General features: G+C 39.6%; 3 protein-coding genes across 5 annotated transcripts; all 3 read right to left on the minus strand.

Annotated features, from left to right (window-relative positions):
* Positions 1–122,926: 122,926 nt before the first annotated feature.
* Positions 122,927–362,255, minus strand: LOC136876531 (luc7-like protein 3). Of its 3 annotated transcripts, XR_010860603.2 has the most exons (10): positions 361,944–362,255; positions 315,544–315,789; positions 315,166–315,372; positions 301,331–301,492; positions 295,750–295,934; positions 244,297–244,407; positions 236,325–236,425; positions 154,947–155,088; positions 123,591–123,766; positions 122,927–123,265 (listed from the first exon to the last, which is right to left on the minus strand). XR_010860603.2 is itself a non-coding variant. In XM_067150563.2 (9 exons), the coding sequence occupies exons 1-8, from the start codon at positions 362,046–362,048 to the stop codon at positions 154,991–154,993; spliced, it is 1,215 nt and encodes a 404-aa protein (XP_067006664.1). In that variant the 5' UTR covers positions 362,049–362,255; the 3' UTR covers positions 123,274–123,766; positions 154,968–154,990. The 3 variants fall into 3 exon arrangements, 2 of the variants coding, with proteins under 2 accessions (XP_067006664.1, XP_067006663.1); XM_067150563.2 differs by lacking the exon at positions 122,927–123,265 and having other exon boundaries at positions 123,274–123,766; positions 154,968–155,088; XM_067150562.2 differs by lacking the exon at positions 122,927–123,265 and having other exon boundaries at positions 123,274–123,766.
* A 2,336-nt stretch (positions 362,256–364,591) lies between these two features.
* LOC137501303 (putative nuclease HARBI1) lies at positions 364,592–365,947 on the minus strand. The gene is made up of 2 exons (XM_068228301.1): positions 365,643–365,947; positions 364,592–365,474 (listed from the first exon to the last, which is right to left on the minus strand). The coding sequence occupies exons 1-2, from the start codon at positions 365,945–365,947 to the stop codon at positions 364,592–364,594; spliced, it is 1,188 nt and encodes a 395-aa protein (XP_068084402.1).
* Positions 365,948–401,733: 35,786 nt separating this feature from the next.
* On the minus strand, positions 401,734–511,674 carry LOC136876005 (cytochrome P450 9e2). The gene is made up of 8 exons (XM_068228131.1): positions 511,622–511,674; positions 484,128–484,316; positions 457,217–457,350; positions 453,052–453,253; positions 439,720–439,895; positions 426,009–426,230; positions 410,569–410,829; positions 401,734–402,736 (listed from the first exon to the last, which is right to left on the minus strand). The coding sequence occupies exons 2-8, from the start codon at positions 484,259–484,261 to the stop codon at positions 402,570–402,572; spliced, it is 1,296 nt and encodes a 431-aa protein (XP_068084232.1). The 5' UTR covers positions 484,262–484,316; positions 511,622–511,674; the 3' UTR covers positions 401,734–402,569.
* Positions 511,675–528,212: the final 16,538 nt, after the last annotated feature.

Genomic DNA, 528,212 nt, shown 5'->3' on the forward strand with positions numbered 1-528,212 from the left:
AATATTAATACGAAGAGGTACTTATGTCGAAATGAAAAATCATTATTCTGTCTTCTGCTTCTCTTCACAAACGTGATATTGGAATATAATTTCAAGGTCTTTGTTTTCCATGAATTTCACTGCAATTTTTCACTTATCTTAAAATAAGTGAATTTCGCTTTAAACTGGCTTTGTCGCTGTAATTCGCGAAAACAAAATCACCAATTTCTTAATGAAAATCACATGACTAGTTAAGATATTTCACAATCGCTTCAAAATATTTTTTGCCGCGTTTATTGTTAATACGAAAAAAAATCATGGCAAATGTTAAGAAACTACGCGTACTGCGCAATAATGAAAGTTCTGATGAAAGAGAAGACCGTTTAGAGACTGAAAGGGCAAATTGGTCTTTGTAGAGAGATAGAGAAACTTCCCTGGAACGAAACAGTAGATTATCTGAAGATCGTGAAAGACAAAGGCCCCAAAGAGAGAGAGCGAAACATCTGTTGATAGAGGACAGCATATGCTCAGAGGTCACCGCAGATATGCACAATGATATCATAATGTGATTAAAACACGTAATTCTAATAACTTATGATTAGAATGTTCAGCAATGAATTACGATTCTATCAATAGATTACCGTGCAATAATTATCCTAGGTGCTATGACTATTGTCTGGAGAGTCACATAGCGTAGTATATACGGGGCGGACCAGTTCGTAATTCACACTTTCCTTGTCCTCTGGTATTATTAGTTCCAACTAATCACGATGACTCATGACCTCAGGTGCCATCCAGGATGCCTACGTGTAAATTTCGATGTTCCATTTTACTCTATCGATGGCAGAGTAAAGCGAATCCTTCTTAGGTGATCTATAGCTGAATATGTCACAAGCCGACATCGTACGATATGGAATGTCAAAAATTCCCAAGTTACTATGGCTGAAACGGCCGTAGCCGTGTTGAAACACCGGATCCCGTGAGATCTCCGAAGTTAAGCAACATTGGGCGTGGTCGAGATTTGGATGGGTTGTCACGCGCTGTTGGTGGGGGTAAGGGAATTGAGGAGAGGAAAGGAACTGGCCACTCTGCCGTACGTAAACTCCGGCTCAGGCACACCTCTGCGGAGGTTTGGACCTACCTTAGGGCAGAATACACCCTTACCTTACTTATGGCTAAAACAAATTGTCTGTACTGTGCGTTTCTCTCGAGCTAAGTCTTATCACAGTGGCCACAGCCCAGTTACAGTAAAATGCAATCGTAAGTTTAAGAGAGTAACAAAGGAATCTCGGCAATTAGAATGGCTGAAAAAATGTTGAGGTGAAGGAATTGTATGAAAGGCAAACCAATAAATTAGAGATGTGAGTGAAGAAGAATAGGATAGAAGGGGAAGAATAGTAAAAGTGGCAGGTGAAGTTATAAGAAAGAGAAAACTGCGGATGACAGAAGAATTTGAGATGTAAGAAATGGATTGAAGGCAAATGAAATGACGCAGAGATTTTAAAAAAAAGCTGAGACGCTGTTGTAGATAAGGTACAATTGAAGGGAGGAGAAGGAGAAATAGACAAAAGAAGTGTGGAGCAGTGTGTACCGGAATAATTTAGGTTTGGGAGGAATACAAAATACCTGTACTCATGTATTATAGGGTGAAACCGAACTCCAAAGGCACATTTTTTGGAGGTTGTTCAGGGATATTTTCTGAGTATATTGGTGTAAGGCAGGGCCTCTCAAACGCCAAAAATCTCACGCGTGAAAATTGAGGCGGACATGTTCTGTGTAACGTGCATCGGTCCAACTTGGCTCGGTTCGGACCAGCGTTTTATCTCGGGGCGACTCGGTTAATCTCTGCTCAGCTCGGTTCGGATAGAGGAGCGCTGCAGAGCAGGTGAAGGAGGGGGAAACAGGCGTAGGGAAAGAATTTGAATTGCATTTTGAATTTATTGATCATGATTTACATGCCACTGAGGCTGAAAATCCCTTTTATGTAGCGTCTTCTTATAATACAATACAGATTTATGATCACAGTAACTAAATTTTATTAATATTAAAGTATTAAACTAAACATGAAACATAAAAAAAATGAAAATACATATACCAAATCCAGTAAGGTTAAGACATACAATATATAATAAGTAAGAAATTAAGTCATTAAGCCCTTCTGTTATTTTGGACTACATGGATTTAAGGAATATAAAGCTAAGGCAGAGAAACCATTTTCTTCGAAATATACTGTACCAGGAAAAGTTGTGGGCAAAGGGCATGAGTAGGACCTCAGGGAGTGGAACTTGGTTTTGGAGCTGGTACAGAGTAGGATAGACTCGCAGAGCGAATAATAGATGGTTAAAAATCTTTTTCAAAACAATTTATTAATTCTTCACCCTGCGATATGATTTTTGATTCAAATCTGGCATTGAAATTAAAAGTTTGAAAGTAATCTTCCTGAATTCTGTTCATGAAAATGGCATAAATACTACTGATTTCAAAGTCTTTCATATGTGACAATATGAGGTATTGAATTTCCACCTAAAGTCTTTCTAAACCTAAGCACACTTATAATTGTAAGTTGATATGAGAAATTAAATTTTGGTTAATAGTTTTCAGTTCTCAGTTCGTCACCCTTGATTTATATAGCACACTTGAAAAGCCTAAAGTCTTTCTACGAGATATGAAACTGAAATTTGAAATTAAATTAATCACTTCTGAGAAATTATGGGAACTCTGAAATATTTGTTCACACGCGGCACTGAAGTTTCCACTGTTCACAAATTAATGAAAAAAAAAATTTAGTCAGTTTGTTACTACTCACTTATGGCAAGAAATGTTGCTACAAAATGTCGAAGGTTGGACATCTGGAATGTTCCGTGGAGAATCAGGATCGGCGATGTTCCCTTGACACACCATGTTGACGTTCCCGATGAGGTGATGACGGCTGGAACTGGATCATGTAGAATTGCAGCTTGTTAGGGTGATTTTTCGCACACGAAAAATTCACTTAGTGCGAGTAGTTAACACTGACACTGTCATTGACTGTTGAACACTATTTATGGCGTAATTGAAAGAATCACAGTCCTTCCTGTATGAATTACTATTGACAGTAGTTATTGAAACGTTCATAAATGCACAGTTCACACTTGAAAAGGCAAGTCGATAATCACAGTCTTTGAACACAGTCATCAAGTCACTAAGAATTATTTTCTGCTTATCCTGTTATTATAATGTTATATTACCTCAGAAAAGTTCTTAATTTTCACTCAAATTACTGTAAGTCGTATACTGACGTGGCATGAATAAAGGAATACAGTTCAATACTCGGAAAGAAACGAGTTCTGGTGATTCTACACATTAGTTTCTGCAGAAGTTCAATATCATAAGTCTACACGTAATGACATATTCTGTGAACGTTAAATAGTTAATGTGTGCACTTCAATAAGTTCACTCGTATTACATTCTTAAATGTCTTTAGGATTAGACTGTAGTCGCGACGCGATATACTAAATATAGTGCGACGTCTTTTATAATTCTGTCGGCGATATAATTTCGCGTTCCGGAAATACGACGGAAAGTACTTTCACCGTGACTGCGCGAACATACTGTACGCGGGCCGGTCTCTCCTCTGTCTCACTCACACAGCTGTCTACTCGTCCTTGTACTGGCTTGCTGGCTGGCTGGCCTTGGTATATATAGATACCAGCGCTGGGAGGGGTAGCATCTCTCTCGGCCATGTGACCGTGATTACGTAATTTCGTTGAAACTTTAAATTATTATAACTCAACAACCATGGGATGAATTAATTCGAAATTCACAGGGATTAACTTTTATGACGTCCGCTATAATTCAGCGTTTGTCCCGTTGAAATTGGTTAAGGTGTTAAAAAGCTGGTAAAAGAAAAATTCTTTCGAGAAATATCTCTAGGGGAGGTGAGCTTCAAGCGACAGGTGACGTCACTTGACTCCGCCTAGTGCACTCGTAGGGTCTGGCACATACTGGAACATTCTTTACATAGATGTTCGTACGTCGGTCGGATCTTTTTATGCTGAAGTAATGTTTCTTTCAATTAATATGGACCAGGACCTAGGCTTTCCTGGTACATCTTCCCCTTGGTTGGACGAAAAGAAAATACGCAGGATTTTCTTTTCCAGGCTTTACTCTTCCTGTGGTACATATTGTCATTTTATGAATTAAGTTACGAACTTCTTCTCGATATTTCTCGGGGACGGGATATGGTTTCTTCTGATAAGGGGACAAGTCATTTACATCAAGATGATATTTATAGCCAGCTATCTCTCCAGGCTTGTCATCGAATACACATGCAAATTTCTGTAGAACGTCATTTTTAGCCTCCTCCAATTTTAATTTAATTTCCGGGTCTTCAACCACACTGGCTATTGACATTATATAGTCCGGACCTATGATGGAGTTCTCATTGAATAGGGACTCTGCATCGTCCTCACTTTGGTCACCCTTTCTACTTTCCGCTACGGCTGGCGCAACCTCACTTACAGCGGGCTTAATAATGTCACCACCGGCTTCTTCGAAACGGGCTCCCTTCTCTTGAACTTCCAGGTCACTTCGTCCTACCAGCTGTAGTCCTACGGAATTATTCTTGAATCTTACGAGGTTGGCATCATAGTCAATGGTTCCTTTGTATTTGATCATAAAATCTGATCCAAGTATTAAGTTGAAGTTAAGACGTGATACTACTAAAAATATGTGTTCGAATGTCTGACTGTTAATTTCAAACTCTAAAAATGCCTGGGATTTACATTTAATAATTTTATCAGGAACTATCCCTCTTACTTTAATCTGAGCTGCAGGTAATAACAAAACATTGTTCTGATTTTTAAGCGAGTCTACAAGCTTATATCAGAAATTAAAGAAGCTTGCGCTCCAGAATCGATGAGCGTAATCACTTGTAGGTTGCCTGTGCGTACTGTTATGACAGGTAGTGATCGTGTAATAATTGGCCTTAGTGTTTGTGCGTCTTCGAATAGTAATTCGGAATCGTCAATATGCCAGTAATTGATAACAGCAGTACAATAATTTGAAATTTCGTCCTCATCGTGTTCTGTAGTTAATCTCCCTATTGCGAGATCGGCGTTTTTTTTATAGCGCCTGTTGATTCAGGATCAGGTGATCTTTGTTCTCTTGGTCCGAATTGACGTTGGTATTCCAGGGATGTAGCTCCAGGCTCATCAGGATTACGATTTCTCTCCCTGATGTATTCCCGTGTATCCTTCCATCTACTTTCAAGTTCTCGTCGTCTGGACTCACGATTTTCTTCAGGATTGCTTTCGTGCTGTCTCCATAAATTCCTAGGTTGGTAAGGGTGTCTATCCTGATTCCTCTGACGTCTAAAATTCCGGAATCTGGTTGGGTTGGTAGGGCTTAATCTGCCTTCTTCACGTGTCCTGGGTTCCTCTCTCTCCGGCGGTTTTATTTCCGCAGAATTCGTATTTATTTCTCGACTCCTGTTAGTTTTCGGACTAGATTGGGTATTAGCCGTATCTAACCTACGCAAAGTAGCATCAAAATGCTCCAATGTTTTAATGTTGGCAGCGACTAGTATTTCTTGAACATGAGGCGGATATTGAAGTGTCAGGATCTGAATAAGTTCGATATCTGGCAAAGGTGGATCTAAAAACTGGAGCTTCTTTAATTGCATTAGGCAATAATCGGAATATCGGGAAGTATTGACTGAAGTATTGTATTTACTAGAGTAGAGTTGCATCTTGACAAGGTGCTGTCTTTCTGAATCCCAAAAGCGTTTAAGAAGTGCCTTTTCAAAGTCGTCATAGTTTTTAAAGTTGCTCTTAAAAGCTATGAACCATGATAAGGCTCGTCCTTCTAGAAGTTTGGATACTACTCTAAGTTTCCTATCGTCATCTACCCTATTCTCTTCCAGGTAATCGTCGACATTTAACAAAATTCTCGAGCAGTGTACTCATCACGTCCTAAAAATTTGACTGGTTTGTCATCTGGTACTTTAATAAGTGTTGTTGTGCTGTGTACTTCCCTCGACGAACCAGGAATTGTGACGTCAGTCGTATGTTCTTTGAGTTTAATTTGATTCATTTCTTCAGACAAACTTTTAATTTTAGAATTAATTGAGGTGTCTAAATTTGTTATTTCATTTCTCAAGTCAGTTTTAATGACTTGTACGTCTTTACAGAAAGCAGCTATCTGGGTATGCGTGCTGTCTAGCTGTCCTGTAATACGCTTGTCGAGTTCTCCTCGCGTGCTTTTAATTAATCCTATCTCGCTTCGTAATTTACCCACGTCGCTCTTTAATGCATCTCGTAAGGTTTCCTGTACCTGAGCTAGCTTTACTTGAGTTTGTGAGATGTTACCATGGGATTCTTGAAATTCAGTCCGTAAATCTTTAAGTTCAGTGGAAAATGCTTGAACGGAAGGAAGAACATTTCTAAGATCTTTGTCTAAAGACTTGACGACCTCTGTCTTTATTTCTTCCTTAATAGACTCTAAGTTTTCAACAAACTGATCCCGCATGTTTTTCAATGTGGCTTCGACTTGTGCACTAGAATCAGTAAGTTTCTTTTCGAGGCGAGTTCCAGCTTCACGGAATCGTTGCTCGATAAGGGCACTAGATTCAGTGAGCCTTTTATTAATGACTTTATCCGCTTCAGCAAACTTAGTGTCCAAGGTCCTGTCAATTTTAGAAGTTAAGTCTTCAACCTTACTATTTGACTCAGTTAACTGCGCTTGAAGTTGAGTATTTTGTGCCTGCATTTGTTGTTGAAGTTGAGCCTGTAATTGGGAATTAGACTCTACCATCTGCGCCTGTAGTTGAGAATTAGAGTCAACTATTTGTGATTGTAGTGCGGTTATTTGTGTGTTTATTTGAGCCTGCAATTGGGAATTAGACCTATCAATCTTAGCATTCTGATCGTTAATGCTAAGCCTGAGAGCTTCGATTGCTGCAAGTAAGTTATCCATGTTTCCGGAATATTCGAACAAGTCAAATACAACAAGTTCTTCGTGTTCGTAATGATTGCAGTCGGATCCTGTACTCAAAATGCAATTTATTATGACTTGAATCGAACCCTGAATGTTGCGATTATTACTGGCGCATCATCTATTATTATGGCACGGCTCCAAATCAAGTCCTTGAAGTTGCGACGTCATCTATTATTATAGCACGGCTCCAAAATCGGGCCCCTAAAGTTGCGGCGCCATCTATTATTTTACTATCCTCTCTGTACCAGGAAAAGTTGTGGGCAAAGGGCATGAGTAGGACCTCAGGGAGTGGAACTTGGTTTTGGAGCTGATACAGAGTAGGATAGACTCGCAGAGCGAATAATAGATGGTTAAAAATCTTTTTCAAAACAATTTATTAATTCTTCACCCTGCGATATGATTTTTGATTCAAATCTGGCATTGAAATTAAAAGTTTGAAAGTAATCTTCCTGAATTCTGTTCATGAAAATGGCATAAATACTACTGATTTCAAAGTCTTTCATATGTGAGAATATGAGGTATTGAATTTCCACCTAAAGTCTTTCTAAACCTAAGCACACTTATAATTGTAAGTTGATATGAGAAATTAAATTTTAGTTAATAGTTTTCAGTTCTCAGTTCGTCACCCTTGATATATAGCACACTTGAAAAGCCTAAAGTCTTTCTACGAGATATGAAACTGAAATTTGAAATTAAATTAATCACTTCTGAGAAATTATGGGAACTCTGAAATATTTGTTCACACGCGGCACTGAAGTTTCCACTGTTCACAAATTAATGAAAAAAAATTTAGTCAGTTTGTTACTACTCACTTATGGCAAGAAATGTTGCTACAAAATGTCGAAGGATGGACATCTGGAATGTTCCGTGGAGAATCAGGATCGGCGATGTTCCCTTGACACACCATGTTGACGTTCCCGATGAGGTGATGACGGCTGGAACTGGATCATGTAGAATTGCAGCTTGTTAGGGTGATTTTTCGCACACGAAAAATTCACTTAGTGCGAGTAGTTAACACTGACACTGTCATTGACTGTTGAACACTATTTATGGCGTAATTGAAAGAATCACAGTCCTTCCTGTATGAATTACTATTGACAGTAGTTATTGAAACGTTCATAAATGCACAGTTCACACTTGAAAAGGCAAGTCGATAATCACAGTCTTTGAACACAGTCATCAAGTCACTAAGAATTATTTTCTGCTTATCCTGTTATTATAATGTTATATTACCTCAGAAAAGTTCTTAATTTTCACTCAAATTACTGTAAGTCGTATACTGACGTGGCATGAATAAAGGAATACAGTTCAATACTCGGAAAGAAACGAGTTCTGGTGATTCTACACATTAGTTTCTGCAGAAGTTCAATATCATAAGTCTACACGTAATGACATATTCTGTGAACGTTAAATAGTTAATGTGTGCACTTCAATAAGTTCACTCGTATTACATTCTTAAATGTCTTTAGGATTAGACTGTAGTCGCGACGCGATATACTAAATATAGTGCGACGTCTTTTATAATTCTGTCGGCGATATAATTTCGCGTTCCGGAAATACGACGGAAAGTACTTTCACCGTGACTGCGCGAACATACTGTACGCGGGCCGGTCTCTCCTCTGTCTCACTCACACAGCTGTCTACTCGTCCTTGTACTGGCTTGCTGGCTGGCTGGCCTTGGCATATATAGATACCAGCGCTGGGAGGGGTAGCATCTCTCTCGGCCATGTGACCGTGATTACGTAATTTCGTTGAAACTTTAAATTATTATAACTCAACAACCATGGGATGAATTAATTCGAAATTCACAGGGATTTACTTTTATGACGTCCGCTATAATTCAGCGTTTGTCCCGTTGAAATTGGTTAAGGTGTTAAAAAGCTGGTAAAAGAAAAATTCTTTCGAGAAATATCTCTAGGGGAGGTGAGCTTCAAGCGACAGGTGACGTCATTTGACTCCGCCTAGTGCACTCGTAGGGTCTGGCACATACTGGAACATTCTTTACATAGATGTTCGTACGTCGGTCGGATCTTTTTATGCTGAAGTAATGTTTCTTTCAATTAATATGGACCAGGACCTAGGCTTTCCTGGTACAATACATATTTCTGATTGTTCGACACAAGAATGCCTGATCTCAGCCTCTTGCGTACTCCTCCAGAAAGATAGATGTTAAGAACTGCTTTAGTTGTGTATAGTTAGTGTTATTTGCGAAACGGTGAAGATTAAAGACGTTAAAGTTACGTGATGCAGTGCAAACAAAGGATTTGTTAAATCTAGTGGTACGATGAAAGGGAATTTGAAGGGTGGTTTTTGTAAACCTATTATCTCTGTTATGTACCGACTCCATAGGTTTAAATGCATTATAAAGGTAGGATGGTGTCTTCAGTTTGAGAATTTTCTGCGTGGCAACAGCTACTGAGATTTCTCGACGTTCCCGGAATTTCAACCATTGTAGCTGTATGTAATAGGGTGTTATGTGTTCATCACGCCTGGCATTTGTAACATAACGAACACATGCGTTTTGTACCCTCTGTAGTTTTATGTTCAAAGTTTCAGATAAGTCGTTGTATACGACTGCACCATAGTCAATTATTGGAAATATAAGACTTTGAACAAGTAGTTTTCGCATGAAAGGTGGTGTACATGACACGTTACGTTTCAAAATATGCATGGATGACACAACTTTTCGGATTACATTTGACGTATGATCAGGCCAGGATAAGGTTCTGTCGAAAATTAGACCTAGATTGTTAACGGTGTCACTATAATGAATATCTGTCTCTAGAATTTTTATTGCTGGGAGGGATTTGAGGTCAACAGTTTTCAGGAGTTTTGTGTAACCTATCCAAATAAGCTGGGTCTTAGCCACATATAATTGGAGGTTATGATTTGCACTCCATTCAAACAACCGAGAGATGTCATGGTTAAAATGCGTTATACAAGAAGATGCGTTAGTGGGACAAAAGTGGAAGTAAGCTTGTAAGTTATCCACATACATGTGAAAGGTACTGCTTTTAAAGACTTCAGATATATCATTAATATAAATAGAAAAACATAAAGGACCGAGGACTGATCCTTGTGGTACGCCACAGTTTACTGATTTCCAGCTAGAGAATCGACCGTCAACGAACATGACTCTTTGTGATCTATTTGGCAGATATGATTCAAACCACGACAGAGCACTCTGGGAGAAGCCAATTGACTTCAGCTTAGCAAGAAATAACTCATGATTAACAGAGTCAAATGCCTCCGAGAAATCAAAGAGACATAAGATAGTAAGCTGCCTCTTATCGGTGGCCGCGCGAATATCATCTGTAATCTTCAGAAGAGCAGTAGTAGTACTATGGCCCTTCTTGAAGCCAGATTGGTAGGGATTTAGAATGTTGTATTTAGACAAATATTCACATATCTGTTCATGAACAATTTTTTCTAGTGCCTTACTAGGTGCACAGAGGATGTTGATAGGCCTAAAATCACTACAGACTGTTGGTGTTTTCTTTTTGGGCACAGGACGTACATTGGCACGCTTCCACTCTGAGGGATAAACTCCATTCTGTAGAAAGAAGTTAAATAAGTGCACAAGGGCAGGAAGAAATATGTCCATGCAGGTAGAAATCATGGATACTGGAATATTATCTGGACCTTTTAGCTTTAGTTCGTATTGATCTGACTGCTTTTTCTACCTGTGAAGGGTGTACGTACATGAAATAGAATTTATCTCTGTTACTCGGAGTGAGATGTCTATAATGTATGGCAGTCTCTGATACTTTCGGAGAGTTGGAGTTAGAGGCTGATGTCATGTAATATTCACTTAATTCAGATGGAGTAACAGACATCTGGCTATCTAGAGAGTGACTGACTCCAATACCAAGAGATTTTGCAGCACGCCAAGAAGCTGAGGTGCTCTTACAATTACGGAAGATGATGTACGTATACTTCACTTTAGTGTTCCTAATTACTTGTTTTGTCTCGTTACGTAAGATCCGGAATTGCTCGTAATCATCTGGAAGTTTAGTTTTAATAAATTTCTTCCTAGCTCTGTCCCGTTTACTTATCAATTCCTTAATACGCTTATTGAACCATGGTGATGACCGGTGTTTTATGAGAATTCTTTTTTGGGGCGCATGCTTGTCATAGAGTGAAAGTACAAAGCTGTTGAAGAGAGATACTTTTTGATCTACGTCATTAGACTGAAAAAACATATTCCAGGGTAGTAATTCAGCGTCAGCACGAAGATTGTTCACGTCAAATTTACTAAAGTCTCGAACAAGAATAGTTTTAGGAATTTGTTTTGGCGTGGATAAAGTGAATACAGCATACAGCAAGTCATGACCAGAAAAACCGGCAGCTGGTTTCTGTCCGTATTCCACTACCAACTCATTGCAGTTCGACGAGATTATGTCGAGAGTGCTATCGGAAGTGGCAGTATGAAAGGTTGGATTGAATGGAAGGCAGTCAAGGTTACAAGCGTTGAGCACATTACGTATATTTTCGCTTTCAAACGTCCCAGTTCCGAACCGAGTATTAACATCGCCCACAACGAATATATATTTATAATTCATAACATGAGAATACATATCATTCAGGAATGTATCCATGAACCCTACTTTTGGTGGACGATAATTACAAGCGAAAAGAATTTTAGTATCTGAAAGGGCTATATCAAGGATTATGTACTCAAGTTTCTTACTGTACTCTCCAGGAGATTTACTAAGTACACTACATTTTATGCTATTCTTCAAATAAACTGCAACACCACCAGCGGCTCTGTTTAATCTGTCGTTACGGAAAATATTATACCCATCGAGACAGATGGCAGAATCTGGTACTGAAGGTTTAAGAAATGTTTCACTGACTGCGATAATATCAAACGAACTCTTGCCGAAAATGTGCCGGAACTCAGATATATGGGAGGAGTCGACAAGAGACTGAGAATTGATATGAATGACTTTAAGATTTCTTGTATTTCTCACACTAACATCGTATAGTAAATCAGATAAGACACTCATTACTTGTCATGAGTACAATATGGTACAAAGGGTTCAATAGTTCAATAGCAGATCGTTCAAAGAAGTACGATGATTTTAGTAGCCTATACAAATATAAAATAATTTTAGTATTTAGAAATGATGTGATAAAGTGAGAAAAATAAATGAGTAGAAAATTGGTTATAAAATGAATCGCGTTAGCAGATATTTCTAAGTATTAAAAAAATTATTAATAAACTACGCTAAATAGAATGGTTGCGAAAGAGAGACTTTTGTATTGTTAGCCTCGCCAGAGTTATCTCTACTTCTCGTCCTAAGTATTTCCAGTAATAGAGTGATACACAGGAATACAAAGTATCTCACCGCATCATTTCAGTGGAGCTGGGTAGCGTTTCTTCAGTTCCTCAAGGTCACGCTCCGTCTTCACTCGATGTTTCACATCACCAGCGCGCACCATTATAACACCATCCATAGTCCACACTGAATTTAGTCCGAAATGGCTCACAGCACGTTTGAGAATATCAGTACGGGTCTTAGTTAGGTCCTCCCGTATAGTTATACCGCTGTTCTTTAACAGCCTCTTTGATTTGAAGACTGCATTTCGGTAGGCGTATGAAACAAATTTCACAATGATGGGCCTGGTTTTGTTGTGACTTCTGGTACCAACTCTGTGTGAACGGTCGATCATCGCTGGATCAAGTGGAACATTGATCCGAGTGGCAATCTCCTGAATGCGCTTGTCCGTGTCTTCCCCTGCAGTTTCAGGTACTCCAAATATACGTAAACTGTTCCGACGTTGATAACTTTCCAACTCATCTGTCCTATCGTCTAACTACCGTTGAAGTTCAGTTATTGCCTCGTCTCGTCTGCTGAGTTCACATTTTAATTCTATTATTACATCGGTATTAAAATCAATACTTTCCTTAAGTTTCTGTATGACCTTATCGGCTACTCTGTCTACAAGTTCGTCGAGGAGTGAACTATTCTTAATGAGGTTATCCAACGTTAGCGACACCGTAGTATCTATAACCTCCTTGCTTACACTCGTTCGCAAAGTGTCCGATGGAGTGCACTGATCATCACAGGCCAAGATGTTGGCAGCGCTGTTCTGTGAATTTACAGAACGGTTGGTGTTCTTCACTTGTTCCCGCGTAGTTTCACCAGTTGCCACATGAGAGCGTGGGCTGTCACTGTTTATTTCCTTGCCGTTAGAGAGTGGGGTGGCACTCCTGCTCGCGGGCTGAGCGATGCGGGCTTTAGCCTTTACTTGTTTGCGTGAGTTACCCATTGTCATTCGATAAACTTTTGCAAATTACTTACGAATCACGATACCTTCTTCCAATTAAAGTACCACTGCACATGCACAGGTTAAAACACCACTGAATGCACACTTGAAATACACTTAACACCGTCTTATGACACCTTCGCAATGATAAATACTGGAGAGGCTCTCACTCGCGTCTATACCACCATGTGCTTGGAAAGAGATGAGAGAGAGAGAGAGACAGCGCTATTGCTCAAAATCGAGGAGTGGGGGTCTGCATTATGAGAGACCCTGGTGTAAGAGACCCGCGGTCTCCGACGGTTCGTTGCAGAGTAATTGCATTTAGTTTTGTTTGTTGCCACAGGTACATTTGTATCTGTATTGCCCTGAAAATATTAAGTGTGAGGTTTTGACAAACGCCGGGGTGTCCGAATATTATCCCGGAGGAGTTCTTTAACGTGCAGGAAACCAACGGCACCGTAATCACGGTGGCCGACATTTCGAACAATACCTGTAAGAGAACAGTTCTGCATTTTTTACAAACTGTACTGTACAGTAAAGGGGCTGCCAGGCCGAGGCGGTAAAGGCGTGTTCGGTTCGCCGTGAAAGACGTGGGTTCGAATCCCCATCAGGAAGTCGTAAAATTTAAGAAACGAGATTTCCGCTTCCGGAGGTGCACATGGCCCTGAGGTTTCCCCAGCCTACTCCCAAAATGAGTACCAGGTTAATTCCTGGGAGCAAAGGTGGCCGGGCGTAGAGCTCAACCCCATCAAGTGCCGAGGTTACGGATAGTGGAAGTCTTTACCTTCCACTCCTCCAAGGGCCTTCATGGCCTGTACGGAGATGGCTTCGCTTTGCGTTTACTGTACAGTAAACTGACAGAACAGGTTGAACAAACTGGACAAAAGTGTACGTATTTCGTATGAGGGTTGTTACATTACTGTGTTTTGTGTTGCACGTTTTGGTTATTGCGTATTACAAGCTTTTTCACTGTTGTGAATGCATTTTGACAGAAATAAGGAGGATTGGAGTAACAAATCGAATACACAGTAATTACATTATGACTCTGAAATGAGCCACCGGAGACCACGGGTTCCTGATACCAATATACTCAGAAGGTATCCCTGAACAACCTCGCAAAGTTTGCCGGTGGAGTTCGGCTTCATCCTGTACTGTTAAAATTGTGGAATTACAAGTATAATACGTCCAATACCTGTATATTAAGGTTACAATACTGGATAAGACTGGCGGCAAATGTAATCGTAAAGAAATACTTTATCGATGATTGAATTCACACATTAGAATATACCTTGCGAAGAGAGAGGTTCCAGGGTAATATTTCACGAGCTTAGGGTCACACCTCTGCGCCTAGACGTACCGAGCCGAGTCGAAAACAAAACACTAAAAAGCAAGAATTAAAATCCCGAATGTTAATTAAGGAAAATAACTGTTTAATTGATAAGTGGAAAGGCCTAGCGCCTCCGTTTTCATTTCTTTACGTGGCTCTTCACAACCGCATCGAGACATATTTCTGGATTGCAGTGACAACCAGATAACAACGCTTACAGTGGATTACTCCTGATTAACGAGATAGCTTCTATTATATCTCTGCATAAGTTGCAACGATGAGGAGAAAGTACGTACTTTAATGAGGAAAAGACTTTTTCGACACCTACTTGTGTGGATCGAATATAGTGGCTACCTTGTGTGTTTGGTATTCTACTGTACAAAAATCCCAAGATGTTCAATCAATCAACGTTTTCGTAACAATACTCCTTTGTCGGAAATTTCCCAGAACGAATCGTGCTGCTTTCCTTTGGATCTTTTCCAGTTCTCGTATCAAGTAGTTCTGGTGTGGGTCCGATACTCTGGAACCATACTCTAATTGAGGTCTTACCAGAGATTTACAGGCCCTCTTCTTTACATCATTACTACAACCCCAACCCCTACACGTTTCTTTACAGCATCGTTCATATGATTACCCCGATTCCTGGGTACTTACAGTGTTCCTCACGACGCAATCAACTCAATAATAAAATCTGAGAGGACTTTTCCTCTTGGTGAAACCTACAACCTGACCATTTATCCCGTTTACCACATGTCAGTATCAAACTACTGCTCAAAATCCAAAATAATGACCTGACGAGAAGTCCAAATAAACATATAACAACTTAATCATTTCTACTCGCACTGATTTAACTGAAATTTAAAACATAAATTTGCCTTGAAGGATTGATCCTGTTCTGCAATATATAAATATTCAGAGAGAAGGTTGGGAGAATGTACAGGAGCAGAAGAATACGGAAACAAACCGGACGATGTGAGCCCACTGGGGAAAAATGACATGACACCTCAACGTAACCCTTCTCAGTAAAGTTCAGCGGCACTGAGACAGGAGATGTGGTGGCCAAACATTTTCGCCACCAAGTCCCCTTCAAACAGGAACGGTGCGGGATAGGAACGCGCTGGGAATGCTCGGGCTCCCCATCCTGTTGGAAAATACAATTTCCCCCCATATTCTCTGGCAACTGTGATCAGTTTGTTTTGCAACATAGCTAGATATGCGATGCCAATTACAGTCTTCTCAAGAAAAAAAAAGAGAATGGTCCATACATTTTCGCGGAACTTAATACACAAAAGACATTCGGTTCTGATTAATCCTGTGTCCGTTCCAGGCAGTTCGTCGGTTTTCGCGTCCCCCATATCCTTGCTTTAAGGCGGTTAACAACACCTTTTCATTTCCCATCATGTTCTTTACGTCAACACAGAACTCATACCGATTCTGCTTGCCACCAGTGATCTGTTGCAACTTGTACCCCTTAAGGCTAGTACACACCAAGCGACAAAGTTGCGGAACACATGTATCGCGACAAGTCCCAGGGATGTTCTGCGACATTTTTTCCGTGCTTGGAACTGCCGCGATACAAAAGTTGCATGTCGCAGGTCTCCCATTCGAAATGGGATACATGATACAAAATGTTGTACAACATGATATAGTCTGGACGTGTCGCGAGGTAAAGTCCCGGGACACGCCGGTGCCAGTGTGCTGAGAGCCGCCACATGTTGGTGTTGTGTTTCGTGTTTTGTTGTCTTGCGATGGAAACTACTCTAAAAGTCATTGAGGATTTATACACCCTCCCTTGTCTTTGGGATGTTATGTCTACCGAGTATAAAAACAGAGACAAAAGGAGGGAAGCAATGCAGTCTCTGGCTAAAAAGTTCACTATGTCCATTCACGAGATGGAGAAAAAGATTCACAACATTAAAAGCACATAAAAGCAATTTCTTGCGCCATTTCGCGCCGATTCCTGTGGTGCAACTGGCTCTATAGATGTGGACGCGGGACATTGTATCGCAACAGTCTAGGAGCAGTGTCTCGCAACTGTCCCCATACAATGTCCCTCGACTTTGTCACTAGGTGTGTACTAGCCTTATTAAACTGCAGTCCCCGCCGTAAAATTCTCCATAATGTAGGCTGTGGAGTGGCCAGCCCCAGACATTCTCTAGGTGTAGACTTCTTCCCTCTCACGGATTCCACAACGCGGTCTGCTACACAAAAACGACCTGCCCTTACCTTCGGAATCCCACACAACCTATTTCCACGAATCAATCATACCATATTTTGAGAGTTTTTCTTATATACGGAGAGCTACTGAATCTTTTATTTTCTTCCCCTTCGTATTCCTTGTCTTACATTGACGGCACCTTCATTTTTCGAAGTGTGTGATCCCTTCCATTATCTTCTCTCTGATTAGTGTTAACAGAGGACGGTTGACTAATTGTACTTCCTCTTAATAATCACCACCTCCTGACAAAATTACAGGTTATGTAATGGCTATTTTTTTGCTAGTGGCTTTACGTTGCACCGACACAGGTAGGCGACGATGGGCTAGGAATTGGAAGGAAGCGGCCGTGGCCTTGATTAAGGTACAGCCCCAGGATTTGCCGGGTGTGAAAATGGGAAACCACGTAAAACCATCTTCAGGGCCGCCAACAGTGGAATTCGAACACACTATCACCCGGATGCAAGCTCACAGCTGCGCGCTCCTAACCGCACAGCCAACTCGCCCGGTGGTTATGTAATTGTGGTCTAATAAAGGCAATGACATGAATTCCTCGAATTATAGATAGTCCTAAATGGAAATGATTGACTTCCCTTCATGATTCGTCATTTATATTATAATAACTAAAAGACTACCTACCGAGCTCGATAGCTGCAGTCGCTGAAGTGCGGCCAGTATCCAGTATTCGGGAGATAGTGGGATCAAACCCTACTGTCGGCAGCCCTGAAGATGGTTTTCCGTGGTTTCCCATTTTTACACCAGGCAAATGCTGGGACTGTACCTTAATTAAGGCCACGGCCACTTCCTTCTCACTCCTAACCCTTTCCTGACCCATCGTCGCTATAAGACCTATCTGTGTCGGTGCGAGGTAAAGCAACTTGCAAAAAAAAAGAAATCTCTAATTCTCATTCTTTCTCCTAACGAAGCTTGAACAATCTAACACCTTATACAAAACTATAGGTTACAAATTGTAGATATGGACTAATAAAAGCAGTGCCTCGGATTTCTGAGTAACTTATCCTGAAATCATTCAAAGTACCGTATCGTATTATTTCGTATTCGAGTTTTAAATATTTACTGTGATCAATTTAATTCTTCTATTTTAAGTTAGCAGACAAACTTGTATAGTGTAGATGGCATAAGTAGGCTGGATTCGAACATAGATGCCTTGATCAGATGATCAACGTAAACAAACGTATCTTCACCATCACCAAAGCGAGAGGATTATGAGAATAAATTCGACCACGGCCACACACACTGCGAGAATGCGTTGTAATTGGCCAGGTCGTATCATCGTAGTGTTATACCGAGACGCTTGTGAAACTACTCATTGAGATAACCAATTTAGAATAACCCTGCAGTTCGTGCAATGAGAACTGAAAGCTGTATGTGGCTTGCGCCACAGTGAGTCAAATAAAAACCTTTACATTTTCACAGGAAGCAGTACCGGTACTAGAAAAACTACTAAATAATTTATCCAGTGATAGGTAATTAGGAAATAAAGCAAATAATGAGCGACAGCAGAAAGAGTTCAGAAATAATATATTGTGTTCCTCGATCCCCCTACTCGCTTCTTTCTGAAAATATTTTAAAATAAATTAACAGAAGCCTACATATCCCAAGGTTATTCAAAAGTATTGAACGCATTCTGATACAGTTTATAGTGTTCATCAGTTATACAGTATAAATGGCCACAAAATTTATTTCAACGCGTGCGAAGCCAGTGCAAAAAAGTAGTCAATTAGAATAAACCAAGTCCTTCACTGTAGCGGTCTTTCATTTTTGGAAAGAACTGTATCCACATCATATGATACATACAAGTAGAAAAAATAAACGTTTCCCTTTGCGAAAAGCTCACGATCATGAATATATCTCTCAATAAATGAAACTCAATGTTATATCGAGAAGAACTGCAATTCTACGTCGAAAGAGCTTAACTAGTAGCCGCAACAAATTTGGCGGCCAAGGCCTACGGTAACGACTATTGTGACGTCACTTCCGTGACACATTTTGTTGCGTTACGTCACACACATTTTCAGATGACTCCCAGCCTTAAGATATATTTATGTTAAAATGGCTGCGTATTTGGCGCTGAATTCTATTGTAAACAATTGCACCGAGTTTACAAAGTTCCCAGATGACACTAATCAAACTTTACCTTAGAGCTAACATTGTATACTATATGCAAGCAGAAAAAAGTCCGACTCATTGGCTGAATGGTCAGCGTACTGGCCAGAGGGTCCCGGGTTCGATTCCCGGCCGCGTCGGGGACTTTAATCGTTTCTGATTAATTCTTCTGGCTCGGGGACTGAGTGTTTGTGTCCGTCCCAACACTCTCCTCATCATATTCAGACAACATACCACACTACCAACCACCACAGAAACACGCAATAGTGATTACATCCCATCATATAAGGTTGGCGTCAGGAAGGACATCCAGTCATAAAACAGGGCCAAATCCACATATGCGACGTAGTTCGCACCCGCGATCTCACAGATGTGGGATAAAGCGGTAGGAGAGAAGAAGATACAAGCACAAAAGATGGCCGTGCGTTTGACGATTAGATTTATTGTAGGCAAGTGGATCGGGTTTACGAATACGTCACACAACACTACTTAGCTCTGCCATACCGAACTCTATATGGATAAAAATGAAATGGCGTATGGCGTTTAGTACTGGGAGTGTACGAGAATATGTTCAGCTCGCCAGGTGCAGGTCTCTTGATTTGACTCCCATAGGCGACCTGCGCGTCGTGATGAGGATGAAATTATGATGAAGACGACACATACACACACCCCCCAGTGCCAGCGAAATTAACCAATGCTGGTTAAAATTTTCGACCCTGCCGGGAATCGAACCCGGGACCCCTGTGACCAAAGGCCAGCACGCTAACCATTTAGCCATGGAGCCGGACTCTATATGGATAAGATTTTTTTTTTTTTGCTATTGGTTTTACGTCGTACCGACACAGATAGGTCTTATGGCGACGATGGGGCAGGAAAGGGTTAGGACTGGGAAGGAAGCGGCCGTGGCCGTGGCCCAGCATTTGCCACGTGTGAAAATGGGAAACCACGGAAAACCATCTTCAGGGCTGCCGACAGTGGGGTTCGAACCCACTATCTCCCGAATACTGGATACTGACCGCACTTAAGCGACTGCAGCTATCCAGCTCGGTAAAGATAAGCTTAACTGTACTCAAATAAGAGAAAGCGAGTATTACGTAATCGGAAATAAATAACGCACTATTCAACTGGGTACGAAATTCAAAAGTGCACTGACTTGTGAGCATATTTTCAATGTGTAGGCCTCCACAAAACATACTCCCTATGGGTATATAACTTTGAACGTTTGTTGCAATCACGTTTTAAACAATCAGTTAGTTAAGAATTTTAAGATGGTAGCAAAATTTATCTGCGTTCTTGGCACTTTCCCTAGTGGATTACATTGTACCAGTTTCTTATTTAATCGGCTCATATTCACGTCGTTTCCACTTATTAATAGTTAGCATTGCTTTATTTCCTTTAAACGTCCGACTCGTTGGCTGAATGGTCAGCGTACTGGCCTTCGGTTCAGAGGGTCCCGAGTTCGATTCCCGGCCGGGTCGGGGATTTTAACCTTAATTGGTTAATTCCAATGGCCCGGGGGCTGGGTGTTTGTGCTGTCCCCAACATCCCTGCAACTCACACACCACACATAACACTATCCTCCACCACAATAGCACGCAGTTACCTACCCTCATCGGAAGGTCTGCCTTACAAGGGCTGCACTCGGCTAGAAATAGCCACACGAAATTAAATTAAATTTCCTTTAAACTATCTCGAAGCTCAGTACAGTTGTATTTATCGCTACTTATGGGTTAGAGATGATAGAAATAAGAAAGCTCCAAGATAAATTGGATATTTTTTTACATTTCCCTGAATTCGTCCTATTTGAGAACTAGAGGCGACCCTTCCCTAGCCTTACGCATTAACTGTTACCTCACTCCGTACTCAAAGTCTTCGCCGGCACTTTTACCAATACACTCAAAAGAAACGACACGTGAGAACTCAGATCCGAACACTACGCTTCTCGGATCTGATCCGCTAACTTTTGTCTGCTTCTCCGCAAGGACGTGCCGCATGCCATTCATGGCTGTTAAATATCAAATCCTACAACAAATGTACCTCGGCATAATTAATCCAAGTGGCAAATGCAATGAGCTGTATTTGTGTCAGAGTAATCCTAGCTGATAAATTATGCCTCCACAAAACAGAAACCACTGGTTTTTAAGGTCTAGGTCTGAGCATTATGGTATGTAGTATAAACTAAAGTGCCTGGCTCAATTTCAGTGGCAAGATAGGAATAATCCGTCCACACAAATGTATTCTGATAGGAGAGATATAAGAATTATATAACCTCCTTTATGATCTTCAGAGTGCTGATGCTTGAAAACGTTCTCAATGTCACCTGATTTAACAAGTTCCTTGCAGGAAGATTTTGTAAAGTTCTAGAGAACGATTCTGCTTACATGTTCTTGATTAATTTGGAGCCTCGTTTAACTGGCTGTGCGTACCCTATTACTTATGAGTGACTGTGAAGTTCAATACCACGACCTCCCCTACCCTGCACGGGACTCGAACCGGCGAAACACGCTGCCCGACTTGACGCTGTAAAAATCATGGCTACCAGGTGGGCTATGCTCCAAATTTCAGTACTACATCAGTCACTTTCTGATTTGTGCCGTAGGCCTACGTGTTCGCATGTTAATGAAGGAGATTATGTATACTGACTTCTTTCCGTTTACTTGCTACCTACTGGTTTTGAAATGGTTTGGCGTTTCTACAAATAAGATAATAATGTGAACATATCTGACACTATAAATCATAAGTGAGCAATGAGAGAGCCCCGCTCATGAGCGCGGGAAGAGCCGAGAACAGCAGACTTCTAATAGTTCATGCTGTAAAGACTAGATGGCAACATGCGGAGTGAAGGCGCAAGCAAAGCCAATCGTACAGTTCGTTTGCCGTTCATTGTTTATGCTCTATTCATAAACACGCTTTCTGTTGGCCTTTCAGTATTACTATGAGAACAGGTACTGGTCAAAGTTGAATTTAGTTATCACATGTAGAAAGAAATACTTTTGCTCCCTTCGCATAATCTAATCAAATGAACATAATTAAACTTATTTACTTAGCACAAGGCATTTGTATACAAAACTAGTATATCCTCACCATAATCTAAAGCGCTGAATAAAACAAGACATTAGGCACAACACACCTGTTAAAAGTTTACATCTCTTCAGCTGATGAAAATATTCAGTCGAGGTACAATAGGCGTCCCTTCACTGAGCCGTACAAGCAGCTGCTAGGCTGTACCCTGCCTGAGCTGGAGCGCTGCTCATTGAGCCGTCCAAGCAGTTGCTAGAGTGTACGGCCTGAGCTGGAGCGCTGCTCATTGAGCCGTACAAGCAGCTGCTAGGCTGTACCCTGCCTGATCTGGAGCGCTGCTCATTGAGCCGTACAAGCGGCTGCTAGACTGTACCCTGCCTGAGCTGGAGCGCTGCTCATTGAGCCGTCCAAGCAGTTGCTAGAGTGTACGGCCTGAGCTGGAGCGCTGATCATGGGCCGTACAAGCAAATGCTGGGCTGTACCCTGCTGAGCCGGAGCACTGCTATTTTTGAGCCATACAAGCAGTTGCGTCCGCCTCTGTGGTGTAGTGGTTAGCGTTCGATTCCCGGCTCTGCCACGAAAATTTGAAAAGTGGTACGAGGGCTGGAACGGGGTCCACTCAGCCTCGGGAGGTCAACTGAGTAGAGGTGGGTTCGATTCCCACCTCAGCCATCCTCGAAGTGGTTTTCCGTGGTTTCCCACTTCTCCTCCAGGCGAATGCCGGGATGGTACCTAACTTAAGGCCACGGCCGCTTCCTTCCCTCTTCCTTGTCTATCCCTTCCAATCTTCCCATCCCTCCACAAGGCCCCTGTTCAGCATAGCAGGTGAGGCCGCCTGGGCGAGGTATTGGTCATTCTCCCCAGTTGTATCCCCCGACCAAGAGTCTGAAGCTCCAGGACACTGCCCTTGAGGCGGTAGAGGTGGGATCCCTGAGTCTGAGGGAAAAGCCGAACCTGGAGGGTAAACAGATGATGATGATGACAAGCAGCTGCTAGGCTGTACCCTGCCTGAGCTGGAGCGCTGCTCATTGAGCTGTACAAATTGCTGCTAGGCTGTACCCTGCCTGAGCTTGAGCGCTGCTCATTGAGCTGTACAAATTGCTGCTAGGCTGTACCCTGCCTGAGCTTAAGCGCTGCTCATTGAGCCGTACAAGCAGCTGCTAGGCTCTAACCCTGCCTGAGCTGGAGTGCTGCTCATTGAGCCGTACAAGCAGCTGCTGGGCTCTACTCTTTCTGAGATGAAGTGCTGCTCATTGAGCCGTACAAGCAGCTGCTAGGCTCTAACCCTGCCTGAGCTGGAGTGCTGCTCATTGAGCCTTACAAGCAGCTGTTGGGCTTTACTCTTCCTAAGCTGGAGTGCTGCTCATTGAGCCTTACAAGCAGCTATGGGCTTTACTCTTCCTAAGCTGGAGCGCTGTTCATTGAGCCGTACAAGCAGCTGCTGGGCTGTATCCTGCCTGAGCTGGAGCGCTGCTCATTGAGCCGTACAAGGAGCTGCTGGGCTGTATCCTGCCTAAGCTGGAGCGCTGCTCATTTAGCAGAATTTTGCTCGCCTTTTCTGTAAGAAGTGAAGGTGGAGCTCGAAAAAAAGAACATTTACTTTTCCAACTTAGGGGGAATTATCTGACTTTTGAAGGTTGGGCGTTATGAAAGTGTTTTGTGGCAGTCGATTGTAAAAATGGTGTTGATCTTGAAAGAAAATTTATGGCTAAAAACATGAAATGAGCAGCAATATTTAGAGCTAGTGCTGTATCACAAGACACTAATTCGCTTTTGCTCCTAATTATTCCTCCTCAGACAAGAAACTTAAGGCAACATTAGTGTGCTATCATCAATTCTTCTTCTACTTGTACCGCTTTGCCCACACTGCGGTGTCGCCGGCGCGAACTGTGTCGCACGTGTGAGTATGGCCTATTTTTACGGCTGGATGCCCTTCCTGATGCAAATCCTATGTGGATGCATGTAACCACTATTTCGTATTTCTGTGATGGTTGTCTGCATATGAAGAGGACAATGTTGGGACGAACACAAACACCCAGTCCCCGAGCCAAAGAAATAATCAGACGCGATTAAAATCCCCGATACAGCCGGCAATCGAATCTGGGCCACTGTGAAACGAAGGCCTGAACGGTGACCATACAGCCGCCGGGTCGTACAGTTTGCCATAATCATTGCTCAGTTAAGTTAAGTACAGTTTAGTCCGAAATACTATCCTGAGTATTGTCTTATATCATTTTATCAATAGTCTGTCAGTTTCTGAAATGTAAAAATGTTGACATGACATCCGTAGTTTTAGAATGTGTATATTAGTATTATTTAACATCATAATAACATCAAACGCGATGTGGAAGGAACAGATAAGACGTGCCAAATTGAAAGGACTGGCCGCCCTATCAAGTATAAGGTCTTTAGAAAGGAAGATGTCACATATGGAATACAAGCTACACAAAAATGTTTTTAATGCTCTTGTGGCATCAAGATCACTGTATGGTGTAGAAATATGGGGTATCGAAGTAGATAAAAAATAACTAGATGTAATAAGTAATAAATTCTGTAAAATAATAATGGGTCTGCCAGAATGCACAGCAAATAGTGGAGCTAGTATATGTGAAGATATCAGCATCCAAGCAGATAGAAGCAGGAAAGTAGTAAAATATTGGTTAAGATTAAGAAGGGGAGAGGGGAGGGAAGAATTAAACCTAGCATACCAACACCAGATGAAACACTTAGATGATGATTACTGGCTATCGAAAGTGAAAAATATGCTAGATAAAATAGGAATGGGAGAATATTGAGACAAAGGGATGAACAGTAAAGAGAAGAGATTCATTAACAAATTAACTATTAGAGTGAGGGACACAGAGAAACAGATGATTAGGGCAGAATGTTAAACCAAAAGAACACTAGCAGAATTATGCGGAATTATTCAAAACATGTCAATAAGAAAAGAAAGAATCTCAAATAGAGAACTAAGAGGTGTGGTGTGGTGGCTAATGGGGTTATATAAAAATAAGTGTTTGAGAGAGAACCATAATGAAAATCACTGTTTAATCTGTGGAGAAATAATGGAAGAGGCTCATTTATTGAGAACATGTAAGGGAACAAATGCACTGAGAACTAAACATTTTGGTGATGAATATAAATTAAAAGTAGAAAGTGAGAAGGAATTTTATACAATAGATAAATTGTTAAATAAGGAATGGATCACCCCAGGAAGAATAGCTAAGTTTTTTGTATTTTAAGAAGCATGTGGCAGAAAGAAATGAAAAGAGATTAGCACCAACTAAAAGTACTGCTATTGTTAGTATGTAGGGGAACTGACGTACGGAGAAATAAATATTTTGAGGGCACTTAGTGGTGTATATGAGGGCATGTGCTGCTTTCTCAAAATGTATGTATAGGAAATGGATAAAGGAGAGGAAGGCATGCTCGTAACAGCGTGGGGTGGGACGGGCCTACCCCAAAGAAGGATGGAGATATATGTGGGATGAGGAATGAGAGAGGCAGGGAACAGGACTAGAGCGGTTCCAGCCCCAAGTGGCCGGCCGCAAATGGAATGGTGAGAGAGCTGCACTGTCATCTGGTAGAGGTAGCGGGGGTTCCTCTTTTGGGCCCCATGGATAGGGCCGGTCGTGCCATCACATGGAAGGCGGCCTTTCTCTCACCAGGGATGATAGCGCGGCCGGACAGTAGTAGTAGTTAGCTATTTTATATTGTAATTAATGAGTTAGCACCACTAGTACGTTTAATTAATATTAAATGTAGTAATATAGAATTGTTGTATTAAATAAGCTAAGGAAGGGGAAGATACATGTTGTCCTAGACTATATAATATTGTTAACGTCTAGGACAAAATAAATTATATTTAATATAGTAATAGTCAAATAACTGTGAGAAGGAAATGTAAGTCATGTATCTAACTTAATGAATTGCAATAAACGTATGCTCTCTCCCCAGTTTCAGGCGATCCGGAACTGGGAGACGGGAGTATTCTATTCTATTCTATTCTATTCTATTCTATTCTATTCTATTCTATTCTATTCTATTCTATTCTATTCTATTCTATTATTTAACAGAGAACTTCCCCATGACTTGAAAGATACAATTCCAGCATTTTCCTCCAATGGTCGTGGAAAAGAACGAGAAGTTACTACAATCAAGATCATTGGCTCAGTCATATATTCGTCAACGGGTGGGGTATTTTTAAATCTGATGATTCAAATACAGTTTTTCAGTATTATTATTATTATTATTATTATTATTATTATTATTATTATTATTATTATTATTATTATTATTATTATTATTATTATTCGCACGCCTGGTGGCCATGATCATTAAGGCGTTGAAGTCTAAACGGTCTGACACCGTGGTTAGCCGGTTCGAGTCCCGTTGGCCGATAAGATTTTCACCAACAGAATGTTGGCTGGTAGGGTAGGGGAGGTGGTGGTATACAATTACAATTTCTGATCACTAGATTGTGCGCCAAAAGCCTGGATTAAATTCCAAACTTCTCTGATATGCTCATGTGGAGTTAGGGCATATGAAGCTCTTGATGGGAATTCGTCTGGCGGATGGAGACGTTAAGCCTTGAGCAGACCCCTTGGTGCTATTAGACAGGAGTAGGCTATGTGCCGGCACCGGGTTTCAACCTCTCCCTTCCTAATATCACGTCATTCATTTCATCCCATTAACACCTCCGATGAGGTTGAAGTCAGAAACGACATCCGGTCATAAAAACCCGCCACGACAGATTCATCTCACCTCACCTCATACTCGACCCCGTAGAAAGACGGGATAAGGGTTGGATAAGCGAAAAGCATTATTATTATTATTATTATTATTATTATTGTACCGGGCGATACACCCCTAAGCCGCAACTTTAAATCTTGCGCCAGTAGAACCTCCTCTACAGGAGAAACTTGGAACTTAAAAATGGAACAACTTATAAATTTACTCAGAAGATGTCACTACTGTAATTTTTTTATGGTGAAGTTTTCTGAACTGTGTACATTTCTACTTGTTGGTTTTCCGTTCGGCAAGAAGTGTGGTCAGTCTCTCATAGATGTCTCTGCCAAAAAAAAAAAAAAGAAAGAAACTATGATCATGCACCCTGGTGCGAAGTTAAGGAACTTTTTTGAAGAAATTTTGTATTCCTAAGTTTTCTCTTTACTAAATTTCGTTCTTTCATTTGTGGGTTAGCAATACTGATCTTTTCATTCCGCCAGGTTTGAACTTAGCCAATCCAGAATTTCTGTAATTAATTTTTGACCAATCGTGTCTTTCTTCTTCGATTTTGAGTGTACCTTCTATTCTGACCAATAAAATTGAGTGGGTGTGGCCGTTTTATTCATGAAAGGTCTCGAACTTTCCCCGAGGGTATAAAAACTGCTGATTTTATGGTCTCTCGGCCACTTCATCAACATCTAACTTTGTGTATGGACGTGTAACAGGAGGCGGGAAGCGCCTCTTTCTTCAGGCAGCAGTTCTTCAATAAGGTAATGGCCGCTTAACATCTTTATTTTTTGCTAGCTCAGCAGTTTAACTGCCGGGGAAGGTCCGAAATCTTAACCATGTAACCTATCTCTATAAACATGTAAATTTCCTCCTGTTTATGTAAAAACATATATCTTTAACTGTAAATCGGGGATAGAGAGTGCTTTACCCTCTCGAGCTTCCCTTCATTTTGATTTGAGGTGACTACGTTTTCGTAACCGATTTTATACTCTTCCTTAATGTGTTAAATTTATTCATTATACGAGTCACCTCCATAATTTGGGAATAGCCCCTGTTTCATCGGCTTAGTGCCTCTTAGGTTTTAAGTTCATGTAGGAGTGCAAATTCACGCCTCCATTCAGTTTTGCATTTTGGGCCGTTTACTTAAACTATTATTTTTATACTAAGGCGCAGTAGGTTGGGTACAAGATACCCCCGTTTCATTTTGTGTAAGTTGTGCCTTGATGGCAATTTAGTATAATGCCTGGTATTGCCTTTAATAGGCCTGGAAAACTGAGAGCGGGTCAGCTCTCTTAAGTATTGGATATGTACCTCTAGGAGGCTTGACTTTGCTAGGTGCGAGGAAGTGCTCCATGTTATTAGGGGATTTCTACCCTTTGGTAAATATGTGTTTGTGAGCTGAGAACTCAGAAATTGTAAAACTTGGGGCTTGAAGCCCAGATTGTTAAATTGTCTCTAAATCTTGGCTTTTTCCGGTCTTGTACCTGAGTGCCGGTTATTTGTTGACTTCTTGTTATTTGTAAAATTTTGAAATTCTATGTGAAAATTGTTAAGTTTTGCTATTTTCGAAAATATATAACCTTTAATGAAATTTTGATTCATATCTCGGCTTTGTAGTTAGACCCATTCACCCCGGCACTTTCATTCACCTCTGCTGTTTCACAGATACCTCGGAACAATTATTATTATTATTATTATTATTATTATTATTATTATTATTATTATTATTATTATTATTATTATTATTATTATTATTATTATTATTATTTGTATTATTATTATATATAATTCGCTGGGGCCATCAAGGACCACGTTAAGTCTTGTTGCATTTGACACTGAACTTGGCCTTCTTTAGAGCCCAAATTTTCCTCATTCTTTGTGAGTGGGCCTGCTTATGCTCCTCTGTCCAAGGGGCACCGTGTCTTCTCTTCGGTTGCTCGTCTCAGTTTAGCCCGTTCGTCAATATTTTCTTGCGGAAGAGATCTCTGTTAACGGCGTCTTCAGCTGAGATATGTAGCATTTGCAGGTCTTCTTTGGTATTTCTAAACCAGGGAATTGTGGTTTTGGGGTTTGAATCAAAAAAGTGAAAGATTTCTTTAGTTAACCTTCTTCCGTCCATTCTCTTCAGATGACCGTAAAATCGTGCCCGTCTATTTCTGATTGTGTCGGTAATTTTCTCTATTTTGCTGTAGACTTCCTTGTTGGATCTCTTTTGATGGATTCTATTTCTGTACTTTGATCCCAAGATTCCTCTCACAATTTTGCGTTCTCTTTTCTCCAGTTCTTCAAGGAGTCCTTTGTTGGCATTTAGAGACAGGGTTTCGGCTGCATATAGAACTACTGGCTTCAGAACTGTTTCATAGTGACGTATCTTGGTGTTTTGGGAAAGGCATTTTTTGTTGTAGATTGTGAGGGATGTTTCGTAGGCTATTTCCAATTTGCGTACTCGCTCCTGAAGTGCTTCTTTGTCCAGTCCATTTTTCATGATGATCTCACCCAGGTATTTGAATTTGTCTACTCGGGTGATGTCCCCGTATTTTGTATGGAGTTTTGGTGGAGCCTCTTTGATGTTAGTCATTACTTCTGTTTTCTCCAGCGATATCTGCAAACCAGTTTGTTCGGCAATTCCTTTAAAATTTCAACTTGAGCTCTAGCGGTTTCTATGTCGTTTGAGAGAACAGCAATATCATTGGCAAATGCTAAGCAGTCTGTTGCGATCCCCTTGGATTTGGTTCCTATTCTTAATGGACTGTAGTTGGTTTCCTGTAATCTTACCCGCCAGGTTCTGATGATCTTTTCAAGAACACAGTTGAAGAGTATCGGGGATAGCCCATCACCTTGTCGGACTCCTGTTTTGATGTCAAAGGAATGCGAGAGACATCCGTGGAACTTCACCTTGGATTTTGTATCGGTCAGGGTAGCTCTAATTAATGCCAGCAGTTTCAAATCAACTCCAAATCCATTTAAGATGTTTAGCAGGACTTCCCGGTCAATGGAGTCGTACGCTTTCTTAAAGTCCACAAAGACAGACACATACTGCTTGGACCTTAGTGTAAAATATCTGATGATCGTTTTGAGATTTTGGATCTGTTCAGCTGTTGAGCGACCTTTTCTGAACCCTCCTTGGTATTAACCTATTTGATGTTCGACTTGTGCTTCCAAACGCTCCAGGATGGCAAGTGATAGAATTTTGTAAGTCACGGGTAGCAAATATATTCCTCTGTAGCTGTTGATGTTCTTCATGCTGCCTTTTTTGTGTAATGGATGGATCAAAGCTATTTTCCAATCTTCGGGTAGGGTCTCCTTGTTCCAAATTTCTTCTATTTGCTTTTGCAAGATATCAAGTGATTCCTCTGGGGCATATTTCCATAGTTCTGCTACTACTGAGTCTTCCCCCGGCGCTTTGTTATTTTTGAGACGGGCAATGTGGCTCTTGATCTCATCTCTGTCGGGTGGTCTGGAATCTGGGTACCTGAGTAAGGGTTCCTTGGTCTCAATGGCGCTTTGCGGTTTAGAACAATTAAGTAAATTCTTGAAGTAATCTGCCAGAATGCTGCAAATTTCTCCATTTGACGTCGCCAGTGTGCCGTCCTTTCGCTCAAAGCATACAGATGGTGGTTTATAGCCAGTGAGTTTGCGTTTGAAGGCTCTGTAGTACTCTCTGCTTTCATTCTTCCCAAAGTTTTGTTCTATCTTTTCAATGAGAGATTTTTCGTATTTACGTTTCTCAGTTCTGAACACCCTAGCTGCTTGGGCACGTTGGGTTTTGTAGGTTTCCCAATCATTTTCTGATTTCGTAGAGTAGTACTGTTTCCACGCATTGAGTCTTTCTTGGAGGACTGATTCGCAGGTACTATTCCACCAGGCATGCTTTTTGCTTCTCTTGATTTCTGCAACGTCTTTGGCGGCCTCAACAAGGAGACTTTTGGCGTTGTTGAAGTCACAGTCATTTGGTCTAGCCTTCTCCTGGAACTCCTCGACCCTTTGCCGAAGTTTATCATTGTCGAAGCGTGTGATCTGTTTGGTTGTATTATTATTATTATTATTATTATTATTATTATTATTATTATTATAGTCATAGGTGTTGCTTTGGATAGAGAAACTAACAAAGATATTCTATTAATATGTTTTATTATTATATAGCCGTACTAAGTGGCTCAGACGGTAGAGCCAGCAAAAGATCAACAAAAACGATGATAATGATTATGAGTAACTGATCTTTTAATACATACCTCCAAAACAATTATCCATCTACATCGTAGGTTGGAATTTATACTCGCTTTGCATTTTCGTATATCAAACATTACTGGAAGTGCTGGGCGAGTTAGTGTACACTCATTTCCAGAGAAACTTTGAAAGGCCAAACATAAATTAATAACTGGGTCGTTAAAAGACAATTCGGAAGCTGAACTTGTAGAATTCCGGAAAGATACAGCAGACATCCTGAATTCAGGAGCTCAAATGGACTGTGTTGCGATTGACCTGTCCAAGGCATTTGATAGGGTAGATAATGGGAAACTACTGGCAAAAAATGAGTGCAATTGGACTAGACTAAAGAGTGACTGAATGGGTGGCTATATTTCTAGAAATTAGATCTCAGAGAATTAGAGTAGGAGAAGCTTTATCCGACCCTGTAATAATTCAGAGGGGAATTCCTCAAAACAGTACCATTGGACTTTTATGTTATCTTATATATATTGTAATGATATGAGTAAAGAAGTGGATTCAGAGATAAGGCTTTTTGTGGATGATGTTATTCTGTATAGAGTAATAAAGATTGTAAGCAACTGCAAAATGACCTCGATAATGTTGTGAGATGGACAGTAGGCAATGGTATGGTGATGAACGGGGTTAAAAAATCAGAATGTGAGTTTCACAAATTGGAAAATTCCTCTCAGTTTTAATTACTGCGTTGATGGGGTGAAAGTTTCCTTTGGGGATCATTGTAAATACAAAGGTGTTATTATAAAGGAAGGATCTTCATTGGGTAATCACATAAATGGGACTTTAAATAAAGGGTGGATTATTATGGTTAAAGGTATAATCGAAGATAGACGTTGAAATCCCTACCATTGGGGAAAGAGTGAAGGATCACTATAAACGGGGTTTAGAGGGTTAGAACCAAAGATTTACAAAAAAAAAACATATTGAATTTAAAAGTTGTAAAAAATAGAAAATTAATTAATGTAATAATTTGTAAACGTTTATATTGAAAAGGCAGTAGAACTGCAGATAAACTTTACAAAATGCCATGAAAGGCACTTCAAGAATAATCAAAATAGATGGACTAAATCCTGACATTGAAAGGCAGTTAAGACTGCGTTAAACTTTACAAAAGCGCCATGAGGCAATTGAACATCATTCAAATAAATTAAGATTAAAAAAATCGTAAATAAGTGACGAGGAAAAAAGACAGCGAAGCTGTACATAAACTTTACAAAAAGGCCATGAAAGACATTTCAAGAAAAACTAAAATAGATGGACTAAATCCTGACATTGAAAGGCATTTAAGACTGCGTTAAACTTTACAAAAGCGCCATGAGGCAATTGAACATCATTCAAATAAATTAAGATAAAAAGCCGTAAATAAGTGACGTGGAAAAAAGGCAGTGAAGCTGCAGATAAACTTTACAAAAAGGCCTTGAAAGACAATTCAAAAACAATTAAAATAGAAAAACTAAGTCCTAATTTTGAAAGGCAGTTAAGAATGCGTTAAATTTTACGAAAGCGCCATGAGGTAATTCAACAACATTCAAATGAATTAAAACCAAAAAGAAAGAGCCTACATGTAAAACCTGAAAAATGTTGATGGCACATGCAAACGATGTCGTTTCTGGATAAATCCATGTGTTTGTGTTAGTTGAGTTAAGGTATCATGCACCAGCCATGAGCCATAATCTCGCCAGTTCCGTTATCAAGGGATCAGTCCGTCGGGTGGATCATGACGCCGGCCGGGCCTCCTTCCTCTCTACCCGCGCCATAGCCCGGTAAACAGGACAACTGCGATGAGAGCCCGGGTGGCCCCCCGCGCAGTTGGCGCACACCGGCGCCTCTTTAAGTGCTGTGCAGGCCGTGTAGTGGTGATCACCCTCACAGCTGTTGCACCTCACTAAGAGCCCACACCTCTCCTGCCGATTGCCCCACCTCAAACAGCGGATACACTGCAAGACCTGCTGAGGGGGACGTTTCGATCTCACCTGATTGCCGCTACCCGCTGGGGCCCCCTCCTGATTGGCTCCTCGGTCGACTGCTGTCCTGGGAGCAGTCCAGTGTTGCGGTTAGGCAGCCCTCTCCTGGTGGACCGGCGTCGTCTTATACTTTCTTTTCCGGGGGCGGCGTCTACTTCCTGGCGGCCGTCTCTGCTCGGCGAGGGTAAAGGCGGCCTGCGTCCACTTCACAGTGTCGAGCCGCTCATCCCGGGTCACACAGTCGTGGCGCGAGAGGGCGGCGTGCTCCACCTCCATGGTGGTGTCGTTGGTCTCTGGCGTGGACGGGAGGACTAAGTCGGTATTAACCACCTTATTCGTCGTCCATCGGTCCTTCCTGGCCGTCTGGATGGCCGTTGAGCTGGTCTCTATTTCGGCCTTCCTGCTGAGGGCGCCAGCGTTCGTCCCTAGCACGCCGTCCCTCCCTGGTAGTTGGATGATCTGAAACAGACTAGAGAATTCGTTCTTCACGTCGCGCATTCTCTTTTGGTCGTTATGGCCGATGACGAGGCCTCCTGGTAGAAAGCTGTCCATGGACATGCTCGTCGAGATGATCTTGCCTCGGAGAAGAAGCCGTTAGGGGGGTCACACCCGTTCCTGCACGGCTCCGTCTCCACCTCGATCTTCGACGTCTCCTGCTCAGTCACCGGCACTGGTGGCAATCGGCTAAAGAGGTCTCGGACTAAGCTCCCGAAGTCTTTCCCGTCTACCGTCCACTTGTCCTGGCAGCCCTCGCTGTTGTGAGCCGTAGTCATCCTGGTCCTCCTGAAGTAAAACTCCTGAAAGGGAATGCGAACACTGGGAAGTGCTTCAGCTCAGACAAATCTTTCTCGAAAATGTACCACCAAGTACAGATGCCTGACTAGTACTTGGAAAGTACAGATCGCCTGGCGAGGAGATGAGTCAGCGGGAAGCACGTACGTCCTCTCGCTGTGACTGCCAAGCTCGTCCTCTCTCCCTCAGTTGGTTGGACACGGTCCTTACATGGAGAGTAATGCGCGGCGAATAACACAGTAAAACGTAATACTGAAGGAAACTAAATTTAAAATGTAGAACCATGATTAAACAAATAAGGGAGAAAATATTGTGTAAGTCTTTAAAGAGCAGAAACTCAATTATACGCGTAAATGATAGAAAAAGTTAATAACACTGCAAAACAAGAAATAATAACCATGGAAGGTTACATTACACCATTCGCAGCCAATAACAAGGCAAGTTGCCGGTAACGTCACAATGACGTGGACAGAAAGACCTCCAGCAGAGGTTCGATATGTTAAACCAGTAACTTGTGCTGTAGTCGGAAGTAAATCACTGAAGGAGCCGGGTCACAGAGGGCGACTGGAAAGAGATGATTAAAGCATAACATAAAGGTATGAGGCTAGACCTAAATTTAAATGATGCAATGTAATTAGAGCAACCATCAATCACGATTTAAATGAATAACTACAATATATTCATGGAAACACGAACATACTGGGGGAGGAGCAAAAAATACCCAATTCTGACAAGGCTTACCATACAAACTTATGAGTTTATAGGAAATAGACAAACAAAAGTAATTCGACGAGCGAAAATTTCATTTCCAGTGCAAACTTTTATTACCCTAACTCCCTTATCTCGTCCCGGAAATGTCTGCACAATTCTACCGAGTTGCCACACAAGAGGAGGACGGTTGTCTCGCAAGAGAACCAAATTACCCTCCTTTATGTTAGGTTGTCACTCTTCCACTTGCCCTTAGTCTGGAGCAGTCCCAAATACTCCCGCCCCCAACGTTGCCAAAATACTCTACCGATTCTATTCTCTTCCAGAAAATTGGAAGAGATTCTTCTCTTCTTCGATTAAGCAGCGAAGGAAAGGAGGACGTAAAAAATGAGCGGGAGTAAGAGGAAACAAATCGAGGGTCTTGAGACACGGGAGTTAAAGGTTTAAAGTTTATTATGCCTTCATTGTTAGTAACTAAGGAGTTAAGCTCTTCATAAGAAGGAGTGAAAGAGTAAAAGACTATTTTTAAGCGTCGTTTGGACAGCTTAACATAAGATTCCCAACGGCCACAGTGATGAGGACCGCAAAGAGGAATAAAGTGCTATGTAAAGCCTTTAAAAGAGACAACATTTTCGATTGAGGAGAAAGCGGTAGTAGGAGGAGGAGGCATGCAAAAATATTTTAGAATAAGCAAATGCTGTATCCGACCAGACAAAACAGGTTCAGTCTAGTTACAGAATGCAATTGCAAAAGTATAGAATTGACATGCTGTATGTCTTTATCGGACAACACAAAACTTGTTGACTATTAAACAGAAAACGTGTACCTCTACTGTGCTATATGTTTCTATTCGTCAAGACAAGTTACAATTAGCACACACTAGAATTGATTGTAGAACAAGACGAAACATGTATACAATTAGTGTTTAGAAGAGAAAAACTTATAACGCAAAACATTATGAGATTAATCTCTCTGTTCATACAGTACAAACGCACTTCTATGCAATCAGCGCGCACACATAGAAATGAAAATGTTGCATATCTCCATCCGACGTACTTCTTCTTAATCACTGCAGATAAAATGGTTTTACTACTAGGGGGGCTATATATTGCAATGGATCGAACATTTTTGAGATTTCAGACGAAATCTGCCGCTTAGTTTTAGGAGAGTCTGAAGATATGTTAACCTTATAGACAAAGGAATTTGCTTGAGGACACCGATGTAAGCCTAAGGTTTTTACAGTGGTGTCATCCTGAAAAAGCTCTATCAATTCTAAGGCTTGATTTTTAGAAGAAAAAGAGGACAAAAGTTCCTTAGAGTTCGAACACCATTTACGTAATTGAAAACCACCTCCTTCTAACAATTTCGTCAGATCCTGAGATACTTGTACAGCATCTTCTACACAAGGAAAAGAGGATAAAATATCATCAATATAAAAGGAAGAACGAAGAACTTGTTTGGCTTCAGGATTAAACAAATGACCATCAAGTTCAGCAAGATGTCGTAAAGTTCTTATAGCTAAGGCAGAGGGTTGTTGTTTTAAGCGGCAGAGGGTTTTAACCCAGAAGTATTAGCTTTGAGGCGAGAAACATTTGCTGCTTTCTGATTATCATCACGCCAGAGGATTCTCTATAAATCTCTCTGTGCAGGATCTTCCAGAATTTGACGGTACATTTTTTCAATCTCGGCAATGATCCCAATAGAAAACAAACGAAAATTAAGAACAATGATTAAATCAGTCTGAAGAGCAGGACCAGATAGCAAGGTGTCATTTAAACAAAGACCCTGAGAATCTAAAGCCGAACCATTAAAGACAACTCTTATCTTATCTCGAGCTACCTCATCCTTCCAAGCAGGATGGCGATTAAGATAAACTGGATGTTGAGGTACGGAAGGAAATAGGCCTAGATCCTCAGTTTTTGAGACTACTTCATGAGATTTTATGCCTCGTATTCTTTCATGAACTTTAAATATTGAGTTGCAAATTGATGATCAGTTCGAAATGTATTTTCTACAGTAAAAAACAAAAACAAACAAACCCCACGGCTCTGCAGACCTTGAAGGGCCTTGGCCTACGAAGCGACCGCTACTCAGCTCGAAAGCCTGCAGATTACGAGGTGTCGTGTAGTTAGCACGACGAATCCTCTTGGCCATTATCCTTGACTTCCTAGACCGAGGCCGTTATCTCACTGTCTGATAGTTCCTCAATTTTAATCACGTAGGCTGAGTGTACCTTAAACCAGCCCTCAGGTCCAAGTAAAAATTCCTGACATGGCCTGGAATCGAACCCGGGGCCTCCGGGTAAGAAGCAGGCACGCTACCCCTACACCACTGGGCCGGCATTCTATAGAAAAAAGAGCCTGTAAATCCCAATTTTTGTTCCAAGCAACTAAAAAGGTTCAGCTATACGAGGAAGCTGAACTATAAACCTACCTTCTGAATTGCGTAAAGAAGTTTCTTGAAATAAGCTTTCACAAAACTGTTCCTCTTGGGAATAATGGCTGGTTTTAGCGTCGCAATTTTCTTAAGTCCAGAATTGTTCTAAATCGAACTGGGTATTAGCCTGTACAAAGTGACAGTGAGATTTAGATTGCACTTTAATTTTTGGAAGACGTCCTGTTAAAATCCAACCAAGTTTAGTCTGACGGGAAAAAAAATTCCAGGCAAAATAAAGACCCTTTTTCTCTAAAAGTACTTTCCAGAACATGTCAGCACCTAATAAAAGATCGACCGCAGAACTTTCTAAAAGAGAAAGATCCGCCAACTTAAACATGATTAGGAATAACCCATTCCTCTATGTTGAATGAAGTAGAAGGGGTTTTACTACCTATTGCTCCAATAGTCAGACAATTAACATTGAAGGAAAAATCTTCTTCTAAAGAGTCCTTAATAGAAAGTCTCACAAAAATCGAAGCCTGATTAACACACTTGTTAATGCCGGTGACCTCTATGGTAGTTGGAATTTTCTCTACCCCCAACCAATTTACTAAACTTTCGCTTATAAAATGATGCGTAGCAGCATTATCCAAAAGAAATCTAGCTGGTATCCAGTGTCGTTGAGCATCTTGCACCTTCACAATAGCGGTAGACAATAGTACTTGAGAAGCTCTCATAAAAGTCGCATTTTGACTTAAAGTTTGTGCACTAGTAGGGTGAGTACTATTCTGAACTGGGGTGTTGGAAGACTTTTTAGGATTAGACGTATGTATCAGAGAATGATGTTTTGCTCCGCAATGAACACAGTGGCGTGAAGAGCAACAATCATTCAATAGGTGGTAAGCGGATAAACAATTAAAACAGCATTTATATTCTTGAAGAAGTTTACTTCTGTCATCTATAGTTAATGCCTTAAAGTTTGAACAGAAATACAAAGTATGCTTCTCCGGACACAAGAGACATTTAAGAGCTGAAGATTGACTGGCGAACGCTTGAGTTTTAGAGAAGACTTAGGAACTAAATTTGGCAGATTTCTTGCAATTTAGTAGTTGAGCTACTATTATTATTGCTTAATTAGGCATTCACGGCAGATAGAATCTGACATCATTTTTTTAAGAAATTGAATAATGTCCTTGTAGGTGACTATTTTCTGGGCGGAAGTTTCCGACTCCCAAGCTTTAACTGTATTGAAATCAAACTTAGATGATATTAAATGAATTAAGAAGGTATACCAGTACTGAACATGCTCATTCAAATTACACAATGCTCTCACGTGCAAATCTGCAGTATCTAATAGAGTTTAAGGGTGGACAAATTCTCTGTTTTTAGAACAGGCAGATTAAATAAGGCCTACATACGGCGCTCAACCCTTAAGCGAGGATTGTCATACCTCTCCTTTAAAAGTTCAATGGCTGTAGTATAATTACTACTAGTTGGATATAAAGTTTTAATAAATTTAGCAGCAGGGCCACGAATTGAAGACTTAAGTAATGAAATTTTTGTATCTGATCTGTTGCATCAGAGGGCTAGGTCAACCCTAGTTGATGAACTAAGAATTCAAGAAAGCTCGAAAAAAGATTCCCACTTATCCTCGCTCCCGTCAAAGTGAGGTAATTCAATTTTAGGTAGACATGCTTGTGACATATTAAAAGAAAAATTTTGTAGAAGAATTAGGCTAGAGTTCAAAGTTTCCTCAATTTTTTGAGCTTGACTATGTCTACAAATTATGTTGACGACATTAACATGTCCTTCGAAATACAAATTGTCAACTTCCTCTCTATCACTACCCTGCACGGGATAGAGTATGGCCCTTAACACACGAGCGTTTTTTTGTCGTCGTTATGGACTGCAAAAACACGCATCTTTGTGGCTGGCTCAACCACTTCTGCAGTTCATTATGGCCACATTTTGTGGCCGAGCCAGCGACAAAATGTGGTCCGGCCAGCGACAAAATGTGGTCCGGTCAGCTTCATCCCTGGGACAGTCTGCAAGTGAAACTTCGGTCATTCTTATTTATAATGGATTCTGAAGAGGAGGCTGTATTCCTTTTGCTCATGCGAAGCAGAAAAAGAAGGAAAACGCGGACAATGTGATTACATCCAATAGTAGAAGTCCGGCAACAGTTGGGGCAGTTTCCTGCTTTATATCACGAACTCTGCAATTATGCGGATAAGTTTTTCCAGTTCTTCAGAAAGTCAAAAACGTCTTTCGATGAACTACTATAGGAAATAGGGCCTATTATTTCACGGACAGATACTGTGATGAGGAAGGCTATATCGTCAGAAGAAAGACTCGCAATAATTAAACATTCTGTAACGTGCTTAAGTTCTGGAAGTTACTGTGAAAGACTTCAGAGATCTCTTCCCATGCTCTGAATTCTCAACTCGGTTGCTGTATGTATCACTAGCGTAGTTCCATATAGCGGGTTCGGCTTGAATCTCGGCAATGAACGTATCTGTATCAAACGACTCCATCACGAATATTGCCAGCGGGAACTTGTCGCCAGGATGTCGCCCGTGTGTAAAGGAATGCGCTGCAGTCGGCAAGTGGTCGGTGGCCGGGATCGGCTACAGCTGGCGACATGTGGTTCGCATGTCGCCAGCTGTAGCCGATCCCGGCCACCGACCACTTGCCGACTGCAGCGCATTCCTTTACACACGGGCGACATCCTGGCGACAAGTTCCCGCTGGCAATATTCGTGATGGAGTCGTTTGATACAGATACGTTCATTGCCGAGATTCAAGCCGAACCCGCTGTATGGAACTACGCTAGTGATACATACAGCAACCGAGTTGAGAAGGTCAGAGCATTTAAAGATAAAAACTTCATTGTTCCGTATTGAAATTATTGATGTTAAAAATTAAATTGAATAGGTTGAACCTCCTTTTCAATTATTTAATTTTTAAGGTCAGAGCATGGGAGATGATCTGTGAAGTCTTCCACAGTAACTTCCAGAACTTAAGCACGAAGGAGAAAAATAAAATAGTTAAGATCTACATATATTTATTTACAAAATGTTTAATTATTGCAAGTCTTTCTTCTGACGATATAGCCTTCCTCATCACAGTATCTGTCCGTGAAATAATAGGCCCTATTTCCTGTAGTAGTTCATCGAAAGACGTTTTTGACTTTCTGAAGAACTGGAAAAACTTATCCGCATAATTGCAGAGTTCGTGATATAAAGCAGGAAACTGCCCCAACTGTTGCCGGACTTCTACTATTGGATGTAATCACATTGTCCGCGTTTTCCTTCTTTTTCTGCTTCTTCGCATGAGCAAAAGAAATACAGCCTCCTCTTCAGAATCCATTATAAATAAGAATGACCGAAGTTTCACTTGCAGACTGTCCCAGGGATGAAGCTGACCGGACCACATTTTGTCGCTGGCTCAGCCACAAAATGTGGCCATAATGAACTGCAGAAGTGGTTGAGCCAGCCACAAAGATGCGTGTTTTTGCAGTCCATAACGACGACAAAAAAACGCTCGTGTGTTAAGGGCCTAAGTTGGTTTGAATTTCATCATACCGACTGTAAGCGGCCTCATAGCTTTTGAATCTCTGGATAAGATTGTCGAGGTTACCTGTGTCATCTGTCCAAGTGGGCAGGAACTTGGAAAAAAAGAGACAACTGACCCTTATATGCAGCGCGCGCTTGAACAAGTTTATCGTCAGGCGGCATTTTGGCCGCGAGAGGCTCTGGGTCAGCTCCAGACTGCATCGGGACTTAGCTGGAACTTACCCTGAAGTGACAAGAAGAAGGGCTGAAACAGCTGAACAGACATTCGTTTTGAATCACAAAAGAAAGACCTGTGGTTCCTTCCCGGGTTTCGACACCAAATGGATTATGGTTAAAGGGATAATCGAATATAGAGGTTTAAATCTCTACCATTGGGAAAATAGTGAAGGATCACTATAAATGGGGTTTACAGGGTCAGCACCACAGATTTACAAAACAAAATTATTGAATATAAAAGTTGTAAAAAAAGAGAAAAAGTAATTAATATAATAATTGTGAATGGCTGATATTGGAAAAGCAGTAGAACTGCAGATAAACTTTACAAAAGGCAATAATATAATAATGATGAATGGTTGATATTGGAAAAGCAGTAGAACTGCAGATAAACTTTACAAAAGGCAATAAAAGGTACTTCAAGAACAGTCAAAATAGAAGGACTAAGTCCTAACACTGAAAGGCAGTTAAGACTGCGTTAAATTTTACGAAAGCGCCATGAGGCAATTGAAGAACGAACGTTCAAATAAATCAAAACACATCGAAGTAGGTAGCAAGACTGCTTTAAAAGAATTGAAGTCAAGTTTTGACGGAGAATTTCTTGTATTCAATGCAGCTTAAGCAGTAATAAATGCCTGTCCAGCAAGCATTACTGTTTTTAAATTTTACTTCATTACACGTAGCTGAGCTAAGTAGCTAGGCTCATGCCCAGGAGAAGGCGAAGTTTAGTCATCGCTGTGGTAGAAATGTGCTGTTGCATCAGAGGGCTAGGTCAACCCTAGTTATCCTTCTGGTTTAGCTTGATATGGGCTTGTCAGCCTGTAGCTGGTTGTGTACAGGCTACAGTTGCAGCATTCCGGGGAGCGGTGGATCAGCCCGAGTAGTCCTGGTTGACGAAGCTGTCCAAACAGTCGGTCGGACATAGTCCCTATAGGGAGAGTAATGCGCGGCGAATAACACACTAACGCGTAGCAATGAAAGAAACTGTATTTAAATTGTAGAACCATAATAAACAAATAACGGAGAAAATCGTGTGTACGCCTTAAAAGAACAGAAACTCAATAATAAATGATAGAAAAAGTGAATAACACTACAAAACAAGAAATAATAACCATGGAAGGTTACATTACATCATTCGCAGACAATAACAAGGCACGTGGCCAGACCTAGAACAGTGGTTCGACATGTTAAACCAGCAACGTATGCCGCATTCTTAAATACCGGTATATAACTGAAGGAGCCGGGTCGCAGAGGGCGACTCGAAAGAGATGATTAAAGCATAACATAAAGGTATGTGCTAAACTTAAATTTAAATGATGTAATGTATTTAGGTCAAGCATCAATCACGATTTAAATGATTAACTACAATATATTCGCGGAAACACGAACGAAGGGTGCAGATCTCTGCACATGGTTTTGAGGGTATTTAGGGGTTGTAGTAAGGATGTGTAGGAGAGGGAATATACATCTCTGGTAAGACCGCAACTAGAGTATCCTTCGAGTTTATGAGACCCTCACCAGGATAACTTGATCCAAGAACTGAACAAATCCAAAGAAAAGCGGCTCGATTTGTTCTGGTTGATTTCCGACAAAAGAGCGGGTAGCGTTAAGAAAATGTTACAAAGTTTGGACTGAGAAGACTTGGGAGAAAGAAGACGAGCAGCTCGACTAAGTGTTATGTCGCGAGCTATCAGTGGAGAGATAGTGTGGAATGACATCGGTAGACGAATAAGTTTGAGTAGTGTCTTTAAATGTAGAAAAGATCACAATATGAAGATAAGGTTGCAATTCAAGAGGACAAATTGTGGCAATTATACGTTTATAGGAAGGGGTGTTGAGGATTGGAATAAGAGAGAGATTCAATAAATTTCCAATTTCTTAGGAATAATTTAAGAAAAAGCTTGGAAAACAACAGATAGGAAATCTGCCATCTGGGCGACTTCCCTAAATGCAGATCAGTAGTGATTGATTGATTGATTGATTGATTGATTGATTGGTTGATTGATTGATTGATTGATTGATTGATTGATTGATTGATTGACGGTAGCAGCTGCTGAAATACCTAGAGCTAATCATTTCAAATCATGGACAGGACTATGAAACTTGTGCTTTGTATACGTCCGTTCCAAATTGAAACGACCTTTCGAAATGACTGACTGCCATGTTCTAATTCACTAAAGGCGTGGCGACATCATGACCAGTTATCCTCAGCGTGGTGGCGTCATCTGCATCTTCGGCCATCAACCGTTCACTTCATTGCCTCTGGTCCACTGTCAAGGTGCCCGAAGTATTTCAAAAACTGTCGGTTCTCAAAGGTCAACTGTCTTGTCCCAGGATCGACTCCCTGGTACGGTGTGCCGCTAACAACCTTCTACAGTAGTACAATCAATCAATCAATCAATCAATCAATCAATCAATCAATCAATCAATCAATCAATCAATCAATCAATCAATCAATCAATCAATCGATCGATCAATCAATCAATCAATCAATCAATCAATCAATCAATCAATCAATCAATCAATCAATCACTACTGATCTGCATTTAGGGCAGTCGCCCAGGTGGCAGATTCCCTATCTGTTGTTTTCCTAGCCTTTCCATAAATGATTGAAAAAAATGGGAAATTTATTCAACATCTCCCTCGGTTATTCCTATACAAACTTCCCTTGCTATAAACGAATATTTGCCTCATTTTGTTCTCTTGAATTCCAACTTTATCCTCATATTGTGATCTTGTCTTCTTTAAAGACACCACTGAAACTTATTAATTCGTCTACTAAAGTCATTCCACGTATATCACACTGACAGTTTGGAACATACCACTTAGTCGAGCAGCTCGCTTCCTTTCTCCCGAGTCTTCCCTCCCAAACTTTGCAACACTTTGTAACGCTTCTCTTTTGTCGGAAATCACCCAGAACATATCGAGCTGCTGTTCTTTGGATTTTTTCAGTTCTTGAACCAAGTGATCCTGATAAGAGCCCCATACACTGCAACCATACCCCAGTTGGGGTCTTACCAAAGACGTATATGCCCTCTCCTTTACATCATACCGACTGTAAGCGGCCTCATAGCTTTTGAATCTCTGGATAAGATTGTCGAGGTTACATGTGTCATCTGTCCAAGTGAGCAGAAACTTGAAAAAACAGACAACTGACCCTTATACGCAGCGCGCGTTTGAAGAAGTTTATCGTCAGGCAGCATTTCGGCGGCAAGAGGCTCCGAGTCAGGTCCAGACTGCATCAGGAGTTATCTGGAACTTATCCCGAGGTGACAAGAAGAAGGGCTGAAACAGCTGAACAGACATTCATTTTGAATCACAAAAGAAGGACCTGTGGTTCCTTCCCGGGTTTCGGCACCAAATGGATTATACCCTCATAACCAAGTGTATAGATCTGTACCCTTTTTTACAATACCATTTATGTGATTAACCCAATGAAGGGCTTTCCTAGGTACTCACAATGATCCCCAAAAGGAAATTTCACCCCATCAACGTAATAATGAAAACTGAGATGACCTTTTCTATTTGTGAAACTCACAACCTGACCCTTAACCACGTTTATCAGCATACCACTGTCTAATGTCCATCTCACAACATGATCGAAGTCATTTTGCAGTTGTTCACAATCTTGTAACATTGATTATTCTATACAAAATAACATCATCAGCAAAAGGTTTATCTCTGATTCTAATTCTTTAGTCATATAATTTTTATATATAAGAAAACATAAAGGTCCAATAATACTGCCTTGAGGAATTCACTTCTGAATTATACATGATCAGATAGTGCTTCGCCTACTCTAATCCTCTGAGTTCTATTTTCTAGAAATATAGCCACCAATTCAGTCACTCTTTTGTATAGTCCGATTGCACTCATTTGTGCCAATAGTTTCCTATGATCTACCCTATCAAATGCTTTAGATAGGTCAGTCGCAATACGGTCCATTTGACCTCCTAAATACAAGAAACCTGCTATATCTTGCTGAAATCCTACAAGGTGAGCTTCAGGGGAACATTCACAGCCAAAGTTTCTGCAGCATATGTTGCGGTGGGGGAGATGACATTAGTCAGATTAGTCTGTTCAGCACCGAGCTCGATAGCTGCAGTCGCTTAACTGCGGGCAGTATCCAGTATTCGGGAGATAGTAGGTTCGAATCCCACTGTCGGCAGCCCTGAAGATGGTTTTCCGTAGTTTCCCATTTTCACACCAGGCAAATGCTGGGGCTGTACCTTAATTAAGGCCACGGCCGCTTCCTTACCAGCCCTAGCCCTTTCCTGTCCCATCGTCGCCATAAGACCTACCTGTGTCGGTGTGACGTAAAGCCAATAGCAAAAAAAAACGTCTGTTCAGCAGACCGCATGCTTAGATAAATAGAAAGGAAGGTTTCTCACTATTTTGAAGGTGGGAATACATTGTGACGTAAGTAAGTCAAGAGCTGTTAACAAAGTATTTAACAAAACATTGAAACTTTTCAAATAATTTGGGCTAGCCGGCGATCAAGGAATATTTATATTTATTTCCAAAGAGTCTATACAGAGTTCTCCTCCAATTTGACCCTGTGATGTTAATAATGAACAAATCAAATCTGATATAAAGTATAAGTGCTAAACAAACTGTAATAGGGATAGTGGGCCCTCTACGCAGTGATTACTGCGCGATGGAGCCTGGTGATTACCAGATATTCTGCGATTGCCAGGGAATCGCAAGGATACTCACGATGATAACAATAAGAGATTGGAATAATAGGGATGATAGATCCCTCCAGTAGTGATAACCCGATTAGGTTACGTAACAAGGGGAGGAAAAGAAGAAGCAACCTTGTGTTGACCTACTTCTAACCGTTCATCTGACCTCGTTAGCTTGTCTGGTAACAGCTTACCACTCCAAGCCGATCTTATCAAAACACTGCAAATCGCTGAGTGCAAATCGATTACTGTTCTACATACACTGGCCTCTTTTCTGTTTGCATTCCAGACCACCTATGTGACTACGTAATTACTTCTTGCTATCCGTGGCCATCTACATTAACATACGATACCTTTCACTTTTCTTATACGTAGTTTCTTGACTGCACATAAAAACTTATTCAAGTTTCCTTCACTGTTCCACCGATTCACTATCCACACTAAAATAATTTGTTCATCATTTTGCTTGCAAAACTCCTGTTGTTTCGAGCTTAGTTACAATGCCCTCAACTTCTCTGTTTCTTTACTAAACCCTAATAGATGCATGTCATCAGTCTTTTCCCCACATAGGATACACTGTGAGCTCTCTTTGCTCCTAGTCCATCCTTTGTTTTTGTACAAACCCATAAGCCACCAAAATAGACCGCCTTTCCTCCTCCTATCCCCAAATCTTACGTTTAACTTAGAGACTTGGGATACTTTATAGAATAAACTGAGAGAAGGTCTATCCCTACATTCTTCTAACCATTTTTGCATTTGTATATCCTTGATACTCGCTATCATAGCCCTCTGGCTTCTACTATCTTTTCCCTTCCATATCTCTTGCCAAATATAGCCCATACAAATTCTCGTCATACATACCTTTAAATTCTTGTTTGAATGCTTCCTGTAACACGATACCTCGCCCTCCTCTCTTGAGTCGCATCCAATAATAACATCCAATAATAATTCACTACTCTTTTAACGCATTTCACCTCTAAAATTTCTCCGCATATTATTAACGCCCCCACATTAGCTGTACATTGCGGTAGTCTCATAATTATCTTACTAAATTTGTGTATGATTTGGTTCAAAATGTCCATTTTTCCAATCCCCATAATTCTACCCCCATTTAGATCTCTACTTAGTAGTAATGTCTTTAACACTAATCTCAGTACCTCATAGTTTATCCCTGGGTATTTAGACACTAACATTTTTACCCCTGCAAGAGCTGCAACCCCTCTCAATTAACGCCTCTTAATGTGATCAGCCCATCCTCCTCTGCTATTTAGCAGTACAACTAGATATTCTAACCTCTCAACTTTATCTATTCCCTCCCCCTGTATCATCCATTTCATTCCATGTTTCGTCCTCTTCCTCTCACGTATAATCAACACCTTCGATTTGTTACAATTAATTTTAATGACCACTTCTTCGCGTATTCCGAAAATTTATTCATACTTTTCTGCAATCCCCCTTGTTAGATTTATTAACAATATATCATCCGCGAATATAAAACCTGGAATCTCTAAATTGTGCACTGCTGGTACAGCCCAATTTGCTTCTCCGTGCCCATCAAGTATATCATTTATAAATAATAAGAATAATTTTAGCGACAATTTACAACCTTGTTTTAGACCAACCTTTGCACTCTAACGGCCTGCTAATTAAGTTTTCCTCTAATCTGACACTGCAATATACGTCCTGGTATAACGCCTCAATTGCTCGAATAATCTTTCTAGGATCTCCCAACCTCCCTAATTTTTCTATTAATGCTCTTCTACTCACCGTGTCAAAAGCTTTTTCGAAGTCAATGGCTGCTAGAAATACAGTACCTCTTTCCCTATTCATGTATTTATCTATAATCATCTTCACAGTCATGATGTTATCTACCGTTTGCCTCTCTTTCCGGAATCCTCCTTGGAATATGGATAAAATAGCATTTTCTTCAGACCAATCTCTTAACCTACTTGCCAAGACTCCTGTGTAAATCTTGCTCAGTGAGTCTAAGAGAGTTATCCCTCGGTAGTTATTGGGGAGGTTTTTATTCCCTTTCTTTCTATATATTGGGCAAATAATCCCATATTCTCATTCTTTTGGTATTTTATCCCCATTAAAAGTCCTGTTAATTAATTTTACTATTCCTTCCCCCATCTGACTGTATTTACTTATTTCTTTCCAAAATTCATTGTTAATACCATTTCTCCCCCCATACCGCCGATCTCCTCCTCAGTTTACCTAACACCCACTGAACTTCTTCTACCGTAAATTCCTTATCTAGTTCATATATAATTATATTGCTCCATATGACACGCCTCCATTCCTTATACCCCCTTTCATCTCTTCCTCCTAATAACTAGCTAAAATATGTCATCCACTGATCAAAATCAATATTCGTTTTTTCGTATCCCTTCCCTCCTTTATTAATTATATTTATTCTTTCCCGCATTCTTTCAGTTTGATTCATTCTGTATTCCCTATTTATTAGCTCTGGTTGTTTCTTCATCCACAGCTTCTTCCTCTCAGCGATTTTAAGTTGTACTCTTTCCTTAAACTACAAAAGACTTCTCGTCCTTAGCTCCCTCCTTTTACTCTACAATCTTCTAACGCTCTCATCACTACTCTTCTAAGAGCCTCACATTCCTCGTTATACCACCCTCCACCTTCCATCTTCTTCCTTCTACTACCTTGAACTGCCCGTGCCACCCTCCTTATTGGATATTCTATTAACTCCAGTGCTCTATCTATGTTATTTTCATCCAAAGCCCATTCCCATCTACTTCTAATTAATTGTATCTCATTTTCCATAAGGTCGTGTCGTTCCTGTTTTGTGTTCTCTGTCAATTTATATTTAGTACAGCCGCTACCCCTCTCTGAGGATCTTTTGCTGTCTCCCTTTTTTAATTATTCTCTCCTCACTATTCTCACCTTTACTGGTGCATGATGAGACTCAACCCAATCACCTACCCCTACACTTTTGATTTTCTCTAACATATCTTCCGAACTAACTTAAGATGAAAAACTTCCCTACTTCGCAGAATTCCAGGAGTTTTCCACCGTAAATATTAATTTCCTTATCATTACTTCTTCTCTCTATCCCTATTGTCATCTCGTCTTCCTTACTGTACATTGGAATTTGCTCACCTATTCCAGCATTCCAATCCCCAAGTAATAATATTTCGTCCTACTCATACCCCCCTCTAATGATATTGGTTTCTACTAGTGATTCCTCAAAAAACTTATCGTTTGCATATAGGGATCCCTTAGGGTGACAGTAGGCAAAAGCCAAGCAAACATATTTTTCTCTCCCTTTCTCCCTACCCATGTTACATCTTATACACATAAGTTCTTCCAGGTCGCTCTCAATATCCTCTATTATTAATTGATCTCTTCTTTAACTAGCACAACTATTCCTCCAGACGAACGCCCCTTATGATTCAATTTTTCTTGACTTGTACCTAACTGTAACCCCTCCCCAAGTTATCTCCTGCCTACCACTAGCCATGTTTTCAAGAGTGCTACAGTGTCAAGACTTTCTATTAAATTTTTCACACATTACCTATTTTGCTCAATAAACCTTCAATATTTACAAAGCCTATCTTCCAGTCTAGTTACAGTTTTTTCCCTGCCTTCCCCATTTCCATCTTTGTTTTTACTTCTCGTCACTATCTCCCTCTCTCCTTCTACCTCTATTCCATCGTACTTTAACACTGTATTACTATCTTTTCTTTCCTTTTCTTCTATACATTTATTTTTTCACAGGTCCTCAAGGCTCCTGCTTCTTCTTTCCATCATAGTATCTCGCCCTCTCTTTTCCTCCCTCAAATCATCCATCACTCTGTCTGTTTCTTCTTTAGGAACATTACCTAACAGCACTTCCTGTACCTGCGGTCTCACATTTGCACTATCGCTGCACTGCACCGAACTGTCCTCTTGACTCGACTCTTCATTAATCCTTACCACGGTTCCTCTCTCCTCTTGAACGGCCTCCTGCCTGCCATTTTGCCGCGTTGTTAGACCCTCCCTCTTCCTGTTTGAGCTCCTCCTCCACGACTTTCAATTGTGTCACAGACCAGACACGCCACCAAATACCATTCGTTACCACCAGCTTTTGATCCTTTATATGTGCCCTAAGACCCTGGTACCTAGCTCTCCCCAGATGTTTCTACAGAATTTTCAAGTTTTCATCCCAAGTTTCTCTTGACCCAGATTTTTCTCCTTGCAGGTTCCTTGCGTTTCTTAGCGCTATGTCCGCCATCAGAGTTCATATTAACTTCACTTTAATTGGTCTTCGTCCTTTCATTTTTCCTACCCTTTCAACATCATCAATGTCCGCTTCGCTGAAATTGATTTTCATTTTATTTTGGACGATGTCCACCACTTTGTATATAATGTTCACTTTCTTTTCAATCCTTTCTTCCTGGAACCCATTTATGAATATACATTTCTTCACCCTTTCTTGATTAATGTTGTCCATTTCCTTCTTCAAAAATGCCACCTCCTTTTCCAGGTTTTTAACTTTCTCCCTTAACACTCCAGATGCAATCTCATTACTTTCTACCCTTTTTTACCGTGTCACCCCATTGCTCTTGGAACCATATTTTCATATTTTCGAATCCCTTAACTTGGTCCTTTCTCATTTACTTTACCTGCTCGACTCCGGCGTTTTCTTTAACAGCTTCTCCTAGCAAATCCTTAATCTTCTCCCAGTCCTCCCAATTCATGATTGGGCCGGGGTTCAACTTCGCACCTCCTATAACTAGTAGCATGGTTATCACCGCCGCTACCAGTAGCACCTCGCCCAAAGTCGGCCTCCAAATACCGATTTAAGAAAACCGCCCCCTCTCTCGGAGTTGCCATCTGATGAACCGAAAGAAGAGCGCAAGCCAGTATAAATAAGAGTGACTTGATCTACTAGACAGACGGACAGTAGTACTGTTGGAGAGTCTGAGGATATCTTCATCCAAATGTAGCCCGTTATTTTGCAATTTGGATCTTTGCGGATTTGTTTTCCAATAGCGCTCAGATCAATGAAATCATCCTGCTGCATGTAGCAAACGAAAAACTAGTTGTTTGGTCTTGTAGTTGCTATTACCTGGACCCATTCAAACGGTTCGTACACAAGGTGGTTATTGTTTCTCTCAATTAATGCAAAATCTCGATCACAAGGCCAAAATCTGTGGCCCGTGATTAGAAATGTTTGCTCCACAGATGTGAAGTACTTCAAGTTCAGCAGATACTGACACAAAACAATAGTTTTCCAGTTATTATTCTGCCGTGTACATCGATCTGACCACGCCACTAAAGTTCTTCCTTCACTCGATTTTAGTACTGAAAATTCAGAGGTTATGTACTTCAGGAGACAAGAGATTATTTCTTCTGATCAACGTCTGGCTACATTTTCAGGCCATACACACATCCATACCTTATTTTCTCCAACATTATGTATTGCTTGATTGTAAGTTGACAGTTGACTTGATATAATACTGCAGAATGGTTAAGGGTAGGACAGTACAGTACCTGCTGGAGGTCTGTGCATATGACAACGTAGGTTTGTTTCTTGTAGCCTTTTCAGTAACCTTCTGCTTCCACCCGTAAATGGTGCAGTTTACTCTCGTCTTCTATTTTCTTTCTTTCGGTTTCATTGTCATTGTTAGCAGTCTGAAGGAACAGTCTATCACAATACCCACAAGAGTCCGAACGTGGTACTCCAAAGCGTAAATTATATTCTCCCCAGAAAATATCTCTGTACGCTCTTTCACTGCATTATACTGTAGGATTATCTTCTTTAAAGAGTTGGTAAAGCTTAGTAACATTCAAATTGGAACTCGGGCAGAAATTCTCATTCTTATGTCTCGAGTAGTGGCTTTCTTGTCTTGGTAGTTTCCCAATGTGTTTTCTTATCAAGTCTTTCACATTGTTCTGAAGTGTGTTTAGACGATTCTTATGCGTACCGGTACCTCTTCTGTCTTGAAAGGGAATGCCACAGTTTCTCTTCGTTAGGCCCCTTAAAATAACATGCATCGTTAGCAGCACGGTCTATCTTCTCCTGGAGCATTTGTAAACGTCTAGCAGTAATTCTATATATCGTGCATACGGTTTTTGGCATAACTCAATTTGTTCTGCATTTTTCTTAAAAAGTACTTAAATGTGCAGTGTCTGCGCGAAATGGCCTCACCGGTCTCCCTACGTTTGATATCTGCAATTTCAATGCATGACAGAGCTAAACGTCGTGTTTGTGCATTGTAGTATAAATTGTAGAATTCCTCAAACAGCATTCTGTTGTCCTCCAAACTCAGTGTTCTACATTGGTATTCATATTTACAGGTAGCAATTTGTAAAGAGAGCAAGACATATTTATATGCATATATAATATATATAATACTATAATACAGTATACATGTATATAATACAGTCGATAATAAAAGCTCTGATTACGCATTAGTGACAGTGAACTACCACTAATGTTAGTTACAGCATACTGTATTCCGTCGTGATCGCGCTACTCTAGGTGGTGGAGTGATGCTAGCAGTGAACAGTGCGTTACCATGTAAACGAAGGACAGATCTGTGAGTTAGTGTGGGTGGAGCTACTCTTTCTTTGACGCCCTGTACTTGTAGGATGTTACTACGGAACAACAAACAGCCCATTCTGTGACCTTGAACAGTGCCTGGACTCAGTTATTGCAGCTCTCCCTCATGGTGAAGTAATTTTAATGGGCAACTTTAACCTGTCTATAAAGTGGTCTTCTCCAACTACCGGACTGTCAGCTAACAACTGTGACACATACTTTATAGACAGTTTTATTAATGGCCTCGGACTGAAACAGTTTAATATGTACCCAACCCGTGGACCCAACACCCTGGACGTCATACTCTCCTCATTAGAACTTAAAACAATAACCCCAGGCAGAAACCTTTTCCTGTGCGACCACCAGTCTCTCGATTCTACATTCCTCCTTCCCCACCCCGCCTCAAAGCCTCACAGCAGGACATCCTACCGCCCTACCTACATCTGGCGCCGTGGCGACTGGCCTGCAATGTGTCGTGCACTGGAATGCCTTCCCTGGAGTCTGGTCGAAATAGCTGATATCGAATCGGCTCTTGACCTGCTTTACGACTGGCTGCATGGTGCAATAAAAGACTTCGTACCTGCACAACGGGCTACTACCAGCAAATATCAACACTGGATATCACAAGAGACCAGACTGATACTATTTAATAAGAAGAGAGCTTGGCGCCTGTGGAAAGACTTCCCTAACCCACACACTCACAATAACTTCGTTAAAATCCGCCGCCACGCGAGGTTTATGGTCAGAAGAGACTACAAAACACACGTAGACACTGTTACTGAAAACGTCCGCAGCAATCCTAAGCGCTACTGGAGTCTCATCAACACACGGAGAAGGACGGAGCGGATTCCTGTCAGTGTGAACCACAACGATGCAGCAGCAGACGGCGCCGATCGCAATGAACTGTTCAACAGGTATTTCTTCTCCAACTTCTCCCCTCCCTTACAAAACCAACCGCTCCCTCCCGTTGGTACAGCTTCAAACAGAACCCTATCAAGCATAACTACCACACCAAGTGAAGTTCATAACCTTCTTCAAACTCTTCGTACAAACAAAGCTACCGGTGTCGACACGATAGGTCCTCTTTTTCTAAAAAATACCGCCAGCACTCTTTGCGTCCCTCTCTCTAAATTATTTAACAGATGTTTTGCCGCGGGCTATATTCCTATTACCTGGAAACAGGCAAATATTGTTCCACTTCTCAAATCAGGCAACAAATTTAATGTTTCATATTACCGACAAATTTCTATTCTCCCCACACTATCCTTTATCTTTGAAAAAATTATACACCAGCATCTCCTCGCATTCACTTTGCCGTATATCTCAACCAAGCAGCATGGTTTTCTACCAGGTGGCTCTTGTCTAACAAACCTGGCCACTCTGAACAGATTTCCATCACACGCCATTGCAGCTAAATCACAGCTGGATATCTGCTACGTAGACATTTCGAAAGCTTTCGATTCTGTAGACCATACTCTGTTGATCCATAAACTCACCGAACGATTCAATATATATGGCAGTTTTCTGACCCTTCTTGCTGGCTTCCTACATAACCGTTGGCAGAGAGTGGTAATATCAGGCACTTCATCCTCATGGTTACCAGTCACCTCCGGTGTCCCACAAGGCAGTACTCTTGGCCCCTTGCTGTTTTCTTTGTTTATGGACGATCTACCGTCCGAACTCAACGAAACAGCGAATACCCTAATCTTTGCTGACGACTGCAAGACATTTAGGGAGATCAGGAATCCCGCAGATGCAGCTCTGCTACAGTCCTCACTTAATGCCCTCTCGAACTGTTACCGTACTTAGAATCTTATCCCCAATCCACAAAAATGCAGCCACATAACCATAATAGTATGTAAATCTCCTCTACCGACATCATATTACCTACTCGACAAGCCCATCACCGTAGTTACGCAACAGCGTGACCTAGGAGTAATATTCGATACAAAATTAAAATTTAAGACCCACATAGAAACATATACAATCAAGGCTATGAAATTACTAGGCATTCTCTATTGCTTCACAGAAACTTCTGACCCCATTGCTCTTCGTCACTTCTTCCTCACGATCATTCAACCTCTCACTACTACTCTCCTATTTGGACAACAGCCTTCCCATCCAATACTAAGCAGTTAGACAGAGCAGTGTCCTTCTTTGCTGCAATTGTAAGGAACAGAAACCCCAAGCTCAGAAATCTGTCTACGCAGCAGGTATTAATGGCAATTAATAAGTCACCGCTGCACATCAGGCGACAGGTAGCTGACCTGATCTTCCTTCACGGGATCTTAAATGAGCATTACCGCTCGGAACATCTTGTCTCACTCTTCTCTCTCCGTATTTCTTCCCGCTCCACCAGAACCAAAGACCTTCTCCACATTTCCCACACTCAGCACTCAATACTCCAACGATCTTTACTAATCCGCCTCCCAACACTCTTTAACAATATTAATAGGAAACAAGAGCTTGATATAGCATCAAATAAATGTGTATTCGAGAGGTGTGTAAATAGTCTCTTAAAGATAAGTTGATGTGAAGGGATTATACCGCCATCTTGACCCACGACGACTTGGCTATGAACATGGACAATCTCATGGTTTTCGATTCGGACAGTTGTTATTAGTAGGCTGTGTACCTGATCTTGTTATATTTTGTTATGTGTGTTTCTTTTTATTATGAAAGTTTACGTTTGTTAAATAGTCTGTTGACAGTGCAAGTGAAATTTGCACAGTGTAGCTGTATCTTGTGCTTCGTGAATAAATAAATAAATAAATAAATAAATAAATAAATAAATAAATAAATAAATAAATAAATAAATAAATAAATAAATAAATAAATAAATAAAAAGACATATGAATCTCCCATCAAACACTTAGAATTTCTTCCATTGGCTTACAACGTTTTAGCACCCATCTCTTCAGCAGGGATTTTCCAAAGAACTGATTTGTTATTGTGGGCCAAATATGGTTGCTCCGAATTCCTCTTGTATTTTTTGTCATACCTCTTCCATTTACTATATTTAATTTTGCGTTTTCGTCCCCTATTTATATCGTTGTACACACTAGGACTTAGCGACACACGACGTTCCTCCTCCATTGATACAACGTTTCTGAACCCACACGACCCGTGGCGAATCAATCAATCAATCAATCAATCAATCAATCAATCAATCAATCAATCAATCAATCAATCAATCAATCAATCAATCAATCAATCAATCAATCAATCAATCACTACTGATCTGCATTCAGGGCAGTCGCCCAGGTGGCAGATTCCCTATCTGTTGTTTTCCTAGCCTTTTCCTAAATTATTTCAAAGAAATTGGAAATTTATTGAACATCTCCCTTGGTAAGTTATTCCAATCCCTAACTCCCCTTCCTATAAATGAATATTTCCCCAAGTTTGTCCTCTTGAATTCGAACTTTATTTTCATATTGTGATCTTTCCTACTTTTATAAACGCCACTCGAACTTATTCGTCTACTAATATCATTCCACGCCAACTCTCTGCTGACAGCTCGGAACATACCACTAGTTGAGCACCTCGTCTTCTTTCTGCCAATTCTTCCCAGCCCAAACTTTGCAACATTTTTGTAACGCTACTTTTTTGTCGGAAATCACCCAGACCAAATCGGTACGATTTTTTTGGATTCTTCCAGTTCTTGAATTAGGTAATCCTGGTGAGGGTCCCATACACTGGAAACATACTCTAGTTGGGGACTTACCAGTGACTTATATGCACTCCCCTTTAGATCCTTACTACAACCCCTAAACACCCTCATAACCATGTGCAGAGATCTGTACCCGTTGTTTACAATCCCATTTATGTTATTACCCCAATGAAGATCTTTCCTTATATTAACACCTAGATACTTACAATGATCCCCAAAAGGAACTTTCACTCCATCAACGCAGTAATTAAAACTCAGAGGACTTTTCCTGTTTGTTAAACTCACAATCTGACCTTTAACCCCGTTTTTCAACATATCATTGCCTGCTGTCCATCTCACAACATTATCGAGATCACGTTGCAGTTGCTCACAATCTTGTAACGTATTTATTACTCTATACAGAATAACATCATCCGCAAAAAGCCTTACCTCTGATTCCACTCCTTTACTCATATCATTTATATATATAAGAAAACATAAGGGTCCAATAATACAGGGTCAAATAAAGCTTCGCCTACTCTAATTCTCTGAGATCTATTTTCTAGAAATATAGCAACTCATTCAGTCACTCTTTTGTCTAGTCCAATTGCACTCGTTTTTGCCAGTAGTCTCCCATAATCCACCCTTCAAATGCTTGATACAGGTCAATCGCGATACAGTCCATTTGACCTCCTGAATCCAAGATATCTGCTATATCTTGCTGGAATCCTACAAGATGAGCTTCAGTGGAATAATCTTTCCTAAAACCAAACTGCCTTCTATCGAATCAGTTATTAATTTCGCAAACATGTCCAATATAATCAGAAAGAATGTCTTCCCAAAGCTTACATACAATGCACGTCAAACTTACTGGCCTGTAATTTTCAGCTTTATGTCTATCACCCTTCCCATTATACACAGGGGCTACTTTAGCAACTCTCCCTTCATCTGTTATAGCTCCTTGAACCAAACAATAATCAAATAAGTACTTCAGATATGGTACTATATCCCAACCCATTGTCTTTAGTATATCCCCAGAAATCTTATCATTTCCGGCTGCTTGTCTAGTTTTCAACTTTTGTATCTTATTGTAAATTTCATGTTTGTGGGTTACTGTAGTCACGTCCTAGTTCGTGAACCATGGGCAACGGCTGAGTGGCCTGGTAAGTGGTCCTGAGAGTCGGGATACCAGTTACTATGGAATGGGAGTGGGCATCTTGGACATATTCTGAGTCCTGGCCCTCCTTGTGCGCAGGCGGCTAGGACTATACAATCCACTGTGGTCCCTAACCCGTTAGAGGAGAGATCCTCACTTGGACTATGTGTAAGTAGGGTAGCATCCTGCTTCATGAATCTACCGAGCTCAGAACATTTTAAGCAAGCCTCGGACCTATGGGAGTAACGGAGTCCCACTCCCATTTGACAGGCGAGGGACTCCTTGGAAACAACTTGGCGAAAGAAATGGAATTCGATGGGGAGCTATCAATATTAATGGGGCTTATGGAAGTAAGAATGTAGAACTGGCTGAGTCAGCAAAGAGGATGCATCTGGATGTGCTAGGAGTAAGTGATATTCGGGTAAGGGGAGATCACGAGGAAGATATAGGAGATTATAAAGTGTACTTGACGGGTGTTAGAAAGGGAAGGGCAGAGTCTGGGGTAGGGCTCTTTATCAGGAATACCATTGCATGGAACATAGTTTCTGTTAGGCACGTAAATGAGCGAATGATGTGGGTAGATTTGTCAGTTAGAGGAATTAGGATTAGAATTGTGTCCGTGTATTCACTATGTGAGGGTGCGAATGAGGATGAAGTTGACAAGTTTTACGAAGCATTGAGTGACATCGTGGTCAGGGTCAACAGCAAGGATAGAATAGTGCTAATGGGCGATTTCAATGCGAGAGTTGGGAATAGAACTGAAGGATACGAAAGGGTGATTGGTAAATGTGGGGAAGATATGGAAGCTAATGGGAATGGGAAGCGTTTGCTGGACTTCTGTGCTAGTATGGGTTTAGCTGTTACGAATACATTCTTCAAGCATAAGACTATTCACCGCTACACATGGGAGGCTAGGGGTACCAGATCCATAATAGACTATATCTTAACAGACTTTGAATTCAGGAAATCTTTTAGGAATGTACGAGTTTTTCGGGGATTTTTCGATGATACAGACCATTATCTGATCTGTAGTGAACTAAGTATCTCTAGGCCTAGGGTAGAGAATGTGAAATCTGTCTGCAAACGAATAAGGGTAGAAAATCTCCAGGACGAGCAAACTAGACGGAAGTACATGAATATGATTAGTGAGAAGTTTCGAACAGTAGATAGTAAGCAGGTTCAGGATATAGAAAGTGAATGGGTGGCATACAGGGATGCTGTAGTAGAAACAGCATGGGAATGCCTAGGAACAACTGTGTGTAAAGATGGGCAAAGGCGAACATCTTGGTGGAATGATGAAGTGAGAGCAGCTTGTAAAACGTAAAGAGAAGGCTTATCAAAAATGGCTCCAAACAAGGGCCGAGGCAGACAGGGAGTTGTACGTAGATGAAAGAAACTGAGCGAAACAAATAGTAGTTGAAACTAAAAAGAAGTCCTGGGAAGATTTTGGTAACAACTTGGAAAGGCTAGGTCAAGCAGCAGGGAAACCTTTCTGGACAGTAATAAAGAATCTTAGGAAGGGAGGAAAAAATGAAATGATCAGTGTTTTGAGTAATTCAGGTGAACTCATAATAGATTCCAGGGAATCACTGAAGAGGTGGAGGGATTATTTTGAACATCTTCTCAATGTAAAAGGAAATCATCCTGGTGGTGTTGTGAACAGCCAAGCAAATGGGGAGGAGGAAAATGATGTTGGAGAAATTATGCTTGAGGAAGTGGAAAGGATGGTAAATAAACTCCATTGTCATAAGGCAGCAGGAATAGATGAAATTAGACCTGAAATGGTGAAGTATAGTGGGAAGGCAGGGATGAAATTGCTTCATAGAGTAGTAAAATTAGCATGGAGTGTTGGTAAGGTACCTTCAGATTGAGCAAAAGCAGTAATTGCACCTATCTATAAGCAAGGGAACAGGAAGGATTGCAACAACTATCGAGGTATCTCATTGATTAGTATACCAGGCAAAGTATTCACTGGCATCTTGGAAGGGAGGGTGCGATCAGTCGTTGAGAGGAAGCTGGACGAAAACCAGTGTGGTTTCAGACCACAGAGAGGCTGTCAGGATTAGATTTTCAGTATGCGACAGGTAATTGAAAAATGCTACGAGAGGAATAGGCAGCTCTGTTTATGTTTTGTAGATCTAGAGAAAGCTTATGACAGGGTACCGAGGGAAAAGATGTTCGCCATACTGTGGGACTATGGAATTAAAGGCAGATTATTAAAAGCAATCGAAGGCATTTACGATGACAATTGGGCTTCAGTGAGAATTGATGGTAGAATGAGTTCTTGGTTCAGGGTACTTACAGGGGTTAGACAAGGCTGTAATCTTTCAACTTTGCTGTTCGTAGTTTACATGGATCATCTGCTGAAAGGTATAAAATGGCAGGGAGGGATTCAATTAGGTGGAAATGTAGTAAGCAGTCTGGCCTATGCTGACGATTTGGTTCTAATGGCAGATTGTGCCGAAAGCCTACAGTCTAATATCTGGGAACTAGAAAATAGGTGCAATGAGTATGGTATGAAAATTAGCCTCTCGAAGACTAAATTGATGTCAGTAGGTAAGAAATTCAACAGAATTGAATGTCAGATGGGTGATACAAAGCTAGAACAAGTCGATAATTTCAAGTATTTCGGTTGTGTGTTCTCCCAGGATGGTAATATAGTGAGTGAGATTGAATCAAGGTGTCGTAAAGCTAATGCAGTGAGCTCGCAGCTGCGATCAACAGTATTCTGTAAGAAAGAAGTGAGCTCCCAGACGAAACTATCTATACAACGGTCTGTTTTCAGACCAACTTCGCTTTACGGGAGCGAAAGCTGGGTGGACGCAGGGTATCTTATTCATAAGTTAGAAGTAACAGACATCAAAGTAGCAAGAATGATTGCTGGTACAAACAGGTGGGAACAATGGCAGGAGGGTACTCGGAATGAGGAGAAGTAGTATAATACAGGGATTCTGGCGCCACCACCGCCACCGGGCTCCCAGAGGCCACCTCCACCACCACCACCACAGCCAGAGGCCTCCCAGATGCCTCCTCCACCACCACCACAGCCAGAGGCCTCCTCCACCACCCGCGGGAAATTTGAATTTGTAAACAAAGCCACGTGCTTTTTGACAGCTGTCATCGACAACAACGCATCGCTAACCTCAGTACTGCCATCTTGACGGGCCTAAACCTCAGTAGTGCCAACTTAACCTAACTAGCGCGAGGTAAACAAAGCCACGTGCTTTTTTGACAGCTGTCATCCGCCATCTTTAAACTACAGAGCACTGTGCTGCCCTCTTTATCGTAGTAGATGTAAAATTCGTCACCTGTCATCGGCAGTGCTGCCATCTTTGCGGGCCTAAACCTTAGTGCCACCAACTTAACCTCACTAGCGTGAGATAAACAAATCCACGTGCAGCTGTCATCCGCCATCTTTAATCCATAGAGCACAGTGCTGCCCTCTTTAGCTACTTACCTCCCACGTGCAGCTGTCATCTGCCATCTTTAATCTATAGAGCACAGTGCTGCCCTCTTTAGCTACTTACCTTTGAAATGTGGTGGCGGATAATTTGAAAAATGCTTTTTGACAGCAGCCATCTTTGAGCACCGTGCTGCCCTCTTTAGCTAGATACCTGTGGTGGTAGGCAATTCCACGTGACAGCAGTCATCTTTGAGCACCGTGCTGCCCTCTATGTGGTGGCGGCAAATTCTACATGCTCCTGTTTGGAAACAAACTCACGCGCTTTTTTGACAGTCGTCATCCGCCATCTTTAATCAACAGAGCACAGTGCTGCCCTCTTTAGCTACATACCTTTGAAATGTGGTGGCGGCAAATTCCACGTGCTCTTGTTTGGAAACAAAGCCATGTAATTTTTTGACAGCTGTCATCCGCCATCTTTAATCAACAGAGCACCGGGCTGCTATCATGCGGGTAATTTCATCAGCTGTCATCCGACATCTTTAATCTACAGAACACCGTGCTGCCCTCTTTATGGCTACTACCTTAAGCACGTAGTAGCGGGCAATTTGAAAAGTTCTGTTAGCTATCATCCGCCATCTTTAATCAAGAGAGCACAGTGCTGCCCTCTTTAGCTAGATACCTTTGAAATGTGGCGGCGGCAAATTCTACATTCTCTTGTTTGGAAACAAACCTATGCGCTGTCATCCACCATCTTTAAACCACAGAACACCGTGCTGCCCTCTTGCGTCAGCTGTCATCCGCCATCTTTAAACTATAGAGCACCGTGCCGCACTCTCGCGTCAGCTGTCATTCAAGGAATACCTTTGTTCTAAGAAGATATTACAAGAGAAGTGATTAAGAATATAATCGAATACGGTACTCGATACAACATATGATTAGAACATCGGTTGATGTGTTTACAACATATGTAGCGTATACCTTTGTTCTAAGAGAAAAAGTAAGACACAAATTTTGAACAGCTTACGTAAGATAGCAACTCTTATAACTTCCTTTACTTTGCTAAGGCATAGCTTTATCGAACGCAATCTTGCACATATCGCGTACCTGCATGTTTATACTTGAACACATACTGCTGTTCATAGTTCGATATTGTAGAACACTGCATTGCAAGACTAGAATCAAACACTTTTGAGGAAAAAAAATTCTGTTCTCGACATACTTACCGAACTAGACGATAACATACTTACGAATTTAATCAACATCTTCTTTCTTGCTCTTATTCTTCTTCGAGAGGAAGGAGTAGGAGGAGAAGGTAATACCTAATCTAAAATAAAAGAATATGCCAATTCTACATTATTTATTTACATCTTGTATGTACAAGTTTTATCTCGAATCGTTTTACCGTAGTGATGTTTCCGTACTTCTCGACGCAATTCTTGTATGTACAAGTTTAAACTTGCCGTACTACGCTCTCAGCGTACCTCTCCCTACAATATGTACAGTGAATTGCGATGTAAGACAGCGTAACGTAAGTACACACCTCTAGCATAATGTTTACACACACATCTGCTTTATGTAAAGTAGTACTGATCAATACTACTATGCCCCCAGGCCAGAGTGTTGGTAGAATTTGGAATGACAAACCGTTTGCAATCATCGCTATTAAGGGCTACCTTACTAATTAAATGAGTGTACAACTGGTGCTTCTTGCTTCTAATGACAGACATTTGCTTATGCAAAACAGGTGGATTACTTTTAATGCAATTGTTATAGTTTTCAAAACTTAGCTGATTCTGAACGACATTCTTTTTAATCCCTTTCAATCTCTTTATTTGTAATTCATTTAAGAGTTTTATGCAATATGACTTGGATTTAGTACCTACGAATGAATCGATAATATTCCCAGCACATTCATCTTTCATTTTACCTAGAACCTTTTTGTTCACTAGCGGTAGATGATATTGATTATTTGCAGGATAGTTACTTGTATCAAACCTACCCAAGTCTGGCTTTAGATCATTGTAATAGTCATCAGTTTTGATTTGATAAATAAACGAATCGGTATCTGTGTAGAGCAATTGCGCATTATGCGCGTACTTCTTCATCATATAATCGTAATGGAATTCATACATGAGTGTTTTAGCCAATTCAAGTACTGCAAAGCCGACGTAGGTAGGTTTGTCATACTTAACCTTAACACGATTCATCTGTATAATAACTAAATTCTCATGTATGATGGTGCAGCTGTGGAAATTTGGTTTACTTATTAAATAGTTAGCACCATACCTTTTCTTAATATTCTCCCAGTTTGTAATCAATTTTACATCAACGCGTTTGTCAACATTTTCCATAGTCTTACCAAACACACTGTTATTCATGAGCTTGTAGAAATCTTTTTCAAACTCGTTAACCGCATTCGTTCTTAAATTATTGTTCAGATCGATATATGGCTTTAGCCACGGTGACTGATTAAATTCTAGTACGCGATGAATTTTGGATAACTTCAAACCATGCTGCAAACACTGTTTTAAATTTCGGTAATGAATGATATACTTAGATTTATCGCACAAATTAGCAATTAGCATTTTCGTCGTTGATGCGATGTACGGGGGCTTCATATTTTCAGGGCAGAACGGTAGGTCATTATGAGAAGTGTGTAACTCTTTAGGATACTGTAAGTCAACTTCGAGGAAATAGCCTTTATCAGCGTCATCGCCTAGGGCGTGCAGCTCTAAAGCATCAATTTCGCACTGCGTTAGCCAGCGGAAACCACTCACCGGTAGATGCTGACTCATCGCCCACCCATACTGATTATTAGCATCGAGATAAACGATATACTGAGATTCCTGACTAGAATCGAAACTCGGCATGTACTTATTATTTGCCTTGGAATACCGCCCGCTGCACTGACTTAGACCGCCTCGAATAGATGATTTTATAAAGTGCACCATATCAATATCAGTTAGCAGTTCTAAATTCACCTGCGTGTATTTTAACATCGCGTCCCAACTTAACCCAGGCGCAGTAAAATACTGACATGGGTCAAGGTTGTAGGTTTTCTTACAAACACAGCGAAAATTTTCAAAAACATCAGCTAACAAAAGTACATCTGTCTTTAAATATAAATCGGAGTATTCACCTAGCGTTTGAATGTGGAACTGCTCCCAGATATGTTGTGCATGTAAATAGTCATCATCACTAATATCCGCTGAATTCAGCGAGCTGTAAAAGGATTGTTTCGATGGTAAGGCACGTTCTTCGAGGCGTTCTAAGCAGTCAAGATATTCATAACAAAAAACACCCTTACGCCGAAGTAAATTAAACTGCGCTTCTTCGGGAAAAACGCGTCGAATTTCCGTAAATTGTTCAGGCTGTAAATGACTAGAAAGTTTATCGAGGCTACTCGCCATAAAGCGAAACGAGTCAAGGAATCTCAGTTTTATAGAATGCTCAGCATCTACTTTTACAGACTTTGCAAACGCAATGTACCGCTCTTTATTCTGAGGGATTATAGCTACTTTTTCATCTGAAGCTCCAAATTGTGAAATGATGAAATGAGAGTCGTAACCAGATAAGTTATGAAAAATTACAGGGATAAATTTAGGAACTCTATACTTAAGATTACAGCTATAATGAGCGGCACATCTGTAGAAACCAGTTAAATGATCATGATCAAAAACTTTCGGGTCATTTTCGGAAAATTCCCCATCACAAATGCTACACTTTGTAGCACGTTCATGATCATTTAACTGTATTTCGGTGAGTGGCTTCATAGGAATATTACTATTTAGAATACGACCAAGACGAACTGCATCACTTTCAAGTCTTTCTAAAAATACTTTAGCAGCATCATGTCCTCGATACAGCTCTAACTTGTTAAGCGTACTATCGTAACTACACTTGATGTAATACGCGAAGCTATACGGGACATGCATGTGCGTAGTATTAGTGAAAGAGTTGTCAGGATTAGGTAAGCATGTGTTGCATGGCGTGAGGATGGCTTCAAAGTCTGCATAAATCACGAACGGTACCCACATCTGTTTGTGAAAATTTGTAAATTTTAAAACATTATTGCCTGTAGTACGTATCTCTGTACGTACATGATTGCAGTCATTCTTGGAATGCTTCGTTAACTGATCTTCAGTTCTAAAATACTGCAAGCATCCATCACATAGCCACTTTTTACACCTTTCTTTGGACAACTGACCTCCAACAAGTCTACTCAGATTTTTAATCCAGCAAAAGTGGCTATTCTCACTGTTTTCAATATAGAGTAAGTTAACATGAGTACTCTTCTTATGACATGTATAATACAGAGGACCTACTACAGACTTTTTCTCTACACCATACACATTAATGCTAATGTTATTTAGTTCCTCAAAGCGCTTAATATCCTTTATCTGCACAGGAAATTCTATACTATCGAAATTTAGTTGCGTTGAATAGTGTGGATACAATGATGTTCTATTCGCTACATTCCGTTTCACAGGATTTAAAGCCGACATCACCGCCCATGCAAAACATGCTTCGTCACTGTTTTAGATGTTTACAACAGCTTTTCTTTGCTGAATCCATGTCGGCAGCTCGATGTGCGAAGATCCACGCATAGGATTGTACTTATTGATGTTAACTTCTAGATACATTATTTCAACTAAAGCCCACCCTGATTCCTTTTCCTGAAATTCCTCGCTCTTAGTTGAAATAATGTTAGAGACATCCCTAAGTACATCACCAAAATTAGTCGACTCACTTATGACAAAATTCTTCGTATTAAATGATTTAATGTCCGTTATTTCGGATTCATCCGTGCTTTTAATGTACAAGGCGAAAAGTTCAAAATTAATTTTAAATAAACTATGATTGGACAAAGATTTAGCAAGAAGCTGTTGTACATCCGGTTGAACACAATTTAAAAAGTTTGAAGTGCTCTGAAACTTTTGACTGGTGTGAATTCGGTAACTAGCAATCCTACTTTTAAATGCTGTATTAATTTCCTCGATGTTTGCGTTACTATCACTTCTACACGCATTATTTTTATGCGCATTACTCCGTAAGTGTCCCTGAAAATGCGAAGATGGTACATCAGTATTACAGTGTTCGCAGTAAATAGTTTGAAGTTCATTTTTCCTAGGTTTTTTACTACTAGTACTTTCTACAGCTACATCGGTAGCTGCACGCTTTTTCCCTACTACTACCTGAGGGCAAGTAGATATTTGATGTACCTCTGCTAAGTGAGCCTGGTATTGCTCTACATTAGCGAAATACACCCCACAAACTTCACATAAAGCGGATGTTATGCTAGGGTGTTTTACTTTTTTATGTCGCGTAAGGGCATCTACCCTCGTAAACGATGCCTCACACTGCTCGCAGGTGAACGTATCAGACGCCTCACGATGTTTCGGTTTTACATGACGCGTAAGGTTATCTCGTCTTGTAAAAGTTACATCGCATGCGAGCAGGGGAACATCTGAAAAGAGAACAACCAATAGAGATTAGCCTAAAGTTGCGATGTTCAACGTATAGAGGTCGGACATGGCTGTGAGTTTGAAATTATAAAATTAACCTCGTCTATAGCATGAGGATTGAAGAGAACTACTATTTATCAATAGACTAAAGTTACGATGTTCGGAAGAAACCAAGTTTCGGCCTGTTGAGGTCAGACATTGCTGTGAGTTTGAAATTATAAGATTAACCTCGTCTATAGCATGAGGATTGAAGAGAACAACTATTTATGATTAGCTTAAAGTTAAGATGTTCGGAAGAAACCATGTTTCAACGTATAGAGGTCGGACATTGCTATGAGTTTGAAATTATAAGATTATCCTCTTCTATGTCATGCAGATTAAAGAAAATAACTATTTATCAATAGACTAAAGTTACGATGTTTTAGAAGAAACCAAGTTTCAGCCTGTTGAGGTCAGACATAGCTATGTGCGTGTTTGAAATTATAAATTTAACCTCGTCTATAGCATGAGGATTGAAGAGAACAACTATTTATGATTAGCTTAAAGTTACGATGTTCGGAAGAAACCAAGTTTCAACGAATAGAGGTCAGACATACCTTAAAATCTTCGCGCTGCAAACTGTTACTCGGATGAATAAAATGTGTGCGTTCAAGCCTGAAACTCGAATGATAATATTCTGGTCGTACCTAAAAGAAAAGAACAAACATATATGAATGTAGTGTAGGGTACATCAGTTAGCCTAGCTATCTTTACAACTCAAAGTTCGAAAACATACCTAAAAAATGCATGTGCTGCAGACTGTTACTCGGATAAATAAAATGCGTACATTCAAGCCTGAAACTCGAATGATAATATTCTGGTCGAATCTAAAAAGAAAAGAACAAACATATATGAATGTAGTGTAGGGTGTATCAGCTAGCCTAGCTATCTTTACAACTCAAAGTTCGAAAACATACCTTAAAAATGCACGTGCTACAGACTGTTACTCGGATGAATAAAATGCGTACATACAAGCCTGTAACTCGAACGGTACCTAAAAATAGAAAAGAACAAACGTATATGAATGTAGATGTCTATTACCTAGCGTAGAAGTTGCTTTGCAAACAGTAACTAACAGTTCTAGCTTACCTTAAGATAAAGGCTGAAGAATAATATTCACAGCAGACAGTACTCAGACGGGAGATGTGTACGTAATAAACGCATACAGAGAACTGTGAGCGCTTCACGCAGACTGCAGCGAGTCAATATGCTGCTTGTTACCAAGCGGATGTGAAAATCGCAGACAACTGCAGTACAGTCGGAACTAAATATTTATGCAACAAGAGCTCTCCTGAAGGTCTTACACTGAGCCCCGCAGGCTGACATATTTAAGCCGGGATCGAACCTGCTGTTGATGCCGAGGTGTCAGAATTTAAGAGTTCTGCCGCGGATCGAGCCTTGGAAAGTTAGCACGCGATTCTCGACTTCTGGACTTAAACGGGAGGGTACTAAGCTACATCCGCGGTATTCCTTACCTGTAGGCACTTAAAGGTATTGAGCTAAAACTACATTTAGCTAGATCATGTAATTACACGTTATGACGATCGCGCAGGCCCCTCGCCTAGCATTTGCTATTTTTACGGCTTCCAACAGTAGGAGTTCGAACCCGCTATCTTCCGAAGTAGCGAGAATGATTGCGAGTACTGGAGTGTTTGAGGGTGATTCGTTTGTCGGATGGTGGCGTTAAGCTGTGTGCAGGCTTCTTCGGTAGGAGTAGGCTATATGCCGGTACCGGGACATCTAGTTATAAAACCCGCTACAACAAATTTATCGCGTATACTGCGATTTAAAATCCTAGTCAGGAAGGGTAATCGGTCGTAAAACTATGGTGTATGATCTAAGAGGCTGGGTGTGCAAAAAAGCCAGCATTAAGTAAGGGCTGTTGATGGGGATGTTAAACCTTGTGCAGACTCCTTCGAAAATGATTTTGAGTACAAGACGTTGATGGTGATTCATCTGTCGGATGGAGGCAATAAGCCTTGTGCAGGCTTCTTCGGTAGGAGTAGGCTATGTGCCGATACCGGGATATCTAGTTATAAAACCCGCTATAACAAATTTATCGCGTATACTGCGAATTAAAATCCTAGTCAGGAAGGGTAACCGGTCGTAAAACTATGGTGTATGATCTAAGAGACGGGGTGTGCAAAAAAGCTAGCATTAAGTAAGGGCTGTTGATGGGGACGTTAAACCTTATGCAGACTCCTTCGAAAATGATTGTGAGTACAGGAGTGTTGAGGGTGGTTCATTTGTCGGATGGAGGCGTTAAGCTGTGTGCAGGCTTCTTCGGCAGGAGTAGGCTATGTGCCGGCACCGGGTTTTACCATCTCCCTACTATTGTATATTACATTCTTAGGTAGATTCGAGGGCGTGCAAAAAAGCCAGCATTAAGTAAGGGCTGTTGATGGAGGGGTGTTAAACCTTGTACAGGCTCCTTCAACAGGAGTAGCCTACATGACGGCGCTATGCAGGCTCTTTCGATAGGAGTGGGCTATATGCTGGCACTGTGTTTTAACCTCTCCGTACAATCATGATATTTTATGTTAGGAGCTTACACGGGCTGAATGCTACTCAGCTAAGAAGACGTTCTGTGAGTTACAAGTAGCTTATCACCACGCAGTGTCTTCGTTCAAGGTTACTACAGCCGGAAGATGCGTGTACAATTTCAGCCAACACATACATTCTGCACCTCGCTCTGAATGACTGCGCCGATACAACTTCAAAGACTGTGGTACAAAAAAAATGTAACCTATAGCCTACAGTTTGGTTTAGTGTGCGTGCCTCTCACCCGGTAGTCTCGGGTTCGATTCTCTTGGGATTAAAAATCTGTTTTACAGATTTTAAATCGCAAGAATTTGTTTTAAGACTAGTTGCCCTTCCTGACGCAAAACTGGCAGTATCTAGCCTCTTACATCATACACTATTGTTTTCGACCGGTTGCCCTTCCTGACGTCAAAGAACTCGGATTAAGAATCTGTTTTACAACAAGATGCGCTTTTTAACACGAGAATCGGGGATTTACAGCTAGATGCTCTTCTTAGATTTTAAATCGCTGTATCACGAACTATTGTTTTACAGCCGGATGCCCTTCCTGACGCAAAACTAAGATTTTAAATCAGAAGAATTTGTTTTAAGACTAGTTGCCCTTCCTGACGCAAAACTCGCAGTATCTAGCCTCTTACATCATACACTATTGTTTTCGACCGGTTACCCTTCCTGACGTCAAAGAACTCGGATTAAGAATCTGTTTTACAACTAGATGCTCTTTTTAACACGAGAATCGGGGATTTACAGCTAGATGCTCTTCTTAGATTTTAAATCGCTGTATCACGAACTATTCTTTTACAGCCGGATGCCCTTCCTGACGCAAAACTATTTTAAATCGCAAGAATTTGTCTTAAGACTAGTTAGCCTTCCTGACGCAAAACTAGTAGTATCTAGCCTCTTACATCATACACTATTGTTTTCGACCGGTTGCCCTTCCTGACGTCAAAGAACTGGGATTAAGAATCTGTTTTACAACTAGATGCTCTTTTTAACACGAGAATCGGGGTTTTACAGCTAGATGCTCTTCTTAGATTTTAAAAAGCAGTATCTAGCCTCTTACATCATACACTATTGTTTCACGGTATGGCTGGTTGCCCTTCCTGACGCTGAAAGACTGGGATTTAGCCAGTTACACTTCCTGATACAACAAGTCTAGGATTTATTTTTTAGACTGCACTTGGCTAGAAATAGCCACACGAAATTATTATAGAGAAAGAAAATTGTTGGGCGGATGACAGCTGACGCGAGAGTGCGGCACGGTGCTCTATAGTTTAAAGATGGCGGATGACAGCTGACGCAAGAGGGCAGCACGGTGTTCTGTGGTTTAAAGATGGTGGGTGACAGCGCATAGGTTTGTTTGCAAACAAGAGAATGTAGAATTTGCCGCCGCCACATTTCAAAGGTATCTAGCTAAAGAGGGCAGCACTGTGCTCTCTAGATTAAAGATGGCGGATGATAGCTAACAGAACTTTTCAAATTGCCCGCTACTACGTGCTTAAGGTAGTAGCCATAAAGAGGGCAGCACGGTGTTCTGTAGATTAAAGATGTCGGATGACAGCTGATGAAATTACCCGCATGATAGCAGCACGGTGCTCTGTTGATTAAAGATGGCGGATGACAGCTGTCAAAAAAAGCACATGGCTTCGTTTCCAAACAAGAGCACGTGGAATTTGCCGCCACCACATTTCAAAGGTATGTAGCTAAAGAGGGCAGCACTGTGCTCTGTTGATTAAAGATGGCGGATGACGGCTGTCGAAAAAGCGCGTGAATTTGTTTCCAAACAAGAGCATGTAGAATTTGCCGCCACCATATAGAGGACAGCACAGTGCTCAAAGATGACTGCTGTCACGTGGAATTGTCTACCACCACAGGTATCTAGCTAAAGAGGGCAGCACGGTGCTCAAAGATGGCTGCTGTCAAAAAGCATTTTTCAAATTATCCGCCACCACATTTCAAAGGTAAGTAGCTAAAGAGGACAGCACTGTGCTCTGTAGATTAAAGATGGCGGATGACAGCTGCACGTGGGAGGTAAGTAGCTAAAGAGGGCAGCACTGTGCTCTATGGATTAAAGATGGCGGATGACAGCTGCACGTGGATTTGTTTATCTCACGCTAGTTAGGTTAAGTTGGCACTACTGAGGTTTAGGCCCGTCAAGATGGCAGTACTGAGGTTAGCGATGCGTTGTTGTCGATGACAGCTGTCAAAAAGCACGTGGCTTTGTTTACAAATTCAAATTTCCCGCGGGTGGTGGAGGAGGCCTCTGGCTGTGGTGGTGGTGGAGGAGGCATCTGGGAGGCCTCTGGCTGTGGTGGTCGTGGAGGTGGCCTCTGGGAGCCCGGTGGCGGTGGTGGCGCCAGAATCCCTGTATTATACTACTAGGAGATAAAGGCTAATTTAGGAATGAACTCGATGGACGAAGCTGTACGCATAAACCAGCTTCGGTGGTGGGGTCATGTGAGGTGAATGGAGGAGGATAGGTTACCTAGGATAATAATGGACTCTGCTATGGAGGGTAAGAGAAGTAGAGGTAGACCAAGACGACGATGGTTAGACTCTGTTTCTAACGATTTAAAGATAAGAGGTATAGAACTAAATGAGGCCACAACACTAGTTGCAAATCGAAGATTGTAGCGACGTTTAGTAAATTCACAGAGGTTTGCAGACTGAACGCTGAAAGGCATAACAGTCTATAATTATAATGTATGTATGTATGTATGTATGTATGTATGTGTGTGTGTAAATTTCAATTGTTATCATATGTAAATTTTAATCTTTAGTATTAGTCTCTTCCTCTCTCTGGACATTATCCTTGTAACCAACAATCTTTACATATTGCTGACTGAATACTTCTGCCTTTTGATGATCCTCACATACACAATTACCTAGTTTATTAATTATTCCTGGAATGTCCTTCTTAGAACCTTTTTCTGCCTTAAAATACCCATACATACCCTTCCATTTTTCACTAAAATTTGAATGACTGCCAATTATGCTTGCCATCATGTTATCTTTAGCTGCCTTCTTTGCTAGATTCAATTTTCTAGTAAGTTGCTTCAATTTCTCCTTACTTCCACAGCCATTTCTAACTCTATTTCTTTCCAGTCTGCACCTCCTTCTTAGTCTCTTTATTTCTCTATTATAATAAGGTGGGTCTTTACCAAGAACTGGAAAAAATCCAAAGAAAAGCAGCTCGATTTGTTCTGGGTGATTTCCGACAAAAGTGTAGCGTTACAAAAATGTTGCAATGTTTGGGTTGGGAAGAATTGAGAGAAAGAAGAAGAGCTGCTCGACTAAGTGGCATGTTCCGAGCTGTCACCGGAGAGATGGCGTGGAATGACATTAGTAGACGAATAAGTTTGAATGGCGTTTATAAAAGTAGGAAAGATCACAATATGAAGATAAAGTTGGAATTCAAGAGGAGAAACTGGGGCAAATATTCATTTATAGGAAGGGGAGTTAGGGATTGGAATAACTTACCAAGGGAGATGTTCAATAAATTTCCAATTTCTTTGAAATCATTTCGGAAAAGGCTAGGAAAGCAACAGATAGGGAAACTGCTACCTGGGCGACTGCCCTAAATGCAGATCAGTATTGATTGATTGAACATCTCAGTTCCGCCTGTTATAATAAGCTTGGGTAGACTACCCAGACTGTATACAGACCCATCGCCTGTATCTGCGGAAAAGAAAGCTAATCCGTCAGACATGTGTCGATACATTCCTGAAAAATATCGAGGTTTTCATGAGAACCTAAAGATAAAGTGAAGTGATAATGTAATGTTTATTCATCATTGCAAACCATTCAGTGAATTCTGTTAAACAATGAGAAGCTCTAATAATGGACAATGAAAATTAGAAGTGTGGTTTGTTTCATTATTTTTATACAGAATAAAAACAATAAATGATATTAAAAGCTGTAAATATTTTCAGTAGTATAAACGTTGTAACCCGCAAAAATGTGCTCCTTCCGTTACAGTTACAACCTTTTTGCACAGATGTCTAACGATCATCTGTTATATCTTGATTTTAAAGACGCACATTGTCAAAATTGTTATGCATTAATAACTAGTGAACTCATTTAAACTAATTCTCAATGGTAGAATAAGCATTCACAAACAATTCGCGTGTATATTTGTTTTTCTTCTCTCCTGAAACAAATTACATTTTGAGGGTTACAGCGTCTCTGGCGGCGGGTATTCAGTTGTTGTTATTGTCGGCTGCAGTGTAAAACTATACATCATATTATCTACCTACCTAAGTGTGCTCGTTAATATTAAAACATCTTTTATGTTTATGTGTGATCTTTGTAGTGTGATTTTTCAAGGCGAGAAAATTTTCAACGACATAAAGCAGTAAAGCATAACTTCGGAATATATGCATGTAAACCACGTACTGCTACATTCAATAAACGTGATAATCTCACACATGTGAATTGTAAACACATTTGTTTAAGTAATCTACCAGTAGAACGCTTAGAACTTGTAGCACGTTGAGTGAGGTTAGGCCCCTCTAAGATGACGTCTGTGGGGTTAGCCTTGCACTCCTATTCAAATTTCGCGAATAACACGTGCTTATGTTTGTCAACAAAGGCACATGGTCTTGTTTGTAAACAATAGCACGTGGTACTAGAGGTCAATTCCTTGTCAGGGGTCAATGAACTCGCGGGAAAATGCTGATTCAGAACCCATTGTTCTAGAATCCCCTTGCTACACTACACTTGTTATGTAGTATTTTTTTGATAGGATAACATCATAGGTATTTAAAAATTACATTTTATGAGCCGTCAACTAAACTACCATTTTATGTAGCGAGAATAAAATTACTTACAGCCTAGACTGTAGTTTCTTAATCCCCGACTTTATTAAAGAGAATTGAATGAAAATCGGTATGTAATTTTCTCGTGACTCGACGTTGATATAGTCGGTAGCATAAATAAAAATCTATTAATATCTCTGCTTATTATAGCCGGTACGGTAAAATGTAGAAGACAAATTATCGCAAGTTTAATTATGTATAACTCTTGTCACGTGGTATTTATCGATAGGACCACTAATGACAAATATTTGAGAATTACATTTCAGGCCTTCTCCTAAACTGCTATTATACCGGGCAAGTTGGCCGTGCGGTTAAGAGCGCGCAGCTGTAAGCTTGCATGCGGGAGATAGTGGGTTTCGAATCCCAGTGTCGGCAGCCCTGAGGATGGATTTCCGTTGCTTCCCATCTTCACACCAGGCTGTGAAACACCTGTCAAACAATTCACGTGGTCGTGTTGACACCTGTCAAGGCCACGGCTGCTTCCTTCTCAATCCTAGGCCTTTCCCATCCCATCGTCGCCATAAGACCTATCTGCGTCGGTGCGACGTAAAAAAATTGCAAAAACCTACTGTTTCACTAAATGTGAATAACAGCAGTTGAGCAACAGCGGTTATAAAACAATGGGTGCTGAATGAGCATTTTCCTACGAGGTCATTGACCCCTAGTACCAGGTGCTTTTGTTTACAAACATAAGCACGAGTTAGGCGCGGAATTTGAATAAAAGTGCAAGGCTAACCCCACAGACGTTATCTTGGAGGGGCCTAACCTCACGCAACGTGCTTTTGATTACAAGACAAGACCACATGCTCTTGTCTGACAGGTGTGAGGCGCGGAATTTGAATAAGAATGCAAAACTAACCTCACAGACACTTTCCTGAAGGAGCCTAAATACACAGGGCCTAGTTTTACGGAAAGATAACCTTTCCGACACCATCCTGCCAGATGCCTTTCTCCACGTCATCTTGGAGGGGCCTAACCTCACAGGGTGGCGAGATGCCTTTCCTGACACCATCTTGCCAGATCCCCCTCCTGACGCTACCTTGGGGACCTAACCTTACAGCACAGTTTTCCGGATAGATGCCCTTCCCAACGTCATTTTATATGCCTGGTGTGAAAATGGGAAACCATGGAACGCTGTCTTGCAAGATGCCCTTCCTGACGCCATCTTGGAAGTGCCTAACCTTACAACGCATAGTTTTACAGCTAAATGCTCTTCCCGACGCCACCTTTCGAGATGTCCTTCCCAACGTCATCTCATTTGCCTGGTGTGAAAATGGGAAACCATGGAACGCTATCTTGCAAGATGCCCTTCCCGATGCCATTTTGGAGTGGCCTAACCACACAGCGCAGTTTTATGGTGAGATGCCCTTCCCGACGTCATCTTGCAAGAGTCCCCCTTCCAGACACCATCTTGGAGGATTTACTTCCCCATCCGACGGACAAATAACTATGAATTGCGAGATGCCCTTCCCGACGTCATCTTGCCAGATCCCTTCACGATACCATCCTGGAGGATTTACGTCTCCATCCGACGGACAAATAACTAAGAACACTTCTCGGGAAACGTATCTCTATACTTAGTTGTGCATCTGTGTTATCGTGAGGTCAGCTTAAGGCTTCACGTCTCCATCCGACAGACAGATGCCCTCCCCCTCCTCGTCTGTCCCTAGGTTTACGGATAGATAAAACGAATGACATATTATACGATAGTAGGAAGGGAGAGGGTAGTAACACATACGCCATCCTGTCGAATAGCATCGTTGCGTCGGCACAAGGCTTTACGCACCCGTTAGACAAAGAAATTACTATGAAGAGTGTCCCCTCGTTGCGTGGAGAATTTTTGAAATTCAATCATAACACGTACACAAATTGTATATACTTACTCTGTTACGCTAAATGGCTCGGACGGCTGGCTTTCTCATCGAAAAAAAAACCTGGTTCAATCCTGTTTTCAGCTGTGTAGGTAGAGGGAGGGGAGAGGGACGTATTCATATATATAACGTATTCATATATTGTCTGTTTTTAACTTACCTTGTTTATAAAAATATTACCCTTTTAGTCACTACTTATGGCAGGAAGGGGATACTGTGAAAAAATCTCTGTCCTAGGGCCTGTTCCACGAACGAACTTTGCAACTTTTCAACTTTGCACTTTTCACTTCTTGCAAAGTGCAAAGTCTTTCTGTTCCACCATGATCTTTGTACTTTTCAATTTCTTCGCAAAGTGAAACGTCTTTGCGAATGACTGATCCAATCGAGTTTATTCCATGAGCAAACTGTATAAGCCTAATACTCTATGATTTTAATGCTTTACTTTTCGCGGCGAACTTGGCGGCATAATTTTCGTACCGTTAAATTTTTTATCATGGGAAAGAAAGGTTATTACAAGGAGCTGGCTGTGCTGGAAGTTGTCAAGGAGAAACATGACATCTTTTTTGACAACTTTAAAGATAACCTCTCAAATGATCACACACATCAATGTTAACGAGAGTAGGCTTGCGTCAACACATCCACATACAGAAGGAAATTCACCCTTCATTAGAAACCCCATCGCTATATTAAGTGGATTATCAAGCCAACGTACTGTTACATTTACTATAACATCTACGACTTTGGTAACAGTTCAGCAAATAATTGATTTTGATGTCCCGTGCAGCACTATTTACTAACCAATATAAGCATATAAGAATTTGTTCTTTTTCGGAAAGGAATTGACTTCTTTTTATTGCATGTTTCAATAAAGGATCGATCATTTCAAGAATATAGTCAATCTGTGTTGGGGTAATACGAAATCACTCGCGAAATTACGCCGAAGTGAGGTTATGAAAATTAATCCTGTCTTTGTACGTTCTCTTATTGGATTCTTCATCACTGTCCTCACTTGATGCTAACGAAAGCTCACGTCATAATGTGTTTATATCACTAAACCAAATTCTACGCCGAGAAACTAGTGTGCATACTTGTTAATTAACATGTGAAAAGGGAATCATCTCTTTGCAAGATTTATGAAAACTTTTCACTTCATTCCTTTGCACTTTGCATTTCTGTACCAATGGAGGAACATAACAGGCTTGAAAAGTGAAAAGATTCCTAACTTTTCACTTTTCACTTTGCAAGCTAAATCTGAAAAGTGATGGTGGAACAAAATCTGAACTGAAAGTTCCAAAATTCGTTCGTGGAATAGGCCCCTGGCTATGGATCGAAGTAAAAACAAATATTCTGCTACGCTGAATTGGTCGGACGGCACTGGCCTTCTCGTCGCAAGAAAACTGTGTAGGTTTAACCCTGTTTCCAGCTGTGTGGGTAGAGGGACCGGAAATATATTTGTGCGGTGAGAGTAAGCTGGGTACACAGCAGTGAATTTTTTTGAATGCATACAATGTGTGTGTGTGTGTGTGCGTGTGTATATATTTATGTTTACAACATATATTGTCTGTTGTTAACTTACCTTGTTCATAAATATAAAATAATGTTACCCTTTTAGTGACTACTTACGACAAGCAGGATATACCATAAAAAATCTCTGACCTAGCTATGAATCGAAGTCACAAAAATTATTTAATAAACGGAAATGATAAATTCAGTAATTACAATTGATGCGCTAAGTGATAGTATGTTGTTGGCAGATTTGGATACTAGAGACTTTTAATTGTGTACTGTAATGTTCACATAACTTAGAGATTAAAAACTGTGTTCAGAACCGAAAAATCTCAGGGCCATAATCGTTAAGGCGTTAAGTCTGTATAGTCTTTCGTTGATAGAGAGAAAATTTACAGATTCTGTCATAGATAAAATAAAAAATCTCGGACCTGAATGAAGGACAGGCAGGGGATATCTTGAAACAAATTGTCACATCCGGAAGGGCCTGGTTCAATTTGCATTGGCATGTGCCTCTATAGCTCAGGCGGCAACGCGCTGGCCTCTTTTCCCCAGTATACTGCGCACCCAAGTAGCTGAGGCAATACGATTATTATTATTAATTCTGTGACTGTTGTGTAGTAAATAATTTGACTAGCTAGAAATCATCTATGTGTGCTGTAGTCGTCAAACAGCGCACACAAGCCGCAAGCCCGTGGGTGCACTAGCACATTACGCACCCACGATTATTATTATTATTTCTGTTACAGTTGTGTAGCAGATAATGTGATTAGCTAGAACTCAGCTAAGTGCACCAAGGTCGTTAACCGTCACAGCACGCGCGCACACACGAAGTATTTACAGAAGCATTAACGTGTTTTATTCTTCACACATGCACACACACTTTAATAACTTTTTAGTAATTAATTGCTTACCTCAGAATACTGACGTATAATATATTTACCTATGGAAAATAAGGAAATTAAAACATGACTAAAATGTTTACAGGTGGTTTTGAAGTGTGTTATCTTATCCAATGAATGCGTGTGTGCTGGGATGGTACCTACTTTAAGGCGACGGCCTGTTACTACTAGCAGTCCGACTTCGAATGTAGGGGAGGGTCAAACCCGCACTCAGCCTGGCAATTATTATTATGCAAATGCTAGGCTGTAACACACACAGCCCCGACAATTACTATAGCGTTGTGGTTGCACAACTTAGTTAGCATTCACGAGTTAGGTTCCCAATCAGGTTCAACATCACTTTATTCAGATTATTATTTATTAGAATTTTGTTACCATGTCGCACTGACACAGATAGGCTATATGACGATAATGGAATAAAATAGGTGTAGGAATAGGAAGGAAGCGGATGTGGTCTTAATTAAGGTACAGCCTCAGTATTTTGCATAATAGTCTTAATTAAGGTAGAGCCCCAGTATTTGCCTGGTGTAAAAATAGGAAACCACGTAAATCTATTATCATGATTGATGACATTGGGTTTGAAAGGTACAACCCCAGTATTTCGCCTGGTAGTCTTAATTCACATTATCAGAAAGATCGTCCAGTGCTCCGTGGTTAACAACCTGTGCTCGCACTTGATCTGGTTGGGGGAGTCGAACCTGTGCCCCTGAGTAAGAGGTAGGAACGCTACCCCTACATCGCGACAGGCCCCAAACTTTAAAATTTGTATTTGTTAATTATGTTACTGTACTGTATCAAACAACAGCAGAGATATTGATGGAGAATGCAAGTATGTGCTGACTCAAACATCAGTTTCCGCTGGGCGACGAGAGGGGGCAGACACGATGTTCCGCTGCTGTCTCATACATTTCTTATGCTCCACTGAATACAGTCCCAGAGACTGTAACTTTTTGATGAATACTAATAAATAAAATCATGAATAAAAATATATAAATACAATTACTCAAAACTTAATAAAATTAATAAGCATAATTAACCGAAATGTCCGTAGCATGGGCGCCAGAGTTCACCAGAATGGATCCCTCGAATTTAGATAAGAGCATGATAAACTTTTTATCCCAGGGCGTGTACATAATGCTGCGTGCTGGTACATCTGCTGCAGGCCTTACCTAACCTCCTGAAAACGACTAATTAGGTAGGACTGCACCTAGGTTCATCAATAATACTGATTCTAAAATAGCTAACTATATTCTTAACAAATTCCGTGCATGAGCACCTCATCAACATACAACATTATACATATAATACACACATAAAATATTACTGGAAGACTCCATATTTACAACAACAACAATAACGAAAATCGTGGGAAAACGAAAGAACTAAGCTACCATTTGTAGATAGTCCGATGAACAATGTACATGTATGAAGATAAGTACCCTTCACTGTCTCTATATCAATTCGACTTACCGATTCTCATAATCGGCAGTTATCACATCACACAGATAATGTACCTTGTACTACTGTGTTCACATATTTTAACACTTGTTGTAAAGATATATACACACGTCTGTCGATCCTCAACATAAATTTATGGAAAGTCTGAGATAGCTTTCACCAACATATAATGCTAGGCCGCCACAAGTGCTACAATACTTAATGCGCAAGCACTCTCCACAATCAGCCACTTTCCATGAACATAACAAGACTACGCTCCACGAACGTTTGAAGTCCAGTCCATTGCAGCCGTGCCACTCCAGTACCGTGTATCAGCACCACTTCCTTCCCGTACAGTGTGTCAGTTGTCGTTCCTTCATACAGTGTTACTGGTTGTAGTTATCTTCCTTCTCGTTCCTTTACAATCACCACTGTTGCCGCCGTATGATCAACCTTTATAGACATCAACATCCCCCTCCTCTCAGATGATACGTCTGTATTGGTGCTTGCCAGCCAATCATGAGTGAACCTCTTGTCAAGACCTTGCTCTGAACTCATACTAGGTTCCAAGACAATAACAAACACTCGGGTGTATTAAATGACTCGCCGAACTTCCCTAGTACAACAACATCAACAAACACATCTCATCAGGCTGGGATATATACATGACTCATGGAATATCCCGACACAAGTACATCACAACAAACACTGGGGTAGCCACATGACTCAACCAAATTACCAGAGTTATTAAAGCAATGTGTTCCCACTCGTGCAAAACAAATTACTCATACCTACATATGTGGATATCTTCAAGCTTACCAATATAAATGGCAAAATATACAAATGAAATACTGATAATAATAATAATGATAATAATAATAAATCGAATACTGACAATAATATCTCTAACTTCTACATATAATTCGGGGGTGTGATATATGTACTATCACATAACGCCCCCTTGGTGAATCGATGATATCACATATTATGATTCACCATAAAACAGAACTTCATACATAACCTTATAATGGCATAACTGAACACATAATTTACTGTGATAATGATATATACGTTGCGTCTACTGCATTGTATTCGCACACACGAAATACAATTTGTCCAAACAATAATAATAATATGGCTATATACACACAACTCTGATTGTTTCATATACCATTGAACACAATCCCTTCTTGCTACTGTACACATACATTAAAATTGAGAATATATACATCCAAGGTGCAGATCCTATCTCTTATATCTGCGAAGGCTATAGATATTAAATGTCCCAAGGACCTTGTTTTCAGTGGTTAGGAGCCTATAAGCACACTTGTCTATTCTACTGTCCACAGTATACGGACCCTAATATAAATGAAAAAAAACTATACATAAACTTAACATCCGCATCGATAAGCGTGGAATGCGTACCGCAATAAAAACTAACTACGTCTAGAATACATTCTATCTCACACACAAACATTCATACCATCCAGTCACACAAGAATCATACAAACTTTCATTCGGAACATTCATAAAAAGGAAATCCCTCTTTCTGAAATGTTCGGGAATCTCACTACGTTTACTCTTCCACAAACTCATAATTAATTCAAGAAAACAGATCACATACTTTTTCACACATTTCACATCGATATCATACAGCACGTTGTTCAAATCTTTCACACAACTCTCAGCCTTAAATAAAACATAACACACTCGCTTGGATAGACTTTCTTTCATCTCACGCACACTTCCATTCTCACACACGCTCACTCTATTACTGAAATTTATACCATAATACACTTTGAAATTGCTGTCATTACTACTTAATGACCGAACAATTAATCCATCTTCACCACCTTCCATATCAGCTCCTACTTGCACCACTTTCATGCCAACAACACTGCTACTTTCGACTCTCTTATCAGAAGTTTCATTAATCTTAAAGTCACCATTTTCACACATAATGGACCTAACTTTACTCTCCTCACGTACACTTAAATCAACAAAAACATCCTCATGATGTATACTCCGTGAACACTCTTCACTTACAAAACAACCTTCATCAACTTCACAAAAAACTTCACTTTCAATTTCAGAAACTTCCACAAGATTATCGATCGCAACACCGCTATTACCATCACCACTAGCACAAAGTAAGACATCCGACACATCTTTCTTACTTTCATTACGCCCTCTATTCTCAAAATCTCCCTGAACACAAAACACAGGGTCATACAATAACTCCTCTTTCACGTCTAAATCATAACTTACCTGTTTCATCACGTGAATAGGAATTTCGGTATCGGACTGCCTATCTGACCCAACTAAGAAGTCCGATTCCGGCTTAAATTACTTGACGTGGACTGTTCACTATTATCATGTCTCGGCACTTGATCTGGAGGTCTTTGATCCGTACGCCCCATACTTTCTGACTCCCCTTGATTAGGTCTTCTGCCAAAATATTCCTGGTGATTAACTCCCTGATTAGACTGTCTGTTTCAACTTCCGGAATTACCACCCTGATTCCCTTGCCTACAATGACTGAAATTCTGATTATTCCTATTTCCCTCTACCTTATTACCTTGTCTCCCATTATCCCCGTAATTCCTACCTTCACTTTGCCTAGTCCTCCCTTGTCCTTCCAAAGCATCAAACCTCTCTAACAGCTGCTCTAATTCTTTAATCATAACAATATTCTGCATACATGCAGCTAATCCAACCTTCTCAGGAAAATGCCTCAACATCTGGCGGACTGTATCTCTCTCCGATGCTAGACCTTCAATATTCTGGCTGATCAGAACATGCGCCAAGAAATATTCCGTCATAGACACACCTTCCTGAGGTCTATATTTGCCAAATAGCAAGCGATCTCTTTCCCTTCCCTCAATAGCATCACTCCAAAATTTAGAAATAAATTTCTCCCTAAATTCCTCCAAACTCGAAATACCCTCTCTGTAAACTTGAAACCAAGATCTCGCTTCTCCAACAAATGCAACATCCAACATCTCATCAACCATACTCCACTCAATCAAACTATCGTCAAGATTTTTGGAAAACCGTTTCTCCTCCGTTTCAAGAATTCCATCGGATTAAACTGCCGACCATTAAACTTTGGTAATTCAGAGTCCTTCGTACAAGATACGTACCTATTACATATACTGCTACCTACTTGGATTTGACTGATCTCCTGCCTTAATTTCACATGACATGATTTAATTCCTTCTTACACTACCATTCTGGCATTTCCTTCTACTGACTTGAGGTCATCTTTTACCGACTTAAGGTCTTTCTCCAATTTCTCATCCTTCTCATCTACACGCTTCGCTAAAACGTTCTGATTGGATTTAATTCTATCTATTTCTTCGACTTTATCTTCTACTATTTTTATTCTCTTATCACATTCCTTGCTGTTTTCAACAAATTCTTTCCTAACTACATTAAATCGGCATTCAATTTTCTCAGTCAATTCCAAGCATTGAGCTCTACCTTATTATTGACTTCCTGAATTTCCCTGCTTTGATGGTCAAACTTCTGGTTTAATTCATCTATTCTACCATTTACAGCACTACTTGAACTATCAATTTTACTAGATAATTCAACACTCACTGAATTTAATTCCTTACTCTGATTCTCAATCTTACTGGACAGTTCTGTACTAACTGAATTTAATTCACTATTAATAATGTATATTTCATTACTTAAAAAACTCAATTCACTCTTCAACTCTTTACTCTGACTATCAATCTTGCTAGACAATTCAACCTTATTATTATCGATTTTACTGGACAATTCAACATTATTATTATCGATTTTACTGGACAATTCATCACTCTTACTATTAGAAACAACACTCTGATTATCGATTTTACTGTTAACAGCATTTAATTCACCCTTCAACTCATTAAGTAGCGATTTAAGGATATTGAACATTGAAGCCTCGCCTTGATCCCCTACATTCTGAGTTTGAGACGGGTTACTCGGTTCCTCACCTACCGATGCCAATAGATCCTTCCTACTATCAGCCATTTCGCTACTCTCACTTAAATTAGATAAACTCAATGTGGTGGAATTCTTTTGACTTCTCTTATCCTGATTCATAGTACCAACAACTTTCAAGACCTCTCTACTTCTCAATTTTATAATACTGGACTCGCTACAACATTTCTTCAAACTCCAGCATACATATCACGTACATATAAAACACTTCACTGACAGTTTGTAGAATTCCATCCACACCTGACAAGTGGACCTACGCTAATAAGCCTAACAGATGTACCAATCATTCGGCCACACGTTGGGAAGCCAATTGTAACTTAACTGATGATAATAATAAATAAAATCATGAATAAAAATATATAAATAAAATTACTCAAAAACTTAATAAAATTAATGAACATAATTAACCGAAATGTCCGTAGTATGGGCGCCAGAGTTCACCAGAATGGATCCCTCGAATTTAGATAAGAGCATGATAAACTTTATATTACAGGGCGTGTACATAATGCTGCGTACTGGTACATCTGCTGCAGGCCTTACCTAACCTCCTGAAAACGACTAATTAGGTAGGAAGTGCACCTAGGTTCATCAATAATACTGATTCTAAAATAGCTAACTATATTCTTAACAAATCCCGCGCATGAGCACCTCATCAACATCCAACATTATACATATAATACACACATAAAATATTACTGGAAGACTCCATATTTACAACAACAACAATAACGAAAATCGTGGGAAAACGAAAGAACTAAGCTACCATTTGTAGATAGTCCGATGAACAATGTACATGTATGAAGATAAATACCCTTCACTGTCTCTATATCAATTCGACTTACCGATTCTCATAATCGGCAGTTATCACATCACACAGATACTGTACCTTGTACTGCTGTGTTCACATATTTTAACACTTGTTGTAAAGATATATACACACGTCTGTCGATCCTCATCATAAATTTATGGAAAGTCTGAGATAGCTTTCACCAACATATAATGCTAGGCCGCCACAAGTGCTACAATACTTAATGCGCAAGCACTCTCCACAATCAGCCACTTTCCACGAACATAACAAGACTACGCTCCACGAACGTTTGAAGTCCAGTCCATTGCAGCCGTGCCACTCCAGTACCGTGTATCAGCACCACTTCCTTCCCGTACAGTGTGTCAGTTGTCGTTCCTTCATACAGTGTTACTGGTTGTAGTTATCTTCCTTCTCGTTCCTTTACAATCACCACTGTTGCCGCCGTATGATCAACCTTTATAGACATCAACATCCCCCTCCTCTCAGATGATACGTCTGTATTGGTGCTTGCCAGCCAATCATGAGTGAACCTCTTGTCAAGACCTTGCTCTGAACTCATACTAGGTTCCAAGACAATAACAAACACTCGGGTTTATTAAATGACTCACCGAACTTCCCTAGTACAACAACATCAACAAACACATCTCATCAGGCTGGGATATATACATGACTCATGGAATATCCCGACACAAGTACATCACAACAAACACTGGGGTAGCCACATGACTCAACCAAATTATCAGAGTTATTAAAGCAATGTTTTCCCACTCGTGCAAAACAAATTACTCATACCTACATATGTGGATAACTTCCAGCTTACCAACATAAATGGCAAAATATACAAATGAAATACTGATAATAATAATAAATCGAATACTGACAATAATATCTCTAACTTCTACATATAATTCGGTGGTGTGATATGTGTACTATCACAAGACACAATCTTAATCGTGTTTAATTCCCCTTATTTTTCATATGTAAGTATGTATATTGGTAAAATGAGGTAAGCAAATAAATTATAAAAATGTGAATGAAGTGTGTAGTGAATTCTTCTGAAAATACACCGTTGCATAGTGTTATATGCGTGTGTATGCTATGCCAAAGTTTTTTACTGTGCACTGTGTTGAAATATGTACGTGCGCAGCCAGCTCGCATCATTTGCTTTCCATTTTTTATCACGGTAGATAGCGCGAAATTAAATGCTAACACTAAAGCGTACTAGAGAAAATGGGGAAGTGGAGTTGTTTCCCGTTGCTTTTCTCATCTAATGTAGTGCGTTTGATTTTTGTAGATATTATACAGGGTCTGTTGTTATCTTACACGTTTATATATTTTTTGTAATAAACAAGAAAGTTGTGTTATGCCGCAGTTTGGTAGGTTCCCCGTGGCATGTGTACAAATACTCCTTGTGTTGGTGATATCTAGTCTAATGCATGTGTATGCTATGACAAAGTTTTCCGTTGTTTTGTGGACCGGCTCACGGAAATAAGGTAGTTTCCCGTTGTTCGAATTCATGCCTGTGATATTTTTTTATTCACGCTCGGTGACTATGTAATTGTGTCTCGACAGATTCTAGGTTGCCTCTGTGTCAGTTTCGATTGTTTTGTTTTATACTGAGTGAGACATAGATTGGAAGTTCGTATTTGTAAGATAGTAGGTTCGAGAATGACATTATCGTCTGCCTCGAGATTGCCCGCATGTCAATTTCGATGCCTTACCACAATTTAGGTTGGCTGCGAGCCGATTTTTTCCAGCTGCAAGTTCGTATTAGGTTTGAGAATTCGATTGTTTATTTCTCCACTTCACCGCGCCCTCCTCATTCACCTGGCATATATTTGGACAAGGTACCGCGCCCTCCTCCTCATTCACCTGGCAAATATTTATAATCTGTTCAGAACACAAGGAGATTTTATGCTGACTGTTCATCACAAAATACATGTATACTTAAAAATTATAAGCAAGGTAAGATAACAACAGACCATGTATGTTCTAAACACCAAAATATATAATATGCATTCATAAATTGTCAGTCATGTCGCCATCTTGAAAGATGTCACAGCATATTGCATTTCCGGTCCTCTGTAACAGGATAGAACCTGCATAGTTTGCTTGAGCCCTGTCGTTATGTTTGGACTTGATCATGAGGAGGGGGCAGGGGGTCCGTCAGATGGAGAATTAAAGTAGTGATGGTCAGTCTGAGACGAGATCTCGAGATTTCTCGAGACTAGCGCAGGCATTATTTCTCGCGAGAAATTTCTAGAAATCTCGAGAGCGTTGTCCCCACATTGTGCGGCGAGCAGCGTGTCGTAGGCCTACAGTTAGTCGGAGCTGAATGTTGTTTGTTCCGAATATTCGAATAGCCAACCATGTGCCTTCTAATTTTCGTAAACACGTGTCAACAAGCGACTAGGGCGTTCATTTCTGCAGAGGTCTATTTTGACGCAGTATAACATAATTATAAAGGATACGCATTCGGGCATTGTATGCACTGGTAGGTACACGAATGAGTGGTTTAAGTACAGAACCTGACGGCTACTGTACGTACACGTAACTGGATACTAGAGGCGTGCATTATACGAACTCGAGACGAGCCAAGATGCGCCTTGCTGCATATGCAACCACCATTACGCGTGCGTGAAATGTGCAATCTAAATTGCTTCAGTTGCTCCAATTCTTCCGAATGTCAGGTGTACATCGTTATCAGACCCCGCATTCAATAACATATGACCACTGCTTGTGTTTACCGATATTTTGGTGACGAAGGAAAGAATTAATTACAATGCTACAGAGTATTCGCGTCATAATTAGGTAGGTACTTCGAAATATGACTGTGCAATGTGAACTGTGTCTAATTGTACGCGACAACTCGAAGACGATGTCCAAAACGCAACGTAAGTCGTGGATGTCGGTTATTTTTAAGAGATGTCACATAGCACAGCCCACTGTGTTTGCTTATTCAAAAGAAGTAAAATACATCAGCAGAAATACTTCTGGCATGATCCGGCACTTACAAACGCATAATATCAATGAAGAGGAATCGTCACAGAACACCTCCGGCCCGGTCTGAATCACAAGAAACTACCCTGCCGACAACGATTGTGAGGCATCCAGGTAGGTTTACATCCTAATAAAAATATTAACAAATTATATGGGTTATTCAGCTAAGAAGACCACCTGACATAACTCATGAACAGTTTAAGATACTGGCATTCTGTATTCACTTTCGTTAATGGTAAGAAGCTCATAGAACATGCAGTGCTATCCTAGGATTTTGACAAAATTTATCGTCACACACGTTTCCATGTAAGAACTGCTGATGGTAACTATCAAGCTTACACTCGTAGTTACTGGGACGTCGCACAGCTCACAGCACATGAGAATCGGTCTCGAGAGCGTTGCCCATCACCCCTGGTGAAAGAACTGGAGCAAAGTCGGGAATTTTACATTACACGTTCTACTCATATGTAATGGGGGTTGCGTATGTAGCAAAGCACATCTTCCCCGTCTCGGGTTCGAATAATGCAAGCCTCTAGTATCCAAGTAGGTGTACATCCTATCTACAGTTATTCACAAATTATGCATTGTTATTCACCTAAGATGTCCACCCCAAATAAGTCGTGAACAGTTTAAGATACTGACATTCTGTTTCCACTTTAGTTAATGGTATTAAGGGGTTCATAGTTGAACATGCAGTACTTTTCCAGGCTTTTCATAAGAGAGCGTTATTTCACGCAGTAACTGCCAATGATATACTATCAAGTTTACAGTCGTAGTTACTGGTACGTCGCACAGCTTGCGCTACAGGAGGATCGGTCTCGAGATCTGCGACGTCAGTCTCGAAAGTCTAGAGCGAGCGCGTTGCCCATCACTAAAGTAAAGCCTTAAACTGGGTCAGGCTCCCTCCAAAATGAGACGCAAAGTCTTAAGCAGATCTCACAATAACCCAGGTGCACAACTAAGTATAAAGATGCGTTTTTCGAGGAGGAGGAAGAGTGTTCATAGTTATTTGTCCGTCGGATGAAGACGTAAAGCCTCCAAGATGGTGTCGGGAAGGGCATCTGGCAAGTTAGCGTTCCATGGTTTCATATTTTCACACCAGGCAAATAAGATGACGTCGGGAAGGGCATCTAGCAAGACGGCGCCAGGAAGGGCACCTGGCTGTAAAAGTGAGGTTAGGTCCCTCCAAGATAGCGTCGGAAAGGGTATCTTGTAAGATGGCGTCGGGAAGGGCACCTGACTGTAAAACTAGGCCCTGTAAGGTTAGGCCCTTCCAAGATGGTGTCGGGAAGGTCATCTAGCAAGATGACGTCGGGAAGGGCTTCCGACTGTAAAACTAGGCCCCCTCCAAGATGGCGTCGGTGAGGTTGGCCTTGCACTCTTATTCAAATTCCGCACCTCTCACCTGTCAAACAAGAGCACGTGGAGTGATGTTGGGCCCCTCCAAGATGACGTCTGAGGTTAACCTTGTACCCTTATTCAAATTCTGCACCTAACAAGGGCTTATGTTTGTAAATAATAGCACGTGGTACTAGGGGTCAATGACCTCATGGGAAAATGCTGATTCAGCACCCATTGTTTTAGAACCGCTGTTGCTTCACTACTAACAACATTATTCATAGCCTAGATCGTAGTGGCTCATTCCCCGACTTCACATACAGAGATGACGGAAAATTAATAAGTGCATTCCTTTGTTATTGAGGACTTGAACCAATTTAAAAAAATCTGAGCAACGTAAGAGACGAAAATCTTATATAAATTTCATATTTTTAATTATTTGCATATGTGTTTATTACGCACAACAGAAATTGCCTCAGCGAGCGAGCATGTTTTCACGAATGTTAATAGTGTTCCCCGGACATGTGTGCGGCAGTAAAGCGAGAGAGCTGCTCGCATTAACTCCATCTCGCAAGAATGCTGGGACAGAGTATAGTTTTATTACCACATATCTTAGTCCCTGGTTGGCATTGGTCCAGTTCTGATCCAAAATAGCATCCGTGCTGCAGAAACCCAGATATATTTCTTATTTCTTCCTTCTCTCGGCTAGGAGCGTTTCGATGGTCTTTGTGTATAGCAGCGGTAGTTTCGTCCTCTTCCTCGGTGAGGAAAGGTTTCCCTGCCAATTCATATGTTAGGCAGGAGCAACGTGTAATTTGAGATTCCCATAATGGTTTTCAAGATTATTGCGCTAACTCTTTCGATGGTGGCCAGATCTTTCTTAGTCAGCTTTTCCCGTATCAGGTATATCCCATAAGTGAATATTGGCAAGATCTTAGCGTCGAATAGGCGCATAGCTGTTTTTAAGGATACTACAAATTGTTAATGTCGTACATGGCTGTCGCTGCTTTGTCTCTGATGTGAAATCTAAACGTTCCAGTAGCTGTAAGGTGATTTCCCAGGTTTTTAAGGCACTTTACTATTTCGACTTCTCCCACCTTGTATTGTAGGTTGTCCAACGGCTGTGTATCCACCTTTTTGGAAAACCATATTTAGGGTTTTTGACCAGTTTGTTAATTGCAACCCATTCGAACTGTGAACTCACAGTCGTACTGATCTACCATGACAGTACTAGGTAAGGGACTTACAAAGGAGGCATCTAACAACACAGGAAAGTACTCCGAGACAAGAGCCAGGGAATCACCAAGCCTGTCATCAGATGTCTTGCCTGCAGAGGTGGGGTCAAGTGTATCTCGGGCCTAATCTACGAGGAGATCAATGCAACAGGCAAAAGTATGCTAGTGTGATGGAGGAAATCCAGAGTCAGCAGCTTTGGCTCAGGGCTAACAAAAATACACATTTCAAGCCATAACTCTGTTCTTAAGGACCATAGGGTATCCATTTTGGTACCTTCATCTTGGACTCTAGACATTTTATGTAACACAATTGAGATAAGAACATTCTAGTAAATTCATGAATACATAGAGCCTGATTCTATTTAGGGCCATTTTCTCCACTGAGCTTGAATTTGGGCTTATTTTTCACTAGTTTGAGTTTAAACTTACATTAATTCTTTGCACATTAGTTTATAGTTTAAACCAGGACCTCTCAGGGTGCATGCACAGTGCACGGTGCAAAAGACGACTTCGCTCGGTTGACCAGAGTGCAGACCCCCACTCCTCGATTTGGAGCAATAGCACTGTCTCTCTCTTTCCCCACACCTGTCTCGCTCGCTCCGCCTGTCCCCCTCTTCCTCACTTGCTCTGTAGCGCTCCAAATCCGAGCCGAGTTGAGCCGAGTAGCCCAGAGACGAAGCGTTGGTTCGAGCCGAGTGGGATCGATGCACTGTGCACAGGAACTCTGCGCCTCACTTTGCACGCATGAGATTTTAGGCGTTTGAGAGGCCCTGGTTTAAACTTTCAAGTTTGAACTTAGTTCAAAATTAAACCATCTATTTTGTAGGTTTAAACTGCAGTTAAACATTCTTGACATATTAATGTACCTTTGATTTTGCTAGTAAAAAGGTTAGTTTTGGCTTCCAGTACTATACTTACTAAAATTAGAATGTAGTATTAGAAAATGAAAGAATTTATTGAAATTTTTTATTAAATAGAAAATAATGATTCTGATGAATAAGTGGCAATAAAAGCATTATTTCGTGTAGTTGGCATTTTAATTGCATCCATAACAATGTCTGCTGTTCATTTAAAAATTCGAAATCTATCAAAAAACGGTTTCATCCCATTTTAAAAAATGATCAAGTGGCAGGCTGTCGCTTAAACCTTAAACTAAAGGAGTGTCAGAAATTGCAGCAAATTGCCTTAAACGTATGAATGAGTAAAAATAAAGTATTAAATGTTTAAATTTGTATAAGCTCGGATTTCCCCATCTCAGATCCCCTACCCAAAGATAAAACATGTAAGTAGGGTGTCCGAGATCGACTGGCAAGTGAGCAAAATCTCATCGACTTATGGCGACACTCCGGAGATAAACATCGATATTTTGGTCATTTTGGTGAAATTTTTTAATGACTGTGAAAGGACTGAGTTTTTTCTTCTTGTCACGAAGTTATTTCGCCGAATCAAACAATTTATCACTGTGAAATGCTTTGTTTGCCAATTACAATTTTACATTTAAATCCCACTTTTCTCCCCTAACATTCTGCCAAATGCAACAAAATTTGTATGGTACATGTATCACAGCTATATTAAGAAACCTGCATATAGAATTTTTGATTGCAGAATTTTATCAAGCAGTAGGAATTTTAAAGTAAAAACATAAAAATTACACAAACTTTAATACGATATACCTCCTTATATAAATTATGTACCGAAAAATCGATATGTAATGCTTTATAATTTTACCTCCGGAGTGTCGCCTTAACCCGGTTCATTATAAGCTATAAATTTCATTTTTTCTGTAATGAGTGAAATTGTCCATTTATTTCTTATTAACTCGGTTTGCTAGCTTGAGCAGACTGGCTCTTATACAATATTTTTCTCTGCCACAATGGGACTTCAGAACATAGTCTTAACAAAGAAGCGATGGATTCATTCTATTACAAGTGATGAATCACAAACTTGGTTCCAAACTGACTTAATTTATAACATTTTTTAGAAGCGTTTTATTATGAGCATACACAGACCAGGAACAGGTATTGTATATGCTGGAAACTGGGCACTGTATGTCAAGTCTCGCAATAGCTCACTTGGCAAAGGTGCAGCGGGAGTTGTGATAGTCAGGGATACAATTGGAAAGTTTGGAAGGGATAGTCAAGGTAGTGTGCATTTGCCTGGAGTAGTGGTAAACCACTTCGAGGATGGTTGCGGCGGGAATTGAACCCTGTCTACTAAGTTGACCTTCCAAGGCTGAGTAGGCCGTTTCAGTCCTCGTACCACTTTTCAAACTTTCGTGGCAGAGCTGGGAATCGAACCGGGGCCACTGGGGGTGGCATCCAACCAGTACATCGCAGAGGCAGATCTGATTATCTGTTGTAAGGAACGTATTCTTTGTATCTGTGCTCGCTTTACGGGTTCATTCAGGGTACTCACAATGAATTAATAGTGGCACTCACAACTCCTGCTAGTTTTTAAGCCTGTAACCACACATTACATTATATTACCAGCGTTTAGGGAGAGGGACCGATGTACTTCAGAATTGTAGTTGTATCGGGCGGTACACCCTTATGCCGCAATTTTAAATCTTGTGCCAATAAATCCTCTACAGGAGAAACCCTGAACTTTAAAAACTGGATCCATTCATTAGTTTTCTCAGAAGATGTCACTACCGTAAATTTTGTGATCACAAAGTTGTCAGTACTGTGTGAATTTCATCTTGTTTTGTTTTCCATTGATCAAGAAGTGTGGACATTCTCTTATAGACGTCTCTACTAAAACACTATGACTGTCGAGATATTTGTAGATGTTAAAATTCGCAATGTTTGTTCCTTTACTCTTTGGATTTTGTGTATTCTGTGGTGGGGTGATAACATGTTTTGATTGTGAATAAAAGTTGTTTATGAATGTTGAAAACTGAATTAGTTGATACTAAAATAATGTGTATTTACGACATAATTCTATATATGGCGACCGTGACAGGACTTAACGTAGACTTCGTTGAGTTATAATATGATAGCGAGTATAACTGTGTCTGTATATCCAGTATACCGTATCCTGTTGTTTACATTCGTACCGGTACATCGTAATTATGACGTCTATACAAGTAACTAAGAAAAGAGCTGTTATCCGCACATTGTTCACGAAAACTTGCAATGCTATAGACGAACTAGTGACGCAGAGGGATGCAGATTTACAATTAATAAGCGCGCGTTTACTAGTGCTCGAAGAGAGAAGAAACGAGTTATCGGAACTGGACAGTCAGATTTGTGAAAACATCTGTGCTGAAACAAAGGAAGAGGAGATTGAAGAGGTGCTGATGGCAGAAATGGAGAAAGCAGAAGAGTATACCTTACGTTACCACAGCATTAAAGGTAAGGTCTCTGATTTGATCACAATGAATGCCCATGCTTCATCTAGTTGTGTTGGTGATCGTTCGGGAAACGAAATATCTCTTCGTCTACCGAAATTGGAATTAAATAAGTACGATGGGGAAATAGCCGGTTGGATATCATTCTGGTCACAGTTCTCACAAAGTGACGAGAGTCAGTCGTTAAGTAGCGAGGAAAAGTTTCAGTATTTGATTCAAGCTACGAAAGAAAATTCACGAGCACGCGCGGTTGTTATGAGTTTTCCTCCCTCAGGTGAAAATTACGGGAGGGCCATTCAAGCACTTAAAGACAGATTTGGGCGTAATGACCTCCTTATCGAGTATTATGTTCGGGAGCTACTAAGTTTGGTTTTGGAAAAGAAGACAGTCAAGATCAGTATTTTGTATGACAAACTAGAAACTCAGTTACGGGCACTGGAGGCATTAAATGTCTTCTCGGATAATTATGCCGCATTATTGTTTCCGCTAATAGAATCGTGTCTGCCCACAGACATATTGAAGGTGTGGCAACGTTCCAATGAACCCAATAGGACACTGCAGGAGCAAATGGATAACTTAATGTTGTTTTTGAAAAGAGAAGTAGAAGGGGAGGAGAGAGTCGCAATGGCAAATAATCAGTCCCTTTCCTATAGCCAGGCTAAGAATCCGGGGAAATCACATGATAAGGACAAGGTTAATTTTGCCTCTGCAATCGATCTTGCTACTCTCGGAATTGAATCTGACTCTCAGAAGTGTGTATTTTGTAAAGGAGTGAATCATTATTCAACAGAATGCCTCCATGCACAAAAAATGTCACTTGAAGATAGGAAAGGGGTTCTGTTTAAAGTTAGGCGCTGTTTTTCTTGTACCAAAGCAGGCCATTCTGCGCAGCAATGTCGAGCACGGTGTGTTGTTTGTCGTGGGCGGCATGTGCCATTATTATGCCCCTCTGTTGAGAAGTACCAAGTGGAAGAGAAAGAATGTGTTGAGGGTAGCCATCCTGAGAGCAAACGAGAAGAGGTTTCCTTGTTCAATACTTCATCTGTTGATAACAATTTGACAGTTAGCTCCCAAACGGAGGTCTATCTACAGACTCTGCTAGTTTATGTAAAGAATGGTGACAAAATCAAGAAGGCCGGGGTATTGATAGACAGTGGATCCCAACGTTCGTACATTTCTAGTAGTTTGGCCGAAGAAATGAACTACTTTCCAATTGGGGAAGAAAACATTATACACTCTCTTTTTGGTGGTAAGCCAACAGGGGTAGTCAAGCACAGATGCTATAAAGTGCACTTACTCAGTTTATGTAATGACTTTGCATGCAACTTCATGGCGCTAGACCAGAGAACAATTACAGCTGCGGTTCCATCAGTAGAAGTCAGGGAGGAAGTGAGGGAAGAGTTGCTGAGAGAACACATTCCAATGTACAGAGATTCTAGGGCTCCGATTGACATCTTGATAGGTTCTGACATCGCGGGAAAATTGTGGACGGGCAACATGAAGACTCTACCTTCTGGCCTGGTTGCCATTGAAACCCGTTTAGGATCGACGGTAACGGGGAAGAAGGAAGTATGCACCATAGGAAAAAACGATCTAGCTCATCATGCAAGTATTGCGAATACAGTCACTGCACTCAGTATTACTCAACTACCTGTATCTATGGAAAATGGAGACCATTGGGATCACCGATCCAGTACAGAATGCAACAAAGGAGGAGAAGAGGATGTCAGCACTCAGATATTTCAAAAATACGGTTAATTTTGTAGATGGCAGGTATGAGGTACGTCTTCCATGGAGGAGAGATGCTCCAGACCTTCCAACCAATAGAGATTGCAGAAGGCAGATTAGTTCGAATGACCCGAAAATTAAAGGCAAAGCGTGGGCTCTACGAAGAATATGATACCATCTTACAAGACTGGGTGAAAGAAGGCATTGTCGAAGGTGCAATGGATCTATCTACAGGACACTACCTTCCTCACCGCCCGGTATTGAAGGAAACTAGTGCAACTACGAAAGTGCGTCCCGTATTCGATGCGTCGGCGAAAGAGAGAGGTTTCCCGTCACTGAACGACTGCCTTGAAGAAGGACAGAACCTCGTTGAAATCATACCAGAATTGCTCTTGAGGTTTCGACAACGGAGGATAGGTATCACAGCTGATATAAAAAAGGCATTTTTGCAGATAAGAATACACCCAGACAAGAGAGACTACTTGAAGTTCTTGTGGTATGAAGATAATGAGAAAGACCTACGAGTCCTTCGTCATGCCAGAGTGGTATTCGGTGTTACCAGTAGTCCGTTTCTTCTTGGAGCAGTTATTGGGTACCACCTAGAAAAATGTGTGGAATCAACTGATACAACGGAGGCAAAAATCGCGGCATCGTTGAAGAATAATTTTTATGTTGATAATCTAGTGACAAGCCTCGACCGAGCAGAAGAAGTAGAGGAATTCGTTTATCTTTCGAAGACCATTATGGCGAGGCCCGGGTTCGACCTTCGAGGGTGGGAGTGGACTGGAGACAACTCTCCCCAGGAGTCTACACTGCTTGGCATTAGGTGGAATCATCGAGATGACACTTTGAAGATCAATATGGATTGGTGGGAGAAATCGTGGGAAATGGAAAATCTGACAAAAAGGACTGTTCTTTCAAAAGTTCACCGCATTTTTGATCCGATTGGACTAACCGTTCCAGTAACGATAAGGTCGAAAATGTTAATTCAAGAGTTATGGACCAGAAAGTTAGGATGGGACGACCCTATTGACAAAGATACTCGACGACAATTTGAGAGGTGGTTGAAGGACCTGCCTCACCTAAGAGAAATCGGAATGATGCGCCAACTCGGCAGCGAGGAGGATATCTCACTGCATGTATTCTGTGATGGAAGTCAGAATGCATATGCAGCTGTTGTCTTTATCAGGAGTGGTTACCAGGGAGAGGTACACATTCGGTTAGCGGTAGCCAAAGCAAGAGTAACACCGCTTAAGCGCCTGACCATTCCTCAAGTGGAATTATTAGGAACTCTTATTGGAGCTCGTCTACTGAAATCAGTTCGAGAAAGTCTAGATTGGAAAGAAGTCCCTGTTCATTGTTGGACCGATTCAAGCACTGTGCTAGCCTGGATTCTTGGCAATGAAGACAAGACTGTGTTTGTTAGGAATCGAGTGAAGGAGATAAGGGAACTCACTGATGTACGAAGCTGGAGACACATACCAGGTGAATTGAACCCCGCAGATCTGCCCTCAAGAGGATGTACTGTCGCGCAACTGCTCGAATCCGAATGGTGGAAAGGGCCTAAGTGGCTTGCTGAAGGAGAAGAAAACTGGCCTGAATCTCGCATAAGCTATGGAGTGGCAAACGAATATAATCTTATTGCAGTCACTCACAATACTACGTGGCTGTGTCACCGGTTCAGCAAATATGAAAATATTGTGCGGATGGTGGGATGGATCCTCAGATTTCTCAACAACTGTCGACGCACTGAAATTAAAAGAAGAGGTTCGTTATGGACAAGTGAGGTGGCTGCAGCTGAAGATAAACTTGTTCTGCTCATACAGGCAGAGTCCTTCGAATTCCCAGACGATCAGAGACTTAAGAATTTCCAAGTATTCCAAGATCAAAAAGGCATAATTAGACTCCAGACACGGATAGTCGAACGTGTGGACAAGGGCCCCTTCAGACTACCGGCCTTGCTGCCTCCTGAACATCCGGTGGTCAAAAGGTACGCGGAACAAGTGCATCGTAAAAATAATCATCCCGGTCCAGCAACTCTCCTAGGTTTGTTACGCGAGAGATTCTGGATCATTAAAGGACGTCAGTTTGCGAGAGGAATCGTCAACAAATGTGTTATTTGCCGACGTTTTCAAGCAAAAAACTTTGACACTCAGTCCCCTCCTTTGCCTGATCTTCGAGTTAAGGATGCAGCCGTATTCGAAGTCATCGGGTTAGATTTTGCAGGACCTTTGTATCTTCGTGATTCGTCAAAGACATGGATTGCCCTATTCACGTGTGCTTGCTACCGGGCTGTCAATCTGGAACTAGTTCCGTCTCTGTCAACCGAGGCATTCATAAGAGCACTGAGGCGTTTCATCGCACGGCGTGGTCGACCTAAAGTGATCTTCTGTGATAATGGCACAAATTTTCGAGGAACATGTAATGCTATGGAAAAGTTAGATTGGGATCAAATTGTTACATACAGCACCGGGGAACGTATAATTTGGAGGTTCAATCCGCCTACGGCTTCGTGGTGGGGAGGCTTCTGGGAACGATTAGTGAGCCTGGTGAAGCAAATTTTACGGAAGACCCTGGGGAAGGCCGCATTGTCATGGGATGAACTACAGACCGTACTTATTGACTGTGAAGCAGTGATCAATGCAAGGCCATTGACATATACTGCTGAAGATAATAAAGATCCTATTCCATTAACTCCATCAATCCTGCTACAAGAAGTACGAGAGACAGGAGTGCCTGACTTGGACTGCATTGAGTCTGCAAGCATCACTCGGAAAATTCGGTATCTGCAAAGACTGAGAGAAGAACTAAGAAGACGTTTCCGTTCAGAGTACCTGGGACAGTTAACTTGGACAAAACGACGTGAAACTCGGAAGCCTGTAGTTGGTGAGGTGGTAATAATAGGATCGGACAATCGAAAGAGAATGGATTGGCCTCTGGCAAGAATTGAGCATCTCATTCCAGGGCGAGATGGAAGAGTCCGGGTGGTTCAACTGAAGACTAGCAGTGGTACCGTTGTGCGTCCTCTACAGAGAGTGTACCCCTTAGAGGTTCACTCTAGCATCGAGAGTTGCCAAACAAAAGCCCAACTCAAGGAAGAGGTTTTTTCTAAATCCCCTGAAGAATTAAGAACAAGAGCAGGAAGAAATGTGGTTCCTCCTAAAAGACTAAATCTTTGATTTCATGAGGCCGGGGAGAGAGAATCCACTTGGCATCCATTGTTCAGTTGCCCTCAATGTTTTGATAATTTCCAATTTTGAGAAAATTGTAAATTAGGTGGGAGTATGTCGAGATATTTGTAGATGTTAAAATTCGCAATGTTTGTTCCTTTACTCTTTGGATTTTGTGTATTCTGTGGTGGGGTGATAACATGTTTTGATTGTGAATAAAAGTTGTTTATGAATGCTGAAAACTGAATTAGTTGATACTAAAATAATGTGTATTTACGACATAATTCTATAATGACCATGCACCCTGGTGCGAAGTGGAATAACTTTATTTGAAGAAATTTTGGTATTCATAAGTTTGCTCTTTACTAAATTTCTTTCTTTCATTTGTGGGTTGGCAATATTAATCTTTTCTTTCCCGCAGTTTTGAAGGTAATCAATCAATAATTTCTGTAATTAATTTTCAACCAATCCTGTGTTTCTTCTTAGATTTTATGTGTAACTGTGAACATTAACCAATAAAATCTTGTGGGTGTGTCTTCATTATTCATGAAAGATCTCGAAACTTCCCCGAGGGTATAAAAACTGCTGATTTTCTTGCCTCTCGGCCACTCGAACAACATCTAGCCTAGTGTATGGAAGTGTAGCAGGAGGCGGGAAGCGCCTCTTTCATCCGGCAGCAGCTCTTCAATAAGGTAATGGCCACTTAACATTTTTACTTGCTAGCTCAGCACTTTAACCCGCGGAGAAGGTCCGAAACCTTTACCGTGTAACCTATCTCTTAAACATGTAGGATTCTGTAAAAACTTCATATATCTATAACTGTAAATCGGGGATAGAGAGTGATTTACCCTCTCGAGCTCCCCTTCATTTTGGATTTGAGGTGACTACGTTTTCGTAACCGTTTTTCTACTCTTCCTTAATGTGTTAAATTTATTCTGTATACGAGTCACCTCCATAGCTTGGGAATAGCCCCTGCTTCATCGGCCTAGTGCCTTTTAGGTTTTAAAATGTGTATTTAGGAGTGCAAGTTCTCGCCTCCGTTCATTTTGTATTTTGGGCCATTAAATTAACCTATTCTTTTTCTGCTAAGGCCCAGTAGATTGGGCACAAGATACCCCTGTTTCTTTGTAAGTGTGCCTTGAGGGCTGTTAATGGTAAAGTCCGTTGTGGCCTTTGGTAGGCTCAGAATATCGAGAGCGGGTCAGCTCTTTTATTTGTGGTAAATGTGCCTCTAGGAGGCTTGACATTGCTAGGTGGGAGCAAGTGCTCCATGTAATTAGGGGATTTCTGCCCTTTGGTAATAGGTGTTTGTGAGCTGAGAGTTCAGAAATTGTAAAAATTATGGGTTGTGGCCCACGTTGTTAAATTGTCTCTAAATCTTGGCTTTCCTGGTCTTGAACCTGATTTGACTTCTTGTTATTTGTTAAAGTCTGAAGTTTTATGTAAAAATTGTGAAGTTTTGCTATTTTCGAAAATATAACCTTTAATGCAATTTTAATCAATATCTCAGCTTTGTAGTTAGACCCATTCCAGCCCGTACCTTCGTTCACCTCTGCATTCCACGGGTATCCCCGTAATAAGTGGTAGCAGAGCGAGGTTGAATGGGTCTCAATTTAGCCCCTTTTGACGGCTAAACATAATCTTTAATTTTAACTTTAATAATTTTCTCAGTTGCTGGAATTTTCTTTTTCAAAATTGTCTAGCTTTTGCCATCATGCCCGACCCTCGCGAAGACATCCATCCCGGCTATTTGCGCAAGGAGGAATTGATTTATGAATTAACCATTAGAAATATTCAATCTGGAGGCACGGTTGCGGCCGATACCACCAAACTTAAGGATTCCCTTAATTTGCCGATTAGTAGCCCAAAATTTGGGAAAGATATTGATGAGGCTCTCTCCACTATCACTGACAATACAACTGAGCTAGCATCTGTAGTTAGTTTTTTTGAAGTAGGTGATCCATCTCCAAATCAACTTAAGAGAGTACAGGCTAGACTGTTCCATTTTTATAATAGGGTGAGCGATCTATTGTCTCTTAAGTTAAATGAACTTCAGGGTAAGGAGGCTAGTGCTCTTGTTGAACACCTGTCTAAAATGTCCAGTAAGGTTAGTCAATTGTTATCTGGATCTGCTACTCCCAAGACCGATCAAGCTACGGTTGCAAACATAGCTAATGAGGAGGATTCTTCCAAGGGGGGGAAAAGTAGAAAATCCGTAGGAGTCCAACAAACATCTGCCCCATTAGAAACCGAGTCAGGTCGTCGTACATCCATCCCTCCATTTGTTTTGAATAATGCGCTCTCTGAAACAGCTTCCCCACCCCCTAGGCCGTTACCTACTATGTCACCCGGGTTCAGTAGTTTGCCTCATCATCTAGCGATGTTGCTTAGGGGTATTTCCAAGTTTTCCGTTAACTCTACTAGTGATGTAATTTCATTTCCAAGATTTTTGGTCGAGTTTCAGGATCACGCTCTTGTGTTTTCGCTTTCCCCGTGTCAAATCCTTCAGATTATTTACCCTTCTTCCATTGGTGTCCTCTCAGACAACATAGTTAGAGCGATTGCTGAACAATCCACTATTGAAGATTTTCATGCACACCTTCTGGAAAAAATAATTCCCGCTCGGGCTAGGTCATCTCTAATTCAAAAGTACTATAACCGAGTAAAGCGTCTGGATGAAAATCTTGCCGACTTCATTCAAGACATTAAATTCTATACTAGGGTATTTGCTCTTCATTTCCCAGAAGATCAAATTGTTCACGCCATTGTGGAAGGAATTTCACCATCCTACAGGTCATATTTGTGTTTCGCGTCGCGTCCGCAAACTTTTGCCGAGTTAGAGGCTATGGTTGTCTCAGCCGGAGTTAGATATGCCGACACCTTACGCGTCACGAAGGAGCCCCCTCCGTCGTCAAGTAATTTTCGGCCTCCTCCTCGCCGAACCTTCACACCCCGCAAATGTTATGCTTGTGGGTCGCCTGACCATCTTCGGAATAAGATGTCCATTGATTAAATCAAGTGGGACAAGGAATGGAGCAGGGTCATCCCAAGGCTGTTTTAAATGCGGCTCGTTTTCCCATTTAGCCAAGAATTGCCCTAATACTAAAAGCACCGCCTCCTGCTCAACTTCTGGTGCAACTTCCACCAATGCAAATAATCAAAAGTGACGTAGTGGCTTCGGCTGAGTCGGCAAATTCATCTTTCCAAGGCTCAGCCCCAAGTAAACCATCCGAAATCTCAGGCTCGGAACATGGTAGAAAGTCTTCCAACCCCACATTTGAATGCCCTAAAGTATGTCTTAGGATTGCGGCGGACTCCCCGGCACCTGTACCATTTCTCAAAATTGAGTTGAATAATGAACCCGTTACTGCTCTATTAGATTCTGGGAATGTTTGTTCCATTATTTCGGCTGAATGGTACTCTAAATTAAAATCTGTTCGTAAATTTTCTGATTATTGTTCGTCTTCGGTTCAATGCGTTTCGGCAAACTCCTCTCCATTAGAAATTTTAGGTTTCCTATATGCCAAAATTCGCATTTCGAAATTCACTTGGAAAGTAAAATTGTTTGTGACTAAGCATTTGTCTTGCCCCATTATATTAGGAGCAGACTTCATGTCTCATTTTGGTCTTGTGCTTGACATTCAGAGCAAGTCGTGCACCTTCCAGTTTGCCCATAATTGTAAAATCCCCTTATTGAAATGTAATTCTGTGTCATGTTCATCTGTTTCGCCTACCCAGGATGAGATGTAGTTAGACCTTAGACATCCACCTGAGGAGCAGGCTGAGAGTATTCGTAAGTTGTGTCAGTCGTTTCCAGAGGTTTTCTCCGATAGTCTTGGTGTTACTGATCTTGTCGAATACAAGATTGAAGTTACGGATTCGATTCCAGTTAGATTTCCACCTTATAGGTTATCTCCACCTAAAATGAAGGCTTTGACGGAGATCATAGACCCAGATGCTGAAGGATGGTACTATTCGACCCTCTAAGGCGGCGTATTCGTCGTCTATCTTCCTTGTGCCGAAACCTCAAGGTGGCTTCAGGCCTGTGATTGACTATAGGGCTTTAAATCGGAAGGTGGTACAATCTGTGGCCCTTCCCGACCTTCACGCTTGTTTTTCATGGTTTCGCAAAGCTAAGTTTTTCACCATCTTAGACCTTAATCAGGCGTATAACCAAATCCCTCTAGCTGAAGAATCCAAACATCTTACAGCTTTTGCCACGGATTGGAACTTGTACGAGTACAACCGCGTGCCTTTCGGGCTCCCCGCGGGAGCAGCTGTGCTTACGAGACGGCTAGACAGGGTCTTCTCCGAAATCAAATTCGAGTACTTATACCATTATCTTGATGGTGCCGTATTTTCTGAGACATTTGAAGAACATCTAGATCTGAAAGAGGTCCTTAATCGCCTTCGTAAGGCAGGGTTAACTGTGAAGCTATCTAAGGTCGCTTTCGCTAAGCCTTCCATGTCATTTTACGGCATATCGTGTCGCCCGATGGTGTCGCAGTGGATCGTCCTAGAACACAGGCCATCCGTGATTTCAAACCTCCCAAGGACATCAAAGGTATTGCCAGAATCATTGACATTGTGAACTTCTTCAGGAAATTTATTCCTAACTTCGCTAACTGAGCGGCGCCCTTGAACTTACTTCGTAGGAAAGGCATCAAATTTGAGTGGGGGCCTTCTCAACAAGCCGCTTTCGAAGACCTCAATTAGCGCTTTGTAACGCCCCTGTACTGGCTATGCCTGATTTCTCGAAGAAATAATAGTCCAAACCGACGCGTCGTCGGCGGCTGCAGTCCTTCTTCAAGAGACTGAACTAGGGAGGCGACCCATCGCCTTTGCATCTAGGACATTATCGGCTCAGGAAGCAAAGTATTCCATCTATGAACTTGAGGGCATGGCTGTCTTATTTGGGCTAGAGAAGTTCCGCCTCTATCTGGAACACGTCAAGTTCGACTTGGAAACGGATAACCAAGCCTTAAGTTGGGTCTTAGCTAGGTCGCATAGCCCGCTGGGTCATCAGGATTTCTGCCTTCCAGTTTGATGTTAGGCATGTAAGAGGGTCTGAAAATATTGTGGCGGACGGACTAAGCTGTATGTTTTCTAATGAAGTAGAGACCTCTGAACAGGACGACGGTTCTTCACTTCCCGAGTCCATACCTCTTGGTGTAAATGCCATTCTAACTGATGCTCCCATGCTATTTAGGGATATTGAAAAATATCAACGTGAAGATCCGACGCTGGCCCCTATTATGGAAACCCTTTCTTCTGGGGAACATGTCGTCCCTTATGTGTTGAGGAATGGTGTTTTATGTTGCCCGTCAGGGCATGATAAGAAAATGAAAGTTGTGGTTCCAGCCGTTCTTGTACCTATGATCTTCAAGTACTACCATGAGAGTCAATTAGGGGGGCATTTAGGCATCTTCAAAACCCGGGGAAAGATCCGAGAAATGTTCATTTGGGAAGGTATGGACAGTGAAATTCGCGAATTGGTAAAAGACTGTAAATCTTGTCGGCTTAATAAACCTACCATGTCCACTAAGCAAGGGCTATTGTCTTCTCATCAAGCGTCGCGCCCCATGGAACGACTCTATATCGACTACGTAGGACCCTTCCCCCAGTCAAAGGGGAATGCCAACAAATTCATTCTTGTGTTTGTAGGTTTCACAAGATTTTCCTGGCTATTTCCGACTGAACTGGCTATCGCGCAGTCTACCATTTCTTGTTTAAATTCCATCTTTGCTTCCTTTGGTCCGTGTCAATATATTGTTTCTGATAATGCCAAAGCTTTTACCTCCAACCTCTTCCGTAAATTCTGTTTTGATCTGTCCATCTCACATGTAACATCAGCGTATTATCCTCAAACATCGCTGGCTGAGCGGGTCAATCGTAATCTGAGATCGCCTCTTATTGCCTATCATGATGATGATGATCACTCCAGGTGGGATACATCTCTGCATTGGTTGGCCTTCGCTTTAAATTCGGCGGTTCATGAATCTCATAAGTTCATTCCAGCTTCGTTGATGTTTAAGTTCGTACCCAACACGCCGTTCTGTAACCTTTGGTCTCTTAGTGATATTCTACCAGAGACAATAGATCCAGATAATATTAGAGATCTTTGGAAGAAGGCTAAGGCCAATCTTAAAGTTTCTCATGAAAAGGTTAGGGAAAGATATGATCGTGGACGGAGGCCCACCAATTTAAAGGTAGGAGATCAAGTCATGGTAAAAAACCTTTGTTCCCGCGGGCAAGCTTGCCCCCAGATCTCATGGGCCGTGCATCATTTTAGATTTCCTCACTCCTGTTACATTATTAGTGAGCAATCCAGCCACCGAGAGGATCTTTAGGGTACACCTGTCTCAGGTGAAACCTGTGTAATATCATTGTTAATTTGATAAGTTTTGCAACAGTGTGAAGGTTATATTTTGTTTTAGAGGCCTTCTGCCCCAATTTATTTCAATTGTTATAGAAATAAGTCTTTGATGTACGTTCTTCCACTCTGGTTATTCTGCTGTCCTTTTCCTTGCGGCCATTACCAAGCTCCCGTCTCCTGCTAAACCATATCAGTGGCAAAAAAAAAAAAAAAAACAACGGCGCTGGCCCCTCAGCCGTACCAACAAGATCGTACCATAAAATAAAAGTCACCAACACCTTTCTGTCGCCGAGATATTTTTGTTTCAGTGCCCTCCAGCCGTTCGTCGCCTTACCGCCACCGTGGTGGGGTAAGGGCCCACTCCACTCCCGTGATGTCCTTCTGTGTACGGCGCGCCGGAGGCTATCTCCTGGCACAGGCTGAAGTGCGGCGCACCAACCGCACGCTTATCTAGGGACTGTAAACAAACTTCGCATCTGCGGCGTCCTTCACCACGACTACCCCTCTCATAGTGCGGGAGAGAGGCATCTCAGGGTACTTGAGGGGTCCGGGCGACCTCGACTGGATACCGGCAGCGACGGCAGGACTTGCCGTCAAAATGAACAGCATGTGTTCCAAAGGTATACAGAGACTAAGACACTCTCCAGCCGGAGTTCAATTAACTCCTAACTATCTACTTCCAAACAATACTTAGTAACTTGTTTCGACATTCTGCAAAATTCTTCTACAAATCAATTTAAAAAGACTTGGAAAATTCTTTGTCTCTTCCACAAATCTATTTGGAAGGAAGCAGGAATTCAACTAACTTCAAATTATCAACCACAAAAAACTTGGACATTTTTATTTTTTGGAAAATAACCTCCTTCAGCATTCTTCTGTGTCACCCCTTGGAAGGACATTTGGGTGGCGGGAGGTCTGTACCGGGCCGTACACCCTTATGCCGCAATTTTAAATCTTGCGCCAATAAATCCTCTACAGGAGAAACCCTGAATAATAAAAACTGGATCCATTCATTAGTTTTCTCAGATGTCACTATCGTAAATTTTCTGATCACAAAGTTGTCAGTACCGTGTGAATTTCATCTTGTTTTGTTTTCCATTGATCAAGAAGTGTGGATATTCTCTTATAGACGTCTCTACTAAAACACTATGACCATGCACCCTGGTGCGAAGTGGAAGAACTTTATTTGAAGAAATTTTGGTATTCATAAGTTTGTTCTTTACTAAATTTCGTTCCTTCATTTGTGGGTTGGCAATATTAATCTTTTCTTTCCCCCAGTTTTGAAGGCAACCAATCAATTTCTGTAATTAATTTTCAGCCAATCCTGTTTCTCCTTCGATTTTGTGTGTAACTGTGAACATTAACCAATAAAATCCTGTGGGTGTGTCTTCATTATTCATGAAAGGTCTCGAAACTTCCCCGAGGGTATAAAAACGGCTGATTTTCTTGCCTCACGGCCACTCGAACAACATCTAGCCTAGTGTATGGAAGTGTAGCAGGAGGCAAGAAGCGCCTCTTTCATCCGGCAGAAGCTCTTCAATAAGGTAATGGCCGCTTAACATCTTTACTTCTTGCTAGCTCAGCAGTTTAACCCGTGGGGAAGGTCCGAAACCTTTACCATGTAACCTATCTCTTAAAACATGTAGGATTCTGTAAAAACTTCATATATCTCTTAACTGTAAATCGGGGATAGAGTATGCTTTACCCTCTCGAGCTCCCCTTCATTTTGGATTGAGGTGACTACATTTTCGTAACCGTATTTCCACTCTTCCTTAATGTGTTAAATTTATTCTGTATACGAGTCACCTCCATAGCTTGGGAATAGCCCGTTTCATCGGCCTAGTGCCTTTTAGGTTTTAAAATGTGTATTTAGGAGTGCAAGTTCTCGCCTCCATTCATTTTGTATTTTGGGCCATTAAATTAACCTATTCTTTTTCTGCTAAGGCCCAGTAGATTGGGTACAAGATACCCCTGTTTCTTTGTAAGTGTGCCTTGAGGGTTGTTAATGGTAAAGTCCGTTGTGGCCTTTGGCAGGCTCAGAATATCGAGAGCGGGTCAGCTCTTTTGTGTGGTAAATGTGCCTCTAGGAGGCTTGACAATGCTAGGTGGGAGCAAGTGCTCCATGTAATTAGGGGATTTCTGCCCTTTGGTAAGAGTGTTTGTGAACTGAGAGCTCAGAAATTGTAAAAATTAGAGCTTGTGGCCCACATTGTTAAACTGACTCTAAATCTTGGCTTTCCTGGTCTTGTACCTGATTTGACTTCTTGTTGTGCCCGTTTACATCTCGTAGACAGCTTTCAAAATGGCGCCGAAGGAAGGTATGGCCTATCCGATCTATGAGATACAAGGAATATATATGTAGTGCGATATTATAGAAGGCCATGCATGTCTGGGAACGGACAAATATTGAAGGCACTACGGGACAGTAGAGAGTCAAGTGAATTGTTTTACAAAAATAAAAAAAATAATAGAAGCGAAGGGATTGTTAAAAAACTTCATCTTAAAAATCTGCATCGCAAGAGTGAAGACGTAACCGGTAAACGAGCTATGTATTGAAAGAAGATACAAGAATTTAGAGGAGATTCTTGAAGAAAAGGGATCGTCGTTCTAAAACAAATAATATAATTCACCGGCCGACGAACCAGAGTTAATTAAAATATATATAAAAAATAAGCAAGATACGGTGATATACGCCTAGAAGGATCCCGAGAGCAATCGCGTCGCATTCTGTAAGGAGGGACCAATTGAAACCCAAGAGAAATACTTGCATACGGCAAGACTACCTTGGTCTAATTCAAGAAAGAAGAATAAATTTTCGAGATTTTCCGAGAAAGAGCTGATATATATATACAGAGAACTTAATCCCGACGAGATCAAAGTTATATCTCAGAGAGCAAGAAAAAGGAATAACTGGAATTATTATTGTCAGATGGATCATATCATGACAATTTTCTGCGCCAAATGTATATTTTTGTTATCAGCAGAAGTAATATGATGTGTGCCTGTTAAGCATGCATGATAGACCAAACTGGGGAGCGGTACATCCTAACCAGATGACCAACCCACAATGAGGAAGGCAACGGCTAACCAGATGACCAACCCATAATGAGGAAGGCAACGGCCAACCAGATGACAACATATGATGAGGAAGGCAACGGCTAACCAGATGACCAACCCACAATGAGGAAGGCAACGGCCAACCAGATGACTAACCCATGATGAGGAAGGCAACGGCTAACCAGATGACCAACCCATGATGAGGAAGGCAATGGCCAACCAGATGCAACGACAAGCGAGCTAAGTCTTTACATTTTTAATTACGTAGTTTTTGATTTGCGTATAGATTTACTTGTGGCATGTGCTGATAAGTTGGTGATAAAAACCATATAATTAAGAGTGCAAGTGAATAATGGAAGTGAAGTGTGAGATATTTAAGTCTATAGTAATACGTTCGAGCAGTGTAGAATAAGATTCTAGTACATTACATATACGCCACCGCATTTTTTTGGTCAGAATAACTAATGAGTTACGAGAATTTGAAGGAAGTGTCTTTTATAACAGCTGATAGCAATGATTTGACACATTGTGGAATTTTGATAAATCTCGTATTGGTTATACTAAATGTTTACGTCATGTTTGGTCCGCGCGTCTGAGATGAATGTGTAGAATCACGTACTCTTTGCTCTGCAACATAAGAGTATGGAACTCAGTTTGGGGTTATGATATATAACGTTATTGAGATGTGTTTATAAGAAAGGTAATTGTGACATATTTGGCATGGTAATATAAGAGTAATCACGACATGTTGTAGTGGAGGTTATGATAATGAAGTTGTGAGTCGAATGTTGAAATCATGTTACAGTATTGGTAACTCGGCGAAATAAGTCAATGTATAATGAAATGCGGATGTTTATTTATGTGTTACGGAGAGGGCAAGGATTGCCTGCATCTAAGGAAATGCCATGTCACATTTATAAGAGGTAAGGATTTGTGTGAAATGATACATGTACGTGAAACTGAGCACACCGCGGGAATGACCTAAACTAAGGTATGAGTGATATACATTGAAGTAGAATTGAGATTTTGATGGGATTATATGACAATAGTAGATGCTGTTTCAAGTACGAGAATATTATGATGTATTTTATAACGGTGTTCATGGCCAAATGAAAATATGATATTTATAAATGCGGTAATATATTTTCGAGCATAAATGCGTAGTATTTACATTCTGACTGCCCAAATGAATTGAGTAACTTGCGAAGATGAGAAATGTTATGGAATATGACAAAGGGAGAGCACATAGAGCCTGAAATAGATGTGTATGTGAATAAAAAATTATGTGGAAAGCTAGATAGATAACTTACTTATTCTGACACAGAGTTTATTTGAATTTACATTCTTTAAGAGAATAATGGATAGGGAAATGATAGGTTAGGAGCCAGATTTAACAGGCATTAGGGAAATATGCCTTAGCCCGTAAGTTGTTACCAAAGCGCATCATAGAAGAAAGACCAAATTAAATAAGTTCAGATTTATGTTCAAACTTATGTTCAGATTTATGAGCAGATTTATATTTATATTCAAACTCAGATCTATTTGTTTATTTTACATTTTATTCTGCTAAACTATACATTTTATTCAGATCTAATTAGCCTGATTTTGATGATAATGAGCAATCTAAACATCATGACGATATTTGCGTCAACTTAATGACTTGTTTTCAATGAAGACTGTGGATGTTCAGTGATCAACTGTAAATAGTAATATTCATTTTTGACTTCATTTTGAAATTGGTGTAAATAGCTTAACATTGCATTTTTTTTTCAAGCCACCGGTGACTCTGAGTTATTATCTGCACATAGTAACAAAGCAAATACTACCCTAAATTACATTACTTTTTCCTAGGGCAATCTTTTATTCCAATAAATATTATTATGTTTTCTAGAATTTGTGTGTGATGAATTCTTTCCCTTTTACGTAGTTAAGCTAGTTGGTAAGCCAAGAAAGTAAATGACTGAGTTGATGCCTGATTTGAATTTATCAAGGACTCACATCGTTGGTACTTTAGTCAGGTGAATTAATTATTTGGTATTACGTCCTCCGTGAACCGGTATTCTCTTCGAACTCACGTTGAGCGAGACCTAATGTAAAATCTTCAGATTTTACTTGAGAGATGGATACCCTGAGAATAAATTGAGCTGCTGGAAATTATCTGCCTACCCTTTTCCTACATGGGGGGGCACATTGTTATTTGTTAAAGTCTGAAGTTTTATGTGAAAATTGTTAAGTTTTGCTATTTTCGAAAATATAACCTTTAATGCAATTTTAATCAATATCTCAGCTTTGTAGTTAGACCCATTCCAGCCCGTACCTTCTTTCACCTCTGCATTCCACAGGTATCCCCGTAATAGTAGTAAATGCGACGGTTGCATAAAACTAAATCGCAAGGGACTGGTGAAACACCCAGTATGGTAACTCATTGGCATATTTAACAAGCTTAGCATGTGTATAAATACATTTTTTCCCCTGCATAAGCGAACCAGTTCATTTTTGTCATAAGTGTATCCTGAAAACCAATTTAAAAGTTATTTTTAGTGGTGTGAAAAATTCTTTACTAGTCAAGAAAATCCAAAACCTCAATAATTTCACACTTGAATTTTGGTTGCACTATTCTTGTTGCTAACTAACCTTGCATACTATACATAGGACAGAGTATTTTCTTTTTAGGGTTTGAGGGTATGAACCTCCAAAAATATACCTACTACAATTTACTTAACACTAAGCCAACACAAGATAGGTCTTATCATGGCGATGGGATAGAAAAGGCCTAAGAGTGGGAGGGAAATGTCTGTGGCCTTAATTAAGGTACAGCTCCAACATTTACCTGGAGTGAAAATGGAAAACAATGTGCTTTATATCAGTATGTGCTCATTTTGATTGAAATCGCAATTCTTTTACATTCAGCATTTTAAGGAATGCCACAATATCACGTAGCAGAAAGGGTGAGGAGAAGCAGAATCCGCTAACATTGGCGATGCCGACAGTTGGCAAAAAAAGCGTGGCTCATATGATCAATATGTACGCACCGAACAACATTCTCAACGCCGATGAAACTAATTTGTTTCAAATGCCGAGCCCAAACGGGAAACTGTACAAGGATGCGGATCATTGTACTGTGTTGCAATGCACATGGAAGCGAGAGACTTCCTCCCTTAGTCATACGGAAGTTCAATAAGCCACAATGTTTTAAGGACGTGAGGTTATGTTTGCCAGTCATTTATCCAAGTGCATTATTTGAATAATGTAAATGCACCTTGTTGGGTACATTTCAGAAATAGTTTTTCTATAGCATTGAAAGGTTTAAACTGTGAATCAAGGAGACTGCATGCATTAATGGGTCTTAGAATACTTTGTGATGTGGCAAGGATTGGCATTTCTAAATTATCAGAGAAGTGCCACGGTGGGAAATCTTACAAGGATAGAGTCACTGTACACTGTTGCAATGCACATGAGAGCGAGAGACTCCCTCACTGCTGATAAAGTATAAGGTACAAAGAACATATTAATACAGTCAAACATAAAAGATATTCAGCAATGGGAGAAGATATGGTTTAAAAGAATCATAAATTTACAGACATTTCTAATGACATGAAATTATTACATTCGGCCAAAAAGGGAAAATTAATGATAGTTTTGGAAAGTTTCAAAATTTATCTTGCACAAAAAAAATTTTGAATCAAGTTTAAATGAGAAGTGCAGAAGATAATCCACTGTATAGACTAGCATATGATCATTTATGGAATAAAAACTTGAAGATCTTAAATTTATATAAGTATTCTCATTCTTCCACAAAAATTTTGTGTATTGATCATTTTTATAACATTTCATAAGGTTTCTTTATTCATTGATATGGTGTATTAGGACACAATACTTCTTTGAATTGTAAAAACAAAAGATTGTGTTATGTTGTTTTCTTTGAACTAACCACTGATGAAGGGAATGGTTGACTTCCCAAAATATGTATGGTTAAATAAATAGTTTTCTTTCATTAATGAGTGTATTGACAAGGCAGATTCAAATTAAAACTATTTTAAATAGTTCTGTAATACATAATAGACTCCCTCACCTCGTCATAGGAAAATTAGATAAGCTACGATGTTTTAATGGCATCTGGTACTTCACGTGCAAGTACAGATTTCTCCTCGCCTTTGAATCACGCATTTTTCCCCCTTCCGATGCGTGTGGTTATGTTTGTCAGTGAGTTATCCAAGTGCATTATTTGAATACTGTCAATCACGGTTAATTGCATGCAGAATATTTTGTGATGCGGCAACGGTTGGCATTTCTGAATTACGAGTTGGCGGTTAATTCAAAATTACGTATTTCGAAGTCTGATTTTTGCACCCCAAAGACTTTGAATTAATGAGCTTTTATTGTAAATATTACATAACATACTTGTAAAAAAACCCACATCATTAACCAAGGAATAGTGTGTATTTATTCCTCTCCTATCCCTGCTGTCGACCCTCACTATGATGTCACTCAGTGCTTCCTAAAACTCGTCAACTTCACCCTCGCATGGTGAATACACCGAGACAATTTTCATCCTAATTCCTCCACAGCCAAATCTACTTGCATTATTCATTCATTTACGTACCTAACAGAAACTATGTCGGTTGCATGCAACAGTATTCCTGATGAATCCTGTACACAAACAGTACAATGTGGACAAAAGTTGCAGTACATGATTGGAGAAAAAATAAAGCAAGTCTTGAAAATTTGAGGATAAAAAAAAAAATTCCACAAAAGGAACTTTCATGAAACATGTCCACCTATTAAATGCTCTGTCAACTATTCAGTTACAATAAATACTGTAGTTTATTTCATATTAATACATGTTTCAATACTTATGGGATCATACTCAGCTAATATTAAAAATCATAAATACAAGTGAAAATAAACTGGCTACAAAAACATTTTAAATTACATATATAATATACGAACACATTGAAACCATCTTGCAAATCTTACTGCTTTTCTGTCTGAAATAATAAAAAATGTTCTGATTTGTACTAGTGCTATCTGATGAGGTAGTAGAAACATTGAGGAAGTGCAATAGAGGCTAGAATGTTCTCCTTTAGTACGGTGAACATAACTACTTATTACAGATTCTTGCTAGCTTTGTAAGTTGTGCATTATGATTCTTATTATATATATTTTGTTGAAGATGAAAGTTAAAATCTTGTTAATGTCAACTAAATGTACAAGAGAGATATCAGTCAACATTTCTGAGTGATCTGAAAAGATAGTCTTGTGTAAGGAACCTGTTACTTCGTACAAGACTGTAATGGGATGGTGTCAAAACCCACATGGTGAGGAAGTCACCTTTTGGTTTAGATGAATTCAGGAAACTAAAATTTCTTGTTGAACTGATTCCTTATATCCTTTTTCCACCAACTCTTAGACCCAGAGATGCATACATCTGTGGCATGCTAAAGAAAGCATTTCTTTCAAACTTACATTTGAACTGCCTTTCTTTCAAAATGTGTGTAAGAACATACTGAATATACTACGAAGTACAGTAGGGAAGAACTGAGTAAATATAATCAAATTATTTGTAATAATTACATTCTTAGTAACTTTAACAGTTCTGGATGAGGGACTTTGTTACCTCTCCAGTACTTCCAAAGATATCATTCTTATAGGAATGATGGTGTTAAAATTAAACATACCGGGCGAGTTGGCCGTGCGCGTAGAGGCGCGCGGCTGTGAGCTTGCATCCGGGAGATAGTAGGTTCGAATCCCACTATCGGCAGCCCTGAATATGGTTTTCCGTGGTTTCCCATTTTCACACCAGGCAAATGCTGGGGCTGTACCTTAATTAAGGCCACGGCCGCTTCCTTCCAACTCCTAGGCCTTTCCTATCCCATCGTCGCCATAAGACCTATCTGTGTCGGTGCGACGTAAAGCCCCTAGCAAAAAAAAAAAAAAAAAACATAGGTAGCCTATTTCTTCAAGTGCCCCAGTAGGGCTTCTTCAGTAAATACAAGGATGTACTTACCCCAAAGATGTTGAGGCTTAGCAATAACAATCTTACGAACCAATTAATTTATTTGCAATGGGAAATTAATTACCTGAAATGCCAAGTCATTAACTAAAATAAAAATGATGGAAAACAATCTTTCAAAAGTTCCAAGGTATCATGTTTAGTCTCGCCTAGTGATGATAGCCACTTAACGTCACTTTATTTTTCTACTGCTTTTCTCACATCTGTGGAGTTGTGGGTGTGAACTGTGTCGCACCTGTGGATGTGGTTCTGTTTTACGGCTGGATACCCTCCCTAACGCCAACCCTATATGGAGGGATGTAGTCACTACTGTGTGTTTCTGCGGTGGTTGCTGTCTGAAAATGAAGAGGAAAGTGGGACAAACACAAACACCCAGTTCCTGAGCCAGAAGAATTAATCAGAAGCAAATAAAATCCCCAGCCCTGCTGGGAATCGAACCTGCGACCCTCTGAATCGAAGGCTTCAACGCTGACCATTCAGCCAATGAGTCGGACATAGCCACTTAACGTCACTAAGCTAAGAAAAAACACACATACACAAAATGAAGTAATAACTTCATAATATGCTATGCTAAAAAATGTCAGTGATTTCCTTTAAGACTTGTGTTCTGTAAAGTAATTTTAATTTTACTGATTATTTGTTAAAAAAAGTAATCTGTAATTGAACACAACATTTCTCAGGTAATTGTAATTCATCCCAAATTTTTAATTGTACTCTTCCCATCACTACTATCAAGTGATGAGAGTAAATAACACAGATGAATGGAAAGAAAGGATTGTTGAAAAGGGAAATCATAGAATAGGCTAAATATGTCCTTCATTTATTTATATATATAATACAAATTAAGAAAACTCACAAATTTTATTATATGCAACTACAATAAATTAAACGAATACTAAATTAAGTTGTTAAATAGAAAGACAAGAAACATCCCTAATGCTGGTTGTTTTTAACACCAAAAATCTTCACTCTGTACATAAATACTACTCGAGTCATAATAAGATTGCTATCAAAAAACATTTGAATGATATCTACCAATTCCAAGGGTAGCGACTGATTTGTTCTTGTATTACTATTTAATTTATAATAACATTTCATAATTACTGTATTGCCCTAGAGATGTACCATGCATTTAAATAATTGTATTAACAGAATAATACAATAATCAGCGATATATACATACACATTTCAACAATAAATCCTGAAGTTTCACGGAAGGACATATGATTTTTGGGAGCAGAAAGGCACAATAAGTAAACAACATTTTGTCCAGAATTTCCAGCTTTTAAAATGTTCAACTCAACAGGATCTCTTATTAAAACCTTAGTAATTAAAATATTTATGAAAGGTTAAAAAGCTTTATTGAGACCTTTTCTTTGTATTTGAAACATGTCAAGGTGGTTGTCCATGGTATGATTAGACAGCTTCTATGATTTGCAGTTAGAACTGTTCTTGAATACAATGGCAGTTCCTTTTCTTAAGCTTACTAGGTTAACTAAAATCATAAATAATACTTTCAGCTAAATAATATTATTTATTCAAACAGCACATTGGCCACTAACAAGTGTATCATGTGCATATCTCACTCAATAATACATTAGAAAACAAATGAGGAGCATATATTTTACTAAAAGCTGAACTGGCAGAAATGTTTACGAAGTTTATTTCTCTGATAAATGATTAGTGGGGTGAAAAGAGGTTGTATGGTACTTATCACTACCAAATACTTAGAAATTCAAAAATTCCTATTAAGTCCGAATGTCAAGACATTAAGCAAACATTATACTTTCAGTGGGGAATTTGACAATGCATGAAAAGTACTGCTACTTGTAATCATTATTTTACTGGCACAACTTATTTTGTTAGCAAATATTTGTACAATTTGTTTAGAGTTTGGTCATATATTTGAAGTATAATGGTCATATGGCAACTATGATAAACAATTCTGGGAATGTTGTGAACAGAGTAAGCTCTTTGTGTACATAGGTCAAAAATGAGATTGTATAAAGGAAAAAAGAAATATTCATGAATGAAATAGGAAATAAGATTGAAATTCAACAAACAGGGTGTCTTCTACATTCCATTTCTGTAACTCCAAATCAATCTTCTACCTCAGATCCTGATTAACGAACTCGAAACTGATCTAGACAATCTTATAAATGAGAAGAGTCATAGTAAAAATGTGATGATGCCAAAAATTTATAATGTTATTGGCTTTATGACCCACTAACAATTTTTACGGTTTTCGCAGACGCTCACGTGCCGGAATTTAGTCCTGTAGGAGAGGAGTTCTTTTACGTGCCAGTAAAGCTACCAACATAAGGCTGACGTATTTGAGCATCTTCAAATATCACTGGACTGAGCCAGGATCAAACCTGCCAAGTTGGGGTCAGAAGGCCCCAGCACCTCAACCGTCTGAGCCATTCAGCCCGGCCGCCAAATATTTAAGGAGTTTGCCTGGAACATGGATGAACCAAGGTAGCCAACTTGAATTATTCTGACTGTTAATCTTCTGACAGTATAGTATGGTGAAGAAGTTAAAACTTCCCTGTGATTGTACAACAAATCTCCTGATAGAGAAAGGAGAAAATTTACATCAGATTTAACATCTTTGATCATACAAGGTACTGAACTCATTTAAAGTCTACATGTTCTCTGAATAATAAAGAGAGTTTTGTTAAAACGAAGTATCATATAAGACAAAGTCATCAGGCACTTACTATTTACTAAATGGAACGGATAATTATACCGTGTTATTCAAAACAATTATGGTGCAATTCATCAAGTGTAGCCACATATAGGGAGTTTAAAAGTTTTATAAAGTTTTATGAATATCAATGATCAACACATACCAACGTAAGCCAAAGTTCTCTCACAGATTACCTTTCTATCAATGAACTCCCACTGTGGATCACCGAGAGAATACTGGTCTCTGGATTTCAATAGTGAATTCAATTCCAGCAGAGAGAGTCAGATTTTTGAATGGCGGAAAGAAAGTCCACGGGACACTTGAGGTCTCAAAGTCAACATGTAAAAGATCTCGGGTAGCACTTTTGGCATTTACTTTATGGACTTAATCAGCAATAAGTCATTAAAAAAAAAAAAAAAAAAAAAAAAAATCTGTTTCTTCTCGGTTAAGGGCCCTGAAACAGGGGCAATTAGTGTCGAGCAACCTATCCTGGAAGTGGTTTGCAATTGTTTGCCACTTCAACTCCAATTCCAGGTGAATGCCAGGATGGTGCCCAAGATATAAATCAATGCCATGCCCACAAAACTTGACATGTACTAATTATATAGTAGTGTTAATAAAGAAATCATGTTCATAGTAGCTTTCTATTTTGTCAAGTATATTTTGTTACACAAATGAGCCATTCAAATCTTGTTCTAAACACAGCCGAGCACTTCATGTGCATTTGAATATATCTTAATAGACCAGAGGTAGCTGATGGGACACTAAGGACATCCTAAATATTGTCCACTTTTCCTAATTAATTTATATAATGGAAATTTTAGTGGATTACAGTAAAATCAAAGAGAAAAGCCATAAAAGTTTTCCAAAGATCCCTGGTGCAATCTCATCAGTAACCCATATTTTGAGATGTGAATTTTCATGCTGATAAGCAACTTTTTTCTCAGAAGATCAATGATCTCTTCGAAGAGGTTTCTGAAGTACGGACAAATTTAAAGAGACTACACAATTAAAAAACATTTTTTGGGGGCTTTATAAGTTGTTAGCTAATTAAGAGAAACCTGCAAGTTTACATTTTAACAGGAGGAAATAGATTGAAAAGGAATATGAAAGATTTTTAAGGATACAACAGGAATGGAAGCATGTTTTAACCCAAAAGCTAATGATTTTCACCAATTTGAGATGAAATACATTTCTTTCAAATAGCCCTACCTAAAACTGGTTCACAAGAGAAATACATTACATACAAAATACTACACTTCAGGTACAAAGCAATACAATTTAGAATAGGAAGTTACTAGTATGTAACAAGAGAAAGAAGAGAGTAAAGAATTTCCACATTGTTCTCAATCAATCAAGATTAGCAAATGCTGCCTTAAAATGAATGTTTGCTTGTATGAATTATATTAATTTGAGAAAATAGTCAATAAAATAAGTACATACTATACTTAAATGCAAATCGTAATCTCAATCCTTTCAAAATTAATATGATACTACTCAGTCAAGTAGTATCATATTAATATCTTATGCTTTTTATATCAGTTATAAGAATTCAATATTATGTAAAGTTTATGAATGACAAAAACAAATAAAAACTGAAGTATCCATATAAATTTTCAACACAAAAGGGATTACAGGTAGTAACCCAATTGTTCCTTCGAATAGCAAAGATGCAACCTGACCTTCAAGAACAGGGCAGTCTCACTTTTGCAGAGATGGTGTGTTGCATAATTTTGAGAATGAAAAAGCAAACTGTAAGAGTTTAGAATACAATGCAAATTTTGCAAAAAGGAGGCAAATGGGCATTGGTATGGTCAAATAGGCACAATTATGCTTGCTGTATATCAGAGGTTTCCAACTTGTACGGGTTCAAGGGCCACATTGGAAATTTTAGGTGTGAACATTGGCCGCGATTAAATAATATACGGTGATCTTATAATTAATCAGTTTATTATTTTTGTTTTGATGTTTGTTTTGAGTATTAGACCAAATCTAATTAGAATTTTATTAGGATGAGATGGGTTGGTTTCTTACTGTTTAGTAATTTATTATCAGAAAATTTATAAAATTCTGCACATAGAACAAAGGTACCAGTATGAAACAATTTACACAATTCAAGTGCAATGAAGGTTAATAATTTGAATGGCTTAAAACAGTATTTAACAATTGCATAAAAGTGTGAAATTAAATATGTCTTTCAATAAAATATGTGATGCAATGTTACCCAGCAACCGTGCAGACTGTGATGTAAAGTACTGATGGATGTCAACAACATACAGATCCATGGCCTGTGCAGCTCTCAAGGTACTGTTGCTAGGTAACACTGAGTCACAAATTTTCTTAACCCTAGAAGCACCAAGCGTCGATGAATCGATGGTTAGCCCATTCCTGTTGCAGCATAGTCGATTCTTCAACGCATTTTTATTTTTCATTTAGTAGCACTATTCCATTAACAGATGGTGTCACATGTCTTGTCTTGTGGTCCTAGAAGTTTACAGATGCTTCTCACTCATTTTTATCATAGAAACAGTCTCATTGTATATGTTTCCTTGGAAACAAATGAGCGTCTTGCTGCTATACGAACCAAAATATTGGATAATGGTGCTGCACTTATCGCTACCGCTCATATTTTGAGGTTGTAATTATGTATTGCCGAGCTAAAAGTGCACCTTCGTTGTTCTTATTTCCGTCTACAACATTTTCATTTTAGTTAGCTTGTACTGTAACTGGCATAGCTGCTGCGATAACACTTATTATATCAAGTTCGTGCATCTGCGTAGGTTATAGTCCGGCCAGCCTATATGGAAAAATATATTTTTTCTTACCAAACATGTATTATTGCATAGACTTGAAACTTTCACATGTATTATGTATATACATGTGCATTATTGTGTATATCTTGGATTTTGTATTTTCATGTTTCATCTCATATTTTTACGTTGTTAGAATTTTGATGTTGTTCATGAAATAATTCCATCATTTTCAAGTCTCATTTCCTTTTTCTTATCAAGTCTCACAGAAAAGTTAATGTTACCAACTGAATCTGTGGTTTATTAGCTTTCCAACAATATGCAACAGTGCCGTGGATCATTGTTCACAATAGGATGAAAATAAGAATCCACTTTGTACGTAAATATTACACAAAATGGCTGCCGGTACAGAATTTAACATTGCCAGTTTTAGGGTGCTTTTTGGAAGACCCCCAGCTCCAAGACATATTTATCAAAATAAGCAATTTTCATACACAGAACAATTGAATTCTGAAGAAGAGCACTAGGGGAGAAAACTGAAATGAATAATGTAGTCAAATGCAAACTATTAAAAGAAAAAAAAACCTGTTACAGATGCTTCTTACTCATTTTAATCATAGAAACAATCTCCTTGTATATGTTTCCTTGGAAACAAATGAGCGACTTGCTGCCATATGAACCAAAAACATTGTGTAATGGCGTTCTTGTAATCGCTACTGCTCTTATTTTCAGGCTGTAATTATGTATTAGCAGGCTGCTAAGCCTGAAGGCCTACAGATTACGAGGTGCCGTGTGCTCGGAACGCCAAATCCGCTCTGCTGTCAGTCTTGGTTTTCTAGACTGGGGCCTCTCTCACAGCCTGTGAACCAGTTCTCAGATCCAGGTAAGAATCGCTGACCGGGCCAGGAATTGAACCCGGGGTCTCCAGGTAAGAGGCAAGCGTGCTACCCCAACACCACAGGGCCTTTTCTATATAGAATGTTACAACTCTTGAAGCAAGAAAATCTATTAGGTTAAAACAACTGCAGCATACAAAACACGGCAAGCACAATACTTTTATAACTATCTTCAAAGGAAAGAACATCAAAATAAACCATCATAAAATCTGGACGTTACTGAACAGTATGGACTGTGCAACTGTAAGCTTGCATTACAGAGATGGTAGGTTTGAAAAACCACTGTCAGCAGCCCTGAAAATAATTTTCAATGGTTTCCCCACTGAGGTGGTAACTTAAAGGCCATTGTCGCTTCCTTCCCAGTCCTTTCCTATCTCATAACTGCTGAAAACCTATCTTAAGTATTGGAAAAGAGCAATCAAATGTCAAATCAAGCCATCTATGGATATGACTTCAAAACCTGTTTTTGTTAATGTAACGTTAAATACCGATTTACGGTAAAACACTTATCTCTAATAGAAATGAGTTCAGAAAGTTCTGTGAGTTAACTGATAACATTATTTTTCAAGGTCAGTAATAATAATAATAATAATAATCATAATCATAATCATAATCATAATAATAATAATAATAATAATAATAATAATAATAATAATAATAATAATAATAATAAGTAAACCTGTTTGCTGATTGTAACTTATTGTTCCTCAAGATTTATCCTTCATACTAACCACATGTACTGAATCCTACTGTTAAATGAACCTTCTGATAGTTACCTCTTTTTGTGTATCAGCCATATTATTGAATGGGATTGTCATAGGAGATTAATAAATGTGACAAATATGTTACTATTAGTAGTTTTATAAGCAATATAGGAAAATGGTATTACCATTAATAAAGTATTATTATTGGGAAGAAAACTTAAAAGCATTAAATCCAAGAGCAAATTTTGCAATTTAGAAATGCATGGAGTAAATGCCAGAACAATCACACGCAAGATAAAATGATACATAGATTTTGCGAGTGACTGATTCACAAAACTTGGAACTTTGATATTCAGTACATTTGATACATTTGATATTCAGCCTTCCTAGGTCAAAACTGTATTTCATCCTCGCAAAAAAAAAAGTCATACAAAGTTCTGAATTTTTTGGGGTGAAGTCTTTTTCTCCAAATTTCAAATTTTTTATTAACATGCAATGAAGAATGCTCTAACCATAAAGTTTAGTGGTGTGATCAAAGGCCAAACTGTGTCCTAATCTTTTGGGATGCCACAGTGTGTAATCGTTCAGCTCCCAGTGTACTGGGTGAAGTAAAAATCTTTTCAAGTAGGGATGGTAAACAATTCAAACAGTAAACATTTGAGAATTGAGAAAATTGTGACATGAAGAAGTGTGAAAAAAATTATTCTTTTGTGAAATATTGCAACATATGGACAATTAGTGGTTTTATTTGCACTTGAGAAAATGTCAGAAAAGAAACTTGTGCCAGCTAAGAGAATGGGTGAAGGATGTAAGTGCGCAGTAAAGAATGAAAAAGCTAATGTTAAGTGGTGTGAATTCTACAAACTATCTGATATTGGAAAAGAAAACTGTTTTGTACGATTTTACAAACTTGCAAATTACAACATACAAAATGCTTTTTTGTTCAGTGGTCTGATTAAACTAAAAACATCTAAGGGAGCCTATGCAAAAAAGGAAAGTGAGCCTGAGGGAAAGGAAACATACTATTATTACCTAAAAAAAAAAAAAAAAAAAAAAAACAAGGCAGTAAAGATTTTAAGGTGTGTGTTTAAAAGCTTTTTGTGACCTTTTTAATATCTAGAAAGTGTGGCGAGATGAAAGAAGAACAATCATGTGGAAGAGTTGACAATGATTTTAGTGACAGTGATGCAAGTCTGGGTCACCTTCCATCCCATCAGTACCATGTCAGGACAAGAGAGGAAGACTTGGGAAGTGTTGGAAAGAAAATAATTGTCAATTTAATTTTGCATGTAAACACGTTAACGTGTTTCCTAGGTACATTAGCCACTATAGTAGAAGGAAAAACCCATGCAAGAGACACATAAGGTCGGTGGCATCAGTTTCCGAAATGCACAGACTATCTCAAACACGAGGAACAGAGTGACATAGGCCTACCCCCTTCATATGGGAAATTTAAGTATTTCTCATATAAAAACTTTCAAAATTGGATTTAAGGAACCTTTAAGTGACACCTGTACAGTATGGGATGAGTGGAGGGCTACAGATGAGAATGATGTCCCTTATGAAGTTAGGCTTCATCAAATAAAAGCAGAACAAGGATACAAAACTTTGATGCCAGAAAAGATGCCGAAGATCCTACTTATGAATATTTAGTTATTACATACGACTTACAGCAGGCTTTACCTTTACCTAAAATACTTACAGAAAAAGTGTTCCATCTCAGGCAGCTGTGGGATGTTTAACCTAGGTGTTCATGTCTGCAATGACAAATATGGTATTGTGTATGTGGACGGAAAACATTGTTTCTCTGTGATCCTGTGAAATAGGTCCATGCCTACTACAAATTTTGGCTAACCACCAATTAACCCAAAACAAAACAAAACTCTGGTTCTTCTCAGATTCTTGTAGTGGCCAAAATAAGTATATGGTTATCTTTATTCTGTATTACATTTTGGTACATACTGGGAAGTTTGATGAAATAAAACATTCGTTTCTAGTACCTGGCCACACATTTTTGCCAAGTGATAGTGATTTCTGAATGGTAGAGAAAAAGTCTTGACAAGATGATTATGTTTACACTCCCAAACAATGGAGAAACAATGTTAAGGACCATTTACAGTAGTGGACATGGAATGTGCAGACCTCAAGTATTTAAAGACACACTAAAAATTGTAGTGAAGGACAAACTACAGTAAGTGCCGAGGGTAAAAGTACCGAGTATTTCTTTATTTACTCGAGTCAGAAGCTTACAACAGAACTTTTTTTGTTTTTGTTTTTACAGTACTGAGTAGAGAGAGAAAAAAAAAAAACACCAACATGAAAGTGGTACTTACAAACAAAGTATTAAAACAAGCAATAGAAAACCTGACTACCCTGTACCCATCAGGAAGGAATATTAATCACTCAAAACAGAAATTTGCTGCATCTATTGCCATATATTCCAGCTGTGCATCACGGGCTATATTTAAGTCTCAAACGAACTACTAAGAAAGTGAAGTAAGATCTTGTCAGTGAACCAAGAAAGGGGGAAGAAAACAATTCCTAATTTATCTTTTTAGCATACTAAAGTATTATTTTAAAACTAATGTAGTTTTATTAACAATTAAACTTAAAATGTTATTCTACTCTTAATTTTCAGAGTTACACTGATATGTAATTACTGTAATTTAAAGACTATAAATTGTTATTTGAATTTTCAATTTTGTTGTGTGTTTTGTATAATTTAACAAAACCTTATTTATCTCGAAACTTCGTTTTTGTGGGTTAGCCCCTTCTCTTACTCGGCCAATCAACTATCTGTACTCTTTGTTATGTCCGACTTCCTAGCCATGTTTAAATTGGACTCCTGTTATAACAAGGCATTTCTTCCGCTTTAAATACTTATTCTTGTCATTACAACTAAAACAATTGCCAAAACTCTTTCCATGAACAGCTCGCATTCTTTAATGGGGATTCAAAGCTCAAAACAGATGATCAGCCAACCCATTTCTCTTACAGGCTTAACCTAGAAGCAATGCAGAAATTTGTAAGCCATTTTTTTATCTCATTAATTCTTTGGTTTCCTTAAAATCTTTTATTATAAATCAAACATCAAAACTAATTTTATTTGCTTAATTGATGTATCTCCTATTTTCTTGCAAACAAGTCCTATATAAATTACATTCTCGAATTCCAAAACAAACTCAGTTCATTTTCCAGCATAAGCATATTACAGCATTTACAACTTGAGACGTGCCATGTACTACATTCTTCTAGAGAAATGACCATACAGGCTGAAAATTCCAAAGAAAATGAAGCAGCAGATCAAAATACATAAATGACCAAGAGTAGTAGTAAATACCTGACTGAAATTTGAACCAATTCACATTCTGTGGTAGACACAAAAAGTTTATGAATCGACTAGATTTTCTTTAATACTTGTGTAGCATACTAACGTCATAATGTTTTCAATTGTGAACCAGATATTCTGCAGGTACTAATTTAAATTACTGATTCAACATACCTCTGAAAGTGGAAATCCTTGAAGACAAGAACCTCGATATTTGAAGCTGAAGATTTTTTTTCCTAGGTAGAATTAATAATACAATACTTTTTGTCTCATGCTCATGGTTTTATCTTCTCAAATTCACAACTCTATAACGTACAATTGTACCATAAATGTTTATTTGAATCTTAATTTCTTGGCAGTGTATGTAACAAATTCATAGTCATGAAATCCAACAAATTATATTTCTATAAAAAAATAATGGTGACATCATAATACACGAGAGTTAAAATTAACTACTATATTAACTGCAAAGATCAAATAACAATCGTGCAACACACGAATTATTTTCAATGACACCTTTACAAACTTTATTTGCCACAGCTGAGTAACAACATAAGGGAATGTGTATACATTGAAAATATGTGAATTTCTTATCTATCTACAATGACAAGACTTATGTGCTAAGGTCACCTTGCTAAAGAGTTGATGTATGCAGGCCGTTCCAACGAGTTCTCTCTCCTGGGCTGATATCCCTCTTGAAATTGGCATCAATAAGGCATCATATCCTCCATTACAGACTTTTAAATATATAATATTGTGGCAAGAATTCCACTTCATTTCTTCTCATAAGGAGTGGCATTAGGAGGCTGCAAAGGATTTAAACAAATCAATCCAATGTTTGCAAACAAAGATAAACACACAACAATTTAGTAACTCATGATTACTTTTACAAAATGGTAACTAAGACAAATAATATGATGACTAAATCCAAACTGTTCACTGATACAAGAGGAAAATAAAAAAATAAGCGTTTGATCACTATCAAATGCCACAATAGGAAAACAAATTTCATTTCCGATACAAGGGTGGTGTAAAAAGAAAACTTGTGCATAAGAAATCCCTTCTGAAGGTTACCCAAAGCAAATACTGTGGCAAATTATAATTGTGAAATGTTGTATCAAATTATAATACATTGCACTTCCCTTTCTTACGTTTCAATGTAGTACGCAATGATCGAGACCAAACAACCACAAAATTAGCACAGCAGACAGTATTACGAAGCATGGAACAGAAATATATTACTATGTAATTTCCAGTATCACATAAAAAAAAAGACTATTTGCAAGAAGTAATTTAGAAGACAGGTAAGTGGGTTCACCCATAAGAACATCGAAGAGAAGAACAAGGAGATTATGGAAATATTGTACATGTTTCAATCACACTAAAATACAGAGTACATCAAGATTAAAATGTCAGAAAGCAAAATCGTGATGAAAGTACAGACCTGTTTCAATTTCAGTGTGGGTTATGAACTAGCTATTTTAACAATCTGCAGCAATCTTTTTTTAAGTTATTAAAAATGGATATTTAACTGCATCAAAGAGGATGATTCAAGCCAGTCAAGTAGAAACCTTAAATGTCCAGACAGATACAGCTGATATGATTTATACAAATGAGGATCAATTACTGTGGATAACAAAACAGCTAGAATTTAAGATTTATTAGAAAGATGTAAATAATAGCTTCTGAACAAAGAAACTAGAATAAAGAGAAATCGCACATCTTTACTTTGAAATTGAAATATACATTAGTACTAAGAACCAATGCCATACTTAGCTGCTAGCTAGACTACAGTAATTATAAGAACCAAACAAAAGATTTAAACCAAATTCATTTTCCTTAAAATGAACTCTCTACGAGAAACCTTCTTTGTTATTACATGATAGCACCCATACCCTAATAAATACGAAAGTAACTTCGGGCTCGTATATACTTTGCAAGAGTTCAGCTGCATCACATCACATCACGTCACGACATTACTTCTTGCATTTACAGAAACCGCTTTTGCTGCAAAAAACGTTTTTGCCATATCCACATTAAATTCCTCCCTGCTAGTCTTTGCAGCCTAGATAAGTGTCCCAAATGGATTGTTGCCATTTCAATCCCTTTTGTGAGTTTAACTCCTTGTTTTCATGTGCACTTCCAAGTATTTGAGGTGCTTTTCATACATGTCTGTGTTGTCAGTTAATTTGCACATTTTATTATTTGCACATTAATAGATTTCTTTTTTAAAAATAAAAAAAACCTTTATATTCTTCAACTCTGGAATGAACTGCCACCACTTTAAATTTTCCCATCAATATTTTTATAAATAAACACAGTAATAACATCCAAAAAGAAGAAAAGTTACGAGCTATAGATTACTCATGGAAATCATGATTCTGATTTATCTGTACAACAACACAGGCCTGCGATGAAAAAAAAAAAGAATACAAGGGAAGTGATATCCGAGTTTTATGTATTTTTTGGGGCCGATTTCAAAAACAGTAATGAAAAGGTTCTATCACGTAATGTTTTCTTGAAAACTGAGTTCTACTTGGATTTTTATGAACATTTACCGTAGCTTGTTTTCAGCGTTGCATTTCTTCCCTCTCTGCCTGACCAACATTCTACCATCGTGAAACCTACAGATTACCCCTCTGCAACACCTTACCATCGCCATCTCTCCATTTCCGTAGCAATATATCTTACCAATAGCGTCGCGCGAATCCTTATATCAGATCATCTCAGTTCGGTGACCTCGCAGGAACGCTTGCCAAGTAGTGTTGTACGTGCGCTGATACACTGGTAAGTGGAAACTTCTTCACAAAAACTATTTAAACAGTTGCTTTTCTCTGTGCGCTTCGTGAAACATGGCTTCCAGTTCGAGACGTTGTGAAAATGCGCCAGATGACTTTGGTTATATATGTGGCGAATATAGTGTTAGTAAAAATCGCATGAGGAGCATTACAGACTGTCTGTTAAGTCATCAGCCCAGAGGCTGGTTGGATCCTCAAATAGCACCACCAATAGTTATGTGGTTATAAGGAAACCGCAAAAACCAATGGGAGCACCAACATGAGGCATACTAGGCAAGATGAGGAGTGAGGTAGTTTGCCATTGCTTTCCTCACTGGGCCAGAAAGTGCTACTGCAGCACGACTAACCCTATGAACAACACCTTTCATAACACTCAAACACACTAGTCGTGCTCTGAATGTTATTACTCAGCACCACCCATACCCCAGCAGCTTTCATATAGTCACAGCCATGGATGAGACTGGGACCTCGGTGGAAGCTACACTTTACTCTGGCCTGTGCCAAGCGATGGATGAAAAAGTACTGCATCCATCAAGAAATGACAGCAGGCAACATTAAAGACTATGTTAGACAATTTTATCTTGCATATTTTGCTCCTCAAAGTTTGTGTGCAGTGTCTCAATGATCTACGCTTGTGGCTCAAAGAAAAGAAGACTGCTTTACGATTTGGAATTGTGACATAGATGGAGCCGAAAAACCACTCCAATGATTGTTACTTTTATTCCCGCCATGCCCTTGGGTATAACCGTAGAAATCAAAGGCTAATCTCTCATCCCGATAACATTTCATCGGCCATATGCCCCGTTCCTCATGGACCCGATGTGCCAGTGCCTTTGCCTCCAAATGAATTGCTGATCATCTCTTCAAAGTCTTCAGACTCTCAACAACCTGAAGATGAAGGCTCCGATACCGAAAATAAGCCCTCTGAAAGCGGTTCACCCTTCTCTCAGGTCAAACTTAATGATCTGACTAGTGACTGGGCCTTTCAAAAGAGGCAGCTGAATTGTTGGGCTCCAGATTGAAAAAAAACTTATTGGCCAAAGGAACATCTTTTTATTGGTACAGGAATCGAAAAAAGAATTTGTTAAGTATTCTGAGGAAGAGAAGAAACTGGTCTATTTTGCTAATGTTCCCAGATTGATGAGTAAATTTAATATCACCTACGATAAAGATGAATGGAGGCTGTTTATAAATTCTTTGAAAAGGAGCCTGAAAGCTGTCCTCCATAATGGAAGCCAGTATGCACTTGTACCAGTTGGACACTGCCTTTAGAAGAACGCTATGAAAACCTGGCTCTCGTTCTCAACAAAATAAAATATGCCGACAATGGTTGGGCCATCTGCGGTGATTTGAAAGTAATCTCCATGCTTTCGGGTAATTACAAGGATCCTGACTATAAAGCAACGGGCTGCCTGGCCGAGGCGGTAAAGGCGTGCTTGGTTTGCCCGGAAGGACGTGGATTCGAATCCCCACCAGGAAGTCGTAAAATTTAAGAAACGAGATTTCCACTTCCAGAGGTGCATATGGCCCTGAGGTTCACTCAGCCTACACCAAAAATGAGTACCAGGTTAATTCCTGGGGGCAAAGGCGGCCAGGCGTAGAGCTAACTACTCTACCCCATCAAGTGCCACAGTTAACAATGGTGGAAGCCTTTACCTTCCACTCCTCCAAGGGCCTTCATGGCCTGTACGGAGGTGTCTTTTACTATAAAGCAACTGTAATGAATATGCTGGACAAATTTCAAGCATTGGGTTGCTCTGTGTCAAAATAAGAGGGTGAGTCAATAAATAAGTCGCAAAACTGAGTTGAGGCAAAAATAATCCAAGTAACTTTCTGACATTTATTTCACTTTCTACATATTCACCCTGCACATTCAGGCACTTATACCATCGCTTCACGAGTCCTTGAAAGCCAGCAGCAAAGAATTCCTTTGGTTGCTGTCGCAGCCAACGTGTAACCTCATAGATTACGGCATCATCTGTATCAAAATGACGGCCACCCGAATGATTTTTTTTAGGGGCCCAAACAGATGAAAATCACTGAGTTGATCCACACGCTGCAATGTGGTTGCAGTTGACACCTCCGCAGGACAACCAGGACGCTCCCCACCTCTGATGCTTTTCCTTCCATGGTTAAACTTCTGGATCCAACTGAACCCAGCTTTCTGTGAGAAACAGTCTTCACCATAGACGGGATGCATTTCGTGATTCACTTCTTCTGTGGACAGTCCTTTGGTCCACAAAAAACGCACAAATGCACGCTGTTCCCGTGTACAGTCATGCAACACATGTGCCATCGTGCACTAACAGCCTCTGACTGACTGCCTGCAAGATGTTGTACGACAAGCATACATATGCTGCCATCTGCTGGCAAAACTTGTGCGCGTAATTTCAAATGGTATAAGGCACACACATGATTGCGACTTATTTATTGACTCGCCCTCGTACATTTCCTTCACTCACATGCGGACTTTTCCCCTGAAAATTTAACAGCAGTCAGTGAAGAACAGGGTTGAAAGGTTCCACCAAGACATCAAAGATATGCAGTGCAAATATAAAGGAAGATGGGACATAAAGCTCACTGACTACTGTTAGATAAGAGATAGGCCTGAGATTAAACATAATAGAATGTAATAAAGAAGTTTCAAAGGAAAAGAGTATACGTATTTAAATAGAATCTTTGTTCTGTTTTATGCTCAGTTTAAAATTTGTTTCAAACTTCCATGTAAACATACATTTGTTCCCCTTGACCGAGCGAGCTGGCCGTGCGGTTAGGGGCATGCAGCTGTGACCTTGCATCCAGGAGATAGTGGGTTCGAATCCCACTGTTGGCAGCCTTGAAGATGGTTTTCCGTGGTTTCCCATTTTCACATCAGGCAAATGTTGGGGCTGTATCTTAATTAAGTCCATGGCCGCTTCCTTCCAACTCCTAGCCCTTTCGTATCCCATCGTCGCCATAAGACCTATCTGTGTCAGTGAGACGCACAGCCAATAGCAAAAGGATTCCTCTTGGTCAATCGTCTATTTTATGTAAGTTACCTAAATAAAAACAAATTAAAACAGTATATTGGTGATATTCTTCTAGAAACTAAACCATAATTTGATGTAAAAAGTTTAATCAATATCGGTTTTACAGAAAAACCTGACGTGATGGACAAAAATTGAGGCCATTTTCAAAATAAGCACACCAAATACCATACAAATTAGCAAAAACTTGTCTTGCATTTTTCAATTTTGCAGGCCTGTGTAATTAAACCATGCTGCTATCGCCAAATGGCTAAAGGTTCCCTTCAAGAGAGTAGTGCAGTCTGTCTGTGCAGAAGCACGCCGAATGTATGTGCCAAATCAAAATAATGGTTATACCAGAAAAAAAAATATTGAGTTTTGTGGCAATTATGGTGCATATTTTGCACTTGTTTTCCAATTCTTGTTCATGACTGATTTTGTGATATTTTCCTGTTTCAAAACTTGGTAGTATTGCAAATCTAGACCAATTAAATAAAGATACAATCTGAGAATAGATCAAACAAAAATTTTGCAGATAATTTGAAAAAAATAGGGGCTCTAATCGTAATAGCAGTAGAAACAGACAATTTTTCGCTAGTGGTTTAGTCTCTCATAGTGCATTGGCACTGCCGGTGGCTCCAAGCAGCCTACACAGTGGCCTCCACGGTATGCACTAGCCATGCGTCTTGGTGAGTGTGCTATTCACCAACTGATGAGCACAGCTTAGCACCACACTGGGGTGAAACGCTGGCAACCAGAATGAGTTAGCTGGAAAATTTACAATGTCCAATAACGGACCAATTATATTGGTATTATAAGTCGTATGTTCCCAGTTGTCAGTGGAGAGATGGCATGGAATAACATCAGTAGACGAATAAGTTTGAGTGGTGTCTTTACAAGTAGGAAAGATCACAATATGAAGATAAAGTTGGAATTCAAGAGGACAAATTGGGGAAAATATTTGTTTATGGGAAGGGGAGTTAGGGATTGGAGTAACTTACCAAGGGAGATGTTCAATAAATTTCCAATTTCTTTGCAATCATTTAAAAAAAGGCTAGGAAAACAACAGGTAGGGAATCTGTCACCTGGGCGACTGCCCTAAATGCAGATCCGTAGTGACTGAATTGAATCGTTCTTAAACAACCTACCTGGCTCTTTGGAAGGAATTCATGATGATGATGATGATGATGATGATATATTTGTAACTCCTCTCCAGTGCATCAAGGTTGTGTTTATCCTCACTAGTTGCAGACAGCCAGTGGGAACAATTTTTTTTTTTTGTGCTACCAGTGGCCTCCCTGCACACCAACAACACAATTGTACAGTAAGTGTCATCTTTCAAATATCTTGGGACTGTAGTGACTGAGCACTGCGATCCCAAGAATGAAATTTTTTCCAGGATTGGGCAAGCCAAATGTTTGTTCCATAGTATGAGAGCCATATTCGCCAGTAGAGACCTCAATTTTCAATTCAGAGTTCAGATGATGTGATGGTATGTTCTCACTTCCCTTCTCTATGGTTTTGAAGGCTGGATGTTGAGCCCTTTGCTGGAGAGGCAGATTGAAGCTTTTGGAATAGACTTGTACAGAAGAATACTTTTAATAACTTGAGTAGAAAAGACCAATGAGGAAGTCCTGAGCTTGTTAAATAAGAAAAAAGAGCTAACAACCATAAAGGAATGAAAGCTCAGGTATACTGGGCACATCATGAGAGGTGAACAATATGAACTTCTCCAACTCTTCGAGGGGAAAACTGAAGGAAAATGATCTCTGGGGAGAGGGAGAAATTCCTGGTTTAAAGATCTGTGGGGGCCGATGACCTTCGATGTTAGGCCCCTTTAAACAACAAGCATCATCATCATCAAAGATCTGTGCTGCTGGTATGGAAGAAATTGCACTGAAATCTTTCGAACTGCTGTTTCACAAGTTCTCATTATCAACTGGATTGCCAACCTTTGTAGGGAGATGGCATCCTAAAAAGAAGTGGCCCTTGCAAAATGCTTATTATGTGCGCAGTCAGTTATATCAAAAAGGTATAATGTACAATGTCGCTACAAAATGAAACACTCATTCATATGATACTGCTGTAGAGGATAACTGAATAAAAATTATTGAAGAATGGTTTAAATACTACTATTTTGAGAAACTAAATGAACAGGGAAACTCACAAAACACTAGAACTGTGCAAAATTAAACATAAAACATTTTAAATGATGTATTACATTTTATTGTATGGATAACAGGAATTCTATTTTTCTTAGTGAAAATACTATCATTTTCACCCAGAAATTGCAAACAGTAGCTTACACTTAAACCCACCATCTTTATAGAGTAACTTAAAAAGAGAGTGGCGTTGGATAAGTTCCTCACAGTTACATATTTTTTTTTTTTTAGAAACAAATGAACCTATACATGATGTTTGTTGTAGGAATCGACAGAGTTTATCTTCATGCAGATAAAATAATTTGATAATAAAAATTATGTCTGATAAAATATTGAGCGCAAAGAATATGAACTACCATGTGTTCATTCTCTTTCTGCGTGACTGTAAATTGTAACAATAAATGTGTCAATTGCCTATGAATGTGTCAATGTAGGAAAATAACAGAATGTTAATGTCGAGCACAGTATAATATTTGAAAAAGATAGGTTTTCTTGCGATTATAGCATCTTAATTTATGCCATATTCCAACATATCACTGAAAATGGTGCAAGGAAAGCTTCATAGTCACAACTGAATATTGCTCCTCTTGTACTGTGCCAAATGTATTGTAGAAAGTAAAATAGATATATAATGCTGCAGCTGTTCATAAGTAAATAAATTACTAGGGGCAAAGATGCAGCATTGTTATTTAGATTTACTTGTTCTTGACAGGCTTTACAAAAAGGTTCTTTTCATCAGGAAAGAAATTAGTATCTGCTGCAATGCACTGCCTATCAGATAAGGTTCTGAAGACATATTTTGGCATGTTAAATATGTTACCATAAACTCTACATGCACTATCTGAAAAAAAAAAAAAAAAACCACAAAATTTTTTTTTTGCTAGTTGTTTTACGTCGCACCGACACAGATAGGTCTTACGGCGACAATGGGTCAGGAAAGGGCTAGGAGTGGGAAGGAAACGGCCGTGGCCTTAATTAAGGTACAGCCCCAGCATTTGCCTGGTGTGAAAATGGGAAACCACGGAAAACCATTTTCAGGGCTGCCGACAGTGGGGGTTCGAACCTACTATCTCCCGAATACTGGATACTGGCCGCATTTAAGCGACTGCAGCTATCGAGCTCGGTAAAACCACTAATTGAATAAGGCACACAACCTCACAAAGCAACTTCGATATACGCTCATGAGTGACAGGAAGGCTATACATTTCATTTTTGTTCTGTGTTTAAGTGCAATATCAAGTATACTTGATATATTGTATTGATAATTTATTTCTTACAGTAAGTGAAATACTAGATAAGCCTCAAAAGTGAAATTTGCTTCTCAGTATGTCATTTGTAGAGGCCAGGTTAATGGGCTATTGCACCCATTTTCTTTTCAGAGAATCCTGCATTCCATTTCTTTGTATTCTATGAGCAGCCCCCAATTCTAAAGCTTCCATACAACATATGCAACCTGAGTAAAAATCAAAATAACTGGTGGTAGCACTTTCCTAATAGATTTTTCAAAGGGCCGTTTTAGCCATTTATATGTCTTGAAGGTTCCATTTAGCCCTTTTTAGATTCAATAAGATTGGGAATAAAAAATAAAAAAAATGCTAACATTTTCTAATTAGGATGCAATGAAAAAAAAATAGGTTCAAACTCAAGAATCCAGGGCCTACATATCACCATTCTTTTTAGAAGAGAATGAGAACATGCAAACTACATTTTTAAAGATGTTTACATTTAACATTTTGCAGAATAAAGTGAACAGCTCAACTTTTGCAGTTTCTTGAATAATATTGCAATGAACTTTGATAAATACTATGAATAAAGATATCAAGAGAGTTACAAGTTTATTTGGTTTGAGAAATGGAAAGGAGACTAAGAAACTACAATAAGAACTCAGTACCTCGAAGTGTGAAAGGCTGCACAACTAATAATGAAGCATTTTGAAGGGATTTGCTTATCAGAACATAATTCAAAATCATAATTGAAATCAACGAATGAGAACAGGGTGTTTCAATGAAACACTGACAACTGTAAAATTTTTTTCAAATAATCTTCTGAATATTCTTCTAATGGACTGAAGATATCTTATTTTCATAAATCAATTATTATATAAATTGTATTTACTTCAGAAGAAATAACTACACATTTATGTTGCAAGCAGGGATTGTTATAGAGTTTACATAATTTTATCTGACATCCAGACATCAATCAAGAACATACCTTAACAGATTATTACTGATACAGTGTTTGCAGCTATTAATGCAATCAAGATGACACACACTGGCAACTGAGGAGACCATCTCAGTTCAAGTCTCTAGCCTCAATGTCAAGAGGCCACACAAGATATGAGGCTTTATGAGTTATGAATTACAAGAAAATCTCATACAATTTTACATATAAAAAGGGAGAGAAAACCCAATACATTACCGCTGAATTAACAACTCTCAACTTTATCACAATCACAATGCTACAAGAAATATTTAAGAACTGACAGAATTGTCTGTCATTGAAGAAAGTAAGAAATTTATTTGAAGAACTTGTTTTCTCATGCAAAGCAATGTGATGATAAATTTAATACCTAATTTATACAAAAATGTACTGCTTGTGGTATGTGGTAAATCCAGCATTTAAAGTGTCCTGATCACTAAACCATATCAAATAACTACAAAATGTTTTGACTGAAGAGTTTTTTTTATTTATTTACAGATTTTCATGATTCCAGGTAGAGCAATTACACCAAATGGGGCACAAGTGATTTGTTCAATAATTACACATTATGCTATGAACTAAATATGTAAGAGAAATTGTTCTGAAGTACTTCTAATGGATTACTGTTAGACAATATTCACGAAAATAGCTAGATACTGGGAAATGGAATTCAAGTACCATTGCCATTTATGCCCTCGATCACCTAACAAATATGGACCCATTTATTATATCTAAATCCCAAAGTAAAAGTCCAAAAAACAACAATTCAGTAAAAGTCCAAAAAACAACAATTCAAATAAATCATAAGAATGGAGAAAAATGAACATTTCTCAACTAGCAAATGTTGCACGGGTCTCATTTTTAGCTACATGTTGTAACTTTACAAATCTAAGAAACCTACAGTGTCAAATTCATTTAAATTATTTTGGAAACTTAACATGATACTGCAAATATATTCAACAAAAATGGAATACATCACGGAAATCAATAAAAAAAATCTTTTTTACCATTTTGAAAGTAATCATATTGAATAATGAATTTCAGAACTGGACAATAATGATAAATTTCATCTCCTGCAATTTGTTGCCTTTGAATCTCAGTTATTCATGCAAATTTTATCAATCCATGTTGCATTTATGTATTGTGGAATTATCGCAGCAGGAAATGTTAACAAATAACTTGCTTAACTACTTCACATGAATTGCAAGAGATGAATTTACGAAAGCACATACATACTTTAGCATATACAATCACACACACATACATCCAAATTATCATCCAACATGTTGTAATAGAGAATAGCATAGGAATCCTGCGTGATAAATACCTCTAAAGAGATCCGTTCACTAACACACACCATTTTGGGGGGATAAAATGTTCTCTTCCCCACACAAATGCGCCGGTATTTGCAGACCTAGGTGTAGCCTACTACGCTGCAATAAAAATACCAGAACTACCCCAAAATGTAACTATCACACACAAAACGCATTACAACAAGAATATGCAAGCATATTTAGAGTACCATTTGGTGCTTACAAAACCTTAAAAACTGCCAATGAAACCTATATTTTTTTAACTGATTGCTGTCTTAAAGGGCCAAATACCTTTCTTCCAAGAACACAATTTTAGCCTTGTGTTATAACTAAAAGCAGCCAATGAACACAGTATATGCTTGTACATTCTTTCTTAAAAAATATTTGGAAAGAACACACATTTATATTTAAAATGTTGTTATTCTTTAAATATTTCATAGCATTTTTTCAATCTTACTCTTCAAATTAATGAGCTGTCTTAACCTATAAAAGCTAAGGGTCACCTGGAAATGAGTATAATCCTGCTGTAGATTACACCAGCGGGCACTAAGCCAACGAACCAATCTCAAGCAGGCTGGCAAGATGAATGCATCGCTAGTGGAGCAAATGTTGCACGATCAATAAATAAGGACTACTAATGGAGAAACACTCCTTAACATTACTACCCCATGAGGTGACAGTACACTTGAAATACCCTGGATGAAGGGGGCAATGAAATATATATAGTTAATACTATTTACATACTTCTGCTCTTGACAAATAGACCTAGAATTTCTCATGAAATGACAAGTGAATTCTTGCTTAACACCCAGCACAGGTAGGATTTAATAATCTATAGAACGAATTATGGCTAAATTATACAGCAAATTTCAGGGCTTAGGATACATAAACAACAGTATGCCAAATTATGAAACAAACTATGAAACAAACAAACAACTGTTACCACAGTCCCACGTATATACTACATCTATAAGAATTAAGCAGTATATACAGATGTGCAAACACAGAAATATCTTTAAATTTTAAGAAGATGTGTAAATAATCCAATGGCATTCCTGGTTTGACTACTAGCACTGTTAAGCTTTTGAAATCAGCTATTCCTGGCATTTTAAATTCAATTTTAACTAACTGCCATGGATAACTCTGGAGGAATTAATGCAGATTATCCCACAATTGATATACAGTAGTTGAATGACACAGAAAACGAGGCACGCTTCTCATTTACTTGATCAATATGGTCTGGCAACATATACTACCATTCATCTGCATTCAAGCCAATTTTCAAGTACCAGAGATGCCAATGTTTACTAAGTTAATTAAATTAAAAGTCTGTTATCTTCTATAACATCAGATTAAGCTCTTTTAAAAAAGGATCTTAACACAAACAACCTGAATTGAGTTTTTGTTTTGGTAAATAAACTACTTTTAATACATTAAGACAGAGTTTTAAACATTCTATTGGTCAAAGAGCAGATAAAATCTAAATTTTAAATGGATAACATTCCCTCATCAAACATAGGAAAGTTACAACATCTGTATATACTAACACAATAAATTGAAGATATCATAAACAGGTATCTGTAGGCAAGATACAGAAGTATGTGAAATAGTAAACCCTAGAAGAAATGTGTAAATATATAACAATGACATCATTTTAAAGGCACTTTAGGTGAACATTTTGAAATTTGTAATTAAGTAATCAGAAGTAATTCCAGGAACATATCAAACAAACATTATTTAACAAGCACACATTTAAGGGAGTATAACATATTCATTCACTATAAAAACAACGAACTCTGATAATAAACTGCCTCTAATTTACAGTTGTTTCTATAGCCAACCTCAACGATAGTAGAATAATCTCAATAGTACAAACGCCTCTCCAAGATGAAAGATGCCACGATGATTAAAGGTTGGTAGATGAATCATGTCAATCTTTCTACGGCTTTCTTATGATGGAAGCACTTCACTAAGTATCAATTTCTGATTGATTATCCAAGCTTACAGAAGCTCTCATAAAGGTAGAACACCAAAAGGGGGCAATTTATGACAGTCTGGAAAATGTTCACAGTAAAGAGCATGCTTTGTTCTGCTTGCTTCTAGTAGTTGTAGTATAAAACCAACCAAACCCAAGGGTGCAACAGTCCTGAAGGCTCACTAAGTGACAGCTGTTTAGCCCAAAGGTGCAGATTACGAGGTGGTGTGTGGTCGGCACGACGAATCCCCTCGGTCATTATTCTTGCCTTTCTAGACTGGTGCCACTATCTCGTGTCAGACAGCTCCTAACTCTAATCACATAGGCTGAGTGGCCCTCAGATTACCGGGGCTACTCCTACACCACGGCGCCAGTTCAATGATAGTGTATGTATGTATGTATGTATGTATGTATGTTTGTTCAGTCTGTGAGCGATGCCGCTGGTGGGATCCTCAACAGCTCTGCCATCAGCTGTCATATATGGCCTAGGCATCACTGAAGAGGCGTACTAGGGAAATGAGGAGCGAGGTAGTTTCCCCGTTGCTTTCCTCACTGAGCCAGAGTAGCTATTACAAATCATTCTGCCAAGCCTAATGAAATGCATACACCAACCGACCCTATGAGCAACATTTTCACACCATTCATAGCAGGGACTGGCTGCATAAGGATTGGCATTACTAGCATTGCTCATACCTCAGTGACTTTCATATTGTCAAAGCCAAGTATAAGACAGACAGATCTATTTAGGTAAATAAAATTTTAGGCCTCAGCTCCAAGAACATCTTGCTAGTAGGAAGCTAATAAAGTACTGTGAACAACCTCGATATGCTTTTCAAAGTAACCGTCAACTGTTTCTCTTTTCATACAAGGATAGCTCTACCTCAAGTGAACCAGCATACACAATTTACTTCCACACTACTGGCATGTTTTAAAACCATATCATCATAGGGCATTACAGTGCTTTCTTGTCTGTAAATATCTTCGATAAAACTGGCAGCATACAGATATATTGTACTGTCTTGATGGTGCATTTCTAATTCCATCAGTGTATCAACAGGAGCTGAATGTTTAGTTTCTATTGAGGAGGGTCTGGAGGGTTGAGGTGATCACAATATATATTTAACTAATTGATACATGAAATTTGTTTCACCTCCTTTCAATTCTATTTTGTGGTTTGTCTAAATACCGCCTTTCTCCTTTTCCATATGTGTTAATATAACAGTAATTTCTGACTACAAATTAATGAATCAGATGAATTTTAAGACAAACTGAAGTGACTAGCTGTACATTTAATTTCAATTTAAGTATCTGAAAACCATATTTTCAAACTAAATAATGCTTATGATATTCTCTCCTAAATTGCTGAACAGAGTATCCCTGCAAAACTGAGAAGTTCTCAAAGCACTTTCAGAATCGTTAAGTTGTTTCTTGACAGTGAATTAAAGCACTGTTGCTCAAACTGGCAAGCCCTAACTGGATTTAGTTGAGGACTTACAATTACTTGTAATTATTTACATATTATTGTCTTCAATGGACCACTTTCGTTAATTTAATGAAAAGAGTTTTTCAATTTTTTGTCAGCCCAATACTTCATTATCTCAGATCTTAGTTTGTTTTCTTTGTCTGAAATGGTCCCATTGTCAGTGTGTTCATCTTTGTTTGTAATCTGGTTTGTTGGTAGTATCTTGATTTTGTCTGTTTTGTTTCTTAAATCTTCTGTTGTAATTTGTAGTTCCCTCAGATCTTCCCCAATTACTGTAATCCGCCTGATGCTGCTCTCACTGCTCTATAATTTTTCAATAATTCTCCTTGCAGTTGAACACGTCAAAGAAAGATATATAACCAATTTTTTTTTGGTTAAGTGTATGATTAAAGTGGAGTCAGTTCTCAACTGATTGTGATCTACAATTAATTAAAAAAAAAACTGTTTCACTAACATTTAACATGTATCCTAATAAAAAAAAAATTATCTTCAGGACTTGAATCAATATAAACCAACTGCAACAACCAAACACCAGAATCAATCTATGAACATTTCAAAAATATAGATAAAAATGATGACAAGCGCACATAATTATATTAAACATCTTTTCGTATTCATGTATTTAGGGAAGACAGGTCTGGATTCAAGTTAATATAATTCCAATATGCACAAAAGAGAGGGTTTCTCACTTATCACGTAATGACCAGAAGTCTCTCAATTTTTTTCTTCCCAAACCATCCCGGATTTCGATTTCAAATCTTCAGGAGAATTTCTGTCTTTCAGATTCTGTTCTTAATACTGGTTAGTTTCATTCACTAAACAGAAAACCATGCATCAGTCAAAAGGGAAGCAATTTTCAAGCAGTCTACGGTTTATCTCTCCGACATTTCATTTCCAAGGTTTACATTAAAATCTTCCAATTAGGAGCAGTATCAGTGGCTTCACAGGAAGTGGAAATTTATGCATGTACAGGATTATTTAAAGTATCATCATCATTACTGCTTTTATTTACATTGTCATTGTCAATAATTATACCTGTATTTGCACGAGCTAAAATGCCAACTTTCTGTTTCATCACAGTTGGTTGATTATCCATTTCACTGTCACTGTCTTCACTTTCACTTAAACACAATTCTATTTCACAATCTGAATTTCTAGTTGCTAATACTTGGCTTATTTCTTCAAAATGGAGTGTGCTACAAACTCTGCTGCTGAGTTGTCACTTTTCAGTATCAGCTGGACAGTGCCAAGACACAAAATTTCCTTGTAACAGTAGTGAGAAACCAAACGACATGAAAAATTGTCAACATGAGGCAGAGGGTGTGCATTCACAAGGCAATATACAATAAGATCCATCTCTTAACTAGAGAATGAACTACTAAAGCATATATAAGAAAGTTATGCTACATCGAGACATGCCGATGGCGGACTGCTGCAGCACAAAGCACTACACCGGCAAATGCTGATGGCAGGTCTCATTGCGTTAAGGCAGAAAAGAGTTATGTAGATGCTTCAGTGATCTACCGAGAAGTTCTCACATTGTCAAATAATCTACCCTTTAAACAACTGCAATCCAACACAATGTTTTCCAGAAGTCAAGTAATATAAAAGAAAGAACCTCTATTCAATAAAATTAAGATATACTCGTACATTGGAACTAAATTATACTTCAAACAGTTACAAAAATATAAAAGTGTACAATCGCTTTTCTACTTAGTGTGAAACTTGACAAAAACTTATCCCAACAATAACCTTTATGTGGGGTGAATATTTGGTATCACTGAGTGAAATGCACGATTCCAAAAGTTCATTAGTTAACCTAGTTCTATACAGATTTTTAATGTAATTCATGCTTGAAAATATGCACAAAAGGTACCTTGAAGCAAACAAGGCCTTCAAACAAAGTGCAACACCATTCAGCAGAGGATACTTCTCTTGCAGAATCACAGAATAACATTTCTCAGATTCTGTAACACTTTTCACATACAGAATAGATAAATATGACAACAGGGATGTAGCACAGCCTCACTATATCATATGAATGTGAGGGAAATAATATTTTCAGTTGTTAAAGAATCTGCTCACATGCTTAGCAAGTAAAGGTCAAAATGCAAAATGAACTTCTAAAATTTGTGCTGGGAATTAACCGCGAGGGATTTTGAGCATTTCTGAAAAAAAAAAAAAAGTACTCCCTGAAATCTTGCAATCTAATATGCTCTCCGCGTTAAGGTTTCTTGACATGAACCCCAAGGCAAAAGAAGTGTCGTTTAATTACAAGACATAACAGCTCTTGCAGAGGAGTAGTTATTAAATTTTCCTGTACTGGGATGAACTTCATTCCAGTTGTCCTCTTAGTTGTTAACCTTGAATTTCAAATTCTGCCCCTCTGTTTATGCTTCTGCTGTATTGATGATTATGACTGATAACAATATAAAGCAATTAAACATCCCTATTAAAATATGATAGAGTGCCAGCATTTTGTCTGTCTGACTCGTTGGCTGAATGGTCAGCGTACTGGCCTTCAGCTCAGAGGGGTCTCGTGTTCGATTCCTGGCCGGGTCAGGGATTTTAACCTTCATTGGTTAATTCCAATGGCTCACGGGCTCGGTGTTTATGCTGTCTCCAACATCCCTGCAACTCACATACCACACACAACACTATCCACCACCACAATAAGACGCAGTTACCTACACATGGCAGATGCTGCTCACCCTCATCGGAGGGTCTGCCTCACAAGGGCTGCACCCAGCTAGAAATAGCCACATTAAATTAATATTATTATTATTATTATTATTATTATTATTATTAGCATTTCATCTTGAATCGAGCTATAATATGGGTTAACTTAAAAATGAGTACAATTTTATTGTTCCACCTTCTCAATATTTAAAATCATTTAACGTTTGTTAAAACATTATAGGTACTAGTTTCGGTCCGTTTTTTGGACCATCATCAGCCTAGCCAAGAATGCAAGCAAAGACATAATCTAAAATAAAATGATGTGGATGAAAAGGGGGGATGGGATGGTAATGGAATGACATAAAAGTAAAAACCTTGTACAGTGTTACAATAAATGTGGCCAGAACAAATTAAAATTAACAGAAGTATAAAAGCATTGTGATGTCATTTAAAGTCACTTGATGACAAAGTCTTGGATTAACGGTTGAACTTGTGTTGCACACTTAAAATCGAGTGAAATCTTATGTGAATTCTTGTGTTTCTGGAAGTCTGTTGAGTACCCGTTATTTTGCCCCCTTGCCTTTGTTTTTCTTCTATAAGATCTTTCGCGTTAATTCCGCTTTGTTCTTCAGGTTCATGGGTTCTGACTGAATTGAGACTACCTTAAAAACAGCAATTATTTACGCTACATAAAAACGAGTCCAGCCTTCTCAATTCGTCAATTCTATACTGGTAATTTTGGATTATTCCCTCTGCGCCACTGTGGAACTTGCTTCTAGAACCTTCCAGAAACACAAGAATTCACATAAGATTTCACTCGATTTTAAGTGTGCAACAAAAGTTCAACCGTTAATCCAAGACTTTGTCATCAAGTGACTTTAAATGACATCACAATGCTTTTATACTTCTGTAAATTTTAATTTCTTCTGGCCACATTTATTGTAACACTGTATAAGGTTTTTACTTTTATATGTCATTCCATTACCATCCCATCCCCCCTTTTCATCCACATCATTTTATTTTAGACTAGCTGATGTACCCGTGCTTCGCTACGGGATTCTCAGAAAGACTGACTTTGTGATTTTCCTAACCTGAAATCAACATAGGTCATTACAAAAACGTAAGTATGAATGTAGCGATTAAAAGCAATGCTATCATATAAAATACTCGATCAAATGGAAAGCCGCACATTTTATCACTTTTAACGAACAGTGCTGCGGTTAGATTGCGGTGCCAATCTAATAGTCCAAAGTTCCAGAGCTGGGATGACCAGGCCGCAGATTGCCATGAACACTCATCTGCCATTATTCCGCTAAATATGCACACTGTTCATTCCAATCAGTGCCTCAGAGTAGGGATTGAATAGCCCGAATGCTATGATGATCCAGTGTGTTACGTACCAGCAGTATAAGAAAATTTATAAACCAGGGGAATGGCATGCTAAAGAAGAAAGTTATCTAACTCCCCAGCTACTTCCCATCAATATTCAGGCAGGCTGTTACACTCTGTACGGCTGGGCGAGTTGACCGTGTGGTTAGCGGTGCGCAGCTGTGAGCTTGCATCCGAGAGATAATGGATTCGAACCACATTGTCGGCAGCGCTGAAGATGGTATTCCGTGGTTTCCCACTTTCACACCAGTCAAATGCTAGGCCTGTACCTTAATTAAAGCCTAAGTCACTCCTAGCCCTTTCCTATCCCATCGTCGCCATGAAACCTATCTATGTCGGTGAAACGTAAATGAAATAAAAAATACTCTGTACGCAGCAGTAATCTTATCTACCGGAGATGAGTGGCAACAGAAGACACAAAGCACATCACGACAAACAATGGTCAATGTAATGTTATTGTTGATCAATGTTATGAACTTTCTATATTGTAGGCCTTCACATTTAGTTTTCTTTCGACTCTGTGATTCGTAAAATATTTTATACCATAAACTGTAGTTTCTTACCCTCCGACTTTACATACCGATTTTCATTAAATACTGTTTACCCATTTTCTCGTTACTCGGCCCTGATATGGACTTAGTAACAAAAATCCAAATTCATGAATATCTTTGTGATCATAGCCAGTACGGTAACAATGTATAAGACATGAATAATAGGAAATTTAATACTATATAACCTTAGTTATGTAGCATTCATCGATTACACCTCTAATAAGAAATATTTGAGAATTACATTTTAGGCCTTCCCCTAAACTACCATTTCACTCAGCGTGAATAAAATAATTTACAGCCTAGACTATAGTGACTTATTTCCTGACTTTGCATACCGATTTTCATCAAGATAGGACTACTAATAACAACATTTCCGATTTTCATCAAGATAGGACTACTAATAACAACATTTGAGAATTAAATTTTAGGCCTTCCCCTAAACTACCATTTTTCTCAGCGTGAACACAATTATTGATAGCCTAGATTGTAGCAACTTATTCCCCGACTTTGCATACCCATTTTCTTTAAAATACGACCACTAATAACATAAATAGTTGAGAATTCAATTTTAGGCCTTCCCCTAAACTACCATTTCACTCAGCGTGAGTAAAATGATTTATAGCCTAGATTGTAGAGGCTCATCCCCCGACTTCAGATACCGATTTTCATTAGACCACTAACAACAAAAATAGTTGAGAATTCAATTTTAGGCCTTCCCCTAAACTACCATTTCACTCAGCGTGAGCAAAATGATTTATAGCCTAGATTGTAGAGGCTCATCCCCCGACCTCACATACCGATTTTCATTAAATTCTCTTCAACCGTTTTCTCGTGATGCGTGTACATACATACAGACAGACAGACAGACAGACAGACAGACAGACAGAAATTACGGAAAAGTAAAAAGTGCATTTTCTTGTTACTATGGACATGACCGATACAGAAATACCATTATTTTCAAATTCTGAGCAATGTACAGACAAAACTCTTATTTTATATATATAGATTATGTCTTTGCTTGCATTCTTGGCTAGGCTGATGATGGTCCAAAAAACGGACCGAAGCTAGTACCTATAATGTTTTAACAAACGTTAAATGATTTTAAGTATTGAGAAGGTGGAAAAATAAAATTGTACTCATTTTTAAGTTAAGTCTTAACTTAATACGGAGCCCTACCATGAAGTTTATTACTTATGTATAATATGGGTGCCAATGAACCTACTGAAGTGCCTGCCTGCATTTGTTTTTGAATTAGTTCGAACTGTTTTGAGATTTGATTTCTGTAACTTGAACACAACCACGACCCTATGACTGATCATTTATGTAATAAAAATCAGCAAAATATTTATTGAAGTATGCAATGTTAAATGCTAGAAAGATTGATTTGGACTTCAGAAGCAAATAAGAAACTTCCCCACCTGAATGTAACATACCTGTACAAATATCAGGTAATATAAGCTTTCATCCAATTACAGCAAAACCTCGTTAAGACGTTTCTGCAGGGGGACAACCAAAAAGAATGTGTTAAATGAGAAAACGTACTACTGAATATATGAATAAAAACCACCCAACAGGGATATGGAAACACTAGATACGATTTTTTCCAATATAAGGGCACTTTTACGTTGTGTATCCGCAGGTAAAATGAAAACTATATCCAGCATTTCTAAAGATGAGAGGGAAGTATTTAAAACGGGATGAAAAAACATGGGAGAACAAATAATAAAACCTTTTCTGCTGGGGCTTATAAAATAAGTTTTCTGAAAGGCGTGAAAAACACCAAACAACAAATATGAAAATGTGCATGGGGGCCAATAAAAATATCAAAGAATTATTGCAGATTACACACTTTCTAAAACAAATGTTATTAGAAGCCTTTTATTACAGAGCAATGGGTTATTAAACATTATTTTCTGGTCACCCTCTTAGACAATGAATCGGAGGTTATAATTGGCCACGTGCGACGGGAGGAATGACTTTGGCTGCCATTTAGAAAAACTTCGACCAACTCCAGTGATAGTCAAAACTCAAAGGTACAAGTTTAACATGTGCGACCTTCGCATGCTTTAAGATGTGGACGCCAATCCACTTTCTGACAGACTTTAATTTTGTCTTCATTAGTAAGGAATTTCATGTCCGGCCCCACAGTGTAGGGGGCAACGCGTCTGCCTGTTACCCGGCGGCCCCGGGTTCGATTCCCAGCCGGGTCAGGGGTTTTTAATTGTAAATGATTAATATCCCTGGCCCGGGGACTGGGTGTCTGTGCCGTCCTTAACGTTCCTTTCCTCACATTCAACACTCTACACTTCCGCAATTCCAATTACATGCAGGTTCGTATCACAAGGTGCAAGTAGGGGCAAAAGATCTCTATAGGTCGACGCAGCGAAAAAATAGCATTGTAAAAAAAATATAAAAAAAAGAGAGAGAGAGAATTTCATAACCTTTTCCATATCTATAACTGGGCTATCACAAGACAAACATGCACCGCACTAGTCAATTTCACACAATTACGTTCCTAACCCAGATATATGCTACTGTGTCATGCGACAAATATTCGCTACACTTCACTGTACCACTCAACACAAAATAAATTTCTAACTTCCAAATGGAATGTGAAATACAAGCACAAACAGTCTCACTGTGTTATTCAGCAATCTTGCTGCTAAGGGCAAGCAAAAATGAACATTCCCGAGGCTAATGGCTTGCTCTCCGAAGATGCAACTTATGCGTTGAAGTACAGGAGACAAGTGTGGAGACGGCTCTTACCTGATTTGGAAATAAAGTTTCTTTCACAAGCGATGACAAACATTTTCAGGGCTAGGAAAAATGTGAGTGTACTAAGTGGTAATAGTGAAAACTCGTGATGCGATAAACGAGGTATTTTTATACAGATTTAACACGATGAGAACTGGGACTTCGAATTTACAACGTGCTAAGCGGGAAAAACGTGTTAATGAGGAACGCAATAACGAGGCTTCGCTGTATATAACCGGCAACTGCTACATTTCTCAATAAATATGGGATTTGGGAGGGGGGACAGGCAAAGCAAGACAAGAAACACACAGTTATGTTATAGCCAAATGGTTTCCTAGATCTGAGCACCAGGTGATGTCCAACTTGATAATCTCTTAAGGGCAAGAGATGGCCAATACCATTCTTACTTTATCTTCTACTGCAAAAGGTTTCAGCCAAAAGTTTTGAACTTGGGTTTCTTTTATGTGTATTCTATCTGCCTGAACTTGCATCAAGTTCTTTCCAACACTCAGCTCATTTTCCGCACGCACTGATGGGACTGATACATGAATGGGCTATGTTGGAATACTTCCTTGTATTACTAAACAAACTAGCATGAAAAAATGCGTTCTTCCTGTAAGGAAGTAACACCAGTGGCATGTGCTGAACCTATCTACCCCAGTGCTGCTGGGGTAAAGAATTTTGCATCATTTACATTTTCATACTTTTTCTTTGAATGCTTTTAATCAACATTCAAAAACTGCAAACAGCTAAGTCAGGCTGTATCAGCGATCCGCTCGCTCTACAGCAGTCCAGCTCTCACCAGCGAGCTGGGTTTCTTTGAAGGCGCAAAAGAGAGCTACCCTAGCAGAATTCAAAATGCTGAGTTGATGCATGCACTTTAAGCCCCCTTGTCCTGACGAGGTGGGGTATGTGTGTGGCTGTAGGCCTACCTGGAGATTCACAGCATGTTATGATAAAAAACCTGCTTGCTAGGGTAACGTAGGGTTGCATAACAAATAAGCTGTAACACTAAAACTGTCCGGCCCCGCGGTGTAGGGGGCAACGCGTGCGCCTGTCACCCGGCAGCCCCGGGTTCGATTCCCGGCTGGGTCAGGGGTTTTAATTGTAAATTATTAATATCCCTGGCCTGGGGACTGAGTGTTTGTGTCGTCCTTGATGTTCCTTTCGTCACATTCAACAATTTACACTTCAGCCATTTACAAAATACACGCAGGTTCCTCACATATATATTGCAAGTAGGGGCAAAAGATCTTTCTAGGTCGACGCCCTGAACAAATAGCATTTAAAATTAAAAACACTAAACACTAAAACCACTCAAATATGTTTTTGCGCAACACACAAGAGGCAACAAGGAAAAGAACAATATGTTAACACTATAGCCACCTGCACACTGTGCTGTTAAAGAGAGTAAAGCCATTTTATGAAATCCATTGTAATAAAAGTATTTTACTGTATTTTATTTTTGGATTATGGCATGTACAGTAGAACCTCAATAATTCAAAATCGGTTAATTCAAAATCTCTCTTAATTCGAAGCAGCTCTCATTCCCGGAAACATGAGGTACGGTTTTGCATGTTATTTAAATAGTTTAATTTGAAATGTGGATAATTCGTAATTTGAAGAACAATGTTGGTCCCGTTACCGAAATTCAGACTTTTAATTTGAAACTGCCTTTACATTTTGAAAAAAAATTAGTATTTTGCAGAGTAATTTAAATTAAAAATTTCTCCGCGTCATGAAAGAACGCGTCTTCCGGAAAGTGAAGGGGTAAATTTGCGCACTTTCACCTACTTCGGCGTGTCTACAGTGTGCTTCATATCTGCTATGTTCGAGCGGAATTGTAATTATTTTGTATTCGCCATTTTTAGGAATGCCACAATTCACAATATCACGTAGCAGGCAGTGTGTGTGGAGAGGTAGAATCCGCGAACACTGGCGATGCAGACAGTTGGCGAAAAAGCGTGGCTCATAGCCTATAATCAATTTTTGTACGCACCAAATAATATTGTCACACTGCATACGGAAGCGAGAGACTTCCTTCCCCGGTTGCCACGACGTTTTAAGGGCGTAGGGCACCTTCTATGCCAGTACAAGGCATCTAAAAATGTAGACAGTACAGTAATCCAAAAGATAAAGCATTTGAACAGGGGAGCCAGCATAATTTTTCCTTGTCTTTGAATCGTGTTTTTCTTCCTTTCGTTGCGCGAGGTTATGTTTTTCATTGTTTTATACATGAGCATTGTTTGAGTAATGTAAATGCACCTTGTTGGATAAATTTCTGAAATAGTGTTTTTCATGGCATTTGGAAAGTTTAAACCGAGAATCAAGGCGATTGCATGCATTAATGGGTCTTAGAAGTGCCACGGCGGGACATCGTACAAGTACAGAACAGTCACTGTACTGTCGTTGTAATGTGGACGGAAGCGAGAGACTTTCTCCCCTGGTCATAGGAACGTTTGATAAGCCGTGATGTTTTAAGGGCATCGGGTACATTCCGTGCAAGCACAAGGCATCTAAAATGCATACGGTACAGTAATCCAAGGAATAAAGCACTTGCACGGGAAACCGGTATAGATTTCTCCTCGTCTCTGAATCATGTTTTCTTTCATTTGATTTCATTGCGTGAGGTTATGTTTGCCGGTGTGTTACCCAAGTGCATTATTTGAATACCGGTACTGCAAATACACCTAGTTGGATACATTTGGAAATAGTTTTTTCTATGACATTTGAGAGTTTTGAACTGCGAATCAAGGTTAATTGAACGCAGTAACGGGTCTTAGAATATATTGTGAGGCCGCAAGGGTTGGCATTTCCGAAGTACGTGTTGGTGGTTAATTCAAAATCATGTAATTCGAAGTCCGATTTTTGCGTCCCAACGACTTCGAATCAACGAGGTTTTACTGTATAAAGTTTTTGGAATCTATTCATTTGTGGCAGGTGTAGAGAATGTTAATTCACACGGAAAAATATTTAGGTTGCCCAGAGAAAAACACAGTGCCAAGAGCGAAGTACAAGAATTTTGTTGCTGGCACATGTGGGTTTGCCTGTAATGGTGGTAGGGATTGTGAATCTTTGTAGTGTTCTTCTTGGATTATACATGAAGTTTTCATGAGTTTTGTGGAGTTCTTTGTGAAAATAACAGTGTTATTCGTTGTGAGGAATACTTGCTCATGTCTGTCGTCACTGTACCTACACGCAGTAAGTGCATGGAGCTGTAGAACTTCGGATATGGTAAAATACCTGCTAAGAGGGCGGATCAAATATAAACGGGAATCATTTTTAAAAATTTATTGCATCAATCAAAGAAAACAACACACATAGAGATCACTTTTCTATACAGTGTCCTGCCTTCGATACACATTTTCACCATCGGATTGGTAAGTTTTTGATGCCGCCCTGATAGAAAGAAGAGGGACGTGTGCGGAGCCAGTTGCACACAAACTCTTCTACACTTGCATCATCTTCGAACCGCTGTCCTCCTAGGTGTTGAGTGGTCCAAACAAATGGTTGTCGCAGGGCAATAAATCTGTTCCACGAGCATCCAGTGAATCTCCTCATGCTTTTCCCACGTTAAAACGGCAGTATGCGGCTTTGCATTGTCATGGAGAAGAACGACGCTTTGGATCGGTTGCGGGAGTCACTTGTTGCGATACACAGCTTTTGCTTCATCCAAAAGGCAATGGTAATAGGCTGCATTAATTGTCCTTTGTTCATGAAGAAAATCCACTAACAGAACGCCCGCAGAGTCCCAGAAAACGGTTGGAAGCACCCTTCCAGCAGATGGGTGTGTTTTGGCCTTGACTGGACCTGCTTCGTCTCTTCGTTGCCACCCATGCTTGCTTGCTTGCTTGCTTGGACTCTGGGGTGTAATGATACACCCAAGTTTCATCACAAGTCACAATACGACGCAAGAAATCTTCTCCTTCCTCCTTGTAGCGATGCAGGAGTCTCTTTACAGCCTATGGATCTCGTAGTTAAATCCGTAATGACGGTTGAACTTCTTACAATTTTGTAATAAGCAGGAGTCTCTGACAAATTTCCTACGTAAAGTTTTTTGTTCCTGGTTGAGGAGAAGAGGAACCCACTTCGTAGACAATTTTCTGAAATAAGAGTTCATCTCGGATGATGGTTTGAACACTTCTATAACTTATTCCTATGGCTGAACCAATATGCAAAATTTTTATTCACTGATCTTCACCAATAGTGTCACGAATGGCAACAATGTTGTCTGCAGTGATGCTTGTCTGCAGTCTCCTTTCATGAGGTTCATTTTCCACAGCTTCTCTTCCTGCCACAAATTTTTTAGCCCACTCATACACTCGAGTCTTCGAAAGTGTTTCTTCCCCAAACTGTACGTGGAGCCATCTCAAAATTTCAGAAGGTTTGGTGCCTTCTTTTGTGAGAAATGTTATAATGATGCATTGTGCAACAGATGTGTGCACCTCTTGCTTAATCATGGCATACTGAACCAGCCCAGCTCTCCACAGTCGTTCATGCCCGCAAACCCCTTCTCCCGTCACCCCTACCAACATCCTGGCAAAGCCCACCTCAGAATTATTAGTAACAGCAGTGGTATGCTCTATCAGTTTAGGATAGGATTTTCAATTAAAAACAAAAAAGTAGATGAAGTCATAGGATATTTCTGTGGAAACATGACTGTGCGATAACGAAGTATCCCTGGGTAAATCTGTAATACACTGTTTAAAATCTGCCCTAGCTTCTGTAATGAGGGTGCTGCAATTACCAATCTGGAAAGAGTAATGTGGTGGGACTGCGATTAGTTAATTGTTTTGCGGTTATGGTATCAAACTTGTTCATTCATGCCACTGAGTAACAGAACTGATTAATTACCTAATTAATTTTCTCTTTGCAAAACAAATAGCAACTCCTCTACATATTCAGTGGATGAAGATTGCAAAAAGTCACTATCACTTTCCACAATATACTCAATAACCTAACTTGTCTAATAAAATGCATTGCATGGAAGAACAAGCAAACAACAGGAAGGCACCGAATCAGTTCTTCTGCAAGTGCCTCTGAAATGGGACTCAGTACATGCTTTAAACCATGGACAACTTTCGACCAACAATCTATGCCAAGAGTTAGTTGGAAAGGCAAATTGTAGTACAAGGACGAATACACGAGTGCACTTTTAACTGTGTTGGAAAGCATTTCTCGTGTTGTGCATTATCAAGGTGACCCTGTACTCATACAGGTACCAAGTTGGAAAGAACCTATAGTAAGCTGATGCTCTCCATCTATATCATACGTATTTTGCTCATGTTAGCTTCCTTTCCTACGGAATGGTTTCAAGACCTTAGAAAAATTATGAAGATGACATTCACCTCTGCATTTCTGGTATATTTTAAAACAATCACCACCTAATACGACACGTTGTATAACTTCTTTTGGTCATGAAAACTGGCAAACACGACTTAAGTCATATAAATGCAAGTGTTTAGAAAGTTACTTGTGAACTCACTATATGGGACACACGTGTTTTAGGTGCTTTGGTCAAGCTTAGGAAGGTTTAAGGCAATGAAAAATTTTGTTTTGTGATGCTGCCACATACATTTAACTTCGCAAATACAGTTTGTTTATGCAAATGTAAACATGGCGACTTAAAATTAGGAGATATGCCTGAAAGAAGTCGATACATCGCGAGAAGAGCTACAATGACTGGAATCTCAATTTATATCTGCTAATGAAGAAAACCATTTGAGGTAGTGATTGTGATTGTTATCTTCAGGACTGACCAACTATGTTAATGAATCTATGAAAGAAGAGAAGCAGAGGATCAAACCTAACCTCATGGTAACAATTCCAGAGACGAATATTTAGTGGAAAATTTGTCAAGTAAAGCAAAACTGTACTAGAATGTGGTATTGAAGATGATGTAGCTGCTGTTACAGCTGCACGTTGCTGGTGATTCACATGTGAATGAAAAACTTTAATGGTGTAATGAAGATGTACTGTCTAACATTCTGTTGTTTATAATCAAACTAAGAAAACATCATGAGGAAACCTACAAAGTTACATAATTTTCTAATAATGTTATGAATACTTTTCTTTAGCATTGTGTTTTGTCTATGAAAGTGAGCAAAATGGCTGGCAAATAGGTGTAAAAGTAAGCAAGCCCCATTTGGCAACATATGTGTTCATACAGTTTACTATATCTGCCTGTATATTTAGTATCAAGTTTCTGAACTCTGGGATATCCGAAGAGATCACATGGGTGGTTAATTAACAGAAATTTTCAAGAAAATTTTTGCTACATATATGTTTAGTGAATATAAACATACAGAAATGGACAAAAGTATTCATACCCCAACCCATCCAAAACAAAATGCTTTATTGCTGGACCAATACGGAGTACAGGTCAAAATTACAAACCCAAGTGTCTACCTTGTACAACAGTGTACATTATAAAGCACAAAATAAACTGGAAGTAAATAACAGTACATAACAAAGCAAAAAATTCGTAGTACATGACACTACTTGTGTAGACATAAGTATTCATACCGTATCCCAGAAAAGTTCACAACTCAATGAAGAAACAGATATTACCAACTCGATCAGTAGCGCGTTTGTTTGCCTTTCCTGTATTTCTTTTAACCTGCTGGGCATTGAGAATACCAGTTTCCATGTTAGTTCAGATGAAATGTTCCCCCATTCTTGTTGGGGGTTGGTATCTGGCGATTGGGGAGGTGTTTTTAATGTGTGCGGCGTGTTGTAGATCACCCACAAACTAAAAATTTCTGCCATATATTTGGGGCCATTGTTGTATTGGAAATAAAACTCATTAGCAATCCCAAGCTTTTCAGCGCTTTTGCGAACGTTTTCTTTCAGGATGTTCAAATATTGAAATCTGTCCATAGCTCCTCGACAAATACCAACTGATTTTATGTAAATACCAACTAGCCGACACCTGAAGCGGCCATTGAGCCCCACACCGTAACCCCACCCCCGCTGTGCTTCACAGTGGTAACGAGGTTCTGCTCATTGAGCTCTGTGTTAGGTGGTCTCCACACTAAAATGCGTCTATCACTTCGGAAAATATTAAATTTACTCTCATCTGTAAACATCACTGTCAACCAAAACACATTATCTTTCGCCACATATTCTTTTGCAAATTGTAGTCTCTTCCATCGATTTACTTTCATTATGTGCGGTTTCTTTCTTGGGACCCTAAATCTATACCCAGCACGATGAAGGACCATCCTTACTGTTTTGTGTGACACTGCATGACTGAAATATTCTGCGAGCTGCGATGCTATTGCTTAAGATGTACTGTGTGGTGGTTTTTTTAAACTGTGGTTACTATGAACCTATGCGGTCAGTTTCTTCGAAAGTCCACTTCTTTTCTTGCTTATAAGAACATCCTGTCTTTTTAACATTTGTATGATGCTCTGCACAGTTGGTTTACTTCTTTCAATGGTGTTTCTGATCTCGGAATACGATTTTCCTTGGTGGTGCAGGTGTAGAATAAATCGTCTCTTCAACAGACGTTCCCCTAGTTTTCCTCGCCACACTGGACTAGTACAGTTTTTGACCAGCTGATCAGTCCGTCTCTGTCTGCTTCTACTACACATCTAATTCCAAGGAACAACACAGGTTTTGGTTTACTCATTCAAACCCCATTTTTACATGTAAGGTATGAAGGGTCTGTACTTGGACCATTGCTGTTTGCAATTTACTTACACGATGTTGCCAAATCGATTACACATTGCAAGTATCATCTTTATGCTGATGATCTGCAGATCTACTACCACTCAAGAACTGATAAAATTCAGAGTGCTGTAGAAAAAGTTAATGCTGATTTAAGTCTCATAAGTAATTTTGCATTGAGTAACAATCTCAAAATTAATCCTCTTAAAACGCAAGCAATAATCATTGGTACTTCAAAAAACTTACACGTCTTAAAACAATACGAAATTCCTCCTGTAGCACTAAACAATACCATTATTCCATTTTGTGAAACAGTTATGAATCTTGGTGTGGCTATAAGCGAAACATTGAACTGGTCGCAACATGTGATGAAAGTGTGCCAAAAGGTATATCAAAGCCTGCATCCTCTGAAGCGGTTTAAAAATATATTTCCTCGGTCCTTGAAAATAAAGCTCATTCAATCACTCTTGTTTCCAATTCTCGAATACTGTGATACAGTTTTTATTGATATCAATAACGAGCAAAGCATGAGACTGCAACGTGCCCAAAATGCATGCATCAGGTATGCATTCGACATACAACCATACGCCCATGTATCCCCATTCTATACACAATTATCTTGGTTACGACTGAATGACAGACGTAGACTCCACGCAACTACTTTGGTGTATCAAGTGCTTTCTGAAAACACTCCTCCTTACCTATCCACCAGATTTCGCTACCTTAGTTCCCTGCACCTGTTCAATACCCGGTCAGGCTGTACGCTAGAAATTCCTGTGCATCGAACCGCAACCTACAACAGATCGTTCACTATCACCGCCACGAGCTGGTGGAATGAACTCCCCAATGACATCAGGGAAGCTAAATCTAAGACAAAATTTAAAATCCTTTGCCAGCGTCATCTTTTAAGCACTTCCAGTCTTTCTTGAGTGTGAATGGGATGCATGAATGAGAGTGAATATGGTTGTTTATTGCAATGTGTTCCTGTATATAATTTAGTTATACTTTACTCACCTTAGTTTAGTTAGTGATACTTTAGTTGCTTTAGTTATACTTTAGGCTGTAAAGATTTCATATGTTTAAATTTTATGTAAAATATACATTGTATATACATGAAGTGGTTAAGTGTAAGAAAGGGCCGGGAGCCCTAACTTCGCCACAATAAAGACGCTTTAATAATAATAATAATAATAATAATAATAATAATAAAAAATACTTATGTCCAGAGAAATAGTGTCATGGAGTAAGCATTTGTTGCTTTGTTATGTACTGTTATTTACTTCCGGTTCATTTTGTGCTTTGTAATATGTTTGGGTTTGTAATTTTGTATTGGATGAGTAGGGCTGTGAATACTTTTGTCCATGTCTGTATTTGAATAAAATGCTCTAAAAATAGTATAAAGTAGCCTTGCCAGTTCACATTAAATCTTTGTACTCATCCCTTCTACACAAAGAGGTATTTTATTAAGTATGCTCCTTGATAAAAATCAACATCCCAATATTTTGCAAACCAAAATACAAAATATATTTCAAGAACTACCAAATACAGAAAAAGGTACAATGACCTGGAACAAGTTTAATAAAATGAAAACCAAGTGAATCCATCTCGTACTGCATTAGCATTTTAGAGGAACTAAGGGTCAAATATGGTAGTTAATATAGCTGCTCACACTCAACAGGGAGCTGAAAACATCTACATTATGTTTCCAAATGAAATTCTGGAACACTAAAATTTATACCAAACAAATGTGGGTAACAATTACAGAATTTTGATGAACAAGAAATTATACTCTATTGTAGCTGATTTAATCACAACAGACTTCTTGTAGAAATCTCCACAGCCCAATACCATAAAATGATGCCTTAAAACAACGTCTCCGGTAGACTGTTTCTACAGATGAGGGAGCATGGGAGATAATGCCACTTACCTCGTGACTGAAACACCTGTAGAGCAAAGGTCAACATTATACAAGTGATGGTTTACACCCATCGAACTGATGCCACATACCTGTTGGCGGAGTTCACTCACTGATTCATAATGATGGAAGGATGTTAGAGATCACCTCCAGTACCACTGCGAGAATCCTGATGATGTCGACTAGAACTGCGGTGTTGAGAAGAGCCACGACGACTGGAATCTCCATTTATACCTGCCAATGAAGAAAACTATTTAAGCTAGCGGTGGTGATTGTTATCTTAAGGGACTGACCAACCATGATAACCAGACTAGGAAAGAAGAGAACCTGAGGATCAAACCTAGCCTCATTTTTGTGATCTGAAGAACTGGTGAAGTATCCTTATGAACAAAACAGAAGAAGATTAAAAGTTTAAATAATTTCCCTCAAAAAAGAATCCATCACTGAATCAATTGCAAAACTTATGCAAATTAGATAGTGATAAAACACAGTAAGAAGTTCCTTTGCATATAATCCACAATACAGAAAAAGACAGGGATTATTGGATATCAGAATTAGAATAAATGACAAAAAGTTACCAAGCTTTGGTTTAAATTAAGTAACAAGTGGATCTGTCTATATTTGTCTGCCTAAGAGCACTTTGCATTTTGTCACTTCACGCATGTTTTCACTATGAACTAGTATATGAAGAAGGCTGTATTGTTTAACCTCTCAATAATTACATTAAAGAACACAGGAATAAAGCAGTTTGTTAGATGTAAATTTTACGTACCAAGGCAAAGTGCACTGTTGATGAAAACAAAGAAACTTTTGGGAAAATCCAGCCTTATAATTGTGATCGATGGCTTTATAAGGACGGATCAATCACGGACCTTTCGCATTTCTTCACCACCAATAACTTTTTCAACTAAGCTACTGAAAGGAATGGGTATTCATCTAAAAAACAACCAGGAATAGAGGTAGACACTCATCACACACATAGTCAACTGGTACTGGAGTATACTGCTTTCATTTCTGACGCTTTAAGGACGCTGTTTTTTGAAGGGTGCCACCCTTGTTTAAAGTTAAAGAAGTAGAAGAAGGAGGTTCCGTTCTTGGTCCTACGAGTATTCAAGAAATATAAGGTGAGCTTCGGCAGAGCCCGCAAGTAATACCAAAAGCACGGCTAGATACTCCAGAGGGCGCCCGGTACCTGGAGGGGGTCGCTTAGAACTACTCTCCCAGTAGCCATGCATCACCTCGCCACGACCCGGAACTTGCGATTGGGGGAGAATAAAACCTCCCTAGAACTTTACTACCCGAGTCAGAGAGGTTGACTAGACAGGAAGAGGAATGAAATTTCAGAAGGTGAGAATAGAAGGGTAGAAATAGTAACTAAGAATAAAGAGCACCGACACCTTTCAGGCAAGTTGGGGAACACCCTACACCGAGGCCAATACAACAACCCAGAGTTGGCACAGCCCTTGGGATCAACAAGCATGCAGGACCCCACACAGATGTCAAGGTCTTGGTGTCCCTAGAGGGGGCTGAAATTGAAATTGCAGTTGCTGAAGGAAAAAAAAAAAGTCTAACCTGAAGTAAACAGTAAAAGTGTTTACTCTGTCCTACAGACAATTCACGAGTTTCTCATGCCCCCCCACACACACACACACACACACACACACAGAGAGAGAGAGAGAGAGAGAGAGAGAGAGAGAGAGAGTGTGTCCTCTATTATTTACACTACACTCACTCAGCCACTCGGTCACACTCGTTAGCGCTGTCACGGCCCACAGCCTACACGTCAGTCTCGCAGCTCGGGGACAGTATCCGTTGTTCACTCAATCCGTCGAACTCCGTTCGCAGTCTGCATACGTCAGCACCCAGTGTTCCCTTCGCGCTGCTCCAGAACACCGAAGGTTCTTCTCCAGCAGCCAGCCCCAAGAAACTCACACACACGACGTCAGGGAAACAGGAACGAGTCCTCAGCTCCAACAGACACGTACTCCATCAGACGGACACCTCAGCCCAGGCTGCACTCTTCACTAACTCACATCAGCAAACTCTGTCTCACTCTCACTAACTCCAGGCAAGTCGCTCCTCTCTTATACACCCGCGCTTGGCCCTTCTAGAACAGTCCGGATGCTAGATGGATCCAGGAACCTCGCGAGATGGAAGACTAGATTAATCGTCGAGTAATTTTCATAGTCATCTGCTGCGGGACCGCGGACGGGGGCGAGAAGGGCAGGCCTAGCACTTAAGTGTTGCTCGTGATTGGCACGGTCGAGCGTAAGAGGGTGGGCCGATACGATGACAGGCCTGGCCCATAGCGAGTTGGCATGGAGGACGCTATAACCATTACACTATCATAGAATATGGAATACTGAATCATGAACAGAATTTCTCTATTATTGATGCCACTATCAGCAAACATGCCAACTTTCAAAAGTGAAAAATCAGGAGAAATTTCGCAGCGAATCTCGACGTATTGCGACACATCACTGATGGCAGAACATGTACAAATTCATTTATAATTCAATACAATAACAATTCTATTTGCCCATATATTTTTTTTTCATCATTTACATGTGAATACTATATACTGGCATACCTGAACTGTAGGAACATGTGACTTCTCTTCAACATATTGATCACATTATGACTAATTGTTGAACACACCAGTAGCTGACTTAGCCCTCTTCAGAAACTCGGAACTAAATTTTTGCTCAAAGCACTTGCCTTGCTGAACTGATTTCAAAGTTAAAAGTTTCTCCAAAGTTTGTTCAAACAGCAAGGATCTGAACTGTGTTTTTGTCTTTGTGACTCTGCGAAAAATCCTTTCACATTCTGCATTGCTATGTGAAATTGATAAAATAGCAAGTATCACCTTAGAAAGTCTGTCATATTAAAGTACACCATCAGCTTATTTCATCTGACCTACCAATGCCCATTGAAAATCAATTCTTCCTTTTGCCAGGTCTGTTTCTTCGAGCTGAAAGTTACAGAACTGGGAGTGCAGAATATCAGTTTCTTTATGCAAATGTACCATGTCACTAGTCAAAATGTTCGGACACTTGTTAATGAAAAATCTAAGGCTAGAAAATGATTCCTTACTTATATCAGAAATATTTGCAACTTCAGCATTAATTAAAACTTCATCTTTGAATGGAAATTTGTGTATCATGTAGTCACACGATGAAGAGAAATACTTTCTAACAGACTTAAAGAATATGCACTTTTCCTCGGACTTCAAGGTGTTCATTAAAACAAACGCAGAGTTCCCTATCATCAGATCACAATCATCCCTTTGATTTGCTGGAGTATGATAATCTACATCAAGGAGAGAGGAGGATCTTTTAATAACGTCTGGTTTCACAAACCTTGCCATCACATTCTTCAATAGTTCCTCCAAAACTGACCAAAATAAGTGGATGTGCGGCATACTTGACTGAAGAGCTATGTTTGGATTCTCAAAGATATCCATAAAACTTGAGAGAAAAAGGTTAAAAGATTTATGTAAATTTGATGAAAGGAACATGAAAAGTCGTTCTTCACGTGACAAGTGTCATAAGTAGTTTCATTTTTTTAGTGAAACTGATGACTGGGTTTTCCTTTTAACTGAGGAGTGAGGTGAAATGTTATGACAATCCTTAACGTTTTCTGACAAACAAGACACATCTGCACTTAAACTGTGCTTAGAAATTTTGAAAGTCTTCAAAGTTCTCATCTGAGAATCCTTACTCACAATTTCGCTCCTGAATAATGTAACCAAAGGGTCCCACTGAAGCAAAATCCTATCTAACACACCTTCTTAGTGATAACTATCGATTAGGCACATGCTTCAGTATTTTCCTTATCTCTGTGTTGTGTAAAGTCTGAAATTCTCTGAACTTTTCTTTCCTCTTTGCACTCCTTTCCGGATAATAAAATATATCAATTATACTTTCATCTATATTTACGAGCAAGCACGCTGCACCCTTCTCGGCAGCAAGATTAATTAGGTGACAAGAGCAGCCTATGATCATTACGTTACTATTTTCCTGCTTCAAACATCCTGCCACACCATTCTTTAATCCTACCATTACTGGAGCATTCTCAGCACCAAGAGCTAGGCATTTTTTTAATGGAATGCAGAATTCCCGAAAAGTTGAGAGCAAAATATTGGCAATGTTAGCTCCAGTAGCATCCCCTTCTAAATTAGGCACAGAGAGTAGACAATTCTGAATTTCATTGAGTTCAGGCCTAAAAACTGTTACAACAATGGGATATACCTTCAAGTCGCTTTTATTGCTACCATCAGTAGCAACAGAAAATGCATTCACCTGCAAATGTGATACAATTTTCGCCCTTTCTTCCATGCACATTTCTGTAATGATAGCCGCTGTTTTTGTTCTAGTACACCCGTATCGTTTAGCGATTTCCGAATCAGGAATCATTTTGCGAAACAAAGGTCCCGCGTGATCGGCACAATTTACAGGCAGGTTATGTTCTACTATAAATGACGTAAATAACGCCTCGGCATTCGTCACAGGATTTACATCTTGGTTTTTACATGAAAAGTTCAGTTTCTGGTTTCTTTCTACACACTGGAAACTCTCCTTATGTTTTTTCATTTGCATATGCTTCAGTATATTGCATTTCCCGCCATGTGCAACAGAAAAGTCAGACCTACATATAGTACAGAATGTGAATGTTGGTCCCTTTCTGGATTCATTCAAACACGGAAACTCTTCCCTATAAGCACTTTTAAACACTGCATCATATTTCTTTTTTGACGTTTTGGCCAAAACAAATATTAAGGCACAACATTTCTAAGGGTAAAACGACTAAGGTGTGCTACTTCTGAGGTTAGGTTACTCCAAAGAGAATGTTACTCGCTTGACTCGCTTGCAACGAGAATGACTGTATTATAGACCAAGAGCAGCACATGACTGGCCACCGTGCCCCGTACTGCCATCTGGTATCATTATTAGAACTACTATCGACCAGCCATACTCAGCCATATATCGATAGAACGAGGAAATCCGAATACAAAAATTACGGATATTGCTCTAAAAATCGGGAGATCGGACCCGGCGATCGGGAGGAACGATGATAAATCGGGAGTCTCCCGCTCAAATCGGGAGACTTGGCACGTCTGTATCACTAAAGGAAGCTTCATTTTCACAACCGCCATTATCAACATCCGGAAGTAAAAAGTTATCAATGTTCACAGTAAGTTTATGAGGACACACAACATCACTGGCACATTCAGAATCACTGTTGCATAATGCAGATGGGCCTGGAACTTAATATCTTTTACTTTCTACAAGCTCACACGTTAACTGCCATTCTTTACCAGACACTTTGTCACTAATGTTATGTAAATTGCCCAATTCATCAACAGAAATAATAGAACAGTCATCATCTTATGAATTCCATTCATCCGCTTATATCCTAATCCTTCAGGTCTGTATCTATGCTTATGGAAATTAAAACATAACTGCAAGAAATGCAGCATTTCAGTAATACACACTTGAAAATAACATGACAACTGGTGCAAATGGAGAGTTCCACTGATGGAGAAAACAGTATAACTGGAAGTAAAATAATGCTTCAAAAGGAAAGACAGTCATTGTTCTTCAAGGAGAATTATATGACAAATGTTCAATCATTACAGGGTTCTTAAGTAACACAACAGATGGCTGTATACTTCTGTAAAACATAATGTCAACAATATGTCAACATCGGAGCAGCTACTAAAATCCATACTGTCGAAGTTGGAGTGCTGAAGGTAAAGGTAACCTGTTTATAATTCCAGTTCTTGTTATTTATTAGACAGCAGATTAATAACACAGGGTGCCTATATTTGCATTTCTATTTAAAGTATACTTATGTCATTTGAAATACAAAGTGTCCAGCTTGAATGTACAGTAAAATAAACATTAATATCTTGAGAAGTCGTAGTAGAGATCACTGGCGGTCTGGTTCTACAAGTAGAGAAACACAACATTTTAATTTTTTTTTTTTTTTTTTTTTTTTTTTTTACATATATCTAATACACCTCGATATTCGCATCACTAATGGTGCGACAGATGTCAAAACTGTATTCCACCTCTCTCCATGTGTTTTGTTGCATTGCAGCATTTGCAATAGCTGCTTGAATGCTGCATTTAACGTGTGAATTTTTAAGTAAGTAAACATCCCAATATATAGCTGGCCTGCAGATAAGTGTCCCATCTGTCTCTTCTTTGAAGGTTAGGCAGCTCAGACGGCTGCGTAACACAGCACGCGTCCCCTTAGCCGTCTGTTGGGCTTGTACAACGCCGTTGCTGGCCGGAGTATCAACTGCAACTAAGTGACTATATTCCCCACATACATATCAATTAGGACATGGCACACCTTAGGGAAACTGGCTGATTGCTTTCGATATTGGGATACAACACCAAGCACGCTGACGTGGGGAAAAATGCAATACATGTTCGGTGTATTTCGCACTACTAATGATGCGCGTATCAAGGTGTATTAGATACGTAAAGAAAACAATGCGAGTTTCTCTACCTGTAGAACCAAACTACCAACAATTATCTCTATTACTTCTCAAAATAATTTTTATTTTATTATACATACATTCAAGCCAGACACTGTATATATTTTAATAAAAATGCAAATATAGGCATCCATTATACATAATCTGACATTATAAAGCCATTTATGCTTCAAATAATTAAAAAAAATTCTGATTCTCTCCCATGTGTTAGAACACTTCTAACTGCAGGATTTTTTTTAATAACCATTGGCTTAACAAACAGGATGTCCTTCGACATATCAGTCAGCATGGATCTTAGGACATGAATGAGAGGTGCTTGCGACTGAAGAACTTTATTAGTTTTCTCAAATGTAGGGATGATAAATGCCAGAAATTAGCAAAATGCTTTATTAAAGTTTGAAGACAGAAAAAGAAATTATCTCCCCCCTCGTAAAATACTGGCAGTTCAACTAGGTTCCTTTATTTTCTTCACAGATGGAGATGAACTACTCTCCGCCTTCCTTTTTCCAGAAATATCAAAAGCTTGGTCTTGTACTCTACTGACACAAGGACCACATTCCATTTCTGCATCTTCATGTGCCCTTAGCTTGAGAATTTGGAAACATTTCAGAGATGTGTCTACGCCACTGGACTGTTTTACCTCATCTTAAAAAAAAAACTCTGTAGTGTCTCCCACTCTGAAATAAATCTTTCCAAACATTTCCCCAAAAATAACTAGTGTGTACACACAAGCTTTATCATTTTTTCTAACATCAGTTTGGTACAAAGCTTGATACATTTTGAGATGATATTTTGCTTCGAGCTTTTGTCTAAATATTAATAAATCTCAATTAGCATCTCATCAATTTTGACAGGAAGGGAGTTTGCATCCTTCATGGCAGCCAAATGAGTCAAATGACATGGGCATCTCAATGTTTTCGCACTGCTCTTTTAGATTAGCAGCAACACTATTTTTTTTTTCTTCCCTTCATAACAGGAGCATTATCTGTGCTGAAAGCTATACAGTTTGCCATCGGAACGTCATATCTTCTCAGAACATCCAGGAGCAAATTAGCAGTATTAACACCGGTAGAGTTGCCTTCCAAATTTTCCATGGATAGCAAACGATTTTCAATTCTTTGTTGAAAAACGAGACGACAATAGGATAAAGCTTACTATCCTTATCATTGCTACCATCAGTTGAAACCGCAAAAGGTTCAGTCTTTAAAGTTTGAATCACCTTACTATCTGCACCACGGCCCATTTATTAATTACGGCAATGTTTTTGTTCTAGCAAACGCATACTTCTTTGCAATGTCTGAATCAGGGAACATCTTTCTGAACAATTATCCTACGTGATCAGAACAAGACAATGCAAGGTTATGTTCGACAACAAACACTGTAAACAAACATTCTGCTCGAGTGACTGCATCATCTTCCTTCCAAAAATTTTTTTTTTGTTCCTCTCAAGACAGCTTAAACTATCTTTGTGTTTTTGTGTAATACTGTGAGCTACAATATCAGTCTTCCCTCCATGCGAAATATTTATATCACATTGACACACGGAACAAGATGCATAATAGCTTCCTTTATTAGACTGTAAAATGAATGGAAATTTAGTTTTATAGGTATCCCTGAACACTTGGAGATAACATTTGTTATGTTTTGTAGTCATAATGTGAAAAGAAAATACCATAAACTGTCACCGACACAACTCTCTGAAATACATTAAAGTCATTGAAATTATGAACTAAGAATGAACACAAATGCATGGAAAAATGCGAAACTACGACATACAAAACAGATCAATATGTCTCTTACATTATTAACATACAAATACAACGAAACTATGCACAAAAACAAGCGAATATATCATCGTTGCCGGGACAAAACCTCCTTTGTGATAATATTTTTGGAGATATACTGACCCGCAGCACATACATCATGAAGAGCGAGAATCCCTCGACTACATTCACACAATATTGCACCTTAAGATGAGAGAACCTTACTGGCCAAAGTTCTAAGCTAAAACTTTTCACATAGGACGTTTCGTTCCGGCAACGACGATATATTAACTTGACCATGATGGTTACAAAAACGAGCGCGCAATAACACAATAACAAACTCGCTCTTTCATCCCGATTAACTGAGTCGCTAGTGCGCACTAGCTTCTCTGGCTTGTAGGACGATTGTAGTCCTGAATACCTAGCTGAATAGCACACACGCTGCTGTAGTGAGTGAGAAATACGATACATGAAGGTGACGGATGATACACTCATCAAAAAAGGCATCAAATAAATACACTTGAAAATGAGGTTGCGTAAATTACACAAGCACATAAGAATTTACCCTAGGGGAAGAATAACTGCACTGGAGGTTATATTGATCAAAAATAATAAGTAAAAATAAATCAGAAAATGAGTTAAAAACGGAAAGTTTCCGCGTAAATCGGAAGGGTTGGCAGGTATGTAAGTGTAATTTTGGTATAAAATGGAAGCAGTGCGGTAGAAAGAAAGATCGTTTTCTTACCAAATGCAGTGCATCGCTAGATGGAGAAGTATTATTTAATAAAGACGAGGGACTTGTAACGGAGAAACCTGGGCCATCAAGAATGGAAAGACCAAGGAAGCTTTTTACTGAAAGTAGAGATAAAACAAAACACAGACATATTTAGCCTTTAGTAGAAGAGAAATCTCGTGAAGAACTTGTATTAGCTGCAGAGGTATCACTTACGTCTACTGGTAAAAGTGATGCTGCAGGGATTCTTAAGGATATTGTGGAATCATCACCACAAAGGACTACGAGAGATATAAGAGAGCTTTCAGATTACCATCACTGCCTCCCATGCATTATAGAGCAGAAGCTTTAGGGTTCTTGATAGATAATAAATTTTCAAAGAGACAGTATGTCAACATACGAGTTGGTGCAAAAGCAAAGAACAGTGACATTTATCCGACCTATAACGTTGTGAGGCAAACGAAACTGAAGTGCTACCCTCCAAAGGCAGTTCTCAAGGTGACGAAGATCTTTACAGGCTCTTGTAGACCACACAATTCATCGACTTGTAATTGTGCAAGCTGATGTTATAAAAGAATGTATTAAAGAAAATGATAGGTAAAAGCAGTGTTCAAGTGGGGCTGTGACGGTAGTAGTAATAAGTGTTTACAAACAAAAATTCCAGTCGGAAAATACAGAGTTAAGTGACTCAGATATATTTGTTATTTCTTTTGTACCTTTGCAGTTACATTCCGTTTCAAATGGGGACAAAAGTAATAGGGTTGTATGGCAAAATCCTCATCCTTCGTCTCCAATATTTTGTTGTCCAATCAAGATCCTGTACAAAATCAAACATGTGTAAGAGAGAAGTCCGTTGTATTGAGGAACAAATACGATATTTGGTTCCCACTAAATTTGTTGCTGAAGGCATGAATTTTAATGTAATTACTGATTTCGCCCTGACTATGGTTAATGGTAAGGTCTGCAATTCTTTGAGTGAAATGCCAACAAAAAAATGTTATGTATGTGGAGCTACACCTAAAACCATGAACGATGTTCTGCAGAGATCAAAGAGATACATCAGCACTGTCAAGAAATGGCTTTGATATTTTATAATGATTATAATTCTTCAAAGAGATACTGTCAGCCATTTTGCATTTGGTCTTTCACCCCTGCATGCATTCACTAGATTTTTTGAATGCCTTCTGCATACTGCCTAACGACTTGATGTAAAATCATGGCAGATTAGAAAACCCGATGACAAGGTCAAAGCTGCTATGAGGAAGCAGCAGATAGCAGCACGATTTCACTCCGAAATGGGTCTAATCATTGCAAGATATTAGAATCATTCTGTAATGAAGGTTTTCACTTTACAATGGTGAAAAGTGAGAGTATCCTCCTATAGGATCGTTGATCAGCCTAGATGTGAAGGAGTAGGAAATTCCAATGACGGGAATACTGCCCGAAGATTCATTCGTGACCCAGTCAAATCGGATAGAATTACAGGAATCCGTGAAAAAATGATCAAGAGATATGCTGTGATTCGGCATGCCATATCAACTGGACTTCCTATTGTGCCATTTCACTGTTATGAGAAGTTACGACCGTAAGTAGAACAAAGATGGAACCCATGTATCTTGGAATAATTAACGCCGAAAGGTCTGATCACACCGCATGTGAAGGCGAAAGTACTCACATCAAGTGGGAGAGAAGAAGAATTAAGATCCAGAAGGCAGTGAAAAGGATCGAACGGGAATATTGTTACTAACAATTATGAAAAAAAAATTAGAAAAACGAGATTGGATTGCTACCTAAAAAATAAACGAGTTGAAGACGGAAGTAACTGCACCAGAATTTTAAGGACGGTACAACAAGAAATCAGCTCAGCGGGATAAAGAATGAATTTTTAGAAGCTATATTGCGAATTGAGTGGGAGACTAATAATTTCATTCAGCGAACTCCAAGAGACGTGAAGAGAGGAAAATAACAGCAACAAGCTTACGTCACTGCAGTCCCTGCTGACGTACTTCACGATATTACCGAAGCGAAGAGTTACAGAAAGGGAATCCTATAATAACTCGAAATTGAGTGAAGAAAGAGAATTAATCATTTCAAATTATAAAATTACATCACCCTAAGGAGAATATTCGACAAGTAAATCAACTCTTTCAAAGGGAACAATCTTCACATTAGACAGTTTCTCACAGTTATTCACAATGGAAGTGCTAATTAATCTTATATGCTATTCTATTCCAACTAGACCACAGATGAACAAGATGCTCTAAGGAGATGATAAGCCAGATTGCCCAAATGGGTGCCGCGGGATGACGTTGCCGACCGAGATGACTGAGCCCAGAGGAGGAATATGCGAATATTTCCCGTCCACCCAGGGAAATAAGAAGCGACGTTTCAATATGTCCTGTCAGCTGGACATATGACAGCGACTGGAGCTGCTGAATTCTGATAAGTCTTACTTTTAAATCAGTGTAATAATATTTATATTCAACTGTAAGTGTGGTATGATTTATTAATTTGTTCGGTGCGAAGTGATTAAGCGACAAGAGTGGTGTGATAAGTTAGAATAAAGGTGGATAGGTAATCTTCAGATATGCATGACAAACCCTTAGATAGGTAGTCACTCAGTGATGAAAGCTTACGTTCGAAATGTGATCCATGTAGTGTGAAATTCTGAGTTAGTCAAGGTGACAGTAAGTTGTATGATATGTAAAAGAGCGATATAGATACGTGTGTACATTGGTTATAGTCAATGAATGTCAAGTTAGGAACCAGCAGTAGGATATGCTTGTTAGATAGACAAATCTGTTTATGATAAACGGTGGTTATGACTGAATGAAGGTCATAGTATCTGGAAATGTGTCCATGAACCGTAATTGAAATAATAAGGGCCACGATTGTAAGAAGTGAACCTGTGTTAGTAAGGAGACAGATTATGGTTTTGAAAGTATAATAATAATAATATTTTAAGAGATGTTGATACGTGATTGATGATTTAGAATAATGATAGTTATTGATTTTTCGCGAGGATGAGCACGGTGACGTGGCTATGCACTTAATGGTTTTCATGTAGAGTTTTGCTGATTAGGAAATGAACGTGTAGCAATTTCATGTACTGTTTATCTTACGAGCAAGCATAAAGAAATACAAATAAGATCGGAGTGACATCTGTTGGTTAGAACGCACACTTGGTAGTGTCAACAAAATATCAGTTAGGAGGACGAACTAAACACATGTGCTGTCACAAATGTTTTCTAATACCAATCTGTTCTCAGACGAGAGGAACGTAGTAACTTCTTAGGCGACATCCTATCACTGATGACTGAATGGAAATGTAGGAATGATATTCAACGGTCAAGTCTTCACACCATGCGCCACTCTAGATAGCATATTTCAGACGAGACTAGTAGAGTAGTCGTTAACAAGTATAATATCGCACCTATGTTTAGCTTAAAATGACGAGAGGATTTGGATCTTTAAATGGTATATGTATCTTATTGGTTCTGATTGAACATTTTATGAGAACTACATTGATTTGAAAGGGGGACTTATCGGACTTCACGCAGAATAAAAGGACGTAAATAAAGAAACATGAATATTCAACATTCAATATTCAATGATCATTATTCCATATCCAACATTGGGACTTAATTATGTATGGAAGCATTAGGGAACTATCCTCCCAGGTTAATACCCATAGGTATTTATTAGTATGTTGAGAAGGATAGGATGATTCTATGGCATTAAGTGAATGTGAGCTCCGAGGGAGAGCTGACAGTTAATTCAAACCTGATATGTAGTAGGGAAATTCCAATTCATGAGATATGGTTATAAGTCTCAAAAATGCGTCCTGGATACCATGAAGAAGACACCCTCAGTCTATATTTTTGCTTATTGGAACTCATGTTGTAAATATTTTTCTTTTCCATTGCTAGGGTGCACCCAAACAAATAATTTTTTTTTTGTTACCCAGATAAGTTACTAACTATACAGATAAGTTTTTCTTTAGTTGTCGAAGTAAGTTTTCAATTACTTATACGAATTTTTAATTACCTATGTTAGGAAATATTTCACTAATTGAAGTATTCAAACATATTTGACTTCGTTTCAATCGATTAATTGAACGCTTTATTCCAATTTGATTTTTGCTTTAACTCTTTCCCGCGGATTGCGTAGTAAAGCGTACTGGAGTTGCACATTGTCTCCCGCGGGTTGCGTAGTAAAGCGTACTCCATTTTCAAACAGACTTCCTCTGCCATCTGTCTGCTAAACATATAACTTTTTGGAACCAGCGAATTCTCTATGCTTCCTAGATACTACTGGCATGCACGGAATCCTAAAATAAAGTGTTCTTTTATACGTTTTCTTAGATAGAACAGACAGCTGACTGAATGTAAACACACTGCAACAACATGACTGCTCATAACCACTTGAATGCCGAGGATATTTGTTACAAATTAGATCAATATGTTGACAAATGCAATGGTAGTGAGTTTGAAGTTGTAGATATGATAATAAAAATAGTATGGGAAGCATTTGGGACAGGATATGAATCTGAGAGAAATTGAAATACGGCACAGGACAGGAAATGTTCATTCAGGTACGCCTAGTTTTAAAATATTAGGCCTACTTGTAAAATACATAATTGTCAGTTTTAATCCTTCAGTTAATTATCTTTCGGACTATAAGCCTCTACTTGATTACATAATAGCCTATTCCAACTAATGTCAGTTTAACTTCCAATCCCATTCATTGAAAAATTGCTTATAGTTTGTATGTCCGAGAGGAAGCACGATTTGCTATCGAAATATCTTCATCCGACTGATCCCGAAAATAAAACAAATTGGGAGATTCAGGGTGAATTCCTGCGTTCTCTGCATTACCAAGCAAATAACAGCCCCATCATGTCCAACAATTTAGACTGACTTCAAGAACAAGCAATTTAACATTATGCACCATATTGGATGCTTCCTGATGTACCATTCCGAACAGGGGGGGGGGGGGTCTTGCGTGTAATTAGGTGATCTCATTGTATCATTTTAGAATAACTATTGTGTATTTTCCATTGTTAAAAAATGTGAAATTGATATCTTAAGTGGTTTTTACAGAAAAAAATATTTAGTGAAGGTACTCCACAACTATACCTGACAAGCAAATTATTACTCTAGGTTTCGCCCGACAGTGAGTCAAAGATATTCCGTGGGAAAGGGTTAAGGGCCTAAGAGGGAGAATTTGACATTTTCTTTTGGATTTATGATTTTTAATTTGATAATTATGAGCTGGAGCATAATGGTATTCAACTTAATAATGGCTTATGCGGAACTTAATACCTTGCCATACACTGTAATCTGTCCCTGATTTTGTGGGCAAGCATGACCTGAACACTTAATGTAGAGGATTCCAGTAGATCTATTACAGATGATGACGAAATCAAACAACTTTTACTTTAGAATGTATAGTGGGCGCCGGATGTGCCAAATACCGGTAGATTCTCCATAAACATTGCTTACATATATTTTTGCACGATACCGCCTTTTCTTTGATTCTTCTTTCTACCCAGAAATGTTGAAGTGCTGAATGAAGGAATGACATAGAGCAATTAGAAGAGAAAAGGAAATGATCAATTAAATATTGAATGGAGAAATAGGTAGACTTATGAGGTTAAGTTCAAGTTCCCTAGAAATAAGCCAAGTGAACAGTCGATCATACAGTTTCCTTTACCAGATTTTTCTTGTGGAGGATAGCTCAATATTCGAATTCTGGATTGAAACATTTGTATAATAAACCAATATGTAAAATGTTAAACAGTTCTTTCAATGTGTTCGTAGTATAGAGACCTAGATTTAAGTAAATGAGAGCGGTAACATCTTGATGGCATAAGAATTAGAATAAGCAACATATGAAAGTCGTTTCTATAGGTGATTTAAGCCTTATTTGGCTCCGTATGGTATATCTTTCTCTGATTCGGAACTCACCACCCAAATTATAGAACTATTTAGTTGGAAAGGTCATAATTAAGCTAGCCTGGATATTATGCGTCCTCTCAGGGAGCCGGGAACGGCGCACTATTGATGTTGATAAATTTGATAACTTTACTGCAGACACGACATGTCTGTATCTTGTGTTATAACCAAGGTATTGCTGCCTGGCCGAGATGGTAAATGTGTCCTTGGTTCGCCTGGAAGGACGTGGGTTCGTATCCCCGTCAGGAAGTCATAAAATTTAAGAAACAAGATTTCCACTTCCGGAGGTGCACATGGCCCGGAGGTTCACTCAGCCTACACCAAAAATGAGTACCAGGTTAATTCCTGAGGGCAAAGGCGGCCGAGAGTAGAAATAACCACTCTACCCCATTAAGTGCCGAGGTTATGGATAGTGGAAGCCTTTACCTTCCACCCCTCCAAGGGCCTTCATGGCCTGTACGGAGATGACTTTGCTTGCTTGCTTGCTTTGCTTCAGGTCGCTGAGTGTGAGTTTTTGCCAGGTGATGCTAATCCCATAGGTTGCTATTGGTGATATGGCTGTCCTGAACAGTAGCATTGCTGTTGAGGTTGTTGAATGTTGTAGATGGCTTTTAATGCTGCGGCTGCTCTTTCTTTGATGTGGATATTGTAGGATGTTAGAGTAGTTTGGAGGGTGACTCCAAGTTACTTGAATTTCGGTACTTCTAGATGTTTGTTGTGCATGGTTATTGTATTTTTAGGTGCACGTTTCCCTCATTTCCTAAAGGTAATTTATTTAGTTTTGTTGTGGTTTATTTGCAAACCGTTTCTTTCTGCCCATGAAGTGAGCCTGTTGAGAACCTCTTGGAGCAATAAGCTCAGAAAACATATAGTGCATATAGTATAGGCCTAGTATATATAACGGTACCAGTACATGTCTAACAATAAAATGTCAAACATACAGCATTCCACATGTCCACATAATTCAATATTATGTAAATGATATTTCACAGTCGACGATGACTGGTTGCTTACGATCACAATGTGTTTATTTTCAGCAGCAGATGCTCTTCTATTATGTCCACAATGTACTCTTATCTCCGTGAGTGCCTGTCTCATCTTTGCATCAAAGCGGAGTGATCGCCAAATTCAGAAATCCCAAAGTCTGTAGTAATCTGCGGATGGTCTAACCAACCTCCTTATAGAAACATGACATGGCATGTTTTTCTTCAATTATGCCAGCTATTTTTTCCCCCCATTTCAGCACAAACTGGAGCAGTATTAAAGAGAAGTCAATGTTGAAAAAAAAACAAAAACAAAGAGATGTTAAAAAAAGTGGGGGGAAGTAGTACTATAGCTAACAATAGCTGATTACGACAAAGATGACGACAACAAGAACAACTGAGTCTTCAGGTTAGTAAGTGTTTTGGTATAGCACTATAACAGTATCCTGGCCGAAGTTTTGTGCACACCAGCTGAAGATAATATTACAAGTATCACTCTCCAGACACCTAAATAATCATTAAATACCAATAAATACCATTTTTCGGTGCATAATAGATCAAAACAGATAAATAACTGCAGTAGAAAATAGAACAGAAACACAATACAGTAAAACCTCAATTTGAAGTCGTTGGGGCACAAAAATCGAACTTTGAATGACGTGATTTCGAATTAACCACCACCAGCTCTTAATTGAGAAATACCGACCTCTGCCACGTCACAAAATATTCAAAGACCCATTAATATATGCGATTCACAGTTTAAATCTTTCGAATGCCATGGAGAGAAAGAAAAAAATCAAAAATGTATCCAAGAAGATGCATTTATTCAAATAATGCATTTGGATAACTCACTGACAAACATAACCAGGAAAGGAAAAAGGAAAAAAAAAAAAAAAAAAAAAGACAAGGGGAGAAAGCCTCTCACTTTAGTCTGTACTGCAACACAGGACAGAGATCCTAGCCTTGTACGATTACCTGTTATGGCACTTCTCTCCTTTAAAACAAGCCTGTTTGGGCACAGCATTAAAAAAGCAATGCAGTTACACTGGCACTAACAATTCTGTTCGGTGTGTACAAATTAATGGTATGAGGCACACTTTCTCGCCAACTGTTTACAGACATGAGGAGTTCCTTAAAATGCTGAAGACACCCATTTGAACACAAATTCCAGTCCTATCTTTAATGACAGTTCATTCACATTCTCCTTAATAACCTCGCCATCAATGGGGATATTATTCACATGAACATGCTGAAACCACTGGATCAAATAATTCCACTTCCAAATCGGAGTGTTTAGCTCCTCGCATGTGCATTCGCTTTGCAATATTTGTACCCTGCATTTCTTGAGCTTCTATGCTCTCAGAATTGAAAAAAATATTTAAAGCATGAACACAGGAATTTCAAATTCTTTTCGTATTTCAGTTTTTTAACCCTTGTTAACCTCCCTTACAATTTTTACCTTCTTGCTCGGTGTGTCTTGGAAGAATACTGACGCTGAATAACTGCAAGAATACAATAGAACTATGATTTCACTCAAACTTAGCAACTCTGAAGCACACTGTAAACACACCAAAGTGAGGGAAAGTGCAGAGAGCTACACTTCCAAGTTCTGGAAGACATGTTCTATCATGATATGGAGAAATTTTGAATATAAATTATTCTGCAAAATACTACTTTTAAAAGTTGTCAAGACAATTTTTAACTAAAAGTCTGAATTTTGGTAATGGGACCGACATTGTTCCTTACCCAGGAGGAACAAGAGATTCTTTGAATTAGGCAGGATTTTGAATGAATATCTAGGTTCTACTGTAAACCTTAATTAAGTACCAGTTTCAAGAATATATAGTGAATTCCAGAGGCGAATTTCTACTTTTTGATGCTACTGTGACACGAAGTGTATTTTTATCAAAATGATTCATCAATGGTTCTTATAATGGTGTCACGGATGAATATCCTGTTCCAGCGTATTTTGAATCTTACGTTTATTGAATCTTTGGAAGAATTCGATACAGACACTAAAGACTCTTTAAGTGCACTTGTGTGAACCAACAAGAAATTATTATTTACCATATTTACTCGCGTATTTACACGACTTTTAGGCCTACATATAAAATAAATATAATCAGTTTTCGTTACTCATAAAACGTCATTCGTTTCATCTCATTAATTCCACTGACGAGGTTGACGTCAGGAAGGGCATACGGTCATAAAAACTTTCTACGAAGATTCGTCTTACTTCATACTCGACCCCATAGAGAAAAGGGATATGGGTATCTTGTATTATCATATTAAGCAATATTGATACAAAATAACTCAACGGCCAGTCATATGTATTTGTCAGTTGAGCAGTAGGCCTACCACACAGTAAACCTGATCACCGCTTTCATTTTAATTGTCTTGCGCCGCTAACTTCCCTGCTACCGGTGCCGTACCAGCATGTTATCATTCCAAGTGACACCATCTTCACTGCCATCTCGTCAGCCATCCACTGCAATCGACACCGAGAGCATTCGAGGTCCTGTCCTTTTGAACCTTTTAAAAAAAGTTTTGTTCCGACTATAGAGTCCAAACTGTGTGAAGTTATTCCCAACCGTGTTGTTGAAAACTTGCCAAACCACCAGCTGGTAACTAGCGTATGTTACGAATTGTATTTCCGAATTTAATACATGGTGACTGGAAGAATTCTTTTGATAACTATGGCTGTTGAAAGCCAGACCATTATTTTTAAGTATATTTCATGCTTTTTTCTCTACATTTATCACAACAGGATGTACCTAACTAGATGTAAATGAGATAAGAGAGACCGCATTGTTTACGTTAGGTATGGTATCGACTGGATTGTGCCAAAAGTTCCACGATGGAAAGAATGAAAATAAATAACAGGAAAGTTTGCCGCATTCATGGATATCTACAGGTGGGGCAATAATGAGTTTTATTATCATAATGTTTAATTTCGTACGTTTGTTGTCTCCCATCTTTTATTAACGCATACCTCAGTATGTTTTGTTTGGCATCTCCGAAAATCGTTGAAAGTAAGTGGGGACATAAAAAAATCAATATTATTATCTGTTACGTGCGTTGGCGAGTAAAACAATTGTGATTGGATTGTTTTTATCACTTTCAAACCTTCTTCTCTCCCAAAGAACCCTATATTGGCCAGAGTTACGAGATATTAAACGATCACTTAGTTAATGATCTCGCCTGCCTGAATATTTCTTAACTAAAGTAAACTTGTTTCCTCATCCCGCAGCTCTTTTTTAGACAGGCCCTCAGAGGAAGGGAGTTGCACGTACCATCTTTACCGCAAATCAACCTTCCTACCATTCGTAAATCTCTGGTAATACGGTACCATGAATTGAACTCAGGATCCCGAGAACGGCAGCTAATTGTGCTAACCATTACGCTGGCAGACATTCTAGGCCTACGCTTCGGAGGCTGACATTTCTTAACTACGAAACACAGATGTATCGCAAGACTTCGACGTGTATTTTCATTGCGTGGGTCGTACGGATGAAACTATTCACAAATTTGTGTGATGTAATCAGAGCTGCATAAGGCTTGTAGCCACTTTGAAGTGGAATCGTTGTTCTTCTCAGATGAATTACGTTGGAAGGGGGGGGTCTTGTATGCAAGATTTTTTTCATTTTCTTCGTCTCGAAAAGCCAAGTGGGGTCTAATACACTAGTAAATACGGTATATGCTTGGTTGAAGTCATGTTTATTCCTAATGTTCCTTTCTTCCTCAAATACAGGCTGTGTAGCTGGCTGCGACTATTTTTGACTGGATTGCTCACATGCTTGTGAGCCGTCTAAGAGTTCCCTTTTGAACCCATTGGTTACGGGCCGTAAGCACTGGTATGTAAGCTTCTGTACTTTGGGTATCAGTTGTCCGAAAACTTGTTAATTGTAGCAGCAATTGGGAATAAAAATACGTGTCTGTGTAAGTGTGTTTGTGTATGAATGTGGTGGATGTGGCTCACAGCCCAGAATGTTCCAAAAGAATATTTAGTTAGCATTTTTTTTCTTTTTGGGCTTAGTTTTGCTTTCCTATGTAAGGGATGATATGCGTTACACCCTTTCTAAGATTATTCTTACAAACAGTGATGTACATCTTAAGCTTCAAAGAGCTTAGTTCTGTTTGCACTGAGTGAGTTAGCTGTGCAGTTAGGGTTGCGTAGCTGTGAGCTTGCATTTGGGAGATGGTGGATATGAACCCGACCATTGGCAACCCTGAAGATGGTCTTCTGTGGTTTCCCATTTTTCACACCGGGCAAATGCTGGGGCTGTAGCTTAATTAAGGCCAAGACCGCTTACTTCCAAATCCTAACCCTTTCCTATCCTTATGTTGCCAAAAACCTTTGATGTGTTACTGTGATGTCAAGCCACTAGCAAAAAAGTTATCTCTGCAGTTATATTTGTACTAAAGTTTAATGTACAGTTCGTCTTATGTTCATGTTCATACTGATGTTACAGATGGTTAACAGCTTTTATTTACTACGCCAAATTTATTCTTTCCAGTATCGATACACCTTTGTTTGTGCTACAAGTGATAGCATATTCTTATCCCTCTTAGAATGTTCCTCCTAAGTAAGTTCTACCGATTAATAGGTCGTGTTTCTCAAGTCCTAATACGAGTTATAGCTGGATAGAGTGATTCTTTCATTCTTTAGCACATTCCCAACTCTGATCAAGAATTTAAATTTGTGATATGGTATGGACTGATGATAATGCATGTTTCCATAATTAAGATTAAGCCAAATGAGTATATCATTTGAACATAATGTATCAAAACGCACTGAGAACACGTACCCAATTCATGACCGCAGCATTCATAGTATCACATATCAATGATTAAACATAATTACAAGGAAGACGAGAGCTCAGAAATTTATAAATGAAAAACTGTTTAACTATTGAGAACCTAATTAAATATACACATAGTTCATTTCAATGCACGTTCAATGTCTGCTGTTCTCACGAACTCATTATCACCCCAGACCTAATTAATGTTTGCCTACCGACCGAAAACTGGCTTACTGACCTGATTCCATCGAGGACGCTTAACATTCCTGGTTACAGTCTTCTTTGGAATGACAGAGCAGGAAAAAGTGGAGGGGATGTGGCAGCGATGTTTAAATCCAGTCTGAAACCTAAAATCATTGCAGGTTCAGATAACCAGTAAAACAGAAGGCCGGAATTTATGCTATTTCAAATAATCGTAGCTCATTAGAAAGGTGCTCTTTGTGTGGTGAATTAACCAGCAACAACAGGACTCCTGGAAGATACAGACAAGCCCTTGTTAAGAGTCCAGCCACAGTACGAACATGTGATTGTTGTTGACAAAAGCGAGCAATAGTCTCAAAACTTCATACCTATTTAGCACGTATGATTGTATGAGGTGATATATGAATATAATACAAATCCTTGCTAAATATCCCATCTGCACATTCAGCATGGCTAAAGAATGGAATAAATTACCACACTACGGACAGACAACTGTATTGGGAATCTCAACTCATGGCCTAATTTCCATGTCCTACTCCTTAAAATACAGGAAGACTAAAGCTAGGTCTATCACATAGATTACTGTCTTCTTCAGAATGACAGAGCAGGAAAAGTGAAGGGAGACTGGCAGCAATGATTAAATCCAGTCTGAAATCTAAAATCATTGCATGTTCAGATAACCAGTAAAACAGAAGGCCAGAATTTATGCTATTTGAAATAATCGTAGCTTAAAACAGTTTGTTTACTGCAGATATACGGAAAGTAAACACATTAAAGAGTACTTGATTGCACTTTATGACCAGTATGTACTACAGAAGACTTACAACCTCTAGCACTAAGTCCAGAACTGAAAGAACCAATGGCTGGGCGAGATGCAACCACGAGTTCAAATGGGAACCAACTTAACAAAATTTTGATGACTTTAAACAAAGACTCCCATGGTGGTACACAATGAAAGAATCTTTCATATTCATACCTTGTTAGCGCAGAACACAAGACCTGCCATTAAACAGAAAAAAGAACTTCAGATGGTGGTGGTGATTATTGTTTTAAGAGGAAGTACAACTAGGCAACCATCCTCAAGAACTTCAGAGGAACTGATAAAGAAAGAAATGACCACCCAATGGAAGTACCACTGGGGCAATTAGTATGGCATAAATTTAGAGGCAAGAATTTTTCGCATTAATTTTTGAACGATTTCGCGAAAAGGATACTAATTTTCGCGTTATTTTGCAAAATAGATATTGCCGTATCGCTTTAATTTCGTTTTAATGAAATTCAAAAATTAATATTTAAAGGTTTCATTATTGTGGTTCTGAATTATTTATATGAATGGTAGATGTATAAATTACTAAGAGCCAAGTCCGTTTTTCCTTCCAAAGATTGTTTGCTGCTTGCTAGTACTTCGTTTGAGCAACGGGGGACGTATGAGGTAATTTTTTCCTTAGTTGGTTGGCTGTGGAAAGGTCCCCAGATCCTAACCAACAGAAAAAAAGAAAATTCTTTATCAGAAAGAGGTCTTAGAAAACCTAGTCTTACTATCACTGATCGCTGATTGTGGCGGTTTAATTGATAGACTGTACATGCCTGGTACATACTTTTGAAGCCATTTCCAGACTGCAGGGTCGTCTACCTTCTCCAGCGGGATGTTGGCTTTGAGTAGCATCGCTGTTGTTTCGCGACTAAATTCTAGTTTTTTCACTCATAGTTTTCTTTTGCATATCTAATGAGAGTTCCATTGTTGCCTGCCGTTTCACTGTTGAGTGCTAAATTTACGTCCTGAATGTTTCTTATTTTTAAAACAATGTTTTGAGTCAGTATCTTTTTCTCCCACTCCATACGAACATTAGAAAATTTACACACTAAAATATTGCTTTCCGAAACGTATAAACCTTCACTCGCAAACTGTTTAGCTCTGCTGTGCACCGTTACACTTGTCGAGCGACCCATCTTCGCTACTGTCTGTGATCACTTTCTTAATTTTACCTGACCACGAAGCCGAAATACACCAGTCAATTGTGCTGCTTGTAGACGTCATGCCGTGAGGAGACAGACTGGGATAGGATTACCAGCCACCACAAGAACAACATTCCAAACATTTCGTTTGGCAAGAAGCATGGAGCCAACCCCTTTTCTCTGATACCATGTCTTAAAGAGATTTTCCAGAACATTCATGATAACATATTTCTTTCCTATTGATGAATCCTTGTTTGCTCTTCCTTTTCAATTCATACATAGTCTTAGAACAAAATGTCAAGTTCGTTATTCACTACAGATTTCGCTGTAATATCGCGCTTATCGCAAAATAATTGAATGGCCTTATCACTTTAATTCGCTTTAATTTGCTAACATAATATCCATATTTTCTTAACCAGAAACATATGATTCGTAAAGATATCGCAAAATCGGTTCAAAATATTTTTTGTCGTGTTTATCGTTATTGCGAAAAAATCATGCCTCTACATATATTCCACTATTCCCAGATTTACAACTGACTTGGACAAGAGGCACACAACGCTAGACAGAAATTACAATAGTTCTGTTCTCTACATAAAAAAATTCTGGCTTTTAAAGTTACCCTCATAGCCTGAAAGTGAACTACCCCACATATAAGTTGACCCTGATCTTTTGGAAATCATTTACCAGAAGTTGAATAATGAATGCAAATGACTCTTCTGTAACCATGATAATTTAATAATCCCAAAAGTACTTCTAAGAATTGTTTTAATTTAATATATAATATAGCAGGTACTCCTTAGTTTTATTATGCAACTAGCTATAAGTCTGTCTGCAACAGCAGGGAATGATTCCAGAATAAATGCTTTCAAACCTCTTCAAAGGAATGAACAGCTAAGGGAATGAATACATCTAAGCATCAACCTTCAAATCTGTATGTGTGGAAGTAATCGGACTGCAAAGAATAAGAATTACAGCCTCGAAGCAATCAATGTCAATAAGGCAAGGAGAATAAATACTGTACTGCTAGACTCCAAGCTACTCGCTGCAGCTATAAGAGAGCTAGGACTGCCAGATAGAAAAGGATGATCACGTGATCTCTAGTTTCAGAAAACAGGTAAGAGAGCAGAAAATTAGAGCCAGAGATATATACGAAACTTTTCTTAGTATTTAAAGAATTTCTGTTAAACTTTATGATTTTTGAGCTAAACTTCAATCGAGAGGGAATATGCATGCAAAGTTTGAACTTCGTAGCTCATCGAGAAGTTGGTAAAAATTACCGGATAGATCCAAAGCTGGACTGAAAGCGTAACAGATTTTATACAGACGTTGAAAGAATACTGTAATGTCCCCATCAAATTTGGTGATCTCGAGAATATTTCCAACAAAATATTAAAAGTTTTGTCTGCCGGGAGCTGTAATTTGTCATTTGGGAAGTAGTCAGTGAGCTCCAAACCAGTTTTTTCTTCATTCAGAGGGGCGATGTATTGATCGAGCTTCGACAAGGCCAAGGTAAATCACGTGACGAGCCCATGTGCTGTCCTGCCACGTGCGAACGACTGACAGCCAGCTTCTCGAACAGTCTGAGCCAATTACAAGAGACCCGATAACCAATTATAGTCTTCGTAGAGTACACGCCTCCCAAGCCAAGGATATAAAAAGCCTTGTTCCGAGTAAATCACTCTCTTGGATGTTCGATTCTCTGCTGGATAACTCTCTGCTGTGCGATTCTACTCTACGACGCTACGTTACTCGACCACGTGGAAAATAACTTTGCAGTATGAGCAGACGCCCGTTCTGACACAATTTAGTGGAATAGTTAACTAACTCCTATGGAGTAAAATTCAACTTATAAACAAAGTTAAGTGTGACTATCCAGAAGAATATTCAGTAATTCTGCGTGTGTTTGTGCCTATATTAACATTTACTGTCTCAGTTACAGCTTTCACACCTGGAACGCAACAGAAGTCAACCTGAAGATCGCAGCACATCAAGATGGATAATTCTTCAAGAATCTACACCTCAACTTCATTGCGGGACGTCTACTGCCGTGTCTCCATGGATTTCTAAAATGCGAGGCGTATCTGGTCAGGAGGAGGTGACTGACCGGGGAAATGCTGGAATGATTGACTACTGAGATCGAACCTCATCTAAAACTTGAGTACCATTTAACAATTTTATTTCTGTCTCATCTTTGTAAAACTAAGAGGTCTTTCTTCTTTAAATCGTAGATCTATCAGTCTTGTTGTAGTTAGAAACGTTTCCATTCCTTGAGGTGTCGTGGTGGTCGAGTCATGTGTGTGAATGAAATGTGGAACCTATTAGATTAGTCTGTCTTTGAATGATTTCCCATGCATATGAGTTAGGTATCTAAAAATCACTGACCACGCGATAAACCTTATTTCTTTGCAATATTAAAATTAATCGGACTTGAATTTACGTGTACAACTTGTGAGATAGGGTCGAACCTAGTGTCTTTTTAAGATCACTTGTATTTTTAGGATCGAGTCATCTAATTTTACGATATTTCATGAGAATTGATAGATGTAATAATCACTTGAGTAATAATAAAATTAACTAAAGATCGGGTAAAAAGAGAATTAAACGCTCGTGAGCCATAACTTATCTTAGATTCCTTATATGTGAGATTTAATGTGCTCTGTTCATGAATTGTCTGGAATATGGCAAATCCTGCGGGATACTTATTATGTAATTGAGCAATTGGAGAATTTATTTGTGATAATTGACTTGTTCTTGTGTTATTGGGAGCACAAGGGAACTTATTGTAAGTAGAGCACGTATTGCGTGCGTATTTCACGGATAGGGAATAATAATAATAATGCGAGATTGAGGCTCACGAACGCAATAGTTGCGATTTGTAACCCATGTGATGGTAGTGATTATGGATTATATTGGAATCTTCAATTATATTTCCAAAATTTAGATGAATCTCCATCGTTGTGAGAAGAATATTTCAACCCAAGTGATATCCCTAATTTTGATCACTAGTCACTATCGATGATAGAATAATTTCCGTACACGAATTTATCTTCTACTGAATCTTGACGTGGCCATGCTTAAAATTAAAGAATAAACTTATAAGGGCAGGATTCGATGTAAATGATGTATATAAAAGTATGTGTTTCCCTGTATGAATGTGTGTGTGTGTAAATACAAGTATTTTCCATGTATCTTGATTGTTCCATTTAAGTTTATCTGGTCGTGTACTTGTGGTGACACAGATTACGTTCATTGTTGTATGCCACCTTGAGAATTATTTTTGCGCCCTTAAGGGAAAATTTAATAAGTTTAAGTCAAGGAAGACTAGAAGAGGATTTTATTTTGTTGATTAGTATGATTTAAAAAGGAAAGATCATCTTGTTATTTTCGCAAAGGCAAACGATTTGTAAAGTAAATTATTATTTAATTAGCTCACACGTGGATAACAAAATTTTCCAAGACATTTATGTTTAAAATTTCGAAACATTTTAAAATTAGTTTGAAATGTGAATGCCATGCAGATGTCAGAATTAAATGTTCACAAACGGCATAATTATCTTGATTTCTAATGATAATGAGTCGCAATAATTAACTGAAGAATAATTATTTAAAATATAAATTATAATTGCCAAGCAGATAATGTAGTGAGATACATTAATTAGAAACATGATCGTGTCACGGTAAAGAACATGTTATTCAAACAAGGCTAGAGATTAATACTAATAATAATAATAATAATAATAATAATAATAATAATAATAATAATAAATTATTTGGGAAAATTTGAAATTAACTTTGATTTTTATTAAAGCTTATGCTGGTGTAATTGACAAATGTTATATATTTTAAATGTTGAAATTTATCAGAATTCAGCTTAAACCACGTGTTGAGACTACTCTTAATTCATAAAACCTCTAGCAACTTTTATTGTGGAACCATAAGCGAGACAGCTGTATAATTATTTTGTAAAAACCCTTTTGTTAAAGTTTTGAATTCTTTCAGCCAAGTATTTAATTTTAAAAGGCAGTAGAGGCCTAATTTTTCTTTGATTTTCATTCCAGAACGATAAGGCTGGATGTCGAGAAATACGTATGATTCTCAAACTGCGGAAGAAAAGAATATTATGAAAGTTCATTATAAAACAAAATCATCAAGGATATTTATTTTTGTGATATGTCAATAAATGTCAGAGTGTTGTTTTAAAATTTTTCTTCGCCTGGTCATCAACCCCTTTTCCCTTAAATGCCTCTAGAAAACGATAGCCATGAACGAACGGTCCACCTTGGGATCTCTCGCTCACTGGCTGGGCTTAGCTAGGCAATAATGGGGGCAGTAATGGTTACCATGTTAGCCATGTTGGAATTTGAGAGAGAGTGGCGACGTCACCATCTGGTCCGCCCGTTTACTCTTAGACTCAGTGATCGGAAAAACAGAGAGAAGAAAAAAAGAACAGCAGAAAGTGTCGTAGCGTTGAGAGTAAACAAACAGTGCGTGAAGAAAGAGTTCAAAGGAAACGTGTAGTAGGGAATCCTGACTGTGTACCGAGGTGTAAGTGATTTACTAGCATTAGTTATTAAATTTTAGTATAGAAGCTACCAGTCTTGTGTTAATTTATCTTACTACTTCGCCAACTCGTCACAACTGGTGTCAGAATCGGGATCGACTGGTAGCATTAATTTTGTACCTAGTAATCTCTAGCGAATAGCAAAATAGATAGCGAATAGTTTCAGGCTCTCCTCAATAAATTTACCGAAACTCTCATCCAAACAGGACAAAATAATGAGCGAACTGAAAATGGACTTGAATGAACTTAAGGGTGGACAAAGTAAATTAGAACAAGAAGTGTGCTCTCTAGAAAGAAAATTAAAGAGTGACATTATGCAGGACGTACAGGAACTGGTTGAAAAACAGATCAAAGTAATACCGCAGGTTGTGGGGTCAGGGGTTCGAGACCGGAAAGAAGAAGTAGGTGCCCTTCGTACGAGTGACAGCCATGGAGACTCGTGCTAGGACCACCAGCCGCGACAGCGGCTTGAGCACCGGGAAGGTAAAATCCCCGCGCTTTGATGGGACCACATCTTGGAGGACCTTCCGGACCCAATTCGACACCACGTGCGGGCACAACGGTTGGACATCGGAAGAAAGGGCCGTGCACCTAATCGCTGGACTGCAAGGAACAGCAGCAGAAGTGTTACACAGCCTCCAGCCGGGTGCCACCTACGAGGAGATTGTTAGAGCGATCGACAGCCGATACGGTGACCACCAGCTGACAGCCGCCTATCGAGTCCAGCTGAGGAAGAGGACCCAGTGTGTTAATGAGACGCTGCAGGAATTCGCGCAAGATGTGGAGCAGCTAGCCCATAAGGCTCTGGGTGGGCTGCCTCAGGACCACATTCAGCAGGAGGCAGCCTATACATTCATTGATGGGCTCTGCAACGCTGAGATCCGTCAAAAGCTGATGCTCAGCAGGGAGCATAACCTCAGAGAGGCCCTGACGTTAGCTCTGAGGGTGGAGGCGGTGAAGAGAACAGCAGCACAGTCACCAAGAACACAAGCCATGAGAAGCGAGGACACGCCGGAGAACTGCCCCATTACAGGAGAATGACGCATGCCACCACACCAACGAGATCACCTGTTCGAACTGCGGCGAATGTGGCTACCTGCGGAGGAACTGCCATATGGAGACAGCCCCTGATCAAGGAAACGAGTAAGGACCGACAAGGAGAGGGGCGCGTCGGCACCATTATTACCGTCCCCTCGTTTCATGCTAAATGTGGTCACCGAGCGGAGTGACGATGGCTTGTTCGCCAACGGGTGGCTCCGAGACAGGCCGTGCCGGGTCACAATAGACACGGGGGCGACATCAACAATCGCCAGGCCTGACATCGCCGAGGGACAGCAAGAAAGGGAACCCAATCACCCCTACGTGCTGCAAATGGCCTCAGGAGACACAATCCACGTCCTGAAGGAGGCGCTACTTCAACTGACACTGGGCCGACGCTTGCGAGTCTGAGCCTTCGTCGCCGCCGTCATGGACGAGGTCATCCTGGGCCTAGACGTGCTATGGGCATACGAGGTGACCATCTACGTGGGACGGCGTGTTGTGGCTCGGCAAACAAGAGATAATGCTCCGACGCCCAGGGACGCAAACTCGAGTACCGCGATTAATACTGGCCAGCGACGAAGTGATACCAGCCAACAGCGAGATGATGGTTACGGCACGGTTAGAGGAACCCATACAAGGGAACAGCGTGCTCGTGGAACCTGGACCGCCGATCAAGGACTCTATAGTCCATCTTCGTAGTAAGCGTCTTTCTGGACGACCGGAGGCGTGGCCTGGCCTCGAGTGCGAGGAACTATGGGAGCGTTCACGCTGGTGGTGGGGGAAGAACTAGAACCTTTCCTCCAGCTGACACAGTCGAGTTCAGGCAGCGGACGTAGCCCTGGGAACTGACTGAAGTAGTGTGGAAAGCTTAGGCGCGAAACGTTCCCGGGTCGGGGTGGGCATTATGCAATGGCACATCGGTGTACATACATCACACTAACTCAAAGGTTTAGCAATTACTTAATATGATAAACTAGTGAAAATAAAATAGTACCGTACATTGTACAAATCGAGTCTTACATTTCGATTGTCTGCGTTAAACTTTGTCAATTAATTACACAGGCCTTTGAGCATAACACTCTAAAATTTCAGTTTTATTCCAGTACGGAAATACTCCGTAACTTTCGTAGAAGCCTAAATGTTGGTGACATCAAGAAATCAGAGGGTCATGCCTAAAAGAATTCATAACGGACGATGCTTTCGATACAACGTGAAATAAATCTCGGTGTATAGTAAAAGAGGAGGTCAATATTTTGGCACTCTGTAGCCTTTAATTCTTGTGCCTTTTATTATTATACATTCTTACGAATATGACTGTAATATAAAATTGAAAGGTTTGAACCATTTAGTAGAAAATCAATTGAACATAAGACAGTAACTTGCAACTGGTAATACTGCGAATAAAGGGAGTTCCTTTGAAACTGTACTGTATACCAAGGAAAGGCGCATCGGTACGCGCTATCAGCTCATCAATCGCCTAACGAACAGGAGGAAGTTGTTTCCACTGACAGCCCGGAGATATAATCTACTTAACGTGATTTCTAGTGAAATACGTATAAAAGAGATTAATTAATGCAAATTTGTCAGGAAAATGCAGAGAAGAAGCTTTAGTAGAAATATTTCAGATACTTTCATAATAACAATGTCTACTTTTCTTGTCCATCAGAAGAAATATGATACTTTTGAATAACCTGCTATTGTTATGACTGAGAGAACAGGTCTCCTACAGCAACAGCAACAACAACTAAAACAGCAACAAAATGCTCCGGAACAATAGACAATATAAATCTGTCTCATAAAATCAGAGCAAAAATATTATCGGACTTCTTACGTGTTCTATGATCACGTTTGTTTAATATTCGGAGTTCAGGGATCTTATTTACAAATTATTCAGAATAATCTTCACTCTCGTCTGAATCAGTGCCATCTGAAGTTTCACCGAGGTTGATGTCGGACTGGTCTAATTCTAATTCCTTATGCATGGTGGTGTCACGCTCCCAGTATTCCTGCTCAATGTCTTTTACGTGGTCGCGACATTATTCAGTTTGTCTTGCGAATACTGTGCAAGCAATATCCGCAAAGAGCTTCCTTTTTGTCGAGTGTGTCTGCTGTCAAGTCACGAGAGATCTATAAGACAGATAAATATTTCGTACAGAATAATCATTTTTATTTATATTGGGAATAGGAGCGCCTCATTTATAAACAGTGAAGGCATTAGAGATGCTATGGCACACATTTTTATGCTAAAAACTAATTATGCTGTGTTACTATTAATTGAAATATATTCTTATCACGGACCTCTCCTTTGAAATCTCCCCGAACCGACTCAGTGTGATTAACATCTGGATGATATGTTTCATATGTTCACTCATTGTATAAACACTTTCACGTGCCTAGTCTCGCAGTGGTCTCGCAGATTTAGAAGAGGACCTAGAAGCCATGCTCGTCACTTCAGTAATTTCAACTTAGCCCGCTCGTAACAACACGCGCCGCTTGGGAGACGTTTTCACTTCAGCGCTAGCCTGGCGACTGGACCTGCTGTAGGAGTGGGGGGACGATAGCTCCCACCACTGCATGCGCAACCATTTCTCGCGCAGGACGCTTTCAACCAAAATGGACTATACCTGGCCAGGACACTCTGTCCGGCATGAAGTTGCATACCGGATATTGAATTCAACGTCGCGGGAGCAGAGGATACCCAGCAGGACCGAGCTTGGGACTTGTGAACCAGTTACGTGCGTCGTGCCAGTGGATGACAAAGACGCATAGGCCCTGAAAGCAGGTGAAGGGTCGGACAACCTCCGGATGATTATATCAGATGCCCGGAAACATTTGGAGGCGAGACAGCAGGGAGCTTAAGGAACGAATCCAAGAGTTTAGGGACATCTTCACTGTTACCGGAGGCGACTACGGAAAGACGGATAGAGTGTACCATCGCATTAACACCGGTGATGCCGCTCCAATCAGACAGCCACCTCGTAGGATACCCCTGGCAAAAGGGGCAGAAATCAACCAGATGCTGGGTGACATGAAGCAGCGGGGAGTCATCAAAGAGTCCAACAGCCCATGGTCATCGCCAGTGGTCATGGTGAAGAAAAAGAACAGTGAGCTCCGCTTCTGCATCAATTACCGCAAGTTGAACGACGTCACAAAGGACTGTTTTCCGCTACCTAGGATAGATGACACCCTGGACATGTTATCTGACGCCCAGTGGTTTTCGACTTTGGATCTGAAGTCTGGGTACTGGCAAGTGGCGCTCCATCCGGAAAACAAATAGAAGACGGCGTTCTCAACCGGCCAAGGGCTCTACCAGTTCACCGTGATGCGCTTAGGCCTCTGCAACGTGCCGGAAACCTTCGAGCAACTGATGGGAGTCTGTATTGAGAGGGCTAATTCAGGACGCCAGCCTCGTGTTTCTGGACGATATAATTATTGTGGGACGCATATTCAGAGAGCACGTTGAGAACCTGCGGAGAGTGTTCAAGAAGCTACGTGGGGCTCACCTAAAGTTAAATCCCGCAAAATGCCACCTGTTCCAGAAGGAGGTGCGCTACCTGGGCCACATCGTGTCAGCGAAGGGAGTAGCCACTGATCCGGAGAAGTTGAGAGCTGTCAGGGACTGGCAGGCGCCTAAGAACAAGCGAGAACTGAGGAGTTTCCTTGGCCCCTGCACGTACTACCGCAGATTTATAGCTGGCTACGCAGACATCTCAAAGCCCCTTACACGGCTCACCAAAGAGTGGAGGCCTTTCCAATGGTCAAATGAGGCGGAGGATGCCTTCTGGACGCTGCAGAAATCTGTATACGGCACCCATCCTAGGATACCCCAAGCCTGGGGAGAAGTTCATCGTAGACACCGACGCCAGCGATGTGGGAATTGGTGGGGTGCTGTCCCAAGTGCAAGACGGCCAGGAGAAGGTGATCGCCTATTTCAGCAAGACGTTGTCAAAAGCTGAGAGAAATTACTGCGTGACGCGTCGGGAAACGCTGGCCATAGTGAAGACCTTGGGGCACTTCCACAAGTATCTGTATAGGCAGTCTTTCCATCTGCGCACTGACCACTCCGCATTGACCTGGCTCCTAAGCTTCAGAAACCTAGGACAGACAGCTCGCTGGGTACAACGCCTTCAGGAGTATGACTTCACCACCGAGCACCGACAAGGAAGGAAGCACTGCAACGCCGACGCTCTATCCAGAAGACCGTACTTTGAGAACTGTGCACACTGCCGGAAAGTGGAGAGAGAGGCGGGCATCGTGGACGTCCAGGCCGTGAGGGCCACCATCGCTAAAGGATGGGATCGAGACACCCTCAGGAGGGGGCAGCTGAAGGATGACGACATCGGGCTGATCTTACGGGAAGTAGAATCGGGACAGAGACCGGAATGGAAGGACATCGCCGAATGCAGTCCAACCTATAAGGCGTACTGGGCCCAGTGGTCACCTCTCATGGTTAGTGACGGGGTAAATCCGCGTGTGGGAATCCACCGATGGAAAGAAGCATGTTGCACAGATGATAATTCCCAGAAGCATGAGAAAAGAAGTGCTGAATGAGTTGCATGCGGGCACTACTGCCGGCCACTTGGGAGTGAATAAGACCTTAGATCGTGCTTGATAGCATTACTACTGGGTACACAAGAGGAACGATGTTGAGAGGATGTGGCAGCTGTGTGACACCTGTGCGGCGAGCCGGAGCCCACGTACCAGGAGTAGGGGCCAGATGATGCAGTACAACGTTGGAGCACCTTTCGAAAGGATCGCCATCGATGTTGTGGGACCATTCCCCAAATCTGATGCCAGGAATCGTTACCTACTCCTGGCCATGGACTACTTCACAAAGTGGCCAGAGGTCTACGCCATCCCGAACCAAGAAGCAATGACAGTGGCTGACGTTTTGGTCAAGAACTTCTTCTGCCGATTTGGTGTCCCGAGGGAACTTCATAGCGACCAAGGCAGAAACTTTGAGTCCAGGCTGATGCAAGAGGTTCTGCAGCGCTTAGGAGTGCTGAAGATCCGTACGACGTCTCTCCACCCTCAGTCGGAAGGTGGAGCGTTTTGTGAAAACTGTCGAGGGGCATCTCAGGAAGGTGGTTTCGGTGCACCAGAGGGACTGGGACGAGAGGGTGCCATTCTCCTTGATGGCTTATCAAGCGTCCACCCATGAGACGACGAGCATGACACCTGCCAACATGGTCTTCGGAAGGGAGCTCCGCCTGCCATGCGATCTAATGTTCGGGTCGGCACCAGACCAGCAGCAGCCAGTGACGGACCACATACCTGCCAACTTTTGAAAAGGGCTATCAGTAAAACTCACGTGCGACGAAAAATCTAAGATTTTCGACATACCCCGGCTTGACGAAAATAATAATACTTCTGGGCTACAAAATACAATAATTCATGCTTTAAACAGAATATTTCAATGAAATCAAATCTACTTACATCATAGGCCAATGATTTGTAGATGAAGATAACAATCAAGAAGAAATCCATGTTAAACAGGAGCAGGCGTGGTGAATATTAGTTTGGAACATACATAACAGGACATCCTTGATAAATTAAGCAGATATGTCGAAAAAGGTTTTACACAATAAAACTTGTTTAACTTAACACAGGCAAGAAAAAATATAAAACACACTGCAAATCACATGCTAGTTCGACTTTAAAGTCATAGTTGTGGCCTTTTTAGCTTCCTGCAAAAAATCGTGAGAAAATATTTCGTCATATCAGGGACCAGAACTCCTGGTCTTCAAAACAGAAATAGACTCCAGAGATTCATTGGTCATGGATGACCTGAACTCTGTTCTATTTTTCTTCACAAGGCTGAAAACACGTTCACATTCTCCATTGCTATGGGGTATGGTCAGAATAGAGAGCAATACCCTAGAAATTCGTTTATACTTAAGAAGTCCAGCGGCTCCACGAATTCATGGTAATTGTGCCCAACTGGAATCACTTGCAGCATCTTGATTTGCAACCAAAGTGTCATCTACCTGAAGAGCTGTGAACTGCCTCTGAAGCTCATTCACCATCTCATCTGTAGTTTCATTCTCTTCCTTGCATAACATGATAGGAATGTTTTTCCAAGAAAAAACGAATGGAAGAAAACTGTGCATCTTCAATTTTGTCTAACCTAGCAACACATCATTCTTGAGTGGAAACTTGTTGATGATGAAGTCACAGGCAGTACAAAAGTAGTTTTTTTTTTTGCTAGTTGTTTTACGTCGCACCGACACAGACAGATCTTACGGCGACGATGGGACAGGAAAGGGCTAGGAGTGGGAAGGAAGCGGCCATGGCCTTAATTAAGGTACAGCCCCAGCATTTGCCTGGTGTGAAAATGGGAAACCACGGAAAACCATTTTCAGGGCTGCCGACAGTGGAGTTCGAACCTACTATCTCCCGAATACTGGATACTGGCTGCACTTAAGCGACTGCAGCTATCGAGCTCGGTCAAAAGTAGTTTCTCACTGATGAAAAGAAAAGAGATTTACCTGTACTTTGGAGATCATTCACTATGTTCGAAGTCCAAATGCCAATAACTAACTCATCATCTCTTCTTTGATTTTGAATCAAGTTGTACTCAACTTCAAGCAACGAGGAGCTTTTGACAATTTTGGGCTTAACAAACTTGGTGAACGACTGCTTTAGCAAATCCATTAGAAGTTCTAATAAAAAATGAATTTGTGGGGAAGAAGTCTGAAGGGCAACAGTGAATTTGTCAAATACAAGAATAGTCACATGAAGGAAAGTGCAAAAGGCCTTGTTCAAGTTTGAGGATAGGAATATAAACAATTTTTCCTCACGTGTTGTAGCAGAAGTCTTGCTTTTTAGGATGGGTTTGTCACATTTGTAAGAATATGCTATTCTTTTAGGGGTATCTGCAGTAGCAGAATCAAGAATTCTCTTCTTCTGATACTCTTTGGATCCTCTTTGTTCAACTCTAGGTACTTTTCAATGGCGAAAAATGAAAGTATCCTCCTATTCAATACATCATATATTCCGTCATTAGACGGAGACAAGTTCAGACATGTTTCGGCTCGTTTGAGCCATCTTCAGTGAAAAAATTAGGGGGGTTGGAATAATATGCAGAGTGCATATTGATGTAAATATTGTATATTTGTGCTATTTTGTTTCCATCTAGGCTCTCTTTTGTTTGTTTTTTCATTTGCGCTTTCATTATGTTTTTTAGCATTTTTTCAACTCATATTATGTAAATTATTCCAACCCCCCTAATTTTTTCACTGAAGATGGCTCAAACGAGCCGAAACATGTCTGAACTTGTCTCCGTCTAATGACGGAATATATGATGTATTGAATAGGAGGATACTTTCATTTTTCGCCATTGTAAAGTGAAAACCGTCAATACGGAATGATTCTAATATCTTGTAACAACTCTAGGTATTTTGAAAGATGTCAAGGTTGTGGAAATGTTTTGGGTACTACATAATATTACTTCCTCTTTGAAGAAAGAAAGAAGCAGATCCCACTGGTCCAGTAGTCTATCCAAACATTGCCTAAAGATAACCACCTACTACATACATATTTCAGAATTTTCTTTGCCTCTTTATTGTGCAAGTTCTGAAATTTCTGAAGGCGTTCTTTCCTTTTGACAATCTTCTCTAAGAAATAAAATATATCAACAAGGATCTCATCCACTTTAAGTGGTTATTTTCCAGCATCTTTTTCAGCTGCTAGATTAATCAGGTGGCAAATGCAACCTATGACGGCAATACCTGGTTGAACTTCCTTCAGAACTGCTGAAACCCCATTTTGGTGTCCTATCATAACAGGAGCATTGTCGGAGCAGAAAGCCACACAGTTTTCAATTGGTATGTTATGAGAATTCAGCTGTGATAACATCAGGTTACCTATGTTTCGCCCTAACGCTGGTACGGTTAGCACAGTGCTCACTGCTTTTTCCCGCGGAATATCGTAGAATGTAACAACAATAGGATACAACTTGGCATTCGTATCATTGCTTCCACCTGTTGCCAAAGAAAATGGTCCATTCTGAAGGCACTTAAGAACTTCAGATGATGCATTTTTTGCCATTTTATTTACAATGCACGTCATTTTTGTGCGACCACAACTGTATTTCTTTGCAACTTCTGATGTGGGAAACATCATCTTAAATAAAGCCCCAGCATGATCAGCCGCATTTAAAGGCACATTGTGTTCCACCAAAAAGGAAGTAAACAGACACTCAGCCCTAATTACGTCACTGTCGATGTTTTCCAGACTTGGCAAAAAAGGTGTTGATTTTCTTGTTATCTTCCTTAATTAATGTAACTTACATGCTTACCGCACTTCACATGATTACTTAAATCGTTCCTTCCACCATGTGCAATATTAATATCACACCCACATACGGTACAAAAGGCAAATTTTGTCTCCCTTCCTCGATTTTAGTATGCACGGAAAATCAACAGAATATGATTGTTTAAATGTCTGGAAGTACTGTTTCTTGTTAGATTTATTCATGATAACCTACAATAGGAATATAGCGTATGAAAATGTCCGAGAAAAATATGTCTCTATATCTATTCAAACATCTATCACTGAACATCACAACAGTAGCTGCCTCTGTGGATCAGCGGTAGTGTCGGCCTCCGGATCCCAAGATAGCGGGTTCAAACCCGGCAGAGGTAGTCGGATTTTTGAAGGGCGGAAAAAAGTCCATTCGACACTCCATGTCGTACGATGTCAGCATGTAAAAGATCTCTGGTGACACATTTGATGTTTAGCCGACAAAATTCATTAAATCTCAGCCATAGACGCCCAAGAGAGTTTCGGTTTACTCGGTCTGACACATAGTGGGGGCCTAGAGTAAAACGGAACGTCGAAATTGACGAGCAGACAGCCAGATGGCGTCAAATTGAAATGTCTGCACACGGTAGCTGAGGCCATACGATTATTATTATTATTATTATCATCACAAAAGTATAACAAACACTCAAGGCAGTCAAACACTTCATTAAAACATGGCAAAGCACACAGAGCCTTAAAAGATTAAATGAACATGATGCCAACCTTGTGAATGAACAATGTGCACATGGTAAAAAACACACACACGTGGAACGAATGTAATTATTCTTCTTCTTTGTAATTTAAGGGGCTTCAAATTGCGGTATACCCAGTCATTGGAACGAGTGTGATTAGTCCAACGAATACAGGAAAATGCAAAGCACGAAGTTATAACACAAAACCTTGAACCCTTCATTAAGTATGACATAACCTCAAAAGGCCACCAAAGAACAACAATCACGTGGTCGAAGAATATAGGTTAAATCACAAGCAAACGGAACATCATAATAGTTTGTATAAAAAATAATAAAGAAAAGGGAAAGAGCAGCCTATAACTCTCAGACATTTCACTTCACAATCCAACGAACGGAGCAGAACAAAGAATTTGCGGAGCAGCGCCTGCCGACACCTAAGATTCACACGGAAGAATTGTTATCCCTGCTTTAAATTCAATTCCAACAACCATACAAACATCACACAATTAAAAATACCAATCATATCAAAGAATGGGTTATCGACTATCGTGGACTTGCCTTCGACCAAGATAGACTATGATATATTGTAGTCGTTCTTGCCAAGACCGAGCGTGCTTCGACCCACGCAAACAATTGATTGTACGGAAGTGGAGCGATTATCTAATGTTAACGTTTCAAATTTTTGTCCGCGAAGTTGTAAAATGACACCGTCCATCCATAAAACCGTAAAATGCTGTAATTTTCGTAAATTGTACGGACAAACCATGAAAGTTAGCAGGTATGGGACTATGTATGGGAGTTGGTGGATCGGCTCAATGACATCCACAATTATGCCCGACATCATCTAAGGGTAGCCAGCGACCGGATAAAAGCCCGCTACGACATGTTGGCGAACTCTGCGGGTTTCCAGGAAGGTGACAGTGTGTGGCTGTACCGTCCGGTGCGGACAAAAGGGAAGTCACCGAAACTGCAGCCACAATGGGAAGGCCCATATACAATCGTCACCAGGATCAACGATGTTGTCTACCGGATCCAGCGGCCTCTCCGAGGGAAGGTGATGATTGTTCACCTGGATCGCCTGGCACCGTATCGTGGAGCAGCTCGGGACGATAAGCCTTAAGGAGGGGGCAGTGTAATGGTTACCATGTCCGCCATGTTGGAATTTGAGAGAGTCTGGTGACGTCACCATCTGGTCTGTCTGTTTAATCTTAGACTCTGTGATCGGAAAAAACAGAGAGAAGGAAAAAAAGAACAGCAGAAAGCATCGTAGCGTCGAGAGTAAACAAACACTGCGTGAAGAGAGAGTTCAAAAGAAACGTGTAGTAGGGAATCCTGACTGTGTACCGAGGTGTAAGTGATTTACTAGCATTAGTTATTAAATTTTAGTATAGAAGCTACCAGTCTTGTGTTAATTTATCTTACTACTACGCCAACTTGTCACAATACCTATTTATCAGTGTAACCTGCCGGTACACATTATGCAATAGCAAGTGTGGTCATACACAGTATGCCGCATAATTTGTTTATACCACACCAGTCATCAGAAATTTTACCTCATTGCCAGTTCCAATACCTTCATTCTAATAACTCTGTGGCTTACTGGATAACACCAGTTTCCTTTGTCCCGCACAAATTCAGTAACAAGCGTATCAACTTCATTAAATTTTCCTGTCTTTTGTTCTCTGAATTTTCTTGACGTGCTGATATTCTTGTAACTTTTCTTTGCCTATCCACAATTGAAAGTTACACTAGGAAACATCAAAATCTTTCACAGCCTATACATTTTATTACTACGTTTCACCTTGTGCAAAATCCACAATTTGAAGTTTTATATTATAATATTTCTCTACTTTAACTGAAGTGAAGATGATGCTTTCCAGGTTTGGAATAGTGATAAAGACTGAACACAGTTTGTCTGATCTTGAAATTCTCTTGAAACTCTAAATGTGAACCATTACTGTTCAGTTTGACCAACATCAAAACATCTATACTCCCCGTATTTTCCAAAAACATAATATTTCAAATTATGACCACACACGCGCATTTTCCAATTAAACTGATGATAAACAAGTAGTAAACAGGTTGTTTGATGTCATAACCAAGCTTTTATGACACGTTTCAATTTTACATGTCAACAAACAAATCGTCACTCATCGAGAACTAAGAAGATTTACAGTCACAAGAGCCACACATTATTTTAATATTAATTTGTTCAATTCTTCCATAACAAAAACGACAATTCTCATCCGTTTGAACTCATTGCGGACCGTGGACGGTGTAAGACGTTTCATGTTCCGCGTGAAGCAATGCTGTTCATATTCGTCATCTATACATTCTTACACCTTAGTCAGCATTACTGGTTGTAGCAGGAAGTTGGTTGATCTTTTTGAGATAACCCTTGCGTTGAGTGTGCTCATGTTAATCTTAGCTGTTTTAGCGGGAATATCTCAGCACTTCCTAGCGCGTCATTCCAATGCAGTGCGTGTCGTTCTTACCGAGTGTAGTATAATGGCTTACAAAAGGAAGTTTCTTATGGAAGATTAATTATTAGATATTGTTCACAATGATTATTCTGGTGATGAACTTATTCCTGAAATAGGCTCAGATAGTGAAAGTGATGAGGAAATTCCGATTCCCAAATCTGATAGGCCTATAGAGGAAAGTGAAGTGCCTGATACATATCATCTTAGATATTGTCCACCTGTTCCATCATTTACAGATAATTCAGGTATAAACGTTCAAATAGAAATTAAGCAGGATATTTTGAGTTACCCGAGTATTTTCATGAATGACTAATTTTATCAGTATGTGTGTGAGCAGACCAATCTATACGCGAGTCAAGTGATAAGTGTGGTGCCCCGTGCTTTCACAAAGAATTCGATCATGCAATCGTGGAAACCGATTAGTCCAAGATCCTGATATAAAAATGTACTGGACCGAAGACCCTGTTTTTCATACGCCGATATTTTCTAAAACAATGTTCCGAATACACTTCCTTCATATTCTATCATTTCTTCACTTCAGTGACAGTAAACATGCCGAAAATAAAGATAGGCTGTATAAAATTAGACGTATTTTGAAACCCGTGACACCAGATATCGCACCCTAAATATTTACTAGAGGTAAGCACAAAGTGTCATTTTTCTAACATTTATAGTTTAGGAGTAATTGTAAATTGTACTAAGTGATGCACGTCAAGAGGGCCAGGCATGAAAATGGCTGGTCCAGGCATTCAAGGGTCCCGCTCAGGAGCAGGTACTGAACGTGTTAAAGACTAAACAATTTTAGTAAAATACCATTATTTTCAATTAGCTCATGTGTATTTGTTTGTAAGTGTGTTTGTCAAATACTTTTTATAAGTCATGTATTTTGAGCTGAAGACGGTCCTAAAAGGACCAAAACTGGTACTCAAATATTTATTAATATAGTACTAATTAGTATAGTGCTAATTTGTGGAACATCCTAGTTTCATAAAATATTACAAAATAATCATCAACACAGAAAATCGCTAACTATGATTGGACCACCTGAGTTGCTCCACATTCACTTTCTCTTTGAAGGTTCTTGTGATCTGCCCAGTACTTTCTCATTCGTTCTGATCATTTCTCAATCTGAAATCGCTATAGCCCTTCTATGTGTCATGACTGCTGAAAATTTGTCTTAAGAAGGATGTTAATTTTATTTTTGTTCTCTGCATCTGCTATCTTGAGACCGACTGCTGAAGATCTTGCTGAATTTTGCAGATCCATTGTCCTGTTTCCTTTCCTAGATTTCTAATCACTAGTTATTGCAAAATCCAGTTTCCTGGCAGTCACAGGATGTGAAAGAAATATGAAATTCCTTCCTTTCTCCATTGTGCTGATGACTGGGTCAATCTCTTGACAGTTTCATGTGATAGGATTCTGCAGACTCCTTCAACCTGGTATTTTTTACTTGTACAAGTTCTGATTCTTCTTCTTCTTTCAGTTTTGAGGAGCTGATCAGTTCTTCCTTCGCTTTTATTTGGATCAGAGTTTCACAAGTACCCTCTGGGAAAGTTACGGTTTTGCTGAGCCTATTGACACACATTTCTTATTATACGTTGACCAGGTTAGAAATTGGGCTTTTTTAATTAGGTAGTTCGCTATTTATCCAAGTTTCTTCCTCATTTAAATTGTGTGAGATGATTTCTCCAAGATATTTACATTTTTTCAATCGTATATGAAGATATTTATGCTCAGGGGTTTCATGGCCATGATCTTAGTTTTCTTGAAGGATATTTGTAATCCTATTTTTTGGGATGAATTTTTAGAGACAGGTGATCTGCACAAAATTCTTCCAAGTCAAGGGCTAAGAAAGCTAAATCTCCAAATCTCAGGCAGTTTGTTATTAATGACGGCTCTGCTCTAATTTTGATTTTAGGCAGGTTTTCCTTTCACCAAAGTATCATGATAATCAAGAACCATACTGAAATGTAGTGGAGCTAATCCATTACCTTGTCTGAGGCCAGTTTTTATTGCAAAAGCTTTTGACATTTCCCCCTGAACTTTACCTTGGAATTCCTGTTGGTTTATTTTTTTTACTTTTTATTAATTTGAGATGAAGACCATATGATATGAGGATTTCTAAAAGTGTGGGTCTAAGGCTCTCATTTGCTTTTTTGAAATCTATGAACAAGAGCTGTTTATTTCTGCACTTGTAATATTCCATTATTAGTTTCCTGATATTCTCCAAGTAGTAGTCCGAGAATGTTTTTGATCCTGCTGTAAATTATGCAAGAGAAAATTTTGTAAGTGCAGTGCAGAAGGGTTATTCCTTAGTAATTATCTGGGTTAGTTTTATCTCCCTTTCTAAATGATTCCTGTGGTCCAGTGCTCTGGAATTTTCTCCATGATCTATATTTTTACTAGATGTTGATGGAGATTTATTAACACAGGTTTTCCAGATTACTGCAAACACCAAGTCTTCACCACATGCCTTGTAATATTTTAGTTCTTTAATTCCGGGCTCTACTTCGTTGATGGTCAAAATGGGTGTGTGTGTGTTTACTTGAAACATTTCTAGTGGGACATTGCAATTTAGAAATTTGCTGAATGTCTCAGCAAGAATCACTGCATTTTCATGGTTTACTATAGGCTAGTGATGGCAAACCTATGACACGAGAGCATTAATTCTGTGGTACGCCACACAACACACTAACTTATTTTCATGTTTTTAACATGTAATAAATAGGTCAAAAAGCTAGCAACATAGCATATTTTAACATTATGCTTTAACAAAAAAGTATGTCACAATTAGTTCTAGGGCCATATTTTTTACAAATTTTATTAGGATGATACAAAAATATATCTTATTCTTAAAATTTGCCTGTTTTTGAAATGTAGTTTTCAGTGTTGTTTGCAAAATAAAATCATGAAACATTCAATCTAATAGATTCATATGTAATGCAATCTAATACAGTACTTACATGAAGTCAAATGAGGGGGTTTTATGAAGATTTTAAGGAAAATAACCAATGGCACAATAGACAGTAGAAAGTACACGCTAGTCTGAAACGGTTTGACATCCCTGCTATAGGCTAACTTTCCAGATTTCTCTCTCAGCATTAATGTTTGGAGTTCATAATATTTGAAAGATATGTGCTGATGGTTTTGTAATAATCTTGTGATTGTTTTTTCTTGAAATTCTTTTCTATAATTTCTAAGGCATTTTTAAGATGTTTACATTTTGTTTTTGATGATTTTATGGACTGCTTTTATAGTTTTACAGGTTCTATTAGTTCTAAATTTGATTCCTCTGACTTTTGGGTTTAATGGCTTATCCAAATCTGGTGTCTTCTATCACGTGGTCACATTCTTCATTCCGCCACTCATGTTTCTTTGCGGAATTCTTTGGAGCTAACTCGTCTGTGATCGATTTTAATTTGATGGTCAATTCCTCTAGCGATTTGGTGTTTATATATCCTTCCTTTTTTCTTGCAGTACTCCATATTTTTAATTAATGTAGATTGGCCGAATTTTCTTGTTTATATTCGAAGGTGTTTTCTTTACTATTGGGGTTAATTTTATTCAGATCTTTACAATGTAGGGATCTGAACCCGAGTCTACTCCCTTAGGATTTTGTGGATTTCTCGATGGTAAAATTTAACCATGCCGACATGGTCTAACTGCCATTTGTCTTTTCTGAAGTCAGGATGTCTCCAGAATTTTAATTTGTGGGGTTTCCCTTTAAAGCATGTTGATTATACGAGGAGGTTGTGGTTTCTGGAGACAGTTTCCATTTGTCTATGTGCTGGTCATTTTCCAATGATAACTCAGTATATTTCTTGTCCCAGTTGTGTCTTGAAATCAGCAACGGTAATTTTACTGTTTGATGGAGAGATCTTGATTAATGTTTGATCCAGAAGATGGCAGAATTCTTCTGTATCTTCTCTGTACTTTAGCGAGTTACTTTTCTTCATTGCCAGGAATGTGTGCATTAATATTTGTGTAGGTCTTATTTGCAGGTATCAGAGTTAGGGTTGCAAGTCTGGGGGATTGAAACTTACTAGAAATCCTAGCCTAATTGTGGGCAAATTTTCATGACTTTTCATGACTTGTGATTCAACAGGGTCTTGATTGACAATCCCAGCCTGATTTCAGTGATTTGACTGGGTCAGGAATGGAATGAAGCCTCCATCTTGCGGCTAGGATAGGAACTGTGCTGGCTGCCGAAACCTGTCACACTCCTCTGGGGCAATGATTAATGAAAAACAGATGAAATGATATTGGAGAGTGTTGCTGGAATGAAATATGACAGGGAAAACCGGAGTACCCAGAGAAAAACCTATCCTGCCTCCACTTTGTCCAGCACAAATCACACATGGAGTGACCGGGATTTGCACCACGGAACCCAGTGGTGAGAGGCCGGCACGCTGCCACCTAAGTCACAGAAGCTATAGGGTCTTGATTGCTGTTCCTAATTTCTTGGAGGGCCATGATTAGAGTTTTGTATTAGTTTATTGTCAAAGATGATCTTAAATTTTCCAATTTGACCCAGGGAGTTAACAATATTTTGTGTCAAGAGGAATGAGATTTGTGTAGGTTAAATGTTTGTAGTTTTTGTGTGTGGCTATTGGGTTTTCACATGCTCTGATCTGTCATAATCTTCTGAATGACAGCCCACTGAATCCGAATGCTGTCTTCTATGCAATTTATGGTTGCAGATGATGAATTTCTTCTTCAAAAGATCTTTCATGGTTGACTGTCTAAGGTGTCACCCTGAGAGGGAGATAAATCCTCAAATTACAATTCTGAATGTTATTCAGAAAGGTGAATAATACTAGGTCGCTCCTAACATGGAGTACAGAGTTTTCATTACGTGTCAAGAATACAAAAATATTGTTTAATGCAGTGTATATTTCTAAATTAGTTTTAAAAGATAACATGGTTTCAAGTTTAGCAAATGTTTTCAAAGAATTATCTACAGTATACTTCTTTTATTTTGAGAAACAAAGTCTTTAATGAAGTTACCGACTGTGGTATCATTGTACCTACACACTGTCAATTTTAATTTGATTTGCAAAACTCAATGTGACATTAGAAGAATGTGCTGCAGACTTCTCTCATGTTAAAAATCAAAACTCATGCATAATTTGTCAAAACCTAACAATTTACTGCTGTGTAAGCAGCCAGAACTTTTAACTCTTTTTACAACTGCCAGGATTAGAAATCTAATCCACTAAATATTGACCCCGAGCTGAAAAGGCTTTGTACTGACTGAGGAAATCTAAAAGTATACATTTTTCAACCCACCCTGCTATTAGCTTTATGGCGCACTGACACCGTCAGGCCTTATGGCAATGAAAGAAATGGGCTAGCTCTGGGAAGGAAGTGAACGTGGCTTCAACTAAGGTACAGCCAAACATTTACTGGGTGTGAAAATGGGAAACAAACAAGAAACCATCTTCAAGGCTACTGAGAGTGGGGTTTGAAAACAAACTCATAGCCAACTTGCTCTGCACACAAGCAAGAACACCTAAGATGAACTATACAAATTTAAACCAGATCTTTTACAACTGGCTTAACATCGCACTGACACAGATAGGTCTTATGGTGACGATGGTATGGGAAAGGGCTAGGAGTTGGAAGGAAGCGGCCGTGGCCTTTACAGCCTGGTGTGAAAATGGTAAATCATGGAAAACCATCTTCAGGGCTGCCGACAGTGGGGTTCAAACCTACTATCTCCCGAATGTAAGCTCACAGCTGCTCACCTCTAACCGCATGGCCAACTCGTTCGGTTTGAAACCAGCTCTGTACAGACAACTTAAATAAATAAATAAATAAATAAATAAATAAATAAATAAATACTAATAATAAACTTATAAATAATAATTTAAACCAGCTCTACGATCCTGAGATATCAGGTATGTATGTATGTTGGGTATTCAACCTGAAGGCTGGTCTGTTCCTCCACAGCTCCACCAAAGGCTATCATAGACAGCCTAGGCATCACTGAAGAGGCATACAAGTGAAATGAGGAAGAAGAAAACAATTTTCCTGAGTTTTATGCCATTCTTAACAATGAACTCCTTGCAACATGATATGATACTACCACCATTTCTGAAAACACACTCTGAAAGTGGAAAACACTATGTCTTTAAGATTCTTTTATGACAATTCAACAGGTAAGTTAAATTTCTGGTACTAATAAGTAAAACCTTGCTAATGTTTACCAATTTTCAGAGAGCTAACACATTTCAACTTGTTAGTAGCATTATTTATACGAGTACCTCTTACATTTGAATAATCAATTTTCATATCATTATGGGTTGCAAATCCAAAGCAAAGACAGAATTCAATGCAGTATGTGGCAGAGTGATATGAAATGCAATGCCCTTCCTAATGCAAAGCATTTGATCAACAGAAACATAAATTTTATCTATTCAAAGCTCTGTTGTAACAGTTTTTTCCCTTCCTTTTTCCTTCACACGCTGTCTTGCATTCATCAGTCTTGAGTGGTGATGGCTTTTATAAACAAGTACGTGTTATCAAGCTTGGAAATAGAGGATGTTTCAAAACAGCTGAGTGGTTCTGACGAACGTTTGTTGGATTCAGATGATTTGAGTGATGTGGTTGACATCGCTGCACGCAAAGTCCGTGGTTCGGAATCAGATATCTTTGATAGTGCGCAAAATGGCAATCTGCACATCACGGCTAATACATTTCAGTGGGAAAACATGTCTAATTACACAGATCGAATAGAATAGTTTATAGGGAACCCAAGACCTCAGAATGAAGCAGTTGAGGAACGTGATGGCGAGACTAATTTTAAGATGTTCTTTACGGACGAGTTATTGGAACTAATAGTTTGTGAAACAAATTTATATGCTGAGCAAAGAATCCAATCTAGGAGCGTATTACCACTTCGTTCCAGAATGGGCGATTGGAAACCAGTCACAACGACGAGATATACGCTGTGATTGCTCTTTATATGCTAAAGGCTATAATACAAAAGCCTATGCTATGAAGCTATTTTTATAAAACCTCTATTCTGTCCACGCCAACTTTACGGTCAATTATTCCAGTGGATGTATCAGAATCAATTAGTAAATTTATGCATTTCAACAACAATGGGGCAGTTGATACATATCAGGGACCCTACAAACTTTTCAAAATTCATCCAATTATGTTGTGTGTTACAAACAAAAAATTCGGAGAGACAGTGTTTCGGTGTCCAGACTGCGAAGAGTTGAGGGATGCTTCAAGACATTTTGCACCAAACTCAACTACAGTAGAAGTCCGTTATAGCGAGAATTCATAACAGCAAAAAATTTACTTGCTATAACGGATTGTCGTTATATCCGATTTTTAAAATAAGTCAGAAACCCCTTCATGCACTTTAAAATCGGTATGAAACGGCAATCAGTTTGTTCAAAACTTGCGTTTCCACAGATGATATCCACACTACGGCTTAATTGTTTGTTATTTTTCGTAATCCGTTACTACGTGAAAGTGTATGTTTAATTTAATTCTGAAAAAAAAATATAGTTCCGTATTTCTCCGAATCCAAGATGAACCCCACTTTTTCCTTCAAGAAATTTTAATCAAGCTCAAAAAGAAGTTTGTAAAATCATACAGGCCTACGCATTTTTAGACTATTTTTAGACGCCGAACATTGACTTTCGCCATGCCGTATTTCTTTTTTTTTTTTTGCGGCCGCATAATTATTCTTTATTTTCACGGGTTTAAGGACCATTAACTTAACATTGGCATCATAATACCGAAGAGAACCTATTTCATGCGTCTCTACAATACAACGATCCACCAGGAAATTATTCATGCTGTCTATAAAACTGTTACTTTTACGCAGTGTCAGACATAACCGGCTACCGCTACACGCACGTCTCGCTTGTCGGGCGCGGCCAAATTCAACGGCTAGCGATGTATAGGCCTAATCGTGAACGTTGAAAGTCAACGAACGAGTTTATTGTGCCACGGTATGGCCAACCGCCCTTGCGTTTTTCATTTTCATCATCGACTTCTTTAAAGCGTCCTTGTTGCGGACCACAGAATGCATTTTTTGTACAGTAGGCATTTTTTTTGGCTCTTTGTCTTCATGCTAACGCCAAATATTGGCTTTAGTTAGGCCTATGCCGTATTTTCTTGCGGCTGCACAATTATTCTACATATCCGAGTGTTTAATAAACATTAACTTAAAATTGTCATCATAATATCGACTAGACCAGTTTAAAATTTGCCGGCAATACCTTTGCCACATATCTTCACAATACAACTATCCGTCACGAAAATATTCCTGCTGTCTATAAACCTTGATTTTACTAAGCGTCAAGTACAATAGACGCGTTATGACTCTGCCACTGAGTAGCCATGGCTTTTCTAATAATTTGAAGGGCTGCATGTTTTGATGCCATTCTACAGATTTGAGAAACACACAGGCACTGTACAACCGGTAGCGATGTGTAGTAAAGAGGCGGCCGTTTATTGTCTACGAGTTCTGTGGTTCTGTGCGCGTGTGAAAAGAAGCGGCGTGGTTACCGCGGTAGTTGCCAGTGGTATCCATTAACTTACTGTTAGGCCGCGAATGCAACAACCCTTGAGTTTTCGAATGAGATTCTGAGGAAAAAAAAAGTCTTGGATTCGGAGAAATACGGTATCATTCCAGAGATTATGCTACTTAAGTTCCAAAATGGGTAAAAAAAAAAAAGTAAATAAATGCGATGTAAATTTTAATCTTATACCAGCTGCATAGTATTATTTGAAGTAATTCCATATACTGTATATGAGTTGACTACGTAAGTATAGGAGATATAATGAGTAGAATTTTGTAAACAATATAAATTTATTAAATGATGATCTGTTTAATAGAAAAAAATTGTTAGCAAAATTGTATATTATTGTATTCTAGAAAAAAAAAATTTCTTCTCTTGTTAATTTAAAATTTAGTGCTTGACAATGTATTTTAGTGTACCATTTGCCACCGAGGTAGACACCTCATTTGCAAATAAAGAGATTTTGATTTCTGTGGCAAACACCTCAGCTTTCTTCTTCAAACAGTGTCACCTAACCTAACCGTATATGTAGCCTATCATGAAAACATATTTGAAACGCATGTAGAGAGATAACCTCCTCGTGAAAAATTTACATGTAAATAGCCATAACTAGACGCGAGAAGATATGAAATATCCTCCGAAATCAGTGATGTACTCTGCCATATCTTGAGGTGTATGGCATTCTTACGTTATTTCCGTATATAACACTAAAATTAAGATATTGTTTATTCAGTCTTTATTTTTACGAGTTAACAACTGCAATCAGCCATGTTATTTACGCATTTATTACGAAAATGTGTTATACTCTTTCATTTCGAATTTTCTTTAGGGAACAGCAGTTGATGGGTGTTACTAATCAACTCCAACACATCGTCTTTGAATGTCAACGAGAGAGCTCGCAAATGCACAACGTGAGAAAACTATACCATACCGAAGATGATCGATCGCATTTTGTTGCAAACGTTTCACTTTCCTTATTCAAACAACATTACGTATCCTAACTTAACCGTACTATACGTATGACGAAAACACACTTCAAGCACCGGTAGAGAAATTATACCTTTCTCGCTATAAATTTCCATAACAGGCTTTCCGTAATTTAACCAGACGTGACAAAATACAAACTAACCTTTGAAATCAATTAAGCACTCTGCCATATCTCGAGGTGTATCTCATTCTTACTTAATTGCAGTATTTAGCCTCAAAATTAAGTGGTCGTTTAGTCAGCCTTAATTTTTAATGAGTTAACAACCGTTATCGGACACATTTACGCATTTATTACAAAAATATGTTCTTTTTCATTTCGAATTTTCTTTACGAACAGCTGTCGATGGATATTACTAATCGACTCTGACATCGCCTTTGAATGTCGACGAGAGAAATCGCTAGTGCACATAGCGAGGAAACGATGCCGAAGGTAATCGATCGCATGCAATATCACCGCTGGGGAGCATAAATATCGGTAACGGACAAAATCGCGCGCGCTTAATCGCTCGCAACAACGGATGCGCCAGTGTTAGGGTTCTCGCTGTAACCGAAGGGCGATACACTGTTTAATATAGGAATTTTGAAGGAACAGAAAAAAGTCGTCGCTATAACGGAGTTCTCGTTATATGCCGTACTCGCTATGGCGGACTTCTACTGTACTAAGGTAAGATAACATCATATCCAAAAGAACAGAGTTTTCTAAACATGCATATGGAAGTTTTATTGAATACAGCCTTGCACGAATCTGGCAATGTTTAAACACTGCACTCAGAGCTCCTCCCGCAGTACAGAGATGACCAGGCATTTAAATCCACAGCGCTGAGAGGTTAATGGCATTTCAAGGGTGGACCGAGGAAGGAATGAGCATATCAGAGGGACCCAGAAGGTAGGACAATTCAGGAAAAACATTCAAGATAATAGACATAGGTAATTTGGCTATGTGGAATGTAGACCCAAAAATTAAATGGGAAAGAGAATGGAGTGACTGAAGTGGCAGGAAAGAGGATTGGCAAACCCAATCTAAGGTGGACAGATAAAATAGTAAATCTAAGAGAAAGAAACTAGATTGAAGAGAAAAAAAGATGGAAACGCTGGCCTCACATAGAAGTGGAAAAAGGCTCCTATTCTATTTAACCTCAAATTCAGAAAAAGCTGCAAGCACACAGAGAAGGAGACCATGTATGTTATAGAGACCAGCCCGCAAATTTCAGGTATGGAGAGAGCAGATTCTGTCTGTTGAAGGTACAGGCATGAAGCAGCTTCGGTTGTGACAGAAATGTGTTATTTCTGATAGTGCGCCCGTAGCTATCACAACAGTTTTAGTGTTCATAGTTACTGTCATAATTATATTGACTGCAGGTACAGTACATGTCTGCTACAGTGAGTATGGGATATAGAGAGAATCCTGTAGTAATTCCAATTTTTTATGTCCCTAAAAAATTCCTATATTAAACTGCGTAACATCCTTCAGTTATGAGAATCCTTTCACCGATTCATTTGTTATTAGGAGTATCTGGTACTACTGCCATCATACTGTAGAGTGTGTGCAAGTCGCCTGCCCTGGGCCAAGTAAATTAATATTGAAGCCAGATCTGTAGCAGAGATCCTTTCCAAAAAACAAATATGACCTACACCACCATAGCTCAATGGTAGAGCAACTGACGCGAAAATGGGAGGTCATGGGTTCGGATACCACAGGTGTCTGGTTGGTCATTTTTGTTCTGTACTTAACGTGTCTTCATCACATACTATATGTATTGAACACAACCTAATAGGTTCAAACAGGGTGTCCACCAAATCCAGATTTTAAAATTCCCTGACATTTCCCTGTTTTCCAGACAAAAAAAAAAACAACAGTTTTTTCCCTGACACATGACAAAAAACAATTATAAAGGAAGTGTCAGTAATATTAAAATACATTTTTAAAACTTAACATCCAAAAAAATAAATGAGCAATTAATGTGCATATTAAAACTTGGAAGTTTAATTTAGTCTGATTAAATTTACCTTAAGTTTTTTTTTTACATGTATTACCATTACTGCTTCAGCGAAGAAACTTCTTTGTAGCCACCAACGACTCGAGCTTCTGCCATCACCCTCCACTTCTTTTCTTTTAATTCTTTCAGCAACAAAGTGGCCTCTCTCTTATTTTTTGCAAAGAATCTTCTACTTCCAATATTTCACGTTTCTCCTTTAGATTTTGAACGTACAAAGCATGAGCACTCCTTGCAGCATGGAGCATGTTATTACTGGAGACCTTTTCAATTTCACCAGGGTTTGGGATAGAATCATATATTATTCTTTGTGCTACAAGGGATACTTGTAGCATGTTCTCTACTATGATTTCTTTATTAACAGGAAAACCACATTCAAGTGAAGCATTTCCATGAAACAATATTAGTACCATTTTGAGAAATGAAGCCAACTTTTCTGTTTTCAAATTTACTATTGGAAGAACAGTGCGAAGCCAAAAGTGATCTAACCTCTCGCCTTTAGAATACAAAGAATTCACTTCTTTCAAAGTATCATTCTCACAAACAGAAGTGAACTCCCTTTGTACATGAATGGCTTCATCACCCGAGATCCATTTGTTTTCAACAAAGGCATTTAAAGCTATCCTTAGCAGTCTGCTGCTTAGAGGCTACTTGGCTACACTTGGATCGAAACAAGAAATTAATTTAGTCAGTTTATATGCTAGCGGTGGGCAGATGCGGCCAACAGCTGGAAACTGCAGATGACGACGACGATATGCCAGCGGTGACCTTTCCAGTAACTATTTGCACAAAGCTACCATTCCTTTTAGACAACCTGTGGAAAACACTAATATATCTCTATCATTTAATCCAGGATTACCACGAAGTGCTGCTTTAGCAGCATAACCTATGTCAATTTTAGATGAAGGCAGAAGATTTTCTTTACTGTCTAAATACGTTTTAGGAGATCTTCTGAAGACTGCAGTGACTCAGACTTAACAAACCTTGTCATAATATTTATCATCAATGAAAGATTCATAAAGGAGTGATGCAAAAGGGAGATCTGTCTGAAACTTTTAGGAATGGTTCCAAATCTCCAACAAGTGATGATAAACATGACAACTTGGCCTTAAGAACCTTATCTTTAAGTTGATACTATTTTGAAGCTGTTACAGCTTGGGATTTTCTTGTCTCTGTTTGTTCCTTCCACATATTTTTCGACATTAGGTAGGATATCTATAGCATGTTCAACGACTTGAAAATTTTCAAGCCATCTTATAGCACAATATTTCAAAGGAAATACGTTTGAACCTGAATAATGTATATAATCAGCACGACTTGCAGGAGCGTAGCAAAACAAGAAGTGAAGAGCACGGAGAAATTCTGCAATATTCCACTGGGTTTCTTTTACTGCCATTTTATATGAACTGTGCACACTATGCAAGCCACAAGATCCAATGTTCAACAAAATACGAACATCTAGATCTAATAAATTACCAAAATCCTGAAGGAACTTTTTATTAACATTTGGACCATCCACTGAAATTTGTAATTTTTTTTAGATAGAGTCCTTGCTGTGCTTGCAAAAAACCATTTAACAAATCTGAGGAGATAGAGTGACCAAGAAACATGGAATCAAAATAAGAAGTGCAGACTTCATTAGTATCAGGATTGAAACAATGAACTACAAGATCCATTTGGCCTATCTGAGAAACTTTATTCAGTGACTCGTCAAACCCAACGGTGAAATGTGTGCACTTACTACCCATCTCAAGGACTTGTTTATGGAAATAGAGAGCCAAACCATGAGTGATTGTATATGCAAATTTTGTTCTGAGCAGTTGAACTTTTGAAGCTGTTTCAGAGTCTGGAAACATTACTGGAAAACACTGAGAACGCAATATAGGTCTAATTCATCGAGCTCACCATTCCCTAACAACACAGAATATTCAATAGTAAGCAGATCAAAACATTGAAAATTCGATCGATCAATCATATAGCTATTGATATTATTGATTACTTCACATTCGAGATCACACATTAACTTTTCATTAAAATTTATTCCTGGCATAAAAGACATGATGGTTATGAATTTCATGTTTTTGGTCCGTATTGAACAATATATAAGTAATAATAATAATAACTTAAATGTTTCCACCTTTTCAATACAATATATTCACAAAATTACAAAATTATACGGTACTAGTTTCGACCCGTCTAGGGGTCATCATCAGCCGTATTGGAGCAAAGATCATTTGTCTTAGGATTTCGCCACAAATGATCTTTGCTCCAATATGGCTGATGATGACCCCTAGACGGGTCGAAACTAGTACCGTATAATTTTGTAATTTTGTGAATATATTGTATTGAAAAGGTGGAAACATTTAAGTTATTATTATTATTACTTATAAAAGACATGCCCTAGATTAATGTTATAAAAACTGAAAAATGTGTTTGTATTACACGGATAAATACGGTATGTCAATTTTATCTGGCAGAAGAATGAATTTCCAGATTTTTTCCTGAATTCCCTGACATTTCCAGGTTTTCCCGTTAATTATCGAATTTCCTGACATTTCCCTGTTTCCCAGGTTTTCCATACGGGTGGACACCCTGTCAAAGTTTATTTCGATTACAATGTGGTCATGAAAATTCAATATTCATTTTCATTACAGTGAAACCTCGATTCTCAGTTTCTGGAGGTACCACGGATAAGAAAGCGAAAAAAACCCATGCAATACGGAAAATCCGGGAAGGAATTAAAACCATCTACGATTTGGCTAAACATCACAATAATGAAATATGTATATTTATAATCTTATAACCACTCCTAAACCAAACCACAATCCTAATGGGCCTTGGCCTACCAGGCGACCCCGACTTAGCCCAAAGGCCTGCAGATTATGAGTTGATGCATGGTCTGTGTGACGAATCCTCACGGCTGTTATTCCTGGCTCTCTAGACTGGGGTTACCATCTCACTGTTAGAGAGCTCCTCAATTAATGGCAATCATGTAGGCTGAGTGGATCTAGAAGCAGCCCTCATATCCAGGTAAGACAGCCCAACCTGGCCAGTGATCAAACAAGAGTCTTCTGTGTGAGAGGCAAGAAAGCTAGACTGCGGGGCCACCCTCAAAAGTTAATTATTATAGGAGTTAGAAATCTCAAAACTTTACATTCAATTTTACTGGGGCTGCTTCGTCAATTTCCAGCGAAAACTTCTCTCAGATCAGCAACCTTCATCGGCCAAGCTCATAGAAAAATAACACTAACACTAGTAGTAGTAGTTTTTACTTTCTAATCTTTGAAAAATAAAGCACACCCGATACAAAAGCGTCCAACATGATGTTGATTTCCGTTGTAATTTGGTTACCGGTATACTGTTTGCAGTAAGTTTCTGGAAGTCTTGTACTGCATAATTTAGACCTACATCAACTTTTAAAGGTCGTGTTGAATATGAGAATATGGTTTCAAATGTGGTATTGGTTCTCAAAAGTTCTCAAATGCATTATATTCAACTTTGCCCGTCACCGACGTCTATGAAGGTGGAACCCAGCCGACTGAACTACAAGAAAGCAAGTAAAATCTCAGCTGGCGGATGGCAAACCACCCTTCTCTGGACCTCTTTCCACTTTTCAGATTCCTGGAAACATCAAAGAAGGAACGTAGTGTTGCTGTGTCTGCTGGTGATGACTCACGCGTGAATGAAATTGCTGAATGGTTTTAATGTGGATAACATGATTAATATTCTGTTTACAAACCAAGAAAGCATACTGAGAATACCTACAAAGTTTGGTGAGCTGTTAAGTTTCCATGATGTGAATATTTTTATTTAGTACTGCGTTTTCAGGAACAAGCTGGCAAGCAAATGTAGTAGCAAGCATTCCCTATTTGGGAGTAAATGTGTTAACACCCAGTGAGGATCCTGGCTTGATGCAGCATATATTTTTACAGCTGATCAAAAAGCGATCACTTCACTGGAAAACTATTGATTCTCCTTAGAATGTGTTGCAGAGATTTTGAGAAAACAAAATGCTTTCTATTCTCAGACGATGCCCAACAAAAGATAAAGGAAAAGGTGAATAATATCACTTCAGAAAATCCTTGATACCAAAAGCTGTGCAATATCGGAGACATTCTGGAAGAATAATCGCTCAAGACTTGCATCTCTGGGGAACAATTAGCATCGGTCAGATATGCCGCAGTAACCTGTAATGTGGCAGGAAGTCTTTCACGAGACAACAGATGAAGTTTCACAATTAAGAACTTCGGTTAAGTGTTGGCAGTGAACTGTTAATTGCTAATCCAATTCCACTTCAAAGGAATAATGTAAGTTAATACTCGTACATCATCTGTACTGTACTGTTAAGGGAAACAATCATCTTTAATTAGTACAAATTTATGGGCATATTTCAGATATTTTATCCAGAAATCTGAATGCATATCTCATGCATTTTTAGGGCATACTTTTCCAAGCTCTATTTCCTAATGATTCTTTTGGTTGATTCTCAGAAAATCATTTTCCAAATTTCAATCAACCCTGAAAGTTGGCACAGCATCCAAAAAAGAGGTGTATTGTTTGTTTTATAAAGAAGGAAACTCAGCACTTCTGCACAAAGAACGACTCTGCACAGTGAGCTCCTCCTAGATTCAGATTATCACACCATTCAGGAGTGAAGAAAAATGCAGTGACAATGTTCCTGCAGCATTGTACAGGATTGTATACTTTTAGTAAAGGTAACATATATTGACAGATGGAAATTACTCACTGATGTTACATTGGAGGAAGGAAAAGAACGCTCCTCTGATAAGTACATTGTTGTCCTGAAAGTGTTCCTTACCCAACAATGTGGTTTTATCGAAGTGTTCCAGTTTATTTCATCTTTAAATGTCCATTAATCATGTTTAGAGTTAGGAAATATAGCTGCATCAAGAGAATCAGAGAGAGAATTTTAAAATGAGCATACCTGTAAAAATGCCATATAGTGAAGGGAATGTTCAACACAAATTCTCTCCCCACTTAACGGGTTAACGAAACTGGTACCAGCATCACCTGTGATAACGAACCTGTAAAATGCAAATGGCAAGTGTTGTGTCACCAGAGCAGAAATGGGATTTTCTAGGTATATAAATTTGTTTTGAACTTGCGTGCAGTAAAAAGTGTGAAAAAATAAACTTTTTAAGGTCACGTGTGAAAAAAATAAACTTTTTGAGATCACAAGAACCGACTGTCAAAATCTGTGGTGTCAGAAGTGTGTATAGAGAGAGCCATGCATTTGTGTTCTGGCTAATTCATTATCGTAAAAGGAAACATTTTTAACTTCAATAAGGATGTTTTGAGACAAACTATTTTCCTCTTTCCACGGTAAAGGAAAATTTACAACTGCGAAGAAATTTCCTAATGATACAAGATAGGAGATTCATTACAAATTTTATGTTTCATCTATGTACACAAACTGAAAACCACTGGTTTCAAGGACAAGAGAAACAATGGAAAGAGGAGATACAGTGGCTGCACATCTGAAATTCCTTACAGTAGGTCAATGTACATTTCGACAGTCGTGAAAAATGAATGACCTGTTTCGTAAATTTGAGCCACACCAAGTATATACAACAAAGTTTCAACTGATTTCATACCAGGAAGTAAATGGATCTTCTTCCTCTTGAGACGTGTTTGTGAGGACAATTCCTTGATCACCCTTGTACTTCAAGCAGTTTGTTCCCATATCTGTGGCATCACAGGAATTCTTTCATGCTGGAGGAAAGCAATAACGATTCATTTCCACAGTTACCACCATTGATGTACATACTTGACACAACAGTAGTTCTTTCGACTGTAAACCCTTAATAATAATAATAATAATAATAATAATAATAATAATAATAATAATAATAATAATAATAATAATATTATTTGCTTTACATCCCACTAACTTCTTTTACGGTCTTTGGAGACGCCGAAGTGCCGGAATTTAGTCCCTCAGGAGTTCTTTTACGTGCCAGTAAATCTACCGACACGAGGCTGTCGTATTTGAGCACCTTCAAATACCACCGGACTGAGCCAGGATCGAACCTGCCAAGTTGGGGTTAGAAGGCCAGCGCCTTAACCGTCTGAGCCACTCAGCCCGGCTGTAAACGGTTCCTCATACAGGCCAATCAAAAATGTAATGTTATTGCGAACGTGTATGATGAAAGAATTTTCAGACAGCCTTTTGATCTTGCTGCATCCATAGCTGCTGCTCCTCTATCTTTCCGACTGGTCATACCCTGAAAATGGATGTTGAGGTATGAGATCATGATATAGAGCTTCTGAAGCATTAGATTTGCTACACAGCAACGTTACAGTATTACAGTTTTTCATTCTCATTTTCTAAAAAATGTTGTGGTGTTTTCAAATTGATGGAGGTGTTTTGGTCATCTTTTCTTAGATTTGAATATGTTTTTCAGTTTTGTCAAGTTTTTATAGGTAAGGAATGGAAATAAAGTCAAGAATGGCCAACTGTAGGTGATGTGTGGTGTTGTGAATGCCAATTACATGTGGAGTTACTTCTTTCTAATGTAATGTGAAACCTGATAAAGAGCCAATCACAGACAACGTCCAGTCAGTTCTCACACTAACCATGTACAGACACCGGCAACTAACTGTACACTTGACCGTTCGAGGGCAGTGGTTGGAGAGGAGTGGTGAGCGCTGCAGGAACCGTGCCCATACCTGCCAACTTTTAGAAATAAAAAATAGGAAGATTTTTTAGTTTGGATTTCATCACATATATTGCGCCACAGTCTAGGTAAAAAAAGGTCAGGATAAAAGGCATACAATATCTACAGTTACAATGCGAATTGATCATTAAATTTAAAATCTTAAACTAAGAAAACAAAAATAATTACAAGAAAATGTATCTAAATATTCTCATTTATGACACATACATACGAATAATAACATTTACATCACACTGATACACGCAACAAAATGCATAATAGTTCCCTTTTAGGGCATACTTTTCCAGGCTGTAAAATAAATCGAAATTTAATTTTATAGGTATCTCTGAACACTTGAAGATAACGCTTATGTTTTTTGGCCGTAACGTGAAGAAAAAATACCAGAAACGGTCACCAACACAACTCCCTGAAATACATTCAAATTATGAAGTAAGAATGAATACAAATGCACAGAATTACGCAAAACTACCACATACAAAACAGATCAATGTATCTCATACATTAACACATGACTTTGAAAAAAAATCCACGTGGCCTACAACTCCAACAAAACTACGTGCAGAAACAATGTGAGTCGCTATTGTGGGGTACCCTCTCTTGCTTGTAGGACGATATCTGTCCCGAATCCCCAGCCGCTGTGGTGAGCGGGAAATACAATATACGAAGGCAATGGATGATACACTTGAAATAAAGCATCAAATAAATATACTTGAAAATGAGTTGCGTAAATTCCACAAGCACATACAAATTTATCCTTTATCCTAGGGGAAGATTATTGACCGTACTGGAAGTAACATTAGTCAACAATAGGAAGAAGTAAGAATAAACAAGAAAATCGGAAGAAGATTTTAAAAAATGGAAAGTTTCCAGGTAAGTCAGAAGGGTTGGCAGGTATGTGTGCCTAATGCGTGCAGGAGAACACTGACACACATGACAGTAGGTTCTTGCATGGAGATGACAGTACATGTTTAGTTTCATTATTTAACATAACGCTAGTGAAATGGCTGGAGTTTCCACCAAACTCACAGTTACGAGTGTTGCAAGGACAAAGTAGGAAGTTACTGACTAACGTGTTTACAGAAGGAAGCAAATGATATTATTCAATATTTTAATAAGGCTGACAAAGATTAATGATAGAAACTGAAAATACAGGGTCTGTTAAGGGGTGAACGACTTCAGTTAGTGACATTTAGATGGTCAATTTGCAAATAAACTAAAATCCCAATGAAAAAATGTTTAATTTTAAAAATTTTAAAATTCAGACTATTTCACATATTTTCCCCACAAGACAGTCCCGCTCCATGGCTAAATGGTTAAATAAATTGTAATTGCCTTGTGTTTTTCAATAAAAAATTTAACAAAAATATAAAATCCTATTTATATCTGAACCCCCCTCGTAACTTGTTATAAATAAAGTCTGACGTAAATGATCGATCAATTTTAATGCTATGTACGGAAATTATGTAAGGATGTAATACACCTCAAAATATGGCACAGACTGGATGACTGATTTCAGAGGTTAGTTCATTCAGTAAAAACTCATTAGGGTGTTTCTGCAGAGGACAAGGAAAGAGAATGTGTTAAGCAAGAAAACTTACTTTTGAATACACGGAAAGAAATTATTCAACAGTTATATGAAAACACTTTCTTTTTCTTATTTTCTCAACATGCCTGCATTCTACGTCGAGTTATGAACGGGTCCAGTGAAAGATATAGGCTATCTACAGTTTCTAAAGATGAGATGAGACTATTAAAAGGCTTGAAAAAGACAAAAAAAGAAATACGAAAAACTTTTCCACTGGTGATTATTAAATAACAACAGTGTATTAAAAGGTGCACAAAACACCAGTCAAAAAGAAGAAAACATGTGCACTGGCATATACAAATATCAGCGTATTACTGCAGATCACCTCTCATTCTAAATTGTCAACTGAAGCCATATATTTCGGACCAGGGGTTATTTAACACTTTTTTCTGGTCACACTCTTCGGCCATGAATTATCTGTAGGTTAAACTCTCCATATGCGAGAGGATGACTTGGACAGTCATCTTCAATGTAACAACACTTTAATCAACTTGAGCCGAAACCCCTCATTAACAAATTTTCCCGCTTAACACGTCGTAAATTTGAAGTCCCGATTCTCATCGTATTAAATTTATCCACAAGATCTCCTGGCAATGACATATCGACGAAATAATAGAAACAGTTCTTCTGACAACTCATTAACGAGAAACACTGGTCCATCTATCAGACTCCTACAACTGAATGTCAAAAGCATTAGCAGAGTAAAGTGTGACTATCTGTCGAAATTCCTGCTGGACAATAACATCGACATTGTCGCCATTCAGGAAACTAGTGTTTCCAGCGAAGAAGCATTCTGAAGCAGAGGTCGAATTCCTAGATATACTGCTCTTGGTGCAACTTATCATGAAGTATATGGAATGAGGAGCAATTTACACGAGGCTTCACTAATTTCTGTTAATGTGAAGGAAAATATACATACGGTTGTCATACAAGTGCATGATATCACAAATGTTTATAAGCCACCCTGGCCCGATTTTGTCTTACAAACTGCACAACATCTTGCAATTTATGTAGGGACTTCAATAGTCACCATGAATTTTGGAAATACTCTGACAATGATGAAAATGGAAGCATGCTCGCAGAATGGGCTGAAGTGAACAATCTTCATCTAGTGTTCGATGCCAAAGATCAAGGTACTTTCAGGTCAACTGCTTGGGGCAAGGATTCAAATCCTGACCTACAGTATGTTCTGTTACCTGCAATGAAAGAGGCTTCCCGATCAATGCCACAAGGAAAGTGATAGATGCCTTCCCCCACAGCCAGCATAGACCTGTAATAAAAATTGGTTGCATGGTCCCTGTCATACGATCAACTCCACACGCTCGATGGAACTTCTAGAAAGCTGACTGGGCAAAGTTTTCAAGGGAACTGGATAAGTGCATTCGCTGGATCCCTCCATCTCATAAGAACTACCACTGGTTCATCGGTGCAGTAACAACAACAGCTAAAAAGTTTATGCCAAGAGGATATAAAAAACGAATATATCCCAGGATGGAGCGATGAAAGTGAAACACTGTACGAACAATTCCAGAAAAGTAGTGACCAAGAGATAGCTACAGAAATTTTGACCAGCTTAAAGACTTATTTCAAAGGGAGAAATGGACATACACAATTGAAAGTATGGACTTTACCCACTCAAGCAGGGAAGCATGGAGCCTTCTGAGGAGATTGGGAGGAAGTGGAACAGTATGCAGAAAACCTTCAGGAGTAACACCTGACCAAATTGCTTCCCACATCATTACCTCATCAAGAGTGCCTCCGACGAGAAACATACCAAACATATTAGATAACAGCTTCATGATCTGAAAAAGACGACATCTCCCTCATCCGAACATGCACGTCCCTTCACAGTTTTAGACAGTTTTAAGGACTGAAGGACCTGCTTTCGATGGCATCCACCCAGAATTCCTGATTCATTTGGGAGGATATGCTAAGAAATGGTTGGCAGAGTTCTTCACCGACATCCTGCTGACCGGTCAAAGTCCATTGGAGTTCAAGAAGAAGATAATTTCTATTCAGAAACCTGGCCAACCCAGCAGCAAAGTAGAAAGCAATCGACCCATCGCCCTTCTTAGCTGCTACTACAAAGTTTTTGAAAGGTTGATATATAGCAGAATAAGTAGCGCAAACCTAGAGTGTAATCCAGTTGAACAGGCAGGCTTCAGACCAGGGCGTAGCTGCTGTGACCAAATATTGTCTCTTACATCCTTTATTGAGGCAGGATATAAAATGAAGCTGAAAACATCTGTAGCATTTGTTGATCTTATTGCTGTCTTTGACACCGTATGGAGGGAAGGCCTTATCTACAAATTTCTTTGTATCATACCATGCAGAACTATGGCTCAACTGGTTAACAACATGTTAAGCGATTGGAAGTTCCAAGTAATCACTGGAAGCAAGATAATCAGTTCTCTCACCATTATTGTTCAACTTATATCTCTCTGACTTTCCTGACACTTCATCCATAAAATTCTGCTATGCCGACAACTTGGCTCTAGCCGTACAAGATCAGGTAATGCAGATGACCGAAGAGATTTTGACCAAAGACCTATCCTTACTAGAAACTACTTCAAAATCTGGAGACATCAACCTGGTGTGAGTAAAACAGAAGTGCCTGGCTTCCATTTAAATAATCATTTGACAAACGTGAAACTGAATGTTAGTTTCAGAGGGAAAATTCTTCATTATAATTGGAACCCAAAATACCTTGGTGTCATCTTGGACCGTACACTATCCTTCAAACACCACCTCCTGAACTTAGCATGAAAGTTGAAGTCTCGAAACAACATCCTCCATAAACTGTGTGGAACTACCTGGGGATCCTCAAAAACCACCTTGTAATCTTCAGCCTTTGGGTTTGGTGTATTCAAGTGCCGAGTACTGTGCACCTGTTTGGTTGAACAGTCATCATACAAGGCTTGTTGATACCCAGCTTATACCACAATGCGCATCATACCTGGCGCAACCACGTCTACTCCAATTCATTGCCTTACACTGCTAACTGGTACAACGCCACCTGATCTAAGCCAATTTAATGCCCTTATGAAGGAATTCCACAAGATCTCCGGAAATCCTAGTCTACCCGTGCATAGTGATCTGCCACTTGGGAATCTTAATAGCCAAAAATCACGCCATCCAACTCTGCGTGATGCTACTGACATGGATGCTAAGGATTTTAAATCTCTTAATGAGTCGAAAGGCAACAGATGTGCTCCTGCATACCTTCTTCTCAGGCCCCAGGCTTCCAAGTGGATCCCACCTTCCACACAAGACCTGGACTGCCCTGAATAACATCAGAACAGGAAATGGACAGTGCAGAGCCGCTCTCCATAAGCGGAAAAAGCTACCTAATGAAGACTATGACTGTGGAGATTCACACCAAGACTGCTCATCATATCGACAGGGAATGCAAGATTCGAGCCTATCATGGTGATGAAGATGACTTCCTGCTGGTAACACCAGATGCTATACGCTGGATTGAAAAACTAGACAAGCGTAAATTACTTTGTTTCTCATCTGTAAATATATATATTACTGATATTGTCTGTATAAGCCATCTGCTAAGTAATATATAATAATACCTCACGTAGTGCACCACGACTTTTCGCTAATATTGCTTAGTACGATTACATTTTTCCTAACCCTGAAAATGTTATTTGTCATCCCTTGTGAAAGAAACTTGATTTCCAACTCAGGTAAGAGTTGTTACCAAAGTTGAATGATTACGGGAAAATGCCTTGAATTCCTGAACTTCACAGGATAAGGTGCACCTTCGGAGAGCAAGCCGTTAGTGTCAGGAATGTTTAGTTTTGCTTGCCAGTTAGCAGCAAGATTGGTGAATAACACAGTGAGCCTGTTTGTGCTTGTATTTTGCATTCCATTCAGAAGTCAGAAATTTATTTTGTGTGTGGTGCGTATTTGTCTTGTGATAGCCTAGTTATGGATATGGAAAAAGTTGTGAAATTCCTTTCTAATGAAGACAAAATTAAAATCTGTCAGAAAGTGGACTGGCATCCGCATCTTAAACCATGCAGATGTCGCAAATGTTGAAACTCTCACTTTCGAGTTTTGACGAGTTGGTCAAAGTTTTGTTGGATTCAGAAGAAAATCTGGAATTTTCTAAAACCAAAGGCATCTAATTTGAGATAAAGACTGGAGTCAGAGAAGGAGGGGAACTTTCTCCACCTCTTTTCAATTGTATCTTGGAAAAGGTAATCCAAGAATGGAGAAATTTGCTGAACAAAGAAGGAAACGAAGATTGGTTTTGATTAGGTCCGAAACACAAAAGAGTGTATGTTGACTGTCAGGCTTTCGCGGACAACTTAGCCATATTTGCCAACAACATCAGTTCAGCAATCAGGAAGATAAACCTTCTTAAAGAAACAGCAGATTAAGTTGGATTACAAATCTCCTTTGAGAAGACAAAATATGTGATGAACATCAGTGATGGTCCAGAATGATGTTAACAGACCATGGAAAGATTGGAAGAGTCAAGAAGTTTTAAGTTCCTGGGTGAAGTAATCCACAAGAATGGGCTAGAACAAGAGGCGACCAATATCTGCATCCGGAAATTAGAGCAAGCGTTCCAATTTACTAACAACCTCTACAATAAGAAGATGCTTAGTATTAGGAGTCAAATTAAGACATTACAGTACTGTTTCATACGGGAATCAACACCTAGTGTATATCATCTGATGGCCAGACAGGCATCAATTTTTGAAAATGAGACAAAGTCTCTCATAAAGCAATGGCACTGCCGGTGGCTCCAAGTAGCTTACTTAGTGGCCTCCACAGTATGCACTAGTCATGTGTCTTGGTAGGTATGCTATTTACCAACTGATGAGCCCAACTTAGCACACTGGGGCGAAACGTTGGCAACCAGGAATGAGTTAGCTGAAAAATTTATTATGTCCAATAACGGACCAACTATGTTGGTATACTCCAGCTTGACGTAAATAATAATACTTCTGAGCTACAAAATACAATAATTCATGCTTTAAACAGGATACTTCAGGTATCAGGTAGCAGGTAGCAGGCAGGGACCCTCTGCGGAGGCAGCCCTACCCAGGGAGTGGCGCCTCTGCCTATGTGAGTCCCAGAGCACACTGACCCGGTGTGTACCATCTGGTAAGGGTCCCAGCTCAGGGTTACGGGTGAAGACCTCAACGGCAGTGAAGGCGGAGATGAAGATCATTGGTACGGCGGAACTGGCGGAAGAGGCATCCTTGCTTTTTGGGATAGTTGGTGTCAGGTCAGAATATATTCTGCTATCGTATGCGACAGTAGACGGTACTACCTGCGACTGTCTGGCCGAGGGTCTGGCGGCCGATACCAAACCAGGCAAACTAAGGGAAAACCAATAGCTGCGAGCAGAGGAGTCTTCCCTTAGAAGATTGGATAAGATGTGACCTTTGTGTGGGAAATAACACATAAATTCATCAGCTGCTGCCTTGCAGTGAGGCAGGGGACTGCCAAAGGCTAAGGGAGACCACCCTGAAAGAAAATCCTCTAGTACGTTAGGCCTAGCAAGTCAGTACAGGAGTACAATGCAGTTGCTTTCAAAATGAAAACGAGCCTCGGAAAGAAACATATTCTGAATGTCGACAATACTTCAAGTACTCTTGGAACTAATGACGACGTCATGTCCGATGTTCATTCAAGATGCACGAGAAGACCCGATCATAGAAACAAGCTTCGGATTGGAACCTTAAACGTTATGACTCTAACAGGAAAACGCAACGAAATCACGGATTTAATGAACCGTAGACATATTCACATCCTAGGGCTGAGTGAAACCAAATGGAAAGGTTGCAACACAAGAATGTTAGAGGACGGATATAAATTATACTGGAGTGGTAATCCTGCAGTGGCGAGGAATGGAGTTGGTTTTATACTCCATAAAGACATCGATAGTGTAACAGATGTCTCCTTCATCAATGAGAGATTAATCAAAGCTAAAATATACCTAAATGGAGAAACTCAAACTGTAATCCAAGTTTATGCTCCCCAGCAGGGTTGTAGCGATGACCAAAAAGCAAGCTTCCTAGAAAAACTAGAGGACATCATTGATGAAGAGAACATAATGATAATTGGGGATTTTAATGCCCAGGTAGGAACTGATAGGTCAGGTTATGAAGGCATTATTGGTCCATATGGATTTGGTAATAGAAATGAGGAGGGTGAACTTCTGCTTGATCTATGTACACGAAACCAACTTCTGGTGAAGAACTCGTGGTTTCAGAAACGGGATAGCCACAAGATAACGAGATACAGTTGGGACGGTCAGTATAGATCAGTGATAGACCTTATCATCACAGATAGGTCAAGTGGAGAAAAGGTGCATGATGTAAAAGTGATACCTAGTGAGAGCCTTGATAGTGACCATAGACTCCTCATTGCAGACGTAAAAGTCACCAAACCTATTATTAAAGTAGACAAGAAGAAAAAACCACGAATTAAAGACTGGAAATTGAAAGATGTGGAAGTCAAACAGCAGTTTCAAGAGGAAATCAGAGCTAAAATACCAATAACAGACACAAAGAAAGGTAATGAAGAATGGAATGATTTTAAGGAAAGTCTGGTTGGTAGTGCAGATAAAATATGTGGAAGAACAAGCAAAAGAGTGAGAGAGAAAAGAACATCTTGGTGGAATGATAAAGTGAAAGAAGCCATAATGAAAAGGAATAAAGCCAAAAAACTTCTTGATGTGGCTAAGTCTGACAGAAGAATCAACAGTGACCAAATAGACAACAATAAATTGGAAGAGATAGCAAAGGAATATAGATACAGAAAGTTGGAAGTCAAGAGAATTGTACGGGAAGAAAAAGAGAAAAGTTGGAAAGAATTTACAACTAAACTGGAAGAAGACAGTAAAGGGAATATGAAAATGATATATGGAATAGTTAAAAGTAAAAGATCAGATAAAGAAGCAATTACAGCCCTGGAGACAGCAGATGGGAATATAGTTCGCAATATGAAAGATATCACGGATACAATGGGGCAGTATTTTGACAAGCTCCTAAATGGCCCTAAAGAGATCTCTGTTGAGGATGTAGGACAGAAAACAATAGAGGAAGATATCCCAATTACATGGACAGAAGTAGAGCAAGCTCTCCACAGGATGAGAAGTGGTAAGTCAGCAGGAGCTGATGAAATTACAGCTGACATGATTAAAGCTGCTGGTCCACCCGGAATACAGTGGCTGTATAGAGTTCTCAGAACAATATGGAAGGATAATGAAATACCTGAAGATTGGACAAAAGGGGTGATAGTTCCTATCTTTAAGAAAGGGAGTAGAAGGAAAAGTGAAAATTACAGAGGCATTACCCTCCTATCACACGGCCTTAAAATTATGGAGAAGATCATTGAAGCCAGAGTAAGGGAAACACTAGAGCCTATCTTAGAAGAGGAACAACATGGTTTTAGGACTGGAAGAAGCACAACAGATCTGATATTTGCTTTGAGGATGTTGGCAGAGAAACACTGGGAAAGAGGAAAAGACCTAATTATTGTGTTTATGGACCTTGAAAAGGCGTATGATAATGTTCCTAGATCAACTATTTGGAAAAGTCTTAGAAAACTTGGTGTACCAGAGTACCTTATTAGGAAGATCCAAATGCTATATAGTAATTGTAAAAGTTGTGTCAGAATTGGAGATGGTCACTCTGAATGGTTCAATACAACCAAAGGAGTACAACAGGGAAGTGCCTTGTCACCACTTCTATTCATAGCAGTTATGGATACCATTTTAAAGGAACTAAAAGGAAAAGGTAATAAAGATCTTCAGGCTCTGGTGTTTGCAGATGATGTGGCAATATGGGATGAAACAGAGGAGGGAGTGCAAAATAATCTGAATGCATGGTGTAAGAAGTTTGATGACTATGGAATGAAATTGAACCCATCAAAAACAGTAGCATTAAAAATCAGCAGACATTATACAGAATGCAACATAAAAATACAGGACCACCAAGTTGAAGTAGTACACCAATTCAGTTATTTAGGAAGCGTAATCGCTAGTAATAACAGAGCTGAGAGAGAAATAACAAACAGAGTAACCAAAGGCTCTAACTTTTACAGCATCGTTAGACACCTACTATGGGATCAGAAAGTCCCACAAAGAACAAAAATGATCCTGTACAAGTCATATTTCATTCCTATCCTTACATATTCTCTGGAAACCTGCACACTAACATCAAAGGAATATAGTAGGATTCAAGCCTGTGAAATGAAATTTCTTAGAACTGCCCTCCAAAAGACCCGACTTGATCATGTGAAAAATGATGAGATCCGATCTAACCTAGGTCTAAATGAATCGATGGAGGAAAGACTTAGGTCATCTAGACTTAAATGGTTTGGGCATGTTAAACGAATGAATAGCACAAGGTTACCATGTGCTTATTTGGAAAAGAGAATAACAGGTAGAAGACCAGCTGGAAGACCAAGAAGAAGATGGATGGACCAACTGAGGGAAGACGTGGAGAGAAGAGGATGGAATTGGGAATCTGTCTTGGACAACGAAATGTTTTTGAATAGGCAACTTTGGAAGACGCTCGTTTTCAAACACCCTACCCGGCTCGCTGGAAGGGCAAACCGATGATGATGATGACTTCAATGAAATCATATCTACTTACATCATAGGCCAATGATTTGTAGATGAACATAACAGGACTTCCTTGATAAATTAAGCAGATATGCAATAATTGAAAAAGGCTTTACACAATAAAAAATGTTTAACATAACACAGGCAAGAAATAATACAATATACTGTACCGGGAACGCCGCTACGAGAGAAGTCCGAAGTATGTTTGTTGAACTTCGCGCGAGATGGAAGGTAGGCAGCCCGCCGAACGCAGTGACGTACCCAGCGAGTGACGTGGCCGCCGTAAGCCAGCTATCCGCTACCATATATGGTAATGTTCCAGCTCATCCTCAAAAGTACATTTTGAGCTACTTTATCGTTATTTTGACACTGCCATCTTAAAAGCCTTTACAATGGACATCATCTGTTAAGATTTCAAGAAAATCCACTGAGTATTATAGAAGTTATAAGGGTAGATAGTACCCGAGTTCTAGACACTTCCACGCGAACGTGTATAAAAGGAGGACCACCCGACCTACGAATTCAGTGTCACTCTGCCGTCTCTGTGACACGGGTGACAAGAGAAGTATTGTGTGTGTCGAACTTCTAGTTGACAGTCTGCGAAATACAAGTATTTCGGTATTTTCTCTAAATGTTGTATCGGGACTTTATCATATTCTTGAAGTGCCTGAATGGGACTTTGTTTTCTGCGAGCATCGTATTGGAACTTTAGTCATATTGACACATTGGAACTTTGTTATTTTTCGTGTGTCGTGATTGGACTTTGATATTTTCTTAAAGTGCCATATAAGAACTTTGTTGTTTTTCTGAAGCGTCTCATTGGAACTTAGTTATTTTCGCCAGGTGTTGCGATAAGACTTTATTATTTTCTTAAGGTGACATACTGGAACATTGTCATCGGAACTTTATTTTCTTCGAGTGTCGTGTTGGGACTTTAATATTTTGGCACATTGGAACTTTGTTATTTCTACACACTGGAACTTTTTTTTTTTTTTTAAGTGCCACATAGGGACTTACTTATTCGACGACAATTGAAAGGACTGTGAATTTTCACGAGTGTTGTGTACCGCATTGAACTTACGTTTCGAACTTATTCGAACTTGTATTTTTTTAAATCAATTTCTGGAACATTGAAACTTTCCGAGCGTGTAGGATGAACTTGTGCCCTATCAACATAAACTTACGTGTAAACGATGTGACTTGTTTTCTCAAGTGCCTCGTTGTATTTACGCCTTGTAAAGACTATGAAACTTAGGGGACATTCAACATTACGTTTAATTGTGAAATATGCAATACTTTCCAAGTGCTGCACAGGGACTTATGTTTTGATTCTTAAAGACTGTGGCAATTCAGAATATGCATATCGCGTTCCCAGAAAGCCTAGAACTTTCCAGTATTTTGAGTGATCCATAATTTATGAAGTCAGACTTTTTCTTTCAAATATTATTTTCTTTAATGGCTATTCACTTCGCCTATTGATGGAACAGGATAGTTTCCGAGTGCTACTTATTCAGTTCATTGCCAATATGTTTTAAATCTTCAGAACTATGCATTTAGGACTGCAGTGACAGTAATCCTCTAGAACATTCTAACTTACAGTGAGCTTGCATTTCTACCAGTACTTGTTCTTAGAGTGATTATTCCAGAACGTTTTGATTTAATATCTAGAGTGCAGTAACCGTAATTAAAAGGTCATATCTGTTCAGACAGTGCCCTGAATGTGTGGAGTGCCGTGCAGGAAATTCAAGTGTGAATTACGTCTCGAATCGAACCCAGGAACGCGTGCCAATCTTCGAGACATTCCAGAACGTCGGGACATTCTAGAACGTCGAGACTTCCAGAACGTTGAGACATTTCCAGAACCTCCAGACATTACAGAACTCCTCATCCGAGCAGGTGTGGTCCCTGCCCAGTCGATGTCCAGCACCATCCCAGGACTTGCAGGTACCAACCAGCCACGACACTTCCACGCTGCTGTACGAAGGAGATATGAACTTGCTTTTGATAATCAATAAACTCAATTTATCAAAAGAATCTCTCAAATTGATAACTATACCTCTCTCTGTACCTGCTCCAATGATAAAGCCACTCCCTAGGTTAAGAATCATGCTCGTTAATTTAATGTCAAGCGCCTTAAAGATATGAACACATTTTTACGGGTACAATACACTGCAAATCACATCCTAGTTCAACTTTAAAGTCATAGTTGTAGCCTTTTTAACTTCCTGCAAATGGTCTATATATTTGACTTTTTCTTTAACTGTACTGCCGAACAGGTTTTCGGCACTTTCTACATGGCACTATATATAACCACTGGGCTTTCAGACAGAATTGAAATTGCTCCTTCTTAAAACAAATCTAGTATTTTAATATGATCGGATATGATTATGTTCTTGAACCTAGAAGAGATACTGCGCATTACATGTATAAAGCCATTACTCTTTTGGTCTTCATATACAGGGATTTTTAATAATAATAAACTCTTTATTAATATTCATAATTAATAAAGATACGGCACACAAATTGTGTATTGTATAAACAAAGTTTGTCATATGTACTGTCACCTCTCACTATTACAGAAGTTCACAACGGATAATCCCCGGTTTTTGCATGTGATTACGTGATATCGATTGCAATGCTCACTGCACAGCTTGTAAACACAGGTTTCGTCGGGGTCATGGAAGTACTCGGTGCTCCACAGTTCATGGTGATACCCATGGACCGCCATAGAGTTAATGAAATGTCGCATGTCTTGATTAGTCTTTGTCCATGTTCTATTCATCATCACCTCCGTTGAGTAGAAATCGAGCCAGATTTCTTCCCTCTGTCCTGCATTAATTTTTCCCAAGCATCTGTGGATGGAAACCCTCGCTTCGTTTGGAGGTCCTCGATGAAGGTTTCCTTTGCAAGCCTTGATTTTGTGTATTTTGATATTCCCAGTGTAGCTTTCAGGAAGCGCGACTTGACTGCTTCAATTGTCTTCAGCTCAGCCAGACCCAGTTTATCCCATATTATGTCCACTCCATACGTGGCAATTGGCGCAATTTTTGCATCGAATAGTTTCATAGCAGTTTCTAGTGAAAGCTTGGTAATTGTTTTAATATCATATATTGCTTTGGTGGCCGCCGTTGGTCTAGACTTTATGTGAATTCTATAGGTTGTGGCTGTTGTTTCCATGGTCAGTCCTAGATACTTAAATGTATTGACAGTCTTGAGGACTGTTGATCCTAGGTATATCCTTTCACTTGCAGCCTCTCGGCCACCTTTCCGAAATGTCATTTTCACCGTTTTCTCTGTGTTAATTTTCATCTTATCTTTTGCCCACCTATCTAGATTGTCTACAGCTTTTTGCACATCATGTAGGGAACTTGATCCAATGACCATGTTGTCTGAATATCATATTTTCAAATCCTCTATTCCTTGCTGAGTAACCTTTACCACATCGTACGCCGCAATGTTAAACAGCAAGGGGTTTAGTGGGTCTCCTTGGAGTACTCCGTTGGTCTGCATGATGTTTCGAAGTCGCGACTAGGTCGTCAATTTGTATGCAATTTGTCGTCAGTATGTTACTTATCAGAGTCGTGAGCTTGTCTTTCCCCATTATTGCTTCCAGCTTCGCGATTATTAGTGGTCTGCTTAATGTGTCAAAAGCTTTTGCATAATCTACAAATACTGCATGGAATTTGCCTCTTGGATGTCTGAGGGCTTCTTCAATGTCATTGATGAGGTTGTTAATGGCATGGAGGGTGCTCCTTCCTTTACGGAATTCAAACTGTTCCTCTGGGAGTGTGTGTTCTACTGCATCTGCGACTCTTTTTGTGAGGAGCTTTGTCATTATTTTCAGCATGCATTTTCCTATAGCTATTCCTCTATATGAGTTAGGGTCTGACCGGTCGCCTTTTCCGTTGTACAACATTTTCATAGTCGAGCTTCTCCAAGATGTTGGGATGTTGCATACTTGTAGACAGAGGTTCATTAGGTTTGAAATCACCGGTAATTGTGTTTCTGATGAGTCTTTTGTGTGTTCGATGTATATGCCATCGGGTCCTATGACTTCTTATTTCTAAGTGACATAATAGCTTCGTACATCTTTTCCTTTGTGAACGGGTCAGTTACTTCAGGGTATGATCCTGTTATCACAGCCTCAGTATTGACATCCTCATCAACATTTAATTTATTCCTAAAGTGATCTTCCCATGTATCCATTTCTATCATTCCACTGCTTTCCACTTTCCTAGGCTTTAATGCTACAGACGGGTCCTTAATGGCATCTTCCACGATTTTTTTCGCTTCCTTTTCCACATGTTCATTGCGTTTTACCGACAGCAGTTTCTTGTATTCCTTCCTGATGACGATATATTGCCTTATTAGGGCTCTTTCTCTTCTTATAGTAATCTTTATCGAACCATATTCGCGATCTTCTCTTACGCTTATACAGTAAAACCTCGTTAATTCGAAGTCGTTGGGACTAAAAAATCGGACTTCGAATTACGTGATTTCGAATTAACCGCCAATTCGCAATTCAGAAGTACCAACCCTTGCCGCGTTACAAAATATTCTAAGGCCCGTTACTGCATGCATTTAACCTTGATTCAGAGTTTATACCTTTCAAATGCCATGAAAAAAGAACTATTTCCAAAATGTATCCAGGAAGGTCCATTTACAGTATTCAAATAATACACTCGGATATCTCACTGGTAAACATAACCTCACGCAACGGAAAAAAAAAAAAAAAAAAAAAAAGCACGATTCAAAGACTAGGAGAAATCTATGCTCGCTCTCATGTGCAAGTGCTTTATTAATTGGATTAATATACTGTATGCATTTTAGATGCCTTGTATTTACACAGAAAGTACCCGATGCCCTTAAAATCGAACTTTCCTATGACTCTATCCTTGTACGATTTCCCGCCATGGCACTTCTCTCGTACTTCAGAAATGTAAACACTTGCCGCGCCACGAAGTATTCTAAGAACTTTTAATACATGCAATCACCTCGATTCACAGTTTAAACCTTTCAAATGCCATGGAAAAAACTATTTCCGAAATGTATCCAACAAGGTGCATTTACAATGTTCAAATAATGCACTTGAATAAATCACTGACAAACATAACCTCACGCAACGAAAGAAAAAAATCGCACAATTCAAAGACGAGGATAAATTATGCCGGTTCCCCTGTGCAAATGCATTATTTTTTGGATTTCTTTACTGTTTGCATTTTTATTATAGATGCTTTGTACTGGCATGGAAAGTGCCCGGCGCTCTTAAAACATTGTGGCTTATCGAAGTTTCCTATGACGAGGGAATAAAGTATCTCGCTTCCATGTGCATTGCAACGCATTACTATGACCCCCATCCCTCACACTGTACGATTTACATAAAATCAGCTTCATGGTCCGTATCGCACTTCAATAGATTCACAATTAAGTATTTATTTTCCACCTAGTCGATACAATGATTGCTTAAGGCAATTTTTAATGGTCAAAAGTGGTACATGTTTCGTATATTATCAACATCTTCAGCCACATAACACTGTTTAGATGAAAAATGTATAAAATTGACAAAGTAATGCTTTAGAGGAAGTGTCCTTAAAATTAACATAAGATTGACAATGTTAATTTTAAGGACACTTCCTCTAAAGCATTACTTTGTCAATTTTATACATTTTTCATCTAAACAGTGTTATGTGGCTGAAGATGTTGATAATATACGAAACATGTACCACTTTTGACCATTAAAAATTGCCTTAAGCAATCATTGTATCGACTAGGTGGAAAATAAATACTTAATTGTGACTGTACGATTTCCCGGCTGGCAATTTCTCCTTTAAAACAATAAGACCGTTTGGGCTCGCATTAACATACCGTAAAGCAATGCAGTTTCACCAGCAATGTCAGCACCGGTATTGTTCGGTGCCTACGAATTTATTATATTTGCCACGTTTTTTTCGTCAACCGTCGGCATCGCCAGTGTTAGCGGATTCTGTTTTCCCGCACACTGCATGTTGCGTAATATTACGGCGTTCCTTAAAAGGTTGAACACACAAGAGTTCCGATTTCATTCAACTTAGCAATCATGAAGCGCACTGTAGACCCACCGAAGTGAGTGTAAGTGCGGAAAGCTACCCCTCCACGTTCCGGAACGCGCATTCTATTATGACGCGGAGCAGATAAATTTCGAGTTGAAATTACTCTGTAACATACGGTACTATTGTTTTAAAATGTAAAGGCAGTTTCGAATTAAAAGTCTGAATTTCGGTAATGGGGCCGACATTGTACTTCGAATTACGAATTATCCGTATTTCGAATTAAACAATTGAAATAACATGCAAAACTGTATCTCATATTTTCGGGAACAAGAGCTTCTTCGAATTAGGCGGGATTTTGAATTAACCGATTTCGAATTATCGAGGTTCTACTGTACACAAGTGTTGATTTGATTGTCTTCTTCAGGGATAGTGCGGCTGCATCTATGTCATTATTCTTTATGTTCTTTTCAAGTTCTTTCCGTTCTTTGGTTTGTTGTTTGAGTACATTTTTATTTATCTGTCTTGAGGGTTTGGCATCTGCATAATTCTCTCTCTTCTCCATTCTTGAGATATTAAATTGCGTCGAGACGGGACAGTGTTTCCTTATCGCCTCTTCTGTAGCGAAACACATGGAGTAATTTATTAGGTTAATGTTTTGACCTTTGTATAAGTCTATAATACTGCTCCCTGTATATGTAAAGTACGTTCCATCTTCAAAGTTGTTAACAAGGTTGAAACCTTCCTCAGTCATCATTTCCAGGAGCTCTTTCGCTCTATGGTTGTCAAGTCTGCAGTTTAAGGTCTCCGGCAAGTATTATGTCTCTGCCCGGAGCTATTTGCTTTATGGAGGACATGATGATTGCTATTAGTTCTTCAATGGATATATTGCTATCACAGAGATCCATTTAAAGTTTATCATCATTGTATCCTGTTCTTGGTGTGTACTTAAAATTTTACCTAGTCTTGGTTTGTAGTAGCATGATATACCGGCGCATTGGTCTCCCTCTTGGTCCTTGCATTGCTGGTATATGTTGCGCATACAAGTGCTTTAGTTCAATGGGTTTGGTAGATAGAGTCTCAAGTAGTATGAGAACATCATGTGATTGTAGAATGTTTGTCAACTGTATGGTGCTCTTTAGACCTTCTACGTTCCATAACAAGATACGAAGAAAGTTAGGCTGGGAGTTTGACTCCTGTTTCTCGGGAGCGAAAAAGACTGTATCGTCTCACGACAACGCCTTTAGGCCACGCTTCTGGAGCGTAAACCTTCGCCATTTCATGTAAAGGTATAACTACTCTTAGTGCTTTAAGTGAATTATTAGTTTGCAATTCTTCACATTCAATAATATTTGTCACATTTAACTAGGTTAGATTTCGCTTTACTATTTCTACAGTGGTATTATGGTGTAGTCGCCCTTTGTATATCCAAGCTCTGGGTTCTGCTGCTCGTAATTCTGTTTCATTCATCGTGAGGTCCTTTTCAGAGTTCATTGATCGTGCATCTGCTGTTGTCAAGATTGTCGGCTGTATGTTGGAAGGCATTGGTGTCTTTTGTGTGGATTGTGACTCTTCCATGATTTCTTTGTATGCGCGGCTGAGGTATGTTGTGATTTCCATGGATGACATGTTTGAGGAAGTTTCTTGATTCACTTCTGTGTTCGTTATGAACAAATTATTACCTCGAATATCGTTCAAACTATTTCGATTGAAGAGTTCACTCTTAAGGATTGTAATTCTTGTGTAAATTTCCTCACGTAGCATACTCAATTTGGCAGTTAAAGTATCCATCATGGCAGGTAAGTCCTTTGTAATTTTTCTTGTGATCCTTTCTTCCACTTCATATTCTGAGGAACTGATTACGTTGTCCTGCTGGAGGTTGTCCTGATGACCTCTAGATGGCATATGGCCCTGTTGGCGCTGTTCTAGATTCGATATCTCATCTCTCTGATCATAGGTTGTTCTCCCTGTGCCATCGCTGCTGTCCCTAAAACTGTTCTGTGGATGTCCACTAGATAGAACCTGTCCCTCATCATGTTGGTCATTATTCATAACTTTGACTCCTTGCTTGGAGAATGATATCTTTACGTTATCTCCGTTATTCTCTTGACTGCTCTGTGGCCAATCAGGATATTGCGTGCTACTGGTTGTTTCTTGCGAGTTCCCAAGAGATGGCGCCACCTGTCCTGCAATTAAACTATCTGACGTTGCTGTCATATAATTTTGTTTAACCTCATTGTCCTCGTGTCGCGGAGTCTGTTTTCTTGCACTGTTATTTTCAAGCTTAGTTTTCATTTCATCAAAACAGCTTATGATGACACTCACCATTTTATGAATATCTTCTTTAATTTCGTTCTTCATATATCCAGCTGCATCTGCAGTATTCTGTATAAACCTTAAAGCAATGTGTAACCGGTTTCCGATCTCGTCCACCATTTTTACATTTTTAGGTTTTAATGTCCTTAGGAAAATAACAGTCATTTTAATTGCGCAGTGTAACATATAAAAGTTAGGCCTATCATTTTCCACATGTACTGGCTTGTGCAGCGAGCACGCTTTCCAGCCGAGATCCAAGTCACGAATAAACAGAAATTTCTGGAGTTTTCATGATTTTCTTTCTCTTTCCAATCTGTTTGCGATTAGACAGACAGAATTGAATACATAAAGCACTGGGAAACTTTTGTGATTCTCTACTTACATTCGAAACCATATTCTCGAGTTCAATATAACCTTTAAAAATTGATGTAGGATTAATTTCAGCGGTAACTTACAAACAGTATACCGGTGACCAAATTACAATGGAAGTTAAAAGGAAGGGATTTTGCCATCATGGTGGGCATTTTGTATCTGATGTGCTTTATTATATTAAAGAATTACAAACTATTTTACAAATGAAAACATTAAATGTATCCTATTCAATACGTAACTTAATTCAATCATTAGATGGAGTAATAAAAATAAAACATGTTTCGACCCGTTTGAGCCATCTTCAGTGAAATAAGGGGGGTTAAAGTAATTTACATAATACAAGCTAAAAATGTGCTAAAAAACATAATGGATGAACAAACGAAAAACAAACGAAACAAAATGGAAATAAAAACAATACAATATACAATATACAATATTTCCATCATTAGATGGAACAATAAATAACCCGTTGAGACAAATTCAGTGAAAAAAGGGGTTAATATAAAACATAATTGAATCTAAAAAGTGTGTAAAACCCAAGAAGAAAAGAAATTAAAACAAAAGATACAGACGGAAATGAACAATAAGTGCTTGTAGTGAGGTTGCAGACCTCTTAGTCTAAAAATGTTGCAGTTTGATAATTCAAAAACACAATGAAGTCACTGTGTTGCAAATTCAGGCCAACAGTCTGTCCCTGTATAGTCACCATCACTGCAAATGGCCAGGAGGGGAGCGAAAAATCCTAGGAGGAGGCAACGAGCCAGGTGAAATGTACGTCACAAGTGATGGAAAAACGCCAATGAATTTCAAATTTTAGAAAAGCAGCATTCTCAATTTCTTCTCAATATAGATGATTGTTTCCAATGTGGGCTAGGTGTGTTTGCCTTATTTTAAATGGTATTTTTAATTTTTAACGGTAATATTTTTCATATTTTTAATGGTAATAATTATAAACTACTTGCAAACGACTGTTGTTCGGCTTGAAATCATTAGATTTTTTGATGAGCTTGACTGATCAAAGCTGCCGACATGAAATAAGTTTTAATGGGAAAATGACGAAGTTTCCCCCGGTAAAACTGAAGTGAAGTATGGAGATTTTTAACTCGTGTAATTAATATTTGAAGCCGGCCATGTGGTCTAGTTTGCCTGTCTCTCAGTTGGAGGCCCTGGGTTCCCACCCACATCAGGCATTTTTACCTGGATACGAGGGCTGATTCTAGGTACACTAGGCCTACACATTTACCATTAATTCAGGAGCTGTCTAACGGTGAGATGGCCACACCGGTCTAGAGAGCCAGGAATAACAGCAGAGAGGATTTGTCACACTGCCCAAGCGTCACCTCGTAATCTGCAGACCTTCAAGCTGAGCAGTGTATACAGTACACAATTATTGTGATGTTTAGCCAAAATGTTTAGGGTTTTAATTCGTTCCTGCTGGATTTCCCGTTTTACCATATTGTACGTTTTTCTCCTGGGGTCCCCCCAAAACAGAATTGAGGTTCTACTGTACTCCTTTTGATCATAATGATTCTGAGCTGACTAGCATTCTGTCTAACCACCCCGAGCAGTGACTGTCTCCAGGGTGTCCACCAAATCCAGATTTTGAAATTCCCTGACATTTCAGTTTTCCAGACATACAAACCATCTTTTTCCCTGACACATGACAAAAAATAAAATTATAAAGTAAGTTTCCATCTATGACAGTAATATTAAAATACATTTTGAAAGCTTAACATCCAAAAATAAATGAGCAGTTAATGTGCATATTCAATTTCAAAACTTAGAAGATGAATTTAGTCTAATTAAATTCACTTTAAGGTTTTAAAAAATTGATTAACATTACTGCTTCAGCAAGGAAATTTCTTCTTATATAGCCACCAATAACTGTCGAGCTTCTGCCAACACCCTCCACTTCTTTTCTTCTAATTCTGTCAGCAACAAAGCGGCCTTTCTCTTATTTGTTTGCAAAGAATCTTCTACTTCCAATGCTTCACATTTCTCCTTTAGATTTTGAACATACAAAGCATGAGCATTCCTTGCACCATGGAGACCCTTTCAATTTCACCAAGGTTTGAAAAAGCATCATATATTCGTTTTTGTGATACAAGGGATTCTTGTAGCATGCCCTCTACTGTAATTTCTTTATTAATAGAAAAAAAAAAAAAAAAAAAACGTTCAAGTGAAGCATTTCCATGAAACAATATTAGTATCATTTTCAGAAATGAAGCCAACTTTTCTGTTTTCAAATTTACTGTTGGCAAAACAGTAAACTGTAAAGTGATCTAACGTCTCGTCTTTTGAGCACTGCAAGGACTCAATCTAAAAAACTCATACAAATTTCAATGGATGGTCCAAATATTAATAAGAAGTTCCTTCAGGATATCGGTAATTTATTAAATGATGATTCAGATTGCTCCTATTTTGAAGAACATTGAACCTTGTGGCTTGCATACTGTGCACAATTTATATAAAATGGCAGTAAAAGAAACCCAGTGGAATATTGTTGAGTTTCTTCGAGCCTTCCACTTCTTGTTTTGCTACGTTCCTGTAGGACATGCTGATTATACACATTATTCAGGTTCAAACGCATTTCCTTTGAAATATTCTGCTATAAGATGGCTTGAAAATTTGAAAGTCATTGAACGTGCTATAGATATCCTATCTAATGTTGACAAATATGTGGAAGGAAAAAACAGAGACAAGAAAATTCCAAACTGTAACAGCTTCAAAATAGTATCCACTTCACTATCACTAAGATAGTGTGTGCACTTCCTAACAATATCAGACACTAAAACAAGAATAGATACATTATTATTAAGAATAAGAGAAATAAATTATTTGCGGCTAATGACTGGCATAGGTAGGATGTTATGGCTGATCAAGACCAGGGTGGCAATTTTTGTCGTGTCACATTCTTGCCACTTGTCTTTCATGAACTATACTGAGGTATGGTACACAGATCAACTAAATACTAAACAACACACAGATGTAAATATACCACACTATACCACACACACCGAGCCAATTAGCTTAACCACGTGGTGATGTAGACAATACAGCTGGCAGCCAGATTTCAAGATTGCACTCAATCTACAAAAATTGATATGAATGGCAGCTTGGGATTGGCTGGATCAAGACCGAATACAACAAACATACTTCACAAACTCAAAATCTCGAAACCAACAAACAACTTTCATCTTACAATGTGATGTCACTTTATTTTAAATCTTGTTCTGTATTCACAAAATTACACATGATATTACAAGCTACTAGTCGTGCATCAAAACCTCCAAACCCCTCGCACGAAAGATAGGTTAGAAACTCAATATGGCGCGGCCCGAATGGTGTCGCTATGCATTACACATTTACACAAGGCTTACCTACGTCAGCACATTTAATAATAATAATAATAATAATAATAATAATAATAATAATAATAATAATGATGAACACTCAAATGAGTATTAACTTTAAGTGAAATTCACACTTTCCTGCATTCAGTGTTTTTTTGTCTGTTTTTACATTTTACGAGATAGTGACTATCACCCATGTCATTACGTAGTAAACAGTCATCCGTTGGGTTGTGGAATTTTGTCTATATGCATATTTTGCTCTGGAAGCCATTTATTTACACGATTAGAAGACTGAGAACGCAATATAGGCCTAATTCATCAAGCTCGCCATTCCCCAACAAGACAGAATATTCAATAGTAAGCAGATCAAAACACTGAAAATCAATCAATCGATCGATCGATCATTGTCGCTACTGTTTGCTATAGGCTATCCATACAGCTATTGATGCTATCAGTTACTTCACATTCAAGATCACACTTGTTTTTTTAATGTTTATTAAATTTTATTTACAATTTATTCCTGGCATAAAAAGCATGCTCTAGATGAATGTTATAAAAACTGAAAAATGTGCTTCTATTACATGGATAAAAACGGTATGTCCATTTTATCTGGAAGAGGAACGAATTTCCAGATTTTTCTCTGATTTCCCACACATTTCCCAGTTTTCCCGTTATTAACTGAATTCTCTGACATTTCCCAGTTTCCCACATGGGTGGACACCCTGGTCGCACGCCAAACACATATGCAAGAAGCAATAGAGAGCTCAGGTTGCTAGTTAACTGGTCCCACCAGTACTATCTCCACGCAGATTCTCACCACCATCCAACATACAAACAAGGCATTCTCACAACACTGACTATATGAGTAAAGTGAATTTGTCAGTCATCCAATATTCAAGATATCGACAAACTAAAACCCATATTCCAAGGTAATGGGTATAACAACATACAAATTAAACAGAAGTTGCAATCACAGTTGTTAGATAAAAAATAATGATAAAACTAACCTCTTTCTCTATCAGACTTCCTATGCTCCTTGTCGTGTTTGTTAGCTCGACGATCACGATTTCGATCACCAGAACGGCTACGGCTTCGCCGAGAGGAATGTCTGAAAAGAGGAATAAGCAATGATTAGAAGATGAAGGAAAGAAAATGTTTGTCGTAAGTCCAATGTACTTGTGTGAGCTGAGTATGTCAAATGGTCTTTGGGAAGTTGGTAGAAGAGTAATTTTCAGGATCTGTAACTTGGACAACTCCCCAGAAGTTCAAAGAAGAACACAAGAGCAGCATTAGGTTATAGTGCACATGCCATAACCTGGAGAAAAACCATACTCAAAATATCATCAAAAGTTGACATGACAGGATATTACATAAAATCAGCTTCATGGTCCGTATCGCACTTCAATAGATTCACAATTAAGTATTTATTTTCCACCTAGTCGATACAATGATTGCTTAAGGCAATTTTTAATGGTCAAAAGTGGTACATGTTTCGTATATTATCAACATCTTCAGCCACATAACACTGTTTAGATGAAAAATGTATAAAATTGACAAAGTAATGCTTTAGAGGAAGTGTCCTTAAAATTAACATAAGATTGACAAGATTAAAACAAACAAATAACTCAAGAGAAAATATATAAATTATTTCTACAATAGAAAGCAGTCGTCAAGGAAACACTTGTACAATATTCCATAGAGAAATTGTCCTAATAAATATTCTTTTCTTAATAATTCATGAAAAAAGATCAATTTATAAATTAAAAATTATACAATTTATAAGTAATTATCGAAATGAAGAAATCCTGATATCACAGTGCGGCTCTTATTATTAATGTAGATGAAGATATAACTAATTCCTAGTTGTCAAATCTTATTAAGCCTGCTTTCCTTTGGAACAGTAACTCCTGTCATTCTTTCACAGTTTTGCGCCGGGTGTAATATTGATGATGCATTCTTCCTTGCTCTTGCACCTGAGGAGGTGGAGGAGCGGGGAATATAGGTGTGTCAAGAACTTCCTTGCTGTCACCTATAGCTTCAACTGAGGAGGAATAAGTTGTAGGGCTATCTGTAGGAGGAGAAATTCCAATTCTTTTTTCGTGATCCTTCTCAAGCATTTTCAAATATACTAGAATTTGATAATATAATGGATTCTTATATTCTATAGCCTCATTAAGGTTATCATTTTTCTTTACAAGTTGGTCTAGATGAATGTACAGGTCTTCATATGTGTTCATTAAGCTGCCCTTTTTTAACTTTTTTATGATGGTCAGGTCTTGTTCTATGTTGGTAAATTTATGACCTGTGGCAGTCATGTGTGATCCCATTGCTGAGAATCTTCTATGTTTTTCAGCATTCACATGTTCCAAATATCTAACTTTAAAATTGCGGCCAGATTGTCCTATGTATGTATTCTTACATTCAAAGCATGTGAGTTTATATATTCCGGAATCCAAAAATTTATCTTTCTCCGAGAGATTTATTGTATCATGGTTGAAAATACTATGTTTCATGTTGTTATTGGTGGAAAATGCAATTTTAAAATTTTTTCTCTTAAATAAATTTGTTATTACATGAATGTTTGGATTATTATATGTGAACTTGATATATGATTCCGGAATATATAAACTCACATGCTTTGAATGTAAGAATACATACATAGGACAATCTGGCCGCAATTTTAAAGTTAGATATTTGGAACATGTGAATGCTGAAAAACATAGAAGATTCTCAGCAATGGGATCACACATGACTGCCACAGGTCATAAATTTACCAACATAGAACAAGACCTGACCATCATAAAAAAGTTAAAAAAGGGCAGCTTAATGAACACATATGAAGACCTGTACATTCATCTAGACCAACTTGTAAAGAAAAATGATAACCTTAATGAGGCTGTAGAATATAAGAATCCATTATATTATCAAATTCTAGTATATTTGAAAATGCTTGAGAAGGATCACGAAAAAAGAATTGGAATTTCTCCTCCTACAGATAGCCCTACAACTTATTCCTCCTCAGTTGAAGCTATAGGTGACAGCAAGGAAGTTCTTGACACACCTATATCCCCCGCTCCTCCACCTCCTCAGGTGCAAGAGCAAGGAAGAACGCATCATCAATATTACACCCGGCGCAAAACTGTGAAAGAATGACAGGAGTTACTGTTCCAAAGGAAAGCAGGCTTAATAAGATTTGACAACTAGGAATTAGTTATATCTTCATCTACATTAATAATAAGAGCCGCACTGTGATATCAGGATTTCTTCATTTCGATAATTACTTATAAATTGTATAATTTTTAATTTATAAACTGATCTTTTTTCATGAATTATTAAGAAAAGAATATTTATTAGGACAATTTCTCTATGGAATATTGTACAAGTGTTTCCTTGACGACTGCTTTCTATTGTAGAAATAATTTATATATTTTCTCTTGAGTTATTTGTTTGTTTTAATCTTGTCAATCTTATGTTAATTTTAAGGACACTTCCTCTAAAGCATTACTTTGTCAATTTTATACATTTTTCATCTAAACAGTGTTATGTGGCTGAAGATGTTGATAATATACGAAACATGTACCACTTTTGACCATTAAAAATTGCCTTAAGCAATCATTGTATCGACTAGGTGGAAAATAAATACTTAATTGTGAATGACAGGATATAACGCCAACTTGACTTTCCAGTTCAACTAAATATATTTCAGCAATGAGGAAGACTTTATCCTCAAGTTTTATTTTTAAATAATGGTCCACAGTTGGGGATGATACTCTGTACATGCAAACCATGGTGCACGCAGTATTTGAATACATGTAATTGTGTGCCTACAGTTGTATGGAAATTAATCCCTCAGGCCAGCAATTTAACCCTGAGCTACTCACTTCTAAATTGAAGCTCAGCAGAGGTTTAGAATTCACAATGTTAAATCTACGAAACATCATGTAATGAAAATATTAGGACTACTTACTCAGATTATGTTCAATTTTTTTTTCAGCAATATATGTGATGACTGCAGTACAGGGTTGTCCATAATTACATGCAATATTTGCAAAAATACATAATTTGTGTAAGTTCCACTTTTGGTATTTGTTTCAGATATATTTACTAACAAAGCAAGATATTTACATTATAATACTCGATCTACATATCCTCTCAGTTACTAAAAGGGCATTCCTTCACATTTGCAAGAATATTTTTGTATGAAATAACTTGAAAGAAAATTCAAGACACACCCAACTTCAGTCTTTTGTTCTTTTGTGCCTTACATACAGTACATTTTCTTTCAGGCCAGGCTTTTGATCTAGTTGGCAGAATTCTCTCAACAAAATGCCTTTCCACTAGCCTTGCTGGTGGGGAGTTTATTGAGAGGCATCCAGAATTATGGGCGGTTATATGTGGCCTATGAGTCAGTATAACTGATTTTACCAAATCCAGATTATCAATGGACTGCTTGTTTGAAAACATATTTTTATTTTTACAATTTGCTTCACGTCACACTGACACGTCTTAAAGTGAGGATGGAATAGGAGTGGTCTAGGAGTGGAAGGGAAGCGACCATGGCCTTAATTAAGGTACAGCCCCAGCATTTGCCTGGTGCAAAAATGGGAAACCATGGAAAACCACCTTCAGGGCTGCAGACAGTGGGGTTCGAACCCACAACCTCCTAAATGCAAGCCAATAGCTTCATGATCTAAGCCGCGTGGCTAGTTGCTTGGTTTGTTTGAAAACAAAATTTGATAATGATATTCACTTTATGTCCCATTAACTACTTTTTTCTGGTTTTCGGAGACGCCAAGGTGCTGGGATTTTGTCCCACAGGAGTTCTTTTACATGAAAGTAAATTACAGACATGAGGCTGACATATTTGAGCACCTTCAAATACCACCAGACTGGGCCAGGATCGAACCTGCCAAATTGGGGTCAAAAGGCCAGCACCTCAACCGTCCGAGCCACTCAGCCTGGCAAAAACAAAATTTATGCATTGTGTCTTGACACATTCAAGAAACACTTAAACAGTTTAAAACACAGTGAAACCTCATTAATGGGTTCCTTTGGGATGATTCCTCGCTTAGCACGTTGTAAATCTGATCCGATTTTTATAAAAACACCTCACTTACAGCGTCAACAATTTTTCACTGTTACCGCTAACACGATCAAATTTCTTGTAGCCCTGAAACTGATCTTTGTCATCCCCTGGGAAAGGTATGTGATTTACAAACAGGTACATGGCCCTTGTCAAGGGAGGCAGGTCGGGGAAAGATGCGAGAAAACTGAAAAAGGCCTTGAATTCCTGAACTTTACAGGATAAATTCCACCTTCGGGGAGCAAGCAGTCAGACTCAGGAAAGGTCAATTTTGCTTGCTGGATTTCAGTGATATCGTTAAATACTTCCACTGTGAACTTGATCTGTTTATGGAATGCTGGGTCTGCTGCATTAATTACGGTGCCATTGAAACCTACATGCTTCTATCGTTACGTGGATGACACATTTTCGGTCTGGACACATGGAAAGGAAATATTAAATTAATTTTTGGAGCACCTAAATTCCATAAACAGTAAGATCAAGTTCACAATGGAAGTAGAAAATGAAGGTGAATTACCCTTTCTTGATGCAAGAAGAATGATGGTACACTAGGCCATGCAATGTATAAGAAGCCTACACATTCTGAAAGATACCTTCATAAGTACTCACATCACCACCCCTGCCAAAAAAAGCAGCTCTCCTTCGAACGTTATTTACTAGAGTGAATAACGCTGCAGACGCTGATAACCGCTCAAGTGCATTAAGAAAACTGACAACATCCATGAGGAAAAACGACTATAAGTCAGGAGACATAGCACGAGCTGTGAAGATCAAGGAGCCCAACAGAGATAGTACCAACCAGGACTGCAGTAAAAAGAAAAAAGTATTCCTTCTTTACGTGGCAGGTGTAACTGACAGTATACAGTGCATTCTTACGAAGTACAATATAATTCCAGTTTTTCATTTGATCAAGTACTTTATATGATAACATTGCTTTTAATTGCTATATTTCTATTGATGTTTTTGTAATGGCCTAAATTGACTAGAGTTAGGAAAACCACAAGAACAGTTGCCACTGATGCTTTCACAGCCCGTACTTATAGACATGATACTGTATAGGCTTTTGGGCTTATGTCGTGTCAAGAAAATAAGGTGAAATTCTTTATGTTTCGCAGAGAACTGTGCTCTGTGTCACCAGAAGAATATCTCGACTGTCCTCATCGCCAGATGTTTCATTCTAGGCTTGTGTCAATGTCGTATGTTACGTACACGTTATGTGACCCCTCTTACACTGATTTCGATGGTTCGGTCTGCTTGCGTTTCGAGCGCTAGCGCTGTGCCACGTCTGGGGAGCCATTTAGTGACGAATTAACATACCATTTCCACTTCTATTATAATGTCTAAATTTCAAAAATGTCGTTATTTAAGAAGCCTCTCTCGTGGATGGTCGAGATTTTCTTCTGATAACGCAGAGCACAGTTCTCTGTGAAGCTTAAAGAATTTCACCATATTTTCTTGACATGGCATAAGCCCAAAAACCTATACAGTATCATGTCTATAATTACGGGCTGTGAAAGCATCAATGGCAACTGGCCTTGTGGTTTTCCTAACTGGAGTCAATTTAGGCCATTACAAAAACATCAGTGGAAATATAGCAATTAAAAGCAATGCTATCATATAAAGTACTTGATCAAATGAAAAACTGCACTTTTTTTCACTTTTAACGAACAGCACTACAGTTACAAGTGATAAATATCATTTTTGATGATATCTGACTGAAATAATAACAATAAGTTAATTTATTAATTTGTCCACCTAATCAATACAATAAATCTTGTCTTTGTTGAATTACATTGACATGTTAATTAAAATGGTACGTGTTTCGCCTTCCATATAGGCATCGTCAGCCATGGGTTTAACCTTGAAATAAAATGAGGCACCTGATTTACATATAAGATAAAACTAACTCTTCAAGGCTTTTTATAAATTAGACCTATCTGTGTTGGTGCGACGTAAATCCAACGGTAAAAAACACCCATGTCACCAAACATCCCTGACTCTTCCGCAAATTTCTGTAAGAGTATCCATTATATAAAGCATAAGGTTTGCCTTTCTTCATCTCAATGACCTGCATGTCGTAAGTAAGCACACAGATAGCATAACAACAAAAGCTACATCAACGATGGACGTCTACAGCTGGAATAATTACAGAATGTTAAAAACTATAGACTGATATTACCTCAAAAAATGTTCAAGAGAGAGGGGACGGGTTGGGAGAATCCTTATCACACAGTCGAGTGGAGTACACCCTAATTAGCATTCCCCTTGCTGCATTAACGTTGGAAACCTCTGACAGGCTGCTGATAATATTACAGTGATCGCAAATGGGACACGAATTGGTCTTTCTTCACATTCTTGTTTTCCACAGAAATAGAATGCCACTCATACTGAACTGCTTGCGACAAGATCTAACTCAGAAGAGGAGCAGGCCACAAGATTTATCTCCATGGCAACCGCAGTCACCCCACCCTTGTTTCCACGGCAACCATAACCCGCACTCCCTTTATCCCACCCCGGCAGGCAGTAAACAGACCAACCTCTAAGAAATGTCAGAATTCAACTTTAAATATTAGAGGTAATATTTTCATGTTATATACTAGAGGTATAAAGGATATTTTCATGTTATGTTTTTTAGGAATGTTGGGTGATTTTATAAGCATTTTGAAAGTAAAGGTGGAAAATGCAGAGGGTTTGGTTTTATCTTTTGTTAATGTAGGTTTGGAGTGGTGTTTCAATGTATTAAAATACGGTTTATGAAAGAGTTGTTAAATCCATTGAATTTTGCAATAGTACGGATGGTGTTTAATTCATTACTTAAATCTTTTTTAGACATTGGAGTGTTAAATGCACATAAAATTAGGGTGTTATAGGAAGCTCGTTTATGTGCTTGTGGGTGTTTAGAAACTTGCCGGATAAAGGTTGCTGTTTGAGTTGGTTTTCTGAAAATTTTGTAAGTTAGAATAAGGATGTCTGGTAATAGTTAAGTCAAGAAAATTAAGGGTTTTGTTATGTTCAGATTCAAGGGTAAATTTAATGTTAGGATCAATGTTGTTAAGAAGAAGAGTGGATGATTTTTCATTTAAAGTAACTATAGTGTCATTGGCATATCTAGTCCAAAATAAGAAGCTTGAGAAATTATTATTATTGTTGATTTTTGTATTTTCCAAGAAATCAATATATACTGTACTTCACATTCTTACGTAACTTCAGTACGTAGCATATTTCTAACAAGTTTAATACTGCTATTGGCCATGTTATTTACGAATTTATTAGTGAAACATGTTCTCTTTCATGTTCTCCTGCATACACCCCAGCGTCAGTGGGTAGGGTCTGACACATCCCACTCTGATGAGTCTAGTGTCAGACCTAAGACAAAACGCTGCTTAATAGAAGAAACGCCTGAAAAGCCTTACATCTGATATGTTTTGACATTTTTGACATGCTCTATTGGTGATAAATATCTAATTCCCTCCATGGGAATTTAGAATTTTCCATTTGCAGAACACCAGCCGACGAGTATTACTGATGGACCCCAACATCGCCTTTGAGTCTGACTGTCAAAGAGAAAGCATGCTAGTGCACATGGTGAGAAAACTATACTGAAGACGATTGATTGCATTCAATATAACTGCTGAAGTGGAAAACTATCAGTAACGGAAATATAATGCACGCTTAAACACTCGTAATAATGGATGCATCAGAGATTGGGTTCTTGCAATAACCAAAGGATAGTACACAGTTTAATATAGAAATTTTCAAGGGGCAGAAAAATCTGTTGTTACAACGGAGTTCTCACTATAGCCGACTTCTACAGTATTTAAAAATCAATTGTACATGTTGCAACACAAACACCACCATTTCACTTCTGATTTTAGAATAATAAAGCAGTATTTTACCTCTTATCCTCAAAACTCTTGCTGCTTTTCTTGTGATGGTCCTTATCATGACTTCTTCGTGAATGACTTTCACTGCGACTGGAACTACGACTGTGGATATGTTTAGGGCTTCTGTAAGAAATAAAAGCTTATTATAAAATACCTGAAATCTAAAAAACAAAAACCTGTCAAAGCTGTGAGTGAGAGATGGTAATGCTACCAATGTCTGCAACAGAACATAGAACATAGGTTGATTAAATCCTTCAAAAACTGATTCGCCTCTATTTGAAGTATCTAATCAACCTAAGGCCTATATTAAAAGTTAACATGCCCTTCACATTCAACAAAGCACAGTGTTTACAAACAGTCAAAAACTTCTAATTTTTAAGGATCTCCTAAGAAGTGCTGGTTTTAATATGTTATGGTCCCATTTGATTGAACAACACACATTCTTTAACATCACACTGCATGAGAATCCACACCTCTCTTTGTGATAATCAAACCCCCGTTTACAATACAACAGAGGATTCACGCACTCATCAGCAAATTTATGTGCAGTATTTTTAATACGATATTGTCCGGCTCCATGGCTAAATGGTTAGCGTGCTGGCCTTTGGTCACAGGGGTCCCAGGATAGATTCCCGGCAAGGTCGGAAATTTTTACCATAATTGGTTAATTTCACCAGCATGGGGGCTAGTTGTGTTGTAAACAAGATAAGATTTACAACAACACAACTTATTTATTTGCTTCACACAGAATTCTACAGTATGTACAGGAATAAAACATAAAATTGTCTTGAAGCAAAGTAGATGATTAATCTTGAGAGAGTTTCTGTTTCTATACACTATGTACACTCTGAATGTATTTACACTCACTGCTATCTTGAAAAGATAGTTCTTGGGAAAGATATAGTTTGTGATAGTTGAAAACTATCATTTGCACTAGCACAGATTAGCTAAGAGAGTTCCTTCTAACTTGAAGTGTCTGAGTTCATAAGCTTGTACTAAATGAAAGCTATGTTCACAATTAGAGAATCTAATGTGTGTGTCAGAGCTTGAGTGAGCTTGGGGATGTGTGGCATACAACATCGGGGCTCGACATGGATGAAGGAACGGGAAAGTGGAGTAGTGACCTGAGGTGAAACCTCATACTACCAGAATTCCGTCCACCTGGTCGAGACACATTTTTAAGAGGAGTACCCTCCGTGTTTGACGTTCAGTGTATTCTGGAGCAGGACCCTGGGGAGAATCCTCATGAGTGACAGACAGGGAGCTCCTTATATACTGCACACGACGTAACAGACACGCGCACTGAAGACTGCGCGTCGAGTCTCGAATGATCCACGCTTGCGTGCGTGCGGCTGGCACTGAGCGAAGAGAACGGAGGACATACGACAGGATGTATGTGTCGTCTTCATCTTCATTTCATCATCACGATGCACAGGTCATCTACGGGTGTCAAATCAAAAGACCTGCACCTGGCGAGCCGAGCGTCCTCTGACACTCCCGGCACTAAAGGCCATACACCATTCAATACGAAATTCTATTTCAAGAGAGAGAAATTTTAAGAGTTCTTAAGAAGGGTCAAATATTTTAATGTGCATTGGTTTTAACAAGACATTTGTTTTTTTCCTGAGACAATACTGAAGATCCTCATGAAGGGTTAAAGGTTTTAATGCATGATTTTCAATGTATATGTCTTAGTTTATAAGGGAATGATTATTCTTTACCATTAATTATTTGTCAGCTGATAATGGTTTGAAACAAGCTGAAACATGTACTGACCAACTGTAACTCATCACGAGTAAAACAAATGCTGTATTGATTAGGTTGACCTCAAATTCCTAAGTTTTTTGTAACCAATAACTGTCAATGTGGATCACAATGAAATTGGTAACAATTCTCAAATATAGTCATAAAGGCAAAAAGAGTTATGTAAATTTGATGAAACATGAACAGTTGCTCTTCACGTGACAAAGCCTGGTTTGTATTGTCATCAGTAGATTCCATTATTTTTGGTGGATCTGATGACTGGGTTTTCTTTTTAAAAGAGGAGTCTCCTGCTTAAATTGGGAGAATTGGCATGTACAGTATCTGTAAGTCTTGTTCCTGACAATCGTTGGCAACGTGTTTGAAGGAAATCTGGTCAGGCATCACGTCTCAGACACGCTGTTCAGCACGAGCAGCAAGGTGATTGTTCCCTGATGTTTTGGGATGGCATTATGTGGATCTACTCTACGCTACTCCTAGTCATGCATGGCTAGTCATGGCTATACAATACAGAGGCGATATCCACCATCCCATAGCAACACCACGTCATCAGCATTTTGGAGAATTGTCTTTATGGATGATAATGAGCGCATCCATCGTGCGGTTCTCATAGACTGCTTTTATGATCAAAATATTGCTTGAATTGAGTGGTCACTACATTCTCTGGACATGACATGCCTGAGATAAAGAAGGCTGTTTATGGACACCATGACCCACCAACCACTCTACGAGATCCACGCTGAATCACCACCGAGTAGAAAATTTTGGACCAACATTACCTCGAACTAGGACAGTGTGTCACACGACGAATTCAGGCATGCATTAATGCAAAGGGACGTGTTTCTATGTGCTGTTTTCCGGAACTTAAAATGAGAAAGCAAAGTTGTGTTGTGGAGGCTCTCTTCTCCTGTTTTATTAGGCAATATATTATGCTGATATGGTATCTGTGAATGTTTCTCTACAACACACTGTCACAATGATATTTAAGGTGCAATGGCAATATGCCATACAGACTTCCTTGTAACAAGGCCATACACTGAGACTAATGCTTTCATGACAGAGTAATAGACATGATAAACTTTTTGGTTTATGCCATATGCATGAACTGCAGAGAGAGACTTCATGCAAGATTGTTTTAATAATGTTGAAAGATTTAAATTCAATTGACTGTTGCTCTGTTGTTGAAACAGTATCCTCAACAGTCACCATTAGGACCTGTGTGCTTTAATGAAGTGGTGGTTCATGTTGCCATATATGCATGAAAGTCTGATATGTCCTTGGGAGCAAGTTAGGAGACAGAAAATAAAGAGGTTGTCAGACATAACAGAAGCACAATAATGGCATGTTATGACAAAGAAGAATAACAGAGATAAAAGAACCATGTATATAGAAAGGAGGGGTGGGAAAGATGGGAAGAATAGGTACAACATTATGGTACGAGGGCCTACTCTGCCACTGAGCAACGGTCAATTAAATTAAAGCTTTTCAGCATTATTCGAACAGTTCAGGTTCATTTATGACAAACAAAATCGTCGTAAACCACAAAGCTTTCCTGCAGTTTATCTTGTTTCATACAGCATGGATCAAAACAATATTGTGACTATGAAGACCATACGAGTCAGCATTCTAGGTCAACTACTGGATTAGCTTGAGACTTTGATAGAGTTTCTCTAAACTGGGGCTAAAATTATCTCAACAATACTGAAAAGACTACAGGAATTCATGAACAACTAATACTTGAATCTTTCTGATAATTTCGAAATAAATTTTATACCAGACATGTGGTTCTATGAACTTATCTCTTTATGATAATAGCTAAAAACAGTATGAGAAGACTTGGGAATTAACCACTGCCAGGGTGTTTACAGATTTAAGCAAACCATTTTTCATGACTTTCATGACCATTTCCTAAAACGATAGAAACAAGCGATAATGAATTAGAAAGAAAGAATGCCCACAACTCGTTTTTGTACTTTCAACAAGTGTCCTCACTCTCATTCTTTGTTTCTATTTACTTTTTTTATTTACATTTATATTACACAAGAATATTGCACTTCTCATGATACACAATAAAAAACTATCTACTTATATTTAGATAATAATGTTATTGCTCTTTGTCCCACCAACTACTTTTATGGTTTTTGGAGATGCAGAGGTGCCGGAATTTAGTCCCGCATGAATTCTTTTACGTGCCAGTAAATCTACCAACACGAGGCTGATGTATTTGAGCACTTTCACACACCACTGAACTGACCCAGGATCGAACCAGCGCCTCAACTGCCTGAGCCACGCAGCCCACTTATTTATTTAGTAACTTAATTTATGTTGAATTAGGGGTGTCACCATGCCACTTACAGTATCAAGAAGTCTTAAACTCAAAAAACAAGTTAATTATTATTCAAAAGTCCTACACTTTGAACCAAATGACAAAATATGTAGTTTAGGAAGAAGAATAGCAAATCCAATACACAATATAGTTGAGGTAACAGAAGGATGAAGACAGTAATTGATTACTCGTGGTGGAAGTGCAGGTCGCAGTAGATGGATGGCTCAACGAGGAGAAGCATTTGGCAGAGGCCATCCAGTAGTGGTGACTATAATGAGAGTGAGAAAAATTGAAAGAAGAAAGGAAACAGAAGAAAATAAAAGTATGGAAATTAAAAGATAAAAATGTACAGGAGATACTGATACAACAAATTCCAGCAATAGAAGTTAGAAGTGTGGAGGGGTCCAAGTTTAAAGAGATACTTGTAATTGTACAGAGAACACCTTCTTAGAACATCTGCACGAGTACAAGAAAAGGAGACACCATGGTGGAAAGGGAGTGAAAGAAGCTGTGAAACAAAAGAAAAGAATGGAATAGAGATAAAAGGGAAAAATGAAACAGAAAATATCAAGAAATTATAAAGAGACATAAAAAATGTAGTGACTGAAGAAAATAGGAAAGAAAAACATATATATGGGTTTCTAAGAAACAAGAGAAGAGAATGCACAAAGCTGAGAAAAGATGAAGGTTGCATGTTACTAACACAACCAAAAAGAGAAAGAAAACATTCATGAATATGAGGAACAGACAATAGTAGTACAGAATGAAGAGAGAGAAAATGATCAATGTTAACAGTGGAATCCAGACTTAAGAGGATAAGAATGAGGAAAGCAGTAGAAATTGATTAAATCCACATGGGACTAATAACTAATGGAATAAAATTAAAAAAGAAGAAAAAAGTGGATGGAGAGAAGAAGTTGGGAAGTACCATAAATGTCCCAACCCAGCTGGATAAGGAGAAATGATGATAAAAATAAGTGTTTATGAAAAGCAGCATCATTTATTCACTGTAGAGGCTAGTGAACTTCATCTATCTTAACCCGATCGGTGGGCGATGCGGCAACATCCGCGGCTACAAGTCGCTTGCTCGGTGGGGAACGCGAATATATCCGTCAAATCAATTCTTTTTTCTCAGTTGCCTGCCTGCAGAAGTTTATTTCTTTTTCAGCAGCGTATTCTGGATGAGTTTGCACTCTCATGTTAATTTTTTCAAATATGTTCTCCTAGTACCAATGTGTCATTCATGAGTTGCATCATAAAGAACGCAGTGTACGTCCGGGCAAGGACGACCTAAGGCCTAATAGCTTCGCGCTGAAGCTTTAGCTCATCACCTAATCGTCCCTTGGATGTAATAATATTGCTGTTGAAGGGATTTCTAGAGATTATGATACTGAACGGACCTCTCTGATGACATTTGAGAACTGTGACCTGATTTATTATCCCCAGTCTCGAGTTCTTCCTTCACGACTGGAGCGTGTGTTCACCGCATGTTACACAACATTTATTATCGTACGCATCCATAATACAGGCACATTTCATGATTTCCGTCCAAACGGCAGAGACCAGGGTTCTACTAGATCCTTTTTCTTACATTTTCCCCGCTAAAATGTCTAATTTAACCAGCCCTCACTGTTAGAGGAAGATGATTTACGGGTCATGATAAATGAAATGTTGGAATTTAGTGGGGAGAATAGTGATCTTAGTGAAGTAAGTTCTGCTGAAGGGGAATTCGTAAGTGACAGGAACTTATCTGGAATAAGTACTTCAGTCTCGAATGTACAGGGTTCGGGCCCAGCTGACGCGAATGTTCAGCAGTCGCGAAAGAGACAACTCGTGTTAGATTCCAGTTCAAGTAGTGATTATGACAGTGACAGTGATAACGATAATGCTGATTACAATCCAACCAGTGCAAGTCCTTCGTCAACTTATACGGAAAATGGACAAAGAAAGTTCGCTTTGATCCAAAATTCCATCGTGATGAAAAACGAGAGATTTTAAGAAAAAAAAACCCAGCAAAATATTTCAATAACTTTTTATGACGAGATATGCCAGAACATAGCTGAGCAGACAAAAGATGCCCAGCAGAAAATCGCACATAAAACCCAGCTTAGTAAGATGAAACGAAAGAGTCGAGATCAAGACCGGGTCCGAACAAATAAGGACAAAATAAAGCTTCTTATGGCCATGCTGTTGCCGCAGAGGATTGTACAGAAATCTAAATTAGGACACTATATTTCTCGCAATAATTTGTTCACTATGCCTATTTTCTATGAGCTGATGACACAGAAGAGATTTTTTCTATCCGGGGTGAGTGACCCAGACGGTTGAGGCGCTGGCCGGCTTTCTTACCCCAACATGGCAGGTTCGATTCTGGTTCAGACCTGCGGTATTTGAAGATATGTCAGCTTCTTGTCAGTACACTGGCATGCAAAACAACTCCTTCAGGACTAAATTCCGGCACCTCAGCATCTCCAAAAACCATAAAAGTAGTTTGTGGGACGCAAAGCCAATAACATTATTATTGTTATTATTTTATAAGATTTTCCTCCACAGCTTTTTACATATCTCTGACAATGAGGTGAATAATGGACAGATTCCTCCCAAAATATATAAGATAAATCCAGTATCTGATGACCTATTAGCAAAATTTTCGGAAGCTTATAACCCTGATGGCAAAGTGCCAATTGATGAGAACCTCTTGATATGGAAAAGGTGGCTATGGTGGAAAGTTTACGTACCAAGAAAACTACCGCATTTCGGAATGGAATCATATAAATTATGCAAAGCTGAGACAGGTTATATAACATGATCTGCTTCCATGTGTATCATAAAGAACAGCTGTAAGAGACATAACACTGTGATGACTGTAAATATTACCTGAATTGTAGTGTGATATAGTCCGTGTGTGTCAGTTATGAATTGTAGGTAGGCTATATAAACTTGATCCCTCAAAAGCGCTAAACAGCATAACAGAAAATTTCATGTGTATTATAATTTATTCCAATGTAAATCGCTTACGTATATGTAAACTTTGTAAATCTACAATTTACATATACAGAAACATTTATTTCCAGGCAGAGATTGTTAGCAAACTGCCTAAAATATTCAGGTAAAAGTTAACTGTATAAACGAAAACCAGAGCTTTGCTATTACGAAAAAGCAACCTCTATAACGCAGTATGAAAGCACTTATTACGTTCTTGCACAAAGTATCGAAAAATCAAAATAATAAGATTTTTCAACATTATAATACATTATATTCAAGTAAATATTTCTCTTAGGGCCCTTCAATAGTTCATTTCAGTCTATGATTATTTTCAATCAGTAATTAAATACTGTCTTCAATCAGGAAAATCGCTCCCCACCTGGAAGTAAGCCGGTGTGTACTGAACTCCCCGCTTAAGGGGTTAAGTTCTTCGTTAGCTATTTTCATGACCTGAAACCAAATTTACGACTTGAGACTTTCATGATTTGTAGACACCCTGCATTGTGTAGTTTTATCATCAGTATCTCTAAATGTTCTGTTACAGTTAAGTCCTCAATGAGATCAATGGCAGAAAAGATGTGCTTCAGAATGATGGAAGAGGCAACCTTAATGACATCACTGGAAGCCAGATGAGGCTGAAAATGCTGAATTGTTGATGGGAAGGAAAGTAATCGCAGAGTCTATTTTACAGTGGAGCACCTGACACAATATCTGAAGGCAGTATAAAATGTATGCAGATGGCCATGGGCAACCACTGCATTATTAGTCTCAAGTTTTTTTTTTTTGCTAGTTGCTTTACATCGCACCGACACAGATAGGTCTTATGGCAACTATGGGACAGGGAAGGGCTAGGAGTGGGAAGGAAGCGGCCGTGGCCTTAATTAAGGTACAGCCCCAGCATTTGGCTGATGTGAAAATGGGAAACCACGGAAAACCATTTTCAGGGCTGCTGATAGTGGGGTTCGAACCTACTATCTCCCGAATACTGGATACTGGCCACACTTAAGCGACTGCAGCTATCGAGCTCGGTACTCTCAAGTTTAGCAACCATGCAATTATCAAAGCAAGACCAGTTGCCTACCGATCACCAGTTATGCAAAACCAAGATCTGGCAAGAGAAGAAAGGACGAGTCTTCTCGGCTTATTTTCCAATGAAATAGTTGTAGAAAGAATGGGTCCTTGAGCACTGATTCAACAAATGTAGGAGCTTTATTGGAAGTAGGAAATATTGAAAAAGCCTACAGCATAGTGGCTGAACACAAAATGGACATCCTGAGATTGTATGAAATCAGGCGGCAAAGAAGTAGAGATTTTATACAGCGGTGGTTTTAGGAAGATTTACAGTGGTGGCAAAAAAATAGGAAATATTGGAATGGAACTAATGATTCAGAAAAAGTGATGAAAACCTTACGTAAATAATAATAATCGTATGCCCTCCCCTGCGAACCATGCGACCTTGCCAAGGAGGGGAGGCTTGCGTGTCCCAATGAAGCAGATAGCCGAGCCGCAGGTGCAACCATATCAGACGGGTATCTGTCGAGAGACCAGACTAACAAAGGGTTCATCGAAAGGGGGGTACCAGCATCTCGGAAGTTGAAAGGGCAGCAGTCTGGATGATTGACTTATATGGCCTTATAATAATACTTAACATGGCTTAGCTGTGTTGAACTGCTACACGGCTGAAAGCAACGGGAAATTACAGCCATAACTAACTCCCGTGGACATGCAGCGCTCTCTATGCGTGGAGAGCTGCATCAAACCAGTCTATGGACTGATTTCTCAAACAACATGGCATCTGCTACTATGTGCAAGCACTTTGACGCCACCTGGCTGCTTGCTAGTCAATTTCAATGTTGCTTTACCATAGGTCTACTAGATGGCAGCATAAACCAAATCTCTTTTGGGTGTCACTAGCAGAGTTTTAATTAATTTTGTCGGGTGAACACCAAATGTGTCACCAGAGATGTTTTGTATGCCGATATTGTATGAAATGTGTGTCGCATAGACTTTGTTCCGCTCTTCAAAAATCAGGCCACCTCTGCAGGTTGGAACTCGTTATCCTATGATCCAGAGGCTGACACACTACCACCGACTGGCAGAGAATGCTAAATGTAAATGAAAGGACGTAAGCATGTATGTATGTATGTATGTATGTATGTATGTATGTATGTTTGGTCCTCAGCCCTAAGGCTGGTTTGATCCTCAATAGCTACACCATCAGCTGTCATAGAAGGCCTAGACATCACTGTAGTGAGGAGTGAGGTAGTTTACCGTTGCTTTCTTTTTTTTTTTCTTTGCTGTTGGCTTAATGTCACACCGACACAGATACATCTTATGGCGACGATGGGATAGGAAAGGCCTAGGAATGGGAAGGAAGCGGCTGTGGCCTTAATTAACGTATAGCCCCAGCATTTTCCTGGTGTGAAAATGGGAAACCACGGAAAACCATCTTCAGCACTGCCGACAGTGGGGTTCGAACCCACTATCTCCCGATTAATGGATACTGGCCGCACTTAAGCGACTGCAGCTATCGAGCTCGGGACCGTTGCCTTCCTCACCGACCCAGAAGTTGCTATTACATATCAGTCTGTGAAGCCCGCTGAAATGCAAGCATCATCTGACCCTATGAGCAACATTTTCACACCATTCATAGTGGGGACTGCAGGATATTAATGGTAAAGCAAATCACAAAGACCTAATGATTTAAAGTGGAAACCCAATTCTGATTTAGGAGGGACTGCAGGAAAAATCGTACAATACAGGGAAACAGTATATCCTGTTATAAATTTAAACCATCAAAAATTTGGTTAAATATTACAATTACTAAATATGTATAATTACAATCTATGTAAGAGCCTCCGTGGCACAGGCGGCAGCCTCTCACCACTGGGTTCTGTGGTGCGAATCCTGGTCACTCCATGTGAGATTTGTGCTGGACAAAGCAGAGGCGGGACAGGTTTTGCTCTGGGTACTCCGGTTTTCCCTATCATATTTCATTCCAGCAACACTCTCAAATATCATTTCGTTTGTCATTCGTTAATCATTGCCCCAGGAGTGTGACAGGCTTTGGCAGCTGGCACAATTCCTATCCTCACCACTAGATGGGGCTTCATTCCATTCCTGACCCGGTCAAATGACTGGAAACAAGCTGTGGATTTTCATTATAATCTATATATTAAAAGAGTTTACTAAAAACAGCTTCAGCAAATCAGTCCATCTGTTCTACTGGACCAATTTGCTTCACTTTTGTTTTATTTCCCTCCGGAATTACCTGCCGGTGAATCATTAGACATTGATAGATCTCTAAGTTCAGCCAACTGTGAGCAATCATAAAATCAAATCATTAAATGATCACTCCAATAATTGCAGGCAATGGATTTCACTAACCCACAATACATACTTAGCAGGTTGCTAAGCAATTAACATTTTCATTAATATTCTGAAATATGTGATTTTCATTCTAGGTAATGTCATTGCATGAAGCCATGTTTGATTACTACATGTCAAGCCAGAGAGTATACACTTCCTTTGATCAGGGAAGAACACTATTCCCTGCTAGATACTCTGATTCTCTAACCTTTCCCAGCTTCCAAATATATTCACCAGCTGGCAGAGCATTCCTAATAACTTCCATGCTGCTGAGAGAAGAAAGTCTATGTACAGTACAAACAAACCCCTTCGACATCTGGAAACACCTGTTGAAGGATAACCTAGCTACACTAGAAAGAGTGTAGGCCATGTATATTAAACAAGTTTTCTGCCGGGTAAAATAAACTGCTCCTTCGAGACTAACCTATGAGCTCACAAGACATCCGTTCTAAATAGAAATACTGTGATTAAATATACCATTACCTTCTACGACACAATACCAAACTTTACATCAAGAACTGCAGGATAAGAAAGCTAATATATGGATAGACTTTTACCAAACTGACAGCATGACGACGTTAGAATGGGTGAATTCTGACTATGAACTGCGGCATACCATAACGCGCTTCTTATCAAATGTTCATAAAACCACTGAAAAGGGCAGGCAAAACAATATGACAACAGGCATATCAAAACTAGTTATCTGACCTATTTATAACTAATGTTGCGGAGCAGCATGGGTCCTTATTTTACTTCATTAATGTTATTTGATTCCTGTTGTCTAGAGACATCAATTCTGTACTGGAGTTACTTCCCAATAAAGCCACAGGTTACAACAATAATATTATACTCCTACAAGTTAAAAATCTGGATACTTTGAATTTCATTTCACCGCAGAAACTATATCAATTCCCAAGGAAAACGTTAATGTCAGAAACTTCGATCAGCCAAGTTTCTTGTTGAAAAATATGCTACTAATTAACACCAAGCCAAGCAACAACTGATTTTTACAAGAATGAACATGACACAAGGACGAACATGTTACCAACTTATAAGCTATAAATGTCATTTTTGTTCTGATTTGAAGTGCAATTATAAGAAATAAACTGACGAGAGGGTCCACCTTTTCAATGCAATATATCAAGTAAATAATATTACATCAGTCTTGGGACGAGTTTCATCCACTTATTGGCCATCTTCAGCCAAATAAAAAATTTTTTTTTGCTAGTTGTTTTACGTCGCACCAACACAGATAGGTCTTGTGGCGACGATGGGACAAGGAAGGGCTAGGAGTGGAAAGGAAGCGGCCGTGGCCTTAATTAAGGTACAGCCCCAGCATTTGCCTGGTGTGAAAATGGGAAACCACGGAAAACCATTTTCAGGGCTGCCGACAGGGGGTTCGAACCTACTATCTCCCGAATACTGGCCGGACTTAAGCGACTGCAGCTATCGAGCTCGGTCAAATAAAAATTAAACAGATTATGTGATAACTAAAACATATGTATACTATACAAAGATAATGTTACAGGAATAATTATACATTAAAATACATAATAACAAAAATTATGTTTATGATCTTGTCATAATATGATTTCTTTAAGTTGACTTAGGACCTCAGGCAAAGAAGTAAATCTGGAAATGATAGCCAGAATTAGGAATGAATAAACATACAGAAAGTAAATTAAAATTAAATGTCTGATGTAGAACAAGCACCGACTTGCTGGAGGAAGCAGGCAGGTCATGTAAACAAAAAGTGGAAAGGGAACAAGCACTGACTTCTTGTAGGAAGCAGGCAACGTAAACAAAGGAGTAATAGGGAGAGGATTGGAGGAGGATAAAGGCTAGGCTAGGGGCTTTACGTCGCACCGACACAGATAGGTCTTATGGCGACGATGGGATAGGAAAGGCCTAGGAGTTGGAAGGAAGCGGCCGTGGCCTTAATTAAGGTACAGCCCCAGCATTTGCCTGGTGTGAAAATGGGAAACCACGGAAAACCATTTCCAGGGCTGCCGATAGTGGGATTCGAACCTACTATCTCCCGGATGCAAGCTCATAGCCGCGCGCCTCTACGCGCACGGCCAACTCGCCCGGTGGAGGATAAAGGAGGGAGAGGAAGGGAATGGGGAGGGCAGGGTGTCTAAGGTGGGGCTGAAGGATGCAGAAAGAAAGACTGCTGCTGAAAGGGGAATTTAAAGAGATTATAAAAGAAAGAAGTCTTTTTACCTGAGATATGATTACTAAAGATAGGAATTAAAAGGTCAAATAAAATGCTTGATTTCTCTGAAATTTCATTTAGATTAAAGTTAGAATTGAAAAACTGTTCCAGATGGATAAAACAATTTTCCATGATATTCAGCAGGAGGCCTTTCTGTATAACTGAGAATTTTCATGTCTTGGTTGATATTAGTGAACTTATGGTTAGTATCATCCATGTGCTGTCCCATGGCCGAACATAGTCTATGTATGCTATACATATGTTTTAGTTATCACATAATCTGTTTAATTTTTATTTGGCTGAAGATGGCCACTAACTGGATGAAACTAGTCCCAAGAATGATGTAATATCATTTACTTGATATATAGTATTGAAAAGGTGTACCCTCTTGTCAATTTATTTATTATTATAACCGACTTCGTTCAACTTAGCCAGTATACAGGTATATATGACAAATACAGAGCTGTTATTTCATATCGCACAACATGACCGGACAGCAGTTGATTTCCACTCAATAGTCGGGCTTTGTGAATTCATAACACTTTAGAAGTTTTTATATTGTAACGTGTTGGCGGGGTAAATGAGTAAATAAATGAGTACAGTACCTGGTAGCAACCTATTTCTATGATATATTAGCTAAGCACTACAATTATAGATTTACACACACACAGACGATAGCCGAGCTTACAACTTGCACAGTTCGTGCTCTCTCTCTTAGTTTCTCGTGTCCCCCCCCCCCCCCCACACACACACACACAGAGAGAGAGAGAGAGAGAGAGAGAGAGAGTCGTCGATTATTTACAGCACTCTCTCTCAGCCACTCAGTCACACTTGTTAGCGCTGTCACGGTCCACAGCCTACACGTCAAGTGTCGCCGGTCGGGATAGTATCCGCTATTTACTCGATCCGTCGAACTCCGCAGTCTTCCACATCGGCACCCAGTGTTCTCTTCGCGCTACTCCAGAATACCCAAGGTTCTTCTCCAGTAGCCGGCCCCAAGAGATACACACGCACGACGTCAACGAAACAGGAACGAGTCCTCGGCTCCCACAGCCTGACTGCGCTCACTCCTCACACACACACTCACTAACTAACTCTCGCTAACGCTCACTCTTCAATTCTCACTGACTGCTCTCACTGCCTTACTCTGTAGGCAAGTAACTGCACTTTTATACCTGCGCCAGCCCTTCTGGAATCGTCCGGATGCTGGACGGGTCCGGGAACATCGCGAGATGGAACACTCCAGATTAATCGCGGAGTCATTTGTCGTCCCACGCGGTGCGACCGCGGACAGAAGAGAGAAGGGCACACCCAGCACTTAAATGATGCTCGCGATTGGCGCGCTCGACTCTAAGGGGGTAGGGGCGATGGGTGACGAGCTCGGCGCGTAGTGACTTGGCATGGCGGATGCTATATCCATTACAATATTAAGTGGAACAACTGGAATACTGAAGGAATGCCCGAGGAATGGACTACAGCAATAATCCAGCCACTGCACAAAAACTATGATAGATTGGATGCCAGTAATTATCGGGGTATATCTCTGCTTGATGTTACTTATAAGATTTTATCTAAAATTATTTATACAAGAATTCAGGAACAACTTGACCAGGACGAATCTGTCCCGATCAAATCATAAGCCTTAAGTCATGAAACACCATAGAGTCGGAACAAGAGATTAATCATCACTTTTGTTGATTTCAAGAAAGCATATGACAGTATTCATCGTGAGTCACTACCAAAGTCCTTAAACAATTTGGTTTATACCAAGAACTCATCAATCTTATTGGAATCACTCTTCCCTCGCCATTATTGTCTAAGTGTGCACTGGAGAAAGTCACGCAAAAATGGGTAAAGAAATATCATTCAAACATCAAGATAGGCAAAATTGCCTAGCAATCGCAGACAATCTTGCTTTACTAGCAAATAATGTAAAAGAAGCTAAATTTCGAATTGAAGAACGAGAAAACAGCTGCAAAAATCAGAATGAAACAATGCCAACCTTCAGAACTGAAACACCGACAATGGCAAACAAATTAAGATTGTGAATAAGTTCAAATATATTATAATCTATCAGTTTCATGTCCGTATTAATACTTGGTATTCACAATTACAAAGATTAGGTGGAAGGTACCCATCTTTGTAATTGTGAACAAGTTCAAATATCTTGGGGATATTATAAGCTGGAACACACAATAGAAAACATCGATTGACAGCAGAACAACTAAATTGAAAACAGCACAGCGAATCACCTGGCCGAGTAATTAAAAAATCTCTCTCCATGAATGTGAAATTTCAACATTACAATACATTGGTAAAACCCGAAGCAACTTATGCTAGTGAAACACTCTTCAAGTTGAAAAGTAAATCAACAACCGATAAATTGCGGAAAGTAGATAGAAGAAGTTGATGGCCAATGGAGATTATTACCTAATGAAGTGGTATATTGTGAATGCGAATCAATAACAGATACAATGCAAAAAACGAGACTTGCCTTTTTTTGGTCATGTATTCAGACTGCCAGAAATCCAACTAGTGAAGCAGTTATTTAGTTACTTAAGGAAAAATAAAACAAACACTTGGTTCATGGAGGTCATGAATGATTTAGAAGAATTAAATTTATCAATGCTCCAAATTGAAGGCGGAGAAGAGAAGAGGATTCTAAAGAATAAACACTTATGATTCAAACTCATATTTGAATGAAGTACACCATTATTGATAACCAAAGGGCAGCCAGGTCCGACAGGATGAAGTTTTGGGGGCGGAAGAAGAAGCCGAAAAGCTGACTATTTAATACCATTGGACTTTAATGTATATGACTGATTAAAGTGTGCCAATGGGGGCTGTAAACAATGTAAAACAACTGTCATTATTTTTGCATGATACGAATTTTAAGGACAGAAGAAACTTTTAAATGCGTCATTTTACGTAGAACTGATCTAACTTCATTACATCTAGCGACTTCATCCGATGATGATTCAACATGGGTGCATTTTAATTTATAAATACCGTATATCATACAAGTGTCAATTTTATTCATGTTTTGTAACTTTTAGTATATTAATTTTAAGTTAATTCTAGACAGCCTAAGGTGGCCTAATGCGGCCAAAACATGTCCCGTTATTTTCACAAGATGATTTTACATCTTTGAATTGTAAATAAACTTATGGGTATTGATTAGGTGGAACCACTATACCAATTTTTCAATTTATGTAACATAATTGTCAATACGGATCCAACATGAAAGTTATTTCATGGAATGAACATTCGACGAAACTTGTTCCCTCTTCACGTAGAGCTATCGGAATGGCATGTAATGAACTTCATTTTCAACATGCGTTCTGATGTAATACGTCTTATTTATTTATTTATTTATGTATTCAGGATCAGCAACAGCATAAAACCTAATTACAAAGATCCGAGCTATGTGCAATAGACTTTCAAATGAAAGATATCTATTTACAAAGGACACAAATATACACAGCAAAACTAAGCAGTCCTATATAATACAAATTTACATAAACAACGAGAATAGCCCACCCTTTTCAACACTAGAATAGTGTATTATCTTTTTAAAAGAAATACACTCAGTTGAAAATGATTAAGACGTCCCACTCTAGCGTGTTTCCTTGGTTGTTACGCCATTATTCCTACGTTCTAGCTCATGTCCTATTAAATACATGCTAAAGAAACCTGGAGAGTATATTTATGTCACTCTTTAGCATGTTCGTAACTCCCACCATAAGGAATTTAAATTAGCCTTCCCGGACACGCTGTGCGCAAGACTCATCAGTAACAGCTGGCCTGGGTAAGGATTAGGCAGAGAACTTAATTCCATGGCCCCAGACTACTCGGACTACATAGTGTTCCAGCGCATCTGCCTACAGCTACAGGGGATTGTACATTCTAGTTACCACATACCTAAAATAATATAGTTTTTATTTTGTCAAACACATGAATCGGAATAAATTATGAGCCTTCGATAACATTCTTCTTTCACTATATCCAAAGCCTTTAGAATGCAGTTTGCTACTTCATCAGCCCCTCTAGATGCAACATTCTCAGACCACACACACATCACTGCCTTCTGATCACTACATGGGTGAATACAGATATTATATGTCCAAAGTTGTCTTTTATTACAAAACTGTTTCAGTCGAAATATAGGGTGCTGACAATGCTTGTTGTAAGTCCACCCACAAAACCAGTGAGTATCACTACCATCCTGTCCTCATTTGCATCACGTCACTGATAAGGCACCCGTCTATAATAAGACCATGACGGGTGCTGCTGTAAAACTTGCAGGAGAGTTTCTAAGTCCCTTATCAGTGCTACTGCGCATGCGTGGCTAGTGGGGTATATAAGTGCGAGCAAGTTGCTGCTTGCTCATTCTGAGCGGAGCAATGCCACGTTATAAACGTGTACGTTATCCCATGTATAGGTCTCCTCAACCTATAGTTAAGAAAAGTGTAATTCATATTGATAGTTATACTAATGGCGATGGCTATCATGCATTCTTGTTGTATAAGCCACAAGAATCAGGTGTCTTACTAGGTTGGAGGTTGAACATGTGCGCTTACAACTTACGTGACAAAGGTGAATCATGTTTGAACATTTATGTGTGTGTATTTCGGGATGAAATTCCTAAAATTCACAATTTATCCGATATTGATGACCAAATTATTGGTTCTAATTTGCTATGCAGCGTCCGCTTTCACAAGGTGTAGACTGAAGTCTGTGGATTAATATGACATGTATAACTTAGAAGGCAATTTAAAACCAACATTATATTTCGTGTTGAAAATTGTGTCGTACAGTATAAATGTTGTTTCACTGGGGCTTCAACTGTATTTTTAAGATCTTCACAGTACAAACAATACATTTCAGCAATCGTGTGAACAGAGATTACGTAGGACTTGTTCGGATTCTGCACTCTACTGTAATGAGATGTGTACCTAAGAAACATTTTGATGTGATTTCTAACCTTATTTTTTCTCTCGTTATCAATGGCATGTGGTCTGTTAACATGCTTGCCTCTTCCATCCTCTCTAGGTGTAAGTACAGATACATGTGATATAGATTCAGGACTCTCAGTGTCACATTCTTCATTATTGCGAACAGTCCTCAAACGTTTAACAGAGATGGCATGGAGTGCTAAAAATTCAGTCTTGCACACTTAAACCACCAACTGGAGTGTCACGAATACAATACCTGAAAGAAACCTTTTCATTGGATACCCTTTTTGCACTTACGTCACACTAATCCAAATAAATAAGCATTTTGCTTACTATAATCTCTCAACTAATAAAAATAAATATCACCGCTCTCTGTTCTTTAATCAATGTTGAGTACTGTATTTGCAGAAACTTCTTTTGCAGCATGGATCATTGGCACTATTAAATATTTTCTCAGCCACAATCTTATTGTTTTCCTCTGTTTCTTAACCTCTTCCTTTCATTATCTTTCCAGTCATTTTCAAAATAATTTTTTTTTTTTTTTTTTTTTTTTTTTTTTTTTTTTTTTACACGTGCTGGTGCATTTTCTTCTTGAAGAACATTAATAGGAGCACCTATCGCTGCCATCTTGGAAACTTATAAACAGCAATTGAGAATCGCTTTCTGATTGGTTGTCCGAAACCAAGCAGACCAATGAGAAGCATCAACTCATAAGACAAAGAAACTAATGGCATGGGCCTATTTTCCACTGGAAATGTGTCGGTCATGAATAATAGCAAATACAGGGGAACCTCGATTATCCATTCTCAGAAGATACTTTTTCCCACATTATGCGTTCAAATGACGTGGTCCCGCGAGCATCATAATTAAATTACACTGTAAGAACCCCACATTATCAGCTCCTCGAAGAAATGATTTCCCAGATCAACCGTCCCTAAATTTCAGTCCCATCAACACTAAATCCTCGATCAAGCGTTTTTCATAAACTGTATCTCACGAAAGGACGGCTAAGGCATACTTATGAATCTTGGCGTTAACACCCCATCTTTGCGATAATTACAGCAAGTACTGCACTGGAAAAGCAATCGACGGTGAACTTGCATAAGGCACCATCTTAGCATTGCATTCGGGTGGTATTGTTTAGCGAATCTCGGAAATCATAAAGAAGAGAGTGGCCAAAACAATTAAAAGGAGACACAGCGCATTTTGACAGCTCTACTTGAAGACTGAACAAGTTTCGTCAAATGTTCCTACTTATAAAACATTCATATTATGTCCAGGGTTAGATGTTCATATTTTTACTTTTTTCGATTCTACTGACAAACAGGTTTTCGGCACTTTCTACAGGGCACTGTATAGTACCTGGACTTTCAGGCAGGAAATGAAACTGCTCCTTAACACAAATCTAGTATTTTAATATCATACACGATTATGTTATCGAGACCAGAACAGATGCTGCACCTCACATACAAAAAGCCATGGGAGGTCTTGGGATTGCCTGTTACTGGTTTGGTCCTAAGACTGGGAATTTTACGTGTTTGTGTTAAAATGTCAAAAAATGCAGTCTTTGTTTGCGAACATTATATTTAAATGGTTTGTATCATTTCCAACTCGTACTGACATGTGCATCGAGCGCGCTTTCCAGCTGAGCTCAAGGTCATGAATAACAGTAATTTCTGAAGTTTTGATGATTTTTTTTTTCTCTTACCAATTTGATTGGGCTGGATTAGTGACGGGCAGAAAACTTTTGAGAATTGATACATTCAAAAGCATGTTCTCGAGTTCAACATAACCTTTACAATTTGATGTAGGCGTAATTTACATGCTTTCCAGAAACTGACTATGAACGTTGTACTGGAGACCAAATTGATGCTTGTTGTTTAAAGGGGCCTAACATCGAAGGTCATCGGCCCGGAGACCAAATTACAATGGAAGATAAGAAAAGAAGGAATTTTGCTCTTTTGTATCTAACGTGTTTTATTTTACTAGCTGAAAGAACTAAAAACTACTTGTTTGGCTTGGCGTTATTAGATTTTTCGACAAGTTGGGCTAATGAAAGTTACTCAACTGAAAGAAGTTTTCACGGGAAACTGACAAAGTTTCCCCTGTAAAACTGAATAGAATATACCAAGATTTTGAACTCGCGTACCGGTAATAAATGTTTGATACCTATTTCGCGGTCTAACTCGCCTGCCTCTCATCTACAGGGCTCGGGTTCGATTCCTGGACAGGTCAGGCATTTTTTAAGGGCTGGTTCCAGGTCCACTCAGCCTACGTGATTACCTTTAAATGATGACAAGATATCTAATGGTGAGATGGCAACCCCAGTCTAGAGAACCAGGAATAATGGCTGAGAGGATTTGTCACACAGACCATGCGTCACCTAGTAATCTGCAGGCCTTCGGGCTGAGCAGCAGTCGCTTGGCAGGCAAAGGCCCATTGGGCTGTAGTTAGGTTTGGTTTAGGAGTTTCTGTAAGATTATAATAATACATATTTCATTTAGTGATGTTTAGCCAAATTGTTGATGGTCTACATGCATTTTCAGATTTTTCGTTTTCCTGTGTTGTACGTTTTATTTTCATGGTCCTCCAAAAACGAAGAATCGAGGTTCCATTGTATATAATGCTCTCTTTCAATAATGGACACATGCCATTTTGGTACAAGTTCCTACTGATACTAGATGGCATCAGCTGTCTTCCTTTACCTAAATCAGACAAGCACTTCACAGGTGCATGTGCCCCTTTTCCACTGTCCCCCTCAATTATAAATAAATATAAATATGAGGTAAACAATTGATAGGGAATCTGCCACCTGGGTGAGTGCTCTAAATAATGCACATCATTGATGAATGATTGATTCTTCAAATATTTGGGAAGTGAAATAATGCAAAATGCAAGGTTGGATAAGGAGACAGAAGGGTACAAGCGGGAAATACGTTCTACCAGAATGAAAGGAACCTGCTGGGGAACAGAGCAGTTCCTATGAAATGTAGTGATAATCTACAAGATGTACCATACCCCTATATTAATGTATGCATCAGAGACTTGGACTTTGACAGCAAGAATTGAAAGTTAAATTCAGGCCAGTGAGATGAAGTTCCTGAGGAGTATGGCAGGGATGACAAGGAGAGAGAATACTGAGGTCAGAAAAGAGATAGGGATAGAAAAACTGAGTGATAAGATGGATAAGGGGTGAAATATCCAAGTCATTTGAAATTAAAACTGTACTACGGCAGGGTGATGGGCTCTCACCACTATTATTTAACTGTGCACTAGAAATGGTAATGAGGGAACAGTTTAAATAATGTCCCCCAAAAATAAGGATTGGCCAAAAAATCAAAACAAACTGCCTGGGTTTTGCTAACTATTCAGCACTACTAGCAGCTGACATAAAAAAAAGCAAAAATCCAGATATCAGAACTTTAAATCATTGCAAATAAAATTGGCCTCAAAATATCATTTGAAAAACATAGAAATCATGTCCCAAAACCCAACACAACTAAATGAAGTATCCATAAATGGTAATTAAATCAAAATAGTAACACAATTTTAATATCTTAGAGAAGTAATAACACATAACCTAAATTTAAAAATATCATTCCAAACAAGAACAAATAGATTAGCTAAAGTACAAAAATTAACATTGGACATCTACAAAAATAAATGTCTATCAAATGCAAAAATAAAATACTACAACACAGTTATGAAACCAGAAGCTACGTATGCAGCAGAAACACTTTTTCACCCGAATAAACAAAGATTGACGACTACAGAAAATTGAAAGGAGGATTGGAAGAACCTGTGCATCAACAAAAAATACCAGAAAGATGGACAGTGGCGGATAATACCTACAAAGTTGTGTACAAAAAACTAGAACCCATTACAGATACTATGCGTATGCGTAAGAGGAGACTGGGATTTTTGGACACATCACGATGATGCAGAATTCAAGACTTCAGAAACAACTAGTACAACAAAATCTCGTCTCAGAAAATACCACATCAGGATGTAAATGGACCAGAGAAGTAAGAGAGGATCTGAAGGAAATAGACCTTACAACAGAAGACACCACAAATTCAGATAAAATTGAACACAAAACTCAAGAATACAAACCTCCGATTTACCCTTATGTGAAACAAACCCACAACATGCACATTTTCAACCGAGTAAAGGGCACGAAGATCGGAGAGTCTGAAGAAGTACTAGGAGGACCGCGAAGCCCAAACATTATTTTCAAAGTGAACTGAATGAGGGACTGACTAAAGTGATCCTATGCGGTCATAAAACAGGAAGCAGAAGAAGAATATGCTGTTATTTTAGGGGAAAGAATTATTACGGCACCTTAAATCTTTCAATGTGTGGAATATCTCTCAATGGCCAAACAGCAGTGCAAAGAGCAACCAATCAAACAGCTTAATACACTTTCAAGCACACACGTTTATTCATTTTGTGTTGACCCTTGATCATAGTCTGTTATTCTTGACATAGGTGTTGAGTAGTAATTCTGTTTTAAAGTACAGTAGCGATTTATTCTCTGATTGCCATGGGTAAGAGCAAAGTGACGACCAAGCAGCGTGCCGAGAATTACAAATCGGAACATTTTTATGAAAGTGATACATATGTACTGATGTGCCGACTTTGCAATCAAAGACTTGAATGAAAGAAGAAATATATTTTGGATAAACACTGCAAGAGCAGAAACCATGTGCTACTAAAGGAGCAATTTTTTCTCAACCATCATGTGAACAGCGTGGCGTCACACGGCAAGCCACAATAGCAGAAATGGATAGAAGAGCAAAAAGAGCAAACAGTGAGAAACAAACGTTCATTGGGATACTGTGAAGATGTGCCTGCAGACTAATATCCCCATTCACAAGCTGGACCATCCTGCTTTCCGAGACTACCTTGAAAAGTGCAGATTTCAGATATATTTTTTGGGTGTTATATTTGTGTTTAAAATACATTTCACCATCTTGATTGGTATAGCCTAACTTACTGTGAAATATTCATAAACTAGCCTATATCCCCCCCCTCACCAAAGGAACCACATGGATTGGTTGTTTTGAAGTATTACAATTGCTATACAGGCTTGTTGAATATTAGGTTAGGTGTCAAACTTTCAACCAAAACCCACGTGCATGCATGTTTTCTAATACAGAATTACACTTTTCAAGGGACCAAGGAATACTTGTGTAAAAGGGGGGAAAGTGTAAATCGTGGGAAACAACTTGTAGAGGCATATATAAAAATGCTCTGGAAAAGGAGGTAAATGTTATACAAATGCATATTATTAATTTATAGGGTATTTCAATTTTAATCGATTTACTGTATTTACCTCAAATGAAGGTCCATGTAAGTTAACTTCTGTACTGTATTAACTGTTGACTATACTGCCTTTGTAATTTTGCTCATCCTTTGCCCAGGAGAAGGTGGTTAAAAATTTGTGTAATACCGTATAATCTTGAATACCACCCGCCACCGAATAAGACCCGCACCCATATTTTGAAAGAACAAAATTTAAAAAAAGTGAAGTCAAAATTATTTACAATCTTTACTAACACAATAAAATGATTAGAAAAGACAAATAAAAGTAAACAAACATTTCCACAATGATACAGCTGATGATGGTGTCAAAATAAAACACCGAAACATGTTCTGTAATAAAATAATGTTGTAAATACCATCCAACAACATTGTATTCTGTATTGAAAAGGTGGAACCTGCTAGATTTTAATTCAACTGTGATCTCAGTTCAATATGGATAAGAAATATGAAGTTCCTTACGTTTAATCACCATCACCTTCCCACAAAATGTCGTCATCGCTGCCATCCATAGCAATAGAAATGCTACGTTTCCTAAAGCTCTTCCGTATGAGGTCTCCAGGAAGACGATTCCATGCAGTCAAAATCCACGAACACAGCAGCTGAACTTCCGGGAGATGAATGCGACCAGTTGGCATAAGTGTGTGATTATCAGCCGCCATCCATTCTGTATAGAGCTGCTTCAAGGCTGCTTTAAATGGACGGTTCACGCAGAAATCCAGCGGCTGTAGCATAGACATCATCCCGCCTGGAAGGACTGCTAGGTCGGTTTTCCCATCCTTGATATGTTTCTTCACAGCTTCTGTTGTGTGGCCGCGGTAACTGTCGAGAACATACAAGCTCTTTTGTCCCAATAATGCACCAGGGCGACGTTGCCAGACACACTTTACCGAGTCTTCCACAAGTGAACTGTCCATCCAGCCGGAGTTCTGAGGTCTGACGATAACATCAGCGGGTAGATTTTTAGGAAGTGTCTTTCGCTTGAGAACAATGTACGGCGAAATTTGGTTCTGTCGGCGAAAATACACAACATTAACGTAAACAGTTGTTTTTCATCACCACCCGTTCTAATGGTAACACTTTTCGCACCCTTAACATTCACAGTCCTGTTCAAAGTAGACTGGCGTCTGATCTGAACTGCCAATTTGGGAAATCAAATATGCATTTTCCTTTCGCAACTGAATTATGTGACGCTGAAACGACAATAACTTCTCATCGTAGGCACCAGGAAGACGCTGTGAAATTGAGGTATGCCTTCGTATGCTCAACCTGTTTCTTTTATAAAAATTACGAACCCATCCTCGGCTTGCCTTAACCCTTCCGCTGAAAGTTCCTATGCGATATCTAATGCCTTTAGCTGACACATTTCGGTTAACACACCATATCCCAATTCCCGCCTTTCTGTTACATATTTATGATTTTTTTTTTTTAATTTATGGAAACTGTACACTTAGTCCACAAAAAGCTCTACGATCACTACTACATGTTAATAGAACATTTTTCTTCTTTCTCCAATCGCGAATAAACAACTCGTCAATATCGTTATTTCCTACTGGCGGCACGATTTCTCATAATTTTGGCTTCCCGAACTACTCTCAGTTTCTCGCTCCCAGTAAAAGATCACAAATGCTTTGTGGAATTCATGTTAATACTCCGAGAACATGCGTGAGACTGGCGCCAAGCGCAGAAGTAGCGTATACTGAGAGCGGAGAGAGCATTGTTGCCAAGCCGCGCCGGCAATGATACCCGATTTACACACATTTCGAAAGATAAATTTCCCAAAATTTTAAATGACTTGCACCCAATTTTGGAAGTGATTTTTTCAAACAAACAGTTCGGGTGGTACACGAGATTATACGGTATATTCTTTTAAGATAGAGTAGTTACTTTCTTAGAATGGCTATAGAATTACAGTAAAACCTCGTTAAATCGAAGTCATTGGGACTCAAAAATCGGACTTCAAATTACGTGATTTCGAATTAACCGCCAATTCGCAATTCAGAAGTACCAACCCTTGCGGCGTTACAAAATATTCTAAGGCCCGTTACTGCATACATTTTACTTTCATTCACAGTTTATACCTTTCAAATGCCATGAAAAAAGAACTATTTCCAAAAGGTATCCAAGAAAGTGCATTTACAGTACTCAAATAACGCACTTGCATATCTCACTGGCAAATATAGCCTCAAGCAACGAAAGAAAGAAAAATCGCAAAATTCAAAGACGAGGTAAATTATGCCAGTTCCCCTGTACAAATGCATCATTTTTTGGATTTCTTTACCGTTTGCATTTTTATTATAGATGCTTTGGACTGGCATGGAAAGTGCCCGACGCTCTTAAAACATTGTGGCGTATCGAATTTTCCTATGACGAGGGGATAAAGTACTAGTATCTCGCTTCCATGTGCATTGCAACGCACTACTATGACCCCCATCCCTCACACTGTACGATTTTCCGGCTGGCAATTTCTCCTTTAAAACCATAAGACCGTTTGGACTCGCATTAAAATAAAGCAATGCAGTTTCACCGGCAATGTCAATATTGTTTGGTGCCTAAGAATTTATTATATTTGCCACGTTTTTTCGTCAACAGTCGGCATCGCCAGTGTTCGCGGATTCTGTTTTCCCGCACACTGCATGTTGCGTGATATTACGGCGTTCCTTAAAAGGTTGAACACAAAAGAATTCCGAGTTCATTCAACTTAGCAATCATGAAGCGCGCTGTAGACCCACCGAAGTGAGTGTAAGTGCGGAAAGCTATCTCTCCACGTTCCGGAACGAGCGTTCTATTCTGACGCGGAGCGGATAATTTCGAGTTGAAATTACTCTGTAACATACTATTGCTTTAAAATGTTAAGGCAGTTTCGAATTAAAAGACTGAATTTCGGTAATGGGGCCGACATTGTACTTGGAATTACGAATTATCCGTATTTCGAATTAAACAATTGAAATAACACTCAAAATTGTATCTTATGTTTCCGGGAACGAGAGCTTCTTCGAATTAGGCGGGATTTTGAATTAACCGATTTCGAATTATCTAGGTTCTACTGTATCTAAGATTCAATATTTGCTCTGAATGAAACATTTTAATTGCTACTATTGTACCTGTATTTACATTAACACAAATTTATTCCAGATGGAAAACTACACAATCACTGCTCCCTACCAAAATAGTCCAGAATCGATTTATGTTTACAGTTCTTATTTCTAATGACCTCTATTTGTTTTTTAAGCTCATAAAGGTTATGGAAATTATTTTCACCTCACTCTACAGATGACAGATACCCGAGTAAAACATCCACTGATGCACTTGCATCAGCAATGCATACCTACCAACTTTCAAAAAGTGAAATCCGGAAGATCCTCAAGCAGAAAATTTATAACAACGCGCATGCGTAACAGTCTTGAGACATAATGAAGAATGACGGCAGGGAAGGGGTGGGAGAGAGAGAGAGAGATTATAAACAATACTAATACAAGTCAAATACAGTAGAACCTCGATGCATCCTTCCCGGAAGTCTCGTTTTCCCGTATTCATCGTTGAATTTATTCGGTTTCAAAAATGTTCCATATAAACCAATGATAACTACCCCGCATCTATCGCTTCTCAAACTATCGTTTTATCGCATCGATTGTCTGAAAATTATTTATCCTCGGTCACAATTTTCCCGCATTGATCGACCGTACGTAATGAAAATATACGCAAAAGTTTTTTGAATTTAGAGGGACTGCTCAATACTCTCAGTATACAATAGCGGCGACCTGTTACGCGAGAATGTATGAGCGATTTGAAGTTGCTAGTCTTGAACATGGATCTTGTAGGCTGGAGTGCTGTGCGCAGGTTATTCACGCGCAACCTCACTATGAGCCTCCTGGTGCCAATGGTTCTCCTCGGCCCACTAACCGACCCCGAGAAGTATTCTCATTTACAAGAATTAAAACGTAGACAGCGTAAAACTCAAATTTGCCACCATTTTCAGTGTTTATATAGGCTGGCTAAGACTGCTAATTTCATTGAAAAACGAGATAAATCGCGCAGTGTGCCAGACACGTTTTAATTCGTCACAGGGTGATTAATCGCATTGTACCTTGTGGAGTGTGTGGGATGCTAGAGGCCTGTTGACAGCTTTGTTGTCCTCTGCCCAATAGTCTTGAAAAGCCGGACCTAACCAAGCCAGACCAATAATCTTTTCTCATAGCCTAGTCTTATAACTAGTTCCTAAGTTGGCAGCTTCACACAAGCCGCTGTGACATCGTTCGAGATGTGGCGTGTTGAATTTCTAACCTCTGTGACATCGTCTGATCTGATTTGCGCCACGTGTTGGGTACCTAACCTATCATTCGCAAGGGGTCTACGGATTCTTTTCCTAAATACAGGTTATCGCCGTAATATCCACGAATATCTTTAATTTGCAATAAGAGAGCTGGACTTAAAGGTTTTCAGTTATTACGAAATGTGAAACGAAACAGCGCAGAAGTCACTCTTTTTATTTTCATCTCGTAGGCCTGTATCATGGTTGCAATATTCTGATACCGCTACATACAGTATGACCTATTGAACCCTTGAACTTACCATTCCATCGTTGGTCGGCCACGGCTGCTATAGTAGAACAATTTAGAACTCTTAAATCTTGGGTCGTTGCGGGAATAAATTCGGTCACGATCTTAACCAAACGATGGGGTTCAGAAGAAAGCCTAACTACTTGAAATGAGGAGCAAAAATGTGCTTACTAACTTTTATTTAAACTGAAAGAGCACGATAACATCGTTAATTTAATATGCATTCTTGCCACAAAACATAAAAACATTTAATTATTGATTTTTGAAAAGTTCCTAACACAGTCACATTACATAACGTCACTTCGTTTCTTCCAATGTCGAAGAGTTGCTTCAGAGAAGCTAATATGTTAGTGGACAGCGAAACTGAAAAACTGAAAAAGGGAAGACCTGAAAACCGGGCACCTATCATTCCAAACGAGAACTGAGAGTTAATCCACACGATCCGTGGAAAATCTGACTTTCAACAAGTAGAACGCCTGATTTTCTCTTAATTAAGGTTATCCACCAGTCAAATACCCTTCACGGATACGGAACATCCGCCGAATGGACCCTTAATCGAACCAAACTGACTATCAGTTGCTTTGGATAGGTTGCGAAATATTATGGGAAAGCATGGTGTTCATTACAAGTTAATGGCATCATTCACAATTGAAATAAAATTCCACCATGTATTTGTCATTCATGACACCCTTAAGTGATAAGGTACTCCCGATGCTAAACGTGCATCACCCAAACAGCTGTTCGGAAGGAACCAACAACAACATGATCCGAGAGGATCTTACGTTAAGTCGTTCTAAAGGAACAAAACTGCGAAATGCAGGAAACATTTACTAATCATGCATTTAGAAGAAATGCCAAACACTGAAGTTAATCAAAAAGTGAAAAGTCACTTGAAAATATTATTATTGAACCGATTTTCAGGTTAGAAATGGGTTTATTATGCTTAATAAATTTACCAGTCCACGCTAAAATTTACTACAATTTTAAGGAATTCTTTCCCTTGACAACAATGCTACCAGTACAGATCTCTCTATTTACTGTCTGTCCCAACACACTACTGGTAAAGTGATTACTTACTTATTCTAACTATGAATACGAATGAAAATACGACAAGATTAAAATATAAAATAAAATTACTGGCTGGCGAATCGAAACCGCATTCGCAACTCAAGTCTCATTCCAAAACACTGAGTGTCAATAATGCACACTATCAATGAAAACGGACGTCAAGACGAGGAAACAATAAAGTCCGTAAAAAAAAATTAACATCTCGAAGTCATACAGCTTAACACGCACGAAGAAACACAGTAAAAATATAATCTAGATCGGGTCGATGTCCCACACTTGGACAGCCCTCGTATGTCAACAGCAGTCCCGTTATCTCAATGAGAGCTTCGCATAGACCCTCTACAATAAATCATATCGCACTGTAATGGCTACCTTCAACCAGGCCACTTCACAAAAGAAACAAAAGAAAAAGAAATCTAAACTGAGGCTTGAGTGTGTACAGCTACCATCCCAGACCTATCGTCGGGCTCACTTGAAATCTGTACACCCTAAACCTAATCAGTATATACATGATGCCTTCCAAGTCCTATCGTCGGGCGTGACCTAGGACGTCTCATCATCAATGACTCCAAGAATAAACACGTGACGTCCTAAATCTATCGTCGGGCGTCAAAGTGGGTCGTACTACGTCTCCCTTAACATATCAGGCGAAATGCAATTCTCAAACAACTCTGATATTTAACACTAGATTTCGTCAAACAAATACGCACGACGGAACCCACGTCTCTATTATCAAATGAATGCAAGTCGAAATACAGCAAGTGTCTACCTCTCGAAAAATACAGTAAGTGTCTACCTCATTATAATATGTGAACTCAAAAAATAAATAGACGTGACGAACGGTTCTCCACCTCGAACGCAATCTCAGCCTGTGCACTGACGTGTTAGGGAAGCAAATTAAAATTCCCCACACACGTGTACCCTTTTAGTGGACGCCTTCAAAATAATAATCATCACCATCGCATTCGAAATTCTCAGATCGCCTATCATCAATTCCAACCATCTTATCCATGACCTCTCCAATGAACAAATTAAATATAACCCAAACCATGTGTCCAAAGTGCTCTTTGATCCTGAAGATCGTTCATTCTCTTATCATCCATGCGGGCTTTACGTAACATAGATCACTGGATGTGTACTACCCAGACTGTAACATTTACCAGAGTCGTTTTCACTTGGAATCTTTCTATAAATTCACACCATAGTCGTCTCAAATTCGGATTGATTGCGGAAAACAATACAGCCTGTTTCACACAGCCTGTTTCTAAATACTTCCTCTACAAAAATACAACTTGTCTCAACACACTTTCTCCTCGCTTTATCCCAGCGGCATTACTTCCATCTCATCTCCACGTACGTATAAATCCATCGCTTTCAATCCCTTTTCCTTCACGACCCTTTTTCATACTTCGATCCCCTGATGAAAACGACAACCAGCATTGAACACATCTCTTACCTTACTATTATTAAGACTTCCGGACCTCAAGAATCCAAGAGCACACATCGACCTTTCGCAATTCAAGTATACACGATGTCTCACAATTTCCTTCCCATTAACGACTGAGACTCTAACAAATTTTATTGACATTATCTAAATATGCTTACGATCCTTGTAAAAATAACTGGTTAAATGTAATTTAACAGAGAGGAATTTCCTTATCCCGTGGTAAACATTATCATTATTATTATTATTATTATTATTATTATTATTATTGACCAACATTTCTGAATGCAACTGACACCTGAAATTACAATATTCGCCACGACAAATTTACACTTATAACGTTCACAAATCCGCACTTTGAATGATATCTCAACTCAACACAAAATTTTAAGCGTCGCATTTTACCGTTCTTGACATGAACTTTACACACTGAAATTTTCACACGCTGACCAAAATTTCCAACGCCTTTCGCCTGATAATTACGCATATCACCCGACAATCATCTGGAAAATTTGGTTAGGACAGACAGTAACTAACTAACTAACTACAACATAATGTAAAATAGACAGACCTGCACATTGGTGACATTCTCAGCATTCTGATTACATCATCTCCAGCAACCTCGTACTTAACCACTCATTTTCACAGACAACATTTTCATTTTCAACATTTCACTCATCCAAACACTACCCTTCACACACACACGAGATTAAAATTACCATAAATAATACACTTTCTTTGTAACTTGCACCACGAACTTCCCTCGTTCTGCAGTCGACTCTAACTGTCTGATGCGCCTCCCAGAGTGGTTTCTCTCCCCGTTGTTTCAACAAGAACAGGTGTTCGGCCGATAAGGGAGTAGAACTATTTTGAATCGCTTCCCCCAGACCTTCTTCACTTACAAGAGTACAGGAAATGATAAAAATAAATTCTGCTGTGTATTTTTCAACCAGCCTACACCTTCCCAGTTCGTCTGCAAACGTTCACAGTTTCTCCAATCACTTTTCTTCTTAACTAATATATGGACTTTAGCCACGAACATGTATTGAATTATTGTCGGTCAATCTGGCGCGAAATTCTAATGACGGCGGGCACAAGCTCCCGCGGCTTCAAGTTCCAGATCGACACTGAAAAATCTACGGTGGGGTGTTTCTTTTATAATTTCCGGAAGGACGCTATCCCCTCTATGAGGCTTGGTTGTGAAATCTGCCAAATTTGCTTCTAATAGACCAATTTTGATAAGATTTGTCCCAGAACTCCGGACAGACTTGCACTTATGTTCGATGTTAATTTTATAATTTTCCTACACTCACAACAGGAGGAATAAATTGTTTCTGCCCGTGCGTTTCGCGCGTTTTCTTCTGCCCACGACCTTGGCACGTGTAACTAGCTCGCTGTTCTCACGCTAACACACACTTAGGCTTAACTGCATCTAAAATTGTCCCTGGTGTCACTACCTTCACAGAGGGTGTATGAATAATTTTGCTTATTTATTTCTTCCTTTACTATCTTGTCAAAATCCCTCGTTGTGCAGAATTCATTAATTTAGAAAATTGTCGGGCACTCGAGTTCCACCGAGGTGTCCCGGCAATCCACGAGCTCGCCTTGCGGGAACCTTCCCACGCAACATCGGGCTCTTGGGAGCGCAAAATGGCTGCTCTCAAACATACAGTAGTTTCTGAATACCAAATAAATATTTGGGAAAAATAAAAATTTTTCTCACCGTAGAATTATGGGTTCATAATCCACCTACAAACGACAAAATATTTACCCAGAAAGGGGAAATATTTAAACAGATATATTCCTTCAAAATTCTAAATTGTACATGGGAATTTTGATACAAATGAACCATGATTCTACGTAAAATTTCCCAGCCGATCTCACTCTTGACGTAGGGCTCTGTTACTTTCACGTATTTCCCTGTTTTCTTCTTCCAACAATAGAATTGCGTTACAGATGTCATCAACAAAGTCTTCTCTTAAGAATGAACATTGTAAACATTCAGCGTCTTCCTCTTCTTTACTCCCACTGCTTGCCTGTCCTTGGAGTGGTGCCTCGACCTGTCTTTCTCTCGACGTGACGATCATATTTACGGGTTGTACTTCTTCTTCTTCTTCTTCGGTGACCATTTCCCCAGCTGGTAAGACTGCGTCATCCTGTAGTGGAATTCTTTCTTCGGCTCTATGATAAACCTTTGATCTTCTTATCGGGTTGCGGTCATCATTGAATTGGGAGTTGCCAGGAGTCTGTTTCTTGTTGTTATTGAAGTTACGTGTGTCATTTGGTGGTCTCTGCCGCCTGCCTCTCTCTCTCTCTCTACACCTGCTATCTGCATTTCACTGAAAGGGCTCTCCGGCATATCTTTCCTTTATCAAAGAAACAATGTTGACGGGCTGTAACGTCTACCCACAATAATGGCGCTTTCTCTATGTATCCATCAGCTGTCCTCCATCTACGTTCTTCAGATATCTTGGCCTCCAGGACATCTTCCATCAGATCCTCAAAGAATTCCTTTACAGTTAGGTGCGGGTCTTCCTTCAATTGGCAAAACTGGTCCTGATATCTCCCAGTCATATTAAAGACGTTCGCAATCCTTAAGTTTTGAGATTTTCTCGCCTCAACGTACAAATTCTGGCCTGTAGCCTTTGCGTCATTTCCAACTTTCAATTGAATACCAAGGTCTAGATTATAATCCTCCATAGCTTGGCTCAGATTTCCAACCATCTTTGATTGCCTGTCCGCTGTACTGATCTCATTACTAACTTCACTCTCCTTGAGTTTGACCTTCTCGTCCGTCTGCTCCTGGGCTAAGGTATTCACTCTCGAATCCTGTTCACAATTACTATCGACATCCTCGGACTCTTTGGTGTGGACGGTCATGACCTGTTCATCGTCACCTAAATCCTTTTCTACTTCCACTGCTCCCTCTTTGAATTCTGGACCACCAATCTCGGTCTCTGGAATCTGATTCTCAACTTTCACGTGTCTATCGGTCATTTCTTCTGAGCCTACCTTTGACCCATTATTATTTCTCTTACAAACATTTCGTAACTCACCCACAATACTCTTCAAATCGTTAAAATTATCTTTCAGGCTAACCTTCAACTCATCTATCCCACTCTTTAAATCGTCATGACTTTTTTTCAAACTGGCTCGAAAAGCATCCATACTACTCTTTAAATCGTCCCTAGTGTCTTTCAAACTCGACTGTACCTTCTCCCTAGTGTCTTTCAAGCTAACTGCCAAACATTTACGCTGACCTATCATGTCATCCATTTTACTACTCAAATTCTCATTGAACTTACTATGTAAACTCTCCCTCTTACTTATCCGACTCTCATCACGAACTTTCATGTCCTCCCTTAACTTCTCATTCTGGACTTTCGTGTCCTTAATGTCCTCTCTCAACTTATCATTCCAGCTATCCAACTTGCTATGCAAACTGTCTAGCTTACTATTCAAGTTCTCATTTAACTTACTATTTAAATTCTCATTATGAACTTTCATATCCTCCCTTAAATTCTCATTCTGGACTTTCATGTCCTCTATCATCTGCATTAACTTCTCCAAGGTCGCCTGACCTTCAATCTCACAATACCACAAAGAATACAATAATGAGTACGCTGGCTGTTGATGCAACCAGAATACTCCAAACTACTAGGGAAAGAATTCACTACCTACTGCGTTTTCACATGCAAACGCTATTACAATTTAATACCGAAACTGACAACATTCCAACAGTTGTCTCATAAAATTTTGTTTAGGTGGCTGGTATCACAAACTTGTTTAATAAAAAGAAAATTCTAAAATTAATAAGTTACTCTGGATAAATATCCCAAATGGTTTCGCTTCCGTAAATTAATTAAACAAAGAACATGTTAACGCATAAACTTTGAATGTAATTCAGCATTACCACTTCCAAAATTTATATTGGCAACATGACATAAGCTTCAATACAGCTTTAAATACTGGTTTCCTAAAAATGCATTGTGACTGTTATTATTATTATTATCTACCAAGTAGTTACGCTCCTCATTAAACGTGTTAATATCTAGCACTCTCATTGGGCATAATTCGTTTAACTGTGGCTCAGCCATAAATTTCACCCGCTTGTATTATTTATAATGTGGCTTAGGCCTCAACATTATTTTATATTTTTCTAACATTTATTTTCAATGGATAATTTCATTATCGTTATCGTGGCATCGTATCGTTATCGTGACTTTGGGCTCCTCATCGTTATCGTGACATTAAGGCCCCAAAGTTGATGGCGCCACTTCTACTGAACCCTTGAACTTACCATTCCATCGTTGGTCGGCCACGGCTGCTATAGTAGAACAATTTAGAACTCTTAAATCTTGGGTCGTTGCGGGAATAAATTCGGTCACGATCTTAACCAAACGATGGGGTTCAGAAGAAAGCCTAACTACTTGAAATGAGGAGCAAAAATGTGCTTACTAACTTTTATTTAAACTGAAAGAGCACGATAACATCGTTAATTTAATATGCATTCTTGCCACAAAACATAAAAACATTTAATTATTGATTTTTGAAAAGTTCCTAACACAGTCACATTACATAACGTCACTTCGTTTCTTCCAATGTCGAAGAGTTGCTTCAGAGAAGCTAATATGTTAGTGGACAGCGAAACTGAAAAACTGAAAAAGGGAAGACCTGAAAACCGGGCACCTATCATTCCAAACGAGAACTGAGAGTTAATCCACACGATCCGTGGAAAATCTGACTTTCAACAAGTAGAACGCCTGATTTTCTCTTAATTAAGGTTATCCACCAGTCAAATACCCTTCACGGATACGGAACATCCGCCGAATGGACCCTTAATCGAACCAAACTGACTATCAGTTGCTTTGGATAGGTTGCGAAATATTATGGGAAAGCATGGTGTTCATTACAAGTTAATGGCATCATTCACAATTGAAATAAAATTCCACCATGTATTTGTCATTCATGACACCCTTAAGTGATAAGGTACTCCCGATGCTAAACGTGCATCACCCAAACAGCTGTTCGGAAGGAACCAACAACAACATGATCCGAGAGGATCTTACGTTAAGTCGTTCTAAAGGAACAAAACTGCGAAATGCAGGAAACATTTACTAATCATGCATTTAGAAGAAATGCCAAACACTGAAGTTAATCAAAAAGTGAAAAGTCACTTGAAAATATTATTATTGAACCGATTTTCAGGTTAGAAATGGGTTTATTATGCTTAATAAATTTACCAGTCCACGCTAAAATTTACTACAATTTTAAGGAATTCTTTCCCTTGACAACAATGCTACCAGTACAGATCTCTCTATTTACTGTCTGTCCCAACACACTACTGGTAAAGTGATTACTTACTTATTCTAACTATGAATACGAATGAAAATACGACAAGATTAAAATATAAAATAAAATTACTGGCTGGCGAATCGAAACCGCATTCGCAACTCAAGTCTCATTCCAAAACACTGAGTGTCAATAATGCACACTATCAATGAAAACGGACGTCAAGACGAGGAAACAATAAAGTCCGTAAAAAAAAATTAACATCTCGAAGTCATACAGCTTAACACGCACGAAGAAACACAGTAAAAATATAATCTAGATCGGGTCGATGTCCCACACTTGGACAGCCCTCGTATGTCAACAGCAGTCCCGTTATCTCAATGAGAGCTTCGCATAGACCCTCTACAATAAATCATATCGCACTGTAATGGCTACCTTCAACCAGGCCACTTCACAAAAGAAACAAAAGAAAAAGAAATCTAAACTGAGGCTTGAGTGTGTACAGCTACCATCCCAGACCTATCGTCGGGCTCACTTGAAATCTGTACACCCTAAACCTAATCAGTATATACATGATGCCTTCCAAGTCCTATCGTCGGGCGTGACCTAGGACGTCTCATCATCAATGACTCCAAGAATAAACACGTGACGTCCTAAATCTATCGTCGGGCGTCAAAGTGGGTCGTACTACGTCTCCCTTAACATATCAGGCGAAATGCAGTTCTCAAACAACTCTGATATTTAACACTAGATTTCGTCAAACAAATACGCACGACGGAACCCACGTCTCTATTATCAAATGAATGCAAGTCGAAATACAGCAAGTGTCTACCTCTCGAAAAATACAGTAAGTGTCTACCTCATTATAATATGTGAACTCAAAAAATAAATAGACGTGACGAACGGTTCTCCACCTCGAACGCAATCTCAGCCTGTGCACTGACGTGTTAGGGAAGCAAATTAAAATTCCCCACACACGTGTACCCTTTTAGTGGACGCCTTCAAAATAATAATCATCACCATCGCATTCGAAATTCTCAGATCGCCTATCATCAATTCCAACCATCTTATCCATGACCTCTCCAATGAACAAATTAAATATAACCCAAACCATGTGTCCAAAGTGCTCTTTGATCCTGAAGATCGTTCATTCTCTTATCATCCATGCGGGCTTTACGTAACATAGATCACTGGATGTGTACTACCCAGACTGTAACATTTACCAGAGTCGTTTTCACTTGGAATCTTTCTATAAATTCACACCATAGTCGTCTCAAATTCGGATTGATTGCGGAAAACAATACAGCCTGTTTCACACAGCCTGTTTCTAAATACTTCCTCTACAAAAATACAACTTGTCTCAACACACTTTCTCCTCGCTTTATCCCAGCGGCATTACTTCCATCTCATCTCCACGTACGTATAAATCCATCGCTTTCAATCCCTTTTCCTTCACGACCCTTTTTCATACTTCGATCCCCTGATGAAAACGACAACCAGCATTGAACACATCTCTTACCTTACTATTATTAAGACTTCCGGACCTCAAGAATCCAAGAGCACACATCGACCTTTCGCAATTCAAGTATACACGATGTCTCACAATTTCCTTCCCATTAACGACTGAGACTCTAACAAATTTTATTGACATTATCTAAATATGCTTACGATCCTTGTAAAAATAACTGGTTAAATGTAATTTAACAGAGAGGAATTTCCTTATCCCGTGGTAAACATTATCATTATTATTATTATTATTATTATTATTATTATTATTGACCAACATTTCTGAATGCAACTGACACCTGAAATTACAATATTCGCCACGACAAATTTACACTTATAACGTTCACAAATCCGCACTTTGAATGATATCTCAACTCAACACAAAATTTTAAGCGTCGCATTTTACCGTTCTTGACATGAACTTTACACACTGAAATTTTCACACGCTGACCAAAATTTCCAACGCCTTTCGCCTGATAATTACGCATATCACCCGACAATCATCTGGAAAATTTGGTTAGGACAGACAGTAACTAACTAACTAACTACAACATAATGTAAAATAGACAGACCTGCACATTGGTGACATTCTCAGCATTCTGATTACATCATCTCCAGCAACCTCGTACTTAACCACTCATTTTCACAGACAACATTTTCATTTTCAACATTTCACTCATCCAAACACTACCCTTCACACACACACGAGATTAAAATTACCATAAATAATACACTTTCTTTGTAACTTGCACCACGAACTTCCCTCGTTCTGCAGTCGACTCTAACTGTCTGATGCGCCTCCCAGAGTGGTTTCTCTCCCCGTTGTTTCAACAAGAACAGGTGTTCGGCCGATAAGGGAGTAGAACTATTTTGAATCGCTTCCCCCAGACCTTCTTCACTTACAAGAGTACAGGAAATGATAAAAATAAATTCTGCTGTGTATTTTTCAACCAGCCTACACCTTCCCAGTTCGTCTGCAAACGTTCACAGTTTCTCCAATCACTTTTCTTCTTAACTAATATATGGACTTTAGCCACGAACATGTATTGAATTATTGTCGGTCAATCTGGCGCGAAATTCTAATGACGGCGGGCACAAGCTCCCGCGGCTTCAAGTTCCAGATCGACACTGAAAAATCTACGGTGGGGTGTTTCTTTTATAATTTCCGGAAGGACGCTATCCCCTCTATGAGGCTTGGTTGTGAAATCTGCCAAATTTGCTTCTAATAGACCAATTTTGATAAGATTTGTCCCAGAACTCCGGACAGACTTGCACTTATGTTCGATGTTAATTTTATAATTTTCCTACACTCACAACAGGAGGAATAAATTGTTTCTGCCCGTGCGTTTCGCGCGTTTTCTTCTGCCCACGACCTTGGCACGTGTAACTAGCTCGCTGTTCTCACGCTAACACACACTTAGGCTTAACTGCATCTAAAATTGTCCCTGGTGTCACTACCTTCACAGAGGGTGTATGAATAATTTTGCTTATTTATTTCTTCCTTTACTATCTTGTCAAAATCCCTCGTTGTGCAGAATTCATTAATTTAGAAAATTGTCGGGCACTCGAGTTCCACCGAGGTGTCCCGGCAATCCACGAGCTCGCCTTGCGGGAACCTTCCCACGCAACATCGGGCTCTTGGGAGCGCAAAATGGCTGCTCTCAAACATACAGTAGTTTCTGAATACCAAATAAATATTTGGGAAAAATAAAAATTTTTCTCACCGTAGAATTATGGGTTCACTATATAGTTAGCACGTGTTGGCCTTTGGTTCAAGGAGTCTCGATTGGGTCGAGGATTTTAACTTTCCTTGGTTAATTCCAACGGTTCCGGGGCTGTCCGTTTGCCGAATTAAACAGTAGAATTCATCTTAGGTAGGGCCTCATTTTCATATGCGCGTAGATCGCCTATCACACGACAACTTGAAAGAACTGCATCTGGCTTTGGAGGCCACGCGCCATTATGTATGTATGTTCAGTCTTCAGCCGTAAGGCTGGTTGGATCCTCAACAGTTCTGCCGTCAGCTGTCATAGATGGCCTAGGCATCAATGAAGAGGCGTACTAGAGAAATAAGGAGTGAGGTAGTTTCCCGTTACTTTGTTGTTGTTGTTTTTATAATAATAATATTTACATAACAAAAATGTCCCAATACAGTACCCGTATTTGTAATGCTTAAGAGGAAGTATCCTTAAAATTAACATAAGATTAACAACATTAAAAATGCATTACTTTGTCAATTTATATATTTTTCATCTAAACAGTGTTATGTGGCTGAAGATGTTGATAATATATGAAACATGTACCACTTTTAACCATTAAATTGCCTTAAGCAATCATTGTATCGACTAGGTGGAAAATAATAAATACTTAATTGTGAATCTATTGAAGTGCGATACGGACCATGAAACTGATTTTATGTAATTACCAGCTACTATCGAAGGTCAAACAAATCTGGTTTGACCGCAGAAAGCGAAACCAAGCGCGGATATTCAAAATCCGTACAACCGTAAAACACACTCAAAATCCGTACATTTTACGGAAAAACCGGAATACTTGGAAGGTATAGCAATGGTAGGCATCACTTCACTGTCTTCCTCTACTTCATCACTGTCACAGGTGGGAGACTTGGCTGGTGTTTGCTCAGCAACTAACTCCCCCACACTTCTTTCCTCTCCAGTGATCACAGAATCATCTTTCCGAAGAAAATCTTTAGTAGTGCAGTCTGACTGCAACATTCTCCATACATCAGGTAGCAGGCCTTCTTCTTCTCCTTTTGGCAGCTGAGATTTGGGATGATTCTTGAAAAATCCTGCTTTCAAGAAACAATTTGAGATGGTAGTCTGCTTCATGGCTTTCCAAGACTTTGCAATGAAGTGAAGCGCATCCAGGATTGAAACTTTTAAATGATGATGGATCCTTTCCAGCATTCATAAGGAATAAAATTCGCTGCACCAGGTTGTTCTTATAAAGTGACAAAGTCGTGAATAACCCCTAAATCCATAAGTTGTAGCTTGCTTGTGCGGTTAGCAGGCAGAAATTTTAACTGCACATTCCTCAAATTAACATCCACGGGATGTGCAGGACAACGGTCGATGAAAAGAAGGATCTTCCTATTTTGCGCACCTATTTTTGAATCCAGAGCAATTAACTGCTGTCAGAAAAGATCTGAGGTCATCCAAGCTTTATGGTTGGCATCGTAGGCAGTAGGTAATGATAGCACATTCCTGAAGCAACAAGGCTTTTTATATTTCCGTATCACATAGCGGTGGAGCTCCTCAGAGCCATCAGCATTGGCTCCCAACATCACTGTGAGCCTCATCTTGTTGTGTTTCCCACCATGGCATTTAACTCCCTTGAATGCCCAAGTCTTGCTGGGCAACACACTGATAAACAGTCGAGTTTCATCTAGGTTAAAAATGTTCCTGGGTTCGTATTCCTTGGTCAGCTCCTGCAATTTCTATTGATCCATTCTTCCACAGTTTCATCACTATCTGCATTAGATTCCCCACAAACAGTTTTATAGGTTAGGTTATACCTTTTCCTAAATCGGTCAATCCAGCCATTGGACACGTTGAAATTTTCAATGCCAAGAATGTCAGCCACTTAAAGGGCCTTTTCCCTTAAGAGCACACCAATTGTGCCTGAAGCTCTTGAAGTTCCAAACCAATTTTTGAAAATTTTTTCCATTTTCTCGCATTTGCAGTATGACGCATACTTCCTTTTCTTGGAGTTTGGTCCGCATTCTGAAGCACTTGATGTAATGCTTCCTCTGTCTTCCACAATTGTATTCAGCGTGGATATAGGAAGCTGCAATTCACGTGCCAATGAAACACGTGTTCCGTGCTACAAATTATCTTGTGGCTGATACTGTACTTAGCAATAAAGCAAACACCTGATATCTCCTTTTTCTTCTTCTCCTTTGCGGTTTTGTTGGGCTCTGCATTTTGTCATTGCCCAGATACCGTATGTGCGGTATTATATATGTTTTTGATTTCTATTGGGTGTTTGTTTACTTGCATTCAAAAGTCATAGGATTATAGTGGAAGGTTTGTGTGTATGTGAGATTTAGAGAGTTGATTCAACTCACTGTCAGATTTGAAAATAAGGTTTAGGACATTCTGGAAAACACCCGATATCAAAGAAAGCGCTGTGCTGGTTAAGCGGAATTTCAATACTGACAGTTCTAAGAGTTATTATAATCCATGGTTGTTTGATTTGGTCATGCCATGGTTACTCAAAGCGTTTAGGTTAGATGCAATGCCATTTTACCTCAAATTTTTTCTTCTCGAACGGCCTGTTGTGGAGTAAATGGGGGGAAGCATAAAATGTCGCAAATGTAAATTTGAGGATTTTAATACAATGTGAGCAAGGAAATCTCAGGGGACCAACAAAAAATGTTGTAAAAGACAGGAAAACGTAAATGCGAGGTAATAATGTATGGCAACTTCACATGGAATTTTAGGTTAAGTTATTCAAATTTTCGACCAAAGAAGACCGAACAGACGTAGATGGATGTTATTTTAAAATGTTACGATTTAACAGACCATCTAGGATGTAAAATAATTGCTCGTTTTCATGTACATAAATGGAAATTTATAGGGAAAAGCTTCAAAATTCGTTCAGTGAATTTGCTAGGCCAGCACTACACCAAATGTGGAAGTATTTGTCCTTACCACTAAACTTTATTATTAGCATGTTTAACGAAATTTTACTGGCCCCATAGGTATGTCCCAGGACCAGGAGATCCGCCTCTGCCCTTAGCAGAGATTATGTTCCACGTAGCAGAGATTCAGCCAGGGGAGAGATGAATGCTGGAGTGGACGGGAAGCCAAATGCAGTAATCGCAGACGAGACATCGGACAACCGAGGCATATGTATGTCTGCTGTTCTATTCAGGATGATTACTCCAACTGCAGAACAAGTTTATTCAGCAAGTTGTTCATTTTTGGATGCTGCCAACAGGACAACATGCAGCCGAACTGTCATTGACGCTCTCAAAGACTATAATACTGATTATGAAAACGTGCTGGGTTTAGTGTCAGACTTTGCCAGATACATCGGTACATGTTTCCAGGTATTATAGACAATAATTGGAGACCATCTTCTTCACTTCCAGTGCTTTGCACGTAAGCTGCATCTTGTGAGGGGTGTTATTCTTAAGGAACTGTCACAGTTGAACAATTTGGTTTCAAAACTAAAGATGGCTTTTCTCCACTGTAGGAAGTTGAAGAACTCCTGTCTACATTTTTTGCAAGATAATTTCCCCGATTTGAATGCAATGTTGTTCTTAGATCCTGTCATCATTCGATGGAACTCTTGGTTTCACTCAGTCCAGTATCTTAACTAGTACTTTACACCCCTGGTAGAATTCTTCAGCTCTCTTGATGAGAATTTCATAAGTAGCAGTGGCCATTCAGTGTTGGTGGTGGTGGTGATTATTATTTAAGAAGTACAACTGAGCAACCATCCTCTATATAACACTAATCAGAGAGAAAAAAGGAAGGGATCCGACAATTCAGAAAATGAAGGTATCGGCCAAAGGAAGACAAGAGCCACAAAGGGCGTGAAAATGAAAGACTCCCTAGGCCTCCATACGTAATACCGTCGGGATCTGAAAAGAACAAGAGTTGACCAAGGGAGGTCGGATAGGATAGATGAAAGTGAAGAACCTGGCACAAGTAAGTGGAAGCAATGCCAGGACTCAGCTAAGGGCCCCCTGGTCGCCAACCCACGCTCCAAAGTTCAGAGCCCCTAGGGCCCCTTTAGTCGCCTCTTACGTCAGGCAAGGTATACCGCGGGTGTTATTCTACCGCCCCCACCCACAGGGGGACCATTCAGTGTTGGATATGTTTAGAGATCAGTATATGGTTCCCTTCGCTGAAAGTTCAGATAAAGTTTGTTTCACAATATCTGTGAAAATTAAGGCAGCACTCACAGTAGTGGAGGAATCGTTCTACCCATATGGTCACAAGTTGTAGGATGATCTTTCCACTATTTGTGGAGAACTGAAGGTGTGCAAACGGATGGTTTCCATTGGAAACAAGTGACCTGCTGGAGAATTGCAGAAACAATACGAAGAAAGAGGAAATTAAGGTGCAGTGTATGCTTAAATGCACAACTAAGCTCTCGAAGCATATAAACATCAGTGATACTAACGTGTTTTTCAACGAAGTGTGCAATTTATGTAATCCTGCATTTGCAGGGCAAAACAGTGCTCTGGAACCCAAATCGCTTGTGTCCTTGAAGCATAAGTTACCATTTTTTAGAAATGTCACGTTGATCAGTTTAAGGAGGGCTGCAAGGCAAATCACCAACAGATGCTGCAGAATAATAAAACGGAAAGAACACTGACACTCTTCAAATGATGATGGCACCTAGGTTAAAGTTACCTTACTTTGCCTCGGCAGCACTGCAGTGCATTTGGGCCCCTACGAACAGTGTCAATGCAGAGAGGTTTTTTTTCTTTTTTTTTTACCAAGTACAACATGATTGTAACTGATAGGCGGTCTTGAATGAAGAACACCGTTCAAACAAGTGACTTGCTGTACTTCAATCATTATTGAAATTCCTCTTCCTTGTAGGTCTATCGTATAGTGATAAATGAATACGTTCAGAACAGTATTGTTCACTTTGATATTGTGTTTGTAAAGGTACACATTTGTACGTGTCTTAATACTTCTTGCAGTCTTATGTTGATGTGTCTTATTTTCCATAGTGTATTCAAAACTCCATGACGAATAATGTATGATTAAACAGTACGATATTACTCCCAAATGATGTGTGTGCAATTTTGCTAATTACGGCTATTTTTAACCAATTTCCTACAAAATGCAAAATTTGAGAAGTAGAGATGTTACAAACTGCTAAATCTCTGATTTTTAATGCTTAGAGTTCGTGGTTTATAGCATTTAAAAATCAAAGATTCAGCATTTTTATTTTCGAATTTAGCGTCTTATAGCATCTATACTTATGAAATTTAGCATTTTGCAGCAAATTTGCTAAAAATAGGCATAATCTGATTGCAAAGTTGCCACATCAATATATCTGTATCGCTTACATAAAAATGTTCCGATTTGTAAATCTCGGCACGCTGTTTGATCATCACTTCGCTTCTACCCAGGGCTACCATACAATAAATTACTATCTTCCTTTAAAACAGAACAAGTACTCAACACGTATGTCAAGAATAACCGACTCTGATCAAGGGTCAACACAAAATGAACGCTTATGCTTGAAAGTGTATTAACCTGCTTGATTGGTTGTTCTTTGCACTTCTCTTTGGCCGTTGAAAGATATTCCACACATTGAAAGATTTAAGGTGCCGTAATAGTTCTTTCCGAAGCCTCTGTGGCTCAGGCGGCAGCGCGCTGCCCTCTCACCCCTGGATACCACGGTTCAAATCCTGGTCACTCCATGTGAGATTTGTGCTGGACAAAGTGGAGGCAGGACAGGTTTTTCTCGGGTCTTCGGTTTTCCCTGTCATCTTTCACTCCAGCTACACTCTCCAATATAATTTCATTTGTCATTCATTATTCATTGCCCCAGAGGAGTGTGACAGGCTTCGACAGCCGGCACAATTCTTATCTTCGCCGCTAGGAGGGGGCTTCATTCATTCCATTCCTGACCCGGTCGAATGACTGGAAACAGGCTGTGGATTTTCAGTAGTTCTTTCCCCTGAAATAAATAATAACATATATCTTATTTTCAAGAAAATACATTATTTTTAAAAAGAGACGTTTATTTCGCATAAAACTGAGTACTTTGCATTTTGAACAGATTTTGCATTTTATCGCTAATTTGAAATCTCTAAAAACCACTCGTAGGGGTCATATAAGATGAAGGTGCAAACTCTGACAAAGTTTCAACGTATTTTGCATTTATCGCAAATGCTAAAAACCAAAAACTGTACTAATGCCATAAATCACGAACTCTAAGAAATAGAAGACACTTACTTTTAATTTCCTGATACTTAATCTTATTTCTGTCTTTCCTATCAATTCCATTCTTGCCATGCTTTCTTCTTTTTTTCAACAAGCACCTTCACCTTTTCATTCCACCAAGGTGTCGCCTTTTCCTTAACTTTCATTTAAGAACTGCCATAAATCTTCTCTACACAGCTTACAAATGTGTTCTTAAATTTGGTCTGTTGTTCTTCTACACTTTCTATTTCTCATATAGGGATGTGCTGTTTCAATTCCTCCTGAAATTTCTCCAGAGTTCTTTTATCTTTTAATTTCCATACTTTTATTTTCTTCTGTCTTATTTCGTTTACTCTCACAATTTTACCTATTTCAATTTTGCCACCACTACTCTGTGGTTTTCATCGAACACCTCACCTGGTATTGCTTAACAATAATTACCATACCACAATGACCATATGGTATTTCACGAAACATAGGTGAAATGCAGAAGCTGAACATCACTGCATCAGTCCAGTACTGATCCCTCTACCAAACTACCGGCAGTCAAGACCAATTCGTAACATAAAAATAGCGCATTCCTCAGCCCAGAAATTCCAGATTTCAGAATACAAAGATTGCAATTATGATATCTATATTTCGAAACTCATCCAGAACCGAGTGACAAACAATCAAGAAAACGGGCATGTAAAATATGGGAGTCCTTCATTTAACCCGATTCAACTTGTGAAATATTTAGATTTCATTATACAGTAATAATAGATGGAGAAAAATAAGAGAACCCAATAACATGGTTGGAACTTGAAAAGGCAGTGAAAGTAATTACCAAACGTAAAGCAAGCGGAAAAGACTAATTCAATGCTGATATGATTAAGGCAGCAGGAAGCATTGGACTACTGTAGCTAAAGCCCTCAATGCCATATGGAAGGATGAAAGGACACCAGAAGATTGGCAACAAGGAAGCATTGTACCACTGTTCAAAAAAGGAACTAGGAAGAAATGAGAAAATTATAGAGGTATAACCCTGTTAGCACATGGGCTAAAAATAATGGAGAAAGTCATACACAAAAGACTGAAGGATATAATAGAAACACCGAGGAAGAACAATATGGCTTTAGACTGAATAGATTTACAGTGCGATCGATAATGGAAAAACATCTGGAAAGGATTTTTGGATTTGGAAAAAGCTTACGATACAGTCAAGAGAAAACAAGTAGGGAATGATTACTGACAAGGAATGTACCAAAATCATTAACAAGAAAGAAATGTATCATGAGAGTAAAAGCAGTGTACAAGTGGGGAGTGGTGACAAACATTTTGTACAAAAAAAAGTTCTCAAGCAAGGAAGTGCACTGTCGCCATTATTGTTTATTGAAGGATGAAATCATAAAATGTGTAATACAGAGTATCAGTAGTGATGAAGTGAATGCTTTGGTATTTGTAGATGATGTGGAGATTTGGGCAAAGGGAGAAAAGGAAGTACAAAGGAGATTGGACATTTGGAATGAAAATCTGAAAGAGTCTGGAATGGTAATCAGTAAAAAGAAAACTGTAGTCATGCACTGTGGAAAAGACAAGCCAAGTGAACACAGATGAAGAATGGTTAGAGAATGTAGAACAGTTTACATATCTGGGTAGCATTAATAATGGAAGCAATGAAATCAACCCTGAAATTCATAACAGTCTAAGGCACAACATTTTACCATCAAGTCAGAGAGCTTTCATGGGATGACAAAGTACTCAAGAGAACGAAATTAATACTATATAAACCGTATTTCATACCAATTGTAACATACAGTCTAGAAACGCTGATAACTAATAAGAGACAAGATAGTAAGATCCAAGCATTAGAAATGAAATTTCTAAGAATATCGGTTAAAAGGACACGAAGATATAGAATTCAAAATATTAAAATCAGAGAAGAGCTGAATATAGAACCGTTAGTACAGAAAATACAGAAAGCAAGACAGATGGTTCGGACATGTAGAAAGAATGGGAAAGGAACGGGTAGCAAGAAGGGAATATGAAAGAGAAGTTAAGGGAAAGAGACCAGTTTGAAGACCGAGAAGAAGGTGGATGGATCAGATCTGGAAGGACATTGGAGAAGCTGGATTGGATATGGCAGTAGTAGTGGAGCAGGAAAAGTGGAAGGACAGAAAGGAAGGCGGCTTGTACACCACACCCGGGCGACTGGAGTGGGACATTGACGATGATGAGTAGAACCTCGATAATTCAAAATCGGTTAATTAAAAAACTCGCCTAATTTGAAGAAGTTCTCATTCCCGGAAACATCAGGTACGGTTTTGCATGTTATTTAAATTGTTTAATTTGAAATAAGGATAAATAGTAATTCAAAGAACAATGTCGGTCCCATCACCAAAATTCAGACTTAATTCAAAACTACTCTTACATTTGAAAAAAAAAAAATTCAAAAGAGCAATTTAAATTAAAAATTTCTCCACGTCATGAAAGAACGCGTCTTCCGGAACATGCAGGGGTAGATGGAAAAATACGCACTGGTTGAAAACACACACATCGACATGAAACACATGGCGCTTTAAGAATGTTCTTGGACTTGTTGAAATATACACACACTGAAATTAAATGCAAACAAAGACAAACTACTAGTTATACATAACTACTATTTATACGTCAACACGGAAATGAAAGTCATAACCTATGATGATCACCATCACACATCCATTCGGTGTACAACTGTTTCATTGCAGTTTGAAAGGCTGGTACACGCACACATCCAACGGCTGTAGAATACAAGGGTCCTACAGGAATTATCGCACGATCAGCTTCTTCCTTTCCTCTACCATATCTTTTACGGCATCAGCTGTATGTCCTCTGTAACTGTCCGACACAAGCATGTTTCGTTTTTGTGACAAAGCTCCTGGGCGACGTTGCCATACGCACTTCACCCAGTCCTTCACTAATGCACTGTCCATTCAGCCGGACTCATGTGTTCTAACAATAGCACCGGACGGCAAGTTTCCTTTGGGAAGTGTTTTCCTTTTCAGAACCAAATATGAAAGGAGTTTGGCTCCATCCGCTAATACGCAGAACATTACCTTGCAACGTTGCTTTTCGTTACCACCTGTTCTGATGGTTACACTTTTAGAACCCCTCGTATCCACTGTATTTTCCAATGGCATTTCAAAACAGACAGGTGTGTGGTCAGCATTTCCAATATGCAACAGCAAAAAAAAAAAAATTTTGCTTCCTCAAATGAATAATGTGACACTGAAAGGCCATTAATTTTTCTTCATACGCCCCAGGGAGACATTGTGAAATAGACCTCCGATGAAAGTTTTGGATCCATCTGTGGCTGACAGTAAAACCCTGTGTTTTGAGTTCTTTTGAGATCTCTGTGCTTTCAATTGAGAAAATTTCACTAGAAACATCACATCCCAACTCACGTTCTTCTATCACTAATTTGTGAACTCGTTCTTCAATTTCCGGAAACACTCCACTCCGCCCGCAGAACGCCTTGAGATCGCCGTTACTTTTTAGAAGTTTTTCCTTCTTCCTCCGCCAATCACGAATACATGATACATCAATATCGTACTTTCTGCAAAGGGCAAGATTTACATACATTTCAGCTTCGCTTACAACTTTTAAGTTTCTCACACACAGTAAATGACCGCAGACGCCGTTTTGAAACCATCATTTACTATCGAGACAGCACTTTCACAGGATGGATATCGCTCGAATGTGAGCGAGGCAGACTTCCGTAACCAACAGTCTCAACTCTCGCAAAGTATGATATCCCGCGATATCAGCTATTCGCGCACCCAGCATGTCAGCAACACTTGTGAAACAAATGACGATTGAGCATCCGCAGCAGCGGCTTTCGAAATTACAGCATATTTACCCATATTCTTTGATTAACTGTATTTCATTGCCTTATGGGTCTCATTTCATGCCACTGTAACCGAATTGAGAAAAATAGACAACGGAATTAAAGGCGGATCATTAAAATCAATCAAAGGCATTTATGTTGACATTTGGGCTTCGGTGAGAATTGATGGTAGAATGAGTTCTTGGTTCAGGGTACTTACAGGGGTTAGACAATGTTGTAATCTTTCACCTTTGCTGTTCGTAGTTTACATGGATCATCTGCTGAAAGGTATAAAATGGCAGGGAGGGATTCAGTTAGGTGGAAATGTAGTAAGCAGTCTGGCCAATGCTGACGACTTTGTCTTAATGGCAGATTGTGCCGAAAGCCTGCAGTCTAATATCTTGCAACTTGAAAACAGGTGCAATGAGTATGGTATGAAAATTAGCCTCTCGAAGACTAAATTGATGTCAGTAGGTAAGAAATTCAACAGAACTGAATGTCATATTGGTGATACAAAGATAGAACAGGTCGATAATTTCAAGTATTTAGGTTGTGTGTTCTCCCAGGATTGCAATATAGTGAGATCGAATCAAGGTGTAGTAAAGCTAATGCAGTGAGCTCGCAGTTGCGTTCAGCAGTATTCTGTAAGAAGGAAGTCAGCTTCCGGACGAAACTATCTTTACATCGGTCTATTTTCAGACCAACTTTGCTTTACGGGAGCTAAAGCTGGGTAGACATAGGATATTTTACTCACAAGTTAGAAGTAACAGACATGAAAGTAGCAAGAATGATTGCAGGTACAAACAGGTGGGAACAATGGCATGAGGGTACTCTGAATGAGGAGATAAAGACTAAATTAGAATTGAACTCGATGTACGCATAAACCGGCTGCGATGGTAGGGTCATGTGAGGCGAATGGAGGAAGATAGGTTACCTAGGAGAATAATGGACTCTGTTATGGAGGGTAAGAGAAGTAGAGGGAGACCAAGACGACTATGGTTACTCAGTTTCTAACAATTTAAAGATGAGAGGAATAGAACTAAAGGAGGCCACAGCACTAATTGCAAATAAGAGGATTGTGGCGACGTTTAGTAAATTCACAGATGCCTGCAGACTGAACACTGAAAGGCATAACAGTCTTTAATGATAATGTTTATAGGTATGTTTATTAGAATGCAACTAAAACGCAATTAGACCTGAATGCCCATTTAAATGTGGTAAATTGAGTACAGTAACCGTATTCAAACCTATTTCAATACTCCATGTAAATGTAGTAAATATTTACGAGAATGAACGGCCTGAATACGACCTGCACCCAAGATTTAGAGTGCGGGTGGTATTCGAGATTATACGGTATATCACCTTAATTAGCATATTATTAAACAATTCTCCACTAATCCATCCTTGTAGAGCAAGAAAAGAAGTATAACAGGATAGCTTGATGGTTCAGAACAATATTGTTGTAACTAGAATTTTTTTTCAGAGTTTACATTAAAGCAAATCAGAAGTTCCTGTGTATACCAGAAATCACCCTGCAGACTTATGGTTGTTAGTATTGCCTAGAACGCTGACAGCCATACATGTCCATTGTGTTTTCTGGCATACACAAGCTTTTAATTTGCTTTAATCTGAAAAATGCTAATCATGATGATGTTCTGAACCATCAAACTTGCACTAGCAACTATCAATTAACCCTTTCAGACCGTGTACGCACAATTGTGCGGGTTCGTATTTTATTTATGCCTGAGTTTATTTGAAGCTTTCTTGGCGCTAGACCAGACTGCAGTGCTTGTGCAGGACACGTAGCATGTACTTCAGCTGTTTTTATTTAGTACTTGACCACCAGGGGGCAGGAAGAAGAGTTTAAAAATACAGTTCATTAGCAATATTGCAGGAATCAGTAATGCCTAAAGTAAGTATTTATTTATTGCATTCATATTAATCTAGAAGCTTTACTGAATATCAGAATATAATCAATGAAGTGTGTAGATTGTGTAGCAAACGTAAATTGTGAACTTACAACATCGTACGTAATACCATGAGGTTTTGAATGTTGATACGCACATATGTGCGGGCTAGGTTTCCTTACAGGCAATGCATGCAGGAGTGCTGGGTGCTGTCACAAAAAGGACTGTGAAAGAAAAACTCGTACTATACATGAGAAATGTAATGTATAGGATTTTAATTGTTTAAAATCGTTCCACACTGCTAAATAGAACATTTGATCATGTACATATGTATATACACATGCATTGAGGTCATTTTTCTCTTCTGTAAGTAGTGAAGTAAGTCCTGACACGCACAATTATGTGGGTGCTTTTTTTTCAGATGTTAATTTTTATTTTGTAGAATAAACTAAAAATATATGTATTTAAGAGCATTTTAGTCAGTTTTTGATGTAAATTCACACTGCCAGTTTTCTTTCAGGTCTGAAAGGGTTAAAGATAGCCTACAGATGAGCATCCAGGATTGCTGTGGATCACTCACATGAAGATGGAAAAGAACGTGCAGGATTATATTACAAACTTCTGCTCCATTATATTTCAACAGAAGTAGAACCAGCTTTCATGAGAAAAAGTTATAGATGGTGAAAAGGCATCATTTCTTTTTTCCAAAGATGCCATAGTTTCATCTATAAAGCAACAATGAAACGACAAACTCACTCAAAGAAAAACTCTGAAAACAGTAAAAGTAGTTAGTGGGACGTAAAGCTAATAACATTATTAAGAAAGGGAAAAAAATTACGTTGTGATGCTCTGTTCACCTTCACAGCAACAAAATCTTCAGTGATGTACAAGTCATAAAATCTACTTTGTTTTATGGCAAAGATCCAATAACTCTGAAACCAACTAATTTCTTACAACTTTTATCCACAATAATATAGACACGACACTAACCTGGATCTTTGACGAGTTCGAGATTTACTCCTTTCCTCCTCCTCTCTTTTCTTTCTACGGTCATCTCTACCCTTATCTCTATCTTTATTCCGTCTCCTCTCTTCTTCCTCTCTTACTTTGTTACGCTCACGTCTTTCTTCTTCACGCTTCCTTTCTTTATCTTCACGAGCCTTTTGTCGAGATTTCTGTAAAGGAAATTAAATATGCAAAGGTATACAAGTCAATTAAGTAAAAACATTCTCTCACAGTGGCAAAGGCATGAAAACCTGTATATGAACAATGTGATAGCACAGAACTAAAATTTCATGGTAGGTCACACACATTCTACTGAATTACCGAACAGGCTCCATTGTTTTCCTCAAAAGAGAAAAAACAAGAGAAAGTGATTCAAGTAAAAGTTTAAAGTGTGCATTATATTATTTTCTCATAGCAAACAAGTAGCTTTTTTTACCATGTAATGTCTGAGGTTTACAAAAAATTTCTTAATCGTGCATCAATGTTTTATCAAGTGTAACAGCCGAAGAAGTACGCACCGAAAAAATGTGCAATTTGTAAATAATAACAATAATAATGATAAGTTTAAGATCTGATGAATCTGATTGGTATTGAATAAGGTGGAACCAGAATAATTTCCTTTAGAGGTCATTATATTGTTCCTGGAAAGATTAAGTATCGTAAGTGACAACATATGAATTTTACAGAAGATAACTATTAGAGTTGAATACTTACAGTTTAGGCAGTTTTGATTTTTATCCTACTCCAGAAATGTTTTCTCAACCTTACTGTCATACTTAGTTACAAATGTCGCTTCCGATTGTTTACCGGTCATTGTCGAGTGCATTCTTCAAAGTGATCTTTTTATAATAGCTTTGGGAGGGCTTACATATTTTGTAGGAATTCGTTTGAAGGATTGTATGGCACGAGAAAAAGAAGAGATTTTCTTAAACTATTATAGGAAAATTGACTGACAGTTCTGTGCGTGTCAGCTGATGACACGGCGTAAGGGAGGACGCTAAATACAATACGACCGACTGTAAGGTAAATAAAATTTCATGTATATTTTTATTCCTCATATATTCTTACAAGATTTTCTCATTTAAAATATCCCCCTTCATACTTAATTTCTTCTTGTTTCAGACACATTTCAACAGTCTAACTCCAAAACTCAACTTCAACTATGGTGGTTTACAAGAATTCCCCTGACAACCATATTCTAAATGGAAAATTCTAAGTTCCCATAGAGGGAATTAGATATTTTTCACCAATAGAGCTTGTAGATGAAACGCTGGTTAATAGAGCAAACACCTGAAAAACCATATTCTAAGAAAATCTTTTATATTACTAATTTTATCCTCAAGATCAACAAGTATATAAATCTCCAGCATAAAGAAGACCACTTACACCAATTTTACTTCATTACTTGGACATTGACTTGTTGGAAATTTTACCGAACATGAATGAACATTTTATTTCATTACCATAATCATTATATGTGTTTTAATTGTCTTGCCATTTTTGTTTATTCTTTTAGCTGAAGATGTTCCATAATCGGAATGAAACATGTTCTATCTATTTAGTATACACCTAGAGATTAAGCCAGATTATGTCATGTACACAATAAGACTGTTATATGAAATTGACAAGTATTGGAAGATGGGAATCTCCTTATAACTTAACCTTAGTTGTGTTGGCCAATAAGGGACAAAATATGAGATTTATAAGCTGGAATTAAAACTTGTCGCTTACGATAATCTGTAATAACAATATACTTGGTCCGTTATTTTCCAGCGAACTCATTTCTGGTTGCCAGCGTTTTGTCCCAGTGTGCTAAGTTGGACTGATCAGGTAAAATGCATGGCAAGTGCATACCGTGGAGACCACTGCGTAGGCTATTTGGAGCCACCAGCAGTGCCAATGCACTACGGCAGACTTCGTCTCATTTTCAAAAATGCCATGCGTCTTGGAAGGTGTGCTATTTACCAGCTTGTCCAGCTCCTCTCTGCCTGTTAAGCTGCCAACAGAGTGGACAGAAAAGTAATTTCCAGATTTCTGTATGTCAGAAGCACTGTACTAACATTGATGCGAATAATATCTGCACCCTGAATTTTTGCCACCAGACTTTGAAAAAAATATGCAGACTATCCGTGTATATATAGTACATCAAGCATAATCAAATGAAAAGAAGAGCACGATACACAAGGTAGCAACATCAACTGCGTTACAAAAATAAAATTGGTAAAGGTAAAAGAATCGTATAAGAGGCAAAGAAAGACCCATATATCACTCTACGTCCCAGGAAGCAAGCGCAGACACATTACATAAACATGAAAGAATGGATGACACACTTTAACAACATACTCAACCAGGAAGGAATAACAAACATCCCAGAAAACAGTCCAAGTACCATTACACTAGCGCCAACAGAATGGACTCCGCTGACAACAAATGAAGTCCAAAACATCACCTCAAGCACAAAGAAAAACAAAGCCGCAGGACCAGACAACATACAGGGTGAAGCGAAATTCGTGCACTCGGGCGTCGCAGCGCGACTCCTCACACAACAGCAATAAAAAAATGTCTCTCACAAAAGTTCGTCCTGTGAGTATATCAGGAAGAAAAAGGTCGTTGAAGAATAGCAATCTGGCAACACTGTAACCACATGTAGGATAACTACCTCTGTCAGCACATGTTAGTCGTGCTGTACAGTTGGTGCAGTGGTTAGAGTTTTGGGTTAGCATGCAGGTCGAGGGGTCGATCCTGGGTTGAGGCGTACGGTTTTTATTTCGTAAATGTAGTCCAGGTGATATGGTATCTGGCATCTTAATTGTCAACAGCGATTGCAGCAGGTCCTCTAGAAACCATTTGCACTTACATAACTCCTCTTCTTAATCTTTTTATCCTCCAGGTTCGGTTTGTCCCTCGGACTCAGCGAGGGATCCCACCTCTACCGCCTGAAGGGCACTGTCCTGGAGCTTCAGACTCTGGGTCGGGGGATACAACTGGGGAGAATGACCAGTACCTTGCCCAGGCGGCCTAACCTGCTATTCTGAACAGGGGTCTTGTGAAGGGATGGGCAGATTGGATGGGACAGGCAAGGAAGGGGGAAGGCCGTGGCCTTAAGTTAGGTACCATCCCGGCATTTGCCTGGAGAAGAAGTGGGAAACCACGGAAAACCACTTCAAGGATGGCTGAGGTGGGAATCAACCCACCTCTACTCGGCTAACCTCCCGAGGCTGAGTGGACCCCGTTCCAGCCCTCGTACCACTTTTCAAATTTCGTGGCAGAGCCGGGAATCGAAGCCGGACCTCCGGGGGTGACAGCTAATCACGCTAACCACTACACCACAGAGGTGGACACTTGCATACTACGATCCCAGAAATGGACAAACATTCGTTTTCATTGGTCAGCTTTGAAAGATGCCCTTTCCACGTCGTGGGCATGAATTTATTAGCACCACTTCATCTACTAGATGCGTTACAACGTGTTCAGCGTTACTAAATTTTGTAAATGTAGGATACATGCGACCTAAGAAACGGTGTCTTACTGTATTACAGTATGTGATGTCCGATGGAAATTAACACCCAAAAAAAAAGCGCCTCAACCCAGGATCGAACCCTCAACCTCCTGCATGCTAACCCAAAACTCTGTAACTGCACCAACTGTACACCATGGCTAATACGTGCTGACAGAGATAGTTACCCTACATGTGGTTATAGTGTTGCCAGATTGCCACTCTTCAACGTTCTTTTTCTGCCAGATATACTCGCAAGATGATCTTTTGTGAGACTTTTTTTTATTTCTGGCATGTGAGGAGTCGCGCTGCGATGCCCGAGTGCGCGAATTTCGCTTCATCCTGTATACAGTGAGTACATAAAAGACGCTGCTCATTCCAACTGCCTACATAGACAAACTTACACAATAAATGCATCGAGATGGCTTCAATACCCGAGAGATGGAGATATTCAACTATTAAAGTACTCTATAAAAGCAATGGCGACCCATATGACACAAACACATACAGAGGCATCGTTCTGGAGAACATACCATTCAAGATATTCACAAAAACAATCGTGGCAAGAGTCAGAGAAGAAACAGACGAGTATCTACCAGAAAATCAATTCGGATTCAGGAAAGGAAGATCAGCTACTAACGCCATACAACTACTACTGAATAACATATGGGAAGCCCTTGAAAGAAGAGAAAAGTTTTACATAGTGTTTATAGACTTCACAAAAGCATTTGACCTCAAATCGGGAACTTGTGACTCAGAAGTTGGAAGAAACCCTAAACAGAAACAATGTGTGGACTGAAACCATAAAAAGATACTACAATGGAACAAAATAAGAATCTGACAACATATTACTCTCAGAACCGATACTTCAAACGAACGGCGTATTACAGGGTGACCCAATTAGCCCATTACTTTTCATCCTGGCAGCAGAAGAAATAATGAGAATAACCCATAAGGAAGATGTAGTATACAGCTACGCCGATGATATATTAATCGGATCAAAGGACATCATAAAACTACAAAACGCGATAGAAGATATGGAGGAATGGTGCTACAAACACAAGTTTGGAATTAATACATTAAAAAAAAAAATGATGGTTTTTAGGCAAGGAGGAAAGATCCCAGCAAAGGCAGAAATCTTCATAAAGAGGCAGAAAGTAGCCATAGTAAACTACTTCAAGTACCTTGGTATTACTCTGCAAACAAGTGCCAACAGCTTTACAAAGCTTGTAGAAGAGAAAGCAACACAGGCAGTACGGGCGATGCACAAAATCAACTACATCACAACATTGAACCTAGAAATGGCGATGGCACTATTTAGATAAAAAATTATGCCTATACTAACATATGGAACAGAAATCATATGGCCATATCTAACAGAAAAGAACCTATCCTCTCTAGAAAGAGTAAAAGCTCTATACATAAAAAGAGCAATCGGAGTATCCAAGACAACAAGATCAAGACTCTTCCAAATTCTAGCGCGAGAATCCTTCCTCATTGAAGACTTCAGAACACACCTGACCCTACCCAACACCAGAGCATCAGAAAATCTACTAGCAACAAAAGAGAAGATATTCCCTTCAGAATTCTTTGGAACTGGGGCCATGATAGACTAGACATGGACAACATCCAGCTTTGAGATGAGGCACATAGGCATGATTTTTTATCTAAATAGTGCCACCGATATCGCATGAGGCAGTACATGGTTTCCACCATCTAATTTGTACCAACACCTCATACCATGAACCGACAGAGACATGTAAGTGCAAACTACGTGGATACATGTGTGAACATTACCATGTAGAACTCTGCATCAAAAGAACAAAAACAATTAAAGAATATGCAAACCAAGGTGCAAGCACGCGAGTACAGTGTATATAAATGTATTATTTTTTCTCTCTTTCTGTATGGCTATCTGGCTGCAATAAATATATTATAAAAATAAAATTACAATATACATTGTACTATAACCATTCTTGCATAGATAAATTCTGTTCTACACTAAATTCTCTAAATTTTATTGTAATTACAGTACTTCAGCTTTATCAAATAAAGAAAGTAGAAGCTTACCACCAACTCATCCAATGCAGACTTCAATCTAGCATAACCAACATGTTGCTTTCCCATAAGATGGTCATCTATTCTCTGCTGGGCATCCCCTACAATCAAGAATGCTCCACACACATCACATACTTCCATCTGTTTTTCTTGTGCAGCTGCTAATTCTGCAGTCTGTAAAGAGAATAGTTAATATAATACACTACTTCTCAATGCACATCATATCTAATGGAACATTTTCATAAAATGTTTACCAATAAGAACAAAACATTGAAAAAAATAAAAAGCTGAGAGTTTCCATAGGCCAAACATTTTAAATATACACCGATGAACTCGGCATTTTAAAGAACACCCTCAAACTTATGTCAACGCCTCTTTTACAGGTGGATAAAATTGTATATTCTTGAATACCTCAATATGTCCTAGCTTACTATACCCGATCTACCTGGGGTGGTGTGTTGATCTCTGGATATCAAGATCACAAAGGCGTTTTGAAGGGCAGGAAAAAAGTCCATTTGGCACTCTGTCGAATGATGTCAATACGCACACCTTTGGTGTATACAAAAAAAAAATATTAAAAAAGAAAAAAAGAAAAAGAAAAACAGAGCCATAGATTGCCCAAGAGATCCGATTTACTCTTAACACAGACCACGGAAACTGACGTTCAGGCAGCCTAGATGGCATCAAATGAAAATGCCTACACACAGTAGCTGAAGTCAAATTACTACTACTACCACCACCACCACCATTATAACAGTAAACTTTACAGACAATACCACCAAATAAAACTTCCTGTATGATGCCGATATTATAAGAGGAAGACACAGAATTATTACAGCCTCTGTTTGATATATCTAATTGTATGTTTCACGCGCACACACATTTCAAGGCATCAGTACGTTCTGCTCCTGCTCCGAATTGGAGCTGCATTCACAGCATGTTAATTTCAGATTTAACTGAAATCAAACCATCCATTCTTCATTTCTTTGAGACAACTTTTAGATGAAATTTCATCTACCCGAACGAACTGATCATTATCAACAAGAATGAGAAGGTCCACCTATTCAATACTGTATAATGCAGCAATTCACGACCAAAGGGGCCTAACAGACAAGCTCAAGGTACGCCAAGAGTTAGGCTGCGTGCACACCGAGCGCGCTTCGCCTAGTGTGTCGCGTGTCGCTCAACGCTAAGCATAACCAGTGCTTTGTTCCTAAACCAGGTGTTCACATCATCCGCGCTCTGCTGTGCTGAACGCCTACCTTACAGCTAAGCGAAGCGCCAGACAACGCGTAGTGTTGGTTAATTGCTTAGCGTTACATAGCTGATTCTGAAGCTATGGAAGAAGACATTCATGCAACGTTTCAAAGAGAAGAAATATGGAACACAAGACACAAAAACTATAAAAATGTACCGGTTTTGCAAAATAAGTGGACTTAAGTATCTACAACAGTTTTATCGCATTCCTACAGTAAATATATACAGTAATGTTACTTCTACTGTCACACTTTACTGGGCTTAACATTGTGACAAGATGAAATAGCGTATGGATTTTAGTGTAGGAAGTGTCCGAGGAGAAGTTCGGCTTGCTAGGTGCAGGTCTTTTGAATTGACACCCGTAGGTGACCTGCGTCGTGATGAGGATGAAATGATTATGAATACACGCATACACACAGCTCCCGTACCAATGGAATTTACTAATTAAGATTATAATTCCCGACTGCTGGGAATCGAACCCGGGACTCCTGTGACCAAAGGCCAGTACGGTAACCATTTAGCCATGTAGTCTGTCATATCGGTTTATAATTTTGCCAATGGAGGGTGGTAACATGAAGAATATCACTTTGCAGGCTAGTAGTGTGCTTGAAAGTAAATATTTCTGTTTATGAATTATATTTTTCATACATTTACTCCACTTTTGTTACGATTATAAATTGTGTATGCTAACTGTATCAATATTGCAAAAAACTATTTATAGTTATTATATAAAGAGTGTGATTTAGCTGGAAATTTAATTTCCAGGTGTTTGCTGCCCGGTGCTCCTAGACAATTGGGAACAACAAATTTCTTCCAAAACTTCTCTGCTACTTGCCGCCACATTTCAGTTCCAAGGTTTGGAAGGTCAAAGGTATTTTTTGTCTTTCTTAAGTAATCATAAAATTTATCGCGATAAAGTCTTGCATCTCTGCACAAACGATGGAATTCTCCGAAAGTAATTCGTTCTTCATTAAATTTATGAACCCACTTTCGATTCTTCTTTCTAATTTTCAATTTTAGGTAACTTATCCATTAGTAAACTGTTTCTAGTGTACTTGGATAACGGCATTAGTTTGTGACCACCATAAACGCCTCGCGCCAAACTAAGCTGAGAGCGTGGCGTAGAGTTTTCGGTGTGAACAGCAAGCACGCCTTGCGCTATGCATAGAATTTCACGCTACACACTATGCGAAGCGTGCTCGGTGTGCACAAGGCCTTTAGATTAAGATACAGTAGAAATAGCGAGTACGGGATATAACAAGAACCCCGTTGTAACGACAGGCTTTTTTGTCCCTTCAAAATTCCTATATCAAACTGTACAATAGCCTTTGGTTACAACTGGAACTCTTTCATTGAGTCATCCGTTATTAAGCGAGATTTTAACGCGTTTTATTTTCTGTTATTGGTATTTATACACTTAAGCGTAAAGAGCTAGCAAAAAACTATAGATTATTTTCTTCCGCGTAACTCTCGATATTCCACGAACTAAAGTACGGTAAATATTTGTATATTACTGAGGTCGTTTTACACAATTAGATTATAAAACCTTCCATGAAACTATCGACAAAAATTGCAGCAACGGGTCTCTCGTGAACTATTTTATTGGTACCATTATACTCTCGTTCGTATCAAGAATTCACGCGAAGCGGTAGTTCTCTCGGATGTCACAAATTCGTTGGGTTGGACAACTTGTTATGGCAATGCATTGTCGCTATGAAGATTTCTTTATCGAGCTGTTGTTATTGCGGTCAAAAATTATCATTCCTCGTGACGTGACGGAATCTGATGCTTTTATTTATTGCTGTTGTACGCACAGTAAAACCACTTCTTGTGTTGCTTAAGTCGCGATTTCCTTACTGTGAGTGTGTGTCTAAAATTTCCTTCTGCGTGAGATGTGAACAGACTGCTACTGTTTATTTAAAAGATCGAGTTTCTTTCCGTAACGTGTGAAGAAGTTGTGTAGGCCCTATGAGTGATATTAAAAGTAAACTGACTGTACTGTGTAGTGTTAATTTAAATTTGTCTGTCTTCAGTCTGTGGTTCTGTGAACAGCATAGTTCGACCTGTCGGCTGTTTCTAAGTTGTGTGTGGGAGTCTTCGTTGCTTTTAAAAACAGTATTAGTAATAAAACAAATCCACTTTTCGCTGTGACTTAACACTTTACAATTTCGAGTGGGAAACGAAAATCTTTAGATTTGGCTAAAAAATATGAAATTATGCAGGCTTGTGTAAAAAGCAGTGTGAGGGAAAGTGAAATAGGCAAGTGGTATAATTTAACATCTTTGACTATTTATTATTCTTAAAAATAAGGAAAAAATCAAAGACGCTGTTTTAAAAGGTGACATTCCAGGCGGGATTAAAAAAAAAACGAGTGTTGGGGACCATACTGGCCTTGAAGCTAACCTTTGTGAGTGGTTTACCCATAAACGAACTGCAAGAGTTCCTATTTCAGGGCCTGTGTTAGAATCTACGGTGCAAGAATTGGGTCTCAGACTAAATATTTCAGACTTCCAGTGCAGCAATGGATGGTTAAATCGCTTTAAAGCCAGACATGGCATTTTGCTTCACACAATAAAAGGCGAATCGGGACGTGTAAATGAAAAAGCCGTCAATGACTGGCTTCAAATTCTCCGTGAAATTCTTAAAAGGTACAAGCCCAAAGATGTCTACAATGCTGATGAATCTGCACGTTTCAATAATTTATTTATTGCACACTACAGGACTTAAGTGTCTCAATTACAGTGGCAACTACGTCACAAACTACAATTAACATGGCGGTACTTCTATCGAAACTACAATTTTATCTAAACACCTACAATATTAATATAAAATACCGAAGTATTTCTCTAAAAAGTAAAGAGCCTTATATTACTGTAGTTAAAAAATCATGATGAGGTAAAATGACAAAAGAAATGAAGCAATTCACATACAAACATAACATTATGAGAACTTCACCTTACAATTTTCCCGATTTTTATGACTCTATACAATGGCGCGATGAAGTTCAGTTAGAAACTTGTGCATTGGCTGACTGAAGTCAAGGCCATTACTTTGCTGAATGACCCTGCTGAAGATACTACAGAGTCTGCTCACCGGTGAGTTATCGTGGGCACAGGTCCTGGTTTTTTCATTTAAAAATGTTATTTCTGGAATTGAAGCGAAGTATATGAAAATTTAAGAGACAGTAATTCAGGATTATCAATGGCATAGTTTACAATTTTGAAAAATTACCGCATTCTTCCGTTTGCGAATTTCTAAACTCTCCACTCCGAAATTTAAAAGGATATCACGATAGGGTACCATACGGCGATAGCAGCCAGTTTTTTAATACTGTAAGAATTTTAAATATTTTTTTGCAATTTTACAATCTGATAGACCTATGATTGATACCTGGGGCTCCAAACAACACCAGCATATTCTATTTTTGGTCTTACTATCGTACTGAACAGACGAATGCAAGCTTGTATGTTTTCGAAGGGTTTTTTATTCCCGATAATGAATCCTAGGGTCTTGTATGACTCCGCTACCACTTTCAGCATATCCTCTTCAGACCCATGTCCACAGATGTGGACAAATACATTTTACTATGGCTAACAATGAAATGTGAATTTCCTTCCAATTTCAGTTAAGAGTGTGTTCTCGAAAGATCTCTCTATAAATTCCACTGTTCAACATTCTGTAACCTCCCTGGTAGCATTCAGCAAGATGGTGCGAAATGAATACCGGTAAATGGATACCTCACATAACGGCCGACTTTCAGGTAAATACTTATTAATACTTCATTTCTGGGCTTGTCTGATAAACTCTTTCAGTTAGTTTCTGGTAATCAAACAAAACTTGTGAATAACACAGTATTGATGGTTTCATTTAGTGTCGATTGTATGTGTATACGTACGCAAACGATTTTGTCCGCACACGTGGACATTAGGTCTCCATAACAATAGCTGGTTAAATGTCTTTTCTACGCTTGTGGGCATTTGTTCTTACCAACAATAAGTTGTTCGAGGTAAACAGAGACCATGTTGCCATGGCACCTAATTTAATTCTACACTAATCTACAACACACACCCCCCTGTGGGTGGGGGCAGTAGAATAACACCCACGGTATCCCCTGCCTGTCGTAAGAGGTGGCTCTGAACTTTGGAGCGTGGGTTGGCAACCATGAGGCCCTAAGCTGAGTCCTGGCATTGCTTCCACTTACTTGTGCCAGGCTCCTCACTTTCATCTATCCTATCCGACCTCCCTTGGTCACCTCTTGTTCTTTTCCGACCCCGATGCTATTAGGTTTGCGAGGGCTGGGGAGTCTTTCATTTTCACGCCCTTCGTGGCCCTTGTCTTTCTTTGACCGACACCTTCATTTTTCGAAGTGTCGGATCCCTTCCATTTTTCCCTCTGATTAATGTTATATAGAGGATGATTGCCTAGTTGTACTTCCTCTTAAAACAATAATCACCACCACAACACACAGGATAAATAATCATACTTTCCTAGTTACACAATCATGTTCCTCTGTTAGTCAATGATGAATGGATGAAAACCATAACAGTATAAGTGACATTTTAAAAAAATGAGTTAAGTGCAGGATGTAACTCCGGGAGGATGTATCCCTTCACCAGCAAAGGGATACAAGTGATAGCAGTAATATTCTGCGCTCTAGTGATGAGTGGTGTAACTACAAATAGCATGCTACAGTAAAACCTCGTTAATTCGAAGTCGTTGGGACTCAAAAATCGGACTTCGAATTACGTGATTTTGAATTAACCAACAATTCGCAATTCAGAAGTACCAACCCTTGCCGCGGTACAAAATATTCTAAGGCCCATTACTGCATGCAGTTAACCTTAATTCACAGTTTATTTCTTTCAAATGCCATGAAAAAAGAATTATTTCCTAAATGTATCCAAGAAGGTGCATTTACAGTATTCAAATAATGCACGTGGATATCTCACTGGCAAACATAACATCACGCAACGAAAGAAAGAAAAACAAAGCATGATTCAAAGACGAGGAGAAATCTATGCTGGCTCCCATGTGCAAGTGTTTTATTCAATGGATTACTATACTGTATGCATTTTAGATGCCTTTGTATTTACACAGAAAGTACCCGATGCCCTTAAAATCAAACTTTCCTATGACTATCCTTGTACGATTTCCCGCCATGGCACTTCTCTCGTAGGTACTTCAGAAATGTAAACACTTGCCGCGTCACAAAGACCTATTAATACATGCAATCACCTCGATTCACAGTTTAAACCTTTCAAATACCATGGAAAAAAACTTATTTCCGACATGTGTCCCACAAGGTGTATTAACAATGTTCAAATAATGCACTTGGATAAATTACTGACAAACATAACCTCACGCAATGAAAGAATAAAAATCACACAATTCAAAGATGAGGAATGCAAAGAATGCAAACGCATTATTTTTTGGATTTCTGTACTGTTTTCATTTTTAGATGCTTTGTACTGGCATGGAAAGTGCCAGACGCCATTGCAATTTGCAATGCACTACAATGACCGCCACCCTCGTACGATTCCTGGGCTGGCATTTTCTCCTTTAAAACCATAAGACCGTTTGGGCTCGCATTAAAATAAAGCAATGCAGTTTCATCGACAATGACAACATTGTTCGGTGCCCACGAATTTATTATATGAGCCACGTTTTTTCGTCGACTGTCGGCATCGCCAATGTTCGTGGGTTCTGTTTTTGCGCATACTGCCTGTCGCGTGATATTACGGCATTCCTTAAAAGGTTGAATACCAAATAATTCCAATTTCATTCAACTTAACAATCATGAAGCGCACTGTAGACCCACCAAAGTGAGTGTAATTGTGGAAAGCTACCCCTCCACGTTCCGGAACACGCGTTTTATTATGACGCGGATAAATTTCGAGTTGAAATTACTCTGAAACATACTATTGTTTCAAAATGTAAAGGCAGTTTCGAATTAAATGTCTGAATTTCTGTAATGGGGCCGACATTGTACTTCGAATTACGAATTATCCGTATTTCAAATTAAGCAATTTAAATAACATGCAAAACTGTATCTCATATTTCCGCGAACGAGAGCTTCTTCGAATTAGGCAAAATTTTGAATTAACTGATTTTGAATTATCGAGGTTCTACTGTATATATGAGTGTTGAAGATATTTATTAAATGCCTATTTCTCTGAATGACCAAAATGCTACTTATACCGTTATGGTTTTCATCCATTCAAATATTTGATTTTTTCGCATCTTTTCTGAAATTAAGGGAAAATCGGGTATAACGTCAATCCGTTAGAGCGAGTAAGTAAATTGTAATTGTAAATTCTCACTATAACGGACTTCTACTGTATTTCGAGAACTGAACTAAGAAGAAACAAAAGGTAAAGGCATGCTCTTATTTAAGCAGTCACTCCAGAAAACAAAGGTATCCGAAAACACCAGGGACTGTCATGCAGTGACTGGAGAGAAGGTATTAAAATGGCCACAAATGTGTCAGCTATCCATAGTATACCAGGCAGATCATGGAAAGGCAACATCTGTTGATGCTGCCACAGAGATTTTTGAACACTTGCCCATGTTCTGGGACCTGTTCTTTTGGATAATTCTTATGGAATCAACCTCATCACACAGATCATTCATCACTAATGCACTGAACAAGAGGGGTTTGGTGTATATGAAGAGATATCAGGTTTCCCCACCAATGGCAAAAATAGACGGGCTGACATCGCCTAATGAAATTGAAAATGTTATTTAGTGTCCACCTGAATGCAGCAGTTATCGGGAATTTCAAACTGAAACGATGAAAAGGGGTAGTTTCTCTTTGCTGTGAACTCTACACAAGCACTCGATATTTCAGGGGCTGAGTGTGCCAAATTTGCCGTGCTCTCAGCTGTGTTTTACTGTACAAACACGTCCTCATGCCAGCACAATGACAGTGATATCCTGCATATTTTATCGGGAGAAGCAAGTTAAGGAATAGAAGACAGTGATGAAAACTCTACTTACGAACCAGAAACATCAAGTTTGGGCAAGATTTGTTTTTGTTACGTCACTTTTGAGTGCAAGTTTTTAGCAGCATTATTTTGCACTGAATACCAATGATAGAAATATAGTAGAACCTCGATAATTCGAAATCATTCAAAATCACACCTAATTCGAAGCAAAGCTCATTCCCGGAAACATGTGGTGTGGTTTTGCATGTTATTTAAATCGTTTAATTTTAAATACGGATAATTCGTAATTCGAAGAACAATGCCGGTCCCGTTACCGAAATTCAGACTTTTAATTCAAAACTGCCTTTATATTTTAAAAAATATATAGTATTTTACAGAGTAATTTAAATCCAAAATTTCTCTGCGTCATGAAAGAACGTGTCTTCTGGAACATGAAGGGGTAACTTCACGCAATTTCACCTACTTCGGCGTGTCCACAGTGTGCTTCATATCTGCTATGTTCGAGAGGAATCTTAATTATTTTGTATTCGGCATTTTTAGGAACACCACAATTCACAATATCACATAGCAAGCAGTGTGCAGAGAGGTAGAATTCGCGAACACTGGCGATGCAGATAGTTGGCGAAAAAGCCTGGCTTATAGCCTATAATCAATTCGTACGCACCAAATAATATTGTCAATGCCGATGAAACTGCATTGTTTGTTTTATTATTTTAAATGCTGAGGCCAAACGAACTTAAGGTTTTAAAGGAGAGAATTGCCAGCCGGCAAATGCACTGTATTGCTATGCAGTGCACACTGCATACAGAAGCAAGAGACTTTCTTCCCGTCATAGGAAAGTTCGAAAAGCCACGATGTTTTAAGGGCGTCGGGCACTTTCTATGCCAGTACAAGGCATCTAAAAATGCAGAGAGTACAGTAATCCAAAAGATAAAGCATTTGCACAGGGGAGCCAGCATAATTTTTCTTCGTCTTTGAATCGTGTATTTCTGCCTTTCGTTGCGTTAGGTTATGTTTGTCATTGTTTTATACAATAATTATTGAATAATGTAAATGCACCTTGTTGGATAAATTTCTGAAATAGTTTTTTTCCACTTCATTTGAAAAGTTTAAACTGAGAATCAAGGTGATTGCATGCATTAATGGGTCTTAGAAGTGCCATGGCGGGAAATCGTACAAGTACAGAATAGTCACTGTACTGTTGTTGTAATATGGACAGAAGCAAGAGACATTCTCCTCTCGTCATAGGAAAGATTGATAAGCCACGATGTTTTAAGGCCATCGGGTGCATTCTGAGCAAGCACAAGCCATTTAAAATGCAAACAGAATAGTAATCCAATGAATAAAGCACTTGCACGGGGGAGCCGGTATTCGAAGTCCGATTTTTGCGTCCCAACAACTTTGAATTAACACGGTTTTACTGTACTTCACCTCTCCAGAAATTTGGACTTCATTTTGCATTTAGACGAAGCAACACGGGCTAATGATTCACCTGTACCGTGAAAAGAAAGTAGATGGTGGTGCAAGGAGTGCAAATTTCTAATATGCATAGCCCAATTTGTTTTCAGGGCTACTATACCGAAACAAACTACAGTAAAACCTTGTTAATTCGAAGTCGATGGGACTAAAAAATCGGACTTCGAATTACGTGATTTTGAATTAACAGCCAATTCACAATTCAGACGTACCAACCCTTGCCGCATACAAAATATTCTAATGCCCGTTACTGCATACAGTTAACCTTGATTCACAGTTTATACCTTTCAAATGCCATGAAAAAAGAACTATTTCCAAAATGTATTAAAGAAGGTGCATTTACAGTATTCAAATAATGAACTCTGATATCTCACTGGCAAACATAACCTCACGCAACAAAAAAAAAAAAAAAAAGCACGATTCAAAGACAAGGAGAAACTTATGCTGGCTCCCATGTGCAAGTTCTTTATTCATTGGATTACTATACTGTATGCATTTTAGATGCCTTGTATTTACACAGAAAGTACCCGATGCCCTTAAAATCGAACTTTCCTATGACTATCCTTGTATGATTTCCCGCTCGTACTTCAGAAATGTAAACACTTGCCGCGTCACGAAGTATTCTAAGACCCACTAATACATGCAATGATAGCTGTAATCGCTCAAAGCATAGCCCTGCCTACCTTAATGTGGCCAGGAGCGGGTAAACGGCGGGAGTAGCCTGGACTCGCTTAAGGTACCCGATGGCGGGAAAACGGCGGGAGTAGATGGGACTCTCTTAAGGTACGCGACAGCTCTAATCGCTCAAAGCACCTTGATTCACAGTTTAAACCTTTCAAATGCCATGGAAAAAACTATTTCCGAAATGTATCCAACAAGGTGCATTTACAATGTTCAAATAATGCACTTGCATACCTCACTGGCAAATATAACCTGAAGCAACGAAAGAAAGAAAAATCGCAAAATTCAAAGACGAGGTAAATTATGCCGGTTCCCCTGTGCAAATGCATCATTTTTTGGATTTCTTTACTGTTTGCATTTTTATTATAGATGCTTTGGACTGGCATGGAAAAGTACCCGACGCTCTTAAAACATTGTGGCTTATCAAATTTTCCTATGACGAGGGGATAAAGTACTAGTATCTCGCTTCCATGTGCATTGCAACGCACTACTATGGCCCCCATCCCTCACACTGTACGATTTTCCGGCTGGCAATTTCTCCTTTAAAACCATAAGACCGTTTGGGCTCGCATTAAAATAAAGCAATGCAGTTTCACCGGCAATGTCAATAATGTTCGGTGCCTACGAATTTATTATATTTACCACGTTTTTTCGTCAACTGTCGGCATCGCCAGTGTTCGCGGATTCTGTTTTCCCGCACACTGCATGTTGCGTGATATTACGGCGTTCCTTAAAAGGTTGAACACAAAAGAATTCCGATTTCATTCAACTTAGCAATCATGAAGCGCGCTGTAGACCCACCGAAGTGAGTGTAAGTGCTGAAAGCTACCCCTCCACATTCTGGAACGCGCGTTGTATTATGACGTGGAGCGGATAAATTTCGAGTTGAAATTACTCTGTAACATACTATTGTTTTAAAATGTTAAGGCAGTTTCGAATTAAAAGCCTGAATTTCGGTAATGGGGCCGACATTGTACTTCGAATTACGAATTATCCATATTACGAATTAAACAATTGAAACAACATGTAAAACTGTATCCCATGTTTCTGCGAACGAGAGCTTCTTCAAATCAGGCGGGATTTTGAATTAACCGATTTCAAATTATCGAGGTTCTACTGTATTCCTAAATATTTGAAATTTGTATTTCAAATGAAATGCATTTATTTGTTGATTACGTAGCCACATCAAATGATTCATATTTATTGTTTGAGCAGGCTTATTGGTATAACTTGAATGTAAAAGTTTTTCAGTACCTTTTTTATGTTATTCACAAGACTAGTATAATTAAATTGCTTTAGGTATGAACTTCCTGATTAACATCTCCATTTTGGTTTGGTTTGACACCTTCATATGATACAAAAATCAGGTATGTACAATGTTTTGCTGTTGTGTGATGCATTAAAATTCAGGAAAAAGACCCAGTTCACTGCCAGCATCTATGTTAAAATAAGGTAGTGCTGAAAGTGTTAATATTAATGTAATCTTCTGGCCCAATGTAACTTTGTTCTAGAAGCTACAGCTTCTTTCTTTGAACTGTACCTAATATATTTTTCTCTCGGTCATGTAAAGGCCAACCTCTGAAGTGGATTGCCAGTAATCGCTTTCCGCCCCAAGAAAAATTTCGAGTCAAGTCCAAAGCATGCTCCCCCCTTCTCGATAATGACACCCCTTTTGCACTTCCCTCTAGCAATCAATTCGACAGTATATCATATTACACGTGCCTTTGCTGGCGGGACCTATTGTTTACAGTGCACTATGTCTTCTGGTATGGGCTAGAGCAATTTTGTTACTTTCATTGATCTGTCTCAGCTTTATCCTTGCCTTTGACAAAATGAAAGTGACTGCTGAGGTATGAGTGATGCTAGTAATGCCATTCCATCTGCAGCCAGTCCCTGCTATGAATGGTGCGAAAATATTGCTCATAGGGTCGGTTGGTGCATGCATTTCAGTAGACTTGTCAGACTGATGTAATAGCAACTTCTGGCTCGGTGAGGAAAGCAACGGGAAACTACCTCACTCTTCATTTCCCTAGTACGCCTCTTCAGTGACGCCTAGGCCCATCTATGACAGCTGATGACGGAGCTTTTGAGGATCCAACCAGCCTTCGGGCTGAGAACTAAACATACATACATCATATTACAAAATAACATTTGCACACCTCCTCTTACTTCTGTGATAAAACATTCCTTGTAACTTGTTTCTCATGCAGCAGCTGCTTTTCAGTGTAGTTTTTCTTGAAGCATCCTTCTGTCTTCTGAACCATAAGAGATTTCAGTGCAGATCTACTTAATGTAGGCCTCACTTCTTTCTCAATCTTTCTGTAAACTGTCAGTGTATTTAACACAGCGAATATAACATTATTGAAGGATTTATAGTGGAGAAGAGCAGCACCTGAGCTCCTTCATTCACAATGAATTTTACAATGTTTATGGGTAGCAAAAGGAAGTCACGATTGAATAAGTATTGTTGCCAACTCACAAGCATTGGAATGTAGACGATTTAGGAAAAATGTTCAATCCTTTCAAGCCTTTTTCCTCCGTAGAAAATTATTTTTTCCTGACAATTACAGCTTTTCCGTAATAATTTCCACTTTGACCGTAATTCCGCAATCGTGAGGTGAAATCCGTAGGCTAATAATTACGGACAATCTGTAATAATTGGTACCTGTGCTAGCCTATCTTTATAACTTGTAAGTTTATGAAGACCTACTGGTCTGAATTCTTTTTCTTTCTTTTTTTTTAAAAGTTGCTTTACGTCGCACCGACACAGATAGGTCTTATGACGATGAGGTCTGAATTCTCTGACTGACTTATTAGAGATGGAAGTTCTTCTCCCAACACTGAACATTTTTAGAGCTTATAAACTCCCCTATTATAAATTTCCAAGCTCCTAAGTTCCTTTTGTGATAAATCCCACTTGTTGAACTTTCGTTTTTGTTAAGAAACCCATGTAATAAGAAAAGAAAGAAATTTTTTTTCACTAGATAGTGTTGGCAAAAGGTAAACTTTGGTTCATGCTTCGTCCAGCCATTCACTCGTCACGCTTCGTTCTGTCTCTGAACCGCAGAAATCATGGTAACAATAATATTATTATTGGTTTTACATCCTAATAATTACTTTTTTGATGGTTTTTGGTGATGTCAAAATTTTGTTGTGCAGGAGTTCTTTTATGTGACCGTAAATCTACCAACATGAGGCTGACTTATATGAGCACCTTCAAATACCACCAGACTGAGCCAGCCAAGATGGGAGTCAGAAGGTCAGCGCATCAACCGTGTGAGCCACTCAGCCCGGCTATTACTTTATACGGAAACATGTTATTTAAAGGGAAATTACCACTATGTAGAAATCAATGAACATTATACAGTGTAAAACCGCAAACCCCTGTATATAATACATTTCCATGGACAACATAGGAGTAAATCGGAAACTTTTCTTTTGACAGAATAGCACAAAATAATTTTAAAGGGAAAATATGGTAAAATATACCTGCTGCCAATGACTATTTTCATTACTCCCACGAAGTTGTTCACGTTCCTCCTTTAGTTGATCACACAGTTTCATGAGGCCTTGAGCTTGTTCAACATTACCCTGAATACCCATCTTCTCCGCTTCATCTACCAATGCATTTATTTTCTCTGTCAAAAATGCAATCTGTTCTTCATTTCGCTGAGTTTGTGCAGGGGATAAAGAAACCTGAAATGCAGTGTACAGCTGAATTAAAAAGTGATGTAATAAATATCTTGGTCAAGTATGAATATAGAAATCAAACAAACTAAAAGGAACTGCTGATTAAAAAAGCTGAATAATTACTGGAATGTAGCTAGAAGGTTGGAAAGAACACTTAGTATTTTATGAAGTACTTACTGTATCTGTTTTGCCAATCAGTGCTAGTCGTTGTTTACCTTTAACAATCTTCCTTTCCACTTCATTCAACATACTTTGACAGAATCTAATAAATTCATCCTCATACTGTTGCTTCTTGTAACTGTTTGATTTTTCATACAATGCCTTCACTTCATCATCATGAACTTTTGGACATTGACCCAAGTCTGCTCTTGTGTTCACAAACAAATCATGTGGGCAGAACTTCACCAAATATAATTTACAGTACTGAAAAGAAAATTTACAATTATTATTATTACAATTATTAAGAAAAACAAGAATAAACAGTACTAATATCTGGTGATACAGTGATATGGAAAAAGGACAGTATAACTAAGAAAGTGGTTGATCCAGTAAATATGGATAATGAGGAAAGAAAATCGATACAGAGGATGGTAATGGCCTATAGCAAGAAAAAGAGGAGGAGCAATGAACATCTAGGTATTCAAGTTGTGGAGAACTATAACACTGGAGAGGGCACATAAAAATAATCCCGTGAGGAGGCGTGCATGGTGTTTGAGACTGGGCCATGAAAAAATAGCAGTAATTAAACAAAAACTATTTTTAACATTACAGAACTAGTAAATAATTTTGCACAAACTTGTTAGTAACGTTCAAAGGTATTTTGACAATACAAAATTGGATGTTAAAAAACTGACGTTCATTCTGAGTCATCACCAGATTCTTGACTTTCCGTATTGCACTGAAAACATGTCGCTGCCAAGTATTCTTTGCACATAAGTCGCTGGCATACACAGCATCCAGTCTTAGTTTTTTTTTTTTTCCTGTAGGCGCATCTTCTAGGCCGTTCTAGTTCTTGTGGAGCTGCAGAGAGCTGCTCTTCTTCAGACAATCCTAACATTTTGCAAATGTTCCTTTATTAGCTCCGTTGGGAGAGTTTGAATACCGTACTTGCAAATATCTCACACATAGCTGCTGGTTTAGTTCTTTAAAATAATTACACCTTTAAATGTTAAAGTTACCTTTCGCATACTTGTAAATAATGTACGAATTAATTCGGGTAATGTTCAAGGTAGTAAAAGAAAAAAAGTCATTGGCCAATGGTTGCTTGTGCGTGAAACTGAGTAATGCTCTTTATAAGTCTTTCGATTACTCTTTCCCGGTTTCTATCCGTGATTCGTTGGACTTCACTATATACAAAGGCACGAAAATAAAACAAAACTGACATTCTTGCTATATTAACTGTAAAAATAAAGTAAAACTTAACTCATAAACAACATACGTCATGCGGCGCGCCAGGAGTTTTAGATCGGGTGCGTTAAGCAATGCACTTAGGCTGAAACTGAGGAACATGAGGGGTGAATTGTTTATGCACAATGATAGTGGACGAGTCCAATGTAAGTTACTGAGGGGAAGGAAGCTAGCGGCCTGCTACGTTAAGAACTACAAATATTTATCTCTGAACCCCGTCAAAAAGACCATGGCATGCCCTCTCCAGGGTTAAGTACGCAGAGAAAGTGAATAAGCTGGGAAATATACCAGAGCACATTGGTATGGATTAGTGTGTCTAATCCAGATACACTGTATTTCTTCACCAATGTTTGAATAGGTGTGATCTTTATATGAAGGGACAATGGCAGCTCATCTAAGATAAGTAGCATTATTGACTGTATAAGCAAAATTATATTAACACATTAAATACGTTTATAAGTCTGAAAACCTTACTGCTTCCCAATGAATATTAATCCTTACTTTGTTGTAATTCACCCAGGAGATATCTGAATTTTTTTTAAACGTGACATAATATTGCACCTCCGTTTCACAGGTCAAACACCTCAGCACGCTGACCAAGGCTTCTTTAAATCTTCCCGATTGGACTGAGAAATTTTAGATCACCTATATTACGCCCAAAGAGAAGAACGGAAGGACAAACAATTACCGGATTTAGACAACGCCATTTTATACTAAACAATTTTATATATGTCTCTGTGTAAATTTTAACAAGTGTAACAAGCCTTTCAAAGACGGCGTGCTTTTGTAACGGTTCAAATCCAGTTACAAGGTGATACCTGTATTTTTATTATTATTATTATTATTATGCCTGTATTATTATTATTTTATCTGAGAGATTACTATTATTGTATTATCATTCTTATTCAATTCAATTCTGCAATGCTTGTCGCTTGCATGATTGTAGTTAAATGTATGCATATAGACGTGTGTGTAGTAGAACACTCAAGACATGTACAGTAAGAATTGCTGGATATCAGATGTTGGATATGACATTACTACATTGTGCAATACTGCTGGCGTTTCTGCCAAGTCATTGCTACATCATCGTGAGCGTTTAGCGATGCGCTCACGGTCTTGGAGGTCCCTGGCCGCTCCGGGCTATTACACCATTGTAGGTAACACTTGTCGCGAAGTGGGAGTCGGTGGGTGCGTCATCCTAACGTCTATAAAAGGTGGCTGCATCTTGTACAGTCAGTCATTATTCAATTGGAAGGAGAGGTGACAGTTGGTCGGAGTGTGAACGAGATGCAGAGGCCTCAGTCGGTCATGAAGTCAACGGGAGTCTACGGGAAGGAGAGGACTCCGTGATTCATTACTCATTGGTCATTGAGAGAATGAGGTTACAGTTGGTCGGTCTCTTAGTTGAAGATACGGACAGGAAGGCTTACCACGAAGTCAAAGAAGGATAGACTTACCAAGTAGTCATCAGGATGCAGAAGAAGCAGTCACATGGATACATCACCAAATTAGGCTTGACACATCTACAGTAGAATGGAAGATAGGAAAACATAAAGGGGTCCACCTTTTCAATACAAAAATGTTATAGTTTATTTATAACATGTATTTGCACTTGGAACTAGTTTCGACGCTGTTTGGCGTCATCATCAGCCAAAATGTGGGAAATAGGCCAGCATGTAGGCATTTATATTACACAAGGCGTTACATTAAACAATACACATCTTACAAGGAGATAAAAACAGGGACGAATATAGAAACAAATGAATCGTTGAGAAAGCAAAAGTTGTACATATTAAAAATAACCTTAACCACACATCTTGCAGTGCGAAAATATTCTTCTTGAATGATTCCTGAATATAAAACACACGCGCACACATTTCTGAAGAGCCAGCAGGCAGGACAAAGTAAAGTGAAACCTTAAGAGTTCTTCTGAGAAGAGTTCATAATTTTTTCTATGTTCCGACTAACTAATGAAGTCTCCCTTGAGTTCCTGATAAACATACACAACAGGAAATTCTCCTTCACTCTCAACAATAGCTATAAAGACCAACGGTAAATTTCATTTTAAATATTGTGCAGAGACGTGAGAGCATGATCTTGAAGCTATGTAATATAGAGAGAGACTTTCAAAGGTGGTTAAATGAAGAAGTTATATCATGTTCAAGATCATGCTTTCACATCTCTGCACAGTATTTAAAATACAATTTACCGTTGGTCTTTTTATAGCTATTGTTGAGAGTGAAGGAGAATTTCCTGTTGTGTATGTTTATCAGGAACTCAAGGGAGACTTCATTAGTTAGTCGGAACATAGAAAGAATGATGAACTCTTCTCAGAAGAACTCTTAAGGTTTCACCTTACTTTTTCCTGCCTGCTGGCTCTTTAGAAATGTGTGCACGCACGTTTTGTATTCAGGAATCATTCAAGGCAAATATTTTCGCACTGCAAGTTGTGTGGTTAAGCTTATTTTTAATATGTATCACTTTTGCTTTCTCAACGATGCATTTGTTTCTTCATTCGTCCCTGTTTTTATCTCCTCGTAAGATGTGTATTGTTTAATTTCCTGTTGTGTATGTTTATCAGGAACTCAAGGGAGACTTCATTAGTTAGTCGGAACATAGACAGAATGATGAACCCTTCTCAGAAGAACTCTTAAGGTTTCACCTTACTTTTTCCTGCCTGCTGGCTCTTTAGAAGTGTGTGCGTGCATTTTGTATCCAGGAATCATTCAAGGCAAATATTTTCGCACTGCAAGTTGTGTGGTTAAGCTTATTTTTATTATGTATAACTTTTGCTTTCTCAACGATGCATGTGTTTCTACATTCGTCCCTGTTTTTATCCCCTCGTAAGATGTGTATTATTTAATGTAACACCTTGTGTAAAAAAAAAAATTGGGTTAAATGAAGAATTCATATCATGTTCAAGATCATGCTTTCACGTCTCTGCACAATATTTAAAATGAAATTTACCGTTGGTCTTTATAGCTATTGTTGAGAGTGAAGGAGAATTTCCTGTTGTGTATGTTTATCAGGAACTCAAGGGAGACTTCATTAGTTAGTCGGAACATAGAAAAAATTATGAACTCTTCTCAGAAGAACTCTTAAGGTTTCACTTTACTTTGTCCTGCCTGCTGGCTCTTCAGAAATGTGTGCGCGTGTGTTTTATATTCAGGAATCATTCAAGAAGAATATTTTCGCACTGCAAGATGTGTGGTTAAGGTTATTTTTAATATGTACAACTTTTGCTTTCTCAACGATTCATTTGTTTCTATATTCGTCCCTGTTTTTATCTCCTTGTAAGATGTGTATTGTTTAATGTAACGCCTTGTGTAATATAAATGCCTACATGCTGGCCTATCTCCCACATTTTGGCTGATGATGACGCCAAACAGCGTCGAAACTAGTTCCAAGTGCAAATACATGTTATAAATAAACTATAACATTTTTGTATTGAAAAGGTGGACCCCTTTACGTTTTCCTATCTTCCATTCTCAGTTCAATACGGACAAAAATATGAAATTCTTAAGTTTAAATTTAAACATCTACAGTAAACACCAGATCTAAGGAATACGTCGTAATTACACTCAAAGTGTTGCAGCTACAGTCAAGTGAAACAGTGAGGGATATATTTTGTGAAAATTGTTAAATGTCTGGTCAAGAAGAATTCAAATTCATGCCTAGTTTCTTTCAATTGCATAATTTCATATTCTCATCTGTTTTATCGCAACAAGACTTTTAATTTTTTATATATAATTTCAAGAATATATTTTGTTCAATCAAATTAATCTTTTGTTTCATTCATAGAGTAAAATTTCTTAACCTCAAATTTAATGGGGAAACCGAACGCCAATCTCCTTCTCCCAGACCTTTATATGGTATGTTGTCAAAAGTAAGTTTTTTTTTTTGCTAGTTGCTTTACGTCGCACCGACACAGATAGGTTTTATGGCGACGATGGGACAAGGAAGGGCTAGGAGTGGGAAGGAAGCGGCCGTGGCCTTGATTAAGGTACAGCCCCAGCATTTTCCTGGTGTGAAAATGGGAAACCACGGAAAACCATTTTCAGGGCTGCCGACAGTGGGGTTCGAACCTACTATCTCCCGAATACTGGATACTGGCCGCACTTAAACGACTGCAGCTATCAAGCTCGGTAGTAAACTTATTACCCCACACCCTAGAGATAGTCAAGATTCTCAATCTATTATTGCTGCACTGAGTTGTAGCTGGCACCCATCAAAAAACGTATGTGTAAGTAAGAAGGTAAGAAGTAAGTGCGAGTACAAGGTTCTACGATTGTGTATTTTATTTAATGAATATTAATTTTCACATTTTCCATTTTAAATGCAGTTTCATATGTTTGTAAATTCAGTAAAGGAGTTAGGTTCTTCTCACTTTATAATTACGAGACATACAAACGCATAGTTCCACAAGGTCCATTACACGAGCAATGTGTTATAGACTACATTTCTGTTCTTACTTGGACGAAATTTGAATAACAAGTGGTTTTAATGAATTGACAAATAATCACTAACGATTTTAATAGCAATTGCAAAATGACGTGTGATGATTTGGGTATTTGTATGTAAACAGATCAGCAAGATCAGATTATTATGTATTTCCTATGAGTGCATCACTTTAATCTTAACACACAGTAAAAAGAAACTTTTAAAGACATTCGCACGTTCAGAGCTTAAAAATAAAAAGGTTGAAAGTACAGCTAAGCATGTTAAAACTTTTAATCAATGTATTTATTTCGTGAAAATATAAAGATGCGTATCCCTATATGTCACAACGGCAATTTTAATTAATATGTACTTGTTCAATTTGTGTGATTTAGGCTGATGATGTCATTTGTATATGTCGAAACTGGTACCACTATTGAATAAATGTTCTAGATAACATCTTATACAACCTGTAATTTGTACTGAAAAGGTTGAACCTTAATAAAACTTATCTCTGTAATACTGCTAGTACGTACTGAAGTAACTCAATATGAAGCTCACGCGAAATATAACCCCTGAAGAAATGCAGGTATTCAATAGTATTTTACTCCTGAGTGGGTATAATGAAATGCCTGGCAAGAAGAGAGTGCCGAGCAGTGCTGCTAATATCTTCAATGATGTGATTTGTAATACCATATGCTGTGACTGATGCAGACAAATTATGAAATATATTCAGTTTGCAAGTAATAATATATTTTTCTTTTTACAATTTGCTTTACGGTGCGCCGACGCACATAAGCATACCTGCCAACTTTACAAAACCAAAAATCAGGAGATTTTGATTTGAAAATCAGGAGAAATCAGGAGAGAAAATTGGCCAAAATTGCTTATTCTACATGTCTTGCGCAACACAGTACTACGGTATATTTATAAGACTTATTGTCTCAAAGCCCGACTGTTGCTATACGAGGCTACAAGGCTAAAAATTACACATCTCTATTCCCTCACAGGAAGTACGTGAGTGGGATGATCGGTCTCTGATAAGCCTACCGAAAATAGTATGAACTCATGCTCCACATGTTTGAATCAGTCATGCACTTAGCTGCCATTACTTCTAGCTGATGTTCCCGTGCTTCGCTACGGAATTCTCAGAAAGACTGTCCTTATAGTTTTCCCAACTGAAGTCAACATGTCATTACGACGACGCCAGTATGAATGTCGCGATTAAAAGCAATGCTTTCATACGAAATATTCGATAAAATGAAAACAGCACATTTTCTCACTTTTAGCGAAAAGTACTACGGTGTCAATCTATCAGTTCAAAGTTTCAGAGCTAGAATGACCAGGCTGCAGACAGCCGCACATACTCCTGTGTAATTATTCTGTTTAAGTGTGCACACGGCTCATTCAAATCACTACCTCGGAGTAGGGATCGAATAGCTGGAATACTATGATGACCAGTGTGTTACTTCTCCGAATCCAAGACTTTTTTCTCAGAATCTCGTGGGAAAACTCAAGGGTTGTTGCATTCGCGGCCTAACAGTAAGTTAATGGATACCATTGGCAACTATCATGGTAACCACGCTGCTTCTGTTCACACTCGCCCAGAACTCGTTGACAATAAACGACCGCCTCTTTACTACACATCGCTAGCCGCGACAATCGCTTGTACAGTGCCTGTGTGTTTCTCAAATCTGCAGAATGGCATCAAAATATGCGACCCTTCGAATTCTTAGAAAAGCCATAGCTACTCAGTGGCAGAGTCATAACGCGTCTATTGTACTTGACGCTTAGTGAAGTCTCATAGACAGTAGGAATATTTTCAAACGGGTTCTAGTTGATATTATGATGAAAATTTTAAGTTAATATTTATTAAATACTCGGAAATGTAGAATAATTGTGCAGCCTCAAATAAATACGGCATAGGCCTAACTAAAGCCGATATTTGGCGTTAGTGTGAAGACAAAGAGCTAAAAAAAAAAAAAAAAAAAAAAAAAAAAAAAGCATTAAGTGGTCCGCAACAGGGACGCTTTAAAGAAGTCGAAGATGAAATTGTGAGGTATGTGCACGAAAAACGTAAGGGCGGAATGGCCATACCGTGGCGCAATAAACTCGTTCATTGACTATCAACGTTCGCGATTAGGCCTATACATCGCTAGCCGCTGAATTAGTCCGAACCCAACAAGCGAGACGTGCGTTTAGCGGTAGCCGGTTATATCTGACGCTGCGTAAAACTAAGTTTTATAGACAGCAAGAATAATTTCCCGATGGATCGTTGTATTGTGGAGACGCATGGAGTAGGTATTTCCCGAAAATTTTCAACGAGTTATCTTCGGTATTATGCCAATGTTAAGTTATTGGTCTTTAAACCCGCGGAAATAAAGAAAAATTGTGCAGCCGCAAAAAAAAAAAAAAAAAAAAAAAAAAAAAAAAAAAAAAAAAAAACCGGCATAACAAAAGTCAAAGTTCGGCGTCTAATAATGCGTAAGCCTACTGTACAAGAAGGCATTAATATAATTTTACACCGAGCTCGATAGCCGAAGTCGCTTAAGTGCGGCCAGTATCCAGTATTCGGGAGATAGTAGGTTCGAACCCCAATGTCGGCAGCCCTGAAAGTGGTTTTCCGTGGTTTCCCATTTTCACACCAGGCAAATGCTGGGGCTGTACCTTAAATAAGGCCACGGCCGCCTCCTTCCCACTCCGAGCCCTTTCCTGTCCCATCGTCGTCATAAGACCTATCTGTGTCGGTGCGACGTAAAGCAACTAGAAAAAAAAAATATATATATATATAATTTCACAAACTTCTTTTTAGCCTGATTTAAATTTTTTGAAGGAAAAAGTGGGGTTCATCTTGGATTTGGAGAAATACGGTACCAGTACTACATTTTTTTCAGAATGTAATTAAACATACACTTTCTCGTAGTATCGGATTACGAAAAATAACAAACAAGTAAGCTGTAGTGTGGATATCATCTGCGGAAACGCAAGTTTTGAACAAACTGATTGCCGTTTCATACCGATTTTAAAGTGCACGAAGTGTTTTCCGACTTTTATACAAAATCGGATATAATGACAATCCGTTATAGCGAGTAAAGTTTTCGATGTTATGAATTCTTGCTATAACGGACTTCTACTGTAATTTATTCTATTATTACCACCTATTCAATACAAGCCACGTGTTACGTGGATGAAATCTACATAATACTATATACATTTATCAGGGACATTTTTCGCCCTTTGTTAAGGGCATCATCAACCTTTAGGTAACCTTAAGGTCAAATGTCTGAAACATCTATTCATACATGGATTACAATGAAAAGTATGTTTCAGACATTTGAACTTAAGGTTTCCTAAAGGTTGATGATGCCCTTAACAAGGGGCGAAAAATGTCCCTGAGAAGTCTATAGTATTATGCAGATTTCATTCACGTAGCTTGTATTGAATAGGTGGTGATAATAAAATACATTTTTGTGATAATTTGCTTAAGTCAGTTTCAATACGAATCAATCATGAGAATTGTCTCTTGCAAAACTGAATAAGACAAATAATCGGAAATTGCATTCTCTGTAACTTTTGTTATGTAGTACTTTTCAATATGACCACTAAGATAGGTAATTAAAAATTAAATTTTTGGCACCTTCCCCTCAACCACCATTTCGAACAGAGTGAAAAAAATATTTATAGCATAGACTGTAGTTCCTTATTCCCTGACTTTACATAAAATTCTGTTCACCCAATTTCTCGTACCTCGGCGCTGATATGGACTTAGAAAAAAAATCCAAATTCATGAATATGTCCGTTATCACAGCCGGTACGGTAAAAATGCATAAGACATAAATGATAGGAAATTTAATAATATATAACTTTAGTTATGTAGTATTTATCGCTAGGGCCAATAATAACAAATATTTGAGAATTAAATTTTAGGCCTTCCCCTAAACTACCATTTCACTCAGTGTGAATAGAATTATTTATGGCCTAGATTATAGCGACTTATTCCCCGATGTTATATACCGATTTTCATTAAATTCTCTTCAGCCGTTTTCTCGTGATGAGCCTGCGTATGTACAGACATACATACATACAGAAATTACGGAAAATTAAAACGTGTATTTTCCCTTGTTACTATGGTCACGACCGGTACGGAAATATCATTCTTTTTCAATTCTGAGCAATGTACAGACAAAACATTTTATTTATACTCAAGAAAGAACACCACCTAATGTACTAAATTCCCCAAACTCAGTACCCGAACCCTTTACCTGACCAAGAACATTGTACATTTCGCCCCGTTACTGCTAATAAAGTTAAAAAGGTATTATATTCTATCAAATCAAAAGCTAGAGGAGTGGATGATATCCCTATAACTTTCTTACACAACATTATTGGTGCTGTTTTACCAATTATTACCCACATTTTTAACTACTGCCTTAAAAATGGAACCTTTCCTTCACTATGGAAACTAGCCAATGTTATCCCTGTGCCTAAGGAGCCTGACCCCTCCCTACCATCCGACTACAGACTAATTTCTATCTTACCTGCGATTTCCAAAGCACTCGAGCGTCTGGTTCATGAGCAGGTGTTGGAATACCTAAACAACCATTCTCTGCTAGACCAATTGCAATCTGGCTCCAAGAAGGGACACAGCACAGCAACTGCCCTGCTTAAAGTGACTGATGACATACGACACGCAATGGACCAAAGACTGCTGACAGTACTTACTCTCCTCAATTTCAGTAGTGCATTTGATACTATAAACATCCAGACTCTACTAAATAAGATGCAATCTTACTACTTCGATCAACGAACTATTAATTTCTTTTCATCGTACCTCAAAAATAGCGCGCAACGAATCATAACCCTTGATCAAACCTCTCACTGGCTAACCAGGAAGGAAGGCACGCCGCAGGGTAGTGTTTTAGGCCCATTGCTCTTTATTTTGTACATAAACGACATTTCATCTAATTTAAAAAATTATAGCAACCATCTTTATGCGGACGACTTACAAATTTATTGTCACTGTAAGACCTCTGACTTGCCTCATGCTTACTCCTTGAAAAATTCCCTCCTTCTTAACCCCTCCAAGACACAAGCAATCATTATTGGCTCTCAAAAATTGTTGGCCACACTACGGTACGAAACTATTCCTCCAGTTATACTGAATGGTAGAGTTATTCCATTCAGCCAAACTGTGAGAAATCTTGGAGTGACAATGAACGAAACATTAAATTGGACTGAATATATTAAGAATGTGTAAAAAAATATTTTCGATACTCCATTTGGTTAAAAGAAACAGCGATATTCTACCTTGTAATGCGAGAGTCAAACTCATGCAAACGCTAGTGCTTCCCGTCCTCGACTACTGTGACATCATTCTGGTAGACGCAACAAATGAGCAGACTTTGAAACTTCAGCGAGCGCTTAATTGTTGCCTTAGATTTATATACAGTCTGAGTTATGATACACATGTCACCCTATTTCATGGCTGAAACCTGACAAACGACGAACGTATCACATACTGATACAGATATACAGACTGCTCTCTGAAGACAGACCACTATACATTTCTTCCCAGCTTAAGTATTTGTCCTCCTTTCACAGCAGTAATACCCGTTCTGGTTTCTCCCTTTCTATTCCTGTCCACCGATCCTCTATGTACAACAATTCCTTTGTTGTGGCGGGTTCTAGACTTTGGAATTCCCTGCCAGTCAGTGTCAGAAATTCCACCTCATTACCTAAATTCAAGTCTGCTTGCCGAGACTACCTGCTAAATGCAGCTGACTAACTTGTATGACTGGAAGATCGAATGAATGTGAGTTAGAAAAGTGTAATGTATTTTTGTGTAGGTTATTATTTACTATATAATATGATGTACTCAAACTGTATCACTACAGTGGTTAAGTGTAAGAGAGGGCCAAAAGCCCAAACTTCGCCACCTACAAAGGCATAATAAATAAATAAATAAATAAATTAATTAATTAATTAAAATTAGTCAGAATTGTGTCCAAATGGCTCCTAAAATCTCTAGAAAAGTCGCTAGTCGTTATCATTGGAATTATGTCACTAAATTACTAAGAAAGCGACTAGTCTCTTGAATCGACCAAAGAGGATGGAATCGAATAGACTGACGTGAACGAACACGAACATAGCACGCGAGAACGAGAGATTGACAATCGATATACGCGTCGCGATATACAGGTTTCAATAAACATCGCACATTCGCGCACATTTCTCGCATTAATAAACTTCGATATTTCGTTTGAAAGTGGCCAATGAGCGAAGGCTTCCGGCCACTGGCATAAAAAAGCTGAAATGGCGGGATTTGAAAACAAATGTTTGAAGTTCACCAAAAAAGAAGCTAAAATCGGGAGAAAAGATAGAATAATCGGGAGGCGGGTAAAACTGTCGAAAATCGGGAGTCTCCCGCCTAAATTGGGAAAGTTGGCAGGTATGTATAGGTCTTATGGCGACGATGGGATAGGAAAGGGCTAGGAGTGGGAGGGAAGCAACCATGGCCTTAATTAAGATAGAGCCCCAGCAGTTGCCTGGTGTGGAAATGGAAACCATGGAAAACCATCTTCAGGGCTGCCAACAGTATAGTTCAAACCCACTATCTCCTGAATGCAAGCTGATAGATATTTGACCCAAACAGCACAGTCACTTGCTCGGTAGAACGACATAAAGGCACATGATCAACTGTGGAAATTTTCATAGTATAAATCCAGTACCTTTTCCCAATGCAGATTATTCTTTAATCTGTTGTAATTCACTCACTGAGCTATCCGAGTGTTTTTATAACATGACATAATATCGCCATTATGTACTGAAGTAACTTGATATGAACAAGGATGCATATGGGAATAGGGAGATGAAGTTATTACTATGGCCCGGATTTTTAGGTTTTAACCTATTTTTTCCCTTGCTATTTAATTCACAAATTTCAATATATTTGTTCGTTTCACACATCCTGGAGCAGAATATGAGAATTTCATTGCACCTATAATACCCTAAATGAGGGGTTGACACCCAAAATAACCTAAATAGCTGTTTTACCTTCTTCATATAATGTTATTTCCCCACTGAAATGCACTGTAAAATTATTTCTACCACGATTACAAGCAGTAGAATGGAGACAGTTCAGGTTATTACCGTTAAATGCAGCACGTCCCATGCTTCCCTCTACACATGTACATCTGGTGGCTCCTTGATGCACCTAATAGGTCAGGAGGAACGTAAACAGTTTCGCCTCCAGCCGGCTGCAGAAAGTACAGCCGGCAGAGTGTGTGGTGAATGGTTCCCGCTGTATTTTCTAACCGTAACTGTTGTACAGCGAAACAATGCCTAAATCGCACTTATTGAGAAAATGGATTGCTACAGATGGACACTTCACTACGGATGGTCGAGTAGTCTTCTGTCAGGAATGCTCCAAAGAAGCAAGTTTCCCGTAACTGACCTAAAACCTGCATTGCAATACCCTAGCTCGCTTACTGAAGAGTACTTATGATTTGGATTCTTCATTTCAGGTTAAATGTGAGCAGAAATCCCATCTTGAGCAGCATAAATCTGCAGCTGCTCACATGGCTAGCATAGCGAGGAAAAGTAAGTCCAGCAGCAACAGTAAGCAAACGTTTATTTCTTCCACTGTCGATAGACCTGAAAGTAACTTTTAACTTTCGCCTATGTTGGGCGTTGGTGTCTGCAAACGTCCCATGGAACGTGCTAAGTAACCTGACCATGAAAACATTCTTGGGAGCCTAATGAATCCACTTTAAGGAAAAATTATTTGCATCCTGTTTACCAGAAGACGTTAGATGAAATAAGAGAAGATATAGGCGATCACTATATTTGGTGTTCTGTATGTGAAACATCTGACTGTTAATGTTGCCATTGATGGCTTTCACGGCCCGTACTTATAGACATGATACTGTATAGGTTTTTGGGCTTATGCCATGTTAAGAAAATGACACGGCACAAGCCCAAAAACCTATACAGTATCATGTTTATCTGACAGTTAAGGTCGCTTCATTGTGAATGTGGTAGTAGGAAAGCTGAATCAAAATGAACCAGGTAACCCTCGCCTAATTCTTTGTAAAGAAACAGAAAAAACTAACAGCAGCACAATAGCTTGCGCAGTGAGGGATGTTTTAGGCATATTGTGGCCAGCAAAGAATCAAGATAGTAAGTTCCTTTTGTTAGTGACACGACAGTGCTGCCTACATGTTGAAGGCAGGGCAGGCTCTAGTCCTTCTACCTGAGCATGCTACACGTTACGTGCTTTGCCCACGGCATACACCGCCTTGCAGAGGAGATTAGAAGCAACTTCAGTGACGTGAACAGCGAGGTTTCTTCAGTCAAGAAAGTTTTCTTAAAAGCCCCAACACGTATACAGTTGTTCAAGGAGGAACTACCGGCAACACCTCTTCCACCTGAGCCGATATTTACCCGCTGGGGAACTTGGCTGTCTGCTGCTATTTACTATGCTGAGCGCCTAGAAAGAATTAAAAATGTCATCAATTGCTTGGATGAAACAGAAGCTTCCTGCATCACCAAGGCCAAGAAATCGCTCGAGTGCCCAACCCTCCTCACTTGCCTAGCATATATTAAGACCCATTTTTGTTTTATACTAGAAGCTATTCTCCAGTTGGAAAGTGCAACCTTGCCACTCAAAGATTCCCTGGATATCAGTGGCAATGTTTCCAGAAGAGAAATACCTGGGCCATTGGGAGTGGCATGTTTTTCGAAGCTGCAGAAGATTCTTCAATGCAATCCTGGTTTTGTAGATATGAAAGTCATCAGTTCAGTAATACAGGGAGAAAAGTATTAAGGAAAATTACCCCTAAAACCTGCTGCATTAGCATCTATAAACTACGCTCCAATGACGTCATGTTCCGTTGAAATAACTTTTTGTCATATAAGAATGTGTTACGTTACAATAGAAAATTATTTACACCAGACAATTTGGGTATGCACGTTGTTATTTACTGCAATGCCAAAAAAAACTTACAAAGGAAACAGTGAAGTGTATTCTCTGTGTTTTTATGAATATGACAATATAAACTTTTGTGAAATGAGTAGATAAATAAATTTTACAGAACTACGAAAACAGAAAATTATTGCTGCCTGATCCCGGAGACAAAACCTAAAATAACCTATTTTAAGAATACAAGAAACCTAAAGTGAAGGTTAATGCCACCTAAAAATCCAGGCCCTAGTTATTACAATTTGCAGACAATATTTTGGTCTGGGGAACAGATAGCAAAAAAAGTACAAGAGCAGCTTGATGCTCTGAAGAAGAAAATTGAAAGGCGTGGGATGGAAAACAGTGTACGAAAAAAGGACTATGGCGATATCAAGAGGAAAAAGACCGGGAAAGGGCATTGTAAAAATTGGTGGTCAAAACCAAAATTGTGGACAGTTTCAAATACCTAGGGCACAAATTAATGCAGAATACAATGCTGAACATGAAGATTACAAAGGGAAATGCAGCATGCAACACTGGACCTGGAGATTACAAAGAGGGTGCAAGAGGGCAATGCATTCTGCCAGTGTAACAAACCTTGTCTGGAATACGGAAGTACCAAGAAGTGTAAAGAGATAATGTACAAAATGTATTATGTACCAATATTGACTTACGCAGCCGAGACCTGCACAGTGACGAGGAGAGTAGAATTCAAGCCAGTGAAACGAAATACCTAAGAAGTATGATAGAAAAGACAAGGAGAAACAGAGTGAGAAACAAAGATGTTAGAAAGGAAGTCGGAAAGGAAAAAAATGAGAGAACTGATATGAATAAACTTAGTTTGGACATCTAAAGAGGATGGAGGAGAAAAGACTACCAAAACAGATGATGGAGATTAACGGTACCCTTTCATAGTGATCAACTGTTAACGCGGACCATAATGAAATTCATAACTTATGAATTGAGGGGAAGAGAGCGAGACCCAGCACAGGTTAGATAGTGGTTGTGGCCATTATTGTTTTTGAAGAGGAAGTACAACTAGGCAACCATCCTCTATTAACACATATCAGAGGTAAAAAATGGAAGGGATCTGACACTTCGAAATATGAAGGTATCAGTCAAAGAAACAGGAGGGCCAAGAAGGGCATGAAAATGAAGAACTCCCTAGGCCTCGCAACCTAATACCGTCGGGGTCAGAAAAGAACAAGAGTTGACAAAGGGAATGATGGTGGTGGTAAACCTCACTTTAAAACACTTGAAACTGACACTAATGCCGAAGACAATGGACATAAGTTATTTGTTTACCTCTGTATCACTGAAAATTCAATCCTATTAAACATATTAGGGGCTAGGTTAAAGATTATGTGAGAAAGAGGTACGTGACATTAACAATAGGACACGCGATTAAAGTATTTGAAGAAGCAGCAAAGGCTATTATAATGGTAAAATGGCAGGAAGCGTGCCAACATTCAGGGGGAGAAGATGATTTTTGCAGGAAGCATGACCAACTAATGGACCAGAGCAGTGACAGGTTTGTCATTAATATCACCCAGATCGTTCACAAGAAGAAGACCACTATCTTCTGTATGCAAGCTCACATGTGAGTGCCCCTAACCGCACAGCCAACTCACTTGGTAGAATAACCTGTTTTATCGTGTCACCTATTCCATCAACCAACCCTTACCATGGCTTGTGCCTAAAAAATAACACCATGAGACTTCGATGGCAGGTTCCTCTTCCACGAATGTCAGATTGCAGAACAAACTTTTGTTTAAATTGAGAGGCTGCACCACCACTGAAAAATACTACTTTTTCCAACTCTGAGTTTTGCTCTTTTAAATGTATATGAATAGTATTCAAGAAAGTGCACACTAACAGTTTTCTTCCCTTTCAAAATTGGTCCTTACCTAGTGTTCACTATCAGGAAAGCACGCAGCCTCCAGTTCTCATAAATGTTCCATATGTATGTCCCAACTCCCCTCCCTACTCAGTAGCAGAATCCAGTATTCAGAAACAAATATTACCATTATCACTCTCACTTTCCAGTGATGAAAATTTAACCGAGATAAGGATCATCAATTTTCAAATGTACATTCTATCAAGGTGTTATCTGATAAGTTGCATCTTTCCACTTGTTTTCCAAACACATATACAGTATCACTTTATACAGAGCGGTCCAGAAAAATGTAGACACTCTTTGATAGTTGATATCTTTGGAAAAAAAGACACATCGTTCCAATACAATTCGTGCACGGCAGAGTAGTCCATTGATTTCTCAACAGATGGTCACGTCAATGACACGCATTTTCCAGCAGATGACAGTGCAGCAATGAATGAAGTAAGATCATCGTCTGAGCAACCCAAGCCATATTGAAGTGGTACAGGGAGTGTGAAAACATCATGGAGGTACAACGGCAATGGTGTTATGTGCACGGAACTCTGCCTCCAACACATACAACAATTTATCATATTCGGAATGAATCTGAAGCTGACAGTACTGTTCAGGATGTGCATAAGAAAAGGTCTGGCCGACCAAAAACATCAACAAAGCCAACTTCCAGTGCTGCTGTGTTGCAACATTTTACTACATACTGTACATACATACATAATCATTATAGACTTATGCCTTTCAGTGTTCAGTCTGCAAGCATCTGTGAATTTACTAAACGTCGCCACAATCCTCGATTTGCAACTAGTGTTGTGGCCTCATTTAGTTTTATACCTCTTATCTTTAAATTGTTAGAAATGGAGTCTTATCATCATCGTCTTGGTCTCCCTCTACTTCTCTTACCCTCCATAACAGAGTCCATTATTCTCCTAGGTAACCTATCCTCCTCCATTCGCCTCACATGACCCCAACACTGAAGCCAGTTTGTATAGCTTCATCCATCGACTTCATTCCTAAATGAGCCTTTATCTCCTCATTCCGAGTACCCTCCTGCCATTGTTCCCACCTGCTTGTACCGGTAATCATTCTCGCTACTTTCATGTCTATTACTTCTAACTTATACGATAAGAGTCCACCCAGCTTTCACTCCCGTAAAGCAAAGTTGGTCTGAAAACAGACCGATGTAAAGATAGTTTCGTCTGGAAGATGACTTCCTTCTTACAGAATACTGCTGATCGCAACTGCGAGCTCACTGCATTAGCTTTACTACACCTTGATTCGATCTCGCTATATTGCAATCCTGGGAGAACACACAACCTAAATACTTGAAATTATCTACCTGTTCTATCTTTGTATCACCAATATGACATTCAGTTCTGTTGAATTTCTTACCTACCGACATCAATTTAGTCTTCGAGAGGCTAATTTTCATACCATACTCATTGCACCTATTTTTAAGTTGCAAGATATTAGACTGCAGGCTTTCGGCACAATCTGCCATTAAGACTAAGTCGTCAGCATAGGCCAGACTGCTTACTACATTTCCACTTAACTGAATCCCTCCCTGCCATTTCATACCTTTCAGCAGATGATCCATGTAAACTACGAACAGCAAAGGTGAAACATTACAACATTGTCTAACCCCTGTAAGTACCCTGAACCAAGAACTCACTCTACCATCAATTCTCACTGAAGCCCAATTGTCAACATAAACACCTTTGATTGATTTTAATAATATACCTTTAATTCCAAAATCACTACAACAGAAATGTCAAAAGACTACCTGGATGAAAATCTACCTGGACAATGGATAGGTCGAAGAGGAGCTGTTGAGTACCCACCATGGTCTCCAGACCTTACACCTCTTGACTTCTACATAAGGGGACCTAGAAAAATAAAGTTTATCGACAGAAGCCAGCTACAATGAATGAGCTACGAGAAACCATTGACGCGTCCTGTGCGGCTTCATACCGGCAACGCTGACAGCCATAGTTCAGTCAGCAGTTCAACGGCATCGACGTTGTTTGGCTGCAAAAATTGTAACGGTATGTCATTTTGTTCCATTGATATTGACTATCAAAGAGTGTCTACATTTTTCTGGATCTCTCTGTACGTTCTTTTTGGTATTCTTACCTGAGCATGTATTGCCAGACCTCGATCCAGTATTTAAATGCCCAAGGAATTACTTTCAACGGAATTCCCCGAAGCAGCGGACAGGAATTGCTATCCAGCCATGAAGCTGGAGCGAAGCTTTAGAAAAATGATAGTTGAAATATTATTTTGTAAATATATAAAGGTATGTAGTTATTGTCAGTTCATATTTTAATTTGTTAAAGAACATCAGAAAGTAACTTTCAAATGCAGTGTTACAGTTCTGTTAGTGAAATATTACGTATTACCGTATTAGTTATTTACCTCCAAGTGCTGTAAGCCTAGTTCTGTTTGTGGAATATTATTATTAGTTATTTATCTCCAAGTGCTATACAGTGGAACCTCGAATCTCAGTTTTTGGAGGGACCATGGAAAAAATGAACACGGGGAAACTGAAAATCTGGGAACGAATGAACTATCAACAATTTGGGTGAACATCATAAAAATGAAATATGTGTACTTATGATCTTACAAAAACCCCTAAACCAAACCAAACTACAGCCCCAATGCGCCTTCCGCTTACCAAGCGACCACTGTGCATGGTCAGTGTAACGAGTCCTCTCGGTCATTATTCCTGGCTCTCTAGACCGGGGTCGGCATCTCACCATTAAACAGCTCCTCAATTAAAGGTAATCATACAACGAGTGAAACTGGAACTAGTCCTCATGTCTGGCCGGGAGACGAACCCGGGCCTTCTTCCGGGTGAGAGGCAGGCAAGACAGACCGCAGGGCCGGCTTCACACAATTACCAGTACGCGACTTAAAAATTTTGAAACCTTACATTCAGCTTTACCAGGAAAACTTCCACAGTGTCCTCTGAAAACTTCTTTCAGTTCAGCAACTTTGATCAGCCAAACTCTTCGAAAAATCTAATACCCATAACGCCAAGCCAAACAACAATCGACCACAAGTAGTTTTTAATTCTCTAATCTAACAGCAGAATATTATCTGCAAAACTTTTAGTGATTCTTCAGCTCCCTAGTGCTGAATAGGTAGACCTTGGTTATCATCGAGATTCGCATTGGCAACCTTTGACACACAAACTATGAATCGCCGTGAGACATCTGGCATACACATTACGTACTAGTACTGTTGTTGTTTACACAGCAAAGTCAAAATGTAGAATTCATGCTAGGTACAAGAGTTGCATCGAGAAATGTTATGCAACGTGTGTGTGTGTGTGTGCGCGCGCACGCACGACACAGTTATTGGCTTAAGATATTAAAGGTTTAGAAAATTCCTATGGAACAATAATACTATTGATTCAATTCAGATTTAATTTCTGTTCAGTTGGCAGTATTACTGGAACCCAATCAATCAATCAATCAATACTGATCTGCATTTAGGGCAGTCGCCCAGGTGGCAGATTCCCTATCTGTTGCTTTCCTAGCCTTTTCCTAAATGATTTCAAAGAAATTGGAAATTTATTGAACATCTCCCTTGGTAAGTTATTCCAATCCCTAACTCCCCTTTCTATAAATGAATATTTGCCCCAGTTTGTCCTCTTGAATTCCAACTTTATCTTCATATCGTGATCTTTCCTACTTTTATAAACGTCATTCAAACCTATTCGTCTACTAATGTCATTCCACGCCATCTCTCCGCTGACAGCTCGGAACATACCACTTAGTCGAGCAGCTCTTCTTCTTTCTCTCAATTCTTCCCAACCCAAACATTGCAACATTTTTGTAACGCTACTCTTTTGTCGGAAATCACCCAGAACAAATCGAGCTGCTTTTCTTTGGATTTTTTCCAGTTCTTGAATCAGGTAATCCTGGTGAGGGTCCCATACACTGGAACCATACTCTAGTTGGGGTCTTACCAGAGACTTATATGCACTCTCCTTTACATCCTTACTACAACCCCTAAACACCCTCATAACCACGCGTAGAGATCGGTACCCTTTATTTACAATCCCATTTATGTGATTACCCCAGGGAAGATCTTTCTTTATATTAACACCTAGATACTTACAATGATCCCCAAAAGGAACTTTCACCCCATCAACGCAGTAATTAAAACTGAGAGGACTTTTCCTATTTGTGAAACTCACAACCTGACTTTTAGCCCCATTTATCAACATACCATTGCCTGCTGTCCATCTTACAACATTTTCGAGGTCACGTTGCAGTTGCTCACAATCTTGTAACTTATTTATCACTCTATAGAGAATAACATCATCCGCAAAAAGCCTTACCTCCGATTCCACTCCTTTACTCATATAATCAGAAAGAATGCCTCCCCAAAGCTTACATACAATGCACGTCAAACTTACTGGCCTGTAATTTTCAGCTTTATGTCTATCACCCTTTCCTTTATACACAGGGGCTACTATAGCAACTCTCCATTCATCTGGTATAGCTCCTTTGACCAAACAATAATCAAATAAGTACTTCAGATATGGTACTATATCCCAACCCATTCTTTAGTATATCCCCAGAAATCTGATCAATTCCAGCCGCTTTTCTAGTTTTCAACTTTTGTATCTTATTCTATCTCGACATTATCCTTGTAACCAACAATCTTTACATATTGCTGACTGAATACTTCTGCCTTTTGAAGATCCTCACATACACACTCCCCTTGTTCATTAATTATTGCTGGAATGTCCTTCTTGGAACCTGTTTCTGCCTTAAAATACCTACACATACCCTTCCATTTTTCACTAAAATTTGTATGACTGCCAATTATGCTTGCCATCATGTTATCCTTAGCTGCCTTCTTTGCTAGATTCAATTTTCTAGTAAGTTCCTTCAATTTCTCCCTACTTCCACAGCCATTTCTAACTCTATTTCTTTCCAGTCTGCACCTCCTTCTTAGTCTCTTTATTTCTCTATTATAATAAGGTGGGTCTTTACCATTCCTTACCACCCTTAAAGGTACAAACCTGTTTTCGCATTCCTCAACAATTTCTTTAAATCCATCCCAGAGTCTGTTTACATTTTTATTTACCGTTTTCCACCGATCATAGTTACTTTTTAGAAACTGCCTCATACCTGCTTTATCAGCCATATGGTACTGCCTAACAGTCCTACTTTTAAGACCTTCCTTTCTATCGCATTTATTTTTAACTACCACAAAAACAGCTTCATGATCACTAATACCATCTATTACTTCAGTTTCCCTATAGAGCTCATCTGGTTTTATCAGCACCACATCCAGGATATTTTTCCCTCTGGTTGGTTCCATCACTTTCTGAATCAGCTGTCCTTCCCATATTAACTTATTTGCCATTTGTTGGTCATGCTTCCTGTCGTTCGCATTTCCTTCCCAATTTACATCTGGCAAATTCAGATCTCCCGCTACAATCACATTTCTTTCCATGTCGTTTCCCACATAGCTCACTATCCTATCAAATAATTCCGAATCCGCATCAGTGCTACCCTTTCCCGATCTGTATACTCCAAATATATCAAGTTGCCTATTATCTTTAGAAATCAGCCTTACACCTAGAATTTCATGTGTCTCATCTTTAACTTTTTCGTAGCTTACAAATTCTTCTTTCACTAGAATGAAAACTCCCCCTCCCACCTTTCCTATCCTATCTCTACAATACACACTCCAGTGCCGTGAGAAAATTTCTGCATCCATTATATCATTTCTCAGCCATGATTCAACTCCTATTACAATATCTGGTAAATATATATCTATTAAATTACTTAATTCTATTCCCCTCTTTACAATACTTCTACAGTTCAGCACTAACAATTTTATGTCATCCCTACTTGATTTCCAGTTCCCTGTTCCCTTATCACCGCTCCCTAGGCCATCCCATTTCCCTGAATGTACCTCCCTATTACCCTTCCAAACAAATTTCCTAACCCAGGTAGCTCCCTCCTTACTCCTCACCCCTGTAAAACCAAGTATCACTAAACGTTTTGTGGATAATGGATACAAAAGCGCCCAACATGATGGCGAGATCCTTTTTTTAAAATCTTCCATTGTAATTTGGTCACTGGTATACTGTTCGTAGTCAGTCTATGGAAATCTTGTACCGCGTAAATTAGGCCCACATCAACTTTTAAAGGTTATGTTGAATTCAAGAATATGGTTTTAAATGTAGGTATCAATCCTCAAATTCTGGAATGCATTCTATTCAATTCTGCCCGTCAATCACAAAAAAACTCGAAAGAGAAAAAACATCATTAACACTTCTGAAATAAGGTTATTTCGCGACCTGAGCTCAGCTGGAATGCACGCTTCCTGTACAAGTGGTATGTGTGCAAAATTATACAAAGTTTTTGAAATGTAACGTGCGCAAATAAAACGACTCCAGTTTTTGTAACATTTTAACACAAAAATGTGAAATTCCCAGTCATATTAGGACCAAAACAGTAATATGCAATCCCAAAACCTCCTATGGCTATATGTAAGGTGCAACATCTGTTCTGGTCTCGATAACGTAATCGTATATGATAATATTAAAAAACTAAATTTGTGTTAACTTAAGAAAGACCAGTTTCAATTCCTGCCTGAAAGCCCAGTGACTATACAGTACCCTGAGGGAAGAGCCGAAAACCCGTTCAGCGATACACTCTAAAAATGTAAAAAATTAAAAATGAAAAAAAAAAAAAATTAAAAAAAAAAAAAAATAATAATAAAAATAAACATGTAACCCTAGACATACCTAATGTAGAAGTTTTGCAAGTACGATCATTTGACGAAACTAGTTCTGTCTTCAAGTAGAGCTGTCAAAATGCACTCTGTTTCTCACTCGTTGTGCACACTCTGCTTTATGATTTCCGAGGATTCTCTAAACAATATCACCCGAATGCGATGCTAAGATGGTCCCTTGTGCAGGTTCATCGCCGATCGCTTTTCCAGCACGGTACAGTACGTCCTCAAATTACTGCAATGACAGGACGTTAACACGAAGATCCGTAAGTATGCCGTAGCTGTCCTTTCGTGAGATACAGTTTCTTAAAAAACGTGTGACCGAGGATTTAGCATTGATGGGACTGAAATTTCTGGACAGTTGATCCGGGAAATAGTTTCTTCGAGGAACGGATGATGCAAGATTTTTACAATGTGATTTAATTAGGATGCTCGCGGGACCACGTAAAAAGAACTAATAATACGGGAAAACGTACTAACCAGGAACGTATAATCGAGGTTCTACTGTAGTTCTGTTCGTGAAATATTCTGTTTGTGGAATAATATTATTAGTTATTTATTTCCTTCTTGTTGCACTATTGGCTTGAGTTGAATTTTTACAAAATTAGGAATCTCTGTTACAGAAACAACTTCCCATTTGTTCCATCAAGATAGTATTTAATACTAGGTAAAGTATCCATTCTTTGTACAGATTTATAAACAGGCATTAAAGTGGTGAAATTAAACTGGCCCCCAAGTGCAACAGTTGTCTTACAACACACTCTTGCAGAAAGAATTTAAGACTTCATCGGATACATAAAAACAGGTTATGCCCACTCCACACTCAAGAGTATGTAATGTAAAGCTGGCTGTGACAAACACTGGTTCTCTAGATGCAGTCTTACTATCTTGAGTGTCTGACCTTGCGACTTGTTTATTGACATTGCAACGGTAATTCGAAGAAAAGTGCAATCTTTTGAATTGGCATGTCGGACGGTATCAGCAAAAGGTAGGGAAAGAGCTGTGAAAGATCAAATCTATCTGCTAGGCTATTAATAAACATGATGAATAATTAAACAACTTGGAGGAAGAAAAACTCTAAACCTTGAGTAAAGATACTGCCAAAGGGAAGAACTGTGAAAAGCAGAAATTGAAAGCATCTTAAGGCTTCGAATGCTCTAATCCCATCAGTGTTGGAAAAGAACACGAGTTGGGGAAAGGACATCACACAGGAATGATTACAGGAAAAGCCTGGCACAAGCGACACACATGCTGGGCTCAGCTCGGGGCCCGTGTTCATCACACCACGTCTTACAATAAAATATTAGAAAAGATTTGACTATAAATAAGAATGGAAGACTGTAAGAATATACAAATAACTAAATAAGGGCCATATGAATTCTAAGATAGGAAATATGAATTCTATGATAGGAAATATGAATTCTGTGATAGGAAAAATGAAATGAAAAATCTATACCTACTAAATATGAAAACTAAATCTAGGCAATATTAAGTGATAAGACTATGCAGATGAAATGTGAAATCTCTACCTACTAAATATACAATAAACCTACCGATACACATTACGAAAAAGATACAGATATCTATATAAATCGATGATGATGCAAAATGAAATTTGAATCTACATACAGTATATAAAAGTGGATGTTGGTATATATAAGAGACTAGCTGATGTACCCGTGCTCTGCGACGGAATTCTACATTGTATACAGTATTCTAGGTTAGATAGTGTACACGTTGTGAGCAAGATTGTATTAAATTGTGCAGCACTTAACGTTACTCTAGAAACACGACGGGGAAGTCACCAAACGTCTTTTCTCATATGAAGACTGGGTTAGGGAATTTTCATTTCATGACAGGCACTCACTCTCCACCTGCCTTTTCACATCCTCATAAAGACTGTCTTAGTAGTTTCCCCAACTGAAATGAACATAGGTCATTACAATGACGTCATTATGAATGGCGCGATTAAACGCAATGCTTTTATATGAAATACTCGATCAAATGAAAAACGACATATTTTCTCACTTTTAACGAACAGTACTACGTTGCCGATCTAACAGTCCAAAGTTCCAGAGCTGGAATCACCAAGCCGCAGAGAGCCGTGATCTGTGAACACACTTCGTCTTATCTTCGGCCGGGTTGGGGTGTCGAATAGTGGAGACTCCCAGGGCAAAAACTATGCCTTCTTACTAATCTGTTAATAGGAGAACCTGATGAGTAGGAAAATCTCGGTTCACTACGAAGGCGGTGGAAAAATCTGACTTGGAGACAAATTTTTCCTCCAAGCCAGAGGAGGGGAAACCCCACCTCACTGCTAATTTGGAATAAAATGCATGCAGAATTTAATAAAAGTGAAGAGGAAGAAGCTTTTCTTAAGAAACAGCTCTTTTCAGGATTGAATTTTCATTTATTTCGTGAATTGTGGTGCTATAATTTGGATTAGTTCTAAATTGTAATCCTAGACCAGGTCATACTACTACTAATACTACTACTACTACTACTAAGTGAGCGTCTGCCTTAAGTGTGCACACTGCTCATTCAAAACAGTACGTCAGAGTAGGGATCGAATAGCTGGAATACTATGATGAACTAGTCTGTAACGTACCGGCAGCATCAGAAAATATATGAACCAGAGGAATGGCATGCTAGAGAAGAAAGTTTTCTAACTTTCTAGCTATTTTCCGCCAATATTCAGTCAGGCTGTTATACTCGTTGAGTTGAGCAGCAGCATAAGAGACACAGAACATCACAACAAACAATGGTCAGTGTAATGTTATTGTTGATAATGGTTATGCACTTTCAATATTGTAGGCCTTCACATTTAGTTTTCCTCCAACTCTGAAATACCACTCATATCATAGTCGGTACGGTAGAACTGAATAAAACATAAATGATCTGAAATTGTATTCTCTATAACTTTTGTTATGTAGTACTTTTCGGTAGGACCAATAACATGGGTACTTAAAAATTAAATTTTAAGCGCCTTCCCCTAAACTACAATTTCATCCAGGGTGAATAAAATTGTTTATAACTTAGAGTGTATGTATGACATAAATGATCGAAAATTTAATTATACAGGGTTATTCACCTAACATGTTACACGCAAATAACTTCTAACCATTAAAGATATCAGAATTCTGTTTTCATATTCGTAAATGGTACGCAGGGTCTTGTAAAATAACGTGCTACTTAGCCTCATGGGGTAATTAACAACCGAGATATTTATACCAACTCCAGATTTCTAAATGGAACAGCACAAATTTATACAGCTGATTTAAAAGTTCATCTGCGTACAAGTTCAAACATGTAAGTATTTTCAAAATCGGACAATTACTTTTTGAGATATAAATAAGAAAAGCATGCGCAGTTTTGCATGCCGCATCAGACGGCGTGAAGTCGGGCAAGGACATATTGAGGCGCAAGCTGCTTCCTGGCCTTGATTCCAGCCACAGAACGGATACCAGGCATGTACTGTAAACATAATGTGATGTACCGTAACATACCCTGGGTGTGCAACGTTATTGTATGACTGGCGAACACACAACAGGAAAGGGAGATTAAAGTTGTATTGTTTTGTTTTGACATGTAATAAGCTGCGCTCAGTTTAGCGTTTCTTCTGACGGATGGGAATGGGAAGGATTTGGAAAGAAAGTCAGTTGTGGCCTATCACAAAGGTACTGATCCGGTATCTACCTGGTGTTGAACATGGGACACTATGAAAATCAATGTCAGGTTGAGCGAGGCAGGACTCGAACCTACGCTCTCCCGAATGCACACTACTACAGCCGCGCTGGAGCTCTGCAGAGATGAATGCATGTAAAATAAAACATAAATAATAGTGTTGCTGCCATCTCACTACGATCAGCTCTGAACATTTGTTTTTCTAGAAGGAGCTCTTCCGGTGTTTTGCGTTATGTTTATTTCTCAACTCAGAGTAATACGAACTGTACACTAAAACCAGTGACAATTATAGCTTTCGTTATGTTCCTTTCAAGGCAAAGTACTTATTTTATTTGTTTTAAACACATCAACCCTTTCTGTCCTGTCATGTGTTCGCCTGTCATACACACTTTGCAAACCCATCACATGTGTACGAGGTGCTTACATGCCTGGTACCCATTCTGTGGCTGAACTCACTCCCAGGAAACTCCTTGCGCCTCAATATGTCCTTGCCAGACTTCACGCCGTCTGATACGGCATTCAAAACAGCGCATGCTGTTCTTACTTATATCTCAAAAAGTAATTGTCCGATTTTGAAAATACTCACATATTTGAACTTGTAAGCAGATGAACTTTTAAATCAGCTGTATAAATTTGTGCCGTTCCATTTAAAAATATGGAGTTAGTATCAATATCTCGGTTGTTAATCACCCCATGAGACAAAGTAGCACGTTATTTTACAAGACCCTGCTTACCATTTACGAATATGAGAACAGAATGCTGATATCTCTAATGGTTTAGAAGTTATTTGCATGTAACATGTTAGGTGAATAACCCTGTATATAACTTTCGTTATGTAGTATTTATCAATAGGCCCACTAATAAAATATTTGGGAATTAAATTTTAGGCCTTCCCCTAAACTACTATTTCACTCAGCGTGAGTAAAACGATTTATAGCCTAGATTGTAGCGGCTCATCCCCCGACTTCACATACCAATTTTCATTAAATTTTCTTAAGCCGTTTTTTAGTGATGCGTGTACGTACAGACAGAAATTACGGAAAAGTAAAAAGTGCATTTCCTTGTTACTGTGGACACGACTGATACAGAAATACCATTCTTTTCAAATTCTGGGCAATGTACAGACAAAACTTATTTTATATATATAGATTAACAGACTCAAAAACTACTGGACCGATTTCGCTGAAAATTTCACAGTTTATTCTTATTACTTCTGAGAGGGTTTATGAGTGGTTTGAACGAAATCTGACAGGTAGTTTTTTTTACGACGAGTAATTTTAGGTATTTTTATTTAATTGCAAAGCCGTACAAAGATAGGATCAACTTGATGGACAGATTGTTGCTAGGCAACAGCAGCTTACGATATATTATGGTAGTCCAATAATAAATGCTGTATGTACGAAGATGGGAAGACGCTGCCATGTTTTATGAGCCAAATTTGGTACAAATATGACCTGATATGTGGAGTAAATAGTGTGGGGGCAGGACACCCCTAGGGGAGGGGGTGAAAAGTAAAAGTAATCGAAAACAACCGATATTAGTGTTGTAACCATCGTTTTTGGGGTCACCAAGATGAACTATTACACTCAAAATGCTGTTTAGGTCTAAGTTCATCACAAATAGCACCCCTAGGGGTGGGAGTTGAAAGGGGTGAAATATGAAAATAATAGGCTATAAAATGACCAATATTAACCATGAAACAGTACGATGTCTTAATTTTTACGAAACGTAACACAAATTTGATTGCATAGAACAGGTTTCTGCACGGACTGTTCCGGCCCTCCCAATGTCTTCCACCACTCAACTCACAAGGTCAGTGCATGTGCAACAGTCATGCTGGAAGCTCTGGTTTTTGAGCTCTTGACGCCAGTTTGTGAATGTTATGATATCATACCAATGGTGTAACTATTTTACGTAGTGTTGTGTTTCAGTTTAAGTTTATTTGTTATATCAAATATTTATCGTTGTTGTTGACTTAGTGTGTTGATAATTAGTGTGATAGGATATATTAAGTACATCTTTTTATTTGTTTTTGTCAAGTTTTACACTGTTTTTAGACTACTAGTTTTTTTTATTTATAAAATGGCAGTCACCATCAGAGATTGACAAACTTTAAAATTATGATACTTTTGATACCGATGAGGATGAAGGAGATAGCAGAAGTGATCAAATATTAGATGTATGGCTTTTCAGGCGTTTAGAATTCCATAGCAGAAGTGAGTCAGAAAATAACATTTTAGCATACTCTAGGAGTGATGACTATATAACTTCATCCTCAGATGATGAATTTTGTGGACATTTGAAGAGAAAACATTGTGGTCATTAAACAAATGAAAAATATTCTATCTTCACATCAGAAGTGGTTGGCCCACACAGCACTACTACACAAGCTCTTGACACCCCTAGTCCCTCTGGTAGTTGTGGAACAAAATCTGTTACAACTCTATCAGCTGAATCAAGACCTGATAGTAGTAATACTACTGCTACTACTACTACTACTACTGGTTCTTCAGGTTCTGCAAGCTCGACTCCACAACGAACAACAAAAATAATCAAAGGAAAAGAAAACGGTTATTCCTGGACTGAAAATCCTTCAACCATAAGTACAAGAAATACCCCTAGCAATATAGTGAATATCCGACAATGGTCTAAAGGTAGCGGTAAAGATGTTCTAACCCTTTTAGGCTAGATGCGTTTCAGTTGTTCTTTACTGTTACTATGGTAAAATCAATCGTTACTCATACAAATGTAGAAATAGTGAGAAAACAAGCCAAATACAAAACAACTCAGTTTTCAAACTGTCAAACCTCTCCCACAGAGATAAAGGCACTCTTGGGCATTCTAATATCCTCTGCTTTCCACAAGGACAATAGCCTAAATACAGCAATAATGTTTGATCCTTCTGTAAGTGGTAATGTTTACAGAGCTTGCTTTAGTGAAAAGCAATTCCAATTTGATGAGATTGTCTCAAATTCAAAGACAAAACTACCCAAGCTGAGAGAGTAGCGACAGATCGCTTTGCACCTATAAGGGACCTTTGGGAAGCTTTCATGAAATCATGCATAGACAACTACGAGGCTGGCCCGTATCTCACCACTGATGAGCAGCTGCTAGCATTTAGAGACAGATGTCCATTTAAAATGTACATACCTAAAAAAAGCCAGCTAAATATGGGTTAAAAATTATGGTTTGTGATGCTGGTTCCAAGTACAGTGGAACCTTGGAATGCGAGCATAATTCGTTCCGGCAACATGCTTGTAATCCAAAGCGTTCGTATATCAAAGCAAGTTTTTCCATAAGAAACAATTGAAACGCGGACGATTCGTCCGAAACACAAAAATATTTATTCACATACCATTTCAAAAACAAAGTATAACGTAAAACAAATTAAAGTGCACTTTTTCTTACCATAGATTTACTGTTGGTGTGAGGAAGACGAGAGATGACGTGGGAAGAGTTATTGTGTAGCACGAATTTCACTAACGGAATCACTGCTATCTTTTGGCTCACTGGAATTGTTTTCTTTTCGTGTAACTTTAACGAGGAACCTGTCCAATGAATGTTGCTTTTGCCTCTTTTTGGGGATTTCACGAAAATGTGACATTGGATTGTCATTCAACTGATTCATCGCCTGCACTGCTACAGCCTTATTCGGATGGTGTTTTTCTACAAAATTTTGCACCTTTTCCCACATTTTGCACTTCTCCCGAATCTTAATTGAAGTGAGAGATTCCATTGACTTTTTCTCCTCCTCTTCCTCGGACGATATCTCCATAACCTCCCCCTGTTCTTCACGATGCAGGTCCATCAGTTCGTTGGTGATGAGTTCCTCGCAATGTTCTTCCACCAGCTCTTGAATGTCCACGTCATTCACCTCCAGCATCATGGTCTTCCCCAAGGACACAATTTCATCGACAATCGGTGGCTCATTGTCACCAACAATCCCCTCAAAGTCACATTCAAGTACACAGTCAGGCCACAGATTTCCCCAAGCGGAAGTGACTGTTCTCTTAGTGACCCCAGCCCAGGCTTTATCGACGATCTTCAGGCAGTTCAGAATGGGAAAATGTTTTCTCCAAAACTATCGGAGGGTAAGGTTTGTTCCTTCAGTCACTTCTATGCATCGCTGAAGTAGTGCTTTGGTGTATAGCTTCTTGAAGTTCAAAATGACTTGCTAATTCATAGGCTGGAGTAGTGTTGGGAGGAAGGAACTTAACCTTAATGAACTTGAATTCCTCCATCAAGTCGTCCTCACGGCCTTGAGGATGAGCAGGATCATTGTCCATAACCAGCAAGACTTTGAACGGCAGATTATTTTCTGAAAGGTATTTCTTCACTATGGGACAAAAGACCTAGTTCATCCATTCAACAAACGAACAGGGGAGGCGAAAACGTAGGCCCACGTGATGCTCGTATTGCGGAACCTCACTCGCTTATCAAGTTACAATTTATTTAAAATGTTTGCTAGTCTTGCAAAACACTCGTAGACCAAGTTACTCGCATTCCGAGGTTTCACTGTACACGTTAGTTGCTGAGCCATACTTAGGGAAACAAAACAACTGTCGAAGGCCCTCTTTCTCACTACTATGTGAAAAAGTTAACGGCTTCATTTCATGGATTGAACCGCAACATAACAATGGATAACTGGTTCACAACCGCTCCGCTGGCTGATGAATTGCTCAAGGCTCCTTATAAGCCGACACTTTTAGGAACGATCTGCCTAAACAAACCAGAGGTACCTTTGCGTATGAGATCAACAAAGAACAGGGACACTGGTGATGCAAAATACCTTTTCAGCAACACGACAACATTTTTATCGCACAAGGCTAAAAAGAACAAGGTAGTTTGCCTCATATCCACAATGCACCAAGACAAGGGAGTGAATCAAGATGGCAAAGCAATAATTGACCATTACACGCAGACAAAAGGAGGAGTAGATACTCTTGACCTTATGGCATACCTGCCAACTTTACAAAACCAAAAATTAGGAGATTTTGATATGAAAATCAGGAAAAAACAGGAGATACAATTGGTCAAAACTGCTTATTCTACATGTCTTGCGCAATACAATACTGTGATATATTTATAACGCTTATTGTCTCAAAGCCCGACAGTTGCTATAACGAGGCTACAAGGCTGAATATGACACACCTCTATTACCTCACAGGAAGTATGTGAGTGAGATGATCGGTCTCTGATAAGTCTTCCGAAAATAGTATGAACTCATGCTGCACACGTATGTATCGGTCATGCACTTAAACGCCATTACTTAGCAAATATATAGATTAATATATTGCATATACGCAATTAAGCAAAGCACAATTCTGTTAGTATCAAATAACTAGCTGTTGTACCCGTGCTTCGCTGCGGAATTCTCAGAAAGACTGTCCTTATAGTTTTCCCAACTGAAGTCAACATCGTTACAATGATGTCAGTACGAATGTCACAATAAAAAGTAATGCTGTCATATGAAATATTCAATAAAATGAAAAACAGCACATTCTCACTTTTAACCCTCGAACCAGTAGTTGAAATAGCTCTAACCGGTGGGTGTGCACCGCAAATTTGCAGTACCTGATGTATGTCACTTTGAGAGATGTATTATTCACAGAATATGCACATATAATACACCAAAACATTCAGCATGAACTGGACTATTTGAAAAGTGGTTTGCATTTACCTTCAGTGTAATAGTATTTTTATTTTCCATCCCGTTAAATGCCCCCTCAAAAAATCAAGAAATATTTTTCACTTAGACATCAAATATAAATGACGAATCTCTTTTTCATAAAATATTTAAAATATACATTTTGTAGAGAAATTAATTCCGATTATAGGTATGCAAATTTTAAGTGAATAGTGTTAATACTTCAGGAATTATTCAATAAAAAGTACGGTATTTGATAGAGCTCTAACCGGTGGGCGTTCATAACCTACGTCAGGTGGCACAACACCTCTATTCTGCTGGAGTAGGCCTTGAATTTCCAGATGCATTTAATTCAATTACAATATCTTCATCATTTAAATCCGAAAATGCAGCCATCGTGTGTGCATAACACACAGTAAACAATGAAAGAAAGTCACAACAAAATCAACACGTGTTTCATAGCTCTGTAAATTGCGATCTTCAATTATTTCAAAGATATCGCACAAAAATGGATGTATTTAACAACGAAACCTTCCACATTCCAAGGAGAAAACATGCCTGGGTGAATGCTGCCATCTAACAGAAATATTCACAACATCTTCTAGCTTTATTTACTGGTTAAGTGGACCTGACGATCTATCGTCAGCGGCGGTTGAGATAGGCGCACACCTGCCGATCTATCGTCAGCTACCGGTTCGAGGGTTAAAGAAAAGTACCACAGTGTCAATCTAACAAATTCAAAGTTCCAGAGCTAGAATGACCAGGCCGCAGACAGCCACTAACACTCCTGTGTCATTATTCCATTTAAGATGATGCTTGTTGTTTAAAGGGACCTAACATCTACGTCACTGGCCCCTAAAGGTACAAAATGCGATGAAATGTAATGACAATTTAAAAGTCCAAAATCATCCACTGATCAGAATTCAAAACGTGCTGTTCCTCACATAGTGGCTACTAACTATAAGCTAGGCAGACCCATGGTGTTGCTCATAGAGTGGTATTAATCACAGGTACTGTAAAACTCACCCTCTTGTGTTATTATTCAAGTGATCGTTCCTTCATGACTTTTTTCTCGCTCTTATAATTATCTTCACGATATTATTATAGTCAGTACAGTAAAACTGAACAAGACATAAATAGTCAGAAATTGTACTCTCTATAACTCTTGTTCTGTAGTACTTTACCGATATGACCAAATAGATAGGTAATTAACCGAGCTCGATAGCTGCAGTCGCTTAAGTGCGGCCAGTATCCAGTATTCGGGAGATAGTAGGTCCGAATCCCACGGTCAGCAGCCCTGAAAATGGTTTTCCGTGGTTTCCCATTTTCACACCAGGCAAATGCTGGGGCTGTACCTTAATTAAGGCCACGGACGCTTCCTTCCCACTCCTAGCCCTTCCCTGTCCCATCGTCGCCATAAGACCTATCTGTGACGGTGCGACGTAAAGCAAAAAAAAAAAAGATAGATAATTAAAAATTAAATTTTGGCACCTTCCCCTAAACCATTTCGAACAGGGTGAATAAAATTATTTGTAGTGTGGACTGTAGTTCCTTATTCCCCGACTTTACATACCGATTTTCTTTAAATTCTGTTCACCCATTTTCTCTACCTCGGCGCTGATATGGACTTACCAACAAAAATTCAAAGTCATGAATATCTCTGTTATCATAGCTGGTATGGTAAAAATGTGTAAGACATAAATGATAGGAAATTTAGTAATACATAACTTTAATTATGTAGTATTTATCAATAGGGCCAATATGTGAGAATTAAATTTTAGGCCTTCCCTTAAAATACCATTTCACTCAGCCTGAACACCCTTAAAATACCATTTCACCCAGCGTGAACACAATTATTTATGGCCTAGATTGTGGTGACTTATTCCCCGACTTTATATACCGATTTTCATTAAATTATCTTCAGCCATTTTCTCGTGATGTGCGTACATAGATACATACATACATACATACATACATTACGGAAAATTAAAACGTGCATTTCTCCTGGTTACTGTGGTCACGCCGGTACAGAAATATCATTCTCTATAAATTCTGTGCAATGTACAGACACACTTTTTTTTAAGTTATATTGAGATAAAATAAAATTAGTCAGAATTGTCTCCAAATGGCTCCTAAAATTTCTAGAAAAGTCACTAGTCGTTATCACTGAAATTATATCACTAAATTACTAAAAAAGACTCCGTATCTAGCGACTAGTCTCTAGAATCGACTAGACTGATGTGAACGAACATGAACACATGAGAACGAGAGATTGACGATCGACATACGCGTCGCGATACACAGGTTTCAATAAACATTGCACATTTGCGCACATTTCTCGCATTAATAAACGTAGATATTTTGCTTGAAAGTGGCCAATGAGTGAAGGACTTCCGGCCACTCGCATAAAAAAGCTGAAATGGCAGGATTTAAAAACAAATGGCTGAAGTTCACCAAAAAATAAGCTAAAATCGGGAGGCGGGAAAAACTGTCGAAAATCGGGAGTCTCCAGCCTAAATCGAGAAAGTTGGCAGGTATGCCTTATGGTTTCAGTCAGATCTAGCGGAAGGAAAACAAAAAGATGGCCACTATTTTTTATGACTTGATCGACATCGGAGGAGTTAACTCGCTTATTATCTTGAACAGGGTCTTGAGTTCCAGAAAAGAACAAACCATGACAAGATCAACTTATTTGAATCAGTTGTATCAGCAGTTGGTTTTTCTATGGCTAGAACAGCGCTTGACTATCAGAAATCTTCCCAGGGAGCTAAGAAGTATGATCTTCAGTGTTCTTGGCCAAAAAGAAGCAGCAGATCCAGTTCTTCCCAGGATGGATAAAAAGAGAACAACTTGTAAACTATGCCCAGCTGAAAAGCGAAGAATGACAGCCAACTACTGCAAAAAGTGCGACATTGCGTTCTGCGCGGAGCACCGCGGGGATATCTGCAAAATCTGCAGTGCCTGAATCAACTGCAGCATCATCAAGTAAGGTTTTTTTTAGCTATTACCAAAACTTATTGATCATGCCCTCTGTTTTAACATACAATTCATTTTTTAAAATTAAATAAAATCATTTCAATTTTTTAAAATTTTTCAGACAGACCTAACCGCAAGGTGACATCGACGACTAGACAATGCCTGACATTGTTCCTCAATGAACTTTTCTTTTATATTAAATGTATTTTCAGCTTTTAAAAGCATGTAAAATTAAAATATGTTCCATAAGTTTTGATTTTTCATTTCCATTTTACCAAAAAAAAAAAAGTTTTTTTCTCAAGTCCGTAAAAATGCGACATCATGCCAATTATGCAAGTTTAAAGTATCATACCATTCCAGGGTTAATGCAGAATCCATAGTTTTCGGGATCACTGAGATGAATAAATGCACTCCAGATGTCGTTTTTAAGTCCAAGTTCAGCCCCGTCGGCATGAGGGCGAGACATGGTGGTGGTAATAATTGTTTTAAGAGGAAGTACAACTAAGCAACCAGCCTGTAATCAGAGGGGAAAATTGAAGAGATCCGACACTTCAAAAAATGAAGGCAACGACCAAAGAAAAAAAGAACAAGAGCTGACCAAGTGAGGCTGGATACGATAGATGAAAGTGATGAGCCTGACACAAGTAAGTTGAAGCAATGCCAGGACCCAGCTAAGGTCCTCATGGTTGCCAACCCACGCTCCAAATTTAAGAGCTCTGGGACCCTTTTAGTTGCCTCTTACGACAAGCAGGGGGTACCCTGGGTGTTATTCTAGTGTTAAATCCACTAAATGAGAATCCTAAACCTACACAATATTCAAAAGATAGAAACTGTGAATATAATATGACCATGATAATGAAAATGGCTAATAAATAAACTACATCCCACAACAGTTCTAAAAAAATGGATAAGCATGCTTAGCGCTCTCAACAATAAATCTGTAGCCTCGAAATGCTTTCAGCAGAATCGCGTGCTCGTTCTTGAACTGGCTTGTTATAAACGAAAAACAATTTTACAAGAATGACGACTAATATGGTTTCACGTGACCCCTACTTTCACATGAAATGAGCAGCCTGTTCATTAGTGAAGGCAACTACAGCAAAAAACACTAGTCGAATTTTCTTCATAACATAGTTACTGTAACAAATTACAAAATATACTAAAAAGTTCTTAACCATCAGAGTTACAAAGAAAAAGCACATGACGTTTCTTGTACAAAATTTAATTCAAAGGTCACATGGTACAAGTCATTTTTCGATACGGACAGCCGTTTACCTGTTATTTTATGTATTTCGCTCTGACCATAGCCAAAAAACACAAGACGAATTTTCCCAAAAACAATTAGCTACAAGGAAAATCCTTATGATGTTTCTTGCATACAATTTAATTTTAAATCTGCATGGTGCACCTAATTTTTCAATACAGCCAACCTTTCACCCATTACGTTGGTTGACGCATGGCAAAAATTTTGGGTCATACCCCTGTACAATCTCCTAATAGTTCAAAATGGTTAAATATATAAAAATCATTAGTATCCCCTGTGTGACTTGAATTTCAGCTCAATCCGTTCACTAGTTTCCAAGCCTATACGAAACAAAGAAACAGACCCATCACATTTTTATTAATAGTTGTTGTTGTTTGAGTCATCAGTCCATAGACTGGTTTGATGCAGCTCTCCATGCCACCCTACCCTGTGCTAACCTTTTCGTTTCTACGTAACTATTGCATCCTACATCTGCTCTAATCTGCTTGTCATATTCATACCTTGGTCTACACCTACCGTTATTACCACCTACACTTCCTTCAAAAACCAACTGAACAAGTCCTGGGTGTCTTAAGATGTGTCCTATCATTCTATCTCTTCTTCTTGTCAAATTTAGCCAAATCGATTTCTCACCAATTTGATTCGGTATTTCTTCATTCGTGATTCGATCTATCCATCTCACCTTCAGCATTCTTCTGTAACACCACATTTCAAAAGCTTCTATTCTCTTTCTTTCTGAGATAGTTATCGTCCATGTTTCACTTCCATACAATGCCACGCTCCACACGAAGTTCTACAAAAATATCTTTCTAATTCCGATATCAATGTTTGAAGTGAGCAAATTTCTTTTCTCAAGAAAGCTCTTCCTTGCTTGTGCTAGTCTGCATTTGAAGTCCTCCTTACTTCTGCCATCATTAGTTATTTTACTACCCAAGTAACAATATTCATCTACTTGCTTTAAGACCTCATTTCCTACATCACCTGCCTTCGTTCGACTGCACTCCATTACTTTAGTTTTGGACTTATTTATTTTCATCTTGTACTCCTTACCCAAGACTTCATCCATACCATTCAGCAACTTTGAGATCTTCTGCAGTCTCAGATAAAATAATAACATCGGCAAATCTCAAGGTTATGATTTCCTCTCTTAGGACTGTGATACCCTTTCCAAATTGCTCTTTGATTTCCTTTACTGCCTGTTCTATGTAAACATTGAAAAGGAGAGGGGACAAGCTGCAGCCTTGCCTCACTCCTTTCTGCATTGCTGCTTCTTTTTCAAAGCCCTCGATTCTTATCACTGCACACTGATTTTTATACAGATTGTAGATAATTCTTCGTTCTCGGTATCTGATCCCTATCATCTTCAGAATCATAAATAGCTTGGTCCAATCAACATTATCGAATGCCTTTTCTAGATCTACGAATGCCACACACGTGAGCTTGTCCTCCTTGATTCGATCCTCTAAGATCAGACGTAAAGTCAGGATTGCTTCATGTGTTCCTACATTTCTTCTGAAGCCAAATTGATCTTCTCCCAACTCAGCTTCAACTTGTTTTTCCATTCTTCTGTAAATAATACGTATTAAAATTTTGCAGGCATGAGATACTAAACTAATGGTGCGGTAGTTTTCACACCTGTCACCACCGGCTTTCTTGTGAATAGGTATAACAACATTCTTCCGATAATCGGATGGGACTTCTCCTGTCTCATACATCTTGCACACTAAATGAAATAACCTTGCCATGCTGGTTTCTCCTAAGGCAGTCAGTAATTCAGAGGGAATGTCATCAATTCCAGGTGCCTTGTTCCTATTGAGGTCACTCACAGCTCTGTCAAACTCTGACCTCAAAATTGGGTCTCCCAATTCATCAGCACCAAAAGCCTCTTCATGTTCCAGAACCAAATTATCTACATATTTACCTTCATACAACTGTTGGATATGCTCTTGCCATCTTCCTACTTTGTCTTCTTTCCCTAGAAGTGGCTTTCCATCTGAGCTCTTAACATTCATACACCTAGATTTCCTTTCTCCAAAGGTTTCCTTGATTTTCCTGTATGCAGCATCTACCTTTCCCAGGACCATACAGCCTTCGACATCCTTGCACTTCTCCTTCAGCCATTCTTCCTTAGCTACCTTGCACTTTCTATCCACTTGATTCTTTAATCGCCTGTATTCTTTTCTGCCCTCTTCATTTCTAGCATTCTTGTATTTTCATCGTTCATCAATCAGGTCTAGTATCTCCTGAGCTATCCACTGATTCTTAGTTGATCTTTTCTTCCTTCCTAACATTTCTTCAGCAGCCCTACTGACTTCATTTTTCATGACTCTCCACTCTTCCTCTATAGTGTTTCCTTCAGCTTTTTCATTTAGTCCTTGTGCAACATGTTCCTTGAAACAATCCCTCACACTCTTTTCTTTCAACTTGTCTAGATCCCATTATTTTGCATTCTTTCCTTTCTTCAATTTTTTCACCTTCAGATGGCATTTCATGACCAAGTTGTGGTCAGAGTCCACGTCTGCTCCTGGGAAAGTTTCGCAATCCAACACCTGGTTTCTGAATCTCTGCCTAATCATAATGAAGTCTATTTGATACCTTCCAGTGTCTCCAGGTCTCGACCGCGTATAAAGCCGCCGTTTGTGGAGTTTGAACTAAGTATTGGCAAGGACTAAATTATGATCAGTGCAGAATTCAACCAGCCGACTTCCTCTTTCATCACCTTTCTCGTCACCTTTTACATATTGTATTAGATCTTCTATCTCTTCATATGTTCTTTTGATTTCCTCATCATCCGCTGAACTAGTAGGCATATAGACTTGCACTATTGTGGTGGGCATTGGTTTGGGGTCTATCTTGATGACAATTCTTTCACTATGCTGGTCGTAGTAGCTTACCCGCTGCCCTATTTTCTTATTCATTATTAAACCAACTCCTGCATTTCCCCTGTTTGATTTTGTGTTGATAATTCGGTAGTCGCCTGACCAAAAATCTTGTTCTTCCTGCCAACGTACTTCACTTATACTAACTACATCTAACTTTAGTCTATCCATCTCCCTTTTCAGATTCTCTAACCTACCACAACGATTCCAACTTCTAACATTCCACGCCCCGACTCGCAGAATGTCAGTATCCATCTTCCTGATGATCACCCCCTGTTGTGTAGTCCCCACCCGGAGATCCGAATGGGGGACTAGTTTACCTCCGGAATATTTTACCCGGGAGGAAGCCATCATTAGTACATCATTCATACAGAGAGGGCTGCATGTCCTCGGGAGTTAGTTACGGCTGTAGTTTCCCGTTGCTTTCAGCTGTGTAGCAGTATCAACACAGCTAAGCCATGTTGAGTATTATTACAAGGCCATATCAGTCAATCATCTAGACTGCCGCCCTTGCAACTACCGAGAGACTGCTACCCACTTTCGATGAACCATTCGTTAGTCTGGTCTCTCAACAGATACCCATCCGATATGGTTGCACCTGCGGCTCGGCTATCTGCATCATTGGGACACGCAAGCCTCCCCACCGCGGCAAGGTCACATGGTTCACAGAGGAGGTTCTTAATAGTACAGATTATTAAATCATTTCATGTAGCATAGTGGAAGGATCTGAAAGTACTCCGTTAGCTAAACAGTTCCAATGGCAGATTTTGGTACAATTTGAGTATACAAACGCCAGGCAAGACAGCAGCAGCATGGTCCCGGCTGGTGTTGTTAGTCTCTTAGCGATATTCAATTTGTCTGAAAAGATCTACCTTGTAGTGACACTCAATTACTCTAAACCATCAGGGGTGCATAGTAAAGAGCCACCATCGAGAGGGACGCAGTGAACAAGAGTCACTTCAACAAATGTCTTGACACTTTTACTGTGCCACAGTTGCCCCGAACACCACTGTACAGTAAAACGTCGTTAATCCATACCACAATAAGCCGGACATTGCTTAATCTGGACCCATACAAAAAAACTCGTAGAAAATGCAGAATGCAAAGTTTCACGGTTATGTCGCGCATTCCTATCTAAGAAATGTCACTGTAAAATTTGTCACAATTGAAATATAATAATTGCTTTTACACATTTGAAGTCTAAAATCCGCGGTAAATTAAGAAACATTTTATTTTTGGAGAATATTATGTATACCGGCTTTAGTACTTAACAAGTACTTTTGGTGCTACACTCACAGTAACACACGTATGTCTTTTGTTTGTCTTACACTTTCAACAATTTCGTGTTTGATATCTGTGTTCACTAAAGTTCTTTGCTTTCGTTTCATTGCTTCAGTTGTCAATGACATTTCCTGAATTGTATCGCGATATGCAAGATTTAATAGGCGACAAAAAGCTATGGCCAATGTACATACGAAGAATTCTGTGGACTAGTGATTTATTGGTCCAGGGATCATGCATGCTATTTTTCTTTCAACAAAAATCATTTTTGTGGTACTTACGATGTGCAGCACCAAGTTGTTGAATGCATCCTTAGTTGTTTTTCCGTAGAGTTCCAGCCACATCACTATAACATGGTCATTCACCTCATTAAAGAACGAAATAACATCGTGAATGCTGTTTGAACTGGCCGCTCTAGTCATATGGACAAAGATAATAAAAATTCACAGACATAGCACTCCCATTCCTCGGTGCTAGCCCTGGACCTCATGAAATTAACAAAAGATGGCACCAGCAGCGGAATACGACATAAAGGAGTCCTATCTGCAAGCCTTAAGCATGTATTCATATTTTTCCAATAACGACGGTATTTCTTAATTTACCGCAGATTTTTCACTTCACTTAAGTAAAAGCACTATTATGTTCCATTTGTGACAAATTTTACAGTGACATTTCATAGATAGGAATGCACGATGTAACCAGTTTTACAAGTAGCAGAATGTAAAAAATCACATCCACCACATAGCTCTGTGGTGATTAAGATTGTTTGCCCAGAATACGCATTGTAGTCTGTTATTAAGCTGTTGCCATAAACACATCTCACTCTTGTCCAGAATTTCAACAAACTGGAACGTCATTACCTTATGTCATTCAGTAAGCCCTTTTTTTGAGAGAACCACAAACACAAGGGTCTATCTCTATTCACGAAAAATTAGCAATGAAAAAATTAAAAGTGTGCATCCATGCCTAATATCTGCGCTGCTGAGACAGAATCACCAAACAGTCAATCTCCGATATTAAGAATGAAAGTGAACTATTGACACTTGCGCAAAAATAAAAAAATCGTGTATAAAAGCGGAGGAGAAAGTCCGCAGAGCAAGTCCTGAGATGTGCTCACGAACAAGTGATTTATGCAAGTACATCTGTGTGCACAGGCTGTCAGAAGAACTGAAATTCAAGCTACTGAGTTTATTTTATGAAAATACTGGTAAAGTTAGACATACATTTTCAGCGAGTTCAGACTTTTCAGAATTCCATGACACCGAAACAAAGAATAATTTTGTTCAGGCCTATATCCTTAAAATGTTCCATAATAGATGTGTTTTGTTGCTCTAAACAAAGTTTTAATGCAGTTCCTACTGTTCTTGTGTGTTATTTCAGGTAATCTGGATTTCTCTTAATCCGGTCAACTAATCACCTACAAATTAGTCTGGATTAACGAATTTCTACCATAAAACAATCCTGTTATTTGGGAAACAACACCAGTGAGGACTACAGATGTACTTCTAAAATAAATAAATAAATAAATAAATTGGACAGCACTGGCTAAGCAAGCCTTCCAAACAAAGAAAGTTATTTTGACTGACAGGCACTTGGGCATGGAGACAATGAAGACTTCTGGACAATGTTTGTTGTTACATTGGTGTGAAAGCTGGACAATAGGAAAAAGGAGAAAGCTCGGCTCAAGGCAGTGAAGATGTGGATATGGAGGACGATCACCAGAACACTGATAGAAATTCAAGTTTTAAAAGTGGTGAATAAAAAAAAACAGACCCTCAGTAGACATAGAGATGGGAAAGAGGAAAAATAAAGTAGGCCACATGCTGACACCGAGAAGAAGGTGGGTGGATAAGATTTGGAAGGTCATTAGAGAAGCTGGATTGGATGTGGCAGAAGTAATGGAGCAGGAAAAGTGGAAGGACAGAAAGGAGTGGAGGAGGCTTGTCAACCACACCCGGGCAACTGGAGTGGGACATTGATGATTATGCTGAGACACATTAAGTTCCTCAAAGATTTTTGGAGGAAAAATGTTGGGAAAGAGAGGCAGAGGAAGAGCGAGACCCAGAGAATGTTATGTGATGAAGTACAGGGAATACAAGAAAAGAAACAGAGCAGCAGAGGAGAGAGGACAATGGTTGCATCAACAAGGCTTTGCCTTTAGTACAGGATGAGTAGGTATAATCAGCACACTTTTTAGCGATAGATTTGTGTACGGGGGTGAGGAGTAAGGAGGGAGTTCTCCCGGTTCCGGTAGTACTGCCAACTGAATGGAAATGAAATCTGAATTGAAGCAATAATATGATCGATCGATATGAATTTTCTAAACCTTTATTATCTCAAGCCAACAACTGTCACACACACGTTATATAACATTATATAACATTTCTTGATGCAAATCTTGTTCCTAGCATGAATTATATAGTTTGGCTTTGCTGTGTAAACAACAACAACAGTACTAGTACGCCAGATGTCGCACAGCGATGCATAAGCGTTTCATAGTTTGTGTTCATAGGTTGCCAATGCGAATCTCGAAGATTGCCGAGGTCTACCGATTCAGCACTAGGCTGTAAATCTATCGCTAAAAAATGTGCCGATAATATCTATCAGTGTTGCCCACATTTTTTAAAATTCATCCTATGGCTGTGGCTGGTGACATTCTGAGGTATGGAAATTGTCGCACAATTTACATTCTCTCCTAAAAATAAAAAAAAATATTTTCTAGAGGTGCGTAAGTAGGTACCTAACCGTGGCAATGAACATATCGTTCTCTCTCCCACAACCAAAACAAAGTAAGATTTATATGAACCATTTTTCAAAATAATGTAATATATGCTGGTATGCAATGATGGAAGTTCTACCCAGATTTTTCCTGGACATAATACTACAGCCTGGCAACTTAATCTGAAGCCTCAAGAAGTAGTGAAACTGGAGGCCTCCTCTTACCCCTCGTTACAAGATCCACTGCTATTTGCTCCCATGAAGGAAGTGTCTTCCACATTACAAAGCAATAGGAGTTAAGTTTCATGCAGCGCAATCATACATTGAGTTTTGTGCATTACACTACAAGCATTTACAGAGGGAAGTTTCGTAAGACGCAACACACTGGCTTATCTTCTGTGCACACGTGTTAAGAACTGGCAGTCTAGCGACCTTGAACTACCTTAGCGTGCAATTGGCAATACCTTTCAAATGCTACCATTTGTAATGAAGTATCTCTTGCTTGCCTTGTGTGAAATCAAATGTGACTGCAGTGTAAGTACATGTTTCATCAAAATTGCAGCCCGTGCATTCCAATATTAGAGCCTGGGCTTTGCGTGGAGTGACTTGTCTTTTGCTTACTTCTTAGAGGACATGGTCGGGGCAGTCAACAAGGCTGCCAACCTCTCTGGTTAAGAACTAAGATGGGGAGGAAGGAATGGAAGTTAAAAGTAAAAAAAGACTGTTTCCTGTGTAAACACCATTGGTTTGGATAGGTTAGGGTAGAGCCTGAACGAGATCAGTGATTTGGAGACAAGCAAAGGGAGTCTGGAGGCGAAAGCCTCTAGGCTAGAACTGCGAAGCGGCCTTAGGCCTCTAGTTTCCCCTGTGCACACACCATAGGTCTGGACTCCCTCAATTTCTTTTACCGTCCATAACAGAGTCCATTATTCTCTAAGGTAATCTATCCTCCTCCATTCGCATCATATGACCCCACCACCAAAGCCAGTTTATGCAGTTTCATCCATCAAGTTAATTCCTAACTTAGTCTTTATTTCCTCAGGGTAAGGTTAGGGTGATAGCAGTGAGTTCTATGTGGGCTAGTGATGGAAAGTTGAATTAGAACAGTAATACGTTTTCATAATTGAGATTGATATGGGGCAATTACAGTGAATTCTATAGGGTCTAGTGGTGGAAAGCTGAGTTACAACTTTTTTCCATACTTTTTCAAAAACACACCTTGTCCCAGGGTGATAAGAGCATTGTACGTTTGATTCGACATGTCCTCGCTTATATCAGTTCTATTGGCTTGCGTTCTGATTCTGCCTGGGTTTGTAATCGAATCTAGTTATGAGTGACACGAATGGTGGCACATGCGACTTTCAGTCGGACAATAGGTATGCAAGTAGCTTCTTCAGCAATGGACAATGATGAGTGTTGCTCTTTATTAGGTTATAAAAGTAAATCTACTTCTGGGGGAGGGATGGTGAGTTCCAGGACTTCGCAATGAACTCATCTCTCTTCTCAAACAATTTCCCTTGCCATAAGACATGTGTCAGTGCGACGTAAAGTCACTAGCATCATCATCAAAACAATTTCCAAGTGAGATTTGTATAAATTCCGCTTCCTAGCAAGCATAAAGGAAGGATCTCTGTTTTCAGCTACTTTAGATATTGTTTCAATTCATTTTTGATGATTTTCCAAACGCATCCACTATCAAAGTATAACTGTAAATTAGTGAATATTGCTCAATATATCTAAAGAACACCTAACAAATTGTGAAAAATAATTAAGTTGAAAGAAGTTGATGCGAGTTTAAACGAAAGAATATGAGTAATTTTCATAACAGGTCTACGGTCAATCAGATGCACATTACTAACAGCTCAACAACCTCTGTAATCAACAGGCCTATTTAACCACAACAGTTTTCATACATAATCACTCCCATCATACACATGGGAAACCAATGTCTCATTCTGTTAGAATGCAGAAAAATAATAGCTTGTGTACATCACTGCAGCACTGTACTAACACTACGCTTTCAACAACAGAAACAATAAACGGAAAATCTACACAGCTGTTTATTTCTAATTACTGGAATTACATGACTTTTGTAGAAACTAAAACTCACTCTTTTATTCTGAATTCTTTGGTGTAGTTCTATTATTTACAAATACTGGCAACCAAGGCAGCCAGCAAGACCCAATACACACACACAAGTTCGTTAAAGAATAGTGCAGGAAATATAGTAGTGAACACTATTTATCAGTTCCCGGGCTTATCAGTCGGAATTCGATTTTAAACAAGCAAATTATCCATCTAAGCCCTATAAGGAATAATTTAGCAACGTAAATCTTTCCCTTTCAAACTGACAAAAAATCGACGTAATGAACCAGTAATCCGAATTCATCGGACTAGAGAGTTTAAGTGCAAAAAACTGTATATAACATATAACTTAAGATTACACATATATATTTTCAAAAGGATGGAAAGACAGACCTTAACGCATTATAAAATTTCAAAAAGAAAAGTCATTCCACGAGAACACATAAGTTAAATGAGGAATAAATACAAGTTTCAAAATAGCAAAGGTTAAATTACAAGACAAATCAACCCGATAACGTGAAAATTAAAGCGGCACAAGACCATAGACTATAACTTAAGTTACCATAATTATAATGAACATATATTACCTCAGGATCTTCCCAATTTAATTCCCTTGGTTTATCATTAGGCGCAACATTCCTATTTCTTCCCATAAGCTCGTCCAAAAGTGCTGCAGCAGCAAGGACCGCCATTTTCCCCTATAGATACTAACAACAGCAAATCGCAGCAAATACACCAACAGGCAAAAGCGGCAAAACCACACATATACACAACCAAAGAATACCAGGTACTTCAAAATAAATAACTATACGAATCGTTAGGAAATTGTCCGCCTGCCCCAATGAATATTACCCGAAGAAAACAATGTTGCCAAAAATCCGTAAAAGAAATGTTTTCATTTTTCAAGATAGGAAATCCACGGAATAAAGAATAAGCATAAACTTGGAAAATATATATAATTACAAAATTTCCCTCTGTCGAAAGTGGCCACAGTGCACAAAGCGTAATGAACAAATGAAATTATACTTTTGGTTTACAATAATTATTTTCATTACATTATTTTCATAATGTTTTTAAACTATAAAGGGGTTATATCACGTAGCAATAACTTCTCAGTAACTAAATGGAACCTCGCAAAGCTAACAAAGACATAGTTTAGTTCCATAACCCCTAAATTAAACTGCTTACAAAATTCACAATGAATCGAGGAATAGTCCCTCGAGCTCTTATAATTAATCCTATCACTTTAATGTCTTTCAGTCTAAATGTATCTTTAAATTAAACTAGCTGATGTACCCGAGCTTCGCTACGGAATTCTACATTTTACACCGAATTCTAGGTTAGGTAGTGTACACGTGAGCAAGATTGTCTTAAACTGTATAGCTCTTAACGTTACCCTAGAAACGCGACGGAAGGTCACCAAACATCTTTTCTCATATGAAGACTGAGGGAATTTTTACTGTAATGGTAGACCCAATTTCATACCATCAGTCACAATCAGGTTGGGATGTTTTCATTACAATGCCTTTTTCCATCCTCAGAAAGACTGTCTTAAGGCCTGTTTTCACATGTAGGACTGTGCTGCGACTGTGCTTCGACCGTGCTGTGTCGTCCGCAATCGCCAAACAGTATAAAGCATTCTATTTGCATTGAACAGCAGTTGAGTATTTTCACATGTAGGACTGTGTCCCTACCGTGTTGGTACCGTGCTGTCGTGGATCGCCAAGCAGAGCGATTACGGCCCACACAGTCGTCGCCTGGTCTCAGCACAGTACCACATGTGAAAATTAGAAACGGTCGCCCTAGTGTCGTCAAGCCGGACTTCCGTCTTATTTCGGTAGTAATCGGAAGCACTCGGTCGCACGTGATCCAGAGATAAACGAGGACAGAATAACATAGAGTGCGTAGTACGCTGTCTGAGTACTGTGCTCGTTGGTTGAGATACATTGTGTGATAGTTTGCAGTAATAGGTGTGGCGCAGTTGTCTTCCTTAAAGATGGAAGAACAAGTGATAATTTTAGTTCAACAACATGAATGCCTTTATAATTTGCAGCATAGAGACTATGACAACAACCATTTAAAAGACAAAATATGGAAGGATATTGCAGTGCAACTCAACATCACTGGTAAGTTTCTTTTAGAAGCCTGTTATTGTGCAGGAAGATATCGTTTAGGCCAAACTGAAGTGATTAATTTGTACTTCCCCGCTATTTTCAGCTGAAGAATGCAAAAATAAATGGACTTTGCTGAGATCTTACTATAGAAGAGCCTTGAACAGGAGAAGAACTATGAGTGGCCAGGCTGCCAAGAAGATTAAAAGATGGAGGTTTGAAATGCAAATGGAATTTCTCAAACCTTTTCTACAGGAGCGAGAGTAAGTTCAAATGTTTCTTAGGTTATCCGTAAAAATTACAAACAATTATTATTATTATTATTATTATTATTATTATTATTATTATTATTATTATTATTATTATTATTATTATTATTATTATTATTATTCAGAACTCACACAAATTTGGACGAAGAACGGGAGGAAAGTGAGGGCACATACGAGTCTGCTGATAATAATGCTGATAATTCAACACCACGATCTACTCCGTCCCCAGCGGTATCAACGGTGTCAATAAAGCGTAAAAGAGCAGCATCACAGGAGTCATCTACACGTACATCTGATTTAGCGACAACGTTAAATCAGTTTATTTCATCCAGAACCACAACTCAGCAAATGTTGGACCCAGCCAAAAGGAAACTGATGACGTTCTTCGACGACATATCCGAAACAATGCTGAAATTTAATAAACTCGAACAGGCAGAAATTAAACGGGAAATTTTCAACATTGTTAACAACAAGGAATTAGAAATTCTTCGAAAGGAAGCAATGCAGAGAAACAGCAATATAGTGGGATATAATTTAGCTAATATGAATACTGGAAACAGGACCCATCACGTTTCCGCACATGGCAATCTCCCTCATCTCAGCTTGTATGATCCTGGCACAAGTACTCCAGCCATAATACCGAGTCAAGAAACTCATTACCAGTAGCCTAGCATGAAGGACAGAATATAACATTAACATTTTATTTTTTTACTAGTGTCATTTAATAACAGAGCATATGTATCATGTATTGTGCTGAAAATACAGTGAATAAAATACAATGAAGCAAACTGTACACGTACGTCTTTGTGTTATCAGTTATTAATCACACCTTCCTTCCATCACAATGTCCCTTGTCTAGGGACCTAATTTGTCATTCATGAAATATTCTCGAAACGTTTCCCTGACTCTTGTAGCCTCAAAACTTCCTTGAACCCCAACATGTGGTAGCGCAGTAAACAATGATTGCTCAGAACGTATTCTGTTGTCTTCGTAATCGTTTACTACTGGCAGGTCACTGAGTAAATAGTTGTGTAATACACAGACTGCCAACACTACTTTTTCAGCATTTTCTGGGTGCATATGGAGTCTTCCATAGAGTACCCTATGTCTCTGGACAGCAATGCCAAAGGCATTCTCCACTACTCGTCGTGTTCTCGACTGCCGGAAATTATAATTCGCCTGCCTTTCATCACTGCGAGCTGTGGATCCGGGGTACGGACGCATCAGATACGTTTTTAGTGGGAAAGCTTCATCACCAAGTATTACATAAGGCACAACAGGTTCATTACAATTTGGCAACGGTTTAGGACCTGGTATATTTAACGTTTTGTTTTCCAAAGATCTTCCTAAAACTGATCTTGAGAATAGTCCTCCGTCACTGGACTTGCCATAACCTCCTACATCAACAGCAATGAATCTGTATTTGGCATCCACTAATGCCAAAAGAACGATAGAGAAAGTATGTTTATAGTTATAAAAGAGAGACCCGCTGCTTGGGGGCGCTTGAATAACAACGTGTTTTCCATCTAAAGCTCCTATAGAGTTCGGAAAACGCCACAGATCATAGAATTCTTCAGATATTTTCTTCCACATTTCCTCAGTAGGTTGGGGCATTTCTTGTGGAGACAAAATGTCCCAAATAGCCTCACATGTGGAGACTATTATAGAGTGAACAGCTGTCGGGGAAATTCTGTAACTGAAACTCATGGAGATCTGCGAATTTCCAGATGCGAGATACCTGGAAAATTTGTAAAAATTAATATTAATATCTACTCAGTGTACATTTCAATGTTAATTAACTGCATATATATGCGTATAATGCTAGTGGACATGCAAGTGGCAAATTTACACCAAACGTACACTGATGTACGATCAAAATACTTCAGTACATATGAATATTATTTACCGTAATGTTAATGCTAGTCTCTCTTCTGCACTAATGGATTTCCTCCATTTTGAATTCTTTTTCGTGAGATGTGGTTTCAGTTGTTGAAGCAAATTGTCAAACTTGGAGTAACTCATTCGAAAATATTTTACGAATTTTTCTTGGTCATTTCGTAGCCGACCGAAAATTGTGTGAAACTCTCCTTCTTCATCTCTCGTTGTAAACAATTTATGAACCCAGTATCGTTTCTTATTTTTCTTCTTCTTTTGTTGTAAAACAATGTACGCTGCACAGGCGATAACTACGTCTTCTTCGTTCAGATCCATGTCTCCAACCTGTGAGCACAGATGCAATGAACAAGGACCACATGACCACAGCACAGTCGCAGCACAGTCCTACATGTGAAAAGACACAGTAGGCGACACCGCCGTAGCACGGTCGAAGCACAGCCGAAGCACAGTCCTACATGTGAAAACTGGCCTTTAGTGGTTTTCCCAACTGAAATGAACATACAATGACGTCAGTAGGAATGGCGCGATTAAAAGCAATGCTTTCATATTGCGAAATACTCGTTGAAATGAAACACCACACATTTTCTCACTTTCAACGAACGGGACTGCGCTGCCTATCTAATAGTCCAAAGTTCCAGACCTGGAATGACTAAACCGCAGACAGCCGTGATCCGTGAACACTCTTCGGCTTTCTTCGGCGGGGAGAGGGTCGAATAGTGGAGACTCCCAGGGCGAAAACTATGCCCAATTACCGGTACTAATCTGTTTCCTAGGAGTACCCGATGAGTCGGAAAATATCAGTTCACTTCACTGGCGGCGGAAAAATCTATCTGACTTGAAGGCAAATTATTCCTCCAAATTAAAAGAGAAACACCCTCTTCACTGCTAGTTTGGAATAAATTGAATGTAGAATTTAATAAAAGTGAAGAGAAAGAAGCTTTTCTTAAGAAACGGCTCTTTTCAGAGTTGAATTTTGAGTTATTTAGTGAATATTGTGGTGCTATAACTTGGAAAAGGCCTAAATTGTTATTCTAGACCAGGGCATAATACTACTACTACTACTACTACTACCGGTACTACCACCACTAAGTGAGGCACTGCCTTAAGTATGCACACTGCTCATTCAAAACAGCTCGTCAGAGTAGGGAACGAATAGCTGAAATACTATGATGAAGCAGTGTGTTATGTACCAGCTGTATCAGAAAATGTACGAACCAGAGGAATGGCATGCTAAAGAAGAAAGTTTCATAACCCCCCGACTATTTCCTGCCAATATTCAGTCAGACTGTTATACTCGGTCCGCAGCAGTAATCCCATCTATCGGAGTTGAGAGGCAGCATAAGAGACAAAGAACATCTCAATAAACAATGGTCAATGTAATGTTATTGTTGATCAATGTTATGCACTTTCGATATTATAGGCCTTCACATTTAGTTTTCTTCCGACTCTGAAATACCACTCTTATCTTAGTCGGTACGGTAAAACTGAATAAAAGATAAATGATCGGAAATTGTATTCTCTATAACTTTTTATATAGTACTTTCGATAGGACCAATAACTTTGGTATTTAAAAATTACATTTTAGGCACCTTCTCCTAAACTACATTTTCGTCCAGGATGAATAAAATTGTTTATAGCTTAGACTGTCGTTTCTTATTCCCCAACTCTATATACCGATTTTCATTAAAATCTGTCAACCCATTTTCTCGTAGCTCGGCGTTGATATGGATTTAGCAACAAAAATACAAATTCATGAATATCTGTGTTATCATAGCCGGTACAATAAAAATGTACAAGATATTAATTTAATTCTGTATAAGTTTGGTTACCGGGTATGTAGTATTTATCGATACGACAACTAATAATATAAATATTTGAGAATTACATTTAGGCCTTCCCCTAAACTACCATTTCACTCAGCGTAAATAAAATTACTTATAGCTTAAACTATAGTGGCTCATTCTCCGACTTTGCATGCGAATTTTCAATGAAATAGGACCACTAATAACGTAAATGTTTAAAAATTAAATTTTAGGTCTTCCACTAAACTACCATTTCGCTCAGCGTGAATAAAATTATTCATATGCTAGATTGTAGCGACGTATTCCTCGACTTTGCATACCGGTACCAATTTTTATTAAGATAGGACTACTAAAAAATTATAAATTAAAATTAAATTTTAGGCCTTCCTAAACTACCATTTCTATCAGCGTGAATAAAATTATTCATGGCCTAGATTGTAGCGACTTATTCCCCGACTTTGCATACCGGTTCTCATTAAATTCTCTTTGGCCGTTTTCTAGTGATGCGTGTACATACAGACAGACAGACAGACAGACAGACAGACAGACAGACAGACAGAAATTACGGAAAAGTAAAAAGTGCATTTTATATATAGAGATTATGATCGGTTCCTAGATAAGTTTCTTTCCCCTTTCAACTTCTTCTGGCTGGTCTTTGGAGATTTCAAAATGAACTGTGGGTCTATTATGATATATCCCACACATTCCTTGTAAGCTATGATGTCAATTCTCCTACTTCTTCCGTTATCGGCAAGTCTGCATCTCAAGGATTATTCATGACAATCTGCTGTTTTGAATTTGAACTGTGTCCTAGAACTAAGTTGTTGTTGTTTTAGTCATTAGACCGAGACTGGTTTGATTCTGCTCTCCATGTCACCCTATCCTGTGATAACCTTTTTATTTCTACGTAATTGCTTCATTCTACATCTGCTCTAATCTCTTTGTCATATTCATACCTTGGTCCACCCCTACCGTTCCCACCGCCTACACTTCCTTCAAAAACCAACTGCACGAGTCCTGGGCGTCTAAAGATGTGGCCTATCATTCTATCTCTTCTTCTCGTCAAATTTTGCCAAATCGATCTCCTCTCACCAATTCGATTCAGTATATGTTCATTCGTTATTCGATCTATCCATCTCACCTTCAGCATTCTTCTGTATTCTTCAGCATGCTTCAGTATTGCTTCAAATAAGATGGACTTATCAATAGAATATGCAGAGGAAGTATTAATACACACGACTCGTACATCATTTGTTGGCGTGGAATGACATTAGTAGACGAATAAGTTTGAGTGGCGTTTATAAAAGTAGGATAGATCACAATATGAAGATAAAGTTGGAATTCAAGAGGACAAACTGGGGCAAATATTCATTATAGGAAGGGGAGTTAGGGATTGGAATAACTTACCAAGGGAGACGTTCAATAAATTTCCAATTTCTTTGAAATCATTTAGGAAAAGGCTAGGAAAGCAACAGATAGGGAATCTGCCACCTGGGCGACTGCCCTAAATGCAGATCAGTATTCATTCTTCATTCAGTACTCAGCCATGGAATCCAGGATACAAAATTTTAATGTTATCTCAGGTGACCCGTAAAGGCCGGTCTCCACTGATTAACATTTAACACCAACATGCTAAATTTATCATCATACAATTGGCATGTATATTGTGATTGTCTCTTCCACTTGACTTTGCATGTTAACTCAGGATGTTGAGGTTAACACTTTTAACATGTTGGCGTGTCAAGTCAATTCGTTGTTCGAGAGATGTCGGCACAGCTTCAGCAACTTCCGTGCTGTTTCCATTCCAACCTTCGATCAAGATTCCAACAAAAAAGCCTAAACGACACAAACGACGTACCTACTTCTCGTGAATTAGGATTATAGTTACAGCACTCCGCAATACTCATTCCCTTTGTTATAAGCTACCGTACAAATACAGTACGCGCACGTATGTCGTTCTCTCTGCACTATAACGGTACTAAAATGTATAGTCAGAAATGGAGTGGAGCAAGGAGATTACTCTGGACTTAATGATATAATAGAAAGGCCTTGTTTGTGGGATATCTCATCAAAGGAATGCAGAGATAAAGCGAAGAAAGCCGACAGTTTCCAGGAACTCAAAATTATCTAAAATTGCTCTCGCGAGTGCATCGAAAAGAATACTATCGTCCCTCCGCTCCCAGTACGGTACAGTCGAGAATTGTAAAAAGTTCAGAAAAGTCGGCGGCGGCAGCGGACGAAGTTTATACTTCTAAGTGGTTTACTTTTGAAGCAATGAGCAGGATGAGGGGAGGAAATGTGCCTAAAAAACTGCGTTTCTAAATCATAACAAGAAGCAACAGTGGCAATAACAAAGGCCAAATACACTTCATCTTCTTTTCTTTTTGCTAGTGGCTTTACGTTGCACCGATCAAATTAGGTCTTATGGCAACGATGGGATAGAAAAGGCCTAAGATTTGGAAGGAAGCGACCGTGGCCTTAATTAACGTACAGCCCCAATATTTTCCTGATGTGAAAATGGGAAACCATGGAAAACCTTCAGGGCTGCCGACAGTGGGATTCGAACCCACTATCTCCCAGATGCAAGCTCACAGCCGCGTGTCCCTAACTGCACGGCCAACTCGCCAGGTAATCCTCTTCATCTGAGTCCATTGTCCTTGTTTGAAAATACTAGACACCAGCTAAATGTATTACTTTTTCGTCGCCATAAGACCTATCTGTGTCGGTGCGACGTAAAGCCAATAGCAAAAAACAAGTATTACCACAAATTGATATAATGAACTACGTGTATATAGAAAAAGGAAGTCAAGTTTAACATGTTTATTAAGTGTGGACACAATGTTAAATGAAACAGTATTCAACATTTAACGTTTAACATGTTGATGGTGTCACCAGTTAACATTTAACATGTTGCTGTTAAATGTTAATCAGTGGAGACCGGCCTTAATGAATACGTACCTATACTGTGAACGAGATTTTTCTGAAAATAAATTAAAGGAGATCAAAATCGATGTGGAAGAAACAAAGGATGAAGCCATGTGTTATTTGTATTTGTTCTGTGATTATCCACGAACTAGAAAGAGGACTATAGAGTGGCTAAAATGGCTGTTACAGCCCTCTGGGTGGTGCCAAGGCGAAATAGCGACACCAAAGTTTAAGCGCCATCCATATACTTCCTTCGCTTATTGCATAAACGGTAGAGACAATACGCGACACTTCCGGATTTAGCCTTGTTTAAATGGGAGACAATTCGCAAGTGACGCTCCTAGTATCGTGACCTGAAAATTTGCGCTAAATTCAAATATCAATGGAAATGTATGTACGGAAATGGATAAATAAATTACGTCTAGAAAGAAAGTGTTGCTAAAATATTAACTTCAAAGTTGCTAAAGCAATTCTGGATACATGAATGAAGAATTATTTAACAAGTTATTATTTAAAGACTGAAATCTATGTATATAAAATAAGAGTTTTGTCTGTACATTGCTCAGAATTAGAAAAAATTGCACTTTTTACTTTTCCGTAATTTCTGTCTGTCGTCTGTCTGTACACGCATCACGAGAAAATGGCTGAAGAGAATTTAATGAAAATCGGTAAAGACGGGGGATGAGCCACTACAATCTAGGCTATAAATCACTTTATTCACGCTGAGCGAAATGGTAGTTTAGGGGAAGGCCTAAAATTTAATTCTCAGATATTTATATTATTAGTGGTCCTATCGATAAATACAACATAACTAAAGTTATATAGAATTCAATTTCTGATCATTTATGTCTTATGCATTTTACCGTACCGGCTATGATAACACAGATATTCATGAATTTGTATTTTTGTGTCCCTTTTACCATGGCATTTGTTGCAAGTGGGTGAAGTTCAAGATGTGGTAGACTTATTTTATGATTGGACGCTTGCTGTGATACGCGACCTCATTCCTACTCGTTCGATGTCCAGAAAATTCCCCCCATGGAAGAAGAGTGATACCGTACTAAAAGTGCTGAACTAAAAAAATCGGTAGCCTGGAGACAATGGAAGAATGCGCCCTCCGACAGAAATTATAAAATATTCTCTGACCTTCGCAAACACCACAAGTATTTATTAAGACGGGATTACTCAGAATATATTAACGAAGCCTGCCTTGAAGTAAGACACAACAGTAAAAGGTTCTGGTCACTTATAAATAACAGAAGAGACAACAAACGAATACCGGAAGTGGTAACCTGGGACCATTCTGTAGCCAGTGGAGCAGATAGACCTGAATTATTCAATGAATATTTTACCTCTAATTTTGTTAAACCTGTGCAGTATGCTGAGTTTCCTAAAATCAAACCTGTAACTTCCCATAGCCTCAGTAATATTTCTACCACGGAATCTGAAGTGTACTCCCTACTTTCGTCTTTGTCAGAAAATAAACCCACTGGTCCTGATGGTCTCAGTCCTATCTTCCTTAGGAATACAGCAGTAAGTCTTTCATACCCTATTAGTGTGATATTCAATCGGTGCTTCTCAGTCGGCTACTTTCCGAGCTCCTGGAAACTTGCTTATATCACACCCGTTCTTAAAGGTGGACAGAGGTCGGATATCGCAAATTATCGCCCGGTCTCTATATTACCTGCTTTATCAATCATTTGTGAAAGGATCATCCATCAGCATTTGCTTGCGTTTACAATTCCATATATATCCCCTCAGCAGCATAGTTTCCTCCTTGGAAGCTACTGCGTAACTAACTTGGCTATCCTCCATCATGCCACGTCTGCCATCCACGCGGGCTCTCAACTTGATGTATGCTATTTCGACATCGCGAAGGCCTTCGATACCGTGGATCACACGCTTCTTGCACACAAACTTTCTGAACGGTTTAACGTTCATGGGAGACTCCTAGCTCTAATTAATAGCTTTCTGAGGGAAAGACTATAGCGCGTGGTCCTTGATGGATGCAGGTCTTCTCCCACCACCACCCTCTCTGGTGTCCCGCAGGGTAGTGTCCTAGGTCCACTTCTTTTTGCCCTGTTTATTGATGACCTTATTGATACTGTTTCCCACAATTCATGTGAAATCCTTCTCTTTGCAGATGATTGTAAAATCTTCAAGCAGATCGATTCTCCTACAGATACAATCCAGTTACAAAATGCTCTTGATTCACTGTAAGGTTGGTGTACTACATGGCGTCTTAAACCTCATCCCTCCAAGTGTTCCACCATTTCGTTCACATTTCGTAAATCCCCCGTTCTACAAGAATATCACCTACTGAACCAACCGATTGCTCTTGTTGATAATCAAAAAGACTTAGGAGTGCATTTTGACAGTAAATTGTTGTTTGTCTCGCACATAAACAGGGTTATTTCACGTGCTATGTCACTCCTCGGTTTACTCTACAGGTTTTCTGACATCACAGATGTAAATGCCCTCCGAGCATTCTACTTTTCCTGTATCTTACCTGTTACGGGGTTACCCGAGGACCAGCAGAGGTGAAAGAAGGTGCGGGCTGGAATGGGTCTAACTACAAGTCCGAAAGATTAATTAAAATTTCAATAAAGGTTATATTTTCGAACATAGCAAGATTTAACAATTAACAATACCAAAACATTAACAATCTTTCAGTAGGTGCGATTGCAATAACATATCAGGTACCATGACAAGGATTTTACAAGGCCAGTACATCCAAAATTTAGTAATCCGGGCTTCCAGTCCCTCGCTTAGCATTTGTTGAGCTCACGGCTCCCAGTTACGAGAAGGTACACAGGTTCAGGGGCAGAAAACCCCAAGTTCACGGAGCACTTACCTAGCCTCCAAGAAGGAAAGAGCTATCAGGCTCTCAAATTCTTAACATCAAAAATTTACAACACCATGGCCTTCTATGACCCAATTTTACAATTTGAAACAGGGGTATCTCGCACCCAACCTACAAGGGCCTTTATGAAAAGGAACAGGTTTATAAAATGGCCCAAAATAACAAGATGTCTGGAAGCGAGTACTTGCACTCCTACATGAACACTTGTTAAAACCTAAGGGGCACTAGGCCGATTAAACAGGGGCTATTCCTACACTAGGGAGGTGACTCGTATAAGAAAAATAATTTAACACATTAATGAAGAGAAGAAAATCGGTTATGAAAACGTAGTCACCTCCAATCAAAAATGAAAGGGAACTCGAGAGGGTAAAGCACTCTCTATCCCCGATTTACAGTTAAAGAGTTTTGAAGTTTTTACATTAGACAGAAGAAAGTTACATTTAGAAACTAAAGTTACATGTTTAAAGATTCGGACCTTCCCCTCGGGCTAAACTGGTGAAGAAAGCAATAAAGAAAGATGTTATGGGGCCATTACCTTGACGGAGAACAACTGCCTGGTGAAAGAGGCGCCTACCCGCCTCCTGCTTTACACCCGCCCTCTCAGAAATACGACGATGAAGTGGCCAAGAGGCGTGAAAACCACGGTATTTAAACCCTCATGGAAAATTCGAGATCTTTCATGAATCATTAAGACACACCCACATAAATTTTATTGGCTGATACAAAAATGGAGAAGAAACACAGGATAGGTTAGAAATTAATTACAAAAAATCGGGATTGGCTAAATTCAAAACTGGCGAAAAGGAGGGAAATATTGCCAACCCAGAAATAAATGAACATCACTTAGTTACCAGAAACCTAGAGATACAAAACTTCTTCAGAAAAGTTCTTTCACTTCGCACCAGGATGCAGGATCCTAGGTTTTAGTAGCGACACCTTGAGACAAAAGTTCAAATTTATTACATTATCAGTTGCTCATTTTTATCAGTAGGAGAGTACTATTAGGCGCAGAATTAGAATGCGTGGGATAGGGGTGTACCTCCCGGTACATTACCTATTGTTGAATACGCCTCTCCAGTCTGGTTCATTTCTGCTTCTTCAAATCTCTGCCACCTTGACCGTGTACAGTCTTTTTTCTGCGCTATTGTCAGAGCCAGAGTCCCTGCATGTCGGAACCTAAGCACTATATCCAAGTGCTTAGGAAACTGAACCTTACGACTCTTTCTGCTCGGAGGAAAGTAGCCGACCTAAAGCTGCTATACAAAGCAGCTAATGGTCTATTTAGGTCTCCTGATTTAGCTTCCTTATTCCCCCTCCACGTCCCATCCCGTAGTACCAGAATAAAGACCCTATTCCATATTCCTTACTCCCGGCTTTCTCTCACCCAAAGGTCCCTTTCTATACGTATTCCAGTAATGTTTAATACATTATCCATCAACAAGAACCTAGACATCTTCGTAACGTTTCCTTCCTTCCGTCATGATATTTCTAATTGTTTGTGTTTGATTTTGAAGTAAAGGAACTTGGTGCCTTCTATACTTTATTGCATTAGATATGTCTTAATGATGCGATATCACAACTTGATGACGGACATGACTGTTGCATGCGTAACCATTTTCAACAATACAAAATCATCTGACCAATCGGAAATAGGCTTAGAAAGTGCCAACTTCAATTAATGAAATAATTTTACAAAAATGAAAAGTCTCTTCATAACATCTTGCCCCCCTTGAAAGGAGTTCTTTCAACTAAACTATTGTAACATTGTAATCTTATACCTATTGTAAAAGCACTTATTCTGAACATATGCATTAATACAAAACTCTATACATACATATTTTTATCATTAAAAGAAAATAATATTGAAATTATATCTTTGATGAAAAATAACACAAATTTAAAGATATCACAGGAAATCTTGAATTCAGTTCTCCTTGTCATCCCCTTCAATGGGAAGAGGGCATACTTTCTTGATGCTTCGGGTAAAAGTTCCACCAGCCGTCCGAACGGTGACAACCCTCACCTCACCATCTTGTCCAGGGTGAACTTGAACTATCCTACCTCTGGGCCACTCTAGAGGAGGGATGTTGTCCTCAATTAATAGCACCAAAGAATCAACATCAATACGTCGATTAGTATCATGCCACTTGACGCGTTTTTGCAATTCCTGCAAGTATTCTCGCTGCCATCTCTGCCACAACCGCTGCCGAATTTTCTGCAAGTGCTGCCAACGTGACAAGCGGTTATCGGGTTCTCTCAACAAATCCCTTTGCACGGGTTGCACGATCGAGTCACTTAGAAGAAAATGTACTGGTGTTAAGACTTCTAAATCATTTGGATCATTTGGCAAGGGAGTAAGGGGACGTGAATTTAATACCGCCTCTATATCGCAAAGAATAGTGTAGGTTTCTTCGAAAGTTAGCACACGACCCTGTGTTTCAGTCAACAAATGTCTTTTCATCATCTTTACAGCTGCTTCCCACAATCCCCCAAAGTGGGATGACCGGGGAGGAATGAAACTCCACTGTATCTGCTGCTGTGCGAGTGAGGAGGTAATGGTCGTTGACCCCTTTTCCAAAAAGGATTGGATATCTTGTAGTGCGTTCGCTGCTCCAATGAAATTCTTCCCATTATCAGAGAAAAGCTGCTTGCACAAACCTCTTCTCGCCGTAAAGCGTTGCAATGCAGCTAAGAAAGCTTCGGTCGTTAGCTCCGACACCAACTTCAAATGCACTGCCTTGGTACTGAAGCATGTAAATACAGCTACGTAACTCTTGTAAGTATGAATGCGGCCCCTTCTGTGGCTTTCTCTTACAGATATTGGACCTGCATAGTCCACTCCTGTGGTAACAAAGGGTCGAACAACTAACGTAACCCTTTCTTTTGGTAAATCTGCCATGCGTACCTCTGGAACTGTAGGATGGTAACAAAAGCACTTCAGACACCTCTTGACAATCCTTTTCGCTTCTCTTCTGCCACTGATAGGCCAATATCGTTGTCGAGTTGCATGTAGCAGTTGTTCTGGGGGACAATGCTTCAGACGACGATGTTCATTTTCCATGATCATTCTGGTGATGTGATGATTTGCTGGTAGAAGCACAGGATGTCTCTGTTCTGATGTTAGCTCAGAAAAACGAAGCCTTCCTCCAACCTTAATCAATCCGTCACTATCCAGAAACGGACTGAGTGACTTTAGAGAACTCTTCTTTGGGAGGTCTTGATTATTAATTAAGCAATGTAGTACTTGAGGGAATGCTTCTAATTGTGTCCATTTGACTACCTGCTTCTCTGCTTTACAAGTTTCTTGTATTTCTAGTGAACCTTTTTTCCTTTCCGATGGTTTGAGTTTGCAGTTATAAATGAATCTTTGACAATATGCTACTATACGGCATAATTTCGGAAATGACGAGAATTTATTCAGTAGAATGCTGGTTGATGTTGCTGTCAACGTAACTGCTGTGACCTTCAGCTCTGAGAGTTCTGTTTCGAATTCTTCTGAATGCTCTGGTTGTTGACGTTGTGTGCGAAGCCAAGAAGGTCCACTCCACCACAGCTTTTTATCTTCGAGTTCTGCTGAAGTAATTCCTCTTGAGAGAAGATCAGCTGGATTTTCAGTCGAAGGAACATGCTTCCAGGTGGTTGCATCAGTGGCTTCTTGAATCTTTGCAATCCTGTTTGCCACAAATGTCTTCAGCAGCCTTGGCTCAGTGTTGATCCATCCCAAAACAATTGTACTGTCACTCCATAATCTGATCTGACCAATTTTTTCTTTCAAAGCACTCACTGTTGTTTTGACAAGTTGTGCAAGAAGAAGGGCTGCCTCCAATTCGAGTCTTGGCAACGAAATGGTTTTTAAAGGAGCTACTTTCGTCTTCGCACAAAGTAAATTGGAAATGTAGAGACCACTTTGCGTTTGACAAACTGCATAAATGCATGCTCCAAAAGCCTTCTCTGAAGCATCACTAAATCCAAACAAATCAAAAGAGCCAGAGCAATTCCCAGGATTTATGTTTCTCATAATTCTGATGTTGTTCAGTCTTTCTAATGACGTATAGTACTCGTTCCAAATCTGAAGGTGCTCTCGAGACAATGGCTGATCCCATTCAAATCCATCTACCCATAAGTGTTGCATCAACAACTTCCCTTTGATCAGTACTGGACCCACGAGTCCTAGTGGATCAAAAATCTGTGCGATTTTGGAGGCGACTTCTCTTTTGGATCTTGGTGACTGCTTTGTCAGCTCAACTCGAAACTGAAGGCAATCTTGTGCTGAGTCCCAGAGGAGTCCAAGAGTCTTACTAGCTTCACCTTTGTCTAAAACCAGTAAAGTCCCTTCGTCGCTTTTGCTCTCCAAATCCTGCAAGATCTCTTTGCTGTTGGACCTCCATTTCCTCAAATGCATTCCACCACTCTTGAGTTTATTTTGTATTTGCCGCCGTAGCCCGATCACGTCTTCTAGAATGTCTCCTCCACTTAAGCAGTCATCCATATAAAAATCATCACGAATAGCCTTTGCTGCTGCTGGAAATTCATTTTCATGAAGAGTAGCCAATTCATTTAAGCATCTCATGGCATGGTAAGGTGCCGATGCTGTTCCGTATGTTACTGTATTCAACTGATAAATCCTCACAGGGGCTGAAGATTCCTCTTTCCACAAAATCTGCTGTAATGCTCGATCTTCAGGATGGATGAGGATTTGCCGAAACATCTTTTCCACATCTGCCGTCATGACGTACATATGGCTGCGAAATCTAAGTACAATGTGAAAAAGATCTCGCTGTAAATTAGGTCCTGTCATGAGCTTGTCATTGAGTGATGTCCCGAGTGATGTTTTTGCCGAGGCATCAAATACCACTCTGACCTTTGTGGTGTCACTATCTGGACGTACCACTGGTTGATGGGGTATGAAGTATGAATTTGGTACATCTTGATTTTGGTTTGTTTCAATCAAGCTCATATGCCCTAGTTTTCATATTCATCCATGAAATCTGAATAAGCTGTCTTGAGTTCGGGGTGTCTGCTTAACCTCTTGACTAATGATTCTAGTCTGTTTAGTGCGTGCCTTCTTGATTCTCCGAGGATGACATCTGGCTTGATAGGGAGCCTTACGATGAATCTACCTGTTGTATCTCTCGAAGCGGTGTCCGTGAACTGTCTTTCACATATTCTTTCTTCTGATGTGTAATGTTGAATCTCCGGAATTGCTTCTTGTTTCCAAAATTTCTCCATCTGATCTGATAATTGTTGATTGCTAATTTTCATGCATGTTGTTGTTGATCCTTGTTTGTTCTCAAAAACTTCACCACCTATAATCCAGCCTAATCGGGTGTTTTGCAGAGCTGGTTGTCCTTCAGCTTCATTCTTGGGTGGACCTATGACTATTTTCCAATAAAGTCCTGCACCAATTAACATGTCGATGTCTCCAGGCTTGTTGAATGTTGGATCTGCCCAGCGAATGTCTTTTGGAATAATAATATTGTCCTTCTTGATCTCCAACTGTGGCAATCGTCCTGTTATAGTTGGCAAAACTAGAAATTCTGCTTCCACCTCAAATCCGTCATTCGTTGAAGCGAGGTGTACTCTCGTAATTCTTTTTGTTTCCACTTTGGAACAGTCTACTCCAATGATCTGTGTGTTTGTCTTGACATTCGGTAAACCAAGTTTCTTATAAAGACCTTCCTTTATTAGATTCGACTGAGATCCCGGATCCAGTAAGGCTCGGCATGTCATTCTTCTTCCGTGAACATCTTTCACATCAATTAAAGCTGTTGACAAAAGTATTTGTGATGTTATTCCTTTCGCCAAGCTCACATTGAGTGAAGCAGGTGAATGCTGAGATTCGACACACAGGTTTATGGGCACTTGATTTTCTTTAACACTTTGTTTCTGTTTGTCATCTTCCTCAGCATGTAAAAGTGTGTTGTGAAGAAGTCCACATTTCTTACATTTTGATCCTCTGCAATTTCTTGCAATATGTCCTGGTTTCAAACAGTTATGACACTGTCCTTTATCTCGAAGCAGTTTTCTTCTGTCTTCAACTGATCGTTTAATTAATTCTTCACATGTAAAAATGGGGTGACTTCCACCACACAGATTACAGCTTGCCTGAGACGTCGTCATAACAACTTTCTTGTTAGGTTGTCTGTCCTTCAGATTTGCCTTCATGTTCAATGCCTTGGTTTTGTTATGATTTAAAAGCATGTATGATTGGGAACGCTCAGTTAAAAATTTCAAGAAATCATCCAATGTTGGCATCTTCTCTGGAGTGTTGCCTTTCACGCTTTCCTGCCAGTCTCTTTGCTCAATGAAATCCAGGTGCTTCTTTGCTAGATGAATAACCAATGTGTCCCAATATTGTACCGGTTGCTTCATTGCTTTTAATGAAGCCATGTGAGTTTGAATATGAAATTGTAATTGCCTGAGTGATTCAGATTTGTTCTCCTTAAAAACTGTAGGAAACTTGAAAAGTTCATCTAGATGTGTCTCGATTATCATCATTTGATTATCATATGTATCTACAAGCAAGTTCCACGCACTTGTGTAGTTTTCTTCTGAAATGGTAAAACCTTCAATGACTTTGCGTGCCTCGCCCTGCAGAAGACCGATCAGATACTGATATTTTTGAATATTTGTTAATTGAGTATCATTATGAATGGTTGACTCAAAACTGTTCTTAAAAAGCAACCATTTTGTGAATTCGCCGTTAAATTCCGGTAATTTAATTTCAGGTAATTTATGTATTCTTCTGTTATGATGTGGAACTTCCTGTTGATGAACGGCGTTGTTTACTGCCGTGTTCATTTGAGCTAGTAAATTATTTTGAACATCCTCTGCTTCATCTAATATCGTTTGCAGTTGTGTAACTGCTCTCGCTCTCCCTCACATTCTTCTTCAAACTGTAATGCAGCTGTTTCATCAGTGATCTCAGTTTCCTCTATTTTCATCTGTACTTCTTCAAAAGAATTCCATAGCTCTTCACATTTTTTAATTCTAACCTTCGCCTCTGATTTTGACGTGTCATCTGTAATCGACTTTATTATTCTTGTTAACGTGCCTTTTACTCGACTACGCGATTGTTTCAATTTCGTTAGTTGCGACATATTTAAATTAAGGTTATGCTGTGAAAGTTCGAAGGGATTGCGTGAAGGTTATGTATAAATTTAAAGGAATCGTGTTGCTGAATTGAGGTTATATGACAAAAGAATATGGATCTTTTATATTTATGACAACAGGAGGATCAATGGGCTTGAATTATTATTTTTTATTATTATTATGTTGATCGGTGCATGTGCATGTTTGTTACAAAAACATGCGCTAAAAGAAAGGCTAGAATCTAAGAGTACCGTATGTATAGCAAGGATGGTGTATATGTCAAAGAGACTCACGCTCTCACGGAGATTCTTGCCTTGAGCGGCTAAGAGAATGTAAAACTTGAAATCTTGTTGCTACTTCTTTGGATGTACTAAGTACGAAAACTCGAATCTTACTTGCCTGATTACTGATTTATGCTGCAATCCGTTGAAGTTGTTGGCCTCAGCGGTCTGATCTTCGTTATGAACGAGAATGCAATATCCGTGAATGATTCCACGAATTCGAGATGTGTTGTATTTTTGCTCCGATGCTTAACCTCAATTGCGACGCATTGTTTTCACTTCTGGATTTCACTTTTCATGATCTTGCTTGTATTGAACATCTCAGGTTATCGAGAGCCGTGCTGTTGGGCGCCAATGTTTGTTTTTGATTTTGAAGTAAAGGAACTTGGTGCCTTCTATACTTTATTGCATTAGATATGTCTTAATGATGCGATATCACAACTTGATGACGGACATGACTGTTGCATGCGTAACCATTTTCAACAATACAAAATCATCTGACCAATCGGAAATAGGCTTAGAAAGTGCCAACTTCAATTAATGAAATAATTTTACAAAAATGAAAAGTCTCTTCATAACACTAATATATCTTAATTTTCCTTCTTGTTCTTTCCAGTTCTGCTCCTGTATTTACTGTAAATATATTTTTCTTTGTTAATATCGTTATTTATGTAAATATGTATTATATATGATTGTACGGTTTTATTGTGTATATGTGTGTTCTTTGTAAATATTTATATATCTTTCATTTTAGACTCATATCTATTGTACATAGCTCGGATCTTTGTAATTCGGCGTAATGCTGTTGCTGATCCTGAATAAATAAATAAATAAATAAATAAATAAATAAATAAATAAATAAATAAATAAATAAATAAATAAATAAATAAATAAATAAATAAATAAATCAATCAATCAATCAATCAAAGCCGAGCCACGAGATAATGGGTCGACAGAATTTAATGAAAATCGGTATATAGAGTTGGGGAATAAGAAACTACAGTCCAAGCTATAAACAATTTTATTCACTCTGAATGAAATTGTAGTTTAGGGAAAGGCGCATAAAATTTTATTCTAAAATACCTTTGTTATTGCTCCTATTGAAAAGTACTACATAAAAAATGTTACAGAAAATACAATTTCCAATCATTTATGTTGTATTCAGTTTTACCGTAGCGACTATGATAAGAGTGGTATTTCAGAGTCAGAAGAAAACTAAATGTGAAGGCCTACAATATTGAAAGCGAATAACATTGATCAACAATAACATTACATTGGCCATTGTTTATTGCACCGCGCCGTCTCAAAGGATTGTTGTGATGTTCTGTCACTCAACTCAGATGGGATTACTGCTGCGTACCGAGTGTAACAGCCTGATTGAATATTGGCGCGAAACAGCTGGGGAGTTAGAAATCTTTCTTCTTAGCATGTCATTCCTCTGCTTCATACATTTTCTGATACTGCTGGTATGTAATACACTGCTTCATAATAGTATTCCAGCTATTTGATCCCTACTTTAACGCGCTCTTTGGAATGAGCATTATGCAATCTTAAGGCAATGGTATGACCTGGTCTAGAATTACAATTTTTTTTACAAGTTGCTTTACGTCGCACTGACACAGATAGGTCTTATGGCGACGATGGGAGAGGAAGAGGCTAGGAGTGGAAAGGAAGCGGCCGTGGCCTTAACTAAGGTACAACCCCAGTATTTGCCTGGTGTGAAAATGGGAAACCACGGAAAAAGCTGCCGACAGTGGGGCTAGAACCCACAGAATTACAATTTAGACCTATTCCAAATTATAGCACTTCAGTTCGCTAAATAACTCAAAATTCAACCCTGAAAAGATCCGTTTCTTAAGAAAAGCTTCTTCCTCTTCACTTTTATTAAATTCTACATTCATTTTATTCCAAATTAGCAGTGAAGAGGGAGTTTCTCCTCTGGCTTGGAGGAAAAGTTTGCCTCCAAGTCATATAGATTTTTCCGCCGCCAGTGTAGTGAATTGATGTTTCCAACTTATCAGGTACCCCTAGGGAAACAGATTAGTAAAAGGGCATAGATTTTGCATAGATCTCCACTGTTCGACACACCCCACCCCTCTCCTCGCTGAAATAAGACGAAGAGTGTTCACGGATCCCGGCTGCCTGCGTTTTGGTCATTCCAGCTCTGGAACTTTGGACTGTTATATCAGCAGTATAGTACTGTTCGTTAAAAGTGAGAAAATGTGTGGTTTTTCATTTGATTGAGTATTTCGTATGAAAGCATTGCTTTTAATCACGCCAGACCTACTGACGTCACCGAGCTCGATAGCTGAAGTCGCTTACGTGCGGCCAATATCCAGTATTCGGGGGATAGTGGGTTCGAACCTCGCTGTCGGCAGCCCTGAAGATGGTTTTCACACCATGCAAATGCTGGGGCTATACCTTAATTAACGCCACGGGCGCTTACTTCCCACTCCTAGGCCTTTCCCTGTCCCATCGTCGCCATAAGACCTATCTGTGTCGGTGCGACGCAAAGCCAATAGCCTACTGACGTCATTGTAATGACTTATGTTCATTTCAGTTGGGAAACCACTAAGACAGTGTTTCTTAGGATGTAAAAAGGCAGGTGGAGAGTGAGTGTTTGCCATTATAAGGAAAACTCCCCAACCTGATTGTGACTGATGGTAGGCAAACAGGCCTACCATTACAATGAAAATTTCCTAATCCAGTCTTCATATGAGAAAAGACGGTTGGTGAATTCCCCGTCGCGTTTCTAGGGTAACGTTAAGAGCTATGCAATTTAATACAGTCTTGCTCACAACGTGTACACTACCTAACATAGAATTATGTATACAAAGTAGAATTCCGTAGCATGGCACGGGTACATCAGCTAGTTAGACATATAATCAAGATGTGAAATGGACTGCTGTGAAAGGGCTTGATCTTTCATTTAAGCATTACTTTTTTAGCTTTAGCATACCTGTATGAACTTTCACGGCTAGATTTGTCCTTTTTCTCATTTAAAAGCATTGTACATCACATTAGCACACTTGTCAATAAAAATATCGGCACATTCCTTACACACATGATACAATGAATTTACATTTAAGAGCTGGACAATTTTCCTTTTAACTTGAAGCCTACTAACAGAAAGAAAATCTATAAATTTAGCTGCAAAAACATTCAAAATTTCCCTATAAGCAATACTTGCCATTACAATAGGGTAAAGCAAATTTGCATCATCATCATCATCATCATCATCACATTTCTTAAATCACCCATATTATCTTCGGTGCTTGACAACGCATTACGGCATTCCAAATGGGGTAACTTGGAACACAACCAGCCACACACATATGCATATGCATTTTCCTGAATTAAATCAAAACCCACAGATCACACCTACAACAACACATCGGTATTGAAGGTTAACTTCTGCACTAATACAATGCAGTGGCGGCTCGTGAAAAAATCGTCCTACGTGCTACAAAAAACAAGCTAAATACGCTGTTTTAAATCTGCATATTGCCATGATGAACAACGCATACTTCAAACTTGGTAATAATAATAATAATAATAATAATAATAATAATAATAATAATAATAATAATAATAATAATAATACAACTTTTCCCACGATTTATAACTCAGAACAAACAAAAACAACATTAATTTGGAAGCAGATGAATTCTTCGACAACTGTCTACGAGATAAATACACTGACTGACAGAGCAAATGCAACACCAAGAAGGAGTGGTCAGAACTTTATGCCAATTGCAGGGTAGACTGACGTCACTGAGGTATGCTCATGATGTGAAATGCGCCGCTGTGCTGCGCACGTAGCGAACGATAAATGGGACACGGCGTTGGTGAATGGCCCACTTCGTACCGTGATTTCTCAGCCGACAGTCATTGTAGAACGTGTTGTCGTGTGCCACAGGACACGTGTATAGCTAAGAATGCCAGGCCGCCGTCAACGGAGGCATTTCCAGCAGACAGACGACTTTACGAGGGGTATGGTGATCGGGCTGAGAAGGGCAGGTTGGTCGCTTCGTCAAATCGCAGCTGATACCCATAGGGATGTGTCTACGGTGCAGCGCCTGTGGCGAAGATGGTTGGCGCAGGGACATGTGGCACGTGCGAGGGGTCCAGGCGCAGCCCGAGTGACGTCATCACACGAGGATCGGCGCATCCGCCGCCAAGCGGTGGCAGCCCCGCACGCCACGTCAACCGCCATTCTTCAGCATGTGCAAGACACCCTGGCTGTTCCAATATCGACCAGAACAATTTCCCGTCGATTGGTTGAAGGAGGCCTGCACTCCCGGCGTCCGCTCAGAAGACTACCATTGACTCCACAGCATGGACGTGCACGCCTGGCATGGTGCCGGGCTAGAGCGACTTGGATGAGGGAATGGCGGAACGTCGTGTTCTCCGATGAGTCACGCTTCTGTTCTGTCAGTGATAGTCACCGCAGACGAGTGTGGCGTCGGCGTGGAGAAAGGTCAAATCCGGCAGTAACTGTGGAGCGCCCTATCGCTAGACAACGCGGAATCATGGTTTGGGGCGCTATTGCGTATGATTCCACGTCACCTCTAGTGCGTATTAAAGGCACGTTAAATGCCCACCGCTACGTGCAGCATGTGCTGCGGCCGGTGGCACTCCCGTACCTTCAGGGGCTGCCCAATGCTCTGTTTCAGCAGGATAATGCCCGCCCACACACTGCTCGCATCTCCCAACAGGCTCTACGAGGTGTACAGATGCTTCCGTGGCCAGCGTACTCTCCGGATCTCTCACCAATCGAACACGTGTGGGATCTCATTGGACGCCGTTTGCAAACTCTGCCCCAGCCTCGTACGGACGACCAACTGTGGCAAATGGTTCACAGAGAATGGAGAACCATCCCTCAGGACACCATCCACACTCTTATTGACTCTGTACCTCTACGTGTTTCTGCGTGCATCGCCGCTCGCGGTGGTCCTACATCCTACTGAGTCGATGCCGTGCGCATTGTGTAACCTGCATATCGGTTTGAAACAAACATCAATTATTCGTCCGTGCCGTCTCTGTTTTTTCCACAACTTTCATCCCTTTCGAACCACTCCTTCTTGGTGTTGCATTTGCTCTGTCAGTCAGTGTAATTCATTGGAGAAATATTGTTTTTACTAACCTAATGGCGCAACTTACATCAGTGCAAATAGAATCGTGGGAATATAGATCTCCACTAAGAACACTAATTTAATTTCACTTTATATACACTGCAGTGGATAAATAATTTGATAAATCTTCGTATAAACTTTAGCACTAACCCAATGACAGAAAAAACACGCACCAGTAATATAACCGCGAGATTAAAAACCGCACAAAGCAACTGAAAGAGCCACCAACTGATTCATTGAGACCTCCCCTATTACCAGAGTAAATGTCCGGCTCCATGGCTAAATGGTTAGCGCGCTGGCCTTTGGTCACAGGGATCCCGGGTTCGATTCCCGGCAGGGTCTGGAATTTTAACCATCATTGGGTGTACGTGTTGTCTTCATCATCATTTCATCCTCATCACGACTCGCAGGTCGCCTACGGCCGTCAAATCAAAAGATCTGCATCTGGCGAGTCGATCATGTCCTCGGATACTTCCGGCACTAAAAGCCATATGCTATTTCATTTCACCAGAGTAAATGACATTGTAATGCGGGATAACATTTAGGGTCAGTCAAAGATTTTTTGACCCACCTACGAATTCCTTATTTTTGACACAAAAGGTAGATGGATATTTTAATAAGCATGTGTGAGATAGATTGCCTCCACTTACGCTTTACTTTCGAGCCCAGACGATGCTAGTCTCTAGTGGCAGGTTCGCTTAACACGTTCAACACAAGCACGGCCGACTGGATCCCTCACTGCGCTCCAAGGAGCTAGCTAGAGCGACACATCAAGTCGGCCGTGAACATTAGGGTAGCAGGAGACATCGAGTAATTCTACCCCCTAGCGGGAGAGGAAGTAATTATAAACGGGATCAGTGAAAGTTGATCCCGGTTTACGGTATACTCCGCCGGCTAGGGGGAATGTTGCAAGCTTGGCTGCGCCTGCGTATTGCTTCCTTCAGGCTACAGGCAAGGGCTCACTTCACATGAGCACGAGCCTTGTTCCCCGGAAGAACGGCGCTAGGTGTTCGACAGATCTCGTCCTGATTTTCACAAAACACAAATTCATACCGTACTCAAAATAACGAAAAGGCACCAGGATAATTGTACTGTACATAAATAATATTCCTTACAGTTCCAAGCTACGTGCTGGAGCCCGGTAGCACGTACTGACCGGCCGCCACTGATACAATGAAATAAGCTTATTATATTTCAAGCCAGTTAAAATATGAGTTGTGCAGGTCAGAAGTTTAGGAAGTAGGTGTTCTATAAAAATATCTTTGTAACTGGAAGGATATATATGCAAACACAGTATTTACTTACATTTTCTTGTCACGAGGGAAATGGAAGAAAGACCGCGAATCCTTCTGCACTTCATAGTTATTGCAGCCAAACGCAGCATATATCTTTCCACTCATATTGACAGGAGATACAAAGGAATGACACACTCTACTATTTACTTATGTCAACTTAATGCAAACGCATAAATAACCAAAAAAACTTCACAAACAAATACACGTGCTCTTATGACAGAATCAGTAACTCTCAGGTCACTCCGCTAGACAGAGCTCTAATCGCTGTCCCTCGATATCTCGCAGTGTCGCGTATTGTCTCTACTGCATTTGCTTATAGTGTGTTACTTTTAATAGATTAGATAGAACAAATTAACTGCATAAATTATGCTCTCTACGTGTGGGGCTCACAATTGCATAAAATGTAGAGAAAACACAAGGATGTATCATATTTCAAACAAGTATTTTATTTAGTAAAGTAGGCCTACATTGGGCGATTAGCAGAATCACGTTGCCTGTGCTTCTAACACAATCCAGGATGTGCTCAGTAGGTCTACTTTTACTTTATTGAAGGAACTGACAAAACAGCGAAATACAATAAACGGTTTCCTGTAAATGAGCGAATGATGTGGGTAGATTTGTCAGTTGGAGGAATTAGGACAAGAATTGTGTCCGTGTATTCACCATGTGAGGGTACAGATGAGGATGAAGTTGACAAGTTTTATGAAGCATTGAGTGACATCGTGGTCAGGGTCAACAGCAAGGATAGAATAGTGCTAATGGGCGATTTCAATGTGCGAGAGCTGGGAATAGAGCTGAAGGATACGAAAGGGTGATTGGTAAATGTGGGGAAGATATGGAAGCTAATGGGAATGGGAAGCGTTTGCTGGACTTCTGTGCTAGTATGGGTTTAGCTGTTACGAATACATTCTTCAAGCATACGGCTATTCACTGCTACACATGGGAGGCTAGGGGTACCAGTTCCAGCATAGACTATATCTTAACAGACTTTGAATTCAGGAAATCTGTTAGGAATGTACGAGTGTTTTGCGGATTTTTCGATGATACAGACCACTATCTGATCTGTAGTGAACTAAGTATCTCTAGGCCTAGGGTAGAGAAAGTGAAACCTGTCTGCAAACGAATAAGGGTAGAAAATCTCCAGGACGAGGTGATTAGACAGAAGCACATGGATATGATTAGTGAGAAGTTTCGAACAGTAGACAGTAAGCAGGTTCAGCATATATAAAGTGAATGGGTCGCATGCAGGGATGCTGTAGTAGAAACAGCAAGATAATGCCTAGGAACAACTGTGTGTAAAGACGGGAAAAGGCGAACATCTTGGTGGACTGATGAAGTGAGAGCAGCCTGTAAACGTAAAAAGAAGGCTTATTAGAAATGGCTCCAAACAAGGGCCGAGGCAGACAGGGATTTGTACGTATATGAAAGAAATAGAGCGAAACAAATAGTTGTTGAATCCAAAAAAAGTCATGGGAAGATTTTGGTAATAACCTGGAAAGGCTAGGTCAAGCAGCAGGGAAACCTTTGTGGACAGTAATAAAGAATCTTAGGAAGGGAGAGAAAAAGGAAATGAACAGTGTTTTGAGTAATTCAGGTGAACTCATAATAGATCCCAGGGAATCACTGGAGAGGTGGAGGGAACATTTTGAACATCATCTCTATGTAAAAGGAAATCATCCTGGTGGTGTTGCAAACAGCCTAGCTCATGGGAAGGAGGAAAATGATGTTGGTGAAATTAACGAAAGGGTGATTGGTAAATGTGGGGAAGATATGGAAGTTAATGGGAATGGGAAGCGTTTGCTGGACTTCTGTGCTAGTATGGGTTTAGCTGTTACGAATACATTCTTCAAGCATAAGGCTATTCACTGCTACACATGGAAGGCTAGGGGTACCAGATCCAGAATAGACTATATCTTAACAGACTTTGAATTCAGGAAATCTGTTAGGAATATACGAGTGTTTCGCGGATTTTTCGATGATACAGACCACTATCTGATCCGTAGTGAACTAAGTATCTCTAGGCCTAGGGTAGAGAAAGTGAAACCTGTCTGCAAACTAATAAGGGTAGAAAATCTCCAGGACGAGGTAATTAGACAGAAGTACAAGGATATGATTAGTGAGAAGTTTCGAACAGTAGACAGTAAGCAGTTTCAGCATATATAAAGTGAATGGGTGGCATGCAGGGATGCTGTAGTAGAAACAGCAAGATAATGCCTAGGAACAACTGTGTGTAAAGACGGGAAAAGGCGAACATCTTGGTGGAATGATGAAGTGAGAGCAGCCTGTAAACGTAAAAAGAAGGCTTATTAGAAATGGCTCCAAACAAGGGCCGAGGCAGACAGGGATTTGTACGTATATGAAAGAAACAGAGCGAAACAAATAGTTGTTGAATCCAAAAAAAGTCATGGGTAGATTTTGGTAATAACCTGGAAAGGCTAGGTCAAGCAGCAGGGAAACCTTTGTGGACAGTAATAAAGAATCTTAGGAAGGGAGGGAAAAAGGAAATGAACAGTGTTTTGAGTAATTCAGGTGAACTCATAATAGATCCCAGGGAATCACTGGAGAGGTGGAGGGAACATTTTGAACATCATCTCTATGTAAAAGGAAATCATCCTGGTGGTGTTGCAAACAGCCAAGCTCATGGGGAGGAGGAAAATGATGTTGGTGAAATTATGCTTGAGGAAGTGGGAAGGATGGTAAATAAACTCCATTGTCATAAGGCAGCATGAACAGATGAAATTAGACCTGAAATGGTGAAGTATAGTGGGAAGGCAGGGATTAAATGGATTCACAGAGTAGTAAAATTAGCGTGGAGTGTTGGTAAGGTACCTTCAGATTGGACAAAAGCAGTAATTGCACCTATCTATAAGCAAGGGAACAGGAAGGATTGCAACAACTATCGAGGTATCTCATTGATTAGTATACCAGGCAAAGTATACACTGGCATCTTGCAAGGGAGGGTGCGATCAGTCGTTGAGAGGAAGTTGGATGAGAACCAGTGTGGTTTCAGACCACAGAGAGGCTGTCAGGATCAGATTTTCAGTATGCGCCAGGTAATTGATAAATTCTACGAGAGTAATAGGCAGTTGTGTTTATGTTTCGTAGATCTAGAGAAAGCATATGACAGCGTACCGAGGGAAAAGATGTTCACTATACTGGGGGACTATGGAATTAAAGGTAGATTGTTAAAATTAATCAAAGGCATTTATGTTGACAATTGGGATTCAGTGAGAATTGATGGTAGAATGAGTTCTTGGTTCAGGGTACTTACAGGGATTAGACAAGGCTGTAATCTTTCACCTTTGCTGTTCGTAGTTTACATGGATCATCTGCTGAAAGGTATAAAATGGCAGGGAGGGATTCAGTTAGGTGGAAATGTAGTAAGCAATTTGGCCTATGCTGACGACTTGGTCTTGTGCCGAAAGCCTGCAGTCTAATATCTTGGAACTTGAAAATAGGTGCAATGAGTATGGTATGAAAATTAGCCTCTGGAAGACTAAATTGATGTCAGTAGGTAAGAAATTCAACAGAATTGAATGTCAGATTGGTCGATAATTTCAAGTATTTAGGTTGTGTGTTCTCCCAGGATGGTAATATAGTAAGTGAGATTGAAGCAAGGTGTAGTAAAGGTAATGCAGTGATGTCGCAGTTGTGATCAGCAGTATTCTGTAAGAAGGAAGTCAGCTCCCGGACGAAACTATCTTTACATCGGTCTGTTTTCAGACCAACTTTGCTTTACGGGAGCGAAAGCTGGGTGGACTCAGGATATCTTATTCATAAGTTAGAAGTAACAGACATGAAAGTAGCAAGAATGATTGCTGGTACAAACAGGTGGGAACAATGGCAGGAGAATACTCGGAATGAGGAGATAAAGGCTAATTTAGGAATGAATTCGATGGATGAAGCTGTACGCATAAACCGGCTTCGGTGGTGAGGTCAGGTGAGGGTAATGGAGGAGGATAGGTTACCTAGGAGAATAATGGACTCTGCTGTGGAGGGTAAGAGAAGTAGAGGGAGAACAAGACGACGGTGGTTAGACTCGGTTTCTAACGATTGAAAGATAAGAGGTATAGAACTAAATGAGGCCACAACACTAGTTGCAAATGGAGGATTGTGGCGACGTTTAGTAAATTCTCAGAGGCTTGCAGACTGAACGCCTAAAGGCATAACAGTCTATAATAATAATGTATGTATGCATGAATGAGGACACTGTCTCGGGGATTACACCTTTTAGTGTTCTACTATACTTAAATTACAATAAACACAACTTTTTGTCATAGGAAGTCCGTTTGATCATCCCCTCTCTTCTTGTAGTGGCGTAGACATCGGCTACAAGCGACAACGGCGGGTGATACCTTTATATAGATTGGTAGACAATTCCAGGCATGTTCTACGTCGTGTGCCACATATTGAGTCTCATATGAAACAGGTAATTATTTCATTGTAGCTGTTTTGGCATACGTAACAAGGAGCCATGCTTCTTATGGCTAGCAATAGGTGTCTGCATAGTGTTTAGAAATCGTCAACATTTTCTACACACTGTACAGTTTGTTGTTCATAATCACAAGTAGATTCAATAGCGGCGGTGTATAGTAGACTAAAGCTCTCAATGTGAAAGCACATCGATTTACATTCTTGTTACTATGTTTGAAAGAGTGTAATAGGTCACGTTCGACTCATGAATTATAAGACAGTAGGCGGTAGTGTTTTCCGGAATATTTTCAGCCGTTTCAAATTCGAGACGAATATCTTTCATTGATTCTCCATAGTGTGAGCAGTCGATGATCACAAGAGGTGGGTGTCCTTGAAATCTTTTGGTGTGAAGAGAGGCGATCCCTCCTTTTGATAGCAGGAAGACTGAAACTTGCAGAGTGGCCGATGACCTCGATGTTAGGCCCCTTTAAACAACAAGCATCATCATCATCATCATCATCAGAAACTTGCAGAACATCTCTACAATGTGCTGAATTTATTTTTGTAAAGTTCAGCTCCATGTTTTCGTACGGACACGTTATTGAGATAGGAACGGAAAATTTCTGTAATGACAGTGATCGAATTTCGAAGCATCCTCAGCATGCTGAAATTTTTTATTAGTTTGGAAGCCATAGAGAGGCTTTATGGTGAATCGTGAGGTTTTTACTGTCCAGCTGTGTCTATCTGTCGTCGGCAGTGTTGGATACTCGTGCAGGTCCCAATTGCGAAAATGGATAGGAAATGGGGTGTCATTTTATGCAATTTTCAGGAAACGAAGTTGCATCTGATCGGAACGTGCTACTTGAGGCACTCTCCACATTATACGAGTGAGCAAAATCGTACAATATTCGGGAGTTGCAGCCGCCTTTAGTGCATTGTAGTCGCTGCGGTCACGTACTACAATAAGTTCTAGTTTTACGTTCGCCATAATTCTTTGGTGACTAGCAAAATGCGTTTCTCTGTTTCCCTTGTGTACTTTATCGAGCACGCTCTTCCTGGTCAAAGGACGGGGTACTGGTCTTGTGCATCTGAACGACAAACTGAAAAAGCATGAGAAATCGACTGAACAATGTACTGAGTCTGACCATCGTAGGCCTCCTTGTGGGTGGCGGCGGTATAATAACAACCACGGTATACCCTGCCTGTCGTAAGAGGCGACTAAAAGGGGCCCAGTGGCACTGAGTGGTGGTGGTGGTGGTACAATTAGGCAACCATCCTCTATATAACACTAATCAGAGAGAAAGAATGAAGGGGCTCGCCACTTCGAACAGTGAAGGTATCGGCCAAAGAAAGATAAGGGCCACGAAGGGCGTGAAAATCAAATACTCCCTAGACATCGACTGCTCCAATACCGTCGGAGTCGGAAAAGAACAAGAGTTGACCAGGAGAGGTCGGATAGGCACAAGTAAGTGGAAATAATACCAGGGCTCAGCTAAGGGCCCTACACTCCCAAGTTCAGAGCACCTGGGGCCCCTTTTAGTCGCCTCTTACGACAGACAGGGGATACCGTGTGTATTCCTCATTTCCATCTATCTTATCCGACCTTCCTTGGTCAACTCTTCTTCTTTTCCGACCCCGGCGTTATAAGAGCATTCGAGGGCTAGGAAGTCTTTCATTTTCACACCGTTCGTGGTCCTTGTCTTTCATTGGCCGATACCTTCATTTTTCGAAGTATCAGATCCCCTCATTTTTCTCACTGAATAATGTTATATAGAGGATGGTTGCCTATACTCTTGATACTCGGACATGCACGGCTCCGGTCAATTCGGTGGACAAAATACAATTTGATATGACACTTTTGGAGACTCGTTTACTCCTGAAAAATACACGGTTTGACAGAATTTGATTTCGCAGCTTGAAAAATATTGTTAAAAACTACATGAAACGGTATCAACATCAGTTTTTCCATGGGTAAAGATATGAATAATACGGTTTGCAATGATGCTTATCAGTGGCACGGACTTTGTGGGGGAGGGGGGGGAGGCAAGGCGTTTTATACGCCGCCAAAATGATCTTAGGGCCGAGTTCCGTTTTGACAGCAAAAAATTTTTCTCCAAGGTGTTAAGTTCCCTTAAAACGTGGAATATGGTAGCCTTTGGAGGCTGCTAAGGTGTTAAACCTGAAGAAGGTGGTAGATGGTTTTATATGAAGAAATGGGATTAGAAAGAGGCATTCCTTCAGAGAACTGCATTTCCAATGGAGGCTGTTCATGCGGTACATCTGATGGTAGAGCTTACCACATGTCGAATAATATACACTACGTTAATAGGATATTTGTTAAGAAAATGTATTTATGAAGCAAGTTCTAATTTTTTTACTTGTGATTGTTTCTGATAGTTTCGTACATAAAACATTCCTTCAAAATATTTACTGTTTACTTGTGAATGTTATTGAAAACTCCGTATATAAGACTCGTTCAGAAATGTATTTGAGAAACAAGTTGTGTTATTGTTCTGTTTCTTGTTTGTTTGTGAATATTGTTATTAATAGTATGTTTGCATTGATAGTTGTTCCTCATTTCCTATGCCTGCGTTCATTTTAATCATGCTCCCCCAATAATCATCTGCCTTTCAGTTAATATTTGGGTATTTAATGCAATATTTTCACTTTCTTATTTAACTATAGTTTATTCCAGTATTGCTCTTATGACAACAGGGTTGCCATATGGAACGGTTCTGCTCAACACCATCATGGGAAAACGGCGTCACACGAATTTATGAAATTCCGTATTTAAGTTCAAGATAAAAAGCCGAGAAACTAAGCTGCAAATTGCTTTTATGAACTAAAGGAGATGGGGAATTTACAGGGGCTATTTTTGGTTTGTACGGAATCAGAGGTAAGCTACTGCACATAAAAACCTCAGCATTGAATTTTAAGGCAAATTGGGGGAGAAAATAGAAAACTAATACTTTTATAGACTCAAGGGCTGAGGTATGCATTTAATTGTATTTAATATATTTCTCCAGGCAACGCCGGGTACTACTGTGCTTTGGTATCGCTCACGGAGAAGAATAGTAAAAATTGAATGCGGTCGTGAAGAAAGTGCTAAAATTAAAATGCGCTTAAGAAAGAACGGCTAAATAACAAAACCAAGCCAAAATAAAACACACGGCAATTTTTTATCAGTAAATGTTATGCCATGACGTATCGCTGTACACCACAACACCGAACTCTTCAGTAACTGTACAGTAGGAAATTATAGAACACACACAAATAATATGCAATATACAACCAAAAAGAGACAAGTACGGACTGATTAAAGCCTAAAAACACACACGCAACAAATAAATACTGTAGATGACTTGACTACAGAAGTGAGCTGCCGGCGGTTCACGAGTGAGGAACTACACGAGGCTTGTACCAGCGCAACACAGAAGAAGGAAGATGAAGGAAGGCAACGAAGCGATAGCTGTTCCTGCCATTGTTCTTCCTCCCTGCGGATAAATTTATGAAAAATGAAATGTTATGTAGTTATTTTAATAACTCACGGGAAAAAATGCCTCATCCTTTTTATCTGCCTTTCATAATACATTCCAAAGTACAGTATAATATCCCTTAATCACGAAGAATTATGGGTCTCTCAGAGGGGTGTGTTCACTCCTTGTAGGTCCATAAGAGCAGTACTGTTTTCTTAACGTGAAATGAGTTATATAATCATTATACAATATTAAAGCCATCTTAGTTCACAGCGTTGATTGTTCCGGGGGTTTTCGTGTATCACAGAGAGATAAGAAGCGCCTGTTGTGAATGGGTGGACGAGGAATTAACTAGAGCTGAACTTAACACAACACATTTTGAAATTTTATTTCTTTCCTTTTCTTCTATGTTTAAAATTGGAGCAGTAGGAAATCTGAATGAATAACAACCATATAAGGAGCTCGTCAGCTCTAACAATATAGTGGACTTAGAAGTCCGAATATCAGGTACAAAACTTGAGAGAATTAAAAATGTTAATCTACACAGAAAAGAGATGAATTGCTCTTGGCAGGTACAAAATTTACAAGAGGACGATTTGCTCCCATCATTTACTCTACAGGGAAGTCTGCGCTTCGAATATAGTCTAGCCTCACAGAGACATCAATTTAATAAGGTGCACGTAAATTCCACCTGACAACCTATCGGTTGATCTCCATGACAGTATTTACATACAGTTGCTTCGATGCGGGCTTATCTATTGCTCAACAATTATATAGTTTACTGTTCCCAAAGGAAACTAACACCGGAAACACTTACTGAATAAGCAGAGGCATGGTTACCCATACCAAATGGCCTTAATGACAAAAGAAAAAGGTTGGTTGTAACCGACCATAAACAAAATGCAAGGGGACGGAACACCTGCACTCCTTGTAGAAGTAGTTAAAATCCTAAGTGGGCTTATGGCCTAAAGATACGGAAGCTATTCCTATACTACACCGGGGGGACTAAATGAGAAACGTTAATACCAATAAGTACCTATTAAGCAATTAATAGGTTTAGAAACTTTAGTCACCCCATGCCAAGTTGAATGGGAATCAACAGAGGGTAATCACTCTTAGTTCCCTTACGTTACATATTTCTAAGTAGGGAATAGAACAGACTCGTCACACTTGCCGAACATTCTACCTTTAAACCACCAAATGTAGGCATTTACATTAAATAAAAGAGGTCGAAACCTTCCCCTCAAACTAGCCGCAGGAGCTATCACATGTCTATGAAAATTCTGCCATTACCTTGAGTCGCTGGGCCTTCCTCACACAGACCGCGCCACTGCATTCTGGTTCACTTCAATTCACCCTCCTCACACTGGAGAAATTCAGACAAAACGGCTCTAAAGCGCCCAGCTTTTATAGTGTTTTTAAGGGGAAGCTTCCAGAACTCATTACTGATAGGTTGGATTCCTGTACACACCCCTAATTTTAATTGGCTAAAGAATATATTTACAAGTTTCTGATAGGTTGATTACTATTGAAGAAGGAACCAGCCGAAGTGTTGATAATTCTGATACAGAAACAAAACAATTCTCAAAACCAAAGGTTTGCTAACTGCAAGAATAAACATTCCTTTATAAAATAATTCGAGTTCGTTCCGCTAGAGGGAGCAATTAAAGCGATGATAGAGACATCTAACAGTTGAATGGCAAGGTGTCTTGTAGTACACCAATTCAATTTGTTTACATAGATGGCCTTATAGAAGGCGCGCATTTTAACTGGACGGGAAAGATGTATCCCCGGTACACTGATGATAGTATTATTATTATTATTATTATTATTATTATTATTATTATTATTATTATTATTATTATTATTATTATTATTATTATTATTATTATTATTATTATTAATCATACACAGTGGTATCAGCACACTATTTTAATTCAAAACCGGTTTTCGGGCTCTAAGGTCCATCATCAATGTTGAAATTAATTTTACAACATTATGTCCACATGAGTGTGTTGTCAAAATGATTTAAAATACGTTTAAAAAGGTAAAAAGGAGCCCTGTTGAGATCAATTGTAAAAGAAGGAAAAGAAAAGAAACAAGTGTAGGGTGTGTAACAATACGTGTAATCTTACAATTTTGTTATAAAAAGTTGCTCGAGCACTGAACAGGCGTTCAGCTGAACATGAGGAGTTCTATCGCCATGGATCCAGGGTCTTTTAGAGCTTGGGAATAGGTTGTTAAGAGTAATGGGGACTGCTTTGTGTCTGGTAAGTACATTTTATTGCATGATTACTCATCCTAATGTTCTCTTCAAAACAGTACCGATAATAATTAGAAAAAAAAACCATGGTCTGGAAAGTCAAGGACATGCAAGGAGAACACTTCAGGGAAATCTTTTCCAGCTAATCTAGTACTCATGTTTACAGTGGAGAACGTTTGACATTCATTTATTGTATAATTATTATACAGTATGTTGTTGAGATTGCATTAGAGAACATTATTTTACAATTTGGTCAGTCTCATAATGTTATATTAAAAATATAAACATATAATAAGATGAACAATTATTTTTCGAGCATATGACAATACAAAAATACCAAATCATTAAAATGAGTAATCTGATTTTAATTTCTTTCTTCAAGTCCCATGTAAATGAACAAATTTAATATTCGACTATCGAATACAAACACTGAACATTGACAATAAAATGTCAAACCTTCAGTACTTGGGAGCTTGACTTTTCCTGATTGACAACTTTTCTGCGGCGGATTGGCTTCATAATGTTTGTGGATGTAAACTTACAAGACTCCTCCTCTAAGATTTTTGTGAAAGTCCTTGGCTTCCGGGGAATGATAGTTGATTGGTTTTGCCGCTAGTTCCCCGTTAAGGCGATCACGGTTCGAATGATTGAACTAAAAAGTCAGGTCACTGTGATTCCGATTCTATGTAAAACTGGAATCCTGTGGCTATGAATACGATATCAATAGCCAAACTAAATTACAACTTTTGTCTCTTCCTTGATTTCCTTTTGTGTTCAACCCAAGTATTTTGCATTAGGTTTAGGTTGAATGATAACTTTAGAACAGTTGTATAGCCGTATTTGTTTGAAAGAAAATCTCCTCATACGGGCGTTCGTACAACTTAGTTTATTAACACTTAATCTTATGGAGTTATCAACGGGATTGTGAATGTTTTACCAAACTGAAAATTGTGATGATTTATTTTAACTATAATTCTGGTCTCCTTTGGTTATTCTTACTTGTCCCGTATCTTCGTAATAGATTTAGAAGTCAGTTCTTATATCCGTAAGACGTAAGAACTCAAAATGTGACAGACCTCAAGAATCGAGCCCACCAGGTTTTCCCCAGTTTAGTCTGTATACAAGCATCCATATGCTAAAATCTAGTTGAAAAGCTGTCTCATGAGTGCTTCATTGGACAAGGAATAAACTATTATCACATCACTTGAAGACTTCAGTAGACACTGCCACTATCTGCAGAACGTGACGTGATAAATGTAACAATGAAGAACGGGGTTTAAAGAATGAACTTCTCCTAAGGTGCTTCTTCCTGAATGAGAACGAACTGATTATGTAGTTGCACTTCACATACGAGAAAATGACAATCGCATCTCACGTTGAATCTTCTTTGTGCTGACGTGTATCTCACACAAGTTTAGGGTTTGCTTGCTGGTTCGTCTTCCGTCACTCGGTCCAAGGGATATATACTGAGCCGGTTGAGCCATGGATTTTTAAGCGGACCACGCGGCTGTCATCCAGCAGGTGACAAGTAGCAGACCCTCTTTATGTGTTTACTCGCCGCTTCTGATGACATGGGCATATCATTACAGTCGTGCTGTCCAAATCTTAACAAGAACAGGTGATACATTCATCTTCCTCCGTGGATATTCATTCATGTCTCGATCCAACTGCGTGAAGTTCATTGATTAGTGCAACACTTGCATCTGCCAAACATAGGACATTTGCTCATGCTAGGCTGCTATAGGCCAGCATTACGACCTCTACAGTGTGACTGGGCTTACAATAGAAACGTGATCGTGCGTTCACAAAACACTTTAGTAACGTGTCTCCATTTAAAACGGGCTGCATTTATACGCGTGATTATCTGAGAGTGAGTCACCTTTGCTCTAGACAAGCGAAATAAGGTACTTGAACTTTGTAACTATTTAGTTGTTTTCCTTCGATATAAACAGCACCAATAGTTTTGAGACCCGCATTCTAGATAATCGGATTTTATTATATTTAGACCCGTTCTATACTCATTCAATCGTGCATACCAGTCTTACACTCAGCTCTGGAATTCTTGCAGTGTCTCTTTGTCCAGGAAATGTCATCTGCATACAGGAGTGAGTGTCCTGGACGTTAGAAGTGACAGAACTCAAGCACTGGGGATGCTGGAGTACAGTATCTGTATCCATCATCTATACGCTTCAGAAACGGTGTGAGAGTGGAAGGAATATTAAATTTTATCACGTGGTACTCGGTCAGTGACCTTTTCCAGATCCCGGAAGGACCATGTGAACTGCTTATGCGTCTTTCCAGAAATAAGTGGTTAACGTAGATGGCATTCGTTTTACTACTGTCCTTGATTAATTCAAATTGATTTGAACTAATTAAGGTGAACTGTCGTAGCCAGAGATCAATCATGTATTTAAGTATTTTCGTTGTGTGGCGCAACAACTGGATTGAGCGGTAGTTACTACACTCAGTAGCATCACACATGCCCTTCCATTCTGGTACTACAATGAAGTTATCCATTCTTGCCAGCTGTATTTTCGGTGTTGATCTTCTTCAAGAACTTCATTAGCTCTTTGACGCCTCGACATTCAAGCAGCTTTCTTGTCTCGAATTGGTTATTTTGAGGTCTAGCAGGTTTACAATCCTTGCTTGACTTCACTAGGACTGATCGGTAGGAGAGTGGCAAGGACAGGTGGGTTCTATTGGCGTCATTTCATACCCTGGTAAAATAGTCCCTCCAGTATTGCAGGATGACTGGAGGGTCATGGATGATTTGGATTGCGTTTCTTATATTCGAAACTTGTCCAGTATTACGGGTGGATCGGCGTCGGATGTTTACTAGCTGGTAAATTCTGTTAGCTCCCTCTAGGTGTTATGTTGAGCATAGAATTCGGTATAATGTTAGGTATTGCTACTGCCTATGGTCTTCGTTACCGACATCAGATTTAGGTAATCCTGTCAGTTGGCAGAAGCTCGTGAGGTAAGCCACTCCTTAGCTGTGGCTTTCTTTGATCTCTTGGCCTTCATGACCTTTACCATTCCACTGTTATAATTGCCTGTCGTCAATGGCACTCAGGTCAAGTCAGCCCTAGGCACTCGCTGATAGCATCGGTATAGTTATGCTGGTCCAGAGAGTCTCAACGGACTGCTCATCAAATACACAGTAATTCTCATTTCTGGCGATCACCACCTATTGATTTTCTTTGGAACCGTCAGTCGAGTATATGAGCATACCATGATTATGAAGAGCAGGTTAAGGACCAGCAGCTGATGCTTTAAGGGAACAAATTTCAATAGAGTCACCGTGGCTTCTCTGACCAGACAAAAGTCGCGTCGTACGAGTAGCCAATAGGTGAAGGGGACTAGATGAGTTGTACGTTTCTAGAAATATGCATTACCAAAAAATAGGACATGAGTCTCACTACAGTTAAATATTCCAAGTTATGGCTCTGTAGCCATGACCATAGTACCGGTCATGTATATCCAGTTTGGAGCTAGCATGGTTTTTGTTGAGATCGCCGCCAAGCGGCAGGTGTCCTTCAAGATCAATATTGATTGAAAACGGACATCCAGGCTATCACCAAAGTAATTCATTTTATCATCAGTACGCGCAGAATAGACCATATTATATGAGACCACCTCCAACAGCACTAATCCCATGTCAATACCAACTGAAATACTCAGAAATATGTCTAAATACTCAGAACGTATCGCTGTTCGCGACTACGATGCCGTTTTGGATGTTCGTCCGACTGTTACAATACATCTTTTATCCATAACTAATGTTGTTAGTTAACCTTAGCATCTTTCAATATCTTTCTTGGACACAGCCGATGTGAACCCCGTTGGTGCTTCAGGGATTGACAAGTTCATGAATTCGTCCGATGAAAGCGCCAATATTAACAATAGCCAATGGAAATTTTTGGATAAATGCTTCTTTAATCTGCTCCGTCCTTGAGCAGGTAGCCTTTGCCCGCTTTTCGCATTATTCGGGTGAAGATGTTCCTTATGAGGGACACCGTACCATTATTCCGAAGTAAATTCGGCGATCTCATATTTTATACGAAAATTTTGAAGTGTTATACTAGACGGCTTGTCATTTTGCATGCCGCTTGCGTGATTGTTGACTGTGTTAGAAAGAGATATATCAGCAAGTTGTGTTCTGTAGTCTATAATGGTCAGTTCGTACGTGTCCGGCTCCATGGCTAAATGGTTAGCGTGCTGGCCTTTGGTCCAGAGGGTCCCGGGTTCGATTCTCGGCCGGGTCGGGGATATTAACCTTAATTGGTTAATTCCAATAGCTCGGGGCCTGGGTGTGTGTGTGGCGTATTCAGCATTAGAAAGCATCCTATGTAGGGTCCTCATCTTTACAGACATACAGGTCGCCTAATAGGCCGTCTACGAGAAAAAGACCCGCTCGAGGCCTCTCCGGAGGCCATACGCCATTATTATTAGTTCGTACGTATAGTGAATGTATTCCTTTTTTTTTTTCTAATTGCTTTACGTCGCACCGACACAATTGGTCTTATGGCGACGATGGGACAGGAGAGAGTGGGAAGGAAGCGGCCGTGGCCTTAATTAAGGTACAGCCCCAGCATTTGCCTGGTGTGAAAATGGGAAACCACGGAAAACCATTTTTCAGGGCTGCCGACAGTGGGGTTCGAACCTACTATCTCCCGAATACTGGATACTGGCCGCACTTATGCGACTGCAGCTATCGAGCTCGGTGTATTCTATTTTGAGGGATTCACCGTGAGCCGTCCTGTGCAATACGTACCTAAAATACATATCGCAAGTTAATTTCTCACGGATGTTATCAGAGCACATTGGTAATATGCTAGCTCTTTGGTACTGTGGCTATGCATAGTTTCCGTTTGAAGGGTGCTCCTCAACCTTTTCCGGCATCTGAAATGATAAATAATACCTCTTGTTCGTGGACTGTTCTGGAAAACGACAATGGAAAATTAATCCTGATAGAGGCTACGTTTTCAGCTTTTTTACATTAAAGAGTAAAAATAGAGTCCTTAGTTTCAAATACCTTTCCGAATTTCCTCACTCCAAGAGGAACATCTCATCCAGAAGGTAATGTAAACCCCAAAACCACTCAATCGAGAAATTAAGTAATGTTAATGAAGATGACGATGACAAATATAGTAAGGAATATTCGACAAAAATGTACAGTTATCGCTGACAAATCGGAAATAATATCTTTAAATTCTTAGACAGAACCCTTAAAGTAGGCTGATTTTGATAGATAGTTGTGAGTGGAAACACCGCTAGCAACAATCAGAGCTGGCTTCAAGTCGTCCGATGAACAGCTGGTGCCATAGAATATAAGTATATGGAATAATGTACACTTTTAGCGGTGCTGTTTCCATTCTTCACGAAGATGCTATTATGGTCTTCTTACGAAGTCTAACCATATTCCTCCTTTATTATCAAACAAGTAACTGAACGGATCCTTCGTAATCGTGGCTGTAGTCTTCGGCGTTCTGCATACCTCGAAATGTGAAATGATAGTTACAAGTCCAGCCTTCATTTCAGCGTCTGCGAACTTCATCCCTGAAAACAATAATCAGAACGTTACTTTTTTGTTGCCTTCATATCAGAAGTAGAAATATTCAATATTATAAGTATGGCCATATTGCATGAAATTTCATATTTTAACCAACAATCGAATATAATGGAAAAATTGTGCTGATTTGTAGAATAATTGGTCAACCAAATAAATTTAGCATCTTACTGCTGGCTTGTCATAAGTTCCATTCCTGGTTCAGTCAGGAACTGACGATGGAATGAAATGGGATGGTCTCATATTCAGGTAACAAAACTGAGGGGAGAGTGAGTTGAAATCTTACCGTTGGCTGTCCTACGAGTAGTTTTCCGTAGTTTCCCCAATTCAACGATCACCACTTGCCCAATCCCAAACTCCCAGTTGATTTACAGTATAACCACTACGGGAACTATAACCATAGGGATTAAAAGGTAGACTTTAGTTACTCTAGGTACTGTGATATGTACATACATTCCTTTAAGGATATTTTGTTCCGCTTATTACAGTATTCTCAATGCTTTATTTCAGGGAGTAGTATTGGTAGGCCTATTGGTCTACTGAACAGTAAGCATTTCCTTGCATATTTTTCCATGAAACTCTATAAGCTGCATAAACATGATCTTATTTCCTTTACACACGATTGCTTGGCAGGAAGAAGGATACACTCAGACAAATGGCCAGTTGAAATAGGCAGGTCCTCTTTAATAACCGGGTAAATGTCCAATGTTAATTTTTCTTAAAGGGGTGCAAGAGTTAAGTGCGAAGACTGTATTTTGACATGATTGTCAAAAACTGAATAACTGGCATTCTGTCTGTTTGTCTACTAGTAGCAGGTCTCAATACGACCCTCCAATTATTATTAAGGCCATATAAATTTAATCTTAACCAGCCATTACTCTCATTCCTCCAACTGCCCACCTCTGGAGGTTATTATAAAGTTGCAGTCCTCCTTCTGAGAATCATAACGATCCCTTTGACTCTTATATTCTTTATTTTTTCTTTCCCTTAATACCGCATAAAATACTCGCTAAGCGGTTTCGCGTGTTTCTGAAGCGAGATTGTTGGAGTGTTTGGTAGGTGAAATTATTTTTCAGAATAAAGGTATAGTTTATGCTTCTTAATCCACAATCACTGGTGTCGGTTAAAGAACATGGTTTAAGGCATAAGCATATAGGATGTCTCACCTAACTCTACGACCTCAAACATTTTCCGAAATGAAACGAAATATGAATAACCTAGTTGCACAGGAATGTATCCACGTCAGGAGCTCACACAATGTGAACGTATGCACCATATAAAAAATTAAACAAATATCACTTTCATTACAAAGTTACGTTTAAAAGAATGGAACATGTATCTCATTTCTAGCGAAATGAAAACTAGAAGTACAATTAGTGATAACTGACTTGGTTTCACTTTTCTAAACCTCATATATTCTAAAAATGTAGACTTTAAAAGAGTGGCAATGGAGTTACTATTTCTGATGTCATGCAACGTGTGTGGTAGAGTCCTCAAAGCAAGTGTTGCAAGGCTGCAGTAAAACGGGGTTAAAAGTCAGGTTGTGAGTCTCATTAATAGAAAATGTCCTCTGAGTTTTAATTACTACGTTGATCGGATGAATGTTCCTTATGGGGATCACTGTAAGTTCCTAGGTGTTAATACACTGACTGACAGAGCAAATGCAACACCAAGAAGGAGTGGTCAGAACTTTATGCCAATTGCAGGGTAGACTGACGTCACTGAGGTATGCTCATGATGTGAAATGCGCCGCTGTGCTGCGCACGTAGCGAACGATAAATGGGACACGGCGTTGGCGAATGGCCCACTTCGTACCGTGATTTCTCAGCCGACAGTCATTGTAGAACGTGTTGTCGTGTGCCACAGGACACGTGTATAGCTAAGAATGCCAGGCCGCCGTCAACGGAGGCATTTCCAGCAGACAGACGACTTTACGAGGGGTATGGTGATCGGGCTGAGAAGGGCAGGTTGGTCGCTTCGTCAAATCGCAGCCGATACCCATAGGGATGTGTCCACGGTGCAGCGCCTGTGGCGAAGATGGTTGGCGCAGGGACATGTGGCACGTGCGAGGGGTCCAGGCGCAGCCCGAGTGACGTCAGCATGCGAGGATCGGCGCATCCGCCGCCAAGCGGTGGCAGCCCCGCACGCCACGTCAACCGCCATTCTTCAGCATGTGCAAGACACCCTGGCTGTTCCAATATCGACCAGAACAATTTCCCGTCGATTGGTTGAAGGAGGCCTGCACTCCCGGCGTCCGCTCAGAAGACTACCATTGACTCCACAGCATAGACGTGCACGCCTGGCATGGTGCCGGGCTAGAGCGACTTGGATGAGGGAATGGCGGAACGTCGTGTTCTCCGATAAGTCACGCTTCTGTTCTCTCAGTGATAGTCACCGCAGACGAGTGTGGCGTCGGCGTGGAGAAAGGTCAAATCCGGCAGTAACTGTGGAGCGCCCTACCGCTAGACAACGCGGCATCATGGTTTGGGGCGCTATTGCGTATGATTCCACGTCACCTCTAGTGCGTATTCAAGGCACGTTAAATGCCCACCGCATCGTGCAGCATGTGCTGCGGCCGGTGGCACTCCCGTACCTTCAGGGGCTGCCCAATGCTCTGTTTCAGCAGGATAATGCCCGCCCACACACTGCTCGCATCTACCAACAGGCTCTACGAGGTGTACAGATGCTTCCGTGGCCAGCGTACTCTCCGGATCTCTCACCAATCGAACACGTGTGGGATCTCATTGGACGCCGTTTGCAAACTCTGCCCCAGCCTCGTACGGACGACCAACTGTAGCAAATGGTTGACAGAGAATGGAGAACCATCCCTCAGGACACCATCCGCACTCTTATTGACTCTGTACCTCGATGTGTTTCTGCGTGCATCGCCGCTCGCGGTGGTCCTACATCCTACTGAGTCGATGCCGTGCGCATTGTGTAACCTGCATATCGGTTTGAAATAAACATCAATTATTCGTCCGTGTCGTCTCTGTTTTTTCCCCAACTTTCATCCCTTTCGAACCACTCCTTCTTGGTGTTGCATTTGCTCTGTCAGTCAGTGTATAAAGAAGGATCTTCATTGGGGTAATCACACAAACGGGATCGTAAATAAAGGGTACAGATCTCTGCACATGGTTTTTATATATATTTAGGGGTTGTAGCAAGGATGTAAAGGATAGGGAGTATAAGTCTCTAGTATGACCCCAACTAGAGTATGGTTCCAGTGTATGGGACCCTCACCAGGATTACTTGATTCGAGCACTAAAAATAATTCAAAGAAATGCAGCTGGATTTGTTCTGAGTGATTTGCGACAAGAGAGTCGCATTACGAAAATGTTGCTTAGTTTAGTCTGGGAAAACTTAGGGAAAAGGATACAAGCTACTGGACTAAGTCGTATGTTCCGAGCTGTCAGTGGAGAGATGGCGTGGAATGACATTCAGTGAGTCACAATGAAACTCACACACGATCGTAATATATTTGTTTCGTTATGAACATAATCTATTTGTTTCATTATGAACACAAAGTTGGGCGATTATATTTGACATATTTTTTGTGCAATGTAACATGAATATGTTGTATTATTATGTAACTACTTGTTAGCTATCATGTCAATAAATAAATACAAGTATCTCTAATTCTTTGGTATTATGCTGCTGCTCGATGTCACAAGGAAACTCATACCTCGACGGACAGGTATAGACACGGTATGTTTCACTGCCAAGTGCCATACGAAACGCAGGAGACAAATTCATTTTATCATCAAGCATTGCGGAGTAAATATAAGCTATTGTGTATTAATGAGCCGTTAGAGAGGCCAGCCTTCGAAAGAAGGGAGAGAGTTGAAGGTTTTTCGTTATAAAACACTAAAATCATTAAGAGAAATTGGCATAATTGGGAACAAAAGTCATTCAACTGTGCATTGTGTTATAGATAGGTATAAAAGTACCAACCGGATTGAAAATAAAGTCAAAGTAAGTCAGAAAAGAATGTTTGATTCCGCAGATACACGTTGGAAACTACGAGAGGTTAAGAATAATCCAATGATTAGTGCTTCAAAACTTGCTGTGATGGTTGAGGAATATACACGGAAGAAAGCCCATCCAGAAACAATAATAGGCATGGAAGAGTAAGTAGGAAAATACCATTGGTCAACAAACTAAACAGGAAGATGAGGTTACAGTTTGTTCGAAAGCATGTAGGAAAATATTTTGTCTTCTGAAAAACGGTAATACTTGCAGATGAAAGCGAATTCAACCTCTATGGATCGGAAGGGAAAGTGACTGTCTGGAGAAAACCGAATGAAGAGCTAAAACCTGCCAATATGCGTACAAGTGTTAAATACGGTGGAGGAGGTGTTAATGTCTGGGGGTGTATGGTAGCTAGCGGGGTAGAGAAGTTGACTTTCATGTAAGGGATAATGGATTAAAATATGTATTTGAACATACTGAAAAGCAATTTGCCTGTTAGTGCTCAAAAACTTGGAGTACAAGTATTATCAAGATAACGACCCCAAGCACAAAGCTCACATGCTGTGAATGTGGCTCCTGTTTAACTGTCCGAAGGTGCTGGACACACCAACTCAGTCATCATCATCATCATCATCATCATCTGTTTACCCTCCAGGTTCGGCTTTTCCCTCGGACACAGCGAGGGATCCCACCTCTACCGCCTCAAGGGCAGTGTCCTGGAGCTTCAGTCTCTTGGTCGGGGATACAACTGGGGAGAATGGCCAGTACCTCGCCCAGGCGGCCTCACCTGCTATGCTGAACAGGGGCCTTGTGGAGGGATGGGAAGATTGGAAGGGATAGGCAAGGAAGAGGGAAGGAAGCGGCCGTGGCCTTAAGTTAGGTACCATCCCGGCATTCGCCTGGAGGAGAAGTGGGAAACCACGGAAAACCACTTCCAGGATGGCTGAGGTGGGAATCGAACCCACCTCTACTCAGTTGACCTCCCGAGGCTGAGTGGACCCCGTTCCAGCCCTCGTACCACTTTTCAAATTTCGTGGCAGAGCCGGGAATCGAACCCGGGCCTCCGGGGGTGGCAGCTAATTACGCTAACCAGTACACCACAGAGGCGGACACCAACTCAGTTACCAGATTTAAATGTTACAGAGAGCTTATGGTATCTCTTATAAGTGGCAGTAAGGAAACAAGATTTCCAACAAAGATGACCTAAACGCTGCTTTACGCGAACAATGGGAGAAAATAAGCCCATCATGCTGCGAAAAATTGGTACGATCCATGCCTGCCCGTTTGAAAGATGTTAGACGAGCCAAGGGATATCCACCAAAATACTGATTTTGTAGATGATTGTATCTTATTCCGAGCTTCAAGGATATGCCACAGGGTGTAAGAGTTTCACTGTGATCTCATTTTGTGTATGTTTGAGAAAAGGATTTAAATTTCCTTTGTAGATGAAATATATTTACGTTAATTTTTAATACTGTCGTAGACAATTATGTATTGGTTACAACAGAGTTAAACCAGCTTGAAATTGAAAAATATATATTTGATGGTAAGTGTTCAAAGAAACATTTTGCTGATATATGAATTTCATTGTGATTCACTGTTAGAAGACGAATACGTTTGAGTCGTGTTTTTAAAAGTAGGAAATATCGCAATATGAAGATAAAGTCGGAATTCAAGAGAACAAATTTGGGCAAATATTCGTTTATATTTAGGGGAGTTAGGGACTGGAATAATTTACCAAGGGAGATGTTCAATAAATTTCCAAATTCTTTGCAGTTATTTAAGAAAAGACAAGGTAAAAAACAGATAGGGAATCTATCCCCAGGGCGACTGCTTTAAACGCAGATCAGTGGTGATTGATTGACTGAACCAATATCAGTACAGCACGTTGAACTGCTCAGTGTACTAGTGTCTCCTGATCTGTCTGGGGTAATGCTGTCAGTGTCAAACAGGGAAACAGTATGTACTGAAACACATTTCACGTACGTTTCGGATATTACTTTCCCCATTAATACATTGAACCCTGTTTTGGAGTTTCTTATTGCATTTGATTTCGTCTAGTAGACATGTTGGCCTTCGGTAAAAAAGAAAAACTAGATATTATTTTAATTTATGGCGAATGCCACAGAAATGCAACCACAGTTTTGACACTGTAAACTGAACGCTTCCCAGATCGACGATGTCCTTCACCGCGTACAATTGCCAACATCTGCATAAGTTTTGTAGAAACAGTCAACGTATTTCAGATGGTATGAGGTTTAGAAAAATGAAACCTATTCTGTCATCTCTAATTGAATGAATCATTTAGGAAACCACATGTGTCCGAAAAACAGTCTTTTGAGAAGAACAATACAAACTGCTCGTTTACTTTCAGGTAAAATGAAAAAGTAAAGTACAACATTGTATCAGTAGTTGTATGTTATTGCACACTTAAAAAATGTATACAATTCTACTGCTAAATATTCCTTTTCTTTTCTTTTCTTTTCTTTTCTTTTCTTTTCTTTTCTTTTCATTTCGCTGTATTGGACTTATGGGTGTTTCACAAATGATCGACATCATTTAAAGAAAATGAGTGTATAGTAAATGTAGTAACAATTGCAACGGAAGTAGGGTCATTTATTTTAAAGTGTGAGGGTTTGTTGCATAAACCTTAATTTTCAATTTTCCCCATAAATAAAAATCGCAAACCGTAAGATCTGGGGATCTCGCGGGTCATAAAATGGTTTACTAATTACCATGTTGTCAAAAATTTCCTCAATATGCGCGGTGTCCGAGTCTTGCTGAAAATATCCAGATTGGCGTTCATTGTCGGTCAATTGTTAAAGAATGTTACGAGAATGTCATTCCTATATCTCTGCCCAATGATTGCGGTTTCCAAAACTATAGGCCCTATTGTCCTGTCTGCAGTTATTGCCACCAACACTCCCATTTTTACACTATAGATGAACACAAACAAAGTATCACGAGAGAAATTGAGGCTATCTCGATAGATGGATTAATACGTATGAACGAAAATTTCCTTACGTGAAGCTAGAAATGTGAAGATGCTGGTGGAGAACATTCTCAAAATCTTCTGTGACAAGGTGAGAAATTATTTTACTTTGATTATGCGTAATTATGCGTGCTTGTTATTTACATGCGATTCATACGGGCGCTCAGCGAGTTGCCATGTGTTCGTCTGATTTTCAGGTCGCCTATCTACCCGCTGCCGGCCGACTCCACTTTGAGTGAAAGACCCTGTATTAATAGTGAGAATTTAATTTATTTTAGATAGCTGCAGTCGCTTAAGCGCGGCCAGTATCCAGTATTCGGGAGATAGTAAGTTCGAGCCCCACTGTCGACAGCCCTGAAAATGGTTTTCCGTGGTTTCCCATTTTCACACCAAGCAAATGCTGGGGCTGTACCTTAATTAAGGCCACGGCCGCTTCCTTCCCACTCCTAGCCCTTCCCTGTCCCATCGTCGCCATAAGACCCGTCTGTGTCGGTGCGACGTAAAGCAAGTAGCAAAAAAAAAAAAGGTAGTAATTTATTTTATGTTACCCTTCGAACGACAGGAATTAAAGCTAATATCTTTAACAGACGACTTCCAAATAATTGTAACTCCTTAAATATTGAGAATACGACATGTGTACATATGAATTGTTTTACTCAAACGTCCTCATCAATCAGCTCCGTAAATAGCGGTAATCTCTCATGTATCACCCTGTATTGTGGAGTATACTGCACTTTCCTCCTACAGGAATAGTTTTGTGGTAATTAATTTTTAAAAGAGAAAATCCGTCATTTTCCCAATTAATTAGGCTTATGGACACTTGACCGTCATGAAAATATGAGTTGTATGATCTTTACTCACCAAAACATCGTCGTGGGCCCACACCATATGGGATGTAACTGAAAGGCTTTATGGTGGCTCTCCGCTCCGGGGAGAAGCGTTCAGGGTCGAACTTCTCCGGATCAGGAAAGTGTTCAGGGTCCATCTGTAATGCTTCGAGTGGAATAAGTACAGCTGTCCCCTTCTCCACAATAAACGATTCTCCATTGGGAAGTGGCAACTGGCAGGATCTCGTACATAACCTGGACAGGAACTGGAAGGGTGGATACTTTCTTAAAGTCTCTGTAAATAAAAAGGAGGAAATAAAGGTTACGAATACTGATACCAATTCAGATTAGATGAAAAGAATTGGTGGCTTGGTTGAATGTGAGAGAGACTCAGAAAAGATGGGTGCATGTTGGTATAATAACATATGGATCAACAACTGTGGATGAATGAATTAAACTGGAAGAGTGGTTTTGGATTAATGTATTATTACTATGTGTGTATATTGTACCGGAAACACCGCTACGAGAAAGCAAGTTCGAAGTATGCCAGTAATTTCGAACAAGGTGAAGGATAGGCAAGCCCGCCGAACTCGGCTGACGTACATAGCGGTGACGTGGCCGCCTCGGGCCTGCCTCGCTCAGCGAGAATGACCGTATATGGTAACGTTCCGATCCATCTTTAAAAGGTCTATTTGGAGTTAAGATACAATTATTTTTGCATCGCCAACGTTTAGGCTATAACAACAGCTGCAAACTATCAAATTCTTGAGCAAATCTACCAAGTACTTTAGGATTTATAGAGGTGGATAATATCCACGTTTAGAGATGCTTCATCGGCTCCAAGTATAAAAGCACAGCAATCTAGGTTACACAGAGACAGTAATACTCCATCGTTTCTGTGATACGGGTGACGGGTGGAGCTGTACAAGTGCGGCAGACCGAAGCTATGTCCACCCGGGCTCGGTATTTCGGTGAGACGACACTGTGACTCTCTAGTACTCGGTTCCAGTGGAACATAGTATTTTTCTTCAAGTGCCATATTAGGACTTGTGTTTTCTGTACAAACAGTGGCGTTCCAAAGGAACATAGAATTTTTCCAAGTATTACAATTTCTCCGAGTGTTGTAATTTTTCCAAGTATCATATTGAACTTGTGTTGTCATAACAGATTTTGGGAACATGGAATATTTTCGAGTGCCACCTTTGAATTCGTGTTTTCGGAAAAACTGTGGCAACATAGAATATTAATGCCATATTTGAACTTGTGTTTTCTTCTCGTGAAGTTTCGGGAGAACATAGAATTTTCAGTGCTGCATTTAAGCTTATAGTTTCTACTTCGTAAGAATTATTCAAAGACAGTGTTAAACATTCTTCAAGTTCAGTTAAACTTTAATAATTATTTATAGACAGTGTTGAACAGTATTTGAGTGCACGCAATTTTAATAATTATTTACAAACAGTGTAGAACATTCTCCGAGTGTCATTAAACTTGTTTAATTTATAACAAACATGCTAATATATCCTGAACTTGCACAAACTGAAAATATTACGTTCAGAGTTGTATTCCAATTATAAAAGTAACGAAGCCAGTCAGTTAGGAACAGTGACAGTGCAAGTAAACGACCTAAGAGAATATTTCAGACTGTCGTGCCAATATCAGCGGACTTACGTCGCGAACTTTCATTGTAAATTTGTAAATAATTTTCCCAAGTATCTATACGGCTGATATGCAACGTGTGATCAGTTATTCAGTTCAATTGTTTTCTTTTCAAGTGTCAATTTCATGAACCTTTGCCATGCGTGACCCAACGAGGTGTTTGAGTCAAATATTCAAGTGCCAGTTTCATTAACATTTAACGTATCCCACTTATAACGAATCGAGCTGGATAGGTGCAGTCGCTTAAGTGCAGCCATTGTCCAGTATTCGGGAGATAGTGGGTTCGAACCCCACTGTCACCGGGCGAGTTGGCCGTGCGCGTAGAGGCGCGCGGCTGTGAGCTTGCATCCGGGAGATAGTAGGTTCGAATCCCACTATCGGCAGCCCTGAAGATGGTTTTCCGTGGTTTCCCATTTTCACACCAGGCAAATGCTGGGGCTGTACCTTAATTAAGGCCACGGCCGCTTCCTTCCAACTCCTAGGCCTTTCCTATCCCATCGTCGCCATAAGACCTATCTGTGTCGGTGCGACGTAAAGCCCCTAGCAAAAAAAACACTGTCGGCAGCCCTGAAGATGGTGTCCGTGGTTTCGCATTTTCACACCAGACAAATGCTGGGACTGTACCTTATCAAGGCCACGGCCACTTCCTTCTCACTCCTAGCCCTATCCTGTCCTCTTGTCGCCATAAGACCTATCTGTCTCTGTGCGACCTAAAACAACTTGTAAAAAACATAATGAATCAATGCAGTATTTAGATCAAAAATTAATTTATTCGACAATGATACAAGTGAGCTGAATACCATACGGGGGACTTGTGTACTCGTCGCACCTCACCTCTCAGTATTCTCGTGCGAGATCGAACCCCACAACGTATGCACCTAGAAATTCGAGAACCTCCAGATCCTCCAGAAATTCAAGAAATTCTAGAACGTCGAGAACTTCGCATCAAGGACGGGCGTGGTCCCTGTCCAGACCGAATCCAGTAATCATCCCGCAGTCCGGAGGTTCCAGCCTGCTACAACGCATCAATTCAACTTGTGTAAAAGGTGATATGAATTTGTTTCAAATGAACAATAAAACCAGATTTTCAAAAGAATATAAATTCAATGAACTAATGCCACTCTCTGTACCAACTCCAATGCTTACGTTCCACTCCTTAGTAATATCCCATGCTCTTCAAGCTAGTATCAGCGGTTAAAGGCATTACAATTGTGGTGTGTTAGCTTGAGTGAGACGTGTAACGATAGGTGGGATGGGTAGGTCTGTGTCGTATTTTTAGGTAAAGTATGTACGCTCAGAATATGATCTCGCAATGCACCGGGATGGGAATGGTAAGACAATGCACCAAGAAAAACACAAGGCATAAACCAGGATACTAATTCAACTGACGCAGTACTAATCAACGCGCGTGATGACGTAGCCAAAGGGATGTAACAACACTCCAAAAAAAAATATATAAGTCCGTCAGTGCACAAGATCACAAGTAGTTTTCAATTTTCAAGGTGAAAGGTTTTCAGCAGAGCGCATAATGGAAGCATTTTCACTGAGTCCATATGTTCAGAGGAACCGTGGTAGGTACCAAATTTTGAGGGAAAGGAAAGGCGTACGTCAACAGAAAAAAAGGGCAAAGAAGAAATAGTTTTTTCATAATATCAATATATTAACAAAAAACACCCAAAAGAAACATTTTACAAGCCAAAGCAAACAACAATCATCCAAAGGTCAGTTAGTTCTGACCTCCAAAAGAGAAAATACAAATGGGACGACCATATTAATTTTCAGATTTGTTTTTTCAAAGAGAACAGCTAGAGTCGAAACCTTCAATAATAATACAACCTCTTTTACATGAGGAGTGTCCTACACAAGGAAAACAGAAATTTACGTATGAACACCAAGAAAACATTAAAATTTTGAAAAACACATGGGCCACTGTACAATAATACAAGTAGAAGAAAAAAAAGGCACGGAAGGGATGCGGAATAGGAAGGTGGGGAAAGAGGAGGGACGTGAAAGAAAAGAGTACTAATGGCTGCCAACAAGGTTTTGGAAAAATAGGATCAGTCAGTATCGACGAAATTCCAAAATAGTAAAACAGAAGCTAGGTGATAGTCCAATAGATTCTATTCATGCGTTTGCTCGGGAAAACAGTTGAATTTCAATGGTTCATATAGCAGCAATCACTTGACGTATCACAAAGTCCAACTTCGGAGTAAGATGGTAATGTAATTCCAAAGTAAGATACCGCTATCAATAGCTGCAGTTAGCTTATTATCAACATGAACTGTCATTGGTGGCCAGTAACGGCATTTCGAAAATTAAGGAAGTGCAGCATTAAAGAAAGTTCAAAGAACAACATAGAAATGAAATTAATTAAAGTTTTCGCTCACCCGTCCAGCAGTCGTAGCCTTTCAATGGTATACAAAAGCACATTTTAAAATAAACATTGCACACAGTCCCGCTGGTAGCAAAATAAAACCAAATACTCCCTCCACACAAATCGTCGTGTTCATCCCAACTCGCTGCTCAAGCCCAGAGCAGGCCAATTTATATTGAGGTAGAAGCGTCCAGAAAGGACGAGAGCATACAGTACCCGATGCGCAGCGAAGCGGTAGGGGAAGGAAGGAGGGAGGGTAAGCAGCACGAGCAGTTGAAACTGGACGGGCGAAGAGAGCACAGGCAGGTTAGTAGCGGCATATGCAGCGTAGTAAACGTAGAATCCATAAAACAGTAGAAAAATTCGGAGCACGTTATATATTCCCAGCAGCCGGAGAAATCCGAAGGATTGGGTGTAGAAGCGACGAAAGTCCATTGATGCTCCAGAGGGGCGCCGAACTCAGGAACACGAAGAGAGTGTCGTCGTCGAGGAGGCAAAAACAAAAAGCAAGAACAGGCATGAGTTATAAGTAAGAAGAGAAGAGAAAAAAAGGGAGGGGCAGAAGGGAGGGGATAAAGGAGAAAGAACGATCCGGATCAAAAAAAGGGAGGGATGAGACAAGAAAAGGAGAGGGGTTACAAAAAAGTTTTACAATAAAAGTTACAATATGTATATATGAGTGGCCGTACAAAAATTTTACAAAAAGTTAAATAAATGAAAGGACAATGACAGAGGAGTATTTAATAAGATGGTGTCCCATAAAAAAAAGAAACCCATCAGGGGAAATGATCGATGGGGGAGCCGGAGGAAGCGACGAAGTGTGTGGAGGGAGCATGACCGGGTGAGCGAAAGAAAAAAAGCAAAGATATGAACCACAGAAAAAAAGGGAAAGAAAAAAAGGGGGGGAACTTGGATGAACAAACGCAAGTAAAGATTGTTTGATAATATGAACATTCAAGGAACTGTCAACAGCACTAAGTTGGAGAGTGGATGGAGAAGAATGGGGGCCTAAATCGGGAGCCATGTTGTGATGGTGAAAAAACGGGAAAGATTTGTGATCAGTAAACGGGTTGGTAGATGAAGGAGTCGAAGGATAAGAGAAGGAACTCGGAGGAGTAGAAATAGAAAAAGAAATCAAGTAATTGACGGGAGGGTTAGGCAAAGAAAGATTATGATAAGTAGGAGGGGGAGAAGAATTGTCGTCACCCAAAGGGAAATTATCAGAGAAGCATGCCATAATGGAAAATTTTACTAAAAGAAATGGAGTAATGAGAGAAAAAGGTCTGCTACCATTTGTGGTGTGTTAGCTTGAGTGAGACGTGTAACGATAGGTGGGATGGGTAGGTCTGTGTCGTATTTTTAGGTAAAGTATGTACGCTCAGAATATGATCTCGCCATGCACCGGGATGGGAATGGTAAGACAATGCACCAAGAAAAACACAAGGCATAAACCAGGATACTAATTCAACTCACGCAGTACCAATCAACGCGCGTGATGACGTAGCCAAAGGGATGTAACAACACTCCAAAAAAAATAAATATAAGTCCGTCAGTGTACAAGATCACAAGTAGTTTTCAATTTTCAAGGTGAAAGGTTTTCAGCAGAGCGCATAATGGAAGCATTTTCACTGAGTCCATATGTTCAGAGGAACCGAGGTAGGTACCAAATTTTGAGGGAAAGGAAAGGCGTACGTCAACAGAAAAAAAGGGCAAAGAAGAAATAGTTTTTTCATAATATCAATATATTAACAAAAAACACCCAAAAGAAACATTTTACAAGCCAAAGCAAACAACAATCATCCAAAGGTCAGTTAGTTCTGACCTCCAAAAGAGAAAATACAAATGGGACGACCATATTAATTTTCAGATTTGTTTTTTCAAAGAGAACAGCTAGAGTCGAAACCTTCAATAATAATACAACCTCTTTTACATGAGGAGTGTCCTACACAAGGAAAACAGAAATTTACGTATGAACACCAAGAAAACATTAAAATTTTGAAAAACACATGGGCCACTGTACAATAATACAAGTAGAAGAAAAAAAAGGCACGGAAGGGATGCGGAATAGGAAGGTGGGGAAAGAGGAGGGACGTGAAAGAAAAGAGTACTAATGGCTGCCAACAGGGTTTTGGAAAAATAGGATCAGTCAGTATCGACGAAATTCCAAAATAGTAAAACAGAAGCTAGGTGATAGTCCAATAGATTCTATTCATGCGTTTGCTCGGGAAAACAGTTGAATTTCAATGGTTCATATAGCAGCAATCACTTGACGTATCACAAAGTCCAACTTCGGAGTAAGATGGTAATGTAATTCCAAAGTAAGATACCGCTATCAATAGCTGCAGTTAGCTTATTATCAACATGAACTGTCATTGGTGGCCAGTAACGGCATTTCGAAAATTAAGGAAGTGCAGCATTAAAGAAAGTTCAAAGAACAACATAGAAATGAAATTAATTAAAGTTTTCGCTCACCCGTCCAGCAGTCGTAGCCTTTCAATGGTATACAAAAGCACATTTTAAAATAAACATTGCACACAGTCCCGCTGGTAGCAAAATAAAACCAAATACTCCCTCCACACAAATCGTCGTGTTCATCCCAACTCGCTGCTCAAGCCCAGAGCAGGCCAATTTATATTGAGGTAGAAGCGTCCAGAAAGGACGAGAGCATACAGTACCCGATGCGCAGCGAAGCGGTAGGGGAAGGAAGGAGGGAGGGTAAGCAGCACGAGCAGTTGAAACTGGACGGGCGAAGAGAGCACAGGCAGGTTAGTAGCGGCATATGCAGCGTAGTAAACGTAGAATCCATAAAACAGTAGAAAAATTCGGAGCACGTTATATAATATATATATATATATATATATATATGGTCAAGTTGCCATTTGTGAATTTTCGATCTGAAGATTACCCTGTTTTGGACATCTGCTGGTGTAATTCCTCCCTGTTTCAAACCGGATTTGATTTCGCCAATCCATTTCATTGTGTCTGTTTTGGCTTTACTCAAGTTTTCGTAGAATTCAACTATTTGCTTTGTCTGTCTCGATGCATTCTTTTAATATTGAAACATTTCGGTACCCTGCCCAGATACATTGCACAATATCCTGTGAGTAGTTTGTGTCATATAGCGGATGCAGGTGGAAGGGGTTTATACATCAAAACCAAAAGAAAAAAGCTACAAAATGGTAAGTTTTTAATGTTCTCTGAGCGAATTTTGATAGAGAGGTAAAGGTTGACAGTTTACCAACTTATGTGGAGTAATAATAGTTTTTTAAGATTTTGATTCAATACTATACAATAACACTTTCACCAAAGGAACAATAATTATTACACATTATTACAATTAAGTAGAAGTACAGAGTGATTACACACTTAAATATAATTAGTGTTTGACTACAAACTAACAGACACTAAAGAGACTGCCAGACTGACGAATGCGCGCGGCAAGCGGGTGAATCAAATCTCAGTGTCCATGAACTTGGCAAAAATATATACCCCTGCTACCCTTCCTCACAGGACATGCAAAGTCTCCACTGCTTGCTGTGGCGCTGTACGAATCGGTTAGCCACGACGAACGACAATTTTTGCTTATTTCCGCTAATAATTTTGTTAATAATTGAAGAAAATAATTAGCTGATATGACAACAGGGCTTGTACAAATTGCTCGTTGTAATAATTCCTATAATTCCCTGTTTCAGCCGGCTCAAAGTGAAAAAAAGTCTCCACAAAGTCGGGAGGGGGGGGGGAGGGGCGACTGCCCCGCTCCCTCGCCCCCTATAATCGTCACTATTGGTCATATGGGCAGTGTACGAGGTGCGATCGACGTGGGGCTGAGGCGAGACCCGAGGGTGGTAGACCGTTGAACAACAACACGAGTTGTTAGCGTGGTAGAGAGGCGAAATAGCTTTCGCAGTCAGAAGAGAGAGAAGGAAAAGGTACGCGGAGTTGGAGTCTGTCTTTAGCATACAGGGCAGGAGCATATTTGCCATGATCCAATTAACGAAAGGACGATTTACCGTATTTAACGGCAGGTTTCACGTGTACCAACGCACGATTTTGGCGCGCAAATAAGAGAACATTTTCATCCAGACCTAGAATATTTATGTATAAGAGCTCATTAAATCGAGCAGAATTTATGTTATTCAGTGGTATGAATATTGGTTATAGTAAATTGAACGTCTCTAACGGGATCACTCAGAGCATACGGAATTTCCATTACGCCAGATGTCAGTTGGGAAACAACCGTCTGTAAAGGGGATTCACTGCTCGGGCAAGCCCCGCCTACGAGAATCTTACAAAAATTCAAGACTTGCAGCTTCGATTATGTGAAGGCTCGTGATCGGATCCGAACGGCAAGTCGATTGTTGGAACCAGTGGATTTAGAGCTACTAAATGCATATTCACTCAATTCTGAACTCATAGCGATTATTTGATTAGGGCGGAGTTAACCCCACTCGGGTAAAAACTAGCAGATGCCTTCAAAAGAAGCGCTATCCCAGCTGTAACTCAATCAGATCATTAAGAAGTGGTGATTGTTTACTAGCCAAGGACCTGTTCCACGAACGAACTTTGCAACTTTTCACTTTGCAATTTCCAGTTCAGATTTAACTTGCAAAGTGAAAAGTTAGGAATATTTTCACTTTTCAAGCCTGTTATGTTCCTCCATTGGTACAGAAATATAAAGTTCAAAGAAATGAAGTGAATAGTTTTCGTAAATCTTGCAAAGAGATGATTCCCTTTTCATCTGTGAATTAACAAGTATGTTGCACTAGTTTCTCGGCGTAGAATTTAGTTTAGTGATATAAACATGTTACGACGAGAGCTTTTGTTATCAAGTGAGGACAGTGATGAAGAATCCAACAAGAAAACGTAGAAAGACAGGATTAATTTTCATAACCTCACTATGACGTAATTTCGCGAGTGTTTTCGTATTAGCCCAACATAGGCTGACTATATTCTTGAAATGATCGGTCATTTATTGAAACATGCAACAAAAAGAAGTCAATCCCCTTTCGAAAGCAACAAATTCATATATGCTTACATTGGTTAGTAAATGGTGCCCAGCTGCACGGTGTAGCAGCAATGCATGGGACATCAAAATCAGTTATTTGCAGAACTTTCTCCGAAGTCGTAGATGTTATAATAAATGTAATATTTCCTAACATAGTACGTTGGCTTGATAATCCACATAATATAGCGACGGAATTTCTAATGAAGTGTGAATTTCCTTCTGTGTGTGGATGTGTTGACGGTACTCTCCTTAATACTGATGCTTGTCATCATTTGAGAGGTTATTTTTAAAGTTGCCAAAAATGGATGTCCCGTTTCTCCTTGGCAACTTCTAGCACAGCCAGCTTCTTGTAATCATCTTTCTTTTCCATGATCAAAACTTTAAAACTACCGGTACCACCAATTATACTCTCAAGTTCGCCGCGAAAAATAAAGCATTAAAATCATGGAGTATTATATAGTTTGCCCATGGAATAAACTTGATCGGACCAGCTCGATTTGTTCTGGGTGATTTCCGACAAAAGAGTAGCGTTACAAAAATGTTGCAATGTTTGGGTTGGGAAAAATTGAGAGAAAGAAGAAGAGCTGCTCGACTAAGTGGTATGTTCCGAGCTGTCAGCGGAGAGATGGCGTGGAATGACATTAGTAGACGAATAGGTTTGAATGGCGTTTATAAAAGTAGGAAAGATCACAATATGAAGATAAAGTTGGAATTCAAGAGGACAAACTGGGGCAAATATTCATTTATAGGAAGGGGAGTTAGGGATTGGAATAATTTACCAAGGGATATGTTCAATAAATTTCCAATTTCTTTGAAATCATTTCGGAAAAGGCTAGGAAAGCAACAGATAGGGAATCTGCCACCTGGGCGACTGCCCTAAATGCAGATCAGTATTGATTGATTGATTGACCGTATCTAAGCACCTTCAAATACCACCGGACTCATTCGCAACGACCTTTCACTTTGCGAAGAAATCGAAAAGTAAAAAAATAGATCATGGTGGAACAGAAAGACTTTGCAGTTTGCAAGAATTGAAAAGAGAAAAATGCAAAGTTGAAAAGTTGCAAAGTTCGTTGGGGGAACAGGTCCCAGGTTATGTGTAACTTAACCGTGTGCTAGTGAGAACAGCAAGCGGAGAAAGCATAGCACATTAGCAGGTTAGCTAGGAGCGAGTGCAGTGTACGAGGAAGTTTAGTCTGTCGTGTGGTGGAACAATTGATATATTTTATCTTTAATGAGGGCTTGAATAGCAGCCTACAGGGCGTCACTGTCGTTCGTAGAACGGTAATCCAACTCGCACCGTATGAGTGGGTCACTACATGCACTGTGATAACTAAAGACTAAGAAGTCACATAAGTAATATCTTCGAATAACATAACACGTTATCTTTCTGCCTGCATTTATATGAAGGCTCCAGAACGTCGAGCCTGTACCATTGACGACGGACGTCGGGATCTGAACCTGCCATAGTGCGTGCAGTCGTCGGGATCCGAATCGCGCCTTAGTGCCTGTAGAACTTCAGACCATCAGAACAGCGTAGGACCGCAACGATTGGGATCTCAAGAGGACGGCAGCTTTCCCAGCCCTAGCATGGAGTCAGCGCACGATCGTGTGGACCTTGGATTTGCAGCCAACAAGATGTCAGCAATGATTGGCTAAGCTGCTGTGGGGGCATCTTCTGGTAGATGGCCTGGTCACAACATTCCAGAGGATGAAAAGCATCATTCCGTAAAGTCGCTTTGAATAATAGTTTAATTATAATGTAAATAATATCTTTTGAAATGCCGAGATGCATTTTGACGTTAGTTTTGTTTATTTATACAGAGATGTGCGAACCTCGAAGGATGGACATATTAGTGTTATATTTTAGTTTTCTCAAAGAGTAATAATTAATTAATACGTATTTTATTTCATTTTATTTGCACGTGGCGCTGTTTATTTCGCGTTCTAGGTGTACGATAGTTATTTGGTTGATGAAACACGATTAGAATGGGGGAACTCAGATAGCAGCGTAATGCATAGCTCATTTATATTTGTCTTTAATTGAAGTAAGTTAGCAAGATCATCCTAAATCATGTCATTTAATTACGAGAGGTAGAACGGCATGATGTTTCGAAGCGTAAATGACATGGAAGTGTGATGTTGTTGCTTGTTATTTAAAGGGGCCTAACATCTAAGGTCATCGGCTCCGGCATGGAAGTACATTTAGCGGTAAGGAATGCTGTATTTATGAAGAAAGAAGGATGGCCTGATCGAGGTACGAATGTAGATTAGTAGGGAGCATGGCCACGATGTTCGTTTTACAGTAGAATTCCCTTTAGTAGGGATTTTTGAAATAAATTCTAAGAGCATAGAATTAGTGTGGATTACAAGTTCATGTGTGTGTATTAGGCGGAAAGAGAGAGGCGTGCAATTGATAGTGAATGATGTTGAATATTTAAACCAGTCGAGAATATATAGGGGAAATGTAAAAATATATTTGGAATAATTGACATAATGATAATGCGTGACAGAAGATAATTTCTCCAAGTGAGCTGCGATACAAGAATGTTTTAGTTGAATTGCCTCTTAGGAAGGATACCGAGCTGTGTTTAAAATCCAGCTATTTGTAAGATGTGCTATGGGTTGGCCTGTCCCAAGCCGTTGAGACATTTATAGTCCTCAGCTGATAATAGCAAGGAAGATGACGTTTCCTTGCCTCGCGACCGACTGTGTTATGAAGCGAAATGTATGCTCTAACTGCAAGCCGCTCTCTCTCTCTCTCGTTACCGCACTGAACTGAAATATGCATTTAAAATTCAACCTGTTATTTACCACAGAGGACGCATTCGGCGGAACGTGTAGAATGATGTTTTCCTCCAAATATTTCTTTATTAAATGAGCCGTTAGATAGGCATTTCATTTGAGTACCTCGGGATCAGCAGAACAGCGGTTCGGCTCCAGTCCGAGTGTCAGATTCCTGGGTTGAATAATTGGGGCCTTGCTGGGCCGGGATGAGTCCGAGATCTTTGTGCATATTCATGTCTCGTTTTATAGAATACGCTCCATCATGCCGTGTATTGCTTATTATGTGTATGAAAAGGGTCTTATTTCTTCATGTTCGAAAACTCAAACTGGAGTCGAAAGTCACCAACGTTGCTATTGTCCAACTGTTTTATATCTTCGTTATAAGTGCTTTCACCCAGAGAGATCGCGTACTCGATACGTTTATTGATTTCTAGTTTCAGAAGTGCCACTAATTTGACATGTTTGTTAAGTAATAAGTACAATGTGTTTTTCTTGTTAATTAAACGTCATCGAAGTGAAGGTATGTTTTTCGGGAACGATTAGTGAAGTTCTATTTTTGTTACATTAAATATGTGTGTTTTTTTTCTCGAAAGGAACAAAGTAGGTTAAAATAAGAAAATAAGAGGTTTAGAACACCCTTCGTTGATGAGAGTGTATAAAAGTACTGATATGAGTTTCGAACCTGGTGATGTTAATAATCTGAACCCGCTATCAAATCATGAACTGTAGTAGACAATGATCAGTCATAGTGGGTAGGAGATGTTTGGACCATGTAACATTTCAGTGTCTCGATCTCAAAAATTGCCACTCAAGCAAATTAGTTGACACTTATAATTTATACAGAGTTTATAAATGTCACTTCAGTGGTAATACACTGCTGTTTCAAGCAAATTTTATCAATTCATTTTATTTATAGATTACTCTTATTATAACTACCCTACTTTCATTAGAGTTAATATTACGTGCTCATTAATTTTTATTTTTACGGGCGGCCTGGAACCTGTGTGCTCTGATCTTAGCAGGTGCTCACTGAGAAAGTAGGGAGATGGTACCTCGGCGCCATGTTTGGTATTTAGGATTTTTACAATGCATAATATGATTAGTGAACGTGTCAGAGGGTATACCTAAGCCACGACCAACGACGATTCTTTCATACTTAATGGTATTAATAAGAGTGGTTTCATTGAAGTAAATTCAAGTTAGATATCGCGGACAAGAATGGAAGGATTGTGTGTCCGGTTTAAGTGGAGATTCACATGACGGTCACTCGAGACATAGCGAGTGAAAAATGTGGATTTAAGAATTTCCGAGGGGACAATGAAATGATTTTGCTAATACTGAGGATAGGGTGATTGGAGAAAGTTCTTCAAATTTTACCAGTTATGGGTATGGGCTAAAGGTGGATGCATTGTGTGGCAAGCTTTGGTAGTTTAGGGGTCTTGTCTCAGTGTTAGAAAAATTACATATCGCGGATAAGTGGGGAAGCTTCAACCTATTACTGTTATTTCATATAGTAATCAATGCAATGTTACCAGTTTAGGACGGGCAATTGTCTGCTGATGCCTCCACAATATCTGTTAGCAACTAGCGGTGTGCCCTCGTTTCGTTCCATACGTCATATCATCAAATCATTCTAAATTGAGTCTAACCATTGTCATTTTGGTGCCACTTTACTTCTCTTACACTCCACGGGCGATGCTATTATTATAGTTAAATTAACCTCCTTCATTCACATAACATAACCCCACCATCGAAGCCAGCTTATAAGTACAGTTACCTCCATCCAGTCTATTCCTAAGTTTTTATCTTCTTATCTTCTCTATCGTTGTTACCATATGTTTCTACTAGGAATCATTACCACTACTTTGTCCGGCTTTGGTGGCGGGACCTAGGGTTTCCAGTGCACTATGTCTTCTAGTATAGGTTAGAGCAATTTTGTTACTTTCATTGACATGTTTCATTCTTATCCTTGGCTTTGACAACATGAAAGTGACTGAGGTATGAGCTGCTGTGAATGGTGTGAAAATGTTGCTCATAGGTTTGGTCGATGCATGCATTTTCAGTGGGCTTGGCAGACTGATATGTAATAGCAACTTCTGACTCGGTGAGGAAAGCAACGGGAAACTACCCCACTCTTCATTTCCCTAGTACGCCCCTTCAGTGATGCCTAGATCATCTATGACAGCTGATGGCGAACCTGTTGAGGATCCAACCAAACTTAGGGCTGAGGACTGAACATACATACACATTAAGTCCAATGTGTACCAAGTTTGATTGAGAACTATGTTGGAACACACACACATACATTCACAATCTCGGTCATTTTGGACATTTTCCTTTTCATCCCTTCTCAACCGCTATGATGCTGGGTCTGAGCTTGGACTTAAGCGACATGCGGAGTGGCACTATTCATCCTAGCGACCCCGAAAATTATTCTTCGACACTATTTTCGATTATTTGTACAAGTCACCCCTCCTCTCACAATCACTAGGGGTGCGTGAGGTGTCTTACCCCCTCAGTACAATCAATCAATCAATCAATCAATCAATCAATCAATCAATCAATCAATCAATCAATCAATCAATCAATCAATCACCATTGATTTGCATTCAGGGCTGTCGCTCAGGTGGCAGATTTCCTAACAGTTATTTACCAAGACCGTTCTTAAGTGATTTCAAAGAATTTGGACAATTATCAAACATCTCCTTTTACAAATTATTCCAATCACTAATACCTCTTCCTATAAACGAATATTTATCCCAGTTGGTCCCTTTGAATTCGAACTTTATCTTCATTTTATGATTTTTTTAGTTCAAAGTGCTAAGATGATCATCTCGCAAACATTCACACAGTAGTATTGAGTTGAAGAAGTATAATGGACCCATAAAATCTAAGAGGAAAATTTAAATATTTTTAAGAATTGTGTGAGAAGTACCAACAGTACCAATTAAGATTAGCAAAGGGGACTAAAGAAAAGTGCAGGAGAAGGAGTAGAAGTCTGTGAATTTTAAAAAGTTGTTAGAATTAACCGCTTTGTTACAATATTTTCAATAATGGATATTTTATTTAATGTTATAAAAACATCATAAGAGAATGAAATCGGAGGGCTTAACAACAATCTGCTACCGAATGTCAACACAGGAACATTCAGTAAAGAAAATATGTTTCTTCTCAATCTTTTACCATCAATATAATGACAAATTAGGATCTTGTTTGCCTGTAACAAAGCTTTAACTCATTATAAAGTGAATTACGCTTAGAGTCAAATAATGTTAACTACAAATGTTTTCAATTCAACGTCAAGCCTTAAGACGATTATAATATTAATATTGCTTTGAATGATGTTATTTGCAACACCTTCTACGTGCACTTTAAATTTTTGTGAAAAATGTCTCTCAAAATAAAGCAGCAATAACAAAATAAATATAATGATGCATGTTTTATTTCGGTTTGTCCTCTATCCTGTCAAGTTTTATTTTTGGAGATAACGTTGTTTGATTTTAAGCCCTCGATTTTATGAAAAAGAATCAAATAATCAACTTTAAATTTACGTCATTTTGGAAAGAAGCTCTTCAATTCCGGATTTTATTGCTCTCTATTTTGGAAACAACTTTATAAAAGATATTTAAACGAAATTATCTTATTAACTCACCATTCAGCACCATGTCCAGGTAGCACATCTCTTGTACAGCTTCGTAGGTCAGTCCTCCACTGTACCTCATTAGGACTAAATCAATTTCTGCACGAAGTCGAGTTTGGATCTCAGGATTAGATGCCAATTCATAGAGAGCGAGGGTGAGAATGAAGGACGGAAGTTCACAACCAAAGTAGAACAAATTGAGAGCGTGAGATGCGATATCTTCATCGTTGTAGTCTGAAAATTTCACGTTCTCCATTAGAAACAGTATTTACTTATGTGGGTGGTTGTTAGGAACACAATGAAGTATTGAAATTGCATTCTTTTTACAGTGTCTAAGTTTCGATTGGTAGGATTCTATAGAAATACAGTAAATACTAGATGCGAAAACCATTTATTTTAGGAATGTAAGTGAAATCACTATGCAGGAGTCTGGCTAAGAATTATTTTTTTTAGCCTGGATTGATGCAGCTTTCTATGCCACTGTACCTAGTCATGACCCTTTCATTTCTACAGTATACTGAAAGCTTTCTTCCCCACCTAGAAGGTGATGCCCTCTCCACTGTCAGGGTATTTCTACAAAATTGTTGCAACCTACATCTACCCTAATCTTTTTGTAATGTCCATGGTTTGGCCTCCTTATGTTTACCAATTTATATTGTATTGGATTAGTGGCCAGCTACGGCACTGATGTTTGTTCATGTAGTAGCCAGGTCGTGGGAGGGTAGACATGTTTATGTAGCGAGGACCCTTACCCTGATTTCGTCGTGAGTCACCTAGCATGCACAAAGGATTACTACCGCATGAGACTACATGAATGGAGGGTGCCAATAGTTTTAGTCCAAGGGCGACATTGTACATTATAAATGACGTAACTTTTGAGCTTGAGTCACGATCCATGCAGAAAGGAATTAACGTCCCACGAGAAGACTTTAAGATATTCGTGTTTTAGTACAGGATTGCCTAACAGTTTTCGCATGAAGTTACTTCATGGGGGACAATTAATACAGAGGTTATCCACAAGCATATTTTATTAAAAAACGCGCACTTCTTGTGTTAACAAATTCAAAACATCAAAATCGTCCAAAATGAAACAATGACCAACATCACACTTTACACAACTAAGTTCTTTCAAATAGAATGGTACCCTTTACGTTACAGATGTTAATTCCCAACAATATCAAAGCTAAAACTTACAGGTTAACTCCTAAGATAATTACTAAATTTAATACCCAAATCGCGATTTTAATGAAGTACGAGAAAACAGTGAAACTATCTGAGCCTATCACAAGTAGACCAAAACAAAACTATTGCGAAACAAAAAAAAATTTTTCCTAGAAACTAGTTAATTTGACATCTGTTTAATTTTTAAATATCTACTACATAATTTCTTATTAGGTTGGTTTCATTTGTGAGAATGGTCACGTAGTTCTCAAAGTGTCTGTATGAGAACTTCCTGTGTATCACTACCATACTATTATGCTACGTCGATGTTCCGGTGCTAGACTTAAGACAAACAATCTAATAATAAAATCATTAAGTGATCTTCCATGATCATGCTCCAAATTTAGGGGTCATATTGGCCATCAGCCTTAGTCACTTAACTATTTAGTATAGTACATGGCAGTTATCAGTCCATGACAGAGTCGTAAGTCACTCCGATTCAATTAAGCGTCCATGCAGCGTAACAGGTATCATACGTCGGCATCACGCTGGTGGAAGGCCTTAAATTAAAGCAAAAATTCCGAGTTCGGCTCTTGATTTGTGGACTATCACGAGTCAAGGTGGATTAACATGCGATCTTACTTGAGATCTGAATAAAAGGGACTTCCATTTTATTGCTTGATCATCATAATTAAATTATTCTTTAAATTAAATTCATTTAAATTCATGAAGCCATCGAGGTTATTATAAAATATCGTCACATATTTCTCGTCATTAATTTGTTTTATGAATAAATAATTCAGTTAGCCCAAATCAGCTTTTAATTCCAAGCGGTTAGGTTTCACCTGAACACCCATCAGTTATGTCAGCAAGTGGCGAAGAGCCCTTAAACGATCCCGAAAAGAAGAGTCTAACAAGAATGCCACCGACTAAGCCGAGGTAAAGTATGATGCGACATAAACTGATTAAAGAGTTCTGTAAAAATTGTGCAGCAACGTTCTGGACTTAAATCACGATGAAGGAAAATATAAATCACGTTGGTCGCAGTAAAACTAGCGTGACAGTGTTGGAGCTTAAGTCACGTTGAAACGCCAAACTTCACAACGTTTAGACCTAAATCAAGATGACGGAGGATAGACCAAGTTGAGCGTTATAATAAAATGTTGACCAACTTTGAAGTTTGAATACAACCAAGGCTATGAAATTACTAGGCATTTTCTACCGCTTCACAGAAATTTCAAACCCCATTGCTCTTCGTAACTTCTTCCTCACGATCATTCAACCTCTCCTAAACTACTGCTCTCCGATTTGGACAACAGTCTCCCCCTCCAATACTAACCAGTTAGACAGAGCAGTGTCCTTCTTTGCTGCAATTGTAAGGAACAGAAAACCCAATCTCAGAAATCTGTCTACGCAGTAGATATTAAGGGCAATAAATGTGTCACCGCTGCACATCAGGCGACAGGTAGCTGACCTGAGTTTCCTCCACAGGGGCTTAAATGGGCATTAACGCTCGGAACATCTTGTATCACTCTTCTCTCTCCGTGTTCCTTCCCGCTCCACCAGAACCAAAGACCTTCTCCACGTTCCCCACACTCTACACTAAATACTTCAACGATCTTTCCTAATCCGCCTCCCAACACTATTTAACAATATTAATAGGAGACAAGAGCTTGATGTAGCATCAAATAAAAGCATATTCGAGAGGGGTGAAAATAGCCTCTTAAAGATAAGTTGATGTGAAGGGATTGTACCATCATCTTGATCCACAACGACTTGGCTATGAACATGGACATTGTCATTTTTCGATTTGTACAGTTGTTATTAGTAGGCTGTGTACCTTATCTTGTTATATTTTGTTATGTTTGTTATATTTTATTATGAAAGTTTACATTTGTTAAATAGTCTGTTGACATTGCAAGTGAAATTTGCACAGTGTAGCTGTATCTTGTCGTTCGTGAATAAATAAATAAATAAATAAATAAATAAATAAATAAATAAATAAATAAATAAATAAATAAATAAATAAATAAATAAATAAATAAATAAATAAATAAATAAATAAATAAATTAAATAAATAAATACACAATGGAAGGGCCTAAACAAGATAATGGAAAGCCTAGGTCGCGATGAAGAATGACAACGCTGGGAGGTAAGTCAATGAAGCCTGTAAATATAATACCGTAACGTTTCAGCTTGAGTAACGAACCATACAGATAGGAATTAACGCCCGACGAGAAGGCAGCGAAGGTGCAAGAAATGTATATTAACATGACTGAAGGGAGACAGTAAATAAATTAAAGGCTGATAATTTAATTTAAATTACCAAGATGGCATTTCAAAGATCTTAAGCATTGTATTTCAGGATTTTGTCAATGTTAATGTATCATTCTGATCATTGAATGTTTCATTAAGACACAACTGGAGTGAGACTGTATTTGCATTCAAATTTCAAATTATTTCTTATTGGTTGGTCTCCGTCCGAACTCGTAGTTTCGCTATCATTCTCATATTTTGTAAACATTATTACGGAAGGAGAATGCGAGGTGATGCTGGGACAGTTGCTCCATGCCATAACGGACATGAACACTAAGTTGTAGCATACGAATACTCAGTTGAGTTAGGATTTATAGGGCATTAACGATTAAGTACGGGGTGTTGATGTGAAGGTGCAGGACACGAGTGTTAAATTGAGTCAAAAGTTATCGACTCAAATACAAGGCACAGATGAAAAGGAGTTAGCCGTTAACGATAAAGTACAAGATTTTAATGAATAGAGTACAGGATACACAGAGTAGCTGTAAAAAATCGAGTGAGGACCTCAGGACTGATATAGGTACATTTAATTGGCGTTTAGAGCAGAGTCGAGCCGAAATTATAGAACAGTTTACTAACTCTTGGGAAGTGCTGAGAAAAGACATTGTTAGACAATTCGCCGAAACTCGAGAGATTTACCGCAAGCTAAGACAAAGTCAGTCGGAGGTTAAAGGTGAGTTAGATAAACACTTGCCTCCCACAAGGCCAACCCCTCGTCCACGTCATGGGAGGTGGGCAACGGCATGGAGTAGGGGATTGCCTGTAGGGGTGATGTACAGTGGGGACTGTGTGTGTCCCATGACCACTACGGTAACTGTGAAGGCCCTACAGGAACCCTGAAAAGTGACGGCTAACGGGACTCTGGTGAAGACCTCAACGGCAGCAACGGCGGAGAAGGAGTCCTTTGGTACGGCGAAGCTGGCGGATGAGGCTACCCTTCTATTTGGGAGATAAATAAAGAAGAAACCACTGCCTTGTGGTAAAGAGGGGTCTTTAAAGGCTAAGCAAAGAAAGCAAAAAATAGCATAATGGAATGGACGCCTGTATCACACAGGATAATTACTGTACGAATAAGAATCAAAGTTAGACCTGTGACCATAGGACAGTGTTATGCGCCAACAGAGGTAGCAGAAGAGGAAGAGAAGGAGGAATTTTATGATAGGCTGACATCAACACTGGCAGAGATAAAGAAGAAGGTCATTGTGGTATTGATAGGAGATCTAAATGCAAAAATCGGTAATGAAAATGAAGGAAGAGAAATCATCATGGGTAGACACGGAATAGGAGAAGAAAATAATAATGGCCAGAGATTCATAGACCTACGCAGTAATTTTGTATTGGTTATAGGTGGATCATTTTTTACACATAAGAAATGCCACAAGATCTCATGGGTGTCACCTGATCTCTGGACAGAAAACCAAATTGATCACTTGGCAATAAGTAAAAGATGGAGACATTCCCTCCTGGATGTGAGCAATAAACGCGGAGCTAATGTAGGGAGCGACCATCACCTTATGATTGCTGATATTAGATTGAAGGTGGCAGCACCAGTAAAACAGGCAGCAGTACGAATGAAAGGTTTTAACTCCGGGAAATTTGGGAAACGAAGTGCAAAATGAATTTAAGATACATTTGAAGAACAGGTTTGAAGCCCTCGCCGAACAACCAGATGAAGATGTAAATACCAAATGGAACACAGTCAAGGAACTCTTTCATGACACATGTGAAGAGATAGTGGGCTACAAAGAGCCAGGGAGAAAAGAATGGATATTGGATGACACTTGGGAATCAATCCAAAAGCGAAGAGAGTGTAAGGGACTTGTCAACTCCAGCAGAACAAGAAACCAGAAAGCAGTAGCAATGGGAAAATACTGGGAGGCCAACAAGGAGGTTAAGAAGAAGTGAGGAGAGATAAACAAGTGTTTACAGTCCAACTAGCAACACAAGCAGAAGAAGCAGCAAGAGTCGGCAGCAGCAAAGAAGTATGTGCCATTACGAGAAAGCTTTCTAGGAGGAACTTTTCAGGGCAAAAAGCAGTCAGTGATGCACGCGGAGTAGCAGCCTTGATATCTGAGACACAACAATTGGAAAGATGGAGACATCACTTTATGGAAGTACTCAATAATCTTGGTGGGGAATCGAGAACTGGAGAAGTTGAAACCATTTTGGAGGATCCAGACATCTCGGTAGAACTACCAACACGACAAGAGATTGCACAAGCAGTGAAACAAATGAAGAGTGGCAAAGCACCAGGTGTAGATAACATTATCCCAGAAGCCCTGAAGGTAGATCCAGATTTAACAGAGGAAATCATGGAGCCACTTCTAACACTAATATGGAACGAAGAACACCTTCCTGAGGAGTGGAAGAAGGGTGTCCTCATCAAGATACAGAAGAAGGGTGACCTCTCATATTGCAATAATTGCTCTCATATGGGGAAAAGTGATGTCAAGAGTCATGCTGAACAGAATGAGCATAGCCGTTGACAGGAGACTACGTCAAGAACAGGCAGGTTTCAGAGAAGGTCGGTCTACTGTGGATCAGATTAACACACTAAGGCTAATCATTGAACAATTTGCTGAGTATCAGACATCTCTGTATATACTTTCCATTGATTTTGAAAAGGCCTTGGACTCTGTCAACCGGAGGAAAATGTGGAAGGCTATGGAAAAGTTCGGAATTCCACAAAAGATAGTCCGTCTTACACAGGCAATGTATGATGGATATACTTGTCAAGTAGAACATAAAGGGAAGTTGTCTGAACCTATTGCTGTAAAATCTGGAGTAAGACAAGGAAGTCTACTGTCGCCAATCTTGTTTATCATTACACTGGATTGTATGCTGAGAGACGCAACAAATAGAAAGCGTGGCATTCAGTGGGGATTAAATAACCGATTGGAGGAACTGGATTATGCGGATGATCTCTGTCTTCTTGCAGAATGTTTTCGGGACATGGAAATCAAACTGAATGACTTAAAAATAGAAGCTAAAGAAGTAGGCTTAAAGATTAATAACAAAAAGACTAAAGAAATGCGCATAAACCATCGTAACAATTGTAGCTTGACACTAGATGGAATGGATATAGAAAGGGTAGATGCATTTTTTTAGTTAGGAAGCATGGTAAGCCAGGATGGAGGTGCTTTTAGAGTTTTAGAGGTGTGGTGAGTCGTATAAACAATAATAATGGCGTGTGGCCTCCGGAGAGGCCTGGTGCGGGTCTTTTGATTTGACACCCGTAGGCGACCTGCGCGTCGTAATCGAAGATGAAATGATGATGAAGATGGCACATACTCCCAGCCCCGTACCAGAAAAATTAACCATTCATGGTTAAAATTCCCGACCCTGCCGGGAATCGAACCCGGGACCCCTGTGACCAAAGGCCAGCACGCTAACCACTTAGACATGGAGCCGGACGCCGTATAAATAAAGCCAAAGAAGCTTTTGCACAATTACGACCAATATGGAGATCCCCTCACATGCGTATAAAAACGAAGCTAAGGATATTCAACTCAAAGGTTAAATCTGTGTTACTGTATAGAAGTGAGACCTGGAAAGTGACCAAAGACATTACCACAAGGTTACAGACTTTTATAAATCGATGTTTGAGGTACGTTATGAGAGAATATGGTGGCCAAAAACCATCTCAAACAAAGACTTTTGGGAGGCCACAAGTCAAAGTCCCATACAGGAACAGATAATGAGAAGAAAATGGAGATGGATTGGGCACACCCTGAGAAGACCACAAGAAAGTATCACAAGGCAGGCATTGAGTTGGAATCCACAAGGCAGTCGCAGGCAAGGCAGACCGAGGATTACCTGGAAGAGAACCATAGACAAGGAGATTGCTGGAGTTAACAAGACTTGGAGGGAGGTGAAAGCATTGGCGGCAGATATAACAAGCTGGAGAAATTTTGTCGAGGCCCTATGTTCCACCTGGAATTAAAGGAAATAAGTCAAGTAAGTCAAGATAAACATTTAATCTAAAGTAAAGAAATTTATAAGTAACTGCCGAATAATCTGGTAGAGGTAAAGGTAGAGTTCACTATGCAGTTAGAGGAAATTGGAATATCGCTTGATGACAGTAGGCATAAAACGCTGAAAACTATCGAAGAACAGAGGGGGAGCTTGTCAATCTAAATTATGGCTGTAAACTTTAGGGTTGACGAAGAGCTTGAGGAGGAAAAAAAAGGCAAGATAAAGCAACGGACAGATATAATAGAAAAGAAGTTACTTCGGGGAATGAAGACGAGTTAGGAAAGTTCAAGGTGTTTCAAGAGGGAATAGGCAAGAATATCAAGGACATCCAGCAGGGAGACCTAGAGTAATTAGGAAAGGATTTAGCTGATACCAGACTGGATTTATCAAGTCAAGTACGATAGACTCAGAATAAAGTCAGAATTGAAGGAGGTTACTTTAGCCCAAGAAGCAATAGATTAGGTCAGCTTAATTGGAGAGAAGATTAGTGAAAACATGATAGAACCGAACAGCTTGATTAGTAATGTGGTTGAGATTCAAACTAAGATTGACAATGTCATCAGTAAATACAATTCAACCCCAGATTTTAACTTCGTGAGACCGAACCATGCTAGTAGTCCCATACGGCACATTGGCCATAGTGTATTCGAGTATATAGTCCATTCATGCACAATGTAGAAGTAAGAGGTCATTAGAAGAATTCTGTAATATAAATGGGAGAATGAGAATAAATGTAGAGTTTATAACAAAAAAGAGAATGAGGGGTATAATATGGTGGTTAATGGGGATACCTAAAAATAAAGCATATAGAAGGAACAGGGATGAAAATAAATGTTTAATATGCTCTGAAGAGATGGGATGGGCACACCTTATAAAAGATTGCCCTATGACAAAGGAAATACGAGAAAAATTCATAGACGATGAGGATGTAAAGAAAATTAAAAACGAAAATCAGTTGTATACAATTGTAAAGTTATTGAACAGAGAATGGATGCATCCGGATAGAATTGCAAAATTATTTAACATTATTAGGGGAAGGTGGAGCAGGAAACCGAAGGAAGGAAAGGATGTGATACATGTCAGCCAGGAACCGAATTGTGCCTAAGGTAACCTAGACAATATAACTCCGTTGAAGTCTAGAGCCATTAGGTACATAGGCTTAAGGGATAGCATGGAACTACCTCGTTACAGTAGTTCTACCAGTTTCATGTATTGTCGAGTAATAATTTCCGTTTTTCTTAACAGCCTGCAAAGGCAATATTATCTTTGATAATCTGAAAAGATATCACTATAAATAGATGTTTTGGTTTTTTTCTGCCATAATGCTATATATGAATGGAACTCCAACATTCAGTTTATATTATTCTTTCTCTGTTCAATCTCTAAGCACCTGCTTTATATGAACATTCATCGCATGTACCATTTATTAACACAATTCACAATAGTTATTTAAGTTACTCCTTCTAATTTTGTATACGGCATGTATCACAAATTATGAAATTATGAAACGATTACAATAAATAATACCCTCTCCCTAACCTATGATTTTCGAGATTAAGGGAGACGGGTATCTTGAATCTTGAATCTTGAAAATATAGTCCATTCTCAAGGTCCCAATATCACCAATGTTTTCAACATGGGAAGGTAAAAGGAAGATCAGCCCAAGAAGTTCGATGGCGGATCTTTGAAGACTCCTAAATGATTTCTTAAAGATCTAAGGAAATATATAAGGGAAACTAAGGTTCCGGAAGAGCGACAGTTAAAGGTATTGGAGCGTTACTTGGATGGAGCTCCACTTTTATGGTTTAAGGGTTTTAGGTACCACTTTGACACGTTCGAGGAGTTCCAGCAAGCCTTTCTCAATAAATTTTTTGTGTGCCAAAGTGCAATAGAATGTAAGAGTTGAGCTTATTCTCTTGGATACAACGCCTCTGGATCGACGAAGTACACTGAATATTTTATTGATCAAATGGTCATGATGAAAAAATTAGAATCACCATTGTCATAATAAGAACTTGTACAGGCCATACAGAAACAGTTACTTCCAGACGTGCAGAGGATGCTAATTGCGTCGAAATCTGAGTCTCCTATGCAAGCTGAACTAATTGTACGTCAGTTAGACCATGCCCATAACCACTCGTTAGTTAGAGGGGAAGGCAACCAAAACGCCCAGTTAATGTAGTGAGTTGGAGCAAGGAGGACACAGCTGACAATGGAACTTCTAACCCTCATAGATCCAGAAATCAAGGACTACAATTCGACTCCAGGCAGTCAGAAGAAATTGGTAACAACTGAGATACCATAACGAAGAATGGGATCGACGCCGAGTCAGTTTGAAGAGAAACGCAGGAATGACTAAGGACTGGAGGAACCACGGCGGACACAGTAACTGGAGGTACCCTCGTGGGAATAATTAAAATCAGTGATGGAATGTTCAGGATAACGGTCGTACAGAGCGCTGGTATGGATTGGAAGAGCGACGTCGGAATGGAGATTGATATGTGAAGGATCTCAGGAGAGGGACTGAATGACGTGATAAATGAATGGATAGTATCCATCAACGGAAAGTAAACACCGATTTCGTTGGTGCTCCGAGTTCAACCAGTCAGGGAGCCATTCGAAAATCATATCACCAAAATTCTAATTAAAACCCAATCGCACATCATTTTAGTAGGAGTAGAAATTCGTCAAATGATAGGAAATCCTTCAATTTTCCAACAGTAACCACACAGTAGCCCCTACACACACAATCTGACAGTACGCTCCAAGGTATGTGGGTTGTAGCACAAATCGATTCCTGGACTGTACGACCGGAATGTTTGGTAGAGGATCACCTCAAACAAGAGAACAGGAAAATTAAGGAATAGCGTATAATAAATGTCAGGATTTGTAATTTCCAGATGAGATGTTTATTGGATACCGGCGCGAGCATATCTAATATTAGAAAACCTTTTCGGTGAACTAACGTGCAAACACGAACTACCTTCAATTCCTGTGTCTAATCTGAAGATTCGGGGTGTTATCCCGGACAAGACAGCCATTTAAAAAAACACAAACACATTTAGAATTACGAATTCAGCCTTATCGCACCCATTCATGGTCATATCTAAAATAAATTATAGTATCATCCTTGGAGCAGGATTTATTAGGGAAACGAACGCGGTCTTTGATTTAGGATGCAATCAAGTGTGCGCAGGAGGAAATCCAGGGTCACTACGCCAGGGTGATGAAGACAATGAGAGCCATTAGATCAGCTATCTACAGAACCCAAGACCATGAATATGGAGCACTAAAACCACCCACCAGATGACGGAACCACGGAGGTTTGAACCACCACACGAAGATAGGTACTCTCTTAACTAATATCAAGTTTATGCATTAGCACTTTCTTAATTTATGTAAATAGTGTATATAACGTTAGAAGCAAAGATGAACTGAGAGTAGCTGATATGCTAGTCTGAAAATGAATTGAGGGAAAGGACTTTTAAGTAGGTTAAACATAATGTTTGTGTGGTATTCTTGGGATTAATATCATTTTTATCGTTTATTCCTTCAGGTATTGACAATTCTAAGTAAACGGATGTAAAAATAAATCAAGTAGGCTTTACTAGTTTGCTGGAGTGTCGCGGTTTAATGGTGGAGGTTATTTCTAAAGATTTTTCATGGATAAGGAAAGTAATAGAAACTTCTATCCTTTACCTGAGTATCTAAGACTAATGTTTGGGTAGACTATCTATTAACGTAGTTTTATTTTATGCATGATCTAAAATTAAGGTAATTATTATTGTAATTATCTTGTATGACGATCGGCTGACGAGATTCGGAGCCATGCTCACCAGACAATAGCTAGGGAATTCTTTGCGAGAGCAGATAGATTCCCTAGATGACTGAGTAGTGTAGAGTTGTTAGAGTGGGTATGTTTTTGGAATAAGAATAAACAGCTGTGGAACCACGATGAAATATTAAAGAGAATAATAAGGATTTAGACTGTCAAGTATAATGAGAAATGAGGGAATTGAATGAGAAGATGTTTTAAAGTGTGAGACTTTTAAGAATCCCGATTATTGGCAGACTCTCTCACAAAAAAGGCTGTAATGTTCTGCCAGCCGGCGAAGAATATATATGGCCTGGGTTGAAAGGAAATAGACAGGCCGGAACAAGAAATTGCCCCTTTAAATATACACAAAGAAACAACTGACGGGGAGTCTTGGTTCTGAAAAACACACAACGATATTTGCTACTAGGCCAAGGAATAGAAAACATTCAGAAATGTCCAACGAGAATTAAATGAGAGGATATGTTGGTAGCACTATATCAAGTTACAAAAGTAATAGTATTTTAGTCAGGGATTTTTCAGCTGCCCAACTCTGAGTGTCCAGGAGGTCATATATTTGAATCCCTATGTTGAGGGGTCAGCTACGCATGCATGATCCAAATAGATGTGTGATATTTTCATTGCGTGTTGTATAGTGTTTATTGTATTATAGATATATATTTGAGTTGTGTTGCTGTTTTGTATTGACTTCTTGTGTTTCTTTCGAGTACTGTGCTCGACTCCCTCGGCACAGTGACGTCGATAATTGTCGTTGTAAGGTTATTATTTCATGTTGGTACGTTTTGGAGGGAACTGGGCATTTAGAAACGTTTTTCAACTCAATTCTGATGTTTTTAAATTATTCTTTTATCCCAGTATCTTTTAGATTTTTCATCAGGTAAACTGCGGAGGTAGCTTTTCATATAATTAATATCGCCTTGCCGATCGTTTAAAGTGGTGCTTTCCTCCACTACGAGAACTCAAATTTGAAAATGTTATGACATTTTGGTCAGTTCGACGTGAAGAACCCGTATAATCGTAAATATATCTTGTTTTGCATAAAGTAGCATCCGCAAGGGGCTGAAATAAAAACTCTTTCTACCAGATTTTGTTGTCCGCTTCTCATTCGACGTACAGTAGTTTAGTTGTTCCCTGTTCCCCTTCCCTTTACGTTAATTAATTTTATATTGCGCTCTTGAACCACTCCCCCTCCCTGAAGAATGCTAGATAATCATAAACGGTAAGAGGTAATACATACGAATACATACATACATACATACATACATACATACATACATACATACATACATACATACATACATACATACATACATACATACATACATACATACATACATACATACATACATACATACATACATACATCTTTATTATAAACTGTTATGCCTTTCAGCGCTCAGTCTACTTGTCTCTGTGAATTAACGAAGTGCCTCCACTATCCCCTAACTATCACCGTGGCCTCATTCAGTTCGGCACCTCTAAGTGGCCAAATTAAATGAAATAGAACCAGAACAACAAGTCCCGTGTCCCATGCACCCAAATGAGGACCTCGACCTTCCAATACAACCGCTGTCCAGGCAGATGACTTGTCACGTAGCGTGATTACATCCTCAGCCGTATTGCTTAGATTCTTGGCTAGGAGTAAAATGAAACCCAATTTATTTCCAGTAATTCGTGCGTTAGTCATTTTGTATTGGTTTCTCACACTTTTATGCTATGCAAATGTGTCAGAAATTTGTTCTGGTTAATGTATTTTTCAGGTTTTGCTAATCGGATATCAAAGTTGCTATGAGTATTTGGGTGTCGGGGTATAGTAGTAAAGTCGTGTCGTTTTTAGCGTTAAACTGTAAGATGCAATGTAAGCCAGCATAAGCGCCATTGTAGCGATAATAACGAACTGGTTGTTCATAAATATTCGACCAATGTGATGTCTTTTGCATGCAGAATGGAGGTAGTCTCTCTCTCTGTCTCGCACTTCTGCTCATGCTTGCAGTCAAAGGCACTGCTATACCATTTACTTGCACGGGTTTTGGGTGTATATTTGTGAACCAACGTGTATAGACCTTATAAAACATACAAGAGAAATACAGAACGATGTGCTTGAAGACGACATTGAAACTATACCAGAAACGAGCGTAAATATTCTAGAGGACAAATAACATACCGGTACTATAAATTACAATCGATTGAAAAAAATAAATGTGCCAAAATTGTGGAGGAGTGGCTTTTTGCTAACAGCCTGTTTATTTGGCAATCATAATACAAAGCGAGGCGGTGGTTATTGATGCAGACATCAAGTTAAGAATTATGCCAGTATCAAGTTTCTTTAGAATCAGTCCTGTCACTCTCAAATTATGGAACCTACTATTCCTTTCTGCGACTACTTTACAAGCCTACTTTTCATACTATGAAAGTAGAAAGAAAAATTCACTCACCTAAATTAACGCCAGCGATGCGAATAGTGTTCTTTCCCTTTACATTATTTCCCATGTACTTGATGTGCATCAGCATCTGCAGATAGTCGTTTCGAAATACCCTTTTGGTTTCTCGATAAAGGATGAGCTCCTTGATGAGAAGCTGGAAGAAGCTCTGGTCTTCTAAATCCATACATCTATAACGAATCACCACACAACGTAGTTACAACAAATGTATACAAGGAATATAATTATACAGCTGGACGCAATAGCATAGATTGCTTTCTAGACAGGGTATGCAATCTAGATAACATTCTAAAAAATCTCGAGGATATTACCTAAACATAATTTCGTGTGGCTATTTCTAGCCGAGTGCTGCCCTTGTAAGGAAGACCCACCGATGAGGGTGGGCGGCATCTGCCATGTGTAGGTAACTGCGTGTTATTGTTGTGAAGGATAGTGTTATGTGCGGTGTGTGAGTTTCAGGGATGTTGGGACAGAACAAACACCAGCCCCCGGGCCATTGGAATTAACCAATGAAGGTTAAAATCCCCGACCCGGCCGGGAATCGAACTCGGGACCCTCTGAAACGAAGGCCAGTACGCTGACCATTCAGCCAACGAGTCGGACTTACCTAAACATAAAATTATATTACAATTCCTCTGTAAATCATAGTATAGCTGACAAATGTTCAGTACTATAGGTATAGAAGAGACACTGAAAATAATGTAGCCTACATTTTCTTTCATCATTTCTTTCTTTTCTTTCTGAATTCGCTTACTGTCCAGGGTTGGCTTTTCCCTTGGACTCAGCGAGGGATCCCACCTCCTCCGCCTCAAGGGTAGTATCCAGAAGTGTGAGACTGTGGGTTGCGGATTGAACTGGGGAGGAGGACCTGTACCGGAATTTGCCTGGAGGAGAAGTGGGAAACCACGGCAAACCACTTCGAGGATGGCTGAGGTGGCAATAGAACCCCCCCCACCCCGCCCTTACTCAGTTGACCTCCGGAAGCTAAAAAGACCCCGTTTCAGACTTCGTACCACTTTTCAAATTTCGTGGCAGAGCCGGTTATCAAACCCGGCCCTCCGAGGGTGTCCACAGAGGAGGGAATTACATCTGTGACATGGATATGGCAAAAGGTATTTATTTGGGCATATTTGCTTGTGTACGGGGATTTTATTTCACCCCTAATTGTTCATTATTGGAACTGCTGTTGATTGGTGTGATCAACAATGTCTATATATTTAAATCTGCAATCTGCCATTATTACCTTGAGCTGCGATCATTCCATTCGTTCAACAAGTAAATCGATTCTGTCGCGCGTGCGCATAACTGGTTTCTGCACTGTGAGCCGAGGGATGCTTTCTGCTAGCCGAGGACTTGTACAAGACGGAACTAGATTGCCCTGTGTTGCGGAAGACACGCTTGAGTATGGTGCGATGGAGTCTGATACTCCAGGCTAATGGCCATGTAAACTAAAGCTTTTGCCTAAAATTTTTGTGATTTAGTTTTACTATTTGATATTACTTTGCATTTTCCGTGAAACGTGTGACCTCTGAATTTGCTGGGAGTGATTGCTTGATTTCAAACATGACCTAAGGACGTAAGCTATTGGATTACATTAATTTGGATAATTAAGGATGTAAGTACTGGTACCTTTTAATTGTTTCGAAACTGGATTATTTGGAGAAGATGATATTACCGAAAATTGAATCTACGTAACAAGCTTCATCATGTGACATGATTAATATTGTGGGAAATTTCGGCAACATTGGCAAGATTTTATCAGGCCTACCTTTTCGTGGACCTGTCCGTAATGGTTTATTTATTAAATTAAACTGGGATCTCTTCTGCATCCGACATTTTCATAACATAAACTGCATCGTCAAGATTTTTAAAATGTAATAAGATTTTTATCAAATTCAACATTCCAGTTGTAATTGAATTATCGGGGTAATTCGGAAACGCGGTATATGCGCCTATGAGAAAGAAACTTATTTTGTTGGGATTTATTATTATTATTATTATTATTATTATTATTGTTACGGAGTTATACGTGGTAGTTAGAGGTGAAAGAAGGTGCTGGGTGGAATGGGTCTCAACAACGAAATTAAAATTAATTTAAAATTTAACAAAGGTTATATTTTCTTTTCGAGATCAAGAAATAACAAGTATAACAGGAACTCAGTTATATATCAACAAGTTAAGAATGTACAATTACAGTTTATTAATGGATTTTGGGCTTCGAGCCCCAGATTCACAATCCCTGAGCAATGAGCCCAACTTTACTTATACACAAGGTTCAACAAAGGGGCAGAAAACCCCAATCATGCCAAGGAGCATTTGCTCCCAATTAAACAGTTAAGCCTGCTCGAGGCACACAGAAAATACAATTTAAGAAAGAGCAACCCGCTCTCAAAGTTCAAGCCTATTCAAAGGCCACACCAAATTCTACCTTGAAGCTGCCCTCCAGGCACGCAAGAACAGGGGTAAAAATACCCAACCTACTGAGGCCTATTCACTAAAGAAACAGGACAATTACATGGCCCCAAAATACCAACTTGAGTGGAGGCGTAACTTGCACTCCTAATACACCTTTCTAAAACCTATTTGGCTCTTAGGCCGCTTATGCAAGGGCTAATCCCATACTACGGAGGTGACACGATAGGAAAATTTATTACATTGTGAAGCGAAGAAAACGGTTATGAAAACGTAGCCACCTCAAAAACAATATGAGAGGGAGCTCGAGAGGGTTAGGCACTCTCTATCCCGATTTGTAGTTAAAGAGACGGAATTCATACCAAGTGTCTTTTACATTTTAAAGGAAGGTTACATAATAAAAGTTTCGAACCTGCCCCGAGGGTTAAACTGCTGAGCTAGCAAGAAATGAAGTTATTAAAAGGCCATTACCTTATGGAAGAACTGCTGCCCGAAGGAAGAGGCGCTTCCCGCCCCCTGCTACATAATCACACTAGGAAAGATGTTACTGAAGCGGCCCGGAGACCAGAAAATCAGCAGTTTAAATACCCTCGTGGAACATTCGAGACCTTTCAAGAATGAGAACCCACACCCCCCTCAATTTTATTGGCTAGGATCAAGCAACATATCCATATCGGAGAAGACATACGTTATTGGAGGGAAATTCGGGATTGGCTAAATTCAAAACAAGCGGAAAGAGAAGGGTTATACTGCCAACCCAAAAAATAACTGAAAGAAATTTAACAAAGAACAAACTTATGAACACAAAATTTCTCAAAAAACAGTTCCTTCACTGCGCACCAGGGTGCACACTTGTAGTTCTTCAGTAGTGCCATCTAGAAGACAATGTTCACACTTCTCACTACAGAGAAAACAAATATAAATCGCAAAAGACACAGTTCAGAACTCTTCAAAATTTACAATAGCGACATCTTCCGAGAAACTTTAGAATTAACATGGTTGTTAAAGTTCAGGCTTCCTCCAGTAGAGGAGTTTCAACTGGCGCAATGTTTGAATTAGCGGCGCGGAGGTGTACTGCCCGGTACAATTATTATTAAGTTTGATTGGGGGATTTCTCTCTATATTTCCTGGCTCTTGTTTTGTGGTCTCTATTGCACTGTTACTTATTGTATGATGCCGTGTTCTGGTTTATTTTTCATAAGGGGATCCTTCTTTTCCGCCTTTCCGGGATGGATTTATATTCTGACTCATACGCACATTACCGTACTTTCAAGGCCTCCTAACTTAAATACAATAACAAGCATTTTGAACATCTATTAAATTTTTGTTAAATGACATGTTAAATTCAACCAACTGTATATTATATATATATATAATTCGCTGGGGCCATCAAGGGCCACGTTAAGTCTTGTTGCATTTGACACTGAACTTGGCCTTCTTTAGAGCCCAAATTTCCCTCATTCTTTATGAGTGGGCCTGCTAACGCTCCTCTGTCCAAGCGGCACCGTGTCTTCTCTTCGGTTGCTCGTCTCGGTTTAGCCCGTTCGTCAATATTTTCTTGCGGAAGAGATCTCTGTTAAGGGCGTCTTCAGCTGAGATATGTAGCATTTGCAGGTCTTCTTTGGTATTTCTAAACCAGGGAATTGTGGTTTTGGGGTTTGAATCAAAAAAGTGAAAGATTTCTTTAGTTAACTTTCTTCCGTCCATTCTTTTCAGATGACCGTAAAATAATGCCCGTCTTTTTCTGATTGTGTCGGTAATTTGCTCTATTTTGCTGTAGACTTCCTCGTTGGATCTCTTTTGATGGATTCCATTTCTGTACTATGATCCTAAGATTCCTCTCACAACTTTGCGTTCTTTTCTCCAGTTCTTCACGGAGTCCTTTGTTGGCATTTAGAGACAGGGTTTCGGCTGCATATAGAACCACTGGCTTCAGAACTTTTCATAGTGACGTATCTTGGTGTTTTGGGAAAGGCATTTTTTGTTGTAGATTGTGCGGGATGTTTGGTAGGCTGTTTCCAGTTTGCGTACTCGCTCCTGAAGTGCTTCTTTGTCCAGTCCATTTTTCATGATGATCTCACCCAGGTATTTGAATTTGTCTACTCGGGTGATGTCCCCGTATTTTGTATGGAGTTTTGGTGGAGCCTCTTTGATGTTAGTCATTACTTCTGTTTTCTCAAACGATATCTGCAGACCAGTTTGTTCGGCAATTTCCTTTAAAATTTCAACTTGTGCTCTAGCGGTTTCTATATCGTTTGAGAGAACAGCAATATCATCGGCAAATGCTAAGCACTCTGTTGCGATCCCCTTGGATTTGGTTCCTATTCTTAATGGACTGTAGTTGGTTTCCTATAATCTCACCCGCCAGGTTCTGATGATCTTTTCAAGAACACAGTTGAAGAGTATCGGGGGTAGCCCATCACCTTGTCAGACTCCTGTTTTGATGTCAAAGGAATGCGAGACACATACGTGGAACTTCTCCTTGGATTTTGTATCGGTCAGAGTGGCTCTAATTAATGCCAGCAGTTTCAAATCAACTCCAGATTCATTTAAGATGTTTAGCAGGACTTCCCGGTCAATGGAGTCGTACGCTTTCTTGAAGTCTACAAAGACGGACACATACTGCTTGGATCTTAGTGTACAATATCTGATGATCGTTTTAAGATTTTGGATCTGTTCGGCTGTTGAGCGACCTTTTTTGAACCCTCCTTGGTATTCACCTATTTGATGTTCGACTTGTGCTTCCAAACGCTCCAGGATGGTAAGTGATAGAATTTTGTAAGTCACGGGTAGCAAAGATATTCCTCTGTAGTTGTTGATGTTCTTCATGCCACCTTTTTTGTGTAACGGATGAATCAAAGCTATTTTCCAACCTTCGGGTAGGGTCTCCTTGTTCCAAATTTCTTCTATTTGCTTTTGCAAGATATCAAGCGATTCCTCTGGGGCATATTTCCATAGTTCTTCTACTACTGAGTCTTTCCCCGGTGCTTTGTTATTTTTGAGACGGGCAATGTGGCACTTAATTTCATCTCTGTCGGGTGGTCTGGAATCTGGGTACCTGAGTAAGGGTTCCTTGGTCTCAATGGGGCTTTGCGGTTTAGAGCAATTAAGTAAATTCTTGAAGTAGTCTGCCAGAATGCTGCAATTTTCTTCATTTGACGTCGCCAGTGTGCCGTCCTTTCGCTCAAAGCATAGAGATGCTGGTTTATAGCCAGCGAGTTTGCGTTTGAAGGCTCTGTAGTACTCTCTGCTCTTATTATTATTATTATTATTATTATTATTATTATTATTATTATTATTATTATTATTATTATTATTATTATTATTGTAATTCCGCGGTTGTAGTGAATTGTAATTTGTTTCTCCCGTTCCTTAAATATTCTTTTGTTTACGCTCCCCAGTCTAATTCATGCCCATGTTTTGTTTCCTTTTACTTTCTTTATTTGTTGCGTCACATTCTTTTATCTTTTTTCCAGTGTACGCTATGTTTTGGCTGGCTTTGCCAGTTGTTAATTAGTTATGATAACTTGGGTAGCTGTAGGCTTCAGTGTGTTTCGTTGTTCTGTTAGTTGTGGAACATTAATATTGTTTTCCCTTTGTAATCTGTAACTTGTTCGGGTTTTTTTTTCTGCAATGCACTTGTCTGTTCATTTAATTATTTATACGTGTACATTTTTAATTGCTGTCGTTGTTAGATTTTGAATTTCGTGTATGACCGTGTTTCCGGGACGGTTCAAATATTTACGTAGGGAGGATTGAAAACAAATTTCACTTTAACCAGATTAATTGTAGCCTACCTAGTTGAACTTACTGGCACGTAGTATGATTAGCTCTTAAGGAATGGATCCATTTAACATTAATTATTTTTTGATGTGTGTTCTCGACTTTGCTTATTTATCGATACATTGTAAGAATTACAGTAGCTTGCTATCTGAGTGAGCGCTCATAATTTTTAATTATTTTAAAAATAGACTTTTGACTCCTATTTTAATGAATTAACAATACATTTTTTTCTCGACTTTCTTTATTTTTCAATACATTGCAAGAAATTCTGAAAATTGTTATTTAGGTGTCATTTATATATATTTTTAATTCTTTAAGTAAATAGTTTGAATTACCCTTCAATTTCGTCTCTTATTTGGTAGTCTTAGTTGCTTTGACCTGGCGACCCCTCAAGTGTTAATTTACGATCCTGGCCTTTGATCCCCTTTTTATTTTAGGCAATCTTCCACATTTTATGATTGTGTGCTGCTGCCCCAAGGTTAGTAAATTTGTGCTCTAATGTTGATTTTGTCATTTCACTGTATTGATTGTTGTCTGTGTACTTGGGCGTTGCAAAATTCTCTAATTTTTGAAATATTTAGGAAATTTCCAATAACTTTTTCTGGAGTAACTGGAAGAGGAGACTAGAGTAGGTATTGTAGGATGTTTGACAATAGCTGCTAAAAGGAAAATGAACATGAAATCCATTAACTTGGTTAATACGCCTACTGCGCACAAAATAGCTTCTTCTTTCCATTCTGATTTTCATTTTTGACCATTGACTCAAATTTTCCATGTCAAACTTGTGGTCTTTCACTATTTTTTTTTTTTTTGCTAGCTAGTGGCCTTACGTAGCACCGATACAGATAGGTCTTATGGCGACGATGGGATTAGAAAGGCCTAGGAGTTGGAAGGAAGCGGCCGTGGCCTTAATTAAGGTACAACCCCAGTATTTGCTTGTATGAAAATGGGAAACCACGGAAAAACATCTTCAGGGCTGCCGACAGTGGGATTCGAACCCACTATTTCCCGGATGCAAACTCACAGCCGCGTGCTCCTAACCGCATCGACAACTCGCCCGGTCTTACACTATTCCTACCAAGCGACTTCGAAAATGCCTAGTGAGTCTGAGGAACAAACAGAATTCGTTTTTCCGCGTGCAAATCCAAAACATCAATTACCTTTATTGATTTAGCAAAAAGAAAGTTTCAATACCTGCGAGTGAGGTGAAGAAATGCTAGACTTCCTTGATAAAACTACCCTACTGCAGGAGCACAATATTTAGCTGGTGGACGTAGTAGTGAACGAAGCCATAAAGGGTATCAATAACAGACGGATAACAAACAATACCTAGATAATTTTTTCATGAAATGAAATGGCGTATGGCTTTTAGTGGCTGAAGTGTCCGAGGACATGTTCGGCTCACCAGGTGCAGGTCTTTTGATTTGACTCCCGTAGGCGACCTGCGCGTCGTGATGAGGATGAACTGATGATGAAGACGACACATACACTCAGCCCCCGAGCCAGCGAAATTAACCAATGATCGAACATGCTGAGAATAGAACCCGGGACCCCTATGACCAAAGGCCAGCACGCTAACCATTTAGCCACGGAGTCGGACAATGAAATAATCAATGCAAATAATAAAACAATTATTTTAAAATTTAACATGCTTTTTCCTTTGAAAATTTAAGCGATCCATTCATTTTGCCGGCCAGCTGTGTTTGTTGTCATGTTAAGTAGTGCGCCAGTCCAGTGGTATACGGGCATCGTGCCTGCCTCATACCCGGGAGCCCTGGATTCGATTCCCTGTCAGGTCAGAGATGAGTTCAAGGACCACTAATCCTACTTGATTAGAATTGAGGTCAAGTGCCAGATTCTAGCGCCGTGTGGTTTGCTTGTTTATTTGTTTGTTAAGTGGTGGTCTTGGAGGTCCCGCAGTAATTACATCTTCTTTGTCAGGGAAATTTCATTACTCACCACCACCTATACTACAGCAGCCTACAGACGTAGTTGAGACTAAGACTTTGGTGGAAGCTATATTTCGCTCTGGCATGCGCCAAGAGACACACGCAAAAGTACAGCATCATCAAGAAAAATCGACAAGCGGTAAAGAGTAAGTATTAGACATATTTACCTCTAGGGTATTTCATTTTCATCCTTTTAAGCAACATTCTGACCCGCTCGAGTATTCTTTAAAGGGAGATATGACTGAAATTTGGAACTAAAATTTCCCACTTAACACAACCAGTGACTTTTGATGCCCCCTCCCCCCCCCCCCCGCCGCCTTTTCAAAAACACTAAACATAATTTAACTCTGAAACTGATCACATAAAGGAATATACAAATGTAACGAAGTCGAACTTATGGTGGTGTGCTATTCAGTTATACAATGTTGTGTTTACTATTTTAGCTGTAAGCATTTCGGTTTTCTATTTTCAAAGATATAGCAAAGATTTTCAGTCCGTGGCAGCCGTTTAGCAAACACGTGTTTCTATTTAGGCTTGAGGCGATCGGGCTCTGGCAGGAGAGCCCTCAGTTGGTTGCTTGAGTTTAGCAAGTGTCCGGGGAGCTGGAGGTGCCTTGAAATAAGATATGGGCTTGTCAGGGGAAGGGGGAGTACAGGCGAGTATATGGTCTGTCCAGCAGAGCCCGCAGCAACAACGTCAACCACATTTTTCACCACAATCAATCAATCAATCAATACTGATCTGCATTTAGGGCAGTCGCCCAGGTGGCAGATTCCCTATCTGTTGCTTTCCTAGCCTTTTCCTAAATGATTTCAAAGAAACTGGAAATTTATTGAACGTCTCCCTTGGTAAGTTATTCCGTCTTACATTAACTGTTTTAGAGACTAATTCCAAAACATTTTACAAAACAATGAATTCTATTACATTGACTACTGAAACAATTCATTTCTACAGATAAGCTAAAATAAAGATTTAAAATGTAACCACAAAACGACGACACAATCTGTGGGTTGATCAAATTGTTTGAGGTTTGGGAAAGACGAGTGAATTTCGGGCTTTCACTGTTTATTATTTTGTTTTCGCGAATGTCGTTATTGCCGTTTGTGATCAGTAAAACAATGCAGTGCCATAGTGGTCGTGATTGCAGTAGCTGTTAGCCTGTTAATATGTTTATAAGTGCCATTGCAGTGTAGTGCAATCAATAGATAAAACCATGGCACCATTCTAGTTTAAAATAGCCATGCTAATTCTACCTTCAGATGTTAATTCCACGGATTGACACATCTTCATCCTGCTCATTTAGGACGCCTCGTATGATATATTCACTAGAAAACACCCACACACACACACGCACACACAGCCTTCTCTACCTCTTAAGCACATTCACAATTTGGATGAAAGATTCCGATCAGTGAGTACTGTTATATTTGAAACTTGGACAGATCAGTTGCAGAATTGCTGACCAGAATATAGACGAAATACAGGTCTACAGCAACGTGTGCAAAATATTACGTTTCGCATCCACCCGTAGCCCTCGAATAAGGGGGAATATCCGCAGAGTGCTCACCTAAAATTTCGCGATTCACGGCAGAGCCACTCTCTAAGATAGCTGTAGTACATGTTATTTTAGTCTTTGATTGCCACTGTGTCGACATGGTTATTGTGCGTTACCGGTACCAGTTTGTATAGTGAGACGCTGTACATAAGTTTGTGTTCAAATGGACGAAGATTGCGTACAGCCTCTGAAGAGTATAGTCAAGAGTTTATTCTCTTACATTTTAAACGAAAGTGTGTTTCGCAGACATATATTGATTGGCAAATATTTAAAGCAGTGTCTGAGCTTGTATTCTTCTTTCTTTCATTCTTTCTTTCTTTCCTTCTATCTTTCTTTCTTTCTTTCTTTCTTTCTTTCTTTCTTCGTTCTGCCTATCCAAAAAGCGCATTGGAATTTGTTCGTTGGCCTGATGATTTTCGCCTTTTTATCCTCCCAGAATCTCTTTATGAATGTACTATGTTGCACCTTGCGTTCTATGGACCACTTCCTACCGGTTTCCTTTTTAGGTTTGTCCACGAATTTGTGCTTGCTACTATTGTACTAAAGGCTCCACGATCTTCTATGATGCCGTCCGTGATATTCATTTCTTGGATGTACGCCTTAGTTTCTTCTAGCCAGTTTATTTTGACCTTCTTTTAGTTAATTACTTTAAATAATCTTTTGGTAAGTCTGTTGCTGTCCATTCCACAGATATGGCCATAGAATTTTATTATTATTATTATTTATTTATTTACCAAAAAGCATACAGGTTTCATGGATGGTCTAGTGAAAAAGGCCCGGTCTAGGAAGCCAAGAATAACGGCCCAGAGAATTCGCCATGCTGACCACACGACACCTCATAATATGCAGTCTTCGGGCTGAGCAACGGTCACTTGGAAGGCCATGGCCCTTCGGAGATGGGGTTTGATTTTAGTGGAAAAGGGCAAGCCCCACGTCCATTAACTGCTTCACAGACTCACTAAGCTAATATTTACAATAATTATCTACATTATTCACGTGTTTATAATCTTCTTCTTCTTTATCTGTTTACCCTTACAGGGTCGGTTTTTCCCTGGGACTCAGCGAGGGGTCCCACCTCTACCACCTCAAGGGCGGTGTCCTGAAGCTTCAGACTCTGGGGAGGATGACCAGTACCTCGCCCAGGCGGCCGCACCTGCTATGAGCAGGGGCCTCAGTAATTCATTTTCTCGACAGCACTTACACTCAGTTTCACTCCCGTTCATGTTCGTACAGAGATTTACCACATCCTTTTTACATGTATTGTAATCTGCGTTGGAGGTAACGCTTTTATTTTGGGCAATAGCCCAATGCAGAATCGTGAGGGGTGGTAGTAACCAAATTTGTAGGAGGTGGTATGGACTAATGGAAGGATAAGATTAACGCCTCTGTGGACAGAGCGAAAGAATAGGGAAAGACGGCGGAAATGGTCAAGGTTAAATGGAGACGGCGAGGGAATTTGAAAGGAAGATTAAGTCGGTTCTTTCGATAATGGTTTCTATTGAGGGGAAGTTAGCCGAATGAAGATGGGAGCGGTAAGTTATTAGCCAGCCCGCCCGACGCTGTATTCTTCTGAAGTTTATTTAGATTTGCGACTGTGGGGGGACTCCAGGCAGGAAAACCATAGGTTAATATGGGTCTTACAATACTGACTTAGGCTGTTCGTAGGGCCCCTGATTTGAAGCCTTTTAGATTCCTGCTAAGAAATCCCATAATTGTAATCGCTTTTCGCCTTGCCTCCTCCGTATGCAGGTTTGTCTTGGAAGTTTTATAGTAATTATTTCCGTTCTGTCCGATCCATTTTTGTGTTTTGATCGAGTGAACTTTATTCTTTACTGTCTTCGATTTACGTTAGTAGTTTATGTAGAAAGGAATAGGCCAAGAAAAGGACGAAAGCTCGATGTTTCACAATAAATTGGGTTCATATTTCGTTAACAGATTATTTCTCTGTAATCTGAGACTGAAACAATTTAAAAGTGACGGAAATCAATAGACATGTACAGTATGCGTCTTTGTATACATATGTAAACATATGGTATATCGGTATTGTAAAATATAGTCTATTATATAGTTTGTTGTGTAATTTAAAGGTGACCTCCATCTCAGCCTCATCTCTGCCTCAAGAGCTACGGGCTGATGCGAAACGTGACTTCTTACGTACATCACAATTTTAATCTGAAAGTTTGACTATAATTATCTTCGACAACTCCACAACTGTCCCATGTTACTGAATAATTTCATTGTTATTAATAAACATTAATTTGAAAATATCTTTATTGTCTGCTGTCTGGAGACTAATTTTAGGCCTCCATTATCCTGGAAATTTATGTGAAGCATCTGCATTTTTACTGTAGCCATGTATTTAAACTTTCGGTGGAGAAAGTTTAACCGACGCTTAATCAATTTCGCTTCGATTATCCTAGATCATTTAATTTCATGGGCAGTGTTCGGAAGGCCATTGCCAAATCACTTTGCAACTTCACTGAAATATTAATGAAAACGGGCATTAGGAATGTAAGATTCTTGATACGCTACGCTAATTTAAAGATAAAAATTTCATTGTTCCGTATTGAAAAGTATCACAGTTAAAATTGAAATAATAAATAAAGAGGTTCAACCTATTCAATACAAAAGAATAAGAAATGCAGTGATTATATTCTTATTTAATAATAAGTAGGAGTGGTACCGGTTTCGACCCTAGTCCAGGTCATCATCAGTCGATTAACACATGAAAAACAATGCATAGGAAAAAAATAAAAGATCAAGTTCACTCCGAATCAGTAGAAGAATTTTACAGTGTCTACCCCCCGTCATTTTTATATCGCCTCTTCTACTGATTCGGAGTGAACTTGATCTTTTATTTTCTTTTTCCTATGCATTGTTTTTCATGTTTTAATCGGCTGATGATGACCTGGACTAGGGTCGAAACCGGTACCACTTCTACTTATTATTAAATAAGAATGTAATCACTGCATTTCTTATTCTTTTGCATTGAATAGGTTGAACCTCTTTATTTATTATTTCAATTTTAACGCTAAGCTAAGTCAATAAATATTTCTAAATAACGTGTTGATTAAATTCTGCATCTATGTTTTATCGTGTAATTGCAATGATACTTGTACTGGCATGTATGTTGTAATGGCCGTGCTGAGTTTGAGGAGAGATCTTCGAAATTTGAAGCAAGACATCGTAACAAGATTTGAATGGTGAAGTAGGTACAATAAATTAATTACTTCTTTAGGCTTTGTGGCTGATATGTGAGAGCATATGTGAGGGTCAAAATTCACATAGATTGGTTTCGTTCCTAGAGGAAATCAATTCGTTATTCAGGTACTCGTTTGACCACTTGGCTGAGTTAACCAGGGGATATCTGTGAACTAGGAAACAATTCTAAAAATTTTGGCTCTACCCATAATCTAACCTCGAATTTTCTAGTTAGAAAGCTTACAGCTTACATTATTCCATAAGTCAAAGTAGGTCTATATACATTTTGGACAGAATAAGAAAATCTAAAGTGCAGTTAAGCCAACGTTGACTGCAGAACCTACATTTGGACAGTTGTGCTACCGGATTCAGAACTAACCTATGATAATCAAAGTGTGCTATAAAGTCATCAGAAAAACTACCAACCTTACTCTGAGAAATTCTGGTAGCTCGGGAATGAGGTAGTAAAGCGTATATCTGATACCTTTCCACATCCCTAAAGGTGGCGATGCCAGTTTTCTCAGTGTGGCATCCGCTTCAGTAAAGGAGTTGCCATAGACTCCAAATCCACACCGCACAACCACATCAACTGCAAACTTACACGTCAGATCTTTCACTTCTAGGCCATCTGTAACAAACATAGGTAAAAACAGACGGGAAACAGCATCGTACAGAAAATTAGTACAACAAAACAGAAAAATGCACGCACTCAGATGAAGAATTTTAAAATAAAATACTAAAATGCCGTGCGATAGTCGCAGGCCGTGATGAAAGGGATCACTAGAGTTGAAATGATAGGATCCAACAATCTAAATCTTAATTTTCATGCAGATTCAACTGAGGAAAGTATCATAATTACGTTTTAGTCTAGGTCCATGGCCTAAATATCAATTGAAATGCCTCACGTCGGTTTAAAATACCGTTATGCTTCCAAATCTACTTCTTCGGTGTCTAGGGCTCAGTTTCTTCAACGAATGTTAAGTGTTAACACTGCGATTAGGTAGACTTAACACACAATTTAACAAAATGGCCGTCCCATCAAGATTTGTTAACATTAACAAACTGCTAATACTTGTGTTAAATTAACATGACACCAGCTCTGTGTTAAATCTCTGAACAGCTACTAAAATTTCAAAATGGTTGCTCGTAGAAGTCGTAAGTTTGAAGCTGTATTGCTGTATGAAGACTACCTATAAACTGAAGAAGGCAAAGGACGACCCACACTAAGAAAAAACTACTTTTTACAGTTATCAAAAGAAAGTTTCCTGCAGAGATGCCTAATTACCAAAGTCATAATGAACAAGGTACTAGAAGAAATTGAAAATAGGTTAGAGATTCCCGCAGATTGAAACTTGCCAGTGTCTCCATAGAAGCAGTTGCTTACAATTCTTCGATATTCAGATTCAGAACTAACCTATGGTAATCAAAGTGTGCTATAAAGTCATCAGAAAAACTACCAACCATGTAATTGTAGGAGAATATGTTCATGATTGCAAAACAAGAAAGTGTAGAAGTTAGCAAAGAGTTTCTGCTGCCTTTGCGGCATTGACAACGCATTACGTTACTTTCCCTGTAGTAAAAGAATGCCCAAAAATGATTCAATACTTGTATCAATTATCACATTTTTCCGGTGTTATAGAATCCTTAGATTGCACCCATAAATGAATATATTGAATGTTGTGATATAACCGTTCGCCCTTTTACATTTCAAGCACACTCGCATACATTCAAATGAAATCTATCATAACGTTTGTCACATATTCATTATAATAACGCGTTTATTGACTCTTACTGTTACGTCTTAGCAATATCCGCTAACCATAACCTATAATAATGTCAACCACGTGTGACAAATTACAATTTCTATATACCCCTCGGAGCGCTGTACGTAAAGAAACAAAAGGCGATCACTGCCAAATGCGTTCAGAAATCTCACGGATTCGTGTTAATTTGTCTTTAACAATTGTTTCGTAACAAATGTTGAAAATGTTCACGTGAAACAGGGGACTTTTAATACAAGTGTTAAATTAATAACAACTGATTTAATGTTTGTTAAATAAACTTTAACACAGAGTTCGAGAAACCGGGAACCCAGGTGTCTTCCTATAAATTTGTACACGAATAGAATAGTTCCCTCCTATGCAGTGGTGGTGCGTGGATAAAACGTCTGGGGGTTCCCTGTTTTGGAAAATAACGTGTTGAAATTTATTGTTTCTTGATGTTTAAATATATGTAAAATAGTGACATCGGTTGATTAGCAACGTGACTTCCCTTTTAAGGAACACACCCACAGTTTGAAGAAGTTACCAAAACAATAAGGAATGAAGGAGGGAGAACATGTGGTGTAATTACTTAAAACTCATCCAGTTTCCTCTGATTTTGAAAACGTTGCCTGCGTAGGAATAACTGCTTCAAGAACGTGTTAGGCAGACCACTGGTATTTATGTCATGACGTATTTTGCTGTTTACTTTTTGTAAAATACGTATGACTAATTCAGTTTCATTAGTTACATAAACTTAGGTTACGTACGCCTACTGATTGTATACAAATCGTAGTTAGCAAATTATTCTGGTTTATTGCGGTTAATTACACCAGAACCGCAACAAAGTGAAATTAAAATCCCTTCAAAATCTACCACATACAGCAACAACGGATAGGACTCTGCCACCTGGGCGACTGCCCTGAATGCAGACGAGTAGTGACTGATTGATTGAACTTTTAACCGAGTGCTCTGAGGAAGTGTTTAGGCTAATTTCGGGGCTGCTCGATGTACCTCGTGTCTACGTCTGGTAGCTGTACCTTGGCTATGTTTTCCTTGCTTCTCATAGCGCCTTGCCTTTCACACTCTCCTTAAGTCCCATTAGTCCCGCGTCCTAAGTCCAGAAATTGAACCTCTACGCTGGTTCCGCAGAGCAACTGAGTGTTGATGTCAAAATTATCGCTTCTCCACTCGAGCCTGGTCACCCGCCACGATCTACTGGTGGTCTGAGATAGTCTGCAAGACACTTTCAGGGACTGATTCGTCTATCACCCCATGTGCCGAGGTTATGGATAGTGGAAGCCTTTAGCTCTCTGGCCTTTAGATACTCGCGCTCAGTTTTCCCCCTTTATTACTCGCGTGGGGTCTTTAAGGCCTCCGGAACAGTATGCATTGAAAAAATACCCTAATCACAATACAATTGTATCTTATTTTACTGCAAACACTGCACCACATTAAAAAGTATGATTACAAGAAATCAATACACATTAAGTATCATTAAGTTCATGACAGTGTTTTTTTTCCACATTACACACAATTCTCACATATTTTCTCTCCACAGACATGTTCCTTGCATTTTTCACATTTAGATTTTATTTTCCTGTCCTTTGACCTAGAGCAAATCACGCATTTCTTTCTTGAATTGACTGGCTCCTCTATATCTTCCCTGTCACCATTATCTGTACGTAGTCTTTTCTTGAGATTTCTAGGCTGGCTAGATAGAGCAGCACGCGCCGACAGCCATGGTTTCATGAGTTCTTTCGCCAGCTCTTTCAAAAATACCTCCCTTGGCATGGCTTTCTCGTGGCAGGAATTGAATTTCCATACAACGAAAGTGTTGATACCAACCACATTGAAGAGATGATAGAAGGCAATGAGTGTCCATCTGTTGGTTCGTCGTGCTACGTTATAAATTTGGCATAACTTGTCGTTTGTGTCTACACCTTCTTTCGTGCTGCTATAAAAGAGAACTACTTCTGATTACTTCTTCTCACCCTCTTCAATAGCTGTATCATGTTGCATGCTGGAGATCAGTATTACCGCTTTAAGATTGCTGAATATTCCACAGTCTGGATCAGAATCAGAAGCAACTGGGACATCATCATCATCATCATCACTACCGTCATCCTCTTCTTCTTCTTCTACTTCTTCTAAAAGCCACTGTTCGTATCCTGTAATTGACGACTGTGCTTCCAGCCATATTCATCTGAAAGCGAAATACAAATAGAAGTAACCCGGAAATATGAGAGAAAATCGCTCTATTTGCTGAACCGTATCTCATGTCAAAGTAGGAGCACCTTATACTGTAGGTTATAGGCTTACCTTTGTATGTTAACAATTCCCAGACATCATAAGAGGTTCAGATGCTGGCCAAAACATGTGTATGACACGTTCACATCATCAAAACTAAATAAATAATTAGTTATACGCAATATGTGCAAGAATATGAAAAGAGTTACCTTATTTTATTTTCATACGTAATTACTCGCGTGGGGTCTTCTAGGCCTGGCCACTTCTCTCCACTGAGTACCTTAGTTGGCATCAGTGAGCCAACTACTGAACTGAGCTCCTCTTCCCACTACATGAAGCTATTGCATGTGTCAAGGTCACACATAGTCACTTCGGGAAAACATAACAATTTAAAAAGGGAGTGGGGCCTCAAAGACCCCGTGCGAGTAATTAAAGGCTAGTGATCCTCATGGGCTATACGGAAATGATTTTGCATTTTTCTTTTTGTATACAAATGTTACGAAGCCTATCTAGTCATAACTTGCATATTTTTTTACAATATTATAAGCATATAAATTTGAAGTAACACTAAATATATTAACCTGGTCTATGTTTAGGTGCCTCGGTCTCCAAATACTTTATAATTTGTCTGGACTCTAGAGCCATTGTCGGAAAATGCGTCACCACTCTCCCAAGGGTAAAAGCTGGTGCTAGCAGGGATCTTACAGCTCTCCATCTGTAACAAGTTAAATGAGAGTTATGATGATAAATCGCACACTATCCTCGAAAACGAGCGGCACCTCTAGTGATCTAGATCCACGTCACCTACTGGGTTCCGAAGATTACATGGTTGTAATATTTCCTGATATGCTTGTGATCATACGGTTGTTAACCAGTAGTCTAAATGGCAACGGTGGACTGCAAGCAGAATTTGTTGCGAGCACCGCTATAAACTCCCCAATGAACCTTAAATATCGTAACATACACTCCACATGGAGTACATATGCAAATGTCCGTGCACTGTTGCAATATTGCAGTGCTGCTTATTAGTGAGGTGACGAGAAATAGGTTTTTCCTTCTTTTATAACATTGTTATTTGCTGTTATCACAGACCTAGCGGTCGTTAACGAGGATATTGCACCTGTAATGGACTTATCAATTTAGGCGTTGACATGGGAAAGGTTATAAGCAAAAACTAAAATTTAGTTTTTTCATGGAGAATGTACTACTAAGAACACAACGAAGACCCAATACAGTGGATATGGTCAAAACTGGCAAAGACTGCCAGGGACTGAACTGAGGTCTCTTAGACAGATAATACACATTTAAAAGACAAAAAGAAATTAAAGCAGAACAGGAATAAGGGCAAAAACATAAGTTTATTAAGGAGAGAAAAAGAGAAAAATCAAAAGTTCACATAGACTGACATAGGCAACGCAAGGAGGCCAGATAATCTAATTGTTTATGTTAGTTGTACGTGGCCCTTAATCAAAATATATAGGATTCATGGTTTATCACACCTCTTTACTTTAATGTAAGTCGTGATGAAAACTCGGGTATAATGGCATGGCATCTACCTCAGTTGAATGATGAACCCTTTCTGGCCTGGGATACGAAGCCACAGTGACCGATTGATTGCTGTAGCATCAAGTTCCAGTATCCTTGACAACAAATGTGGCAACGCCCAGGGCCTGTGCAGGATTCGAACACACTTCTCTGCACCCTTGATCTTAACAACTGGATCTCGTGGGGTGGATTGTCCGTATCTAAAATATATATCTAGCTTACAGGCTTTAGGGTGTAGAGGAAATTCAGGACGCACTGTTCTACGGCAAAATGAAATTCTTCCAATAGGAGCAAACTAAATTTTAATGTCCTTGGCAAAATAAAATCATATTTTAAGAGAATATAATATACAAGTCTTTGGGGACCATGCCACCGATTACATGTGACTACGAAATACATCAATTAACAAAATAATATTAATTTCCTGGACAAGATGATCGTTAGTCTTTATTCAGATAAATGCATCCCCAATATAGAATCTAACAGGTTACTGTAATTACGAATGCGTCAACGAAACCTACATGACCTTCCTTTCGACACTGGGAACCAAATTACAATTAAACAAGAAAAACACTTGAAATTAGTTGAGTGGTTAATCCCCCTTTACCATTAATAGCCAAAACAAAACAAAAAATGAAATGAAATTACATACACAATAAAATGGTCCACTACTCGCGACAGAAAAATACGAACCCAACATCATTGCGTGAGTAAAGTCAGGATGTACTTATCACACATAATCAACTCACTTGTATAAACAGTCAAGAAACACAAAAGGAAAATACACATTCAAACACTGGCTGTATGAATATATCTGTCCAGGTCAAAGGAACCCGAACGATTCCACGTTGGATGTGCCGGGATTCGAATCATGGGTCTTCTGGTATCGTAGCGGGTTGCTAAAAGAAAAACTCTATTTTATTTACATAGGGATCCTATCGGCTAAATTCATTAATTAATTACCTGGCCCTATGGCAGAACAATTTATTTGTATACGACACAAACATAATGCATTTTAGAACTCCTTGTGACAGAGAATACGATTCTGTAAAACAGCCTCCCCTCAGTCATCCATTTCATAGTGATAGCCGAAACAAATGGGACACGACCAACCAATCGGCCTTCCTTCGCTTACAACGCCCTTCTTTAAAATCCCTGTGTGGCCCTCCATACTATTCTTAACTTCTCATTCTATTGAAAACAAATCACATGCTTTTAAATTTCTCATAAAAATTACCGTAGCAATACCCTTTGGTAAGATAGCAAGTCAAAACGTTAATTTATTATATCATTAACAGGGATCTTCTCACTATTTAATTCACACTGACACAGACTCAAGCAATACAGACCCGGTTTCGTGACCTGAGCACGCCGAAGGATAACAAAGAAACAATGCTTTTAAACTCGATAATTAGGCATATAAGAAACATTATACTTCTTTACAATGCAGGGGAATAGAAGAATTAACATAAATGCTTCCTTACGGAAACCCCTATCTAAAATGGAGGTTTTTGGATTCGAATCCCAGCCTTGTTAATCATACAACATACAGCATATCTGTATCAAAAAAAAACCCTTATGCTATAAATCTATTACTAATTTGATATTTAAAGGAAAATGTAAAGAGTGCATACCTACTTCTAGAGAAAATACATGCCTTAATTATACTATATTTACATGTAGTGACTACCTGCCTACGATATATATATTCCACCATCTTAATCTTTAACTTAATGCACTCCTAAGGTAAATTTTGAAAGCTTCTATTAAAAAAAATAAAACTGTGCATCTAATCTGCTATCAAGAATTACGCGATTACTCTAACCCAATGCTAAAACTGGATTAATTACACCGATTCCACCATGATTTTTAGCAAATCAATAACATTAACTCACTCAACAAGCTTCCTACACTAAGCACTGAAATATAATTTTCTTTTCAAAATACGTCCTACTCTACTATTAACTTATTTACAAGATACGCATTCATAATTACTAAAAATGGAATGCACTTATCTGAAAACGTGATGCCTTTCCGTTCAAGCCTCGGGGGGTCCATGCTGGGGGACTTTAGCCCTCCATATCAGCAACGATCGTCACTGGTATGCCAAGGGTCCACAGCTGGGTAGCTCTTTCTTGGAACATGGTTGAATCTTTCGTTCTCCACTGAAGACACTGTTACACCAACACAGAATATTATCCGCTCATGAACTTAATGTTACAATCACCCTTTATCGTGATATCTGGGCTACCGTCACGCACAGAAGTTATGCCCTGTTATCTATAAAAATTATCAACATCCGGTTTAACAGTTATTGAACTTATTCCGTATTTGATCGCTCTCAAACACATACACTCGTGTACTGTTTTGCCAATACAAGCTTATATTTCTCAAATCATTCCCGCACAAAGGAGCATATTCTTCTGATGAGTGACGTGAAGTAGGCTCCAAGACTAGTTCCTGACTGCCCTGGGGTGCGCCTGCTGCTGGTAGATATGTAAGACTGGCACAAAATGGCTGACCCTAGACTCCTCCTGGAGAGGATATCAATCTATTCCATTGATATCAAGAATATTAGTGAGGCATTGCGATCGAGAGGTAGCTAAACGTGTTCCATGAATCTCGATTGTGTGCGGAAGCTGATCCATTCGTAAACTATCTTGCAATATCCATAGCATCATCCCTGCCTCTTAAGCAATTGCGGGACTCCCCGCGACAGGCCACGTGTTCAGTGTATCGCGTGGGGACGCTTTCTTTATGTGATAGAGTCACTACTGCGTAATTTAAATTCCACAGGATATTTAGCATACCCCTTTCGGACAATCTCTCCACATAATTCCAAAGATGCATGTGGTGTCATTTGTTCTCCTAATCATAGTCTAATTTGAGATGATAATTTAATCTCTCCTCGCCTTTTGGTCCCGTTAAGCTGGCTTCCTACATAAAATTTCTCTGCGGAATGTTGACTATCCGCGATTTTCGCCCCCACTGTATTATCACGTGGTACGGTATAGAGGCCTGCCCTCTTCTGTTTTCGTCACACAGATATCTTCATCGCATTCGCTCCTTGGATAGAACTTCCCCTGGCTTTCAATGCTCACGCGTTTCCCCTCTCGGATCCGCGTACGCCAAACGCAGAACATGTTTAATGAAATTTTGAATGTATGCGCCTGTGTCACTAATTCAAGGCTCTGATACGGCACAATGAGGAACATAAATTCAGGCGAGTTTAAAGTATTTCTTTTATGAATATCAAGTTCAAGTGACCGTAAGTTAAAAGAGAAACAGATCTCTATCATAACATTCTCCGTTCCAGTCGAAAGGATAGGACATAATGCCTCCCAACAATAACACTCGAATAAACAAAAACTATATCCCCGAAAATAAAAGATCGTTGAGTAAAAGAGCTTAAAACGGAAGACGAGGGAGAAGGATGCACCGAGCTCATAAAATTAAAGCAAAGAGAAAGAGGAAAAGGCGAGGTTTCCAAGATCGTACGCCAAATAAACAAAGATAAAATAGAAAGGCGTTCCGTTAAGAATGAAACATAATAAACTACAACATAGGTAAAGAAAGCCAATGAAGGCAATGCGTAATGAACAATAAACAAATTGGACACAAAAAATACCACGGATCCAAGGGCCAGAGCCACCCTTGCCCACATAGAAACCATCGTGTTTGGGTCGCTGATTAGGGGATACACAGGCCGGACGCATAGGAACGTCAGCCACACAGCACATAACTAAATAAACGACCGCTCTAGAGTTCAAACAAGCAATACGACCAGAAAGTGGTCCATCATAGGGAGACGGAGTGTCTCCATCCAATACACACAGAAAGCAATCAATCGCGTTGTTAGCTCGTATTCATACAACGTACCACAAGCGATAAAACAATAGAACATGAGCTCCAGCGGTATGTTGAAGAAGCGACACGAGTAAAGGTCTCGAACAGCACGCAGCAAACGATCCCATACACACACACACATGAAACCGTGTCACCTTCTGTTTTCAAAACCAACATAGTGAATCGGTAAAGGTAAATACCGAAAGAAGCGTGAAAAAGCAAAGTTAACACACAAATAAATTAGAAACACGTGTAATGAGAGAAGCCTTTCTAACCCAACCTTGGCGAGCATAGGATGAAGCAATTATCAGACCAAGAGAAGGTTAAAGAGAAATAAATACCTCAGATACATAGGCAATTAACATTCTCGAAAAGGCAAGAATAGTACAGACATCTTGAATTGGTTAAAATATCCGTACAAAGGCGATTTGGAAATCGATCGCCTCCATATTCTCACATAAAAATCTCTCCACCATCCAACCAAAAAGATAACCCAACAAGACAGGGCAGAAAAGAAGCTTTGCCACATGCTCACGCATGAGATGCCATCTACCGGAATAGGGAAAATTTCACATAGTAATAACAACGTATGATGGGAGAGAGTAACAGTTCACAACTGATACAAGCGATCGCTAGAAACGTGACGTCTTCAGGACAGGCAAACGTACCATAAAATTATATGGTGTTGTTGAAATAGTAAACGCTCATGCCAATGGCGCAGAAAAGGTAGCAAGTCAACTGGTATAGTAGATTAGTTTCTGCGATTTGCGCAAGACGAAACCTGTGTTAAGTTCACGAGGTTTGGCATGGAGAAGGTAGTAAGTCAGAGGGCGACCAACTATTCTTGAAGAATATAAGAGAGATTTCTATATTCTCGACCAAAAATAAGAGAGATTTAGAACACGACGAAATTTCACAAAAAATAAAATAAAAAAGCAATGCAGTGTTTGTAGAAAACAAAGAAATTTGTTTTATACCTTAAGAAGACATAAATAAATATATTTTGCAACTGGTTTTTCTTCAGACAGTAGTTTACCGTCACGTTTTGCAAATTCCAAGAATTCAGTGCAAGGATACGTGAAGTTCATGGCAACTTGCGGTTCTGATTTGATCAGCTTTGTACTGCTCCCATTCTTAACATCTGTCCACTTGTTATTCATAAGAGAAGATCTCTCTGTATGAGCATTGGTAGCTGGTATGCTCATAACATACCCTACGAACTTCCCAAGTTTTCAGAAGTTATGTTACTCGATATTAAGCTGCTGTAAACCTCCACCCATTTCTGGCTAGCGTTACCCTCTAAATGCACAGCACATGTTATTGCATCCTTACAACTGCAAAACTCCTCATAAAATTCATCTTCATTAACAAAATCCAGTTGGATACACTCCACAGCGTCATGTATGTCATTGAATGTTAATTCCATTTGTAAGACATAGTGTTATTAAACACTTTAAACTATCATCAAATTTGTTAAGCATGTAAGAATACAAAGTATCATGAATTTCGAGGAAATTGCCTTCGCATGTAGATTTCAAATTTGTACTAAGAACAGTAGCTAACAATTTGTGAGTAGGTCTACCGAAGTATCTATCTTTAATTCTCTTTAAGTAGCTGTACTGCTTCAGGGGACTCAGTAATTCTAAGATCAGAATTCTCTAAATATTTTTCTTTTTGAATGAAAACGGTTACAATATTCACAATTAAACTAATATGGGCCTCAACAATTGTTTCTACATCTCGATTTTTATTGCTGAAATACCGTTGCAGAACGTTTGGACAGTCTGAGTCGTTTATGCTTTTAAAATAGCTTTTTATAGGCTCGCAATTTTTAAAAGCCTTTCTATGGCATGTGTAAGAGTTAACCATCTAGTACTTACATGACGAAGGTATTCAGTCAATTCAACATCAACAATTAAAAAAAAATGAGCTCAATGTTTCCCTTTCGTTTAGCAGAAAAGAAAAAATGACTATAAATCTTAACACTAACACTTCAATATCTACATAATCTAAACAATTACATGTACGTTTCATGGCATTATTAAGTACGCGGTTAGAACAACTGGCTTTAAGGATTTTTCCGTTCTCATTACTTAACAGTTTCATGACAGGATGATGTTCGCCGTAATTCACATTGACACCATCAGCACAGTGTGATGATACATTACTGACACTGAAATTGTTTGACTTTAGTTAGTTAATTAATAATCTTCGGACATCAATTGCACTAACTTATACCTATTCTATAAAATCAAAAACATTGTTTTGAAATCAACAATAGGGATCAAAATATCGCCTTACGAATGGAAATATTTTCCTATTTGGATGATTTGAGGCATCTGTTACTAAACCAAAGAACGTGCTACAATTGTTGGAGTCATTAAACACTTCTAAAATTCACTTAGACTTCTTGAGGCTAATACGTTATTTACAATCAATTCGGCCTTTGTTCTTCCACAACATATCCGATTCGCTGAACACATTGTTTGAAAGTTTGATCGCACATTCCATGCTCCTGTACCTGAGAATGTGTCCTACTGTACGGTAAACTAATGAAATTTCATCAGCAATAGTTTCTGTTAAGGAGGGGAGAACTGAAGAAAGCCGAATTCTTGGACGAAATGCTGACATCTTTTACTTGGTTTTTGTGACCTGCAAGAAACCACAAGAAGTTAACTTAGAAACGCCAACCTAAGTAATTCGATCTCTTTACGCACTGAAGAACGAGATATAATATTTTAGAGTACATAATACTAATTTAATACATGCAGTGTTCATGTGCTGCATACAGTAGTTCTTGCCGTCATGTGCGATGCTAAACTAGCGTTTGAAAGTCAAACACTTTGCTTTATAAACATTACACTGTGCGGGTCCAAGCCAGGAATATACACTTTCCCATTTCAAAAATATGATCACATATAGTTCATTTTCTTTTCTTGGTGGCGTTTTAGCTTCGTCACCACTGCCCGTTATTGTATTATAAGCTCTTGGCTCACATGTAATGTAGAGTAAAACCACTGAGACTAAATAACGCCAAAGAAAGAAAGAAAGAAAGAAAGAAAGAAAGGAAGGAAGGAAGGAAGGAAGGAAGGAAGGAAGTGCGCGTTCATTGGTTTAACAGACAAGGAGATTTAAACTCATCGGTTTGTCATTTCTAAACGAGCTAATCGGAAGAAAAAATCGGTATAGATTCAACTGCGCCTGCTCTCGAACGTTTGAACGAATTTCGTCCGTGTGAGCAAAATTTAAATGATTGATAATGAATGATTTTACTTGACGAATTTATCCGTGAGAAATTCACCCAAAGAGATAGAAAATACCGGAGCCGGGGGATAATGGAAAGTACTGTTCAATTCAATCAATCACTACTGATCTGCATTTAGGGCCGTCGCCCAGGTAGCAGATTACCTATATGTTGTTTTCCTATCATTTTCTTAAATTATTGCAAAGGAATTGGAAATTTATTGAACATCTCCCTTGGTAAGTTATTCCAATCCCTAACTCCCCTTCCTATAAACGAATATTTGTCCCAATTTCTCCTCGTGAATTCTAGTTTTATCATCATATTGTGACCTTTCCCACTTTTAAAGACACCACTAAAACTTATTCGTTTACTGATACGCCATCTCTCCACTGACAGCTATGAACATACCACTTAGTCGAGTAGCTCGTCTCATTTCTCCCAAGTCACCCCATCCCAAAATTTGCAACATTTCTGTAACGCTACAATTTTGTCGGAAATCACCCAGAACAAATCGAGTTGCTTTTCTTTGAACTTTTTCCAGTTCTTGAGTCAAGTAATCCTAGTGAGGTCCCATACACTGCAACCATAGTCTAGTTCGGTTCTTACCAGAGACTTATATGCCCTCTCCTTTGCAACCTTACTTCAACCCCTAATACCCTCCTAACCATGTGCAGAGACCTGTATCCTTTATTTACAATTATATTTATGTGATTACCCCGATGAAGGTCTTTCCCTATATTTGGACACAGGTACTTACAATGATCCCCAAAAGGAACTTTCACCCCATCAACCCAGTAATTAAAACTGAGAGGACTTTTCCTATTTGTGAAATTCACAACGTGCCTTTTAACGCCGTTTATTATCATACCATTGCCTACTGTCCATCTCACAACGTTATAAGGTCATTTTGCAGTTGGTCAAAATCTTGTAACTTATTTATTACTCTGTAAAGAATAATAACATCTGCAAAAAGCCTTACCTCTGATTCCACTTCTTTACACATATCATTCATATATATGTAAGAAAACGTAAATGTTCAAAAGTACTGCCCTGAGGAATTCCATTCTTAATTATTACAGGGACAGATAAAACTTCGCCAACTCTAATTCTCTGAGTTCTGTTTTCTAGAAATATAGCCACCCCTTCAGTTCCATTTTTTTATAGTCCCATTGCACTCATTTCTTCCAATATTCTCCCATGATCCTATCAAATGCCTTAGATGATCAATCACGATACAGTGCATTTGACCCCCCGAAACAAAGATATCCGCTATATCTTGCTTGAATCCTGTCATATATACAGGTGTTAGGTGTATACGTGCAGATATTAAGCTAGTCGGCTAAGAAAAATACATCTCATAATATATGCTATGTACTTTTTACTTTGTCCTATTAGTTTGCCCATAACTGAGCCAAATATTTCAGGACCTAATGTGTTTTGAACGGCTGTAGCAGGATACGCCGGTGATGTCATTCTGTCCACGCGTAACGGAAGTACAGTAGCCGAGTATAGGGCTTGTTGAACCTGTTTCTTATCGCAGGCCAACACATGTTGTTGTGCACTTCCCCTAAAGGCTTGGCAAGTAGAAGAGGATGACTCACGTGCCAGGTCACTTGCTGTACTCGAAAACCGGTGTAGGGTACTCTGTGTGAAAAGTACACAGAATCCTTACAGTGACGTCGAAGATCCGTACAAGCACATACGTGCGAATCAAGTGTTGTGTATTTGTGTGCGATTTTTAAGACGTCAATGGCATTACTCAGTGATCCAAGCTGACAAAATGAAAGGAAATGGTTAATAAGTAAATGAAATATGGGCGCAACATTTCTGTGCTGTTATTGCGACAGTCTACGATGAATTTCTGACAATAGACAATGCGGGTTGTCTATGCTTATTCATAAACTTTTTAGGTCATTGAAAGGACGGTGGACACTGAAAGAAAAGGCTATAAGTATTCAGTGAAATTGTTATTAATGAGACAAATTTCAAAAACCGTAGTTGCATCCATCGTGAACATTGCTCGAAGGAAAAAGACCTGCTGTGGAATTGCCGCCGGGCATTTCTAATAGAAGGCTTATTCTTCTTTTTCCTAATCTGTTTACCCTCCAGGGTTGGTTTTTCATGGGACTCAGCAAGGGATCCCACCTCTACCGCCTCAAGGGTAGTGTCCTGGAGCGTGAGACATTGGATCGGGGATACAACTGGGGAGAATGACCAGTACTTCACCCAGGCGGCCTCACCTGCTATGCTGAACAGGGGCCTTGCGGGGATATGGGAAGATTGGAAAGGATAGACAAGGAAGAGGGAAGGAAGCGGCCGTGGCCTTAAGTTAGGTACCATCCCGGCATTTGCCTGGAGAAGGGGGGAACTACGGGAAACAACTGTCAGGATGGCTGAGGTGGGAATCGGACCACCTCTACTCATTTGACCTCCCGAGGCTAAGTGGACCCCGTTCCAGCCCTCGTACCACTTTTCAAATTTCTTGTCAGAGCTGGAAATCGAACCCGAGCTTCGGGGGTGGCAGCTAATCACACTAACCACTGCACCACAGAGGCGGACGGAAGGCTTATTACTGAACAGTAAGTACCGATAGGTAAAATGATGACTGTAATGGACCCGTTTAATTAGAACTTCCGTAAAAATAATATTACTACTACTACTACTACTACTACTAATAATAATAATAATAGTAATAATAATAATATCTTTACGTTCCACTAACTAATTTTCACGGTTTTCGGAGACGCTGAAATGCCAGAATTTTTTATCGCAGTATTTTTTAATGCAAATAAATCTACAGACACGAGACTGACGTATTTGAGCACCTTCAAATACCACCGGACTGAGCCAAGACCAAGCCTCCCAAGTTGGGTTCAGAAGGCCAGCACTTTACGCAGTGCTGCACCAATCATCTTGCCGGGCTGAGTGGCTCAGACGGTTGAGGCACTGGCCTTCTGAGTCCAGTCTTGACAAGGTGCTCAAATACGTCAGCCTTGTGTCAGTAGATTTACTGGTACGTGAAGAACTCCTATCGTACTAAATTCCTGCAAATCCGCGTCTCCGAAAACCGTGAAAAGTAGTTAGTGGGACGTAAAGCCAATGACATTATTATCATCATCTTACCTGCACAGTTCATAGGGGTATCTTACCTGGAGTTCCTCATAGGTACGTTATTAGAGCTTTCAGAGGATGCTCCGTTTCGACTACGCCGAAACATGTGGTTTTTACACGATGGTCCACCACCTGATATAAGCCGCTTACTGCGTGATCATTTGGATCAGTCCTTTGGTCTATGGCGAATAGGACGACATGGACCCATCAATTGGCCCGCCAGATCTCCAATGGATATTACGGAAGACTGGATTCGGAGAAGTGATTTTCTTTTGTTAGTTGCTTTACGTCGCACCAACACAGAGAGGTCTTATGGCGACAATCGGACAAGAAAGGCCTAGGAATGGTAAGAAAGTGGTCGTGGCCTTAATTAAGGTTCAACCCCCACAATGCCTGGTGTGAACTTGGGAAACCACGGAAAACCATCTTCAGGGCTGCCGACATTGGGGTTCGAAGCCCCAATCTCCCGGATGCGAGCTCACAGCTGTGCGCTCCTAACCGCATGGCCAACTCGCCGGGTACGGAGAAGTGAAGCCTGCAGAGTAGTCCAGGGAGGTTACTTGAACAATTGCTACGCGTTTCACATTGGTATGTCAGATGTTACACCATTTCTGCAGCGTATTGAGTTGGGAGTTCAGTTCTCAATCGATGTAGTATTTTGAGTCTCGATAGTTCGATATTCTCATAAATCCGAGCAGAAAAATTGAAGTACCGGTAACAAAAATTATAAATCTAGAGTTTCAGTTCGCGATTGCCTTGTACGTGGCGCAAGCTGAACACAACACACGGAAGACGTGCTTGTTAAAACGCTAGATATTGACCTTGAACACAGCATGGCAGTTCTTCATTCTGCACTGTACTGGTTTGGGTACATTGCTTGTGTGTGTCTGTTGGTGTGCATGTTTGATGTTTATACACAAAACCTGTTTGTCACACTTTGTCCTCTAGTGCTAACCACAATACGAAGATACACCTGACTCATCGCAAAGAGACCTGGTTCTGGTCTTACGCATGCTATCCTGTAGTAAACTACTGCGAGCGATGTAGGCACGGGTGAAGTACATTTCATCTTGTTTCCTCCTACACCACGCATATTTTACTATTTTCTTCCCTGCCTTTCAGCTCCTAATGACCTGATAATACCGGTAATGTTATTTGCTTTACGTCCCACTAACTACTCTTACTGTTTCTGGAGGCGCTGAGGTGCTGTAATTTAGTCTCGCAGGAGTTCTTTTTACGCGCCAGTAAATCTACTGACACGAGGCTGACTTATTTGAGCATCTTCGAATACCATCGGACTGAGCCAAGATCGAGCCTGCCAAGTTGGGGTCAGAAGGCCAGCGCCTCAACCGTCTGAGCCACTCTGCCCGGCAGCAAAAAATATTATTATTATTATTATTATTATTATTATTATTATTACCGGGCGAGTTGGCCGTGCGGTTAGAGACGCTGGGCTGAGAGCTTGCATCCCGGAGATAATGGGTTCGAATCCCACTGTCGGCAGCCCAGAAGATGGTTTTCCGTGGTTTCCCATTTTCACACCAGGCAAATGCTAGGGCTGTACCTAAATTAAGGCCACGGCCGCATCCTTCCAACTCCTAGGCCTTTGCTATCCCATCGTCCTATAAGACCTATCTGTATCGGTGCGTCGCACCGACACAGATAGGTTTTATGGCGACAGATATAACTAAGGACTAGGATCGGGAAGGAAGCAACCGTGGTCTTAATTAAGGTACAGCCCTAGCATTTGCCTGGTGTGAACATGAAAAACCACGGAAAATCATCTTTAAAGCTGCCGACAGAGGGATTCGAAGCCAGTACATCCCGAATATTGGATACTGTTCGAACTTTAGCGACTGCTACTATCAAGCTCGGTGATGATTTAAGAGTGGATTTCTGCCGCTGGTTAATTGATCAAGCACTCAATCCAGAATTTCTGTCAAGTGTATTAGTGACACATAAGGCAATTTTTATAGAAGGAGTGTTTAATATTTAGTATACCAAGGCAACCTCTAGCACAGGCTCTCAATTAATATCTGGATGGATGCAGTGGGAAGTCTGTCTCTTTGACCAATCGTCTTTTTATTAGCGTTATTTTGCTTTACGTCCCACATACTATTTATACCGTTTTCTGAGACGCTGAGGTGACGAAATTTCATATCGCAGGAGTTCATTTACGTGCCAGTATTTCTACGACACGAGACTGACGTATGTGTGCCCCATCAAATATCATCAGACTGAGCCAAGATTGAACCTGCCAAGTTGGAGATCGGAAGATAAGGACCTCAACGGTCTCAGACACTCAGACCGGTACCAATCACCTTACTTGCATAAATTTGATCGGTGTAGCTTTCCTTATGGTGACGATGGGACGGGAAAGGGCTAGTATCGGAAAGGAAGCGATCGTGGCATTCATGACGTTACAGCCCCAGCATTTGCCTGGTGTGAACATGGAAAACCACGGTAAACCACCTTTAGGGCTGCCGACAGAGGGGTTGGAACCCACTATATCCCACTCATGAGCTGTGGAATATCCCCATTCAATAGGACAAGGCAGTTCCCAGCACCGGTTCTAATTAATATCAGGATGGGTGTAGTTGGAGGTCGGTTACATCTTTTTATTAATGTTATCTTGCTCCTGTACAGTAGATACAGTACGTTACTGGAGCTTTCAGAGGAAGTGTCGCTTCGACTACGCCGAACCACGTGGATTTTACACGATGGTGCAGACATTTCCTCAACGGTAGACAGGACGATGTGGAACTATCAATTGGCCAGCCCTTATTCCAGTGGATTGTTATGCCTGGGGGGACATGAGAAACAAAGTATACCGAACTGAGGTAACCACTTCGGATGACCTCCGTGAACGTATGTTTAAGCACCAGAGGATATTCTGAACCACAGTGGTGTCTTGGCTCGAATGACAAGTTGCTTTACGTCGCACCGACACAGATAGGTATTATAGCGATGACGGGGCAGGTAAGGGTTAGGAGTGGGAAGGAAGCAACCATGGCCTTAATTAAGGTACAGCCCCAGCATTTGCCTCGTGTGAAAATGGGAAACCACGGAAAACCATCTTCAGGGCTACCGACAGTGGGGTACGAACCCACTATCTCCCGAATACTGGATACTGGTAGCACTTAAGCGACTGCAGCTATCGAGCTCGGTGTACCAGTAAATGTACCGACACGAGGCTGACGTATTTGAGCACCTTCAAATACCACTGCACGGGGCCAGGTTCGAACATGCGAAGTTGGAGTCAAAAGGCTGGCACCTCAACCGTTTTAGCCACTCAACCAGGCAGGAAGCACGAAATGTAGGTACGTTTAATTTACTTAGTTGTATAATATGTCCATTTTTCGTTTGAAACAAAACGTTCGATGTGCTTCGATAATTCAATTCTGATTCTACTCATATGGATATCCTATGCCATGCATTTGTTCGTTGGCGCAAGGAACTGTCTTCCTTCTTCTACCTTTACGCAATGCACAACGGGGATCGTACCGCATTTCACGTCCCGGCGTGCGTATCCCAACCAATAATTATATCACACGCTCGTACAGGTCGCGCACCGACACAGGTTTTCAGGTCATTTCCATACTCACTAGACCACATGGCTGACGACCACAGATATCCCTATCCCCTAAAGGACGTAACAGCAAATGAACCAGTATTAACGCTGAGAATTCAATACATCTCCAGGGTCCGAAACCGATAACTAGTGTTGTCTGAAACCCCTAAGACGGAAACTAAATACTAACAACATCAAACCAGTCTGGCGATAATGTAACGTAACATGTTGTAGACTGGTATCCTTCAGCTGTTACCGTCGGTCAGTTGCTAGTAAACATAAAACCAGTTTGGCAAGTATATTACGTAACATCTCGTGGCATTGAATAGGGAGCGCTCAGCTGTCACAGTAGTCCATTTGCTCTTAAACATAAACAGAACAGAAACCAGTTTGGCAGGGATGGCGCGTGACTTGCCTGTTATCAAAGGAAAGCTATTCATTCACAAGAACAAGGCATACTACCTATTCTAAAAACATCGTACCCCTTTGCTCTCGAAAATAACTTCCGAGGATTACTAAAAGTTTGATATATAGTGGTTCGTCACATCGTTCTCTATTGCTACAATAAATATCTGCACGTATACACCTAACACCCTGTATAAACAAGTTTTCTTTATTGCACTTCACTTCGTACCAAGAGAAAAACATAGTGGCGTCAAAGAAGATACAAAGAATTCACACAGAGAAAATAAAGGCATCGTTAATCCTCTACATCCTCCCCACCCTGGTCGATCTCCAATGGTACGACCAGCTGTACTGGTCAGGTGATATCCGTTCCATCCCTGAGTCGGAGGACGAGAGTCCTCGCCTTCCCGTCACGGCCAGGTCTCACTCGAGTGATGCGAGCTCGTTGCCATAATTATGTGACGTGGACGCAGATCGTCTTGAAGCAGGATGACATCCCCCTTCCGGCACTTCGTCGATCTTCTGTCTGGTTGCCGCACCTCGTGGAAACTTCTTAGGACGAGAAGGTACTCCTTCTTCCACCTCTTCCAGAAGTCGTCTTGCTTCTTTTCTCATATCTACGTAGACGCTAGGTACTGGACCGTTGGGTAATGTTGTTAATAGTCCCCCGTTTATGAAGCGGTTTGGTGTCGGTACGTTGGGACCGTCTTGTATAATTGGTCTGCTGTTGATGGCGGCTTCTATTTCTGCCAGTATTGTTCTCAGAGTTTCCTCGCCCACTTGAGACGTGCCCAACACTTTTCTCAAGCATCGTTTTGTTGTGCCCACCATTCGTTCCCATCAGCCTCCCCACCAAGCCGCCCGTAGAACAATAAACTTCCAGTATACACCGTTGTGGGCGAAATGCTGGCTCGTACGTGGGTCCGCGAAGATCCGAGAAAGTTCCGCGAGTTCTCTGCTCGCCGCTTGAAAGGTCTTCGCATTGTCCGAGTAGATGGTGTGAGGTAATCCGTGTCTGCTGGAGAAGCGTCTGAACGACATGATGACTTTTTCAGTACTCATGACCGATGTTAATTCCAGGTGCAAAGCCATTGTAGTGGCGCAAGTGAACAGTACAATATACGATTTCTGTAACATGCTCCCCACCCTGACATATAGTGGACCGGTGAAGTCCACTCCTGTGACCGTGAAAGGTTTAGTGGTTTGTATGCGATCCACAGGTAGGGGCGCTTCTATTTCGTCTCCTCGGTGGTTCTTGGCGATTTTGAAAGGGAGGCAAGCGTGAATGACTTTCTTAATGGACTGGCGTGCCTTTAAGATCCAGTACTGCGAGCGTAGTTCGCACAGCACAATTCTTACTCCCAGATGCTGTAGGTGAATATGCGTCTGCTTGATCAACAGTTTTGTGAATTGATGGGATCCGTCGAGGAGGAGTGGATGCTTCTCTTGAGATGTCAGGTCTGCATGATCCAGGCGTCCCCCCAGTCTGATGAGATCTTCCTCCAGGAAGGGATTGTAGCGTGCAATTTTGGACTTAGATGGGAGATTCTTTTATCTCATAGACATGCGTGTTCTGCACCAAAGCTTCCCGGTTGTACAATGTAAATCCAACGCAGTTTCGCAGTCTCCAGCTCCGTGGCAGTTAATTCACCGTCGTGTTTCTCCGTGCTTCGAACATTCTTCATAAACCGTAGAATCCAACCCATGACCCGAATCATCTTCCCATAAGAGCTGAATCGACTGGCATCTATGGGACTTTTCCATGTGCTAACTGTTAATACTTGGCCGTTCTTTGGTGCCTCTGGGAGTGGGGTGGTGTTAGACACCGAGTGTTGAGGCCAGGAGTTAGGAGCGTTGGCAAGCCATCGTGATGCGTGCCACCATCGTGAGCACTGCAAATCTTTCGCTAACATCCCCCGTGATAGTATATCTGCTGGATTGTCTTCACCTGGACAATGTCGCCATTGTGCAGGATTGGAGCTCTTCTGAATTTCCGTGACACGATTGGAGACGAATGGTTTCCATCTATTTGGATTGTTGTGAATCCAGCCTAGTGTCACCATAGAATCACTCATTAGTGTTGACCTCGTGATATCATATCCTGTAGACTGACAGAAATACTTGAGAAGTCTTATACCCACTAGAGCTGAAAGGAGTTCAAGTCTTGGGAGGGTCACTCGCTTGATAGGTGACAGTCTGTTCTTGCTGCAAACCAAGTGTACCGAGACTGTATCACTCTTCACTACTCTGAGATAAAGTACGGCACCGTAAACCCTCTCCGAAGCGTCACATAATACATGCAATTGATAGTTCTCTGGCGTTTTAGAAGAAGATCCTATGCATCGAGGAATTTGAATGGCTGACAAGTGAATGAGGATGGAAATCCAGATTTGCCACCTTCTTGCTAAGTCTATGGGTAGGAGATCGTCCCATGCTATCCCTCTACACCAAGTATCCTGGAACAGGGTTTTTCCTGTAATTGATATTGGCGACAGGATACCAAGCGGATCATAAAATCTTGCTGTAGCTTGTAGTACCTGTCTCTTCGTTGCCGGCTCTTCTGGTAGCGTTCCAATGATGTCTTTAGGGTCGAAAAGAAGACAGTCCGTGTGCGTGTTCTAGTTAACACCCAAAACTCGTGTCTCCCTCTTCTCCTCGCGCCCTTCGGATCTCCATATATTCTTGAACTGTGCTGAATTGGTCGCCCACTTTATCGGCATTTGTATCTCTCGGAGAAGCCCTGTTATCTCGTAGTACACAGCAATGATTTCATTTTCGTCTTCTATACTGGCTGTGCAATCATCCACGAAGGTCCCTTGATCTAGCAGTTTTGTAGCCAAGGGATACTTGTCACAAAATCTGGAAGCCAATTCACGTAATGTAGCTGATAAAAGGAATGGGCTGCATGTAAGCCCAAACGGCAAGCGGGTGAATCTGTATACTGCAGTGTTGTCAGTTGTCTTCCAATCTCCGTTTTCTCCTCTCTCCATTCCAAACCATAGAAATCTCGTTAAGTCTCTGTCATTTTTATTCGGACACAACTGCAGAAAGTCTTGGGTTCCGTCCCCAATTAAAGCTAGTCGGTAGAGTCGGAAGCGGAGTAGTGTTGCCAGAATTTCTGGTAGGAGATTAGGCCCTGCCTCCAGGGCATCATTGATTGATAGGGAACCCTTTTAGTGTGATGAAACATCAAATATTCTCCACTTCGTCGTGCCGTCTCCTTGCTTCTTTATAGCATGGTGAGGCAAATAGAAGGTGTTTGTAACTGATTCAGCCTCGGGAGCCATCTCTACATGTCCCTTCGCAAAGTAGTCGATCATTAAAACGTGGTATACCTCTCGCAACTGTTTGTTTCCATTAATTTTGTTCTTCAAGGAATCAAAACGTTTCTCAGCGTTCTTCCAATTCGAGTGCAGTATTACTCCTTCCTTCCTTCCTTGGTAGGGAGACAACCCTCCTCCCGTCTTCCATTCTGAATGACTCATGAAAGCCTTCCAAGATTGCAGACTCTCTCGCAGTGAGTGCTCGTTGCTGATCTTCCTTTATCCCTAGTGTCTCTAGATCCCAAAACTTGCGTAGATTGTCCTCGGAAGATAGTAATTCTGCATTGATACTGACGTGGTTTATGGACACGTGATTCACTGTAGTACCAGACTTATTCCCACTAAGAATCCAACCAAACCTAGAGGGAAGAAGTACCATGGAACTCGAGGTGCGTATTGGCTGTTCGTCCTTCATCACCTGCCAGTACTGGTCTCCTCCTATCAGGACCTCAATAACCAGATCGTCTGCATCACCTTGAGGATCTGCTAGTTGCAATTTGTAAGGCGTGATAGACTCTGGATGTCTCGTGGGACGGTTGGGTGTGGTGAGTACGTGTTCCTGCTCTCGAATGCCGAGATTCGCAAGGAATCTTTCGTCCACATTCCACTTATGCTGAAGTTGGCCAATCTGCGAGTCACCGATGTACTTAATGGTGCTTCAAATGTTGTGACTGACAGATCTTTCTTGCCAATGACTTTCAGCTTCAAATCGTCTACCAGTTCCGAGCTGATGAAGCTTGACTGACTTCCGACGTCCAGAATGCAACGTGTTCTTTTCCGAAGACCGGTTGGTCCGATTACCCAAATTCGAGCTGTTTGGAGGTATGTCAAGCTCGGCATGCTAACATGTATTTTTCCTACAGTTACTCCCACTTGTCCTTCACAGATGGAGATGTGATGTGGTCCTTTACATTTGATGCAGGATACTTTGCTCTTTTTGCTGCAGTTTCTCAAGGTGTGACTTCTGTTTAGGCATAAAAAAGCATCGTTGAGTAGACTTCAGCTTGTCTATGCGTTGCTTGATATCTGTCATCTTGGTACAATTTTGAGCCCATTGGTCTTTCCCTTCGCAAAAAACGCAAAAAGGTGACGTCTTCGTCTTCTTGGACATTTGGTCCGTCCTAGTAGTTACTTGCAAGGCAGCAGCAGTTGGGTAATATGTTTGAGATGGCGTCGTCTCCTTTGATTTTCTGCGCCGTCATTACGCCCTCCACTTCTTCATTGAGGAATTCCATAAGCCTTGTTATGTGCGCTTCGGAAATTTTATCTTTCTTCGCGTAGATGATCCACCTTCTACAGATATCATCCGGAAATGCACGTAACAGTTTGGGGGCTAGCATTCTCCCGTAGTGGTCGACGTTTTCCCCTAATGCCCTTAAAGCCTGAATACGTCTATTACACTCTATATATGTACGATTGAGAGCGTCGTGCGTAGCATCGCGAACTAGTCTCATGGTCTCCAGGTAATCCAGATGCGCCTGGATGATGCGGCTCCTATCGCCATATCTTCCAATAAGAATCCTCTTTATTTCCTCGTATGCGACTGCAGTCACCGTTATGCCATCGATTAGCTCCTTCGTTTCTCCCTCCAAGTATCCACGAAGGAAGACATGTTTGTCGATAGTGTTGATGGTCGGGTTGTTGTCTACAGCTGACTGGAATTGCTTCCAAAACCGAGACCATTTTTCTACATCTCCTGCGAATGGTTCTAGTTTGAAAGTGGGTAATTTTACGGAGTGCGTGATGGATAAGTGTGATGGCTCTTGTACTGCGGATAAAGGTCTGGAAGGGTCAAGGTTCATGTTTCCGAACGACTCAGATAATTTGTCATAAATGACGCGTGTCGAATTAAATATCGCGCGCTTCGCGATCTCGATGTATTTCTCACACTCTATGACGTCTGCGTCATATTCGGCGTCTGATAGAAGTTCTTGAATGCCATTATCGAAGGAAATGAGTTGATCTAAGGTCTCTTGCAATCTCGTCCGGTTATATTCGTGATCTCTTTCTGCATCTGACGCTGCCTTTGTAATGTCATTACTGAATTTGGTTATGTTTGCTCGCACTGTCTTTCGTTTTCTCTTCATCAACATTACCGCCTTATCTGAGTTCTCGTCTCCCATACGCGTTAAATATTACTTTAAACAGACTGAAAGGGAAGTTATTGTTGGTTATGTTGCTATAAGCATCCGATAGATAGCAGCACTAGTCACATATACGTTCTTAGATTCCTTTAGCACTCATTGCATCTAAGAAAACAAGATGGCTGCTCTTTCCCTTCAATATTACTGGCCACTCTCTCGCAAATAAAGGAATCTAGCACTTAGCTATACAACCTCAAATCAACCCTTAACTGGCACACGTTCAATGAGTAACTCCCGTATAATATCTCAAAGTAATTCAAATAGGTAATTTGAATACTTATCAGCGTTCTCGATGTCTCGTGGCGGAGTACCGTGTCATCGTGATGTGAAGCTCGTTTAATAAAATGTTGACAATTTCGTTCACTTTCTTCGCCAATTCTGAAATCAACTAGTGGAAGTATTCAAACTTGTCGTCTCGTATTCGTATATCTTCGTAATTAATTCCGTATTTCCCTGAACTTTCAGGGGCGGGTTTCGGCACCAAAATTATGTCGTATATATAAAGAAGTTATCTTTATTGCACTTCATTTCGTACCAAGAAAAAAACATAGTGACGTCAAAGAAGATACAAAGAATTCACACACATAGAAAATAAAGGCATCGTTAATCCTCCATCTCTGAGTTCTGTTTTCTATAAATATAGCCACCCCTTCAATTACACTTTTTTCTAGTCCCATTGTACTCATTTCTTCCAGTAGTATCCTATGATCCTATCAAATGCCTTAGATGATCAATCACGATACGGTGCATTTGATCCCCTGAATCCAAGATATCCGCTATATCTTGCTTGAATCCTACAAGTTAAGCTTCAATGGAATAACCTTTCCTGAAACCAAACTGCCTTCTATCAAACCAGTTATTAATTTTGTGAACATGTCTAATATAATCAAAAAGAATGCTTTCCCAAAGCTTAAATGCAATGCCTGTCAAACTGACTGGCCTGTAATTTTCAGCTTTATGTCTATCACGCTTTCCTTTATACACAGGGGCTACTATAGCAACTTTCCATTCATTTGTTATAGCTCCTTCATGCAAACAATGATCAAATAAGTACTTCAGATATGGTACTATATCCCAACCCATTGGCTTTAGTATATACCCTGAAACGTTATCAATTCCAGCTGCTTTCCTAGTTTTCAATTTTTGTATCTTACAGTAAATGTTATTGTTGTCATAGGTAAATTTTAATACTTCTTTAGTTTTAGTCTCCTCCTCTTTATGAAGATTATCCTTGTAACGAACAATCTTTACATACTACTGACTGAATAATTCTGCCTTTTGAAGATCATCGCATGCACACTAAGCCGCACCCCCTCCCTTACCGACAACCTAGCTCGCCATAAAACACAAACGTCGGAAGATTCGAGGCGTGAAGCGCGACTAGGAAAGGCCAAACACATGCCTGAACTGGAAACGGCCCTCATTTCAAGAGCTGAACAGGAATAAGACTAAAGCTACTAGCAATAAAATCCCAATTAAATTAAATGAGGGTTTATTGAAGTAATAAAATACAAAAAAGGAAACAATAAATGAAGCCAGCAATTAAAAACAAAGGATACGTACATGTGCATAGCTCATCCATTTGAAGTCATAACACTAATGCGTGAGCACAGTTTTATCAAACACCAAGCTTAAGTTATTCATAAGACGGGCTCACCGTCTCAGTTGCAATCTCGCTACATAATGTGGTAATGTGAATACAATCCACACGGATCAACTCGGTCATTCTTTCCGCGAGATTAATAAAACTTTTTATATACGCGTCTATTTAACTTCCACGTCGTCTCAACAATTACCACACAGAACAAAACTCCCACAGAGCGTGGAGAAGAAAAGGGGTCCAGAGAAGATAAAAAATAAGATGCGAGAGATCACAACGTAGCGCAGAGAGACGTCTCTGGACCAAAGAAATAAAATTCATCCCAAAGAGAATCACAGGCATCTGCATAGCCTGAATATAAGAAAGGAACTTGGCGGCCTCCTGGGCAAGCAAACGGCCGTGATTGAAACCAAGGCAAAATAAATATCACCGTGCCGGCAACAAACATGAGGCTCAGAAACGAGATTAAAATATAAAATGAGCTGACCGATACGCCACCCTTTCTCTCCTTCCACCCACCCACCCACCCACCCACCCACCCACACACACACACACACACACACACACACACACACACACACACACACACACACACACACACACACACACACGCACACGCACACACACACACACTCAAACATTCAGACATTGCCGGTATCGGCAAACAATACGAGCAACAGCTCTAGTTAATAAGTTGAAAACAATCTCATATAGTATGACCCTCATGGTCACAAACAAAGGTCTCACATATGTCGGAGCTAGCGTGCACGGCACAGACAATTTTCAGTAGGATAATAGAGACCCAGTGGTCACACATAAACCCATCATCTCACGCACTCCATACGACACGAATGGATCTCCGCGGCGACACGCAGGGCATACATTCATTGATGGCGAAATACTTTACAATGTAGTGCACGTAAATAAAATCAATCAGAGACCCAACCAACATCATAACTCAATCACAATAAAGACAACTAGCACGCAGCTCATTCATGCAGCAGAGCAGAAGGATGCGTATCAACCAGCTATGGACGATAGTGAAGAATGTCATAACAGCATCGTAGAACCAATATTAAAACAAGAATTACCATACCTGATATATCAATGATCAAAGTAACAAGAAGGATGGTAGTATGGGTCAAGTTTAAATCTATTAAAAACCCATTTATGGCATAAAAACGCCACTCCATTCTGCGTGGGGTCCATGTTTATATTCCACACACATATCAACGCAAAGAATCGCTCCAAGGAGATAAAACTACTGTCTCGCCGAAAGAATGATCTTCCGTGCTCATGACCGAGGGAGCTGCCCTCTCTGGTACAATCATGGAAACACTTAAGTCAATTGAGGTGAGGCCGATACAAGCTCTTTGTAATACGGGAAACATCACCTTCACGAACATGCCATGTTAGCATGGCTTATCAGGGCTGTGTTTGGCCTTTCCTAGTCGCGATCCACGCCTCGAATCTCCCGACGTGTGTGTTTTATGGTGACGTAGGTTGTCGGTAAGGGAGGGGGTGCGGCTCAACATTCGCCTTGTTCATTAATGAATTCTAGAATGTCCTTCTTGGAACCTGTTTCTGCCTTAAAGTACCTATACATACTCTTCCATTTTTCACTAAAATTTGTATGACCACCAGTTATGCCTGCCATCATGTTATCCTTAGCTGATTTCTTTGCTAGATTCAATTTCATAGCGAGTTCATTCAATTTCTCCTTGCCTCCACAGCCATTTCTAATTCAATTTATTTCCAGCCTGCACCTCCTTCTTAGTCTCTTTACTTCTCTGTTATAATATAACGGATATTTTCATTCTTTACCACCCTTATAGGTACAAACCTATTTTTACATTCCTCAAATATTGCTTTAAACCCATCCCAGAGTGTATTGACATTTTTATTTACCCTTTTCCACCTATCATAGTTACTTTTTTAAAACTCCTTATTGCCTGTTTTATCAGCCGTATGGTACTCCCTAACAGTCCTAGTTTTAATACCTTCCTTTCTTTCACATTTATTTTTAACTACGATAAAATAAAAGCTTCGTGATTAGTAATATCATTTATTACTTCGGTTTCTCTATAGTTCTCATCTGGTTTTACCAGCACCACGTTCAGAATATTCTTCCCTCTAGTTGGTTCCATCCCTTTATGAATCAGATTCCCTTTCCGTATTAACTTATTTGCCATTTGTTGGTCATGCTTCTTGTCGTTCGCATTACCTTCCAAATTGACATTTGGTAAATTGAAATAACCCAGTATACTCACGTTCCTTTCTATATCGTTTCCAATATAGCTCATTATCTTATGAATAATTCTGAATCAGCGTCAGCGCTACCCTTTCCGTGTCCGAACACTGAAAAGACATCAAGTTGCCTTTTATCATTAGAGATGTGCCTTACACCTAGAATTTCATGTTTGTCATCTTTAACTTTTTCGTAGCTTACAAATTCTTCTTTCAACATAATGAATACTCCCCCTCCTACCATTCATATCCTATCTACGATACACACTCCTGTTCCGTGAGAATATTTCTGCACCTATTATATCTTTTCTCAGCCATGATTCAACTCCTATTACAATATCTGGTAAGTATATATCTATTAAATTACTTAATTATATTCCTTTCTTTAAAGTACTTCTACAGCTGTACACTAACTTTTTTATGTCATCACTACTTGACTTCCAGTTCCCTGTTCACTTATCACCTCTCCGTAGGCCACCCTGTTTCCCTCAATATATACCTCCATATAACCGTACGGGAGAGCTGGTCGCCCTATTAAGTCAGCCCGTGCCTCTGGTGGAATTAGGTATAACCTTTGTCATTTGTTGAAAGCCAATTGCGAGTAAACCTTGTTTATAGCTATTATAGTTCGTCTTAGTGATACTTCAGTTGCCAGAATGCCTCCGAAACCCATTCCATTCAAAATGGCAAGTCGTTATTGCCGGCATTTTGACATGACGTTCATACTAGTTCTTCTTTTTCAAAAATAAGTTTTTCGTGTGGCCAAAAATGGTTCCAGGAGAAGATCCAGAAATAATCAAAGAGGCTAAACATTTTCGACCATTTCACGTAATCATGCTGACGCCTGGGGAGTTTCGTGACTTCGCCATGGAAAGCAAAAGATATTTAAATACTCAACGCCTCAATATTAGCATTGTAAGCTGGATGAGGATTTCAAGAGCCGAACTTCCGTCAGTCAAGACAAGGCAATCGTTCAATGAGTCAGAAACATAGGAGGACAATATTCTCAAAAGAGGATGGTCCGAACATGCGATCAACATCATGCAGACCTTATAAACACTTGGAAGGAGACTTACGATCAGCGAACCGAAAAAAGGACGTAGTCTATTTGCTATGCTGGATTTCTTGGATGAAAAATGTAATTTTTTTTACCGTGAAATTTTCGCTTGAAACATACACGTCAGCTGACAAAATAATTATACAATGGTTTTTCACAACGCATTTTATCGGCCAATTTGTGCATTAATCATAATTAACAAACATTTGTGTGTTAAACTGATAAATGGATTACTTGATTTTACATGATTTATTTTCAGTAGCACCTGCTTCAGGATATTGGAACATATTTTTTCTTCTCCTGCAAAATTCACATTTTATGACATTATACCTTTCCCATGTCAATGCCTCAATATTGATATACTATAGTGTATATTTCGGATCAATTCACACCCAGATAATTATAAATTATATTGAAAAGACTTATTTTACTCGAAGGATATTGCGAGCTACATGTAATATTCATTGTATGTTTGTGAGTAAAGCATCTCTTTCGACACCCAATAAAATTCCAAGATGCTACTTTAATTACAAGTGTCATGATAAGTTATACCTGAACATCAACGTTGTTTATAGGGATGAAGAGAACATGGATAATATTTTTTCGCCTTACACTATTGCAGCAGTTAAATATCAAGTGTCAGAAAACACAACAATGAACACTTAATTAAAGAAAGAAGTTTGGTAACAACAATGGGAGAAGCTTCGCCTGGGACAAAATTTGGGTTCTAAATCTCTCTCCAGAAGCATACAATTGGGACTGTACAAAATAATATTCTTTCCAATACTGATCAATGAAAATGAGATTTGGACGGCGAGGAAAGGAATGAAAACAGTGGTAATAACTGTTGTGATAAGGATTGTTGGATTTATATTTGGCACAGGAACTAAAGTATGGAGAAGAAAAAAAAAAAAAAAAAAAAAACAGATGACTACGCGTTGAAGAGATTGCCGTTAATCTCTACAGACTGGAATGACTATAATAGTTAGGGCATGTTATCACCAAGGAGCCATGGAGGGTTACAGACTAGCCAGACAAATATATCTTGCGAACCCCCTCGGTAAAGGACCAAGTTCTACACCTAATTCTATGTGATGTGATCAATTACCGAAGATATGATGGGACTGGGCTCAGAAACTGGGAGAAGATAACCAATTCCAGGATCAGACTCGTCAAGATAGTCGCACAATTTACATGGTTCAATATGCCTATTTGCGTGACAGTAATAATAATAATGATGATAATAATAATAATAATAATAATAATAACACAAGCAGGAATTTTCACTCGATCCATTATGGACATCTGAATCATCAGTAAACTATTTTGTCCGGTCATTATTACTGTATATTTGTAATTATATTTAGGAATACATAAGGAATATTTACTTTAAACTTACGGATCTCCATTTAGCATCAAAGTGCACCGAGAGACTAAGGGGTCCAAGTTCTTATCCACAACATAAGATGTGTCTTGAAATGAATCGAAATTGGTAAGGAGCACCTTCTTGACCATTTCTGGATCTCGAACCATAAGCACTGGAGTTCTGATCTGATAGTAGCCGAGAACAGGCTGTCCTGTTCCTGCCCTGGAAAGATAATAAGTTTTCAGAGGAGTTGTCAGGTGATAATAAGAGTAAACGTATGCAACCGTAACCATTTGCAATAATAAGTAAAACATATACGTGATCTTATAATAAAATCAGATAGACAACTTCCTTTAAATTTCATCAGTGGAACAGATCATTATAGTAATATAGAAGGTTGATAGACGCAAATTATGCCTGATGATCCAGAAGTGTTTGATCATTTCACTGGGTCATAAAACAATGCTTTGAACCAGCCCTAGGAATTTTGACACAATTAATAAGTGTGTCCCTAGAAGCGACTATATTTCCCAATATATTCTGAAGTTGTCGAAGTCAGCATTCAAAAAGGTGGACAGATCTCATTTAGGCAATTATAGAACTATTGTTCTAATTTTAAAAATGTAAAATTCTAGAATATTTGATATACAAAGGATATCAGAATTTAGTATTATTCAACTATCAAAACCAGACCCTTCCTAACATCCCTTACAGCAGCTTAACAACTATGAGACTAGGAAATAATCCGAGGAATGCAAGATAAGAGTTCAGCAAGAAAATGAAGGATCACTGGGCCAGCAGAATATCTCAATATGCCGCCAAACCCACCACCAAGAACACCAGAAGCGTCCAACTACAACAACAACAACAACAACAACAACAACAACAACAACAACAACAGCAGCAGCAACAACAACAGCAACAACGCAACAACAACAAACAACGTGGCTAAAGGCCAAGAACCGTGATCCACAGGTGGCCCAAACAAATTCAAAAACAAAAGGTTAAGACAGAATAATGGAGTATTTGTAAGAATACAAAAAGCTGTTTTCAAAAGAGGCTTATCAATAGTAAATGAAAATGCAGAGTTTCATGAAGAGCTACTTGATTCTGTCGACGTAAAAAAAAGGTTCATTAGGTGTATTTATGACCGGCCCCATGGTGTAGGGGTAGCGTGCCTGCCTATTATCCCGAGGCCCCGGGTTCGATTCTCGGTTAGGTAACGGATTTTTACCTCGATTTGAGGGCTGGTTCGAGGTCCACTCAGCCTACGTGATTAGAATTGAGGATCTATCTGACGGTGAGAGAGCGGCCCCGGTCTCGAAAGCCAAGAATAACGGCCGAGAGGATTCGTCGTGCTGACGACACGACACCTCGTAATCTGTAGGCCTTCGGGCTGAGGAGCGGTCGCTTGGAAGGCCAAGGCCCTTCAAAGGCTGTAGTGCCATAGGTGGGGAGATGTATTTATGAATTTGTCGAAAGCCCTTGACACCGTAGATCACAGAACATTGCTGGATAAGATGAGACTTTTAGCACCAGGTTAATTAAAATCTTATTTGAATAACAGATGGCAGTTAAAATAAATCGTGTTCCAAAGTGAGAAACAATATTCTAACTTTCGATCAACGCCATGTATGGTCGATAAATGCATACCAAAATGTTCTGTTCCTGGTCCTTTACTTTTTATTCCTCATGTTAATGATGTGCCACAACCAGAATACAGATTCTTCCTCAGACTCAGCAATACTGAGAATATAATGGGGCACTTGAATAATATTATTTCAAGGATGAAAACTACTGTAGTTAGCTTGTGGAGTAGTGGTTAGCGTGGTTAGCTGCCAACCTCGGAGGCCCGGGTTCGATTCCCGTCTCTGCTACGAAGTTTGAAAAGTGGCGCGAAGCCTGGAACGGGTTCCACTCAGCCTCGGAAGGACAACTGAGTAGAGGTGGGTTCGATTCCAATCTCAGCCATCCTCGAAGTGGTTTTCGGTGGTTTCCCACTTCTCCTCCAAGCAAATGCCGGGATGGTATCTAACTTAAGGCCACGGCCGCTTCTTTCCCTCTTCCTTTTCTATCCCTTCCAATCTTCCCATCCCGCGTAAGGCCTCTGTTCAGCATAGCAGGTGAGGCCACCTGGGGGAGGTACTGGTCCTCCTCCCCAATTTTATACCTCGACCTGATGTCTGACGCTCCAGGACACTGCCCTTCAGGCGATAGAGGTGGAATCCCTCGCTGAGTCCGAGGGAAAATCCAACCCTGGAGGGTAAGCAGATTAAGAAAGAAAGAAAGAAAGAAAGACAGAAAGAAAGAAAGAAAGAAAGAAAGAAATAACTCAGTTTAGAAGAAGATATTTGAAAGTATTCAACAAGTAAGCTTAACAAGCAGTGGCCAGTTATTGGCCGAGATCCACTCTGAATCCGCCGACTGACGCTATTAGAGCATTCGAGGCCTAGGGGTCTTCCATTTTCACTCCCTTCGTGACCCTTGTCTTTATTTGGCCGATACCTTCCTTACACGAAATGCCACCTCTTCCAGTTTTCCCTTTAGATTAGTGTTAATAGAGTGTCGGGCTGAGTAGCTGAGACTGTTGAGGCGCTGGCCTTCTGACTCCAACTTGGCATTTTCTATTCTGGCTCAGTCCGGTGGTACTTGAAAGTGCTCAAATACGTCCGCCTCGTGTCTGTAGACTTAGTGGCACGTAAAAGCACTCATACAGGACAAACTTCCGCCACCTCGGCTTCTCCGAATATCGTCAAAAGTAGTTAATGGGATGCATAAACAATAACATTATTACATTATAATAATTTGGGGATATTCGGTCGGGTAATATTAATAATCTGCTTAACACCCTTATCAGCCGAGTATGGGACGTTTGTGAGACGGATAAGTTAAACGGTGAACGTAAGTTCCTAACCAGAACGTACCTGAGCAATGGCTACTCAAGGAAACAGATTGACGAATTGCTACATCCTAAGCCGAAAGACAGATTGTCACGTGATTCTGGTCCTTTGAGTCCGCCCTTCTTGTCACACGAACAATCTGGCACGGATAAGATTGGCCCTCGAACATACAACCAGTCAGAAAGGGTGCTGCCAGCAGAACACGGCGCCAAGATCAAATCATCTGATTTTGGGTACCTGTGGTGATGGGCTGTCGGGAGATTTAAAGTACTCATTGTCGGCAGACGAGGCTTTTTCTATATAATTGTAATATATTATGAACATATAAAAAATACCGAGCTCGATAGCTGCAGTCGCTTAAGTGCGGCCAGTATCCAGTATTCGGGAGATAGTAGGTTCGAATCCCACTGTCGGCAGCCCTGAAAATGGTTTTCCGTGGTTTCCCATTTTCACACCAGGCAAATACCGGGGATGTACCTTAATTAAGGCCACGGCCGCTTCCTTCCCACTCCTAGCCCTTTCCTGTCCCATCGTCGCCATAAGACCTATCTGTGTCGGTGCGACGCAAAGCAACTAGCAAAGAACATATAAAAGCGCATTTTTTCGTAAATTTGATAAGTGAGGTAGGTACGCCGATTTGAAAAAAAAAAATAGTCATAGCTTGCGCTGCTTACAATACAGTTAGAGATTTGAAAAGGGGATCAAGACAACTTTTCACAGGTAAGGATTAAAATCTGTAGCTGAAAAGACACTGACATGATTAGGCCTACATACCGTATCTAGGCTGTCAGGGAAAACGAGTATAAGACACAAAATGGCATGGAATGTTTACTTGTACCATTATGACCAAATGAAACATTATACATAGAGTTTAGTTCTGACTTATACTACTTAGACCAAAGACAGAAATCTCTTCCAGGACTCACATCGTGGACTTAGGTTTTCTGAACATTTTTCTAAATATATTCATGGACCTCGCATAATAGTCATAAGTCGCGTACCATGACTGTGCGGCTGAGGCGCATGTCCGGAGATAGAAGGTTCGAATCCCGGCCCTGACACTGGCAATCCTGAGAGGGCTTTCCCCGGATTTTCCCACAATCCTTCCGGGAAAGTACATTTCTTTAACCTTCACATGCTTCCTTCTCCGGTCCTGCTGAAGAAAATGCTAGGGACAAACAGCAACAGTATTCTCAAGGGTTGCGATGCTTAGCTTACTTCTATTCCAATAAGGCTTACGACTGTAAGGAAAATGTTCAATGTATGCTTGCCTCATCCACTTTAAGCTTTAGAGCTGTTAGTGCTTCTTTGTAAAGCCAAGAGAGCCATCTACAATTTGGTATTCATAGTCGGCGACTTATTTTTCTAATAAGAACGACTTAACAAAGTTGTACTTATTCGTGAAGTCGACTCAAACGTTTCTCGTATTCATAGTCGTTGGTCAAGTTATACTTTATTAAGCTAGACTTGATAAAGCGTTACTTATATGCAGATGATCTGTACAATTTAGTCGAACTTTACAATATGAGAAATAGCAAAGCTATCATCACAACAGATGAATATGCAAGTCATCCTTCAAACACGGCCAGCTAGATCTACGCTGCGCTCCTTGATAAGTGAAGTACCGGTACGCCGATTTGAAAGAAAATATAGCAAAATTATAGCAGCTTGCGCTGCTTACAATTACAGTCATAGATTTGAAAAGATGAGTAAGATGTCTTTTCACAATGACCCGTGGCAATGACCATTGGAAGGTTCCCATTCCTTATTTATTAATTGATAGTTTGTCAGGTGAAGTTAAAGGACATTTACTAACAGCTGCTCTGACCATATTGCATGACAATGTTTTTTCATGTTAATAGTTCAACGTTTGATGAGGCAGCCAGAAAATTGTCAAAGGTAAAGTTAGTGGGCCTGGATACTCACCAACCCAATGAGAAAATATCATTTGAACACCCAGTGACAAAAGAGCCAGTATTCATTTTTCTAGATATGTGCCACATGCTCAAATTGGTGAAGAATTTCTTGCCTGGTTTGGGCAAACGTTTTAATAATGAAGGTGATGCAATAAAATTGACATACATAGAAAAACTAGTGGAAATACAGCTAGAAGATGGACATATATACTGCTGGATTTGTGGTGAGGAAGACGGAATGCCTTATCAAATGTGCAGTATGTTTGAATGCTCTGAGAAGTGCCAGAGAGAACTGCACAGACTAGACCTTATTCAAGGAGAAGGTGCACTCTGGAGGTTAGGGATTGATTGTGTCTTCCAAATATATGATAGTGTTCTGTAAGTTGACAAAAGTGCACTCAGAAATTTGAATGTAGTAAGTTGCAAAGAAGTTCATCAGAAGGTCGTGTGTAGGGTGTCGCGGACCTTGTTTATGGCATAAAGGACCATTTACTTGGTCAAGAATTTTCACAGAGCCATGCCATGCACTTGGTGAAGTTAATTGGGAAGTGTTACGCCAGTTACAGAATGCAACATGAATTTGCTAAGGAAGAGGAGAAAAGAGAGAGAAGGAAAGTAAGAAGTGTATTGAACAAGTAAATATTGTTCAGTTTCACTAATGACTGAAACATAGGGAGCACCCTCCCTATCTATTTGTATGCTCGAAGGGATTGGCAATGTTATCATACTATTACACAGTACACTCATATGCCAAGCTTAGGAAGACCAGAAGGAGGAGTCTCTATTATATTCAATGATGCACCAGGGAAAATTCAAGATATTGTAAAGGAAGAAAAAATGAAAATCTTGAAGCTTACTGATTTAACAATAATTGGGATGTACATCAAATATGGAACCTCCGTCAAAGACACAGCAGAACAGATAATAATGGCCCTTTCACTAGTCAAAACTGAAAATAATGTCATCATGGCTGGAGACTTTAATTGTAGAGTAGATAAGCGAAACTTCAAAACAACAAAGATGTTGGATTATCATTTTAGAGGAAGCCTACACTCTCATCAACATGGCAGAAGAAATAACCTATATTGCTTAAAATGGTACAAGTACTATAGGCTTAGTATTCTACAGAGGAAATAATATTCATGCCATAAAAGCTTGGTGTACGGAAGTCAGCAAACACCCCACTGACAAAACATGTACCAATACGTACCAGCTTTGTCCTTATGGCAAGTAATGTCAATAAACGACCAGCTTCAGACTAACACCAACTCTGTAGAAGGTTAAATATATCAGACTTAACCAACAATAAACAGGCTTTCGATGTCACAAAGAGATACTTGACAGAAAATAACATTTACCTTGTTATGAGCACCATTCGAGATACTCCGAATGCTGCAACGATGCAAGTCAGAAGGAGCAAGAGTAAACCCTGCTTAGATACAGAATGCTACCAATCCCGGAGAGAAACATTACACGCTTTGCATTTAGATATTATCAACTACAGTAATATTCTCTTAGAAAAAGAATTCGTGCGGAAGAGAAAGGAATACAAGAAACTTGTAAAGATAAAGAAGTCACAATTATCGAAAATGAAGCGTTATTAGAGGCAGAGGAAGCCCGCAATGACCCCTTCATTGTTCTTAAAAGGAGATCATTTACAACACCTGGTGAGGTCCCGATGGACAAGTGGGAGTATTCCGAACAAAAAGGTACTCCACCCGATACAAGATAGAGAAGATCTCCTTATTCACAGCATTCTAAATAGAATCGGCAATAAAGAAAACAAGACAATAAAGCTGCAGGCCCAGATATTATTTATAATGAGGTGATAAAAGATTCGGCAAATGTACTAATCGAAATTTGGATAGAACTATTCAACAAATGTTTAACCACAGGTGAGATTCCAGAAGAATGGAGAAAATCTGTAATAGTAGTACTCCATGATGGGAAAGGTGACGCTAAGGATCCAAATTCGTATCGTGAAATAGCTTTGGAAAATAATATTTTAAAATCTACTCAAAATACTCACTGAGAGACTCACGAAGATAATAGAGCTACTAATTCCTGACGAACAGTTTGGTTTCAGAGAAGGGAGATCAACACTACAAGCCGTAGGCCATCTTCTAAATGACATTAATCAAGCTCTAAGATATCCCAAAGGAAAGTTTCACACTGATCTCATTGACTACACCAAAGCATTTGATCTAATCAACAGAACGAAACTTTTAGAAAAACTGGTGCCATGACAAAAGGAGGAAATGAAATCACATCAGCTGTTAAAAACGTTTCGACTTTCAATAACTCGGAAATAAGGGATGGAGTAACTAGATCACGAGGGATTAACTAGAAAAATGGGGTTTTACAAGGAGACCCAAGGAGTACTTTATTGTTCAGTATCGGCAACTGCAGATATTACAAAGATTTTAGAGGGAACAAAATCAGTATCCTTATCTATGTACGCAGATGAGATGGTTCTGGGCTCATCAAACTGGTATGAACAACAAGAAACATGAAATGCTGTATATCCCTGGGTTGATGAAAATGACAACACCCATCAATTTCACCAAAATATTGCACATGATTTTCCGAAAAGGAGGAAAAGCCTCAGTAGAAGACAAAAGTGACCCTAGGAAAGAAGATATTGAGAGTGTAAATTCATATAAATATCTTGGCATTACCCTACAGACTTCATGTAATTCATTTCGGCTCCACAAAAAGGAGAGAGCTACAGCTGCTATCAGAGGGATATACACTATTAAGAACATTACCATATTGTCTTTACAAACAGTCTTAACGCTATCCCACGCAAAAATCTTCCCAATACTACCATACGGCAGAGAATTGATTTGAGGAAAGCTATGTTTAACTGATTTAACTACACTGGAAAAAATAAAAACAGCATACCTGAAAAGAGTGTTGGGAGTCTCAAGAAGACCATTTTCTTGTCTAGTTTATGAACTGGCAAGAGAACAATTCTATTTACAAGATCTACTGCTGAATCTACCACTACCTGCTACTAATCTTGCAACTAAAGTGATTGAGAGAAGAAAACAAAAGCGTACAGAAATGCTTCAAGACTTCTACGCTACTGACGCAATGATTGGCAGGAGATAGACGAACAAAATCCAACCATTAAGATCTGTTTTAACAAAAGTCGCAATTCATTATTTTCATCATAAATTGTGTACTAATAAGAAATGTCATGAGCCAAATATTGAGTGTGTGTGTATTATGTGGGGAAACACTGTGTCAAGTATCACATAACAATCAATCATCAGTCACTACTGATCTGCATTTAGGGCAGTCGCCCAGGAGGCAGATTCCTATGTGTTGTTTTCCTAGCCTTTTCTTTAATGATTTCAAAGAAATTGGAAATTTATTGAACATCTCCCTTGGTAAGTTATTCCAATACCTAACTCTCCTTCCTATAAACGAATATTTGCCCCAATTTGTCCTCTTGAATTACAACTTTATCTCCATATTGTAATCTTTCCTTCTTTTAAAAACAGCGCTCAAACTTATTCGTATACTGATGCCGTTCCACGCCATCTCTCCACTGGCAGCTCGGGACATACCACTTAGTCGAGCGGCTAGTATCCTTTCTCCAAAGTCTTCCCTTGCCCAAACTTTGCAACATTTTTGTAACGCTACTCTTTTGTCGGAATCACCCAGAACAAATCGAGCCGCTTTTCTTTGTTTTTTTTCCAGTTCTTGAATCAAGTAATCCTGGTGAGGGTCCCATACACTGGAACCATACCCTAGTTTGGGTCTTACGAGAGACTTATATGCCCTCCTCTTTACATCCTTATTACAACCCCTAAATACCCTCATAACCATGTGCAGATATCTGTACCCTTTATTTACAATCATATTTATGTGATTACCCCAATGGAGATCTTTCCTTATATTAACTGTTTGCAACAAGAGATTCATATCGATAGTCGATTACAGTAAAGACTGTGTTACATAAATTGAACTTGCACATTTGTGCGCAATTCCAAATATATATACTCAGAAGGTACAGTATAAAGACCATTTTTAAGCCTAATATCATCATAGGCAATTGCTTGCGATCTGTCAAAAATTCTATTGGTTTAAACTTTGCTGGAACATATAAGATTCCTTGCTCCTGTGGATCGATTTATGTTGGCCAAACATGTAGGAAGGTAGCAAGAAGGATTAAAGAATATCGCAGATACTTACATTTTTGCCACCCAGAGAAGTCTGCTGTGGCAGAACATGCCATACATGATGACCATCAAATCATTTTTTATGCAAATTCTGTCATTATTATAAAGAGAAACAATTCATATCTAGAATCGTTCGTGAGGCGATAGAAATTGCTAAACACCCGAATAATGTTAACAAAGCTGACGTCTATATACTGAGTAGATCATGGCTACCCTCCATAGTTAACTCGTCAACACCTGTTTCAGTGACTCTGGAGGCCCTGGATTGAATTATATTTCTAACAGGTTCTCTCTGCTTACTATGGAGTGACAGTTGCCATTACATGCTTTGTTGTTGCTCTGAAGACGATTCTGGTCGCAGGATCGAAGCGAGTCAGCAGATTATTAGTCTAATATTACGCGACCTAATATCTCCAAATTATTACAATGTCATTTAATGGTCGTGAAAGTCTACGTATTAAAATAGCATTATTATTATTATTATTATTATTATTATTATTATTATTATTATTATTAATGTTGATAGAGGATGGTTTCCCAGATTTACAGTACTTTTACTTAATACAATAATCACCACCACTACCACCACCACCACCACCACCAACACCACCATCACCCTCGTCATTTCGTTCACGATTATAGGAAGTCCTAACTTTCAACTCATGACTGGTTTGTCTCCTCGTTCATTGCGGAATAGTTCTTCAGTGTATGCCTTCCAAATGATGATTTCTTCTTTAGTTTCTACCACCAGGTTTCCGTCATTGTCGAGGGGGAATGAAGTAGGTTTCTGTTCGTACTTCACCGGTTTTACGATGAACTTTGAAATCATCGTTATTTGTCCTGAAAATCGTCGATTTATTTACATTTTCCATTCACTCACTCCTCCTTGGCATTAACAAAGGATATTAATGATTTCCTGTGCAGTAGATGTTCTATAGGATGTTACAGAAAGGAAAATTCTAAATACAAATCAACACGTTCTTTAAAATGGGGATATTTCTTATGGGCAAGCATAAACTTAGCATATATAGGGGTTGAGGTGCCATGTGGAAAATTAAGTTGAATCCAAGTACCTACTCTACACGAGATGGAATTGCAGTTGATTGCCTTTCAGAGTGCTTAAATTGTCGTATCCGACAGTGAGTTTACTGTTGTGTAAAAGTTATAAAATGCTTGCTCTCTTTACTTTTCCTTTATTTTTAAATACACCATTCTGGCTAAATAGCGCTGGCGCTGATGTAATTATTTCCACGGAATTTCACACAATGAAATAATACATTCATGCAATCATTTAGCTCATCCATAAAGTATATACATTACCGAATATGAGAACTTCTTATAATGACTTGACAATTGCAAATTCACTAACGTTTGCGAAATGGAAGAAAAGCTCGCGATCATTCGTCTTTCGAGAGTTCTACGAGTAATTAGAATAGCTACATTAATGTCCCGTTTTAGAGCCCACGATTCACTCAATATTAAGACCAAAATATAATAAATTATTACATACATACGTATGTTTTGCCTTTCAACATTCGGTCTGCAAGCCTCTGTGAATTTGCTAAACGCTGCCACAATCCTCTATTCGTGACTAGTTCTGTGGCCTCGTTTACTTCTACATCTCTTATCTTTAAATCGTTAGAAACCGAGTCTAACCATCGTCGTCTTGGTCTCTCTCTCTACTTCTCTTACCCTCCACAGCAGAGTCCATTATTCTCCTAGGTAACCTATCCTCCTCCATTCTTCTCACATCACCCCATCACGGAAGCCGGTTTAAGCGTACAGGTTCATCCACCCAGTTCATTCCTAACTTAGCCTTTATCCCCTGATTCCGACTACGCTCCTCCCATTGTTCCCATCTGTTTTTACCAGCAATCATTCTCTCTACTTTGATATCTGTTACTTCTAACTTACGAATGCGATATAGTGAGCCCACCTAGCTTTCACTCCCACAAAGCAAAGTTGGTCTGAAAACAGACCTATGTAAAGATAGTTTCGCCCGGGAGCTGACTTCCTTCTTACAGAATTCTGTTGATCGCAACTGCGAGCTCACTGCACCTTGATTCAATCTCACTTACCCTTCTACCATCCCGGAAATAAATTATTAACGAAAGGATAAAGGACTAAAACTACTTGCTCTTCTTTCAATACAAATTATATGCTTGAAATTATGAAGTCCTTTATTAAATAGATTGCTTCCATGCACTACACAAACTAATACAGGAGAGCAGATAATTCATATTCTTACCTGTATATGTCCAGTATGACATCTGGAAATGCCTTTCTAAATAACACAACATCCAGGACGCTCCCGAAGAGTGGCTGAGGCTTTAAATACGGTACACCTCTTGACTTCCAGTAATTATAAGTCGAGATGGAGTATACATAAAATACACAGACGAGAAGAAGGGCCAATGGCAACACAACCAAATGCATTGGATCTGTAAGAAAAACAAGACTAGAGAGTTTTTTTAGGGACTTCAGCCCATGGAATGAGTTAATAGTAGTATTATTTATTTAAGAATATTGTGACAACAGAAATATTGAAAGCATAGTGAAAATAGGTGAACCCCACGTGCATGTAAAATATTTCCTAGACCAATGTTTAATGTAAATATTACCTATGTGTATAAATAAAGTTGTAGTGGGTGAGCTTCTGTAAATTCGTTCATTTAGCCAAATATCGGATATTTATGAGTTTTAGGTTAACTCAGGACGGTATCAGAGGTTTTAAGCTTTCGAGGCTGTTTGTTTGTTAGTTTGTGTGTTCCATCACCACGGCGAAACGGCTGGATAGACCTTAACCCAACTTCATGTTCAGAGTCTACGTATCCAGGAGCAGGTTTTAATATTGATGTGATTTAAGAATCATTGAGCAGACCGGGGTTTATAGCGAGATCAAACGAGTTATTTGATATTTTCGAAAACACTATTGATTTGCTGTAAAATCCGTAGACTATATGTGAAACGTCTCCGCATTTTAAATATTTTTTGTTATATACCGGTACGTTATTTCGATTAGTCTTCAAATGACGGAAAAACGATTTTCTACAGGTTTTAAGCCGGGCGTCGAGTGACGGACACCCTCGCAGACTGACAACGGATCTACCGGTTACCATGGCAACGTCTCTGGCTGCTTGCCAGTAGGTAAGTAGCGCCATGCCATTTTCGTTTAAGATTGATTAGTGTGTTGCCTTGCAGGGATAGTACCTCCCGATATCCGCCGTGAAGTGGCATCCAAGAAAGAAAAGAGAAAAGTGTTGACATCGGAAGCCCACCCTTTGTTTGGATATGAGCCACCACGCCAGCGGCTTAAGTCTAGGAAAAGCATCTTGAGAGTAACCGAAACACTTACAGGAACAGCGCAGCAAGCAAGAATTCAAGAATGACGCGTCAGGAGTCAACATACGAATATCAGTCAATGGATGACCCCAAAAGGGGAACTCCCTCCTGGCCATGTTTCAGATTGGGTGAATTGGAGAGCACTGAGTAGACTGCGCTCTGATGTTACGCGGTGCAGGGTCAACCAGAAGAAATGGGGTTTCGAAGTGGACAGTAACTTGTGTGTATGTGGAGAAGAGCAGACCACAGCCCATTTGCGGCAATGTAGTTCATGCCCATTCAGCTGCACAACAGAAGACCTGGTTAAAGCGAAGCCAAATGCACTTGATGTCGCAAGGTTTTGAGCTCACATAGTTTAATGTGGCTCTTCGTCATTGAAGTACTTATTTTATGTTTTATGTTTTTTCTTTATATTTAATTTTAAACTTATGTATGCTTCTGACACGATATAAATAAATGCCATTTTCGTTATCATTCCTGTAAAATCGTGGTTGTTCGTTGGGTAGAAGGTGAGAGAGACTTCAAGCTGCCATTCTGTGAGATATTTGAGGAATACCGTTTAAACCGTTGGAGGTTACAATCGTCTTAAGATAATACTAAACGTGTTAATGTTTCAACTACCGTCGAGTGTAACCCATTATTTCACCTCGTAAGGAATTTTATGGTATTTGCTGTGACTTTTACTGCATTTATCTTCTACTTCCGTTTTCTGCTATAATTTCTTGCCCCTGCCTTGCCTTTTCAGGCTTAAGTAATAATACCATAAACCATCTTCTTATCTGTATACCTAAGAATCTCTGCGCTTAAATTTCTCCTTTGTTACCGCTTTCTTAAAACCGTAACCCGTATCATCAGAATTAGTGAGGGACTTTTCATTCTTCCAATACATCCACATGGTATTTACGTACAGTATTTGTATTATCGGATTGTCCTCAGTTATTAACGTATCTTCAATAAATGTCAACTTTCTTAACTGTATTACTTTCTTCTTCAATTTCTCCGTATGTGTGCGAATGCCAATGCCGAAATCTGCTCTTATTTTCCTTGGAGTGATACTACGCACTATTTCTTTGTGCGTTTTTTCTTTCGCAGTCTATGATTTCGCCAATGAAAACGCATAAGGTACTGTTAATTGGAACTTATTTAGAGTAAATAGCTAGGTTGTGACACTTTGGAGAATTGGTGTCCATCTCTATGGCAACTGAAAACGAGCTGCCCTTGAATTATATTCCTTCAAAGCCTATAAACACCAGTCCACGTCTAGGGCGTCTGAGAGTGCTTCTGAACGTGAGGCCGGTTTGAATGAGGTTAGATTTAGGAAGACATTTGTAGAGTGATATGATAGCAGCCCAGGTTCAGCTCGCAGGGAGAACATGATTGAAAATCCATGGTATCTGAGGCTGCTTTAAGACCCAAGGTTTTCGAAGACGCCGAGGAGCAATAGCTGTTCATTTACATTATGCGCAGGTAGATCTACTGACATGAGTTTTGCAGATTTCCAGCTTTCCACGAACGAACCCACCGAGCTCGATAGCTGCTGTCGCTTAAGTGCGGCCTGCATCCAGTATTCGGAGTACACGGAAAATGCCTCCACGAAGATTGTAAAGACAATCGGGCGTACCCTGGGCAACGTTGAGGAATCCTAAGCAGCTGATTCTTCCATCACCGAAAAACTAACTTATTAGTTATTATGAACTACAAACGCCATTTTTCAATGCCAGATTTAGTAACAATCTCAATTAATATAGAGTGGATTTCACCAGAGAAGGAAGCCTTATTATCTGACATTTGCAAAAATATAATTGTGATATCCTACTGGTTCAGGAGACACATAAAAGATCAAATGATCGCCGACTAAAGGTGAACGGAATGAAACTTGCCCTGGAAAGACTTAATGAACAATATGGGAGTGCAGTTTTCATTAAACAGGACACCAATATTTTATCTGCAGACTTGACCTGTGTAGATGACAATGAAATCCTGACCGTTGAAATTAAATCCTGCACTATCACATCTATCTATATGCCACCAAATTAAGAATATAAATTTAGAGAAACTTACCGACTTCAATTGTCATAGTGCGTCTTGGGGATACGAAGAGACTGACACAAATGGCCAAAATTTAGAAGAATGGGCCGAATGCATGGGTCTTAAACTAATACACGACCCGAAGTTACCCCATTACTTTAACAGTGGTTGATGGAGGCGAGGTTACAACCCAAACAACATTTTTGTCACAGAACACATTGCTCAACAAACCAAGAAACGAACTGCAGATCCATTTCAAAGAACACGGCATCGAGCTCTTAAATGTACCGTACAGGCAGTTGTTAAATCAGAGAAAGTTATGTTTAAAAGACAGTTGAACTTCAAAAAAGCTCAGTGGAATACTTTCTCTCAAAATCTGGATGATGAAGTAGCAAAAATCAAGCCTGATCCAGTAAATTACCTAAATTTTGTGGAATTAGTAAAAAGCATCTCCCGTAAACACATCCCTAGGGGTTGTAGAACAATGTACATACCTGGACTTGATAAGGACTCAAAATCAATCCTTAATAAATATGAACAGCTATTTGAAATTGATCCCTTCGCAGAGGATACAATACAAACAGGAGAGCACCTCCTTGAAGCTATATCAACATCAAGAAAAGAAAAATGGTGTAACTTTCTCGAAAGTTTGGATATGAAACGCTCAAGTCGACAAGCCTGGAAATTACTTAAAAATTTTAACGATGTTATTATTATTATTATACAATCTTCCTGCAACAGCTGCAGGTTGCCCAAAGACAAAGAGTACCTTCACAACAATAATGGATGTGGATACAATAGATAATGTGTTCGTATGATGTTAAATGTAGGCAGTCGAGTGAGGCATGTCAAACATTTATTTGAGGTCCGCAAGCATGGTTCTTGAAGATCATGATGGACTTCTTGAGTGTGGTAATGGCGATGTTATAGATAAAATCTCTATTTAGCCCAAAGGTATTGCAGAAGTTGACAGTCTCGCCCTGTGTGTTGAGTAAAGTTACTCCTGATCATATAGCCCATCAACTATTGATGAATAGCAAAACTACGAGAAGATCCAGAGAAATAAAAATCCAACGGCATGAAGAGGAGAATGACCTCCTTGAAACACCATTCACGGAAGAAGAACTGAGAACTGCCATCAAATGTATGAAAAATAACAAAGCTGCCGGCTTGGATGACATAAGATCAGAGCAAATAAAACATTTTGGCCCCATAACTATCAATTGGGTTTCCAAACTGATGAACGCGTGTGTGACTAGAATGTTGATTCCAAAGATCTGGCGCAAAACAAAAGTTGTGGCCTTGCTTAAACCAGGAAAAGAGCCAAATAACCCCCAAAGCTTCAGACCCGTATATTTTCTTTGTCATCTTTTCAAAATTCTGGAGAGGATGATATTGACTCCTATTTCTGATTATATCGACAGAAGGATTATAAAGGAAAAAATCAGGTTTCAGACCGGGGAAGTCATGTTCTGGTCAGATACTTAATCTAACCCAGCATATCGAGGATGGATATGAGAGGATACAAATAACAGGAGTTGCTTTTATTGATCTCACGGCTGCTTATGATACAGTGAATCATAAGAGAATGACAAGGGAGCTGTATTCAACGACCAGAGACTATCGACCGACACAGTTTAATCAATGCCTGCTCCAGAACAGACAGTTTTTGACACTCTGAAGGACAAGAAAAGCCCACGGAGATGTCAAAAGAATGGTCTTCCCCAAGGAAGTGTGTTGGCTCCAATATTATATAACATCTTTACCAACGATCAGCCACTTAACACCGGAACTAGGGCTTTCATCTATGCAGATGATACAGCTCTTTCTGCTCATAGAGTGACATTTGAAGAAGTAGAATTAAAACTGACATCTGCTCTTGAAGAACTAGCTGTCTACTATGAAACCCAATCCGGAGAAAACTCAGGTATGAGCATTCCATCTGTGCAGCAAGGAAGCAAGAAAGGAGTTGAATGTAACCTGGAAAGGACACAAATTAAACCATTGTGATCAACCCAAATATCTAGGGGTAAAGTTGGACCGTGCCCTAACTTATAAACAGCACCATATAGATACCAAACAGAAGGTATGCAGCAAGAATATTCTCATTCGCAAACTCACACACACAACATGGGGAGCACAGCCTAATGTCCTCCGTACATCTGCCCTTGCCCTGTGTTTCTCTGCTGCTCCAGTCTGTAGGAATTCCGCTCATTCAAATCAAGTGGATGTTGCCCTCCATGAGACAGGTCGCATTGTTACAGGCTGCTTATGACCAACTCCTGTTAATAAGATCTTTCCACTTATGGGAGTAGCACCTCCAGATGTTAGGAGACAAGTTGCAGCAGAGATTGAGAAGAAGAAGCAAGAAACAGATCCAAGACATCCAATGTTTAGACTTCACGTCCACCCATCAAGATTGAAATCGAGGAAGAGCTTCCTACAAACAACAACGTCAATCCCAACATCAGACGAATCTCGGCGAAAGGAACTCTGGAGAACGAAGTCACCTGTAGGATTATGGGACGTGAAAAAGAAGCCAGCTGCAGAACATCATCTTCAGTATGGACACTTAACACATTAAGATCTGGAGTGACACGTTGTAAAACCAACCTGAAAATGGTCATCAAGATTTGTGTGAGTGTGGTGAAAAGCAAGATCATGGACACCTTCTCATCTGCAGAAATCTGCCTAAATCATGTAGTATGAAGGATTTGGTGGAAGCCAATGAATGTGCTATCTCGACAGTTGAATACTGGAAAAAAAGTGAATTTAGAGTAGTCGTAAATATATTGTAGTGATTTCGGACACTAATAAATAAATAAAATCCAGTTTTCGGGAGATAGAGGGTTCGAACCCCACTGTCGACAACCCTGAAGATGGTTTTCCGTCGCTTCCCATTTTCACACCAAGCAAATGCTGTGGATGTTCCTTAGTTAAGGTCACGGCCGCTTCTTTTCCACTCCTAGCCCTTTACTGTCCCAGCGTCGCTGTAAGACCTATCTGTGCTGGTGCGACGTAAAGCAACTTGTAAAAAATAAACCGAACGACACCTCTTCACATACCATGGAACTGTGGCAGCATCAAACTCATTACCGGTTTTTGAAATTTGGGACTCAGCATAAGAACGCAAGTGTAAGCATTCCTTTCACCCAGTAGGGTATATTTTTCCAAATTGATAACCAATAGTTTTCATAGTTTTAAAAGTTCCCTGAAAGTCCTAATTGTTAGCCCCCCAAAATCAAGACTGCGGACACAATGTGTCAGATGAGCTAGAAAATCGATATTTGGAAAAGTTACAGTGTTTAGCCTGTATCGGTCGGAAACTTTCCAAGATCCCCGAAAATTATCGAAATCATCGAAGCAATTTTAATAACGGTGCCGACCTTAGTTTCGTGGTATTTGGAGACTAAACAGTAATATCACAAAGTGGATAACACAATCGCAGCCCAACTTGGAGTGATCAACAACTCTGGTCCTACGACTTTTTGTCGTATCTCGATCTCTGATACGTTAGATAGAGCTGCATTTCTCGATTATTAGTAAATCTTGCAATTTTTACGAGAATATTTCATAGAATCAACAAATTTAGTACACACATTGATACGACGTGTGGCCATATGCGAGCCAAAATTTATGATTCTAGCTGCGATATACGTATGCAAAAAATCAAGTAATGTGTGAAAACTGTACGCAAATTTCACCCTATTCAAAGTTTCTAACTCAATGTAACGCATGAATAGAGAAGATACGAGAAACTCTCACAGGAAGCAACCATATAGTTTACTAAAAATGGTGCCTGATGGTGCAAACTGTTTGTCGATATGACGTACGGCGTAGCAGGTGGTTAATCTCGAAATAAAGGTTTGCAATTATATACGTGCACTTATTTTTGTATATCTATCTATATATACACTGAAGTCGATTTGTAGTGATCCAGAAAAGGGCGGGAGATGGCTGCAATTATAATTAAAACTGCCCAAATCGGTAGAGGGGTCTGCAATTGTAATGAAAACTCCCCTCATCGACTGTGACTGGCAGTACGAAAGGGGGCTTGCCAACGGAAACTCCCCATTTCCACTGTAACTGGCATTAGTAAAGGGAGCCTGCTATTGTAATAAAAATACACTCCTCGATTTGCCTGGTGGAAGGTAAGGGAACCTGCAATTTTGGTCAAAAACTTCCCTACTCTGTTGTATCGGGCGGGAGGCAAGGGTGCCCGCCATTATAAACAAAATTCCTCAACTATTTTATGACTGGTAGTAGGCAAAGTGGCCTGGTAATTTAACGGAAACTCCCAACTCGACTGTGACTGGCAGAAGAAAAGTGTACCTCTCACTATAATGAAGAAACCCCAATTAGATTGTAACTGGTAGTACGCAAGGGGGCGAGCTATTATAATGAAAGCACCCCAACTCGATATTGACTGGTAGTATGTAAGGAGTTCTGCCATTATAATCAAAACTGCCAATCTCGGTTTGACTGGTAGTAGACAAGTGTGTCTGCTATTATAATCAAAACTCCCCAGCTTGTTTGTGACTGACATTAGGAAAAGTGACTTGTAAATATAATAACACCATAACTCAAGTTTGACTGGCAATTGGGAAGGGGCCTGCCATTAAATTGAAAACTCCTAAACTGGAGTATGGAAGTAGGAAAGGAGACCTGCCAATGTAATGAATTCCCCATCGATTATGACAGACAGTAGGAAAGGAGCCTGCCATTATAATGAAAACTTCCAACTCGATTGTAATTGGTTGTAGACAAGTGAGCCTGCCGTTAAAGTAGAAACTCCCGAACTCCATTGTGAATGGCAATATGAAATGTGACCTGCCATTATAACAAAACTCTCCAACGCGCGCCATAAATGTCAAAACATATGGGCCAGCCATCGTAGTGTTTCTCGTATATCGCTAAGGAACGTGTATTTTAATAAAATCTTATTGCGTATACAAAGTAGAATACCGTAGCGAAGCGCTGTTACATTATCTAGTTTACAATATTCACTTCGCATACAAAATGAATAAAAAATAAGTAAGCCTAATGCATAAACTATATGTGTGTACATGATATCTCAGTGCCCTTCATTCTCTCAGTTGACAACTTGATACAATTCAAATCACCTATTTATTTACTAATTCGTTTACTCACATTCTTTCTTTCACTCTACACGTCTGGCATTCATTCATCCCTCACATACTCTATACGGCACACCTCTTTACTTCCTGTAATTGCGAGTCCAGATGGAGTATCGAAAAAATGCGCCGATGAGAAGAAGGTCCAAATGATAAATGCAGTTCCTTTAAATTACATTTTTAAAACTACCATACTACCCTATGATAATTATACCAGGCGACTGGCGCGCGCAGTACTTACTACTTGGAAATGTCCCGCATGCACAAATGATGAACGGGATGTCTACTAACTGATGTTCACAGGCGCACTACTGCCTGCAGGCAGGTTACCTCAGAAGATGAAGAGATAACAACCGGACGGTCGCTCGCAGCATGTTCCTCAGCGCTACGACCGCATAGTACTGGGCTGATGTATGTACTAGTGTTACAGCAGCGTTACATTTGCTGTCTGCACATCGGCAATGGCTAGTGTGTTCAGTAACGACGAATACACATACATCAGTTTAATCTGTGGAGAATCTGGTGAGAATGCAACCGAAGCTCCAAACAGACTTCTGCCTTCTACACACGCATTTCGCCGATCAGTATTACTTTTTGCTTCAAACAAACAACTCTTTTATAGAATGGAATGTCTACACGCGTATTAATAAGTTATTACATTTTCTTTTCTGCACCTTTGGCGTAATTATAAATGCACCTTGTTATGGAACATGTGCAGTAAAATGATTATTTGTTTCAGAACATCCAGAATACAGCACGTTGTAGCACTCCTTTGAAAGCAAGTGACTAGGCATCCCATGCATCATTAGTGCATGGGGGATAATTGTAAGTAGAAAGTACGGCGCTCGCGAGCCGCCAGGTATGTTCACAACTGGGCATCTCGTTATCATTCTTACATGCCTAAACTTTACTCAAAAACCAACAGGACAAGTTGTGGGTTCTCGAGAAGTTTTCTATCACTCAATCTTTTATCCTGGTAACATTTTTCCAGTTTGTTTCCTCTGATCTAGTCGAATCGGTATCTCCTTATTTGTAATCTGATCTACTCACATCACCTTCTACATTTTTCAGTACCACTACATAGGCTTCTATTCTCTTCATTCTGCACCGGTTGCTGTCTTTATTTCACTTTAATTTAACGTCACGCGCACATAAAAGCCTTCAGAAGCATCTTTGTAATATCTACGTTTGAGGTGAGTAAATTAATTTTCTTAGAAAATGCATTTCTTGCTTTGGGTATTCTATATTGTATGTCCATACTTCTGTTATCGTTAATTGCTATACTATTCAAATATCACGATATGTTCTCAAATTATTAGAGCGCCCTTGTAGTCCGGGTTTGACATACCGGTTTCCCACCAGTTATTACTAGTTAAATTTCAGGTTCTGTCTTTTGGAACAGGATGCACTATACCTCTGAAATACACATGAAAAGCATTTGAAAACATTCCATTCTAGGCCATACTAAAAATTAAATGCCCACTCAGCCGGTCTACGATAAATCAAATCATATTAATGAGATTTATTTATTTACGGTATGGGAATTTTTCTGTTCAACATCTTCTAAGAAAATCTCATTAAAATATTATTATGGGAAATTCTTATCTCCCTCTTTCTTTCTTAATCCGTTTACCCTCCAGGGTTGGTTTTTCCCTCGGACTCAGCGAGGGATCCCACCTCTACCACCTCAAGGACAGTGTCCTGGAGTGTGAGACTTTGGGTCGTGGGATATAAATGGGAAGGAGGACCAGTGCCTCGCCCAGGCGGCCTCACCTGCTATGCTGAACAGGAGCCTTGTAGGGGGATGGGAGGACTGGAAGTGATAGACAAGGAAGACGGAAGGAAGCGGCCGTTGCCTCACTTAGGTACCATCTCGACATTTGCCTGGAAGAGAAGTGGGAAACCACGGAAAACCACTTTCGAGGATGGCTGAAGTGAGAATCGAACCCCCTCCACTCAGTTGACCACTGGAAGCTGAGTGGACTCCATTCTTCGTAAGACTTTTCAAATTTCATGGCAGAGCCGGGAATCGAACCCGGGCCTCCAGGGGTGGCAGCTAATCACACTAGGCACTACACTACAGAGGCGGGGACTATAGAAAATTACTGGACAAGTTATTAGACACACCAGAACCCATATTAGAGAAATTACTATACTAGCCGCCATACCGTAGTAACAATTTTGTGGACATTACTCTGTCAGTAGCCATATTGCGACCTTTGTTCTGCCGGCAGCCATATTGAAGACATTCGACTGCTAATAAAAAGTCTTGCTAAATGCATTTTTACAAGAATACATCCAAAAACGGGAGATCTTTTGTTCTAAAATTCACAAACTGGGAGACCTTCACACACCACCGGGATGAGCTGGTATCAAATCCCCCCCCTCCCCCCCACAACTTGGAATTAGAAAGCAACTGCTCCATCCTTTGAGCCAACGACCCCGACAATTCATTCTGAGTCTCAGAGTTACTCACTTTGCTTCTGGTAATTTTCCTTACCCCTGAATGAAAAAAAGATTTATACACGAGAAGAGGCAGACATGCTACTCCTACATTGTGGAGCCAGCTTTAGTTTGCAAAAGGAGATATTTTCAACTGTAAGTTATATGGGGTTTAAAGAACTGGAATGGTTTGTACTCAGTTTTATCTAGTGTGGGAGCTGCCTGGCCGAGGTAGTAAAGGCGTGGGTCCGATTCACAGTGAGGTAGTCGAAAAATTTAAGAATCGAGATTTCCATTTCCGGAGGTGCATATGACCCTGTGGTTCACTCTGCCTACACCGAAAATGGGTACCAGATTAATTCCTGGGGGCAAAGGCGGCCGGGCGTAGAGCTAACCTCTCTACACAAACCAGGTGCCGAGGTTATGGATAGTGGAAGCCTTTACCTTCCACCCCTCTAAGGGCTTTCATGATCTGCACGGAGATGACTTTGCTTTTGTATAACTGGATTTGCTGTATATAATGTAACTGAGAAGAACAGGGGGTAAAAATCCCACTGTCTTTTCGAAGTGATAGCCCGTTATTTTCCCATTTGATCTCCCGACGAAAGTCACATAGGCGCTAGCATATACCTAGGTATAGGACACATCTGCTTCCTTCTCAATCCTATACTTAACATATTACAAATATACACACAGCGATACAAATATCACAAAAAGGAACTACATACGAGTATATCTTCATTATGGACTGTTATGCCTTTTAACTTTCAATCTGCAAGCCTTTGTTCATTTACTAATCACCACCACAATCCTCTATTTGCAAAATAGTTATGTGACCTCGTTTAGTTCTATACCTCCTACCGGGAGACAGTCGGCAGTCCTCAAGATAGTTTTCCGTGGTTTTCCATTTTCACTCCAGGAAAATGCTGGGGCTGCACCTTAATTAAGGCCACGGCCGCTTCCTTCAAACTCCTAGGCCTTTCTTATTCCATCGTCGCCATAAGACCTATCTGTGTCGGTGTGACGTAAAGCCACTAGCAGAAAAATACCTCCTACCTTCAAATCGTTAGAAACTGAGTCTAACCATCGTCGTCTTGGTCTCAATCTACTTCTCTTACCATCCATAACAGAATCCATTATTCTCCTAGGTAGCCTATCTCTTCCATTCTCTTCACATGACCGCGCCTCTGAAGCCGGTTTATGAGTACACTTCCATTCATCGAGTTCATTCCTAAACTTAGCCTTTATCTCCTTATTCCGACCAGTCTCCTGCCATTTTTGTTACCTATTTGTGCCAGGAATCATTCTCGTCACTTTCATTAAACTAAACTAAAAACGGAAATAAAATGGATTTAGACTGAGAATTTGAGTATGGAAAGCGTGCGTCAATCTAACCTCTTAAGGCAGCAAGAGAAAAAAAAAAGTGGTCAGTCTGCCTAAACATAGTGGGTGAGCGAGCACCTATCCAGCTACGTAACACGGCAAGAAGAAAATAAAATGAATATAATAGAAGAAACCGAAAGAGATTCGATCCTGCTTATTTGAACTTTTATTTGAACGAGGCGAGCGTCTACCCAACGATGCTATGAGCAAGAAGAAAAATAAATACATACATACATACATACATTATCATTATAGACTGTTATGCCTTTCAGCGTTCAGTCTGCAAGCCTCTAAGAATTTACTAAACGTCGCCACAATCCTCTACTTGCAACTAGTGTTGTGGCCTCATTTAGTTCTATACCTCTTATCTTTAAATCGTTAGAAACCGAGTCTAACCATCGTCGTCTTGGTCTCCCTCTACTTCTCTTACCCTCCATAGCAGAGTCCATTATTCTCCTCGGCAACCTATCCTCCTCCCTTCGCCTCACATGACCCCACCACCGAAGCCGGTTTATGTGTACAGCTTCATCCATCGAGTTCATTCCTAAATTAGCCTTTATCTCCTCATTCCGAGTACCCTCCTGACATTGTTCCCACCTGTTTGTACCAGCAATCATTCTTGCTACTTTCATGTTTGTTACTTCTAACTTATGAATAAGATATCCTGAGTCCACCCAGCTTTCGCTCCCGTAAAGCAAAGTTGGTCTGAAAACAGACCGATGTAAAGATAGTTTCGTCCGGGAGCTGACTTCCTTCTTACAGAATACTGCTGATCGCAACTGTGAGCTCACTGCATTAGCATTACTACACCTTGATTCAATCTCACTTACTATATTACCATCCTGGGAGAACACACAACCTAAATACTTGAAATTATCGACCTGTTCTAGCTTTGTATCACCAATCTGACATTCAATTCTGTTGAATTTCTTACCTACTGACATCAATTTAGTCTTCGAGAGGCTAATTTTCATACCATATTCATTGCACCTATTTTCAAGTTCCAAGATATTAGACTGCAGGCTTTCGGCACAGTCTGCCATTAAGACCAAGTCGTCAGCATAGGCCAAACTGCTTACTACATTTCCACCTAACTGAATCCCTCCCTGCCATTTTATACCTTTCAGCAGATGATCCATGTAAACTACGAACAGCAAAGGTGAAAGATTACAGCCTTGTCTAACTCCTGTAAGTTCCCTGAACCAAGAACTCATTCTACCATCAATTCTCACTGAAGCCCAATTGTCAACATGAATGCCTTCGATTGATTTTAATAATCTACCTTTAATTCCATAGTCCCCCAGTATAGTGAACATCTTTTCCCTCGGTACCCTGTCATATGCTTTCTCTAGATCTACGAAACATAAACACAACTGCCTATTCCTCTCGTAGCATTTTTCAATTACTTGCCGCATACTGAAAGTCTGATCCTGACAGCCTCTCTGTGGTCTGAAACTACACTGGTTTTCATCCAACGCCCTCTCAACGACTGATCGCACCCTCCCTTCCAAGATGCCAGTGAATACTTTGCCTGGTATACTAATCAATGAGATACCTCGATAGTTGCAATCCTTCCTGTTCCCTTGCTTATAGATAGGTGCAATTACTGCTTTTGTCCAATCTGAAAGTACCTTACCAACACTCCACACTAATTTTTCTACTCTATGAAGCCATTTCATCCCTGCCTTCCTACTATACTTCACCATTACAGGTCTAATTTCATCTATTACTGCTGCCTTATGACAATGGAGTTTATTTACTATCCTTTCCACTTCCTCAAGCATAATTTCACTTACATCATTTTCCTCCTCCCCATGAGCTTGGCTGTTTGCAACACCACCATGATGATTTCCTTTTACATTGAGAAGATGTTCAAAATATTCCCTCCACCTCTCCAGTGATTCCCTGGGATCTATTAAGAGGTCACCTGAATTACTCAAAACACTGTTCATTTCCTTTTTCCCTCGCTTCCTAAAATTCTTTATTACTGTCCAAAAAGGTTTCCCTGCTGCTTGACCTAGCCTTTCCAGGTTATTACCAAAATCTTCCCATGACTTCTTTTTGGATTCAACAACTATTTGTTTCGCTCTGTTTCTTTCATCTACGTACAAATCCCTGTCTGCCTCGGCCCTTGTTTGGAGCCATTTCTGATAAGCCTTCTTTTTACGTTTACAGGCTGCTCTTAATTCATCATTCCACCAAGATGTTCGCCTTTTCCCATCTTTACACATAGTTGTTCCTGGGCATTCCCTTGCTGTTTCTACTACAGCATCCCTGTATGCCACCCATTCACTTTCTATATCCTGAACCTGCTTACTGTCTACTGTTCGAAACTTCTCACTATTCATATCCACGTACTTCTGTCTAATTTCTTCGTCCTGGAGATTTTCTCCCCTTATTCGTTTGTAGACAGATTTCACTTTCTCTACCCTAGGCCTAGAGATACTTGGTTCACTACAGATCAGACAGTGATCTGTATCATCGAAAAATCCGCGAAAGCCTCGTACATTCCTAACAGATTTCCTGAATTCAAATTCTGTTAAGGTATAGTCTATTATGGATCTGGTACCCCTAGCCTCCCATGTGTAGCGGTGAATAGCCTTATGCTTGAAGAATGTATTCGTAACAGCTAAACCCATACTAGCACAGAAGTCCAGCAAACGCTTCCCATTCCCATTAGCTTCCATATCTTCCCCACATTTACCAATCACCCTTTCGTATCCTTCAGTTCTATTCCCAACTCTCGCATTGAAATCGCCCATTAGCACTATTCTATCTTTGCTGTTGACCCTGACCACAATGTCACTCAATGCTTCATAAAACTTGTCAACTTCATCCTCATCTGCACCCTCACATGGTGAATACACGGACACAATTCTTGTCCTAATTCCTCCAACTGACAAATCATTCGCTCATTTACGTGCCTAACAGAAACTATGTTGCGTGCAATGGTATTCCTGATAAAGAGCCCTACCCCAGACTCTGCCCTTCCCTGGTTCATGTTTGTGGGTTACTGTAGTCCCGTCCTTGTTCGTGAACCATGGGCAACGGCTGAGTGGCCTAGTAAGTGGTCCTGAGAGTCGGGATACCAGTTGCTATGGAATGGGAGTGGGCATCTCGGACATATTCTGAGTCGTGGCCCTCCTTGTGCTCAGGCGGCTAGGACTATACAATTCACCGGTGGTCCATAACCCGTTAGAGGAGAGATCCTCACTTGGACTATGTGCAAGTAGGGTAGCATCCTGCTTTATGAATTTACCGAGCTCAGAACACTTTAAGCAAGCCTTGGACCTGTGGGAGTAATGGAGTCCCACTCCCATTTGACAGACGAGGGACTCCTTGGAAACAACTTGGCGAACGAAAAATAAATATATGAAAAATAAAATAATAGTTTGGGGTGTGCACAAAAATCACCTATCCAACTACGCCACGCAGCAAGATGACAAAAAAAAAATCAGAAACATATGCATGGAACAAGAAAGAAAGAAAGAAAGAAAGAAAGAAAGAAAGAAAGAAAGAAACAAAATATATAGACTCGAAGCACACAGCCGTAAAACTGTTGCAGCACATTAGACTTTGGAACTATTGACAACACACATTTCTTTTAATATTTCCCCACCGGGCGAGTTGGCCGTGTGCGTAGAGGCGTGCGGCTGTGAGCTTGCATCCGGGAGATAGTAGGTTCGAATCCCACTATCGGCAGCCCTGAAAATGGTTTTCCGTGGTTTCCCATTTTCACACCAGGCAAATGCTGGGGCTGTACCTTAATTAAGGCCACGGCCGCTTCCTTCCAACTCCTAAGCCTTTCCTATCCCATCGTCGCCATAAGACCTATCTGTGTCGGTGCGACGTAAAGCCCCTAGCAAAAAAAAAAAAGAAAATAAATATTTCTTATCATTCTCGTAAACCTTTCTCAGAAAAGAAAAATGAACATATGAAGAGAGGTTAGGTCGTGCATATTTTGGACCTAGGAGTTGATTTCCTATTCAAGAACGTTGCACAAGAAGAAGAAAAGGACAAAAGGTGAAAAGATAAACTAAATGAAACTAAAATACACAATAAAAAGTGTTGTGTCTGCGTGTTTGTATATGGAAAACGCGCGCCTCTCTAACTACGTAACGCAGCAAGGAGAATTATAAGAGGATCTCCAAGAAAGAGGTGTGTAATAGAATACTTGAAAGACTGACTTACTGAAGAAATATGGAGCAATACCTCTTTGCAGAAGATGAGGAGTTGAGAGCCAGAGCAATTTATCCTCGTGACTGCGATTTAAACGAAGAAGTTCATTTCCTTATCTTATCATGGGTACAAGACGTTTATCTAGATCGCAGAGTAGTCTCATATTGTTTGTACGATTAACAACGAACGTCATGTTGTAAGTTACGTGAGCACACTACCTCTGCGGTCTTGTGATTGCAGTAAGACTAAACAAGAGGCCGTGGTTGTGATTACTGGCGCGGCCAAAATTCGAACAGTAGTTGTAAGGCAAATTATGAAGCTGACTGACGCGGTCAGTAGAAACATAACTGACCGTTCTACAGTATTCTACAGCCTCGGATATTTCTGTGGATTAAACTCTTGCAGAAACAATTTTCGACTCGATTCGACCTATGAAAATCTGAACATTTTGCTTGTCTTTCTTTCCATCACGGAAACATTAACAGCTGCTGTGCAATTTTAACCTCGCTGGACAGCGTCAGCAGGAATGTGACGTGTAAGACGGCTGCAATGCTAGAGTGTTGAATGACGCCAGGCACTACTTTTTTCTTTTTCCGTGGTCAAGGAAACCTTAAAGTCCTTAGATCTAGTGACAAAAGTGCTAAACTGACACACACACACACACACACACACACACACACACACACACAGTCCTTCTAGCGGGCAGAGAGCTCGTAAAATAAGTGTGTTCCAACACAGATTTTCGGCGGGGTGTCAACTTAAGGCTTGAAGCGTCTACTTCAAAGAGATTTTAGTAGAGTCTGAAAGCCGTCACTAGATGGTGAGGTAGTAATGTTAATTATTTTCTTTCGCGTATTTGTAGAGACAGGAAGTTCATACATCACAGATTCATCATCATCATCATCATCATCATCATCATCTGTTTATCCTCCAGGTTCGGTTTTTCCCTCGGACTCAGCGAGGGATCACACCTCTACCGCCTCAAGGGCAGTGTCCTGGAGTTTCAGACTCTTGGTCGGGGGATACAACTGGGGAGAATGACCAGTACCTCGCCCAGGCGGCCTCACCTGCTATGCTGAACAGCGGCCTTGTGGAGGGATGGGAAGATTGGAAGGGATAGGCAAGGAAGAGGGAAGGAAGCGGCCGTGGCCTTAAGTTAGGTACCATCCCGAAATTCGCCTGGAGGAGAAGTGGGAAACCACGGAAAACCACTTCCAGGATGACTGAGGTGGGAATCGAACCCACCTCTACTCATTTGACCTCCCGAGGCTGAGTGGACCCCGTTCCAGCCCTCGTACCACTTTTCAAATTTCGTGGCAGAGCCGGGAATCGAACCCGGGCCTCCGGGGGTGGCAGCTAATCACGCTAACCACTACACCACAGAGGCGGACTCATCACAGATTCATTCCGAAAAACAATATGCAAAAGATCAATAAAGGTCAATAAATGCAATTGTACATTTCCAGGGGAAGCCCCAAATTAATGTTTGTACAATGAAGCCAGTGGTCAGGTGAACTATACTGAGTTGAACTCCACACGCGATGAAGCCTCCGTGACTCAAGCGGCAGCGCGCCGGCCTCTCAACGCTGGATACCATGGTTCAAATTCCAATCACTCCATGTGAGATTTATGCTGGACAAAGCGGAAGCAGGGCAGGTATTTCTTCGGGTACTCCGGTTTTCCCTGTCATCTTTCATTCCAGCAACACTCTCTATTAACATTTAATCTGTTACTGGCTTCGGCAGCCGGCACATTTCCTGTCCTCGCCGCTAGATGGGGCTTTATTCGTTCTATTCTTGACCGTGTCAGATGACTGGAAACAGGCTGTGGATTTTCATTTACCACACGCGTTATTTTATTTAATGCATCTGGTGTACGGTAGGGCACAAATGTTCCCAATTTCATTATGCAAAACACACACACACACACACACACACACACACACACACACACACACACACACACACACACACACACACACACACACACACACACACACACACGCAGAGAGAGAGAGAGAGAGAGAGAGAGAGAGAGAGATGATATTTTTTTACAAAAGTATGCAGGCCACCTTTAATGGACGATAACATTAATGGAAATAATATCATTTATACAGATAATGTAAACTAATAATAATAGTAACAATAATAACTGTTACATGATTTAGTCCGCCTCTGTGGTGTAGTGGTTAGTGTGATTAGCTCCCACCCCCGGACGCCCACGTTCGATTCCCGGCTCTGCCACGAAATTTGAAAAGTGGTACGAGGGCTGGAACTGGGTCCATTCAGCCTCGGGAGATCAACTGAGTAGAGGTGGGTTCGACTCCCACCTCAGCCATCCTGGAAGTGGTTTTCCGTGGTTTCCAACTTCTCCTCCAGGCAAATGCCGGAATGGTACCTAACTTAAGGCCACGGCTGCTTCCTTCTCTCTTCCTTGTCTATCCCTTTCAATCCTCCCATCCCCCCGCAAGGCCCCTGTTCAGCATAGCAGGTGAGGCCGCCTGGGTGAGGCACTGGTCATCCTCCCCAGCTGTATCCTTGACCCAGAGTCCGAAGCTCCAGGACACTGCCTCTGAGGTGGTAGAGGTGGAATCCCTCGCTGAGTCCGAGGGAAAAACCGACCCTGGAGGGTAAACAGATAAAGAAGAAGAAGTTACATGGATTTATTGTAGAAATCAGAGGTGAGGAAGCGCGTGGGGTAAATGGCTGGACGGGTGATAACTTAGAGCAAATATTTACTTTAACAAAAATTTAAAATGTTATTTATTTCCTTTCCTAAAACTGTAATAGAGTAATCTAAGTATTTAACAAGAAGTAGCTTATCGCCGGAGAAATTTAATTTGTTATAGGCCTAGTTGGTAAACTTTCTTTTTGGTTATTGTTTTCTTATTCTTAATGAGCCGAAGTTGTCAACACTTAGAGCAAAAATTTACTTTAACAAAAACTGGAAATGAAACGAAATCTAAAGAAGAACTACGTGCATATCATTTAAATCAAATTTAATAAATATGGTCAGAGACGTAACGGATATGATACGGACCCGCCTACAGAAAAGAAATTGGGCCCCCTCAAAGGAACTGTAAAACAACTGTCAATAACACATAAATGTAACTACAGCAGATAAATGAATGCAGTCTATATCCATTTAATACATACAAAGGAGTTATAAGAATACAAACCTAATTATTTAATTAATTATTAGATTTCATTTTGAAAGTTAAATATATCGTGGGAATTGAAATACAAAGTAAATAATATGTTTCTATTTTTCTTTACCGTTTTGAAATTGTCCAGCTCTATGGTTAAATGGTTAGCGTGTTGGCGTTTGGTCCAGAGGGCCCCAGGTTCGATTCCCGGCGGGGTCAGGGATTTTAACCTTAATTGGTTAATTCCAATGGCTCGGGGGCTGGGTGTGTGTGGCGTATTCAGCATTAGAAATCATCCTAGGTAGGGCCCTCATCTTCACAGACATGCAGGTCGTCTAATAGGCCGTCTACGAGAAAAAGACCCGCACCAGGCCTCTCCGGAGGCCATACGCCATTATTATTTTTTTGAAACTTGTCTGTACTCGCAGTTACTGTACTGGACCTCGCAGCGTACTTTCTGGGATTCAAAGGCACTGATGATTTCATTGATATCCGCGAATTCAATGCAGAAGAGGTTTTCACAGAGTCTGTCTTGGGACCCAATATTTCGTAGGTAGTTCTTTATAAGTTTCAGTTTTGAAAGTGATATTTTGGGACCAATTTTAGTTGTTGATTTAATAATAACTTGGCACAGATATTTATGACAGGGCATGCCGCTTGTGCTACGAGAGATAGCGGTCGTAGACTCAACACAATAACGATAATTGTAGGCAGATGCAACCATCGGAAAATTACTCTATATAAAAAAACCCAAACCTTATGGCACTACAGCCCTTGAAGGCGCCTTGGCCTACCAAGCGACCGCTGCTCAGCCCGTAGGCCTGCAGATTACGAGGTGTCGTGTGGTCAGCACGACGAATCCTCTCGGCCGTTATTCTTGGCTTTCTAGACCGGGGCCGCTATCTCACCGTCAGATAGCTCCTCAATTCTAATCACGTAGGCTGAGTGGACCTCGAACCAGCCCTCAGGTCAAGGTACAAATTCCTGACCTGTCCGGGAATCGAACCCTGGGCCTCCAGCTAAGAGGCAGGCACGCTACCCCTACACCACGGGGCCGGCAATTACTCTATGTACGCACTGTAAAACAACTTTTCTGGCCCCTTCTACAAACACATCACTATGTCACCTTGGCCGTGCAAAATTACATTCGGATACAGATTTTAATTCATTTATTTACTAATTCTGGGGAAATCTCCGGACATTTTGAACTCTGATCCCGGCTGCGTTTCAGTGACTAACGTTACGCCACTGAACGTGACAGACTTAAAAACATTTAAGCTCTTAAGGCCTTTTCAAACGTGAACTACCAACCATCATCATCATCATCATCTGTTTACCCTCCAGGTTCGGTTTTTCCCTCGGACTTAGCGAGGGATCCCACCTCTACCGCCTCAAGGGCAGTGTCCTGGAGCTTCAGACTCTTGGTCGGGGGATACAACTGGGGAGTATGACCAGTACCTCGCCCAGGCGGCCTCACCTGCTATGCTGAACAGGGGCCTTGTGGAGGGATGGGAAGATTGGAAGGGATAGGCAAGGAAGAGGGAAGGAAGCGGCCGTGGCCTTAAGTTAGGTACCATCCCGGCATTCGCCTGGAGGAGAAGTGGGAAACCACGGAAAACCACTTCCAGGATGGCTGAGGTGGGAATCGAACCCACCTCTACTCAGTTGACCTCCCGAGGCTGAGTGGACCCCGTTCCAGCCCTCGTACCACTTTTCAAATTTCGTGGCAGAGCCGGGAATCGAACCCGGGCCTCCGGGGGTGGCAGCTAATCACGCTAACCACTACACCACAGAGGCGGACGAACTACCAACCAACTAACTAAAATTCATTAAAATGTTTATAACATTATTACAATAGATGAAAGTCCGCCTCTGTGGTGTACTGGTTAGTGTGATTAGCTGCCATCCCCGGAGGTCCGGGTTCGATTCCCGGCTCTGCCACGAAATTTGAAAAGTGGTACGAGGGCTGGAACGGGGTCCACTCAGCCTCGGGAGGTCAAATGAGTAGAGGTGGGCTCGATTCCCACCTCAGCCATCCTGGAAGTGGTTTTCCGTAGTTTCCCACTTCTCCTCCAGGCGAATGCCGGGATGGTACCTAACTTATGGCCACGGCCGCTTCCTTCCCTCTTCCTTGCCTATCCCTTCCAATCTTCCCATCCCTCCACAAGGCCCCTGTTCAGTATAGCAGGTGAGGCCGCCTGGGCGAGGTACTGGTCATTCTCCCCAGTTGTATCCCCGTCCAAGAGTCTGAAGCTCTAGGACACTGCCCTTGAGGCGGTAGAGGTGGGATCCCTAGCTGAGTCCGAGGGAAAAGCCGAACCTAGAGGGTAAACAGATGATGATGATGATGACAATAGATGAAATTAAATTATTTCCTTCTGGAAATATAATTTTTGATACAAAGGCCAAAGGCAGGCATTTATACAAGTGGAGGAGGCACATGCTTCCCTTAGTGCACCGCCACTGCATTGTCCTACATTGGAAAAAATGAAATAGCGTATGGATTTTAGTGCTAGGGGAGTCCGAGGGCGTGTTCGGCTCGCCAGATGCAGGTCCGTTGATTTGACGCCCTTAGGGGACCTGCGTGTCGTGATGAGGACGAAATGATAAGAAGACACATACGCCCAACCCACGTTTCAGCGAAATTAACCAAGGATATTAAACATTCCCGACCCTGCCGGGAATCGAACCCGGGACCCCTGTGACATAACGCCAGTACGCTAACCATGTAGCCATCGAACCTCTTTGGATCTGTGGTAGAGTATCGGCCTCCGGATCCCAAGATAGCGGGTTTGCTTTACGTCGCACCGACACAGATAGATCTTATGGCGACGATGGGATAGGAAAGAGCTAGGACTGGGAAGGAAGCGGCCGTGGCCTTAATTAAGGTACAACCCCAGTATTTGCCTGGTGTGAAAATGGGGAACCACGGAAAATCATCTTCAGGGCTGCCGACAGTAGGGCTCGAACTCACCATCTCCCGGATGCAAGCTGACAATTGGGCGCCCCTAACCGTACTGTCAACTCGCCCGGTAGGATTCAAACCAGGCGGAGGTAGTCGGAAATACGTCCATTCAACACTCCATGTCGTACGATATCGACATATGAAAGATCTCTGCTAACACATTAAATCTCCGCCATAGACGCCCAAGAGATTTTAGGTTTACTCGGTCTGCCATCTAGTAGGCCTAGGGTAAAACAGAACGTCGAAATTGACCAACAGACAGCCAGATGGCGTCAAATTGAAATGTCTGCACACGGTAGCTGAGGCCATACGATTATTATTATTATTATTATTATTATTATTATTATTATTATTATTATTATTATTATTATTATTATTATTACATAGGAGGCTTGTAGTAGTGTCCCAGCAGTGCACTAGCTACCAGCGTCTTATAAAGGCGTAGCAATCCAACTAATGAGCCCACTGATACACTGGGGCGAAACGCTGATAATTTCACGATTGAAAAATCCTAGTCCGCCTCTGTGGTGTAGAGGTTAGTGTGATTAGCTGCCACCCCCGGAGGCCCGGGTTCGAATCCAGGCTCTGCCACGAGATTTGAAAAGTGGTACGAGGGCTGGAACGGGGTCGACTCGGCCTCGGGAGGTCAATTGAGTAGAGGTGGGTTCGATTCCCACCTCAGCCATCCTGGAAGTGGTTTTCCGTGTTTTCCCCACTTCTCCTCCAGGAAAATGCCGGGATGGTACCTAACTTAAGGCCACGGCCGATTCCTTCCCTCTTCCTTGTCTATCCCTTCCAATCTTCCCATCCCCCACCAAGGCTCCTGTTCAGCATAGCAGGTGAGGCCGCTTGGGCGTGGTACTGTTCATCCTCCTCAGTTGTGTCCCGACCCAGAGTCTGAAGCTCCGGGATACTGTCCTTGAGGCGGTAGAGGTGGGATGCATCGCTGAGTCCGTAGAAGAAACCAACCCTGGAGGGTAAACAGATAAAGAAGAAGAAAAATCCTAAAGAGCTTAAATCTTCTTAACATTTGTAATCGATGAGATTAATATTAGGGTTTCCTTCTGGGAACTTAATTTTTGATATGGTATATTTAATTATACTAATGCAGAAGACTTACAGCCATACATATGAGAAATTATCCTTGACGGAATACTGTTAAGTAAGAAAGTATAAGTTTCTGAAGTGAGTCAATGAGGTCCAGAACATGTTTTCTCAGAGCAGAGTTAAATATTATGGGTCCTGTAGTGTGATGAGGGGTTGTGAGTAGCTGCGTTTCCAAACATAAGAGAACGTCGAGAGTTAATGCGAGGAATTTTAAGGTGAATCTTGGGGCCGATGACCTTCGATGTTAGGCCCCTTAAAACAACAAGCATCATCATCATCATCAAAGTGAATCTTGGTTAGAGGACGAGCAGGTCAGCCAGCAGACGTAGACGTGGAGAAACGAGCCATCTATGAACCAACCATCAGCTACTTCAAAGAATCGTACAACATCTCCTGTATAAGGATTGTACGACTTTTGATCGGAGCAAGAGGAACCATATCAAAATTCTTACTTGAGTTTTTCAAAAGTGTGGGCATTCCCAAGAATCTGTACTGTGACTTAGCCGTCTTGGCCATTAAAGGCTCCGTCCAAATTGTTAGAAATCATCTCTATAGTATTGCATACGAGAAGGACTAACTCCAGAAAACTCTTCATGCTTAAACATGCATTCAGTATTCAAGCTTGTCGAATTTAGGCAGCCTATCATCGTAGGGAGTACATATAAATTTAACAAAATAAATACTCGTTTAATAATCTTCTGTAAGAATTTGATATCCAAAATTATTTCTCCAGTGTTCTACAATAGTCATTCCAGCGTTATGTAAGTGTGTATTACAGGTTATTATGAATATGTATCTACCATATGTCCTGTAATAAAAAATAATAATGGCGTGTGGCCTCTGAAGAGGTTCGGTGCAGGTCTTTCAAGTTGACGCCGTGTGGGCGAGCTGAAGGCCACGGCCGCTTTATTCCCTCCTCCTTGTCTAACCATTATAATCTTCCCATCCCCCACCAAGGCCCCTGTTCATCATAGCAGGCAAGGCCACCTAGGCGAGGTACTGGTCATCCTCCCAAGTTGTATCCTTCGACCCAAAGTTTTACGCTCCAGGATACTGCCCTTGAGGCGGTAGAGGTGGGATCCCTCGCTGAGTCCGAGGGAAAAAACCACCTTGGAGAGTAAGCAGATTAAGGAGAAGAATAATCAATATTTGCATTAATTACCCATGAGCTAACGAATATTGTTTCCAAGTTATATTAGTCTATTACACTTGCGTCAGGGTTATCTCTCTTACTTGAGATACATTCCATAATGAACCGAACTGAACCAAAGATAGACACAGCATAACAAGTTATCAAACCAAATATGTAGGGGTTTTCCAGGGAGCTTGTCACAATTAGTCAACATTCTGTCGTTAACAGGAAACTCAGGACCATGAATGTATATAGTTCGTCGCCAATGGGGCAATTAATGGTCACCCGATAATCCGTCGCTAACGGGAATCGACGCTGATGGGAGGATACCGGGAATTGGCCCTACCTATGATGAATTCTAATGATGAAGAAGACACATACACCCAGTCCCCGCGCCATTGGAGTTAACCGATGAAAGATAACAGTCAGCTAAGGATAACTTGATGGCAAGCATAATTGGCAGTCGTATACATTTTAGTGAAAAATGGAAGGGTATGCATAGGTACTTTAAGAAAGAAACACGCTCCAAGAACGACATTCCAGGAATCATTAATGAACAAGGGGAGTGTGTATGCGAGGATCTTCAAAAGGTAGAAGTATTCAGTCAGCAGTACGTAAAGATTGTTGGTTACAAGGATAATGTACAGAGAGAGAGGAGGTGACTAACACTAACGAACTATTAAAATAATATACTTATTACAACAACGATACTTAAAATAAGATACAAAAGTTGAAAACTAGAAAAGCAGCTGGAATTGATAGGATTTCCGGGTATATACTAAAGACAATAGGTTGACTTATAGTACCATATCTGAAGTACTTAATTTGATTATTGTTTGCATTAAGGAACTATACCAAATGGATAAAGAGTTGCTATATTAGCCCCTGTGTAAAAAGTGAAGGGTGATACACGTAAAGCTGAAAATTACAGACCAGTCAATTTGACAAGCATTGCATGTAAGCTTTGGTAAAGCATTCTTTCTGATTAAATTAGACATGTTTGCAAAATTAATAACGGTTCGATAGTTCGGGTTTAGCAAAGGTTATTCCACTGAAGCACAACTTGTAGGATTCCAGCAAGATATAGCAGATATAATGGATTCAGGAGGTCAAATGGACTATATCACGATTGACCTATCTAAGGCATTTGATGGGGTAGAACTTTGGAGACTACGGGCAAAAATGAGTGCAACTGGACTAGACAAAATGGTGACTAAATGAGTGGCTATATTTCTAGAAAATAAAACTTAGAGAATTGGAGTAGGCGAAGCTTTATCTGACCCAGAAATAATTAAAAGGGGGATTCCTCAAGGCAGTATTATTGGTCCTTTATGTTTTCTTGTATACATATATGTGATATGAGTAAAGAAGTGGAATCAGAGAAAAGGCTTTTTGCGGATGATGTTATTTTGTATAGAGTATTAAATAAGTTACGAGATTGTGAGCAACTGCATAATTTTTGAATTGCTATTTGCTTTACGTCGCACCGACACAGATAGGTCTTAGGCGGCGATGGGATAGGAAAGGTCTAGGAAGTGGAAGGAAGCGGCCGTGGCCTTAATTAAGGTACAGCCCCGGGATTTGCCTGGTGTGAAAATGGGAAACCACGGAAAACCATCTTCAGGGCTGCCGACAGTGGGGCCCGAACCCACTATCTCCCGATTACTGGATACTGGTCGCACTTAAACGACGGCAGCTATCGAGCTCGGTCAACTGCATAATGACCTCGATAATATTCTGAGATGGACAGTAGGCAATGGTATGATAATAAGTGGGGTTAAAAGTCAGGTTGTGAGTTTCTCAAATAGGAAAGTCCTCTCAGTTATAATTACTGCGTTTATGGGGTGAATGTTCCATGTGAGAATCATTGTAAGTACCTAGGTGTTAATATAAGAAAATATCTTAATAGGGGTATTCAAATAAATGGGATTGTAAATAAGGGTACAGATATCTGCACATGGTTATGAGGGTATTTAGGGATTGTAGTAAGGATGTAAAAGTGAGGGTATGTAAGTCCCTCGTAAGACCCTAACTAGAGTATGGTTCCATTGTATGGGACCATCATCAGGATTACTTGACTGAAGAACTGGATATAATGAAATAAAAGCAGCTCGATTTGTTCTGGGTGATTCCGACAAAGGAGTAGCGTTACGAAAACGTTGCAAAGTTTAGGTTGGGAGGACTTGGAAGAAAGGAGACAAGCTGCTCGACTAAGTGGTATGTTCTGAGCTGTCAGTGGAGAGTTGGCGTGGAATGACAGTAGTAGACCAATAGATTTGAGTGGTGTCTTTAGGTGTAGGAGAGATCACAATATGGAGATAAAGTTGGAATTCAAGGGGACAAATTGGGGCAAAATATTCATTTGTAGGAAGGGGAGTTAGGGATTGGAATAACCAAGGGAGATGTTCAATAAATTTCCAATTTGAAATCATTTAAGGAAAACAAACGATAGGGAATCTGCCACCTGGGCGACTGCCGTAATGCAGAATGAAATTACTAAAATCGAAGAGGTTGAAACAAATGTTGCACGCAAACTGTCACAGGGACTCGCTGTAACCATCTCAAGCCACGTCGCTTGGCATACTGACTCAAGAGGGGTTACTTAACATAGAGAGAAAACCGAACTACAAGAGCGACGCGCGCAGTGAATTACATTCGGTAATTTTTGGGTTCCCCCTCGTATAAGAAAAACTAATATTAATAAGTTAATGACCAGTGTGCGATACTTGAAACAAAGTTCTTTCTCATTCATAATACGAATTAAAACAGAAGAAACACTCTGCCCCACGGCCATGTTGTTGTTGTGGTTGTTGTTGATGATGGTGGAGGTAGTACGATTCTACGGCAAACAAAGGAATTTGACAGTCAGAAAATACCCAACATAAACAGACTCGTCCTGATCTTTTGTATGCGGTTGTTGCATACAGTAGTGTTTCACAGGAACGTTTGGTGGTTTGCCGACATAATCGAGCGTACGAATACTTCATTTAACCTATTGTTTTGAAACTCGTACATGCACGGCTCCGGTAAATTCGTTGGATAAAATGAAATTTGAAATTACACTTTTTGAGACTCGTTTACATCTAAAAAACACACGGTTTTGTTTAATTCGATTTCAAAGCTTAAAAAATATCGTTAGAATCTACAGGAAACCGCATCTACCTCAATTTTGTCCATGGGTGAAGATACGAATAGTACGGTTTGGAATGATGCTTCTCAGTGGCGCCGACATTTTTGGAGGGTGCAAGAAGTTTTCTACCCCCCCAAATTATCTTAGGGGCAGAGTGCCATTTTGCTCCCCTCAAATATTCTCCTCCTAGATGGAAGTCCCCTTAAAACGTTAAGCTTGGTAGTCTTCGGAGGCTGCTAAGGCGTTAAATCTGGAGAAGGTGGTAGATGGTTTTATATCAAGAAATGGAATTAGATAGAGGGCATTCCTTCAGAGAACTACATTTCCCCATGGAGACTGTTCAGATGGTGGACCTGCTGGTAGAGCTTTTCACACTTCGTATCATTAAATACATAATATGCAGCACGCCAATAGGATATTTATTTTAAAAAATGTGTTTGTGAAGGAAGTTATAATTTTATACTTGTGAATATTATTGAAAACTCAGTACAGAAGGCTAATTCAAAAAGTATTTGAGAAACGACTTGTTTTATTGTTCTGTTTTGTTTGTTTGATTGTTTGTTTGTTTGTTTGTGACTGTTGTTATTACATTAATAGTTGTTCCTCATTTCACTGGCCTGTGTTAATGTTAATCATGCCCCCCCCCCTGCCCGAGAGTAATCATCTGTCCTTCAGGTAATATTTGGGTGTTTAATGCAAAATTTTCACTTTCTTATATAACTATACTAATTAGCATATTCTGGCCTGTATTCTTTTATCTATCGCCTCTACTCCATGTCCTACATTTTTTAATCAGTCTCCTGTGTTCCCCAAGACTAATTACGAATAACATCCTATCCTATGCATATCCTCAATCACGTAACTGCCTTTGATGCAATACTAAGTTTGTATCTTGTTATGGTCACTGTCTACCAAGTCCTAGAAATTTTCCTTTCCATATTAACCGAAAATTTGGTTGTATTTGTGCAACGTTACCATCACTTGTTCACTTGATGCCGATGGGCTATCCTTAGAATTTCAGTTTCCATCCCGGTTTGTACCCACCAAAATTATTCTTCACACTATATCTTTCCCAGAATTCATCCCCTCATATATTATTCTCACTCCCCGACTTAGTGTACAATTGGTCAAATCCCGTTATTATTTTGGGAAATTTACTTACGACTGCATCCAATACTATGTACAATTCCATCGTCAATTCCTCAAATTTCTGCTCCATATAGCAACCTTTCTTTAACTATTGAATTATGTACTTGAGAACTCTACATTCGGGGGCTGATACTTCGGCTTACGTTCCACGGAGTTCTATCTCCATGGACCCATGGTCTGTCAGAGTTTGGGAATATGTTGTTAAGAGTAACAGGGTCTCCTTTGTGTCTGGCAGGTATATTTTATTGCATGATAACTCATCCTGATGTACTCTTCAAAGCAGTGCCGACAACATTTAGAAGAATTATGGTATGGAAAGTCAAGGACATGGAAAGACAACATTTAAGGGAAATAATTTCCAGCTAATCTAATACTCATTTTTACAGTAATGAACGTTTGACATTAATTTATTGCATAATTATTACACAATATGTTGTTGAGATTGCATTAGAGAACCTTACTTTACAATTTAATCAGTCTCACGGTATTACATTAAAAAGATAAACATACAATAATATGAACAATGGTTTTTTCGAGCAGATGACAATACAAAAATAGCAAATAATTAAAATGAGTAATCTGATTTTAATTTCCTTCTTCAAGTCCTACATAAGTAAACGAATTTAACATTCGACTATTGAATACAAAAACTGAACAATGACAATAAAATGTCAAACCTTCAATTCTTGGGAGCTTGACTTTCTTGACTGACTACTTTTTCTGCGGCGGATGACTTCATAATGTGTTTGGATATAAAATTACAACACTCTTCCTCTAAGATGTTCATGAACGTCCTTGGTTTCCAGGGAGTGGTAGATGATTGGTTTTGCCACAAGTTCTCCGCCAAGACGATAGCGGTTCGAATTATTGAACTAAAAAGTCATGTCACTGTGATTCTGATTCTATGTAAAACTGGAATCGCGTGGTTATGAATACGATATCTATAGTTACGCGAAGTTACAAGTTTTGTCTCTTCCTTGATTTCCTTTTGTGTTTAACCCACGTATTTTGTATCAGGTTTAGTATGAATGATAACTTTAGAACAGTTGTACAGCCGTATTTGTTTGAAAGAAGTTTTCCTAATGCGGGCGTTCGTATAAATTAATTCATTAACACTGTATCTTATGGAAGTATCTTCTGGAAGTATCAAGGGGATTATGCATGTTTTACCAAACTTAAAATTTCATTACTCTTAGATGCTGATTTATCTCAACTATAATTCTGGTCTCCTTTGTTTAGTCTTACCTGCCCCGTATCTTCGTCGGTTCATATATATCCGTACCATAAGACGCAAGAACTCAAAATGTGACAGACCTCATGACTCGAGCCCACCAGGTTTTTCCCAGTTTAGTCTATATACCAGCATCCACATGCTAAAATCTAGTTGAAGAGCTCTCTCATGAGTGCTCCGTTAGACAAGGACTAAAATATTATCATATCACTTGATGTCTTCAGTAAGCACTTTCACCATCTGTCGAACGTGACGTGATAAATGTAACAATCAAGAACGGGGTATAAAGAATTAACTCCTCTTAAAGTGCTCCTTCCAGAATGCGAAAGAACTGAATATGAGATTGCTTTTTAGTCTTGAATGCGAATGCTTCGCTCTACAGAGAGATATGGCAACCAATATCGCCTAGATGTTCTATGTACGAGAAAAATCAGAACCATCGTCTGACGTTGAATCTTCTTTGTGCTGGTTCGTCTTCTGTCACTCGGTCCAAGGGATAATTGGGGCTGATGTATACAGAAAGCTCATCATCAATGAGCCGGTTGAGCCATGGATTTTTAAGCTGACCACACAGCTGTTATCCGGCAGGTGAAGAGTAGCAGAGCATCTTCATATGTGTTTACTCACCGCTTCTGATGACATGGACATATCATTATAGTCGTGATGCCCAAATCTTAACAAGAATAGTTGTTACATTCATCTTCCTTCGTGATGCGATCCAACTGAGTGAAGTTAAGGGATTACTGCAACACTTGCGTCTCCCAAACATGGAACATTTGCACATGCTAGGCAGTTACAGGCCAGCATTCAGACCTTTACAGGGTGACTGGACTTACAATGGAATTGTGATCGCATGTACATAAAGCACTCTAGTAACTCGTCTCCATTTAAACCAGGCTGCATTGATGCACGAGATTATCTGAGAGTAAGTCACCTTCGCTCTAAATAAGCGAGCTAAGGTACTTGAACTTTGTAACCATTTAGTTGTTTTCCTTCGATATCAACAGCGCCAATAGTTTTGAGCCCACCGGGCGAGTTGGCCGTGCGCGTAGAGGCGCGCGGCTGTGAGCTTGCATCCGGGAGATAGTAGGTTCGAATCCCACTATCGGCAGCCCTGAAAATGGTTTTCCGTGGTTTCCCATTTTCACACCAGGCAAATGCTGGGGCTGTACCTTAATTAAGGCCACGGCCGCTTCCTTCCAACTCCTAGGCATTTCCTATCCCATCGTCGCCATAAGACCTATCTGTGTCGGTGCGACGTAAAGCCCCTAGCAAAAAAAAAGTTTTGAGCCCCGATCTATATTCATTCTATCGTGTATGTCAGTCTTACACTCAGCTATCGAATTATTGGGCGGGTCTTTTTATCCAGGAAATATCATCTGCATACAGGAGTGAGTTGGTGGCTGTGGTGGTGATGGTCATTATTGTTTTAAGACGAAGTAAAAATAGGTAACGATCCTCTATATAATACGAATCAGAAAGAAAAATTGAAAGGATCCGACACTTCGAAAAATGGAGGTATCGGCCAAAAATGTCAAGGGCCACGAAGGGCATGCAAATGAAAGTCTCCCTACGCCTCTAGAGCTCTAATAACTTCGGAGCCTGAAATGAAAAAGAGTTGACCAAGGGAGGTTGAAATGAGGAGCCTGTCACAAGTAAGTGGAGGCAATGCCAGGACTCAGCTAAGGGCCCCGTGACGGCCAACCCCAAGTTGAGAGCACCTGTGGGCTGGAGTGAAGGTTCTGGACGTCAGCTGTGACAGAATTCATGCAAAGGGCAAATAACGGCGGTGATATTGCTGATGTGTATCAACAGTAGTTAGGAATTACTTCGATCACTGTACAAAACTGGAGGTCCTGGAGTGCAGGAGCTGTATCCATCATGTACACGCTTCAGAGACGGCGTGAGAGTGGAAGGAATAGCAAATTTTATCACGTGGCACTCAGACAATGGCCTTTTCCAGATCTCGGAAGGACAATGCGAACTGCTTATGGAGTCTTTCCAGAAATAAGAGGCCAACGTAGATTGCATTCGTTTTACTACTGTCCTTGATTACTTCACATTGATTTGGACTAAAGAAGAAAATCTGTCGCAGCCAGAGTTATCATGCGTTTAAGTATTTTCGTTGTGTGATGCAACAACCGAACTGACCGGTAGCTGCTACACTCAGTAGCATCTCACATGCTCTTCCAGACTGCTACTGCTGTTATCCATTGCTGCCGTTTGTACTTTCGGTGCTGATCTTGTTGAAGAATTTCATTAGCTCTTTGACGCTTCGACATTCAAGCAGCTTTCATGTCTCGAATTGGTTATTTTCAGGTCTAGCAGCTTTACCACTTCCCATCTTCCGAATACCTTGCGCTTGACCTCACTGGGAGAGTGGCAAGAACAGGTGGATCCTATTGGCGTCATTGCATGCCGCGGTGAAATTGTCCCTCCAATGTTGCAGGTGCCTGGAGAGTCGTAGAGAATTTGAAGGCTGACATCCCTTATACTAGAAACTTGTTTAGTATCAATCATGGATGGAACGGCGTTGGACGTTTATTAACTGGTAAATTCTGTTAGTTCCCTCTTGGTGCCAATTGAGCATAGAAGTCGTCATAACGTTAGGTATTGCAACTGCCAGTGCCTTTTTCGTAACCGACACCAGATTTAGGTAATCCTGCCGGTTAGTAGAAGGTCGTGAGGCAAGACACTCCGTAACTGCGGCTTTCTTTTATCTTTTGGTCTTCTTCACACTCACC

The sequence above is a fragment of the Anabrus simplex genome, chromosome 6 (assembly GCF_040414725.1).
Source record: "Anabrus simplex isolate iqAnaSimp1 chromosome 6, ASM4041472v1, whole genome shotgun sequence".
Classification (NCBI taxonomy): Eukaryota; Metazoa; Arthropoda; class Insecta; order Orthoptera; family Tettigoniidae; genus Anabrus; species Anabrus simplex.

What these genes read in the sequence shown, in the direction of transcription:
- LOC136876531 (XM_067150563.2), bottom strand. Translation starts at nt 362,048, where the DNA reads ATGGCGGTCCTTGCTGCTGCAGCACTTTTGGACGAGCTTATGGGAAGA. An exon ending in AAAATAGTCATTGGCAGCAG is followed by an intron (nt 301,493 to 315,165) that starts GTATATTTTACC and finishes TTCTCTTTACAG; the next exon opens with ACTGCAGAATTAGCAGCTGC. An exon ending in GAAGTCTGATAGAGAAAGAG is followed by an intron (nt 155,089 to 236,324) that starts GTTAGTTTTATC and finishes CTTCATTGGCAG; the next exon opens with GTATAAATGGAGATTCCAGT.
- LOC137501303 (XM_068228301.1), bottom strand. Translation starts at nt 365,947, where the DNA reads ATGGATCTGAACGAAGAAGACGTAGTTATCGCCTGTGCAGCGTACATT. An exon ending in AGACTAGCATTAACATTACG is followed by an intron (nt 365,475 to 365,642) that starts GTAAATAATATT and finishes CAAATTTTCCAG; the next exon opens with GTATCTCGCATCTGGAAATT.
- LOC136876005 (XM_068228131.1), bottom strand. Translation starts at nt 484,261, where the DNA reads ATGGTTCGAGATCCAGAAATGGTCAAGAAGGTGCTCCTTACCAATTTC. An exon ending in GGCACCTAAACATAGACCAG is followed by an intron (nt 453,254 to 457,216) that starts GTTAATATATTT and finishes TGTTTGTTACAG; the next exon opens with ATGGCCTAGAAGTGAAAGAT. An exon ending in GGGCCCACGACGATGTTTTG is followed by an intron (nt 402,737 to 410,568) that starts GTGAGTAAAGAT and finishes TATTGTTTTCAG; the next exon opens with GGATGAAGTTCGCAGACGCT.